The sequence below is a fragment of the Trachypithecus francoisi genome, unplaced genomic scaffold (genome assembly GCF_009764315.1).
Source record: "Trachypithecus francoisi isolate TF-2019V2 unplaced genomic scaffold, Tfra_2.0 Lachesis_group15, whole genome shotgun sequence".
Taxonomy (NCBI): Eukaryota; Metazoa; Chordata; class Mammalia; order Primates; family Cercopithecidae; genus Trachypithecus; species Trachypithecus francoisi.
This window is the reverse complement of record NW_022681460.1, coordinates 85,685,310-86,262,025: the sequence shown is the minus strand read 5'-3', so window position 1 is coordinate 86,262,025 and position 576,716 is coordinate 85,685,310. Positions and strand designations below refer to the sequence as shown.

The 576,716-nt window shown below is 38.9% G+C and overlaps 3 protein-coding genes and 1 pseudogene across 34 annotated transcripts; 2 read left to right on the top strand and 2 right to left on the bottom strand.

Moving 5' to 3' along the window:
• Positions 1 to 25,666: 25,666 nt before the first annotated feature.
• LOC117098080 lies at positions 25,667 to 26,012 on the bottom strand (annotated as a pseudogene).
• Positions 26,013 to 102,481: 76,469 nt separating this feature from the next.
• Positions 102,482 to 110,390, top strand: SMLR1 (small leucine rich protein 1). The gene is made up of 2 exons (XM_033235479.1): positions 102,482 to 102,722; positions 109,968 to 110,390. Exons 1-2 carry the CDS (start codon positions 102,485 to 102,487, stop codon positions 110,051 to 110,053), a joined length of 324 nt encoding a protein of 107 aa, XP_033091370.1. The 5' UTR covers positions 102,482 to 102,484; the 3' UTR covers positions 110,054 to 110,390.
• A 4,070-nt stretch (positions 110,391 to 114,460) lies between these two features.
• On the bottom strand, positions 114,461 to 341,129 carry EPB41L2 (erythrocyte membrane protein band 4.1 like 2). 26 transcript variants are annotated; one of them, XM_033235456.1, is made up of 22 exons: positions 340,963 to 341,129; positions 231,471 to 231,955; positions 230,586 to 230,798; positions 202,075 to 202,179; positions 183,377 to 183,419; positions 178,715 to 178,790; positions 175,118 to 175,336; positions 173,636 to 173,723; positions 170,039 to 170,191; positions 169,425 to 169,522; positions 165,375 to 165,547; positions 160,150 to 160,322; positions 155,196 to 155,258; positions 153,134 to 153,280; positions 151,696 to 151,797; positions 145,023 to 145,076; positions 144,261 to 144,821; positions 142,169 to 142,291; positions 140,266 to 140,364; positions 138,374 to 138,454; positions 133,126 to 133,238; positions 114,461 to 115,714 (listed from the first exon to the last, which is right to left on the bottom strand). In XM_033235456.1, the coding sequence occupies exons 2-21, from the start codon at positions 231,939 to 231,941 to the stop codon at positions 133,131 to 133,133; spliced, it is 3,150 nt and encodes a 1,049-aa protein (XP_033091347.1). In that variant the 5' UTR covers positions 231,942 to 231,955; positions 340,963 to 341,129; the 3' UTR covers positions 114,461 to 115,714; positions 133,126 to 133,130. The 26 variants fall into 26 exon arrangements, 22 of the variants coding, with proteins under 22 accessions (XP_033091347.1, XP_033091356.1, XP_033091346.1 ...); XM_033235465.1 differs by having other exon boundaries at positions 144,510 to 144,821; positions 340,950 to 341,093; XM_033235455.1 differs by having other exon boundaries at positions 340,950 to 341,091.
• A 73,303-nt stretch (positions 341,130 to 414,432) lies between these two features.
• AKAP7 (A-kinase anchoring protein 7) lies at positions 414,433 to 575,701 on the top strand. 7 transcript variants are annotated; one of them, XM_033235448.1, is made up of 8 exons: positions 414,433 to 415,038; positions 418,731 to 418,862; positions 433,764 to 433,903; positions 442,364 to 442,500; positions 446,298 to 446,458; positions 483,820 to 483,932; positions 508,720 to 508,867; positions 574,549 to 575,701. In XM_033235448.1, the coding sequence occupies exons 1-8, from the start codon at positions 414,552 to 414,554 to the stop codon at positions 574,752 to 574,754; spliced, it is 1,524 nt and encodes a 507-aa protein (XP_033091339.1). In that variant the 5' UTR covers positions 414,433 to 414,551; the 3' UTR covers positions 574,755 to 575,701. The 7 variants fall into 7 exon arrangements, with proteins under 7 accessions (XP_033091339.1, XP_033091340.1, XP_033091342.1 ...); XM_033235449.1 differs by having other exon boundaries at positions 573,692 to 575,701; XM_033235451.1 differs by lacking the exon at positions 574,549 to 575,701 and adding an exon at positions 484,682 to 484,845 and having other exon boundaries at positions 508,720 to 508,846.
• Positions 575,702 to 576,716: the final 1,015 nt, after the last annotated feature.

The window sequence follows — 576,716 nt, the reverse complement described above, 5'->3', positions numbered from 1 at the left end:
TTCAGTCATGTAACTTGTTAATAAGTATGTGAAAGCTCTTACATGCTTTTACTTGTTTTTCACTTGAGCTTCTGTTGTCACAAGAAAGAGCATGCCTGGGTTAGCCTATATTCCCAGTAGGAGGAAGGGAAGCATGAGGTAGAGCTACCTTAGATAAGATTCCCTAGCCAAGCCCAGGCATACCCCATGGCATGTAAGCTACAACAGTATATGATTATTATAAGCCATTGAGTTTTAAGCTGATTGGTTACATAAGACAGCTAACTTATATATAATGTACTATTACTTCCCATATTTTCTTCCTGAAAGGTGAAGTTTTATATACACGATAGAATTCCTCATTAATACACAAGTAATTTTCAAAATCAGCTAGCATTATAACTTTATAACTATAAACTATAGAACAATTTCCTTAAGAATCAACATTATCATGTTACATCATCTATCAAGCTCTGACTTAGTTCAATACAAGAAACACTGACTGACCATGAACATAATAACAGCAGACCTGGGAGCACAGACTTAATGAAGAGCTCTGCACCAGGGCTCAGTCTATCAAGGGCCTGGTAATGCCAAGACAAAGAGGCAGGGTCTCTACCAAGTACTTTCCTATATCCAGTTGTGTTTAATTCTGATTTCTTATATTAAAAGTATTAGTTTGTATAGATTTACATTTAAAAAGACTTGGATTTTACAAAGGTCTTCAAAGATTCTGATACTATGCAATATTTGAAGATTTTAGACAGATAAGAATATAAAATTGAAAAGCAGTTATCACTTAAATCCTAGAAGAAAACCTGGGGGGGAAAATCAGTGTATTTTTATAGTGATAGTGTTAAGACTGAACTCTTTCAGCTCACAGTAAATTTTGACCAAATTTTCTTCTTTCCTCCATAGCTGCTGAGGGTTTTCTCTTCCCAGTTTCCCCGGAAAAGCCATGAGTTCAGTGTGTGATAAGAGAGTGACAGACATTGCTCTGGGAGCTGTGAAGGGACTTGGGTAAACAAATATGAAAGAAGATTAATTTTTAAAAACCCTTTTCAGCTAACTTTCTGTGTAAATATGATTTTATATTCAAAATCCACAGTAATTTCATCAACAATGAAATAACAGTCTTAATCATTTCTTAATGCTAATTTCCCTTGTAGATAAGCCTTACAAATTTCTTTCCTACAAAAATGTTCTTAACCAGCTAACCCTGCTAAATCCAAGAGCTTTTCTGTTTTTCATTGTTATAGCAGAATACCTGAGACGGGGTAATTGAGAAAGAAAAGAGGTTTATTTGACTCACAATTGTGGAGGCTGGGAAGTCCAGCATGGCACTAGCATCTGCTCAGGCAAGGGCCTCATGCTACATCACAACGTAGCAGAGAAGCAGAAGGGGAAGCAGATGTATGTGGGAGGGACCAAACATGAGAAACAGGCTCTGGCTTGAAAATAATTTGCTTTCATGAGATTTAACCCATTTCAGCAAGAACTAACCCAGTCTCATGAGATTAATGCACTTTAACAACCTAATCTCCTCTTAAAGGCACCCCCCCCACCCCCTGCAAACCACCATATTAGGAAAGAACTCTTAACATGAGTAAGTTTTGGTGGGGACAAACTATATTCAAGCCATAGCAGTTGTTTATAGGATATTTTTTAATATTATTTTCTCCAAGACAAAAACTATGATTATCTTAATCAGAAAATTTAAGTAAAATAATGATAACAGTGGTTCAACGTATTTCACATGTTTAAATGTATATAATTATCACAATCACCTTGTGATATAGGTGATTATATAAAAGGAGACTTTTATATAAAAGGAGACTGGGACGTGGAATGGTTTAAGCAAGTTGCTCAGGGTCACAGAGCTAATAAATGATAGAGCCAGAATTTAAAGCAGAAAATCTGGCTCCAGAGTCTTTTCTTAGACTACTAGGCTGGACTGCCTGGCCCAGCCCTCAAAGAAACAAAAAACTGCCTGGCCCCTCCCCCCTGCATACTTTTTTATGTATTCAGATTGACTAACACTTAACAAAAATATTGGAGCTGGCATTCACTCCATCCTGCCGCCCTGTAAAGAAGGTGCCTGCTTCTTCTTTGCCTTCCGCTATGATTCTAGGACCTCAAATACAATGGCGATTAGAAATGGTGACAGCTGGGGGACATCTGGCAAGATGGCCAAATAGGAACAGCTCCAGTCTGCAGGAGCATCCCTTGGAGGCAAGGCTGGTTCAACATGACAAATCAATAAACGTAATCCATCACATACATGGAACCAATGACAAAAACCACATTATTATCGCAATAGATGCAGAAAAGGCCTTCGATAAAATTCAACACTCCTTCATGCTAAAAACTCTCAATAAACTAGATATTGATGGAAAATATCTCAAAATAGTAAGAGCTATTTATGACAAACTCACAGCCAATATCATTCTGAATGGGCAAAAGCTAGAAGCATTCTCGTTGAAAACTGGCACAAGACAAGGATGCCCCCTCTCACCACTTCTATTCATCATAGTTTTAGAAGTTCTGGCCAGGGCAATCAGGCAAGAGAAAGAAATAAAAGATATTCAACTGGAACAGAGGAAGTCAAATTATCTCTGTTTGCAGATGACATAATTGTATATTTAGAAAACCCCATCATCTCAGGCCAAAATCTCCTTAAGCTGATAAGCAACTTAAGCAAAGTCTCAGGATACAAAATCAATGTGCAAAAATCACAAGCATTCCTGTCACCAATAATAGACAAGCAGAGAGCCAAATCATGAGTGAACTCCCATTCACAATTGCTACGAAGAGAATAAAATACCTAGAAATAAAACTTACAAGGGATGTGAAGGACCTCCTTCAAGGAGAACTACAAACCACTGATCAAGGAAATAAGAGAGGACACAAGCAAATGGAAAAACATTTCATGCTCATGGGTAGGAAGAATCAATATCATGAAAATGGCCATACTGCACTGTGCAAGGTAATTTATAGATTCAATGCTATTCCTACAAGCTACCATTGACTTTCTTCACAGAATTAGAAAAAAAAACTACTTTAAATTTCAGATAGAACCAAAAAAGAGCCCATATACCTAAGACAATCTTAAGCAAAAAAAAAACCAAGCTGGAGACATCATGCTACCTGACTTCAAACTATACAACAAGTCTACAGTAACAAAAACAGCATGGTACTGGTACCAAAACAGAGATATAGACCAATGGAAGAGAACAGAGGTCTCAGAAATAACGCCACACATCTACAACCATGTGATCTTCAACAAATCTGACAAAAACAAGAAATGGGGAAAGGATTCTCTATTTAATAAGAGATGCTGGGAAAACTGGCTAGCCATATGCAAAAAAATGAAACTGGATCCCTTCCTTACACTTATACAAAAATCAACTCAAGATGGATTAAAAACTTAAATGTAAGACATAAAACCATATAAAACCCTCGAAGAAAACCTAGGCAATACAATTCAGGACATAGGCATGGGCAAAGGCTTCATGTCTAAAACACCAAAAGCAATGGCAACAAAAGCCAAAATTGACAAATGGGATGTAATTAAACTAAAGAGCTTCTGCACAGCAAAAGAAACTATCATCAGAGTGAACAGGCAACCTACAGAGTGTGAGAGAATATTTGCAATCTATTCATCTGACAAAGGGCTAATATCCAGAATCTACAAGGAGTTTAAACAAATTTACAAGAAAAAAAAAAAAAAACCCATCAAAAAGTGGGCAAGGATATGAACAGACACTCTCAAAAGAAGACATTTATGCAGTCACCAAACATATGAAAAAAGCTCGTCATCACAGGTCATTCATTAGAGACATGCAAATCAAAACCACAATGTGATACAACCTCACGCCAGTTAGAATTCCCATTAAAAAGTCAGAAAACAACAGATGCTGGTGAGGCCATGGAGCAGTAGGAATGCTTTTACACTGTTGGTGAAAATGTAAATTAGTTCAACCATTGTGGAAGACAGTGTGGCAATTCCTCAAGGATCTAGAACCAGAAATACCATTTGATCCAGCAATCCCATTACTGGGTATATACCCAAAGGATTATAAGTCATTCTACCATAAAGACACATGCACACATATGTTTATTGCAGCACTATTCACAATAGCAAAGACTTGGAACCGATCTAAATGCCCATCAGTGATAGATTGGATAAAGAAAATGTGGCACATATGCACCAGGGAATACTATGCAGCCATAAAAAAGGATCAGTTCATGTCCTTTGCAGGAACATGGATGAAACTGGAAACCATCATTCTCAGCAAACTAACCCAGGAACAGAAAACCAAACACTGCATGTTCAAACTTATAAGTGGGAGTTTCACAATGAGAACATATGGACACAGGGAGGGGAACATCACACACCAGGGCCTGTCAAGGGGTGAGGAACTAGGGGAGGGATAGCATTAGGAGAAATACCTAATGTAGATGATGGGTTGAGAGGTGCAGCAAACCACCATGGCACGTGTGTACCTGTGTAACAAAGCTGCACGTTCTGCACATGTATCCCAGAACTAAAAGTATGACAGTTAAATAAATAAACAAACAAATAAATTTAAAAATAAATAAATAAGAAGTGGTGATAGCCAAAACCTTGTCATGTTTCTGATTTGAAAGGCTAATGTTTGTTGTAGGTTAAGAAAGTCATTTTTAGTTTACTAGGAGTTTTTATTAAATGTTTAAAAAATTATTTAGTGCTTATTTTGCACGTATTGAGATGAGTGTATGTTTTCTATACATTTCTGTATTTGGTTTGCAAGCATTTTGTTTTGGCTTTTTAAATTTATATTTACGATAGGACTGTACTATTGCATTCTTGTTGTGTCTTTTGTTTTGATACCAGTGTTGTACTAGCTTCATAAAACAAAGAAATATTTTCTCTTTAAAAAAAACTATTGGGGCTGAGTGGGTAGGGGGAGCATTTTATGCACAAGGCACTGGAAATACCACTTAAACAAGGCCAAGAGAATACTTGCCTTGATGGGCTTATGGTCTAGTAAAGAAAGTAACCAAATAAATAAACAAGTAGTTAAAATAAAATGTAAAGAAGCTAATCTAGTTTAGGGGTTACAAAAGACCTCCCAGAGGAAGTGGCACTTACATTGAGATCTGAAAGATGAATAAGAGTTAGCAAAAGTCGTAAATGTCATTAGCAAAGGCCATCAGCAAGAGATAACCCAAGAGCAGTCTGGTGTCTGATTTCTGCTGCAAGAGGTAGAAAATGACAAGAGATGAGTGAAAGAGGCTGGGATTTATCCTGAAAATAACAGAAACTGCTAAAGAGTTTAAGGAGGAGAGTCACATGATTAAATGTACAACCTAAAAACAGTCATGAGAGACATACTTGGGGCAGGGTGGCCTATGCCCCTCTTCTCACAAGCTCAGAAGAGGAAGATCCCCATCATCTCCCTTGACATACCCAAATAAACTTGTGTGGAGTCTCCCATCAAAGGCCCACAAACGCCACATTCTCTCATAGTTGTGTCTGCTCTGGTTCCTCCCATCTTAAAACAAAAACAAAAACAAAAATAAAAAACAAAATACAAAACAAAACAAAAACTTCTCTTGATCCCGCAGCCTGTCCACTTTCCATCCCATTTCCCTCCTTTCTCTCACTCTTCATCCACTCCGGTCTGACAAATCTTGCACTTTGTTCTCTTGGCTTCTGTGACTTTTTAAACTGCAGATTTTACTCCTACCTCATTAGCTTCTCCTTCAGGGCATCCTTTGCTGGCTCCTCTTTTTCCAAGGCTCAAACTCCAATTGTTTTTGGTTTTGGTTTTGGTTGTGCTTTGTTTCTGAGACAGGCTGGAGTGCAGTGGCACGATTATGGCTCACTGCACCCTCGACCTCCCGGACTCAAGCGATCCTCCCACCTCAGCTTCCTAAGTAGCTGGGACCACAGATGCGCACCACCACACCTGGCTAATTTTTATTTTTTTTGTAAAAATGGGGTTTCTCCATGTTGCCCAGACTAGTCTCAAACTCCTAGGCTCAAGCGATCTGCCTGTCTTGGCCTCCCGAAATGCTGGGATTACAAGCGTGAGCCACCGCATCCAGCCTCAGACTCCAGTTGCTGGTGTGCACAGGAATGTTATGCTCCGCTTGGCATTTCCACCTGCACTCCATTCCAAGCTGACCTCTTGACAGACGAATGGCTTTAAATACAGTCGCGATGCAGGTGACCCCCAAATGGATATCTCCAACCTGACATCTCCTCCATTTTCATTTTGCATCAGACCCCAAAAGTTAGGTGGCCAGTGCTGTACTCAGTGCATGAGCGCTAAACTCATCAATGGGACAAGTGTTAAAAGATAAACTGAGGCACATTCAAACTTTTATTTGAGCAACAGCAATTCATTACTGGTTTGGGCTCTGCTGGAGGAATTTGAAAGAAAGGCTTTTATAGTGTGAATGCAGACACAGAGCAAATCAATTACTTGATTAGTTAACGTTTGAACTTTTGCTTTATTTGAACCATTTTGGTGGGAAATCCCTGACGATATAGTTAATGTTCAGTTGGTCACTTGCGATTTCCTGTGCTTAAATTTCATTTTGTTTACGAGAAACTCAGGGCATTAAAGCCACCTCAGTCTAATGACCCTCCACTTAATTATTTTAACAGAAGAAATAAAGGATCTATAGTGTTGGATTTTATGTCTTTAACTTTCACAGAGACGTGTTTGTAAATTTCACAGATTCTGTCCTATGCAGATTAACAGGGAAATACTTTCCAAAGAAAATCACAATTTTTTCCCAGGAAAAATCCACTGTATTTAAACAGTAACTCAGAAAGCAGTTGCATATTTCTGTATGCTATTTTAACCTTTAGGACTTTATCACAAACCTTTTATGCTTATCAAACGACAGAAGGCAGAAAAAATGACATGTGATAGCTGGGATGACCTTTCTCTAACATTTGTTTTTTGGGCTCTAATGAATGCTTTTAGCAGAAATGCCTATTCCAGTTTTTCCTTAAAATGAATATGAACTCCTTTCATTTTAAGATACGATAAAAACTTTATATTTTATGCCCCTGGTTTCTCAGAAGCCTTCTGAAGCCTTAGTTTTTGAGCCTATGGACCGTGGCATGCTTTTAAAGCCAATAAATGACCACCACTTGCCCTCACCAAATTTCCTTACTAATTTCACTCTCTTTGTTACCTTGTTAAATACTGGAATTCTGGTTTTTAAGTTTTTAATAACATACTTTTCTTTGTGATTGTGATTTTTCTTCTAGCCTTACACTTACCATGATGGTTCAATAATATCCTTTCTCTATTGCCTCTTTTAATAGTTATGCTGTTATTGTCTCCTGCCCTGCTGTGGCCCTGGACTAAAGGTCAGGGGAAAGAGACTGGAATTTGAAAGGCAGAGACCTACTTTCTAATCTTGGCTATGCTACCAGTTAGCCACCTAACCTTAGTATATAGAATTATGAGTATTTTTTAAATGAAGAAACTGAGATCCATGGAACTATATTACTTGTCTGATTACAAAAAGCTAAAGAAACAACACAAATTGTAGACACTGTTATTTTCATTCTCATTCCATAGATCAGACACTTGTGGCTTCCATTTCCTTACTCTTTCAGTAGTAAAACCTGGTCAACTCCTAAATGCAGGCAAGATATTATTCTCTGAGTTTAACAAATGAGGGAGTCCCAATCTTCTCTCCTCTCAGACCTAGCATCAAAACTCTCCCTCCCTGAGCTTTCCTCCATGGCCAACCACGGGGATTAGCCCCTGATTTAGGGGTACCTGTATGCTTGCTAGCAAAGAATCCTGTTTGTTCTCTAAGTCACCCAAGCTAATAAAAGCCCCTAGATAGTGCATTTTGTGTGAATACTACCTAAGACTGAAGTTGCTGATAAGTTGGGAATATGATCAAGCAAGTGTGTCAAAGAGCACCCCTGGATACCTTCCATTTCTGGCACAAACTGCCCCTCCCTAACCATCTATTATGCTTCTGATGTAAAGCATCCTCCATTCTCTCCCGCTCTGATCTTACCTCTCCCTTCAGTATTCTCTAGGAAAGCTAATGCTATGCCTTGTGAAAACTGTCAGAATAAAAATGAGGTCACTTGTGTGCTTAAAGAACAAACAAACTGACAAATAGAGATGGAGAAGGCCATGAAGAAAGGGTTCTCGTTCTCGTATGCCTGATAATAAGAACTATCATAAAAGACTACACAAAACACAACCTTGCATAAAGGCCATCGCAACCTTACAGCAAAAGTACTTCTGCAAGGACATTGGCCCAGCAACTGCCTGTCCAAGCTCAGACTAGTGTCGCCCTTGTTATGGAATCTTTGTGACCAAGAGAAACTACTTTAATACAATTATGCAATCCTCATTTTTTCTTTAAAAACCTTTGTCTTTCTTTACCTCTCTGAATATGCACACAGATTACTAAAGTACACATACTCCCATAGCAATGCTCTGTTCCCAAATAAAAATCTTTTCTTTCAGAGAGCCTCCCTCTGTTATTTCAGCTGATGAGGAATGGACAGAAATTAGGAGTATAGCATTTGGTCTGAGGGGCAAGGCTGCCTTGGGCTAATTCTTCCCAGCCCCTTTTCTTCCCTTGTCCCCAGTCCATTTTCCCTTCCAGAGCAAAGCCCTCCCATCTCCTAGAGGCCAGTGAGGTTTTCGCTACCTTTGCCTGCCCTCTGACCCTCCTATTCATTATATCAAATTGCCACTCTTTCTATACTAACAACCACTGAAAACTTCAGATTACATTCCGTGACTCTCAGCTGGATGGTGGAAGGAAAACAATTTAATTCTATTAATTCACACCATTTATTCCATTCCATTTGCATTTCTTGAGAGACCTTGTGATTGAGATATCATTCAAATGCATTTCTTACATTTATGTCAAATGATGAATGGTAATATGAGATAGAAAGATGAATGTAAATGATATTTACAAACTTGGGAGTTTTTTGTTTGTTCGTTTTTTGTTTTGTTTTGTTTTTAAGACAGAGTCTCTGTCGCCCAGGCTGGAGTCTAGTGGCACAATCTTGGCTCACTACAACCTCCGCCTCCCGGGTTCAAGCAATTCTCCTGTCTCAGCCTCCCAAGTAGCTGGGATTACAGACACCCACCACCACACCTGACTAATTTTTGTGTTTTTAGTAGAAATGGGATTTTACTATGTTGGCTGGTCTCGAACTCCTGACCTGAAGTGATCCTCTCGCCTCGGCCTCCCAAAGTGCTGGGATTACAGGCGTGAGCCACCACTCCTGGTGGGGAGATTTATAAATAGAGTTATCCAACTCCCAAAAGTGTTGTCAACCCAAATGATTTTCAGTTGGTAAAATGTTAAACTCTGTAATGTGTGGACACAATAGGAAGAGGGAGGAACTGATGGTGGAAAAGAGAGAGTTACCTAAGTTTTACTCTCAGGCCATACTCTCCTTCTGTCTATAAAGAACCAGGGAGTATAGAGGGAAAAGTATTCGCAAATCAATTTCCTCTCCCAAAGGGGAGAAACAGTTGCATCAAATTCCCTTTTAGCCACCATGCACTTTATTAATGTAACCCAGGAGACAGCCCTAGGCTCTGTGATAAGAGTAAAGTGGCCTAGACAGGTGGTGCAGAGGAAATGAATTCCTCGTACAGTAGGAATGGAATAATTCTCATCTTTGTGTCCATAACAGGTTCAAGCACAGCATTCTGTGTAAAATCAATTATTGATGAATTGATTTTCTACTGGAGGAACTCTCAAAAGCATAGTCAGCCATAGAACAGTCCTCCTTGACTCCCATAATGCAGCCTACGATAACCCTCAGTGCAATGCTTTTATATCCCAATGAAATGGGACAACTATCATTCACAAGGATAGGTACCATTCTGCCTTATGGTATACTAGGTTCTGCCCTGTGCCACCCACCAGGAGCCTGGAACAGAAGCATCATCCCTAATTAAAAAGCATACAGACCACAGCACCTGGGTCTCTTGGTTATGGCCCAGGGCAAGTTTGGAATCTTCTCAGGTTCCTTTTCCATTTATTCAGCAGCCCCCACATTTACCTGGGTTGACCCTGTAAAGGAAGGCTAGTTAGTCATTTCCACAAGCAGATTTCTACTGCCATGGAAGTTACTTGCAGCTCAGTAGTAATTACGAGCTGATACACATTGTTGTAAGTTATATCTGATTACAATACTAAACCCCTTTACGTTGTCTGAGTCTCCTAATGTACTGGTTATCTATCACAATTTTTTGGTTGTTTCAAGGACAAACTGATTTAAGTTCAATTAGGGATGTTGGTAGTATCTCCTTTTTGAAGAGAACAATGTGCAGAGCACCAGTAATGATATTTCAAAGGTAGAAAATATCTTAAAAGAAGACTTTTTTAAGAAAAAAGAAAAGGTGTGCCATTTAAGAACAAGGGTTATGTTTATGTTTAATTTTTTGTGTTAGAACTTGATGCCATCCATCAGCAAACCAACACATCTGAAAAATTTAAACAAAGAGGCTAAGAAAGAGTAACTGCAATACTCTCCAATACAGCTACTTTTATATCTTTAGACAATTTCATTTTAGATCACACTCATGTGTGTCTTCATTTACTTGTGAGCTGGCAGATTTCATTAAAGCAGCAATTAGCTATTCAAAAACAGAATTTCTGTATCATGTTAAGCAACATAAAATACTGACCTTTGTGTTCCTTTTTATTATGGCCTTGTCATTATAAAATGACTTAACAAAAGCCATCTCTATCAGTCTAAGTACAAAGTTCACATTTTAGTGTTATTTTGGTAATGCTGGAGAGGAAATGTATTCTTAAAATATGAATACATTACACGCCTGTAATCTCAGCACTATGGGAGGCTGAGGCAGGTGGACCACTTCAAGTCAGGAGTTTGATACCAGCCTGGCCAACATAGCGAAACTCTGTCTCTACTAAAAATACAAAAATTAGCTGGGTGTGATGGCATATGTCTGTAGCATATGCTAATTGTGAATTTTTTTTTTTTTTTTTTTGAGACAGGGTCTCTATCACACAGGCTAGAGTGCAGTGGTACAATCTCGGCTCACTGCAACATCTTCTTGGGCTCAAGCAATTCTCCTGCCTCAGGAGATATCTTCCCATTATCCTTCCCAGCCTTTGGAAGCATCAATCTACCCTCTATCTTCATGAGATCCACTGTTTTAGCTCCCACACAAGTGAGAACATGCAGTATTTGTCTTTCTGTGCTTGGCTTATTTCACTTAAAATAATGACCTCTAGGTCCACCCATGTTCTGCAAATGACAGGATTTTATTCTTTCTATGCCTGAATAATTGTGTATGTATACCACACTTTCTTTATTCATTCATCCATTGATGAGCACTTAGGTTGATTTCAATATTTTGACTATCGTGAATACTGCTACAATAAACAAAGCCCCTTTCTGCTAATTCCAACATCCGGGCCATCTGTTGGCCTATTTCCATTGACTAAGTTTTCTCAACTATAGGTCACATTTTTCTATATTTCAAATGCGTGATAGCTTTTGTATTGCATACTTGACATTGTAAATAATATATTATAGAGAATATAAGTTTCATTATCTTCCTCTGAAGAGTGTTCAATTTTGTTCTAACAGACAATTGTATTACTGAATGATCACCTTGAGTGTGGGAAATCTTGGTTTTAGTCCTTCTTAGAGTAGGTCTATTTTAATTTTGTCCTTAGTCCCAGGGCAAATCTCTCAATCTAGACAGAAGGCCTTTTTTCTCCTCTAGGGCCTTTTTATAGCTTCACTGAAACAAAATTTATGCATTATAAGTATATAATTCAGTAATTTGTGATACATTTATAGAGTTATGTAACCATAATCACAATCCAGAATTTTTAATTTAGAATTTAGAATTTTCCTTTTTTTTTTTTTTTGAAACAGAGTCTCTCTGTCATCCAGGCTGGAGTGCAGTGGTGCAATCATGGATCACTGCTATCTCGAACTCCTAGATTCAAGCCATCCTCCCATCTCAGTTTCCTGAATACCTGAGACTACAGGCACTCACCACCACACCTGGTTAATTTTTGTATTTTTTCATAGAGACCCTTCTTGCTATGTAACCCAGGCTAATCTCAAACTCCTGAGCTCAAGCGATCCTTCTGCCTCAGCATTCCAGAGTGCTGCAATTACAGGAGTGAGCCCAGTTTTTTGTTGCTTCTAGTAAACTCAATATAACATAAAATTTGCCATCTTAACCATTTTTAAGCGTACAGTTCAGTGGCATTAAACACATTCACATTGTTGTGCAACCCTCAACACCATTCATCTCCAGAACTTTTTTACATCTTACAAAACTGAAACTCTGAACCTGCTAAACAACTCCCCTTTCCTGCTCCTTCAAGCTCCTGACAACCACCATGCTACTTTCTGTCTTTAGGAATTTGATCACCCTAGGTACCTCATATAAGTGAATCATACAATATTTGTCCATTTGTGACTGGCTCATTTCACATAATGCCCTCCAAGATTCATTCATGTTGTAGCATGCATCAGAATTTCCTCCTTTTTTGAAAGCTGAAAATATTTCACTGTGTATATACTACATTGTTTATCCAAAATCTGGTTTTAGAACATTTCCATCACCCCATAAAGTTCCCTTTTTTTCCTGTTTATAATTGATTGCCCCTCCCACCCCCAGCCCTAGGCAACCACTGATCTGCTTTCTGCTTCTAAGTTTGCTTCATCTAACCATTCATGTAAATGGAATCATACAGTAGATAGTCTTTTACATCTTGCTTCTCTCACTTAGCATGATGTTTAAGAGTTTGGAGAGGAGGTCTTCACTTCTAAGACATGGCCCTGCTGGAATTTTAATGGAAGCCTGAGACATTTACAAAACCAAAAGTGGGTCTCGAACTCCAAACTCTGTCTCCTCTATGGTGGGTGGCTGCTGAAATTTATCACAGGTCTTTCAACTTTCCAGCTATACTTTTTCTTCTGAGTTCCTTGGAATTTCACACTACACAAGTAAACTGAAAGGTTAACCATGAAGTAGGGCTAGTTAATAGAAAGATTTGGGAGCTCCCAATCTTTCTGAAAGACTTCCTCCTTTCTGAGATTTATCCTCTCAATTTCCAGCAACTCTGGTGCTCAGGCTAATAAGATTAAGGCTGTCTCCTGGAGATGATCCACCATGCCCTGTATGGGAGCAGGCCTGCACGGGAAAAGCTGAACAATATGAGTCTTATTTACTGTGGTTGCTTCTTCTAAATGTTGAATGCCTTCCTGATCCTACCTCCTTTTGATCACTCTCCAATTATTTTAAACATTTGCTTTCTATGTTTTGTCCAGAATACACCACTGTAGTTGGTAGGAGGATAAGTCCCAAACAAGGTACACCACCACCAGAAGACTTTATGACAAGATGTTTTTCCATTAGTGGGAAGAACAGAATTTAAAAAGAGATTCAGGACTGCGTAAATAGTATATCAGCACTTCTGAAATGGCGACAAAACTTGAGCTATAATTTCTTTAAGAAAATGAATATTATAATTAAGATTACAAGAATAGTACTTTACCTGTAGGGAAAAGTTCTATAGGCTTCTGGTCATTGTACATTTTTCTTTGTTTTAAAACATTTAATTCTTTGTGATAGATATTTCTAAGCATTTAACTGCCATTGGATAGATATGAATGAGAACAGCTAACACTGGTTGAGCACTTATTATGTGTAAATACTGTTATAAAAGCTTTGATGTATTAACTCTTAATATTTCCAAAAGAGAGTTCACCCAGCTAGCAGCAGTTTTAGGGATCCCAGATCCCAGGGATGTGCCGGTAGCACCCGTCCATTTAACCATTTCGCTATTAGGAATACCTCACCAGGATGAGAACTTGAGGAGAGGTTGTTCACTCCTGACATCTGCTAGTTGACCCAGTCCTGAAATGGGTTAGGCATGCCCACCTTTCATATTTCTGGATAGATCTAGACAAGATTGGGTGACCTGAATTCCATGAGAGAACAAATGAATCCGTTTCTGATGGAGCTAATTTATGAGCACACTCATGGATCCGTTGGTTTTCTATGTATGAAGGAAAAAGAAGCTAGAGCACCTGTTAAGCCTCACAACTGAAATGTTCCAGGATTCTGCTGCCTTCTCTTTGGTCTTCTGGGATGAACAAGTTTTCACGTGTGTCATCCTTAACCGCTCAAGCGGCAGCTGAAGCAGCTTTTCTAATTATCTCCTGCCGAACATAACCAATTGACCACTGACAGTTGTCAGTTAGGCAGAACCTGTGCCCCTAATGAGAAGGCACAGCTAAATGCTGCTCTGATTATCCACTGGAAGCATTTTTATTAGACGCTAAACAGCCGTCTAATTTAGCTGTGACAGAAGAGGGAAAAAATGAATGGAATGTCTTGATGGGTCAGAATAATGCCAACATGCAGACCTAAACATTCCCCCGGCAAAATAAGGTCTTCCTGGAAATAGATATGTCAATACAGTAACAGAGGTTACTTCTGGGTGGTTGGTCTATAGAAAATTTTTATTTTCTTGTTTGTGCTTTTCTGTATTCCAAAAAAAAAAATACAAATTACTTTTGGATTGTGATTTTTTTTTTAAGATGAGGTATAGGATAGCTATATCCCTTGCTGTCCTCCTATCAGTATAGAGATGATGCTCAGGGTCTTCTCAGAAAGCCTTAAACTATCCCTAAAACCTAAATAGCCCCTAAAATAAAAGTGTAAACTGACCCAGAATTGTAAATTTCTTCTAAAACCTCTCTAGCTTCTTAATTTCTTATAAATATAAGATAAAACAGGATATATAATTTTCTATTTAAGCCCAGTGCATGATAGATATATAATAAACATCTCTTGAATAGATGCATGAAAGAATAAGTGAATGAGTGGATGAAAGAAGAAATAATATATTTAATCAGGAGTTTTTCAATGACAAGTTTCTGAAAATCTAACATAAAGGCAACATCATCAGTTATTATACCTATTAGGATAAAGGTCCATCTGGGCTTAGGTATATTTTCCTTATGTTATAGCTGTCTATGAACTGGCTTCAAATCCTCCCTGACTTCTTTATAGGTTTGTCACATAGATGTAACTCTAGATAGTTCTGGGGTTACATTCTCAGAGCTTTCAGTTCAAAGTAAAAGAAGAGCTTTGCTTCACTCCCAATCTAGGAATCCCGGTAAGTCTTTACCTGAACTAGCATGAGTCATAAGCCCACTCCGCTAGCAAACTTGGGTGGGCACTGTGACTCTGAGAGTCCCTCCAAACCCGTGGAGCTGGAAAGAATCCCATAGAGGATAAAAGTGGAAGTGTAGTTGCCACAAGTAAGCGGGGAGACAGTTTGGGCAGAGAAAACTAACAAATCCTCTAGAGAGAAGCATTGTTAACAAAAAGTATAACATTTATTACAACTGCAATTATTACATGCAGGTCCCATACAAGCCCTTCACACACATTTTCTCAAAGTCATTCCACAATCCTCAGGCACTAAGGATCTGGGACTTTGAGTGAGTGAACCGAGGCCAGAGTAAATGCCAGACAATGAAGAGCTTAATATTATCTAATGTTAGAGGTTAACAGAATCTAATGAAAATGTTTGCAGCTTCTTCATGTCTGCTGATAACATATTTGCCTTCTTTTTCAAAAAAAAAGAAAAGAAAGAAAAAAAAAAACACATCTCTGAACAAAATTTAGTGCTATGTTGCTGACATACATTTGAATTTACAAATGTAGGCCTTCCCTGTGACTCTGGCAACCAAACATTCCAGCTTTTCATGTATTGACAATAGAGCATGTGACTTACAGTTTTAAAAAATGGGTTTGTATATGGCCATCGAAAGGTAGTGCACCGCAGGCTGGGCATAGTGGCTCACGCCTGTAATCCCAGCCCTTTGGGAGGCCGAGGCTGGCAGATCCCTCAAGCCCAGGAGTTCGAGACCAGCCCAGCCAACATGGTGAAACCTGCTCTCTACAAAAAATACAAAAAATTAGCTAGACGTGGTGGTGCACACCTGTAATTGCAGCTACTCGGGAGGCTGAGGTGGGAGGATCACTTGAACCCGGGAGGCAGAGGTTGCAGTGAGCTGAGATCGTGTTACTGGACTCCAGCCTGGGTGACCAAGTCAGACCCTGTCTCAAAAAACAAAGAAAAGGACTGCAGTGGTCCAGAGAACAGGATCTAGGGCTAGATCTGGGTTTAAATCCAGACTCCTAATGCTTGCTTATTACCTGTGTGACCATGGGGAGATTACTTAGCTCTACAGAACCTTGATCTCCTCATATGTAGAATGCAGATGAGAATCAGATTCTCTTAAAGGACTTCTGTGTGGACTACAATGTTTACTCCATTAAAGGGTTTAAAGTCAATAGAGGCTCTTAATTTTCTTACTGATCCCTTTGCATTTGTGTAGGGGCTTTTTGAAATCTTCTCACAGTACTTGTTTGGTTTTGTTTTTGTTTTTATCCCAGATCCACATCAGAGCGGAAATATAGTTGTCGTTCTCATTATAGAGGCAGCATTCATCCCTCAATTCACTGCTGCCTTGAGATATCGGGGAAATCATTTCATGGGTCTTGGTTTCTGAAGAATCGAGTGTCCTTACAAATGTCAACTAATTGACTCTTTTGTATTCCACAGTGTTGCACTCTCCAGCTGGAACTGATGCTCAGTGAGAGCCAGATGAAAAGATGTCTTGTGGCAAGGACACTGGAAGTCTCAGGAGCTGAGCCAAAGCTTTCACCGCATCAAAGAAGTGAGATGGTCGTTAGATAACTTGTTACGTCAAAAACCCCAAACCCAGAGTAAAATAAAATAAAATAAAAGACAGGCTTAAACCTACAACGAATTTCAAAGCTGGCAGATTGAACTTGAACTTTGCATAGTTCAAGTTAATCAGGTGATGATATTGATGTCTAAATAATAAAACTGATTATTTATTTGTATCTGTGTTTGCTTTACAGTTACTTATTAAGAAGATAAAGGTCAGTACTTTCTTCTGCCTTGCCTTCCTAGGTTAGCTGAGAGTCCTCTGAGAGCAGAAATTCAGAAGAGGAAATGAACAGATGTAATGAACCAATTCATATTTTTTCCTGTGTGCTGGCAGCTTTTTCAGGTTGTTGATTTTGAATAATAAAGAGCATATGCGGACAGTTAACCACATCAAGATGTGCCTAGAAATCAGAGACAGTGGTGATAAAGTTGAAAACACTCCCATCAGAGAGCAAATACCTTGCTCCAACATTTATTTAGGTATAAGGTTTATTTGTCCACTGGTCTTATGTTTAATGGGTTGATTTCCTTATGATCCAAATATCTGAAATATGATCATCTTTACTACCTATTTTATCATTCTATGAAATTGTGCTTTACTGGCTTTCAAGAAAAGAAACTAGTACTGATATGCAAAGGACCACCCACGGATGCAACAGCCATGAAAAAGATATATTTGCATTTTGAAAAAGAAAATATTTAAATTCCCTTGCTTCGAATCCTTTCTCCCCTGGAGATGAATATTCACGCTTGATAAATATTCACTCAAGGCCTTTTTGACATTTGACCTGTGTGAAGTTTGTAAAAACACAACCTGGAAGTTTAAAATCTCTTGCATGACTGAAAAGTCTTTGCTGTTGGTTCTCAAAATATCCACAAATACACTTTTAAAACTTTTTACTCTTTTCACACTTTTTTTTTCTTTTTTTGCTTTTAACTTGACCTGGGTACCCCATTTGCCTCATGCCTGAGACATGGAGTTTGTTCAAATCCCAAATGCTCCTGGTGCCAAACTGCAGGCCTAGATGGAGGTGAAATGAAGAAAAGGAAACGTCCAATGTTGGTGAAGTTTACATTCTAAGACTGGATTAGCTTAGATTTTTATTTTTAGTATTTACTTTAAGAGATGCAGTCTCGCTGTCTCACCCAGGCTGGAGTGCAGTGGCACAATTACAGTTCACTGGAGACTCAAACTCTTGGTCTCAAATGATCCTTGCATATCAATCCCCTAAGTAGCTAGGACTACGAGCTTGCATTATTGTGACAGGCTTTGTGTGTGTGTGTGTGTGTGTGTGTGTGTGTGTGTATGGGGTCACTGTTGTCCAGACTGGTCTTGAACTCCTGGCCTCAAGCAATTCTCTCACCTCAGTCTCACAAAGTGCTGGGATTATAGGCATGAGCCACAACTGGCCAAGAGCTTAGTTTTTTGGTTGATTGTTTGTTTGAGACAGTCTTCCTCTGTCACCTACGCTGGAGTACCGTGGTGCGATCTTGGCTCTCTGCAACCACCACCTCCCGGGTTCAAACGATTCTCCTGCCTCAGCCACCTGAGTTGCTGGGATTACAGGCACCTGACACCACATCCAGCTAATTTTTGTGTTTTCAGTAGAGATAGAGAGGGTTTCACCACGTTGGCTAGGCTGGTCTTGAAATCCTGAACTCAAATGATCCACGCACCTCGGCCTCCCAAAGTGCTGGGATTACAGGCGTGAGCCACTACACCCAGCCAAGAGCTTAGTTTTAAAAGAAACTACACTGCTCACAAAATAGTAGTCAAGATAATTTTCTGGGAGGGGTCAGTATAATTTAGCATTCATAACTATAACTTATAACTATGTAAAAATATTCCAATGACAAAATTTTAGATTAAGAAGTTGTAAATAGCCAGACATGGTGGCTCATGCCGGAAATCCTAGTACTTTGGGAAGCCAAAATGGAAGAATCGCTTGAGATCAGGAGTTTGAGACCAGTCTGGGCAACATAAAGCAAGACGTGCATTTCTCCAAAAATAAAAACACAAAAATAAATCAGCCAGGCTTGGTGCATGCAAGTGTAGTCCTAGCTGCTCAGGAGGCTGAGGTGGAAGGATCACTGGAGCCCAGGAGTTTGAGGCTGCAGTGAGTTGTGATTGCATCACACCCTCCAGTCTGAGCAACAGAACTTAAGCTTTAAGCCCTGTCTTAAAGAACCTTATTCTTTTAAGTTGTACGTTTAGGTGTTGAATCATGTTTGAATTTTTATACATTTAAAACTGTGTTTTTTTTTTTTTTTTTTTTTTTTTTTACTGCAGTATTTCTTTCAAACCTTACAACTCATGACTTAGGTTTCTGATGGGTTAAAAATATATTCTGACTAATGTTTAGCCATGAATTCCACCACGTCAGCTTATATGAATAATGCCACTTCACCCCAAATCCAAGCATGGGAAATTTGCAATTCCCTCAAAGGATTGTAAATGAGCCCAGTGTCAAGCTGCCAAAGTAAATTAACAAGATTAGATTTTGTGATACTATCTATCAGAAATTTAAATGACTAGTAATTAAAACAGTCCTTGCTCTCTTGTGACACATGCAGGGTGACAAAACAGTCCTCATATGTTACCTTTCTGCTTCTGCCTGTTTTATTATATCTGATTGGGCACCAGGTGGCTTATTCTGTAGGGTGTCTTATAGTTCATGAAATTCTAAAAGTGAAACAGAAATACAACACAATAAATATTTTATGGTATGGGTGAATATATGCTCCCCAAAGCTCTCCTGTACCCTTGAGTTTTATCATAGCATTTTCTATAATCAGATAACTTGTTATGATTATAGAACATATTTTTAATACACACGAGGAGGTGACTACCCATAATTTATCACCCTGAGATAATCACTATTAATTGTGTGTGTGTGTGTGTGTATGTGTGTATTGATATTTTGCTATTTATTCTGAAATAATTGTAATCATATGACATAAAACATAAAATTGCATAAATTGATTTTAAAACATCTTTTTCTGATTATAAAAGCAATATAATGACATTATTGAACATTTGGAAAATAAAGAAGATGAAAATAATCGAGGGTCCCACCCAGAGATAACCCATTATTAATATTTTCATAATTTTAAATATGAGCTTTTTTCTTTGCATATTTTATATATTTAGAAGTACACAATAGGTAATAATTTTTTGTCATAATGAGCAGAGAAATAGTGTAAAACTTTGGTGGAAGATGCTATGCAGAGAGGCTAGTGGCAGATAATATATTTATTTAACTTTTCTACTTAGAAAAAGTAAATTATTCAGGTCATTAAAAATGACCTCTAAGGAAATAGAAAATGTCTCCAGATTATTTGGCAATAAGAATGGTTTCCACTATTTTTCTGGGAAACTCTGTTATGTGTATTGAGGGGTGAGGAGACAGAGTTTGGAGAAAAGAAACTTCTGGTTTTGTTGCTTTTCCTAGTTCAGTGTCATAACTGCATTTAGCTACTGTTAGCAAGAACTGGAACCCAGCCTCATCAAGCAATGTTTTAAAAGATCATCCAATATAGTGAAGGATTCCCCCTAACTCTGGGGTGAAGAATGTCACTCAGGAAACACATTTTCTGGAATTGTTGTGGGAAATGCAGAAGCAGAAGAGAAATATTTGAGAGAGTCCAACTCTGTGAAGGTTTGTCCCCAGACTATTCAATACTCATGACACCACCTATGCAATTTTATTTATTTTTATTTTTATTTTTATTTCTGAGAAGGAGTCTCACTCTGTCATCCAGGCTGAAGTGCAGTGGCACGATCTCAGCTCACTGCAAGCTCCGCCTCCTGGGTTCATGCCATTCTCCAGCCTCAGCCTCCTGAGTAGCTGGGACTACAGGCACCCACCACCACACCTGGCTTATTTTTTGTATTTTTAGTACAGACGGGGTTTCACCATATTAGCCAGGATGGTCTTGATCTCCTGACCTCGTGATCCATTTCTACATTTGGAATTCAGACTAAGTTAAGTTCAAGAGTCTCTTTATAAAGTTGAACTACTGCTGAATTTTTTTAAATGTAATTCATCTTGGCTGGAGTAATCCTTTAAGTAATGTTTCCAAGAAAGGTGCACATGTAGGCTCTCTGGGCATTTTCATACCTGAGGATGCCTTTGCAGACATTCTCAGTTCATAATCTTTTTGTTGTAAATTCTGTAGACATTGCTCCACATCTTTTTGCTAATGGGTGTTGCTGGGGAAATATCTTAAGTCAGTAATTTTTGTATCTCTGTAAACAATGGATTATTTCTGCTTGATCTCAAAATTTTTTTCCCCCCTTTATTTTTCTGTCTTGATCCATTAACTGTCATTGGATTCTGATATTGAAACTAAAGAACTGAATTGACAAAGGATTCTTTGGGGTGCCACTTTGCCAGCCAGAAATATCCATGGTTGGTGGTGCTCCTGTCAGAGCTTCATTTGGCTCCAGGCTCACCACTGGACTTGCTCTGCCCACTCAGCCTGGCAGGTTGCTCTTGGCTCCTGCTATCAACCCAGATCTCACACTCACCAAGGGCAAGCCAGGTGCACTGGTGGCCGCAGCATGGCGGGCAGCTACAGGTCCCAGAACAGGTGCCAGCTCTATGTGAGACTGCAGCTGGACCAGGCACACCACAAGCAGCTTCTGACCTGGGCACTGGCATCTGGACAAGGGGAACACGGTGGCATCTGAAAATCTCAGCGATGCCAGCAACTGCAGAGATGCAAAGGGGGTATTACGCATGTCACAGCTCTGGCTCAGGGAGTCCCAAGGTCTGGACCCCAGAAGGGTTGCAGCTTGTTCATGTTGCAGTTCATTCTTTCCCACCATCCACACACTTCAACGAACAGGGTCCCAGCTCCTTCAGTCCCACTGTCCCACCTCAGCCCACAGCTCCTGGGCAGGCTCATTCCTACTGCCACTTCCCATCATGTGGGGCACACACCCCGTGCTGGCAGAGGACAGGAGTACTACACAGTTACAGCTCCTTTCACATCCACTGTTCAGCAGTCCCAGGTTCTTGTCCTATGCCCAAGAAGAATGAGGTTACATGGATGACTGAAGAGTGAACAAGGCAGAGAAGAGTTTTATTGAACAACAGAATAGCTCTCAGCTGAGAGTGGATCCGATGTGGGTAGCCTCTACCCAAGGCAGGTAGTGCCATTGTGCGGCTGAGTCCAGGGTTTTTATGGGCTCAGAATAGGGGAGTGTATTTGACTGGTCCCTGGGTGATCCTGGAAAAAGCACCATTTGATTGGCTAAAAGGCATCAAGGAAGCTCTCACTCCAGTCAGGGCTTTACCCGGAACTGGTGGCTTGGTTTTCAGGCTTTAATTGTCTTTAGTTTGAAGGTGGGGTTTCACTGGGGATCCACTTCTGTTTCCCTCCTACTGCTATCACTTTTAAATCCTAAGGTGATCTTTTGGTATTTATATGCAACAAGAATACTACCCAATGGCATGTGACATACCTGTGCTCTCATGACCAGGCATGATACCCTCACCAGCCCTCAGCTGAATGGGTTCAATATGCTGTTTCAAAGACAAGTATTGCCATGCCAATGGTGCCTGGGCCATAGTGGGTTTTCTGAGCCACGGGAAGACCAAAGTTTATTTATTTTTCTAGAAAATGTGACAATCTTGGAGTGCTCGTTTTTGACTGCAGTGCTTCACTTCTTGATTGATGGAATTTATGCCAAGATTGAGAAGAATATTTTGCTATGCAATCCTAGCCAATCAGAGAGGGAATAACATCTGGCTTGGAATCTAACACCCTCTAAAATGAACTCCTGAATGTTACAAAGAAAAGCAACAGCTGAATGTATGTGGGAAAGGTTGGGGATCACATATAATTTGGTTTAATTATATAGAAATGGTTGAAATTTTTCCTCAGGATGTAGCACTCTCATTTAATTGATTTGGCTTAGATCTCAGTAAACTCCTTTAAGGAATTTTATCAATTTCAAAAATATCTTTAATTTTGTGCCTTCACTCCTTATTTTTCTTTTGAGACAGGGTCTTATTCTGCCACCCAGGCTGGAGTGCAGTGGCACAATCATGGTTCATTGCAACTTTGATCTCCTGGGCTCGAGTGATCCTCTCACCTCAGCCCCTGAGTAGCTGGGACTACAGGCATGCATCACCACATCAGGCTCATTAACTTATATATATTTGTTTCTTTGTTTGTTTTTTTGTTTTTGTTTTTGTTTTGTAGATACAGGATATCTGCCCTATGTTGCCCAGGCTGGTCTCGAACTCCTGGGCTCAAGTGATCGGCCTGCCTTGGCCTCCCTAAGTGCTGGGATTAAAAGTGTGAACCACCACATCTGCCCATTTACTGCTCTTGATACACTTATTTTCTTGTTTCTTTCTCAGAAATACAAATATAATCCTTACAAAACATCTTGTCTCTATGTTCCAAATGACTATTATCCTCTAATGTTCAAAAACCTCTTTTGCCCTTTCTTTTGCAATCTGGGAGATCTTCTTAAGTTTGTTCTCCATATCACTGATTCACTGTTCTTCTGAGCTCTGCTTTTTACTGACAAAAAGGTAAATTTTACTTCTATTTTAATTTTATTTTCTTGACATTCTTTACTACCCCCGCCAATTTTAGATGAACTTTCTTTTTTCATTTAATTCTAATTTTCCCTTTATCCCGGTTGGTTTTCTATGTCTCTTGGCTCCTCTTCCATATAGGCAGTGTATTTTTGCAATCTATTGAGGATACCAAACAATTCTGAAAATGTTTGGCTCATGCACTATATATATTTTTAAGTTTACTCTTACTCTGAATCTTAAGGATAAAAGCCCTAGGCAAGTTTTAAAATTAATCCTTGAAACAAGCAATCCACGCGTGGACAAAGTCAACATATACACCTTCCACCCTAATATCTGGACCTTGGAATACTCATCTTGTTCCAGGGTGACTCTGCAGTGCTGAGATGGGATATTTTCCCCTGGCTCTACTTCCTTTAAACCTGATAATCTGAATAAATGTGATACGAGAAAAAAGTATATAGTTGTAATAGTAGAAAAAAATATAGTCATTCCTCAATATCCATGAGGGATTGGTTACAGAACCCCTCACAGATAGCAAATTCTCAGATGCTCAAGTTCCTGATATAAAATGGCCATAGTGTTTGTGTATAACCTATGTACATCCTCCCATATATTTTCAGTCTCTCTGGATTACATGTAATACCTAATGCAAAGTAAATACTATGTAAATAGTAGTTCTGTATTATCTAGGGAAAAATGATAAGGAAAAAAGTCTGCACAGTTCACTACAGACACAACTATCCTTTAAAAAAAAATCAATTTGCAGTTGGTTGAATTCACAGATGCAGAACCCATGGACACAAAGGCTAACTGTGCTTATACCAAGCTTTTTGTTTCTCTCAGAATCTACAAAATTGTGGGAAATCCTCCCTCCATCATGTCAACTCATCTCCTCCTACTTTTACCCTAGTGCATTGAGGAGGTGCAATTTCCGAATGGATGCAGAACAGAGGGTGGGGGCCACAGCTGTGGCAGTCTCCTTCAGAAGAGGTTACCATCTAGACATCAAGGCAGTATTGCTCACTTTAGAATTAATGGATCAATAAAAGCACTGAAACTCTTTTCCTATCCATTCAGGTGTCTTTTCTAGTCGTCCTTCTAATACAAAAAATTGAATATGTACAGCAGTAAGCATAGATAAATATCATAAATGAAATTCGCTTTATAGTTGTCACTTTGGCTACTGAGTCTCGGAATGGTCCTATTTTTTCTGTGCTGCATCTTTTGGGTGATAATACAATGTAAAGACAATCTGCAACAATTACTTAATGATGTGAAACAAGATTCATTGCTAATATGTTCACGTTGCATTTCTAGACATTATGCAATAGCATAATTTTTCATTTGCTAAGGCCATGACTTGATGCTCAAGGTCACAGTGTAAAATACTTTAACTTCATGGAAATTACAGTTTGTAAAGGATGTTAAGCAAGAAAAATCTTACCCGTGTTTCACAGGGATTATAAACACTGCTGATAATTCTTAATGTGTCGTAGACCCGGTATTTGACTCCAACTCTGCAGGGAAGCTCGGAAAGCTGAAGACAAAAAGATAACACATTAAGTGTCAATTTCTTGCTGCTTCTGTTGATGCTCATATTGAGTGTGATGTGGTTACAGTTTAATTGTAATGACTGTGACTCTAACTATAATAATTAATCAGCAACAGTGTTTGTTCAAGCCAGTTTTCAATTCTTTTCCTGAAAAAAAATCATCTTTTAAAGTTTCTACATTGATTTTTAGCTTCTCAAAGAATTTTTAAAAAATATTCTTTTCAGTTATTTGAAACACATTAGAAATATATTTTCCATACTTTTAGAAAAGACCTAAAGCCATTCTGAGTTCAGAGAAGACCACATGTTTACATTAAGAAATTAAGGAAAACTGATCTGCATTAACCTTGGGAGTAGTCAATGTACTTAAGTGGAATCCGTAACAGTAGCTTATCCTTTTGTGTATTTTCAATCACGAATGCATGGTTTTACTGTTGGTTTACAATCTAGATTTCCATGCGTCTTCAACCTGTTGTGCCAATTAATGGAAGGAATGTGGACAAAAAGAAAGTAAATAATAATCTCCCACTGTCCCATCCCTGCTGTCATACTCAAGGGCTGTGCCTATTCTTGTTCTCCTACTGTTTGCATGCTTCTTCAAGGAACTGGGGAAGAGTAGATTTGCAGAAAGGTCCTACGTGAGTGGATGTATACCCTGACAGGCTGGCTTGTGATTATGCCTATAATTGTATCCTTGCCCTCCACGGCTGTCATCTCTGGAGTCCTGTTATCTATTGTTTGCATTATTATATAACTCTTTGGCGTATTAAAATTTTGCCTTTTCTTTTTTTTTTGGAAATGAAAGGCCTCACATATATTACTGAACCCAGCCAACCAACACATTCATAATAGATTCAGAGAGGAAAATACGTCGAACTCTCCAGAGAGTGGTGACATTTTCAGTTTGATATGGTAATGTGATCGTGACCTTCAGACAGCACAAATATATGTGCCATCTCATGTGCAATTCCTTATAGACCCAGCTTGGTTCTTCTCCAATGTCTCCTTTTGGAGTTGTACCTTATTTTATTTCCAGTTTTCATCCGAATCCACTGGGGAATGGGACGATTTTGCTTTTGTTTCTTGGCCAGGAATCACTTAATCCTGAAAGTCTTGTGAGAAGACATGGCGAGAAGTGGAGGCAAGAACACACCACGATGGCGGAGAAAGGAAAAGAAGAGGGCAAAATTTTGCCTTTTCAACTAAATTTTCAGTCCTGAGTGTCAGGGGCAGAACCTATGAAACTCTTTTGTATACCTCTCATACATTAGGTGTTCAATAAACATTTGTTGAGTCAAGCAGAAGCGCATGCAACTGACAACATATAAAAATGTTCCTACACACTCAGGGAATCAAGGTATTCAAATTCTTTTTATGTTCTGGCTAAAAGCATAAACGAAGGAATTATTTTTGTTTTAAGCCTGATTAACTTTCTTGATTTAGTAATATATCTGAAGAGTTCTTAATGAAGAAGAAAATGTATGTTAAGATGTCAATGAGAATACAAAATTACATATACTATATAATTTCAACTAGTATCAGGAAAAGGTTAGAAATATCTATCTCTGGGTGATTAAATGATTTCTTCCCTCTTCTTTTGGCTTTTCTGGATTTTTGACATTTTTGGCCCTCAGAATATTTACTTTTGTAATCAGAAAAATATTTAAGAAAGAAAATATTTGTAGTCCTTTTATGTGTGTACATATGTATATGCATGTGAGAGAGAGAAAGAATGAGATTTTTCTCTTTAAGGTAAAATAAGAGAACAGCAGTAACAGGCTCTAAATAAAGTTGGGTTGTGATGAATCGTTGTTTTACTAAAACATGTAAAGTAACCTGATATAATAAAAGTCATTTTATTTAACATTTTATTAACCAGATCTCTAGCTCCATATTTATCTCTATTCTATGTAACATATCTTCTCTTCTCAATCTCTCTCTCTTTTTTTTTTTTTTTTTTTTTAACCTCTGTCATCCAGGCTGGGACCACAGGTACGGGCCACCACCTGGCTAATTTTTGTGTTTCTGTAGAGACTGGGTTTTGCCGTGTTGCCTAGACTGGTTTCAAACTTCTAAGCTCAAAGCGATCCATCTGCCTCTGCTTCCCAAAGTGCCTGGATTACAGGCATGAGCTACCGCACCCAGCCTCTCGATCTCTATTTTAATGTACAGCAAGCTCCAACTTATATGATAAATGAAGATATGTTCTAGTGAGTCAAATATCAGAGTTAAAGGAGATCATAGCTATTTCCAATGGATAGAATGCTAGAAAAAAAATATTTTTATTGTTCATATTCATATTAATGGGCAATCACTCAGAAAAATTACATATGTGTACATAAATACACATTACTATTTAGCCTCTTCCTCCTCTCCCCTTCAGAAGCATAGTAAAACATTTGAGGAATTACAAAGTGATCAGGCTGGAAAATAATGACAACAAAGCCATTCAGAGCACTCAACTCCAACTATGATGGGTGTTGAGGGAAAAGAATTAACTATAACCCAGTCTCTGCCCTGAAGGCTCTTCAGTCTAATGGGGAGACAGGTACATGGAAATAGTTACACATGTGCTCACTGCCCTAACCCAGAGTGGAACTTTTCAGCCAGGAACCATCATCCGGCCTCCTTTTCTATTTGTGCACAGTCACTTGTATTTGAAATCCTTTTTGGTCTTCAGGAGTTCTCATGGATGAGTGATACATATTTAATAAGTACTTTTAAAGCTCTTAATCTCCATCCAGTTTCATGTAAAGGTCCGGTCCTTGGAGTTGAGGTCCTAGTCCTGCCTTTTACCGGCCCTCAGAGTTTGGTTAAGTTGCAGAACCTGGTTAAGTGTAAGGGGTTGCAGGAACGATCAGTGGAGATTCCACAGGAAGGCCCTGGCACAGGCCAGGCCAAGGCCTGGTACTACAGAAGTGTGGTTGTCAAGGATTTGGTCACAACTCAAGGCTGAAGGAAATATTTTTTAATTTTCTATAACTCAATTTCTGGCCCTAGGCCCCCATTTCACTGGGGCATCCCTAGGTTATGTTGATCTTTCTGTATTTTTACACATGACTAAAAGGATGGTGGTGGTTCCCACATGTCACTGCCCTTGTCTGCTTGGCCCTCTTGGGTCTGGAGGCTCTCTGAGCTCTCTCTGCCACCCACAGCTGTGGGGATCTTCTGGGAGGTAACCTAGATCCCTCTTCCAGATAAGCTGCATAACCATACCTCTCTGGCTTCTCATGAGAGACCCGACTAGGTGATGGGTTAGAAAGCTTGGTGCAGATTTCCAGGTCTCTCATGCCCTCTAGAAGCTTCCTTTCTTTTTTTTCCCCTCCTATATTCACCTACCAAATATGCTGGTTGTTCCCACAAATAACCCACCCTTCTTAGCGTCTATGAAAATACTCATTGTTTTTCTAAGTGATTAGGCTTTTGTAAAGCAAAAACCAGGAATACTTGTAAGCCAGTACTGTTTTCCCTTCAGCCACATAAATCCCTAGAGGCAACAGGCTGATTAGCTACTTCCTAAAAGAGAAAATGAAAAGAGAAATAGAGAAATATAAAAGAACCACAAAAACCAATTAATGTCTTAAAGGATTATATAGCCACAGTAGATGTAAATTTGGTAAAAGCATCAGTGGAGAAATAATAATTAACATTTCACATAGTTCTGCTGTTGTGGTTTTTAAAAATAGGTCTATAATTCTTTAATACTCTTACTTTCTAGAGGTGGAACTTAATTTCCCTCCGCACAAGTATAGGGTGGCCTTAATGACCAGCATGTAATGAATAGAAAATGGCAGAAGTGATGAAATGTCGCTGAAGTGAGGTTATAAAAAGACAGAGGCTTCTGTCTTGGGTGGTCTTGGCTGACTCTCTCTCTCTCTCTCTCTCTCTCTCTCTCTCTCTGTCATACTCTCTCTTCCTTGGATTATTTGCTCTGGGGGAAGCCAGCTGCCATGTTTCAAGCTGGCCTGTGGAGAAGCCCACTAGGGAGGAAGAGAGGGAGGCCTCTGGCCAGCAGTTCCTTCTGAGGAACTGAGGTCTGTCAGCAACTACATGAGTGAGTCTGGAGGTGGATTCTTCAGCCCCAGTTGAGATATGAGACGATCACAGCCCTATTTGACAAAAATCTCACAAGAGACCACCCAGCCACGTACACATCTAAAACGACTTGAAACCAAAGGTGGCAATCTAAGACAGACACAGTTTTAATGGATGAAATTAAATTACCAGTAGAAAATCAGTTATTTCCATGTCAGTTGGACAGAAGAGGCCATTTTCATGACAACATACTGAAAAATCATAATAATGAAGATAAGTTTAAATAGAAGAAAGGACAGTGTGAACAATTTTACCAGTCTATAAATGGCTTAAGTGAGATGCCTGCATTACCCTGCCCGAAATCAATAGCAACATATGCAAAATATGAGGCGTCCCACCCATTAAAACTGTATCTGTCTGCTCTTAGCATTATAAACCTGCTTTGGAGTTCCGAAATTTGCTTTTCTTTCCACTCTGATGTTTATAATCAAAGACTTAATTGCTGTAACTTCAAAGCAATTTAAACAATGCTTTCTTAGAAAAATTACCCTTGAAAGTATGATTTACAGAGAGCATACTGGGTTAAGCATTCACAATAATCTCTGTTGTCATAGCAACTTGCAGTGTGAGTTTAACCCAAAGTGGTAAGGTAACTAGAAAAATGTTGATGATATTGGAATACAGAAAGACACATATACTACAACTGACATGCAGTAACCTTGACGTGGAAATTCTAACGAGCATTTTAAAAAGCACAAGTCATTTTGTTTTATCTTGAAAATGCAACACTATAACTAAACTAAATACAGATCTAAAACTAAACCAGAAATAACTGAGAATTTAGATATGGTTATTTGTATCATCCAAATAAGAAAAGTTTGGCTTCTGTTTTTTCTAAAAGTTAAGCATGAAAAATAATTTCCAAAGGTTATGTTTGATCTCTACTTGATGATTTATCTTTCTATATCAGGAATGTACTTAAAGAAATAAATTTGGAGCTACAGTTCTATAAAAGATTATGAGGGAAAAAAGAAATGACATAAATACTTTGATAAAATAAAATTATGTTCTGCATCTCTATTCTCTAAAATTTCAGAACTTATGCCATATGCCTATGTGGTTAAATACACAAAATAACCAAAGGACTCAGAACCTTAACAGAGTCTGTCCAAAAGATTTTACGTGCATTCTCTAGTTCAGGTTTTATTAATAAAGGTGTCATTTAGAAGCTCCTTCTAAAGATATGCCCTGCAGACACCTTAAAATAACATTCAACAGCAAAAAATATTATCTTGGTGATAATTTTACTGTCCTTTTCATAGGGGGTATATGGTAATAATGGGGTAAGCCTGGACGGGCAATTAAGAATAAGAAGTTTTAATGCTCAGTCTTGTTTATATATGTCACTGTAATTGAAGGGGATCAGAATATGCTACTCCAAAATATGTGCTTTGGCATAAAGATTATTTTGAGCTGAAAACGTGTGAGATTCAACAGATGTAGAAAGACGCTTTCTCAGAGCCTCCCTGATCTGACTAAAAGCAGAAACTCCTGAATAACGACTGCCATAGAGCTCCTCTCCCAGGGAAGTTTTATGGCCATGAAGAAGATGGAAATATGGCACTGAGATGGATCTGCACAAACAAACCTTGCTTAAATAGCCTTTATCTTCTACGAGTTTCCTCCATGTAGTTACCGTTCCTCAGTTTTCAGCCCCTAGAAGTCTAAAAACCCCTTTCCTTTGCCCTGACATGCCTCCACAATTTATGACTCTTTGTTAAATGGGTATATAAGCTCTCAGGTCTATCTGTTTCTTGAGATTTTCATGTCTTTTCTAGGAAGGCCCCTGTGTCACACACACACACACACACACACACACACACAAATCCAATAAAACTTATATGCCTTTTATCCTATTAATTTGTCTTTCGTCAATCTAATTTGCAGGGCTCCAGTCACTGAACCTCAGAGAGTAGAGGAAAAATATGTTCCTCCCTTACATCATTGAAAAATCCACCCCAAAATGTTCCCCTTTCTGGGGCACTTGATAGTGAGGACAAGTATCAAGATAAGTCAGTTTTGAGTTCAGAATCTGGGGGTTACAGTACAGAAGCGGAGGTTTTCTGGGTGAAACAGAGAAATGGAGAACAATATACGAAGGAAGAGAGATTGGGAAAAACAGAGACCCAATCTGTTTCCCTACCCACTCTCCACTGGATTGTGCTTTGGGCTTAGGTATAGGGGACTGTGGGAGAGTCAGCTTCTGAGAGATTAGAAAAATATCTGTCTTGTTTGTCTTTCAGGCCTTTCAATTCCTGAAATCACAAGAAGAGATGTGTAGCTGTGAACGGAGGTTCAACCCTCTCTTGGTCTTGAATCCCTTACTCAACTTCCCCAGGCCCTGGTTATATGGTTTCTCCTTAGGGCAGACCTATAAGGAAGTCAAAATGGGTGTTTCCTGTATTTTCTCTCCCCACACCTTCTTTTCTGGAAGGTCTTTAGAACACATCAATGCTTACTCCCATTTATTTAGAATTCAAATATAATATCCTTCAAGTTCAATCATGTGTAAAATGGAGGTTTCCTGACTGCTCTCATCAGTGAGCATCAACATCACCAACAGGAGGAAGAGCAGGCGCCACATCAGCCACAAGCCACCCTGTCATCTAATGAATGCCAGTTAAGCGCCAAACATTACCCTAGGCATTTTATAAACATTATTCTGACATATTTCTCACAATGATCCTATGGAATAGGCATTAATACTCTCATTTGTTGGATGAGCGATCCAAGTCTGACAAAACAAACAAGCAGTAACACAGCTGTTCTGTTTTCTGAATTTATCTTTTAAGTTGGTTTTCTTATCATCTGTATGGAATTGAAAGCTTCTTGAGAACTTACTCTATTTTGAACTGCTTCATAGTACCTAGCATAGTAATTTATTTGAGGGTTTTCTTTATTTAATTATTATAATTGACAATAAAACACTGTATATGTTTATGGTGTGCAACATGAAGTATTAATACAGGTATACACTGAGGAATGGCCAAATCAAGTTATTTAATATATGCAATACTTCATATACTTACCTTTTTATAAGGTACAGACACTTAAAAACTACTCTCTTAGCAATTTTCAAATATACAATATATTGTTATTAACTGTAATTACCATGATGTACAATAGATCTCTTGAGAAATTTCTGGTTCCAAAATGGAAGCATAGAAGCTAGCCGGCATCACTCTCCCAAGAGAAAACCAAAAACAAATATACAGCCCCAAGATTATCACCAGCAATATTCAAAACCAAAATATGAGAATGAGACGGTTCCTAAGGCCACAGAGAAGTGAAGAAACTCAGAATCTCTAAGCAGACAGTAAGAGAATCAGACTTCCATGTCTGTGACAGCCTTTCCCCAATCTGCCTGGCACCAAGTGCACAGAAAATTTTTCCCTGACTCATGGTTTCTACATTGGAAAAAGTGAGGTGAAGATGGACAACCGGCTTCCACATCATCTTGGGTTTTCTGGCAGAAGATCTGTCCTTGCCTCAGCCCCAGGAATCAGCAGGAGTGCCTGAAGGGAGAAATAGCCCTGAGGACAGCCAAAGACAAAGACGGGAGGCAGGACTACCATCCTAGGCCTGGAAACTGCTCTGTAATTCAGCCAAAGGAGAGGCCAAATCAGAGTGGCTGTTCAGCAGCACCATGCTATAGGTTTGTCCTCCAGGTCCCCTGGGCATGACACCCTAGCCAGCCTTCCCACTCTATCTGGATATTCCCTTTGGGACCTTTACCCTTTGGGACTGAAGGCTCTTTGTTTACTAGAACCTAGAGAAACCTGTGCTTAAAGCGCCATCTAGTGCTCAAAGGGAGACTGTGGCCTAATGGGGGTTGGGAGGAAAGAGAAAATCAACTGGTAAATTACAGAGAAACAGCACTCCCTTATTTATTGAAGCACTATTCACAACACACAAAATATTGAAATTTACTTGTGTCCATCAGTGAATGAATAAATACAAATTTGGTTATATATACACAATGGAATATTATTTAGTCATAAAAAAGAACAAAGTCCTGTCATTTACAGCAACAGGGATGGACCTAGAGGTCATTATTTTAAGTGAAATAAGCTACACACAGAAAGACAAATATTGCATGTTCTCACTCACATTTGGGAGCTATAACAGTGGGTCTCATGAAGCTAAAGAGTAGACTGGTGCTTACCAGAACCTGGGAACGATAAGGGGAAGATGAAGAGAAGTTGATTAATGGGTACAGATAAACAGTCTGATAGAAGAAATAAGACCTAGTGTTTGACAGATAAGTAAAGCAGCTCCAGTTTATAATAATCCATTATATATTTCAAAACAGCTAGAAGAGAATAATTTGAATGTTTCTAGCATAAAGAAAAGACAAATATTTAAGGTGATGGGTATCCCAATTACACTGATTTGATCTGTACAAATTACAGGAATGTATTAAATTGTAACATGTACCCTCAAAACATGTGCATATATTATGCAAAAATTTTAAAAATTGGCCATCACAAAAAAAGAATCAGTGAATTTGAAGACAAGTGAATAGAAGTCATCTAAATTGAAGCACAAAAAAGGTAAAGATTTTAAAAAATAAACAGAACCTGATTTACTTGTGGAATAATATCAAGCACTTAGCATATATGTAACTGGAGCCCCAGCAAGAAAGGAGAGAAAAAAAATCAAGCAAGAAATTACATTTGAAGAAACAAGGGCCAAAATGTTTCCATATTTAAGCGAAAAGAGATTTGGGAAGCTTAGTGAATTCCAAATAGGATAAAAACAAATAAAACCACAACTGGTAACATTATAAGAAAACTTAAAAAAAAAATGAAGCAAAAACTCCTAAGAGCAGCCAGGGTTTAAAAAGATTCATCCCATAAAGGGATCAATCATAATAATTATGGTTTTCTTTTCTTCAGAAAGAGTAGAATCCAGATGACAATGGAACATCTATTCCTGGAAAAATTATTTATGGTAGATTAGCTACTGGTTCAATTTAATGATATTTCCATTAAAACTATCTAAGAAACATCAAATGCAAGTTACTTAAGAAGCAATACAACTTGGCCGGGCTCAGTGGCTCACGCCAGTAATCCCAGCACTTTGGGAGGCTGAGGAGGGTGGATCACATGAGGTCAAGAGTTTAAGACCAGTCTGGCCAACATGAGGAAACCCAATCTCTACCAAAACATTCAAAACTTAGCCAGGCATGGTGGTGTGTAACTATAGTCTCAGCTACTCAGGAAGCTGAGGCACAAGAATCACTTGAACCCAGGAGGCGGAGGTTGCAGTGAGCTGAGATTGTGTACTGCACTCCAGCCTAGGTGACAGAAGGAGACCTTGTCTCAAAAAAATAAAAATAAAAAAAAGAAGAAGCAGCAATACAACTCACTGGAAAACACCATAAAATTATAAGATATAAATATTTTCAACAGAAAAATGAGACTCAAAGATGTTCTACTAAGTCCATTCTCATGCTGCTAATAAAGACATACCCAAGGCTGGGCAATTTACAAAAGAAAGAGGTTTAATGAACTTATACCTCCACATGGCCAGGGAGACCCCACAATCATGGCAGAAGGCAAGGAGGAGTAGGTCACATCTTACATGGATGGTGGCAGGCAGAGAGCGAGCTCATGCAGAGAAACTCCCGTTTTTAAAACCATCAGATCTCGTGAGACCCATTCACTATCATGAGAACAGCATAGGAAAGACTTGCCCCCATGATTCAATCATCTCCCACCGGGTCCCTCCCATAAAATTTGGGAATTCAAGATGAGATTTGGGTGAGGACACAGCCAAACCTTATCAGATGATTAATGGGTACAAAAAAATAGAAAGCATGCCATCATGGCTAACATGGTGAAACCCCGTCTCTACTAAAAATACAAAAAATTAGCTGGGCGTGGTGGTGGGCACCTGTAGTCCCAGCTACTTGGGAGGCTGAGGCAGGAGAATGGCATGAACCCAGGAGGCGGAGCTTGCAGTGAGCCGAGATCGCACCACTGCACTCCAGCCTGGGCGACAGAGTGAGACTCCATCTCAAAAAAAAAAAAAAAAAAAAGAATGAATGAATGAGACCTACTGTTTGATAGCACAATAGGGTGACAGTTGTCAATAATAACTTAATTGTATATGGATTGTTTTAACTCAAAGGATAAATGCTTAACAGGATGGATATCCCATTCTCCATGATGTGCTTATTTCACATTGCACGCCTGTATCAAAACATCTTATTTATCTCATAAATATATACAACTACTATATATCCACAAAATTTTGTTAAGAATTTTTAAAAATGAGAAATTAAATACACAAATAACTATAATTCAAGACATAATGCAAAAACAAAAATTCAACAACAAAAAAATCATCTTTTTTTGTTGTTCGTTTGTTTGTTTTTGAGACGGAGTCTCACTCTGTTGCCCCGGCTAGAGTGTAGTAGGACAATCTCGGCTTACTGCAACCTCTGCCTCCCAGGTTCAAGTGATTCTTCTGCCTCAGCCTCCCGAGTGCTGAGATTGCAAGCATGCGCCACCACGCCCAGCTCATTTTTTGTATTTTTAATAGAGACAGGGTTTCACCATGTTGGCCAGGCTGGTCTTGAACTCCTGACCTCAGGTGATCCACCCACCTCAGCCTCCCAAAGTGCTGGAATTACAGGCATGAGCAACGATGCCTGACCAAAAATATCATCAAGTTTAAAGGAGCATGAGACCATCTCTAGTTGCAGAGATTAAGGAAATCTTCAGAGAATTTGAGATGGACCTTGAAGGATGAGTAGAATTTTCTTAGGGAAGAGCATGGAGCTGACAGTGTGCAGAAACCATGGAGTGGAAGAGGGCATAATCCAATTATTCAGTTCATCTCTATCACCAGGGACTGCCAGAGGAGTTGTTAGAAATATCTTGGGTAGGCAAATTGAGGCATCCTGTGAGGGGATGTGTAGGTCATCCTAAGGATTCAGAATGCTATTCTGTGGGTTATGGGAAGTCATTTTCCACCTGCCAGGGGTCTGGCAGAATCAAGCCACATTCTTGAGGAAGATGAATGTGGCAGATGGGCTAGTGGCAAGAGGGACCTCAATCCAGAGTCCCATGGGAAAACACACTGCTTTCCTGGAGGATCACAGCATGACAGAGATTAAACACGGATGATAATGCAATAGAAAGCAGAGTTAATTCCTAGGAAGACCCTGCTAAGGAACTCCATAAGAGTCTAAAGTTATATACTGAAGGCCGCTAGGGTTGCGGGTTGATTTGCATATAAACATGAGTGGCATCTGGTTATCAAAGGGCTTGATGCTCAGGGAAAATCAAAGCACAGAAAAATCACCAAAATATAACCTAGAAAAAAGTGGATGCTATAGAGGAATTTTTCCTTCTTCCAGGGCATGACCTGGCACCACCTGGCCAACAGTAGCTGAACAGGACAGGCTAGGAGCAGCTGGAACTTGGACATCAACAAAACTGCTGGGACAGAGACATATAGAACAGACAAACTCAGCTTCAGGTGGAAGAGAAAGTCCAGTCTGGCAAAAGGAATATAGAATCTACAAAGTCTAACCACCCACTAAAGGAAAAAATCCAGATAAGCCATCTCACTCTCAGGGAATCCAACACGCAGTAACATTGTGTCCTACCTTTAGCCAGAGCAGGAATAGGAGAATCCAGAAATGGCCAATAACCAAAGATACAAGCAAAGAGGCAGGCCACATGAGCACCAGTACAGTCTGTCATCACACAGAAGAGCTCTTTCTGTAGGGCTTGCATTCAGAGGCAAGTCACCAATTTAGGAAAAGGGCAGCAGGTGACCCTAGAGAGGTCCCTATATTACGGGCTCTCCTCTAGCAGAGCCTACTCAGGTTAACAGCAGGCTCTGAGGCACAGAGAACAAGACAGAAAACCAACTACACAAAATTTTTATGTTGGCACATTCTCTTCTCCAACTCAGAGCTGTGGTTGATGCTCTGAGTAAGCAAAGAAGTGTCATACCATTCATTTCTAAATGGGTTTATGGTGTTGTACTGCTTGAAAACACCCATATTCCAGTTCAAGCTAGTAAGTACAAGAAGAGGAATTTAAGATCAAAAAAGAAGGAGACGAGGGAGCTAGAGGAAGAAAAAACAACAAGCAAACAAGCAAAGAAAAAAAGGCACTATTTGTCCATAGGTTTCTGAATGAATCCAGAAAGTAAGCCATTCAACAAAAATCTGAGAGTCATGCGTCTAAACAGTACATATCTCCCTGTTGTTTTATTCTCAGAGATGCCTCAGTGTAAGCCTAAGGAAAACAGGTCTGTTATTTATCCTTAAAACAGGGAGGAAAAGTGTAAACATTTCACAGGTAAAAAGCTATCTGAAAGGAAATACAAACATAAAACTTCAGACTTGATCCTTTTGATGTGATTAGTACAATGCATTTGAGTAGAGAAACATTTATTAAATTTGTATGCATATCTACGGATGCTTTAAAAATTCAAAAAAGAATTATGAGGGATGTGTTTGGAAGAATGCATGCTATGAAATTCTCCATTTCATGAAAGGTGCAACTGAACCGGTGAACTAATTAGTATTAGGCTTGAGGTTATACATCACAAGTGATCAATCCAGTCATACACTCCAGTTCCAGAACTGAAAGTAAATACTTGGCTTTTTTTTTTAATGCCTCTGGGAAAGAATTTCGTCAACAATGTGATAACACGGAAATGTGATATTCTGTACTTCTGATTCTCTGATGAGTATGATAATGTACTGAGAAAGAGAAAAGGTGAAATTAGAAACATGAAATCCCAGAAATATAAAACAATATTCAGTTGAACTCAGATAACTCGATTCTCCACAGTATTTGAAGACCTCTTAGAAAATAAATTAAAATTTTCAACTTTGGCAAAGAGATACTTTCAACTACAATCATTGTTTACATTTAAAAAAACTAAAATTATCTTTTGCATTTAATTAACTGCATTTTTGGTTGGAGCAACAGAACCTAAATCTGGCTATCTTAAGCAAAAGGCAGTGTAATGGAAAAATTGAGAGCTCATGGAATTGAAGCAAGGCTGGAGAAAATAGTCTTATTTGGAAAACAAGAAGTAACCAAGGATTCCTGCTAGGCTACAGGAATTTCAGACCAGGTTACAGAGCAGCATCAGCCCAAGACACAGATGACCATCACTACTACTGAGATGAATGAATCTATTCCATCTCCAGATTCTTGAGTCATCTTTCAAGGTAGAAGTTCCAGAGAGACTACCTAAGTGCCAAACTGAGTCACATGCAATTCCCTAGCTGTGATGCACAGGGACACAGACCCTCCTCCTCCTCAGTGCATTCCCAGGTCCTTCTGCTTCAGTCAGCAGTTTGCAGGAGCTCTCTGTTTTGTGGAACTATCTAAAACTTACAAACTGAGGTAGCTGAGTCCCTGGTGGTACTAACTGAGGCCAAGGTCTTGTTCTCAACCAACTTAACCAAGCATGCAAGGATGAGAAGTTAAAAAACAAAAACTGCAAGCAGATTTCCAGATTTTTAGGAGTAATTATCCTTTAGTCTTCAGACCTGTATAATCTGTCTAGTTTGGTCCCAGAGACCCTAATATCAATAATCTCTATTGAAAATCTGTTTGAGTCAGAACATTTAGATTAGCATGCTGACCCTACCGATAATTATGGAAATAATGCCCATTTTATCACTGTGAAGAGATTTTGTCTTTTGTGGAGCTACTTGGCCTCTGCCACCCCTGGATCCTCTTGTTAACACTGAAATCAGGTAGCCTATTTCAACTGTGTGGTCTCCTATCAGAATCCCCAGTCTTCCAAAAATGGCCCATCCCAGAAATGGCATTTCCTTTACCAATGTATGTCCGAAGATCTCAGTGAAGGGAGTGGATTTGAGGCTGCTTAGGGGGTTATACTCAGGATATAGTCAGACAAGATGCTCACAAAACATCACTTGGTATTTCTCACGGCTTGAAGTTTGGAATACATTCCTTCTTATCATCACTGGGCCCAAAAGGTTGTGGTCCAGATTTGAGACCAGGTTGGGCTTAACCAGCCAAACAAATTGTTGGAACCACATATAGCTGCTCAGGCTTGATCTGAATGCAAAATATCTGCTAAGCCATTCATGTCAAAAAAAAAAAATGCGGCAGATATATGATTATACTCCTCCCTAACGGTTAAGAACAAAGTCATTCCTGCACATACGCCAAAGATTTTTTTTCTGCAAAGAATTAGCCAAGTTCTGTTATTCTTATTGTTGTAAACATTCTTACCCAAAGAGTGACTTCATTATATGTCCCCAGATCATGCTGGGATTTAACTTTAGTTATTCCTCTAAGCAAAGTGAAGTATAAGATAGGTAGGGAACTTGGAGAATAGTTTTCATCTTTCAGGATACTATCTCAGGCGAGAACAAGAGTCTTCAAGAAAGAAAAGAAATGTCTTATCAGACCAAAGAGGGGAGATTATTCCTTTGGGAAACAGAAACTCCATAAGGGATGGGGATTTGGGCTACTCAAGTATCTGAGTCCTTTCACAGCCAGGGACCTACTCTTTTCTGACCAACGCCTACAATTCCATGTACGTGACATACATAGTGGAAAAGTTAATTGATGTAGAATTAGGCACCCTTCAGGATCAAAATCTGAGTTTGGGTTTTGATTATTGTAGCCTGACAGCTGCAAGATAATGAATTCTTTAATCACAGTAACAGAACATCCCTGTATTTTAGTCCATGGCTTAAATTGAGAATTTAGACATTTGAGCTTATCATTCTCTGCTTTAAGCCATTCAGTGTTATCAGAAGCAAGCACCTACTGATTTTTCATATTATTCATACTGTTTTTATGGTGGTCATAACATGGCCCACCAGAATCTTCTTAATGAATCCTTGATTACAGATGTGATGTCCATAGGTGTAAGGAGTTTGGTCAGTGTGGTGGGAAAAATTATAAAAACTATAGAAAGATGCAAATCTTCTTGGAAGGCCAGGAGCTTCTGCGAAGAATGAGCCAAAGGCGGCAGTTCTTACTCTGGGGCAAAGGGCGAGACGTAGGTAAAAATAATGCAGGAGAGTTTATGTGAATAGCTTGTTTACTCCTGTCTCCAGAAACCTGGCCCTGGCCTTTAATCATCAGCATGCAGGACTGCTCTCTCAGGTGCTGGGGGTCGGGCGGGGTGGGGGTGGGGGGGCAGGCATGCAGCTTTGTTAATTACCCAATTACCCACAAGTGTGTTGACTCAAAGCCTTTGTCATTAAATCTGTACTGAATAAATGCCCGCAGTGGCCACTGTGACTCTCTGCCGCATCCTTCTGAATGTCTGTGAGCAGCCCCATTCCCTAGCCTGCTCTTTCACTGGATACCTGTGTCTGAGTGCATTTGTTTATGCGTCGTTTGGACAGGGTCTGTGGGTCAGACCTGGCACATAGGCAATCATTTACTGCACTATCTTATTACTGTAAGCCATGAACGAGTAGATTACCAACATAGAAAATAATAGGATGTTCAGTTTATATCTCATATTGAGAACCAGTCTCTAATTCCCCACATTTCCTTATAAGTCTGTTACCTAAAATATCATTTCCTGATACAAATTGCTGAATATGTCATTAAGAGGCTGTGTCATTTCAAATCTAACTCTGCTATTTATTAGCTACATGAACTTGAGAAATCTCTCTGCATTTCAGTTTCTTTCATCTGGAAGTCAAGATAATGACAATGGTGCCTACCTTGATGGTTATGGGGATGAGGGAGTTAATACATGTCAAACACTTGGAATAGTGCTTGTCACATTGAATGGGTTCAATAACTAAGTATATTGCTATAAAAATAATAGTAATTATTGCTATTATAATTCTTATGAGCCAAAGTTCTTTTTTTCACCTTTTATTTTAGATTCAGGGGTTAGATGTGCAGATGCGGGTGTGTTACCTGGGTATATTGCATGATGCTGAGCTTTGGGATACAAATCATCCCATCACCCAGGTACTGAACATAGTACCCAATAGTTGGTTTCTCAACCCTTCCCTCACTCCCTCCCTCCTGACTCTAGTAGTGTCCAGTTGCTCTTGTTGCAATCTTCATGTCATGAGTACCCAAAATATAACTCCCACTTATAAGTGAGAACATGCAATATTTGTTTTTTTGTTCCTGTGTTAATTCACTTAGAGGAATGGCCTTCAGCTTCATCCATGTTGCTGCAAAAGACATGACTTCATTCTTTTTTATGGCTGTGTAGTATTCCATGATACATATATACCACATTTTCTTATTCTAGTCCACTGTTGATAGGCACCTAGGTTGGTTCCATGTCTTTTTTATTGTGAATAGTACTGCAGTGTACGTGTGATTGCATGTGTCTTTTTGGTAGAATGATTTGTTTTCTTTTGGATATATACCCAGTAATGGGATTGCTAGGTTGAATGGTAGTTGTTTTAAGTTCTTTGAGAAATCTGCAAACTACTTTCCACAGTGGACTATCAAAGTCCTTTTGAATAAGTAAAAGAAGCTAAATCTGTAAATTTTAAGGAAAAAAAAGAGGAATTTTTTAAATATCTAGTGTTGCAGAATGGACAGGAAGCAGGAGGATCAGGTTTGGGAGCCATGAAGGGGCAGGAGAGGTCCTGAAGGCTGGGTCCTCGCAGTCAAAGCACAGAATGGCCAGCAGGATGTCTGGTCCACACACAAGCCCCCACCACTACTGCTGTGAAAGAGGGGCCCTAATCAGTTCCAGGTCCTTCTGTCAAGACTGAAGTTCCTGTGAAAACATGTCTGTCTAAATCTATGTCCCATGCTCCTGTGCACTAACTGTCACCAAGGCTACAGAATGGGAGATCCCTCTAACAGCACTTGAAATATTATTAGGAAGAGACAGTTGGATATTGAAAAGCCAAAGGATGACAAATGTTAAGCGCATTAGGTGACACATAGTATCACAAAATGTAAATGATCAGTAATCCTGGGTATAACACATGTGACCAGCATGAAGTTTCCTCTGATTTGAGATAAGTTCAAATGCCAAGAAAAAGAGGGTTTTCACTTTTCAGAATTTTTGAAGTGTAAAGTCACACACTCTCTCCCAAGAAATATTCCCCAAAGAGACAAGCCTGGTTCTACCTGAAACTTCTCTTCTTCAGACTTGCAGCATTTTCCAGATCAGGAATCCCTAGTTGATCTCTCACCAGCCCCAGGACAGCAGGGTTCCTGTGAAACAGAGGTTAGGGACGGCAAGCTTCAGGGAGCTGGTGAACTTGGCTCAGCTGTGAAGGATGAGTCATTTGTATAAGGAGGAAAAGAGGAGGCCAGTCCAGACACTGAGATGAGGATGAGCAAGCCAGCCTGGCAGGACTTGCCTGTCTGTCTATCTGGAAGTTTCATTACAAGAATAACAAGAAGGAAAGTTTGATTGGAAGGCCACTGTGTGGAAAGCCTTGATTCTCAAGCTAAGATTTAAGCGCTTAGCATATGCTAGGCACAATCCTGAAAATTTACAAGAATTATCTCATGTAATTCTCACAACAACGTTATGGTTTGGGTACTATAGTTTATAAATGTATATAAACATTCCAATGTACGGTTGAAGAAATTGAGGCTTAGAAGGAGTACATAGCTTACCCAAGTCCACACTGCCAGCTGTAAGTGATGGAGCCTGATAGATTTTCAAAGAATATATTCATAGCTATTCACTAAATTGTACTGTCTTATTTAGGGAGTAAAACACATATTGATAGGTTGAAAATGTGTGGAAAATGTACACAGGCCAAAAAACCACCATATCCATTACTATTTAAAGTGTTTTAAGGACTAGGAAAGCTCTTGTGGTCTTACAGAATCACCCCTGGCTTTATAGAGGGGGATTCACTTATTGGGGCCTCTCACCTGTAGCACATTTTTCCTTCTTTGGAGATTTACTGTCAACACACACAGAACAAACAACAATTCAGAAGCAAACTAAAAATGGTTATTGTTACATTTTAAGGTAGCTTTAAAAAAAAAACTTTCATATCATCTTCTTACCGGCACTGATCACTTCATCACAAACCATGGCATCTAAATCTCTCCCCTCCCCTTTGCAATCACTCAGCTCTTTCACAAAAGGGTCATTCTCAGAGAAAGCCGAATCCCCTGCATTTGCAGGTGAGCCTGATTATAATCTCCTTGAGGACAGACTATTTCTCATTAGACCTCAACTACCAATGCAGTCATGCATCACGTAACAATGGGGATATGGTGCCAGGCATGGTGACTCACACCTGTAATTCCAGCACTTTGGGAGGCCAAGGCAGGTGAATCTCTTGAGCTCAGGAGTTAGAGAGCAGCCTGGGAAACAGGGCAAAACCCCATCTCTACAAAAAACACAAAACTTAGCTGGGTGTGGTGGTGTGCATCTGTAGTCCCAGCTACTCAGGCAGCTGAGGTGGGAGGATCACTTGGGCCTAGGAGGTCAAGGCAGCAGTGAGCCGAAATGGCACCACTGTACTCCAGCCTGGGCAACAGAGCAAGACCCTGTCTCAAAACTAAAAACCAAAACCGAAACAATGGGGATACATTCTGAGAAATGTGTTGTTAGGCGATTTCATCACTGTGCTGGCATCACAGAGTGCACTTAAAAAACCCTGGATGGTACAGCTGACTTTACAGCCGACTACACACTTAGGCTATATGATATAGCCCTACTGCTCCTAAGTTATACACCAGCATAACATATTACTGTGCTGAAGACTGTAGGCAATTGGAACACAATGGTAAGTATGTATGTATCTGAATGTACGTCAACTAGAAAAGGTATAGTGAATACACATTATAAAAAATTTAAAAATGGTATATCTCTCTAGGACACTTACCTCAAATGAAGCTTGCAGGACTGAAAGTTGCTCTGGGTGAGTCAGTGAGTGAGTGGTGGTGAATGTGAAGGCCTAAGACATTATTGTATACTTCTGTTGACTTTATAAATACTGTACACTTAGGTTACATTAACTTTATTTTTAAAAATGTATTTCTTCAATACTAAATTAACCTTAGCATACTACAACATTTTTACTTTACAAACTTATAATTTTTTAAACTTTTTGACTCTTGTAGTAACAGCTCAAAAAACAAACACATTGTACAACTGTATGAAAATATTTTTTCTTTAAATCCTCATCCTTTTTTGTTTGTTTGTTTTTGTTTGTTTGTTTTATAGACAGGTTCTCACTACAGCCTCAAACTCTTGAGCTCAATGATCCTCCCACCACAGCCTCCCAAAGTGTTGGGATTCCAGGTGTGAGCCACTATACCTGGCCTTTATATTCTTATTCTATAAGCTTTTTCTATTTTTAAATTTTTTATTTTTATTTTTATACATTTTAAATATTTTTCTTAAGAACTAACACACAAACACACACATTCACCTAGGCCTAGGACTACACAGGGTCAGGGTCATCAATATCACTGTCTTCCACCTCTACATCTTGTCCCACTGGAAGACCTTCAGGGGTAGTAACACGCACGGAGCTGTCATCTCCTGTGCTAACAATGTCTTCTTCTGTAATATCGCTGAAGGACCTGCCTGAGACTGTTTTACAGTTAGCTTTTTAACATATAAGTAGAAAGAGCACACTCTAAAATAATGATAAAAAATAGTATAGTAAATATGTAAACCAGTCATATAGCCATTTATTATCAAGTATTATTCACCATATGTAATTGCATGTGCTATACGTTTAAATGAATGGCAGCACAGTAGGTTTGTTTATACTAGCACCATTACAAACACATGAGTAGTCCATTGCACCACAGCGTTATGAAGACTATGACAACACCAGCTGATAGGAATTTTTCAGCACTATTATAATCTATGGGACCACAGTCATAGATGCTGTCTGTCATTGACTGAAATGTTTATGCAGTGCATGGTTGTACAAGATTGGCTTATCATTTTTAAAGATTGAATACATTTTATGGGAATAATCTCTAATATTGAGAATTTAGGATGAAAATAGTTGAAATTCTATAGTGTTCTCAGTTAACTAGTGTTTTTTAGAGAATACGGATCAAATAAGGCTTCAAGGATCAGAAATCTCCATTTTGACTGAGTAATGGCTCCAGAACAGCAAGTTGTGGTGTCACAGGAGAGGCCTTAAAAAACAATCACATTAACCTAGCCCAGAGGCAGTTTGACTGCCTTCCTGTTACAGAGCCTTAGAAAGTTATCATGCGTAGAGTGAAGTTTCAGAGCTTCTGAGGGTGGGTCTCATGTAGCACTCAGTGTTGGTGCTCTCCACACAAATGGGGCAGGTCACATAAGATAAGACACAGGGCCGGGCGCGGTGTCTCACGCCTGTAATCCCAGCACTTTGGGAGGCCAAGACGGGCGGATCACGAGGTCAGGAGATTGAGACCATCCTGCCTAACACGGTGAAACCCCGTCTCTACTAAAAAATACAAAAAACTAGCCGGGCGAGGTGGCGGGCGCCTGTAGTCCCAGCTACTCGGGAGGCTGAGGCAGGAGAATGGCGTGAACCCAGGAGGCGGAGCTTGCAGTGAGCTGAGATCCGGCCACTGCACTCCAGCCTGGGCGACAGAGTGAGACTCCATTTGAAAAAAAAAAAAAAAGATAAGACACAGAAGTTGGGAAACATGACTGAAGAGCCATGGCATCAGGCCAAACAGCACTGGCAAGTAAACCAGCTGATGTTTACCTAAATTACTATAAGAAGTACAGCTGCTCTTTGACTTACAATGGGGTTACATCTCAGTAAACCCATGTTAAGTTGAAAGTATCTTATGTCCAAACTGTGCTTTCAGTTTAGGATATTTTCAGCTTACAAAAAAATTCATCCAGATGTAACCTCATCATAAATCAAAGAGTGTACAGAATGAATATTGCTTTTGCACCATTGTAAGGTGGAAAAATCACATGTCAAACCATCATAAGTCGGGAACTGTCTGTGCTGGTGTTGGAGGTAGCCCTGAAAATTCGGTACACTCAGATCTCCTTCCAAAGAATCCACTGTGGGTTACATAGTTGGCTGACAGCCACAAGCTGTTGCCCCTTTGCATCCATTGCTGCTGTAGCATCTTGGTCATGCTTTCCCCAAGATGGTCCCAGCCAATGATTAAGCATGGTTGGGATACTAGTGTCAACCTATTGTGGGGCAATGAAGAATTCTTCTAAAGGCCAGCCTTTGCTCTGGGACTGTATTAATCTGTTCTCATACTGTTGTAAAGAACTTCCCGAGATTGGGTAATTCATAAAGAAAACAGATGTAATTGAGTCGCAGTTCAGCATGCCTTGGGAGGCCTCAGGAAACTTACAATCATGGCAGAAAGAAAAGCAAACACATCCTTCTTCACATGGTGGCAGAAGAGAGAAGTGCCAAGTGAAGGGAGGAAAAGCCCCTCATAAAACCGTCAGATCTAGTGAGAACTTACTTACTATCGTGAGAACATCATGGGGGAGCTGCCCCGTAATCTAATCACCTCTAACAATACCCCTGCCCCCAACACATGGGTATTACAATTTAGATTACAATTCAAGATGAAATTTTGGATGGGGACACAGCCAAACCATATCAGGGACTCCCCATCACCTGACCAAAAGTTTCTTAGAGTTGTGTTGTCAACTCTTCCTCCCTAATCCTTCTTCCCTCTCTCTTTTCATGAGTATCAGACCAACAATTTGGTCTGAAGCAGAACTAACTCAGAAATAAAAAGTGAGCCATACACATAGTTTTAAATTTTCAAAGTAGCCACATTGAAAAAGTAAAAAGAAATAAGCAAAATAAGTTTTAAGTATATACATTTATACTTGCCAATGGTATATTTTATTTATTTTCAAATACTATTTCAACCTACAGCCAATATTTTAAAAGTCATTTAGGAGATATTTTACATTCTCATGTATGTGGGGGTAGGGGATTGTTTTTGTTTTTTGGTACTAAGTCTTATAAATCCAGAGTGTTTTTCATACATTTCAACTCAACCTGGTCACACTGCAAATGTTCAATGCTACAGTCCCATGTGGTTATTGGCTACCTACCCTGTTGGACAGTGCCGTTCCCAAGATTGTTACTGCTCCATTCCCTTTCATCTTTCACATTCCTACTCTCCTCCACAAACCTTTCACACGTCTAACTCTGTCTTAGCCTCTGCTTCTTGGAGGATGTGAACTGGCACAGTTTGCCTCATTACTTCTGCTCCAAATACTGTTAACAGGTGCAGATTAAAGAAAAAATCTGTACCATACCAAAACAGAGATATAGACCAATGGAACAGAACAGAGCCCTCAGAAATAACACCACACATCTGCAACCATCTGACCTTTGACAAACCTGACAAAAACAAGAAATGGAGAAAGAATTCCCTGTTTAATAAATGGTGCTGGGAAAACTGGCTAGCCATACGTAGAAGGCTGAAACTGGATCCCTTCCTTACACCTTATGCACAAATTAATTCAAGATGGATTAGAGACTTAAATGTTAGATCTAAAACCATGAAAACCCTAGAAGAAAAGCTAGGCAATACAATTCAGGACATAGACATAGGCAAGGACTTCATGTCTAAAACACCAAAAGCAATGGTAACAAAAGCCAAAATTGACAAATGGGATCTAATTAAACTAAATAGCTTCTGCACAGCAAAAGAAACTACCATCAGAGGGAACAGGCAACTTACAGAATGGGAGAAAATTTTTGCAATCTACTCAAACTGACAAAGGGCTAATATCCAGAATCTACAAAGAACTCAAACAAATTTACAAGGAAAAAACAAACAACTCCATCATAAAGTGGGGAAAGGATATGAACAGATACTTCTCTAAAGAAGACATTTATGCAGCCAACAGACACATGAAAAAATGCTCATCATCACTGGCCATCAGAGAAATGCAAATCAAACCACAATGAGATACCATCTGACATCAGTTAGAATGGCGATTATTAAAAAGTCAGGAAACAACAGGTGCTGGAGAGGATGTGGAGAAATAGGAACACTTTTACGCTGTTGGTGGAACTGTAAACTAGTTCAATCATTGTGGAAGACAGTGTGGTGATTCCTCAAGAATCTAGAACTAGAAATAGCATTTGATCCAGCCATCCCATTACTGCATATATACTCAAAGGATTATAAATCATGCTGCTATAAAGACACATGCACACATATGTTTATTGCGGCACTATTCACAATAGCAAAGACTTGGAACCAACCCAAATGTCCATCAAAGATAGACTGGATTTAGAAAATGTGGCACATATACACCATGGAAAAATATGCAGCCATAAAAAAGGATGAGTTCATGTCTTTGTAGGGACATGGATGAAGCTGGAAACCATCATTCTCAGCAAACTATTGCAAGAACAGAAAACCAAATACCACATGTTCTCACTCATAGGTGGGAATTGAACAATGAGAACACTTGGACACAGGAAGGGGAACATCACACACCAGGGCCTGTCATGGGGTGGGGAGAGGGGGAAAGGGATAGCATTAGGAGATATACCTAATGTAAATGACGAGTTAATGGGTGCAGCACACCAACATGGCACAAGTATACATATGTAACAAACCTGCACGTTGTACACATGTACCCTAGAACTTAAAGTGTAATAAAAAAAAAAAATTGTCATTATTTCCTTCTCCTGCTCAACATACTTCAGGGGCCACCCTTCATTTAGGTGAAAATCTCTCCGCTTGATTTCCAGTGGCTTCCACAATATTGCTATCCTCTACATAGTCAGTTTTACTTCAAGCACTCCCACACACACCTCCCTCAAGGGAGGTAGATCCCCTCATTGTCCTGCAAACCAACCAACTTCATTTTTGTTTAACACCTTCAATTGCTCATGCTGTTCCCATTTCCTCAAATGCTATTTCTTTCCATTTCTCTATTTGAGGTTAAATTTTTAAGTGTCACTACTAGTATTTCCTATCTGTACATTTAATATTTTGAAATTATACAGGATACCACTGGCATATTCATGAAAGAGGCTATGCATGTAATTTTCAGAAGATAAACTAGTGTAAAATATTTAAGTTCAATATTTATTTAACCAGTGTGAATTTACAGTAGTACCCCCTTATCAGATTTTGATTTTTGTGGTTTTAGTTACCTGCAATCTGAAAATCAGGATATTTTGAGACAGAGAGATCGCATTCACATAAATTTTATTTCATCCTATTTTTATAATTGTTCTATTTTATTGTTAGATATTACCATTAATCTATTACTATGCATAATTTAACTATTTTAACTACTAAAGTTTAACTAAATTAAATTTTTTCGGAGGTATGTATGTATGGGGAGAAAACACAGTATATGTAGGGTTTGGTACTATTCACAGTTTCAGGCATCTACAGGGGGTCTTGGAACATATCCTCCATGAATACAGAGGTGCTACTGTACTCAGGATGTCCTTACTCAGTAGACCATAAACACTGGTGAACACAAAGAAGTAGAGGCTGTAATTCCTGTTTTCAAGATGAGATGGTTAATTTTATGTGCCAACTTGGGTAGGCTTCGGTGCCCAGCTGTTTTGTCAAACACTAGTCTAGATGTTGCCGTAAATGTTTGTTTCAGATGTCATTAACCTTTACAATTAGTTGACCTTTCATAAAGGAGATTATCCTTCATAATGTGGTTGAGCTTTATCCAATCAGTTGAAGGCCTGATGAACAAAGACTGAGGTTTCCAAAGGAGTAAGGAATTCTGCCTCAAGGCCGCAGCATAAAAATTCTGCCTGAATTTCCAGTCTGTTGGCTTTCCCTGCAGATTTCAGACTTAAGATTGCAACACAAACTCTTAACTGAATTTCCAGCTACCCAGCCTGCCTTACAGATTTTGGACTTGCCAGCCCCCACAATTCTGTGAGCCAATTTCTTAAAATAAATCTCTATCTATCTATACATGCATATATCTATATCCTATTGGCTCTGCTTCTCTGGAGAGCCCTAATGCACAAGAGTTTTTCTTTCAGTTGTGCAGATTAAGCAGGAAAACTTGGAAAGTTAAATGATGGCACAAGACAATCTGTTGCAAAAATAAATCATTAAATTGTAACTGTCAAATTTATACTCCAGACCCCACATGCTCAGGTGTCAAGAAGAAAGATAAATCACAATGGGCTAGTTATCCAAATGAAAGTCCAAGTACTCAAACATTTTGGTGTTTAAATTTGAAACTATTTAAAATTATAAAACTAATTTGTTAACATCCCAAACTTACCTTCTTAAAAAGCACATTCCACAGTGGATCTGTTTTAGCTTTTGATAAATTATGCTTCTGCTGAGATAGAAGAGAAAGCGTGACCCAGTTAAACTTGGGCAAAACTCATCTTACAAGATGATCGAAAACCTGCTTCACAAAAACTCCCTTGAGAATACCTCAGAAAGAATTGAAAATATCCCAGTCTAAATCAGGACAGAAAACTATGGTTTTCCAATGTCATACACACAAGAAAGGCTGCCATGTGCCTTATTAGAGAGGCAATTGTATTTTAACAAGGGATTTTTTAAAGCTAACTTGTTTCATTTTCCCTGTTTCACCCTCCTTTTAACCACACCCTTACCCTTTTGTGCAAAACATTTTTAAATTTGACAAACTCAGCTCTACCTCCCCTTTACATCACAGTAGACAAAGTTGAGATTTGTGGTAGCTTAATCATAATTAATCAATGGAATACATAACCCAGAAGAAAAATCAATAATAAAGGAAACATTATATAAAAAGTCTAATGTCTGATAAAGGACTGTTATCCAAACATACAAAGAAATCTTAAAACTCAACAGTAAGAAAACAAACAACTTGATTTTTTAAATGGGGAAAAAAACCTGAACAGATATTTCACCAAAGAAGGTAAAGGTGGCAAGTAAGCATAAGAAAAGATAGTCAACAGGCCGGGCGCGGTGGCTCACGCCTGTAATCCCAGCACTTTGGGAGGCCGAGACGGGCGGATCACGAGGTCAGGAGATCGAGACCATCCTGGCTAACACTGTGAAACCCCGTCTCTACTAAAAAATACAAAAAACTAGCTGGGCGAGGTGGCGGGCACCTGTAGTCCCAGCTACTCGGGAGGCTGAGGCAGGAGAATGGCGTAAACCCGGGAGGCGGAGCTTGCAGTGAGCTGAGATCCGGCCACTGCACTCCAGCCTGGGCGACAGAGCGAGACTCCGTCTCAAAAAAAAAAAAAAAAAAAAAAAAAAGATAGTCAACATCATGTCATTAGAGAATTGCAAATTAAAACAACAAGAAAATATTACTACACACCTGTTGGAAAGGCCAAAATCCAGAACAGGGACAACTCCAAATGCTGGCAAGGATGTGGAGTGATAGGAACTCTCATTCGTTGCTGGTGAGCATGCAAAATTGTACAGCCACTTTGGAAGACAGTTTGGCAGTTTTTTCCAAAATGAAATTCTTGCCATTTGATCCAGCAGTTCTGCTCTCTGGTATTTATGGAAATGAATTAAAAACATACGTCTAAACAAAAACCTGCATATCGATGTTTACAGGTGCTTTATAATTGCCAAAGCTTGGAAGCAACCAAGATTTCCTTCAGTAAGTGAATGGATAAACTGTGGTACACACAGACAATGAAGTATTCAGCACTAAAAAAAAAAAAAAAAAAAAGAGCTAACAAGCCATGAAAAGACATGAAGGAAACGTAAATGCATATACTAAGTCGAAGAAGTCAATCTGAAAAGGCTATATTTTACGTAATTCTAACTATAAGACATTCTGCAAAAGGCAAATCTATGGAGGCAATAAAAATATTAGTAGTTATTGGGATTTAGTGGAGAGGAAGGGATGAACAGGTGGAGCAGAGGGGATTTGGGGTGCAGTGAAACAACTGTTTAGGATACTGTAACTGTGGATACATGTCATAATACATGTATCTAAACCCATAGAATGTGCAACACCAAGACTGAGCCTTAATGTTACCTACGGACTCTCAGTGATAATGATGTGTCAGTGTCCGTTCATTCATTGTGACAAATGGACCACTGTGGTGCAGGATGTCCATAGTGAGGGAGGATGAGCACGTTGAGGGACAGGGAGGAATATATCAGAACTCTCTGTATTTTATGCTCAATCTTGCTAAACCTAAAACTAAGCTGAAAAATAAAGTTTATTAATTTTTAAAAATCCTGATGTCTTATTTCTACTTTGATTGCAAATAATCTGTGAACAGCCTATAGACCAAGGCTCTCAAATTTCACAAAGTCCCGCATAGCAACCCTTTATCTTACCTTGTGCTCCTTCAGAAAGCCCTATATTTTCCAGTTCCTTCTCAATTTTCACAACCTTTCCATGAATATCTTCTCACTCTCTTCTTCCCCTCACCCCTAAGCAACTCCTTTGCTCGTGGAGGATGGGGAAGGAGAATCAATCAAATCATGAGATTTAATCAATTTGAAGTAGGTATGAACGACTGAAATTTCTACAAAATGAGAACTGTGTTAATTCAAACCTCAAAGGTGTGCTGAAGTGAGTTTCTAAAGCAGGGCCCCCTCTGGGCCTTTGGTCTCCTCTGAGTTGTGACCACCACCAACCCTTCCCATTCATCATCTCACATACTCAGCAAAGTAACCAGGCATCCCACTTTTGAAAACATCATGAGTGAGTGGCCAGTCAGGTGCTACTAGTCAAAATGTTCCAAATCTGTGAATTCTAGACTTTGTGATAGTCCCCAGTGATGACAGGCTTGTAAGAGTTGAGTTTAGATGGTGCTAGAACACCTCTCAGCTAACAGGCCAATGGGGCTAAGGTCCTCAGTGAATCAGACTATTCTAATCACTTCTCACCTGCTCACTCCTACACAGTGTCAGTCTGTCAGTTATCACCCATATTAGCATTTCAAAATTTGCACTGGGCAGCATTATCACATGGCTGTAATGCTCTATTAGTGGATTGGCCATATGTGCCAATTGCCTGTGACAATCCCAGGTCACATCTCTTCTACCAGCAAATTATTGATAGCTTTCCCTTTCACTCTCAAGAGCATCCCCTTGGGGGCAGTAAATAATAATGTCACTGGGATGGTTAATACTGAATGTCTACTTGATTGAATTGAGGGATGCAAAGTATTGTTCCTGGGTGTGTCTGTGAGGGTGTTGCCAAAGGAGATGAACATTCGAGTCAGTGGACTGCGGGAGGCCGACCCACCCTCAGTCTGGGTGGGCACCATCTAATCAGCGGCCAGTGTGGCTAGAATAAAAGCAGGCAGAGGAATGTGGAGGGACTAAACTGGCTGAGTCTTCCAACCTTCTTTTTTCTCCCGTGCTGGCTGCATCTTGCCCCTGAACATCGGACTCCAAGTTCTTCAGCTTTTGGACTCCTGGACCTACACCAGTGATTTGCCAGGGGCTCTCGAGCCTTTGACCACAGACTGAAGGCTGCACTGTCAGTTTCCCTATGTTTGAGGTTTTGGGACTTGGACTGGCTTCCCTGCTCCTTAGCTTGCAGATGGCCTATTGTGGGACTTCACCTTGTGATCGTGTGAGTCAATATTCCTTAATAAACTCCCCTCTATATATACATCTATCCTATTAGTTCTATCCCTCTAGAGAACACTGACTAATACAGTCACCTATTCATGAGAGAGGCTGACCTGTTATTTTAATAAACTTTTAACTGAATGCGGTAAGAAGACAGTAGGTCTATAGCTACTGTATTAGTCAGAGTTCTCCAGAGATATAGAAGCAATAGGATGTGTATACATAGAGAGAAAGAGATTTAATTTCAGGTGTTGACAACAGTTCATGTGAAAAAAACTTGGGGATTTAAATTAATCTTTTATAGGTATGCCTGGTATTGCTGTTACCAAAAAGAAACAACAAAAACAAAAAATCGCAAACAAAGACTGTTTTAGGAGAAGTAGATTATCCTGACCAAGGGAGATAATAGTTTCTCTATATTTTTTGCTCACCAGATTGTAATTTCCTTATTTTGTTTGGTTCTGAGCACATTTTAAGAGGTACTGATGAAGTACAGAGCTTTTAGAAAAATATAGCAAGAAATATCATGGTAACAGGGATCATCTAGATAGCATGAATATGTAGATGTCTCCAAATGCCAAAGTGTTAGGGCAGTATATTTTGGTGTGGTGTGAGGAAGAATTTCCTGGTTACTGGAGTGCAATAGACCACTTCACGAAGTTGTGAGCTCACTCTCTTTGGAAGAATCTAACAGATTTGAATAACCTTTTTGAGTGGTATCGTGCTGTGTGGAAGGATAAACTCTACATGACTTCTAAGTTCCTTCTCAATTCTAAGCACTTAAGTTTATATAGTCTGTAATGAGAAATTGTTATTATTTTCAAAAGGATTCCTCTTAGGCAGTGAATTGACATCACAAAACACACCTGCTCAGGATCCAGGAGATCCTGACATAGAAGATGTTGGCAGATGCCAAGACGTCAAAGAAGGGTGGAAGTTTTTCAGGAAGCAAAAGAATGTGGTAAGTTTGCCAATTTTGAGGCACCACCAAGAATACAATGTTGAGATTCTGATACGCACCCCAAATACTGAAATAAGTATATACGTTTATTCTACTATTTAATAGGTCTACATGAGGGGGCAATGACAAGACATAAGCTGAGAGACTTGGAGAAAGTGCTGTCATCTGAATTTCAGATATTCAGGAACTAGGTTTTTTGACATTCTGCTAAGGAAAATTTTTCTTACTGTGAATCTGAGTATAGAAAAAAACCATTTAGACTTACAAGTTTCCAAGAGCTCAAATATCTTTCTACTTGGTGTTAAAAAAGAACTTTAAACATTTGTCAGCCTTTGCTGCGTTACTTATCCAACCATTCCATCTCCTCTTTACCATGTGCGTCTATCAAACTCAGTTCTCTTCACACATCACGCGGTACATCTTGGGAAAAGCAATCCACTGTTGGCCTCAAGAATCTCGGCATTTGCTTGCTGAATACATCAAAGATTCAAGGCCCTGACCACTCTTTACCCAAGCCATTTCTCAGAGCTGGGTTTGCAACCTTGAGAAATGAGGGCAACATCTCTCCTAAGACAAAGAGCAGGCTTGCTTCTGTTTACTACAAAAGTAGCAGATTCTCCAAGCTCAGCGTTCCTCTCCTGTAATGCAACCCACTGCTTGTGCAGGCATCCATCTAGGCCCACCTCTGCCATCCGCTGTGTGTGACTCAGGGGCACAAAACTCTGGCTACTGTTTTTGCTTTTGTAATAACGTGTTTCAGCTCTGACCCACAAGTCTCATGTCTTCTGCCAATATTCATGAAGTAAGAAAAAGGCGAACTCATAAGTTTGTAAGAATGATAAAATCTCAGACCGTTTACAGTTCTTAACAATACAATTGAGGAAGTGGCTAATAATTACACTTCCCCTCTCCACCCCAAAACTGATCCCAACACTGGTTCAACCAGGTGTTAAGCTATTGAACAGAGGAACGTATTGAAAGGAGAAGGATCAGAAAAGAAATGGGATGGTGTCTAGAAACATTGGCCAAAACTGGGAACTGACAGGGAAATTCTGAATAGACTCAAGTAGTAAAGACAAACTCCATAACTGTGTTTGAGACCTGGCCTGCCTACCTCTTTCAGAAAAAAAGCTAAAGTCTATATTTTATGCCTCTGAACATTTCTTTTGCTAATTTATTCACTTAATGAATATTTATTGAAAGACCTGGGGCAAGACTAAAGAGACAAAACTTTCAGAAGACATCTATAGGGTCAGATTGGTTGGGACTCTACCTATTATTATGTAAGTTATTTTATATCCCAAATAAAACTATTTTCCCTTGTTCTACATTTATTCATGGGCTCACAAAGCTCATTTTCATGATCTCTTGGGTTCTACTCCAGCTACATCTTTATTCTGCATCTCCTTGTCTACTAAAGTTATAATTTGTGCACCTTATCCAATAAGATAAAAAATGCAACTGTTATACTCTCTGCCCAGTTGAAGACTTCTGCTTATCTGAGAGTAACCCACATTTAGGTGAGCCTCCTATATTTATGCAATCACTGAGCATTCAACCAATATTTACTGAGCCCTTCCCTTCTACCAGGCACTGTTGTAAAGAGCTGGAAATGAGCAGTTAAGACAGAAAAGAGTCCATTCTAGTGGGGGCCTGGAGGTAGGAAGGAAGCATTAAATGCATGTTCTCAGATATGGCCAAAAGTGAAATACGGTAACAGGACAGAGAGTACAAAAATAAAGATTATTTTCTAGTAGGTAACTATAGAAAGTATTGCTGAGATCACACTTAGAAAGTGAAAGAAAACCAAGCTCTTGGACACCCAGGGGTAGAATGTTTCAGGCAGAGGAAACCACAAAGGCAAAGGAATGAGTGGCCCATTTGAGGGACAGAGTGCATCAGAGCAGCCAGAACTGAGGAGGCCAATGAGAGGAAGGAACTGAGAGGTCTACAAGATCCCGCCACAGTCATCTGGAGGTAAGAGCTGAGGGAAACTAAGGCTGGGAGTCCTGTGAGCAAAATAAATAACTATCCAATCATGTATGTTCTCCTCGATTGATCTTAAGACAGTTAGAGTACCAGAAAGCACGCTCCCAGAATCACTTATCTCAGCTTCTCAGTAATGGATGTTCACCAACTTCACAACAATGTGGAGGACACATTATGTCACTGTGTATTCTCAGCCCTGTCATGTCATTTCCAACATAGTCATCTTATCAGAGGCAGAAATAATGAAGAAAGAATAGAGAATAATTCTAGAACATCAGATCATGGGATTAGGGGATTAAATATTGTTATTACTAATTGAGCCTTGAACAATGCAAGAGTTAAGGGCACCAAGCCCTCTGGTAACCAAAAATCCAGGTAAGGTCAGGCACAGTGGCTCACGCCTGTAATCCCAGCACTCTGGGAGGCTGAGGCAGGTGGATCGCTTGAGGTTAGGAGTTCGAGACCAGTCTGGCCAACATGGTAAAACCCCATCTCCACTAAAAATACAAAAATTCGCCAGGCATGGCAGAAAGCCCCTGTAATTCCGGCTACTCAGGAGGTTGATATGAGAGGATCACTTGAACCCAGGAAGCAGAGGTTGCAGTGACCTGAGATGGTGCCACTGTACGCCAGCCTGGGTGACAAAGCAAGACTACGTCTCAAACAACAACAACAAAAAAAAGGATGTCTAACTTTTGACTTGACAAAAACATAACCACTAATAGCCTACTGTTGACTGGAAGCCTTGGTGACCATGTAAACAGTCAATTAACACATATTTTGTATGTTGTATGTATTATATACTGTATTTAAGCTAGAGAAGAGAAAATGTTATTGAGAAACTCATAAGGAAGAGAAAATACACTTACTCTTTATAAACTGGAAGTGGATCATCATAAAAGTCTTCATCCTCACTGTCTTCACATTGAGTAGGCTGAGGAGGAGAAGATAGGGGTTGGTATTGCGCTTTCAGAGGTGGCAGAAGTGGAAGAGGTGGAGGAGGGAAAACAGAAGGCCGAAGAGGCAGGGACACTCGGTATAAATTTTGTGGAAAAAAATTCATGTATAAGTGGACCTGTGCAGCTCACACCTGTGTGGTTCAAGGGTCAACTGTAATATCTACTGGGAAATGCCCAGTAGATTGTGAGGTAGGAAAAGCACCAGAAAACACATTTTATGCACCTGTGATCCCTGGAGTAGAGAGAGGTGGGAGAAGGGAGAAAAACGATCTTCCAGGTAACCAGCATCAGCTCCTGTGAGAGTATTCGGGCCTTACCTAGGGAAAGGATGTCATTCAGAGAGCAGTAGAAGAAGAGGACAAATGTGATCCACATCTTTTTGCCTTAGTTCTGCTTTTCCACTAGATGTGAAGAGACAGGAATGTTTAATATTAGCTCCTGCTGCAAGTTTTTAATAAAAGCATTAAAGCTGACCCTGGGTCTCATCCAACTAACTGAACAGGAGAAGATGGAAAGCTCTTCAACATTTTTATGTATTATTAAGCATTATCTCAACAACCAAACAAATGTTAAGACCAGAAATAATTGACCCATAATTCCATCATTTTAATAAAATTGAATACAACATAAATTTTAATTATTTCTATTGTCATTTCTAATCTTTTTATATAGACTCATCATAAGTAAAATTGTTGTAATAATTTTATAGGTACAATCTCATATTCTTATGAAGATTTTCTTTTCTTTTTTTTCTTAGAGGAGGAGGAGAGAGTTGGCTTCATTTCTGGTTATCCAAGTGGGCTGCACTGTCTGGGTAGAACACAACTCTGGCTTTTAAATTTTCACAACAAAATGACAACGTTGCCTTCTGTGCATCTGGTCTCTAAGCACATGGTTCTCCCTTTTATCAGCAACATAGACTTTATTCAGGACAAGTACTTATCAGAGAAACCAACTGTAATTCAAAAGCTCCCTTATATCCAATATGAGAGTCAAATAGACAAGCAAACCACCTATGCTTTTAGGTTTTCCAAGCTCTATCTTGTATTGCTAGATCATCAGAAAGTGAAGTTTCAGAATCACACGATCTAAGCTCTCCAATGTCACACTATATTCTGTATAAAGGGTTGATACTGGAAGATTTCATGCAAAAAGCACCTTTTTTCCTTTTTTCATTGTGAGCCAGATTTACCTACGAAGAAAAGACTCGCATTGTAAATGTGCTGTGAGGTTTTGTTGTAGAAAAAAAGCCACTCTCTGCAAAGCTTTTTCATATGCTTCCTTTTTCTAAAAATTAAAGCATAAAATCAGGATGATGTAACCCCAATGTGCCTTGCGGTTTGGCTCAGCTGCTTGGAAAGTCAGTCACATTTGTGACCCACTATAGCAAATATTCTGCCTCAGATTATCTGTTAACATCTCTTCCTGCTCTTTATAAACAGTTTTCTTTTAACTTCATCATTAATTTTGCACTAATTTTTATATCATATTAAGTCCTCTTAGATGAAGAGGATATAATATGTACAATATGCACTAACGGTGTGATACGTATGCAAATTATAAAGGGCACTTCAGGGGATCAGGACAATTCCATGGACCGAGGGGTCAAGCCTTTAGTGATTTCATCGCAGCATTCAGACTAGAGAAAGGAGGACATTAATGCAGGAATATTCTTTGAACAAATTTAGTAAAGAAATCTTCTCTGTAATAAGAATACATGCCTGACCGTAAAGAAGGACTGCTTGGGGCAAAGAATGAAGAATGAAGTTGCAAAGGCATCAGGGTCAGTCCTAGAGTGCTTTAAATATCAAGTTCATAGTTTAATTTCTAGCCTCTAAGTAATTTTTGAGCAGGGAAGTGGCTGATGAAATTGTCTAGATAATTACGACCAAGATGCCACCATCAGCAGATCTACATTTCTCTGGAGGATAGTTCACGTGTTGTACAGATGGTGCAAGTTTGTTTTTAGACATTAAAATTTAAGTCCCAGTCAGGTATCTTGGTGGAAATGCCCAGTAGATTGTGAGGTAGGAGCCTGGAACTTGTCGGCGAGACAGATTTTTGGAAATTATCCACATAAAAGAGCATTAAAGAAGCAATAAGAAAAGATGAGTGCTCTGGGCTCCTTCTCCTTCAACAAATATTTAAAATAACCCCAGAGGGCAGAGACTCCAGGAAGAGACAGGTTAAGTTCTGAATTAGAGGGCATAGGGACCAATAGGACACTTGAATGCCCTCAAAATTGATGCCTTCTCTCAGTGCCACAAAGGCTAAATTTAGAATGGTCTTTCAGTGCTTCCAGATTAGAGAGTTAATGAGTAATCATTTCTTTGTTTTGTTTTGTTTTTTGGCAAGTGGGTAATAAATAATGATGCAGAGAAGCTAAAAAAAGGAAGAAGATGTATGTTATCCATAAACTGGGAAAACGAATTCTTAGGGAATAACAAAAGAGCAATCCTGCCAACTCAGCTGGGGAAAATGAGGAGCAGGCAGTGCCTCAAGGTTGTTTAGTGATACCTTATATGGCAAATAGTATTCAGTGTCAAGAGAAAAAAGCTTATTACCGTGGGAAGCCACAGCCCTCTGTTAAAATCACTAAGAGAATGAGAGAAAAGGAGAAAACAGAGGTAATGCTAGCACCTTTATAGCAAAGGTAAGACCTTTGGAATGCAGGACTCAGACACATGATAAAAGAGCCACATAAATTACACTCAAAAATAGCCTGGTGTTCATGGGCTATCATTGGAACTGGTTAGTCTGAACCTGGCTGAGTGCAAAAGAGAATGTTGCAGAATGGGAAGTTCAGTGTGACCTACAGGAAGATGGAGGTCAAGATTGTAGAGAAGAAAGTATAATACACAAAACTTGAGACTTGAAGATTAGATGACGGGCCAAAGAGTTTGGGCTCCACCTTGTAGGTAATGGACTTGATCAGAAATTTGTAAGAAAGGGAGAACAGCAAATTCCTATTTATGTTGGAAAATAGGACTCCTGTGTAGATGCACACACCACCTGGCCAGATTCCAGCAGGAGGGAGGCCAATTAGAAGTTTTTGCAATGGGTGAACAGGAGCTGATGAGGGCCTATGCTAAGGAAGCCATAGGAGAATGAGGGTGGGGCTGGAGGAACAATATGTAGCATTATTCTTTCAGTGTAGTCATGGACTTTAGAAAGCAGTTATCTTACAGTCAACTTTTGAGCCACCATTCCTCTTTTTACCTTTGTGCCTTTGTATAAATCAGCTGTCCAGGGAACATAATTTCTCAGAGGTGAGGAGGAAGCATATTTGTAAGCAATACCACCTTGCTTAGCAAATAGAATGTAGAACCTCCAGGGCTTACTGTAGTGTTTAAGAAAGGTGCTCAAAGGCCAGGCACAGTGGCTCATACCTGTAATCTCAGCACTTTGGGAGGCCAAGGATTGCTTGAGCCCAAGAGTTCAAGATCAACCTGGGCAACAAAAGGAGACCCCATTTCTAAAAAGAATTTTAAAAATAAGTTAGCCAGGCATGGCAGTGCCTGCCTGTAGTCCAACCACTCAGGAGTTCTAAGGTGGGAGGATGGCTTGAGCTCACCTGGCTGAGATTGCAGTGAGACCTGATTGTGTCATTGCACTCCAGCCTGGGTGACAGAGCGAGACCCTGTCTCAAAGGCAAAAAAAAAAAAAAAATTGCCACTGCATGGACTCCTGATGCCATCACCCTCAATGACCTCTTCCTTTTGAGAGTTTCTCTTTTGGTTGCCATATTCCCAACACATGGGTTTCACGTGTTGGGAGTATGACAAGGTAGACATGTTAGTCTACCTTTAAATTTTGATTGTACCCAGACAAAGAGCTCTTTCCATGCTTCCCCTTAGCACTGACAAAAAAAAAAAAAATGTACTGACAACTGAGAATCAAAAGGAAAAACTTGAAAGAGATACCATATCCTCTAAATGCCACCCCGTAGCAAGCTGTCAGGTCAGACCACAAGCGTGGTAGAAACCTTCAGAGTCTGAATTCACACTGCTCTGGGTTATATTCAAATCCTCTCTCTTCTGAATAGTCTTATGGCCTTAGCCAGGTCCTTCAATGCTCTGCATCAGTCATATATGATTCCAAGGAAAGTGGACACAACTTAAAAGACAACATTTGAAAAGCAACTGGCACTATATGAGCATGTGTATCTGTTAGTAACTTAATTTCACTGCTAGCAAAAGAGACCCAACTCCAGTGGGTTTATTTATAAACCCCACACAAGGGTTTGTTCTCTTGCAGAGAAGAAGTCCAGAGGTAGGCAGTCCAGGCAGGCAAGATAAATGCAGAAGTCGTTAGAGACCCAGAGGTCCCTTCTCTTCCACCTTCAAAGTCACCTCAGGGCCAAGTTGGCTGCTGGGCACAGGAAGGAAGAATGCATGCCTTCCTTTTACAGGTAAGTAACTTTCACTTACGACTCACTGATCGGAACTTAGTTACGCGGTCATATCTGATATAGTTGGGATACATGTGTCCTCTGAATCATTCGTTGAAATGTAATCCCCAGTGCTGGAGGTGAGGCCTGGGACAAGGTGTTTGGGTCATGAGGGCAGATCCCTCATGGCTTGATGCTGCTCTCACAGTAGTGAGTGAATTCTCCTCCGATCCGGTTAAGCGTGTGGTACCTCTTCCCCCAACACTCTCTCTAGCTCTGCTTTCCCCATGTGAAGTGCCTTCTCCCCACCACCCTCCACATGAATAAAAGCTCCCTGAGGCCTCCCCAAAAGCTGAGCAGATACCGGCACCATGTTTGTACAGCCATGCAGAACCGTGAGCCAATTAAACCTCTTTTCTTTATAAATTACCCAGTCTCAGGTATTTCTTTATAGCAATGCAAGAATGGCCTGATACAATATCTAATTGTGAAGTATGCAAATCTAGCTGAAAATCTAGTTTTTAGCTGGGCACACTGCCCCGGGTTCTTTTACAAAAATGGAAAAATGGACATTTGATTAATAATTAGCACTGTCTGCTGAAACTTTTATTAAATGTTAGTCCTCTTCTCTCTCAATATAAAAATATTCATTATGGAGCTGAGCACAGTGGCTCACACCTGTAATCCCAGCACTTCGGGAGGCCAAGGCAGGTGGATCCCTTAAGCCCAGGAATTCAAGACCAGCCCAGCCAACATAGCAAAACCTTGTCTCTACTAAAAATACAAAAATTAGCCAGGCATTGTGGTGGGTGCCTGCAATTCCAGTTACTTGGGAGACTGAGGCAGGAGAATCACTTGAACCCAAGAGGTGGAGGTTGCAGTGAGCCAAGATTGCACCACTGTACTCCAGCCTGGGTTAAAAAAAAGACTTGGCCTCAAAAAAAAAAAATTCCTTGTGAAATTTCATATTATATCTTTGGTTTTTATTGATCAGTGGCAAAATAAAAGGTCAAATAAAGAGTATTTTTGCATCTTTTAAGAAATTACTAATATATCATCCAAAATGCTCAATGGTCCATGACTTAGGCAATAAATTAGTGCCAGACCAAACGTCCCTCTCTCCTGGTTGAAGGGAGTTTTTTGGTTTGTTTCTGCTTTTATTAGATAAAAGGTATATTTTTTAGTCATATTTTGCTTCAGCTAGCCATTTTGCAATCGATTTTAACATCATCCTTAGTCTAAATTTTAGATACAACCATTTCCCAAACATTTTATTAATTGGCTCTTCTATTTTTGTTCTTATATTAATAATTCTTTTTTTTTTTTTTTTTTGAGGCGGAGTCTCGCTCTGTCACCCAGGCTGGAGTGCAGTGGCCGGATCTCAGCTCACTGCAAGCTCTGCCTCCCAGATTTATGCCATTCTCCTGCCTGAGCCTCCCGAGTAGCTGGGACTACAGGCGCCCGCCACCTCGCCCGGCTAGTTTTTGTATTTTTAGTAGAGACGAGGTTTCACCATCTTAGCCAGGATGGTCTCGATCTCCTGACCTCGTGATCCGCCCGTCTCGGCCTCCCAAAGTGCTGGGATTACAGGCTTGAGCCACCGCGCCCGGCCTATTAATAATTCTTAAGACATTTGCACCTGAGATTCTTTTGGAAGTTTAAGGAAGTTGAAATAACAAATCAATCCAAAGATTTGGCACTTGTTCAGTGAATTCCTTTGAACTGTTCTTTGGCTCCAATGCTCCAATGCTTAAATAATTACTACGTAATTGCAAAATTTAGCTTCCAAGGCACTATATGAAAAGAATGACCATGAAACTAATGCCAGTGATGTTTTAAGATCTGGAAATACAATAAAGAGTTTTTCTTCAAATATGATGCAACTGAGTAAGCAACAAACTATAGTGAAATCCATTTTAAGAAACATTAAAGTTTTCAGAACTAGAATTGAATTGCAGCCAAGTACTTTCAAGAAACTAAATCTAATCTGACAAGAAACAGGAATTGTTACACGAATACATTTAATAAAATGGACATTTGAGAGAGAAAAAAAATCACAAGAGAAATGGAAAAACTCATAAGATTGAAAAACAGAATGCGCCCTATGAGGTTATTTAGAGGACAAAATGCTGGAAAAGATAACAGATGAAGATTGCTCAGTGGTCATAGCATTTTTTTAAAAAGGCTAAATAGTAGGGTTTCTCTGTTTAGGACAAATGAAGACAATTCTTTTTTTTTTTTTTTCTCAGCTATTCATTGTCAGAGAGCACATATTAAGAGATGAAGGAATAAGGTGAGGCAAGAAAATGAATTCTGACCATCTTTAACTAGAAATAAAACTGATGATTAAAAACGAATCTTCTGTCTTTTCTCTTTACCTCACACATTGATATGGTTTGGCTCTGGGTCCCCATCCAAATTTCATCTCAAATTGCAATCCCCATGTGTCAAGGGAGGCCCCTGGTGGGAGGTGATTGGATCACGGGGGCAGTTTCCACTATGCTGTTCTCCTGATAGCGAGTGAGTTCTCATGAGAGCTGATGGCTTTTAAGTGTGGCACTTCCTCTCTCTCTCTCTCCTGCCACCGTATAGGACATGCCTGCTTCCCCTTCACCTTCAGCCATGATTGTAAGTTTCCTGAGGCCTCACCAGCCACGAGGAACTGTGAGTCAGTTAAACCTCCTTTCTTTATAAATTACCCAGTCTCAGGTAGCATCTTTGTAGCAGTGTGAGAACAGACTAATACACGTATCTATCCTGATTTACCATCACACACTCTGCCTCTATATTGACCTGTTTCCTTGCAGCTCCACAACTGTGCAGTGCCTAGAACTATCTTTGGGTTTTTTCTCATGGCCTTCCCTCCTTAGAAAGTTTTCACATCGCTGTACCTCAACCATCCTTCCAGGACCATCTAAAGCCTTATATTTTCTGCCAGTTACTGGCCTCAATATAATATTTTCTTTAAATTCTCCAGCACTCAGGCTCTGCCACATAACACAGCACTTAATTACGTACAGACTGATAGCATTTCAGGTTGTTTTACATATGTTGGTCTTGGAACTAGAAGGAAGCTGCCTGGGGATGCTTTTTATGTCTCTGAGGACCTACTGTGCCTCACACAAGCCCAGCACAGATTAGTGTCAACTGTAGAGAAGGCAACCCAGATTCTATACTTCTATGCATGTGTTTTTCCTTTTTCTCTTTGCATGACACTTAATACATACAATTATTAACTCTCCTGAGTAACAATCTACCATTGACACCTGACCATGTTTTTATTTTCTTGGCAGTTCTCCCCCTTCGGAACCAGAGCAGTAGGGCAAGGAAAGAGCTGAAGTTGAGGGATTCAAATTCAATGGGTCCTTAATTCAATGACAAGTCTTTATGAAAGAAGAAGAAACAGAAACAGACATGGGGAAGAAGTCCATGCAAAGACAGAGGCAGCAATGAGGGTGACAAGCCTACAGGCCATGCAATGCCAAGGATGGCCAGCAGCCACCACAAGCTGGAAGAGACAGGAAGGCTTCTCTCTAAGAGCTCTCAGAAGAAACAGGGCACTGCCATCATCTTGATTTTGGACTCCTGGCTCTAAAACTGTGAGACAATAAATTTCTGTTGCTTTAAGCCACCAGGTTTGAGGTAATTTGTTACATCAGCTACAGGAAACTAATATAGTCTGTTGTGGGACTTTACATTGTAGTAAAGAGACAAAATACACTAAAAACAAAGTGTAATATAGTAGTGAGCGCAGTAAGAAAACAAACCAGGATAATGTGAAAGAGTGTCACCAAGATCTACTTTCGATTAGATGGTAAGGAAGCCTCCATTTAATCTCTTCCATTGTTCCTAGAAAAAAAAATTGTCATGTCCAAATTCATTAATTTGTTAAGCAGTTTTTCCATGCTCATATTAAAGATTATTTTCTTCAGTTCATTTTTATTATAATTTTCTTTATTTCTTTATTGTTTTTTTTGAAACAGGTCTTGGTCAGTTGCCCAGGCTGGAGGGCAGTGGCATGGTCTCGCTTCACTGCAACCTCTGCCTTCCAGGTTCAAGCCATCCTCCTACCTCAGCCTCCTGAGTAACTGGGACCACAGCTGCATGGCACATCTGGCTAATTGTTTTTTCTTTTTTTGGTAGAGATGGGATTTCACCATGTTGCTTAGGCTGGTATTGAACTCCTGGCCTCAGGCAATCCTCCCACCTCGGTGTAGTTTTCTTTTTTTACATGTTTGATTGATAGATCATAGTTGTACATATTTGGGGGTATATGTGATATTTTGATACATCTATACAATGCATAATGATAAAATTAGGGTAATTGAAATATCCATTACCTCAAATATTTATCTTTTATTTGTGTTGGGATCATGACAAATTTTTTCTTCTAGCTATTTTGAAATATACAATAAATTATTGTTAATTATAATTTCCCTACTATACTATTGAACACTATAACTTGTCTCCTCAACATAATTGTATGTCTCTACTCATTAACCTACTTATTTTCATCCCCCTACTTCCCTTCCCAGCCTCTGATAATCATCATTCTACTCTTTACCTGTAGGAGAACTACTTTTTTTGCTCCCATATATGAGTGATAATGTGATATTTGTATTTCAATGCCTGGCTTATTTTACTAAACATAATGACCTCTAGTTCCATCCATGTTGCTGAAATAACAGGATTTCATTCTTTTCTGTGGCCATATAATATTCCATTGAGTATGTATGCTACATTTTTTTATCCATTCGTCTACTGATGGATACTTGGGTTGATTTAATGTCTTAGTGATTATGAACAATGCTACAGTAAATATGGGAGTGCAGATATCTCTTTGACATACTGATTTCCTTTCTTTGGCTATATACCCAGCAGTGGAATTGGTGGACTGTGCAGTAGTTTCTTCAGTTCGTTTTAAAGTGTAAGGAAGATATTAGTATTTCCAGATATCTGCTCTAGGGCATCATTAACACGTACCTGATGACCTGGAAACGACAGTGCAAATTGCCCTAAGTTGTGGCCATAGCATATACTTAAGACTAAAATAAAATTATAAAATAAATCACTTATCCAGGAAATAGATAACAAACTTCAATATAATTCAACATTGTCCACACTGTATTTCTTCATATAATAATTATTGCATTCATATTATTATGCAAATGTTAGAGATTTTAAAAACAGACATAGTCCTGTGCTAGGGAAGTGTGCAGTCTATGGGGAAATACTAACATTGAATAAGTTATTTCAAGCAAAAAAGAATGTTTAAAGAAAGAAAATATATAAGGTAACAGCAAGGGTGGGGTCGAACAGAGAGTGCAAATGGTAAAGACCCCCCGGCTCATATATGTTCTTTATTCAACGATTATTTTTTGAAGGCTTACTATATGCCAGGCACGACAAACAGTAATAGGTCCAATAAGTGAATTATTTACTATTTTATAATAAGTAAGTTCTATGGGAAAAAGGAAAAGTAGAAAAGAAAAAGGACGATGCATAAGTGTCCATTCAGAGATGGTATCATTGAGAAAGTGAGAATTGAGCAAAGATCTGAAAACGTTAGCCAAGCAGATGTAAAGGCAAAGAGAACAGCCAGTGCAAGGGTCTTAAGGGCAGAGTGTAGCTGGCACATCCAAGGAATGATAAGGAGGCCAGGGTGGCGGAGGCAGAGAGAGTAAGGAGAGAGGAGAAGACAAGTTCAGAGATGGACCGGGGACCAGATCCTTTAGGGCCCTGTAGGCTACTATGAAACCATCTTTTACTGACAGTGAACAGGTAACCGCAACCAGAAATGTTCTTTCCGCACCTACATAGCATCTCAGTGACTGCATGGCTCAGCTCCACCGTGATTTCTAACTTGAGGACCACAGGTATTGGCATTGCCGAAGGAAGTTTATCATCATTTCCACATACAAGGAGGCACATCCTCCTCCCTTCCCCGGGCTACTCCAACACAATCTAGGAAAACCGCATACCCATAAATAGAAGGGCTTGCCAGAACTCTGACAGGAAAATGGCATTAATGCATTTTTAAAGGTGAAAGAATAAAGCCCATTCATAAATCAAAGTGAGCTAATTTTAAAACGTCACCTGGCCCACTGTCACTCTGGGAAGGAGTGGGAGCAAGGAACAATGGACTTCCAGTTGACATGGTGGGTGCAGGGGGAACATCTGAGCACCAAGCCAAATGCCTCAGTCTCTTTTATCCTGTCAGCAGTATTAAGAAAAAGAAAAAGAAAAAAAAAAAACTGGGCCAAGGGACCATTTTTCACTTCGAACAAGACAGTATTAAAAATGAAACTGAAACATTAAGAAAAGAGAAGACTATCTCCTTGTTTTGAAAAAGCATTCAAAAGCATGTCAAAGAAACAACGTGACCCAGAAGACAACCAGCCTTTGATGTGGTCCTTCATATGACAGTTTTGAACCTGCTCTACTCACCCAGAGGAGAGCCACTAGATTGGCAACAATGGAAGGAGAAAGCTTGCACAAGTTCTAGTCTCTTAGGCAAAGTACTCACCTTGAACCAGAAACCCTTCCTGTAATTTTCTTCTTCAGATAAAATAAACATTTGTAGTCTCTACAGTTCATAATTGCAAGTCAGAAGACTCCTGGGTCAGAACAGAACCTATGCAGTTGGCCTCAGGAGAGTCAGCCTTGTACACCTGGAACAGCCCATCCAAGTATCCTTCATGTGACATTTCCTTTACAGCTACACGGCCCACAGTTATTAGGTTGGTGCAAAAGTAATTGCGGGTTTTGCCATTACTTTTAGTGGCAAAAGCCACAATTGCTTTTTCATCAACCTATACATAGCTGCCTTAGCAGTCTTAAGATACCACATTTTGCATGTTTTTTTTAAAAGAAATCACCTATAAATTCTCAACCATTTTTGTGGGGGCAGGTGGAATAAGGGGAGAAAGGCAAGTTATGCTTTGTTTTTATCTGAACTATGACTCCTATAACCTGAGCAATAGAAAACATACTAATCTCCATAAATATAGAATATTCCAAACAAAAAGTCCAGAAGATTATCTTAGACAATACCGTCGTTTTACCAAGGAAACCCAGCTAACTAGACAAATGATGACTAGTGACTGAATGTCTCTGTCAGCTGGTGTCAACATTTTTAAGAGGTGAATTGCGAAACTTTAAAGGAAATCAAAGTGCTCGAAATTCTGTGCATAATTTGTTTCTCTTCCTGTTAAAGCAAATTCAGTTTCAAACAGGGGCAGTTGCACTACACAACTCCAGGGGGCACTGTTCATATTGTAGTCTACAGCATGTCCCCTTCTGGAAGTACACAGTGAGGGTTCTAGATAGAGGTACTCAGTGGCCCTTCCCAAATATCTTTTGGTCCTTCCCAAATACCAGGTTAGTAAAAAAATATGCACAGACTTCCAATGTAAACTTAAAAATTAACTTCTTTGGCCTAGTGTTTTGGGGAGCTGGTTAAATGCAAAGTTTGACTAAAATAAAATAAGGGTCTCCATCTACTCGGGAGGCTGAGGTAGGAGAATTGCTTGAACCTGGGAGGCGGAGGCTGCAGTGAGCCAAGATCGCACCACTGCACTCCAGCCTGGGCGACAGAGTGAGACTTCGTCTCAAAAATAAATAAATAAATAAAGTAAGGGTCTATGCAGAGGACATTTTCTTTTTCCAGTGAAACTGCTGACAACTACTATAAGAGATCAAGGGCTTCATAGGCAACCGTGGTCCCTCCTCCATTCCTACTTCTCCTATCCCAGTTCAGGCCATCATCAGCTAGGTCTATTGCTATGGGTCCTTCATGATAATACCTAGTTACCTCTCTAGCTTCACCTCCTAGTCCTCCTCACCTTGCGTTTTCCACTTTGCTAACATCAAGTCAGAGTCTGATATATAACTACCTTCCTGTTTTGTGCTTCCCTGAGTTTGCTCATATTGTTTTCTCTGCTTTGAACACCCCTCCCATCATTCCGCACTTGGCCAACTCTCAAGCATCCTCGGGGACTAAGCTCAGGTCCAGCCTTTCAGAAAGTCTTCTCAGTTATCTTTTCCTCAATCCATTGGCAGTGAGATGTGGACTCCTTTAAGCCATGCATTAAAATGGCTTCCACGTCTCCTCCCACTAAATTGTAAGTTCCTCCAAACCGTAGTAATAAAGGAGTCCGGGAGATCAGCAAGCACATTACGTCTTTAGACTTTGATCCTGACCAAGCTTCTCTGCCCAAGCTATTGGGCAGTTAATCCTCAAGTAACATTCACCATTGGCTGCAGTCACTGCCATGGAACATCTCGATTAGGTTGTAGTTACATTATCTGATCATTGCCTATGAGGCAATAAGTTGCATATCACAACCCATTTTTGGACATCCTAAAATCTTAACTATAAGATTCCATGGCCAGTCAGAGAATCCATTTTGGGCAGTGAGTAAGTTAAATATTTAAAGTATCTTGGAGTGAAATTGGCCTTGCTTATAGGTGTGGTTAGCCATTGGTTGCCTATTTGGGAGGTTTGCATTGTGATAACTGCCTTGGAGATTGAAAGACTACCATTAAAGATAAATTCCTGACAAATTATTTCAATCATTGATGGTCAACTGATTCAGGGAGGATTAGCTTATACTGCCCTAATTTATACAAGTCTGGTTGATATCAGAAGAGAAAAATGTATTATACTCCACTGGTCTTGCACAGTTTCAAATGCTATTATGAGTCAGATGAATAATTCTTCTTAGATCATTCTTAGATAGAAGGATGCTCACTAACATGTGTCTCTTCTTCATTAACTCTTCATTTCTATTAGTAATTGTGATGGCCCTTTTCTTTTTATTTATTTTACTTTTTTTTTTTTTTTTGAGATGAACTCTCGCTCTGTCACCCAGGCTGGAGTGCAGTGGGGTGATCTCGGCTCCCTGCAAGCTCTGCCTCCTGGGTTCACGCCATTCTCCTGCCTCAGCCTCCTGAGTAGCTGGGAGTAAAGGCTCCTGCCACCAGGCCCGGCTAATTTTTGTATTTTTAGTAGCAACGAGGTTTCACCATGTTAGCCAGGATGGTCTTGTCTCCTGACCTCGTGATCTGCCTACCTCGGCCTCCCAAAGTGCTGGGATCTTTTTTTTTTTTTTTAACATGCTTTCAGAAAATGTTAAAATGTCTATGTTTGCAAACGATTTTTTAAATTGAGAACATTTACGATAGGCTGTTTTCTCTAGAGAGCTAAGAGTTCTTTTACCAACAAATTGAATTTACGTATCACTGTAGGTGGGTTTCCTTGAGAGAGTTAATTTTGTCCAACAGATAAGGAATCATGGAAACTTCAACCAACAGAAACAACATTTATGGACTCAAAAGACTGATCATTTCCCATTTTTATATCTATTATGTTTCAAATCTATTTCCTTTGGACAAATATTGCTTTAGGATTAACAGTATGTTAGGCATTGTACAAGGAAGGCACCATACCCTTGGTCCGTGGCCTGCATTTGGTTTTGCATTGTGTGTGCAAATTATAAGTATAAATTAATTTCCTGCTTGTAAATAAATACCTAGACAGCCTGAGAAGCTAAGCTTTAAAATGCTTTTGGTTAAATATATTTACCTTGGAACAGCCTCTTAAGAATTAAGGATCCAACAATCCTCAAAGATTAAGACTCAGAAGTCACAGAAACAGGGCCATAGACTTATGTCTCTGCAACGTCCCCTAACTTACTAAGATTAATGACCATGACACCCATCTTCACTACACATTATATAGACCGTGTACTAGACAGGATTTGTGTATCTAAAAGAATCTCAAAATCTCAAGGTCAAGAATCCCAGTCTTCAAGGACTTTATGATATTGTGAAGAATTCTTTATTTAGTCAAACCTCCACTCAGCTGAAGGTCAGTAAGCCTTATGTCACAACAAAGGTAGGGAATCCACACAGCTGGAGTTGGCAAAAAGAAAATGTACAGGTGCTATCAATAACAAGTTGGAAACAGACAGGGAGAGAAATTGGCAAGCAAGCTGACGATTTGATGATTCTATGATCAAGGGATCAAAGTGCCTCACAGAAAGTTTTGCTTAGGTCATCCCAAAAGTCTGTGCCACTGCTAGTCACTATTCCAGGAGTTGTGAATTTTTGCATTTAAACAAGGATAACTGTAAACACCACAAAACACTATGGGGGGCTTGCGTTATATTAACTTCATTCGATCTAAAAACAGAAAGTGACTAATCCTTTCTAATCTTTCAGAAGGAAAATATTTGTACTGCCACATTTGTAATACCAATATTTATTGCCTCACTTTTAAAAATCTTTCTATGGGGAAAATCTGTTGTTACTTGTTTGGTATACTACCAGAGAATTTAACTGAGAAAGGATAAAGAAAAGTGAACAAAGAAAGAAAAACATGTCAAATATTAAAGAACAATATACTGGCTATGTTTTCATAAGTCTAGCTCTGGTAATTGTAAAGCTATATGACAACAGTTACAGTTGGATAACAGTCAAATCTCATTAGTTTGGAATTCAGCAAGTAGGAGAAACAAAATCAATTTTTAGCAGTGGTGTGAAGAATCCAGTATGTCATTTTATTTGCACCATAACAATGCACCTAATAAGACCTTCTTCACCCAGGAAACTTTTGAATAAGACAAGTTGATAGTGAGAGGAATTAAATTATTCTGTGATTTCCTCTCCCTTTCTATTGGCAAATTATGATCATTATTCATTGATCTTTCTTTTACTGGTCATGGCATCTGATGCATATAAAAGCAGACAATTCTAAATAACTGTTGTGAAGATATTCAAAATCCTTTCTTGTCAGCTCTGAAATGTTTTTGGCTTTGAAGAAGGTATTATTGAACTCATCTAATATTTGCAAATAAAATGGTTTTTAACTTTAAAAGAAACACAACTTTTTCTAAAGAAAGGAATATGGGATAGTAATAAATACTTTTTCAGGACAAAGGAGAAGGTAAAAGGGAGAATGAGAAATAGAAGAAAAAAAGGGAAGAAAATAATGTCCTGCATAAGAGTTAAGATAATGCAAGAGGTGAAACACTTTTTTCCTTTTGATTCTAACATATCAACTTTTAAAATTCCCTTTACTTGTATAAATGGTTGCCATGAATTTCCAAATTCAGCTGGAGATGAGGAAAATAAAGAAGGCACTCAAGTAATGTGTGGTAGCCTTACCAGTACTTTCACCCACCCATGTTTTGCAAGGAAGATTTTTCTGAAGCTGCGGAGTACATCATGACAGCAGACAACATATGGGAGAGTATTGAGATGTAAATGTTGCTCCTGATTCCATTCCTACTGACCTGTCTGACCTTTAGCTTTTCTTGCTCCCCATTTTTACATTTATAATTGAAGTTTTTGAGGCAACCTTGAACTAGCCTCCCAGGCTCCAGTCTTTTCTCTGCTCTTCTCAGTCATCCTCCATGTGGCTGCCAGTTATCTTTTGATAACATGTACGTCTTCATTCTGCTATCATGATTAAAACGTCTGCTGCCTTCTCAAACAGACAGGATAAAATCCAGCTCCTCAGCAGGCCCAACAAAGCCCTTGGCAATCTAACCTAGCTGTTCTTTGCATCTTTATCTTCTACCTCCCTCTTCTTCCCACCCTCATACTATCCTGCGTGTCCACTGTTCCCTGAACAAACCATACTTTTGCTTTTTTATGTGTTGTCTTCACTTTCTGAATCCTTTTCTTTCCCTTTCCCTACATCTCCACCGTAACATCACAGTCACCCTGGGGACACCTTCTCCAAGCTCCCAGGCCAGTGTAGCCCTTTGTTTTGAAATGTAAGTTTTGTTATTATTCAGGTATGGTGAGGACAACAGATGAGGAGATGACTGCCATTGAAAAGAGTTTGTTACTCACAGTTACCAAGAGGACGGGGCAAGCCATGCTACACAGGGCCATATGGGGGAAGCACCAAGGTAGGTCACAACAAAAGGGAGGGCAAGAGCCTTTATTTTGGTTTCTGCAGGAAAGACAAGCTTGGCAAGGTAAGAAGGCTTAGGGTTGGCTAGTTTGAATAATTCCAGAATGGTCTGGGGTATAGTGGGTGTCCTTAGTCATCTGGTCCTGGAGCAATTAGAGGAGAGAATATTCGCCTTGAGTGTGAGAGCCCAGCAGAGGAGGTGGTTGGGTCTTTGGGCTCTGGATTGGTTGGTTTGCATATGAAAGTCATACTCCCTAGTGATGAGTTGTTTACTATCTCTAGGATTTGGCTGCTCTTGGGAAAAGTAGTCAGTCTTCCAGAATTAGCAAGGCTCCAAGATGTCAAAGCATCAGAAATACAGAAAACAAAAAGACAGAATTAATACACCCCTCCCTACTGTAATTTGTACAATACTTATATAACACATTGCATTTCAATTGTTTATTTCTGTCTGCTTCCTCAAGAACAGAGACCCTAACTTTGGAATATGCAAAGATCTAAATGGAAACAAGTGAATGAATGCAAGTAGATTGTGCCTGACAAAGAACCAGAGATGAGTATTTTAGATAATCTCCTAACACTGAACTTTCCAGAGATTTCGATATTACAAAGGTTAAAATGATGACTTTGCATTGGGGAACATTTATACATAATGTCTGCATATTTGGCTGTTGGAGGTCCAAGGCAAGCCTGTGCAGCACCTGCCAAGTCACAAGACCCAAATAAGCACTTCTTGAGATACAATGTCCTTCAGGCCTGTGGGCTGGGACATCCCTCACATGTGTAAACTGAGCAGCACCTTCTATTTATTCTGTATCTTCAATACAGAGTAAATCAATCACAACAGCAAACCTATTCTCCTTTATATTCTTCACTCGGCCACCTTAGATGAATATCCTTTAGCTCACACTCAGTTTTAACAAGAACAATAAACTAAGAGATAATATGAGATAGACTTCCATTTTTCTGTCAAGATATTTCCCTTTTAAGAAACAAGAGAAAAAATAAGCAAAAATAATGCAGAATAGAACTCTCTTAATGCTGTTGATTGCAGCCCATTAAATAAGACTCCCAGAGAGCAGTGTGTGTCTCTGACTGGAGAAGAGCACTATAGAATAAGTGGGGGCCGAGTGCTTGGGGGACACAGCAGGTTACCAATACATGACATTAACCAAAAATAAAGAGTGGGACAAAGAAGTTCAAGAAAATCAGCAGAGGGGAAGAAAACAGAACAAGGACCAGGAGGTGAAAAAAGAAAGGAACACATACACTAATGAATGAGGTCATTCATTTACGAACAACATTCACTCACTGTGATTGGCAATTGAAAAAACACAGTCAAGCCTAAGTAAAATGCATTACTTCCGTCAAGCAAAATCTACAGCCAAAACATCCAACTCGTTCTTTCTGCAGATTTTATAGCCTACTCTTTAGGTCCAATGAAACCACTTAAGGATTTGTTTAAACAAGACAATGTATGTGAAAGCCCTAACACACCAAAGAGCAAATGAGCCTATTCAGTAAACGTGAGTGTTGCATTTCCTTCCCTGTATGCTATTTCAGAAATGACTCCAAAGTCATCAAGTTCCATGGTCAACGGATAAACAACATATTTATCTCACCAAATTGAATTTTATGGTTGGTGAGAACTCCAAGATCTCAGAGCAATTAGTTCACAAAGGGACTCACTGTGTGGTCCTTTCCTAATATTACTCTGGCACTTTCTGGCACAGCCCTCAGCTCTTCCTTGCTGACAGCCAACAGCCTCTGCCTTTGTCTTTATGGCCAGAGACCGAGCAAATACATGTTCATCCAGTTGGCAGACGTGGTGTTTCTCTTGTATCTTAGCCAACCAAAACAGGCCATTAATGGAAGTCATCAGGCAAAGCATTTTCAGTATCCTGGCTGCTTTCCCACATGTCCCTCTTCCTTGCCTTAATATTTGGGTTATGAAGGGAAACATTATATACTTCATTTTTTACCTTTAAGTTCCACTGAGCTTCTTTCCACAAGGAGTAACCGTATAATTGAGCTTTAGATGACTCTAGTGAAATATTGCTTTATCTCCTTCCAGCTTGAGGAATGCTTGATAAACAAAAATTCTATATATTTAAGGTGTGCAGTGTGATAATTTGGTATACATATACATTGTGAGATGATCACAACTATCAAGCTAATTTACATACCTATCACCTTAGTTACTGTGTGTGTGTAAGATAAGTACCCTTCAGACCTCCTTTCTTAGCAAATTTCAAGGATTTAGTATATTATTATTCACTGTAGTCATCATGTTGTACATTTGATCTCCAGAAATTATTCATTATATAACTGAAAGTTTGTACATTTTGTCCAACATTTCCCCATTTCTCCTACCCCTCCGCCCCTAGAGACCACCACTCTACTCTTTGTTTTGTTTTTTAAGTGAAATCAAACCAAGTTTATTAGAGCAACAGAGTACAGGAAAATGGCTGCTCCACAGACAGAGCAGGGCTACCCCATCAGCAGAATAGCTTGCTCTCTGTTTTTATGAGTTGGCCTTTTTCAGATTCCATGTATAAGCGAGATCATGCAATATTTGTCATATCTGTCTAGATTATTTCACTTAGCATAACATCCTCTAGGTTTATCCATATTGTCACAAATGGCAGGATTTCTTTACTAAGGCTGAATAATATTCCATTGCGTGCATGTTGTGTATATGTATAAATACACACACAACATTTTCTTTATGTATTCATTCTTTGATTGACACTTTGGTTGTTTCCATATCTTGGCTATTATAAATAATGCTGCAATAAATATGGGAGTACAGATATCTCTTTGACATACCGACTTCATTTTCTTTGGATATGTATCCAGGAATTGGATTGCTGGATCGTATGCTAGCTCTATTTTTAATTTTTTGAGGTACCCCCATACTCTGTCCCATAAAAGCCATTGTACCAATTTACATTCCCACCAACAGTGTGCAAAGTTTCCCTTTTCTCCACATTTTCATCAACACTTAACTTTTGTTATTTTGATAGTAGCCATTCTATTAATGACAGATGTGAGGTGATAGCTCATGGTTTTGATTTACATTTCCCTAATGATTAGAGATATTGAGCATCTTTTCTTATACCTGTTGGCCATTTGTATGTCCTCTTTGAAAAAAAATGTCTATTGAAGTCCATTATCATTTTTCACAGTTATTTGTTTTCCTGTTTTTTTTTTTAAATTTGGCATTATAGGAGTTCCATATATATATATATATATATATATATTTTTTTTTTTTTTTTTTGAGGCGGAGTCTTGCTCTGTCGCCCGGACTGGAGTGCAGTGGCCAGATCTCAGCTCACTACAAGCTCCGCCTCCCGGGTTTACGCCATTCTCCTGCCTCAGCCTCCCGAGTAGCTGGGACTACAGGCGCCCGCCACCTCGCGCGGCTAGTTTTTGTATTTTTAGTAGAGACGGGGTTTCACCGTGTTAGCCAGGATGGTCTCGATCTCCTGACCTCGTGATCCGCCCGTCTCGGCCTCCCAAAGTGCTGGGATTACAGGCTTGAGCCACCGCGCCCAGCCGCAACTGATTTTTATTTGTTGATTTTGTAGCCTGTAATTTTACTGAATTTGTTTACTTGTTCTAGCAATTTTTTTTATGAAGTCTTTAGGGTTTTCTCTACATAATATCACATTATCTGCAAAAAATTTGACTTTCTCTTTTCCAATTTGGATGTCTTTTATTCCTTTTTCTTGCCTAATATATCTGGCTAGGATTTACAGTATTTTACTGACAATTGGTGAGAGTGGGAATTCTTTCCTTGTTCCTGATCTGAGAAGAAAAGTTTTCGGTTTTTCACTATTGAATATGATGTTTGTTGTGGGCTTGTCATAGATGTCCTTTATTATGTTGAGGCAAGTTCCTTGTATACCTAATTTGTTGAGAAGTTTATCATGAAAGGATGTTGAATTTTGTCAAATGCTTTTTCTGCACCTGTTGAAATAGTCATATAATTTGTATCCTTCATTTTGTTACTATAATGTATCATATTTATTGATTTGCATTTGGTGAACCATCGTTGCATCCCAGAGATAAATCTAAATTGATCTTTTTATATGATGCTTTTAACATTCTGTTAAATTTGGTTTGCAAGTATTTCATTGTGGATTTCTGCATCTAAGTTCATATTGGTCTGTAATTTTCTTTTCTTGTGGTCCTTTTATCTGGCTTTACTTTCAGGGGAGTGCCAGCCTCATAAAATGAGTTTGGAAATATTGGCTCCTCTTTAGTTTCTGTAAGAGTTTGAGAATAAGTGGTATTAGTTTTGTAAATGTTTGATAGGGTTCACTAGTGAAGCCATCTGGTTTCAGGCTTTTTTTTTTTTCAATTGGGATTTTTTTTAATGTAATGTGATAAAATACACCTAACATGAAATTTACCCTCTTAACCATTATTAAGTATACAATTCAGTGGTATTAAATACATTCATAATATGGTGCAACCATCACCACCATCCATCTCCATAGTTCTTTTCATCCTATGTAACTGAAATTCTATACTCATTAAACAATAACTCTCATTTTCTACACCCTTACCCCTGTCAAACACCATTCAATTTTCTGTATGATTTTGACTACTCTAAATATCTCATATAAGTGGAATCACACAGTATCTATTAATAGTTAGCTTATCTCACTTAGAATTATTTTTCAAGATCCATTCATGTTGTAACACATTGCAGACTTTCCTTCCTTTCTAAGATTAAATAATATTTCATTGTATGAGTATACCATGTTTTGTTTGTCCATTCATCTATCCATGGGTACTTGAATTGCTTCCATGTTTTACCTATTGTGAATGATGCTGCTGTGAGCATAGGTATACAAATATTTCTGCAAGATCCTGCTTTTAATTCTTTTAGGCATATGCCCAGAAATGGAATTCCTGGATCATATGGTAATTCTATTTTTATTTTTTTCAGGAACTGCCATACTGTTTTCCACAGTGGCTGTACCATTTTACATTTCCACCAACAAAGCACAAGGGTTCCATTTTCTTTACATCCTCTACAACACTTGTTATTTTCTGATTTTTGTTAGTAGCAATCCTAATGTGTGTGTGTATGTGTGGTGTTATCTCATTCATTGTAGTTTTGATTCACATTTCCCTAATTATTACTGATATTGAGCATATTTTCATTGCTTATTGGCCATTTTTATATCTTTTTTGGAGATATGTCTAAGTCCTTTGATAATGTTTGAACTGATTTGTTTCTTTTTTTTTTTTTTTTTTTTTTTTTGAGACGGAGTCTCACTCTGTCGCCGGGGCTGGAGTGCAGTGGCCGGATCTCAGCTCACTGCAAGCTCCGCCTCCCGGGTTTACGCCATTCTCCTGCCTCAGCCTCCCGAGTAGCTGGGACTACAGGGGCCCGCCACCTCGCCCGGCTAGTTTTTTTGTATTTTTTAGTAGAGACGGGGTTTCACAGTGTTCGCCAGGATGGTCTCGATCTCCTGACCTCGTGATCCGCCCGTCTCGGCCTCCCAAAGTGCTGGGATCTGATTTGTTTCTTTTATAGTTGAGTTTTAGGAATTCTCTATATATTCTGGATATTAATACCCTATAAGATACATACTTTGCAAATATTTTCTCACATTCTATAGGTTGCCTGTTTACTAGTTTGTTAGTGTGTTTTGAAGCATAAAATGTTTTAAATTTTATGAAGTCTGATTTGTCTATCTCTTTTGTTCACTGTGCTTATGGTGTCATATCCAAGAAATTACTGGCAAGTCCAATCTCATAAAGCTTTTACCCTAAATTTTCTCCTAAAAGTTGTGTTGTTTTAGGTCTTATGTTTAGGTATTTGATCAATTTTCAGTTAATTTTTGTACATGGTACTAGGTAAGGGTCCAATTTCACTCTTTTGCATGTGTTTATCCAGCTTTTTCCAGCACCATTTGTTGGAAAGACTATCCTTTCTCCATTGAATGGTCTTGGTACCTTTGTCAAAAGTCATTTGACCACATATGTGGTGATATATTTGCACAATTTCTATTATATTCTATTTATCTACATGTCTTTCTTTATGCCAGTACCATACTGCTTTGATTCGAGTAGCTTTGTCATAAGTTTTAAAATCTGAAAATGTGAGTCTTCCAGCTTCAATTTTCTCTCTCAAGATTGTTTTGGCTACTCAAGTTCCCTTGAGATTCCATATAAATTATAGGATGGCTTTTTCTGTTTCTGCAAGAAACATCATTGAATTTTGATAAGAATTACATTGAATCTGTAGATTGCTTTAGGTAATATTGACATTTTAACAATATTAAGTCTTCCAATTATTAAATGTGGAATATATTTCAATTTATTTGCTTTCTTAATTTTTTCTTTCAGCAATATTTTGTAATTTTCATTGAAGAAGTCTTTTGTCTCCTTGGTTAAGTCCTAAGTATTTTTTTTTTCCAGTGCTACTGTCAATTGAATTGCTTTCATAATTTTGTTTTCAGATTGCTTATCGTCAGTGCCTAAAAATGTTAACTAGATTTTGTGTGTTAACTTTGTATGCTGCTACTTAGGTAACTTCATTTATTAGTTCTTGTAGGTTTTTTTGTGAAATTTTGGGGTTTTCTAGATGTAAGACCATATTATCTGTGAACAGAGATCATTTCAGTTCTTCTTTTACAATGTGGATGCCCTTTCTTTCTTTCTTTCTTTCTTTCTTTCTTTTTTTTGTATAATTGCTCTGACTAGGATTTTCAGCACTATGTTGAACAGAAGAGGGGAGAGTGGCATCTTGCCTGCTTCCTGATTTTAGAAAAAAAACTTTCAGTGTTTCACCACTGAATGTGATGTTTGTTGTATGTTTTTCACATAAGGCTTTTATTATATTGAGCTAGCTTCCTTCTATTCCTAGTTTATTGTTTGTTTGTTTGTTTTTAATCATTAAAGGGTGTTGAATTTTGTCAAATGCTTTTTCTATATCAATTGAGATAACCATGTGATTTTTTTTCCCCCTTCATTCTGTTAATGTGGTGTATTACATTGGTTACTTTTTGTATGTTGAACCACTCTTGCATTCCAGGAATAAATACCCCTTGGTCATGGTCTGTAATATTTTTAACGTAACATTGAGCTTAGTTTGCTAGTATTTTGTTGAGGATTTTTGCATCAATGTTGATAAGGGATATTGTTCTACAGTTTCCTTTACTTGTGGTATATTTGTGTCACTTTGGTATCAGGGTAATGGTAGCATCATAGAATGAATTAGGAATATTCTTTCCCCTTCAATTCTTTGAAAAGTTTGAGGACTGGCATTAGTTCCTTAAATGTTTGACAGAATTCACAGTGAGGCCATCTGGTCCAGGGCTTTTCTTTTCTGGCATATTTTAAATTACTGGTTGAATCTCCTTACTAGCTACAGGTCTAGTCAAATATTCTATTTCTTCATGATTTTGTCTTGGTAGGTTATATATTTCTAGGAATTTACCAGTTTTATCTAGGATATTCAATTTGTTGGCATTCATTTATTCATAGTGCCCTCTTACAATCCTTTTTTATTTCTATAGAGTCAGTAGTAATGTCTCCATTTTTATTTCTTATTTTAGTATTTTGAGTCTTCTCTTTTGTTCTTAGTCCATCTAGCAAAGTTTTGTAATTTTTTGTTGATCTTTTCAAAGAATTAACTTTTGTTTTCATTAATTTTCTCTATTTTTTCCAGTACCTATTTTGTCTATCTTTAATCTTTTTATTCTTTCTTCTGCTATCGTTGGGTTTAGTTTGTTCTTATTTTTCCAGTTCCTTAAGTCGTAAAATTAGGTTGTTGATTTGAGATTTGTCTTGCTTTTTAGTGTTCCCTTTGGCCAGTGCTTTTACTGGTCGCATAGGTTTTGGTAGGTTGTATTTTCATTTTCATTCGTCTTTAAGTATTTTCTAATTTTCCTTGTGATTTCTTCTTTGATCTATTGATTAAGAAGGTGTTTAATGTCCAAAACATTGTGAATTTTCTAGTTTTACTTCTGTTATTGATTTCTAACTTTATCCCATTGTGGTCAAAGAAGATACTTTCTATGATATCTACATTTTAAATATCAATAAGATTCTTTAAGTATTCTTTTTGTTTGTTTGTTTTTTGTTTTTTTGAGACAGAGTCTTGCTCTGTCACCCAGGCTGGAGTGCAGTGGCCGGATCTCAGCTCACTGCAAGCTCCGCCTCCCGGGTTCACGCCATTCTCCTGCCTCAGCCTCCCGAGTAGCTCGGACTACAGGCGCCCACCACCTCGCCCAGCTAGTTTTTTGTATTTTTAGTAGAGAAGGGGTTTCACCGTGTTAGCCAGGATGGTCTCGATCTCCTGACCTCGTGATCCACCCGTCTCGGCCTCCCAAAGTGCTGGGATTACAGGCTTGAGCCACCGGATTCTTTAAGTATTCTAACTATACTTAATTGTGACCAAACATATGAGCTTTCCCGAAGAGTGTCCCATTCCCATATGCACTTGAGATGAATGTCTATGTTGTTGTTTTTGGGTAGAGTGTTCTTTATATGTCTGTTAGACTCATTTGAATTATGGTCATATCAGTATTAACATTTAAAAGATTGAATAAACATATGATGCACTAGGTGTTAGATAATATAATGTGATATGCTAATAATAGCAATTAACTTTTGCACATTCTGCCACATTATCCCTCTAGAAATTAACTTTCCATCCTATTTATTTATTTTAAAAATAATCCAACCTAATAAAGTTTTCTGGACTTATAAGCTGAAATGGTATAAATAGCAGAATTCATCAAAGTCAAGTAATTTTATTTCTGAAATAGAAACGCCTAAAGGTAGAAAGGCATAACCAAATTCTTGTCCCTAAAGGACAAATTTAATTATGTGAAAAAAGATTAGAGGCATGAAATGAGTTCAAGAACCACTAGAAATAATGTCATTTGAAACATGAGGTTTGCATTCCTCCCCCACCCAACTGACTTATGGAAAATTTGAAAACATACTTTGACAGAATATATTTTCCATAGGACAGGAAATATTTTTGCCCACAGTATACTTTCAAACATTAAGCTCCAAAGTAGCCTACTCAAATTTAATAAACATTAAGTGCAAAACACTCTACTCCGCAGAAAGAATACGTGCTAATGTCTCCACTTTCATTTCTTATTTTAGTAAGGAAGAATAAGAAGACATTAAAGACACCTCTCCCTACCCTTCAAGGACTAAAATATTAGGTAGAAACATATTTTGAATCAAATATTGCTGTCATAGAAACACACATGTCATGCAAAGGGAATAGGTGAGAAGGACAAAGGATGGCCCCCGAGGGGTCAGAGAAGGGTTTTGTGACATTTGAGCTGGGAACTGAAGACAGAGAGACCACAGGAGGACTAGTCCCTAAAGCTCAATGTTCTCCAGTCACAACACCTCCAGGAAACGACATTTGTGTGGCAGTAAACTGAGGGAGCTGATTCCTGCTGGGGCAACTGGGAAGGGATAAGACTGGCCATCTCCAGGAATGAAGAAATCAATTTTGATCGTAGCTAGGTCCCACGGAACACATATTGGAAAGTGCTGTAGCATTCCGAGAGTAAACTGGCAGTTCTCAAGCCCGGCAACACATTATATAACCAACTATGTTATTTTTAAAAAATACAGATGTCATTTAAATCCAGCCTCTGAGGAACAGCCTGAACATGGGTATCTTTTTGGGTATCTCCAATAAGCCTAATGTGAGACAGGCTGAGAATCACTGATTAAAATTTTTCTTCTCCTACTAGAACCAAACTGGCTGAGTCACGTAGCAAGTTTCAAAATTAAAAACAACAACAATAATAATAAACAATCCAATAATTTAATGGATAATTAAATATGAAAGGCATCTACTTCCAATTCTAGCTATGAAGGAGTAACAGGGTCCAGAATTACCCTCCTGCTGTAAGCAGCTAAAATACTAGACAAAATATAGAAAATTTTATTCAGATACTGGACAGTGGAGGACTATGACCCTTAGGTGTACAGGAAAAAATAAGGTGAGCCCAGGATTTCTGCCAGTAGAAAACCATAAGCCTGCAAGATGCGGAGGAAGAACCCAAACAGAGCCTGGCAATCTGGCTGTGTTGAGGATTCAAATTGGTGATTGGGGAAGACAAGGCAGTTAGAATTCGTGAGACACAGTCCCCTTGAGGAGGGAACTAAGCACAGAAAGAATTCCAAAGATCTGTACAGAGAACCCGTTGAGTCTTTGCTAAATACAAATCTATATATGCATAGGTTGAAAACTAAAGAAGCAGGTGAAACAACTTCCAGTGAATGAACAATAACCCACTCATTACTTGTTCAACATTGTAGTGGAGGCTCTAGGCAGTGCAATTAGGCAAAAAAAAAAAAAAAAAAAGAAAAGAAAAAAGAAATAATAGGTATGCATGTTGGAAAGAAAGAAAATTATTTTTCTGTACAGAAGACACATAAAATCCTCTAAGAAATCCACAAAAAATAAGGTCTTAAAACTAACAAGCAAATTTAGAACAGTCTCAAGATACAAGATCAATATACAAAAAATTAATTGTATCTATATATTAACAACAATCCACCGGAAATTGAATTTTTAAACAAAAATTCTATTTACAATAACATCCAAAACATGAAATACTTATAAATAAATTCAACAAAATGTGTGTAAACTCATACTCTGAAAACTACAAAAGATTACTGAAAGTTAAAAAGGACTGAAGAACTAGAGTTGTAGACCATGTTTATGAATTGGAATACTCAATGCTATTAAGATTTCTATTCTCTCCAAATTCATCTATAGATTCAACAAAAATCCCCAGCAGACTTTTTGTTATTATTGTTGTTTATCTGATTTTTAAGTTATGTGGAAAATAAAGAGACTCAGAGTCGTTAAACAATTCAAAGTTGGATGACTTACCCTACTTGATTTCAATACTTACTATAAAGCTTTAGTAAAAGGAGAATATGGTAGTAGCAGAGGAAATAGACCTATGGATCAACGGAGAGAATAGAGAATTCAGATGTAGAGCAACACATATGTGGTCAATTAATTGTCAATAAAATTAAAATGCCAAGTAGTTCAAATGGAAAAGGAAAGTCTTTTTAACAAACATCAGTGGGGGAAAAGATTAACTTTGGCCCTTGCCATCTCAGGCCATATAAAAGTTTACCACAAAACAGATCATAGACCTAAATTCAATATTTAAAACTATTAAACTTCAAAAAAAATGAGAAAATCTTTATGATCTTGGAGTAGAAGATTTCTTAGCTACAACACAAAATGAATGAACCATAAAAAATGGATAAATGAGACTTCACTAAAATTTAAAAACTAAACTCTTTGAAAGAAGTTAACAAAATAAAAAGACACACCACAGAATGGGAGAAATTATTTGCAATAAAAATATATTACCAAGGACTTATATCCAGAAGATACAAGAATTTAGGCTGGGCATGGTGGCTTATGCCTGTAACCCCAACACTTTAAGAGACTGAGGTGGGAGAATCATTTGAGTCCAGGAGTTCAAGACCAGCCTGGACAACAAAGTGAAACCCTGTCTCTACAAAAAAAATTTTTTAAAAATTAGCCAGGTATGGTGTCATGCACGTATAGTCCCAGGTACTTGGGAGGCTGAGATGGGAGGACTGCTTGAGCTGGGGAGGTTGAGGCTGCAGTGAGCTATGATCACACCATTACACTCCAGCCTGGGCAACAGAGCAAGACCTTGTCTCAATTAAATTTTTAAAAAATTATTAAAAGAAAAGAATTTAGTCAGCTAAGACTCAATAGGAAGGTAACACAATAAAAAATGAGCAAAAGGTTTGAACATTTTATGAAAGAAGTTATATGAGTAACCAACAAGAGCATGGAAAGATGCTCAACATCTTTAGTAATCAGGTCATCAGGTTTTTTTATTCTGTGTTTTTGGTGCTTTGACATCTTGTTGACCTTGGAGGGGACAGTTCCTCCTAGAGCTAGCTAATTCCCAAAGATAGCAGTCTAACTAAACCAAAATTATACAAAAGATGTAGTTGAGGGTGGGGCTCTGAATTGGTTGGTTTACATATGAAAAGCACCTCACAAGTGACAATAAACTTTTTTTTTTTTTTTTTTTTTTTTGAGACAGAGTCCTGCTCTGTCTGCCAGGCTGGAGTGCAGTGGCATGATCTCGGCTCACTGCAACCTCCACCTCCTGGGTTCAAGCAATTCTCCTGCCTCAGCCTCCTGAGTAGCTGGGCTTACAGGTGCCTGCCACCATGCCCAGCTAATTTTTGTAGTTTTAGTAGAGACAGGGTTTCTTCATGTTGGCCAGGCTGGTCTCAAACTCCTGACTTCAAGTGATCCACCCGCCTCAGCCTCCCAAAGTGCTGGCATTACAGGCATGAGCCACTGTGCCTGGCTCAAAGTATTTTTTTTAATGGCAGTCATCTTGATCCATTGGCCTTGCCATACCTCAAAGATAATAAAATTTTATATTTTAAAACACATGGAAATTCAAATTAAATGCACAATGAAATACAACTACATACTCACTAGCATATGTAAAATTTTAAGAAGATGACGGTATCAAGCACTGGTGAGGATGGTGAGCAACTGGCACCTTCATACATTGCAAGTGAGACTGCAAAATAGTATAATCATTAGAAAGCTGTGTGACAATTTTCTATAATTTTAAACATACACTTACCATACGACCCAGCAATTCCAATCCTAAGTATTTACTCAAGAGAAATGAAAATATATGCCTACACAAATTGTCTGTAAATTTACTAATAATAACCAAAAACTGAAAATTAAGTGTCCACCAGCAGGTGAATGGATAAACAAATTATAGCATATCCATAGTGATATGGAATGGATATGGCATAAAATACTACTCAGCAATCAAGAGGAATTAATTACTGAAAGATGCAACAGCATGAACAAATTATGCTATGCAAAAAAGCCAGACACAAAAGCATACATACTGTAAGACTCCATTTCTATAAAATTCTAGAAAAGATCAATTTAATTTACATTGACAGAATATCAGTTTGCCTGGGGTCAGGAGTGCGGAAGAGTGTGGAGAGGCACAAGAACAATTTTGGGGGAAGATAGAAATATTGTATATCTTGGTTGTGGTAATGATTACCTGAGTATGTGAATGTGTCAAAATTCATTGTAATACAGACTTACATGGTTACATTTTACTGTATGTTTACTGTATGTAAACCTCAATAAAGTTGATTTTTAAAGAAACATTATCCTTGAAATAGAATCTGATTTTGTCAGTTTTATTTACTATTATTTTGCCCATAATGAGTTAATATGTCTGACTACCCTGAAAATATTATGAAAAAAAAAAGTTATATGTGGAAGTAATTATTGAGACCAGATGGTTTTCTGCTCTTTGAAGAGTTGACAGATACTATTATTAACAGAATTGCTTTATGTGTCTATAAGAGTCTTATCTCTCTTACTTTGTATTATTATGTATCTATAAAATGCCACTTTGTAGCAATAGCTGTACATTGCGAATCTCCTTTTACATGGCTTAACTATAGATTCTGACATACAGACCCTGTCATGCGTCCCTCCCAATTCTGACATGGAGGAGGATTTTGCTCACCAGTGATGACAGAAAAACTGCATGCCAGTTCAGGAATGTACTGTCCGGACCAACATTTGCCCTGCATTTCCCAAGAGGAACGTTAGGAGCCCTGAGCAGCTGGAGAAATGCCCAGGAAAAGAATGTCCCCGTCTCTGCTTCTTTTTTAGGGGAGTGGGGAAGAGAAAACAGAACTGCCAGATGGCTACAACTCATTACTGCCTGGCAGTATTCAGGATGAAATAAGAGTAAATTAATCAGCATTCAGGAGGAATTAATGGCAAGGGGAGATGTGTATTGATGCTATTTTAGCCCAAGTCAAATTAAACCTGTAGAACTGACAACACACATTAATCTCCCCATTGCCTCCAGTAGCTGTGCAAATGAGCTCCTAGTTTCTTTATACAAACAACTGTTATTTTGGTGTTACTACTTCAGCAAAAAATTCTAGCGATGGCCTCGTAAGTTACCCCTAGTGATTAATACAGACTTGCGCATTAAACTCACTCTGCTAAAGAAAGAACGTAGTCTGTATTATAGCCATGCATCTCTAAGCGTCAGTCTTCTGACAGAAAGCAGGGCTTGTGCAAACCAACAGTCTGATTAGTCAGTTGTCTGCAAACACTCAGGCTTAATGAGCACTGAGGATTAACTGGATATTGCAGAAATTGCAAGGATGTTCTTTCCTAAAGGGAAATAGGAAAATTATGGGTTCTTTTTACAAAAGTTTTCTGATTTGTATATCAAAGTCAGCTATAATTCTGTGTAAGGGCATCATGTTAGATTATCTCCTCTGTGACATGTATTTAGGAATAATACTAAATTGTAGAAAAAGCCTGACCTCCAATTAAAAACAAAATATCAGCTCAATTGGTAGTATCTAAATTAAATTGAATTCCTGCTCAGTTGAAGCTCCTCTCCGATTTATTCCATTCTCTAGCATTACTTTTACTCTCTTTTTAATATTGAATATGATCGCCTCTGATAAATGCCCCTCTAGTGGGGGCCTACTGAATTAGAAATGCCTTCTGAAATCTCCAAATACTCAGTGAGACCAATTAGAGGAGGTCAGCCTCCTACCAAAATTATGACAGGAAGCACAAATGAGGGGATCGAGATCATAAAATGGGCTGCAAAGCTGGACACTTCTCTCAGGGTTTCTTCTTCTGGACAATGTCATTTCTTACTCAGCAGCAGATCCAGGTTTTGGGTATTGAAACTTACATATTTTGTGGGGAAGGGGTCCTATTTAAGAGAGAAGAATACAAAATTGAAAAAACAAAATTCTGTGTGAAATGAACATTTACTTAGACTGAAAAAAGAAATTACAAATTACAAATTTTTTTCAAGTTAACAAATCAATACTTTTTTTATACTTTGAAGCTTCTAGCAAGCTTTCCATTTTTGCTTTTGGCCTCCACGAGGAATTTTTTTCATCCTATTTGAATGTTGGTCCAATCAATAATTTTGAAAACCATACAAAATTAATTTGGAATGAAGGCATTCACAAGAGGAATTAAATTTATTTGTAACTTGCTATTATTTTGTATAGAACTATGTAACTAAATTATTAAATTGCTTTTATATTGCATACATTGAACTTTCATAAATACATATAGCTTTGTTGCTGGAAGATCTGTTTCTTCAGGCCCCTGGACTACTAGGTGGAAATTCTTCTTGTTCTTTCATCCAGAACCACCACACTTTGTGAAGACAAGGTCCATTGTACATGCTAACATGCAGTCCAACAGTTTAGAACACATAAAACATGCAACAGCACACAAAGGTACACTCACTGTAGTAGTACTACTGCTATGGTTCTTGTCATCAAACACAGGTGCTCTGACCAATTGTATTATAGTCAATTCACACAAAAAATATATACTGTGTTTATAACTGTATTCACTGCAGTGCACAACTTTCATTTTCATTGGACATCAATGAGAATAAAATCTACCACTTATCATTTTACATTTACAAAAATATTTTCCAGAGCAACTATTGGCTCCATTCATTTCAAACCTTATTTCTCCTGTACTTCTCACAATCTTCTGAAGTCAAGTGCACAGAACACATTGATATTGTGATATGACATTTTGTCCTTGCACCTTTGAGTCACAGCTGGATGAGAGTTGGCATGGGGGGTGGTAGGAGTATTTCTGGAAGCCATCCCTACACCATGACAGCTAACTACCACTTCACCATATAAAGAAATAGCTGCAAATCACGGAAACATTTCACTAACCTAAACTAAGTATGTCCCAACTCGTCTTCCCTATATACCTGTCCAAAAATGTCTATGGCAGCTACAATACTTCTTCTTCTTCTCCTTCTTTTTTTTTTTTTTTTTTTTTTTTTTAGGTTTTCACTCTTATTGCCCAGGCTGGAGTGCAGTGGTGCATTCTTGGATCACTGCAACCTCCACCTCCTGGGTTCAAGCAATTCTCCTGCCTCAGCCTCCTGACTAGGTGGGATAACAGGAGCCTGCCACCATGCCCAGCTAATTTTTGTAGTTTTAGTAGAGACAGGGTTTCTTCATGTTGGCCAGGCTGGTCCCAAACTCCTGACCTCAGGTGATCCACCCGCCTCAGCCTCCCAAAGTGCTGAGATTACAGCCATGAGCCACCGTGCCCGGCCTACAACACTTCTTGTCACAAGAAATGTGACAGAGGAGAAGTGGAGTGAAAAAAGAATATTAACCAATTGCAGTGAATAAGTTTTTCTTTTGCAACCTTTTAAAAACCTATGACCATGTGTATATATTTCCAGCATCCCTCCTGGGAATTAGAGGGGCCATGAAAATGAGGGTTGCTGACATTTAAACTTCATTGGCTTCACGGTAAATCAGCCTCTGTTCTTCTCTCTTATTTCATAAACATGCTGATTGGCCAAAACATAATGGGTAAAGGGAAAGAAACCCTGAATCAACCAGAACTTCCATATACGATACACCAAATTAGTTCAAACAACAAATAACTTTTTGGTGTGTCAGCATGCTCTCATCTCCCTGAAGACTCTGGAGAATAAACACTCATCCTTATATCATTCCCAGAGAGCTGCCATTTCAGTCATTAGCCTATTGCTAATGATTGGAAATATCTAATTTGTACTGCACCACAGACAGGATGGGATCACAAGGAAGCCATGTTCAGGTGGGTTTGTTTCAATGTTCATTTTTCTATAAACAAAATAACTTTGCCAAGTGGGATGAGTTGACACTGGAAAATTCCATAAACTATGAGACAAAGCTGATGCTCCTTGAATTGTTGGGGCCAGACTGTGCTAGCAACATTTACAAAAACAAACACTAATAAAACCCACAAAACAATAAATTATCAAAACAATTTGTTCCCTATCCACTTGTTCCCCGCTTAAGAACCCCAAACCTGTATGTTGATACTCATGTTCAGAGCACCTGGACAAACCTCTTTATATAGAGTCCCTTACCTAAAAGTATATTCTGCAGACCCACATCTCCTGAGATTCTCCCCACAAAAAGGAGTTTGGGAAAGATTGCATATCGTATCTCCCTTGGGGATTTAAAATGCACTTTACAAAGTAAAGGCTCTAAGGAACTTTGCAGTAAAGAACCTACTTACCCCAGTGTATTCTCTCCATAAATGGAACCATTTTCCAAGCAATGTCTAATAAAACACAGTAGAGTTACAGTTTTGTAGACCATACTTTGGGCATATTTCCTTAACCTATTGTCAGTGTTGTTGAGTTTCTAGATTAGTGTTTCTCAAAAGTGTATTTTCCACCACATTTTTTCTTACTTAGTGGGCTCCAGCCATAACAGGCCTCTTTATTCATCCTCTATCAGGCCAAAAAAAATATTCTCATTTCAGAAACTTAGCACTGCCTATTCCCTCTGCCTAGAACTCTGTTCCTCTAAATAGGTAGTGGCTTATTCTTTCTTTTATGTCATTTAAGTGCCTGTTCAAAAGTCAGCTTTTCGGGGAAACTTTCTGTTACCAGCTGAGTTGTATCCCCCACAAAATTGATATGTTGAAGCCCTAACTCACAATGTGACTGTATTTAGAGATAGGCCCTTTAAGACATAATTAAGGTTCACTGAGGTCATAAGTGTGGGGACCTAATCTGATAGGATTGGCATCCTTATAAGAAGAGAAAGAGATGCCAGAGACTTCATTCTCTACCATGTGAGGACACAGTGAGAAGGTGGCCACCTCCAAGGCAAGTAGAGAGACCTCACCGGAAACTAACCCTGCCAGCATTTTGATCTTGGACTTCCAGCCTCCAGAACTGCAAGGAAGCAATTTTCAGTTATTTAAGCCACCCATTCTGTGGCGTTCTATTATGGCAGCCCTAGCAGAATTATATACCTTCCTGACAACCCCAGCTAAGATAAGCATTTCTATTATTCTCTCTTCTCCTTGTCCTGCTTTATTCTTCTGCAGAGCAGTTGTCACTACTCAACATTCTATATGTGTATCTCCTGGGGATTGAGAGGCAGTGGAATATAGCAGAATACAGTGCAGAAGGGTTTGGGCTCTGGGTTCAAATCCCGCTGCCACTTTCTAGTGTGTGATCCTTGAGCAGTTATGAAAGCTCCAGGAACTTCTTAATTGGTAAAATGGTGATGACAAAAATAGTCCTTACTTGAAAGGCACTATTATAATAATGTAGTGAGCTATAACCCATAAAGTACTTCAACTAGTACCTGGAACAAAATGTGCACACAATAACTATTACTTGCTAGTGGTTGTTATCTGTCTACTGCCCTGGAATGTAAACTCCATAAGGATAAGGACCTTGTCTTATAGAAGGATATGTTCACAGCCCCCAGATCAGGGCCTCTGGGGCACATGTTAAGCCCTCAGTATATATTTGTTACTAGCAAATATGAATAATGAAAGCTCGTGGGACTTTTCTCAAAGTTCACAATGCTAAGATTATCTTTTTTCTTGAATGAGCACCTCATTACCTAACATTGCCACGTGACTTCAGAGCCCTTATTGTTGTGTTTAGTACTGCTGCCAAGTGATGCTACCTAACTGACACTGGCTAATGAGCAAAGTTCGGAGGGGCAGTTAACAGCCAGAGGAATATCGGCTTTCATATTCAGAATCTGAGTTCACACTGGAACAGTCAGTGCTACATTTACATGGCGAGTGATGCTTCATTTCAATAAAACATTGCCTATATAATTAAATCAAACCACTTCATTGGAAATTCACGAGCTTTGTAGTTTTGTCTGTATTGATTGTACAGCAGGACATAATCTGATATTCCAGTTATCAGTCAACGGCTCTTTGACACCTTCTGCTGATGAACTTCAGAACTTGGGTTGCTCAACTGCACGTCTTTGCAATGAGTAATTCTTTATGGCTCAGTCAAACAAATGCAGAATCCACATCAGAAGCCTGGTGGGTTTGGCATTACCTTCAATAGGTCACAATTCGCAATGTCGGTGGCCAGCAGTCACTAAGAGTCCAGTATAATAGGTAGTAAGACATTAGTCCCCAAGTAATATTTTCCTGAAAATCAACTTTTACAATTACTTGTGCCTTATATCATCACGTAAATCAACACTGGAAGCAGTTACTACTAAGAAAATCAACAAGAGAGTTTAATTCCCAATGAAATATGTCCCTTATTTGTACCAGTGTAAGTATTTCCAGTGAAATTAATTCTTATTCCCAGTTGGTAAAAAGCCTGGTAAAGAATTTGCTGTCATTGTGGTAGCAAGTTGCACATTCTCTGTGGAACTCCACCCAAAAATTATGGTAAATCAAATAGACATTACCAGTGTTTCAAACATCTCTATCTTTCTACCTGTGCCTACTAGGTGTAACTTCAAGCAACCATTTTGGATTGGGATAAGAGCCTTTGTATATAAAAGTTCTCAGGCACTGCAGGAGGTTTTAAAATATTCTAATATTTAACTTTCTAGAAGTTCCCATCATGAGGTAAGTTTTGTAAATCAAGAAAACCTTTTACACTAGCAATGAAGAATCAGAAATTGATATTTTTAAAGCAATACATTTTACAATAGCATAAAAATATAAAATAACCTCATGATAAACCTGAAGATGTTTAAGACTGATATACTGAAAACTACAAAACATTGTTAAAAGAAGTTAAAGAAGACCCAAACAACTGGAAAAATATAACATGCTCACAGGTCATAATACTCAATATTGTTAAAATACGAATTCTCTCTTCATATTGATCTATGGGTTCAACATAATTCCAGTCAAAGTCCCAGCAGGTCTTTTTGTAAAAATTGATAAGCTGACTCTAAAATTCATTAGAAAAGTAAAATGTCCTGCACTAGCTGAAACAAGTTTGAAAAAGAACACAGTTGGAAGACTAACAGTATTGGATTTCAAGATTTCATTTAAAGTGACAGTAATCAAGGAGAGAATCCACAGAACCTCTGAAGGAAGCAGATTGCTCCTGCAGGACCCTAAAGACACCCCAAATACTGTGCTGGTTTCCATGGCTGAGAGACCCACAGATGGTTCACATCACAGAACTCCGTGCAGACAACCCCCAGTATCAGCCCGGAGCCTGGTAGACTTGCTGGGTGGCTACACCCAGGAGAGAGAGAACAGTCACTGCAACTTGGCTGTCAGGAAGCCACGTCCCTAGGAAAAGGGGGAGAATATTACATCAAGGGAACGCCCCATGAGACAAAAGAATCTGAATAACAGTCTTCAGCCCTAGACCATCCCTCTGACAAAGGCTACCCAAATGAGAAGGAAACAGAAAACCAACTTGTAATATGACAAAACCAGGTTCTTTAACACTCCCCAAAAATCACACTAGCTCACCAGCAATCAGTCTAAACCAAGAAGAAATCCTTGGTTTACCTAAAAAAGAATCAGAAGGTTAGTTATTAAACTTATCAGGGAGGCACTGGAGAAAGGTAAAACCCAATGCAAGGAAATAAAAAAAATACAATAAGTGAAGGGAGAAATATTCAGTGAAATAGATAACATAAATAAAAAACAATCAAACCTTCAGGAAGCAATGGACACACTTACGGAAATGCAAAATGCTCTGGGAAGTCTCAGCAATAGAATCAAACAAGCAGAAGAAAGAACTTCAGAGCTCGAAGACAAGGTCTTTATATTAACCCAACCCAACAAAGACAAAGAAAAAAGAATACAAAAATATGAATAAAGCCTCCAAGAAGTCTAGGATTATGTTAAATGACCAAACCTAAGAATAATTGGTTTTCCTGAGGAAGAAAAGAAATCTAAAAGTTTGGAAAACGTTATTTGGGGGAATACTTGAGAAAAACTTCCCCAGCCTTGCTAAAGATATAGACATCCAAATACAAGAAGCTCACAGAACACCTGGGAAATTCATCGCAAAAAGATCGCTACCTAGGCACACTGTCATCAGGTTATCTAAAATTAAGATGAAGGAAAGAATCCTAAGAGCTGTGAGGCAAAAGCACCAGGTAACCTCTAAAGGAAAACCTATCCTATCAGATTAACAGCAGATTTCTCAGCAGAAACCCTACAAGCTGGAAGGGATTGGGGTCCTATCTTCAGCCTTCTCAAACAAAACAATTATCAGCCAAGAATTTTGTATCAAGCAAAACTAAGCTTCATATATGAAGGAAAGATACAGTCTTTTTCAGACAAATACTTAGAGAATTTGCCACTATCAAGCCACCACTACAAGAACTGCTAAAAGGAGCTCTAAATCTTGAAACAAGTCCTGGGAAAACATCAAAACATTCTTGAGAGAAGTTAAAGAAGACCCAAATAAATGGAAAAATATAACATGCATAAATGCAAAAACCTCCAAGTACTTTTTAATGCATAAATCTCACAAGTACTATAAAACAAAAATACAACTAAAAAAACAAACGAACAAAAAAACAAGGTATATAGGCAACAAATAGCACGATGAATGGAATGATACCTCACATTTCAATACTAACTTTGAATGTAAACGGCCTAAATGCTCCACTTAAAAGATACAGAATTGCAGAATGGATAAGAATTCACCAACGAACTATCTGCTGCCTTCAAGAGATTCACCTAAGACATAAGGACTCAAATACAGGGGTGGAAAAAGACATTCCATGCAAATGGACACCAAAAGTGAGTAGAAGTTGCTATTCTTATATCAGACAAAGCAAATTTAAAGCAACTGCAGTTAAAAAAGACAAAGTCCAACAGGAAAATATCACAATCCTAAATATATATGCACCTAACACTGGAGCTCCCAAATTTGTAAAACAATTACTAATAGACCTAAGTAATGAAATAGACAACAACACAATAATAGTGGGGGACTTCAATACTCCACAGACAGCACTAGACGGGTCTTCAGTACAGAAAGTCAACAAAGAAACAATGGATTTAAACTATACTCTGGAACAAATGGACTTAACAAATATATACAGAACACTCCACCCAACAACCACAGAATATACATTCTATTCAACAGTATGGAACTTTCTGTGATAGATCATATGATAGGCCACAAAAGGAGCCTCAACAAACTTAAGAAAATTGATATTATACCGAGCACTCTCTCAGACTACAGTGGAATACAACTGGAAATCAATTCCAAAAGGAACATTTAAAACCATGCAAATACATGGAAATTAAATAACCTGCTCCCAAATGATCATTGAGTCAAAAATGAAATCAAGATGGAAATTTAAAAATTCTTCAAACTGAACAACAATAGTGACACAACTTATCAAAGCCTCTGGGATACAGCAAAGGTGGTGCTAAGAGGAAAGTGCATAGTCCTAAATACCTATGAGTCTGAAAGAGCACAAACAGACAAACTAAGGTTGTACCTCAAGGAAACAGAGAAACAAGAACACACAAAACCCAAACCCAGCAGAAGAAAGAAAATAACCAAGATCAGAGCAGAACCAAATGAAATTGAAACAAACAACAAACAAACAAACAAACAAAATACAAAAGATAAATGAAACAAAAAGTTGGTTCTTTGAAAAGATAAAATTGATAAACCATTAGCAAGATTAGCCAAGAAAAGAAGAAAGAAAATCCAAATAATCTCAATTAGAAATGAAGCAGGAGATATTACAACTGGCAACAAAGAAATACAAAAGATTATTGAGGCTACTCTGAACACCTTTACATACATAAACTAGAAAAGATGGAGGACATGGATAAATTTCTGGAAAGAAATAACCCTCCTAACTTAAATCAGAAAGAATAGATACCCTGAACAGACCAATAACAAGCAGCAAGACTGAAATGGTAATTTAACAATTACCAACAACAATAAAAAAAATGTCCAAGACCAGAGAGATTCACAGCAGAATTCTACCAGACATTCAAAGAAGAGTTAGTACCAATCCTATTGACATTTTTCCACAAGACAGAGAAAGAGAGAACCATTCCTCAATCATTCTATGAAGCCAGTATCACCCTAATACCCAAACCAGGGACATAACCAAAAATGAAAACTACAGACCAAGATCCCTGATAAATATAGATGCTAAAATCCTTAACAAAATACTAGCTAACCAAATCCAGCAACATATCAAAAAGATAATCCACCATGATCAAATGGGTTTCATACCAGAGATGCAGGGCTGGTTTAACACATGCAAGTCAATAAATGTGTTACACCACATAAACAGAATTAAAAACAAAAATCACATGATCATCTCAATAGATGCAGAAAAAGCATTCTACAAAATCCAGCATCCCTTTATGATTAAAACTCTCAGCAAAATCGGCATACAAGGGACATATCTCAGTATAATGAAAGCCATCTACGACAAACCCACAGCCAACATAACACTGAATGGGGGAAAGTTGAAAGTGTTCCCTTTGAGAACTGGAACAAGACAAGGATTCCCACTCTCACCACTCCTCTTCAGCATAGTACTGGAAGTCCTAGCCAGAGTAATCAGACAAGAGAAAGAAATAAAGAGCATCCAAATCTGTAAAGAGGAAGTCATACTGTTGTTGTTTGCTGATTATATGATTGTTTGCCTAGAAAACCCTAAATATTTCTCCAGAAAGCTCCTAGAACTGATAAAAGAATTCAACAAAGTTTCCGGATACAAAATTAATGTATACAAATCAGTAGCTCTCCTATACACCAACAGCAACCAAGCAGAGAATCAAATCAAGAACTCAACAACCACTTTTACAATAGCTGCAAAAATAAAATAAAATAAAATAAAATACTTAGGAATATACCTTACCAAGGAGGTGAAAGATCTCTACAAGGAAAACTACAAAACACTGCTGAAAGAAATCACAGACAACAAAAACAAATGGAAACACATCTCATGCTCATGGATGAGTAGAATCAATATTGTGAAAATGACCAAACTGCCAAAAGCAATCTAAAAATTCAACAGAATTCCCATCCAAATACCACCATCATTCTTCAAAGAATTAGGAAAAAACCATGAAATTCATATGGAACCAAAAAAGAAGCCGCATAGCCAAGGGAAGACTAAGCAAAAGCAAAAAGAACAAATCTGGAGACATCACATTACCTGATTTCAAACTATACTATAAGGCCATAGTCACCAAAACAGTGTGATACTGATATAAAAATAGGCACATAGACCAATGGAACAGAATAGAGAACCCAGAAATAAACCCAAATAGTTCTGATATTTGACAAAGCAAACAAAAACATAAAGTGGGGAAAGGACACCCTTTTAAACATATAGTGCTGGGACAATTGGCTGGACACATGTAGGAGAATGAAACTGGATCCTCATCTCTTACCTTATACAAAAATCAACTCATTGATTACAAACTTAAATCTAATATGTGAAACTATAAAAATTCTAGAAGATTAAATTGGAAAAACCCTTCTAGACATTGACTAAGGCAAGGATTTCATGACTAAGAACCCAAAAGCAAATGTAATAAAAACAAAGATAAATAGCTGAGATTCAGTTAAACTAAAGAGCTTTTGCACAGCAAAAGGAACAGTCAGTATAGTAAACAGACAACCCACAGTGTGGGAGAAAGTCTTCACAATCTATACATCTGACAAAGAACTAATATCCAGAATCTACAATGGACTCAAACAAACTAGCAAGAAAAAACAAACAATCTTTGGGAGGCCAAGATCATGCAGATCACCTGAGGTCAGGAGTTCAAGACCAGTCTGACCAACATGGTGAAACTCCCATCAATCTACTAAAAGTACAAGAAATTAGCTGGGCATGGTGATGGGCGTCTGTAATCCCAGCTACTCGGGAGGCCGAGGCAGGAGAATCGCTTGAACCCGGGAGGTGGAGATTGCAGTGAGCCTAGATCACGCTATTGCACTCCAGCCTGGGCAACAAGAGTGAAACTCTGTCTTGAAAAAAAAAAAATCCCATCAAAAAGTGGGCTAAGGACATGAATGAACAGTTCTCAAAAGAAGACATACAAATGGCCAACAAACATATGAAAAAATGCTCAACATCACTAGTGATCAGGGAAATGCAAATCAAAACCACAATGCAATACCACCTTACTCCTGCAAGAATGGCCATAATTTAAAAAAGTAAAAAAAAAAAAGGAGATGTTGGCAAGGATGTGGTGATTAGGGAACACTTCTTTACACTGCTGGTGGGAATGTAAACTAGTAAAGCCACTGTGGAAAACAGTGTGGAGATTCCTTAAAGAACTAAAAGTAGAACTACCATTTGATCCAGCAATCCCACTACTGGGTTGGGTATCTACCCAGAGGAAAAGAAGTCATTATATGAAAAAGATACTTGCACACGCATGTTTATAGCAGCACGATTCACAATTGCAAAAATGGGGAAGCAACCTACATGCCCATCAATCAAGGAGTGGATAATGAAACTGTGACACACACACACACACACACACACACACACACACACAATGGAATACTACTCAACCATAAAAAGGAATGAATTAATGGCATTCGCAGTGACCCAGATGAGATTGGAGACTATTATTCTAAGTGAAGCAACTCATTATGTAAAACCGAACATCATATGTTCTCATTCATAAATGAGAGCTAAGCTATGTGGATGCAAAGGCGTAAGAGTGACACAATGGACTTTGGGGACTCAAGGGGAAAGGGTAGAAGGGGGTGAGGGATAAAAGACCACAAACTGAGTGCAGTGTATACTGCTCGGGTGATGGGTACAACAAAATCTCACAAATCACCACTAAAGAACTTATGAACCAAACACCACCTGTTCCCAATAACCTATGGAAAAAAAATTTAATAAAAAAAGTAAAAAATAATAAAGTTACAGTAATCAAAACGGACTGGTATTTGTGCAATGATTAACAATTAGATCAGTAGAGCAGAATAGGGAGTGCAGAAACAGACCCACACATTATTGACTTCTGATTTTTGACAAAGGTGCAAAGGCAATTCAGTGAAGCAAGGGTAATCTTTTCAACAAACAGTGCTGAAACAATTGAATACCCACCTGCAAAAAAAGAAAAGAACTCTAACCCCTACCTCTCATCATTCACAAAAGTTAACTCACAATAGACCATAGACCTAAACATAAAACCTAAAACTATAAAACTTCTGGAAGAAAATGTAGATCCCTGTGATCTTGGGTTGGGCAAAGATTTCTCAGACACGAAAAATACAGTCCATAAAAGAACAAATTGACAAATTGTTCATCATAATCTAAACTTCATCATAATTTAAAACTTACAATATTTGAAAGACATTGTTAGGTAAATGAAAAGACAAGACACAGACTGGGAGAAAAGATTTGCAAAGCATGTCATATGTCAGATAATGACTTCTATCTAGAATATATGAAGAACTCTCAAAATTAAAAACAACAACACAATTTTTAAAAAATCAGTAAAATAGTTCAATAGGCATTTCACCAAATATGATACACAATTATTAAATAAGCACATGAAAAGATGCTCAACATCATTAGGGAAATGCATACTAAAACCACAATGAGATATCACTTCCCACCATTGGAATGGCTAAAATTAAAGAGTCACTATACCAAGAAAAGCTGAGTATGTGAAGGAACTGGAACTCTCATACACTGCTGGAGGGGTTATGAAGTGGTATAACCACCTTGGAAAACAGTCCGACAATTTCTTGAAATGTCAACATACATTTACCATACGATCCAGCCTTTCTACTAGGTATTTCTCTAAGAGAAATGGAAGCACATATATGTATAAAGACTAGTACAGGAATGTTCATAGCAGCTTTATTTGTAGTAGCCTAAAATGGGAAGCAAGCCAAATGTCCATGAGCAGGTGAATGAATAAACAAATGGATATCTATACAACGAAATGGTATTCAGCAATACAAAACAATGAAATTGACATATATGACAATATGAATGAATTTCAAATAATTACGATGAGTGAAGAAAGCTAGGCAGAAAGAGACATATTGCATGACTCCACTCATATAAAATTCTAGAAAGTGCAAACGGATGTACAGTAACAGATAATAAATGAGTGACTGCCTGAGAATTGAGGGAGTGGGAGAGGTGGAGGACAGGAATAGGAAAGGACACAAGAAAACTTTGGGGGTGGTGGGTATGTTCACCATTTGACTGTGTCGATGAATTTGTGGGCATATCCATATGTCAAAACATATCAAATTGTACACTTTAGGTATGTGCAGTTCATTGTATGCCAATTATACCCCAATGAGCTACTTAAAGAGACAAAAAAAGAAAATCTTTACAATTATGCTCTCAAAACTTTCAGTGTGGATCAGGATTACCTTGGATCCTGTAGATGACACTACCTATCTCCTCTCTTTCTTGAAACTTTCTTTGGCCACCATCTTCCTAATGTTATTCCCTCTAGGCTTCTTTCCCACCTCTCAGAGCCTCCTCTCTTCTCAGGTTTTTTTCTTGGTTCTTATCCTTCCTCCTATGTCTTAAATGAGAGCATTCTTTAGGGTCTGTAGTTGGTTTCTTTTATTCTGATATATACTTCTTTCTGAGGCATCTCTCCATCCTTCCACCTCAGTACGATCTATATAATAATAAATCCCAAATCTGTATGGCAAGACTTGGCCTCTCCATATTCCTACCAGGCTCCGATCGAACACCTCTACACCACTTCCAACTTAATTTAAGACTGCAAAATGACATATCTTTCCCCATCCACACCTGCTGCCCAGCATGTGTTGAGGTCTCGGTTTGCAGTACCACCGTCTCTGCAGCTAACCATTGCACAGTGGATGAGAGCATGGGCTCTGGATTTGAGTCCTAACTTTGTCACTTATCAGATTTTTTTCTTGGGCAAGTCATTTACCTTCTCTTTGCTTTGCGTCTCCATCTTTATAATGAGTCTGTTTCACATAAGATTACTGTGAGGATTAAATAAGATTATAAACATAAACTGTTTTATATCGTGCCTGACATATAGTAAGTGTTCAAAGATTACTTTGTGGTAATCTTTGAATTGTGTTTGTCAGGGCTGTTGGTTTCATTTCTGCAGCTTTCTTGTCCCCTTCTCTCTCCCTCTGCCATCTCTAATCCCAAACTCATTATATCTTACTACAATGATGAGACAGCTTATTCTAATCTCTTCTCTTCAGTCCCTTCTTTAAAGTACTACCTAAGTGCTCACTGAGCTGAGGCCAGATCATGCATTTCCATGATCAAAGACCTTTAATTGGTCACCTTCGTTCAAATAGCATGGAACATAGCAGGACATTGAAGAGTCTATAAGCTCTGAAGAGTCTATAAGCTCTGACACCACCCCATTCTTCCAGCCTCAACTCATAAGACACTCTGTGGCCTAGTTCAGAGTTTGGGTTCTAGTAGAATCAAATGTTTGTTGAATAAATGAATAAACCAATGCACTTCTCAGAGAAATATTCTGAGTAGGATATACGAGGAAGAATTTCTACATGTGGGAAAACCCTAGTTTCTCTTTCCTTGATATTAGTTGTATCAACTATGTATAAAGGAAAATTCACTTTTTTCTAGACATAAATACTTAGGTACAGTGACATAACTATTAAGACATTTTTAACTCTAAAATTTAGGAAATACAGGGAAAACTTCTACGTCTGAGAATACATAGAAAGAATATATGTAACAACGAGGTTTGCTTGGTCAGGTAATTTTCATTCCAAATAAACTTGTCACAGAAAAAAAACTCAGCTTCCCAGGGTCATCCCTACCCCTGCCAGATACATACTTATCTCTGAAAGTGCTTGGAAGACGGACCTTTCAATTCCTCTACACTTAGTAGCTGAGTTACAGAGTAACCTGCCAGCAATCCTATCAGAATTCAGCAGGCTATTTAAATAGAGCAAAGTCCACACAAAGTTCCACTGAGACATGCTGAGCAAAGGCCAGAGCCCCAGAAGAAAACAAGTGCAGCCTCAGAGTAAAGTTGCCCTGGTCCCGACTGTGACTCCCACGGTCCCCATGGGGTCTGTGTGGTTGGCAATGGGCTCTGTGCTGTCAGCTTTCATGAGGGAGCTCCCTGGCTGGTTCCTGTTCTCCGGGGTTTTCCTCCCTGTGACTTTGCTGCTGCTCCTCCTCATCGCCTACTTCAGGATCAAACTGATTGAGGGTAAGTGTGAGGCCACACAAGGGAGGACTTGGGCATCCTTTCCCACCACACACCTTGAAATATACTGATGCGCTGTCAGTGTTTTCTGGCCAGGAGAAACACATTTTTTTTTTTTGTAGGTCTCTCAATCAGTGTTCTCTCAAGTTCCTTGACCAATCTGGCCAAGTTTGATCCTTTGCACTGTGTGGATCTTGTGCTGGGATGTGAAGGCCTGCTGTAGGGCGCCTCACCTGTAGCACATCACAGATATACTGTGAATCAGCAATTTTGACATGTGGCTGCTTGTCTCTCTCTCTCTCTCAAGGCAATAGAGTCACATATGTGAAAACATTGATCATGGTCTGCCTTCTTTACATGACAGATGTGTTTATGTGGCCATGTGCATGCATGTCCGTCCGTGCATCTGTATGCACCCATGTGTGTGCACACACACAATTTTCTCATCCACTGAACTTCTGGTCAGGGAATGTTTCAAACATTCTGCTGTCATAGTCTTTGTAAATGTAAAGCCCTGATAGACAAATATTTGACCTTGGTGTAAACGTTCCATGGGATTACAGTCTTAAGGTAGAAAAAACAAAAAAACCCAAAAAACTCAGGAAGCTTAAGGTGATTTGGAATAGACATTTGGGTCTTGGATTGACACTGTTTATTCTGCTATAATCAAAATTAATGAAACTGGGCTGTAACTAGATAGACTATGTGTTAATACTGTGCCAAGAACACATGAGATTAATATCATCAAGGATAACAACTATTTTAGCAAAATCAACAAAGACCAGTCATATTTCTTAATTTAGATAGTGTCATATTAAAACAAATTTGAAAACCCCTCCTCTTCCACAAAAGCTTGGCAAGTCCAAGAAATGCCTTCCTGTATGTTATTATATAAACAGATGTTCAAAATCTTAAAACACTAATGCTATAATATATAACCTAACTAACAGAAGTACAATGAGGGATATTTGTTCCTAAGATGAGATTGAGAACATAAAGTAATCCTAGAAGACACAGAGAGTATGTCATGGAATCAAGTTTTTCATCATAAGTTACTCAAATATCCCCCAGCCTTTCATTTTTTGTATGTCTCATTTTCATGAACAGCCCTTTTGTTGAGTGGTCAAGCCATATTCTGCCTCACTCTATAATATTCATGTGATAAATCCTTTTCTTTGTTAAGTCAGTTTATCCTCCATTGCCCTAAGACCAGTCTGTTGGATGCTCTGTTACCCAGCCATTCATTACCACTGAACCCCGGAAGCAGCCGCCAAAAAGGAAGAGAAAATAAGAAATTCGCAATATCCTAATCATGGCTTCCCTTCAGTGTCTTCCAAGTCGAAAAGTTTTTCAGAGTTGTTGCAAAGATTCCCATCAGTAACACTCACTGCATCTCAGCCTCCCATTAACACTGAACGTCCCAGGGACAATAAAAGGATGCTGATGTCACCACTGGGGACTTGGAGACTTCCTGTAGTTTCCAAGTTTCATCTCCAGCTGCCTCCTTGGCTAGATGAAACTTTCAGTATTTCAAAAACTGCAGTAAGTACAGGTCTAGATAGCCTCATAGATATCAAGATCCCTTATTGGCCTCTACTTCCCAGCTATTACAGGCCAGCTAATTCAGTGGGATATCTGGCATTTGGGATAGACTCTGCAAAAAGAGGGTGAATCTGTTTTATAGTTTTACTCTTTCCTGGAAAAACATTTGTAATATGTAACATGTAAATGGGTCTATGGTATTTTATTTAGATAATTCTGAGGTATAAATGTATCAATCACATTCCTTTAGAATGCCCTTGAAAAGTCAACGTGCAGGATATGGCCTGGCATCATAGGGGCTGATGCAGGGGAAATACAGTCCACGTGCCAGCCCGTTCCATGTGTGTACATCTCTGTGATGATTGCACGGTGATGCCCTCCTATCCTCAGCACATCCCTGACTGTGCAAGTTATCCAGAGATCAAGTTTCAGACAAAAGTTACTACAAGTTTGTAACTCAATACAACTGAAACCACTTCTGAAGGATTTGAGTGAAGGGAGCAGAGGCTCCCAATAACCTCGTTTCTTCACACTTCCTTCCCCCTTCTTCATTCCAAATTCTGACACACTACTGACTTTTCTTGACTTCTAGACTTGCCCACAACTGTAAGTCTGTCCCTTCCATCTCAGAGCCTTTATTTTTGTAGCATAGGATCTAACCCAAGGGAAAGCAAGCATGTCAGCTTCTCACGATGAGGGTCCACGATCACTGGGTAGAACCATTACACCAACTTTAAAGCTTACTCCAAACTGATGTCTGGATAGTGATAATTCTCATTCATTTATTCAACAAATATCTGTCAGTCTATCATATACCAGGGATTGTCCCAGATACTGGAACGAATTTTTACTATGGGTTTTTTAGACTAAAAGAAAATAATCCCAGTTCTAGAAAACCACATAAGGCATCTGACAAAATCAGCAGAAGTTAGAGGAGGTGTTGCAAATCTGTATGTTTCTGACTCTGGCCTCATTAAATGTCTGATCAAAGAGCTACAATAATAACTTGAACTTTTCCCTTAAGTCTTTTCCCCAAATGTCAGGGCTGAGCACTTCACCAGAGGCAGGATCCTCTGCAGTGAAGGGGCACCCTCAGCCAGGTAATGAGCCTCCATTTTCTGTGGTTTTTCCCCATTGTCTCCTACTTGGGCTTGCTCTAATTGAAGTGTGCCTGGAGCTTCCAGGCTGCAGGTAGGAATTACAGGAAGAGTGACTGAGGAGGCAGAAGGAGCTATTTATCATGGCAGAACAAAAATTTGTGCATCAGTTACTTAATGCAATGGGGTCCCATCTGAAATTTATTGTTGGAAAGAACACTAATGACTAGAAGCACTATTACTAGTGGCTGCCAACCATCTGGAGGATGCTTAGCGAGGATGTCAAAGGCGTTCATACAAGAGCAACTCCATCTTGAATAGGGGCTGGGTAAAATGAGGCTGAGACCCACTGGGCTGCATTCCCAGACAGCTGAGGCATTCTAAGTCACAGGATGAGATAGGAGGTCAGCATAAGATACAGGTCATAAAGACCTTGCTGATAAAACAGGTTGCAGAAAGAAGCCACCCAAAACCTACCCACCAAAACCAAGATGGTGACAAGTGACCTTTGGTCGTCCTTACTGCTACACTCCCACCAGCATGACAGTTTACAAATGCCCTGGCAACAACAGGAAGTTACCGTACATGGTCTAAAAAGGGGTGGCATAAATAATCCCCCCGTATTTAGCATATAATCAAGAACTAACCATAAAAATGGGCAACCAGAAGCCCTTGGGGCTGCTCTGCCTATGGACTAGCCATTCTTTTATTCCTTTACTTTCTTAATAAACTTGCTTTCACTTTACAAACTCACCCTGAATTTTTCTTGTGCAAAATTCAAGAACTCTCTCTTGGGGTCTGGATCCAGACCCCTTTCCTGTAAGAAGGACAGCATAACTGAGTGGACTAAAGTAGTCCTCCCCGATGGCAGTTTTTGTTCGGTTGAGACTGGGTCCAACACAAGCTGGGTGAGGAAAGTGGGGGCCCTGGATGGTGTCCTTGACAGATTCCTGGTCAGGGTAGCAGCTGATGGGCAAGCTGTACTATATATTCTCTCCTGAAGTTTATATTCAAACCATCTTTTGGTTGTATTTCCCTCCTCTCCCACACAGAATCAGTGCATCTATTTTTTTCTTTTTGGAGAAATTCTTGATTATATTTTCCAGTGTTAGCAGTCAACTATAGACTATGATGTTTTCATTTTTATATTGATCTGGTCGTTTTAATTCCAAATATGCCTTTCTCCTGACAAGAAAAACCACCCGAACTCTAAGAATATGTAGCTTTGAAAAATTACAGTTCTTTCTGGCACCATTTTCCTAAGGGTAAGTAGTACTGTCTTCTCTCCAGTTTGAGGGCAAATGAGATGACTGGACTCGAAATAAATTATCACCAGTTTGTATCTCCATTTCGCAGCATCCACTTAAAAAACTGTAAACAGATGGTCAAATGTCATGTCGTTAATCTTCCAACCAGGGTTATGGCAAGTGTAATCATTTCTATTTTGTTCCTGTAAAGAGAAGGACGTTGATAGATTAACTGGCATGTTCGCAGAACCCCAGAGTCCTGCATTCTAAAACAGAAAACCAGCTTGCCTGTCTCATACAGCTGGGTCTGTCAGACAAGACAGCCATTTTAAGATGTGATGGAAAGCATGTGGAGGTATTGTAATCACTCAACATTAATCCCCACACTTCAAGCCTTAGGAGGTAATGGTGCATGTAAATTTAATTAGTATGTAGAGAACATCAATTTTCTCACAAAGGAAGAAAGAAAATTCCCTAACATCCCGCACTCTTCAATCTGTGTCAATTTCCTTGAGGAGTAGCTCTTGGGGTGGAAGTGTGAGTCTTGAACTTTCCATAGCCAAACCCTGCATCAGCCATTGTCATGGACATTTTGCATCTTCTAGGTTGGAAGTTTTCATTATCTTATTTCCCCAAGTCCTGAGATTCCCAAACCTCTACTTCCAGGCCACCCCACCCCCAAAACACCATCACCCTGATCAGGAACAAATTGTCTAAAATGACAAACATGGCCAAAAATAGTCATTATTTAAAAAAATTTTTAAATGTGTCTACTGAAATGCTTAAACGTTTCTGCAAGGAGTTGGACCCAAAAAGAAAGTCAGGTAGTTGACCAGGTCTTGGTCTTCAGCAATGTACATCCTAAAACAAATAAGTAAAGTACTGATAATATACAGGCTGGCTAGGCATCTTTCACTGAACTTCATATTCACTCTACTCAACCTCTTGAAGCTTCAGTCTCCTACTCTGTAAAATAGAAATAACAGCAGGACATACTAGAGGACTGGTATGGTGATTAAGTGAGTTAATACATATAAGGTTCTTAACAGTGCCTGTTCCAAACAACTGTTAGTCATTATTATCCCTGCTGGCTTCAGAATTCTAAGAAGGCACTGTTTGTGTCATTATAGCATTACAGTAGCTATTATTAAAATAGTTTTGAGATAATTAAGTACACTGCCCAAGGTTACCTACCCAGAAAGTGGTGGAAAAAGGATCCGAACCCTGGCTGGCTCCAGAGACAGCCCTCTTCACCCACATGCCACCTCTGGAGTACCGAGTCCTCAGTAGCAGTTCTATCTGTTGAATCCTTTTGGTCCAGGCAGATAAACAATTTACCACCAACTGTGTGACAGTTTTAAAAATGCAAGAATTTTACAAAATCTTTGAAGAATTTGATCAATCTCTTAATATAACAGGGGTCATAATAATTATTGATGATGGTGATTCTTCCACATAAAGATCTGCCTGAGTCAGATCACATTTCTTTACCTGTGATCTAACAGGGCACACTGCATTGCTTGCAGGACTTTCCACAACCACGACCTTGGGTGTTTTCAAGGCCATCTGCCTATCGATTCTCTCTGCACACACTCCTAAATAGACCCAGCGAAATGAAATGACAGTCAAATTGCAAGCTCTTTTAGTTGAGGGAGGCATTACTTCACTTCTCTCACTCTCCACTTGGTGCCTAGCAGAGAGACACTTGATTCACTGGGTAGATGATTCACTGTAGATTGACGAGCTTCCTCTTGGCCTCTCCATTCCAGTTCTCTCTCCACTCTTACGAGTTCACTTTTTTTCTATCTCATGCTTCAGGTCACCCATTTTCAGCTCTACAATCTGTATACTGGTCGCTCATTCAAAGCACCCTATTGTGCAGCTAGCCATTGGTAATTAAGAATAAAAGAATAAATTACTCATATTTCAGTGAGTTAAAAGTCTAAGCCATGGGCCATCTCAAAGGAATACCTTTGAAATAGTGATAATCTACGGAAAGTCAATGTGACTCAGCAGCTGAAAGTGTGGTCTCTGAAGTCAGACTGCCTGGGATCAAATCCTGAATTCATCAGTTTCTCTGATCTTGGGCAAATTACTTCATCATGACATCTCTCTGCCCCAGTTTGCTCATCAGTAATTTAATAATGATGACTAGCTCATCATGTCATCACAAGAATTGAATGACAAAGATTGCAAAGAGCTTCACACAGTGCCTGGGACAGAACAAGCACTCAGTAAGTATTGGCTATTAAATCTTGAGGCCCATGTCATTGGGGGCTTGTCACTCTTCAATGCATATGTACATTCCCTGACTAACATGATAAGCATTTGTGGAGGCCTGGTCAGGGAAAGTGCATGTGTTCTGGGGTACATGGCATACAAGGTATCAAGCAAGGGATAAATAGCATGGGCTTTATGTGGGAGCCTAGGACAGCATTTTCAGGTTCAAGTCTATAAACATGTTTGTTATCTCCCATGAGATTAGAAGCTCCTGGTCTCTGGCTTGATTAATGATACTTCTGAAAACAAAACTTTTGAGGGTGAAAGCAGGATCAGTTGTGTATACTGGTTTCAGGAAGAGAGCTGTGTCTTCTGATGTGCCAGGAAGATCCCAACGAATATGTGTCAGGATCTCAAGAGGGATCTCGGGGCTAAAGATCAAATCTAGTTATCACCAGAGACATAATAGTTGAAGCCAAGGAGCAGATAAAAGCACAGAAGTGGCACACTGTAAAAGCCAAAGGGAGGAGAATGATGGGGGCAGGCTGAGAGAGGGGTTGTGTCAAATGCTACTGAGGAAGAAAACTAGGGATTGGAAAATGCCACTAGATTCAGTAATTCGATGTCATGGTTGAGTTTTAATATTTTAGTACAGTAGCTTTAACTGAAATTATACATTAAGGGGTTAAGGAATGAGCAGGTTGCAAAAAGTTGAAATAGAGTCATCAGTAAAATATGCCAAAAGGTAAAAGGGAGAAACTAATTTGACCTGTCTAAAGACTCTTAGAGCCCAAACACATTTTTGGGAGGGATGAGCAGGGGCAGACACTGTGACTTGCTGTGGGGGTTTCAACTTAATCAACAAAATCTAAATATACTTAGCATGTAACAATTCTCATTACAGTGGTAATTTGTCTGCTCTAACCAGGGCCATTCTTTGGAAAGAAGCCTTTACATTTCCACTGGCTGTGGCTGAGGAGGTGAGGATAGATCCTGTAATATGACCTGCTTGGAAGACCTGGATTTCTGTGACTTGCCAAGGCCACCAGTGTCAGATATGCTGGCCAATACTCCTTATGAACTCTAAATGACCAGTGGCACTCAGATGTCCCCAAATTATTAACTAATATTTTTCCTTTCAGTTAATGAAGAACTGTCCCAGACTTGTGATCGCCAACATAATCCCAAGGATGGCTCATCCCTGTACCAGAGAATGAAATGGACGTGACATTGGAGACTTTCCAATAACTAAAGCACAATGAGTTTCTACTGGTCAGCAAGCAATGGTCAACAGTTCCGCTAATAAAATAGGTTGATAAACTAGAACCATAGCAAAATAGAAAGAATACTAAGATATTCGTTCTGAACCTTATTGAAAAGTGGCAGCTATTATCCGAGAGGACTTCTCAGAGACTCAGTAAAACAGCAGCTCTTGAAAAGTACCAAGAACAGATTCCCTGGGTATATACACTGGACACATTGTAACTTTTTAAATTTTATTGTGACTGTGTCTGCTCTAAAGGGCATATTTAAAAAATAAAATTCTGCAGCACCTTACTACATAATCCCATGGGAACCCGTATTATTCTGATTTTAGAGGTGAAGAAACCTTGGTAGAGATCCAATGAATAGCAAAAGAAGAATGCCTTGGAGAGAGCTCAGTAGATTCTGTGTGCAAGAATATTTCCACTTGCTCTTCTTGCAGTTCAGCAACTCTTAAATGACACTGTTCAGGTATCATTTTTGGACCTGACTTTGCTTCTCTCCTTTTCCTGATTGCTTTCACAAATCCTTATTGTCACAAACATGCACAAAACAAGTGGAGTATCCCCACACTAGGTATGTTTCACCCACAACTGTAGCTTTCAGCATGATGCGATGTGGAAATGTTGGCAATTTGGTAATGGGAAAAGGAAAGAACGGAAAGTTCACATAATTCATGAGGAGGAGAATACAAGTCTTTGCCTATAATACCAAAATACAGGGAGCTATTTCTAACTATGCAGAGAAGTCAACATTTCACTACAATTCTTCTCTTTCAGTGGGAGCCCCAAAGAGACAATATAGGTAATTGAAAAGAAACTTAATTCTAGGGGTAGTTAAACTAGATTGTGGTTACTGTTGTGGTCCCCACATTCTTCCAGTTAACATAAATCAAAAATGTTCAACGCATTCTAAGTGTAAGACTGGTTACATTCCAATCTTTGTGCAGGACACTAACAGGTTGAGTGATCCACTTTATAAAACATAATCAATGTGGTCACCTGTAAGAAATGCCCCTATTTCAGTGGTGGCTTACGGTCATACAAAAGGTTGTGTGGATGACTCAAAGCAAGAATACACCACCAGTGCTGGATTTTTACTGCTTCTTCCCCTCAGCCCCACCCTAAAATTGTTGATACCCATTCTGTGAGTAGTCTCCATTTGCACTTCTTGCATAATATAAAACTTATTGCTAGAATAAAGACACTCATTTCTGCATTTTACTGCCCTTGATTACAATGAAAATGTCTGCTGGGGTTTTCAGACTGAACTAATTCAGAATAACAGTGCTCTTGCCATATGGAAGGAATAACAATATTCTTTCAGTTTTGAGAGAGATCTCTTTTTAGCCCCTGGTGGAAATCAGCTTATGTAAAAATGCTTTCTTTAACAGAAAGTGTGAAAGGACACATCATCTTCCTATCTCAGGCAGCTGCCAGCCAAATTCGTGGCTCAGCTATCAAGGTTGCTCCATCTTCCTCCAATAATGGGCACTTCAGAAGCCCAATTCCGGCTCTGGCAGGTGCTGGTCCACCATCTCAGCTACTGTGATAACAGATGAGCTCTATACAGACATGTTGTTAGCACCAAGCACTACCAAGTACTTCAGGGCAAGACCCGTTTCTTTTTCTGCCATCCAATGAAAGTAGAGAATCTCCAATGAAACTGACTAGATTTATGAATGTTTTTATATGTGGAGAGGAGCAGAAACACGTTCATTTTCCCATTAAGGAACAAGTCTCAAGGGTTTATCATCTTCCTGAAGGCACTGCTAACAAATTTGTCAAATCCTTTATCCAGCACAGCTTTACCAAGCAGCTACACAGTCACGCCTTTGCTCTTCTCATTCTCATAGGTCCGGTTTAAGATCTCATTCAGGCCTGAACTGCTTTGGTCCTTTGCATTCCTGCTGCCAAAACAAGCTGTCTTGGCCTCCACCTAGACCAAGTCGGCAGTCTCCCTACATAATCCTACACATAATCCTACATTCAGCTGCAACCTATGCTCCAAGGCCTTTCACCAGGGGCCAGAAATGCTCCCACAACCCTCAATGGTCTCACTGCAACAGTTTCTAATCTTATTTCAAATGCTATAGTATCTGAGACAGTTCACCAATAGGGATAATGTTTCTCCAACTGCAGACCTTCAATAAAACACTTTAACAGGTGCCTTAATTTCTGTCACATTGTCATTATTTTTCAATAAATTTACCAAAAAACATATATAGATATTATATAATATATTGGAGACAGGGTCTTTCTATTCACTCAGGCTGGGGTGAAGTGGTGCAATCATAGCTCACTGAAACCTGAAAATCTTGGGGCTCAAGTGATTCTCCTACCTCAGCCTCTGGCTACAGGACAGGAGTGCACAGCCTCACTTGGATTTGTTTTTGGTTTTCTTTTTTTGGTAGATACAGGGTCTCCGTAGTTTGACCATGCTATTCTTGAATTCCTGGCCTCAAGGAGGTGTGCTCCTGCCTCTACCTCCCAAAATGCTGGGATTACAGGCATGAGCCACTGTGACCAGCTAAAAATTTAATAGAATGAACTCAAAGCTGTAAACATTATCTTTCCATCTCTCTTGATAATCATGTTGGTAATTTGGCAACTGCAGGTCCATGACTGCTCCACATCCTAAACCCAGGTGATAAAACAGAAATTTGGGCAAGAAAGTGCCCATTTTATGTTTTCTGAAATATTATTTGCAAACCTTTTTAAAAAATAATCTGGCCAGGTAACAGCCTCTAGAATTTTCCAGACATAATTTAGCGACTGGAAAATTCAGAAGAGGTAAATACTCCTAGATAATAAGGACAGCTTTTTGTTGAAATCTCAAGTTCTTTGGCAAGACTGAATTATCAGAAATCAGAGTTCACAACTCTGATAACCATCAAAACTCAGAACTCTTGATAACTCTCAGAATTCATGACATTAGGCACATTTTGAAAATAAATTTTCTGATTTCTATTTATGAAAAAGTTATTATAATTTTCAAAGCATGCTCACAAGATTCTTGCTTTCTGACTTTATAATTGGTGTGCCAGTCAGAAGAGGCCTCGAATTTATCACAATGTAGGCAATGACACACAGTCTAACATGTGAGTGACAAGCAGAAGATAGCAGAAAACATGTACTCAAAAATACCATCCAACGTATAATTACCATCAAACAGATTGGGGATTTAAAAATATTCTTTCCACTTTTCAAATTTTTCAAATCCGAGTTCCAAAATCTTATTGATCTACTTTCCTATTTATTCTATCATTCAGCCCAGTTTACCAGATGAGATTATAACAGCCAGAGAAATATTTTATAATACAATTTTTTTTCAAAGACAGCCTTGCGCCTGTAGTCACAGGTGGGAATAATTACCACCGCTGTTTCAAGTGGCTCTGTGGGTATTAATTCCCACAGATTCTCTCAATGGCCCCCGAACCCTAAACCCTATTCTTGCTGTCTCAGCTGAATAAAACTGAGCCCGAATCCCCGCACACTACATTTCTTAGTCCACAGGACCTGTGACGACAAACTTTCTTCCTGTCACTGCAAATATGGTCTTCAAGACACCCAGGGAAGCTCAACCGATGATTTCAATGTGAGTGTTATACAAACTTTCTGATGAGACATACATTTGCAAAATCACATTTGGTTCCACAGTATTTCTAAGGCTTAGCTTGCTGAGATTGGGTTCTCCAGGGAGTTGTTGTTTTTGTAATAATTATAGAGAAAGTGAGAAAGGCCTTTCACAAGGCGAGAGATAATTTAGTGGAAACAGATCTCAAAGACGACAGTTATGCAAATTGTATTTAATGTACTTACTTTAAATGACTAGAGAAAAAAATTCTATGTAACACTTCACAAGAAATGTACCCTGTTGGTTATTTGCTCGATAACAACACCATAACCCGGTGTGCCCCGACAAAACTTTTACAAGAAAGAATCCCAGACTGGGATGCAGCCCCTCAGTGGCCTAGTTTGCCTGATACACAGAGGGCCGGGCCAGTGGACACAAAGTAAAGAAGGACATGAAGCAGAGGAGCAAGATTCAGATGGTACAGCTAAAATATTTCCTGAAAACAAAATGAAAAATGCACAAAGAAAACAAGCGAAAATATCCCTTGGAGAATTCATAAAAGCTGGAATGGATTATGTAACCAGGCAGAAGGAATCTGGCACGCTAAACATTACATTTACAAACTTCCAACGTCGCTTTCACCGTTTCAAATAGTGATGTTGGCAGCATCATCAAATTACAGAAGAGCTGAAAACAGATTTTGAAATGCTACTTTTTACAAAATACTACGACTTCTGATGAAAAATATCACTCGAGTTTGTTTTTTAAAAACCTTTAGAAAAAGAGAAGTGACAAGTTTAGAGAATAAACAAACTTTATTTTGTAACAGTATTACAGGAAGCAAAATATCATTTAATACAACTTGAAGCTGCTAGAAATCTAATCTGGCATCATAACTATACAAAGGGTCAGAGGCAAAGGAAAAAATGTTCAATATAGTTAATAAGTCCCTATCAGGTCTCTGGTACCAGCTTTAAATGGTGTAACTTTCTTGTAACCAACAGAACACTGCCACAGCCCCTCCCCTTCTCCCCAGCGTCCTCAAACCTGTGTGAATCATCAAACTAGCTGAAAGAGATAGGCCTGCTCAATAACAAAAGGTCAGTTTTACATGTGTAGACAAGGAGGTTTAATACAAAGCAAGAGCTCTACCCAAGTGTTCAAACAATGGAAATAATTGAAATTTGGGGTTGTTAAGAAAGAAAGCACTAAGGTTTTAAGCTGCCTGAATCTTTTAGTAGAAGGGAAGAAAGAGTTTTCTCTTTCTCTTCCCTCCTGTTCTGGAATGTTGCCGAAGGGCATGTGTCTGACAAGCATTGGCACTGTGGTGTGGCAGGGTCTCTAAGCACAGTGCACAGTCAGTGAACTTCTTCATAATTCTCCAGTCCAGAGATTCTGACTCTCTACTAAAAGTAGAAAGTCACAGGACTGGAAAGTCAAAAGGGTCCAATATAAAAAACATCCCTGTGAAATTCTCAAGTATTAGAAAATTTTCAGGATGTAAGAAATGCTTTTAATCTGTATTAATATTTTCTCATACAGTATATTTACTGCAATTTAAAACTCTGTAATATATACTGTGAGAATTCAGGAAAAGAATCCAGAAGAAGGAAAGCCACTATCTAAATTAGTCACAGAGTTTCCTTTCTGCACAACAGCACCTGTTCAGGTGAACAGCACCTTACCAGCTTGGGCTGGCTTTGTTCACTGTCATTTGATCAAAGTGAGTCATTAAAAGCAGGTAGTTGCACACAAAGTAAACAGAAAACAAAACCAAAACCAACCCCTTAATTAACAACAACAAAAAGAAAGAACCAAGAATATTTAGAAGTGGTTATAAAACAAAATAATATATTAAATGCATGGGAGCGATATAGACCAGAGCTGGTAAGGAAAGGTTTGGTGTTGGCATTTTAATTCTTCAGGCTTCTGGTCATTGTTACCAGTTGTAGCATAAATTCGCTGCAATAGTGGTGTGGCATTAAGACTCGGAACGGTCAAAAAATCTTCAGGGGTTCACAAAGTTGAGTGTTGTTTAAAAAATAGCTTTCTAGGAGAGAAAAAAAATAGAAGGCTTAAATATTCCAAAAACACAGGCTTGAAAAAAAGTTAGGCAACATTCATCAAATTTTCAATCAAGTAATCAACAGTTACTGTCTGCCTAGTCTTACAGTAAATAGCATGTTTACCAGAAGACAAGCATGAGACACTATTCCACTCTCGAGGGCCTTGTAATACCTGGAGAAATGACAAGGATGCTAAAAGCAACTGGCAATTAATAGTTCACTGCAAAAGAATTTATTAGCATAAAACAGAGACAATTCACATAGTAAGAATTTAAAGAGAGAAACCAGGGTAGATTTTAAAGTTATACTCGGGGAGGGGGAAAGTCAAAGCCCATTTTCTTTGTGCTAAAATGAATGGAAATGGTGCTTCAGGTGGAAAAACACAATGAGGAAAGAGGCATGGAGGTGAAGAAGTACACGGTTATTATGACAGTAAGATGTATGTGGGGGAAGGATGCAGAAATGAATGGGAGGAATAGGACAGTGAAGAAATGGACATTACTAAAGTTAAGCACTGGTATAGTGAGTAGTAAATAAAGGTACAAAATATTAGGTCTATTCTTTCTTTAATAGCCTGAGAAGTACCAGCTTGATCTAATAGACCAAAAAAAAAAAAAAAAAAAATGAATTAAGAAAAAACATTCGGACGAAAAGACCAGTTGGCAATCTCCTACAATGGTCCAGGGCAGAGAACAAGAGCCACGGAGAGATAAAAGACAGGTCAAAGAACCTGGGGTTGGCCAGTCATGCAGGACATGAGAAGCCCAGGAAAGGAGGTTGGGATTGCTTCTTCTTTGGTTGTGAGGAAGGGTTTGTCATGGTGTAATTTATGTTTTGAAAACACTGCTGTGGCTTCAGTGTGATGAATAGGCTGAAGCCAGCAAGGAGTAGAGGCGGGAACAATGGTCAGGAGACCACTGCAGGAGTCCAGCTGGATGAGGAAGCTGAAACATGTCAGGCATTCCTGCCAGATGGCCAGGACCCAAACTTGAGTGTCACCACAGAAATCAGGTGGGAGAGAAATTTGAGAGGCACCACTAAGAAGAACAATCAGAGTGTGGTGGTTAAGAAGGAAGTATAAGAGAGGATAAGGTTTGGAGTATGGGACCTCAAAAAAAGGAGAGAATGAAGGCTTACAGCCTGGGTGAAGCATTAGGCCCAGGGATATAGATTTGGGCATCAGAACAAGGGATAAGTGAAACCAACAGATAGAACTAAGTCTCATGTGAGCACAGGAGTAAGTGAAAGCCACAGAGTCTTACAGAAGCCCACAATCAAAGGTAAGTGGAGAAGACTAAAACAACCCATGATGGTGCAATGGCTCTGAAAGAGAAAAGGGTTTTAAGGTGGCAATTGTTTCATTTTATATTTCAACTTGGTTGGAACGTTTGGCAAGGTAATCACAAAGGACAGTGGAGAGTGGTAACTAATGTCTTTTCCAAGAGAGACTGGTCCCAAAGTCAATTAGAATGTACACTCTTTTGGTTAGGTAAACGTAAGTCTTGCTTTAACGAAAACAGTCCCTACCATTTAGATTTATCACAGATAATAGTAGAGCCTCTTGATTATTCAGGACAGATTAATTAATCAACTTCATTGTTTTCTACCCTGTTGTCTGCCTTAGGCTATTTCATTACTCATTAGTACTTCTGCTTGATTCTAGGCCGGCGGGGGGAAAAAAATCAATGGAGAAAACACAAAGTCTTTTTTTTAGGTTAGTAATTATGAAAAGAAATGTGGGGGATGATAAAGGGAAATGGTTTCAACTACCAATCAAATTGGATTTGGCGGTTATATGACATCTTTAGTCATGGTACCTGTTCCTGTTCCTTCAGAGCTGGTATTTCCATTTGCTTTGTTTAGTAAATATGCATCATTTGTTGAACACAGCTGCCATTTTGCCTAGTTTATGTTATTAAAAGAACAAACCCCTGATGCTAGCAGGGCCTGAAAACCTACAGAGAACAATGTTTAGGATTCTAGTCTCTATTTTCTGTAGGCCCTATGTCACTTTATTTCTTTGCATCTGTTTTCATCAAAAATAAAAATTTCACTTTGTAATGAGTCATAAATTTGTAAAGAAAAGCTAAAATTAAACTTGTTTCAAAGTTATCATAGGAAACTAAGCATATGTCGGAATTGAAGGGAATAGATCTTGATCTCAAAAAACTTCAACATTTACTGAGCTAGAGAGAAAAAGACATAGTTACCCAAATAAACTCAAAATGTAATCTATTTCCATTAATAAACTTTTTTCTGGTCATGAATATTATAAATGATAACCTTGATGTGCTCTTAGGATTCCAAACAGCTTTCAGAATCATTTTATTACCATTTTAATGTTAAAACTTATTTATTTTCTCATTCTTTAAAAATCAGTAAATCAAGTTTAACTCTGAGTTAATTAGATATTGTGTCAAAACATCCCAGTTCCTTACTGCTGTGGACGACCAGGGAGTAACTTATTGTATGAAGACTTTATTTACATATCCACATATCTTTTTTGACTGTTTCTTGCACTTAAACACATGTAGAAATATGTTCCTAAGTACTAAACCGTTTGTTAGCTTTTGAGCTGGGAAAGAGAAGAGATAAAGATAGAATCACCAATGTCACTGCTACATAAGCATCAGAAATATTGTACATCAGAAATATTGTACTTTTCTGTCCTCTGTGAGATGTCTGTGAGAAGTACACTTAATATCTGACAATTTTTTTATAGGCTAGAATTTGGGACTAAATGATTTATTACATATTCCAACCAAACTGAAAACTAGGCACTGGCTCTTCATGTAAAAGCTGTAAAAGTTTCAAGAAGACTCTTTTCTTTCTCTAAGCCTGAATTCTACTCATATTCGTAGAAGTCTGGGATGCTTTGTCAATACAAATTGACAGGCATTAATTATAGACATTAATTCAACCTGCTTTCACTTTTACAATATCACAAGGTTCATCCTGAGTTTGGGTAAGATAATAGCTGTTAAGCATATGGATTATACTTTATGTATTAGAATTGTCAACAAAAATAAAAGCATTCATACTACTGTTCTGTTTCCAAGTGTCACTGTTCCACCCTGGCCTATACAATGTCAGTAAACATTTCTAACTACTATAGTCACATTCCCTGGTCTATGTCCCCCTCTTTTGGCCAATGTGAGAATAGATCAATGTGGCTCAATTTCATCTAATCACAGGTGTAATTCTATGTCTTAAGCACTCACAGAGGGCTCAGAGAGTTATTTATCCCTCTCAGTGCACCCAATAAGCAGTGGTGAAAAAAGTCCATACACAGAAGTTCTATGATCTTGCCTGAAAAGCACAATCTTTGAGTTTCTAGAGACAAAGGCCTCACGTATTGATCTCAATCTTGAGTGCTCTACTCCAGAAATTGACTCAGTAAATTGATTTTAAGAAGCATTTGGCAGAAAACACTAGCAATGCTGCCTTTAAGTGATACAGCACTCATCTAGAGAGACATCTCAATAAAAATGCAAAAATGTGGTTTTCCCCTAAATAATACAATAATGCAAATAACACAAGAAAACAACATTTCTTCAGATTAATGAACATTCAATTACTACAGAGCAATAATATAATCAAAGATTCTGAAAACAGGAATGAAATATTTACTTAAGGCCGGGCACAGTGGCTGACGCCTGTAATCCCAGCACTTTGGGAGGCCGAGGCAGGGAGATCAGGAGGTCAGGAGATCGAGACCATCCTGGCCAACACGGTGAAACCCCGTCTCTACTAAAATTACAAAAAAAATTAGCTGGCCATGATGGCACGCACCTGTAATCTCAGCTACTCGGGAGGCTGAGGCAGGAGAATCCCTTGAACCTGGGAGTCAGAGGTCACAGCAAGCTGAGATCGTGCCATTGCACTCCAGCCTGGCCACAAAGCAAGACTCTATCTTAAGACACTGCATTTCCTAAGCAAAATTGAACTCCATGCACTCAGGTGTAAAATCAAATTTTAAATGATACTTTATGGATTTGACAGTTATTTCAAAAGCTGAACTTTTCATTTTATTCTTCTTTGGTCCTCAATTTGCATATTTGATTTTAATTTCTAAACAGAATTTCCATTGTTTAAATTATAAAAATTGGCCGGGCACAGCGGTTCATGCCTGTAATCCCAGCACTCTGGGAGGTTGAGCAGGGCAGATCACCTGAAGTGGGGAGTTTGGGACCAGCCTGGCCAACATAGCGAAACCCCATCTCTACTAAAGACATAAACATTAGCCGGGCATGGTGGCACATGCCTGTAATTCCAGCTACTCAGGAGGCTGAGGCAGGAGAATCGCTTGAACCCAGGAGACAGAGGTTGCAGTGAGCTGAGATCACGCCACTGCACTCCAGTCTGGCTGCCAGAGCGAGACTGTCTCAAAAATTAAATAAATAAATACAATAAAAATCCCAGAGCCAAAAATGCAAGCATGCTAAATTTCCATTTGGTTAAACCCAGAAAAAAGTTAGTTCTTAAAATGTCTGTATTATCACTAAAATATCCATGAAGTGTAGCCTGCGGCCCCTGAGGATGGCTCAGTCTCTTTACGGGGATCATAGAGTCAAAGCTGTTTTCATTATCATACTAAGACATTATGTCCTTTCCAGTGTGTTGGCATTTTCACCAATGGTGTAGACAAACAACGGTGAGTAAACCTATTGGCAGCTGAGCCTACATAAGTCGAAGCAGAGGAATGAAACTATATTTGAGGTAACCTTATTTTTTTTTTTTTTTTTTTTTAGAGGCAGGGTCTCGCTCTGTCACCCAGGCTGGGGTGCAGTAGTGCAATCATAGCTTACTGCAGCCTTGAACTCCTGGACTCAAGGGATCCTCCTGCCTCAGCCTCCCAAGTAGCTAGGACTACAGGCACATACCATCACACCCAGCTAATTTTTGAAATTTTTTGTGGACACAGGCTCTTGCTATACTGCCCAGTCTGGTCTCAAACTCCTGGCCTCAAGCAATCCTCTCACCTCAACCTCCCAACATGTTCGGATTACAAGCGTGAGCCACCAGGCCCAGCCTGACACCTTATTCTTTACCAGTGTGCACTCGCAGTAAAATAGAGAAGACAGCTTCACTTAAGGATGTCCTTGAGGAAACAGAAGAAATATTAATTATCCTACATCTCAAGCCTGAGTGTGTCTTTTTAATATTCTGTGTGATGAAACAGCAAGTATGCACACGCCACTCCCGCTGCATACAGAAGTACAACAATGTCTAGAGGAAAAGCATCTATGCGAATGTCTGCACTGTGAGTTGAAGCAGCTTTTTCATAAACCACGTTTCTTACTTGAGAGAATCACTGACAGACAAACGACGTTATTCAATTTGGATACTAGGTAAACCTTTTATCGAAAATGAAGTTGAGCCTGTCACCTCAAGAGAAACAATTGACAGTACTTGTTGCCAATGATAAAATTCAAGCTTTTAGGTGAACATTAGAATGTGGAAAACGGTGTTTTGGCCACCATGAGCTTGATAACTTCCCAATATTAAGACTCTTGAGATCAGTGGCAGCGAATGACCCTCTTACTGTCTCCATCATTTTACCTTTTCCAGGATGTCATACAGTTTGATCATACAACATACACAGTCTTTCTAGACAGACTTCTTTCACTATGTGATGATTTTTAAGTTAACAAATATTTGGAAAACTTCTCAGTTTTGACTTATGATAAATTTCAATAGATATAATTCACATGAGCAAAATCTCTTTGGGCTCTTCAATGATTTTTAGGTGTATAAAGTGGTCCTGAGACCATTAAGTTTGAGAACTGCTTACACCCAATCTGCTATCACTAATCTACTGCCATTTTCCTCTGTCACAGATATTTGTGTATCTGCTGAGTAGAGGGAGAAATTAAATCCAGTGTTACTCTCTGCAGTCAAATGAAGCACAGTATCTGTTCTACAAATAATTCAGCAAAATGCTTTTGCTTCTCCTGGTTTGCTGGAACATGTTCACGCTGTTTGGAGCCCCCACCTTCTCAGGAGGCTCTTCTGTGGGTCCTTTAAGGCCCAAGTCCCATCTTCAGGCCTTTAGGGACTGGGCTGACCTTCCTGAGCCCTGTGTCCTCCGAATGAACTGTATTACTCGCAAAGGCCTATGTGCTAAAATAACTTTACTTCAAAGAGTAATACAGATGCTGAGCTCCATCTGACCAAAAAGGGAAAAAATACTAGATTTAATTTTTATAGATGTTCCTATATGATATTTTATTCCTGGTTTTGTTTCCAAGTTAAATTCAATCTTACTCTTAGAGATGTCCAGTTCAGTCTCCCGACTACTAACTGTCTGAACCAGTATCTTGGTGTCTTTACAGGGTACTTCATCTAATCTAGTAGCTTTTCAGTCAATCATACACACTACTGATAAATTCATATTACTAAAGGACATGGCATGTAAGACTGTCTGCAATTTGCCTTGAAGAAATGTTTCCAGCTGTGCTAACTCTACACATAACCACGACGGAGGTTTGCTTTTCCCGACATCCTTCCCATTGTTTTTCCATGTGCTCTTTCCTCCCTCCCCAATCTCCAACCATCCAGACTGCCCTTGGTGCTTTGCACAGAGGAGCTTTCCTGCAACCTTTCTGGAGAGCTTTGTCTTGGTTGGCCAATCAGAAGCATTTCTCCTGTCCACTTTCACAGCCCTTTATCTAGGCTTCTCTTCAAACATACTATTTTTGTGCCCTGAACATTATGCATGTTCCTATGCCTTCCTCTCTCACACACAACTATAATAGTCCCTTGAACATAACGGACTCATAATATAGATTAATGAATCCAGAAGTGAAAGTACCAGGGACTAATTTGTAACATAAGACTGAAGAATAAGAGCTTGAGGAAACGGGGGAAGAAAAAACAACAGAATTGCATTATGTCTTTACTAATTCCCATGTTTACCATTACTCTCATCTGCCAATTTTCTTGTTTAAGTGGAAAAACATCAGGTTCGTTTTTCTGTTCTCTTTTGTTGATTAACCGTATCTATGATATCCCACGAGGACTCTTACTTCTTTAAAAAACTGGTTTCCTCAAATCACTGAAGCTGTAACACGAGTTTCTAAGAGTAGTAGAGCTGGCCCTAAAGCTGTTAAGGTCTTCTGGTTCACTCTGCTAGGTCAAATCTTTTGGGAATTTGATATAAAAGCGTTCTATAAAATCTTAGAGCTTCTTTTAAAAAACAAACGAACTATGGTCAGGCTCCACTCAGTATACTCTATTAGAGCTGAGCTTTTGTCCCCCTTAGGTTCATAAGTGGGGTAGCAATGAGAAAACATTTCTCTGCAGCATCAAATAAGAGCTTAAAAATACTCACTAACAAGCTTTCATCTTTTAGAAAAAGGAAGGTTAGTGGGAATCAAAAGAAATTTATAGACCCAACTTTCTCACTTTTTATCTGAGGGAGCATGGGAAAAAAATCACTTTTCCTCAAAGTTAAATAAAGATATCTTTAAACACTATTCCCTGCCCCCTAACAGTGTCTCTGTCTCTCTCTCTCTCTCTCTCTCTCTCTCTCTCTCTCCTCTCTCTCTCTCTCTCTCTCTCTCTCTCTCTCTCCCTCTCTCTCACACACACACACACAATCTAAACTGCATTGTGCCATATTAGTTTAAGGTTTTCCTCTCACTTCACCCCTCTTACCCTCCACAGATCAGCACTGTCCAAGAGAAATACACTGTAAGCAATGAATGTAAACTTTCTAGAAGCACATTTCAAAAAATAAAAAGGAACATGTATATTTAATTTTAATGTAGTTATTAAACCCAATATATCCAAATTATTTCAATAATTCACTTAAAAATTAGAAATAATTTACTTTTTTCTCATGTCCGAAATCCAGTAACTATCATACTTACAACACATCTCAATTTGAACTAGCCACATTTCAAGTGCTCAATAGCCACAAGTGGGTACTGGCTACCATACTGGACAGAGCAGATCCAGACTCACATGTGCTCTAATGCTAACTCAACTATTTTCATGCAAGAAAGCATCAATATGTCCTTGGACTGTAATCCTCCTAAGGACAGGAGTATCTTTACAACAACACACACATACATAAACTTGTTAATTAGTTGCCATAGCAAAACTCCCTTCTGATGCCACCCACAAAATTTACATGTTTAAACAATTGTTATCTGGGATATCTAACAGAAAAGCCTTGAGATAAATGAACCTATACTTAGCACAGGTGACCTGTGGCAGTTACGTTAATGTCTAGGATCCTATTTCCTTATAAAAAAAGGTTGGAGGAGAGACACAAAGATGCTGTATAGGCAGTTTAACATTAAATATTCTTTACATTTCCAAACTCTTAAACACAGCCTAGGACAGGGTAACAAAGTCATAACCACCACCCCAACACAGTCAGAGGCCAGACGGGTAATATATATGCATGAGGAGACTGGGCCCCAAGGGCCTCAACATAAAGACAGGCTATGACAGGCAGTCACACGGTGGCGACTTAGAGAGCTCCTCCCAGAATGACGCTGGCCACGCCTACGAAGCACCAGCAGTGTAACCACAGGGAGAGCAGGCTCAATGCCATCAGGGCTTCTGATTTTTCTAAAATTGCTGAGTATCTTCTAATTTTTAAGCATTAATAATTGATTCAAATTCTAAGATACACCATGTAGGCCGAAACAAAAAACGAAACTGTGGATATGGCTTGCTTGTCTCTAAGCCGTCAGTTCTGTCTTGCCCCTGTCCCCACTTTTGGTGCCATTTTTAATCCTTAATTTTTTAAATTGGGGGGGAAATGTAGCATAGTTACTCATCTTTTCAAATTACTAGGCTGTGTGATAACTGTGAAAACTAGGGATAATCTGAATGCTCATTAGTAGGGATTATTTAAGTACACCATCAGGCGTCCATTCAACTAACCTCTATAAGAGAAAAAAATAGACACCTGAATAGGGAAAAGGACAAAGGACACAAACTGGCAACCAAAAGAAATGCAGATTATGTGTGTGTGTCCGTGCCTGTGTGTAGCATATGTATGCATGTATTCCAACTTCACTAGCACTGAAAAGATACAATCAAAGAAGGTTCTTTCCTCACAGTTTAAACAAGGGAGAAAAAAATGCTCTTTCCTGATCAGACTAGCAAAGCTTTTTTTTTAATGTTTAATAATGTTTAGTTGTTGCCAAGGCTGTGGGGAAACATATGCTCACAAACTGCTAGTGGCAGTCTACGTTTGCAGAACCACTAAGGAAGACAATTTGGTAATATGTCAAAAATCCTTGGTGGGCCAGCAGTGGTGGCTTATGCTTGTAATCCCAGCACTTTGGGAGGCCAAGGTGGGTGGATCACCTGAGGTGAGTCAGGAGTTTGAGACCAGCCTGGTCAACATAGGGAAACCCCGTCTCTACTAAAAATACAAAAATTAGGTGCGCGTGGTAGCGCCTGTAATCCCAGCTACTCGGGAGGCTGAGGTAGGAGAATCGCTTGGACCTGGGAGGGGGAAGTTACAGTGAACCAAGATCGTGCCACTGCACTCCAGTCTAGGTGACAAGAGTGAAACTCTATCTCAAAAAAACAAAACCAAAAAACAACCTTCGTGGCATACCAACTCCACTTTTGAACATATTTGCCCTGGAGAAACAACGAGATCAACATACAAAAATGTACAAACAAGTATAATCTTTGAAGCTGTGTAACAATTGTGAAAACTGAGGGGTAATTGAAATGTCCATTAATAGGGGTTAAGTAAACCATCACTCATCCATTCAACAGCTGCTGGAAAATGGTGAGGTAACGACAAGGACCAATAACTATAATGGACTATTAAGTGAGGGAAAAACCAAGAATCACAATATCAGTCTACATAGAAAGAGGGGGCTGTGTGGATGTGAATGTCTATATGTGTGTATACTGATAAGCACATACATACACACTGGAAAGAAATTCTCTTATCTCTGGGAGCATGGGACTTATGGATCACTTACATTTTCTACTGTCTCTCCCTTTAAAAAAGTTATAACCTCTCTTTCATTACCAGAAAAAACAATAAAGATAGTTTCATTTGAAAAAATAATAGTAATGGTTATGTCCAAGAGCAAGCCTTGGGGAATCAGTGACTACTGCCTGGTCATAATGTACGCCTTAGAGCAGTGGCACCCAGCACCTCTTGTGTGGGGGGAGTTCAAATAGATTGTAACTGACTCATTGATAACACCTGGTAGATTTAGCCATGTTAAATGAGAATATTCCACAGCATTTCAGAGTGAAAACTGGTTATGCCTAAAACTCACTAAACCAAAACTGGCTTTTTATTTATATGTAGAAGAAGTCAGTCGTCATTTGAGGTGTGATTAATCTATATTGAAAATGAAGCAGTAATAAGATGCTAATTTTAGGTATGAGATTAGCACAACTAGGCTAATAGAATAAAATAAAAATGCAACACACTTGATACGCCTGCAGAACTGAAATAGTTATCTGAAAGTCAATAGGTTTGTTCTCTTTGAAGGTCAGGGGTGACACTCATCAGGGCCCACATGTAAATGAGTGGCTCATGATTAGCTAGAGCTCAGTTCAGCCAACAGGGTTCTTTTCTCTCATCAAGTCAGCTAGGCAGCTAATGTTAATTTCCTGTTTGGCTTATGAGTTCATGTTTTGAAACCCTGCATATCACCCCGACTTTGAAACAAACACAAGATTGTTTTGTTTAGAAACTGGCATTCATGTACCCACAACAGTGGAAAAAAACAACACGACTAATTTAGAAGTATTCATTGCAGGTTAAAGGGTGGGATGCAGGGTCTAAGAGGTTCCAGGGAATGGTGAATTGACCCTGTTTTTAATAATCACAGCACTGGCTCCAATGGCTCCATGACACCTAATGTTCTCCATCTTCTCAGATGAAGGCAGGCGGAGCTGATGGAACAGCAAAAGGTCCTGTTACTGGGTTTTCAACTTAATATGTTTTCATGTGTTTCCAACCTGTTACAGAGATCTCTCCCTACTACCACACTGAAACAGCTCTGACAAAGCCTCCAGGCTGACCTCTGTTCACCGGTTCCCAAAAACATGCTCATTTGGTTTTTCTGACATATTTAATACTTGGTTACTCTCTCCTTGAAGTTATCTTGTCTTGCAACTTGTGTCACCTCCCCCCTTTCCCTGTTTTCTTTCTGTCACCTGGCTCCTCCTCCTTTATGGCCTCTGTTCCCCAGACCTCAACTCTGAGCTAGCCCTGGATAATACAGCTCAAAACACAGGCTTCATCAGTACACAATTCATTCAGGGGACTCACAAATCTCTCTCCTGCTCAGAAACCTGTTGCACTCTCAAAGCTCTTGTGCTTCTGAATGTGCCATTTCTGCATTTCACATGTATCTCAAACTCATTATCTCTGGGATAGAAAATTTTCATTTTTATTGGACTCTTAAGAGCAAAAAGGGTTCATTCAAGGCCGGCCTTGTAAGTTATAAAAAATTCTTAACAACCTGCCTTGGAAACAAGCCCTTCTGCTTCTATTATCATCCCCAGTTTATAGATGACAGCTCTGGGACAAAGGGACGAGACCAGCCAAGGTCAAACAACTAGGAATTAGATTTGAACCCCGCAAGTCTGCTATCCTATGCTCCCTCTTAACATGCAGATGATCCAGGAAACTTCCAATTAATCATGTCATGTTATAAGATGGGGCCTTACAGATTCACTTCTAAGTTTCCTCCAGAATCCCCATGACAGTTGGCCTCTCTGGCAGTACTGCAGAACAAAAAACACACCTTTGCTTTAAGGTAGCCAAGCAAAGAAAACCAGCCATAATAATATGGCCATGACATGCAAAAGACAAAACTCATGTATTGCATGATTCAAATTATAGGTGCCAACATCAACTCTCTGCCCAAGCCAAAAACCTAAATATGATGTGTGATTCTCCTCTGCTCCCATCTTCCCAAGGCACTAACTTCCATTGCCTCATGCTGACCGTCAACAAGTCACAAAGAAGGTAAGTTACCTCCTTACCATCTCTCAAACACAGGAGGAACAACCCCATCACTTTCAGGATAGTTTAGCCTCCTCAGCTTCTTAGAAGACTCCTTAACACTGGGCTTCTGCCTCCTTCCTCCTGCATCTTCATCACTCTCCTACAAGTATCCCACAATCCAGCTACATCTGACTGTGCACTGTTCTTGGAGTGTCAGGTTCAATGCTCCCAACCCCACCTGGAATGGGCCCCTTTAATCCTTTTTCTAGAGCTCCTACTCAGCACAAAGCTTAAGTGAAACATCTCTGATGCCCTATTCTGATTTAGAGGTCTCTCCTTCTTGTTCCCATCACGTGAGGTTCAGAATATATCACAAAACTTGAAATTCTTCTGCTACCACTGATTTATTGTCTGAAGTGCAGATTTGATATTTCCATGGGAAAACAGCAGACAATACCCAGTAGGCATTCCGTACATATTTATGCAGTGAACAAATAAATGAACGGATGAGCGAACGGATGAGCAGCCACTCCTCTGTCATTTCATCCTTCAGCTGCTCACTGCTTTTGGATGAACAGGAGGCTTCATTCACTTTTTTACCTTACATCAATTATTACTCTAAGAGTCAGAGAGGTTTCTGTGAAGTCTGGGTTGGGAGAGCTCCCTCTCCTGCGGCTCATTCTTTCTGAGACCACACACATCACACCACCAAGCTTGGAACCCTTCTTCCTGATCGGGACTGTTTGGGAATACCATTGCAGTGGTGATAAGGTCAGCAATATTTCCCATCCGTGTGACGGCTCATAAGTATGCATTTGGGCTAAGCTGGCAGGAGGGAGTAGTCCTTGGAAGGACATTAAAAAGTTACAAAGATTTAGTGAAGTCCTCATCTGAAGTGTGTTTTCTTTTTAACGGAGTTTGCATTTAGCTCCTTTCTGCCTCACAGCTGGGCGCCACCTGCTGAGAAAGGTGGGCTTGGGAGGTTCGTCCTCTGCAGGTTGTTCTTTTACCATCTTTCTGTTTGCTCTCCCCTCCCCCTACTTTCAACACTTGATCAAAAGCTCCGAGCTACTCCGAAGGGCAAGACCAGGTCAGGAGGAGAGCTTTATGTGCCTGAGAAAGGGAGATGGAGCAGATACATTGCAGGCAGTTCCCCCTGTTTTTTCACATTCAGATATTGTCCTGATCCTGCTCTTTGCCTCGGCCCACCTGCTGCCTCTGTGGGATCCTGGCAGGGCAGCCAGACAGTAGCTGAAGCAGTGAAAACACACTCTTCCCAGATCTGACAGTCATCAGTAAAGGAAATTTTTTAAGAGCGAGCTGCAGCCAGTTGGGGGTGGAGATGCCAAAATGACTTTGAGACACTGAGGTCATTCCTAGTCGTCCTTCAGATTTAAACTTAAACTTTGTTTCTCAAGTAATTCGTTAAATTTATAATAGTTCAAGTCTCCTATTTTGTTCTCTCATAGCATTTCATTTCCTTCAGAGGGCTGATCACATTTACATTTTGTTCATTTGTTAATATTCACACCTACCTTCCTGGAGCACATCGTCTCCGCCAAGGAGGGGGGCCATGTTTGCTTTGCCTATCATGGAATCATTATCCAGCCTTACCTTACCACATTTGGGCGCTCATTAAATATTTTTTGAATGCATGAATGAATCTTTCCAAATTTATCTAGTTTATTCACCTTATATGTAAGTTTACACTTTAACTTCCTAAATCTGTTTAACAAGGCTTCTCATAAAAGCCTCTGAGATGGGCAAACTTCAAAAGCTGTGTGTGTGTCTGTGTGCGTCCATTGTAAAAATGAATATAAGGTGCTAGGAATAAGTGATGTAATGAACTCATTTAAAAACTTATTAAAATGCCACAAGTAAAGGTAGAGCTACTGGTAATGCTTAGAGTGTCACCAATTTTTGCCTAGTATTCCTGATTAAGTAGTGTCTGATTGATAAAACTTAGAGGCAAAAATACCCAGTGCTATTACCTTATGTTTTTATAACACTCACTTTTCTCATTCATTATCCTATTATATCCTTAGAATAAGTCCTATGAGTTAGGACAGGCAGATCATAGCACTGACTTGCCTAATGTCAATATAGTTGGATATCTGGCAAGATGAAAACGTAGCCTTCAGTCTTCTGACTCCTAAGTAAGAATGCTTTCAGCCTTCCCTATTTAAAACCATTAGGAGCTAGGTGTGGTGGCGGGCACCTGTAGTCCCAGCTACTCAGGAGGCTGAAGCAGGAGAATTGCTTGAACCTGGGAGGTGGAGGTTGCAGTGAGTCGAGATCACGCCACTGCACTCCAGCCTGGGCGACAGAGGGAGACTCTGTCTCGAAAATAATAATAATAAAAAATAAATAATAAAAAAAAAACACCATTAGGGGGCTGGGCACGGTGGCTCACGCTTGTAAACCCAGCACTTTGGGAGGCCAAGCGGAGCAGATCACTTGAGGTCAGGAGTTAGAAATCAGCCTGGCCAACATGGTGAAACCCCATCTCTACTAAAAAATACAAAAATTAGCCGGACGTGGTGGCGGGCACCTGTAATCCAAGCTACTTGGGAGGCTGAGGCAGGAGAATTCCTTGAACCTGGGAGATGGAGGTTGAAGTGAGCCAAGATCGTGCCACTGCACTCCAGCTTGGGTGACAGAGGGAGACTCCATCTCAAAAAAATTAAAAAATAAATAAAACCATTAGGGAAATACATCTCAAAGATAAAAAAGATCAATATCCACATATAGCACAGCACATTTACTCAGGCCACTGGATGTTTTATTTTTACTAAAATTGTTAATGATTTCTGCTTATGGGCCTATTATATACACTGTGTTTAAAACAGAATCTAAGATATGAAGAGGCAGGTTGCTAGACACAAGATTAATATGGAAAAGTCAACTGTATCTCTCTGTGCTAGCAACAGCTGGAAAAGATTTGTAAGACCTCATTTGATTAAAAAACTATATAATTTTAATGAAAGACATTAAACAATATATATACAAATAGAGACATCTTATGTTCAAGGAAAAGAAGGCAATATTAAAAAGATGTAATTCTCCCCATATTGAACTACAGACTAGATACAAGGCCAATCGAAGTACTGCAGGATTTAATCTTAGAACCCAGCAATCTGATTCTAAAATTTGTATGTAACAGGAAGAGCCAAGAATTAAGAAAAAGAATGCTATTGATGGTGGCAGGAGGGGGTGCAGGGGGATAGAGACACACATACCATATATCAAGACCCATTATAAAGCTATAGTAATTCTGGCACTGGAGCAGGGATACACACATGGACCAATAATAATAGTGTCAGAAACACCCACACACATAAGAAACTTGATATAGGATGCTGCAGATGAGAGGGGGAAAGATGGGCTCTTCAATACAGTGCTGGAATGCTGGCTACTTATGTAGGAAACAGACCCCTGTTTCTCATCATTTAGAAAAAATGATTTCAGATGGATTAAGAATACATGAAAAACAACGTTAAAATTTCTACATAAAAAATACCTTTATCACCTAAGGGTATGGAAATAACATGTCATAAAGGAAAAGCTTGATCAGTTCAATAATATTAACCATATTCAACTATTTTAATAATGAAAGACAAACCACAAGCCTGAAGATATTTGCAACATATAAAATTGACAAAGGATCAGTATGTAGAATCTATCAATAATCAATTAACAAAGAAAGAAAGAATGAAAGCAAAAGCAGGCAAGAGAGGTGAACAAGCATTTAAGGTTTTGAATTTTTTGGCCATCTATATTTTCATAGGAGAGAAAACATGAATGGCTAATAACCATATGAGAAGACATTAATGAAGAAAATGGGAATTATAATCACAGCTACACATAAGTACATATTCACCAAACTAGCAAAAATTAAAAAGTCAGAGAGGCAGCTGTAAAATGGTAGGAATCCTCGCCTCCTAGTGGATGCAACAGCAGGTGGCCGTGCCACGCAAGGCAGAAAATGTGTATCCTGTGACCCAGCCATTCCCGTGGGTTACCTATCTATTGACTGTTCAACATACAGATTATTTTAACAACAGAAAGTAATCTTACTATGTGTTATTGTGTGATAAGACCTGCTTCTTAAAGCCCTAATAGATAATTATAAACACCCATTTCATTAAGATTTAGTTATCACATGGAAACAGCATAATGTATCAACTAATCCCATACTCTTGACCATTTAGATTATTTCAATTTTTTTTTTTTTTGCTAATACTAGCAAACATAATACTCTGGTTTCTCTTCAGAGTGTGTAAATCTTCCCCCTTTTACTAATACTAGCAAATTTACATTTATACTACTATAAGTATTAAAATGTGATAAATACCCTTGTAGGTGAATATTTGTATATATTTCTGATTATTTAAGATAAATTCTTATAAGTAGTTTAATGGTAGACATGTTTAATGTAGTTTTTTTAGATATATTTGTGTCAAATTGTCCTCCATAAAATATTACTAATTTATACAGCAGTATATATTTCCTACAGCCTTCCCAACACTATTAAAAACTTAAGTTTTGCCAAATTTATAGGTGAAAACTTGTCCACTAAATTTTTAGTTTGCATTGATTTAAGTAATAGTGAAGCTGGACATTTTTTGTTTATTCTTTTAGTTTGCACATGGTTTACTCATTTAATTCTCTGCCCATTTTTCTACAAAAGTGTTTAAATTTTCTTAATGACACAGTAGAGTTCTTAATATATTCAGGATACTATTCCTTTCTCTGCCAAGCACATTAAACTTAATCATTTATTTATCCTTTGCTTTTGTTTCTATTGGCTTGACTGAAGTATTTATTTCCATTTTTACATAGTCAAATAAATCTTTTCCTTTCTGGTTCATTCTCAGATGTATCGTTTTTTTTTTTTTTTTTTGAGATGGAGTCTCACTTCTGTTGCCCAGGCTAGAGTTCAGTGGCGCAATGTTGGCTCACTGCAACTTCCGCCTCCCAGGTTGAAATGACTCTCCTGCCTCCCAAGTATGGGATTACAGGTGTGCACCAACATGCCCATCTAATTTTTGTATTTTCAGTAGAGATGGGTGCAATTAACTAATCTCCCTCTTATCCCTCCTACAATAAAGATCTCTCATCCAAAGAAGGGTAATAGCATCTTTCTAAAAGGGTCACTGTGAACATTAATTAATATAACTTATACTAATGTGCTTGATAGCTAGTAAAGCAATATATGAATGTCAATCATTAGCAGTCCCTCAATAAATCAGAGTTATTGACACCACATGCACAGAGATTGTATGCACTTGAGCTGACGCACTTGGGGATAACAGTCTAGAAGGTCAAATGTACTACAGGAAGGAGACACTAACACGAACTTTCATTTCACATCCTTTCACAAGTTCAGGAGTACACAGCAGTCACTAGAAAGGCCACAGACAATGAGGGCTCTCTTACCTTACTTAATCTTCCCCTTCCTCCGCCAACTCTGTTTCTTTGTGTACCACCACTCTTGTGACCGACATGTCAGGGTGCTGCTCTCTGGCTTCCCTGATTGCCTGAGCCAGTGCCTGCCAGGGTCAGGACAGAGAATGGATGTGAGCTGGGGAACAGCCTCCACCTCACGATGGCAAAACATACGCACACTGATCACCTTGGATCCAACCTCCAGCCAAGAGGCACTCACTTCTTTATTTGAGGAAGCAGGAATTTCTGAAATGGGCTCACCGTCATTTTACAGACTACTTCTCATTTCCTAAATCTCCCCATCCTCCAGTCCACTTTCAAATAATGACACGTGGAGGAAACATGTTGGCTTTGAATCCCAGGCTTATTATACTCACTGTGAGATTTGCAGAAAACAGTTCTTTGGAGTCTAGCGTTCTTACCTGTATGTAACCTGAGACCAATGCTGAGTTATAACGATCATTTTAAGGTTTTCTGTGTGAACTGAAGTAATGCTGTAAAGCATAGTGCCTGATCTAGACATTCAGGTGATACTAGCTATCACCCAATTGCCTGAAACTGCAAGGCATAGGATCAGGCCTTGCTCATCTTTATTCTCTTAGGCTCTCAGTAATTGTTTGAACTAAAATGTTTGCTGAACTAAAAGACTGCAGGAAAGATGGCGATAAACCTCTAAGACATGGAACTAAAGAGCAGTGGCAACAACATCCAATTAGTAAAGCTAAAGAACAGAGACTGACTAATCTTCAGGTTACAAAATACAGGTCCCTATTTGACAGCTGACAAAACTGCAGGCACAAAGATTAATGGGTTTCTCAAGGCCATCCAGCCTGTGAGCAGTAGGACAGGAGCAGGGAGGACCCAGAGGACTGACTCCAGTGGTTCGTAGTTCCTTCCTTGGACCACGTGGTAAGAAAGCAAAGTTTCTCTGCGTTTTATCAGAAAGTAAACTATCAAAGTATTGCGGCACAATGGAAAGATCCTATTTTTCAGAGGAGGAAAATGCCTTTCTTAATTATTACTCATTTTGTTTTTAAAAGCATGGGTGAGAAAACAAAACACCAGAGAACAACCCTCAAAGTCTAGGAAAGAATTCTAAAGGCCAGGTGTGGTGGCTCAGGCCTGTAATCCCAGCACTTTGGGACGCCGAGGCGGGCGGACCACTTGAGGCCAGAAGTTCGAAACCAGCCTGGCCAACATGGTGAAACCCAGTTTCTACTAAAAACACCAGGCTTGGCTGGCGCACGCCTGTAATCCCAGCTTGGGTGGCTGAGGCAGGAGAATTGCCTGAACTGGGAGGTGGAGGCTGCAGTGAGCCAAGATTGCGCCACTGCACTCCTGCCTGGGCAACAGAGTGAAACTTTGTCTCAAAAAAAAAAAAAGTCTAGGAAAGAATGCTAAAACAAAGAGAAAATTTTACTAGGACAGAGAATACCATATCTCATAAGGAAACTGCATTTGAAAAAAAGCCGTGCAATTTTTCTTTTGCTGTCACCTGCCTAAGGGGACAACTGCATTTCTTTTTGCATGATAGTTTCTGTCAGCTGTAAGGATACTAAGCAGAAACCCTAAGCCTCATTTCATTTAAAAAAAAAAAAAAAAAACAAAAAGGTAAAGCTATTAGCAAAAAAAAAAAAAAAAGACACCATTTTTATACCATAAAACTTTTGCACAGAAACTTGGAAGACACTTGAGGGTGCTTAAATTTCCACCAGGGAAGAAACGCCTGTGAACTACCTGTGCTGTGATGAGAGAGAAATGAGACATGGAACCAGCCTCCAATCTGGGCAGTAGCAGAAGTGTTTGTCAAGGGGGGAGAGTGAATGGCTGGAGGGCCAGCATGGAGCGGGAGCATCTAGTTCCAGGGAAGGGCACAGAAGCTTTTCAGCGTGTTGACTGGAATGGGAAAAGGGAAGGGAGAGGAAGCACAGGGATGTAGTTCTACATTTTGTGTGTGTGTGTGTATGTGTGTGTGTGTGCGTGTGTGTGTCTTCAGAGAGAAGGAGATTGGAATGATCCAAGCCATTCACTACATGTTGGTTTGTGCAGTCCACACCGGGGAAAGTCAAAGACAAGGACAAGCTCTGATGGGAGCCAAGTGTAGCTACAGACAAATGGTCAAACACTTTGAGTATCTGATCTACCAAGATCTGCCTATAATAAACCAGGGCAATTGTTAAAGAGAAAATGTAGATGATGCCCAAGGGAAGGCAACACATATGAAACACCCTCTTAATTCACAAAAAAGTTGGGAAAAGCAAAAACTGCCATAGTCATCTTGAAACACAATCAAAATCACGTTGTTAAAACTCCTTTCATTCCATAATATAGGCACACAAAATTAAATACTGTAAAGTGTCATTACGGCAATAGTAAGGATTATGAGAAAACATCACATCTTATTGCCAAACTGCGAAATTACTTCTTAGAAAGAAGCACACTCTGAAACGCAACTGCAGTGTAGTTTACCCCTCCCTGGTACGGAGCTAAAGTGTCATGACCAGCCCAGGGTGAAGAATCTGAAGCGCAACTGCAGTGTAGTTTACCCCTCCCTGGTACGGAGCTAAAGTGTCATGACCAGCACAGGGTGAAGAATCTGCAAAGCAAGTTTCTATAAAAGCATGCCTCTCTGATTTGCCAACACAAAAAAGATTTCTTGTTTTCTGTCTGGCCCAGTGAAAATGTCCTTCCATTTTAAGATTCCTTTTTTTTCTTAAGACAGAGTCTCGGTCTGTCACCCAGGCTGGAGTGTAGTGGTGCAATCACTGCAAGCTCCGCCTCCCAGGTTCCCGCCATCCTTCTGCCTCAGCCTCCCGAGTAGCCGGGACTAGAGGCACCCACCACCAAGCCTGGCTAATTTTTTTGTATTTTTAGTAGAGACAGGGTTTCACCGTGTTAGCCAGGATGGTCTCCATCTCCCGACCTCGTGATCTGCCCGCCTCAGCCTCCCAAAGTGCTGAGATTACAGGTGTGAGCCACTGCGCATGGCCTTAAGATTCCTTTTAATGTAGGCAAGGAACTGAAAAAAATGTCAATGTTATGAAGGTCACTATATGATCAACATCGGATAAGCGATTTTATCATTTATTTTTAAGTAGCTCTGTCATCTCATTATAGGCTCTAAGGAGAAAGTAAACCCACAACAGCTTCTGGTGACAAGCATACCGAAAGCCACAATCACATTTACTCAAAAATGTTGGCCAGGTGTGGTAGCTCACACCTGTAATCCCAGCACTTTGGGAGGCCGAGGCAGGTGGATCACCTGAGGTCAGGAGTTCAAGACCAGCCTGGCCAACATGGTGAAATCTCATCTCTACTAAAAATACAAAAATTAGCCGGGCGTGGTGGCGCGTGCCTATAGTCTCAGTTACTCAGGAGGTTGAGGCAGGATAATCACTTGAACCCAGGAGGCAGAGGCTGCAGTGAGCTGAGATCGTGCCATTGCACTGCAGCCGGGGCACCAGAGGGAGACTCCATCTCCAAAAAAAAAAAAAAAGTTTATGCTATCTCACAAACATAAAAAGGCGAACTTTCTGTTCTCTTCATTTGGATATCTGACCTCAGTTTTAGAAATGGCTGAAACATGACATCATATACAAAAAAGGAGATTCTTGTCCTTGCAGCAACAGCAATTAAGGCTATAGAGTCATCATGGTTTTTAAAGAGTTAGGTGTACGTGTTATTTTGGCACTTGTATTTCAGATTGTGTTTTTAATATTTGTCTTTCAGAAGCAATACTATCTAGATTTGAATTTTTTGGTAAAACAGGCCAAAATATTCTTTTGCCTTTTATAACAAAATGATTTTGCCTTTTGTTATAAAAGGCAAAAGAATACACATAAGTAAAACCTGAGTACTGGAAAGGTGGCATTTTAAAGTGTGTAAAGGGCCTAGGTTCAGTGGGGAGAGGGCGTAGAAGAAACAACGGCTGGGAGAAGACCCTCGTTTGCACTTTCCACCATGCCAAAGTATGTGGGCTTGTGCCTCACATATTCTAGGAATTCAATGAGTGCTTATTGAGAAAAGTCCCAGAGAGAAAGAAGCAGGTTTGCTCCAATTTCAGGTCAGGTGAAACTCAAGACTGCTCCAGTGGACAGCAGAATAAATCCCCTCTGGAAAATTGGAGGCTTGTTTCCACATAAGTCACTCATTTTCCCATGGTAAGTAGACAAGTGTACTAATACTCTCTAGGAATCTCCAGTCCTATGCCAAAATCCAGAGTCAAGGCAACCTTTTAACCTCTAATAACTCTTAAGAAAATTTTAAGAGCACATTACGAATATGTAAGTCAAATCATGCTTACAAAGGTCAAAAAAATTGGGAGTAATTTTCTTCTTAGGCATGAAAAAATCCATTTATCTCTGATCACATATAGGCAGCCTTTCTCAAATGAGGAATTCTGTTCTCTAAAATGTTCTTTCCTGAGTTCAGCATTGTGTCCAAAGCTGTGTAACTATCGTTAGCTCTGACTCCCCAGCTGAGATGTCAACTGAGTATTTCTTTTCCTTTTCTTCAAGTTGTTATAAAAGGAAAACAGCTTGGTCTCCTTTAAAGTTGAGTTAAAATCACTTTTTAAAAAATTCTCAGCATCACTTGGGACTGCAGTCTAAAATTAAAACTGCTCTCAAAGTCTCCAGCAGTTCCATTCATCACCTGCTCAAAGCCACGCATGCCGCCAAATTTAACATTAGAATGGAGGCATGATTCTTTTAAAAAATTTTCAGAATCAATGTAAATTTTCACCTTGTAAGAAACCTTATATTACCTCCCCTCCCCCAATAATTGCAATAGGAGAAAACACCTGGAAGTAAATAGCTCAACTTTTCTAATGCTATAAACATACTTGAAAAGTTCCTAAAAGTAGGCACAGGTCAAGCTTAGTGGCTTTCTTCATTCTTTGGAAGCCAGTGCATTGAACTGCCATTCATTTTTAAATATTTGATCACTTGTCTTTAAACCAGGCCCACATGAATCTAATGTTTTCCAGAAATCCTCCAGATTACTTTGACCCAAAAGTACATGTAAAGCCAGTGGGAAATAAAGAGAAATCTGTGTTTTATGCTGACTCAGAGGTAGGAAAGCTTGTGTCCAGGCTGTGGCTTTACGTCCTGCTTAGGAGGTGGACTTCATCTACTAGGTACTGGGAGAAGAGGTTTACACAGGTATGCGACATGATGACACATGTGAAACTTAGAAAACAAACATGGTCATTTCCAGAACTAGAACTTAAATTATTTACCTGGTCATGATCAATATCTGCATCTCCTGTGATCACAATGCGTTTCTCAATTCTCGTTTCAGAAATTCCACCTTTTACAGTCTAAAGGTCATAAAGGAGAAGAAGAAAAAACAGCAATCACTAAAGCACGTTTACACAGAGCAAACAGAGATGGAGTCCACCTAGACCTGTTGATCATCGTAAGGCCACACGCACCAAGCAGCGGAAGACTGATACTCTAGAAACACTTTGTGCTTTATTTTTAAGCTCAACAGAGAATCCTATTACTAAAGTTACAGCATCCACAAGTATCCCTCATCTGAGAGCAACCTTAAAACTAATTTACCAATATTCAAGATGGCATCTGTCCCATCTTAATCTCACTTAAGATAGGACAGATATTATTTAATCCAAGTAGCTCCTTTAGGGCATTCTGTTATAATTTCCCCAGTTTCTTTATTCCTAGCTGGCTAATTTTTAAAAACGAGAGTAGGGAGAAATCAGTTATCTGCAGAATTACAAGAAATTGTAAGAATTTAGGTATCTGTTTTCAGTTTGATAAATTGTTTGATGTGATATATATTTTTTCCCCATCACAGACGACTTCCGTATGATGTGATGGTTTTGACTGATGGATTCTGAGCATACAAATTCATTTGCTGATTTTGTTCTTTTCATTTGGTGCAATAATTTTAACAAGGATTTGCTTTGGTTTAAGATATGGGTGAGATTTTTGTTGAATGTTTGATTTGATGACACCCTGCATAAGTAGTCGTGCACGTGGACATGGCACATGGCTGGACAAAGGCTGAGGGCCGGGCTGGAGAAGGGAGCTCCTGGGGGAACTGCCTCACAGCGTTATGGGCTCCCTGCAAGCTGAGAGTGCCTGAGGCACACTGGATGAGGCTGAGGAGATCATCTGGCTGTGACCTTCTAAACAGTCAATAAGCAAATACCACACTGTCCTGGGAAAGCACACATCCAACCTTTACAACTGTGATAAATGTATACTCTCAGTCACCAGTGATGGCATTTTACTGTAAGAAACAAGGCTTATCACTAGGCTTAATAACTGGATATGCTTTAAAGTGAGCACCAATAGTACCTTGCATTTATGTGGCATTTTAAAATTTACAAATTACTTTTGCTGTTTTTTAAATTGTTGTGGAAACATGGGTTGGGAAGGGCACAAGGGATACCTTGATACCTTTAAGACCTTTAGACATTTATCCAAAGTAAAAAACAGAAGCAGAAGGAAATAATGGAAAACAAGGCTGGAGTTAGCAATCTGATGACTTCAGCATGCATCAGAATCACCTGGAAGCTTCTTAAGACCCTTCCAAGGTTTCAGCAGGACTGGAGTGGGGCCATGCTATTTCTACTTCTAACAGTGCCCTGGGGGAAGCTGAGGCTGCTGATCTAGGGAACACTGGTCACCCAGTGCTAAACATTCAGAGAATTATGCAGGGAGGGAGGGGGAAGGCCCCAAATCAGCATACTAGCAATCTTAAATGAAGGAAATTCAACATGATTTGAACAACTTGCTGAAAATTCTGAATGGTGGCCTTCATTCACTCGCTTTAGTCAGGAAGGCTGGTTTAATAAAAGTAGAAGCACAAGTTTGTTTTTATAAATTATAAATTTTATTAAATTATTTATGCTTTTGTAGCTATCTTACATACAGTTATTCATAACACATTTTTACCCCCTTGTACTTTACAAAATTGCAATTTGGTCTGAATGCATTTGTCAACGGAGCCCAATTTCTTGGATACTTTAAACCAAGGCATTTTTATTCCACTGGCACTGTCTGTATCTTACTTGGAAGTGTGTATAGGAACAGAGAAACAATTCAGAAAAGATTCTGTCTGTAATGTACCATCCTCTCCATATGATTCCCTGCATTGTTTTACCTTAGTGATGTGTGTGGTTGTCGTTGTTGACACCGACTCAGATGTGATGGTTTGTGCAGTCAGTAACGTGCCCGAATCACCACCAGCCCCGCCATCAATCTTTGGATAGTTGGGGGAAAAATACAAAGTAATGCTTAACTTCCATTGTGTTGTCAGAGAAGACCCCCATCCCATCGAATATGCATCTTTTAAAATCTATGTGCTTTGCGTGTTTGCAGTGGTAATTTACCGTCCACGAGAGCAGCTGGTATTTAAAACCAAGCAGAGGCAAAAGGCGAGGTGCACACAGAGAAGCAAACTCAACTGTGTGAGTGGAGAAAAGAGAGGAGAATGGACAAAGGAAGTGGGACTGAAAGCTACAAGGGAATTATGACAGACTTTATCTGAAGGACATTTGCAGTAGCTAGAAAATGAAACTAGAGAGCCAGGCAGAGAAGTTTCCACAGTGACCAGAAGCGCCGAGTTTGTGGCTTTTTAAGCACAGGTGGGTAAAAATAGATAAACATTTTATCAGATTACCAAGCAACAGAACCTGACTAGGACAGACTGAACCTGCATGATTTGGTTATCTGCTTACCTCTAGCAGATTGTTTTTATCAACTACATTGTTCCTGTAATAGTTTGTATGTTGTGAGCATATCTATAGGCAAATATTTCAATATTGCACATACACATGTGCTCTCTACATATATATAAATCCCATACATATTTTAAAATAGATTTTAACTTGTTTGCTTTGATATTGAAAGATGCAGAAGATTCTAGAGTTTCCAAGGGGAAACAACGAAGCAAATCAATAGCCTAATAGTTTATGTTAAGATCACGAAACATATTTGCCTTCTGTTTCCTGTCACTGACACCAGGAGATAACTGGACGGTCCAGAGCCTTTCTGACTGTAAGAGGAAACCTCTTTCAAACTTGGGTCATGCACCTGTATTTCTTCATTCTGGCAACTTACCACAATACAGATACATGACTAATGCTCCCCCGCCGCAGCCATTCATAAGAAACCTATTGTGCTTATGTGGGATCAATGCACACACAGGGATGCCATACCCCAAATAATTTTCAGACAAGATTCACACATGCATGCATTAAACCTTTTAAAAAATACTCTGAGAGGTCAAGAACCTGACATCCTCCACCATGATACAATTCTACCACAGAAAGTTCATCCTCTCAGTGGAGAAAATATTTATTTTATATTCTATTTTGAAATGATGCTTTCTTTTTGTTGTTGTTGTTATTCTGAAGCTTAAACATCTTAATGCTTATTCCAAAATTTTACAGAACCAATGTGTGAAAACCTAAAATCAAACACACAGATCTGATAATTATTTAGACACATGGTATCACCATTCACATATGAATGACTACATAGGACTTTAGAAAATAATTCCATATGAAGGAGAAGCACAGGGGTGTGTGTGTGTGTGTGTGTGTGTTATTACAAGCAAGAATGAGTTGACTGCGTCGATCTTCATGGAGTTACAGAGGGAAAGAAGCCTAAATCACATCCACAATTAGATCCAATTATTAATTGATGAATTATATCAGCTAAACTTTGCAAGACAATTTGTTTCCTAAGTGTGCACAAACATTCTTGGATATGTCAACCTAGAAATGGCTTTCAATAATATGAACAAGATTGACACTGTCTGTCCTCAATAATGATATATACAGTTCCCCTATAATTACTGGGTTACCAATTTAATTGCAGCTCTTTGTCTCACTCTAAGAGAGAAACATAGCAAATTATGTTGTTGAAGCACAGCTATAAAGTGGAGATGCAAAAAGCTACATCAAAGCCAGAAACATGTAAACTAAGAGAAGAAAGAATGAAAACATAGACACACTAAGTGAAAAAAGAGCTTGAACAGTCCAAGTCTAGAGCTTTTGTACCTGTGGAGACTCATATGTGATGGTTTTGGTCTCAGTTTGGACAATGGGGACTTCCTTGGTGGAGATTTCTGTCCTTTGTGAGGCATCAGAAATTGTTACCATCTCTGTTTTTACCACTGGTGGCTGAGGTGGAAAAGGAAGGGAAAAATAAATTCTAGAGGTAATAAAGTAAAAGTGTTTAATGGAACCTTCACAAATAATTGTAAGAAACATATCCAAACACACACTCATGCACAAAAGAGTAAAAACAACCTAAAACAAACAAGAGAAATAAAAGAAACATTTTCCTTCAAATATAACATACGTACACATACATACATGTGTACATAGATATGTACATATATATGAATGTGTGTATGTGTATATATGCATATATGAAAAATAAGTTGACATGATGGCTTCCTAAACTATGTTACTCTTTAAGATGGTCCCAAACTACCTATATGTCAGGCCTAGTGTATAGTATCACACACACATACACACACACACACACACACGCTCTCTCTCTCTCTTTAGCTTTGGGCCAGTAATAATAAATTGAAAAGAAAATAGAATGAACTATGTGAAGTGACCTGTCCCTATTTTTATCATAGTTTAAAGGACCACATAGTTTGTGTGAAGGCTCACTGCTTTTAACTGGCATGCCAGCTAGGTAGGCTAAGATTTGTTCTTCTGCCCACAATGCCTTTTCTGCCTTATTGTTAACAGACACACCATTTTCAGAAAGGATGTCTTCAAGTATTACTGTTTTCAATTATACTTGTCTAAAACTTGCAGTGTTTCCTCTGAGTTACAATGCTCTATCTAAAATTACTCCATCAATGTTACACCAATGCTTCGAACAATTTAAAACATTAAAGTAAATATTCGACGGCTTATTAACATCGTAGTCTGCCGGGTATGCATGTTTAATATTAATGCAACACCAGACTATATTACTACCAAAATACTGCAGTACTTTCTTTGAGAGAACATTCTCAACAGGCATAATTATTTCAAGAGGAGTAACGATATGTTAAATACGGAATAGCTCAAAGTGTTCAAAGACTCTTGAAAAACCTTCTCTAAAGTGAAACAGAAGTTTAAAAGTAACATCGTTAAAATCCACTTGGTTATTTTAAGACAAAGTCACTTCAACATTTTCCATCCCATCGAAGAGAACAAAATAAATCTCTGTATTGTGGGCATTTAATATTAAAATCAAGAAATATTCCCAAGGAAATAAACCCTCCCTCAGCCTAACTCCCAAATGAGAGACACTGCACCTAGTGACCAAGGCTTAATCTAAGAAAAGTCTGAAAATTTCTCTTCTTTGAAGAGAAAAGAAAAAGATTCATATCTAATGTATATATAATCCACAAAACATACAATCATCTGGCAAATACTCCAGAATTGGCATTAGGACAGAATGAGAAGAGAGGATATCCTCCTATCAAATAGCCTAGCCTCTGGCTGCCTGGAAGGAAAGAAAGGCTCTTAACAAAACCACACGACCCCTGGAATCCCACAATAGAAATCACAGTGGCATTCAAGAAATAACATTCTCATCACTGCTGGATACTGCATTCAGAGAACCACAGTAATCAGAGCCTGCTGTCATTTCTAAAACTCTGAAGTTGAAGAGTAAAAGAATGAGCCAAGAAGTCAAACCCAATCATGACATCAGGGGCACACGCACTCAGCACTGACCATTTTTTTTTTCAACATTACATATACATTTTTCTAATTAAACCAAAAGGGGAAAAAAAGGCATTTAGTGTGAGGAAGCAGTGCAACTAAAGACAAAACAGTTGGAAACACCCAAAACATGCAAAGAAAAATTTAAATGTGAAAAGGGAAGGAAAAATTGATGTGGTGCTTGTAGGAAAGTTTACCCTACAGGTGTCCAGTGGCAGCAGAGAAGCTGGAACCCATGAACTGAGCTGGCAGAAAATCCACAAAGCAGTGCTTTCCCCCTTCCTCCCATGAGAGAGAAAAAAGAGATTCTTGTTGAAAAAAGCTGAAGAACTGGGAGAACAGGAGAAGAAAGGCAGGAGTTCCCCATCTGAGAAGCAGCTCTAGAGTTTGGCTCCCACCTGGAACTCCCATTTACCTCTGAACAACAAATAATTTGTGGCAAAACATCAATGTCAACATGGGACACCTCTCCGTTAACTTTCTGTGGCTCTTCCTCTGCTTCTTCTCCCATGTCTTGCTTAAGAGCGCCTTCGTGTACACTCTTCTCTCCAGGTATCTTTTGGGCACCTACATTTTCCTGGATCACTGTTTCTACTGTGATTACACTGGCACCTGCTTGTGTGACTGGGCTGGCTTCGGGCACTGCTTCCTCCCTCTCTACTACCTTGGCTGCCGGGCAGGGTTCTTCCTCCACCTCTTCTTCATACTCCTGTTCCTCCCTGATGGTGCCCTCGGTCACTCGGTGGTGGGGACGGTACTCTCCCACGTCTTCCTCCTCACTCTCACTGCTGCTGCTGCTCTCAGAAGACAGGGAGGTGGAGTCTTTTTGTGTCACAGGCTCCACCTTACGAATCTCCCCAGGACCACTCCCAGGTGATATCTCTTTACCATTCATTTCTTCTGTGATTACTCTTTCGTCTTTCCCAACCTCTGCCCGCTTCTTCTCCTCCACTATATTCAGAGTCTCATGTGAACTCTGTACAAAAAAAGATGGACGAGGGAAAACAAAAATATATGAATAAATAAAAACAACGGAAACCCAAATTAACCGATGGCAGATTCATGTCATGGAGAAAAACAAAGATGATTATGATAGCTGACTGAAAGGGAAGTGGGGCAAATGTGAGGGCAATGAGAAACGTGAGGCAATGGTGTTAACATGGAAAAAGGGGAGAACCTTAACAGCATCCCTGGCTCCAGTGCAAGGCCCTTCTGACTCAGGAGCACGTGTCTGCGGAACAAAAAGCAACCGAGGACACAAAATCAATAGAGTTTTACCTCAACAACCACTGAAACAAACATCTGACACTGCAAAGACAAAACAGCAAGAATCAACATCTACAGAAACCTGCTCAAGGTCACACAGAGGACAATCAAGACAAATGCCCAAGGGCTTACAAGAAGACACAAAAACACAAAAACAGCCAGCATCCTCCCAAAGAAGTAAAATGCTTTTATTATACATAGACCTAAAAGCTCTACCTATGTAGTTAAAACGGTTTACAAAAATTGAATTATACCAAAGCTGACTCATCATTTTAAAGAAAAAAATTTAACTTTTAAAACCTAGTCAACAGTTTTGGTTTATCATCAGACTATAAAGTCTAGTCTGGAACCCTGATTCTTCAATGAACATAGCACCAAGGAGACGGCACTTTTATTTTTTGCTGGTTTTCTTTAAAAAAAAAAAAAAAGTTTTAATTGGCAAAATTATAGTTGGCCTCAGAAGGCTATTAACATGAAAATGTTCATTTCAGAAATGGTTATTAACATTCCAATTTGTATCATAGGTCAGCAAAGGCTACATTATACAATAGGGTAGATGTCAATGGTGGCTCCAAGCCTTTTTTCTTACAATTTAGCTCCTCTACTAGCATCTTTGAAATCTAAAATGAGTCAAGTTTATTATTTGACATGTTCACTCCTATCCCCGCAGACATCTACTTCTTGGGAGTAAATTAATTGACCCCAGTTGAGTAATATAGCACCTAAATGTTCAATAAATATCTGTTGACTGAATACATTAGTAACAAATTACTATGTTATGGTATTATTAACTAGAGTGGAAACCTTTTTGTACAGAGGAGTTTTTAAAGCTTCACATTTTTCTCACACAAAAAGTTTGCTTTACAATGATACAACTCAAGCATGGCCAACTTTTTGACTTCTAGGTGGTCCTGTTGCCTATGATCTAACTCAAAAGTAATTCAGCTAGAGCCTGGAGCCTTGTTTATTCACGAAAGTGACTCCATTCTGGATGGAGAAGGGCGCCGCACCACTGAGCCCTCTGGATATTGTTGTGAAGTTGCCAAGGTACTAACTGGACTGGAGCCTATAACAGATAGCAGGGCTGTGTTCATCTGTCCCAGACACATGGGCACCATGAGCTGAAGATCCTAACATCACACACACACGTCTCTGCAGCACTGTCAACATCTACTCACAAACTCTCTTGGACCTGCCCTATTATTCTTAAACACATGGTAAGGGTATGCTTTCATTGATCCAAATTAATACCATGTAAATCACATTACTAACAGAAGACAGTTATCTTTCCAGTTTTATTGAAAACTCAAGAGGTTTTTAGATATCAAATTTAAAAAACTCTCAATCTATTTTGATAAACAGGTAACATTTAAGCGTGACTACATATAATAAAGATATCCAGTGACCAGAACATTTGTGAAACACACATTTCATTATTATTACAGGTCAGTGAATTCCTATTACTGTTATATCTTAACCTCAATGGGCTGGATAGGTTCTGCCCAAGTTCAGGGAATTCCTTAGGGTCATTCAAAAACAATTATTTCATGGCGCATGGGAGGCACTTCAGATTTTTCCATATAAACAGAATTTTAAAAATAACACGCCATCAGAGTATGCCTGAAATTTGGGGTTTTGAAAGTGTCAACTCTGCAAAGCCTACTTGGCTTCTATCTGGTTGAGGGTTTCCCTCTGCTTAACAGCTCAGACTCTGGAACTTAATGATTTAAATTATTCTCTGAATTTAGGCAGATTTTTTTTTCTTTGACCAAAGAAGCAGGAGAAACATCCAATCTATATCTTTTCTTCATGTTCCAAATCAGTCATTGTTTCTTGAATGTTTCTCCCAGGAAGAATTAATTTCACCAATGAAAGCACTGGAAGGAAGGGTGCCTGAATATTTAAAAAATGAAAATCTCTCTCATATGTGGCTTTTAGTAACAGGGGAAACAAAGTAAAATGCACCTCAAGTAAGTGTGAGAAGGGCGAGGAAGAAAGCTTTTCAGAAGGTGCATTAGCGCTCACAACAGCGCCCTCTGCTGTCCACGTGGTGGCTGAAGTGAAGGTGGCTTTCATGCTATCAGAAAAGCCCTTTTCACTAAACAAAATTGATGTTATCTCCTCTTCTAGGCTCTAGAGAGGTCAGAAAAGGAAGAGCAAAGAATTAGCAATAAGTCAGAACAGACAGCAGTGACCTATTGAAAGAAAGGAAAGGTTACACAAGAAAGAACAACAGAACAGCATAAAATGAAAGAAAGATGAGAATTCTGACAGATTCTGCAGCAGGCTTATGCAGAGGTTTGTGGGGGCCAGCTTTTCCACCCTGCTTGAGAATCTTTGATAGTTGCGACCTACAGAAACCAGGGAAAATTGCTTGGTTGATCAACAACTGAGCAAAACCGACCCACCCAAACGCCATTTCACATATTCTTGAGGTAGTTCCTTGGCCTTTTTCTGCACCGAATGACCTCTTCAGTGGCCCCTACACTTGAAATGCTTATTCCTGTGTTGGAGCTTGGGCAGTCCTCCCTCCCCTGCCTCCAAGACCCTTCTTTGCCCTTCTCTGCACACTCTGGTCCTTTCCAGTTTTCTAACCTCCCTGAGGCCCACTTCAGAGTCTGTATTTTCTGTAAAGCCTTCTCTCACCACTCCAGCTCCTACAATCTCCTCCCTCCTCGATACCACCTTAACTCTCTGTACAACAAACATTCTGACAGCAGACCACATTCATTCCCTCAGGCATGCTAAATATGCCACAGAATAAATTACCCTGCCCCCTTTTTTTTTGCAAAAAGAAACAGGTAAAGAAAAACAATTCAAAACAGGAAGACAAACTCAGTGTTGAAAGCTCAATGAGCAATGTGAAAATTATTTCTCCCTAAAAACGATTAAAGCAAATTTAACTTTGCTGTGTCTGGCTCTTAAACGATGGCTCCTAACCTGCCTGAGGGACAACTGTCCTTAGAAACTTGAAATGTCAATACTCATGAGTCACCACGAAGTCCCTCATGTCAGAAGTGTGAGAATAACTCCCAATAAACCCCACTATTCAAAATTTTTTTTTTTTTTGAGACGGAGTCTCGCTCTGTTGCTCAGGCTGGAGTGCAGTGGTGTGATCTCAGCTCACGGCAAGCTCCGCCTCCCGGGTTTAAGTGGTTCTCCTGCCTCAGCCTCCCCAGTAGCTGGGATTATTAGGCATGTGGCACCACACCCAGCTTATTTTTGTATTTTTAGTAAAGACGGGGTTTTGCCATGTTGGCCAAGCTGGTCTGAAACTCCTGACTTCAGGTCATCTACCCTCCTCGGCCTCCCAAAGTGCTGGGAATACAGCTGTGAGCCACCGCACCCAGCCACTATTCAGAAATCTTCAAGAAAAATCAATGACACTCCCCAGGGTCCCCTCATACTGTAAGCTAAGAAGGGTGAGGAGCGCTGAGAGCGGGGTGAGGAGAGTGAGGTGAGTAGGCACTTGCAATATTCAGCAGAGAAAAAAGCTTCTGGACTGATTTAGCTTCATTACCATCTCTATGATTACACCATCCCTAGGGGAAGTGGGGATGGGTGGGGTGCCCTTCCCAGTGAGAGATCACTGGGGAGCTTAAAGAAATGCCACACATTATTCAATGACATACCTTCAAAAGTACCTTACAACTCAATGTATATAATCTCTTAGACTCAGGAGAGAATAGTCTATGCAAATTTAAGTCATCATAATTCGTACAACACGTTAAGAGGATTACAATAGAGTTATTTTTTTTTGTTTTTGTTTTTATCAAAGTATTTTATTCAGTCTATTTTTTTTTCACCAGACCAAGTCTATTATCTAGTGACACAGATACATATTAGAACCAAAGGTAAATATTTTACAAAACTTCATTCTTAAGCTGTTTATGTTTTTGCCCCAAATATCATGCTTTCCCACAGGTATGTTCCGAGTTCAACACAAGCTCTGGTCTGCCAACTGTAACTTCACACCATTCTCAGATTATAAGTGAATAGTGACAATGCTATCAATGGGTATAACCACCAATGCACTTCAGTTTATAAATAATTCACTAACCAGGTAAAAGCTTTAAGAAATTTACAATAGAGTTATTTACCCATCAAAGATTAAATGACTTGGTTTCCAATTTTCTGCTCTACTCTCAAAATTGTTCAAATTCAAACTACAGCCACTTTGGAAATTCAATTTTTTTTTTTTTTAAAAAGAAATTATTACTACTTTTAAAAATAAAACTATAAAAATCCATATTATAGAAATGTGGAAAAATGGTCAAATTCTATACTTATGCATAATGTTTTTTATTTTACTTTCAGTAAGAATTACAATTCAAAGATAAAGGAGAACTCCTGCAGAATTAACAGTAAAATGAAGATACGACAAAGACAGAAATTGAAAAGGTACTCCAGTAAAGTCAAAACACTCTGGTAAACACATGCTCACATACTTTCAACTAATAGTAGTATGTTATTTGAAGAAAAAAAAAAGATACAATGTAGGTGGTCGATAAATGTTTGCTGGGCAAACGGATGAATGGATGATTGTAATAAGAACAATCTATATGTATGTCAAAAAAGTATGTATTTTCCTGCATGTATTGGAGGAAAAGAACAGAAAAACCAGTAATTTCAAGTACAGATAAACCATTTGGGGGCTTTTCCAGATTTAAATTTCACATTAACATCACTTTAATGTGACTTCTATGACAAGATATTTTATACGGTACATTCCTAAAACATGAGATCCAGAAAAATGGGAATAATTTTAAACATCTACACTAAAATGTCAAAGTTTCCTACTGTAAAAATCCAAGGACATCACTTTAAATTTGATCGAATGATACCATGTGATTGCTTCTGGAGGATAGGTTATCACAAATACATAATATTTCAAAGCATGTGATATTAAAGTCCTCATTGTACACATGGAGTCTAATTGGCTTTGGTTTCAGGCTAACCTTTAAAGTATATAAATATGTCACTTGGTTTAGCTTCATGACATTGTCTTTCTCCTTTGCAATGTTCTGAAAATATTTCATCTCAACTAGACCACAAACTCCTTATTTCTACTTATTTTGCCTCCTTCCCCAACCCCACTATGTGTTCTGATGAACACTCTCTACTAATTAATAGAATCTGCTTTGTGGAAGGGAATCACTGTTCCTTATTAATAATCTCTGCTCTCATTCACAGCCCCTATAATCTATTCCTCATCCAGTGCCAGGGTGACTCCTGTCAGACACAGGTGGGATTCTGCCACTACTCACCTTCAAACTCTGCAGTGCTTTCCCATCACTCCTATTGTACAATTCCAAACTGTTAGCATGGTCTTTAAGACCGTGACAAGACCTAGGGTCAAACCTCTTTGAATTTTCCTTCCTTCGTGCTGCCCCTTGCTCACCAAGTCCCTGTCATTTGGTCTTTCAGTTCCTGTGTTGTGGCTCTTCCTTACACGTGGATACATTTTCACATGTCCACCTGGTCATCATTAAAGATGACATTAAATGTCATCTCCTCCTGACCACAACGACAAAACCGTCTTCCTAATCCCCTTCTAACACAACATTGTATTTCACCTTCAAACTTCTTAGCGTCTGAAACTTTCTAAGTACCAATTAGAAAATTTTCTAATCACCGGCCGGGCGTGGTGGCTCACACCTGTAATCCCCAGCACTTTGGGAGACTGAAAAGGGCGGATCACGTGGTCAAGAGTCCAAGACGAGCCTGGTCAACATAGTGAAATCCCGTCTCAACTAAAAACACACAAAAAATTAGCCGGACGTGGTGGCGGGCACCTGTGATCCCAGCTAGACAGGAGAGTTGTTTGAACCCAGGAGGCAGAGGTTGCAGTGAGCCGAGACTGCGCCATTGCACTCCAGCCCGGGCGAAAGTGCAAGACTGCATCTCAAAAAATAAAAAAAAGAGACACTTTTCTAATGAACAATTTCCATGTCTCCTCCACTAGACTCCAAGCTCTCTAGTCCCAGCAAATAACAGACTGACCACCTGGCTAAGTAAAATCAGTAGAAAGAGAAGAATGAGGATGTAAAAGCAATGGAAAGCGAACTTCCTCACCAATGTCAGAAATGTCACACATGCAGGAGCAGAGAGAGAGATGAGGGGCTGCTATGGTGCATCAAAATCTTTGTTCCCATTAAAAATCTTAAAAATGAAAACTCAAAAGGTTTCCATATGTAATTAGTAAACTCATAATCTAAGGCACATAAGTGGTTATTTTAACAACACAGTGTGCGTAAGTATTGTACAAACAGTGCATTTTCACATGAAATCAGTTTCCCAACTGTCAGCCACATACATCAAATTAGGAATCACTTATCACCTAAATTGGTGGATGTTTCTGTATTTCAAATTTTGACTTTTCAAGTGCTTCTGCAATATGGTATTTCCCATCCAACAATCCTATGCTTCTATACACAGGGGATTTAACTTTTTAAATGCTCAAAAATCATTTCAAAAAATTTTTAGTATGACACACAGGAAAAAAAGAAATCTTATGGCAGTAGATAGAAACAAAAGGAAAAGGGGAAGAAGCAAGAGTAGATCCAAGGGTGCAAGGTGAACACCTTGTCCGTCTCCTGAGCTTTTTCTTCAACTGTCCGTGTTGTCGGCATCAGGTACTTCTCCTTCACGGATAAAATATCCTTGAAAAGATGGTCTCCTTTTCTCTATTGTTTTAAACAATAGACATAATCAACAAATAAGACACATACATTACACCTATAGCAACACAAACATAAAACACTGACCCTGTGTGGGTCAATGACACACACCAAGAGAAGCGGCACATAATGGAAGGTGAAAGCCTTGGCGTGGCATCAGACACCTTCTCCAGAAAACACAACATTCTCGAATGGACTGCTGAAATTGACATTTTTTATCATCTTCAGAAAAATCTGAAACTAAGAACTGAAGTTGTATCCAACTTCATAAGACTCTACCATGCATGTCTTAATATTTTCAAAAGTTCTGTGTTTCAGTTCACCAATTCTTTTTGCTCATCTGTTCCTAAAGAGATTTCTTTTTCAATGGCACAAACTTAGAAATTTAAAGCAACTAACAGCTTTTCTTTTTAAGGAAAGGTGAATAAAAATAGCACTAGAATATCTAAATCAATGTCTACAATTTGGCGACATTCAAGTCAGACTTGATGCTGAAAGGAAAAAGATGAAATTGTAGGGTAACATCTTTATACCATTTTTTAAACTACAGATTAAATATAGTATGATCACTGTCTGCTCAAATATGATAAACGAGCCCATGGAACTTCTTGGTCAGTAACAGGAGGGATTTGGAAGAATCCTACAGGCACAGAGGCAGATGACAATGAATGGAGAAATATATTGAGAATATATCCTGAAGGCAATATGTACTCATACCAGTGGTGGAGAGAAGTAAACCATGAAAAGAAACAGAGTGAGGAGAAATGTTATGATTGAAAAGCCATTTTAAAAACACAATTCTAACATTTCCTTACTAGGAAGTTTCAATACTAAGTTGTATTATATATAATATTTTTCAAGTTTTCAACAGGGCTCATCAGTCTTTAAAGCTAAGTTAAACTCATTTTCCTCACAGTAGTAACCTTAAACCACTCTAATGATAGTCTATATTCCTTTATTTATTATTTATTATTTATATTAAGTAAATTTCCCTATTTCAGATATCAGTAACTAAAAAGCTTATTAAATACAGTATGTTACTTTGTAAATTGTCCTATATAACAATTCATTACTACTACCAATTTACCTGAGTAAAATAGTGAAATTATCCTGAAACTATTTCAAAAGTATTTTGAAACTCATGCAATTTACCTAAGAACTAAGACAATAACTATTACATTGTTAATAAATATTTAGTATTTAAAAAATTGTTAGTAATTACATAAAAATAATTAAATGGGAACATTTTATAACTTCCCTAGAATCAACACAGGAGATTAACAATTTAAGTTTTATTGAACAACTGGAGTAAGACAGAGCCAACAAATAGCTAATGACATACCCCTTGTGTCTGTAGGGACAGAGGTGTGATACGTCGTTTTTCCCATTCATTAGGGCGCGGCTCAGGTGTGGATTCCATAAAATTGCGCTTGAGTTCACTAATGCTAGCCTGATGTTTCAGTATGTCCTCCTGGGCCTTATCCAGTTCCTAGCAATATGTAACGTAACAAAGGGGGAAAAAAATCCAAAAGGAAAAAACCCAGTAGGACAAAAATAAAACCAAAAAATAAGATAAAGCAAACTTATGATTTAAAAAAACCATAGTAAAGCAAGAAAAATGCCAAGTCTCTAAAGCCATACTATTATCTATGAATAAGTTCATGAATTCATCAAAATTTGAAAATAAAGTCAATGCGTACTTCTTCAATGATTTACATTTTAAAGGGTTCTGATACCTTCTCTGTTTAGGATTTTTAAAGGAATAATTATTTACATTATTAGAAAGATGACATGGAACTGATCATCAAAATGGCTAATAACACTTCCTTCCAGTACCTGGATTTGAAATTCAGACTATGACTTTGTTCTGGCAAATTTACCTTTCTGATTAGGACTACTCATAAAATTGCATTCTGTAAACATAGTAAATCAAGTACAAAATAGAGAAAGGTAGAGACTCAGAAGCACACTGGCTGGAAGAAAGTCAGACCAGAATCATCCCCCAACTGGAAAAGTCAAGGATTTTTGTGTGTGTTTGTTTTCAGGAAATTCCAGTGGTGGCTTTTAATTCTTAAGGAATAAAAATTACTGCTTCCAGAGGCTGCTTCTGTTTAGCCTCTTTATAAAAAAAAAAAATGAACCACAGACTGGTCTCATGTACTTGCCAAGCACAAAAGTGGGGTCTAGCCTCCGCAATTGCCAGATGGTCCTTATCCAGACAAATATGCAAGAAAAATTACCAGGTCCATTTTCATGGGAGAGGCCCCGATAAATGGTATTTGTGGAAATTTTTCTGACTGGCTCTGATAAATAGTATTTGTGGGAATAAAAGGTAACTAGTGTTCAGGAAATGGTTTTAACCAAATTTTAAATATTTATTTATATTTCAAAAATCATAGGGCCACCTGTGGATTATAGCTTTCATCCCACTTTAAGGAACAGGTCATGCAACCAATAAAATTAGATATTCCATATTCATGCACAAGCATAGTAGCTCATCTATGAGCTTCTATAGCCATTTGCAAAAACTCATGAAAATCTAAAAATCTTTGCATGGCATGGAAAAATGACTGTGGCTTGAGATCAGGCACATTTCTTGCATTGGTTCAAAGCAATGTTACTTATTACACTGTACAGCATTTTAGTAAGTTAAGCAAAAGTATATTTCCATCAGTTATCAAGCTGCCAAAAGCAACCAAACAGATTAGTCAGATTACTGAGAGCTGCAGTTCTCCATTGAATACATTGCCACATACTACTGTAAAATAAGAAGGGGAAAAAAAATGTTCTCATGTGACATGGGGAACATATTTTACATTCCTAATTGGGTGATTGGGCTTTCTTTTCCTCCTTTCCTTCTCTCTCACTTTTGCTTATTCTAATTAAAATAATTCATTTAATTAGCATATTCTCAAACAATACTGAAAGTGGACCACATTCCCAATCACGGATTTTAACCAAAAAAAAAACCAAAAAAAGTGGGCATAGATCAAGATCAAGAGTCAAATGACTTAATGCCAGATCAATAAACAAATCTCTGTTCTAGTTAATATATTAAGGATGAGACTGTGTTACTTCAGGTTGATGCCCCAGAGTTAATCCTTTAGGAGAGAATAGATTTACTTGTAGAACAACTTCAAAAGTACTGGATAAAAACTTGATTCATTTGACTAAATTTTTTTTTTTCCCACTTGTCACTTTGAGAACTTCTAGTAGATACAGTCCTGCCTAAGCCACTTGAAAGGAACACCATCAGGCTGGTAACATGCACTCTCAAGTTGAATTCCCCCATGCACTGCATGCACCGTGCTTGAAGAACATTGCCGGCCAGCCTAGGCGTGACCTCCCGTGCACAGCAGCCGGGCAGCCATTACGACAGAGTTGTTTTCTTAGATTATACAAACCTCCAACATTAAATTGCTATGTCTGACATAAATATTATCCCCTTCTACTCTCAAGGAATTTTTCTGTGAAATTAAATCACACACAGGGGGGAAAAGGCAAATAAACATAAGTGTATCAATCAGCAAGCACCAAAACGACCCAGAGTTCGACAGTCTAAGACATTAAAATAAAAGAGGAATACAAATCTTACGAACTTAAAGCCACAACAAGCACAACTCACAAATAAACCCTGAGAGTGGACCCTCCCCCCACAATACTAATGGCAGGCAGCAGCCATGAGATGTTTAACTTTAGGGAAAACTCAGCCACCTCTTCCAGCTGTGTTTCCTCTTCTTCCATCTTCGCCTGAAAAGTCACACAGCAAACGGCCAGAAAGAAGGGGAGTATTAGTGGACACTCTACCATCAGTGCAAAGAAGTTGTATTTGAACTTAAATGGTGAATCAATGTTACCAACCTTTATTGGGAGGCCCTCAGAAGATGCAGCATATTAAGCCACTTTGGTCTTTCTTCACCTACAGTGTTGTACCAATGATGGAAATGATCCTTTGCAAAGGTGGAATGGAGGATGGAAGCTGCACTCTTTCTCAGTCCCTAGATTATGCTCTGCTTTTGAATATTTTGTACTCAGGAACAAAAATATGAGAGTGCAAAAATGGCATAATTCAATCTGTTCTAATTTGAAATGTCTAAAGCAACTAGTGATGGGGTAAAGCATAATGATGTTAAATTTGTTTTTAGCTTTATATTGGTGAACAAATGTTCAACCTATGATTCAGTTTGTTAAATATGGATTTCTTTCCTGGCTGGGGGTGGGGGATTGGCTTGTTTAACTAGTTTCATACTAAAATGGTGGGTATTTAAAAATAATCTTTGAAATATAACCACTTACATAAAATTCTTTAAACAAGAACAACTTTTCATAGTTGGACATTTCTCAATATCTGATGATTCAAAAGAATGAATGTAGAAGTTTAAAACTAATAAGCACTGACTGAATTTTGACTCAATGGAAAAAATGGTGAGAATACAAATATTGACTCCCTTATCAAAGGCAAATCATTGAACCTTTACTGGTTAATTCCTAATATATATCCTTTTCCTTCTTTATTAGGATGATAGTGTTAAATCTGAGAGTTCAAAAGGCTTTCCTTTTTAACCATTCATAGTATTTTTCAGAGGTAAGCAAGGAGCTCAGAGTCTTTATCAGATGTGAAAAATGAGACATTCAATCATCTGTTAAGAAACATCTTCCAACTCCTTGGTCAACACTTAATTCCCTAAAATGTTGATCTTTGATATTCCTCAGGTAAACTTTTTAACAATTGTGGTTTCTCCTACAACACACACTCACTGCATTATCTTTACATTGTTCTTTAGGTTTGCTCTAAATTTTGTGATTTACTCTGTGTAGTGGTAGTGTCCACAGAATATGAGGCACTAAATCACCAGGCCACATTTAACAAAATAATCAAAAATATATTGTACATGTTAATGCTGACTTAGTAGCACAAAGGTAGGATACTTGAAAAAAAAATTGCCTTATATAGGGGTAAAAATCCTCAAACCAAACACCTATTTAAATAAAGGAGCACTAAGAGGCCCAATCTTAGTGTTATATAGTCTAAATATTCAAAAAGCCATGTTTCACTTTTCACATACATTTGTTAAAGACAACAGAATAGTACCTTCCTTATAAAATACCCTACAGTGACTCTTATATATAATTACATAATTTAAGGTTAGAAAAAAAAACTAGCTAAAATTCATCTGGTCTCCAAATACTACAATAATAGGGAGATAAGGAGTTTTTGAGATGAGACTTACAAATATCAGGAGTAAAGGTTACAGATACATCCTCATAGATGCAAGAACACATCTGGGTTTCCAACAAGAGAAATAGCAGTACTAAGGAATTCTACTAATCCACATCAAGAACAGTTATGTCCACTGCATCCTAAGCTCTATATCAAAACAAAAATGTTCCATCCTAAAGGAAGAGCATTAACACCTGTTTGCAAAATGGAGAGACCCTGCATGGATTGTTATGGGCAATACAGGTTCCCTCCTCCCCCACACCTTCTGTTACAAGTCTAGTTTGAGCTAGATATTTGTAAAATAATCCTACAATTTTGCTCTAAACTTAGAATGTGTGGACCTGGTCAATGGAATCAATGAAGGAGAAGTGTCTACACTTATTTCTCATGCACTAAAACATTGTGTGTGTGAAAATGTGCAGGTACTACTTTGTTGAGGGTAATCAGTGGTGAAATGTATGCACACATTTACACTCTATATTAGGAAGGGTTTAAGATAAAGTGTATTGTGTTGACTCCACAAACTGAACTTATGTGGGCATGCCAGCAACTACTTCCTCTTCCTCTAGTTTGTCATTCAAGTCACAGTCATAAGAAACATTAAAGGAGGCGGCTTTAGCCTCCAGACAGCAGAGGCATAGAGCCAGAGGAAGGGAAAAGGCAAGAGAAAAAGGAACTGACTGAGAAGCAGACAGAAGTAGCCCAAAGATGAGGATAAGGGAAGGAATGAATGAAGGGGAGGTGATTGGGACATAGTGCTGCACACCAGCGGGGAGGAAGGAGACCCAGACCTTGGGGAGGCTGGGGAAAGCAAGATACCCATCTTCATCAAGAAGGGAGGGGAAGCCAGAGGGAAAACATTTGGAGAAACTGAAGGAGAAGTAACCAAACTCAGAATCACTGTTGTCAGCTGCTTTAAGAGTCTTCCCATGGATGGGAGAAGGGCATTCAGGCTGAGAAGGGGCTATGGCAGAATCCAAGACCAAATCAGGCATAGCAACTTCAGAATCCCCCTGCTCGGATGTTTCACCTGTGGAAAGGTGCTCTAAGCTGTCTAGTGTGATCTGGTCAGCCTCCCCAAAGGGGTCTTCCTCTGAAATGTCTGAAAGCAAGTCCATTTCAGGGACAGGCAATAGGTTTGGGGAAAAAGATGAAGCACGGTGGATGAGAGGTGAAGGTGGGCACATGGAAACAGTCTATTCTCAAGTGCAAACCCATGATTGAATATGAAATTACACAACGGATACAATCAAAGGAAAAACAGATGCAAGAGAGAAAGAGGACAAAAGAAAAAATGAGTAGTTAGTGAAAACTTTTACTTTAAAGAAGGGATTATATTAACACAGTGTAGTTAGAAATGAACTAAATGACCCATTTTTAAAGAGAAAAGACTAGACTACTTGTGTCATGTAAAATTCATACATATTGACTCATTTAATTATTTTCAAACTGATTGCAAATAAATCCCATGAAACTCAAATAGCATTATTTACTTTTAAACCTGGTTGCTGACAGACATTCAAAGCATTAGCAAAAATACCAGTGTACCCAGTTGTTTGCTGAAGACAAGCAGGATTTCCTTTAAAATTTAAAAGACCTTTTTCATTGTTTAAGGAAAATAACAAGATATGTCAAGTTAACTAGGCAAAATGGAACAGAGATATTCTGAAATGTTGAGCTCTTCTGTTTCAGATGTAAGCAGTCATTCTCCTGGGTGCCTTGTTAGCAAAAATTTTTAAAAACTATCCTGACAACTTGTCAGCAGTCGAAAGAAACCTTGTTGGACACAATTTCTGTTATTTTTAATTGAATTCCCAACCAAATCATTTTTCCATATGACAGTCACAAATTCTTTAACAATGGAATGTCGATGATTTGATGCCACTTGCTCTCCAAGTAGCACTTGACCTTGTGGCACAAGACTGGGCCCATGTGGTGGCTGGTCCCTGAGACCTTCTCCATGCTGGGCCTCAGAGGCTATCAGAACAGGAATACCTGAGGCACTGGCAGCTACGTCATCTAGCAAGTCTTTATACATTTATGTCTTTAAAAATTTCAAAGTTAAAATTTAGAAAACACTATACAGCCGGGTTCAGTGGCTCACGCCTGCAATCCCAGCACTTTGGAATACTGAGGCAGGTGGATCACTTGAGGTCAGGAGATCAAGATGAGCCTGACCAACATGGCGAAACCCTGTTTCTACTAAAAATACAAAATTAGCTGGGCATGGTGGCAGGCACCTGTAATCCCAGCTACTTGGGAGGCTGAGGCAGGAGAATTGCTTGAACCTGGGAGGCAGAGGTTGCAGTGAGCTGAGATCGAGCCATTGCACTCCAGCCTGGGCAACAAGAGGGAAACTCCATCTCAAAAAAATTAAAAAAAAATAAAATAGAAAACACTATGAATCAATATGATGGATTCATTTGTTTTTATCTGTGCTTACTTCCAATGTTACATGCAAAAAAAAAAAAAAAAGAGTCACTTTGTGCAGACACAGAAAAGAGATCTGAATTCAAAGGCTTCTCAAATCAATATTCAAGTGATGTTACTGCCCAAGGTAACAAAGGATAACAGTGACACATTTGAAAACACAATCTGGGTTACTTCTCCATTTCACTATGGTGTACGCACAAGATAAAGCCAAAAGCAACACACCATATTCTCACTCTCTATTCACAAAACAATTACCCTTTCTTAAGAATTTCATTAATTATAGATTATTAATGAAAAATACCTTTGTTTATAAAGATTATCTTTGGTGATATCAAAAAATTCAAGTCGGTAATTAAAATAAGAAGCTACATTTTAAAATTTACTTGGACCAAATCAAAAATAAATTTCAAATAATCATAGCTTTTCTACTTTGGGGATTCAATTAGATAAGGTGATTATGAGGACAGTCAAAAAGGCCAGTAAATTACTTACTTGCATTAAAATAATTTACATTGCAATATTCTGCTTTGAACCACAATCAAACAAAGGTTAGAGACCGCTATGCATATCTGAAAACAGAAATGACCAACAGAGAACATAGAACAACTGATTTTAAATACTTGATTTCTGAAACAGAAAATACAACAGATAGCCTCTAGGTTAAGTAAACGTTTAAAACCACAAACTGTGTGAATTTTCCATACCTTTCCTTCAATGAGCTGTAAATGTGGGGCTTTAGCTGGGCTTCTTACTTCCCTCCTGCCGTCCCCATCTTGTACCACGGCAATGCTGACAACTCCAGGGCCATAGGCTGAAATCTCCCCAGCAGTGTCAGGAAAATCCTTCATAAGACTTTGGTCCACGACACCAATCGGAGCTAGCAAAGAGTGACAATTTTGGATTACTTTAGGACATGTGAATCATAAACTTTATGGAAAATTTTCCCCTTAAAGAGAGAAACAGGAAGCATATAAACAGTGAACAGGAACAGAGACATTGCTTGAACTCTGAAAATACCTACCATATAAAATAAACAAATTTTTAAACGTTTACCAAATTCTGAAAGTATTCTGAGTTTTAATGCACTGAACTACACCAGGGTCTCAAAGCACAGGTATTGGAAGGATAGAGTCAGATCATGGAACTGGCCAGTAGAAGGAGCTCTAAGACCAGCTGAAACACCAGAGTTAAGGCAAACAGAATTACGAGGTAAGCAGTATTTTAACTCTTCGGTCTCCTCTGATTTATTTCTGAATCTATCTATTGCAACAAATGATTATGCAATTATTAAGATGATTTGCTCCAATAAGTTTTAAGAATTGCTCCATGAAGGAAACCTTAATTTGAATACCATTCAAAAGATAAAACAGTAAATAAAAGACAGTAAAGGTAAATTGTAAGGATTTTAACTTCTATATTTATATTTAGTATTTTTTATTTTTTAATCCCCTTCCCCAATGTCTCAACATGAACTATGGTAAGTCTATACATAGACACCTCCCTCATCCCAGAAAACCTGGCCCTCCTGTGCTCTCTTCTCTCCTAGAGATAGGCAGAAATGCATATTGTATTGAAAATTCTGTCATATTGCAGATCAAACCAAGACTACCTCAAACATTAGCAAGGCAGAGTAGTAGGTGGCAGGACTTCTGTCCATCTATAGCTCCTCCCCAAACAACAGAACTACCACAAGGTCATTTCACTTTACATAAAGAGTACTCTACGGACATCATGAAGTTTACTGTTTCCATGTCCCAAGGGAAGCCTGGTCAACACAAACACCTTTAGACTGCAAGCTCTTAGAGGGCAGGATTGTGTGTAAGCTACCATACTGAACTTGAGAGGCCTCAAGCACTTTGAATACATGTATCCCAAAACACCTCTCAATCCACAGCCTTCACCTGCCCTGTCCAAAACTTCATTCTTTCCCAGTCCTGCTTTTTTCACAAAATGCTCTTCTCATATTTGCTCCCATTTGCTTGAACTGGGAATGTGGACATCTTCCAGGACTCCACCTTCACCCCTTAACACTAGCAAGTCCAACAAAGTCCTTGCATATATTTCTGAATGTGGCCAGTTCTTCCCATTTCTAATTCTACCACCTCACCTTGGGGAGGTTTTCCCAGCCCTTAAATACTCACACTTGGAATGCCCATACCAAGTCACAGTCAACATTAGAATAAATTTGCATTTTACATTAAGTAATTTTCCAGCAGTTTTGTTGTTGTTGTTGTTTTGTTTTGTTTTTGAGACAGTCTCGCTCTGTCACCCAGGCTGGAGTGCAGTGTTGCGATCCCGGCTCACTGCAACCTCCATTTCCTGGATTCAAGAGATTCTCTTGCCTCAGCCTCCTGAGTAGCTGGGATTACAGGCACGCATCAACACGCCTGGCTAATTTTTTGTATTTTTAGTAGAGATGGGGTTTCACCATGTTGGTCAGGCTGGTCTCAAACGCCTGACCTTGTGATCTGCCCTCCTCGGCCTCCCAAAGTGCTGCGGTTACAGGTGTGAGCCACCGTGCCTGGCCTCCAGTGGTTTGTTTTTTAATAAAAAAACTTCTAACAAGATCCAAATAATTTTCCCTTGGAAAAGTATATGGCTATGATTAGTCCTTTTGCTTACAACTATGATCTCTACACACCTATTATACATACTCAGAAATTTTGCAAAATGAAAAAATCTGACCTAGAAATGGCTTCAAATGTAATGCTATTAAAATATGAATATCAAATTAAAAATTATTAAAGTTGACAAAATGCTGACTTTGCATACTTTTAAACACTTATTAATTTCAGCATGTAGTTTCTTGTATTTTGGAGCCGATACATTTATTCAGGTCTTAAACATCTGAGAAGATTGTAGGCCCTGGCACAGAGCCTAAGATACCAAATGGCTAACTGGCCTATTCCCACAAAAGGGAAGACCACCATCGCTTTCACCTGGGCCATTCCTAACCAGCCTGCCTGCTTCCTCGCTTAATCTAATTGCTCTTTTGCATCAAATGATCTTTTTAAACAAGATAACACTGCGCTCTTGTGTGCACATAAACCCACACAAACTCTTCAATGGTTTCCTAGAGCACATGGAATAAAAAAAAAAACACATTCTTCACCATGGCCTCCAAGGCCCTGTATGACCTGACCCAGGCTTACCTCTCCCGCCACTTCCTAAGATCTGACTACACTTGCCTTCTTTCTGTTCCAGGACTGTATCCAGCTCTCCCTTGCCTTATAGCTTCATCGTTGCTGCCTCTGCTACCTGGAATGCTTTATTTTTAAGTATCTCTTGTCCTTTCCTTGGCTGCCTCCTTGTCATCCTTCATGTCTCAACTGATCTGGTTCTTCCTCCGACAGCTCTTCCTTCCCTGATGATCCTATCTAAGTAATGTCCCTGTTCATTATACGTTCCACCTTCAGGAAATCACTGGTTCCTCAACCCCCAAATGCATCTCGGTTGTTGGTTCTCTTAAATGACTGATTTGCCTTCTTTGGGGTTTGATTTTCTAATCTTGGAGGAGACGCCTTGTCCTAAAACAGGTGTTCTAGATTGATTTTCATTTTGATATTTGATCTTTAGATTGAATCCCGGTTTTCACTTGCCACGTAATCATAAGAGGATTTATTTTAATTTGCCAAACTTGAAAGTGAGGCTTATATACCTAAATTATTCTAGCCTCACTTATAAAGTAAACAGGAAAAGAAAATACAACACATGTCAACTACAACAACAAATGGTATGTTGATAAAGGGTGGCGAAGAAAATAAAGCTCAGTGCCAGGTTACAGCCTAGCTTTGCTTTGGGGGGAAAAAACGGAGAACATAAGCCCTAATCAAAGAGTTCACTGGCTGTCTGGTCATGTATTGGCATTAAAAGCCTCCTATTTTTCACAATAACACAATAATCCTTTTGATGACTTACCCATCTGATGAATTACGGTGTCCAAAACACAAAGGGAAAAATAATGGATTACTGTGCCATGTTTGTTGTTTTTACTTGTAAAAATCATTGTTTTCAGATACAGACCTCCTATAACCCTCTGCACTAACTGCCCATACAAGATGGTGGATTTCCTGAAACACAGTTTGTATACCTCAAAGAAAATGCTGTTTTACTGCTCTTTTTAAATGCTAAACTTTGCAATATAAGAGTTATATAGCCTCATAGTTTCAAACAAATGCTGAAAACAGACAGTGTTCAGAAAGAGCAATGATTTCTCTCAGGGCACTAAACAACAGTGACTGCATTTATTCAGTACTTGTATAAATTCTCTGTGGCAAGGGGCAAGACTTGTGAAATATTTACATGGGTTGGCACATTTTTCAGATTTAGCTGGAAAAGTGCTCAGTTGTTGAAGAGCTAAAAGATACTTTAGCAGCTATAGTACATTAATAATTAACTGAATTTAAATCATTTCCACAATTTTGGAAATTTGTTTAAAGCACGGTTCACCATCCCCTTGTACATTTCAGGATTTAATAACTATATACCAAAATCCCAACCAACAAATCCTGGCAAATATCTCTGTGTGTCCACCTGCATTTGTTTTCCAAGTTTTTTTTTTCTAGGAAAAGCAGATGAAGGCAATGCATATGAATCCTTCACTACTAAGAAAGTTTTTTATATCTGTTAGCATTATCTTGCCTGTTTTACTCTAATTATTTAAAATATAAGTTGCTCGAGTTTATATTTCAGAAAAATATAATAAACAAGAAAAAGGTTTCTGCTAATAAGTAGTAAAATATAATTTTCAAATCTAGTATTATAAATCTATATATATACATATATATTTTTTAGTTCAATCAACCAGAACTGTTGAAAAACTGTTTCTTTGGGTAGAAAATTATCCATACTAATCATTTTCTATGGCAAAGAAAGAATATTCCTTCATAAGGCATTCTAATATAAATTTAACCTTAGCTCTTTTATAGAAAACCTATTTTTAACCCATTTTGGACCACATAATTTATATATATATATATATATATATATATTTTCCATGTGTAGTTTATATAAAACTTATTTCATGTGTAGTTTACAAAAAAACTTCAATTTGTATCTAATTAGAATTCTAATAGAAAAAAAAATTCACATTTATACATATTTTCTCTTGGGTTAAAGAACAAACATATTATATTTACTTTTTGTCAAAAAGCTGCATTTAAAATGAAGCCTTTGAAGCTACTAAAGCTTTCTCATATGATGCAAAGTTTGGTAAGCTTCAGTAAGTTGTTTAACTCATGAAAATTTGCTGATGAAGGGAATGTTTTATGTTCATCTGAATTAAGGTTCATATGTTACCATACCAAAAAACCCTTAGAATTACATTTTCCCATTAATTAACAGGTTCAGGAAATTGAATCACATAAAACACATCATGATCAAGAGAAATCAGTAAAACAAACGTGTCCAACATCTCATAAATGAGAACTCTTAACGAATATTTGTGTGCACTGAAAATACGGATTGAGTATCACTTATCTGAAATGTTTGGAACCAGAAGTCTTGTGGATATCTAATACTTTTTGTATTTTGAAATATGCCTTATATATACTTAGCAGCTGAACACCCCAAATCTGAACATATTAAATCTGAAATGCTCCAATAAGCATTTCCTTAGAGCATATGTCAGTGCTCAAAGACTTTCTGATTTTGGAGCATTTCAGATTTTCAGATCTGGAATGTTCAACCTGTTTAAAAAAAAAAAAAAGAAAAGAAAAAAGTATGACAACTTCAAAAAACAGTAACAACTCCAAAACACAACAAAATTATTTTCTTGCAGGTGTAAGCAATAGCATTTTATTTACTCGGGGAAAAAACAGCTATCCCTGTAGGGTGTTTCCGGTGGCTTTACTAACTGGATTAACATTTTCTGACCTCACTGGATTGGAGAAAGATGAATGAAAATCAAAATTATCATAAATGTGTTTACCTCCATCTAGACTCCTGGAGACCCGTTTACTAGAACTGCGCTCAAAGTGTGGTGCTGGCCTATCTATGAGGGTGCTGGCCTGGCGGGTCTGTGCTTGGGTGCGGCCACTATAGCGGAATTTGGACCCCAAGGTCAGGAACTTGGCTTTTGGTGGCTGCTCCGGAGAAACAAGTCTATAGGAGGAAAAAAAGAGACAGAGAAAGGGGAAGCAAAATTAGATTTAATGGATTTTTTTTTTAAAACTTTAAAGCTATGTACTTTCGTATCTCATTTTAAGTATGATTACTCAAAAACTAAACTTTCTGAAGAACATTATTTATAAACCCTCCTACACACACAGCTTTATGATGATGAAGACTAAATCCACATTCATGTATTCATGAATGATGTTCTTCTCAACCTTAGCAAAGAAACAGCTGTTCTCAGTATATCAAAGGTTATTTATTTGTGTTAGCTTAAATCATTTATATAAACACATGTCTGAATTTTTGCTTCTAGCTATAAGCGCCAAGTAACAATCCATTACCATTAGTAATTCTTAATATTTATGCCTATTTCTCCTGGGGAGAAAACATCTAACTCAGGAATCTGTTCCATTAAGTGATTCTTTCCCATGAAGAACACGCCACACAGTGGATCTGTAGAGATGGCTAACATCCCTTCTTGCCAGCATAATTCTACTGCTTAATCCCTGGGTTCATAATGAATGAACTCATACTTTCTTGATGTCAAATATTCCCAGGCTTATACAAAAGCATGTTTTTAGTTAATGGGCCAATCTTTTTGGGAGTTCAACTGAAATTACTTTGCGCCCTTTGATCAAAAGTTGACAAATATCTTAACAGAAACATAATCTCAGAGCTCTTAATTTATTAAATAGGAAGACTTTCGTTGACAATTCAAAAATACGAAGAATTCCACCAAAACTTTTCCTATCATTTACTATGGAAGAGCGATTTCTTAAAGGATTCTATCGTTTCAAGTATTCTAGACTTTCTGTATAATTTTTTTAGAAATCACCTTCTGCAATAAAGCAAAAAAAAAAAAAAAAAGAATCCCTATACAACACTCAGAATGGCAACAGGCCCTATTAAATGTTCCAAGCAAGGGTGTCAGCTCTATTCATTTCATTTCATTTCATTTTTTGAGGAGTCTTGCTCTGTCACCCAGGCTGGAGTGCAGTGTTGCAATCTTGGCTCACTGCAACCTCCGCCTCCTGAGTTCAAGTGATTCTCCTGGCTCAGCCTCCCGAATAGCTGGGATTACAGAGGCACGCGCCACCACGCCCAGCTAATTTTTGTACTTTTTAAAAGTAGAGACACAGTTTCACCACGCTGGTCAGGCTGGTCTCAAACTCCTGACCTTGTGATCCACCCACCTCAGCCTCCCAACATGTTAGGATCACAGGCATGAGCCACTGTGCTGGGTCGTATCAGTTTTATTATCACATTCTTGTTCCACTAATACCAATCTAGCTGATTGGCTATCAATTAATAGATCTGTTTATAGATTAATGGCTTCAATCTGCAAGCCACTGTAATTTTCTAAAGAAATCATTTGTACCTTTCATGATAAACTGAAACAGAATAAATTACACTGATCTGATTCAAAGCAATCTACAAAGTAGGACTGGCCCTTTGTGTTAGACATATTCTTTTTACAGTGTTGTAAGCAACGTTATGTAAGGTTTAAAAATTTAAAACTGCTTTTGTTAACCATTATATCAAAAGTTTGCAGGAGCAAATTGGTCTACTTTTAAATTGGATTCCATGGTACGTTAGCAAAAATGAGGAGGCCTGAGGCTTTGCACAGCTAATGCACCTCAGAAACTCCTGCTAGAAGAGTACAAGAAGAGGACAGCACAGAGGTGAGGAATACAGGTCTCAGAATCAGGTGGCCCAGTCCCCATCTCTGCTCAGATGCCTGGCTGCTGTGCTCCTCCATAGGCACCAATCTCTAAGATTGTCTTGCCTAGGGCGAGAAATAGACTACCACGATATAAAGCAATCAGTTCTGTGTCTGACTCTAATAAATGTTTGAATGCTAGCACTTGTCATTTCTAAACAGATTATTGCTTTTTTTTAATCATTATGTGACAGGGAAAGCTGGTGCCTGCCCAGTTTGGACCTGTGTCATAAATGTCATCTACTGGCTTTACATGAGCTGGCTCGTGTTGTCTGTCTGGAGGAGAAATTTGTTATGGCTACCAAGAAAAATTATAAAGTTTTCAAAGATTTATATGATCAGTGTAACTGAGTCGGAGGGATTCAAGTATATTTTATGAGCTATACTTCTCCTCGAAAATTAACATATTAGTCTTGAAAAATAGATACTAGTCAATTTAACTTCCAGAAATAATCATTTGTGCCAGCTGATAATTCACAGTAAAAATAGCAAACTGTGGTACCAAACTAAGAATAATAATAATGGGGAAGATAAATCTTATGATATGCCAGAAATGGTTCTAAGTTGTTTCATGTGTTATTTAATTTTCAAAACAATTCTATGAGGTAGATACTAGTATTACTATCATATATGGATGATGGAAGTGAAGCAGAGAGGTTGGTAACTTACCATGGTCACACAGCTCGTATTTGGTAGAATAGTACTAGACCATAAGTCCAGAGCAAAAACCTTAAAGATGAAGGATCTAGATACATAGCTAGCTAAACTGCAGTGATAGAAAACTGAGGAAATGGAGAAAACAAAGATAAGCAAACTCATGTAAAAAATATGTCCTTGAAGAAAACTATAAAAAGAGAAAAGATATAAGCTAAAGATGGCTAGATGATCAAAGATTTTATATTATATATAATATATATAATATATATTTTATATATATATATATATATATTTGTTGTTGTTAAAGAGCAAGATGTGGACATATTTTTTTAAAGAGCAAGATGTGGACATATTTATTGGCCAAAGAAGCTAAAGGCACCCACTAGAGAATAAATAATTTACAAAGCAGGATACTTTGTGAGGCATGAAATGAGGGATCAAAGCAGAGGAATGATTATCTCCTCCTTGAGACAGGAGAAGAGTGAAAGAATTAATGGGAGGAGAGAGAGGTGATGCTTCATTAAAGGCAAAAGGGAAGAAGGGAAGGTGCACGAAACCAAGAACACTCATGATGCACAGCTTCTACTTTCAGTGACCGGCAAAGTGGAGGGCATCAGAAGAGGAAGCAGGAGTGCCTAGGGACTCACGACGACAATAAGCATTTGGAGTGGCAAAGGAAGTCAAAGGACAAATTGCTTGCCTAGCAGCACTGAGGATCCAGCTCATGCTGGAAATTATTTATCTGTAATAGCACTGATCCATAGAGTTGTACTATTTTTTGTTATATAGAGTAACTGCATGTGTCACAACAATTGTACTATTTAAGGTAGCACTTGACAGCACAGGTCCAAAAGTGGTGAGGTCAGGACACAGGACTAATCCAGGACTAGCCGACAGAGAAGGTAAATGTGCAAAGAGGAGAATAGTTTGAGGGGGTTATAACACTCCTGACAAAGCAGGCAGACCACAGGGTTCAAGTTGGTTTGGGAAAGAAGTTAAGTCAGGAGGCAGCTGATGAGAATATCAAAGTGAAACCTAAGAAAAGGGATAGTGGAAAGAAGAATGGTAGCAGGCATGAGGCGTGTGGCTGTGGTGGAAGGAAAGGTGGTTAGAGTCAGAAAGTGGAGCTCTAGACAGTTGCAGGGGCAGCTCAGTTCTGCATGATGACAATGCATGGACAGAAATGGACCTTGGAGGGACTGCAGACAAAGAAGAGGCGAGGGGAGAAAAGAGTCCAAAGGCAGGGGGTTAAGGCATCTGCCACATTTCCCACCACTACCGCCTCCTAATTCACAGAGATTACTAAAAGCAATACCAAGCTGTTTTCTTTCTTTCTTAGAAAAAAAGAGAGATGGAGTCTCACTATGTTCCCCAGGCTGGTCTCAAACTCCTGGGGTCAAGCCATCCTCCCACCTCAGCCTCCTGAGTCAGTGAAATTACAAGCATGTGCCATTATGCCCAGCTTCTGAGCTGTTTTCCTAAAATTACCTGTAGAAAGTATGATGCTCCACGCACACTTTCCATAGTCTTTTCGCTGCCCGGTGGTTTGGCAGTTTGAATCCAATAGTACTCTCAAACTGTTCCAGCTGGAATAAATCCATAAAACAAATCAGCATATTTCCTTAAGAACTGACTAGAAGTTACTGAAAAGCATGGATTCAGATGTTTCTGTTAGAAGCAATTACTCTTTTCAAAAAAGGTAAATATTGTATATCTAATATAATCATATAAAGATGAATTTATAGACTGCAATACTATTTTCCACAAAAAGCAAGTAACAACTACTCACATAAACCAACTATCCTTCAATGTTCACTAAAACTCATTTTATTGCTTTCCTAATGATCACAACTTAATTGATTCAACAAGAAAAAAACCAGCCCATACCTTATCACGTTTTCTTTTCTGTAAAAAGCATGATGGTTGCTTTTTTAAAAAACAGACCAGACAAATATATACTGCAATGATACCATTAAGAACCCTGACCTTTTACAATGGAAGAATAAACAGTTTATTTTCTTAAAATTTGAGAAAAGAATTTTTTAATTCATGGTCGTAAAGAGGCCGACTAAGAACAACTGATCAGAAATGTCTTTGCTTACCTCTGCTGGTCTGACTTTAATGTAGAAGTTGCTGCGTTTATAGGAAATTTTTAAGATTTTCGGCCAAGCAAAACGATTGATTCGCAGTCTGTCTTTGTAAATGAGAAGTCCATTAGCACACACGCCCAGCTTGATGTCCACACCTTCTGAGTCCTGCCAAGCATAACCCAATTAACCATGGTTAGAGCTGTGAAAGTTACACAAATCAAGAAGCTAATTAGCTCCCTCAAATCATGATCAGGAATGCCAGTTTACTAGGTTTGTATTTAAATTTTAGTGACAGTATGCACATTAATGAAAACTACGGTGCACACACGTACATGTGAAATTTACACATCTTCAGTGATCAGGTGTGATTTGCCAGAGTTATGGCAACGTGACTATAGGACACAGTGCCTTCAAAAGGCGTCATGCATGTGTTCTCAAGCTCCACTGTAGGAGCTAACAGAGAAGAAAGGAAGCAGAACTAGAGATCCTGAAGATATGGGAAACAAAATGAGCTTTCCCTGGACGCTAGTCCAGCCTCAGGGACGGTCTGTTGGCCTACCCTAAGATGTGTTCAACCATTTTCCATTAGGTGCATTTACCTCAGATGGATTACCCTAGCTAATAGCTCTTAAAATTATGCCAATATTTTGCAAAACACCAATCCCTCACAGATAATTTCTCTTCCAGGCTGACAGTGCTGAAATCTCTGAATTCTTTCAAGCAGTTTTTCATTAACTTAGAACACTGACATCCAGTTCTCATTAGGCATTCCTTTGGCTGGCATGTTTCAAAGGACTGCAGACTATTCTTGAAGTTATTAATAGTTTTCTTTCCCTAGAGCTTTAATTTGGAATCAATGACAATCTAGAATAATCACAGGCCTAAAGGAGATGTTTTACAAGCCAAACAAATTTATAGACAAAAGTGAAAACTTGTCTCCTCACATTTCAAGTAGTGAAGATCTAAGATGCACGTATTCAAAATATACAAATTATTGTTTATCTCTAAGAGGAGAACTGGCTCTCATTCAACATATGTAAAATTGAAGACTACCGCTCAAAGATATTCACATTTTCAGAAATCACAAACAATACGAAACAAATTCTCACAAAAAATGCTGTAACAAACTCCATATTTAGTCTAACTCCCAATTTAATAAAAGGACAACATTTTGTCTGTCTTATTACTAAGAACATTTTGATACCATTTAAATCAGTTTTTCATAAATAAAAGTATAGTATTAGCTAACTGATGCCAGTTGCTTTCGCTGCTGTGACACTGGAATAATTCGTATACACAAATAAATTTACATTAGACCAACTCGAGCCATTTTAAAAAATCCAATCGATTGCTTTACTCACCCTTATCTTGGCAGCCACAACTCTCTCTAGGAATAGACTAAAAAGCCGGGGTGAATCAGGCACAGGTGCCCAAGCAACTTGGCACCAGACCCCATGGTGTGTTTGCCAAAACCATCGCTGCCCATGGCCACGGGGAGCGAGGCAGAAGATTGTGAGACGGCATGTTCTTACCACAAGTGGGGAAGCAACCCACATTTGAAACATTGAATGAGCCATCTCTAGTCTGAAGCAACCTTGGGACGGGACAAGGAAACTATTTTATCTGACTTAAAAATAGACACAACTTAGATTCAAGTAAATCAGTTGATTTTCGTTGTTCTATGTAATTATTTTAGAATTACCAGTATTTGTGTGAATAGAAACGACAGATGAAGGGTAGGAAATGAAAGAGGAAAAGGCGGGCCTCGATCCTTCACATGTAAGTTATGCCACACGGTAGCAAAATCAGAAAAATAAACGAATGAAAAGAAGCACCCTCTCTGCATTGCTCACTGCCCCATATGGAGATGGCTGGCTTTCAAATGAGTTCAGTATAAAGAGAGTTCTCGCAAAGGATCAGGAGAGGAAGGAAAGGGAGGTCAGGGTGTTTAATACCCAGATTCCCTCCCTACGTGGTCACCTCAGGCTGACCGTGTCCCTCTGACAATGGCTCCCCGCAAAACAGTCTTCTCCACACGTCTGTCCTTGGGAGTTTTGGAAACCACTCTGCCCTCCCTCCTTCAGACAGACCTAGAGTGATTAGGATAGCTGCAGATATTAGCCCGGGGCTACCACCAGTGTCCTGCTTCTCATATGGTTTCTCTGCACCTTTGTTGAGATTCCTTTTATTTAACACTCTCCAACTCATCCTAACATGAATATGACATTACAAACTCTTCTAATTAATTTTTTAAAAATCTGATTTTAAGTCAATGAAAAATTTTAAAAGACATAAAACTTTAAACAACATGAAGTATGAAAAGTTCTTTTAAACTGCCACATATATTCTTTTCAATAAGCCACAAATATCTTGCTTATCAAATATTATCTAAGGAGTCTATCAGATGATAAACAGAATGAAGGTTACCTTGAATTTTTTTTGTGTTCTGCTCCTAACTACACAGCAAGAAAGAATATTATACTTAGAACAGAGTCCACAATTTCTTACTTTTCTAAGACACAACATTAAAAACAAGAATCCTGAAACCTTAATTGGTTTCTAACTAATGATCAACAAAGTAGAGCTGTAAGATTTACATGTGGCAAGAATGGCAGGGTCTGGAGGAGGAGAGGTTTGGTAGGTCATTTTGGTCCCAAACTTATTTTTTCCTTTCTCCCTATTTCTGTTTCTTGACTAACCTAGCCTGTCCCCATTATATAGAAAACGATCTGAAAAACAATGGAGTGTTAAGACCATCTGTTTCACCTCCTACTAGGATTTATCAGAAGGTATCAGGCAGATAGACCGTTTAACAATACACAGCCTTAAATAAGTCATTCTGTGAACTGTTTTATGTCGCTGTAAACTAAAAAACATTCAAACTTTAAATGAGATGGTATACTTTTAAGAAATGAGATGGTATGAAAGTACTTTTTTTTCAAGCATTATATTTTTGAGATTTTGATCTTTTGGGATTATGGTGTTCGTTCGGGATTATGATTGGCTTCCCATGTCCCCGCTGTCCCACTCTTTTACCACCTTTCAAATTAGACTGAAGGTGCTTTATCACCCAGAGCGTGGGCCCGCCTACATTATCTTTCACAAAGTACAAAACACACCTAGAGGGAAAAGACCAACTCTAGGGCTCCTTCATCACACAGAAGCTTTTTGGAAAGTGGTCCTATCCATGCTGCTTTTGCTCTTTCATGGTTGCTACGGTCTCCTCTCCTCTCCCAAGACAGAGGTGGGAGAGGGAACTGGGACAGACATAGCACTTGGCCTAACAGAAGCTGAGATGCAGAATAAACCAGAATAAGAGGTTAAAAAAAAAAAAAAAAAAAAAAAGGCTGACAAGGTGTGTCACAGTAAGTACCTATGAAAGGGCATTAATTAAAAAGACTGGGAAAAGAAGTGGTAGGGGGAGAATACATGGTCCCTCCCACAACCATATACCCTATAATTAGTCACCAAGGAAATATTCCAGAGACCCTCAACTGAAGGCAGATATCCTTTCCCCAAAAATAAGCTGTGCTATCCTGAAATTGGAGCCCTCTCAACACTTCAGTCAACAGACTGCTATGATGCAACTTCCCGTTACATTTACAGTACCTTGGCATGATGTAGGTCAACACCGTACATGGAAAGCCTCTTTGCATTTTCTAAGAACTGGGAATCAGCTTGTGCTGGAGATAAGCCCCTGAGAATCAAAAGAAACAGTATTATCTTATTAATGGATGCAGAGCAAATGTAGTCAGAATGGGAGGAGTGTCTGCACTCAGAGGGTTTGGAGGAGAGGAAGTAACCCAGCCAAGTCTGCAGAAAAGTAGGAAATAGTAAGAAAACAACTCTCAACCTCTAGCATTTTTCTCTTAAGATCCTATAATCTAAACCTGCTAAACTGCCTGGAGGTACACCTCCACTCTTACTCCTTTTATCTTAAAAAGTTGCTTTTGATTATTTCCACTGAGGAAAAAAGCCCCAGCAATAGGGTACAACATAAGTACTGGAGAATAAAAAACAGTGATCTCATCTTTCTGTGATAAACACATTCGTACTCCCTCACTTTATTTCACTAGAGTTGATTATAATAAAGATTGAAATTACTTGTATTTGATTTTCTACCTACGATGGACACAAATCACATTCTGTCCATACTAAAATTATTTCCATTCCTATCTATATGCCCAACTAAATAAACTTTAAGCTCCTAAAGAACAAGACCATGTCCCATTAATTTTCACATTCCCCATGGCATGTCAGTACCTGATATTTCATATTAGAATTATCCAACAAATGTCCATTGAGTAGAATTTAAGTAAATTAACAAGAAAATATTTAGAGTCAAATACCATATTTATTGTTTTTTAAAGAAAAAAAATCAATGAATGTGGCCTGTTTAAAAACCTAATTTTTGAAAGTTCCTTTCAGATCACTTTAGTAAATATTTAATAAAACTATAACTTTGCAATATACAACAAATTATCATTTTGTACTTAGCATTATAAAAATTTGTGTAAAAAGTCCATTTTCTTTTCACACACATATAAATGTTCTCGAAGCGTAATATGGTATTAATGTAATGTAAGTAATCTTAGCTAAACCAACGGGTCATATTCCAGTGGAACTACCTGTACATTTCAGTTACTATTCCTATGTCCATCACCACCTACACTGGTAATTCAAATCCCAATGCCTCCTTATCTCCCTAGCTTTCTTACTACATATAGTAATAAGGACAATTATAAGGCAGAAGATATATAACGTCAATGTCAAATAAGTATGTGGGCATGTTTGTCTCCAATGTGTATAATATGTTAAGGGGACAGGGAGAAAAAGGTGTCATGGGGAAAAGTACATTTTTCCAATACATGAAAACACAGCCTCACGAGCATAGTTTCTCATACGATAGTCATAAAAATAATGAAAGGATACCTCAAGGGCTCCACGTTGCCTTGATTAGTGCTAGGTGAAGATCCAAAAGGAAAAATTGGATAATCCTGTAAATCGTGCTCAAACGTCTAGTAAGTGCTACAAGAGAAGCTATTTAAATATACCACGGCCATTCTCTCGCCAGTAAGCAAGGCAACAGACCTGTGGGTCTTGTGCAGCTCTGCCACCTTCTCTTCCAGCTCCTTAGTCTGAGTAGGGGCAAACTGGAATTCACTGAGGTCGATGCTGCCATGTTCTTCTGGGTCATAGTCACCAAGTTCAGCCTGCAGGGTGTAGGATCCCAGGAGAGCATGAGTCACAAAAGAGCAGGGCAGGCGGCCAGAGGCAATGTCCTGCCGGAGCTGAAGGCACAAGAAGTATCTGTGAGGAGCAGAGGGAGAAAGGGGTCAGAGGAGAACCATTAGGTGAGACTGGAATACTCACAGTCCTTAAAACCTAACACCCCTTTGAAAACAAATATACAATATAGGCACTCTTCATATCCACAGCAAAAATCATCTTCTCTAATAAAAAGCCTCAACGTGTTCCTTGGGCTTCTAAATTTGTGGCTTATATATAGAAACTGAATCCAGAAGGCTAATTTATATGTATATATATATACAATGGAATGAAAATTCTAAACTGCTGTTCTGGTAATAGTCAGTCTATGATTACTATGAAGAGTTTTGTGACTGAAGTAAAAATTTCAATCACTTAAACTGTCTCCTTGGATTTCAAATTGTAATAAAAATTACCCCTCAAAAGATGTAAAGATTAACAGATTAAAAAAAAACTAGTCTTAATTATTTCTAAGGAAAGCTAAAGTCACCCACCCTTTATCATCTTGACCCTTTTGATACTAATTTCTTCTTTTCCAGAAACACCTTTAACAACAATTATTGGTAAATCTACTTTGAAGCCCTTACCTGTCCACTTATCCCATCTAAAGCAGTAGCTAGCTCAGTTTAGTAGAAAAGGCCTGGGCTTTGAAGCCAGGAAGACCTGACTCTATATGACCTTGAGCAAGTTAATTTACTTTAAGCCTAGGGTAATTTCCCACCTGTAAGATGCTAAGAACTCTACCTCCCTTTAAAGATGAGCATGAACATTAGATAATATAAACAAAATATCTGGCAGAGACCTAAGAATCAGTAACTAGTAGCTATAATAATTAGTGGCTATAATAATGTTTCTCATTCAATGTTCCATGTGGCTCACTACAGTTATAAAAGAATTTCCGTTTTCCATGAAATAAAATGCAGAAACACGTGATATATAATCTGTGGTTCCCCACCCACCCTCCGCCCCGCCCTTTTTAGCCCCACTACCAATTCCTCTTGGTAACATTTTAAAATGTGATTTCTACTCTCCAATTTCACCACTTGCTATGGTCACCACGGACCCTCCCAAATCAATAGCAGAGTCCTCATTCTTTAAGATCTTTTAGGGACTGGCATTCATACTGGCAGCTGTCCATCTTAGTCCTGTGGACACTTGCCTGGCCTGGGTTTTAGGGCCCAGTCCTCTTCCTGCTCTCTACTCTACACAGTCAAATGGGGAGTGCTGGCCTCTGGTCCAGGCCTTGTTGTTACTGGGTCAGAGAGCACAACCCAGCACATGGCGCCAGTTCCGTTTAGAACCTGGATTACCACTCAAATACATAATCAGGCAGGGGAGGGACTCTGTTTATCATCACCGCAGTCCCACAGTTACTAAACGGCTTGCCGCATGACAAGTGCTCAGTAATTGAGAGACTGAAAGTCTTCTCGCTATCACTACAGTATTTTGAGTATTTTATGCCTTGCAGAAGTTCACGTTTTAAGGAGGATCATTTGTTTCTTTGGCCCATAGAAAAACGTAAGCATAACTGTACATACTTCAGAAAACTGAATTTTCAACCATGGGTCCAGGTTATCCTCAAATTCTCTCAACAACAGTGATAGTTCTCCACATTTTACGGCAGTTTTAGAACCTAAATACAAATATTTCATCTTGTTGCTTCCCATTATTGTCTCTATTTTTCACATTAGTCCTTTCCTCTGTTTTCAGAGCCTAAGTTTAAACCCTAAAAACTTCAAACAAAAAATGGCATGAGCTTCCTGAATTACCCAACTGCACCTTCACACAGCACTATGAAGCACTCTTCAAACATTATTCAAGATAGTGTTCTTGCCCTTCTCAGAAGCCTACCCCACCTTCTAAATGTACACTCAAGTCATGGTGAAGATTTCAATCATGACATTTAAGCTGCCAGGCCACAAGTACAGGCAGATGGCTGTTCTCAGGCTGCACCACTGAGACCTTTAGTTAGCTGAGTACACTATATTGTTCCTCCCACTAGACAGGGAGACTAAGTTCTGGAAAACCAAAGTACTTACTGATGCTACAAACTTGCAGTCACCAAAGGATGATCATTCCCCAAACAAATTACTGCAAGGAGGAGTGTATGTACTGACAGCGTTGGGTCACAAAGCCCCAATCACATGCACTGTTCAGAGGCATCCTGCAGTGAAGCTCTGAATCCTACACACCCCGCTTGGTCAGGTTTTATGCTCTAAGTAGCTCACTGTGCAGTTACAAAGTTACTATTTTTTACTAGGTGAAGCTAATTCATTCAGAGCACATTCCTATTCAGCAACAAGTAGTTAAAAAAAAAAAAAAAAAAAAGGCCAGCCTGCTATGTATCCAATATTGGAAAGAAATCTCCATCCTTCCTATTTCACATGGATATTATGCTCTCTTAAGCACCTCCACAACTTGATGTCTGACAACAAAACTGGCCTAGCAGAAAGCATCAAAGATACAGGAACTAAAGATAAGCAGACTCTTTTGCTAAGCCCCTCTGGTTTTCTAAAAGTCATGCACTACACACAGTGTCAAATAAGTATGTGGGCATGTTTGTCTCTAATGTGTATATGTTAAGGGGACATTTGGCCATGTAAATAACCTTTTTAAAATATGGTATATAAAAATTATCTTTAAAAAAAAATCAATCCTTTATACTTCCTCTTACTAAAGCTAAGAAATGCTATCCCTGGTACTCAGTGTAATCAGGCTAAGATGAAGGTACTTGTTGATTGATTCACAATGTTTCTGGTACCCAGTCTAATCAGGCTAAGATTTCAAGGTACTTGTTAATTCACAATGTTTCTTGGTTGCCATGCAAGTACTCAGAATCAATAAATATTCTCTTGCTCCTAAACAGAATCCTTTCTTTGCAATTTAAGTGTATGTTCTTATAGCTCACACAATCTCCAAGGAGATGGAAATGAACTAGCTATTGACTCTACGTAAGAAATCCCACCTTGTTTGGTTCTGGAGGGAGAAGAGAGAAAGAAATTACCAGTTCAATTGGCCTTTTAAAATAATTTCATTTTTCTAACCTCGTATCATCTTTGTAATATGAGACTAATATATAGGCACACATGAGGTATATACAATAAAAATGACCTTGGTATTAAAATCTCAAATATTAAATATTAGTGACTTTTAAAAGTATAGAAAACAAAGTTGTCAGCAGTATCATTTTAAAATTTTTCATTACTAGAATATAAATGAAGAAATTAAAGAAAGTGAATAAAATTTTTGAAACTGTCAACATTTCAAACTATTTGGATGTACCCAATTTCAAGGAAACTTCTAAAACTTAAGAAAAACTGTTTTGGTTTTCAATCCTGAAATTACCACTATGCTCCCAGGGCACAGAAATAAATGAGAGCTGTAAGGAAAGACTCATTTTAAAATGCAAATATAAAGTACCTGGTGATATCTTCAGTCAATTGAGAAGGATCAGGAGGATAAAACTTCACATTAAAAGTGAATAGCCAGGGAAGGTCTGTAATTATTAAATATCACAGTTATGCACCCAATTAACAGAAGAATGACTATTGTGATAAAATTTAAAGGTCAAGGATCAAACAGTACAGACTAATCCAACTATAAATCATCGTGCAGAATTTTATTTTTTATTCAAATTAAAATTGCTTATAAAATAAAATTGAAATAAAAAATAAGAAATCAATTACATGAATAAGCCACCATTAAAGTGTAATAGGTTCTCTTTCTTATAAACATTCACTGGTACCTCAACATGTGTTTTATATGGTGATCTATTACACAAAAATTTCAATATAACCTCCATGTAATAGTTATGAGGTAAGATTTGATTTAACCACAGGATCTCCTGTTGCCAAATATTCTTTACCCTTTTAAAAAAAAAAAAAATCAGGATTTCTACATTGTTGTGGGGAAGGAGAGTAATGATCAGGAGATAATAGCTATTCAAAAAATTATTAATGGGCTATTTGAAGAAGGTGTTAAAAGAGATCCCAAGAAAGGAAAGCATGGTACAATTTCATGATACTTTAGGACAACACAATTATTTCCCAGGTTTTATAGAGTAGGTGTAAGTATATTCATATATAACAAACACTTTGCTGTACCGTGCCATAAAGAATGAATAAATCAAGCAACTATATCATAAGTGGCTTGTTAAAAGTTAAAACACTGCTATCGATACATTAAAATTTAACTGCTATTTTGATAGATCACATGTAGTACAGCTTTAAAAAAGTAAAACTATGGGGGAAAGGGCAGGTAATATTTTCCTACAGGGATCCAAACAATTCCACTAGCCTGAACTTAGAGTTTGACTTCAAGTTCACAATATTTTTAAATTAAAAAAAATTGTGTGTGTGTATATATATAAATTATTCCTTTTTTTTTTTTTTTTTTTTAAAGACGGGGTCTCACTCTGTTGCCCAGGTTGCAGTGCCATGGCATGATCACAGCTCACTGCAACCTCGACCTCCCAGGCCCAAGTGATCCTCCCATCTTAGCCTCCCAAGTAGCTGGGACCACAGGCATGCACTATGATGTCCGGCTAACTTATATTTTACTCTTTCAGAGATGGGGTCTCCCTAAGTTGCCAGGCTTGTCTTGAATCCCTGGGCTTAAGCAATCTTCCCACCTCAGCCTCCCAAAGTGTTGGGATTACAGGCATGAACCACCACGCCCAGCCAAGTTATTCCATTCTGTATGTATTTAAAGACCTCATGAGATGTTTAATTTATGAACCTGAGGAAAAATTCCTTGAATCCCATTCTCTTGTTCAGTGTGGCATTTTGTCCTTTGTCTTATCATCAGCACACTACATTTTCACTCACTCAAATATTTATTAAATGGCTACTGTTATATACACAGGCATTTTTGCTGGATTTTGGCTCAATGCACTACTATTCAACCAATGAAGTCAGTCCTGCTGAACTTAAGAAGCAGATTTCAGTTCTGCTTTACACATTTAAAACATAATACTGGGATATAAGATTTTCCCGAATATCAAGATATATGAGGTTTCTTGGCCTATAGCGCCATGCTGACTGTCAAATATCCACGCATCGTGTTTGTGTAAGCATTACTTCAAGGTGACTGTTAATTTCTAATTAAGTAAAGTTATCACAGGATTATCATTTCTTAATGGCTCCTTGTTTGTTGTCTAGGTAACAACACTAGCACATGCTTGCCTTGACAGGACTTGGAGACATTTCCACTAGACCACATATTTTCGAATATACTTCCAAATCTAAAAGCTGTTGAAATGTACCAAGAATGCTAAGCTTTTGTTAAACTGACAAATAAAAATGGTATATATTTATGGTATACAATATGATGTTTGAAAATACGTATACATTGTGGAATGGCTAAATTAAGCTAATTAACATATGCATTACTCTTCACATACTATTTTTGTGGTGAGAGCACTTAAAATCGACTCCCTTAGCAGTTTTCAAGTTAAACTTTTAATTTAATTACATATTATTTTCATCGTAATTTTTACCTAGGTGTTTATAAAGTCCTTCTAGCTACAGAAATGTTTACATACTAGTCATATGCAAGCCTTAGACATATAGTCTTATTTATGTTTGAGGAAATAAAGGTTTTAAGGCAAATTTTAAATGAGAATCATTAAGTTGTTGGTTGTCACAGGTAACTCAAAAAAGATGAATATTTATCTTCACTAACTGCCTATGAGCTGAAAAATAAAATTTAAAGAAGAGAGCAACAATAGAATAGGCAGCTTTTTTGACCATTTTAATATAGGAAGTAAGAGGTAGATACAACTGCTAAAGCTTTATTTCCTCAGCCTCTTTCCTGATGGGTACAGTTCAGGATACCATTTAAACAACTGGGTCCGATAGTTTTTAAAAGTCTAATCTCACTGTTATTCATATTGCCAAACCACAAGGGTAAAAGTTCTGAAATAACTTTTGAAACTTCACAGATAATCAAAACATAAGAACGTGATTCATAATCGGCAAGAAGTTTCGCTTCCAAAAGTTAGGAAATCTCCATGACTCTGAAGCGAGTGGCACACACACACACAAATAATAATAATCAAACAAGAACCCAAACAAAACCATAGGAAACAACACAATGGAACATCAATCATGTTTCAGAGGTTACCCTGTTCTCTCTCTGTTTGGGTCACTTGGCAGGTCTGGTTTCAGAGAAAGTATAAGAACTAAGCATCCGTAACCTTTTTGAATGCATGCACTTTGCAAAGTAACAACAGCAGAAGGGACAAAGGAAAAAGTCTCAAAACTCTGGTACTGTTTCTCCCATAAGGCAAGCATAATGTATCTGGTGTCTACTTATTCCTCTTCTTTTCCTCCATTTTCCATCATGAATCAAGTATAAATGGATGAAACACCAGGAAAATAAATGCAAGAGAGAGAATTCGGGAAAGCCAGGAATAACAGTCAAAGGATAGAGTGACCAGCCATGCCAGCTTGCCTGGGACTGATTCCAGCTTTAGCACTTAAAGTCTCATATCCTTAGAAGCCCCTCAGTCCTGGGCAAATCAGGAGGTTGGTCACTCTAATCAAACACACTTTAAAAAAGGAAAAGAAAGATGAGTCTACAGGAAGAGGAAATGGGGAAAATAAGGTATATGCTCAGAATAAAAAAAGAGAGTAGGGAAGCAAAGACATGATAGGAAGACCACCAAAAAGATAAATCATTCGAGAGAGAGAGAGAAAGAAAGAAAACCAATGTGAAGAACCTAAAATGGGAGCTAGATGGTAGATGAAAAGGGCAAGAAGGGAAAGTACAGATTGGTTTCAGTATTTTGACCTTAGGAATTATAAATAAGTAGGGAAATGAAATCAACAGTACAAAGGGCATCTTGCAGACTGGCACTTGGAGAAGAGGTTTCTCCTGTGACAACTCTGGGCCCCACAGTCGAGGAAGGCTGTTAGGAATTTACCAGCCTTCAGATTTTATTCTCCAGACCGAAAATTCCAACTGCCTGTAGCTGCCTACCTTCTCTGCTTCAGTCATTCACAGACCCTGAAGTAAATTAAGTATCCAGAATCCCCCTAACAGAGATTTCTCTCTGTTGATCATGTTTCTTGGCACAGATACCAAAAAACCAGCCACAGGCAACACAACCTGCAAAGGCAGAACGTATAGAGAGAACTGAAGCTGGTTAGAGTGGTACCCTTGAAGTCATTTTGGGATTGTACAACAAGAACAAATGGGGAAAGGGGAAGAAAGGAACAGTGAGGCGTAACTACAACCCCAGGCTCAAAGAGCATGCAAAGTGGCCTTGGATTATAGAACTCAATGAGCAGAGATGGCAGTGACCTCAGAGAACTGAAAAGATTGTTCCTCAGCCGGGTACGGTGGCTCAAGCCTGTAATCCCAGTACTTTGGGAGGCTGAGATGGGCGGATCATGAGGTCAGGAGATCGAACCATCCTGGCTAACACGGTGAAACCCCGTCTCTATTAAAAAAAATACAAAAAACTAGCCAGGCATGGTGGCAGGCGCCTGTAGTCCCAGCTACTCAGGAGGCTGAGGCAGGAGAATGGCCTGAACCCGGGAGGCGGAGCTTGCAGTGAGCTGAGATCCGGCCACTGCACTCCAGCCTGGGCAACAGAATGAGACTCCGTCTCGGAAAAAAAAAAGAAAAAAAAAAGATTGTTCCCCTTGCTTCTCCCCAGAGTCCTCACTCCAGTACATCCAGGAACAGTGTCTCTATATGTCTCTGTGGCCAAAGATGTGCATATTGAACCAATTATACACTTTCAAAATGAAGCAAAGCATAAGTATCAGGTCTCACTGGAGTAAAATTTACAGAAAAGTAGCTTCTCTCTCTTTCCCAGAAAAAAAAAGGTCAGATGTTACTTGGTAGGATATTCTGAGTGAATATTTAGGAATGTGAGTCTAGAACTTTCTCAAAATTTGGAGCCCCCAAGCCATGTACAATACAGTCACAATTCCACAAAAATATTAGTAGTATTATTAACTTCTAAGATGGCATAAACGCAAAATAGAACCGATCATTCTATTATTGATCATTTATATCACAAATAGACATCAAGATACCTTAACTTCAAAGAATGATTATTTAAATACTTACTTCTCAGTTGTCTCTTTATTTCTTTAGCAGGATCTAGCCAGTTCTGTGTGAGGAAAAAAAAAATAATTTATAAGAAATATTCTAGAGTCTAAAATAGAACAGTTTACAGTTCACATAATTATTTACGTGTAAACACATTTTAATAAAGTCCTATTCAAAGTGACTGTCACCTATTAGCATTCCACTGGGCTAAGTACTGCTTTGTTCTTGGGTACATATGTGTGTAAATGTGTTAAGTGTGTATTATAAGTAAAATATTCAAATGCTTTTAAGGTGGGTCTCATGGGCCTCATTCTTTTGCATCTAAAATTCTCCAAATGATGAGACATATCTTCACACAGTCTTTATTCTGTAGAACTGCCAACAAATAGCCCCTGCAGATACTGAAATGAGAGCTCTTCAAGGACAATAATGGGTTCTTAATCATGAAGGATAAAGTGTGAAATTGGAAACTGATGGCTAAAAATATATACATACCAATCAAACAATTATCTCAACTCCTAAAACCAACTCCTCCTCCTCCTTAATCCTCCTTTTCCCTCCAACTCTATAATTATAAAGAGAGGTAAGGTCAGACTGTAGATAATATTTCCCTTCCTGGTCTTAATATAACATCCTTCTTTCTTCTTGATCTCATTCTAAGTTGGAAGTAACAATCATGAGGAACTCCCTTTCACTTTCCCCTCATTTCTGCTCCTTAAGAAAGCTTTACTCAGACTGCTCTGCTGGCAGCTCTGGTCAGGGCAATCAGGCAAGAGAAAGAAATAAAGAGTATTCAAATAGGTAGAAAGGAAGTCAAATTGTCCCTGTTTGCAGATGACATGACTGTATATTTAGAAAACCCCATTGTCTCAGCCCAATATCTCCTTAAGCTGATAGGCAACTTCAGCAAAGTCTCAGGATACAAAAATCAATGTGCAAAAATCACAAGCATTCCTATACACCAATAATACAGAGCCAATGATGAGTGAACTCCCATTCACAATTGCTACTAAGAGAATAAAATACCTAGGAATACAACTTACAAGGAATGTGAAGGACCTCTTCGAGGAGAACTACAAAGCACTGCACAAGGAAATAAGAGGACACAAACAAATGAAAAAACATGCCATGCTCATGGATAGGAAGAATCAATATCATGAAAATGACCATACTGCCCAAAATAATTTATAGATTCAATGCTATCCCCATCAAGCTGCCACTGACTTTCTTCACAGAATTAGAAAAAACTACTTTAAATTTCATATGGAACCAAAAAAGAGCCTGTATAGCCAAGACAATCCTTAACAAAAATAACAAACAATGCTGTGATGCTGGAGGCATCACACTACCTGACTTCAAACTACACTACAAGGCTACAGTAACCAAAACAGCATGGTACTGGTACCAAAACAGATGTATAGACCAATGGAATAGAACAGATGCCTCAGAAATAACATCACACATCTACAACCATCTGATCTTTGACAAACCTGACAGAAACAAGCAATAAGGAAGGGATTCCCTGTTTAATAAACGATGTTGGGAACACTGGCTAGCCATATGCAGAAAACTGAAACTGGGCTCCTTCCTTACACCTTATACAAAATTAACTTAAGATGGATTAAAGACTTAAATGTAAGACTAAAATAATAAAAACCCTAGAAGAAAACCTAGGCAATACCATTCAGGACATAGGCATGGGCAAATATATCGTTTCTAAAACACCAAAGCAATGGCAACAAAAACCAAAATTGACAAATGGGATCTGATTAAACTAAAGAGCTTCTGCACAGCAAAAGACTATTATCAGAGTGAACAGGCAACCTACAGAATGGGAAAAAAATTTTGCACTCTATCCATCTGACACAGGGCTAATATCCAGAATCTACAAGGAACTTAAACAAATCTACAAGAAAAAAATAACCCCATCAAAAAGTGGGTGAAGGATATGAACAGACACTTCTCAAAAGAAGACATTTATGCAGCCAACAAACATATGAAAAAAAGCTCATCATCACTGGTCATTAGAGAAATGCAAATCAAAACCACAACAAGACACCATCTCACGCCAGTTAGAATGGCGATCATTAAAAAGTCAGGAAACAACAGATGCTGGAGAGGACGTGGAGAAATAGGAACACTTTTACACTGTTGGTGGGAGTGTAAATTAGTTCAACCATTGTGGAAGACAGTGTGGTGATTCCTCAAGGATCTAGAACTAGAAATACCATTTGACCCAGCAATCCCATTACTGGGTATACACCCAAAGGATTATGTATTGTTCTATTATAAGGACATATGCACACGTATGTTCATTGCAGCACTGTTCACAGTAGCAAAGACTTGGTACCAACCCCAATGCCCATCAATGATAGACTGGATAAAGAAAATGTGGCACATATATACCATGAAATACTATGCAGCCATAAAAAGGATGAGTTCATGTCCTTTGCAGGGACATGGATGAAGCTGGAAAGCATCATTCTCAGCAAACTAACACAGGAACAGAAAACCAAACACCATATATTCTCACTCATAAGTGGGAGTTGAACGATGAGAACACATGGACACAGGGAGGGGAACATCACACACCAGGGCCTGTCAGGGTGTTGGGGGCTAGGGGAGGGATTGCATTAAGATAAATAACTAATGGAGATGACAGGCTGATGGGTGCAGCAAACCACCACAGCACGTGTACACCTATGGAACAAACCTGCACATTCTGCACATGTATCCCAGAACTTAAAGTATAACAATACTTTTTTTTTAAAAAAAGAAAACAGGTCAATAGTTACAACCAATGGAAGTTAAATAAACTCTCCAATTAACCACAAAAAAGAAAGCTTTAAGAAAAATACTAGGAAACTATTATAGCATCTTAAAGCACAAAAGACCAAATTTAAATCACTAGGTTTTAACCACCCAAGGACACAAAATTTTTGTTTTTCGAAGCTATAAGCAAAAGACCAATTAAAAAATTTAGATTTTTGTTTATATTTTTATATTTACATTTTTCTGTCCTCAAGTTATCACTAACATAGGAGAACTGCAGTTTTTGTGGCACAATAAACTAATTCAAATAAATGAGTCTAGTAGTTTTATTCATTCTAAGCAGTGTCCAAAATAATATAACAGGGGTCCTCAACCCCCAGCCCATGAACTGGTACCGATCGTGGCCTGTTAGGAACTGGGCTGCACGGCAGGATGTGAATAGCACGTAAGTGAGCATTACCGCCTGAGCACCACCTCCTGTCGGATCACCACCGGCATTAGATTCTCAGAGGAGCACAAACCCAATTGTGAACTGCACAAGACAGGGATCTAGACTGCACGCTACTTATGAGAGTCTGACTAATGCCTGATGATCTGAGGTGGAGCAGTTTCATCCCAAAACCATTCCCTCACCCCCACCCGGGTCTGTGGAAAAATTGTCTTCCACAAAACCGGTCCCTGTTGCCAAACAGGTTGCGGACCACTGTTATAAGATCTGTGCTTAAACAGAATTTTATTCAGATATATAAAGCCAACAATTAAAATGCTTATTAGTACATAGAAAATAACCTATCTTAATAACATATTAAAATGGTATAATGGAACATTAACTGACACTATTAAAAAGTAAAACAGTAAGATGCTGTGAAAGCAGAGCTGCATGGCCCCTCGGGTTCCACTACTGTTCATGGCCCGCACTCGGGGTAGCAAGGATCCAAGGTGTGCATGGCTCTGTTCTAACACTGGTTATATTCAAACCTCTCAATAAAGAGCTACCAGAGCATGGTCTAGTTTCATATTACTGGTGTCCCAGCTGCAGGCACTACTGATGCGAGGGGCAGCAGGCCTCTCTAAGGGTGCCTCCAGTGCCATGTGAGGGAGCAGCTCTAATTCTCCCTTCACAAGACAGCCTGCCATTCAGTTTGCATGCACTGCAGCTGCTGTCCCACCCAACAGCTGGCTCACAAATGGCCAGCCTCGATGAGTGCACAAGAATGAAAAAACACATCATTCAGCTAGCCCAGACTGGCTGGAGGCTGGGAGAGAGGTGAGAAAAGGGCAAATCGGTGGAAGTTTCACCCAAGGAACAACCGTAGCAAGAAAAATGGAATTGGATAGTGTCAAATTGAAAAGAAAAAAAATCCCTAGAACATTAACACAGAGAAAGAAGACAGTAGAGGAGAAAGTGCTGGTCTTAAAGATAGACCCTTCCAAATCCCCAGTTTCATTAAGTTCCAACAGTGATACAGATCCCTGATACAGAAGAGCAACAAAGGACCCTTTTCTGTTCCAGAAGATGGTGGAAGCTTGTCACCCCAGGGACTAATCCTGTGTCCCAGCCACCGGGCATCTTCTATTCTCACTTAAAGCACCCAGCCCTTATACAAATTACCTAACAGTTTCTACAGGGCATGGTGAGAGTCAGCTCTATAAACCCAGCAATATGAGTGAAAAGTCAGCCAGCCAAATTCAGACTTGGTGTCCTTCTCAGGCCACTTTCCACAGCACTGTCAGATTACTGATGGCTGAAATGGCTTACTTTCAACCCCATCCAAAGACTACGTGGGCGGAGTTTACCTGATGTGATCACACAGCAGCACGATTTCCTCACCTGGTTTTCCCTTTCCTAACCACATTCACTTTCACACTGTTAAGTTCCATTCCTGCCAAGCATTAGGCCGTATTCTCACTGCCCAGTACTACAGCTTTGCAAGGGCTGGAACAGACCACATTATTGACATCTTCCAGGGTACTTACTACAGTTTTAGGCAACCAGTAAGCACTAAATTAACACCTGCTGACTGATACATGCCCATTGCTTGCCTCCTTCCTTTCCACACTGTGATCATCTTAAATGATCACAAGTTATATTATCTTTATCACATTTATTTTTACTAGAATAAGTATCTCTAATGAGTACTTAGATGGTAAGTAGGGTACAGTATCATAAATTCCTAAGTCAAAAAAAAATGACTTAAATGACTTAAAAGAAATACAAGTTAATGATCTGCATTATTGGTTATGAAGAAATAATAAATAAAACTTTTAAATAAATACAGTAAATAATAAAAATTAACTTCTTAGTTTGACACTTAAGGAGGAGGGCTGGGCAGACCAAGAAGCAGATGCAAAAAGATGGAAAATGCCATCAGAGAATGAGAAAAATGCATGAGGGTGTGTGTGCACAACATACAACAACCGCCCGCACCACATGATATATTACAGTATTCATTGCCAGGTTTTAGACTTAAAGATTCGTCTGCTACAGTCACATATATAAACTTTGGAATCAGAAATACACGCAGTCAAATTCTGGTTTTCTATCAACCCTAACTTGGGCACATTCCTTGGCTTCTTTAAGCCTCAATTTCCTCAAACACAAAATGGGGATCACAATATCTACCTCACAGGGTAGTTCTTTTCAAACAATATTCATTCCTGAAGAATAAATATGCACACAAGTACTTTCCCCAGCAGATCATCATCAGTAGATCACTATTTGCAATAATAAAACTAAATTATCATCTTTTGGTATATATCTCTTCTTCACATAATTTTATATTTCCATAGGTGATGTGTTATATACATTAAATAATTTAATCTCTACATGAATATTTCACCCACAAAAAGTTAATACGACTTTGGGTTCGCCAAATAGAGTCACTGTATTCACAGGTGAGATGAAATGAAATCCAAACCCCTTTTCCTTAGAGAAAATGTCTCATGTCAGTCCTTTCTATATAAAGCTGCCTTACTGCAGAAAAGACTCTTCTTGGAAACGAAGACATCAATAACATGATGCCTTCTCATGAAAATAGTTACAGATATGACTAGTCTAAGAGCTTCTATGTACATGTTAAAGTATTATACAGCTAAGCTTTTCTACATTTTGACCAGTGGTAAAAACCCACCTGGCAAATTTTTTAAAAGACAGCTTTGTCCATGGACAACCCCTTGGAAGAGCCTAAAACATTCTCCAGGGAAGGAACCCAGGAAAGTGACAGTTTCAGGCAATTCAAGATCAGGCAAGACACGGATTTTTTCGATGTTTCCCGAACATTAAGGTGTAAGCAACCATGCAAAACTCAAGAGCTGACCTATATCAGTTTTCAATAAAATTTATCTTGGTTTATTAAAAAAAAAAAAAAAACAAGGATTTTGCCAACTGCTTAAGGGCAGGAACAGTCACTCACTCAATTCAGTATCCTCCTTACTTTCCCCTCTCCACTCCCCACTCCAAACCCAAAACATGAACACAGTAAATATTTATCTCCTGAATGAACATCAGGTAAAATAAGAGACTAATAGTAAAAGTTACAAAGAATCCTAAAACGGGCTTCCATCAGAAGTAAACTAAAATTAAAATGTGGCCTTAGAATATCAAGTATCGTTAAATCACCTTCAAACATGAAATCGGGAGTTAATGAACTCAAGTTTGGGGAAAAACGCTACATCTTTATTTTTACTAACTTGTAACTGAAACTTGGCATCACTGTCAATTAGGAAGATAGTAGAAAAAAACCTGGTTAATATCAGCAGAACCTCTTTGTCACCTGCAGAAATCAAAAACATTTCCACATCACATTGTAGTAGCCGCAAATCTTAAAAGACCATTTATGTTAGCCAATATTTTGAAATCACAGTAGCTATTAGATTTGATACTGATGATTAATATATAAATAAAAACACATAATGATATGGTTTGGCTCTGTGTCCCCACCCAGATCTCATCTTGTAGCTCCCATGATTCCCATTTGTTGTGGGAGGGGCCTGGTGGGAGATGAGTGAATCATGGGGGTGGATCTTCATGCTGTTCTCATGATAGTGAATGGGTCTCAAGAGATCTGATGGTTTTAAAAACAGGAGTTTCTGTGCACAAGCTCTCTCTCTGCCTGCCGCCATCCATGTAAGATGTGGCTTGCTCCTCCTTACCTTCTGCCATGATTGTGAGGCCTCCCCAGCTATGTGGAATTGTAAGTCCAATAAACCTCTTTCTTTTGTAAATTGCCCAGTCTCAGGTATGTCTTTATTAACAGTGTGAAAATGGACTAATACACATACTCATTACTTTGTCTCAAATTTTATGTTACTATTTTGGGAATGTTATTTAGTCACTGGCTTTCTTTGTAGCCCTGTGTACTTTATTAAAGTTATACACTGAAAACACTGTTCTGAGAAGCAGCCTATAGAATTCAGCAGACTGCCAAAGGAATCCAAGGCACAAAAATAGGTGGGATTTTTTTTCCTGCCTTAAAAGGTTACAGAAATTTTTTTTAAGCAGCACAGTGAAGAGCTGTACTTATATGTATTTTACACTAAAGTCTTTCTATTAGTTAGAGAATCTTCTTAATCTTACTCTTTATCCGCTACAAATCTGAGGATGAAAGTCTTGTCTTGCAACATTTCCCCTACAACATTTTCATTATGGGTTCCCAGAAAAAGTGTTAAAGATGATTATTAATTATGCTCTAGTGACAGAAACATCTAGGGGAAAAAAAAAAAAAAGCTTAATTGTGAATCCTAATACTGTATTCATATTCATAGAATACCAGTGTTAGAAAGAACCTCAGAATATATGGTCCAAATGTCCATATTTGGGGAATGGCCTAACTCTTGCCTCTGTGGCTATGAATATTTGAACACTTCTGGGACCACGAACCACATGGGCTCACTAGGACTCCCCTCCTCCCGTGGCTTTCATGACATTTCAAACTCCTGTAATGCTCTCTGCTACATCAAAAGAACAGTTTAGCCCTACATCAGTGCTTCTCAAACTTTAAAGGTGCATTTGAATCACCTGAACATCTAGCCAAAATAAAATCTATTTCAGCAGGTCTAGGGTGACAGCTGGAGTTCTTCATTTCTAAGAAGATTCTGCGTGGTGTCAACACTGCTGGTCCTTGGCCCACTCTTTGAGTAGGATAGCCCTAGAGTTCTTTTTATGTAGAAATCACTTTCTTTTCCTGAAAGCTCTATATAGAGAGACAATTTTCAAGTCCTGCTGGCTTGTCAGCCTTCACTAATGACTGACAGCTTCCTGCAGAAAGCCCTAGCAGGGCACAGTTTCCACATTACCATATCTAAGTGTTCCTTTGAACTCCTCCCCATCACAATAAGTAGCTGTACCAAAGAATACCGGGTCTTTTTATTCTACTTGCTAACCACTTTCACCTGACACTCTTGTGTCAGGTGAACCACAGTCATCAACTGGCAGCATGCTATTAGTAGTCTGGGTCTGCGGTTGTCCAAAGCAGGGTCCCAACCATGCTTGACCTGGATAACAACCCAAAACACAGTCACAAAATCCATCTTCTAGTTAAGACAAAGAGTCTTTTCTTGACCAAACTTTAGTCAGGCTCCTCTGAATCCTCTTCCCAATTAGGCTTCAACTTTCAGACTTCTCTGTCCATCTACATACGATCCAACTTTAGCAACAATCCTGTTAATTAGTTGGTTTAGTGGGAAGGCCCCACCCTTCATTACTAAATACCCTTGATATCTGATGGGGTTCCTCATCCTCCACCATCCCCCAAGTGATATGAGATCACCCTCACCTGCCTTCAGCAAGAATCCTGTTAGCTTGGTTTAGCCAGAATTCCCCTAAGTGCCCCCTGATGTTTCCTCTTAGTAGTTTCCCATCTACTGACCCCCACCCTGCTCCTTGACTATAAATTTCCACTTTTCCTTGTTGTATTTGGAGTTGAGTCCAATCTCTCTTGCCTACTGCAAAACCCCACTGCAAAGGTCCTTATACCTATTGCAACAGTCTTGAATAAAGTCTGTCTTACCGTTTTAACAAGTGTTAGAATAACTTTTTCTTTAACAGTTCCTTTCCCCCCAAAAAAAATCTATCTCACTCATTTAATTCCCCTTTAAGTTAGACCCTAAGATCTCAGAGTTAGAAGTTTCTTCAAATGCCTCGCCATGCCTTCCTCACTGGCTTTAGATGATCTCTAATTTGGCCAGGTAAGAGAAATTAACGAATTCCATCCAATTCACAGTGTATTACTAAACGTTAAAAATTCAAAGTAGTTTTGTCTAGAATCTGCATTTTTCTCACAGGAATTTATAGTGCTGAAACAGATCCCCTTTAATATACCTTTGCTTAAACTGGGTTTAAAAGAACTCTACCGTCATGCTGGTGTTAGGAGAAAAGTTACAGGCACTGTATCACAGTGAAACATTCACTACACATCTGGGAGAACGTGTGATTATAAAGTTTAACTGGATTGAATGTAGAACTTTATTAAAGAATAGCTTATATATGCAAACACTTTAACACTTGAGTTTCTAGTTCTAGTTTCTGGAAAGAAATGGTCTATTAGGTGACTGCTTCAACTAATTTTCATAAAGTTAGCCGTGGATATCAACTACACTTCTAACAAGCTCCTTTTTCAATATAGCGTGCAGCAAAATGACATTATAATGTCATTTTGGGCCAAATGCCAAACTATTAACATCAAAATTCAAGACAGTATTTTTCCCTTTAAAGAGAGTCCAAAACCCTTAACGATGGTTTCATTTAGACATGAATACAAGAACTATATGGACTTGGAATTCCATATTGAACAAACATGCTGCTTGATTCCACATATTTTTAACAACATTTTCCACAGTAAAATTTATATAAGCATTCTCAATAGACATTAAAAAAGCTTTAACACTAACAATGACAGATTTTCATACTCAAAATGAACTAAGGCTTTCACCTCAGTGTCTCAACCATGAGATGTAGTACTATATTAAAACCAAACAAATGTGTAGATTTTCTCTCCATGAAAATTTTTTTATACAAATAATTGTGGTTTTCACTCACCTTTACTTTCTAATGGGTTGAAATAAATATCAAAATTTCCCATAAGTACAGATAATATTCAGCATGAAAAAGAAAGATCCTTACATCATTATATTCTGCTGTTAAAACTGCATGGGCTTTAAACAAAGTAGGACTAATTGAGCTGAGTTAGTATAACAGCAATAAATTTCTATGGGAAAAAAATAGGATACCATACAAATCTATACTGGAAGAATAAGAGTTGTTTTGCCTAGATATCTTGAGTACTAGATTTTGTCTACACAAGCAGAAATTTTTAAAAATTACACAATACAAAAGTAATAGCAAATTAGATTATATATAAATAATTAAATATATTGCTAATTATATTTAAGTATTCACTCCTGAAAAGTGAATGTCTCAGAAAGGACACCTCATTCTTAAGTTCCCAAAGTTTTTGAGTTAAAGCCTATATACAAAGCATGTATCTAATTTTATATGTTCATCTTACCTTTCATAAGAGAAACTACCATGTATAATAAGGAATTAGGAATTCCTTATTTATCATTAGTGTCTTTCTGTTAATAAGAATGCTACGGTAGACCCAACCAAATGTACCTTTATCTTTTCTCTTCCTTAATGACCTTAATCTCTCCTTGACTTTAGCCATTCCCTTTCAAGGCCACACCCTGGGTCTTGTCATCATCACATAGCTCTTCACCTCATTAGACTACATCAGCCCATTCTCAGATGCAGTCATTTCCTCTCCTTCTAATTTTCTACTCATGTATCCCCACTGTACCTACTCTTCAACATCTTTGAACATTCATCCTTTGCCCCAGCCATGTTCTCCCAGTGTATCAGCCTATTACAGCTTCAGTAATTTTCTTTCCTGTGACCCTGTGAATAATCAGCTTAATTACATCTCATCAGCAACTCCAGATTTCACAATCCGTCATCCTCTTACTATTGCCTCCATGAACACAGTCAACTGAGAACTCTGCTAATACTCCATTTCTCAACTATGATACTCAAGTTGCTAATGGCAATTAGAGAAAAACACACACAAATATATTCTGCTGCCATCCCAATTGTATGACCCCCCAATCTCAGAAGAACTGTTAACAGCAATGCACTTACTAATTCTTGGTTGGCTTCTTCTGTTGTCCCACTGCTACCCTCGTCACTCTTAAGCAAATGCTTTTACTCTCTATTTCACAGAGATTTGAGGCTACACTTTGCTCAACTAAGATTTTTTTTTTTTTTAACAACTGCACCACCTCTTATTCTGTTTCTTGCAGACTCAGGATGACATAACATCTTTATTCAAGACTAATCCTCTTCGTGACTGTCATCATCATAGTCACTCTCCTCTCTCTTCAACCATACACTTTTCTTGGGTTTTCTCATAGCTAAAGTCAAAGTTATTTCCATCAAAGTAAATCTGCCAACCCCAAAACTCTCAGTAAACTCTCTCCGTGGTGCAATATGATAGCCACTGGTCACATGAGGCTATTTAAATTTAAATTAGTTACAGTAAATAAAATTTAAGTCTATTTCCTCAGACACATTAGCCCTCTTTCAAGTGCTCAATGGCTATATGCAGCTAATGGCTGCCACGCTGGACAGTACAGGTATCAAATATTTCATCATCATGAAAACTTGTGGAGTTTCAAGTTGTCCAAAGGGCTGGAGGATGTGGCAGTTCCTCGTTCTCCCCCAGTGTATCAGCCTATTGGATCTTGTATCTCATGCTGAGGAATCTAGATTTTAAGTAGGAAGTAACATGGTCAGATGTGAGTATCAGAAAGAACCCGTTTATGGTGTGGAGCGAGATTCTTGTTGGATGTGTCTTGTTAAAACACATCCATTTTTTTAACAACGTTTTCCATAGTAAAATTTATATAAGCACTCTCAATAGAAATCAAAAAAGCTTTAACACTAACAATGATAGATTTTCATACTCAGAATGAACTAAAAAGGCTTTCACCTCAGTGTCTCAACTATGAGATATAGTTCAATATTAAAACCAAACAAATGTGTAGCTTTTCTCTCCATGAAAATTTTTGTTATCCACTCTTGTTAAAAAAAAAAAAAAATTCCTCAAACTGCTGCTGCTCCTCCTCCAAGGTCCCTGTGTGAAAGTCTCCATCAAGCTCCCCAACTACCCAACCCTGAAACCTAGGACTTTCCCCCAACTCTCCCCTCGCTGCCATAGCTAAGAGGTGGCAGTCACAAAGTCCTGCATGACAAGACCCAGTGTGTGGCCTTGAAAGGGAATGGCTAAAGTCAAGGAGAGATTAAGGTCATTAAGGAAGAGAAAAGATAAAGGTACATTTGGTTGGGTCTACCGTAGCATTCTTATTAACAGAAAGACACTAATGATAAATAAGGAATTCCTAATTCCTTATTATACATGGTAGTTTCTCTTATGAAAGGTAAGATGAACATATAAAAGTAGACACATGCTTTGTATATAGGCTTTAGCTAAAAAGACTTGGACCCTGCAGGTCTATATCCTCTAGTATCATTCTCCCAACTGTTCTTTTCTCCACGGCCAAACACTTCTTTAAACAACAGTTTACACTCACTCTCAAATTTCTTTTTTTTTTTTGCTTTTTAGGCAGGGTCTTGCTCTGTCACCTAGGCCTAAGTGTAGTGGTGCAATCACAGCTCATTGCTGGCTTGACCTACTGGGCTCAAGTGATCCTCCCACCTCAGCACCCCTCTCCCCTCCTCCGAACAGCTAGGACTAAAGGTATGTGCCACTCTGCCTGGCTAATTTTTTAATTTTTTTGTAGAGACAGAGTCTCACTATGTTGCCCAGGCTGGTCTCAAATTCCTGGGCTCAAGTGATCCTCCCGCCTGGGCTTCCTAAAGTGCTGGGATTACAGGTATGAGCCACCATACCTGGCCTCTCAAATTCTTTACTGCTAACTTTCTTCATCCTTCACCTACTCCCTGATCCCCAATCATCTAGTGAACAGCTTACGAATATGTCCAACTTGGCAAAATAAAAATTAAATTCCACCTCTGCTCCCTAGCATACCTCAAACTGCTGCTCCTCCTCCCAGGTCCCTGTGTAAAAGTCTCCATCAAGTTCCCCAGCTACCCAACCCTGAAACCTAGGACTTTTCCCCAACTTTCCCCTCGCTGCCATAGCGAAGAGGTGGCAGTCACAAAGTCCTGCGGACATTACCCACACAGAATCTCTGTCCTTTCCTCTTCACTCCTAGTACCACTGCTCTGGTTTTCATCATCTCTAGACTACTGCAACTGTCTCCTGACCTTCCTGCCTCTGGTCTCAGTCCCCTATCAACTCGCTCCACACCAGGAACGGGTTCTTTCTGATACTCAAATCTGACTATGTTGCTTCCTACTTAAAATCTAGATTCCTCAGCATGAGATACAAGATCCAAAGAATGATCTTCACTTATTTTTCCAGCTGCTTTCCCATAAACTCCATTAGCACTCCCCACAAAGTCACCCCAAATTAACCCATGGTCTAAGTTAAAACAGTGTGCTCATGAGAAAACACAGCTGCAACACAAGTCCTTGCCTCCCCCTGCCAGCTTGCCTACCCCTCACAGGTCTTTCCTATTCAGAGAGGCTGGAACTGCCACATCCTCCAGCCCTTTGGACAACTTGACACTCCACACTCACATCATGATCATTCATGCTGGAACGATTACTTTTCTTCTGTGCAAAATGTCCCTTCCCTGCCCACATCCAGAATACTGGCCGTAATTCTCAATAGCTCTAATAGAATGTCAACACTAAACTGCTCATATGATTTCCAAAATTTATAGATCTGCTTTCATACAACAATATAAAATATTCATATCACAGGCCCTTGTCAGGTAGTAAAACTTGAAAATGTCTCTCCTATCTAGTCCCTAATAAATGTCTAGCTGATATTTAGGACAAGGGTATATTAAGCTCTATCATTGAATTGAATTAGATTACTGGAAAGCTATATACTTGAAAGTATTAGCTTGACCAAAGGTTAATCTGTTTTCTGGCCCAATATATCTTAGGAATAGGACATATCCCTGCTGGCAGCACAGCCCAAAACATCCTTCAACATCCTATATGTAAATTAAATAGTAATGGCACTATTTTTTAACTGGGAAGGGAGGAATCAAGGCATACCCAATGAACGTGCATTTCTATGTGTGTATGCATGTGCATGCATGCATGCACGCATGTGTGTTTACAAACAATGGAGGAAGAAGAGAGATAAATAAGATTCCTAATTGAAAATCTGTCTCCCAGGTGATTCTACCACAAAGGAAGAAGTCTCTTTTGAGCAGCACTGGCACGGACCATCACAGAATCACCATCAGTAAGTTAGCTCATGCCCTTAAATTTGTTGGCACTATAATAGAAACATCAACTGTGAAACTCATCCTAGGAACTCAGCTCACAATGTCCTTCAACACCCTATGTGTAAAGTCTTGCAAGGTGGCTTTCAGAATTTGAGAACATGAAAAATTCCTCTGAGGCAAGATGGTATTCTTCTACTTTCCAGTTATGATAGCTATGAAAAATTGTGCCCATTTTTACCTTGACCGACAGAAGGTTTACAACTGTTGGCATTTTCCCTAAAATCTAAAATGTATCTTTTTCTTCTAAGTTTTTTGCCTGAATTTGAATCTTATCACCAACATTTATTGGCTAGGTGACCTTGGCTGACTTTTTAAACTTCCTCTGTGCCTCAAATTTCTGCATCTATAAAGTGTAGTTAATAATACCTACCTCTTAGGGTCATTCTGAGAACTACATGAGATAACACAAGTAAGGTGCCTGCTGCCTAGTGAGAATACCAGAATGATTAGCTGTTAACAGCCATTTCTGTTTTATTTGGAATATTTGTATGGTAAAAGCCACCTCTGATTTTTTTAAAAACAGGTAAGTTACAAAGAAATACTTCTGGTTACAAGCCTCCACACAAATAAGATATTCACATCAGAAAATGAAACTACCCCATGCACCCTGCACTGCTAAGACAGATTATACCTAGAGTGGAGTATTTGTTCCATGCAAGCTGCCATTCTTTAAGACACATCTAAAACTAAATTCATTTATTTACTTGTTCTTTCCATAAGTAATTGAACCTAAAATTCAATATGTCAGAAACTACACTCATGATATCCCCTACCAACCCCCAATCGACCTCCTTCCCTTCTCACTGAACAGCTCCAACCATCCTGAAACCCAGGCCTTAATTCTTGATATCTGTCATTCTTCATGTCCAATTATTCATTAGATTGAGTCTACCTCCTTCCTCACTCTCTCTTCAATCACTCGCTTTTCTATTTCCACTGCCATAACCTTATTCAAGGCTACTTCTGTGCTTTGGGTGCACAGCCCTACTCAAGTCCCCACTCATCCCATTCCAACCATCAACCAAAGTGACCTTTTTAAAGACAAAACTGGTCGTCTCACATTCTTGCCTCAGCCTATCAACAGTTTGCTATTTTTCTTAGCAAAAAGGAAACGTCCCAAACCTTAACATATAGCCTTAAAAGGCCCTGCATGATCTGAGCCTCATTAATACCCAGTCTTTCCCCAGCCTAATCTCATTCTCCCCTTACTAACCCACACCAGGCTTCTTTCCAGTTTTTAACCAGACAGCTGCTCCAGTCTCAGGGCCTCGTGTATGTGCTTCCCATATCCCATCGCCCAGCGAAAGTCCACTCACATATGAGGTTTCTGCTTAAGCATCATGTCCTCCTACGCAGAGTCTTCCTGTTAGCATCCTGACTTTTTCCTGCAGAGTAGTAATCAAAATTCACTAACTGCAGAATTAGCTTTTCCACTCTGCCTCTTCAACTAAAACATAAGCAGGGACATCTCTGAGGGCAGGGTCTAGGTTCTCACTGTTTACAGTTAGAGCCTCAGCAGTTAGCACGCTGGTTTATACACAGGTAGTGGGATTATTTTTTTTTTTTTTTTTTGAGACGGAGTCTCGCTCTGTCGCCCGGGCTGGAGTGCAGTGGCCGGATCTCAGCTCACTGCAAGCTCCGCCTCCCGGGTTTACGCCATTCTCCTGCCTCAGCCTCCCGAGCAGCTGGGACTACAGGCGCCAGCCACCTCGCCCGGCTAGCTTTTTGTATTTTTTAGTAGAGACGGGGTTTCACCATATTAGCCAGGATGGTCTCGATCTCCTGACCTCGTGATCCGCCCGTCTCGGCCTCCCAAAGTGCTGGGATTACAGGATTATTTTTAATTGTAGTAAAAAACACATAACATAAAACTTGCCATTTTAACCATTTATTAATGTACAGTTGAGTAGTGTAAACTATATTCTCATTGTTCAACAGATCTCTAGAACTTTTACATCTTGCAAAACTGAAACTCTACCCATTAAACAATTCCCCAACTCCCCCTCCCCCAGCCCCTAGCAACCACCATTCTACTCTCTGTTTCTATGAGTCTGATTACTTTAGATACCTCATATAAGTGGAATGCTATAGTGCTTGTCTTTTAGTGACTTTCTTAATTCACTTAACATGGTGTCCTCTAGGTTAATACATGATATAACATGTGACAGGATTTCCTTCTTTCTCAAGGCTGAGTATGTATTGATATGTACATACATATTCCATTGTATGTGTACACCACATTTTCTTTATTCACCCATTAATGTTGTTTCCATCTCTTGGCTATTATGAATAATGCTACAATAAACATGGGTAAACAAATATCTCTTCAAGATCTTGCTTTCAATTATTTTGTATATATACTCAGAAGTGGGACTGCTATATCATGTAGTAGTTCTTTTTTTTTTTGAGATGGAGTTTCGCTCTTGTTGCCCAGGCTGGAGTGCACTGCCGTGACTTCAGCTCACTACAACTTCCACCTCCCGGGTTCAAGTGATTCTCCTGCATCAGCATCCCAAGTAGCTGGGACTACAGGCACGTGCCACCACGCCCAACTAATTTTTGTATTTTTAATAGTAGAGACAGGGTTTCACCTTGTTGGCCAGGCTGATCTCGAACTCCGGACCTCGTGATCTGCCCACCTCAGTCTCCCAAAATGCTGGGATTACAGGTGTGAGCCATCGTGCCCAGCCAGTAGTTCTATTTTTAATTTTCTGTGGAACTTCCACACTGTTTTCCAGAGTGGTTGATTCAGTTTACCTTCCTAACCATAGCACACAGCATCTCCAGTCTCTCCACATCCTTGCCAACACTTGCTATTTTCTATTTTCATGAGAACGGACATCCTTATAGGTGTGATATGACACACAGGTAATAAATAGCAGCTAATGTCTACATATACGGAGGCTATACAGATAAGTAAGGCATGGCATCTACTCTCAAGGAATTCCTAGAATGGGGAGAAAGAGTAACAAACAAGGTGTGTACTAAATGTATACATGACAGACAGAGGGAATTGCCAACTCCCACATCCAGGAAGCAGTTAAGTAGATGAGTCTGAGATTCAGTGAAAGCTATGAAGTAGACACATAAATTAAGAGTTGTCAAAATAAAAAAAATAGTATATCCTACTATCTAAATAAATACTACTCTTTCTTATGCAAAACTAGTATTTAAAAATATCAGATTTCTTTCCTTTTCTTTTTTTTTTTGAGACGGAGTCTCGCTGTGTCACCCAGGCTAGACTGCAGTGGCGTGATCTCGGCTCACTGCAACCTCTGCCTCCTGGGTTCAAGCGATTCTCCTGCCTCAGCCTCCCGAGTAGCTGGGATTACAAGTGCCCACCACCATGCCCAGGTAATTTTTTTATTTTTAATAGAGACAGGGTTTCACCATGTTGGCCAGGCTGGTCTTGAACTCCTGGCCTCAAGTGATCCGCCTCCCAAAGTGCTGGGATTACAGGCATAAGCCACTGCGCTTAGCCCAGATTTCTTAATGTAGTATATCCTATGCCTACTAATAGAACATGTGATCCCACATATTGTACAACATACTCAATTGTCCCTCTACTTTACAAAGATTATATGACATGCTTCTATGAATCTACCAGTAGGTAATCTCAGAAAAAAGTAGGTAATCCTAGCCAAATTCCCACCACTTTCTCTTTTGCAGCTTTTAGGAAACATTATCAAGACTATCTTATAATTTATAGTCTAAAAAACCTAATTTATTTAGTCAAATGTGCTATTATGTCTGAGAACAGTACTCTAAACAGAGTTCTATTAAGAATACTCATGTACTATTCAGCAGGCACGCATGCAATTTAATTGTCTTTAGTTTAAACATGGAATTAAACCACAAATTAGATATCAAGTATTTAAAGCTAAGCAAGTTGCGAAAACTTAAAGTATATATAATTATCACTCTTACTATCCTATATTTCATTAGTAGGACATGTAAATACTAACAATGATAGCAACGTAGGCAAATAAAATTCACACTTCTGTTCTTCTATTGATTGCTCTGTTCTACTGACTGTGATCTGAATGTTAGATCATGGAGAGTAATCCCTTTCACTGTGATCAAGTGTTCTTGGTATCCTTAGACAGAATCGTTCCAATACGCTGCCTTCCCTGTCTTTTGGGTATGCTTTAATACCTAGCATACAGGTGACTGCACAATTTGAGCTGCTGTGACCAGCTTCACTTAGTACCAAAAGGTGAGATTGAGTGATTGAGAACCAAAAGTGATTAATATCATTTAGTTTGTGTTCTCTTTATGCCAGAACATCAATTTTCCACTGATGACATTCTATTCTGTCTGCGTATGACGTAAGTGCAAAGCATGTACACACGTGCATGCACACACACAAATACACACACGCCAAAAAGCTACAGGTGGTTTCTCTCTACACAAGATAGTTTTTCAGTTTTTACCAAATTTCACAGTGAAGTCATAATAAACACCTAAGTTATTTTAAAGCTGAATTTTAAACTGAGATAAATTGGTTAATAGAAAAACACATTATGTTCTAAAAAGAGACAAATAAACTTGAAATCACTTACTTTCTGCTCAGGGCTTTCCTGGAACAAAAGTCCAAAGTAGTCCTTCTCCAAGAGATTGAGGTGTTCACACACTTTGTCAAATAACACTTGTCCCTTAGCACGTTTCTGGAGAAAAAATAACAACTTTACTTTTCAAGTACTAAAGATTCCAAGACTGCTATAAATATAAGACATCATATCAGACACACGATTTATTATAAATTAACATTAAATATTTGTTTTCTCATTTTTTAACAATATAAAAATGATTAATTTTTAACTTCATCCTTCCCACCCTGCACACATATACAAAGCATAAAATGTGAAACAAAAGCATAAGCAAGCACCGCCTGCTTTACTGCTACTCGATATGGATATAAAAAGGACTAAAAAGGCAAAATGTTAGCTGTTCATTTTCTTATTTTAAAAATGTTCAATCTGCTTCCATCAATTCCTCAAGGTGGTTCATATCTATAAAGTATACTACTCCCCAGGAAAATCATTTAGCCCTATTATTCAGTAGATCCTAACATAATTTATCCTATCAGCACTTTGGTTTAATGTCTGAGTTTTTGTTCCATGATATCTGTAGAATAGAATTATTTTTTCTGTACGAGCTATGCTCCTATTTACAATTTCCTAGAGAACGATATGGTGTTCGCTCCTTAGGATAAATTCTAAAAATACAAGATAATGGAAGTGGGACAAGAAATCAACTGCCTCTAAGGACTTAACATATTTTTACCTCGAATATATATATATATATATATATTTTTTTTTTTTTTTAATTTAAGAAGCTGCTGTGAACAGAGATGTAAGAGCCTTTGACAGGCATAGAAGAAAAGCTCATTGTCTAATCAATGGCAAAACATAAGCAGAGTGGTGACTCATTTCCAATTAAGATGCACACCCCTGGAACAACCCAACTGTGAGGTCAGGTCAGACACACGCCTCCTCCCCAGATGCACTGATAAAAGCCACCAATGGACTGCTAGTGAAAAAGAAAAAGCCATCAGACTTTTCCATCCTCAAAACAAATGCCCTCTCACTATTAAAATGTGTACTAGTTCAGCCAGTGTGTGAAAATTAATGTTCCCCACATATATATCTTGAGGAGGAGAATCTGGTACTTTTGTTATTAAACCTCTTATGGTAACATTTCTGAAAAGAATAGAATTGCATCAAATTGTAAAGGGAAGAAGGAGAATGCCACACAGATTACATTATTTCAACATAATAAGCAGTGTAAGGCCAGGTGTGGTACTCACGCCTGTAATCCCAGCACTTTGGGAGGCTGAGGCAGGCATATTACTTGAGCTCAGGAGTTTGAGATCAGCCTGGGCAACATGGTGAAACCTCATCTCTACAAAAAATACAAACATTAGCCAGGTGTGGTGGTGTGTGCTTGTAGTCTCAGCTACTCAGGAGGCTAGGGTGGAAGGATTGCTTAAGCCTGGGAGGCAGAGGCTGCAGTGAGCTGTGTTCACGCCACTGCAATGCAGGCTTGGTGACAGTGAGACCCTGTCTCAACAAATAAATACATAAATAATAAAAAATTTAAAAATAAAGCAATGTGCCATATACATATTATAGGTTCACAATCAGGATTTAATTGTCAATTAAAATACGAGCATGTTTAAGATAGATATGTGCTTGTTTGTCTATATATTAAAAGTATATACAAATACAGTGTAGAGAATAAGAGTATTGGGCTCTGTATGTCAAACACCAAAGTTCTAAATACACTTTCACTACCTACAAGCTATGTGACCCATGGCAAGACACTTAATGTCTGCTTACCTTAATCTGCACATCTGTGAAATGGGGATAACAAGTAGCAGATACTATAGGAGGTGTGGTGAGTACTAAAAGAGTTTCAGTACATAACAGTTGGTTATGATGCTATTTGAAATTAGGGTAAAAAGGATATTTAAGACAACTGATGTCTACAACGATACACCTCGGTTCAAGGAGAAAACATACTGCAATTCCAACACTAGCTTCAAGTCAATTCTTATTAATAATTCACACGTTCTCATTGGTTTCCATTTCAAAAACAGGAACATGCCCTCATGGGCAGAATTTCCCTACAAGATTAAGAGGAAAAAACACCCACACAGCTCACCACTACAATTTGGTGTTGGTATGCAGTACATGAGGTATCAGCATGACGGCTGGACCAGTTCCTCTATCGGACCTAGTTCCTCTATCATTCAACATTTTGTAAGCATTTACTATTACTGGACCAGTGTGACAATAGAAAACCACTTAGTCTCCTTGTCTGTAAAATGAGGATAATAACTACCTCAGAGCTCACGTGACAATAAAATTAACCCAGTGAGATGGAATACGCCTCAACCAACCATAGCAGTACTCTACTGTCAACTATTCCTTCACTAGTCCACATCTAACAAACACCAAAATCTGGATGCTAAGCCTGCTTCTCTACTAGTCTTTCCTTCTGTCTCCAGGAAACAGATATTCTCAATGCTTGATGAGATCCTGACTGCACATACGCGTTACTTAAGCTTCCATCTGCCTCTCCACCCTCAATGAACTCAAAATCTGGAAGGAAAAGCAAAAATGCAACAACACCATGAAGCACATGTTGAGAGAGCGATGTACAAAGTGCTACTGCAACACCAGGAATGGAATGAGTAAATGTGACTAACAGAAATCACAGCTTCACCAAGAATATGATACCTGAAGTGAATCTTAGAGGAGGAAATGATTTTTTGAGGTAGAGAAGACAGATATTCAAAATAACTTACTTTTTACTTTGGATGTATGTTTATAGAGCTTACTTTTTACTTTGGATGTTTACAGAGACTGAGTCAATTTCTGTTCAAAAGATACTGGAGGATACAGTAAAATGAAAAAAGGAAGCCATCCAGAATAAACAAGCCATGCGATATGACTGCTGGTTACCCTGTCTGACTCTCCGATGACTGTGAGGGCTTGCCAAGCTAACACTCAATCTATATTGACCCATATGTGTCAGTTCCTATGTTAAGATACCGGGGAATCAATAATGAACACGACAAACATGGTCTTAGGAAATTTATATGCAACTGGCAGAGAAAAAGAATGAATGGGAAGCCAAAAATAAAGTATTATGTATCTACCAATTTGGACATAATTAGGTACTTGGCCCAACTGGCTCAAAGAAAAGTGACCAGTGGCCTACGAGATAGCCTGATACAAGAGCTCTGCACAATGACAATGTTTTATTCTGGGGATAAGGAACAGCAGATACAATCATGACTTCCCTCAGGCAGATTAAATACAAGACACACACACACACACACACATACAAACACAAACACAAACACATACACACACAGTCATAAAGTGGTGTAAACACAGTAGGCAAGACAGCGAGAAGGGCAATTAGCAGAAGCCAAGAGTATCAGGAGGCCAACCTATATTTGCCAAAGTTATTTTCCACTGGTCCCACTTGTCCCATGAGTTATATACACCCCTCATTCCCAAACAGAGCAGCAGAGTGGGAGAAGAAAAATTCTGCTTGTTGCATATGATTACTGAGCATCAAAACACCTATTTGTATAACAGACACCTTGAGGAGTTCTGCAATGCAAAAACCCTGTTTCCCATTATTTCTTTCACTTGGGAAACCTGATGTTTCCCAAAACTATTTAGCAAAGGAGCCCACTATTTTTTAATACAACATTTACTAATGTATTCTACAACAGAATTACTGTTTTAATGACCACACCTCAAGAAATGAGGTAGGGAAGAATTACAGGTTAAGCGTCCCAAATCCAAAAACCAAAAATACAAAAAACTCCAAAACCCAAAAGTTTTTCAACGCCAACATTATGCTCAAAGAAAATGCTCATTGGAGCATTTCAGATTCCCAATTTCTTGATTTTGACTGTTCGAGTATTACAAAATCTGAAAAAAACTTGAAATACAAAACATTTCTGGTCCCAAGCATTTCAGATAAAAAATACTCAACCTGTAACACCATCTGACTCTAATGCAGACGTAGACACTGGTATTCACATCTGTTTGATTCAAAAATGCCAAAAGAGAATCCAGTTTAAACTGGTCCAAGATTAGATGTGCCCAGCTGCCTGGGAGAAGCAAGAAATTCTCATAAACAAAAATCTCAAAAAACATACTTTTAAAAATCACAAAACCACAAGGAAACCAGACACCATTATTGAGAGACACAGTATCAGAATCAGATCTTCAGAGACTGCACATAATAGAATTATCAAGTACAAAACAAAATACATATGTTTTATGTGTTTATAAGAAATATTTTAAAATATGACTAAGGAAAAAGTGACTATAAAAAAGTAGTTTTTGAAAATAATCAAATAAAACACCTAGAAATGAAAACTATATAGTAACTAAATTACAATCCAAATGGACAGGATATGACAAAGCTGAAGAGAAAACCAGTAAACTGGAAGACAGATCTGAAAAAATCTATCCAGAATGTGGCTGAGAAAGACAAAGGGAAGGACAATATGAAAGAACTTCACAGACATGGAGAACAGAATGAGAGGTCTACAAATATCTCATCAGAGTCCTAGATGGAGACGAGAGAGAATAAGGGAAAGGCAGTATTAAAAGAAACAATGCTATAAAACTTCAAATTAAGAAAGCTCAAAGAATCCCTAGCAAAATTAATAAAATTTATTAATCTACAATAATTTTATTCTACTAATTTATTATTTATACTCAACATATAAATGGTTCTAACATGCATTTTTTAAAATAGCTATAATAAAGTCATCAAGACAAGAGGGAATGAAACATAAACTAGGGAATAAAAAGAAGGACTGAGAAGGAAAATTGTAACAAAACAACACAGAAAAGTCACTTCTAAGAAACCTAAAATAGATGTGCTTTGGAGGCTTATTCAAAAACGCAAACCAAAGAAGTAGCACATTTCTTCTTATATTCTAAAAAGCATCAGATTATCAGGTGACACACATTAAATGCTACATATGAATGTTCCAGGTTACAACATTTACAGCACTAATGTGCAATCAAACTCGATTGGATCGGCTCAGACAGCAACACCATCGAGTGGCTCACAACTTTGTCTTGACATTGTTCACAACACACTCCATAAATAATAATTCTCTTTGGGGTGGGGGTGAAGAACCAAGATACAATGCATAATGGTAGCACATAAAAATGTACGGGGGCATGTAAGTTGAAATTGTTCTTCAAAATAGTTCTTCCTTTCCCCCCAGATTCTGGTATGTTCCATCTTTCCTGAGAATCACCAATTCTTAACAATATGGAAGAAAAGTACTGCAGTATAATCACAGTGTCCTGGGCTTGACCCCCAGCCTTACTCTTAACAGCTCTGCAACCACGGCAAGTTACGTAACTTCTCTGTGCCTCAGTTTCCTCTCTTTAAAAGTACCCACCTTAGAATGGTGATGAGAGAATTAAATGAAGTATGTTTAAAGTGATCAATAAAATGTTTGGCTTATTACATGGATTCATTAAAGCCAGCTGAAATTACAAGACCTTTTTGAGCTGCTCTAAAATAATACTTGATTTTAAATATGATTTTAAAGTTTTCCATTATTTAAGCAAACTTCCTTATTTCACAAATAAGAAAAATAAGGTTATAGAGAGTTTATCTAATTTTTCAGTCTGATTTTCTGAATTTCAGTTAAAATAAATTATTATATGTGCTATTAATATACACTAATATTCCACACTTCCATCCAGGAAAGTAATTTTCTCCCATTAACATTGCTTTTTTTTTTTTTTTAAATAAACAACAACTTGAATTCTACTGTATAAAAGGACTACAAATATACATTTGTTAACCAAGCAAAATATACACATAATTTTGCTTCATAACTTGGACCTACGATACTAGTACACGTAGTTGCTTCCTTAGTTGTCACAGCAATTTTGGGGTATTGCCCCAGATAAAGAGAACCACTTACTGACTTATCAAGACATATTCTAATTTTTTCTCCTGATATATTTACAAATGTCAAAACTACTTCTACTTGTATACAAATCTCCAAATTATCCTTCCCTATGAAGCCTGTTCCAATCTCCCAATATTACATCATTCTCCTTTAAGAGAGCATTATTTCACATCTATGGCACTTATTCTTCTACTCTACTCCTTTTGATACTTATTACTTTCAGACATTGAGTTCTTTAAGAAAAAGGACATCTTACTTCAATGCCTCCTACTGAGTAATTAGTGACTAGTAGGCCAAAAGATATCTGCTGGTGGAATGGTTCAATGCCATAAGCCCAGTCAAAAAGTTGACAGGGTTGAGTCTAGAATTCAGGCCTTCTGGTTTCTTACACAATCTTCCTTATCTAGCTCATGGACTACCAACCCGTAATGTTCAAGGACCTAAACCAAACACATGATGCTAACTAGTTTCTGGGAGAAGACCAGCATAGATCAACACTTCATTTTCACAATTCTACATTGTGCTTATACTCTTCCTTAGTAAACTGGGGCATTTCCAAATACGTTTTGGGAACTAGAGGAATGACATGAGCAAAAAAGCCAATCTGCCCTTTCCTCTTAAGAGTAGGCCATACCTCATCTTTGTGCAGAAGGGACGGGGGGTTTCCTAGTCTTGCACATTCCTTCACTAAGACATCACTTTCGCTGTCATTTCTTCTTGCTACCTAAAGCATGTCTTTGCTGTGTTTCTGTTCTTACAGTAGAATCTTCATAAAGTACAACCTGTGTCAATCTCTATTCTGATAATATGACATCAAGTTTATTAAACAATAAAAACCATGCAACTGTTAATAAAACTTGCCAAACATACTTCAAAAAAAATATTTTGAATATAACTTTCTATATTAAATACCAACAAGCTTAGCTATCTATTTTTCCTCTGTCTGCCTCTCCCTAACCCTACTTATACCACTCACTAGCAATATAAAGTTAATGGGTTGAAAACTCTTAAAAAACAAACAAAAAAAGCTCTTTGGTCTCCTTTCCAGGTATCAGAATTTTAGTTTTTTTAAAAACCTACATACTATATTATAGATACCCAAAGAAAATAGACAAAAACAAGACAATTTAGATGGGCTCAAAATACATTATTCAAAAATTAGAATGCTAGCTTTTGGGAACTTTCATTTAAAAAGAAAAAGAGGCAATGAAATCTACTGTAGATGCAGCCAAAGGAAGGTAGGCTGGAATCTGAGAGGCTGAGCAAAGTCCCCCATGCCTGTGCTGTTATTTGTGGCATTCAACACTGAGGCCAAAACATGACATTTCTGGAGGCCTCTCAACTTGGAGGAATTTGTGCAACTGCTTACCCGGCAGATTGTAGTGAACGCCACACACCACTGGCGTTTTATAAACACCATCACTGTCTCTGTGTAGGGCCCTCCACACTGCAGTTATTGTGTGCCAAGGAGACGATGATGGGAAGCGCACAATGCAATCTATACATTACTGCCCTGAAGCTATGTATTTTGCACTAGCTCCAAACTACACTATGCAAATATAAAAGGCCAAGGAAAGAAAGGTATGCACAGAGCAAACACAACAACTGATACATTGTTGGGGAAGGAGGATGGGAATCCTATAAAACCTTAGCGAAGAATAGAGTGTCTCAAATTATCCAAGGCTGTGATTTATCAGATAATTATTTGCTTACCAATCTAAGGGAGCTGTCAACATATCTCTTTCCCAAACTTCATTCAAACCCCAGGAAAAAGAAACCCTGGTCAATTTTGTGTGTGTGTTAAAAACATAATTCCAGTAGTAAATGAGACATTTATATAGTAAAGGAAGATTCTTAAGTTTCCCTGATCATTAATAAGAATTAAGTTTGAAAATGTTTCTCCCAAATACTTAAAAAAGATACATATTATATATAATATACAAACATATGCATGTACATACATAAATATAGAAGACAAATACATTTACATTTTTTTTTTTTCTCTTCTAAGAGACGGGATCTCGCTCTGTTGCTGAAGCTGGAGTGAAGTAGCACGATCCTGGCTCACTGCAGCCTCAAACTTCTAGGCTCAAATGTCCTTCCTGCCTCAACCTCCTGAGTATCTGAGACTACAGGTGCATGCCACCATGCCTGGCTAATTTTAAAAATTTTTTGGAAGAGGCAGATGGGGTTTCATCATCTTACCCAGGCTGGTTTCGAAAACCTCTGGGTTCAAGCAATTCTCCCACCTTGGTCTCCCAAAGTGTTGGCATTACAGGCATGAGCCACAGCACCCATCCCTTTTTAAAATTTTTTTAGTAACTGAAAAAGTTTTTTCAAACTTAGTTTTCATTAATCAGGAAAACTTTGTATACATGTATACAAGTAAACAAGATAGACAGATATCAGATTTATTTAAACATGTTGGTTTCTTACAAGTCACTATAAAGAAATTTTTCTTGTATACTATTTCCTTAGAGACTAAACCAAAAAAAAGGAAGGGAGGGAGAAAGGAAAATTTCTCACAGTTCATTAAGGATTGCCACATCTTTTCCATTCCACAGGATTCAGAGGATTATGAGAGAATACTGGGGGAATTTTGCAGTGCCATTGACAGGAATGACACAAAATACCATTCATTCAATATAGTTTCAGTTGCTAAAAATTAAAATTAAAAAGCTGCTACTGAGAAAAACACACACTAGACTAGAACAGACTGCAAAGATAACCTTCAGTAACTGTAACCTGCAAAAATTTAAAAGGAAATCCTAGTAAAGCTAGAAGCACAGAGGTTCACCTTTAATAAAATCACATAGACACTTTGACTCCTCAAGGAGAGAGGTACTTGCCCTTCTTAAATGTTATAAAGTAAGATCCTTATTTCACGAGCACGATGTTTCCAAGCCCATCAAGAGCAGTATTCAATGGAATGTTCTTCCACTCCAGTCTGCTGGGTTTTGAAATATTTTGGAATTCTTAACTGAGCATACAATTAATCTCATAAGCAACCTGGTAAGCTCAAACAAGATGGGAAAATGTATTTCATGTTTATGCTAAGTGGAAAATGGCACCAAAAAAATCTGAAATCCTGCTACCAACATTATTAACACACACATAAAATCACACTGTCAACAAGTTGAAGTCTATGATATGGCCCTTTTTTTTTTAACAAAGAAAATGAATGCTAGTTTTTAAACAATATTAACCTTTTAATATCTCATTCGTAACCACACACAAATTTATTTCTTAGGCAGTTGTAGTTTTTATCTCCTGCAGCCCAGAAATTTTCAATAGTTTTCAAGACACAAGAATCAGCTAGTAGACTAGGGTGTGCCCACTTGGAGGATTTCTATCTCCACATATCCAAACAGGTGTGCAGAAGGCTATTCCAGGAACCAATTCCCACTCCTCACACCTACGTTCTAGCTCCACAGCAAACCCAAAGCCAACCTCTGGAAAACCTCAAAAAAGCCCCAGAGCAATGGATCTTAAAGCTTGTTAAGAAAACTATATTTGATGACATGTAAATATCCACAAATTGTACATAAAAATGTATTTTTTGTTTAAACAAAACAATAAACACCTCTGTCAGTTCTAGTATATGTCAGTTGCTCAGTCATTCATAAAATACAGCCCTGCAGGCATTCCATAAATGCCTTCCTTTGGTAATAAAAGTTTAATGGAATAGTATTCTAGCTTATAAGGAAGAACTATCTAAACCTTCGCTTGCTGTAAGTGAACAGCTGCTAACTAGCCTGCTAAATTTGCAATTTCTCATCTGCAAAAAACAAGTATTTCTACTCTTAGAGTTTATTTCAGTGGGAAATAAGTTCACCTTTGACATTCTACATTTTTGTAACACAACTGGTTATAGCCAACGTCTCTCTTCTGACCCTCCAACAAAAGGATAAGCCCTTGGACGCTAGGGATTGGTTTATTCAAAATTACAAGATAAAATATATTATTTTTAAATCTTGTGAGGTTTTTCTTACTTGTAAAAGTACTAAATAGGGTTTAATTTTTCAATCTAACCAAGTTATTTAAATTACAAAGTCACTGTGAATATATAAGTGGCATCCGTTTACATTATGGCCCTTCTAAGCCATATAGTGATAAAATATAAGAATACTAGGAATTTATCCAAGGCATAGAACTTAAGTATTTTCATCAGAAATTTAAGAAAGCTGGTCAAATCCTGAGAAAAACATATATTCAGGATTTTAACAATAAAAATTATAGTTAATATTTGTCAAGCCCTTACAATGTCCTAGGCATTGCTCCAAACAAATCATAACCAACTTCAGCTACCAATTAGAGTTAGCAAACAGCTGTGAAGTAAATGAACCCAAATATACACTTAATAAGACCTCCTACAGTCTTAACATGAGGCCTCTCAAAGCAGTTCTTAACTCTGGCTGCACAGATGCTCCAGCTGGCATCAGATCCACTGAATTAGAATCTACAAAAGAGAATCCTGGGCATCTGTAACTTTTTATTTAGACCAGTTTTAGGTTCGCAGCAAAATTGAGCAAAGTACAGAAGTTTTCCCTATATCCCCTGCTTTCACATACACATAACCTCCCCCATTGGGAAAATCAGCAACATCCCCTACACAGTGGGTACAGTCGTTACAACTGGTGAACCTCCACTGACATGTCGTTATCACCCTAAGTCCACAGTTTATGTCAGGGTTCACTCTCAGTGTCTGCATTCTATGGGTTTGGACAAATGTACAATGACACGTATCCACCATGTATTATAGCATCATACAGAGTAACTTCATTGTCCTAAAAACCCTAAAATTTTTTTAAAAGCTTAACCAACAAATCTTTAAAAGCTTAAAAATGAGGCAGTCAGCAAAGAGAATCCCTGTCCCAGCATACAACTATCTGCCCGCATACTCCAAATCCAGCAATTTTCAGTTTTCAATCTGGCCAGGCTACATCCCATGGAGTATATGTGCTCCTTTTGTCCCTTTCAAAGACCCAGATAGAAAAGCCAGGATAATAAATCAAATGCTCAATTATTCACTTAAAATTCTTTTTTAAAAAAATGATTGGCCAGGCGCAGTGGCTCATGCCTGTAATCCCAGCACTTTGGGAGGCCGAAGCGGGTGGATCACGAGGTCAGGAGTTGAAGACCAGCCTGGCCAAGATGGTGAAACACCATCTCTATGAAAACTACAAAAAATTGCCAGGTGCAGTGGCAGGTGCCTGAAATCCCAGGTACTTGGGAGGCTGAGGCAGGAGAACTGCTTGAACCCAGATAGCAGAGGTTGCAGCGAGTGGAGATCGTGCCACCAGCCTCCAGCCTGGGTGACAGAGTGAGACTCCATCTCAAAAAAAAAAAGATTAACACAGCCTGATAAAATAAGATTTATCTGACAATTTTCAATGACAACTATATCTGAGTCTACCTTTGTGAAAGAAATCATCAGGTGAAAAAACACAAGATGACTAGAGATCCTACTACATCTTATCACAAGCCAAACCCACTCAAACTGTTCTTACCTCTACTAGCCAGGAGTGCTTACTCTTTCAACAACTAACCAAAGGAGAAGACAAGTTACAATGCAGAATAATCTTAATCACTTAAATGCTTACTTTATTATGGTTGTAAAGCAGAGGGAGATAGGATGTGACTAAGGAGAGGTCTCGATGAGTTTCCTAACAACAGTAGTTGCCTTATACCTCACCATCTGAATTTCTGATTCTTGAATTTGATGACAAGCAACTTCTGGGCAATCTAGGGAAAAATCCAGTTCATTTTGAGATATCTCAGTTTTTAAACATTGATCTACTTGGGGCAACAGTGTTTCTACTCAATTTGACATTTTTTCCAAGTAAAAGCTTTTCGTTCCTGGTGGATGACTAACAAAGTAAAATAAAAGACAAAGTGACAACAAGGTCTTTGTTCACCACTGGAGTGTGGAAGGAGGGGGACCTGGCTGGGTGAATCTTTAAGGTCTCGCTTGATTTAAAACACACATACACAAAAAATGCTACAACTATGTAAGGAGGAAATTGTGAGGCATCAGAAAGAACCTAGGAATTCAGAAGCAGGGAAGTTAAGCAGCTCTGGGTGAACATGGCCCTGAACCGTGCCTTTCAAAAAGGCTGTACTACTGGTAGTGTGACCACCTGATCCAAAGATGCCAAAAATCCAGCCCTTGACCTTCCTCCCACCCCAAACTGCCTTTATTTTTTCACTTCTCTTGGCTTCAATAGTGAAATTCTACCACTAGAATTCAACCACTAGATTCTTTAGAGTAAACAGGTATCTTCTTTTAAAATGCAAATATCTCTTAGAAGGCAATACAGGTAATTCACACACTAAAGTCATTCACTCAAACTGCTGATCCTCTCTAGGTTATCTGCTAAATTTGAAAAAGTAGGGATTTTGTTTCCAGAGGAAGAAAAAGTAGTCAGGAAGCATAGAACTTTTTTTTTTTTTTTTGTATTATAATACTATAAAGGAACACCTGGATGTCATCATGGAACTAGTAACATGAAAGTCTAAGGGAGAAAAGCACCAAGAAATAGAAAAGTAAATCAGTGTGAAATCCAACCACGAACACAGGAACGAATCCTTTCCCCTTTACTGCACAGGCTCCAACCAGGGGTCAGAGGAGACTACAAATTCCTCATGGTATCACCAATGCTTGCTCCAGAAATGCTTAATGAACAAAGCCACAAAACTATATATGATAAATAATGACCCAAACCAAGTGAGTAACAAATGAATTGCACCTATTATTTGCCAAAAACCCAAATAACTGTTTTTTTTTTTTTGAGACTGAGTCTCGCTCTGTCGCCCAGGCTGGAGTTCAGTAGCGTGATTGCCGCTCCGCCTCTAGGGTTCAAGTGATTCTCCGGCCTCAGCCTCCACAGTAGCTGGGACTAGAGGAGTACGCCACAACACCTGGCTAATTTTTTGTATCTTTAGTAGAGGTGTGGTTTCTCCATGTTGGCCAGGCTGGTATCGAACTCCTGACCTCGTGATCTGCCCACCTCAGCCTCCCAAAGTGCTGGGATTATAGGTGTAAGCCAACACACCTGGCCCCAAATAACATATTTTAAGGAGAAAAGCATTTCTATCCTCTTTCATCTCCTAAGACCCACTCCCCAATTAAACACACATGCAAAATAAAATGGATTATCTAGACACCTACAGGGAATAATAAGGCAAGAAAATGAAAACTACTGAGAAGCATCTGCAAGAAAACAAAGAACTATGTCAAAACAGATGCTACTAAAGCTACCACAATCAAAAGTCTTTTTAGAAGATACCCAGACAGCCTAATGGTAACTTTGACATGTGCTATATTCAGAGGAAGAGTCCACTTTATTTTAGTATGTGATAAAACATGCTCATTGTTCAACTTTTAGAAGAGAAAGTGGACTTCCAATTAAAGATGGTAGAATGAACATGCACACTTAGCTCTGCTCCCTAAAGAATTTGTTCTAAGACAACGCAGAGTGTGCATGTTACTGTGTACAGATGCACACATGGATTCTTCCCCCAACACAAGGAACCTGCGACCAGCAAAATTAGGATAAGCAGACTGAAAAAGGACAGGAGACCGGATCAGTGCATTTGTATTTTATGCTTTCTTTCCCATGGGTGGGAACCCACTTCTCCATATGATTTAGCAGAAGCAAAGAGCTTAATTTATTTAAACTCCAATAAATACACTGGTTTTGCAAGATGGAAGATTCCTAGTTAATGCCAAGCCAAAGAAAGCCCGGATCAAAAATGGCAACACTGGCCCTGTAAAGTCAGGAAGGTGGTTTGCCCTGAACGAATGTTTATGGTACATTTTTTTATGTCATCCTTGATATGCAAGGATATATTAAAACCTTTTCTTGTAACCCCCAATTTTTGCTTAGATTCTACTATTTAAGCAATTTTCAAATGAAAAATGTAACAGGTTAAGTATAGCTGAGTTTTCCATATATATATATATATATAAATATATGTGTGTGTGTATATATATATTTTTTTGAGATGGAGTCTCACTCTGTCGCCCAGGCTGCAGTGCAGTGGCATGATCCTGGCTCACTGTAGCCTCTATCTCATGGGTTCAAGCAATTCCTGTGCCTCAGCCTCCCTAGTAGCTGAGACTGACTACAGGTGCCCCTTCACCATGCTCAGTTAATTTTTGTATTTTTAGTAGAGATGGGGTTTCATCACACTGGCCAGGCTAGTCTCAAATTCCTGACCTCAAGTGTGATCCGCCCGCCACGGCCTCCCAAAGTGCTGGGATTACAGGCATGTGCCAGCGCACTCAGCCGTAAATATATCATTCTTTGAAATCCAAAAGTTTCTCCTCAATGAAGGCATGCATACCAACTCCAGTCTATAGTAACTTGGCACTTCTGTGCTTTTATATTACTTTACAGAACTATAAAAAATACTTTAACAATTTTACTCATATGTTTATGTGTGTGTGTATATACACCTGCTATTACTGTTTTATATGTAAAGCTTAGCTCTCAAAGTAAAATTCGTAAGTAAAAGGAAAAATAACACCTCATACTTTTCTTTTTATCTTCTCAGCCCAAGTAGGAACCAAATCAATGTCTGGGGATAAAAATTATTTCTGAACTCACAGGATATATTTAAATAAATACTATTTTGAGAGGAAATTTGTAAAATAGTGTAAAAATATGACTTCCTTAATTTCTCATTTTTCTTAAAAATTATATATCATCACTAAGGGAGACTAGCAACCTTGTCATTAATTTTTTAAAAATGAAAACCCAGGATTTTTGTCCAACTTTTTCTATTACTCACTTTAAACAGCAAGACTTGGCTTAAGTCTGTAAAGAATTATAATCTATTTTAAAAGATGGAGAACTGACTATAACTGTTAGATAATGAAGAGGCTGGTATCAAACTTCTAGCCAGAGGCAAACACCAATTTTTAAAAATATCTTTCATAAAAGTTGCTAAGTACCATATTTCCATGAAAACTTATTCAAAAACCATGAGCAGCAAACTTCTGTAGGCTAGCACATTCTCTGTAAACTATTTGCCTAGAATGAATTTTGACATTTGATTCATACAGGCTTTCTGTGCTACAAAAGAATAGCTTACAAGAGCAGTCCTATTTGATTCACTTGAAATTGCTGCTGACAGAAATCTGGAAGGAGATGTCAATGAATACAACAAGTAGAGGGTGGTAACACTCAGATTAAGTTTCCCCTCTGTGCAAATAACTAGACTGATGCATAAAATCAGGCTTAATGTCAAAACGGGTTAAAATGGCATATTCTGCAAATGAAGTACACTTACGAGATGTAGTCTGATTACCAGACAGAATGGAGTTTTGTCATCAGGTGACTCTCCAGAATACAAGAGTCAAAACAAAATAAAAGATAAATTAATACTCCTAATCATAATTTTCCTAACACAGTTCAGAGTTAATGTATAACTCCATTGCAGAACATAATTAAATGAATATTTAAATAGCAAACTGACAGATCATTTATCAGTGCTTTGATCATTTAGCCACCTTGCATCATAAAATTATTTTCTGAATAATCCAGGGATTTTTATCGACTATATTTTATTATGTTATACCACATTCAATCCCTTTAAGCTCCAAATGCTGGCATTTTATGTTATAGTGCTATAAATACTAATGATAACTTCTGTCCACTTTTCCACTTGGCCACAGAGGGTGTGCTTCTGCTGAGCAATGGATGAAAAGAATGAACCTAACCCCAGCTTTTGTGCGATAAATTAAACAACATTCATGGGTGGAGACAATATTCCCAAATCCCTGTCCCCCATATCATGCCTGAAAGCTGGGAAGTTGGAGGTAGGATGAGGAAACCAAATAATCGGTAAAATTTCCTGACAGCTGAAAAACAAAAACTACGTCAGTAGCATCATCTTTAATTTGTTCAGAAGAATAGAAGGCAACAGAAGAGAAATCAAAGACTAGAAATAAAACAGTAATGATGACAGAATGATTCTAAACACAGTGGATTTAACAAAAGATATTGATAAACGTTGTTGCATGAGAGAGTAATTAGATTAAATCCCTTCATTTGATGAACTCTGGCAAAGATTTTTTAAATTTCACTGCCTACATATTTTTTTAAAATTATGCTTGAAGTTCTGGGATACATGTGCAGAACGTGCAGGTTTGTTACATAGGTAGACATGTGCCATGGTGGTTGGCTGCACCCATCAACCTGTCATCTACATTAGGTATTTCTCCTAATGCTATTCTTCCCCTAGCCTCTAATCCCTGACAGGCCCTAGTGTGTGATGTTCCCCTCCCTGTGCCCATGTGTTCTCAATGCTCAACTCCCATTTATGCGTGAGAACATGCGGTGTTTGGTTTTCTGTTCCTGTTTTGCTGAGAATGATGGTTTCCAGTTTCATCCATGTCCCTGCAAAGGACACAAACTCATCCTTTTTTACGGCTGCATAGTATTCCATGGTGTCTATGTGCCACATTTTCTTTATCCAGTCTATCACTGATGGGCATTTAGATTGGTTCCAAGTCTTTACTATTGTAAATAGTGCTGAGTAAACATAAATGTGCATGCGTCTTTATGTAGAATGATTTATAATCCTTTGGGTATACACCCAGTAATGGGATGGCTGGGTCAAATGGTATTTCTGGTTCTAGATCCTTAAGGAATCGCCACACTGTCTTCCACAATGGTTGAACTAATTTATGCTCCCACCAACAGTGTAAAAGCATTCCTATTTCTCCACCTCCTCTCCAGCATCTGTTGTTTCCTGACTTTTTATGATCGCCATTCTAACTGGCGTGAGTATGTATTTTAAAGTAACAAAAATGTGTCCAAATTGATTTTAAAGTACAAATTTTATTCTGAAAATAATTTTTCCCACCATTTCTAACCCTACTCGACCCTGAAGTAATTTTCATTCCAAAATAGAAAAATAATTCAAAGATCTAGTTCCTGCTCTACTACCACCCTCTGAAAAGAGTGAAAACTTACTAAGTGGTAAATCACCAAGGAGTTGGCATGGCCGCCAGTGTGTAGCATGCCTATCCAGCAAGAGGTGGATAGTTTCTTCAAAAGTATGTCAGGACGGCTGCTTACAGTTAGAAATTACTTTCGAGTTTAATGCTTTTAAAACACCAGTGATGCAGAGACAAAGTAATCCCCTGGTTTTGAAACCAAACGAGGAGAAGGGCAGAGAAGAAAAAGGCATGTGGGAGAATTCCTCGAATGTGAGAAATAAAATGGTCTATCATTCTTTAGTTTCCTCAAGAGAAGAGGAGGCATTATTAGAAAACAAGGAGCAGAGAATAAGAATTACAGTCTCTTCAAGCCCAGCCTACGCCTAGCCAGCAAGCAACCTGGTCTGATAGCAGCTCCAACAGAAGTGAAAGAACAGAGCTCCCAGGAGCCTGCAATTCCCTCATGGCTGTGAATGTGAGCCCTAAAGGGCAAGCGGTCACACCACAGTAACTTCTACATGGCTCTCACGCCTAGAGTTTCACAACCTTTTGTAGAAAGGTAGTAGTTTTCATTTACAATAAGCCCTTGCAGTATTTCTATAACAAGTTGGTCTGCTGTTTCCAAGCATCTGAAAAGCAGAGCAATAGTGGACAGCAGTCGCAATGATGAGGGTAGGTGGATTACATATATATGTGTATACACATACACACACACACACACAAATGTCCAAATCTTTGTTTCTAATTAGAGGGGATGGAGAGAAGACTTAGGAACACAAATAAGCAAATGCTATCATTTATCTTGGATAGAAAGATAAAAACTTTATAAATGTACAAGAAAGTACAGCGAAATAAATCCAAAATTACTTTCTATGAGAAGTATTTTAGGCAAAATCCTCCATTAAGACTCTGTGGGGAGAGAGAAGAAAGTTATTTTTCTAAAGAAACTAATAATAAACCAGGTGAAGAAACAACATCAGCATAAGAAAAATCAAACAATACAAGAGTTTAGCAGTTGTTCCACAGAGCAATACAAGAGAGTCTTTCACAAGGCAGTGCATGATTAATTGCCAAACTAATGGTGCAAACAAGTTCCAAGGAAGAAAAGAACATTCTGAGAGCTGGATTTGAGTTGGAAATGAAAAGATAGGCAGGAATCATGTGATGGGGAAAGCAAAATGTGGAGTTGGTAGAGTCAGAAACTGGAAGGAAGGCCAGGCAACTCAGCATGTGTCTGATTAGAGAACTGACTTGACGCAACGGAAGACTCAGAAAATCAAGTGGTAACAGAGGTCAAAAGACAGCCTGAGGTTATACGTGACCAAGTGTGGAGAGGGGAGCGGGGAGGGGGGCCAAGGTCCAGCTAAGGAGTGACTTGATTATGAGGCCAGGCTCTGCTGCTGTGAGCTCTTCGTGTTCTTCAAGCTGGACCAAAATATTCTATCACTTACATGGCACGGCAGTCTTTTCCCATTTAGTAAATACAAATTAAATTTTGAATACAATTACCACCCTAAATCCTGTTTTAAGCTAAAAGGATAAAGACATTCCACCTTGACCAATGTCACTGCAATTTTAAATTGCACGTAATACATGCCCGTTAAATTATTCCCAGTTCCCAAAATGACATATAAATCTGCCACTATTTTATGGAATCTTATAGAGTGCCATAACTTCCAGATTCTCTACAAATATATATAGTTGAAACTGTTTAGTAAACTTAGTAAGCGTCAGTACTATAGGTCTGAAACACAACCTTGGAGGGTGAAAAGAAACAACAACAAACAAGTAAGCAAATAAAACACACTCAAAGTAATGATAGCAAATTGGATTTCTGAGACTAGAACTCAACACAAAAAAGGCAAAAAGACCTTGACACATTCTGCTTTCTGAGAAATACTTTTATCATCAGAACACTGATGAAGAGAGCCTACATTCTGTTAGCCTTATTCATAACTAAGAAAAATGGTACTGACATTCCTGTGTGGGCAGAAACAATGCCCTCGATTCTCAGACAAAATCAACACGTGGGAACAACTTTCAGATGCCAGAGGAAAATGTGAGCAACTCTAACTCAGAATGCACATTCACTCAAGCTTCCAAAGTCTTGCAGGAACTTTCACACTTATTTGCAAACTTTAAAACACATACACAGACTTATCAGTTGTAGTAAAACCAGCTCAATTCTAAAAATGGAGGAAGCAAATATTTTCACTCTCTTTGCAATCTGAGAATAGAAGAGAGGAAGTGACTCCCCCAAGATACTCAAAGAGTAAAAAGAAAACATAGATTGCCTGACTTTACATCCATGGCTTCAACTAAACCTTATTGTTTTTTCCCCCGCTTAGAGGAAAGAGCTTTGCTGTTTTAACACACTGAGTATGTAAATGACCTTAGCAGCAATATCATAAAGAGTACTAGAGTCAAGTTCCTGTAACATGCAGAATCCAAGAGACACCCTAAAATTCTTTAAAAATTTAACTCTGGAACCAAAGAAGGTTGGCACATACCATTTAAATATCTCAATGAGATAAAAATTAACATTTCAAAAAAAACCAAATTATAAAGTTTCTTCATTAAAAAATCTTCAAAGTTTTTTCAAAAAATATTTGAGATCTCAGTTTACTATCAATAGATGATAAATTAGTATAGAATGTAAACTGTAATTTTCAGTGACAACAATGAAACAGTACCTACCACAAAGATTTGGAACAAATGCACACAGAGAGCCTAGGCCTCAGGTCAACATTAATGCATGGCTTAACAATAAACCTATTGTTACATAAGCCAAAAATAACATTAAAGTTGGGCCATTTCCATAGTATTTTTTTTAACTTAAATATAATCATCCTCTAAAAATGCACTATTACCCAATGTTTATGCTCATTTATTATTTCCAGCTTTGGGGAATCCAGAAAATTCTGTGTGGCATAAAAAGTTTTTATCCACTTAATATTAGCAAATGCCCTCTTTCCTTAAAAGAACACAAATTTCAAAGATGGCGATTTGTTTTTAAAAACAGTGCTGTATTGGTTCCTTGGGCAGTTGTTTTTACCTAACTCCTGAAGTTCAGGAGAGAAAGAATAGGCTGATAGCCCACAGGAAAAAGAATGTGGAAGCAGGAAGCCATAAAAAGTAGAGGATGAGGGGAGAAAGAAAGGATATGAACAGATATATGGGGATATACATATGAAATACATATAAATATATAACAACATGTTAATATAGATTATACAGAATATACTAATTATATCTATATATAGTGAGTAATCTAGGAAGCAGAGATGATGTTCGGATGTCAAACCAAAATGTCCCCATGAATTATGTTTTTTGATTTTAAAAAAATTCCATTAATACAGCAGTATTCACATTAAATGGTTTAAAGGGAGTACTTTTGTTGACCAAAGGTAACACACATAGGAAAGTGTCTAACATACCCACTATTTTAATCGCATCACAAAAAAAATTATCTATAAAGACCACTGATGTGCATCATAAGTAATGCAGTGAATAAAGAAGACCCTCCCTTAAATTACTACAGCCACGTAGCTAGCCACAATGATCCAAAATCTAAACAGTGCCCTTGACTTTGCTAGGTCCTGTATACCAATGACTTTAAACCTCTGGTCCATTAGTCAGCAGCTCCTTTGTGCTCTATGGATCAGTTTTAATCTTCTCATCCTGGCATTTGATGCCTTTTAGAACCTCACCCTACTCTGTAAGATCCCTGTAAGCCAAGCTATCACCTCATGACTTCCTGCACAGCCCATGCTTTGAGTGACTTCTCTCCATTGTTGTAAGCACCCTAAGTGAAGACAATTAGGTCTTCTTTAGTGGGCATGTTATATCAAGGTTTAATTGACAATTAGACAAATGTACATATAGAAAGAAAAAGAACAAACAATAACTACAGTTCTCTGAAGAGCCATGAAGAAATACAATCTTTGCTGAGAGTATACAGATGGAAACAATCTATTCTCTCAAACCAAATACAAGTATTTCTTTCCCATATTCTATTCTCCTTCCTTGAGTGCTCAAAAGTTCATTAATAGCTACAGTTTCCCACAACTACTTCCCCAAAAGTCCTCAGACAGTGATTTCCGGTGTAGAGATACAGAACCACAGATAAGCAGTATCAGCATATCATCCAATCTGCCTAAGGTCAATACTGGAACTGGGAAAGAGGAGCCTGCTCAACCCCGTGATGGCTGTACTCTGGGCTCCACTCCTGAGGAGGAAATAAGAGCAGGTCTGATGAGTAACAGACCCAAACTAATGATACTAAGCAAGCAACGGGAAAACCAAAATAAGAGGAAAACTTGTATAAAAGGAAAATTCATTAAAATGGCGAATATAATTTATAACTTCTGCATTGTTATAACAGCTATTAGGATATTGATGAATTATGGCCTATGTTGAGATGCAAAGTCACAGTTGAGAATTCAAGTGAACTGCTAGTACCTAAGATCTGCTGTGGTACAGCATCACTAAAATCTATTCAAACTCCATTTTGCTATGAACTCAAAAGAAAAAGAAAGGATTACTCAACACAAATGCTGTTTTTAAGCTTATTTCATCATGTCTTGTACTCCAAAGTTCATTTTTATAATAGCAATATTAAGTAATCATCTATTAAATGAAAAGATACTCTAACGATAAATTAATACAGTCATAAAAAGAAAGACTCCTATGCTTTCCCAACCAATTTAAATATTGGTAAATTAGAAGACTAAACTGCTGCTTTTTGCTTTGGATACTACCTCAACTCTGCTTCAGGCAATACAGCAAGTTGATTCCCTACAGGTAGTAGATCATAGAAGGACTAGTTACACAGATAAGAAATTGTTGTTTTCGTATCATTCCAAAACGAGACCTGAGATCTATGAAATGCATACTAAATAAGATGGGGAAGGAGGGGGGTAACTCAAGTGTGTCTGTAATATAGTTAATTTCTAAAAGAGCAGCAGTAAAAGGGAAAAAAGAAAATTCACGTAAATGAAGAAAAACAGACAATCCAAAATTAGATGGCAAAATAGAGTCACTAATCTCAGTAGTACTATAAAGTAAATGGTTTAAATTTACCAGCTAAAAGACAAAATTCTCAAATGTGATTAAAAAGTCATCTCAAAGACATAAGGATACAACGTTTAAAGGCAAAAAAAAAAAAAAAAAAAAAAGGCAGAAGACAAAAGGCAGAAGAGAGTCCTGACAAAGTCTAACCAAAATAAAGCTAGTACAATTACATAAATATCAAACAAAATAAATTTCAAGGTATTATATGATGGTTAAAAAAAAAAAGGCTATCCATGTGTGCATCGAATAATCTAGCCTCAAATTTTATAAAGCATAAACTTACAGGAATACCAAGAGAAATTATCAAATTAACAATTACAAGGAAAGGTTTGAACACACCTCTCTTATTAACTGATAAACTAAGCAGTTAAACAATTAATAGAGATAGATAACATGACCTACATAATTGTCTGACCAAGATGACAGACCTAGAAACCGGTATCAACAATAGGAAGACCGTGCTTTCCAAATTCAAAAAGAACCCATATAAAAATTGACTTTATATTTCAAAGTCTTAATAAATTTAAGAATCTCTATTTAGACCACATTCTGACCACGATGTAACATAAAACTGGAAATATGAACAAACAAAAACATTCTCTCTTCCCACAAGACATGCATACATAAACACAAATGCACACACATTTTGGAAATTTTAAATCACACCTGTAAAAAATCCAGTGGTCAAAAATGATACATAATGGGGCCAGACACAGTGGCTCACGCCTATAATCCCAGCACCTTGGGAGGTCAAGGAGGAAGAACTGCTTGAGCCCAGTAATTGAGACCTACCTGAGCAACAAAGCAAGACCCCATCTCTACAAAAGGAATTTAAAGATAAGCTGGGCACGGTGGCATATACCTGTAGCCCCAGATACTCTGGAGGCTGAGGCAAGAAGGACTGCCACTGCACTCCAGCCTGGGCAACAGAGAGAGACCCTGTCGAAAAAAGAAAAGAAAAAAGAAGAAAAAAGGACAGGGAAGGGAAAGGAAGGGACAGGGAAGGGACAGGAAAGGGAAGGGCCAAATGAGATAGGATGAGAAAATTAAAACTGAATGGTAATGAAAGCACTATATAGTTGACTCTTGAACAACATAGGTCTGAACTGCATGGATCCACTTACACCTAGATTTTCTTCCACCAAGAAACAGACAGCAAGACCAATCCCTCCTCTTCTTCCTCCTCTTCCTCAGGCAATATGAAGACAATTAAAATGGAGACCTTAATGCCCATCTACTTCCACTTAATGAATAGTAAATATATTTTTTCTCCTTCCTGTAATTTTTTAAGAACATCTTTTCTCTACCTTATTGTAAGAATACAGTATATAATACATATAACACACAAAATTGTATTGACTGTTTAAGTTATCGGAAAGGCTCCAGGCAACAGGAAACTGATTATTAGTAGTTACATATGGGGGCAGTCAAGCATTATCTGCAAAATTTCAACTGTGCAGAAGGCTGGTACCCCTAACTCTTACCTTGTCCAAGGGTCAACTGTATTTCAAATTTGTACAATCATTCAGAGGTACTTCAAGGGAAAATTAGAGCCACGAAAGCAATGTTTTAAGTGTTAAACTCAAGAAATTAGAAAAAGAACAGTTACCCAAAGAAAAAGAGCAAAATGAGATGAAATGTTACAAAATAGAAAAGATACAATAGAAATGATAAAACCAAGTTGTTTCCTTTGGGAAAAAATATATAATGGCAAATCTATAGTAACAATAATTTAAAAAATGCAAACAACACTAGAAATAAGAAATAAAAATCAAATGCGCAAAGCAAGAATACTATGAAAACCTTCATGCCAATAAATTTTTCAAATTAGATGAAATGGACAATCTCCACCAAAAATATTAATTGCTATAACTAACTCGGGAAAAAAATTTAAAAATCTGAATCAATGATTTAAAAAAACAAAAACAACCTTCCACTTCCACTCTTCTCCCAAAAAGGCTACCATCCAAGACAGTTCTAAAGGCAAGTTCTACCAGATCACCAAAAGACAGACCATCAGTAATTTATCCAAGCTTTTCTAGGTAATGATAAAAGGGAAGCAACTGTATGAGGATAGAATACAACCCAGATAACAAAATCTGATGAAGACAATTTGATAAAAGAAAATTAAAGGTAATATATGCAAAAGTCCTAAACAAAAATAATACAAATGAATGCAGAATCATCACTACCAAGTTTACAGTAGAAATTCAGATGGTTTAACAGTAGAAAATAATGTAGTTTACAACATTAGCGGGTTAGAAAAATACATGATCCTCTTAGTTGATGCAAGAAATACATTTGATAAAATTCACCACCTACTCATGAGTAAGTCTTGGAAATAAGGGGAGAAAGTCCTTAATCTGAGAAATAATCTTTATTTTTAAAAATTTCAGAGTGATAATATAAACCTAAATAAAACATAAAAAGATGGTGAGGAGTTCGAGACCAGCATGGCCAACATGGTGAAACCCCGTTTCTACCAAAAATACAAAAATTAGATGGGCATGGTGGCATGTGTCTGTAATCCCAGCTACTTGGGAGGCTGAGGCAGGAAAATTGCTTGAACCCAGGAGATGGAGGTTGCAGTAAGCCGAGATCACCGCTGTACTCCAGCCTGGGTGACAAAGCAACCATCTTTAAAAAAAAAAAAAAAGGCCGGGCGCGGTGGTTCAAGCCTGTAATCCCAGCACTTTGGGAGGCCGAGACGGGCGGATCACGAGGTCAGGAGATCGAGACCATCCTGCCTAACACGGTGAAACCCCGTCTCTACTAAAAATACAAAAACTAGCCGGGCGAGGTGGCGGGCGCCTGTAGTCCCAGCTACTCGGGAGGCTGAGGCAGGAGAATGGCGTAAACCCGGGAGGCGGAGCTTGCAGTGAGCTGAGATCCGGCCACTGCACTCCAGCCTGGGCGACAGAGCGAGACTCCGTCTCAAAAAAAAAAAAAAAAAAAATGCTCAAGATGCTTAACCCTCCCCCCCACCCGCTTTTTTTTTTTGAGACAAGAGTCTCACTCTGTTGCCCAGGCTGAAGTGCAGTGGCACAACCTCGGCTCACTGCAACCTCTGCCCCCTGGGTTCAAGTGATTCTCCTGCCTCAGCCTCCCGAGTAGCTCAGATTATAGGCGCCCACCACCACGCCCGGCTAACTGTATTTTTGGTAAAGATGGGGTCTCACCATGTTTCTCAGGTTGGTCTCGAACCCCTGACCTCACGTGATCTGCCTGCCTCAGCCTCCAGAGTGCTAGGATTACAGGCATGACCCACCGTGCCCAGCCTCATTAATTTTAATGGCAAAAACTGCAATTACTTTTGCACCAGCCTAATATGAGCTGCAGTACTGTTTTCATGGTTTTGAGTATCCTTCCCATGAGAGGATCATACTTGCCCACTTGTTATCAGCCTTGGCCATGAGACTTAATTGGCCAATGAAATGTGAGTTAAAGTAATATATACCACTTCCAAGCAGAAGATTCAAGAACTGTAGTGTGGTTTTGCTGTGTTTTCTTTTCCCTTTATCATGAAACCAGCATGTCCCAGGTAGAGGCTATTCTTTCAGTCTTGATCACAAATAAAGATGATATGGAAAAAAGCTGTAACAAACCCACCAAGCACATGTAACATGAGCAAGAAATAAACCATTTTTATTAAAAGTCATGAAGATTGGAGGTTTTTTGGTTACTGCAACATAACCTAGTGAAAGCTGACAGTGATCAAACAAATGCAAGTTAAAATACTGACAAGCTATTTCACATGCATTTAATTGGTCCAAATTAATAAGTCTGATAACAAGAGTCACTGATGACAATGTGGCAAAATCAAACTTAATGGTTGCTGGTTGAAATGTAAATTATAAATTTTATCAATTTCATTTATTACTTTGGCAATATCTGGGGAAACTGAAGAAGTAAAACTGGATTCCATCAATCTAACAATTCCACCACTAGGTATCTACCCTGAAGAAAGTCTTACACAAGGGAACATGTCTTAAAATGTTCACTGAAGAACTGTTTCTTATAATATACAAAGAAACTGTGACTTAGGAGGGGAATAAACTAGTTTAGTCAAAAAATACAACAGTTTAAATGAATAGATTTATATATCACAAAAAGATACATGCAGGACAACAAGGAAAAGATGAGAATGAGACTTTGGCAATGTATTTAATGTTCTATTTTGTTAAAGATCTAAAACACTGTAATCCCAGCACTTGGGAGGCCAAGGCAGGCGGATCAGGAGGTCAGGAGATAGAGACCATCCTGGCCAACATGGTGGAACTCTGTCTCGACTAAAAATACAAAAACTAGCTGGGTGTAGTGGCTCATGCCTGTAATCCTAGCTACTCGGGAGGCTGAGGCAGGAGAATCGCTTGAATGAGAAAGTCAGAGGCTGCAGTGAGCTGAGATCGCGCCACTGCACTCCGGCCTGGCGAAAGAGTAAGACTCCACCTCCAAAAAAAAAAAAAAAATCTAAAACAAATGGCAAAATGGTAACAACTGATTGAATTTTTTGTGCTGGATACACAACTGTCTCCTCTATTATTTTTATATTTTTGTAGTTTTTAAAACATTTTATGATTTTTTTAAAAAGATAGAGAACAAAGATAGACTTAAACCATAAAGTATGTTGGTCAGTCTTGTGGCTTAGTGATATAAAGAACTTTAGAAATGAAAAGGCATTCTAGATGATATAAGCAATTCTATATTCTATAGATGAAGAAACTGAGGTCTACAGAGGTTGAGTAAGTGACTCAAGGTTCATAACATCAAGTTGGTTCTCAAAAATCTACATCCCCTAATTTCTAGGATAGGTAGGAAAGACAAGGGACATGCAATCAAATATCATGTAATTGAGTCAAGTTCAGAAAACCATTCTGTCCCTTTCTTTACGGTCTCTCACTCCTATCCCTAAGACTTTTCCTCTCTCCCTGGGATAGAGAGGGAGTCTCAGGAAAGGACAAAGGGAAGTGTTAAAAAGAGCAGAAGAAAAGAAAGCTTTAAGGACTGCCATGGTCTCAATGCATCCCTCCACAATTCACGCTGAAACCTAATCCCTATGGTGGTGGCATTAAGAGGTGGTGTCTTTAGGAAGTGACTTAATCACTCTGCCTTCATGAATGGGATTAGTGCTCTTGTAACTGAGGCTGAAGGGAGCTGCCTTGTCCTTCCGTCGGTGAGGACGCAGCACTCATGTAAAGATCTGGATCCACCATGTAAAGATCCAGAAAGGAGGGGCCACCCTGGAAGCAGAGAGCAAGCTCCTCACCAGACACCGAATTTTCTGGTGTACTGATCTGGGACTTCCCAGCCTCCAGAGCTGTGGGCAATAAATGCATGTTGTTTTTAAATTACCCAGTTGAACGTATTTTGTTACAACAGCAAAAACTAAGATAAGGATTTTTAATCCTCTTTTGCTACTCCTTTTCTTTAAACAACTGAAATCAGAAAAATTATAACTAAAATGAGTAAAATAAAATTATAGGTAACTAATACAAAGAGTAAGAATCAAGAATTATTCATATTAGTATCCTCAGCACTTTGCAATATAATACACATTCAAATATATAATAAACTACTATCCAACTAGATAGACCTAAGTGTCTTTACGAAGCTGAATACTTTCATTGTTATTGCAGTGTAACTTCTCTTTTTAGTAAGAATGCAACGAATTAGGGGGAAATGTGTCTAATATTTAATAGATGAGAACACAAAAGAAACAGGCAAGATAGGTCCCACATGTACCAGACCAAACAGCATAGTTACTTCTGTGGTCAGGTTCGTGAGCTCAGGGGGTGGAATCCTCGTTCAACCTCTAACCAGCTGTGAAACTTTGGGCAAGGAATTTAACTTCTCTAAGCCTTAAGTTCCCCATTGTAACATGTAACACTGAAAAGAGCAATGATAATATCTACCTTTATTGATTCTTAATCAACAAAACAAGATAATCCATTAAACAAGATAATCCATTCAAAGCACTTCACACAGTTCCTCAGTAAACATTAGCTATTAGTATATGTTACGTCAATAATTTGTGGAAAGCAACAAACTCTTCTGATATAAAATTATAAGGTACTAGATGCATTAAAAGATTAAACTGACTTCTGTCAGCACCAGCACTAATGAATTGTATGCTTTGCAAATCACAGGTGCTTTTTAATTAAATGAAACTAAATAAATTAAATGTTAAGCCAGTATCTGTCTCAGGATAAAACACTTGGGGCTAAGTTTGCTGCTGAAACTTCTTTATTCCGAAATGTCAGCCTAGTGCTATCATTTTTCCTCAAGAAAAACATCTTTTAGCCAAAAGCAATATTCCAAATATTTAACACCCATTCAAATACACACCAACCAGTAAACATGACTAGTGCAGACTGGCAGAAGAGCATCCCCGCTTATCCTAAGGTCGTGAAATATTGTTTGTGACAGAAATGACCCACTTCAATGTATTTTTTTTTTAGTACAAAACTGGAAAAAACTGGCTTATAGGAACTTAGTAAAACATAAAAATCTATTCATCATGCCATGCCACAATCCACACATCAAGCTAGCTCTCACTCAGCTCCCTATCTCACCTCCAGGTCACAGCTGTATTCGGTGCCATCTAAGAGTGTCACTTTACACTGGACAGTTTTGGTCTTCTTGGCGACTTTTTGAGATGCCTTCTCTGCTTTCAGTTCATTGGTCTGCACTTCCTTGGTCTCCCTCTTTGCTGCTTCTCCTTCAAATTTGTCTTCCTGTGTTTCCTTTACCTTCTCTTCTCTCTCCTTACTTACTAATTCAGTAGGCTGTTGAGGAAAAAAAATTAAATTGATACTATAGTCAACCAACTTGCAGATGACAACATATTAAAAGGAAAATGTTTCATAAGAATTAGGATCGTTACTTTAAACACTGTAACTCTCAGATTTTTAAACACTTGAAAATTCCAATAGAAAGGATATTTCCCCTCATCCTCTTTTCATGGTCAAAATTCTCATTTTGCCAAGTTGGTTATTTGGCATTAAATGAATCAAAGAAACTACATCCCAGCAACTACAATTTAAGTATCATCTCAAATAATAACATTTCCAATTAAAATCTTATACCATGGCAAAACCTAGGCTTTGTTAGGCAACCAAAATGCGCACACACAAATCTACTACTTACTGTCCAGTGAAAACTCAAAAGAGGCATAAAAGAGCATTCTGTTTAAAAAAGAGATGGCAGGGCTCAGAGTATCTATCTCACCTTAACAGGTTACAGACATGAATTTTTTAGCAATGTGCATATATAGTGGAGTTTTTTTCAAGGAGTAACAGGGAAAGGCTATGGTAGAACAATCTAAGACCTATTCTTTATACATTAAGCCAAAGCAGTATCTCAGTACAAGAAATCTGGAAATGATCCAAAACAAACCCTTTTTGTTATGTGGTTACGCTATCAGGTTTTCATTTCCAGGCAATTATTCCCAAACATACCTGCATCTCCACTTTGCTCACTGAGGGTTTTTCTTCCTTGACTTCAACCTTAATCTCTTGTTGTTTCTTCTGAGCCATTTCTTCAGCATCACCCTTATCCTGTCTCTGTTCTTCCGGAAGGGGTTCCTCTTTATCTAAGACCTGTTCTTCAACAACAGCTTGGGTGGGCTCTTTTTTATCTCCTCCATCTTTGGCCACTACTAAGGTATATGACTTTTGCTTCTTAAGCCATGGCGGTAAGAACCGAGAAATACCCCTGCTCTCAGATGTTTCCTTCTCTCTCTTCTGGCGGCGTAGACTACTTTGGCTTTCAGCTGCAGGAGCTGGCTGGGAACCTTTTTCCTCCTCTAGATCGGATGACTGATTCTGCTGATTTTCTGCTACTTCTTTAGGCTTTTCCTTGGTTGCATCTGTTCCTAACTGGCCAGAGTCCTTCTTCACTTCAGACGCAGAGCCTACTTCAGTAGTCATGGTCACAGCTTATGCTGTAATCAAAACAAAAATCACAAAATGTCATTTTATAAGTTCTCTCTCTTTTTTTTTTTTTTTTATTATACTTTAAGTTCTAGGGTACATGTGCATAACGTGCAGGTTTGTTACATATGTATACTTATGCCATGTTGGTGTGCTGCACCCATCAACTCGTCAGCACCCATCAATTCATCATTTATATCATGTATAACTCCCCAATGCAATCCCTCCCTCCTCCCCCCTCCCCATGATAGGCCCCAGTGTGTGATGTTCCCCTTCCCGAGTCCAAGTGATCTCATTGTTCAGTTCCCACCTATGAGTGAGAACATGCGGTGTTTGGTTTTCTCTTCTTGTGATAGTTTGCTAACAATGATGGTTTCCAGCTGCATCCATGTCCCTACAAAGGACGCAAACTCATCCTTTTTGATGGCTGCATAGTATTCCATGGTGTATATGTGCCACATTTTCTTAATCCAGTCTGTCACAGATGGACATTTGGGTTGATTCCAAGTCTTTGCTATTGTGAATAGTGCTGCAATAAACATACGTGTGCATGTGTCTTTGTAGTAGAATAATTTATAATCCTTTGGGTATATACCCAGTAGTGGGATGGCTGGGTCATATGGTACATCTAGTTCTAGATCCTTAAGGAATTGCCATACTGTTTTCCATAATGGTTGAACTAGTTTACAATCCCACCAACAGTGTAAAAGTGTTCCTATTTCTCCTATAAGTTCTCTCAAATTTAGTTTGGTTGCAAGAGGCATGATAAGGAAAGATGGGAAAGGGAGTAACAGATAACTGGGAGAAAGCACATCAAGAAAGAAGATTGAAAAGCATAAGACAAAATGGAGACTGTTGCTCTACCTTTTAGAATTCTCTATCAGAATCACAGACCCAAAACTAGCATCACAATAGAACTCTGTGTGTTCTAAGTTCTATATAGTTATAAAATCATCAAGAACTCAAGAAACAGGGATTGCTTTTATTTCTTTCAACTTGTCATAAACAATAATTGATTTTTAAAATCCAATTTTTTTAAGAAAAAGTACTTTTATCTGTACTTGGTATTCTTCATTCTGTAACATGAAAATGTTATCAACAGTGCTAGTAAGCAATGAGACACATTTCACTACAATTTCATACATTAAACTCAAAATCTATCAAAGTGCTAGGTATTAGAAAAACCAATTTTAAGTGTATGGTGTGTAACAGCAAGAAGTAAAATCTAGAACAAAAACATATTATCCTGTGTTCCAATATTAAATCCCGTAATTCACCATCAATGTTCCAATGCAAAAGTTAAATCTTCTGGAAAAGGTACTCAAATTCTAATCAAAACCCCAAACCTCCATCCTACCCAACCGTAATCACACTTTTCTTTGTATATATAAGAAAAATATCTAAGGGCGATAATCCATACCAAATGAAGACATTATGAGGTGGAAAAAATGCATCCAACGATTGCTCTTATCATAACTCAATTAGAACAAAATTTAAACTACTTCTGAAAATAACTAAATTTTACATCAGCAAAGAGGGACTTTTAAAGTGTTGCAGCACGCTGACATAAAGGACAGCAGGCAGGGCCTGCAGAGACAGCTGATCACATTCACTCTCCCCTCCCTTGCCAATAATAAGTGCCCAGAGTCCTGGTACCCTGGACAACGAGCAGCGTCCCAGCTATCTTCAAAGGTGGTAAAAACTTAGAGACGGACATGGTATATTCCAGTAGTCCCAGCTACTTGGGAGTCTGAGGCAAGAAACATGCTTGAGCCAGGAATCTGAGGACAGCCTGAGAAACAGAGTGAGATCCCATCTCTTAAAAATTTTTTTCTTAACTTTTTAAGTGGTACAAACTTGAATAAGTCAAAAAAAAGTACACTTGTTTTAAAGCTTTATTAAGACATAATTCATGTACCATAAATTTCACCCTCTTAAAGTATACAGTTAGTGATTTTGAGTATACTCACAAGGTTGTGCAACCATCATCACTAATTCTAGAGCATTTTCATCACTCCAGAAAGAAATCCTGTGCCCATTAGTAATCACTCTGCATTCCCCCTCACCCCCGGCAACCTTATGAATATATCCAAAACCACCCACTTTAAAAGGGTGAATTTTGTGATATGTAAATTTTCTCAACAAAAATAACTTTAAAATGTTTTTCACATCTAAAATGCAACCACAAAAATAGTCAAGTCAATTCGCCTATATTTAATGGCTTCTACAATGTGGTAAGTCATAGGCACATGAATAAAGACAACCTTTGAGGAGCTAAGGGAGTGAAGGCTACAAATAAGCATACATAAGTCAATAGCATGTTGCACAAAAAGCACAGGACTAGGCCAGGTGCGGTGGCTCATGCCTGTAATCTCAGCACTTTGGGAGGCTGAGGAGGGTGGACCACTTGAGGTCAGGAGTTTGAGACCATTCTGGCCTGAACATGGCAAAACCCCATCTCTACTAAAAATACAAAAATTAGCCAAGCGTGGTGGCACGTCTCTGTAATCCCAGCTACTTGGGAGGCTGAGGCAGGAGAATTGCTTGAACCCAGGAGGCAGAGGTTGCAGTGAGCCAAGATTGTGTCACTGCACTCCAGCCTAGGCAACAGAGCAAGACCCTGTCTCAAAACAACAACAATAACAACAACAAGAAGCAAAGGACTTAACCCACCACGTTAGGAGAAGAAAAGGGTCACCAGGCAGGCATTTCTGCAGAAGTTGACATTTGAGTTTATTTTTTTTAAATGGGTACTCATTATTCAGAAAAAATGGCCAGAATGGAAGGTATGTGTCAGGCATAGGGAGTTGTGTGGAAACATGAGAACATTCCTCATAAAAAAGGAAACCACAAGCACAGAACAATAATCCACTGTACAAGTGAAGTGGGGGCTTATGAGTGAAGATAGGACGGGCGGAAGCTGAACTGGTAATAATGAAGTAAGAAAAGAAGGCAGAAGCCAAAACATAAAAGATTTTGTGTTATTTTAAAGGCAATGCGGGGGTTATTTGAAAAGCAATGAGAAGTTACATAAGTACTTGAAGTAGAGGAGAAATGTAATAAGATTCTCATTTCACTTAGCCCAACTTGGCTGTAAAGTACAGGATGAAAGAAAAAACTGAAGCAGAAAGACATCCAGGAGATTGGGCTGATCCGATCTCTGGTTGATCCAGATCTGAGAACACGATGGTCTCTACTATGGCAGAAACAGTAGGGTAAAGGACAAGATATCAATCTAAAGGTAAAGAAGTAGAGTGGATATGACTGATATCCAGGCTGAATATAGAAAGTCAAAGAGAGGAAAGAGTCAAGGAAAAGGCCCAGGTCATGGAAGACTAGGGCGATGGTAGAACCATTCATGGAAATGGGGAACACCTGTAAAAGTGGGTCTGGCTGACACATATAATTCAATTTTGAATTCACTGTGATTGAGAAGTTGTGGAGATGTCTAGATAATCCCCAGACAAGCAGGTTTTGATTGGAGACTAGATAACACACTAGAGATAGGGTTTGGAAGTTGTCAGTATATGGGTGATAGCAGGGGATACATCACCTAGAGAAAAAGGGTAGCTTAAACTTAGAGGATCCTTAAAAAAGCTCTTATGACCATCAACATGTAAGGTCAGGCAGAAGAAAACGCATGAGGGCCAGGAGAAAAACATAGCGAGGCAGGGAGATCGGGGGACAGCAATATCCTTGACAGCAATGCTATGTAAGAGGGAATAGTTAACTATCCTACCTACATATTCTATGCTGCTTCTCATTCTCAGGCATTTGAAATTCAAAAGTATATCTTCCAACAAGACCCGAGGACAGGTAAACTGGCTCCACATTGCACAGAAAACCTTTTTTCCTTCTTTAACGTACCATTTCCCATGTACCATTTAAGGTGACAGTATTATTTACTTTAATCATGAAATAACCAAAGTGTATTTCTAGTATATACTCTCTAGCTACATTCTGAGAGCTGAATAAATGTCCTGGTAAAATTAAAACCAAAATGCCCCATACTTGTCTAAGCTAACCAAGATAAATTGGCAGCTCTCTAATTACTTTGGCTGTGAGAAACAGTCTGGGAACCAATCAGCTAAGGCTGCTTTTTGGCCAAAATATTTTAGAAGCAGTGAAATATAAAATTTGAGTTTCCACTATTATGTTAAAAGCATTAATAGGTGTTTATATTTTAATCATAAGGGTCACTACTCACTGTTTACTGTCTGACACAGTAACCATAATCTGTTTCTCAAAATATTCTACATTATCCCTTATTTTACAAATAATAAACAGAAGTCACTTATCCAAGGCCACTAATGGAGAACCACCCAGCTGTGTATACCTTCCCTCACACACACTTCACAATGCAATCACAGTTCCATTATGTGTGAATGACCTACTCAACCACAGAGTCCTTGGCCTAGTACTCAAAGAAGGTTCCTGCCAGTTAGTGAAAATGACTATAAAATAACAAAAATGTATTCTCGGATTTATTCAGAATACTCCCTCTTAAAAGTAAGAAATTTATAGATGAATTTAAATCACAAAGAAAATCCCATTTGAACGTTATTGCTTGACCATGTAATCATAACTGAGCCGGTCAACAGAAACTGAAGGCAATGTACAAATACAGGCACGAAGAGCACCGACAAAACCATATGGTTAAGCCTCACAAAGTCATCCTCAATCACCACTGTATTCACAACACCTATAAGGGTTAAGAGCCTCAAAAGTGATGATCACTGTCACCCATCCAAATGGAAGTTACAAGACAGAAAACAATGGAAAAGACTAATTGGATCATTACTCAACATATTCTTGAAACAGTTTCAAGAGTTCAACAGAGCTCAAAACAAAACACTACCTTCTTTGTTGATAAAATGGTTTCTTGAACAAATTACCACCATCAAGAAAACATGATACCAGTACATCCACTCACCCTAATTATCGTGCCTACAACCCTGAGTTTCTTTCATATGTGGATGAGCCTTTAAACTCTATCACTCATGAAAATGAGAACTCTTGCAGTGGAATGCTGACACTCCCACTAAAATGAAAGCTCCATGAGGGCTGGGATCTTTCTTTTATATACTGCTATGTTCCCAGCATCTAGACTGGCACATAATAGGTACCTAATAAGTACTTACTAAATGAGTATTGTTCAGTCATCTAGTCTAATATCCTCGCTTTATTTTATCAACAACAAAACTGAGGATCAAAGAGACCAGGAGATTTGCCTGAGATGGTAAAGTCAGATGGGCAAGCCAAAACTGGAACTAAGGTTTCCCAAATTCTGGCAATGCTCATTGACTAATATTTAATTATAATTACTCAAAATCCATCATTAGTATAGTTATATAATACATTAAGTAATGATCTTTCTACTTATCATCAACCAAAAAGAACACTGCTGTGAACAGCCCGCCCATTAGACAAGCATGTGGTTTTGACACAATTACCATGCTGGCATGCTCCATCTGGGTTGATGAAAGTATTCGTTATTGTGACAGCTTCATGAGAAAAAGCATGCATCATTTAACATGCAACGAAGCAGAAAACCATCATCAACAGAGGATCAGTACTGGTTAGGTAAGGAGCTGTGTTACATAAACTCCATTCTTTTTTTTCCAATGTTTAAAAAAAGAGGTAAATTTTAACGTGCTATCTCTATCAGTAGGCTGAACTGCCAACCATATAACATCATGCTACTTAAAACATTGGCCCTTAATCAGAATACTACAGCCAGCAAAGCAAAGCAGATACACAACCTTACAAACACACAAACAACTTCAAGCAAAGAGTTCATGCTAATTCTTGGGTTCAGACGTTTCCTTAAAACCTTGAGGAAACTGGGACCTTACTATTAATAAAAACCCTGAGCAGGGAACAGGGTAGGTGCTGCTGCCAGCTGACTAGCTCCCATTCTCTGCTGAGATCACAAGCAATATGAGGGTCTTTGATTTCTACCAAGAGAGCTCAACCCATTTTTTTAAGGACCCAAGATTCACAAAATGGGAAGGAATGCATTTCTAAGCTTCAAAAATGGTAGCGAGAGGATGGAGGGAGGCTTTCATTTGAGCTTTGAGAAAACAACAAAACTTTGCAACAAATAACCATTGAGCTTTAAACATACTGGCAATGTATAGACAGTTCTAAGCTGGCCATTTTCTACATCTGACAAAACTAGTTTACATCTGCTTGAGGGTAGAGGATATGTACAGCATCCTGCTGATACCCACAATCTAGTGCTTGTACGTTCACCTCCCCAAAGGGTCTATAGCTATTAAAAGAGAAGGTCTTTTAATACTGCACTATTTGATGCCATTAATGCATCAAACATGAAAAAAAAAAAAAAAAAAACAATATAGAAATGATTCAGCAGCCACCTAACTCTACCTGGGAAATAATGGAGTGATGCTTCTCAAATATATTCATCATTTAAAAGGAGAAGGGGAAAAGGCAAGAGAGGCGGGGAAGGGGGGGGAGGAAGAGAGAGGAGGGGGAGAGGAAAGGGGAACAAGGAAGAAGAAATATCTGGAAGAAGAAGGAATAACAAAAACAAGAGCAGCAGAGTGCAAGTAAGTCCTTACCCTCATAGGTTTATGTTTCTTAAGTGTCAGATGGTCTAGAAAATACTATACTTCATATTCAAGTAAGTATAAATACATTCCAAAGGAACTATTTGTTAGCTCATATTATCTATATGGGGAGGATGAACAAGTAATCCAATGCTGCTCACCCTAGTTACTATAACCCACTATATCACTTGTTTTTTATTTTTAAAGGGATAAGGGACCTATTAGAGAGACAGAGCTATTACTATAAAGATGTAAACTAATATCCAGTTTAAATTAAACCCACACATACAAAACATATGAACTACAATCTTCGCCAGTTCAAGTCTAGATGGGATCAGGTGACATTCAGAGCATATATTTCTTCCACTCTTTCTCCTTTTTAACAGAACCTAAATTTTGTTCCACTTCTCCCCTTCCACATGTGTTTCAGCAGAGGCTAGCTCCGGATGGGCCTGAAGGGTAGCTTCTACTGGTCTAGGGCAATCGTGGTAGTCTCCTACCCCTTGCCAAGAAAATATGCACGAAGTCCACTGGTGGGCTCCTGGAAAAGGATCTCTCCCTCTAAAAAGAGCCACAGGAAGAAGAGGCCCCTTCTGCTATCTCTGAACATTGTATACATAACTCTGTTAAATGCTGTTGTCATCTTGAATCCACAGAGAAGAAAAGGCCTGGTGACACACTGTCACACAACAAAGGACACTAGCAAGAGAACCACAGAGAAGAGGACTCAATGAGCCTGGTTCAATGAGCCAGAGATTTCAGTGACTTGTACTCAAAAACATCTTGATATTGACTTCTGCATATTCTGAGGAGAGCATTAGAAAATAAGCATTAAGAAACTGAGAGTACATATAGATCTTGGGTCATTATTACTCCCACTTGCATTTTATGACCTTCATACCTAAGAGCTATGGTTGTCAAAGTATTCCATTTTTCCAAATGATGTTCAGTTTCTTAAAACCTAATACCTGAGTTAATATTAGTGAGATAAACCATTAATTCTTTATTCTAACAACTCTAAATAAGAATGAAACAAAAAGAAAAAATCTTACTTTATCAACATATGAGTCCCTTTCTTCATATGTTGGAGAGAGGGGTATATGAAAACTAAGGCATAATTTTCAATAACATCCAGTCGCAATAACAATCTTCTTTGTTGAAAGCAAGTCCCTACTGCTGTCATTAAGGATGGAGTCAAGAAAAAGACCCGTGCCAAGCAAAGCATTCTCCACCAGCAACTAAAGCAATCTTGGAAATAGATACAATTTCCTGAAGTTAAAGCTAAACAACCAGAGGCCATACATAAATCATGAAGGACTCTAATATTGGATATCTTTATTCACATAACCATAATGCATATAAACCTCGTAATACTGGCAATCCAACAACACACACTAGCAGAGATGGCAGAGACATCCAGAACCCTGCTGAGGTCTCATCAATCAATTATGCCCACTGAGTTGTATGGTCAGAAATTTTGGTGAACGGCATCTGCTCCAATTCCTTCTCTCAAGTAGAGACCCAATTCTGTGTAATAATCAAAGCTGAAGCTATATTCTTTCTTCTCTTTTGCTTTTTTTGTTTCAGATGGAGTCTCTCTCTGTCGCCCAGGGCTGAAGTGCCATGGCATGTTACCAGCTCATTGCAATCTCCACCTGCTGGGTTCAAGCGATTCTCCTGCCTCAGCCTCCCGCCTAACTGGGATTACAGGTGCATGCCACCATGCCTGGCTAATTTTTGTATTTTTAGTAGAGACAGGGTTTCACCATGTTGACCAGGCTGGTCTCAAACTCCTGACCTCAAGTGATCCACCTGCCTCAGCCTCCCAAAGTGCTGGGATTACAGGCATGAGCCACCACATCCAGCCTGAAGCTACATTCTTTCTGTGAGAAGTTACCTATGTCTGAATAAAATGGCCTGGTGGTTTGGAGATCAAGACTGGGAAATAAAACAGGATTAGAATTTCAGCTCTGCTTATTAGCCATGTAACCGCAGACAAGTTATTTTAGCCTTGCTGAGTTTCAGCTTCCTCAGCAAAAAAAAAAAAAGGATAATAAAATGTACTCATTGGTTGATTCCAAGCATTAGATTAGATGCTATAATACATAAAGTGCCTGGCACACAATAAATTCATAATAAATGATCAGCCACTGTCATCACATAGAGATTCTGCCAAGAAAATAACTATATTTGTTCACTAAAAAAACAGTAATGGTAGTAATAACAGTAATCATAACATAAATAATCATGATAATATCAGCTATTTGTTAAACACTGCTCTAGAAACATTGCATGCAGCAACTCGAACCTTCTCAACCCTTTTAGGAAGGAACTGAAATTATTCTCATGTTACAGACGAAAAAGGTAAAAAGAGGATAGATGGGTTGGTCAAAGCCATATAACCAATAAAGAGAAGTACTAGAATTCAAACCCAGGCCGTCCAGCTCTAAAGACCTTGTCCAACACTGCCTTCAATCCCAAAACGACTTCACTACTCTATAACTTGCGCCTAGCAGGATGCGTGACAGTTAATGATTTGTTGAAAAGCGAAATTGATCATTACCACTACGTTTCGGGGCCTTATAATCATTAGCAGGATGTTCTAACGGAGCACCCCTCATGAATTTCAGTGACCATCAGGATGTGAGTGGGGTCAGTATCTTATCCTCTTCTTTCAAAACAAGTGTTTTTTGAGTACTCTCAAAGCATATGCACCAGGCACCAGTAATACAGATGAAAGAATCCTGCTCTCAGTACAGTGGGAGACATAGGTAATAAGATTAGCATTCATAGGTCAAACAACTTGTAACCAATTCATAAATCTTGGTAATTCAGATTTAAAAATTACTACTAGCTTGAAAAGTAGCCACGATTTTCTTGTTATCTCTTCAGGAAATCACATAATGAATGGTCCTTCCTAGGAAATGCTGGTTAAACACTCATAACATACAAATAGTCATTACAGGCTTTTTAGAGAGGACTAATTCTCTTTCTCAATTTTATTTGGTCTCTATCTGAATTCAAGTAACCTGAATTAAAAAGTCCAATAAAACAAGCTTGGGTGTAAGTTGCCTCAACATCAAAAAAATAAAAAACAAATTTTATTTTTAAATTTTTGGCTAGGCCAATTTAAATCATTGGTCCAATGGTAGGCAAAGTGGCTAACGGATAAACAGAGTTACAAAGAAAGAAAAGAAAAGAAAAGAAAAGAAAAGAAAAGAAAAGAAAAGAAAGAAAGAGAGAGAGAGAGAGAGAGAGAGAGAAAGAAAGAAAGAAACACAAGTGGCACATAAACATATGAAGAGGTGCTTGTCACACCTTTAGTAGAAGAAATGAAACTAAAAATTCAGAATGGAGACATCCAAAAGCGTAATCATGCACTCACTGAGCAAGACTATGGGAACAAAGGCATTCTCAAACAACTGCTAGCAGAAGAATAAACTGGTATGGGCCCAGTGGAAGTCAATTTGCCAACAGCTTTCAAAATTCCAAACGTGTCCACACTACTATTAGTAATCCTGCTTGTGGTAAGGCAGGGGTGTCCAATCTTGTGGCTTCCCTGGGCTACAATGGAAAAAGAAGAATGTCTTGGGCCACACATAAAATACATTAACAATATCTGATGAGCTTTAAAAAAACAAACAAAAAAAATTGCAAAAAAAAAATCTCATAATGCTCTAAGAAAGTTTACAAATTTGTGCTGGGCAGAATTCAAAGCTGTCCCGGGCCTCATGTGGCCTGCAGGCCACAGGTTGGACAAGCTTGTGGTAAAGTATCCTACAGATGTATTTGTGCATATGTAAAATAATTATGTAAAGGTGACTCACTACAACACTGTAAAAGCTAAGGATCCATGTCCATCAACAGGGGGCATTATACCACATTCATACAACAGAATACTATGCAACTATAAAGAGAAAAGATGAGAAAGGCTACCACCCCAGTTGGGAAAATAACTCCAATTATTAAGTACATTGTTAAGTACGAACAGCAAGATTCAGATGGTATAAGTGATAGGTCACTTTATACAGTGATAGGATACCTTATACAGACAGTACACCTTATAGGTTGAAAGCAAAGCATGTGGGAGATACACATACAAAGGATGTGAATATGGACACACACACATTTTCCTTTAAATGAGTAAAGAAACTAGGGAAGGATGCAAGAGAGTAACAATAGTGATTACGCGGAATGGAGGATGGTGCTGGGTAGATGACTGCCGAGGTACAGATATGGGAGACAATGTTTTTACTGAACAGAAGTTTTCATAAACTTAAGACTTAAGTATTTTACTAGGAGAATAATATTTATGCATCAAGTGAACCCAGCTTGGTTAGCCAGCTTCCTTGGAGACAACACGTGTATGACTCCCACAAGCCACAATGCCACTTTGCCCTGTCACACAGCTCTAGCCACACAAATGAACGTCGATTCCACCTGAGCAGTAGCATTAAGATGGCCTAAGTTTTGGGTTTCCTAGCGTATGAAGGTTAAGACTGTTTCTGTATCCTCAAAGAAGCTGATTTCTGTCAGCCTCCACTTCAGTATATTTCACAAACCCACCACTTACCCCATCTAGATTGTTCCCTAAGTAGTATAAGCTCAACACCCAAGCTTTTAGTGCAGCAACACTTTTTTGTAAGAAGTGTATCAGTTCTTCATTTCAAAAAATTCAGTTGTCCCTCAGTATCTATGGGGGATTGGTCCACAGATAACCAAATCCACACATACTCAAGTCCCGCTATCAGCCTTGCTGAACCTGTGGACAAGGAAACGTCAGCCATCTGTATCCGAGTTTAGCACCCTGCGAACAGTTATTTTCAACCTGAATTTGGTTGCAGATACAGAAGTTGCCTATATACAGGGCTGATTAGATTTACTGAAAAAACTCACACATAAGCGGACCTATGCGGTGCAGGCTCATGTTGTTCAAGAGTCAATTACAGTTCCTGAGAAAACAGGAACTTGTTTTATGCTTGTTTTTTAACCTTTTTTCCTCAGTGTGGACTTGAAACAAACAAGTGTCTTTTGCTAACAATAATATTGGTGCATATGCAGGCAGCATAAAAAGATTATTCGTATTATCTGCTGGAGGGTTGGGAACAGGGCACTTAGAGTTCTCTGAAAGTTGGGGACTTTTTTTAAAGGCAGAATAAACAGAATGGGAAGAGTCCTGTTAAATGTCTAAGCTGGTCATGCATAAACATTCTCCAATCTCTTTCAGCAGCTTCCTCCTCACAGGGAAAAGCAGGAATAAAATTGGCCTGACAGCACAAGCTTGTCATCAAGTTTCCTGTCCACACCTCTTCCCTGCCCATCTGCTACTATATTCACATGAAGAGGGTAAAACTTTTGTGCAGATAAACAACTACATGTTCCTAGCACAGTGTTTGCATCCGGTGGCTTCCTGATAAATATCTTTTGTGATGTTCCTAACATTTAGGGAACATTTATTTGGGCCACCCCCCTATAATGAATGTTCTATAGAAAAAAAAAAAAAAATGCTAACGTGCAGTTTATTCCAGTGACATCATAACCACGCTCAAACCAAAGCAGGGCCAATACCAACAGACTCCCATGATCATGACAGATGCCCGCGAGTCTGTTTTTCCTAAGCTTACCTAACTATCTTATGCATAAAATGGCTCCCCAGCCCCATCATAAAACTCGTGCCCACTTGGTATCCAACAGTAATCAACAACCAGTCTAATACTATTTCTGTGTGAGTCAAACTCTAAAAAATAACAGTAGTGGTTCAGGAGGCATTTCCCAAATAAGCAAACGACAAATCCACCAAGGTTAACTGCACAGGATAAACGCACAGGCTGCAGACGCTGCATTTTAATAGGTCATAAGACAAAAGCTTGTCAAAGTCAATCAACTCCCCCACACTATGACAAGTCCACCAAGCTGGAGCCTATACTGATCTCACACTTTCAAATCCTCTTCTCTATAAGCTTTGGAATGCTGTAGTCAACAGGCATAAATACCTAAACCTCATAAAAAACATAATTCACTTCTTAAGTTTTGGCCGTTAGTTCTTCTGCCATTTTAAGTAGTTAAAGGAGTACTAAAGAGTTCTATCAATACATAGCATACATGCTAAAAACTAAGACTATAGACTGAATGACTTTTCTAGCTTAAGCAAGCATATCCAAATGCTGACCCCAGTCCACCGGCTGATCAGCAGAAGGTGCCAGAGAGTATCCAAATTATGGACCCTCCAAGCCTGGCGTGATAAGAGCAACTTTCCCTCGGCGGGAAAAGCTGTAACTACAATGGAATTACAGACATGCCATCTGGAGTGCTATAAAACCTTTTTTTTTTTTTTCCCCTTAAAGTAAGTATTTCTACTCTGAGGATTCATTTAGTTCAGAACTACTTAGTGAGAACTTCAAATAACTATTTTTAGGTGGTGGTGGCTAGGATAAGTTTTTACTTCAGTGAAATGTATTTGTTTTCTTAGAGGTAAAATTCTCGAAGTCCAACATTTGCAAAAGTGATTTGGTAGAGAATCACGTTGGAGAATAGGTCAGGCATTCAACGTCTGGGGTCCACCAAAAAATGCAAGCAAAACCAACGTCAAAGTTAAAAATTTACCTTTCCAATGTAACTTGCCTTGTGATCCTGCTATGATACTAAACTATAGATCATCAATATATCATATCATCTGTACAGCAACACTACAAAGTAGATGCGGGGGACAACTGACTGTCCAGGTCATCAGCATCACCTCAACAGTTCTCATTTATTCAGCTCCCACACCCATGATGCAAATAATTTGAAGAGACAAATCTTCCTTGTGACAAAAAAAAAAAAAAGAAAAACTTAAACTTCCCAAGTACACGTGCACCCCCCTCAAAATACCATAAACACTTCAGTGATATAGAGCATCCCTTACAGTGTCAACAATAAAAAAGGAATCGCAGAGGTGATCGCTAATTATAGTGGCCCTGCTTTTCATTTTGTCAGGAAGTCTCAATGAAGCAAGAATCTTTTTGAAGACTGCTAGACTGTTAGATTATATGAAGAAAATGCAAGAAGATTTTTTCCCAAGTCTGGATGTCAGAATCTGGGCAATATACATTTTCACATGTATTCAATATGACAACCAATTAAATATTCAGTAATAAAAGAAGATGTTGATACCTATTCTTATTCGATCAATATTTACTTAGGGTGTGCCAACATCAAACCAATAACCAGACCTTGGTAACTGTTAAATGGCTACTAATCTGCAGACGCTAAAAACTGTGAACTCAAATCTCTGATAGCTACAGTACAGCTTCCTTTAATCAAACAAGTTAGGGTGAAAATGAAGCACTTTAGAAGTAAATTGAAAGTTATAATTCTTTAAGATGCTAAAAAGAAAATAACTGAACACAGTTAACCTTACATAGTCCTCACTGTGCTTCCGGAAATAATATAGTACTAATTTTGTACAGTATTATGTCATACCACTGAAAAAATTGTGAAACAACCAGACAAGCATATAGAAGAAACCAACTAGCTTCATTATTCTCACAGGTCAAACCTGAAAAAGCTATCATGTTAAAGATAGCCTGACAAAAGTCAACATTTGCCTAGAAAAATGCAAACAAGACATCTAAAACTAAACTCGGCCCACTAGAAAAATGTATTTTTCATAGGGCTTAGTTCAAATATCACAACATATTCCCCTGTGAAACAGTGTACGTACTCAGATTCCATCTACTCTGTATATTAGTATTTTCCTAATTTTCAGTCCCCTGACTAGTCACACTTTCAATAGCAAACTTCCTCCACAAGCAGAAACAAACAAGCATGTATCACAAAACCCAACCACTGCAACAAAAACGTCCTAATAATCTCCCCCCTTGAAATACATACGCAGCTTTTAAGCACATCAAGCCCGCTGTCTGCTATTTCCTGTCATTGGAAAACTGTGGAAAGCTGATGGAAATCCAGCGTCCAAAAGCTTAATGAGCAAGACTGGCCCCACCCAAGCCAGACCCTGCTGGAGAGGGACATGCTCAGTAGAGAAGCCCAGTTTGGTTCCAAGTCACTTCATTCCTCAGCTAGAAAATGCATATGGGTCAAAGCAAAAAGTCAGCTTCCTGCTGCCTGTTCTACCCCCTAAATGAAGACCCCTTCAGCATAGAAACTAGTTTTAATGACACAATTGTAATTCTATAATTTTTATAAAATTTTTCTATCCTGAGTTTTTTTTTCTCATTTAGTTTTTGTGGTTATGATTTTTGCTTTGCTTCGGGTCTCCATCCTGCAACTTTGTTTTTATTTTTGTCATTTCAATTCATCCTAGAATAGACACCAAAAGTATATGTACACAACATAAAGTGGTCCCCCTTATCCTCAGGGAAAGAAGCCCAGTAGATGCCTGAAACCACTCAGAGTACCAAACCCGACTCATCAATTGGAACGTGTTTCTTCTGTTCATGTCTTCCAGGCCACAAATTTAATGCCTTGTACTTTTTTAAATTTTCTTACTTATTTTTAGAGACAGGGTCTCACCCTGTCACCCAGGCTGGAGTGCAATGGCACACTCATGGCTCACTGCAGCCTTGACCTCCTGGACTCAAACAATCCTCCCACCCCAGCCTCTCAAGTAGCTGGGACCACAGGCACACACTGCCATGCCTAGCTAATTTTTTTACGTTTTTGTAGAGATAGAGTCTCACTATGTTACAGCCGAGGCTGATCTCAAACTCCAGGACTCAAGTGATCATCCTGCCTTGGCCTCCCAAAATGCTGGGATTACAGGCGTGAGCCACTGCGTCTGGCCACCCTCTTACACCCTAACTAAGCGCTTACGCACTGTGGCCATAACTTTTGCAGTTTGAAGTGTGACAGCCAAACTAGCACAAATTTTTTTTCTTTTTTCACAATTTCACAGGTTGAAGATTGGGTTCTTCCCATAGATCTTAGCAACCTTAGCATACGATTTTTTTCTTTTTCCTTAAGAACTTTCCCCTTTTCGCATAATGGAAGCACCTGATGGCTTCTCTTTGGCATATTCAAATTGCCACCATCACTATTCTTGTGCTTTTATTGAGTAGAATAAGGGTGATTTGAACACAAGCACTGTGATATTACGATAGTCAATCTGATCAAGCCAGCTACTAAGCAACTGACAGGTGGTTGCTTCTACAGCATGGAGCCACTGGGCAAATGCATAATTCACATCCCGCACAGGATGGGGCACAGACTGTGATATTTCATCATGCTACTAAAAATGGTGTGCAACTGAAAACTTATGAATTGCTTGTTTCTAGAATTTTCCATGCAATATTTTTAGACCACAGATGACTGCAGGTAACTGCACTGCAGAAAGCAAAACTATGAATAAGGGGAGGTCTATTGTACAGTCTAATCATCTTTATCTATAAATTACTATAGACAAATTTTCAGATACAGAAAAACTGTGCAAATACATCATCCATATTTTAACATTAAAAAATATTCATTTCAACTCATTTATACAAGAATGTATATTCATTCACACTGTACATAAAAATGGAGGTACATTTTAACCCAGATAGTATAGGTACCGTGTTATAGTTATAAAACTATTAAATCCTTGTTTCACATTTCAATCCTAAATTGAGAAATTACTAAAAATGGCCAGGCGCAGTGGCTCATGCCTGTAACACCAGAACTTTGGGAGGCTGAGGTAGACAAATCACTTGAGGTCAGGAGTTCTAGACCAGCCTGGCCAACATGGCGAAACTCTATCTCTACTAAAAACACAATAATTGGCTGGGTGTCATAGCGCATGCCTGTGGTCCCAGGCTACTCAGGAGGCCGAGGCAGGAGAATTGCTTGAACTCAGGAGGCGGAGGTTGCAGTGAGCCAGGATTGTGCCATTGCACTCCAGCCTGGGCAAAAACGAGACTCCGGCTCAAAATAAATAAATAAATAAATAAATAGAGAAATGACTAAAAATAAGATAATACTATATCCACCTATCATATGACTAAAGAAACATGGAAGCAACGAAAATGTAAAGTCACTAAAGGAAAATGCGTCAATCCTAAGATTCAGGTCAGAGCAATCTGAGAAATAACTAATGTTCCTTAACTCTATAGTACCAACCCTCCTTTACATTTCCACAATTTAAATTCTGGGTTTTTTTCCCCAACACACATGTTTGCATTGACAATTCATGACTGAGACTAGAAGTGCACTTGTGCATTTTTACAACTTTACCCAGTTACTGTGTTACACTCCTACTACTACAGAGCAGTAATAATCTGTTCACATTCACCTACAGCAAAGTCTTTAATGAGTCTCTTGTAAATCACAAAGAAAATGCTTCAGATATTTATTAATAAACAAGATGTCACCAGTACCAACTAGCAGAAAAAGTAAGGTTTGCGGCCAGGCATGGTGGCTCACGCCTGTAATCCTACCACTTTGTGAGGCCAAGATGGGCAGATCACGAGGTCTGAGGTTTGAGCCCAGCCTGGCCAACATGGTGAAACCCCGTCTCTACTAAAGATACAAAAAAAAATTGCCGGGCATGGTGGCGCGTGCCTGTAATCCCAGCTACTCGGGAGTCTGAGGCAGAAGAATCACTTGAAGCTGGGAGGCGGAGGTTGCAGGGAGCCAAGATCACGCCATTGCACTCCAGCCTGAGCGACTCCATTTCAAAAAAAAATAAAAAATTTTAAAAACTAAGGTTTGCTTAATAGGAAGACTTGATGAAAGTCTTCCTTTTTCTTCTTAATTTTTTCACTTTTTTAAAAAATTTTATTTTGGTAAAAGTTTCCACGGCACCTCTGAAGAGATTTATCTTTGTCAAAATGGGCAGACACAAAACTTTTTTTTTTAAAGTCATTCTACATAGTGGAAGTAAATTGTACTATCCATCATAAAGTTTTCACTGGTTCACAAAGGGAAAATTTGGTGAGTTTTTTAATAGAGCCAATTTTATTCAATCCAGAGCATCTTCCCTTATGCAGATTAAGTTCTTCCCACCTTTTTATGTTAAATGTGTTTTTTAATAAACATTTATTAAATGCTGATGTAACTGTAAATTTGTTACAATATACTTAACTTGGAAAAATAATGCCTTTGTGAAAGGAAAGTAAATCTTGAGGCTCCCAAATCACTAAGCTAAAGGGAAAAGTCAAGCTAGGAACTGCTTAGGGCAAACCTGCCTCCCTCCTTTCTATTCAAAGTCACCGATCTGCTCACTGAGATAAATGCATATCCGATTGCCTCCTTTGGAGAGGCTAATCAGAAACTCAGAAGAATGCAACCATTTGTCTCTTATCCACCTGTGACCAGGAAGCCCCCTCTCTGCTTCAAGTTGTCCCACCTTTGCTTCATTTGTCCTGTCTTTCCAGATCGAACCAATGTTCATCTTACATATGTTGACTGATGTCTCCTCTCTCCCTAAAATGTATAAAACCAAACTGTGCTCTGACTACCGTAGGCACATGTCAACAGGTATTCGGGTTCACACTTTCAACCTTTTTTTCTGAAATTCGTAACTCCTTGTAATCCAGAAATGTGAAAACTTATAACCTATAGCAGCACTGGGCCCTATGAATTCAACAGTGGTAGATCTTCTGGTCCATCCTAGGCATTTCTTAACACCCCTGTGTCTCCTGCTCTCTTCTCTTACTCTCCTACTGCTATGAACTGAATTTCACCCCTCTAAAATTCCTATGTTGAATCTAATCTACAATGCGATGAAGGTGGGGGCTTTGGGAGATAGGTTTAGATGAGGTCATGAGGGTGGGGCCCTCATGATGAAATTAGTGCCCTCATAAAAAGAAGCACCAGAGAACTTGTGCAGTCTCTCATTCTCTCTCTACCATGAAGGGCACAGTAGAAGGCAATTGTCAGGAAGCAAAGAAGAGCCCTTACCAGAAACTCTCCAACTTAGATGAACTGTGAGAAAATAAGTACCTATTGTGTGAGCCACCCAGTCTATGGTATTTTCGCCTACCTTCTTAACTAGGGAACCCAATGCTACTGCTCAGCTCCTCCGCTGGCCTCAAAAGATCCTGCTCAGGAGATCTGTGAATCTCATTGTTTAAAAAAAAGGTTGGGAGAATTCAGAGAGGATGAGTTTTGTGGCATTATGATTTTGAAAAAGAACTATTAATAAAGTGAATTTAAAAATTAGACTATTAGAACCTAGAGAAATTGAGTCTCAAACTCACATACCCACTTATGAGTGGGAGAGCCAGAATTCACATCAATTTGATCTGCCTTCAAAGCCAATAGACTTTTCCACAAGGCAGCCTCTTTTTTTTTTTTAGACGGAGTGTCGCTATGACTCCCAGGCTAGAGTACAGTGGCGTGATCTCAGCTCACCGCAACCTCTGCCTCCCGGGTTCAAGTGATTCTTCTGCCTCAGCCTCCCAAGTTCAAGCAATTCTCCTGCCTCAGCCTCCCGAGTAGCTGGGACTACAGGTGCCCACCACCACACCTGGCTAATTTTTGTATTTTTCGTAGAGATGGGGTTTTACCATATTGACCAGGCTGGCAAGGCAGTCTTCTTAACACTCTTGTTTTTCAGATAAGTCAAGTGAACCCAGAGAGGTGAAATAACACATGAGGTTACTTGATGAGTTATTAGCAAAGAAGTATACAAACGAGGTCCAGTGCCATTTACTCATTTCCAGTATGATTTAAATACATTTGAGTACACAAAATATATAGGTTGAAACATCTACAAAGGTCTTAATATTTTAAAATTGTTATTATATGAATTTATATATATTACGTCTATTTTGAGAAGACCGAAAAAGGTTATGTTTCAACAATGTCTCATTATTTCATTAAAACAGGAAATCAGGTTTATCCTCCAAAAGTTAATTTTAAAATATTCAAGGAAGTTGGTTAAGGTTAGGAAGGGAACACTTTCCCTATATTTGTGTATGTGTTTGTGTAGACATAGAATTTTATCTTAAACCCAGTATCATTTGACTTTTAAAAATCATCCTACCGCCTACTTTATGAGGACAAAGAATGCGTAAGATATAAAGAACCCAATAATCTGATGAGTCACTCATGGCTCGAAAACCTTAAGAGACACAAACTCTAGGCAGAAAGTACAGTTATCAATATCACAGAAAAGACAATGAGGAAGAAGAATTCCTTTTGGTCATCTCACTTCTGCCCATTTAGCCCCCATCTGTAAAGTGACTATCATCTATCCTACTAAGAAAAGAAGCAGACAACACAATTTTCTGGAAAAAAAACTAAAATAACCTAAAAAGTACTCAGAAGAAATTTTTTTAAAAATCTCTAGCCGGGCATGGTAGCTCATGCCTGTAATCCCAGCTCTTTGGGAGGCCAACATGGGTGGATCACCTAAGGTCAGGAGTTCAAGACCATCCTGGCCAACATGGTGAAACCCCGTGTCTACTAAAAATATAAAAAAAATTAGCTGGGCACAGTGGCATGTGCCTATAATCCCAGCTACTCGGGAGGCTGAGGCAGGAGAATCACTTCAGCCTGGGAGGCGGAGGCTGCAGTGAACCAAGATTGTGCCATTGCACTCCAGCCTAGGCGACAGAGCAAGACTCCGTCTCCAAAAAAAAAACAAAACAAAACAAAAAAAAACAAAAAACAGAACTCTTTTTTTATTCTGATTGTACAGGGAATCCAATCTTCTCATCTACCAATTGTCACGCAAGATTACTTCCTGAACAAACATGGACAGGAGTTTCATGACTCTTCAATATGGATGAACTTCCCAATTGGTCTATAACATTTTTTTAACATTTTTAAAAATGGTCCACATTTCATAGGATCATTGATACTGACATATCTGATGTAGGCAGAAAAAAATAATTTTTTTCACTAGCACCTTGGCTCTAATGTGCAAGTTATTCTTTGATCACATACCACAGTTTAACTTCTCTCAGGCTCTAAACCAGAATAATGTATACAACTACACATGCGTCACCCGCAAAATTTCTTCCCTACCAGACATCTTAGCAAGATTAGACTCACATGTTCAATTACATTAAAAACAATTACATTTTTAAGATGTAATGTTGAAAAGTACCATAGATTTATGGGACTCTAGGAAAGAAAGACACTGCATGACCTCAGACCTTTACAGGGAGTATGGAGAGAAAGTGGGAGCAGGTACAGAAGGAGGAAAATGGATAAAAGAATAAAAGAGTGGTGGCTGAGAATCTCTAATCAAAAAGTTACTGTTTTGAACCAAAGAAGCATCTAAAAAGTATCAGGATACAACTCTTAACAAATCCTTTTTATTTGCTTTTAATTAACTACGAAAGTCAAAAGCACCACTTTTTAAATTACATAATCAGACCAGTATAGTAATTCAGCAGGTACATTAAACTGTATTATTTTTATTCTACTTTATGTCTAAGAAATATGTGCTGAATTCCTGCTTTACACCAGACACTGGTCTAGGCCCTAAGGACCTAGTGAAAGTTCTTGCCCACAAAAGTCTACTGGACGTTTACAGTCTAGCAGGGAAGTCAGACACATAAACAAATCATTACACCATATGTGATAAGGGTTGTAAGAGAGGTACAAGAAGGGCACAAACGAAATAGTCACCTCCTTTAGGTGGTCAAGGAAAGTTTTATAAAGCTTACAATTATAGGATCATTCTTCTCTCAACACTTTGAATGAGCAGATGCTACCACTAGGTCATAATGACACCCACCTTGCCTTAGGGATTAAAGAAATAAAACAAAAGCACCTACCACAAATTCCACTGTATACAAAGCAGAAACAACAATCTTGCTAGCAGCTGTATAATCTCTAGATATGACTGAGCAAAATGGAATTTGTAAAGAATCAAAGTAGTTCAGAGCTAAAAAGGATCTCAGTGTTCATGTACCTCTACCTCTTGCCTTTAATTAGATGGGAAATCTAAGGCCCAGAAGTCAGATTATTTACATAGCAAATCAGCAGCAAGATCTCACCAGGCTAGATGTCAGATTCTTACCAATAATCCCAATGCCTTTTCCTGTAGCAAACTGTCCTGCCTGGATGAGAAGGGGAGACACACTGTTAAGGAGAGAAAAAAGAATAGAGACCTTTCATTGTTGTCCAAGGGCCAGAAGAAACAAAACAGCCCTGAGACTAGGAATTCCAAGAGACCTACAGTGCTCCCCAGCTCTACTCCAACTTCTGTACCCAAGAAAAATGCTATAACCTCCCTCCTCCCCCAAAATTGTAAGTCTCCAAAAATAAAAGGGCAACTGACAAGAAATTATCTACTCTTCTTAACCTTAAGTAACATCAAACATAGTCAAATAGCTTAGATATATTCCCATGTTGCCATTTAGCTACATGTATAAAATAAAAGTAGCAGCTGCTAACCTACCTATATAATGGAATTGAAAGGATCAAAAAAGAACCATAATAGCTACTGGTAAAGTGCAAAACACTAAATGAATGCAATTTACTGTTAAACACAGAATTTCCATGGTCAAAAGATTCATCTACGCCTTTTCCCCTAAAAGTGGTGGAAGGTATCATTATGGTTTAAGTTCATTTTTAAAAAGCAAACATTAATGTATAATAATTTCCCACCAATCCAATGTATCTATTTCTTTCTCAACCTGTAGAAGGAAAATTATATCCCCACCCCAACCCACCCCCTATAATTTCCCTTCTTTCTTTTCTCCCCTTTACTTTAAGACAGCCACCACCATTCCAAGAGGCTCTGCTAGAACCATATAAACATCAAACGTGTAAACACAAAGCTTTCATCAAAAAACACGTTGTATAAAGTTGAATGCTGCTTCTACCAGGGCAAGCTGGGGAAATGTTAAGGTGTATGTAATAAGCAAGGCACAGCTACAAACCCAGAGTGTGCTCGGGAGGTACAGCCCCAATCTGGGGCCCTCTCCTCACTTCACCTGTCTCACTATCCTCCTTCTGCCTGATATATGATCTGCAATGGTGTGGCCACTCGTTGAGAACCCAGTGTACTTCCAATCCTTCATAACTTTATTAGCTCTCCATAATTTGAGACTACAGCTCTGTAGCTTCACTTTCAAACCCTAATTCTCTAAACTTGAATTAGAAAAGCCTAACCACAACTGCCAAGATGTTCTCAATCCACAACCATACCTACTCAAAACAATAAATAAAAAATATCTAATATCAAGCCATTATACTCACCATTACCTCTGCCCATGAAATCTTGATTTTAATACTGTACTTCTGGGTTTTGTAAAGATCCATTCATTCCATGAGGAATTGCTTTGAGCTTGCTGATAGCTGCTGAGGATACAGACCTGTGTAAAATGTGGCTCTAGTGGTGTGACAGTAGAGCATTTCAATAGCTAACTACAAAGAGAATAAGAGCTCTAATGGAAGCATAAACAATTGAACAGTTAACAGACTTAATGAAGAAAGAATGCTTCCCGAGGTGACACTTGACCTGACCTTGAAGGATAAGAAGGAGCTTACTGGGCTTATTACAAGTGGGTAGAAGCACACTCCTCACCGTGGGAACAGTAAGTGAAGGACACAGAGTCATGAAAGATAAATGTGTTGTAGAGAACAGTGAGAACTTCAACGGCCTGGAACACAGGGTGGGGAGTGGAGGAGACAGGACAAGGGAAGCAACACCCAAATAATGCATGATCAATATGCTAAGCTCAGATGTTTTTACTCTATCCTGTAGGCAATTTTTTAAAAAGCTATTAACTTTGTATTTCTGGAAGATAACTTTGGCAGCCATGTGAGACCAACTGACACAATGAAAGGAAACTGACTGGCCGGGCGTGGTGGCTCATGCCTGTAACCCCAGCACTTTGGGAGGCTGAGGTGGGTGGACCACTTGAGGTCAAAAGTTCGAGACCAGCCTGGACAACATAGCGAAACTCCATCTCTCCTAAAAATACAAATATTAGCCAGACATGGTGGCACACACCTGTAATCCCAGCCACTTGGGAGGCTGAGACATGAGAATTGCTTGAACCCAGGAGGCGGCAGCTGCAGTGAACCAAGATCGTGCCACTGCACTACAGCCTGGGTGACGGAGCGAGACTATCAAAAAAAAAAAAAAAAAAGGAAACTGGTTAAGATGATGCTCATGATGCTCCAGGGATCCAGGAGACTAAGATAGAAGCAATAATAATGCAAATGAAGAGATGGTGTCAATAAATATTTAATGGGTAAAATGAAAGGGACTTAATAATTAACTGGATGGTGGGAGTAATGAAAAATAAAGCTCCCAGGTTCCTGAGAGTCAACGGTTAGCTGGTGGTACCATGAAGTTAGAAAGAGACTTCCAAACAAAGTAAGAAACAGAAAGGAAGGAAGCAAAAGCTTCCACTTTGAATGTATCTGGGCTGAAAATGTGTGACATCCAGGTGGAAATCCGAATATGGCTGAAGGTATGTGTCTGAATGACAGAGCCTGGGTTTCCACACTGAGATGTGGAATTGCTCGGCCAATCAGCATTATCAGGGGTAGATGAAACTGTAGAGAAAGCAAACAGTAGGATAAATGCTCACCAAAAATCCCCAGGCAGAGAGACCAAAGAACCTATCAAGGAGGCTAAAAGGGATCAGCATTAAGAGAAAGAAAACCAAGAAAGTACTGACAAGAAAGAAGAGTCTAACAGGGAGGCATGGTCAACAGGGGCAAGGGCAGATTGCCTCAGGGAACAATAAGGGTTAAAAGGGTCATAAGATTGCTGCTAAACTCAAAGAGCAAGTTCAGTGGCTAGGAGAAGAAAAAGCTAATGGCTACAGATGAAATATCAGAAGAGGGGAGGGAAAGAGATAAGTGTAAATTAATATCTGAAGTTTAGCAATGAAAAAAGGTCAAGTAATAACTACAAAGAGTCTAGGATTGAGGGGAGATGTACGTTTAGGCTGTTTTTGTTTGGTGCAGTCTTTCGGTGGGAGAGATACAGAGGAGAGGTTCAAGACACAAAGGAGAAACAAAGGAAAATGAATGGCATGTAGTTCAAAAAAGATGGAGGAAAAGGATCAAAACCACAGAGAAGAGTTTAACCTTCAATAGCAGGAGGAACATCCTGACCCCACAGGCCAAAGAGAACAGTAATGGGAAATAGACATGGGCTCGGAGAGGAAGGGGTTTAAGGAAGCTAGAAAGGGGAGCAGGAGTGGATCTAACAACTTTGGAGCATTTTGTTAAATACAATTTACAGGAGGCCATTGTTTTGGACTCGCCTCCTGCACTAGGCTCCAGCAGACCATACCACACCAGAATGGAGTCAGGTAATCAAACTAAACTCTGAAACGGGGCAGTTTTTTAAAAAGGAAGAAAGAAATTCACAACAACCAATCCAAAGGGGTAGGCATAAGGAAATGCGTCACTTTGAAACAACCAACATGCTTTTGTTCTCTGTTTCTGCTTCCCTCAGCTCTTTTCTGTCTATAAAAGCAACTTCCTCTGTTCAGCTTATCGGACATTCGTTCTATTTTACAGAATGAGGTGTTGCTCCAGTCTTGAATGGCAAATAAAAACCAATTAAAATCTTTAAAATAAATTTGCTGTAATTTTAACAATGTAAAGGAAAAAAACTAAGGAGAAAGGGGGAAATTTTGGAGAAAATATGGTCAATCACCCAGAATATATTCCATGATAATTCTCCTAGCATTTATATAAACATATGGCTTAAAACAGGCCGAACAATTTTCAATATGAGAAGTAATCGGTGTTTGAAACTCTTCTCATATAGTAACTTGATTTGTAAATCAATATCTATTAAATAAATTACCCAGAAGAATAATCAAATGAGTGCCAATCTCCTTATTAGTACAGAGGCAGAAAAGTTGTTAAAAATAATTCACTGAAATTGCAAAGTTTGGGGAAGGGTGTTTTGTTTTCCTCATAGTGTGTGCCAAGGGCTTGACTAAATTTATTTTATTAGATACAATACCTACAACTGTAGCTCCTATTCTCAAACTGTGAAGCCTGTGTCTCAATAAAATGCCAGTTTAAAAGACAAGATAATGAAGACCACCATCACCACCAGAACTCCATAAGAATATGTGAAAGGTTATAAAACAAAACTCCTTTTATAGGGTTGAATCCTTTCCAGGGTGGGCCTTTAAGGCATTCTGACAGCGCACACAAATACTATCTCTGGAACAAAACCAAAAAGGCACAGCTGCAAGACATCTTCCACTGAAGTTGTAACTGACTCAATAGCAGTTCTTCCTTTGAGCAAGAGAGTCTATAAAAGCCAGAAGCAGAGCTATTTTCCCCTACAAACTGTTTAGTGGAACTGTCTTCTACTGATCCAAATTGTAGCTTTATTAAAAAGCTAAAATAGCATGTCCATTTAAATTGGTAAAAGAAAATACAAATAAAATTTGAAGGAAAAAAGCATATGTGGTTTTCATTATGCAAAATCCCCAACTGAACCAAAATTATGCTAAAATATATAAAGCTATACATTTTTAAAATTATAACTTATCACCATCACCAGCAGGAAATGTGAATTTATTATAATTATTTTTTCAAACTACTAAGGAATAATAGTGATTTTAAAAGTTTAGATGATTACTATTCATATTCAGAACACTGATTTATTTTGAGCTTTATTTCATTTAAACTTGTATCTGGATATTTATGACAGCTAAGAATAAAAAAAAATCAAAGGCATTTTTAAGTCAATTAGGAATAACTCTGACACAAGAAACACAATTTAAGTAATCAAATCAATGCTTTATTTTGTGATGCTTTCAATACTATAGTTTTGACTATGTTTCTATAGCAACACCAAGAAATACTTCTTCTGCAGCCAAGATGAAAACCAATAACCACTTCTCCGGTTTATTTCTATTATGGCTTCCAACAACAACAACAACAAAATCAGCCTTTCTAAACCTCATTCCATAAACTTCAAAACCTAAGGCTTAAATATGTAACAGTCGCAGTTAACCGCAAGTGTCAGATATTCTCCAAGTCTTTGGAAGGGAAGTTAATGACAGAGAGGGTATAATTCTGTTACCTTTTTGACAACAATTCATTCAGAATAACAAACAAATAATGAGGGTAAATAAAGTAATGACCAACAAATGACTTACTTGGAACATTATCTAAATTCTAGAGAAACGGAACACTGAAAACTTTGTGTAAAAACGTAAAGCACTCAATATTCCAAGAAATATGCAACGTTTCAGACTTGCTTTCAAAAACCATTTTTTGTTGGAGTCACTGTCTTGAAGAAAATATTTTACTAATAATAAAAGACCTACCTAGCTGGTGAGAAAACTTTCTGCTAAATGCTTTACAAACATATTTATGCTTCAAAATATCTCTGTAAGGCACATATTATCGAGTTCATTCTGTAGTCAAAGAAAATGAGGCTCAGAGAAATTAAATAACTTCCCTTAATAAGCATAAAATGCAAAAATCATACAGTGGTTAATCAACAGTCCTGGAGTTAGACAAAACTGAATTTGATTCTGGCTCAACCGCCTAACAACCACGTGTAAATCCAATTCTAGTTTATGTGAGATACATACTTGACATCACACCATGATGCTTATATAGCCTGAACTACAAAAAGCAGCCTGTAGGTAAACAGCTTCACCTTCCAGTATCTCACATGTGCCCACAGACTTTACTATAATCATTAGGACTTTATTCAGCTGTTTCCACTCTAGTACCATAAAGTTCTCAAAAAGATTTCATAAGAGAAACCAGGAACCGCAAATGAAAACTGCAGATGTTTCTATCTTCCAAACATATATATATATATGTATCAACAGAGGCTTGCCTGGCATTTAATGTTACTGGCTAGATATATCAGTATATGCCTTTCTTCGGAACACGAAGAACTACAGTAATGTGTCAACGAGGATCATGTTTTTGAGAAATGTATCCTTAAGGTGATTTCATCCTTGTGCGAGCATCACAGAATGTACTTGCAACGTACATGGCATAGCCTACTACACATCTAGGCTAGATGGCATAGTCTATTACTTCTAGGCTACAAACTTGTACGGCATGTTACTATACACTTGTCCGCTACTATAGACTTTTTTTTTTTTGAGACGGAGTCTTGAGTTCACCTGAAAGTTCACCCAGGCTGCAGTGCAGTGGTGTGATCACGGCTCTCTGCCTCAACCTCCCGGGCTCCAGTGATCCTCCCACCTCAACCTCCCAAGTAGCTGGGACTGCAGGCACACATCACCTGCTCTGCTGATTTTCTTATTTTTTGTAGAGATGGGATTGCACCATGTTGTGCAGGCTGGTCTCAAGTTTCTGGGCTCAAGCAATCCTCCTGCCTAGACCTCTCAAAGTGCAGGGACTACCGGCATGGGATACCATGTCCAGCCTGACTACAGACTTTATAAACACTGTACACTTAGGCCACATTAAATTTTTTTAAATATTTTTATTCGATGAATTAACCTTAGCTTACTGTCTTTTTACTTTATAAACTTGCATTTTTAAAGCTTTTTTTACTCTTGTAACACTTAGCTTAAAATGCAAATATATTGTACAGCTTTATAAAAATATTCTTTCATTAAATCCCTATTCTATAAGCTTTTTTCTATTTTTAAATTTTTTTGCTAAAAACTAAGATAAAAACACACATACTAGCATAAGTCCCTACAGGGTCAGAATCATCACTATCACTGTCTTCTACCTCCATATCTTGTACTACTAGAAGGTCGGCACCAGCAATAACATGGAGCTATCACCTCCCATGATAACAATGCCTTCTTCTCAAACACCTCCTGAAGGACATGCCTGAGACTATTTCACAGTTAAAGTTTGTTTTTTGTTAAGTGGAACAAGTATATTCTAAAATAATGATAAAAAGTATAGTAAATACATAAACCAGTAAAATAATCATCTATCATTATCAAGTATTATGTACTGTACCTGATTGTATGTGCTAGATCTTTATATGATTGGCTGTACAGTAGGTTTGTTAACACCAACATCACCACAAACATGTGAGAGTAATGCACTGTGCTATGACATTACCATGGGAACAGTGTCACCAGATAATATGAATTCTTCACCTCCACTATAATCTTATGGGACCTCCATCCTATATGTGTTCTGTTGTTGACCAAAAGGTTGTTATGTATCACATGACTGTATTTGGGGAGATCAGAGAAGTCCAAATGAAAAGGCATCTCCATAAATTTGAGGTAACTGTAAATGCATTTTTTAAAAAGATGCCTAAAGGACTACCAACACATACACCAGGTTTCCCAGAACAGTTCTGGTTTCAAATATTCTGTCTCACTGTCTCCTTAAGAAAATACATACATTCTAGATCACACTCATCCTTTCTATTTTTTAACTGAAACAACATAATCACCAGATTTAGGGGCTTGGGACCAAGAGATTACTATTGGTTAGAAGGTGAATAGAAGAAACTCGAATAAAACTCTGAAAGGGAGAATGCATTGCCATTGGTAGGAAAAAGGGACAGGAACATTCAAGAGAGATGGGAACAGTCTTAAGGCAGGGTGAAGATGCAGACTGGACAACATGCCTTCAAAGATCTTGGTGATAGTGACAGGAGGCAGCCAAATGCCTAGACAGACAGGGGCAGGTCCCCAGTGAACTCTCACCTTCAAGTCAAAAAAACCAGCCTGAAAGCTGAAAGACCAGGACTGCTGGTCCTGAATGAAACGCACAACCCAGAGTGAGATCTTCTGTTCCTGTTTGCCCACCCTTTCCCCGCTGATTCTTTCTGAATAATGCTTTTTAACCAACTGAATGTTGTCTTTTCCAAACCTACCTATGACCCGCCCCTACCCCACTCTGGGCCCATAAAAGCCCCAGACTCAGCCACATTTGGGGGGACTTTCCCACCTTCAAGTAGTAACACCACCCAGCATCTCCTCTCCACTGAAAGCTATTTTCCTCACTCAGTAAAACTCCCTGCCTTGCTCACTCTTCGACTGTCAGTGTACCTCCTTATTCTTGGGTACAGGACAAGAACTCAGGAACCAGTGTGTGGGACAAGACCTCGGGAACCAGTGCATAAGCTAGATTCGACCTGGAAGGGCCAAGTGAAAGGGACATCTCCTACAGCAGGTAGCATGACCAAGTGAGGTCCAGATGGGACATCACCAGTTGAAGGTCCTTGGCTTGCAAAGTGACCGGGAAAAGAATCCTGTGTCATTGGGGAGTAAGAGTTGGTGAGCCGGGCAGCAAAATGACCACTGTCACTGGATCAGAATTATATATAAAGATAAATCAGAGATAATGCTGAAATATGACAGCCAGAAAGACTGCTGAGGGCTTTGAAGAACAGAAGAAAAACTTTGGGCTAAAGAACATAGGTGAGAAGCTCCTTGCAGATGTTTTTCTTTTGTTTTGCTTTTTTGGTAGCAGCGTGGAGATTGGTAGCAGCTTGGAGATATACAAGTCACCCATTTTAAGTATACAATTAAATGGTTTTGAGTATAGTCACAGAGTTGTACAACCAGCACCACAAATAATTTTAGACCACATTTATCACCCAAAAAAGAAACCCTTCCTAACCCATTCTGTGGGGCCTGATACAAAGGCCAAACAAAACCACCACAAGAAAAGTAAACTACAGGCCAACATCCCTATAAACATACAGGCAAAAATCCTTGGCAAAATACTGGCAAACCAAATCCAGCAGGATATTAAAGGATCTTATATCGTGGCCAAGTGGGATTTATTCCAGAAATACAAGAGTAGTGCAACAAAAGAAAATTAACCAATAAACCATATTAATAGAGATGAAGCAGGGAAACCCACATGATCACCTCAATAGACACAGAAAAAGCATTTGACAAAAACCAGCATCCTTTTCACAGTAAAAATACTCAATAAACTAGCAGTAACATTTCTCCAAGGAAGATATACAAATGGCCAATCGTAACATGAAAAGATATTAAATATCATTAGTCATTAGAAAATGGAAATCAAAATCACATTCAGATACCGCTTCAAACCCACTAGGATAGCAATGTTTAAAAAATAAAAAAGGAGTGTTGGTAAGGATTCGGAGAATTCGAATCCTTACCCATTGCTGGCAGGAATGTAAAATGGTGTAGCAAATTCAGAAGCTTCTAGGGAAAGTGAGGAGTGGGAAGTGACTACTTAAGAGGTACAGGATTTTTTTCTGGAGAAGATAAAAATGTTCTGAGATAGTAGTAACGGTTGAACATTTCAAATGTAATAAAAACCGCTGAACTGTATATTTTAAAATGGGTGAAATAATAAATTTATGTTATATGATTTTGATCTCATTAAAGAAAAAAGAAACCTCATACTCCAGCTGTCACACCACATTATCCCCAGCAATCACTAATCTACTTTCTGTTTCTATAAATGTCCTGATCCCGGACATTTTACATAAATGGATTCTTATATGTGGCCTTTTGTGTCTGGTTTCTTTCACTTATGTTTTCAAGGGTCATACATGTTATAACATATCAGTACTTCCTTCATTTGTATGCCCCAATAATATTAAATTCTATGGCTGTATCACAGGGTGTTTATCCGTTCATTAAGTGATGGATATTTGGGTTGTGTCTGCCTTTTGGTCAGTATGAATAGCTGCTATGAAAATCCATGTATAATTTATTGTGTGGTCGTGTTTTCATTTCTGTTGGGCATATACTTATGAGCAGAACTGCTGGATCAAATTATTATGTTAAGTTTTTGAGGACACACCAGACTACTTTCCAACATGACTGCACTTACATTCCCACCAGCAGTATACATGGGTTCCAGTCTCCTGGGCCTACTGTGGCCAAGCAGGATGAACACTAAATATTGTTCTGAGGGTCAGGCATGGTGACTCATGACTGTAATCCCAGCACTTTGGGAGGCTGAGGAAGATGGATCACTTGATTGCTGGAGTTCAAGACCAGCCTGCCCAACAGGGTGAAACCTCATCTCTACTAAAAATACAAAAATTAGCCAGACGTGATGGCGTGCACCTGTAGTCCCAGCTACTCAGGAGGCTGAGGCAGGAGAATCACTTGAACCCGGGAGGCAGAGGTTGCAGTAAGCCGGGATCATGCCACGGAACTCTAGCCTGGACAACAGAGCAAGACTCCGTCGAATGAATGAATGAATGAAGGAATGAATGAATGAATGAATGTTGTTCTAAGAAGATAAACTTGGGAGCCTAAAATTGGGAAGGGTAGTCAGCAGAAACAGGAAGAATGCAGACAGAAAGGTAAATAGGCTCAGGTGGGCTAGGTGCAGTGGCTCACACCTGTAATCCTAATAATACTCTGGGAGCCCTAAGCAGGAGGACTGCTTGAGCCCAGGGTTTCAACACCAGCCTGGGCAACATGGTGAGATCCCTATCTCTACAAAATATTTAAAAATTAGCTGAGTGTTGGTGGTGCATGCCTGTCGTCCCAGCTACTCAGGAGGCTGAGGTGGAAAAGTTGCTCGCACCCAGGAGGTGGAAGCTGCAGTGAGCCCTGATTGGGCTACTGCACTCCAGCTTGAGTGACAGAGGAAGACCCTGTCTCAAAAATAAATAAATAAAAATAGGTTCAGGTGTAAGTATCAGCCAAAATAACAACAACAAAAAAAAGAGTAGGTATTTAAGAGAAAATAATCCACAGGAGTTGAAGTCTAAATAGCAGATAAAGAATAACTAAAAAATAATGCCAAGATTCAAGGCCAGAAGACTAGAAGACTGTAAGATTCTGGAACTTTCAGGCACACTGAGTTTGAAGTGATGTAACACCTAAGTTCTTACAGAAGATTACAGAAATCAAGAGTAAAGATGATAATTTAGGGGTCACCCCAGAGGTATGAGAGATTAACCCTGATCCTATCATTTGTTACTAGTATTAATCTTAAAACTTGTTTCCAAACAAGTGACTATTCCTGAAAAGTTTTAGTAATACAAAAATAGAGAAAAAGCAACCTAAAGCCAGGCTTTCCTGAGGGGTGGCGGGGGAGACTATGGCAGGGCATCTGAAGGGGCTAGAAATATATAAAAGTCTGCATAACAAGAATAGCATCAAGGTGCTGTAAGAACTAAATGTGGTAGACCAAGTCTACCTTCTTAAGAAGGTACAGTCACCTCCATGTGTCTAATGAAAAAATATTTGGAGGGAAATCTCAGTGGCAAACTAATCAACAGGCAAGATAAGTGCTAAGAATGAAGGAAAGGAGGCTGGGCAGGGTGACTCATGCCTGTAATCTCAGCAGTTTGGGAGGCCGAGGCGGGCAGATCACCTAAGGTCAGGAGTTCGAGACCAGCCTAGCCAACATGGTGAAACCCCATCTCTACTAAAAACAAAAAAATAAGCTGGGCATGGTGGTGCATGCCTGTAGTACCAGCTACTCAGGAGGCTGAGGTGGGAGAACTGCTTGAACCCAGGAGGCAGAGGTTGCAGTGAGCCAAGATCACGCCACTGCACTCCAGCCTGTGAGACAGTGAGACTCCATCTCAAAAACAAAGAATGAAGGACAGGAAGCCCAATATCAGATCATTCATTGATCATTCACTCATTCAGCAAATAACTATTGATAGCCCATTAAGTGCCAGATAATTGTGGACACACATGCGATAAATGCCTTAGGTACACACACCTAATACATACTCTTTTGAACAACCTCTATTCTCCCCAATTGACTCTCTACTTGCCTTTCTTCCCTATCAGGTTACAAGCTCCACAAGGCTGTATCATGTTTAAAATAAAATATAAGGTTGACAAATAGGTAGTCATCGCCTCTGCTCTCTCTCCCTCAAAGAGAAGTATGCCTTTATAATTTCAATTTTGAACACAGCTTGACTGATATATTATGGAATGGGCTGAGTAGAAAAAAGAAAAGAACAGCTGCTAAAATAACTGCGAGAGAGTTGATATTTGGTGGGCAATAAACTGGTTTAAGGGAGAGTGTTTGAGGTCTGCTCTATATTGTAATGAAGAATCAAAAAAGGTTAGTTGATGACGAGAATTTTTCTTAAGTTTTGCTGTTATAACAAAACCTTTTCTTTTGCTTCTCTAGAGACTAAAAACTTAAATAGTTTGTCAATTCTTTGTCAATGTTGGGATCTGTGTTTCTTTGGTTATCAAAATTAAAACTAGGCCCTGAGTGAGCTCATCTTTATGCAAGTTACAGTATCTGAATAGGGCAAGTGTCAGTGGAATGAAGTGGACAAATTCAAGAAATATTCAATTAGTAGAATGGTAAGAAGACACATGGCCAAAGACATTCGGGAATTAAGAGAGCAAGGGAAAGCTAAAGAAAGAACAATGAGAAATGGGACAGTAAAGCCATTCACTGAAATAGTTAACAAGAAAGGACTAGGCTCTTCTGGAGGGAAGTTAATGAGTTCAATTTAGACTGGGTAACAACAACAAAAAGACATATAACTAGTAAAAGACAATAGTGGATTGACCGGGCACAGTGGCTCACACCTGTAATCTCTGCATTTTGGGAGGACAAGACAGGCCGATCACCTGAGGTCAGGAGTTTGAGACCAGTCCGGCTAAAATAGCGAAACCCTACCTCAACTGAAAATACAAAAATTGGCTGAGTGTGGTGGTGCATGACTGCAGGTCCAGCTACTCAGGAGGCTGAGGCAAGAGAATCGCTGGAACCCGGGAGGCAGAGGTTGCAGTGAGCCGAGATCGCATCACTACACTCCAGCCTGGGTAACAAAGCAAGACTCTGTCTCATAAAAAAAAAAAAAAAAGCCAGTAGTGGAAAGACAAAATGAAGTCAGAGAAAAACATATCTAGAGGAAGGCTGTAAAAGAGAAAAAGAAACGAAGACTAGATGGGAGAAATACATAACACATAGCAGGATGGTACCCAAATATATTAATAATTAAATGTAAATCGTCTCAAGATATAAATTAAAAGGCAGAGATTGTCAGACTGGTTTAAAAAGGAAGAATCAATTCTAGTCTATGTACAAGAAACCTACTTTAAAGATAAAAATATGGGAACAGGCCGGGCGTGGTGGCTCAAGCCTGTAATCCCAGCACTTTGGGAGGCCGAGACGGGTGGATCACGAGGTCAGGAGATCAAGACCATCCTGGCTAACACGTGAAACCCCGTCTCTACTAAAAAATACAAAAAACTAGGCGGGCGAGGTGGCGGGCGCCTGTAGTCCCAGCTACTAGGGAGGCTGAGGCAGGAGAATGGCGTAAACCCGGGAGGCGGAGCTTGCAGTGAGCTGAGATCCGGCCACTGCACTCCAGCCCGGGAGACAGAGCGAGACTCCGTCTCAAAAAAAAAAAAAAATGGGAACAGAGAGTTGGTATGAAGCAGCAAATTGTGATATACAGAATTAACTTTGATGGTAAAATAAAGAGATAGCCCTAAATGGCAAAACTGAAGTGCTCTGTTTAGTGCAAGAGTGAAAGTCTGTAAAAGTCTAGACAAAGATCTCATAATAATACAAATGAGTATGGTTGGTATACTCTACTGAGGACATATAATTAAATGTCCTAAGGTGCTTATAACCTTATTAATTATACAGTTTTTTGGGGGTTTTTTTGGTTTTTTTTTGAGATGGAATCTCACTCTGCCGCCCAGGCTGGAGTGCAGGGGCAGGATTTTGGCTCACTACAACCTCCGTCTCCCGGGTTCAAGCAATTCTCCTGCCTCAGCCCCTCAAGTAGCTGGGACTACAGGTGCCTGCCACCACGCCCGGCTAATGTTTTTTTGTATTTTTAGTAGAGACAGAGTTTCACCACGTTAGCCAGGATAGTCTCAATCTCATGACCTTGTGATCCGCCAGCCTCAGCCTCCCAAAGTACTGAGATTAAAGGCATGAACCACCTACCAAACAGTACAATCTTGGTTTAAGTCCATGACTTGGAAACACCAGTAGTTCTGAAGTTAAAATATGTCAGTTTTGTGGCTGTCACACTCCTTTTCTACCCTGATTTCCACTGCCCCCATCTACCAGGTTAGTAATGTGTACTCCTACAGCTATGTCCTCTTCCACACACACAAAACACAGTGGTAGTCATATGGGAGGCAAGTAGCTTAAGAAACCAATCAGTGTGGTATACCAAGGAGACATTTACAGGGGCATTACATTTACAGAGCCTTCACCCTTTCCCAATCACATTCTTATTTAATAAATTTAAGAGGCTTTCAACATGTCTAATTCATGTTTGATACAGTAGAAAGCTCTTACTACTAGGCATCCACATTTTACTTGGCTTACCCTCATAAATCTAATCCTGCAGTATTTTGTTCCTTGACACTCAAAACGCATTTGTTAAAACAGCAATGTCCAATATTATTTGAACTTCACTACATATCTACTTTTTTTATTTTTTTACCTTTAAGCTCTGTTGGACTTGATATAGCTACATCTTTGTACTGGTTTTTAAAATTTAAAATCATGGCCAAAAATACTCAATAAACATTTTGAGGTATCTGCTAATTATTAGGGAAGGGGTCAACAACATGAAGATGCATATATGTTTAACATGTTGTCTTGCTTTATTCCTCTTCAGAAAGAGATTTGGTCTTTGCAGAAGAAAAGTATAAAAAATATTTTTTCAAGCTTTTATTTTGAGAAGACTGTGAAAAGTTCACATCCATGGTTATAATTTGTTTCTCTTGGATCTAAACATACACCCACCCATTGGCTTCAGAAAACTACTTGGACAGAAATCCTAGGAGAGTGATACTTCCTGGAAGTTTCAATTGGAGCGGGGGAAAAAAAAGAAAAGAAAGAAAATCTTTCTATGGAAGGACAGCCAGTAGCAAATAATACGAATGTTAATACCAATTTGTAAAAATCTATTCTTACACAAAAGATACATTCACTGACTCAACATGTTTCTTGAGTAATTATTAAGAGGGTGATTTGCAAAAGGATTCACACTCTCACATATTTGATATGTGGTAAGATTCTGTTAAATATTAAGCAAAATGGTTCAGTATGAAAAATTTATGTATCCACAGTTTTGCTGGTCAAATTCCTATCGCCAGCATCCTTCTCTTTACCACTAAATTGCTGTTGACTGGCTGCCACTCAAGCAATCGGATCCCTAGGGAAAAGCCAGCAACCTTACATCCGTACGCCCCACACCCTAATAACTTAGGCTTGTAGTCGGTAGTCAATGGAACATTTTATGAGTTAATCAATAATTGCACCTAATTCATTAAGTGGTGTACAGCTACAAACCAAATCCCAGTAAAACAAACAAAAAATGAACTCAGTATAGCCATCATTCCTCATCCTTTCCTCTCTCTATGTGGACTCACTTTGTTGTCCTTTCTCTGCATGTATTTCTACTACTGAAATTACCAATTCAAATTCTTTTTTTTTTTTTTCTTTTTTAATTTTTTTGAGACAGAGTCTCAGTCACCAGGCTGGAATGCAGTGGCGCCATCTCAGCTCACTGCAACCTATGCCTCCTGAGTTCAAGCGATTCTCCTGCCTCAGCCTCCCAAGTAGCTGGGACTACAAGGCCACCACACCCAGCTAATTTTTGTATTTTTAGTAGAGACGGGGTTTCACCATGTTGGCCAGGATGGTCTCGACCTCTTGATCCACCCGCCTCAGCCTCCAGCCTCCCAAAGTGCTGGGATTACAGGCATGAGTCGGGGCACCCAGCCCCAATTTGAATTCTCAATATCAGTCTGTCTTACTGTGAACTCAGCAGCTCAGTCTTCTTACTCACCTTTGAATCCCTAGCCTGGCACACAGTAAGACTGGGCACCAATTTATTTCATAATAAGGAAAAACAAATACCAAAGATAGTTCCTTAAATCTGTATTCTCAATCTTTGTGTTATTACAGTGGTAAGCATAATGAATTTAATTGGCAACAACAAAATTCACTATTACAATTAAATATTTGATCCTAGTCACCTTTATAATACCCCAAAAAGGTATATATACCACCAGGTGTTACTGCACAGAGAGAAATACAAGATCATTACTGGACCCAGAAATGACATCTAGTAGCTATAGATAAAAGAAATATGAAATGAGGCTTCCTTGGCCTAGGGAAATTAGGTAATCTTCTGGGAAACCCAGCATATATTTCTGAAACACAGATACTTGTAATTGCCTCTGCATGGCTCTTGTATGGGTTCAAACCCTGAGAGCCCGCCAACACACAACACAAGAGGGTGTGTAGCAACACGCTGCTTTAATGAGCGCCTGGGTGCAGGCGGGCTGAGGCTTAAAATGGCGTCAGCACCAAAGAGGACGGGGCAGGGGTTTTATAGTCTCCTGTAAACAGGAAGTGTCTCGGTCTGACATAACTGCTACGTAGTACCCAGACGGCCTCCCTCTCCATCTTCAGGGGGTATGTGTCTTCCGGCCAGCTCTCTTCCTGCTTCTGCTATCTTGCTGACGCACGCTGGCTGCTGGCGCAAGTGACCTTGCTCCTTGGGACTGGGCCTGAGGAGGGAGGAGTTATTCACTCCCTTAAGCTTCCAGGGCCCGAGGAGAATCTTTCATTCCTGTCTATTTGGTTATAGAAAAGGTAAAGCAGAGTAGGTTGCCCCAGTGTTAATTTTTTTAAAACATACTGGCCTACCTGCCACCATCAGGGTTACCCTTGGCTTGGATGAAAAGTTTTTAAAAACCAACCCAAGCTTCCAGGTATACGGTTAAAAATAGGCAGTATATGACCAAACCTAACAATAGCTCTGTTACCGATATTAAGCCACAGTATACCAGGAATAAAACTTGGGGTTGGGAGAAACATCATAAAGTTATTTGTGAGTTTATGGTACACACATTTACAAATCACAAGGCTGTGAAAGAGACATCTAGTAAATGGCAAACCAACCCAGCAGGGAGTCACTACCACTCCAGCAAAATCCACTGGCGGAGTAAGCAGGATGCCAAGAATGTGAAAGACTAAAATGGGCTAACAGTAATGTAGCCCCTTTTCCAAGACGACCCTGAGCTGTAACATAGTGCATGAAGGAACCAGGGGCAGTTAGATCTGATCAGGAATCACACTTCAAGGACAAGCTGAGACCCAGAAAATCACTTACCTGATCATCTACCCACGAGCCACACAACTAATGACATACAGAATTGGGATATGGCTGTGCAACAGGAGAGGGCAGGGCAGAGTATGTCCTGGGGAAAACCTAACGCTGGGATTCACCACTGACACATGGGCTGGACAGAAATGGAACCAGAGGAATGAACAGCCCCTGCAGACTGTGTTGTATGAGAAAAGACGGCCTCCAGATGCAACAGGTCAACTGGACTTTGCATGGTCTGCCCAGGCAACAAAAGGACTGTGTCTGCCGTTGTACCTATAAAAACTGAAGTGTGACAGACAAGGACGTCTCTATGACTACACTCACTGAAAGGATACACATGTTTATATACTATACTTAAACATATAGAAAAGTGTATGTACTGTGAAAAACACAAATCTTGGGGCCCCCAAATCACTAAGCCAAAAGGAAAAGTCAAGCTGGGAATTGCTTAGGGCAAACCTGACTCCCATTCTTTTTAAAGTCACCGATCTGCTCACTGAGATAAATGCATATCCAATTGCCTCCTTTGGAGAGGATAATCAGAAACTCAAAAGAATGCAACCATTTGTCTCTTATCTACCTATGACCAGGAATCCCCCTCCCCACTGAGTTGTCCCGCCTTTGCTTCAAGTTGTCCCGCCCCACCTTTCCAGAAAGAACCTATATTCATCTTACATATGTTGACTGATGTCTTATGTCTCTCTAAAATATGTAAAACAGGCTGGCCGGGCATGGTGGCTCACACCTGCTATCCTAGCACTTTGGGAGGCCAAGGCGGGCAGATCACGAGGTCAGGAGATCGAGACCATCCTGGCTAACACGGTGAAACCTGTCTCTACTAAAAATACAAAAACTTAGCCGGGCATGGTGACGGGCGCCTGTAGTCCCAGCTACTCGGAAGCTGAGGCAGGAGAATGGCGTGAACCCAGGAGGCGGAGCTTGCAGTGAGCTGAGATTGCGCCACTGCACTCCGGCCTGGGCAACAGAGCAAGACTATGTCTCAAAAAAAAAAAAAAAATGCCTAGGCAGGCAGATCATCTGAGGTCAGGAATTCGAGTCCTGCCTGGCCAATATGGTGAAATCACTCCAGCCTGGGTGACAGAGTGAGACCCTGTTTCAAAAATAGTAATAAAATAAAATGTATAAAACCAAACTGTGCTCTGATCACCATAGGCACATGTCGTCAGAACCTCCTGGGGCTGTGTCACGGGTGCAGGTTTTCAACCTTGGCAAAACAAGATTTCTAAATTGACTGAGACCTGTCTCAGATATTTGGGGTTCATAGTACATACTATATATCTGAACAAAAAGGTGAAATGTAGCACTCATAAAAATTAACTTAGCTGTCATACTTAACTTTCCCTTTGTCATGATCTGCCTGATCCTTTCCTCCTCCTATGGTTGACCTCACTCTCATGATTTAGACTAGCTCTGTTCAAGCAGTTTGAGTTCAGCCATATTTTGGAATGCTGTCATATCCTGCTTCCCAATCATTGTCTATCTCCTCCCACTGTCCCCCTAAAATTCCAGGTTAACCATATTGGAACATATAAATTCAATAGCACAGTTATGAATAGATAAGGAACCTTGTTTTTCCTGTTCTGTTATCTGTATATCTTAAGTAAATATTCTTCCCATTGGACCTCAGAGTAACAAGGAAGCCAGAGAAACTTTGTCTCTTCTGGGGAGAGGGACTGGCCCCAGTGTCTGAGCCTCCTTGGAGGGTTTCCTCTCACTTACATCCCTTAGCTACAAAAGAACATCCATATAAAGAGTTGGTTTCTGCCATAAAGTTTACTGTAACAGGATCTGTCCTGTACCAATTGTGCATTTATCTTTAAAAGACACAGATGGAATGGCATGATCAAGAGCTTGGAATCATTCTATAAAACAAGCCCAACTGATGCCCAGACATAAACAAACACTGGAACCCCTGTGTACCTCCACCCCAGATGACAGGAGTCAGGCGAGCACAGAATCAGCTCTTGTTGGAAATCAGTGAGCCGGCTCTCCAGGACAGGTCAGGGCTTATGTGATCAGATCTTTACTTGCTTCAAAGCCTTTTTAAGAGTTATAATACAGACTTGTTACACTTATATGATCCTGGAAAACATCCAGAATGACTAGCCTATGTCTTTCTGACACACATCTTCTGTAGGTAATAAATATACACACTTTCTACAAACTGTGAACTTTCAAATGAGTCCATCTAATGAACGAATGAATGTCCTATAGATTAACACTTCCCAAATTAAGTCCTACTACCTTAAGAATTTGTGGCGATGCATCACCCTATTTTGCAAAGGGAAAACAAATGAGTTTAAAAGGATAATGCTGTTGTTTTAACCTATGCGAACATATTTATAGACAAGAGACTAAAAATGTTCAACCAAAATGGTAACGGTAATTATTCCTGAAATGTGGGTACCTGGAAATTTTGCTTTATTTGCATTTTTCTGTTACCAAGTTTTCTGCACTGAACATGTGTTATAATTTTCAAAAATTTAAATAAAGTCCATTAAAATTTAAAAGTGTAGAGTTTTCGCCCTTTACTCTGTACTCCTTAACAGTTTTTCTTTTCTTTTCTTTTTTTGAGACAGCTCACTCTGTCACCCAGGCTGGGGTGCAGTGGTGCAATCTGGCCCACTGCAACCTCTGCCTCCCGAGCTCAAGTGATTCTCCTGCCTTAGTCTCCCAAGTAGCTGGGACTACAGGGGTGCACCACCACGCTCGGCTAATTTTTGTATTTTTTAGTAGAGATAGAGTTTCACCATGTTGGTCAGGCTGGTCTTGAACTCCTGACCTCAAGTGATCCACCCATCTCGGCCTCCCAAAGTGCTGGGATTACAGGCATGAGCCACCGAGCCCGGCCCTCCTTAACAGTTTTAAGGGCAGTATAAAACAGGATAACTAAGTCCCAACAAAGTTATAATAAACTGGTATTGTGTCATGTGGTATAGATTTACCAAAAACACAGAGCTACATTCATACTATTCCTCTTTGAGCTTGGCACTATACACAAGAAATCACTGGACTCTGAGCAGCTTTCAGACACTGTTACATCAGAGGACTTTTCTTTAAGTTAGATTTTAACTGGATTTAAAAGAATGAAAGGAATTTCCTGGATTTTATCACAGCAATTTCCCAGGAGATTTTTCCCTCAGTTCTTAATACAAGGATTAAAGCCACTTAGCAAATTAGAAGTGTACTTGCCACTTAAAATGCTATTAAGATCATGTAAATTAAGAGGTCTTTAAAAAGCAATACACATCAACAAAAGACTTAAGAGTTCCTGCTCAGAAGTTGTTTTAACAGTTTCCTATGAAGGTAGTTAAAAAGCATCAACCATCTGAGGTCACATCTAAGTGTAGGGGGATCTACTTTCAGACCACACAGAGCTAGGAAGGGATCAGGGAACACATATCTACATTAGATCAAGAAAGAGCCTTTCTTTGTTATATGACAAGTGTTACTGTCAAATTTTCTCTACGACTTCATTAAAATATCAAGCACAATACATGCACAATTTAACACAGCACAAGACGGACAGGGACATATTTTTCAGGACTGTAAAATGGCATCTGCAGAATGTCTCAAAGGAGTGACAAAGGGACTTCTTTAGCTGTAACAAAGAGAACAATGTTTCTAGTAGGACACTACAGGACTATTGCATTTCGGGGGGGGAAAAGCAGTGAAAATTAACACAAAACAGAGCTAAACATGGAGAATGACAGTCTGTAGGGAAGAATTAAAAGAAACTATTGAGGACACAAGTTTCACTCATTATTGTATATAAGAGCACCTAATGTTTTAAAAATCGAGTAATTGCAAATGTTAAGTTTGCAAATAAAATTATAACTAAAAAAAGCACAAAATAACCTTATCAATTGAATTAATTTTGGATTCATAAGCCCTGTATTTCTATAATTCCTGTTAAAAGGTAGTTGATAAACAAGCAATAACAGTATTATGATAAGCAATCTATGTGTATCATTTCATTTAATTTCTCATGACTACTCTATGAGAAATACTACCAATGACTCCATTTTACAAGTAAGGAAATTGAAGCTTAGAGATATAGCTCAGCATCAGGCAGATTTGAATTTCAATTCCAACTCCTTCACTTACTAGCTATGAGACTTTGACTTTCTTTCCAAGATACTTTGAATTCCAAGACTATGAAAATCAAATAATTTTCACATGGATTAAGGACAAATTATTTTCAAAAATGGGACAAGAACTTTCCTATAACATCATACAAAAATGGAGCTAGTTGCTTAAGGAATTGGGGGTGTGGGGGAAATTGGGATATACCTACCCAAGACCAACCAAGTAACACTTTCAAAACACTGTTAAAAGAGTAGCTTAAGAATGCCTTAGGGAAAAAACGAAGAGAAGGAATGATGAGAGTTAGGATTAATTACAAAATAAATATCATGTCTGAATAGACTGGATGGATGGAAAAAGATAATCAGGATACTAAACTGATTATTCCTCACTTTATCTGAGGTTTATGTGCTTAGTTATCTTCAGTGGACAGTACTCTAAAAAACTATTTGATGACTTCTATATTGTGCAAAACAACTTCAGTCATAGTTACAAACAGTAGACTCTGATTATAGTAAATAAAACCAGTAAATAAGTTAGCAACAGGTAAATTTTTCTCCCTATGACTATTTGTTTCATAAATTGTCAATCCTAGTTTAAATCCCAGAACACTGTTACCCAACTAATCTTCCTAAACACCAGTTCTGATCATATCATTCATCTGTGCCGGAAACCTCAGTGACTCCACTGAGGGACGAAAGCAAACCCAGAAAGCAATTCTTTCACCTCGAATAGAGTCCTCCACACTCTGGCCTGACTCTCCTTTTCCAGACGTATGCTCAGTTCTGCCCAGGATGAATGCTATCATTCTGGAGGTAAAAGCCACTGTCTCCAGGCTCAATCCTCAAGCCTCTTCTCAAAAGGCAGCCACCCAAGTAGAATGCCCATAATCACAAGCACCACTGTAGAGTCCAGTTACCAGGCTATGACTTGCCTGCCTACCCCAGCTCAATGCTGTTCTTCTCTCTCCCAGATGCCACAGCATCCCCTACCCTGTGTAGGGTACTCAGAGTCCAGTGATTTCTCGTGTATAGTACTTTCCTACACTCAGGCCCAATGCACCCATCTTATCCACCTTACCAAACAAGTCTGTCTTAAATTACTATGATTAGGATATTGTAAAAAGCTGTGCATTTCCTTTCCTACACTCAGGCGCAATGCACCCATCTTATCCACCTTACCAAACAAGTCTGTCTTATTTATCTCTGTATGCACCACAGCAACCAAACATACCCTTTTGCACAAAGTTCTACTTAATATATGTTGGGCAGAAAGAAACGATAAGAAAAATCCAGCATGCCTAAGTTTTCAAACCATTCTAGGCATTATAATCTTACTTTTCTATTATCCAAGATAATCATCTTAATGATTCAATAAAGTTATTGTAATATTAAGTCAAACAGCACTCTACTGGAACAAATATTATTTCGGCCCATTTGTAGTAAGAAATCTCATGTCATCTTTTAAGATTCCTATTAAGAAAATGTGGGAAGCATGGTATTTACTATCTTCACCCTGCGTGATTGCTTCTCATGGATTAAGACTGGCCTACTGGGTCACTAGCTTCAAAAGATATCAAATTCTAAGAAAAGCAAGAAGGAACTAGAAATGTCTCTAGAAGACATGCTAAAATTAATTGGGGGGTTATACAATCCTCCTGAATCATAGTAATTTTACATCTGGAAAGGACCCAAGAAAATAACTTAGCTAACCCTTTATTGTGCAGATATTGGAGAATCAAAGAAATTTTAGACTAAGCCAACTGACTGAAATAGCAGCTTTTTACAATATCCTAAGGAAAGGCAGAAACCTAACCTCCTGGCAAAAAAAAATAGTTGCCAGGTATTTCTCATTTGCATAAACATGTTAAATCAACCAGGCAATGAGCTGAAATCAATTAGGTGATAAGCTCACGTTTCTGAATGAATTTACCCCTCAGTGTTTTCTCAAATGGAGCTCACTTTTGCCAAATACACTTTCCTCTTGTTATCTCTGTCTTCCCAATGTACCTCTCACTGTGGACTTTCCAATTTCCTATAGATGTAAATACCATATAAAGATGTGGAATAGTGGCTTTGTAAAAAACAAAAAAAATACAAGCATCACTATAATCTCTCATCCGTGTATAACATTTATGAGACTGGGGTAGGGGGGATCTTCTTCCTTCACTGCTCAAGTTGGTACTAAAATCACAGCAGAAAATAGGAACACAGAATGCCTGGAAAAGTGAAGGGTGCCTATCCAGGAAAGCTCACAACTGAGGCATAAGACAAGAAATGTGCTATTACTTTTTTCTTCTGCAACCCCTCAAATATAATTTGTAACAGTTACACATAACTTTCAGGAAGAAAAATACAAGCTGTCTTCCAGGAAATCTGGCCAACCCAACTACCAAAATCCTAACCTGTACCATACATCAATGGGTTAATGGCACCCTATGAAACAAAATTCACAGGCAATCCTTCCATTTGAGGACAATAACACAGTAAATAACAGAAATACCACTTGCCCCACAACCAAGCACCCCAAGGAAAACAGCAACTCACATTTATCAGTAGTAAATTCACTGGGTAAACCATAGACCTCCTCAGAACTCACACCTGCAGCCCAGGCTGTGATCACTGCTACCACCTTGCTTGCTGGCACCGTGCAATCCAAGGACGCCTGGATTACGATAAACGCCTTAAGTACAGTGCTGACACAATCCAGTCCTAGTGCTTAAGTCAGAGGTGGCCCAGCGCTGGGTCAGGAAATAATGAGACAGATAATAGAGCCCAAAGGTAAACATAAACATCTTTAGGAAGCAGCATTGCTTCTCCAATCATGAAATGAATTCCCAAATTATTTTACTTATTTTTTTCCAGAGCCAAACAGAAACAGATGACAAATAATTCCAAATGATCTGGAGAGAATGCAGCTCCATTATTATTTAAATATAATGAATAAAGACTAAAGACAAATGAGATCCCACTCTAGCAACGCAAGAAACTTTCTGCCAAGTATATTACAACTATACACTTCTCTAAGAGAAGAGAGCGTACATGTGTGCGTACACGCTATCACTCAAGTGTGCTTAGACTATAAAGTGGTGTGGCTGCTTCTCCAGAAGCTCATAGAATCAGTCACATCTACATCCTGACACTTCCATGGTGAACAAATTGAGGGACAGGGAGAGCTCCAATGCCTCCTCTGAGACAAGCAGCTGAGAGAGAGCGCAAGAGAAAGAGAAAGAGAGCGCGTGAGAGTGAACAAGCATGTGCAAGCAAGCAGTCAGTCAAAACAGAGATTCTTTATATTACACTGAATAAACTTTTTGGTACAACACTAGAGAACAAGTTAAGTACAGCATTATAAGAAGTGCAGAGTGCTGCCAGAAAAAAAGAATTCTTTTTTTTAGTTCTGTTTCTTCCTACTCTATCTAGCCACTCAGGCCAGTTTCCATCATCTTTCTCCAACACTTAAGCTGTCATCTCTACTGGAGTTTCCCCACCCACCCCATGCATTTGAAAACCTTCTGGAAAAGAACCAAAAGTATAACCAACTTTTCAAAATGACTTTCAGAGTTAGTCCCACCCTAATATTTGGCTGTTTATCCCCCTTATTTCTTGATCTCTTTCCATTCTTTCTTCCTGTCCTTCTTTCCCTACCTACAAGTAGATCCCAGCAACAAAAGTCACTTCCTTTTTTCCCTGCTCTCCTTAGACTTTCGAAACTAAATTTCTCCGTTGCCCCCACACCAGCTTCAATTCTTCCTTCAAGATAAAGAAAGCCAAGAAACGCACAAAATTGTCAATAAGTCTTTAGGATGCCAAATTTAATGTTCTAAACATTTCTGTGGAAGAGTATTTCCAAGCAAAACAAAAACTAATGATTCTCCATCATCTATTGTTCAGATATTCCTTCTCATCTCACCAAATTCACCTGAGCCGTCATATAGAGATTTTTCTAGATTTAGACTAAGGTCAAATGCAAATAAATGTGAGTCTGAAGCCAGTATTACTGCCTCAAAAAGAACTTTAACTACCTGTTGATTGAAAGTATGCCAATCATGCCAGACTTGCTTATTCTTCAGAGGCATTCCTTCGATCATTAGTGCCAGCACAACTATAAACACACATAGAGAAGAGACCTTGTCCTCAAATTAGCCCCAAATGCACTCAGAACGTTTTTGACAAGTCCTAGCAATGAGAACACACAAGGCCCTCTGCTAGCACTACGGAGTCGAGGGAAAGTGGAGGGGAGAAAGAAGAAGGGGAATGGCAATACAATAGTCTTGTCCCTGAGGAGCTGATAACCTAGACCGCTAACACAGACAACCTCATGGAAAGTTAACATTAATAAACAGGTCAAATTCCAAGGTGACATTGGAATAAATGCCGTAAGACTGTGTATGAGCAACTGCTAAAGGAATTACACAGCTACAAATTCCTATAGGAATTCAGCAAAATGAAGCAAATATATTCCAGAGTAAAAGGAATTTGGCATGTGAGATGAGATAGTTACTTCGGCAAAATCATTTTAAAAGCTTTAATGGATTTATTGGTTTTAATATGGCAGAAGAGAAATACTTCAGATATGGCTGTGTGTTTTTAACCTCTATTCCTTTCAGGTTCACATCAAATAACCCTAAAATGGCAACAATCCAGCCACATCATAATGGTTTTCAAACTTCTTCCAATTGCTTGGGCCAAATTAACTAAACAGCTGTGTTTGGGTGGTCTCAGTTTTTCACTCAAAGTTATAATTAGATAGATTTAACCCTCGGAGTCAATGATCTTTTAAGTCCTCCTAGAGGAAAACAATACTTTATAAATTTTCCCCAGTAGATAAAGTAAAACAGGCAGAGTGGTATAGTGAAAAATGTTCTGGAATAGGTGGAACCAATTGTAATTCCAGTTACGAAAACAATAGTAGTTTTAAGTAAATTACTTTATTTCACTTTACTAAATTTCCTATCAGTAAAATTAAAGGAGGAGGGGTTATCTCTTTTTAAGTGTCACTTAGTTATAAAATTCTACATTTCAAAAAAAAAAAATCACTTGGCATTGCAAAGAGCACACAAAATAACACTGAGTGGAAAATGACAACAAAATCAGAATATGAGCCTCACTTTGTGAAATGTACAAAAATATGTGTTTACTTAAAGATTTATTCCATAAGCCATGAATGTAGGGTACAAAGATAAAAACAATATAATATTAACAGTGAAGGTGGAAATGAGGCCAGCTCTCATTTTACTATTTATGCTATTTCCAATTCTAGTTAATAAACATATAAAACGATCCAATCCTTTGACTCCAAGCTGGACATTTTGAATCAGAGCTCTTCAGCCTCTTCGAAATACACTGCCAATCAGAGTTGTCTTAGAAACACTGTAAGCCCAGTCTTCAATTAGGGGGAAAAGAGAAGGGGCAAACCCACAACTTTGTTTTTACACTACTACTTTTCTCATCTAGTCTAAAATCCCTTTCTCCACCCCACCCCCTCCTCACAAAAACCTCTTGGGAGTGACTGAACGCAAGTAACCTAAAACTGGAATTTCTGGAACTGTATGGTTCTCAAAAACCATCATACTGTCATCTCCCTACTTCACACACGCCCAGAACTGGATTTCATACTTATTTTCACAACAAAATCTCCCAGTGGTACTTAAACATTTTCTTTTTCCTTTTTTCAAAAGCATAGGCAGGTTATATCAGAAAAAAGAGGAGAATAATTTGGCACCTGTGGAGGTGATGTCATTAACCAGCCATGGGTCTGAATTGTCCCTGGAATGAAGCTTGCAGCTTGAATCTCTGAGCCCACCCAACGCTGTTGAACATAAAATACACTCACATTTGACTGGCTCTGCTTAGGAAGCCCTGTACTTACAATTTATCAGCTTTAAACTTTTTATAGAATGTAGCATCAAATATTGTCAAGGATCATCCTTGGAAGGCCAAACTTTACAGCTCTAAACCTTTATTTAATATCTGGCAGGCCTGTGAACGACTCCTTCTGCATGCCTATCTATAGACAGTCCCTGATTCATGATAGGTTGTATTCCAAAAGCCTGATTTTGAGTCACCAGCTTGAAAAAAGAACTATGCATCCTACCCAACAACAGATGGAGTGAAGGCTTGACTGAAGAAAGGGTGGGCACAGTGGGGGAGTGAGACCGACAGAGAATGACAAAAGTGAACCTGGGGGTGTAAGCTTCAATCCTCAATCTGCAAAATGAGGTTAAGGAAATCTAAAACAAGGCAGGTAGAATAACAGTTTCTTGACATAAACACTAAATAAATGTTAGCTACTGTTATTATTTTCTCTCTTTACAGAAACAGTCATTAAAGGGAGTATTAATTCCCTAGGCCTACCGAAGGAAGTTCAATTAATCTATTAACACACCTGAAAGTACTTGAAAACCACAAATCCTAACAACACTTCTAAGGAAAGCATGCAATAAGGAGTTCCGAGCAGCACACATGTGCTCTCCAGAGGAAGAAGTGCACTCTCCATTCACGCCAGACAGTGCAATGCAGAATCCTTACCCCCGTCACTCCTCCAGCAAGGAGCCCACCCAGAAATGGGGTGCCTGAAAAGGAGAGAGGATGTGAACTCTGAACTCTAACAGACTAGTGGTGAAGGGCTACAGAAATCTAAGCCTCTGCCCAAATCACCCAACTCCCCACTACACAACTCCCAGTCACCTTTCCCTTCCTTTTTAGGAGCCACCAAACGTAGCCCTCCTGCTTCCCACTGCCAACATCTGTCCAGGACGGTCATGTACAAAGAGAAACCAGACTCTTCACCTTCCAAATTCAGTCTAGAAAGCAACATAAAGCTTTGCAACTATCTATCAAGATTTTATTATCCATAGCAATCAAGAAATGGGTAAGAAAAGCCCAAATATGTTTGTCTGTTTCTACTTACATTTCAAAGGCAAAGGCAAAATCACACTCAGACGTCAATGCTAATATAGATATACTTAAAATAGTCAAGACAACAGAAAAAGGAAGAAGCCGCAACTTCTATCTTGCAATTCCCAAGACGGTGCTTACTTGATCTTTTACAGAGTTTTGTTTTTTTTTTTTTTTTTTTTTTTTACCTTCACAACCCTCTAAAAATTAGTCAGTTTTCAATTATCTACTGTTGGTGATGTGTTTTGTAGGCACCGACATAACTACGTTCCAGAAACTCTCTCCCTGTGACCCAAAGCACATCAAAAGTCCCCTCTCCTCATTGCACAGCTTTTACAGACACAAGATCTTAGAGATGCCCCAGACCCTGACATTTGTCTAATCTATTTCTCCCAGTCTGACAGTGAAGCTGGAGCTATCTGGGTGGAGCCAGAAGTTCAACCAGTATATCTGGACCATGCTTTTCCCCACCATTCTACAATGTTTAAAGTCAGTGGAAAAAGGAGTGTTGAGGGGGAGCCGGAATCTCAAGCCAAGCCTTCACATATATAATGTATTCCAAATGTGAACAGTTTTTAGTTATTACCCGTATTCTTGCTCCTTTCTATAAGACACAGGGCAGAGGACTATGCGAGTGTGTATGCATTCCTACTTAAAAGGCAAATCTCAGTGATCCTGTTCTTCTCACTATCTCAGTTACCCATTCCCACGGTCATGCCCCAAGAACTGGCTTTCAAATTTTTCCAACTGTGACCCAGAGGAAAATATTTACATCCCAACCCAGTTCACAAATGCACAGTAAACACACCCAGTTTTAATGAAAACAATATCTTTAAATGACTATGTGATCACCCTAATCAAGACTCAAGGCTAAGTTTGGGGAGTTCACGCTAAATCTAGCCCCAACCCTTCCACTCAAAAAGCCTTCTGACAGCAGATTGCCTCAGAAAAAAAAAGGGGCATCTCTTTCCTCCCCTTCCTTATTTCTTTCCTTTCCCAAGAGGAATCCTTCTTGTTGTGTGTTAGGTTTTCTTTTGGAATTTTTTTTTTTTTTTTTTTCTGCTCTGTCACCCATGCTGAAGTGCACTGGCTTGATCTTGGCTCACTGCAACCTCTGCCTGCCAGGTTCAAGCAATTCTCATGCCTCAGCCTCCTGAGTAGCTGGGATTACAGGTACCCACCACCACACCCGGCTACTTTTTGTATTTTTTAGTAGAGATGAGGTTTCACCATGTTGGCCAGGCTGGTCTTGAACTCCTAACCTCAAATGATCCGCCTGCCTCAGCCTCCCAAAGTGCTGGGATTACAGGCGTGAGCCACCGCACCCAACCAACTTCTTTTTAAATTCACTTAAGGCCGGGCATGGTGGCTCACGCTTGTAATCCCAGCACTTTGAGAAGCTGAGGCAAGCAGATCACTTGCGGTCAGGAGTTCGAGACCAGCCTAGCCAATGACAAAACCCGGTCTCTACTAAAAACAAAAAAAAATTTAGCCAAGTGTGGTGGCACGTGCCTGTATTTCCAGCTATTCGGGAGGCTAAGGCAGGATAATCACTTGAACCCAGGAGGTAGAGGTTGCCGTGAGCCGAGATCACGCCACTGAACTCCAGACTAGGTGACAGAGTGAGACCCTATCTCAAGAAAAAAAAAAAAAAAGATTCATTAAAAGTTCCATAGGAGTTAGATTTTTTAGCATTTTTTTAAAATGCTGGTCATGACTCTCTAATATTAGGTTTTGAAAAATCCTGCCCTAGGATTATATAATTATATAATCATATAATTACTCTATATAATTATCTCATTTCATGCACCCCAACCTCTGAATATCTATCTTTCCAGCTCAATCTCTCTTCTCCAACAATTCTATAACGCTGAGGATCCTATGCCCAATACCACCTTCCCAGTGCCCCAATCTTCACTCCCTTCCTTAAGCAGCTTGGGTCCCATGGGCCCCAATCACATCTTAACTCCTTTGCCCCGCCCTACCTCCAGCACACTCACCCTCTTTATGGTTACATTTAACTTGGCCTTACTTCAGATGTGCACCCAAGCAGCCAAAATGAAAATAGCCACAATAACTTTTCTCAATATAAATTCACAGCCACAAACTTTAAGCAGACTGATATGGTTTGGCTCTATGTCCCCACTCAGATCTCACCTTGAATTGTAATAATCCCTATGTGTCAAGGGCAGGACCAGGTGGGCAGTTTCCCCCATGCTGTTCTCCTGATAGTGAGTTCTCACAAGATATGATAGTTTTATAAGGGGCCTCCCCCTTCACTCAGCACTCATTCTCTCTCCTGCTGCCCTGTGAAGAGGTGTCTTCCACCATAACTTTGTTTCCTGAGGCCTCCCCACCCAAGTGGAACTGTGAGTCAATTAAACTTCTTTCCTTTAAAAATTACCCAGTCTTGGGCATTTCTTTATAGCAGCATGAAAACGGACTAATACAGTTAATTGGTACCAGGAGTGAGGTGCTGCTGTAAAGATACCCAAAAATGTGGAAGCAACTTTGGAAATGGGTAACAGGCAGAGGTTGGAACAGTTAGGAGGACTCAGAAGAAGAGAGGAAAATGTGGGAAAGTTTGCAACCTCCTAGAGACTTGTTGAATGGCTTAGACCAAAATGCTGATACTAATATGGGCAATGAAGTCCAAGCTGAGGTGGTCTCAGACGGAGATGAGGAACTTGTGGGGAACTGGAGTAAAGGTCACTCTTGCTGTGCTTTAGCAAAGAGACTGGTGACATTTTGCCCCTGCCCTTGAGATCCGTGGAACTTTGAACTTAAGAGAGACTATTTAGGGTATCTGATAGAAAAAATTTCCAGGCAGCAAAGCATTCAAGATGTGACCTGGATTATTCTGAAAGTATTCAATTTTATGTGTTCACAAAGAGATGGTTTAAAATTTGAATTTATGTTTAAAACAGAAGCAGAGCATAAAAGTTTGGAAAATTTGCAGCCTGACAATGCAATAAAAAAGAAACACCGATTTTCTGGGGAGAAATACAAACTGGCTGCAGAAATATGCATGAGTAACAAGGAGCCAAATGTTAATCCCAAGACAATGGGAAAAATGTCTCCAGGATATGTCAGAGACCTTCACAACAGCCACTTCCCATCACAGGCCCAGAAGCCTAGGAGGGAAAAAATGGTTTTGTGTGCTGGGCCCAGGGCCCGCTGCTCTGTGCAGCCTCTGGACATGTGCCCTGCATCCCAGCTGCTTCAGCTCCAGCTGTGGTGGCTAAAACGGACCAAGGTATAGCTCAGGCCATTGTTTCAGAGGTGCAAGCCCCAAGCCTTGGTGGCATCCACATGGTGTTGACCTTGTGGGTATGCAGAAGTTAAAAATTGAGGTTTGGGAACTTCCACCTAGCTTTCAGATGATGTATGGAAACAGCTGGATGTGTAGGCAGAAGTTTGCTGCAGGAGTGGAGCCCTCAGAAAGAACCTCTGCTAGGGCAGTGTGGAAGGGAAATACAAGGTTAGAGCCCCACGCAGAGTCCCCACTGGGGCACTGCTTGGTGGAGCTGTGAGAAGACGGCCGCTGTCCTCCAGACCCCAGAATGGTAGATTCACCAACAGCTTGCACTGTGTGCCTGGAAAAGCCATAGACACTCAATGCAAGCCCATTAAAGCAGCCAGGAGTGGGGCTGTACCCTGCAAGGCCACAGGGGCAGAGCTGCCCAAGGCCATGGGAGTCCACCTCTTGCAGCAGCATGACCTGGATGTGAGACATGGAGTTAAAGGAGCTCATTTTGGAACTTTACGGTTTAATGACTGCCCTACTGGATTTCAGACTTGCGTGGGGCCTGTAGCCCCTTTGTTTTGGCCAATTTCTCCCATTTGGAATGGTAAATACCCAATGCCTGTACTCCCATTTTATCTAGGAGTAACTAACTTGCTTTTGATTTTACAGGCTCATAGGCTGAAGGGACTTGCCTTGTCTCAGGTAAGACTTTGGACTTGGACTTCTAAATTAATGCTGGAATGAGTTAAAACTTTGGGGGATTGTTGGAAGGACATGATTGTGTTTTGAAATGTAAGGATACGAGATTTGGGAGGAACCGGGTTGGAATTATATGGTTTGCCTCTGTGCCCCCACTCCAATCTCACCTTGAATTGTAATAATCCCCATGTGTCAAAGGTCAGGCCAGATGGACAGAAGCAAATCATGGGGGCAGTTACCCCATGCTGTTCTTGTGATAGTGAGTGAGTTCTCAAGAGATCTGATGGCTTTATAAGGGGCTTCCCCCTTCAGTTGGCACTCATTCACTCTCCTGCTGCCCTGTGAAGAGCTGCCTTCCACCATGATTATAAGCTTCCTGAGGCTTCCCCAGCCATGTGGAACTGTGAGTCAATTAAACCTCTTTTCCTTATAAATTACCCAGTCTCGGGTATTTGTTCATAGCAGCATGAGAACAGACTAATACACAGACCCTTAGCAATCCTCAGAAATCCTATGAGAATTCCCTACTCAATCCATACTCCCAGGCTCTTAGAAACTTATTTCACACCTGTACATATTTCACACCTGTACATAAAGCAAAAAAAATTATAGACTTAAAAAGATGTAACACTGGTAACTGGATGTTCCCATGTTCTCAGCCACAATCCAACTATAGCTATCCTCCAATAGGAAAAATCTAACATTCTGTTTAACAAACTGTTACCCATGCCCCCACCAAAAAAAAAACCAGTCATTTAGAAGAAAAGGTAAATCTGCCCCAGTAATATTAATAAGTTTAAGGCCACATAACCATTAAAGAATACAAGAAAATTTACTTTCAAAAAGTGCTTTTGTTTTCTCCCCTTTTATGAAAATGGTAATATTCTCTCTTAATTCTCTTACCAAAGTAGTCCATATGCAACTATGTCCTGCCTCCCTAATCACCTATAGGCATAACAGTTTATTATCCAAATATAATTTGTTCAACCATGCAAACATCTGTGCAATCAGACATGTTCAATTTGCCAGGGACAAGTCCAATGACATGGCCACAAGTGATAAGCACCAATGCGCTGTTAGTGGGCCTTTCGCTGAAAGAAACAGCTTTTCCCACAATTATCTCTAGATTGAACTCAAGTGTCTAATAAATGCCTTCATGTAATTCAACAAAACCAAAACATGTACATTATAGAGTTACTATTTATTCTAACCCAAGTCACTAATGGTAACACTAATGCACATAAGCATATAAACCCCATAGTAAAATGAAGCTGTGTTTCTTCAAATTCAAGGGCCAGTAGAAGTGAAGGCTAAGGAAGCATGTCTGCCCAAAGAGACTGTAAGAAGCACAGTCCAAAATTCCAGGTGCTACAAGAGTGCTGTCATTTTACAATCACTGCAGGACATCAAGGGCCATTTCTATTGCTTTGAAACCCCTTTCTTCCTGATAGAAATAAAGAATTAATTGATTTTTTTTTCCAAAACGCAGTTTCACTCTGTCGCCCAGGCTGGAGTACAGTGGCTCAATCTCGGCCCACTGCAACCTCCGCCTCCTGGGTTCAGCCTCCCAAGTAGCTGGGATTATGGATACACGCCACCACGCCCAGCTAATTTTTGTATTTTTAGTAGAGACAGGGTTTCACCATATTGGCCAGGCTGGTCTCGAACTCCTGACCTCAAGTGATCCTCCCGCCTCAGCCTCCCAAAGTGCTGGAATTACAGGCACGAGCCACTGTACCTGGCCAGAATTAAATAATCAATTTTTTAAAAATACTCGGACTTGAGTGGTTAAATCCATATACCAATAGGCAATCATTCTTCAGCTTGGAGGAACCTCAGGTGAAAAACATAAACACCTCTTAGGACCTGTAGATATAGCCAAGACCACATGCTAGCCTGCCAGCCTCCTAGCCTCACTCATCCAGACCTTCAGCATCAAAAAGGAACATGCACAGCACCAAGATGATCAAGCTAAGGCAACAATTCCTACCTTCACTTACTCAGGCACCCTTCTCAGCACCCTGACTTTTCATCATCCTACCAACCATTTCCCCTTATTCAGTGTTAAGACTGCTAAGATGTTTATGCTTCTCCTTCTCCTCCACCATTCATTCACTCAAAATTTAGGAATCTGGCTATGATGTAATGAGCACTGTGTCAGGACATCATAGCCCAGTAAGGGACACAGGGAGTAAGTGCATAATTATAATCCATTCTGAGAACTATCTACAGAAAGCCATATGCAAAGCAGCATAAGAACAGAGGATGAAGTAGGATAAAACGGGAGCCATTTATAAAGGATGGAGGGAAGAAAGGAGGTACAGATTCCCAAGGACCTGCAAAGGCATCAAGCATAAAAGACCACTACAAGTTGCTCTTTTCAACTTTTCAAATTTAGTCAAAATCACAAAGTGTAGGCCCAAGAACTTCCAAGGTAATAAATCAGTCCATTTTTCTACTAACAAGGTGGATATTTTTTAGATATTAACTGAGAAATTTCTTCTTTTCAAGATCTTCTGAAAATTCCATGTAACCATTGTATGTTGGCTTTCAATTTACAAATCAACATTTGGCTCTACAGACATGTACTTCAAACTTATGTCTTAATCACAACTGCATTCTCTGGTACTCAATATAATCCTGAGAGGCATACTAGGACCTTCATCCAAGCCAAAACTGTCTTAAGTGAAATTTATCTTTGGTGGGTATCCCTTTCATTCTTTGGCTTCTCTCCCACCCCAAGCCAAGGTAGTTCAGGTACAACTCTTAACAGGCAGTCAACTATCGTGGCTAATGGAATGGCAGATATAAGTTTAAAGTGTGACCTCTCCTAAGTAGGGGTGAAGATAGGAAGCAAGTGAAAGAGAATCCAGTGTACAGTAAATGGCTGTTAAGTTAGGACGGGGTGAGAACGCAGATGGATATATTCTTCCTCCACCTCTAAAAGAGAAAAACTTTCCAGGCCAAGCACAGTGGCTCAAGCCTATAATCCAGCACTTTGGGAGACCAAGGTAGGTGGCTCAATTGAGGTCAAGAGTTCGAGACCAGCCTGGCCAACATGGCAATACCCCATCTCTACTAAAAATACAAAAATTAGCTGGGCGTGGTGGCACGCACCTGTAGTTCCAGTTACTTGGGAGGCTGAGGCATGAGAATCACTTTAACCCAGGAGGCAGAGTCTGCAGTGAGCCGAGACTGAGCCACTGTACTCCAGACTGGGCAACAGAGGGAGACTCTGGATGGGGGCTGGGGGAGCTTCCCTAGTTACTACTGAGTTGTTCTGTTATGAAAAAAAACCTCATTAAGTCAGAGCTTCTAATGGATTAGATTTAGCCTAGGCCCTGTGTTAGCTAAGTCATGGTTTCTCAACCTCCACACTACCAACATTTTATTGTGAGAAGCTGTCCTAGCAGCACGGCTGGCTGCCACACACTAGATACCACTAGCACATCCTCAAGTTGCGGAAATAAAAAATCTCCCCTAGGGAACATCACCTGGGCTGGGAACCACCACACTAGATGATGAACATCAGCCTCCTTATTAACTATACAATGAAGAAGAAACTGATGTTGATGAATAGGACAAAATATTGAGATAAGAAAAAGATGATGCCTTATTGGGCAACTGCCTGCATTTTAACAAAAAGCCAACAGATATCCCCAACAGAAGAGGGAAAAAAAATCAAAATTAAGTCCAACAAAGTAAAGCAAAGTCTGCAGCATTTAAATAAAAACATGATTGTGTGCATGTGATGCTAATTGCCGAGACCGCAAAATTACATTAAATGATGAAGGACACAGGTGCTCAGGTATGGTGGAAGTGCAACAAAGACGGAGTTTAGTGAAAACATTAAAACCAAGTCAAACCAACTCTATCTTCATTCCACATATCCAAGCCCATTCTACAAGAATCCTCTTTAACTGATTTGATTCTACAAAATGAACATCTGTAATAGTAACTATTTTGTATTAATAATAATTAGCAACACACAGACAGGACTCCAAATCCCGGTTCCAACCATATTCCATCTACATAACACCCTCTCTTAAGCTATTTCCCCTATCCAGACAAGTAAAAGGTGTAACCAATGTAAGAACATGAGCACAGTGTCTGGCACACTGTAAGTACTAATAAATGGCAATTACCAGTAGTTACACATAGTATTTTGTAAACATGCTTTTACTACAAAATGGAAGACATTGCCCAAGTGGAACTACAAAGAAAACACACTTTTAATCAGTTAACTAAAGAAAAAAAAAAATACATAAGACCCAATCCTGTAAAATACATGCCTAAGATGCCAAAATTCACTTCATTCTTAAGGCAGGAGGAAAACATGGCTTACCAACCAAGCACATGGCCATAATAAAAGCAAAATACAAATGCTCCTTTTTTTTTTCAAGTATCACATTATTTCCCACTAGCACGAATTTCAAATATATTTCTCCAGACTTTTGTCCAAATCAGCTAAAATACCATTTTCAAGGGGTTGAGATTAAAAATTCACTTTATAAAAGAAATTTTCTATGAAGCCTAATAATCAAGTAGAAAAAAGAGTATTTTCTCACACATACCCAGAGCCAGTTTAGAGTTGCTGTTTTTGCCTCACAGAAGTTGTTTTCTAGCCACAAGCTACTACAAATTGTTCAGACCTTTTGGCAGCAACACAGGAAACTGCCCTTTTCACCCGTTCTCCCACAAAAATGGAGTCAATTTCTAGGCGAGCCCATTTCTCAAGGCTACTTTGCTTTACTGAGCCAAATGCGCACAACTTTTCATTTAGCATTAAGAAAGGGCCCCAAATATTCTGCATTTTTGTAAAGAAAATTGAAAGCAAGTCACCAAAGACATACGAGTGGTTATTTATTAAATCAGCTCATAAAGTGTGCGACACCAACATTTGAAATTTATAGGGCATTCGCAAGCACAGCTGTTTCTGTTTTATCCAAATCGTCAAGGATGCAATGGGCAACACGTGAAGCTATTTCCTGATGCTTAACTGTGCCTTGGTGTCCCACTATTCTCAACTTGCCATGTTTCAAATAAATAGTTAAAATAGGTGTGATTAAAAAAAAAAAAAAAAAAAAACTCAGGCAGCCCACTCACTCACTATATCTTTCATTTGAATCTGAGGTTTTTCTACAATATTATGGATCACATAAAGACATTTGAGCAAGTCACAGGATGAAGCTGAATTTCTTCTCAGCTTTCTTATTCAAGTACACAAAATCAACCCACATTTTTCTCCTTCAATTATTTAAGGGGAGGTGAGGGTAGGAGGTGGCAAATTATGCAACAGCTATAATGTATTTAATTTCTAAAAATGAAGCCAATACTGCCTTTTAAATGCAAAATTAAAGACGACCCGTTGAAAACCAGGAATCCCTTTGTATCCCATTTGGCTTAAAATTTCACAGACTGGTCATTTATTTAGAACACAAGAAAGTCCAAATGGTAAAAAGGCATCTGCAATCACTCACAAAATGAAGCTGGATACTACCCTGCTCTGGGAGAGTTGAATGCCAAAATTCAATCTGTGACCCAAGTTCCACAATTCATAGATTGGAGGGAAAAAAAAAAAAATCAGCACAATATTTTCCAAGGGACGTTTTCTGTCTCCAAAAATGACTTGCAACTGCAAACAAGTTCCAATAATGACGCAAAGGCAACCTCTCCAAAAGGGTACAATTTCAGAAACTGTCCAAAAACCACATACACAAAAATGATAAGCAAAGGAACCTCAATTCAATTACACAAGACCCATTACACTTTGATTCAAGAGGAGATAAAAGAGTATTTTTCAGTCGGAGTCCAACAGAAACACTAATGTAAAATATGCTCAAATTCAGAACTTCTTTTCAAAGGCACACTTTAAATTATTCCAGCATAATAAATCCTATAGATTACACAAGGAAGAAATCCGGGAAGCAAACCAAGGAATTCAAAATAGAAATTCAAAGAAAAATTCAAAATAGAAAATTCAAAAAAAATTGGATGTCTGGTAGGTAAAGAGACCTGCTTGTCTATATCTAGGTACAAAAGGCACACCTTGTTATTTTAGGTAATTTTTCCTACTTAAATAAACTGCACAGTGGAGCAGGAACCAACTGTAAACATGCTTTCATTCACTGCTTGCCTTAACAAAATGTTAGTAAACCAGGCTATCTTTCATCTCCATAAACAAAACAGAATATCAAAGAGATTTCACATTATTGTTTATCAGCTTATCAGCACCATCAAAGTACATCTGTATTTGATACTACTTATGAGAAAGAGTCTGTGGAAAGAGCAAGAAGAAAGAGTCTGTGTTGGAAACTCGTTCGGGAGGGTCTGAAGGAGTTTTGTGTGCTGTTCATCACTATCACGAAATAGCCTGTAAGACAATCACCAAAAAGCAAAAACACAGATTTCTTGAGTTAAAGTCCACATCTTCACAAGAATAACTTTCGAATAAGTAAACAACTACAGAACAACTGGGCCAACGTTATCCAGAGGTCTGGCATCAGAAGATAAAGCACTCAAATTCACAGTTTAAACATGGGTTTCCTGGCCCATAGTAGAAAACTTCAGCCTGGGAAAGATTTACTTCAAATCAAACTAAATGGGCAATTAAGGAATCTCTTTACTACTGTTACATTTTTAAATTCACCCTATTAAAACACTCATCTTAAAACAAAACTGGACTCTTCTAAAAAACAAAAGAGATGAAAACTATAGAACTGGTCACTGACTTCTGTTCAATCTCATCCTACTTCCACCTACATTCAACTAATATTTATTGTACAGTTACTATATTAAAAAGCACACAGCTAGTACTGAAGAGGGATAGAGTGAGCAAGATAGAGAGATGTACTTACTGCCAAACAGGCTATGTCTGCATCTGCAATTTGCACACGGTAAGTTCAGGTGTTTTATTTGTTTCCTGGAGTTGTTTTTAAGAATGTGGTTCACTTTTTATATGGCAAAAGCACTGAGGGTCCTTCATGTGTCTAACGAAAAAGTCTGGATGGACATTTGGCTTCAATAAAGCCATCACTTTCTTGAAGATATGTTCCAGCTATGAATCGTCTAGGTTTGTGTGCTGGATAGGGTGAAAAGGGCAGTGTTCTGTGTAGCTGCCAATGGGCTGAACAATTCCCAGTAGCTTGTGGCTAAAGAAATCTTCTCTGAGAAGAGAACTGTAACTTCCAAGCTGGCCTGGGATAATTGTGTGAAACAGTGTGATTTTTTTCCATTCAGTTATTTTTTGTTATACCTTTTCCAGCAAAATTCTTCTGTGGAATTTTAAAATAATCATGTTTTTAAATGATCTTTCCAGTAAAAAGAATGTTTCAAAATAATGCTTAACAGCTTAACTGAAAACAAATTTCAGCACACACTAGAAAGAGCATTAAATTATTTCTAGTATTCTCCATCCACAATTAACACAGTATTCATTTTGTTCAGGTATTCACTTCTGGGAAGCTCTTCCTGAAATCATCCGGCAAATACTTATTAAGCATTTAATAAGGAAACACTCACACACACACACACACACACTCCACAAGGCTGGTCACTGTGGAGAATACCAAAATCAATGAGAAAAACTCACAGTCCTTAAGAAACCAACATAACAAGAGAGAGAAACAAGGGAGTCAGAGCTGTGTTTTTCATAAATTCCCAGGATGATTCCTGTACATACTAAGGTGATGGCATGTGCCTGTAATCCCAGCTACTCAGGAGGTTGAGGCACGAGAATCACTAGAGCCCGGGAGGTGGAGGTTGCAGTGAGCTGAGATCATGCCACCACACTCCAGCCTGGGTGACATAGGGAGATTCTGTCTCCAAAAAAAAAAAGCGCTACTATATTCACACACACACACACACACACACACACACACAAAACCTGACAATAAATTAGTATGCCATTATTTACTTTAAAAGACTCACCATTGGGTCTCTGAAATTAGAAAGCCACTCTAGTTATATTTAAAATAACACTTGTTCTAAACACTTATTTGCACATCACTTTTTCAGCAATAAATCTGCTGCATAAATCAAGTATACCTAGACATTAAATTGTGTGTTGGAAAAACACTATGAAACTATTATTAAAAAAAAAACAAACTAGGCATCAGAAAAGGAAAGTTCAAGTCCAACTGCCATCACTTAATTTGAGTTACAATAAAAATCCTACCTGTCCTATTATAAAGTTATTAGAATACTTAAATTAAAATATACATGAATATGTTCTGCAAAGTGCTTTAAATTTTAACATTATACCACTGGAACAGGAGCAGCTCAGTGGTTTCAATATCCCAGCAGGTAAAACCTTGTTAAGAATAAAACAAACTAACATTGGCTGGATTTTAAAAATCAATTTTTAGGCTTCCAGAAAATTCACTGATAAGTAGAAATCATTTATCAGAGTTTGCACATCTCTCAATGGCTGGTAATAGTACTTCGTGTAGTTTCATTATTGTTTTCATATTTTATATAAATTCTCACCATATTCAGTTTTTTGTATTTTAGTACATATATGTTAATATATGTAGCTCTATGTAGTTCATATGCAGCTCGCTCGTTTTAACTCCTATACAGTACTTCGTTATAAAATATACTTTATTTTTCCTAACTGAAAAGTAGGTTGGTTCCAACGTTTTGCTATTTTCAAAGCGTCAATAAGCATGCCTTCTGAGTTTCCCTTCACCTATAGGTACAGGAATCTTGAGAGTACATACCTATGCAATTGCTAGCTAGTATGGTATGGTCAGTTTTACACTGCCGAACTGCTCTCCAAGATGGTTATGCCAACTTATGCTCTCACCAACAATGAATCTTCCCCAACACTGGTATTTTTATACTCATATTATGATGGTTATGAAAATGTCTCTATTTTAACTTACATTTGCCTAACTACTCGTGAGACTCGGGGTTACTGGCCATTTGAGTTTCCAGTTCTCTGAGCTGTGTACAATTATGCTCTATTTTGCTACTAGGTTATCTGCCTTTTTCTTAATTTATAACAGTTGTTCATATAATCTAGATTTTTAATCCTTGTAGCATATAGGCTATTTTCAACAGGACTGCCACTTGGCCAAGGCTACCTAAAGGTCTAGCTAGAATAGACCCAAGTCATTTTTCTCATGTGACCACAAGTACAGGAGTACGCAAGCTATGGCTGCTGTACACAGTCAATGTCATCAAGAAACTAGCATCCTTTTGCCCTCCTGCTCTGCCGTCTTTAACACTAGCCTCATTTTCACCTCTGCAAGACAGCTGCTGCAGCTCTAAACATTACGTCCGCTTCAAGGGTGGGGGAAGAAAGACTGGAATCCATATTCAAGGAGTAAAACTTTCCCAGAAATCCTAAGTTCACATCTCATTCGCCACTACTGAGACCTCTGAAGGACATCAGACGAGACAGCTATTTCTAAATGGGCACAAAATCAGGGTTGTGTTGGTAAGGACAGGTGAATAGGTGAGGTAGGCTGCTAGCAATGGCTTTCAAACATGCCTTACAAATGCATGACACCAGTGTAAACCTTTTCTTTTCACTGTGGTAATTTTCTTATATGGGAGTTTATTTTAATAGAATCAAATTTCTGAATCCTTTTCTTTATCATGTTTTCTGTGTCCCCCCACCCACTCATCAACAATGCTTATATTTTCTGTTAAATATTTTAAAGATCGGCTTCCTGCCTTCAAGCCTAAATGTAATGCATCCATAAATACCAAATCTATAATGCACCTATAATGCATTTTGTATACGGCATGAAGTAGGGAATGAATTTTTTTTCTTATATAGACCAATCAGTGGATGTTTACCCCATTTATTTAATAGTTTACCTTTCTCTACTGATTTATAACACTGCTCCTATAGTGTAACAAGCTTCGTTATATTCATTTATATTAAGTTCCTAGACTTGTATATGTTTAAATCAGGTTTACTGGTATAATTACCCTTGCCACAATAGTTTCAACAGCCTTGATATGTGGTAGGAACAAAATCTTCCCAACTTGTTCTTCAAAATTATTTTGACTATTCTTCAACACATGCTTATTTGCATATTAACTTCAGAATTGGCTGACCCATAAAAACCCTACTTGGATTATGAGTGAATTTTCACTGATATTACCAATTTATTTGGGGAAAACTTATCTTTACAATATCAAGCATTCCCACTTGTGGACAATGAACATTTCTCCATTTATTCACACCTTCTTTCACATCCTTCAATGTTTCAAGATTTATCCATAAAGATTGTATATATCTTGTTAGATTTGTTCCTAGGAAACAGAGTGTTGCATTTTTAGAAACTGGAAATATGATCTTGATCTTCTTTACATAAATTTTCTAGTTGGTTATCCCTAGACTCACTTAAGTTTTGCATACAGTATATTATATAAACTGCAAAGAATAATTTTGATTCCTCCTTTCCAATATTTATGATCATTTCTATTCTTGTCATATTGTACTGACAATTTTCAACAACTATATAAATGACTAAAAGTAGTAATTTTGTATCTTGACCTTAAGAAATTTGTGCTATTATCATATTGCTAAATATAACACTGAATTTTATTTTCAAAGACATTATTTAGCATGGTAGAGAATTATACTGCATTCCTAATTTAGTTAGCATTTTCATGAATGAGTATTGGCATTTCATAAAATGCTTTAGCAAAACAATGTTATGTTTTCCTTTTAGTTAACAATCAATTCTTTAAAGGAATGTGAAACTGTATATCATTTCTTCATTCCTAAAATGAATTATAGTTAATATACTACATACAATAGATTTTTTTTGTTGTTTTACTGGGGCATTACATATATTTATGGGTGACATTTACCTGTACTTTTCCTGTTTTCACTGTTCTGGTCACTATTGTTACCAGGGTTATGTTAGCTTAAAAATTCAAGAATGCTTTAATGTGTTTCTATTTTCTGGAACAGTGTGGGAGTTTCTCCCCCACAGCAGTATGAAAATACTTTCCCATAGTCTAGTTCCAACAACCACTATTTTTTAGTCTAATAACCATGGAAACATGGTTACTAATTTCCAAGGTTTTCTATTTTTCTGGAGGAAAACATATGTTTCCATTTTGTCAGTATTTTCAAAAGTATTAACATAGATGTATATATTTATATTGTCTTCTAATCTGAGATGGTAAATATTTTTCTCTTTCTTCTTTTTTCTTAGATAAAATATTAAAGGGTTATCCTTTATTGGGTGATTTGCCTTCTCCCACCCTGCCCAAGAATTAGCACTTTGCATTTTCGCTAATGAAAATGACAGTAAATGAAATGACAGTGAAAAGATTGATGGACTGATTTTTCATGCTAAATATCTAAAGTTTATTTGGTGAGAGATGCCAATCAACAATTTTGGCTCATTCTTTAGATGCGGTCAACCAGGCCATTACTGATGATTTCCATCAAAGTTGCTCAGTTTACTGAGGGGGTTTCCCATGAGTCTTTAGCTTTTCAGCACTCATTGTGCCAGTAATGCCCTTGGAACAATTTTTTTGTTGTTAAGAGACAGAGTCTCGTTCTGTCACCCAGGCTGGAATGCGGTAGCATGATTATAGCTCACTAAAGCCTTGAATTCCTGGGCTCAAGTGATCCTCCCGCCTCAATCTCCCAAGTAGCTGGAACTACAGCCACGTGCCACCCCACCAGGCTATTTTTTTTTTTTTTAAGCTTTTTTGTAGAGACAGGGTCTTGTTTTATTTCCCAAGCTGGTCTCAAACTCCTAGCCTCAAGTGATCCTTCTGCCTTGGCCTCCCACAGCACTGGGATTACAGGTGTGAGCCGCCACACTAGGCTTGTGACAATTCTTAAGCTCACTCTGACCTCTCCCTTTCTTTTCACTTCATGACAGTTTAGTGAGAGCTGTGATGTTTCCACAGAAGGAGCTCACTCAGAATTTCATTTCAACAAACATCATTTCAAGACTGCAGGACTTCCTAGGTTACAACACCTACTGATGGCTCTAACTATTAGCAGGTATAGCAAACAAGAATTAATGGAAAACATTAAAACCCCCACATAAACTTAAAGAACTGCACGCCACTACCCTCTGAGCAAAATGCTGGCCAAAACCTCCCAATTGATACAAAACAAAAAAAATGAATCAGGGAAGTAAGCAAGGTATACGCCCCAAAATATGGCAACTTTTACAAAATAAAAACCCTCAGGAAAAAGGGAATCCTATTTTAAAATGGCAATAAACAAAAAATTAGGCAGGCACGGTGGCGGGTGCCTGTAATCCCAGCTACTCAGGAGGCTGACCCAGGAGAATCCCTTGAACCTAGGAGGCGGAGGGTTGCAGTGAGCCAAGATCACACCATTGCACTCCAGCCTGGACAACAAGAGTGAGATTCTGTCTGGAAAAAAAAAAAAAAAAGGAATAAAAACAATAATAGTAAGAGCATCAGCTAACACTTCCTATGCACCATTCTGTTGTATATACTAATTTAATCCCTACAAAAACCCTATGAAGTAAAAACTATTCTTACTCCCATTTTATAGATGAAACTAAGGCACCTAGTTGGTAAGGACAAACCCAGACAGTCAAGCTCCAGTAGTGCTCATAATTACCACACCATATGCCGGCAGTCCCAACCTTTTTGGTACCAGGGACTGGTTTTATGGAAGATAATTTTTCCACAGACCAGGGACGGGGGATGGTTTTGGGATAAAGTGCATTACATTTATTGTGCACTTTATTTCTATTATTATTACATTGTAATATATAATGAAATAATTACAAAACTCACCATAATGTAGAATCTGTGGGACCCCTGGACTTGTTTTCCTGCAACTAGGCAGTCCCATCAGGGGGGTGATGGGAGACAGTTACCGATCATCAGGCATTAGATTTTCATATGGAGTGCGCAACCTAGATCCCTCACATGTGCAGTTCACAATAGGGTTCATGCTCCTATGAGACTCTAATGCCACTGACAAGAGGCAGAGCTGAGGAGGTAATGGCCACCTGCCCCTCACCTCCTGCTTTGCAGTCCGTGGCCTGGAGATTGGGAACTTCCTGCTAGCCCTGTGACATGGTAACGTGACACTGCATTCTTTCTACTACCTTCTTTCTACTCCTAGTCATCTATAGGAGCTATCAATCTCCTATATACAGATAACCCTCCACCAGCTTTATATTTAGATCTTCACAAGGTCTCTTATTAAAGGGAAAAATCTCTCAAGTGCTTTATTTTGAATAATAAATTACTAACAGGCTTAAGTTCAAATCTTGGTTCCATATTTATCTGCTGTACAAGTGATTTAATCTCCTTGCCTTGGTTTCCTCATCTGTAAAAGGAAAATAACTGATAGCACCTATGTCAAAATTAAGTGTGGGGTTCAAATGAATCAAAGCACTCTAGTTATATTACTGTGCCTGGTAAGTAACTTGTGTTTGCTGCTATTATGAAAACAGTGTCATCATCATCCACTGCTCCTAGGTTATTATTTCCTCTCAAACTGTAAATAATACCATTGCACATAAGCCTTTTAAAAATATTTTTTAAATGGAATTCTGTAACGCTAACCTTTTGTAGACATCATGAATATTAAGTAATCAAACATGTTTCTGGATAAAATTCTGTGACATCATCATACCAGACTCAACTCTAGAAGACGATTTCCACAAGGGCAGGAATTTTTGTCTGTTTTGTAAACCACCTTATTTCCATTACCTACAATATTGCTTGGCATCAATATATGTTTCTTGAATAAATTAGTAAAAAGTACTGAATCTCAAACAATGTAAAAGAAAATGAATATAGTATGTACTAAAAAACTAGGTTAGATAAGTTTTACACAATCTTACATAAAGTTTCATAAAATAATGCAAAGTATTCCTTCCACATAATAATGATATATTGCTATTTTCGCATGTGTATGTGACTACTAATAACTCCAATATTTAAAGGTTTTATTATTTCATCTGCTACCCTCAAAGTTGATAGACTTCTTAGGATGTTAATGGGCTAACTTATTTCCTATTATTTCTTATTTATTTTCCTGTGTTGTCCTTCATCTTCCCTCCAAAATTAATTCCATCTACTATTTAGTAAGCCAAAAATTTCAGTAGATGAAAATATAGGCTGGGCATGATGGCTCACGCCTGTAATCCCAGCACTTTGGCAGGCCAAGGCAGGTGGATCACAAGGTCAGAAGTTCGAGACCAGCCTGACCAACATGGGGAAACCCCATCTCTACTAAAAATACAAAAATTAGCCAGGCATGGTAGTGCACACGCCTGTAATCCCAGCTATTCAGAAGGCTGAGGCAGGAGAATCGCTTGAACTCAGGAGGCAGAGGCGGCAGTGAGCCAAGATTGTGCCACTATATTCTAGTCTGGGCAACAGAGCGAGACTTCGTCTCAAAAACAGAAGGAGAGAAAAAAAAAAAAAAAAAAAAAATATATATATATATATATGTTTCCTGAAAAGAACTCTATGTCTATAGGAATACTTAACTCTTTTTTCTATATCTGTTTCCTGAAAAGAACTCTATGTCTATAGGAATATTTAACTCTTTTTTCCCATATCAAATAAATACACCTTTTTTAAAACAAATATTGGTGAAAACTGTCATTTTCTGAGAGACAGTCAGCCATTATTATTTCACTCATTCAGGATCTGTATATTAGATACTCCCCCTATGACTCAGGCATTAGGCTGAACTCTGGAGAAAAAAGGAGGAAAGTGGGCAAAGCCCTGCAGTCACTGTGAAAGATGGACACGGAAACACATAATTTTACAGAGCTCTAGGTCTACAACAGAGGCAGAATCACAGAGGAAGGAGAAGCCAAATGCTGTAAGGGCAAGAGCAGCCCAAAAACTCAACAGAATGAACACTTTTTTTAAAAAACTAAACTCAGCAAATCAGTAGAAGGTTGACAGGTGAGGAGAAGAGAAAGGCAGAGGGAAGAACAAACATACAAAAGCTTACGTGCAATGAAACAATATGGCATGCTCAAGAAGTAAATGAGTAATTTGATGTCACTCGTGTGTTGGGTTTATGGTTGAGATTGTGGCAGAGCTGCCGGGAAAGAGGGGTGCTCATTATAAGGTGTCTTGTATCCAGGCCAAGGAAGAGGTATGGCACGGCTAAGCCTTCCAGCTGCAAGAGGTTCCTAAAACTAAGCATCTCTGTCATAGAATGGCATGTCATAAGCCATTTTATGACAGAAATAAGCAGGACCACAAGCCAAAGCGCCACATCAACCACGACAGCTATACACCAGCACACAGTAATTTATTTATATTTTTACAATCAAATTCCCTGACTGCACCAAGAGCTCTTTGAGCGCAAGGACCAACCGTGTCTCACTCAAGTTATCTCCCAAATGTCTACTAACATAATTCCCTTACTTAACAAATGCCAAGCACATACGATGCACTAGGTGTTATACTAAACTCTGGGTACTCACAGATGTTAGACTACCCTGTCCCAACCAATCTTAGAGCCTCTCTGAGGAAGTGATACCTGAGAATAAAAAAAAGGTTAGCTTCTAGAATTTCTGGTTCCCACCCTCTCCTTATATCCTCAGCTGGTGTTCAACATTAAATCTCCTCTTTAATACACTTTTATTTGGATTCAAAGCCATTCTTCTTAATTCCCTTTATTCTCCTAAGAACAGTCTTCTTCCTCTCTATTTTTCATTCTATGGGTATCATTCCAAAACTCAGTTCAACCCATCATCTTCTCATTGGGGGCTTCACTCTATTCCACTTATTTTAGGGTTTTTTTTTTAAGCCACATGCTTTTTAGATTGCTTTTATATAAATTATCTGAGGGGAAATGCAGTGTAGTAGTTAAGAGTAGCAGCCAGACACCCACAAGTTCCAAGACCACACTTGGTAACTGTGACCTTAGGTGCCTTTCTAAGCCTGTTTCCCCTCTGGGATGACTGGGATAAAGGAATCCAATTGCTAACTTGTTTTGAAGACATTGAGATACTACATGCAAAAGTACTAAGCATAATACCACAATAGTGCTAGCTATTTTATTATTAATCATCAAACCAACATCCTAAGGAATTTACAGCATGAATTGTTGTCGTCTTTATAGACTTGTTTTAAAGATGCTCAGAAAAAGTAACAGACTTGATCGAGATCACACAGCAATTATTTCATATTACATTGCCCAACTGTGCATTTCTGGCCTTGATCAATCAGCAAAGTCACAGTATCAAACCACACCAAACCACCGGCCTATAATCATCTCCACTTGGATGATCTACTGTGACTCTGTCAAAAATTAATCATCTTCCCACAAAACTGACTCCCCTTGGGCTTTCACTCCAGAGCTGCCTCTGACTCCATCCTTTCTTTTTTTTGAAATGGAGTCTCGCTGTCACCCAGGCTGGAGTACAGTGGTGCGATCTCAGCTCACTGCAAGCTCCGCCTTCCAGGTTCACACCATTCTCCTGCCTCAGCCTCCTGAGTAGCTGGGACTACAGATGCCTACCACCATGCCCGGCTAATTTTTTTGTATTTTTAGTAGAGACGAGGTTTCACCGTGTTAGCCAGGATGGTCTCGATCTCCTGACTTCGTGATCCACCTATCTTGGCCTCCCAAAGTGCTGGGATTACAGGCGTGAGCCACTGCACCCGGCCGACTCCATCCTTTCTTTAAAACGCATTTGTCCTCATTAGTGTCTGTCATCTATTCCTTGCAAAGGTTGGTAGATTGATCCTTGTCTTTGTTCTTATAGCAAACTCTCTACTCCAAACCCCCTAAAGTATGGAAATACTGTACAAGCAGCAAAGCAAGCTCACAGTCAGAAGCTGAACCCATGAGCTGACTTCCAGGTTTACTACCCTGCCAGCAATCTTGGTCCATTTCGAATTGTATGCAGTACATAGGGGCAAAAGGAAATCTAAAAGTAAGACTATCCTTTAAGAGTATACAAAAGTCATTACAAAGTGGATCAAAGCAAAGCTGTGCAAAGTCACCTAAAAAAAAATATCAAACAGTCCCCAGGTCACTGAGACTAAAGACACTATGATTGAAATTATTAAAAAGACTTTTTATACATTTGTAAATCTGAAGAGTGGCCAGCAATGAGGAAAGAGAGAAGCAATTTAGGAACTTAATCCCTTCTAGTAAGAATAACCTTATTGAGTGGATAGGCAATGGCAGGGACTAGATTCATTTTGTTGAAGCTGTATGAAGAGAAAGCACCTAGCCCAGGAACCAACAGATAACAGATACAAGAAATAACAAGGAATTGCTCATAAGCTTTATCATTATAACCAACCTTCCGGTTCTGATTCAACTCCCATAACACACCATCTGACAATGTGCCATGTGGCCAATAAGCAGAACACACACTAGACAGATGATGTGTATATTTATTGGCATTCTAATTCATACCCTCCCATCTCCTCTAAAGGCTTATTATTTGTTTGTGGGAGTTGGGTTTTCAGTTTTTGTTTTTCTTGCTTGGGGGAGAGCAGGAAGGGCATGGTTCAGCTTTCCTAAGCCCTATTAACAAGATGCTGACAAGACTGAATTTATGTATCTAAAGCAGAGGCTCAAACTCTGGGCTAAAGAGAATCAACAAAGTAAATGTCACTTTATGAGGGTAGTCACTTTGTACCAGTAAACCCATCTTTCCTGGTATACACCACCAATTTAGCCCTTTCACACAAACCATCCTGGACATCTCTGCAAATGCTATTCATTTGTTTCAATGCTACTTTCACCATGCCACACCTTAACAGCTACAACGGAATCCCTATGGCCCGGAGATGAAATCTTAACTCCTCTAATCTGTATGAAAGGCCATACAGCCTCCTATGGTATGTGCAAGATGGCCTCTCTGCATTCATCTCACCCCATTCTTCTCTTCCCTCGCCTCTTCTAGCCCCATTCACCAATGTTTCCCAGACTTCTTCCCTTACTACATATATCTTTAGGTACTTCAATGCATGTAATACACGTTACTGGTCTAAAACTTACTCTGTCATGGTTTTATCTATGTAACTAATTTGTCTGACTTACTACATAAGCTCAAGTACAAGAATTCTTATGACTTTTACAGCCCTCATTCCAAATACATATACTATCTAAGAGATTGAGCAGGCAAAATACATTGGAAAAAAAACACATTTTTCTTAATAAATGGAAATTATTTGATAAGTAAATACTTAAAAAGTTACATTTTCTCTCTATATCAGGGCTGGGTTTGCAGTTACTGGTTTTTTTGTTTGTTTGTCTTTTCTTTCTGCAAGCCAGAACCATTAGGTATAACTGATTCTATTAAATCTGAAATATACTCAGTCATAACAGCAAGCCTTACAAGTTAAGACTCACATCTAAATGTGCATCACCCACATCCAACTGTGTACTTTAATACAGTAAAAGCTGACAATAAGACAAATAAGCTTCCTTTCCACAGAGCCAGGCCCCAAGATAGCTATTATAGCTCCCCCTGGAACACAACAGATTGGGTCTCAGCGGGCTGTTGCCTAGGAAGTCCAACAATTACCCATGACCCTTACAAACCTGCAGAGATTCAAACGTTTGCCAAAAAGATACAAGGCCAATGCTTAATGCAGCCAGTGATTAATAGTGGCACCATGAGCCAACCATCATAGCAATAGGGCTGGCATCATTCTGAAAAGTTTATATGAAACTTTTATAACACAGAGAATAAATGCTTGAGGGTATGGATACTCCATTCTCCGTGATGTGATTATTTCACATTGCATGCCTATATCCAAACATCTCATGTACCCCATAAATATATACACCAACTACGTACCCACAAAAATTTAAAGTTTTTTAAAAATTTAAAAATTCAAACCAAACTGTCAGGACTTAAAATATTCCCAAGGAAGGCAAAATGAAAATTTTACATTATAACTTCTCTCATAAGTGCTTAAACAAAATTCAAATATCCAACATACAATATACTTATTTGGTGTCTGCCAAGATCATTTCAAAAGACCTGACAAAAAAGCAAATACCAGTAAACAGAAAGCAAGGTCTCAACGTGTTTTAAAATTAGATATCTGAGTTTAAAAGTTAGCAGTTATAATACATGAAGTCGATCTATCCCTCATTACCACTATCAGCAAAAAGATGATGTCAGTTCACCAACTAACACTACCAATCCAGAGCAACATCAGAATTACCGACACCTTCTAAGAATTAACGTGTTTTAAAACTATTTCTGGAGTGGACAAAATGATTATTAGGCCACTTAGAAGAGTATACGCCAAACAAGCCTTTCATAATGGGCATAAAGCAGTTTTCTATGCTGGTACACAACTCATTTCCCCTTCTGAGTCTACCTGGCCATGTTCTATTTATGTGTCACAAATGGATTGGGTCATCTCTTAGTGCAACAATTTTGCTCTCCAAGAAATAAAGCAATGAACTAAAAATATCCCACTGTCTGATGTTCGGGACGTACTAGACTATATAAAAAGTTGACTCTAGCTGTTCTATTATTTTAAAAGAGAAAATGTTAATTACATATATGATCAAATCATAAAATCTGATTCCATACTTTGAACACTACAATACTACATTGTCTAAGTACACATACCTCACTGAAGTAGCCCTCAAACAACACAAGTTTTTTGTTCCCATAATCACAAGAAAAAAAGATCATACAGTCTCTAAATCATATACCAAATTATCGAAATATATATTAATATTACATAACACCAGTTTCATGGAAAATTCTTCAGGGTACATTACCTACCACAGAGAAGTATGTATTTATATATACATGTTTTTCTCTTCATTATTGACCTCCAATCATACTTGGGTAACTAGGTAACTCAAATGCTCTAAGTAATAATTATTTAAAGCAATGTTTCTGACTCTAAAATAATCTACACTTGCCATGTCCTTCATTCCTTTTATCCCCATGTATACATACAAATGCTATAAACTCTTGTTGCATTTTTGAATAGCCAGATTACTAAGGGTACACCAAAATGACTGATTAACTTGGCTTTACAGGGTTACAAAGAATTCTGCAAAGCTATCACAATTCTCTCTGGGAGATCAGTTGCTTTTATCAAATAGCAAACGTTTCAACCTTCCCATCTTCCAATCAGTGTAACTCATCAGTGGTAACAATAGAGAAAGAATACTAAAGGGAAAAAAAATCTTGAATATTTCATATTTGCATGGGCATTTTCCTCCCTAACATCTCTCTACTTCCCAAAATTCTGGCAAGGAAATATAAGACTTTGTCTCCTTATATAACTTCCTCCTTTAGTGGGCTATACTTCGGAAAAGCATCAAAGGAATACTGATGTTTTGTTCTGTTTTGCTTAGGACTGAAAAGCATAACAGTGTAGGGTTTTGCAAAAACCTGAAAATATCACACCCACCCCACTTGAGCATTTGTTACAAAAAAAGAAAGCATGTGTAATTCCACTAGTCAAATTCTGAAAACCACCTGGATAAATAGCACATTAATAACTGTCCTTTCAAAAACTAAATCTACCTTCTACGATTTCATTCTATAGAAACAATTTTTTAAACATGCAGAAAGGATTCAACATTAGAGCTATCGCAGCTCTATTTTTAAAATGCCAAATTAATTCCAGAAATTAAAAGTTCATTCTCCCACCTCAACTCCCATCGAATCCTGAATATGATTTACATGTCAAAGGCTGACTTAGATTTAATACATTTCCTTTGGAAAAACTTACAGATGCCTGTCAAATCACAAAGCAACTGCCTAAACATTCCAGTGACATTTAACTGCTATCAAACAGCCGAGAGTTGATCTTTAATAGGACACAGCTGTTGGTGCCACAATACCTAAAAGTCCAAAGCAAGATCTGATTGTTCCGAGCCCTTTAGCCAACAATGAAATCCTCAGGGGAGGATTTTTCTTTTTTTTTTTTTTTTTATGCAGCACCCCAGCCTGTACAATTGGATTGTGGCCTTCCACAAACACATGTACAGTTACAATCATGGTTTCACACACACTAAAAACTATTCAGGACCACTGTTTGCAGTTCCTCAATGAGTTTAACAAATGGTTCAGGGCCCTACTGTTATTTGCTCCCTACCAGGACCTGTGCTCTATGCTTACAGCAACCCTAAAAGAAAACAGAGTCTCTGCCAAGTGACTCGCTCAAGAATAAAGTCAGCAAGAGGCAAAGGCAGTGTGACTGCAGGGCCTGATCCCTTCCTTGACCAGTGGACAATGGAACCTCTCACAGCACGGCATGGCCGGGCTGGGATGGACTGCATGGCCTTCCTTAGGGCTTGACCATCCTGGTCTCACCACTGCCCCCCGGAAAACAACTACTTGAGCAAGTGCTCCATAAACTGGCAAAATTCTACCAACAGGTTTTTACTGAAAGTATTTCTCAATTGACTAAATAGCCAGGATCTGGCTAAAAGACTCATATATCTTCTTCAGGAAGCAGAAAGTGACAAATCATTTTTAAGTAAGCTCTCCTCTGGATGGTAATAAGATCAAAGTAAAATATGCAGCCTTCCCTGTATATTTTAGATCCTCAAATAGTAACTCTTTAAAATGCACTGCATTTTTAAATAGACAATTTTTCAAGCGCTTACCTCAGTATGAAATGATTTTCTTAATCTGAATTAAGTTAATCTGAACCATTTATATTATTACTCCACTAGGACCATTTTGTAAAGATGCATTTGTAGTCAAACATAATTACATGTATACAGCAACAGCTGCTCATAAATTATCTGAGGTCCTCTGCCTAGAGGTACCAAAGGGTGTGATGTATTAAATAATGTATAGAGAGCCAGGGCATGGTGTGGCTCACGCCTATAACCCCAGCACTTTGGCAGGCCAAGGCAGGCGGATCGCTTGAGCTCAGGAGTTCGAGGACCAGCCTGGGCAACATGGCAAAATCCCATCTCTACAAGAAAAAAAAAAAAAAAAATTAGCAAGGCATGATGGTGGCATGCACCGGCAGTCCCAGCTACTCAGGAGGCTGAGGAGGGGGGATTGCCTGAATCCAAGAGATTAAGGATGCAACGAGCTGAGATAGCACCACTGTACTCCAGTCTGGGCAACAGAGGGAGATCCTGTCTAAAAAAAGTTTATAGTGCATGGTAAGAAATATTAAAATGTAGCACAGAGCTAAGTATCTAGTAGGCACTACCCACCCCAAGAAAGACAAAATGACTGAATCACTGGCTTAAGTATTCAACTTAAAAGCAAATTTACCTAAATGTCCATTTAGACCAATGGATAGAAAAGTAAGCAAACAAGTAAGAATGAGAAAATAAACAGAGGTTTTTTTAAAAGCCATAATAGAGTAAGCTGTAAGTGATAACAATGAACAAAAAATTGCCATAGAAACAGCTGATAGAGTACCAAAAATGGCTCCAAGATAATCATATATAGTTAGTAAATTCAATTGAATAGTTTTGCACCAAGAAGCGTGCTGAAAGAACACACAGTAACCTATAAATATTAGAATTATCTTATTTAATTAACTGGAAATTTTACTAATAATAAATTAAATCCAACTCCTGGCCAACGTTACAGTTCAAAACTTCCTAATTTCCTCATTCAATTCTTCTGTCATATGAATTGCCATACAATAAAGAAAATAACGTATAAGCACACTAGCTGAAAATGCAGAATTGTAAATATTTACAACCAAAAGAAATAAATAATCCAACCTGTGAGATAGTAATTGTCACTATAAAATGAACCTTTTGATCATGAAGCTCTGATAATATATGTTTTCTATCTCAACCTTTCTCCAATTCTGATGGCGGCATTTATTGAAGTACACAAATGAGAACTAGAAAAAAATTAGAAAAAGAAATGCCATGTTAATATTAACATTGGCAGAAGATAATATTTTCCTCTTCAAATGCTATGAAATTCTTTCTTGAAGAGGGCATAGCTATACTTACTCCTGAAGAGGGTATAAAAGGGAGAGGAAGCAAGGCATTTGTTCAAACTATACAGCAAATTTCAAAATGGCTTCAACCCTGAGAAAATATCCCTAAAAACACATTTGAAGAGAAAACCACTCAAAGAAATGCTTATCAGATAAGCCCATAAACCAAGTTTACATCAGTTATAGTCCCACATATTCTCATATATCATATATTCTTATATATTAGCAAGTCAAGAACCACAGAGACAGCCCTAGCCAGCACAATAAAGTCTTGCTTGAAGAGGGACTGATATAGTGGTTTACAAAGCTATGGAAAAATACAAGGGTTTCATCCTTCCTTCAGTTTTTTCATCCCTAAGATGCGACAGCATTTATCTTCTTACAGCTCCTGAGAATGTAGAGGGAATAAATGAAATAATTGTGGTTCTTTTAAAGACAAGTGCTACATAAACCTTCATTTTCTTTCCTCATGATTAAAAACTCGTTTGCACAGAAGGTCACAGTATCTCAGTGGAACAAAGTAAAAAATAACAAATGACATTATTCAGTTCACAAAGCACTTTCAGATTTATACTTAAATCTCAAGAACCAGTAGTGAGGCAGAGTGACCATCATCCCAGGGTATCACAAGGTGTGCTCACTTGCTAGGTGAACTTGTCCAAGGCATGGACTCGAGCCTGGAACTTTACAGAAAAGTAACAGAAAAAAATTCTGTTTACTACATCACTTAATCTCTCAAGTCACAAAAGAATTATCATTTGTGAAAAACTGTATGAAAGAGGATGTATTCTTACCTACCAGTCCTGCCAAAATAATAACCATAAGGTAAAAATTTTATATATACCAATGCTGAAGTTAAGTGCACTAACCTCATAATGGTACCTCTTTTTTCAATGTTACATTTAAAAATCAAAGGCTAACAATAACAACAACAACAACAAAAATTTAAAGCTACTCGGGAGGCTGAGGCGGGAGAATTGCTTGAATCCGGGCGGCAGAGGTTGCAGTGAGCTGAGATCGTGCCACTCTACTCCCAAAGTGCTGGGATTTCTGAAAGTGCTGGAATTACAGGTACTTGCCATCACACCTGGCTAATTTTTGTAGTTTTAGTAGAGACAGGGTTTCACCATCTTGGCCAGGCTGGTCTTGAACTCCTGACCTCGTGATACACCTGCCTCGGCCTCCCAAAGTGCTAGGATATGTTACATGCATGAGCCACTGCACCTGGACAGGATGACTATGATTTAAAAAATAAAATAAAAGTGACAGAGAAAGACAAAGAAAGAAAGGAGAGAGAGAAAGAAAGAAGGGAGGGAGGGAGGAAGGGGGAAGAAGGAAGGAAGAAAGGAGTAAAACAAGTATAGGCAAGGAGGTAGAGGAAATAAAACCCTTATGAGTTGCTGGCAGGAATATAGAATGAATGGCACAGTCCCTGTAGAACTGTTTGTTCCCCACAACTTTAAGAATTACCATATGACCTAGCAATTCCACACATAAGTATGCACTCAAAAGAAGTGAAAGCAGGGACCCAAATAGATATTTGTGCACCAACGTTCATAACAGCATTATTCACAAGAGACAAAAGGTAGAAACAAAAATGTCTAACAATAGATGAATAGATAAACAAAATAAGACATACACATACAATGAAATATCATTCAGCCTTTAAAAGGAATAAAATTCTGACACATGCTACAACATGAATGAACTTTGAAAACACTATGCTAAGTGAAATAAGCCAGATAAAGAAAGACAAATATTGTATGATTCCACTTTTATGAAGTACCGAGAACAGGCAAATTCATAGAGACAGAAAGCAGAATAAAAATCACGTGGGGCTGCGAGGAAAAAGGAAGAGGAGTTACTGTATAACAGGTAGAGAGACTGTGTTTGGGATGATGAAAAAGTAGATAGTGGTGATGGTTGCACAGCATTGTGAACATACTTCATTCTTCTGAGCTGCACATTTACAAATAGTTAAAATGGCAAATTTTTTACATAGTTTTGTATAGTTTTTAATATATCTTTATATGTATTTTACCACAATAAAAAATAAAACTCAAGGGCTAAATCTATCATCAACAATTACTTGAAGATGTAAGCACAGAAAGAGTTTATGCCTGTTAAAACATCTAATGAATATGGAGGACCATAAAGTCAGCATGCCAGTTTCTGAACATACTACATGGTGTAATACTACTGCAAGTTGACACTAGAGACCTAATTTCTTAACCAAACAAAGGGAATGTTAATTATGGTTTCATATCTATTAGAAACAAACTGAATTTGGGGTCTGAGACCAGTAAACATATTGGGGGTCGGGGGGACAGTATAATATAATCCAACTCATTAAAAGTTTAGAAATGACAAAAATTGGTCAGGTGTAGTGTCACACACCTGTAATCCCAGAACTTTGGGAAGCCAAGGCAAGCAGATTGCCTGAGCCCAGGAGTTTGAGACCAGTCTGGGCAGCATGGTGAAACCTCGTCTCCACAAAAACTACAAAAATTAGCCAGGGCTGCACTGAGCCAAGATGGTGCCACTCCAGTCCAGCCCGGGCAACAAATTGAGACCCTGTGTCAAAAAAAGAAATGAAGAAAATTAAACTCAAAATTACTTTTCCAAAATCATACAACTGGTTATAACAAAACAAGGACTAGAACAACTCAGGTCTCTTGTCCCTAGACTGGTGCTTTTCCTACACTTAGTTTGGATTGAATATGTCACTCATCCTCTCTTTCAAGTAATGGCATTCATTTTAAAAAGGTTATTCTAATGTCCTGAAAACTATACTTCAAAGATCACCTTACAACTCCTGAATCTATCTGAAGGTTGGGTTCATTCCCATATTACTGTGATCACTAAAGAAGTAAGCTGGCACAATATCCTATGGGGGTTAGTTCAAAAGAACAACAAGACTAAACTTAAATCCTAGAAAAATGGTAAATCAATATGCTTGTAACAGCTTAAGGGTTTCACTTTGCTAACATGCAGAAGAAGGGAGAAAAGATTCTTCACACCTAACTGCCTGACTACAAAAGGACAAACATTCACACATCCCACATCCACAAGAAACTGACTTGCACAGCTTAAGCTGGCTACCAGTTTGGGAGCTCTTAGTTAAGAAGACAAAGTTCAAGATCCTACCTAAGAAAAGCATCCGAGACCACTGTTGGTTAAAACAACCAATCTTACACGGAAAGGTATTTGTTAATACTCTTATTGTGAGACAGTTTCAGGACTACTTAAGGAAGGAAATGCCAAATACAACAGTGAGCAAAGCCAGCAATGACAATGGCAACTGAGATGCTATCGCAAACTCTTACAGGTGAATCCATGTGTAATACTGGGTTACAACCAGCAAATGAGGAAACTTATGAACCTCTGCTGCCCATATCATTCCAAAGAAACTTCAATCACCTTCACACTTTTGTCTCCTTCCTAGAGCTAGAGCCTAAATGTAGTCCTACTCTTGTACTTCCCATCTCCCCTTCTGCTTCCTTTCCTGCCATACACCAACATCTTCATCTTTAAGATGAGGTCAAAAGTTATGATCCTTCCAACTGAAGTCAATAAATATTTACTGAGCTCTTCTGGGATAGATGTAGTAGAAAATTCAAAGATATTTAGTGACCTATTTATTGTTATCAAAAGCCTTACAATTCAAACTTTCTGTGTAAAAGATTACAATACAGGGTATTGAGTCCAGCTCTGTGACCAGATAGACCTGGATTCAAATCTAAACTTTGACCCTTTAAGACTTTATCTCTCTAAATTTCAGCTTCCTTACTTCTATAATGTGGATAACAATATATATGTGTGCTTGTGAGGTTAAATGAGATAAGCAATATGCTTATCAGTCCAGAGTTCAGAAGTCAGAGGTTAGCAATGTCACTCTTAATTATTATTACAAGAGAAAGCACAAATGCTGCCATGATAAAATAAATGGCACCAAAGTTTGGAGGCCAGAATAGACCCTCTAAGTTGATTAGAGAAGGTTTGAGAGAAACGGTCAAATCTCAGCTACATCTTCAAAGTGAAAAGTGAACAGAGAGACCTGAGTTATAACCTGGATCTGAGGCTAATTTGCTTTGCGACCTGGGTGGTGGGCAGTGGGGAATAATTTAAAATTTCAGGATCTCAATTTTTCTATTTGTAAGTTCAAAAACTGACTTAAAGGATGATTATAATCTTCTAGAGCTAACGTTCTGTAATTTGATGTAGGAACCAGGTAGGCAAAGTGAAAGAAGGAAGTAAGTCCAGGTACAGTTTATGGAATGTTGTAAAATTCTGAAAAATATAAAGCTATACAGAAGACAGGAAAGGATCCCCTAGCTACAGCGTAAGATCCAATGGGGTAAAGGGAGGAGAGAACATGAACTGCTCATTTTTACCTCCACCGTAGGTAGAAAGGACCTACTAGAGGTTAATGAGCAAGAGAGTGGCATAACAAAACAATAATAGCATCTTAAAGAGCAGAAGACGGATGTAATAAAGTAACAGCATAAAGAGTAGAATAAACTGGGAAAAGGAGAATAAAAGGATGAAAACCAATGAGAAACCAAACGAATGGGATTCAACAATTCTGGAACAATGCGATGGGAATGGCAACCACAGTTCTTGCCCCAAGTTTTTAGACGAATTAGAAGCATTAGCTTAGAAAAGCCCCCTAAAGTCTCTAGGTCTCAATTCCTTCATAAAATAACTTTTATCTCCTCCAACTCTACAATCCTATGATTCTAAGATTCTGATACAATTTATCTGGATTGGGGCCCAGGTTTTTTTTAAGATCCCCAAATGTTTCTATTGTACAAGCCAAGGTTGAATACCATTGTCTAAACAAAGAGAAAAAAAAAAACAGTTATGGGTTAATCGATAGGACATCTGAGAGTAGGCCAGAAGTGATGAGACAGAATCCCAGGGCACAGCCAGGATAAGCATACTTATGCACAGACTGAAAGAAGGCCATCTTTTCCACCGAGTGGGGCAGGAAAGAGGTATGCTTGAGTAAGTCGCTGTTAGGTTGCAAAGCAGAAGTTGTGAGCTGATCACCTCACCTTCTCCATGGAAGAATCTGTCTCAAATTCAACTATAAGCCAATTCACATTACGATTAGCACTTCAGAAATTTCGGTACAATAAAAAGATTGCCAAAAGCAGCTAATATATTTGCTTATTCCAAAACAAGCAAACTATTTTAACAATCTGAACTTTATTCCAACTTTCGTTTCATTTACTGGTTTTCACTCATTCCACAAGCATCTACAGAATGCCTTACTATGCTGATCACTGGGAATACACGAATAAATTAGGGCTGCTGCCCTGAAAAAATTTATGTAAGTGGAGAAAACTGACATTTTTAGGATTTCAAAATCCAACCTGGTAAGTGTCACAAAAGACAGAGGTATTAACACTACTTGTGGGAGTTAGGAAAGACTTAGAAAAGCTGACATATGAGCTGCGCCTTAGATGATATGACTCACTTTTGCAGGGTCCAGGGTTTGAAAAAAAGGGGCTCTAAAGCATATAAATGCTTATAAAATGCTTTCGGAAAATAAAACTGAAAAAAATTACTCTCAACTATTAATTATGGTAATATTTTTTTCAAAAATGTTATTCATCTTTATACTTTGAAAACCCAAAACTTTATTTTTTTTTGAGATGGAGTCTCACTCTGTTGCACAGACTGGGGTGCAATAGTGTAACCTTGGCTCACTACAACCTCCACCTCCTGGGCTCAAGCGATTCTCCTGCTGCCTCAGCCTCCAGAGTAGCTGGGACAACAGGCATGTATCACCATGCCTGACTAATTTTTGTTAATTTTTGTAGTGACAGGGTTTCACCATGTTGGCCAAGCTGGTCTCGAACTCTTGACCTCAAGTGATTTGCCCAGTTCAGCCTCCAAAATTAGTAGGATTACAGGTGTGAGCCAGCGCACCCAGCCCTAAAAACCTAAAACATTTAAGGATTATATTCAAGGGGGAAAAAATCTGCAATAATTTACAGTAGACATTTCAGAGAAAAGAGATTTATTAAGCATTATGTCCTTTAAAAATATTTCTTGTGTATATACATACAAAAATACACATAAACAGAGCATCAATAAACACATATGTAGATCCTCATTTTTATATTTCTTTTTATTTTTAATGTATTTCATCTTGATTTGTTTTTAATGCCAGGTACATTAAAAATAAAAAAGAAATATAAGCAATATAATAAAACTTTAAGTAATTTTATCATAGTTATTCCCTATTCAATGCCTTAAATCCTTCATACAGCAATGCAGAAAATACCTCTCTAAACACATATACTGGTATTTCTCATTTAAGAAACACCAAGCCTGTAGAGTCTTACATGGGGCAATCCAGTGCAGCGCTTTTTATTTTTTTATTTTTTTATTTTTTTTGAGACAGAGTCTCGCTCTGTCGCCCAGGCTGGAGTGCAGTGGCCGGCTCTCAGCTCACTGCAAGCTCCGCCTCCCGGGTTTACGCCATTCTCCTGCCTCAGCCTCCTGAGTAGCTGGGACTACAGGCGCCTGCCACCTCGCCCGGCTAGTGTTTTGTATTTTTTAGTAGAGACAGGGTTTCACCGTGCTAGCCAGGATGGTCTCAATCTCCTGACCTCGTGATCCGCCCGTCTCGGCCTCCCAAAGTGCTGGGATTACAGGCTTGAGCCACCGCGCCTGGCCCAGTACAGCTTTTAATTGTACTAATTCACAATTCATTAATATCATGCATGAGGCAGAAATGATGAATCAAATTATTCTAGTTGGCTATCACCATCTGGAAAATTCACAGAATAACTTTTTTTACTGAATATAACAGTATTCATAGTTAAAGCAATTTCACACATTTTTAAAATGCTGGTTCTTTAAAAATAATTAATGGTCTACTTATAAAAATAATCTTGTAAAGTTATTTCACAAATCAACCATGCCTCCTAACACTGAAAAGGAGTACTTTTAACTAAAATACAGTATAATCTTTTATTTATTCCAAAATGTAAGTCACTGGTAAATAAATACAGAATTCCATAATACTTCTTTCATTCTTAGAGAAGAAATGGTTTTTCAAGGCACAGTATTTTGTTTTTATTAGTATGGTATGCAGCTGTATTATTTGTACTGCTGCCCAGCATTCAGTAAGTGTTCAAAGTATTTCAAACTGGCGATTCGTATTTAATGCTTAACAAAAGAGTCATGATAGTGACTATTGGGAGCATAAGGATAAAACTGAGCCACATTTATTCTGGGGGAAAAAACCTACAAAACTGAAAAGAATGACCATTTTCCACATTAAACTCTACATTAGGAAAAGAAAAGTCAATTTACAAAATCAACATTTGTTTTTTAAGTGTCAGACAGTGACTTCCCAGAGGCTTAGAAACATAAGTATTATGTTATTCCATTAGAAAACAGTTTTTCACAAATTCAGTTATATATTTAAACTCTCGATGAAACCTCATCTGTTTACCCAAATCAGAGGAAATAAAGCTGTCTGCAGGAAACAAGACAGCACCTTATTGATCCAGCATTACAAGGTTGACCTTCTCTCAACAGAATGTTTAGCTATGTTGTTGGTATAAAAGGCAAAGGTTAGGACACAAACCCCTTCTCACTTCCTCTGGGTATGGACTTTGTAACTGTAAAATATGTGGGAACGCCTACATTTCCAAATTTCCAATCCTTTCATCTATGGCCCAGGAAACTATCAGAATAGGAAGAAAGCAATGAAGATGCCGTTTAAGACAAAATTTAACAACACGCAAACCCCTGAAATATTTTGTTCCAAAAATAATCAAACAGCAAAACAGTTTTATAGGTAGTAAAAGATTACAGACCATAAAATGAGAAGAGGCTTAGAGATCATCTAACTTTACAGTGTTTTTCCATTTGCTGAATTAGGGCCATAGTATCAAGGTTTTACCATGCTCTGTAGCACCTTCCTATAACGTAAATGCTTTCTGTGCCACGGTCAATGGAGATTTGATGTTATTCTCCAAACGAAACATTACTGACTTTAAATAAACATACTCCTTGCTTCCAAGGCCTGACAAAGTTGTGTCAAAAGGATACAGGAGCCAGTTTGAAGAGGATGGCCAAAGTTGGAACAATTTGAACATCAAAAAGAATGCCTGCAATTGACTATAACACTGAATATATAAAAATCCTTAAGTCAAAAATGATACTCGAAAAGAGAAACACAACCAAAGAAAAAAACTAGAGATAACTATTATGCCAACAGTTTATTCTGAAATTTGATAAAAGGGAAAATTAAGTACTTATCCTGCATTTCAAATAAAAGGCTGTATTTCACAGTAATCAAATAGCCCGCATTAATGAGGGAAAGCTATTTTGCTCAGAAAATTGCAACCTAATAAAATTGAAGAAATAATAACTTAAAAATTCCATTTTAGGGTACAGAGTGTTAATGTTGCAAGAATTCTAGAGACTGGTTGCACAACAATGTGAATGTGTTTACTCCTACTAAACTATACACTGAAAAGTGACTAAGATGGTGGCTGGGTGCAGTGGCTCACACCTGTAATCCCAGCACTTTGGGTGGCCAAGGCAGGCAAATCACTTGAGGTCAGGGGCTCGAGACCAGCCTGGCCAACATGGCAAAACCCCATCTCTACTAAAAAATACAAAAAAAGGGCCGGGCGCGGTGGCTCAAGCCTGTAATCCCAGCACTTTGGGAGGCCGAGACGGGCGGATCACGAGGTCAGGAGATCGAGACCATCCTGGCTAACACGGTGAAACCCCGTCTCTACTAAAAATACAAAAACTAGCCGGGCGAGGTGGCGGGCGCCTGTAGTCCCAGCTACTCGGGAGGCTGAGGCAGGAGAATGGCGTAAACCCGGGAGGCGGAGCTTGCAGTGAGCTGAGATCCGGCCACTGCACTCCAGTCCGGGCAACAGAGCGAGACTCCGCCTCAAAAAAATAAAAATACAAAAATACAAAAATACAAAAAATTAGTCAGGCGTGGAGGTGCGTGCCTGTAATCCCAGCTGCTGGGGGGCTGAGGCATGAGAATCGCTTGACACAAGGAGGCAGAGGTTGCAGTGAGCTGCGACTGCACCACTGCATTCCAGCCTGGGCAGCAGAAAGACACTCCGTCTCCAAAAAAAAAAAAAATATATATATATATATATATGCTAAAATGGTTAATTTTAGGTATGTATATTTTACCACAATTCTTTAAAAATCCCATTTTACCACCATTTTGCCATTCCCAAAGAGAAAACTGATTCAGGTAAAATCACCAATGGATACTAACACTATTATGTCAAAGACTGTCAAAGAACTAACTATTTGTAGGGTACCAACATCTCACTCCTCCCAGATTACATGCCAGTATCAAAGGGAAAACTATAATTTTACAATGGGGAGATCTGTCATTACCTTACTCAATCTTAGCTTCACTAATAGTGAGATAACTGCATTATATGGTTCCTGATATTAAGCAATGTAAAGCATACAAATTGGCTATGAAAATACTCTTACCAAAAATGTCTGCTCTGAATCTAATCAATAATTTAGATCTAAATTCTACTTTACAGAAAATACAGAGTTTAGACGAATGACTTAAACACTCTTACATAGAAACAATTAAGCCAGCTAAGAAAAACAAAGATTCTCCAAGACCTGTAACATCTTGCATCTCTCTAACAGGTCACCATCATGAAAAGCGAATAAAAAAGGAAGGGGAAGAATTATTTTAGACTGTAAGCAACTTAAGTGACATAATCATAACTAAATGCAATATGTGCTCCTTGGCAGGATCCCAGTTTGCCAAACACACTATAAAAGACATCATGGGAATGACTGGAGAGACATTAACATAGCATAGATATTAGATAATATTAGAGAACTACTGTCAACTGATTAATATAATAGTGTGCTGGTTAAATGGGAAACAGTCCATGTTTTTTACAAATACATAAAAAAGTTAGGGCTGAAAATGTGATGTTTCATAATTTAAATTACTTCAGGAAGAAACATATGGGGAAAAAGTTAATGTAAGGAAATAATGTGTCTAGGCAATAATCATCCATGGCTGTTAAAAACCATCAGGCAAAAAAGCTTAATGGGAAATCAAACTTTTCCCAACAGACTGATGGATGGATCAGTCCAGCTAGAAACACCTGAGTTCACTGATCAATCTTCATTCCAAAAAGAAAACTAATCCTATACTGTATCTCTTGATGGGAAGCAGTAAGAAATATACACTAATAACTAGGAAGGATTCTATACTCCTAACTCCCAGTTAATCTTGAATCTGAGTAAGCCTCAGACCTACTACCAATGTATAGCAAATTCAGAAGAGAGAAACATATTAAACAGCACCACAGGCAGGGATGCAATCAACAAATTCCAGAATGTGGGAAACTCTAGAGAGCAAACAATAGAGTTTCAACAAATTAATTGAATATAGAACAAAACACAGTTTCAACAAATAAACTGAAAGAAAAAGAAGAGACACAAAGTAGGTATTAAGATACTGTGTTCAAGAGACATATAAACCAAACATAATATAGATCTTATTTGGATTCTAACTTAAACCAACTGTAAGAGCATTTATGAACAACTGGATAAATATGAGCACACACTGAATATTTGATAAATTAAGAAAGTAAATTTTTTAGATGTAACAACAGTATTGTAGTTTTCATTTTTTTAATGCTTACTCATCACAGACCTATTTTAAAAAGTATGAATGAAGTCATATAATATCTGGGATCTGCTTTAAGACAATCCAGCATGGAACAGGGAACTTGGGTTTGGAAGGTCCACATATGAAAATTGGCCATATGGGAGTAATTAGTTGGAAGGCGAGTACATGGGGATTCATTATTCTACTCTATGTTTGCATACACCTCTATTATGAAAAGTATTTTTTAAAAGAAACTCAGTAAGAAGGCAGGGAAGGGCCGGGCACCATGGCTCACGCCTGTAATCCCAGCACTTTGGGAGGCAGAGGCGGGCGGATCACAAAGTCAGGAGATCGAGACCATCCTGGCTAACACGGTGAAACCTCGTCTCTACTAAAAATACAAAAAATTAGCCAGGCATAGTGGTGGGCGCCTATAGTAGCAGCTACTCAGGAGGCTGAGGCAGGAGAATAGCGTGAATCTGGGAGGTGGAGCGTGCAGTGAGCCGAGATCGCGCCACTGCACTCCGGCCTGGGCGACAAAGCAAGACTCTGTCTCAAAAAAAATAAAAAATAAAAAATAAAATAAGGCAGGAAATGAACCCTAATCCCAGCATCTTCACCTCACCATAGACTCTTCATCTACTACCTAGCAAAATGAGTAACAGCCAAAAGACCTTAAAATAAAAACTAGCAAGATTTACCAGTATTAACAAAAGAAAGAAAAAGATGTAAAACCTATGCTACAAGCCTGATACAACAAATGAAAAAGTAGAGAAGATTCCAGTGAATAGCAGTGTGACTTCATCCCCATCTCTTAATGCACTAAACATTAGGGGAAAAAGAAGGTGGTGGGGAAATGGATGGTATTATTCTGCCCTCTTTATTTATACACAGGAAAATTTTCAAAGAAAAAGTAAAAACATTACAAATTCCTTCAAAGGATCACTATAGAACATTTATTTAATTTCCCACATAAATTGGTTGCTTTCTAATTTCACATTTTCTCACTTTTATGCCACTTCTAATTGTCAAGGAATAACAGAGTCACTAAGGATTCTTGCTTACTGGGTGAGAAATCTAACTAGCAAAACTAAAAAGTTTCCATCACTGTGCTAGAAAAATCAAGACTGATTTTACTGTAAAATGTCTCACTTGAACTGAAAACCTGGTTTGTGGTCCACGGAAATTACTAAGACAGCTGCTTTCTTCCTTTCTCTTTTGGAAATGAAGCTGGAGTAGAAATTCTTGTGTAATCTGTATCTGGATGCGGTGTTTGCAGAGGATTATTATCTTCCCAAATTTCTAAGTGGTTCCATCTGTTTTTAGGGTGAATTTGGCTTAGGCTGATTTCAAAAAATGAAGAACCAAGTAAGAAATCTGAGGCTGGGCAAGGTGGCTCAGGCCTGTAATCCCAACACTTTGAGAGGCCAAGGCAGGCTGATTACTGGAGGTCAGGAGTTCGAGACCAGCCTGGCAAACATGGCGAAACCTGTCTCTACTAAGAATATAAAAAAATTAGCTGGGTGTAGTGGCACGCTCCTGTAATTCCAGCTACTCAGGAGGCTGGGGCAGCAGAATCGCTTGAACCCGGGATGCAGAGGTTGCAGTGAGCCGAAATTGCGCCACTGCACTCCAGCCTGGGTGACAGAGTGAGATGCTGTCTTAAAAAATATAAATAAATAAATCCAAACAGCCTTACATTTAGCATTTAGGTATACTCTTTGAGTGGTTTTAAGAAAAACAAAACCAATGAAGTATTAACAACAACAAAAATTGAACCAGAAGCTGATAAAAAGCCTCTGCATGTACTACCAATTCATAGGATGAGGGCACAGGTTAAACTACACAGGGATGGAATCAGAAAAACAGAAATTGCAGGAAGGATAGAGGACAACCCAATTTCTTCAACAACAACAAAAACTGCAAGGAAATATAAAAGAAAGAAGGGGACAGAACCAATAGATTAAAGAGAACTGAAGAGACCCAGCACAATCTCAATGTATGTACATAACTTGGATCCTGATTCAAATAAGAGACTATGAAAGAAGCAAAGACAAATGGAAATTTGAACACAGTGAATACGTGATGACATTAAGGATTTACTGTTAATTTATTTAGATATTATAATGGTATTCTCAAGAGTCTCATCTTTTATAAATACATACCGAAGTTATGTAGATGGAAGGATGACATGCCTGGGAACTGCTTCCAAATAATACAGTAAGAAGTAAAGTGAATAGAGAGATTGGTGAAAGAAGGCCAGCCATGAGCTGACAGCTGTTAAAGCCGAATGGTGGGAAAGGAAGGGGGAGTCAATATGTTATTCAGTTTAGTTTTATATATATTTAAAACTTCCTAAATAATGCTTTTTTTTTTTTTTTTGAGACGGGGTCTCACTGTGTTGCCCAGCTTGGAGTGCAGTGGTGCAATCACCACTCACTGCAGCCTTGGCCTTCTGGGCTCAGGAGATTCTCCCACCTCAGCCTCCCAAGTAGCTGGGACCACAGGCACTGGTCACCATGCCTAAGTTTATTTTGTACTTTTTGTAGAGATGGAGTTTCACCACATTGCCCAGGCTGGTCTCAAACTCCTGGGCTCAAGTGATCCTCCAGCATCAGCCTCTCAAAGTGCTGCGATCACAGGCATGAGCCACAGTACCCAGTCAGTAATGTTTTAAAAAAAAAAAAAAATTGAAATAATGGAAATGAAAATAAATTAATAATGGAAATACAGTTAGCATATAAAATTCTTGAAACTTTTTACTTTAAAAATTAATTTCTAAAACAATTGAGACATTTTTGACAAAAAAGTAGAATCATGATAAATAAAATTCAGAATCTTTTTCATCTTCAAATAACTTTAATCATCTTAAAATTTCAGCAAGTCACAAAATGGAAATCATAAAATCTTAAGGCTTGGAAGACACCTTGGTGGTCACCATGTTCCATCTCCCACCCAGTGAATCTTCCTCCCACCTTCCAACGGCTTGTTGTCTGGGTCCTTAGAGCCTTGGGAAAGCACTCCTTTCCAAGACAGCCCCGTTCCATCGTCAGCCTGCTCCAACTGTTAAAAAGTTCTTCTGCTACCAGGTAGAAAAATTCCCTTCTCCAAATTTCTTAGTTTTATCCATGGAAAAAGAACTTTCAAATTGCAGCGACAGTCCATTAGTGAGTTATGAAATTAAGTTAGTGGACTATTGACTGGAATTTTATTATTATCAAGTAGAAAAGAAAATCTCAGAGCACAATACACACAGTAAGGTTAAGAACTAATTTGTGAAACTTGTTTCTGTTATTCATACATATATTTACACATACACACATCCAGACTGAATAAAGGGTCAAGATGTAAAATTTATTTCTTCCAGCAGATGTTGTCAAAAACAAAATTAGAAAGGCAGTGCTCGAGTATTCAAAACATGGTGCTTATTATCAATATTTTATAATTCAGTGTCTTTTCAAAGAAATTATATTAAATAATTATATCTTAAACCAGCTCTCAACAAGCTGTCCCCCAGTAAGTCTTATCCCTTCATTTATTTCAACGGCTAGTTCTTCAGGTGCTATAGTGTCTCCTCATCTCAACATCCCAGTAACCCTTCATGGATATGGTTTCCACTCATCTTTATTGAACAAATATCTATTAGTGCACACTATGTACCCCTTAAAATGAGGTATCTAAATATTCTAAGTCAATGCAAACTAATCCATTACAGCCCACATTCTACATAAAATATTTCATACATTCATTTAAAAACGATGAGATGCTGCCAGAGATTCTTCTAAGTCACCGAAGATCCAGAACTCAAGAGAAAGACTTAACCTGGAGAGAGATGTGAGTTAACAGACTATAATAGGTAAAGTCTTGGGTGATAAAAATTAGTCAGGGCTACGAACCAAAGGTTAAGGACAGAACCCTGGGAAATAGGAACATTGAAAGGACAGTCAGAGGAAAAGAAGTCTGCAAAGAACAGAAGGAAAAGTAGAACAAACAGCCAAAACATGTCAGGAGAGACTCGAAGACTTTCAAAGACATCCCAACAAATTTCATGTTATTTATTTCAGCCCATTTTGTAGCTAACAAGACAATCTAGGTACAGCTTACTCGGTTTTCCCTGCAAACTTCTGTGAAATCTGTATATCTCATAAGCAATCCTTGTTTGTTATCATTAAAAATCACTGGCAAAAATATCTTGGATAGGAGATGACCAAGATTAAAATTTCAGTAACAAATACCACCAGAGATTTTTCTCCAAAGTTGTTTATAAAGATATTATGAAAATTTTATCAAATGTTTTGCCAAGATACAATCCCTATATTTTTCTTTCCCTGTATTTTGTTTGTTTTTGAGACTGTTTGTGACTCTGTCACCACCAAGGCTGGGGTGCAGTGTGGCAAGATCATAGCTCACTGTAGCCTCCATTTCTGGAGCTCAAGGAATCCTCCCGCCTCAGTCTCCAAAGCTAATTTTTTTTTTTTTTTTTTTGGTAAAGACATGGTTTCACTATGCTGCCCAGGCCAGTCTCAAACTCCTGACTGAAGCAATTCTCCCACCTCGGCCTCCCAAAGTGCTAGGGTTACAGATGTGAGCCACTATGCCCCGGCTCTTTCCTTCTCAAAGAAAGGACACTTTATGAGGAGCAACAGACATATAAATTAGGATTTATTTCAGGGTACCTGAACCACCTAAGAGAAAACAGACACAAAAAGCAACATCATTTGACCACCATCACACTTAACTAATGAGTGGACTGGAACTTGAGGCTAGAACAATTGTCTTTCTATCCTCTGCTCCTTTCAGAAACAAAAGGGAAAAAACGGTATTAAATACCTGGTTTGCTGAAATTCCGGTCACTATAGATTCGGGATAAACTCCTACAAAAGTCTATACTCAGCAGTACTGACCAACAATGTCCAATATTCCAATAACACACCTGCCATTTCAAGGTACTCAAATGGAGACAAATTTTCACTTTTCAATGGTACTGTGAACGACAGGCTTCAACAGCTCCTTTGTAACCTGTCAACATTCCAGATAGACTCAACATTCCATTTCTTTTTTAAGTGGGCAGAAGGAAGATGGTAAGATGGAGGTTATCACCTTATCCTCTACATGCTTCCATTTTCCTGCTTCCCCTTTATAACTAAAGCTGGTAAAGGAACATGGTGGGATCTCATCAGTGCTTTCTAGTTTCTGAATGAAAACTCTCCCCCAATGATCAAATTACATCCTAATGCAATAGTGTAGTATTGGCTCTGATTCAAGATAGTTACCCGTGGGGAGGGGAATGCAAATAGGATCAGGGTTTGACGTAGTTTACATATTCTTAGGGATAATATAAGACAGTAGTTATGGCTATAGGCTCTGGAACCAGACAGCCTGGGTTCAAATCCCTGCTCCACCATTAATTGGCTGAGTGATCCTGAGCAAGTTATTTCAAACTGCAGTGCCTCAGTTTTCTTATAGGATACTTAGGATAATAGTACCTACCACAGAGAGTTACTACAAGAATTAAATACATAAATATACGTAAAAGTGCTTATAGATAACCAGCATGGTGGTACACACCTCTAGTCCCAGGTACTCAAGAATCTGAGACAGCAGGATCACTTGAGCCCAGGAGTTCAAGGCTGTAGCATGCAATGATCACATGTGTGAGTAGCCAGTGTACTCCGGTCCAGACAACACAGCAAGACCCCACCTCTAAAACAATATTTAAAAATAAAAGTGCCTATAGAATACTGTCTGACATATATTAAGTATTCAAAACATGGTGCTTATTATTATCAATATTTTATAATTCAATGTCTTTACAAAGAAATTATATTATATAATTATATCTTAATTGAAAGTACAAATTAAAATATAAAATAAACTATCTCTAACATAAAAATACTGCCTGTTACTTACGAAAAGCACTTTGACTATGAAGTGATTGTCTGCTGCAGCTATAATGCCAACAATTTACATAATGATCTCTAAATTAGTGTATCATTGATGTTTAAGGCATGTACCTTCCCTTCTATACTGCCAGATAGAACCATATACAAACAGGTTGCTTTGATTTTATAACTGTGTAGTTCCATTAAAGTTCAGTCAGGTAAAAAAGAATATTTTGCTTGGTTTAGTTCCAACATATTTCCACTAAACTATGTTAGGCAAAAGAAGGAAAGAAAGAAGGCAGGGTGGGAGGAAGAAAAGTTTTCATACAGGCGCAGTGGCTCACGCCTGTAATCTCAGCACTTGGGAGGCCGAGGCAGGTGGATCACGAGGTCAGGAGTTCAAAACCAGTTCAACCAAGATGATGAAACCCCATCTCCACTAAAAATGTAAAAATTAGCCATGCGTGGTGGTGGGCACCTGTAATCCCAGCTACTCAGGAAGCTGAGGCAGAGAATTGCTTGAATCTGGGAGGCAGAGGCTGCAGTGAGCCAAGATCACGCCACTGCATCCAGCCTGGGCGACAGAGCGAGACTCCATCTTAAAAAAAAAAAAAAGAAAAGAAAAAAGAAAAATCTAAAAACAATAAAACATAATATAAACATAGGTAGGAATCATAGGAAAAAAAATTATACAACATCAACTTTAACATTACCTTGAGAAAATATGAGAATTTGAAGATCAGTTCAGATTTGGTTTAGAAATTGTTAGGGTTTTTTGCTGTATTTTTTGTTTTATGTGCCTTGTTTTTAGCACTGGTTAAAACATTCTCTATGTCCACAATGCTACATTTAGGTGAAACCGCTTTCACTGACTAAAACAATATTCAGATATTCATTCCAAAAACATCATAACAATATGTCACAAATGATCTACTTTCTGTTATTCCACAAAATCAGTAATAAATATGAGCTTTATTTGGGAGACCACGAAGTACATGCCAAGAAAAGGGAAGCGGAGGGAATCTCACTTATTCACAAATAAAATTATATGATGTCTGGAATTTGCTTAAAAAAAAAGAGGAGAGTGGGTCAGGGAGTCAAAGGGAAATACAGATGAAACAAGACTGGTCACGTGGCCGGTAACTGTTGAAGCCAGGCGAGGATACGTGAGGTTCATTATACCAGTATTCTCTACTTCTGAATATATTGAAAATTTTCCATAGTAAAAAGTTTAAAAAAATAAAACACTTTTCTGTAACTGATAACGATACATTCTTTCTTCCAAAAACACTTCGATAATCAGATACTATACGACTTTAAAAAAACAACCTAACCAAACATGGCTTTAGAAAACCTAACCGGGAAAAAAAAAAGTCCTTAAAAAAAAATGCCACATTATCCTTCACTGCTATTATGTGTTCTACACAGAACAAGTAACACACAAATCATAGATCTATAGACTATTCTAGAATCTATCCTCTTTCGATTTAAGCTTGCAGCACTGAGGATGAAGGTGAAATGGGCTCAATTAGGTAGGAGCCACATCTGCACCACATATGCAGCCCACATCTACGGCTCTTCATTGCAGAGCTGCAACAGTTTAGAATATCTTCAACATACCTTTATTTTCCTCCTGTTTTCGGGCGGAGGGAGGTGGGGGAAGACAAATGTATTCACATTCCCATATGTGTGTAATTTAAAACAGACAATCTTGGCATTAAGGAAATCAAGACGTAGGCTTTACTGATGTTGATTTTAATGGCCAAGATCCAGAAACAGTTCTGGTTACAAGTTCATGGATAAACTCTTGATTTCTTTGCCAGTGGACAGACCCAATTCAGTACGTGACATTCTGACCTTTCCCACACATAGCTTTTACCCGCGTTATTAAGGAAAAAAAGTTTTCCTTTTTCTCCTTAAGAGAAGTGGATTAAAGAAAATTTTCCAAGGAAAATTTTCATTTAGTAGCTTTTCTACCAGAGTGTAGACATTTAGTAGCATTTCTACCAGAGTCTAGAAGCAATTAAACAGAGTACTGGGAAACAGTAAAAGATTATCATAATAAAAATGGTCCCCATAAGCAAAGGCTGAATATGAACCATTGTCTAGCTTATAACCACTGCCACATTTGCTTTTCAAATACTTGTGGAGGCATTTGGCATCATTTTGCAATAATCCCATAGGACTTTTACTTCCTTGTTTTTTCAGTAGTATTTCAAAATGTTGACACATTTATTGAACTATTTTTGGAAGACCGAGCTCTGTCTACCTTCAGGACTCAAGACACAAATATATAAAAGCTACAGGACATCCCTCTAGCTATAAAACTTGGCAGATTTCCTGAGTTTTCCAAGAAAACTTCAACTGGCAAAAGTGCACAGTGTAGAGAGCACAACTCTGGACATAAGAGACCTTGGCTGTGCCTGAAGCTCCATTAGTAACTGCTCCAGGACTCTGGTTAAGTTTAAACTCTTTACTTTTCTTACTTGTCAGACCCGTGGTACAAAATTGTTTTAAAAATCAAACGGGGGCTGGGTGCGGTGGCTCACACCTGTAATACCAGCACTTTGGGAGGTCAAGGAGGGCAAATCACCTCTGCCCTCCTTGGTCAGGGTAGGAGGAAGAAAAGTTTTCATACAGGCGCGGTGGCTCACGCCTGTAATCCCAACACTTGGGAGGCCAAGGCAAGTGGATCACGAGGTCAGGAGTTCAAAACCAGCCTAGCCAAGATGGTGAAACCCCATCTCCACCAAAAATATAAAAATTAGCCATGCGTGGTGGTGCGCACCTGTAATCTCAGCCACTCAAGAGGCTGAGGCAGGAGAATCGCTTGAACCCGGGAGGCGGAGGTTGCAGGGAGCCGAGATTGCACCACTGCACTCCTGCCTGGGCGACAGGGCGAGACTCTGTCTCCCAAAAAAAAATGAAAGACTCAAGTCATTTAGCATACCAACACACTCTGGGGAAATACTTTCCTTATCTATTCCCTGAAACATCTTCTACATTAACGCATAATAGATTTGAATTTCTAAATCTCTAAAACCCACTGGGCAACTAAATTAACCAACACTAATCACATAACAGGCATTGGATCATACTGACATTTCCTCAGACCTCACAGTCACTACTGACCCACTACGACATTCAGAACCTTCCTTTTTGTTTTACCATCCCCAAACCCATACTCAAAAATCCCTAACATCTGTACCTTCACATTAATGTAAATCCCTAATTATGTCCCACCTAGTAATGAAATGAAATTTTCACCCTTACAGTATTTAACAGAACCTGCATATGTTCAAAGCTTTCTGTAATCCCCAAATCATATTCAAACAATATTCTTTTATTTATTTATTTTTAATAGAGATGTGGTTTCCTTGTGTTGTCCAGGCTGGTCTTGAATTCCTGAGCTTAAGTGATCTGCCCACCTTGGCCTCCCAAAGTGCTGGGATTATAGGCATGAGCCATCGTGCCTGGTCCAAAGAACATTCAAGTATATGTGTGACAACAATATGTCTGTCTAAAGACAGACAAACTAAGATACTCAATAAATCTAAACTAACGCTGTCACCTCTAATACACAACAAAAACAAATTTGGTAAGTATGTATTGTTAAGTCTAGTTCAAGTATATAATATTTCTAAGAGTTTATACTGAACTAATCCTTGAAAGACCACAGGAAAAATATATAATACATTTACTTAACTTTTCCTAGGAAGCAGCTTCTTGACCAATAACGTATCAATTATCCACTCACAGGCACCCTAGATGTTCACTCAATCACCTGACTTTTCCACCTCCCTCTATATAAATGAACTTCAACCCAGCAGCTGGCATGGGGAAACTAGTATAAATTTATTATGGCTGCAGTCCTTATCAAATGTGAGTACCATGGCAATCTTGTGGAATTTTGTTTTTAATCTGTTTAAATTCCAAAATCTAATATATTTAACATAAGCTAATTTCTGCTTCCTCCCGGAACCACACTAAAATGACAGTGAGAAAAGTTTTCTTACAAGGAACATATTTACAAAAGCAAAGCAAAAATAATAATAATAATACAATTAAAAAAAACAATGGGAAGGGTCAGGCCAGCAGATATGTCAACAAAATTTTAGAAGATGGAAAGCAGATGTACAAAGTAACTGACTTAGCAGAGCAGGGGAAGCAGAAAACTGTTACTGTTTTGGTGGGGGCCTACAAGAAACAAGTTGATTGTTGGAAAAGTCCTGAGAGCCTGAAGAATTGGAGGTTCCAGGTACCTCTGAGGACTTAGGTGAGAGAAACAGCGTCCTTCAAATGGCTTCAAAAGACGCCTTCAAAATTTGGAGGGAAAGTAATCACCTAACAGAATTCCATATACAACCAAACTGAGAGTGGAGAAAGACATTTTAAGACATGCAAGCCTCAAGAAACCCACCTCCCATTCACACTTTTTTGGGCAACTACTAGAAGTCTTCATTAAGAAAATTAGGATGTAGCCTGTGCTGATGTTGATTTTTTTTCTTTTTTTTTTGAGACGGAGCCTTACTCTGTCACCCAGGCTGGTGTGCCGTGGCACAATCTCGGCTCACTGCAACCTCCACCTCCTCGGTTCAAGCAACTCTCCTGCCTCAGTCTCCCAAGTAGCTGGGACTATATAGGCAGGCACCACCACACCCGGCTGATTTTTGTATTTTTAGTACATATGGGGTTTTGCCATGTTGGCCAGGCTGGTCTCAAACTCCTGACCTCAGGTGATCCACCTGCCTCAGCCTCCCAAAGTGCTAAGATTACAGGCATGAGCCACCACACCCAGCCACTGATGCTGATTTTAATGGCCAAGATCCAAAAACAGTTCTGGTTACAAGTTCATGGATAAACTCTTGACTTTTTGTCAGTGAACCAAGAAAGAAACATAGAGCCCAGAAAAAGAGGCAAAGGACTTCCCTGCACATAGCTACACAGCAGTTCTAGAAATAAAACCAGTTCAGGACGATGGACGGCCCAGCCAGTAAGGATAGCTTTAACATAAAAAGAAAATGGAACCAAAAGATTGTATCATGTTTGATCCTACGGGCAAGAATTTCACAGTTTCTAAAATAGTTTAAAGCTGAACCAAGGATGGGTACAAAGAAAATAAGGAAAAGGATAAGGATCAGGATAACTTCAGGATAAAACACAAAGTTGTAAAAGAAAGTACATGTAATCAAAGCACTTTACATGACTCAGCTTTGGTATATATAAGCTGGAAAACGGAAGAGGGGAGAAAATGGGAAGAAGGAGTTAGTAAGGAAACTAACTAGAGGTAGAAAGTCAAACAGGTATTACATTTAAAATGTAAAAATCAAGAAACAGGAGTAAGCAGACCTCAGCAAGGTAGCAGAATAGGCTTTTCTAGTGCTTCTCTGCCCCACTCGGCCTGCTAACCTCACCCCTACAGAAACATCAATTTGAACAACTAACTACACACAAAAATATAAACTGTTTTTTTTTTTTTTTTGAGGAATTTCACTCTCATTGCCCAGGCTGGAGTGCCATGGCACAATCTTGGCTCACTGAAACTTCTACCTCCTGGGTTCAAGCAATTCTCCTGTCTCTGCCTCCTGAGTAGCTGGGATTACAGGCATGAACCACCACACCCAGCTAATTCTGTATTTTTAGTAGAGACAGGGTTTCATCATGTTGGCCAGGCTAGTCTCGCACTCCTGACCTCAGGTGATCCGCCCACCTCGGCCTCCCAAAGTGCTGGGATTACAGGCGTGAGTCACTGTGCCCAGCCACTAAACTTTTAACAAATAATAAAACATAACAATATTCTGTCACTTTAAAAAAATCAAGAAACAAGAAAATCATGTTATTTAGAGACAAAACACCAGCAAATAAAACCAAAACTAGTGAAAGTAGCTGTGGCAGACTGTCACAGTTACTAGTTGAGACCATGACTACAACAGTTACTACTGTTAACTACTTAAGACCATCATTTGGAGACTGAACAAAGTGACGAAGGGACAAACGTGGAAATGATAACAAACACACACACACACACACAAGAAACTGTTTTAAAGGGCCAGGGGAAGAAGAAAAGAGCTCCCTGCTTCTAGTGAGCAAAGGCAACCCCTGAGCTTCCACAGCCCTTTCTATTTATTGGGTAACAAGAGCAGGGAGGAGGAGGTAACGACTGGTCAACTACTTAATGGATCACAGGTTCGTATTGTTATTAACTGGCTTCACATGTACCTAATCACAAGAAACACTGCACTTGGGGCGTGACTGCCCTCAACATTCCTTCTGGGTGGCATATGCAGTTTGTCAGTTTGCTAACATTCTACATTTATGAGAAACAGTTTGCTCCTTACTCCTATAGCCTCCAGTGGTATACTGAGTTGATCACGACCCTCATTCTTTCGACCTCCAACATTTCTCCCATTTTGTTTTTGAATTAATTGAGAAAGGCAACTACAGGCTGTGCAGCCCTTAATTGCTGGTTGGTGGTCCAGCTGATCTTACAGACACACAGGAAACCACGGCCAGCATGGCCACAAACATGGAGTCAGTAGTCTCTGCCTGACCCTGACACTCTAACAGTTTCTCAGCTTCCTGCGTAGTTTTCTTTATCTGTCCCCATGTCATGGGGGTTGATGTCAGTGTGACTACAGTCAGTCCTCTGTTCCATCTTTGCATTCAGATTCAACTGGCTCATGGCTTGTATTAGGGGAACCAGATCTGTAGCTGGAATCCATGGGTCGCTCCAGTCTTCCATTCCAAGGTCACACACACCTTGAGGGCACCCACACAGTTTGTTCATCTCCTTATGTTGCCGCTGGCAGACTTGTATTGGGGTTTCTCGTTTGTCTGGTTGGTTTTAGTTTTTTTCTGTTCCAGCAGACTTTCCTTGTTCAAGTCCCTATAGGACCCTGTCTCCATCTGTCTCTGTCTGTCCCTGCAAGTTTCTGCTGGCTTCTGCTAGTCTCTGCTAGTCTTTGCTAGTCTTTACCTATCCCTATCTCTCCCTGTCTGTTCCTATGGTCCCTGTTAGTTCCTCCAAGTTGGTGCAAGTCCCTATCTTTCCCTATCTGTATTTGTCTCTATTTATCCCTGCTTATCTCTATTTGTCCCTGCAGGCCTCCTCAGGTCCCTTCAGGTCTCTTCAGGTCTCTGTCACTGACAGTCCCTGTTCGGGCGCCACTTGTGGCAGACTGCCACAGTTTCTACTTGAGACCATCACTATGACAGTTACTACTGTTACTACTTGAGACCATCATTATGAGACTAAAAGAAGGGATGAGCGTGGAAATGATAACAAACACACACACATACATACATACACACACACACACACACACACACACACACACACACACACACAAGAAACTGTTTTAAAGGGCCAGGGGAAAAAGAAAAGAGCTCCCTGCTTCTAGTGAGCAAAGGCAACCCCTGAGCTTCCACAGCCCTTTCTATTTATTGGGTAACAAGAGCAGGGAGGAGGAGGTAATGACTGGTCAACTACTTAATTGATCACAGGTTCGTATTGTTACTAACAGGCTTCACATGTACCTAATTACAAGAAACATGCACTTGGGGCGTGACTGCCCTCAGCATTCCTTCTGGGTGGCATATGCAATTTGTCAGTTTGCCAACATTCTGCATTTATGGAAAAAGTTTGCTGCTTACTCATATAGCCTCCAGTGGTATACTGAGTTGATTACAACCCTCATTCTTTCAGCCTCCAACAAGTAGCTACCTCAGGGCAGCAGAAATCTGTCAAGAAGGGAGCTAAGGCACTAGTCTGATGCTTTTCTTCATAATCCCTGCAGTACTACCTGACTTTCTAAATCATATAAAGCACCCTGGGGAATGCCATTTGCACTTTAAATGAAAGCAAAAAGTGCAAAACCACAGGAAAGGCAGAAACTAAAGGTGGGGGGAGAGCCACATTTTATTCCGATGTGTTTTATCCTCTGGTATATTTTTCTAATATTGAAACATCAGGGCCGGGCGCGGTGGCTCAAGCCTGTAATCCCAGCACTTTGGGAGGCCGAGACGGGCGGATCACGAGGTCAGGAGATCGAGACCCTCCTGGCTAATACAGTGAAACCCCGTCTCTACTAAAAATACAAAAACTAGCCGGGCGAGGTGGCGGGCGCCTGTAGTCCCAGCTACTCGGGAGGCTGAGGCAGGAGAATGGCGTAAACCCGGGAGGCGGAGCTTGCAGTGAGCTGAGATCCGGCCACTGCACTCCAGCCTGGGCGACAGAGCGAGACTCCGCCTCAAAAAAAAAAAAAAAAAAAAAGAAACATCAGGCTAGAAACATTACTCTAAATGTTTCTAGTCTGAAAAACAAGATGAAGGGTACTCCCTGTTCCAGCGTGATTCAAGAATCATAGAACTAAAAGTAGTACTCAGGTCTGCTTCATAATCATATCTTTACACAAAAATCTAGATGGGTGAACCCAGTCAGGAAAGCAAGCCTGTCTTTTATAAAAGTTAGACACTGCAGATGCCAACAAATTCCAAAAAACATCAACTTCTACTGAGTAAAAACATCAAACAATTAAAAGCAATAACTGGAACTCACAGAAAAAACAAGAGTTTTAGCCATACACAAACTGGGTGCCCTTGAGCCATTTATTCAATTTTTAAGCCTCAGTTTCTCATCCATAAAATGAGCACACCAGCTACTCCAAGACAGTGCTGCAAAAAAGGAGCAGGGTTATTAACATATATAAAGTACCAATTACAGCACCTGGTATATAGTCTGTGCTGCAAAACCATTAGCTTCCTTTTTTTTTTTTTTACATGTTTATTGATTATCAATGCTTCATGCCTTACAGGATTACTCACAATGGAACCTAGAACAAAGCTAGAACTGAGCATAAAATGCATGCGTCAGGGACAGGTTAAGCAAAGCAGCTGATGCGTGACAGCACCAGAAACAACAGATCCAGTGGACCCAGTGGGCCCAGTGCTACACCATCATCCAGTTGTTCTAGCCTAAAATAAAGATATTGATATGAAATCTGATTTCTTAATGTTGGCAACTAACTTAAGTTAAAACACTATGTTGCTGGAAATTATGTATGCAGGTACATTTCACACAGATTTATAAAGGTTATATTTTAATGCCATATGCAGAGGTTTAAACATTATCAGTAAAAATTCTACTCACTAATAGGCTTTTTTCAGCAAGTTTACTGTGGTTATAGAGAGAAGTTATAACAGAGCATATGCACACAATTTTATATTCATAATCAGTTACCTCTGGCAACATAACAAAAAAGACTACATTATCCCTGCATTATTGAAACTAGATCCCAACTGTTTTGCCATATATATGTTCTTTTGTAAATTACCAAAAAGAATGAAGACAAGAGTTTCTAAAAGCTCAAACATTATAAACACTGGACTGAAATTGTTAAAAAAAGTGGCTTTAACTGTGATCACCATAGGAAATTACCGTTTCATATCAAAGACTGTACTTCCACACAGATAATTATTCCTGACCACTGCAAGAAATCTGCTTACTACGTATTCACCAGTAACCAACCCACTAGGTCTTTTCTTAACCTAGTAATTTTTACAGATGCCAGGCACTCTGTGAAGCATTTTATAAGCATTAGCTCATTTAATCCTCATGGAACTCTGAGGTAGGTATGATTTTTAACCCCTTACTACAGGAAATGAGGCTTTGAGAAATAATGTGCCCAAGATCACAACGGCATATGTGGCAGTCTAACCAGCATCAAACAGTGTGGACATGTTGCTGATCCCTTCTAATCAATATCCCATCAAAGAAATTTGTGAGGAAATAAATGCACATTCATTAAGTTCACAGGTAAGAATATGAGTGGCCAGGATTATACCAGAATTCAGTTTAACCTTGACAATTAGGTAAATGGGGGTCAACTAAATGAATTCAAATAAATGGAAAGAAATACAATGCGAGGTAGGGGAGAATAAATGATGAAAAGAGCAATAGGGTGAAAAAATGAAAAAGAAGAGAAAAACAAAATAATACTCTTAAAACATCTATCTTCTAATCTCAAAAATAAGAACTGAAACATCAATTCTCAACCTTTTCTGTTTCCCAAAACCCTTTCAAAAACCGCTCCTAAAGTTCTCTTTCTCCCTCAACCTGTCTCTCTCATCCACTTGTACACACACACACACACACACACACGCAGAGATGCTGCACACACACAGGAGAGTATGTATATGGGAGCTCAATACCTTACTTAGTCTCAGGCAGTTTATGCACCCGTGAGGCCCAAGAACCGCAAGAACCCCACTCTCACCCCAGGTCAGGAGTCTGAACCAAATTATCTCCAAGTTCCCTTCTGGCCCTCAAGGTAAATGAATCTAGGGTGAAAAACAAGTAGCTTCTGGACAAAAAGAGAAAGAAACAAAGAATTATGGCAGAGTGTAAATCAGATTTTAATTTTATGTATTTAAGCTACTGGGATATGTACATATATTGGTAGAATGTAGGAAACTCTGAAAAATGTGAGTAAATTCAGCACTGTTGTTATAATGGCCCAGCCCTGAAGCTCATCAGCAGGTCTGGAAACCTGATTACAAGAGCTTGGAAAAGGTGACTTCAGAGCTGGTAATCAGACCTATATGATAAGTTTTTTAAAACCACAATTATCCTGGAAAAAGGCAACTGAAGGGTAACATAGGTCTTTAAGTATTTGAAAATTCTTTCTTGAAGGTTGATGGTGAGGCCCTAAGAGCAAAGCAAGAGGAAACTGGTCTCTTCAGAAAGATTTGGTTTAAATGCATGAACTACCCTAACTGACCCTGACCTAGGCAATAAGGTCCTACAGATGAACACTGACAAAACCACTTTGGGAGCCTTTCCATGCCCTCCAGTTCCTAACCTGGGAAGAACTAAAACGATACCCATGATGCCAGATTTAGTTATCTATGCAAAATGTCAACTTGGCTATCTAAAGCAAAACCTTACTTAAGATACAGCTCAGATCTCAAGAAAAGATTGTTCTTATCCTTCAATTTATTCCAGATTATTTGGGAGACAATCTGTGTACTTTTTGACTTTATGGCTCTAATATGCTAGAGTGAAAATATGCAAAATTCAGAGAGGTGTCTGTGAAGTGAAAACGTGTTTTGATTTTAAAGATAACTGAGAATATGAAATTAGCTCAATTGCAATCTTTGAAGAAAAAAAATCCAGAAGCAGTATGAATGCACTCATAGATCACATGAAATCTATTCCAATGCCAAGGGGTAAGAGATATCACTTTAACATAAGAAAATTCAGAAAACTCTGAAATTCTAATTAAAATTAATACTACCCCAACACCACAGAAATATACAGATTATCTACTCTTCTAGACATGAAAAACATGCATCTAAGAAACTTACAACACAGATTCGAAGCCAACCACAAAACCAGGAGAAACAATACCAGTGGTTAGAAAAGCAAATCCTCTAAATGAAATATTACCAACATGACATTTCTACATGAAACATTACCCATTTCTACGTCAACTCTATCAAAGAATCTTCACTAAAGATTCTTCTCCTCTAATGTATTAAAGGTTCAACGAATTAATTCCTCAAATATTTATTAAATACAGACAATGAGTAGGTGCTTCACATCACGAATACATACAATATTCCCTTTCTCATATGAAATACATATACATACACATACTTTATAGAAAAAGCTACCAAAATCCACTAGCTATAACTATAAACCGGCTGGGCACGGTGGCTCACACTTGTAATCCCAACACTTTGGGAGGCCAAGTCGGGTGGATCACTTGAGGTCAGGAGTTCAAGACTAGCCTGGTCAACATGGTGAAACCCTATCTTTACTAAAAATACAAAAATTAGCCAGGCATGGTGGCACACATCTGTAATCCCAGCTACTTGGAAAGCTAAAGCACCAGAATCACTTGAACTGGTAAGACGGAGGTTGCAGTGAGCCAAGATCACAGTCACTGCATTCTAGCCTGGGTGACAGAGTGAAACTGTGTCTCAAAAACAAAACAAAACAAAACAAAACAACAACAAAAACTATAAATCATTTCTAGATGATAACTGAGATGATTTATTTCTTTCCTTCTTGGCTTACCTGTAACTTCTTCTTTTTTTTTTTTTTTTTGAGACGGAGTCTCGTTCTGTCGCCCAGGCTGGAGTGCAGGGGCGCAACCTGGGCTCACTGCAAACTCTGCCTCCCAGGTTCACGCCATTCTCCTGCCTCAGCCTCCCAAGTAGCTGGGACTACAGGCGCCCGCCACCACGCCTGGCTAACTTTTTTTATTTTTAGTAGAGATGCAGTTTCACCGTGTTAGCCAGGATGGTCTCCATCTCCTGACCTCGTGATCCATCCGCCTCAGCCTCCCAAAGTGCTGGGATTACAGGTGTGAGCCACCGCACTCGGCTATAACTTCTAAATAACTCTAATAGCTAACTTGGAGGCTATTTCCCTATAGTTAATGACACCAGGCATTGACTCCATTTTAGATTTTAGTCCCGGGCACTGCCCACACAGAGAAATGCTACAAATCGTATAATATCAAGTTGCTGGTTTATGCCAAAACATGGCATCCCAAAGGATGTTCTGTCTAGAAGGTGACAGAATCACATACAAATCTTCCGTTTGCTCAGACATTCCAAAGAGATTAGAACCGTTTGCATGTTGACAGGAAGAGACTAGGGCTAAGAGTGGATCTGCTGACTCCTAAGGGTTCAGCCCTGAGATTCCAAGATTCTATAAAAGAGCAGTAAATTAGGGTTTGGCTACTATTTGCTGACTACAAAAGCCAGCATAAACATTTACTTGAGGCTTTGAAATCTGTAAGGGTACCCAGTGGTTAGGTACAGTAATTCTGAATCTGAAAAAAAAAAAAAAAAAGAAAGCCCACTGGAAATGTTTCTAAATAAAGGTGGGATGGAGGAAGGAGGTAGGCACATTTCTTTTGTTTTCTCCAAGTAAACAACACAGATTTTACAAATGCAAAATGTAACTCAGTGGTATTGATCCCTATAAACTGTTTATTTGCCTTATAACACTAGTAGCAAATCATACTTTTCAATAAAAAGTCCACACACAGCTTTTAAACAGACTTCTTCAGTTCAAAAAAGAAAGAAAAGGGCCCATGTCTTCAGCTGGGATTACAGGTGTGCGCCACCATGCCCGGCTAATTTTTGTATTTTTAGTAAAGACAGGGTAGAAACAAACAAAACAAAACCTTCAAAAATATTTAGCATTCTGCAATATAAAAGATAAACCCTACATTCCTAAAATGAAATGGCAAAGATATAACCTTTGTAGTTCACTAGCCACAGTAATATGAGAGGGGTGATTCAGGGCAGAACCTGAAGTTAAACATAACTGTACGATATTACTAATTACAGAGAAATTGTACCAATAAATATTTTGGTTGTGGACTGCTTTGTCATCTTTGCAAGTATTTTTAGTTGAAAGCAAGTGGTTGGGTAGTACACGTGGACATGGTTCTGATTTTTAAATACCTATTTTTACATTCTGGTCACTGGTTAGGTTTTTTAAACTCAATTCCTTAGAACTAGTAATTTGGAAAGGGTAAGCCACAAGAATGTTACATCAAGAAGCCAAGGATCTAACTAGCTCAGCAACTCAGATCAGCACAAAGCTCATTTGGAAACCTCCAAGTGCTCGCATATCTAACGATGGACCCAGGCAGTCAGTAAGTCTTTAAGAACATGTATGAAAGTGAGCAAACTGCCCTAAAGCTATCTCCTGAAATACAGCAAAAGATATCTGAATTTCCTTCTTTTATATTTAGATAGTTATTTTTTTTGGTGGCCTCTCTTCAGATTCATCCCCTAAATTAAATTTGCTTCTTTCTACTTGGACTTAAATTTCAGATTTGAAGCATACATACCCAGTTGCTACAAAATGCTCCCTGGCAGTTTACGTTTTTTACAAAAGTTAGGAAAAATTTTACTGAAATTATAGCTTTGTTAACTGATTTTTTAAATCGCTTTTAATCTTCTTTAACAATCACCATCCAATGTAGATATCAAGAGTTCGAGGGACGTGGCTCAATTCATCCACAAATTTTCTTTCGAAGGTTTTTGCAAAAAGTGCTCTTAACTACTTGGACTAGTGGTGAAAGATTAAAGAACTGTTATGACTAGGTCTTTCTTACAGAGGGATGTTTTAAAAGGAAAGAAACCGTCCCTTCCCGTTACGCTAAATGAGCAGCCTCTTGTTCTCAGCAGTCTGTCTGCACACAAGACCACTACTGACTTCAGTGGGAATTCTGCCCAAGAAGTGAGGAAGACAGGACAGGATTAAATTAGTGCTAAATCCACACCATTGTTCCAAGCCATTACCAGTGGTACAGTTCTCCAATAACCTCCCAAAAATAGATATCTGAAGTTTGATGGTAGTTCTTAAATTGAATTAAAAGAATGACCACTCGAGCTCTGACAGGTGACACAGCATAGCTCTTTAAAAGTTGCGTCAAACTCACAGCCTGATGGATGTACCTCGTTGGCCCTTATCACAATTCAAGATTGCATTGCAATGCAGCCCCCATCAGTGGCTGCAACAGCCACCCAGTGATTTCTCACAGCAATGAGCCTGCAAAGGGAAACTGAATAGGATTAAGCACTATTCGTTCCCCACTGAAACCTGTTCAAAGCTTGAGAATTCTAAATCCTAGCCCTTGCAGCATAGAAACTGACTCAGTTTCCCTCAAGTGCTAAGCCCAGGTGAAATGTGACAGAACGCCAACTGAAATGCTAATTCTCAAGAGCATTATAAAGAGACCACAGAAACAAAGTATTCAGTTGAAAAACAAACAATAAAAACAGGGGATGGGGAGGAAATAAAGACTGAAGAAAGGGGAAAACCGCGCAAGTCTTTTTTTAAAAACAGCTTAAATAACAGTAACAAGAGGAACAAGACGCCTGGCACACACATGCCATTTCAGAGGCAAGAAGTTCAAGAAACTGGGGAAAGATGTGATTCGGAAAAGTGAAAATATAGCCACAGCTTCTCTAGGTTCCACCTTCCCTCCCAACCACCCAGGGATCTTAAAATTAGGGGCAGTTGTGGTGTTGATGGGGCAATTCAATGAAAGACTACCCGGATCAGTAGGGAGGGCTCCATACCCAGACCCCTCCCCAAAATAATAGACTCTAGGCAGGAGTTCTTCTCGCCAAACCTCATTTTATTTAAAAAAAAAATAAAAATAAATTTAAAAAATTTTTTAAAAACTTGACCTCAGGGGAGGTGAGCGATCTGGAGAAGCATAACTGATGTCCTACCACAGACGTCAGGCTGCTGGGGGCAGCATCTGCGCTTGGGGATGGGGTCCCCAGACGCCGACTTCAACCCTGTCGCGCTCCTTTAGGTTCTCCTCGTCCTTCCCCGCTGCTCCCCTAAAAATGTTCCCAACCCTCGGCCCCCAGCGCAGGAGGAGAAAAAAACAAGCCATCGGTGGTGAGATGGCCTGGGTGTGGGAACTCTAAGGATCCGAGCACGAAACACGCGTCCCTCTCGGCACCTCCCAGACGGCGCAGGCGGCAGCTGGGGGCGCGGGCGCAAGCCGACGCCTGGCCCGACCCGCACCGCGCGTGGGGCTGGCGCGCCGCCCTCGCCCGGCTTCCCGCAGTCCCCACGCGCGCGGCCGGCCCGCGCTTCCCCTCCTAAAACCTTCCTCCTGAAGGGCGACGCGGCGGCCGAGCCCCTCCCCGCGGGGGGGATGGAGCCGGATTTCTCCCGCTGCTGCTCCACGGGGCCAGGACGCGTGACCTGAGCCCACGGCACCCCGGGGGGGACGGCGTCCTCCCCGTGCCCCCGCCTCTCCTGGCTCCGCCGGGACGCAGCCCCGGTCCCCCGGAAGAGGGAAGAGGGGGACCGCGGGGAGCAGCGAAGCCGGGATCCGGCCCGGAGCAACAGGACCCGGACCCCAGGGCAGGAATCAGGTCGGGCAGAGACCAGGAGGGAAAGGAGAGAGGGAGCCGCAGAAAATCCCAAAGCCGGGCCCCCTCTCCCCGCCCCCCATCCCGGTGGGACCGTCCCGCCACCGCTTCCTGCCTGGGATCAGCTTCCCAGCTGCAGCCAGAGGAAAAATCTGAGCCGCCCCTGCAGCCCCACATTGACGAGTCGCCCGGCCCGTGCAGCCCCGCACGCCTCCTTACCCCGACGCCGCACCTCCGGAGCTCGCTCGCCGCGGGGACCCGTCCCTTTTCGGTCCCAGCCGCCGGCAGCCGCGCCTGCCTCCTCCCTCCGCTAGGTTTCAAATTGAAATTCCCTGGCTGGGGCCGTCAGAGGACTCTGAGCGCCGGCCCCGCCCCCTTGCGGCGGAAGCCCCTCCCGCGCACCCGCCGGACGAGCCCCCGGCGCGGAAACCCCCGCGGGCGGTCCCGCCCCCGACGCCCAGGCCCCGCCCCTGCGCGGGCGGGAGACCTTTCCCGCGGGATTCGCTGAGGGCGGCCGCGGGGACCCGGGGCTGGAGGACGTCCTTCGCCCTCAGGGCAGCCCGGATGATAGCTAATGCGCCTGGGCAAGGCGTTCTCAACTGCGGTTCCTGGCCTTAAATGTCCTCTTAACTTTTAAAAGTTATTTATTCAAAGTGCATTCGCTGACTAAACCTTCATTGAGCGCCTTCCTAGAGGTAGACACTGGAGCAGAGCCTGGAGATGCAGAATAAGGAAAACTGGGTCTCCCTCAGTCTAGAGTGGAAAAAGTGCTTTCACAGAAAGGGCATTGAAAAGGAACCATTTATTCTTCCTGTGGGAAGGACAGGAGGGGTTGGGGAAACCCCGTGGAGGAAAGGCCTCCCCAGAGTAAGTAGGATTTCTCCGGGCAGAGGCCTGGGAACCTGGATTGCAGAGCATGACCACGGGTGAAGAAGAGTCTGGAAAAAACCTAGTTTGGTGCTACATTGTGGAAAGCCACAAGCACACACACACACACACACACACACACACACTCTACCCTTCTGGTTCTTTTGTACGATGAGGTCAATATGTTTCAGATTCAATATATTTCATCTTTTCTGAAGGTTTGCACGTCAAGCTGGTGTCAAACAACGTGTCCAGCTCACTGCCTCCATCATCTGCTTCACACACACCTCTTGTCCTTTTTACTCCTCCCTCCTTTATTGAGGTCTTTAGTGATTCCACCACAGCCACAGTCAAGTCTCCCTTTCTTTCCTAAACAGAACCTTTTCCAAAAGTAACAATGTCAAATGAAACCTCAGTAACAATACCTTCTAGTTAACAAAATACATTCACATATTTTATTATCATTTGATCCTCACAATTACCCTACGAAAAAGGCAGGCACATATTAGCTCCATTACATCAAAAAGGGTTGGGAAAATAAATTATTTGCCAAGGTCCTTCTAGTAAATAATACAAATAATAGTTAAGGCTGATTGTGTGCTTTATGTGCTAGGCATTGTTCTAAGTCCCTTACATGTATTAATTTACTTAATCACAATCCCTTATGCTAAGTATACAAGTTAAATTTTATAAGGTGTGCTAAAACAGAGCAGAAATCTGATTAGACAGCAATTCTGGTAAAGGAGACCTGGAAATTTAATGAGAAAATACTATTATTTTCTCATAATAAGAAATATATAGCAGATTTACAACGAAACTAATGAAACAAGCCAGGATCTCTCATTTTCACAAGCCTTGAAACTAACTTTATAATTTTATATTTCATTTTGTGTTTTTTAAAGAGTCCCTGAAGTCATATAAGCTTTTGGGCCCATAAAACATTGATCCACCCTGATGGAGTCCCTTTAAAATGCTAGTGCAAAATAACATAAATATAGGCATAATTAATTAAATACAATACCCTTCTCATAAGAAAGGATATGCCTACTATACTCTCTGTTGGAGTACATGAATCTCTCCTATACGCCACCTTTTAAGAAGGAATTTTTCCCTCCAAAAGAAAATATTGATAAGCTGAATTATAAGCATAAATGCATGACCTTGAAAATGTAGGAACCAGCAAGATTTAGCCTAAAGAGATGATTAAAGGTGATGAAAAGGTTGTCAAATGTCTAAAGGTTATTGTGTGGAAGAAGAATTGAACTCTGTTTTTGGACACAGCCTTACATAGCCCTAGCATTTTAATGGAATAGAGCAGATTCAGTGAGGACCTAGCAGGAACTGAGGGTAGAAAAATCAAGTCCCAGGAGCTATAAGGAAGTGAAAAAAACTGATGGAAGGTGGCATCATAGAGATTTTAGCAAACAACAGGTGGTAGTCCAGACAACCAGGGAAGTCTAACAAGAAGAGAAGAGGGGTTTGAACAGAAAGAAGGACAAAGTCCTGGAATAGGTGATATTCAAAGACTCAGGCAGGTGGAAGTACTGTCAGGACTACCAGGCTACAGTTCAAGGACAGAATGTTAATCCCCAGGAAAACACACTAGTAAGAACAAGATTGGGTCTTCCCACTAGACACACCGTAGTAACAGGCAAAGGACTGATGCAGAGAACAAGACAGGAATATAGGTACTAGTCCTGAGAGCTACCACATCCAAATTTACTATAATAGCCTCAATCCTGGGCACTATCTGCAAACATAGTTAGTTTGGAAGTATGGACTAGAAATGTACCCAGGACTTCTTAGTGCCTTTACTCACCAACTCACCCCCATAGGCATGGCCCCTGGAAAAGCTTGATCTCACTATATCATGAGTCATCGTTTTATCTTTGTGCCTTCTGTGTGCCAAGCCCAAACCAGGTTGGAGTGGCTCTGGGTTGAGGACCTGCCCTTCCTTTACATGGTCCACAGGCAGCAAGACCTGAAAATGCCCTCTCCTACTATTTCTAGGGCATTCTCAAGCTTCATCATGAATTCATGCAATCCCAGTTCCACTGCCACAGCAACAAACATATCACACAAATGACTGCAGGAGTCACTCTGTCACCTGGCCAACTTTGGCTCAGTTTCAATTGGGCTACAAGACTCTGCTTTAGTGACTTCAAACAACCGTTTTATTGCTTGTGATTCTCTGGGGCAGGAATTCAAGCAATGCTCAGCTGGGAGGCTCAACTGTGGATAAAGGATCTAAGATGGCTTCACTCACATGTCTGGCAGTTGGTGCTGCCTGTCAACTGGGGGCTCCTAATTTCTCCTCCACATGGACTCTCATCCTCCAGACTCTCTCTCCCCTCCCTTTGTTTTCTGCATGTGCTCCCTCCCTCCATCCTCTATGTGGCCTATCTAGTAGGATAACACAGACTTCTTTACATGACACCCAGCTTCCAAGAGAACAAAAGCAAATGCTACAAGGCCTGCAAGGGCTTGACCCAGAAGTCACACAGCATCACTTATGTTCCATTCTGTTGGTCAAATCAAATCAGAGGGCCAGCCCCAATTCAAGGAGAGGGGTCATAGACTTTGCCTCTTGGTAGTGAGAGGTGAAGAGGACTGGGCTTCTAGGTAGGGTGGGGACTTGGAGAACTTTTCTGTCTAGCTAAAGGATTGTAAACGCACCAATCAGCACTCTGTAAAATGGACCAATCAGCAGGATGTGGGTGGGGCCAAATAAGGGAATAAAAGCAGGCCACCAGCGCAAGCACCGGTAACCCACTGGGGTACTCTGTCCAAGCCGTGGAAGCTTTGTTATTTTGCTCTTCGCAATAAATCTTGCTGCTGCTCACTCCTTGGGTTCGCGCTACATTTATAGCTGTAACACTCACCGTGAAGGTCTGCAGCTTCACTCTTGAAGTCAGGGAGACCATGAACCCACCAGAAGGAAGATACTCCCGACACGTCTGAACATCAGAAGGAAAAAACTCCAGACACACCATCTTTAAGAACTGTAACACTCACCACAAGGGTCCGTGTCTTCATTTTTGAAGTAAGCGAGACCAAGAACCCACCAATTCTGGACACAGTAGGAGGAGTGGAATGTGTGTACAGTGAGGGAGAAAATTGTTGGCAGACATCTTGTTAGCAATTCACTACAGACACCGTGTTTTTCTAGTCTGGTGTTCAAGTTGGTCCTCAAACAACTCTTCACACAGATTTTTTATCAAAAGTATCACAGGGCCTCCTTTCCATCTAAGTCACACTAAATGATGTCATCTTTGGAAAAGCCAGTCCCAACTATGGCTAATAACAGGTATATGCATCTCAAGCCTGCCAAATTGAGATATTCTCTCAATTGTAGTTGGAGTTTTGCCCCCCCCCCCACACACACACCTATTTCATTAGGCTCAATGACAGAGTAAGAGGCATGGAGTGGTGGATTCCCTTAAGCTGCAACATAGACTTCAGAGTTGCTCCTCATGACATCTCATGATCAATTGCTCCCTAGAACTGAAAACAAATGGTACAGGTCCAATAAAAGTCCCAGAAAAGCTACATTTGGAAAGCATATAATATATGTATATTATTTTAGCATGTGGTGGCACACACCTGTAATTCCAGCTACTTGGGAGGCTGAGGCAGGAGAATTGCTTCAACCCAGGAGACAGAGGTTGCAGTTGCAGTAAGCCAAGATGGTGCCACTGCACCCCGGCCTGGGCGTCAGAACCAGACTCTTTCTCTCTAAAAAAAAAAAAAAAACAAAGAGACATCAAAAGAGAAGGCTCCAGGCTCATTCGTAGACATAGTCAAAGCAAAGAGGAGACTCTGAAAAGAGCCTAAAGGGCTCTTTAGATTCCTGTTTTGCAGGGAATACACAGATGTCCTGCTGTGGAAAATGAGAGACAGAACACCAAACTGTACTAAAAGTGGACTGGCATGTGACCACCCTACTCCGCTACAAGCCTGCAGTCAGCAGACTGCCCACTTAATTAGATGGGATGGGAAAGGCAAAATGACCTTTAAGCAGTGTCATTGGACTTTGCTGGACAGACAGAATTACCCCCATAATACCATAGACAACTTTTGATGTGGTTTGACAAGGCGAGCCAAATTCCTTGGGCCCCGGCTGGGGAACCTTGCCCGAGGAGCATAATTTGTAAGTGGTCTCAGCAAATGGTGGTAAAAACCCATCAACAGCTACAATCGGAGCAGCAGAAGAGGCTGCTGAATAAAAGTACCAGGGGGAAAATCGGAAGAGTAATCCCCTGGATTATATCCTTGGAATATTTACATAGCCTAGACTTGATTGGCTAGTTTGTAAAATAGCCCCCGGAAATACTGGCGACAGTGGGATTGGAGCTGGAATGTTGCCGTCTCTAAGCAAACAAATTCCTCCCTCTGGAAAACGGACCATCTTAGAGAGTGGTCCTTCGTTTATTCAAAACAGATGTGTGGCGGAAGGTTGATATTAGCAAAGTACCATTCTTCGGTTTGGTTTTGTGTGGTTTCCCAAGGCACACAAATGTGTTCTACTTATTAGAAAACACTTAGAAGGATAGGGGTTTTAAGGTTATGTGTATGCTATTACTGCTTATGATCCCACACTTTCCAGAGGAAAACCTTCTGGGAGGGTGCAATCCCTGAGAAGAAAAACACACCCAGAAAATGAAAAAGGACCAGTCAACTATAGGTTTTGCAAAGGCAGGGACTTTGCTTTCTATATCATTGTATTTTAGTTCCAAGCACAGCAACTCATAGAGGGCTTCTTAAGTAAATACTTGATGAAAGAGTGAATCTAATCGAAAATGAGTGAGGTACCTTCAATTTCCTACAGTTTGATAGGTTCGGTATTCAGAGGAAAATTCCCAGGGCATAACACCTAAAAATGATGAATGTAATTTTTAAAGCAGTTTAAAAATACATGGCTGAGCCTGGTACAAAAGGTAAAGTAATTGTGAGAGGCTAGAATCTGTGAGGAAGAGCAAATCCCAAAAGATAAGCAAATGTTAAAGCAGGCACAGGCTCTGCACACAGTGATAAGACTGTGCCCTGCACAAGAGCACCCAGTCAAGGTGAACAGTGAAGCGATGTTTAATCCACACTTAGCTTCTCAAGGTTTGACTCAGCCCAGAGGTAGAAACGTGTTTTTGATATTCATCTGGCAGGGCACAGTGGCTCAGCCTGTAAACCCAACACTTTGGGAGGCCAAAGCAGGTGGATCACTTGAGATCAGGAGTTCAAGATCAGCCTGGCCAACATAATGAAACCCTGTCTCTACTGAAAACCCAAAAATTAGCTGGATGCAGTGGCATCAGCCTATAGTCTCAGCTACTCAGGAGGCTGAGGCAAGAGATAGAAGTCAATAGGAATACATAAGATTTTAAAAATAGAATTAACAATATTGAAATAATGAACATATGTAGAAAATTTCACCCAACAACTGCAGAATATGCATTATTCTCAAGCATACAAGGACTCTTTATGAAAATTACATAGTAAGCTGTAAAATAAGTTTCAACTAATTACCTTCCTTCCTTTCTTTTTTTTTTTTTTTTGAGACGGAGTCTCGCTCTGTCGCCCAGGCTGGAGTGCAGTGGCACGATCTCGGCTCACTGCAAGCTCCGCCTCCCGGGTTTACGCCATTCTCCTGCCTCAGCCTCCCGAGTAGCTGGGACTACAGGCGCCCGCCATCTCGCCCGGCTAGTTTTTTGTATTTTTTAGTAGAGACGGGGTTTCACCGTGTAGACCAGGATGGTCTCGATCTCCTGACCTCGTGATCCACCCGTCTCGGCCTCCCAAAGTGCTGGGATTACAGGCTTGAGCCACCGTGCCCGGCCCCTTTCTTTTTTTAAAATTTGAGACAGGGTCTCACTCTATCGCCCAGGTTAGAGTGCAGTTGTGTGATCACTCAACGGTCCCACCAATTATTCTGGGCTCAGGTGATTCTCCTACTTCAGTATCCCAGGTAGCTGGGACTACAGGTATGTGCCACCACACAGAGCTAATTTTTTCTTTTTTAAATTTTGTATAGAGACTGGGTCTTGCTCAGTTGCCCAGGCTGGTCTTAAACTCCTGGCCTCAAGTGATCCTACCACCTGGCCTCCCAAAGTGCTGGGATTACAAGCATAAGCAACCGTGCTCAGGCAGTTTACAACTTTCAAATTTCAAGTTTAAACCCAAGTCTCAAATTTCATACAACTGATATAGTATAGCATACCGTACACTGACATCATTGCAATTAGGTAATGAATGAATAGTAACTAAATAACTTTTAAAACTCCATTTATTTTCGGGAGGAGGGAACTTCCTAATATTTCATGGACAGAGAAGAAAACAGAATAAAAATTATTAAGATACTCAGAACAACATAATGACATGATTAGAATGATTGTGGAATTCAGCTAAAACAGTGCTTCAAAAAAAATCATACCCTTAGATGTATGTAGTTAAAAAAAGGAAGGCTGAAAATTAGTAAGATAATCATCCAACTTACAAAATTAGTTTGAAAAGAACATTCCCTAAGAAAGTAATAAATATAAGAAGAAATTAGTGATCTAGAAAACACTGGGAAGAAAGGATCATCACAGTCAAAATTTGGCTCTATAAAAACACTTATAAAATTAATAATCTCTGGCAAGACCAATCTAGAAAAGTGAGATGGCACAAACGAGCAATAGTAGGAATACCAAAAGGGAAAAAGATGAAGCAGCGATTTAAAGGATAACCCAAAAATACTATTAACTTTAAGACAAATGTAAAAGCTTAGGGAAAGGGAAAAGTTCTTAGAAAAATTACAAATTGCTAAATTCAACTAAAGAAGAAATAGAAAAGCTAATCTTTTCTGTGACCATTCTTGAAATTGAATCAGAAGTTTAAAACTGCCCAAAAAGAAAGCACCAGAGCTAGGTAGTTTATAGATGAGAATATCTACCAAACATTCAGAGTCAAGAAACAAGAAATAACAAATTGTCCTTGCTCTACTGCTACAGTACTGCGTGTTAGGCCTACATACCACTTGGCTTTTTAGGTGATAGCTTGATAGATCATGAGAAGCCATATCTGAAACTGAAGGAGAGGCTACACATCACCTGGAGATCATGTATTTTTAGCTAGATTGCATGACATTGTGGGACTTTGGGTTGTTTTCCTTGTGGAAAAGGTGAGTATGTTCTTTGTGTGGAAAGAAGGGGAAGCAGATGTTTCCCTACCAGAAGAAAAGATCACTGGAGACAAGGCTATGTGATCACCACATCATATTTTCTTTTCTGCTGGAGCACAAAACTATCTGTATCTCCCAGTATCCTTTGCATTTAAGTGTGGTCATGTGAGTGGGTTCTTGCCAATGGGATGTGGGTTAGAGATGATGTACACTGTCTGTAGGCCTAGTGCCTATTAAAAAGTCTCTTGTATGATCTGTCACTCTCTGTCTCTTCCTTTGTTTGTTAAATGCAGAGGACCCAGAGGAGGACTCTGAAGCCCTAGGGGATAATAGATCCTCTAAAATGTAAGAAGCCTGGATCCCTTAATGACTGTATGGAGCAGAGTCCTCCCCCATGCCCACCCATAACCAATACTGAAGTGTGAGTAAGAATGAGGGAGAAATAAACCCTTATATTGTTGAGCCACTAAGATTTTGAAGGTTTTGTTTTGTCATCGTTGTTGTTGTTGTTGTTTTTAACAGCAGTTAGCCTACCCTGAAAATAAAGCAATGCTAAACCAACTCACCCAGAAAACAGGAAAAAGGAAACATACTCCAAGTCATTTTATAATTCCAAAACACAAGAACACTACAGTGAGGAAAATCTTCAAATCAATCTCAACAAAAGGGAAATTTACACAACAGGGAAAATAGCTAAAATCTGAATTAAAGATATTTGCATAATAAAGAAATGATAAATTGTGATGAAGAGTATCGTGGAAATTTGACAGAGTTGGTGGCTTTGGAGAGGAACGTCATGAGCAAAGGTGCTGAGACTTTAAAGAGGAGCTTGAGTTTGTTCCTGATTGCCTATATGCAATAAGGAATCACTACAGATTCCCAGAAGAATTGTCTTTTATTAAATGTTTTATTCATTTATTACTATAAATATAGCTTTCCTATAAAGTCTTACTTAAGCAAAACTTCAAAGTATAATATCTCAATTCATTAAAGTCTAAATTCAGTAAATTGAGTAAATATTTTTATTGCAATGTGCCATGAACTAAGTAGACTTGCAAGCCGGTCCCTCCCTCCACCCCTCAAAAAAAATTAGTGCTTGGCTTATAACTTTTAACCCATTGCTCAATGATGCCTAAATAAGTAGAGGTTTGGTGAAATTTTTACATTTAAAAAATTCGGTTTTTCTCTAAGAGCTTCATGTATCCCTTGTGAAAGAATAACACTCATCCTGATACATTATTTATGCCAAGTAAATTTAATATTCCAAAATATCTGCCACCGCCCCCCCGAAAAAAGAGTGAACTACGTAGAGTCCTCCAAAAATGGGTGGAGGTGAGCCTTTGGGGTAAGTAGGGTCTGACTCTTCATTTGAGCTCAGTGGTGTCAATCATAGCTTTCTTGCCAAGTTAATAACACTAGGCATTCTACCACCTGGAGTAGGAACACAGTGGGAGAATTCCAGATGCATGAGGTTTTTCCAAGAAGAAAAATTTAAGATGTGAGAATAGTCTGTTTCTGAGATCTATCAGGCAAATTCACCACCAGTCTGAACTGATCTGATCTACCTGGTCAAACACTTTGCCTTGCTTCCTCGCCAGTATCTGTTCAGATCTCCAAAAGCTCTGACCTCAACAAATAGCTTTCCCAGTTGGTTTCATTTCTAGTTCTAATATTTAAAAATAATTTTTTGTCTGTTTTGGAAAAGGCTAACAGACAAGGGTAGGCTCCCAAAGGTAGAAGTCGTATCTAACATCTTATACCACAAAGAAAATTAACCCACTTATGCCAGAGGTTGCAAATTTCTTTTCTGAAAAGTCAAACTTTGGCAACGGCCTTGAGCAGTGGGACATAAATAACCCCCACAAGCTTAGCGTCTCAATAATGGTAAACTAGGCAAAAATGGGTTAATTAATTAATCCAGAAGTTAGCTGAGGTTAGGGTTGGGGAAGACAAAACCCACTGTGAAGAACTCAAACTTCCCCATGGGAAGGAGGTATTTATACCTATACCATGCACGCAAACATGACAGAGTGAAAGCAATGTATTAATCTGTGTCTTTTTTTCAACAGCTGTATTGTAAAGTTACAATGCATTTAAGTTGTCCCTTTTTTAAGTATATGTAGTTAAAATTTTTTGCTGCTATAAATAATGCTTATAATAAAATTAATATTCTTGTCTATATGTCTATAAGTAAAATGTACAATTGTATATGTAGGATAAATTTCCAGACGTATAACTATTGGGTGGAAGAATATTTGAAGAAATTCTAAATATGTGTTCCCGTATTTGAAGACAAATTTTCATGGCAAATTACTTCATAGGTCACTGGCTGGACTGTGGATTGGCTGGATGGCTGTGGTTCAGATGTCTGGGAATACAATATGGCTGTGCATATATTGGGGGTGAGAGATGAGGGTCGCAAATTTAACATGAATATTCCTGTTCAAGGAATATCCTGGGGCACATTCCCTCTGTAGGAATTGTAAATACTGCAGGTACTTTGTTTGAATAGTTCAATATTATTAGACCCGGGGAAGATCTGGGTCTTGAATACCCTAGAACATACAAAGAGCAAACAAGGACACAGGTTCTTTGAATAACTACATTTACTCCAGGCATAATTACTATGCCAACGCAAAGCTACTTCAAGATGGAGATCTCTTAGGTAGGGTCAGAAAAAGAGTAGACATCTGTGTGCTTAGCCAATTTTGACTTTATTATATTTGGAAATTTGAATTTTTTAAACTTGCTTGTTTTTATGCTTTTGAATTTTTAAAATTGGGTTTTAATTTTAGTTTAGATTTATTTTTATTGCTATCTATTTTAAACATCTGCCAGAACTACAGTGAAGGAAAAAAGATAAGGAAAGATTTTGGTAAAACCTAAGTAACAGGCCAAGGAAATGGAAAGCCCGTTACTTCCAGATATAACAGAGACGGCATTAGTAGAACATCAGGAGATCCAGAAAACCACAGGAGGCCGACTACTTGGCACAGTTGTGAGATAAACCTTGTAGGCCAAAGAAAGAAAACTGACGACGATAGAGATTTCTCTTTTGCTTTCACACACAAGTTTGCTAAACCTTTAGCAAAAGATGCAATTCATTTTGCAGCTGATGATCTTTAATTGGATGGTATTTAGAAGAAAATATAGCTAGTTATTTAATCTCATAAATTCAATTGGGTATCTATAATTTATCTAAATGTTTCGTAGTTTTCCATGTAGACATCTTTCTCAGCTTTAATTGTACTTGTTGCTAGGTATTTCATTTTTTTCATGCGATTATAAATAGTATCATTTTGTACATTTTATTTTTTAAGTAATTGATACTATTAAATGGAAATGCAATTGATTTTAGTATGTGTGCTTGTATCCTGTGATCTTAATAAATATATTTTTAATTCCAACAGTTTTTCTGCAGACTCTTGATATGGTTTTGGCTTTGTGTCCTCACCCAAATCTCATCTTAAATTATAATCCTCATAATCCCCACATGTCAAGTGCAGGACCTGGTGGGAGGTGACTGGATCATGGGGGTGGTTTCCCCCTGCTGTTCTTGTGATAGTGAGTGAGTTCTCACGAGATCTGATGGTTTTATACATGTATGACATTTCCTCCTACACATGCTCATGCTCTCTCCTGCCACCATGTAAAACATGCTTGCTTCCCCTTCTGCCATGATTGTAAGTTTCCTCAGGCCTCCCCAGCCAAGTGGAACTGTGAATCAATTAAAACTCTTTCCTTTATAAATTATCCAGTGTCAGACATCTCTTTATAGCACCCTAAGAACAGACTAATAAAACTCTTTTGAATTTTCAGTGTACACTATAATGGTTTTAAAAATCTGCCCACAGGCCAAGCACAGTGGCTCACAACTATAATCACAGCACTTTGGGAAGCTGAGATGAGAGGATCACTTGAGCCCAGGAGTTGAGACCAGTCTGGGCAACATAGTTGGACCCCATTTCTTCTTCTTCTTCTTTTTTTTTTTTTTTTGCTTTAAGTTGTGAGATACATGTGCTGAACATGCAGGTTAGTTACGTAGGTATACATGTGCCATGGTGGTTTGCTGCACCTACCAACCTGTCATCTAGGTTTTAAGCCCCGCATGCATTAGGTATTTGTCTTAATGCTCTTTCTCCCCTTGCCCTCAAACCCTCAACAGGCACCAGTGTGTGATGTTCCCCTCCCTATGTCATACCCCTTTTCTACAAAAAAAAAAAAAAAATCTGCCCACAAATTTTTTAACATACCTTTGTCTGGCAGAGACTAATTTCCTTCCACTGAATGTGAGCCATACTTGGTAACTTGCTTTTAACTAAAGGGATATGGCAGAAAATTACAGAGTATGATTTCCAAGGCAAGATTGTAAAAGATGTTGTGGTTTCTATCTTGCTCTCTCTTAGACCATTGGTTCTGGGAAGCCAGCTGCCATATGGTGAAGACCCTCAAATAGCCCAATGCAGAGGCCCGTGTGCCAACAACCATGTGAGTGAGCAATCTTAGAAGTGGATGCTGCAGCCCCAAGCAAGATTTGGGTAACTGCAACCCTAATTGATGTCATGAAAGACCTTAAACCAAAATCAATCAGCAAAGCCACTCCCTAATCCCTGACCCACAGAACCTGTGAGATAATAAATATTTGTTAGGCCAGGCCCTGTGGCTCACGCCTGTAATCCCAACACTTTAGGAGGCCTAAGCGGGTGGATCACCTGAGGTCGGGAGTTCGAGACCAGCCTGACCAACATGGAGAAAGCCCGTCTCTACTAAAAATACAAAAAAAAAAAAAAAATTAGCCAGGCGTGGTGGCACATGCCAGTTATCCCAGCTACTCGGGAGGCTGAGGCAGGAGAATCACTTGAACCTGTGAGGTGGAGGTTGTGGTGAGCTGAGACCATACCACTGCACTCCATCCCGGGCAACAAGAGTAAAACTCCATCTCAAATAAATAAATAAATAAATATTGCTTTAAGCTGTTAAGTTTTGGGGTAATTTGTTATACAGCAATAGATAATTAAAATGTGTACTACCCATATTTTATTTTCAAATAATAGTTTTCTTTCATTCTTCTCATTTTGTTCTTTATTCCTTGTTCTTGACTTACTATACTAGCTGGGCCAATGTTGAATAGAACTAATGACAATGTGGCTCTATATCTTATTCCTAGTTTCAAGGAGAATATTTCATTCATTGTTAAGTAGAATGCCTGTGTTTAGCTTTTTTTTTTTTTTTTTTTTTTTTTTTTTTTGGAGACGGAGTCTCGCTCTGCCGCCCAGGCTGGAGTGCTGTGGCCGGATCTCAGCTCACTGCAAGCTCCGCCTCCTGGGTTCATGCCATTCTCCTGCCTCAGCCTCCCGAGTAGCTGAAACTACAGGCGCCCGCCACCTCGCCCGGCTAATTTTTTATATTTTTTAGTAGAGACGGGGTTTCACCGTGTTAGCCAGGATGGTCTCGATCTCCTGACCTTGTGATCCGCCCGTCTCGGCCTCCCAAAGTGCTGGGATTACAGGCTTGAGCCACCGCGCCCGGCCTGTGTTTAGCTTTTTGGGTAAATACCTTTTATCAAACTAAGAATGTTTCTTTCTATTCCTAAATTGTGAAGAGTTCTCTTCTTTTTCTTTTTTTTTAAATAATGAGCAGCTGTTAAATTTAATCAAATGAGTTTTTTTCTTTAAATCTATTAAGATGATCATACATGATTTCTTTCCTTTATGAAGTGAATTACATTAATTGATTTTCAAATGTTAAGTCAACTTTGTGCTCCTATAATAAATTCAGTTTAGGCCAGGCATGGTGGCTCACGCCTATAATCCCAGCACTTTGGGAGGTGGGAGGACCACTTGAGCTCAGGAGTTGGAGACCAGCCTGGGCAACACGATGAAACCTGTCTCTACCAAAAAATACAAAAAGTTAGCCAGATGTAGTAGCACACACCTGTAGTCCCAGCTACTCAAGAGGCTGAGGTGGGAGAATTGCCTAAGCCTGGGAGACAGAGGTTGCAATGAGCTGAGATGGCGCCACTGCACTACAGCCTGGGTAACAGAGCAAGACTCCATCTCAAAAAATAATAAAAAAAAAATTCAATTTGATTGTAATGTATTACCTTTTTACACACTGCTACATTCAATTTGCTAATACTGTATTTAGAATTTTTGCATTTTTATTCATGAGAGACATTGAATTGTAATATTTCCTTTATAGTAATGTCCTTAATCAAATTTTGGTATCATGGTGATGTTAGCCTTATAAGTTGCAAAGTTTACACTCATTTTCTGTTTTTTGAAAGGGTTCTTATAAGATTGGTGTTATTTTTTCTTAAGTGTATAATAATTCACCAGTAAAGACATATAGTCTCAGAAATTTTTGTGGAAAGGTTTTTAATTACAGAGCTTTTTAAATCAAAAAACGTTTTGGTAAGTTGCATTTTTAAAGGAATCAAAATTTCTTCTGAATTTTCAAATTTATTGGCATAAAATGTTCATGTTTTGATTACCCTTTTAATGTCAAAAGGATCTGTAGTGCTGTCTCTTTATTTCTGGCCTAGGTCATTATGCTTTCTCTTTTTGTTGTTGTTTGTTTTTTGAGACGGTCTTACTCTATTGCCCAGGATGCAATGCAGTGGTACAATCTTGGCTCATTGCAACCTCTGCCTCCTGGGCTCAAGCAATACTGTCATCTCAGCCTCCCAAGTAGCTGGGGCCATGGTTGTGCCACCACACCCGACTAAGTTTTTGTATTTTTTGTAGAGATGAGGTCTCCCTATGTGGCCCAGGCTAGGTGCTTTCTCTTTTTTTCTTGAATAGTCTTGCTGGGGGTTAATCAATTTTATTAGTCATTTTAAAGAAGACTTTTTGGCTTTAATTTTTTTCCCAGTGCCTTTTTTTTAAGAGACAGGGTGTTACTCTGTTGCCCAGGTTTGGGTTCAATAGTGCAGTTACAGTTCACTGAAACCTCAAACGCCTGGGTTCAATTGATCCTCCCACCCCAGCCTTGTGAGTAGCTAGGACTACAGGTGCTTGCCCCCATGCCTGGCTACATTATTTTTTTTTATAGTGACAGAGTCTTGCTATGTTGCCCAGGGTGATGTCAAACTCCTTACTTCAAGCCATCCTCTCACCTCAGCATCTCAAAGCTCTGGGATTATAGGCATGAGTCACCACGCTCAGCCCCCCGAGTGTTTTTTGTTTGTTGGTTGGTTTGTTTTTTGAGACAGAGTTTCGCTCTTGTTGCCCAGGCTGGAGGGCAATGGCGCAATCTCGGCTCACCACAACCTCCGCCTCCCAGGTTCAAATGATTCTCCTGCCTCAGCCTCCCTAGTAGTTGGGATTACAGGCATGCGCCACCATGCCCGGCTAATTTTTTTTTTTTTTTTGTATTTTTAGTAGAGATGGGGTTTCTCCATTTTGGTCAGGCTGGTCTCGAACTCCCAACCTCAGGTGATCCGCCCGCCTAGGTATCCCAAAGTGTTGGGATTACAAGCGAGAGCCACCACTCCCAGATGGTGTTTTTTTGTTTTGTTTTGTTTTTTAATCTAATTAGTATCTGCCCTTATTCTTCTGTTTATTTCATTTGTTGTTCTTCTAAAATCTTCAAAAAGCTAGATTATTGCTTTTTCAGTATTTCTTTTTTCCTTATATATGCATTTATGGCTATAAAATTCTTCACATTTCATGCATTTTGATATTATATTTTTGCTTTCATTCAGTTAAAAATATTCTTTTAGTTCAAAATCTGGGTGTATTTGGCAGTATTTGATATCAAGACTTATTGTAAAGCTATAAGATACATGATATTGCCAGAAGGATAGACAAATAGGCCACTGGAACACAACAGAGTGTTGGAAACCAGACCCACACATGTATAGTTACTCAATTTATGAGAAAGGTGCTGCTGCAGGGAAATGGAGAAAGAATGTTCTTATCAAATAAATGGTATTGGGTCTGTTGGATATCTATATGGAAAAATAAATGAATCCTGATCCATTCTTCCCTGTCCATATAAAAACCAGTTGTGGCTAGATTGTATAATAGACCTAATGTAAATGGAAATATGTAAAGCTCCTATCTACAAAAGATAATATGAAAGAATGTCTTCATAATCTTGGGATAGGTAGCAGTTTCTTAGAATTAACGTATGTGTGCATGTACACATACACAGCCCATAAAGAAACAGACTGATCTGCTGCATTCATTAATATTAAGAACAATTGTTCAGGAGGAGACACCATTAAGAGAATGAAAAGGCAAGTTGTGGGGTGGAAGTAAATGTTTGGAATTCACATATTTGACAAAGTATCCTTGTGTAGAATATATAAAGAACATCTACAAACCAATAAAAATAAGCCAAAACACCCAGTGGAAAATGGGCCAAAGACATGGCAACTTCATAAAAACAGGATACTCAAAGGATTAACAAACATATGAAAACTTTCTCAACATCTAACTCAGGAATGGAAAACCAAACATCGTATGTTTTCACTCATAAGTGGGAGCTAAGCTATGAGGATACAAAGGCATAAAAATAATACAGGTGGGCCGGGCGCGGTGGCTCAAGCCTGTAATCCCAGCACTTTGGGAGGCCGAGACGGGTGGATCACGAGGTCAGGAGATCGAGACCATCCTGGCTAACACCGTGAAACCCCGTCTCTACTAAAAAAATACAAAAAACTAGACGGGCGAGGTGGCGGGCGCCTGTAGTCCCAGCTACTCGGGAGCCTGAGGCGGGAGAATGGCGTAAACCCGGGAGGCGGAGCTTGCAGTGAGCTAAGATCCGGCCACTGCACTCCAGCCCGGGCGACAGAGCGAGACTCCATCTCAAAAATAATAATAATAATAATAATAATAATGATAATAATAATAATACAGGTGGACTTTGGGGACTTGAAGGGGAGTGTAGGAATGGGGTGAAGGATAAAATACTACAAGTTAGGTACAGGGCATACTGCTGGGGTGATGGGTTCAAGGAAATCTTACAAATCACCACTAAAGAACTTACTCGTGTAACCAACCACTACCTGTTCCCCAAAATCCTATGGAAATAAAATCAAATAAAACAGAAAAGTTACTCAACATCGTTAGTCACCAGAGAAATGAAAATTGAAATCATAGAGTATTACCACTATGTAGCCACCAAAAGGGCTAAAAGTAAAAAGAATGAATATCAAATGTTAAGGATGATGAGAGTCCAAACTGGTAAAACTAATCTGGAAAACTGGCTAAACATGCTAAAGCTGAGCATATGCATATCTTATGGCCCAAAAATTCTACTCCAAGGAATATATTCTAAAGAAATGTGTACATAAACACACCAAAAGACACATATGCAAATGTGCATAACAGCATTTTTGAAATAACCCAAATAACAGAATATGCCCAAAGAATAGAATTGTGGTATGCTCATATAATCAGTTATAATACAGCAATGAAAATGAATAAATTTTCTACAATCAGACGTGGATGTACCTCAAAAATGTAATGGTGAGTGAAAAAAGCCCAATAGAAGAATATACACAATATGAGTCTATATATATAAAACACAAAAGCAGGTAATAATAATCTATGGTGATATCAATCAAGGATGATGGTTAACTTGCTGGTGAAGGAATGACTGAAAGGGGGTTTTGAGGTGATGTCAGTGATGTATTTTCTCATATGGGTGGTGGTTACGCAAGTGTGTTAATTTTGTAAAAATTCATTGAGTGGTAGGTTTATAATTTGTGCACTTTCTGCGTGAATGTTGTACTTCAAAAATTAGCCGGAGGTGGTGGTGCGCACCTGCTACTCGGGAAGCTGAGGCAGGAGAATCGCTTGAACCTGGAAGATGGAGGTTGCAGTTAGCCAAGATGGCGCCACTGCACTTCAGCCTGGGTGACAGAGAAAGACTCTGTCTCAGGAAAAAAAAAAAAAAAAAGTTGAATTAAACAAATGCTGGTTGGGCGCAGTGGCTCATGCCTCCTACTCCCAGCAAATTTGGGAGGCTGAGGCGGGCAGATTGCCTGAGGTCAGGAGTTTGTGACCAGCCTGACAAACATGAAGAAACCCCGTCTCTACTAAAAATACACAATTAGCCGGGCGTAGTGGTGCATGCCTATAATACCAGCTACTCGGGAGGCTAAGGCAGGAGAATTGCTTGAACCGGGAAGGAAGAGGTTGCGGTGAGCCGAGATGGCGCCATTGCACTCCAGCCTGGGCAACAAGAGTGAAACTCCATCTCAAAAAAAAAAAAAAGCTAAGGAAAAAATGTGCATCTATACCAACTCTAAGTAACAACATTTCTGTGCTTTTATCGTAGGCCTTCCTAGCAGAAAGAATTAAACTCCTCACTCTGTGTGTGTATTTCAAATTGTATTAAAATATTAAATACCTTTAAAAATAATACAGATCCTAACCTTAACATTAGCTTTGATAGGGTTGACCTATCTCCTTAACTCCAACCTGTTAATTACTGTTACCTAAGTAATTACTAACTTTTATTTTCATTTCTGTAAATTTTTTTTTTAAAGAAGCAAATTTGGTTTTCAAAATTAAATGCTGGATAAAAATATTCAACATTTAATTTTGAAAACCAAGCTTGCTTCTTTTTACCTGTCTTTTTTTTGCAACGGGATCTCATCGTCACCCAGGCTGGAGTGTAGTGGTGAGATCATAGCTCACTGCAACCTCTGCCTCCCAGGCTCAAGTGATCCTCCCACCTCAGCCTCCTGAGTAGCTGGGACCACACGCATGTCCCGCATGCCATGCCCGGCTTCTTTTTATTTTTATTTTTTATTTTTGAAGATATAGGGTTTTACCATGTCACCTAGGCTGGTCTCAAACTCCTGAACTCAAGCAATCTGTCTGCCTCAGTGTCTGGGATTACAAGCATGAGCCACTACGACCAGCCTGTTTAATATTTTTAATATTTTTCAACAGCAGTTTCACTTTGTATTCAGGGAGATCAATGATGGACTTTAAAATAAATATGTGGTAGATTTGTACATCTGTCTATATGACCTCCGTCTCCAATGTATGTATTTTTTAATTTTCAACATAACAATGTGAATGGGATATGATTGTTCCTGTGAGTAGTTGAGGAATTAGAGCAGTAACATAATTATGTTTTTGTATATATGCACATGTGAAGAAATATATTTCTCAATAAATATAGGTTCTAAAGTAAAAAGTATTTTTTAAAAACTCTCTCACGGAATATGGGTTGCATACCCTGTGGGAGAACACATGTAGGCAAAGGAAGGCCTACCTTATTATATCCTCCTTTTTATCCATCAAGAAAAAAAGGGGCTGGACATGGTGGCTCATGTCTGTAATCCCAGCACTTCGAGAGGCCAAGGTAGGAGGATCACTTGAGACCCAGAGTTCAAGACTAGCCTGGGCAATAAAGCAAGACACCATTCCTAAATGCACAAAATAATAATAATAATTAGCTAGGTGTGATGGCACAAGCCTGTAGTCCTAGCTCCTTGGCAGGCTGAACCAGGAGGATCCCCAAGCCCAGGAGTTCAAGGCTGCAGTAAGCTAGGATCGTACTACTGAACTCCAGTCTGGGTGACAGAGTGAAATGAGTGAAATCCTGTTGAAAGAAAGAAAGAAAGAAAGAGAGAGAGAGAGAGAGAGCGCGAGAGAGAGAGAGGGAGGGAGAAGAAAAAGAAATGGAAAAAGGGATAGAAGACAAATCAAGGCAAAAAATAATAGTCTGAGAAAAGTAAACAAGTTATTTTTTCCAGCCTGATGACATGGTCCTTTTATCGGATCGTGGAATAATTGTAGTAAAGAGAAGTACTAGAGGAAAGGATGAGAAAGATCCAGGAAACAACATAATGAAACAACTGAAAACCACTTCTGCATAAGTATCTCACCAATTGTTTGGAATATAATGGTATTAATGCTAAGCAAGTGGAATCTTCTACTGCAATAATATTTACAATGTGTGCCTCCTTTTAATTTTTTTAAAGCTACACTTGAAAAGCAAGTTTACTATGAGAGGGTTCAAGTGTTAGTTCTCAACAGTTCTTAGGGCTTAGCACTAACGTGTAAGTCATGTAAAAGAAGTGTGTGTTTTTGTACTCACACCAATTCAGAGGGAAGGTAGGTGAAGACTAATAAAAAGAACACACCTGTGTAACAGAGCTCCATCCAGAAGTGCGGTAATCACAGGAGTTTACCACACACACAATGGCAACAGCCATGTGTCACTCTCTCTGCTATACTATTACTGAAGTTCAAGCTATCCCTTTTTGTTGTTGTTGTTATTTTCTGCAGCCTTAAGCTATTATCTCTTTTTAAAACAGAGAAAGCAAACCTTAAAAAATTTTTCTCTCACCCTCAGTTACTAGCCATTTTTGTTTTTGTTGTTTAAATCAGATCCCCTTCTCTAATCTTCAGACTCGAGGGATTTAAAGCATAAACATTGTCTTTAAATGTCTCGTTTGTAATTCTCCATCCTTTTTTCAATTGGTTCCATATTTTTCCTCACCTTTTAGCAACTGTTTTGGGCCAGGCGCAGTGGCTCATGCCTGTAATCCCAGCACTTTGGGAGGTCTAGGTAGGTGGATGACCTGAGGTCAGGAGTCTGAGACCAGCCTGGCCAACATGGTGAAACCCTGTCTATACTGAAAAAACAAATTAGCCAGGAGTGGTGGCAGGTGCTGGTAATCCCAGCTCTTTGGGAGGCTGAGGCAGGAGAATCGCTTGAACCCAGAAGGCAGAGGTTGCGGTGAGCTGAGATTGCATCATTGTACTTTAGCCTGGGCAGCAATAGCAAAGCTCCATCTCAAAAAAATAAAAATAAAAAAAAATAATAATTCTTCTGACTGTTAACAAAAGGAAACTTTGCTGTCCTTGCCTCCAACCTACAAACCTGGATTTTTTTACTTCCCACTGCACAAATTGTCATTCACTTTATCTGAAGTCTAAGTAAATTGTTTATATTGCCAGTAATCTGAGTTGACAATTAAGGTACTGTACTTGGCCCTTTGTCCTAGAGAAAATATCCTTTGATGTCAATACGACTTTTCAGTCTATCAAGTTTAGCAGCCAATTGGTAAACATTTAAAGGAAGAATATGAACATGGGAAGTCATTTTGCCATCACTTATTTTTAATTTCCTTTATAATCTCACAGAAGTCTATAATCCTGTATTTATTATGAGACAATAACCATGTAAACTACTTTGAAGTTATGACTTCAAAAAGTTTTCAACATCACAAAGCCTAACAGGGGAGAGAAGACTTACTTTATTATAAGCACTATTTAAACAGCAAAGAAGTTCGATAATTTTAAACATTTTTAAACAAAATTATCCAAGCATCTGGAAGCTATTAAAGAACTGAGGAAATTATACCACAGTTACATTTAGAAAGGCATTTTTATTATAAATTCCTTATAAAGTAAGTCTGTGAAAAACAAAACTAAATTGCCATTTTACTCAAATTTCTCATATTAATTAGGCATATTATGTATATATATTTTTGAGATAGAGTCTCACTCTGTTGCCCCGACTGGAGTACAGTGGTATGATTTCGGTTCACTGCAACCATGTCCTCCAAGGTTCAAGTGATTCTCACGCCTCAGCCTCCAGAGTAGCTGGGACTACAGGAGCCCGCCACCGCACCCAGCTAATTTTTGTATTTTTAGTATAGTTGGGGTTTTGCCATGTTGGCCAGGCTGGTCTTGAACTCCTGACCTCAAGTGATCCACCTGCCTTGGCCTCCCAAAGTGCTGGGATTACAGGGATGAGCCACCAAGCCTGGCTGGCATATTATGATTGCAATATAAAATTACGCTGGGAGAACAATGGCATAGTGCTTACCTGGGTAAAGAAGGTAGATAATTAAGATTATGAGAGACAGAAAAATGTTTATTTTAATAAAAATGTCAGATATGATACACATTTTTATGTCTATTAAACATATTAAATATTACAGTCTTAGAAGTCAGACAAAATCAGCTTTAAATTTCAGCTCCACCACCTACCAGTTGCCAGAACTTAGGTGAGATTCATCACCTCCAAGGTATGATGTCTGTATAGAACAGAGATAACACAAGATGCATGATTCAGTGAGGTCATACCGGTAAGTGCCTACCACTGAGTAAGTACTCAATAAATGTTTCCTTCCTGCTTTCCCATCTCTTCCATTTTGCTTCTCCCTTTCAACATTGGTATCAGTATGTTACAATGGCTTTTCACTTCATGATCTGAGGGGATGTCCATAAAAGTTTAAGAACACTCGTATACTTCATCTTTTCCCATTGTTACTAACAGTTGAAAACACGAGGCGTCCTCCAGAGGATTATGTGCTTATTTCAGGGACTGAAGTATAGGGGAAAAGCTATGAGAGTGTATTTTGCTTGGCAGTAGGTCATGATGAAGGAAAAAACTCTTATCTGCCAAGCCCTAATCTTGAGTCATACATTAGATTTACAATATTTGCTCATTTTTATCTTCATACTACTCAGGTCTGCCATACTATTCAGAAAAATCGCTTAAAAATGCTCTCATTTGCTTTTATAGATGTGCCTGAGGTACAAACAGTTTTGTGCAGTGTTAGTGGGAAAGTGCACACTGAGTTTTAAACCACTGACTTACAAATAAATGCAGAAGGCCAGGATGGATCTGGGTGGGGGACGATTTAAAACTAAAGCTGAAAGGGGAGGACCTAAGGCATATAAATAGATCAAGAGCGGTGTTGCCTGAGAAACTGTTCACTGATTCCCTGAACTGTGGAAAAGAGATGAAAACAATAGCTGAGAATCAGAGCAAGGCCTGAGGCCAGGACGTACAAAAATAAAGAGCAAACTGGATCAGTTTAGGCTGAGCTGTAACTGGAGGGTGCATTGAAAGGGGGTTGAAAATATATCAAAAAACAGGGTATGGGGTGAATGAAGCCAGGTGACTCATAATTTAAGCCCTCAGATACAGTGGAGCCATACTGACACCAATGGTGAAAGGCAGAAGGAAGCAAAATGGATAAGAAAGAAAAAAAAGAAAGAAATATTTATTGAGCATATTGTCCCCAGATTGGGGAAAGCATTTTAAAGCTCATCAATCAGGCTGGACAAATTGGGCTAGAAGAAAGACACCCTCCCACCTACAGTCAGTTCATTCTCATTAAGGAGCTGTTTCTGCTCTTATAACCCATGCCTGTCATTGTCCACACTTCAGTATACATGAGTTTTAGGAGTGATAACAGGAAACAAAACAGATTCTATAATTCAATATTTGTAGCTTTCTTTCTTGCTCAGGTATATCTTCACAATGACTTCTGATACTTTTGTTGTTGTTGTTGAGACGGGGTCTTCCTATGTTCTGCAGGCTGGCCTCAAACTCCTGATCTCAAGCAATCCTCCTGCCTCAGCCTCCTGAGTAGCTGGAATTATAGGCACATGACACCATGCCCAGTGGACTCCTGCTAATTTAAAAAAATATCTCTAAGGTAGGTAACAAAGTTAAACTAAAACATTATTCTTACATTTATCTAAAAATTGTGTTATTTCACCATCATCAGTGTGACCAGGCACATAGTCACCAGCAGGGGCCCCCTGCACTCCCAAAACTGCATTGCTTCTGGAACTGTGGTGAATGCCCACAGGGAGGCAAGCATTCCAGTACCTGCTAGCAACCTGCTGCAGCTGCTGCTACCACTGCTGCTGGCACATGCAAACAGGGATGGATCCCACAGTCACCACACTGAAACACTTTTGGCTGACACCACCCATTGAAGTGTAGTGACCCGTGGTTCAGAAGCCCTTTAGCCCTCAAGTACAATGGATTCCTAACCTCAAGGAGTCAGAGAACCACGTTGGAACCCAGCACAAAACCCCCAGAATTAGAGCATGTAGTCCAGGAATTGAAAGCTGAGCACTGGCCCCCCTAAAATCTTCCAGAAACAAAGCCAGGAAGTTGAATACACCTTATGCCACAACCAAACCCTCAAGGACATCAAATATAACTAAAAAAAAAAAAAATCCAAAGGTCAGCAACTTGAAAGATTAAAGGAACATAAGCCCACAAAAATGAGAAAAAACCAGCACAAGAACCCTTACAACTCAAAAAGCCAGAGTGACTTCTTTCCTCCAGATGACCACATCACCTCTCTGGCAAGGATTCTGAACTGAGCTGAGATGGCTGAAATGACAGAAATAGAATTCAGAATATGGGTAGGAATGAAGATCACTGAGCTACAGGAATATGTTGAAACCCAATCCAAGGAAGCTAAGAATCATAATAAAACAATGCAGAAACTGACAGACAAAATAGCCAGTATAGAAAAGAATGTAACCAACCTGATAGAGCTGAAAAACACACTACAAGAATTTCATAATGCAATCACAAGTATTAATAGCAGAATAGACCAAGCAGAGGAAAGAATCTCAGAGCTTGAAGACTGCCTTTCTGAAATAAAATAGACAAGAACAGAGAAAAAAAGAATAAAAGGAATGAAAAAAACCTCTGAGAAATAGAGGATTATGTAAAGAGACCAAATCTATGACTCATTGCTGTCCCTGAAAGAGATGGGGAAAAATTGAACCAACTTGGAAAACATATTTCAGGATATAATCCTTGAGAACTTCTCCAACTTAGCTAGAAAGGCCAACATTCAAATTCAGGAAATGCAGAAAATCCCAGTAAAATATTTCACAAGAAGATCATGCCCAAGACACGTAATCATCAGATTCTCCAAGGTCAAAATGAAAGAAAAAATGTGAAAGGCAGTTACAAAGGGAAGTACATCAGACAAACAGCAGGCCTCTCAGCTGAAACCCTACAAGCCAGAAAAGATTGGGGGCCAATATTCAAACTTCTTAAAGAAAAGAGGCTGGGCATGGTAGTTCACGTCTGTAATCCCAGCGCTTTGGCAGGCTGAGGTGGCGGATCACCTGAGGTCAGGAGTTCAAGATCAGACTGACCAACATGGTGAAACCCTGTCTCTACTAAAAATACAAAATTAGCCAGGCATGGTGGTGTGCACCTGTAATCCCAGCTAGTAGGGAGGCTGAGGCAGGAGAATTGCTTGAACCCGGGAAGTGGAGGTTGCAATAAGCCAAGATTGCACCACAGCACTCCAACCAAGGCAACAGAGCAAGACTCTGTCTCAAAAAAAAAAAAAAAAAAAAAAAAAGAAAGAAAAGAAAAAAGAAAAAAATTCCAACCCAGAATTTCTTAAGTGAGGAAGAAATAAGATCCTTTTCAAAAAAGCAAATGTTGAAGGAATTTATTGCCATCAAACCTGCCTTACAAGAGCTCCTGAAGAAAGCACTAAACATGGAAAGGAAAGACTGTTACCAGCCTCTACAAAAACACATTGAAGTACACAGATCAGTGACACTATAAAGCAACCATATAAACAAGTCTGCAAAACAACCAGCTAACATCATGATGAACAGAACAAATCCACATATATCCATACTAACCTTGAATGTAAATGGGCTAAATTCCCCAATTAAAAGACATGGAGTGGCACACTGGATAAAGACCTGAGACCCATTGGTATGTTGTCTTCTTTATCCAGTCTCTTGAAGACAGCATACCAATGGGTCTTGGTGCTTTATCCAGCTTGCATATCTCACATGCAGTGACACACATATGCTCAAAATAAAGGGATGGATAAACATCTACTAAGCAATTTGAGGCACAGAAAAAAGCAGGGGTTGCAAACTTACTTTCAGACAAAACAGACTTTAGAAGATGGCCGAATAGGAACAGCTCCAGTCTCCAACTCCCAGTGCGAGCGACACAGAAGACCAGTGATTTCTGCATTTTCAACTGAGGTACTGGGGTCATCTCACTAGGGAGTGCCGGACAATTGGTGCTGGTCAGTTGCTGCAGCCCGACCAGCGAGAGCTGAAGCAGGGCAAGGCATCGCCTCACCTGGGAAGCACAAGGGGGAAGGGAATCCCTTTTCCTAGCCAGGGGAGCTGAGACACACAACACCTGGAAAATCGGGTAACTCCCACCCCAATACTGCGCTTTAAGCAAACGGGCACACCAGGAGAATATATCCCACACCTGGCCGGGAGGGTCCCACGCCCACGGAGCCTCCCTCATTGCTAACACAGCAGTCTACAATCTAACTGCAAGGCAGCAGTGAGGCTGGGGGAGGGGCGCCCGCCATTGCTGAGGCTTAAGTAGGTAAACAAAGCCGCTGGGAAGCTCGAACTGGGTGGAGCTCACAGCAGCTCAAGGAAACCTGCCTGTCTCTGTAGACTCCACCTCTGGGGACAGGGCACAGTTAACAACAACAACAACAAAAGCAGCAGGAACCTCTACAGACGCGAACAACTCTGTCTGACAGCTTTGAAGAGAGCAATGGATCTCCCAACATGGAGGTTGAGATCTGAGAAGGGACAGACTGCCCGCTCAAGTGGGTCCCTGACCCCTGAGTAGCCTAACTGGGAGACATCCCCCACTAGGGACAGTCTGACACCCCACACCTCACAGGGTGGAGTACACCCCTGAGAGGAAGCTTCCAAAGTAAGAATCAGACAGGTACACTCGCTGTTCAGCAATATTCTATCTTCTGCAACCTCTGCTGCTGATACCCAGGCAAACAGGGTTTGGAGTGGACCTCAAGCAATCTCTAACAGACCTACAGCTGAGGGTCCTGACTGTTAGAAGGAAAACTATCAAACAGGAAGGACACCTATACCAAAACCCCATCAGTACGTCACCATCATCAAAGACCAGAGGCAGATAAAACACAAAGATGGGGAAAAAGCAGGGCAGAAAAGCTGGAAATTCAAAAAATAAGAGCGCATCTCCCCCTGCAAAGGAGCGCAGCCCATCGCCAGCAACGGATCAAAGCTGGTCAGAGAATGACTTTGACGAGATGAGAGAAGAAGGCTTCAGTCCATCAAACTTCTCAGAGCTAAAGGAGGAATTACGTACCCAGTGCAAAGAAACTAAAAATCCTGAAAAAAGAGTGGAAGAATTGACGGCTAGACTAATTAATGCAGAGAAGGTCATAAATGAAATGACAGAGATGAAAACCATGACACGAGAAATACGTGACAAATGCACAAGCTTCAGTAACCGACTCGATCAACTGGAAGAAAGAGTATCAGCGATTGAGGATCAAATGAATGAAATGAAGCGAGAAGAGAAACCAAAAGAAAAAAGAAGAAAAAGAAATGAACAAAGCCTGCAAGAAGTATGGGATTATGTAAAAAGACCAAATCTACGTCTGATTGGGGTGCCTGAAAGTGAGGGGGAAAATGGAACCAAGTTGGAAAACACTCTTCAGGATATCATCCAGGAGAACTTCCCCAACCTAGTAGGGCAGGCCAACATTCAAATTCAGGAAATACAGAGAATGCCACAAAGATATCCTCGAGAAGAGCAACTCCAAGACACAAATTGCCAGATTCACCAAAGTTGAAATGAAGGAAAAAATCTTAAGGGCAGCCAGAGAGAAAGGTCACGTTACCCACAAAGGGAAGCCCATCAGACTAACAGCAGATCTCTCGGCAGAAACTCTACAAGCCAGAAGAGAGTGGGGGAAAATACTCAACATTCTTAAAGAAAAGAATTTTAAACCCAGAATTTCATATCCAGCCAAACTAAGTTTCATCAGTGAAGGAGAAATAAAATCCTTTACAGATAAGCAAATGCTTAGAGATTTTGTCAACACCAGGCCTGCCTTACAAGAGACCCTGAAGGAAGCCCTAAACATGCCATGGCAAAAACATGCCAAAATGTAAAGACCATCAATGCTAGGAAGAAACTGCATCAATTAACGAGCAAAATAACCACTTAATATCATAATGGCAGGATCAGTTCACACATAACAATATTAACCTTAAATGTAAATGAACTAAATGCTCCAATAAAAGACACAGACTGGCAAACTGGATAAAGAGTCAAGACCCATCAGTCTGTGTATTCAGGAGACCCATCTCACATGCAGAGACATACATAGGCTCAAAATAAAGGGATGGAGGAAGATCTACCAAGCAAATGGAGAACAAAAAAAGCAGGGGTTGCAATCCTAGTCTCTGATAAAACAGACTTTAAACCATCAAAGATCAAAAGAGACAAAGAAGGCCATTACATAATGGTAAAGGGATCAATTCAACAGGAAGAGCTAACTATCCTAAATATATATGCACCCAATACAGGAGCACCCAGATTCATAAAGCAAGTCCTTAGAGACTTACAAAGAGACTTAGACTCCCATACAATAATAATGGGAGACTTCAACACTCCACTGTCAACATTAGACAGATCAACGAGACAGAAAGTTAACAAGGATATCCAGGAATTGAACTCATCTCTGCACCAAGTGGACCTAATAGACATCTATAGAACTCTCCACCCCAAATCAACAGAATATACATTCTTCTCAGCACCACATCACACTTATTCCAAAATTGACCACATAATTGGAAGTAAAGCACTCCTCAGCAAATGTAAAAGAACAGAAATTATAACAAACTGTCTCTCAGACCACAGTGCAATCAAACTAGAACTCAGGACTAAGAAACTCAATCAAAACCGCTCAACTACATGGAAACTGAACAACCTGCTCCTGAATGACTACTGGGTACATAACGAAATGAAGGCAGAAATAAAGACGTTCTTTGAAACCAATGAGAACAAAGATACAACACACCAGAATCTCTGGGACACATTTAAAGCAGTGTGTAGAGGGAAATTTATAGCACTAAATGCCCACAAGAGAAAGAAGGAAAGATCTAAAATTGACACTCTAACATCACAATTAAAAGAACTAGAGAGGCAAGAGCAAACACATTCAAAAGCTAGCAGAAGGCAAGAAATAACTAAGAGCAGAGCAGAACTGAAGGAGATAGAGACACAAAAAACCCTCCAAAAAATCAATGAATCCAGGAGTTGGTTTTTTGAAAAGATCAACAAATTGACAGACCGCTAGCAAGACTAATAAAGAAGAAAAGAGAGAGGAATCAAATAGACGCAATAAAAAATGATAAAGGGGATATCACCACCGACCCCACAGAAATACAAACTACCATCAGAGAATACTATAAACACCTCTACGCAAATCAACTAGAAAATCTAGAAGAAATGGATAATTTCCTGGACACTTACACTCTCCAAGACTAAACCAGGAAGAAGTTGAATCCCTGAATAGACCAATAGCAGGCTCTGAAATTGAGGCAATTATTAATAGCCTACCAACCAGAAAAAGTCCAGGACCAGATGGATTCACAGCTGAATTCTACCAGAGGTACAAGGAGGAGCTGGTACCTACCATTCCTTCTGAAACTATTCCAAAGAGGAAATCCTCCCTAACTCATTTTATGAGGCCAACATCATCCTGATACCAAAGCCTGGCAGAGACACAACAAAAAAGAGAATTTTAGACCAATATCCCTGATGAACATCGATGCAAAAATCCTCAATAAAATACTGGCAAACCGGATTCAGCAGCACATCGAAAAGCTTATCCACCATGATCAAGTGGGCTTCATCCCTGGGATGCAAGGCTTGTTCAACATTCGCAAATCAATAAACGTAATCCAGCATATAAACAGAACCAAAGACAAGAACCACATGATTATCTCAATAGACGCAGAAAAGGCTTTTGACAAAATTCAACAGCCCTTCATGCTAAAAATGCTCAATAAATTCGTTATGGATGGAACGTACCTCAAAATAATAAGAGTTATTTATGACAAACCCACAGCTAATATCATACTGAATGGGCAAAAACTGGAAAAAATCCCTTTGAAAATTGGCACAAGACAGGGATGCCCTCTCTCACCACTCCTATTCAAGATGGTGTTGGAAGTTCTGGCTAGGCAATCAGGCAAGAGAAAGAAATCAAGGGTATCCAGTTAGGAAAAGAAGAAGTCAAATTGTCCCTGTTTGCAGATGACATGATTGTATATTTAGAAAACCCCATGGTCTCAGCCCAAAAGCTCCTTAAGCTGATAAGCAACTTCAGCAAAGTCTCAGGATACAAAATTAATGTGCAAAAATCACAAGCATTCTTATACACCAGTAACAGACAAACAGAGAGCCAAATCATGAATGAACTTCCATTCACAATTGCTTCAGAGAGAATAAAATACCTAGGAATCCAACTTACAAGGGATGTAAAGGACCTCTTCAAGGAGAACTACAAACCACTGCTCAGTGAAATCAAAGAGGACACAAACAAATGGAAGAACATGCCATGCTCATGGATAGGAAGAATCAATATCGTGAAAATGGCCATACTGCCAAGGTTATTTATAGATTCAATGCCATCCCCATCAAGCTACCAATGAGTTTCTTCACAGAATTGGAAAAAAACGGCTTTAAAGTTCATATGGAACCAAAAAAGAGCCCTCATTGCCAAGACAATCCTAAGTCAAAAGAACAAAGCTGAAGGCATCACGCTACCTGACTTCAAACTATACTACAAGGCTACAGTAACCAAAACAGCATGGTACTGGTACCAAAACAGAGATATAGACCAATGGAACAGAACAGAGTACTCAGAAATAATACCACACATCTACAGCCATCTGATCTTTGACAAACCTGTGAGAAACAAGAAATGGGGAAAAGATTCCCTATTTAATAAATGGTGCTGGGAAAATTGGCTAGCCATAAGTAGAAAGCTGAAACTGGATCCTTTCCTTACTCCTTATACGAAGATTAATTCAATATGGATTAGAGACTTAAATGTTAGACCTAATACCATAAAAACCCTAGAAGAAAACCTAGGTAGTACCATTCAGGATATAGGCATGGGCAAGGACTTCATGTCTAAAACACCAAAAGCAACGGCAGCAAAAGCCAAAATTGACAAATGGGATCTAATTAAACTAAAGAGCTTCTGCACAGCAAAAGAAACTACCATCAGAGTGAACAGGTAACCTACAGAATGGGAGAAAATTTTTGCAATCTACTCATCTGACAAAGGGCTAATATCCAGAATCTACAAAGAACTCAAACAAATATACAAGAAAAAAACAAACAACCCCATCAAAAAGTGGGAAAAGGATATGAACAGACATTTCTCAAAAGAAGACATTCATACAGCCAACAGACACATGAAAAAATGCTCATCATCACTGGCCATCAGAGAAATGCAAATCAAAACCACAATGAGATACCATCTCACACCAGTTAGAATGGCAATCATTAAAAGTCAGGAAACAACAGGTGCTGGAGAGGATGTGGAGAAATAGGAACACTTTTACACTGTGGTGGGATTGTAAACTAGTTCAACCATTATGGAAAACAGTATGGCGATTCCTCAAGGATCTAGAACTAGATGTACCATATGACCCAGCCATCCCACTACTGGGTATATACCCAAAGGATTATAAATCATGCTGCTGTAAAGACACATGCACATGTATGTTTATTGCGGCACTATTTACAATATCAAAGACTTGGAATCAACCCAAATGTCCATCTGTGACAGACTGGATTAAGAAAATGTGGCACATATACACCATGGAATACTATGCAGCCATAAAAAAGGATGAGTTTGTGTCCTTTGTAGGGACACGGATGCAGCTGGAAACCATCATTCTTAGCAAACTATCACAAGAACAGAAAACCAAACACCGTATGTTTTCACTCATAGGTGGGAACTGAACAATGAGATCACTTGGACTCAGGAAGGGGAACATCACACACCGGGGCCTATCATGGGGAGGGGGGAAGGGGGAGGGATTGCATTGGGAGTTATACCTGATATAAATGATGAATTAATGGGTGCTGACGAGTTGATGGGTGCAGCACACCAACATGGCACAAGCATACATATGTAACAAACCTGCACGTTATGCACATGTACCCTAGAACTTAAAGTATAATAAAAAAAAATAAAAAAATATAAAAAGTATAAAAAAAAGAGTAACCTTTAGCCAGGCATGGTGGCAAGCACCTGTAATCCCAGCTACTCAGGAGGCTGAGGCAGGAGAATCACTTAAACGTGGGAGGTGGAGGTTCTAGTGAGCCAAGATCATGCCACTGCCCTCCAGTCTGTGACTCCATTTCAGAAAAAACAAAAGAAGGGGAAGGAGAAGAAGAAGAAGAAGAAGAGTAACCTCAAGTCACTGAGACAAAAATAAAACGGTCTTGATGAGCCAGGCAGGTTTAGAATACAGATATGATCAAAGTGTCTTTAAAAAACAAAAAAGTTTTTGAGAGGGAAAGAGTGTGGGTTGAAATTAGGAGGGAAAAACATAAAGTCCACAAAGTAATACTTTTGTGTTGTGTGTGGGCATAATAGGTATATATTAAATATTTGGCATTTTAAAATACTTGGATTAAGAAGTCCTGCATATTAATGTATCTAAAAAATTAAACTTGTGATTCCAATTTAAAATGTTACTGAATAACTTATTTGGGCTTATAATTTTAAGTTGGGAAATATATTTAGAAGTTTACAAAATCCATAAATATCAGATTTGGAAGAGTTGAGAACTTGTATGATATTGTGAAATATGTATTTAGTTTTCATCCCCATTTTCTGGCATAAACTCTTAAAATCCTTGGAATCTCCAAAAAAAAAAAAACAAAAAAACAAAACAGACTTTAAACCAACAAAGATCAAAAAGACAAAGAAGGTCATTACATAATGGTGAAGGGTTCAATTCAACAAGAAAATCTAACTATCCTAAGCATGTATATATATATATATATATACACACACACCCAACACAGGAGCACCCAGATTCATAAAGCAAGTTCTTAGAGACCTTCAAAGAGATGTAGACTCCCACAATAATGGGACACTTTAACACCCCACTGTCAATATTAGACAGATCATGAAGATAGAAAATTAACAGAGATACTCAGCACCTGAACTCAGCACTGGATCAAATGGACCTGATAGACATCTACAGAATTCTCCATCCCAAAACAACAGAATATACGTTCTTCTCACTGCCACATGGCACTCACTCTAAAATTGATCACATAATCAGAAGTAAAACCCTCGTCAGCAAATGCAAAAAAACTGAAATCATAAACAATCTCTTGGACCACAGCACAAACAAATTAGAAATCAAGACCAAGAAATTCACTCAGAACCATACAATTACGTGGAAATTGAATAACCTGCTTCTGAATGACTTTTGGGTAAATAATGAAATTACAGCAGAAATCAAAAGGTTCTTTGAAATTAAAGAGAACAAAGAAACAACGTACCAGAATCTCTGGGACACAGCCAAGGCAGTGTTAAGAGTGAAATTTATGGCACTAAATGACCAATCAAAAAGTTAGAAAGGACTAGGCATGGTGCCTCACACCTGTATCCCAGCACTTTGGGAGGCCAAGGTGAGTGAATCACCTGAGGTCAGGAGTTTGAGACCAGCCTGGCCAATAAGGCAAAACCCATCTCTACTAAAAATACAAAAATTAGCTGGGCATGGTGGGGTACACCTGCAGTCCCAGCCACTCAGGGGGCTGAGGCATGAGGATTGCCTGAACTCAGGAGGTAGAGGTTACAGTGAGCCAAGATTGCACCACTGCATTCCAGCCTGGGTGACAGAGTGAGACCCTGTCTCAAAAAAAAAAAAAAAAAGAAAGGTTAGAAAGATCTCAATTTAGCAGCCTATTGTAACATCACAACTAAAAGAAATAGAGAACCAAGAGCAAACCAATCCCAAAGCTAGCAAAAGAGAAGAAATTATCAGAATGAGAGCTGAATTGAAGGAGATTGAGACACACAAAACTATTCAAAAGATTAATGAATCCAGGAACTGATTTTTTGAAAAAATTAATAATACAGACCACTAGATAAACTAAGAAAGAAGAAAAGAGAAAAGATTCAGAGAAACACAACCAGAAATGTCAACGGGGACATTACCACTGACCTCACAGACATACAAATAACCATCAGAGAATATTGTGGAACACCTCTAAGCACATAAACCAGAAAATCTAGCAGAAATGGATAGATTTCTGGACACATAAACCCTCCCAAGACTGAACAAGGAAGAAATTGAATCTGCAAACACACCAATGATGAGCTCTGAAATTGAGTCAGTAATAAATAAGCTACCAACCAAAAAATGCCCAGAACCAGACAGATTCACAATTGAATTTTACCAGATGTACAAAGAAGAGCTGATGCCATTCCTACTTAAACTAGTCCAAAAAATTGAGAAGGAGGGATTCTTTCCAGACTCATTCTGTGAGGCCAGTATTATCCTGATGCCAACCTGGGAGAGACAAAAAAAAAAAAAAAAAAAAAAGAAAAAGAAAACTTCAGGCCAATATCCTTGATGAACATTGATGCAAAAATTCTCAACAAAATACTGGCAAACCGAATCCAGCAGCAAATTGAAAAGTTTTTCCATCATGACAAAGTAGTCTTTATCCATGAGATGCAAGTTTGGGTCAACATACACAAATTGATAAATATGATTCATCACATAAACAGAACTAAAGACAAAACCCACATAATTGTCTCAATAGATGCAGAAAATGCTTTTGATAAAATTTAACACTATTTCATGTTAAAAACTCTCAATAAACTAGGTGTTGAAAGGATATACCTAAAAATAATAAGTGTCCACAGCCAACATCATACTGAATGGGCAAAAGCTAGAAGCATTTTCCTTGAAAACCAGCACAAGACAATCAGGCAAGAGAAAGAAATGAATAGCATCCAAACAGGAAGAGAGGAAGTCAAACTATTCCTGTTTTCAGACATGATCCTGTATTCAGAAAACCCCATAGTCTTGGTCCAAAAGTTCCTTAAGCTGATAAACAACTTCAGCAAAATTTCAGAATAATAAATCAATGTGAAAAAATTACTAGCCCTCCTATACACCAACAACAGTCAAGCTGAGAGTCAAATCAGGAATAAAATCCCATTCACAATTGCCACACACTCAAAACAAAATACCTAGGAATATAGCTAACCAGAGAGGTGAAAGATCTCTACAACAAGAACTACAAAACACTGCTCAAAGAAATCAGAGATGGCACAAACAAATGGATAAACATTCCATGCTCATGGATAGGAAGGATCAATATCATTAAAATGGCCATGCTGCCCAAAGCAATTCATAGATTCGGTGCTATTCATATTAAACTATCAGTGACATTTTTTTTTTCACAGAACTAGAAAAAACTATTTTAAAATTCATTTGGAACCAAAAAAGAGCCCAAATAGTCAAGGCAATCCTAAGTAAAAAGAAGAAAGCTGGAGGCATCACACTACCCAGCTTCAAACTATACTACAGGTCTACAGTAATCAAAACAGCATGACACTGGTACAAAAACATAGACCAGTGGAACAGAACAGAGAACCCAGAACTAAGGCTGCACACCCACAACTAGCTGATCTTTGACAAACCTGACAAAAACATGCGATGAGGAAAGGATTCCCTATTCAATAAATGGTACTGTGATAACTGGCCAGACATACACAGAAGAGTGACACTGGATCCCTTCCTTACACCATATATGAAAATTAACACAAGATGGATTAAAGACTTAAATGTTAAACCCCAAACTAAAAACCCTGGAAGACAATCTGGGTTATACCATTGTGGACATAGGAACAGGCAAAGATTTGATGATGAAGATGCCAAAAGCAATTGCAACAAAAGCAGAAATTGACAAATGGGAACTAATTAAACTACATAACTTATGCACAGCAAAATAAACTATCAACAGAGTGAACAGACAACCTAAAGAATGGGAGAAAAATTTTGCAAACTACACATCTGACATAAGTCTAATGTCTAGCATCCATAAAGAACTTAAATTCACAAGAAAAAAAACCCATTAAAAAGTGGGCAAAGGGCATGAACACTTTTCAAAAGAAGACATACATGAGGGCAACAGTCATATGAAAAAAAGCTCAACATCACTGATCATTAGAGAAATGCAAATCAAAACCACAATGAGATACCATCTCACACCAGTCAGAATGGCTATGATAAAACACCAAAAAATAACAGATACTTGTGAAGTTGTGGATAATAAGGAACGCTTATACACTGTTGGTAGGAGTGCAAATTAGTTCAACCATTGTGGAAGACAGTGTAGTGATTTCTCAAAGGGCTAAAAATAGAAATGTCATTCAACCCAGCAATCCCATTACTGAGTATATACCCAAAGAAATGTAAATCATTATAAACATACATGCATGCATATGTTCATTATTTTGCAGCACTATTCACAATAGCAAAGACATAGAATCAACCTAAATGTCCATCAATAGTAGACTGGATAAAGAAAATTTGATACATATACACCATGGAACACTATGCAGCCATAAAAAGAATGATATGTTCTTTGCGGAAATATGCATGGAGCTAGAGGCCATTATCCTTAGCAAACTAACACAGGAAGAGAAAACCAAATACTGCATGTTCTCACTTATAAGCTAAATGATGAGAATACATGGACACATAGATGGAAACAACACACACTGAGGCCTATTGGAGGGTAGAGTGTGGGAGAAGAGAGAGGATCAGGAAAAATAACTAATAGGTACTAGGCTTAATACCTGGGTGATGACATAATCTATACAACAAATCCCCATGACACAACTTTCCTATATAAAAAAATTTGCACATGTAACCCTTAACTTAAAATAAAAGTTTTCTTTAAAAAGTGTGTTATTAAGTAGTACTGTTTGAAAGTATGGGTTCTGATCAAATATATCTGGGTTTAAGCCTTGGTTCCTCCTCCTGCACCCTGTGTGACTGTAGGTGAATAACCTAACCACTCTAAACTTCTGTTTTCTCATCTGTAATTACAAGCATTATTGATAGTATAGATTTCAATTGGAGATTGATACTGCAACACTTCCAGTCATCTCAACACTATTTTTTTTGCTCATCTCTTATTGTGTCCACAGACATTGGCTTATTAACTTGACCTTCACAATATTTCCAGATATATTTCCTTTCATCACCTGTACTGCTCTTATCTTGTTCTAAACAACCCTCATTTCTCACCTATTATTGCAATAACCTCCTAACTGCTTTCGATGTTTCTACTCTCACCCACATCCCCTTCAGACTTTTCTCAACACTGTATCCAGCATGAGCTGTAAAATAGAAGTCAGATCATGTCAGTTATCTGCTCAAATTCCTTGTAGCTTTCCATGTTACTTAGAGCAGAACTGAAGTCCTTGCAATTTTTTCATAGGGTTTGTCCAGCTGCACTTCTCTGTCCTCATTCCCTAATGCACTCCCATTCTTTTACTGTACTCTATCCTCACTGGTCTTCTTGCTCGTCGTGGAACACACATTCACAACTACCTCAGGTAGATCCTTTCCACTTGCTGAATCCTCTGTCCGGAATGTTCTTCCCTCGGTTTTATGCAAGACTTTCTTCTCTTTCAGGTTTGTTTTGTTTTGTTTTTGAGATGGAATCTTACTCTGTCACCCAGACTGGAGTGCAGTGGCATGACCTCAGCTCATTGCAATCTCCGCCTCCTGGGTTCAAGCGATTCTCCTGCCCCAGCCTCTCGAGTAGCTGGGATTACAGGTGCCCACCACCATGTCCAGCTAATTTATATATTTTTAGTAGAGACAGGGTTTCACCATGTTGGCCAGGCTGGTGTTGAACTCCTGACCACAAGTGATCCTCCCTCTTTGACCTCCCAAAGTGCTGGGATTACAGGCATGAGCCACCATGCCTGGCCTCCTTCAGGTCTTTACTGAAATGTTATCTCCTCAGAGAAGCCTTATCTCGTCGCCCTATCTAACATTGCATAACCATTCTTCCTTACTCTGCCTTCTCTGCTTTATTATTTTTTCTTGGATGTTTCTTGGATATATCACTCTATATAGTTTAGCTGTTTACCTTTTTAACTGTCCCCACTAGAATAAGAGTCCTACAAGAGTAGTGATTCTTATTGTTTTAATACCTAGTCTGTAAAATAGTGCATAGGATATAGCAGTTATTTGATAAATAAATACATACACGTTAAACCAACAAATGAATGATTGGGGAGCCACAATGTAGCTCAACTGTGTATTCATCCATATGCCTAGGGGACACATACTCTTTTTTCTTAACATTTCCTTTTTTATTATTTTTTTTAATTTTAAGCTGTGAGATACATGTGCAAAACGTATAGGTTTTTTTACATAGGTATACCTGTGCCATGGCGGTTTGCTGCACCTATTGACCTGTCCTCTTAGTTCCCTTCCCTCACACCTCAAACCCCAGCAGGCCCTGATGTGTGTTATTCATCTCCCTGTGTCCCTGTGTTCTCATTGTTCAACTACCACTTATAAGTGAGAACATGCGGTGTTTGATTTTCTGTTCCTGTGTTTGCTGAGGATGATGGCTTCTAGCTTCATCCATGTCCCTGCAAAGGACATGAACTCATCGTTTTTTATGGCTGCATAGTATTCCATGGTGTATACGTGCCACATTTTCTTTATCCAGTCTATCATTGATGGGCATTTGGGTTGGTTCCATGACTTTGCTATTGTAAATAGTGCTACAATAAACATATGTGTGCATGTGTCTTTATAGTAGAATGATTTATATTCCTTTCGGTATATAACCAGTAATGGGATTGCTGGGTCACATCGTATTTCTGGTTCAAGATCCTTGAGGAATCACCATACTGTTTTCCATAATGGTTGGACTAATTTACATTCCCAACAGTGTAAAAGCATTCCTATTTCTCCACAGCCTCCCAGCATCTATTGTTTCTTGACTTTTTAATAATTGCCATTCTGACTGGCATGAGATGGTATCTCATTGTGGTTTTGATTTGCATTTCTCTAATGATCAGTGATATTAAGCTTTTTTTCATATGTTTGTTGGCCGCATAAATGTCTTCTTTTAAGAAGTGTTTGGTCATATCCTTTGCCCACTTTTTATAGGTTGCCTGTTCTCTCTGATGATAGTTTCTTTTGCTGTGCAGAAGTTCTTTAGTTTAACTAGATCCCATTTGTCAGTTTTTGCTTTTGTTGCAATTGCTTTTGGTATTTTTCTCGTGAAGTCTTTACCCATGCCTATGTCCTGAATGGTATTGTCTAGGTTTTCTTCTAGGGTTTTTATGGTTTTGGGTTTTATATTTAAGTATTTAATCCATCTTGAGTTAATTTTTGTACAAGGTGTAAGGAAGGGGTCCAGTTTTAGTTTTGTGCATATGGCTAGCCAGTTTTCCCAGCACTATTTATTGAATAGGAAATCCTTTTCCCATTGCTTGTTTTTGTCAGGTTTGTTGATGATCAGATAGCTGTAGATGTGTGGTGTTATTTATGAGGTCTCTGTTCTGTTCCATTTGCCTATATGTCTGTTTTGGTACCGGTACCATGCTGTTTTGGTTACTGTAGCCTTGTAGTATAGTTTGAAGTCAGGTAGTGTGATGCCTCTGGCTTTTTTCTTTTTCCTTAGGATTCTCTTGGCTATATGGGATCTTCTTTGATTCCATATGAAATTTAAAATAGTTTTTTCTAGTTCTGTGAAGAATATCAAATAGCTTGATGGGAATAGCATTGAATCTATAAATTACTTTGAACAATATTGCCATTTTCACAATATTGATTCTTCCTATCCATGAGGATAGAATGTTTTTCCATTTGCTTATGCCACAGGACACATTTTCTTGGGCAACATTGCTTCTTGGTGATAATTGATTCTGATGTTCAACTATAGCCCATAGGAAAACACCTTCTCAAAATGTAGCCCCCTAGCTATTGAAGATGCCCTAAGGAAGCAGGGAAGGAAAGGGAAGCTCCTAGAAGTCTTCAGTCAAATTAGAAGGCAGGCAGGAAAAGCAAGGTGCCAGTCTCTGACCACACACACACACACACACACACACACAGTGAGGCTGCTATTGGTAGGCAAGGAACAAAAATTGGGTAAGACAAGATCCTCAACCAAGCACTTAAGGATAAGGAAATTCCTTTCTGAATGAAGACAGTTTCAATCACAAAAGTCTCTTCAGTTTGAGGCAAGTTGTCTTTATGTGAGAGGTGTGGAAGGGAATTTCATCACAGGAGATCTGAAGGACTCCAGGACATTCTATAAATGTCTTTATAAACTTGAATGTTTTAGACAACTTCTGTCTCTTCTCTTTATTCATATTTTTTATAACATAAAATCTCATCTGCAGGAGAGTTTGGTAAACATCCAGAGAAGAGCTTCCCCACATCTCCAAGAGTAAGAGGAGTCACAACTGTTTACATAAATGCCATCGTCTAATACTGTTGAGTTGTAACTGAAAAGCTGTTTGCAAAGAAAACATTGAAATGATGAGTTACTCTTTTTCTCATTACATTCATTATAATTTCTGAGAATATGTTACCACGGAAAAAGACTTCATGTGAGAGAGAGGCAGAAAGACAGAAATGGAGGTACAAGAAACAGATTAATCAGGTTAATAGCGAGCAAAGAAAGGGAGGTATTATCCAAATTTGAAAGGAGTAAAATTTTGCATAAGTTGACAGTCAGGCAGGAAAAAGGGAGCTGGTAACAGTTAATCTACAGGAAGTCCTTTTGACTTAGAATTATCTTAAAACATGCACTTCTTACTGCCACTAAAAGAACTAATTATGTGATTTTCTTCTATCTGAACAAATCCTTTTTTATGCTGCTCTTTATGGCAGACTATAGTGGGAGTCAGAAATTCCAAAAGCATGATAATCTCCATCCTTTACAGCACCTGTCCCAACATGATATTAATCATTAGGTGATAATCTTTAAAGCTGAGGGAGGCACACCCTCTACTATTGCATCTACAACTCCGGAGTTATGATACCAGATTAAGTTGATCAGATCATCATTACTTTTATTATTTTCAAACATTAATTTCAATGTCAAAAAATTTAGAAAAGTAAATTCTAAACAGAAAGCACTATTTTTTTCTTTTAAGGGGCCTAAACATACTTACTGATATTTAAATATTTATCGCACTGAAAAATGTCCTGCAAGTACATCGTTTTATAGTGACTTCAGACTGATGATACATTCCAAAAACATTTGTTAAATGAGGTTTCTCTTTCACTGTTGCCAACTCACCTTTTACTCTCAGTGGTATGATAACCCTCAGAACTACAGAATGGCTTCAATCTTCATTCAGAACTATCGTACCTGAAAAGAGGAGGTTTTGTTTTATTGCGGTAAAATATACATAAAATAAAATGTAACATTATAACTGCACAATCAGTGGCATTAAGTATTAGGTTGGTGCCAAGGTAATTGCGGATTTTGCCATTGAAAGTAATGTAATACTTTCTGCTATATTTCTATCATCCCTAACAGAAACTCTGTACTCACTAAACACCAACTGTCCATTATTCCATCCACTCTCTATTACCCACCAGTTCCTGGTAACCTCTAATCTACTTTCTGTTTCTGTGAATTTGCCTATTCCGAGTAACTTATATAAGTGGAGTGGAATCATACAATATTTGTCCTGTTGTGTCTGGCTTATTTCACTCAGTACAATGTTTCAAGGTTGATGAATGCTGTAGATGTATCAGAATTTCCTTCTGTTTAAGGCTGAGCAATGTTCTATTGTATGTGTATACTATATTTTGGTTGTCCTTTCTTCCATCAATGAACGTTTGGATTGTTCCCACCTTCTGGTTAGTGTACAAAATGCTTCACTGAACATTGGTGTACAATGTTTCGTTTTTAAATGTTATATTTACTTTCTCCTGAGTGATTGGAAGAACTTTTACAATTAACTGTTGCCTGGCCTCTTGATAAATCCAGCCCCAAATTAGTTAAGAGTATTTAGTACGTCATTTTCAAAAGTCACTGTTCGTCAAGCAGTAAAACTCACAGTGAGCAGTGAGCAGTTTGTATAGGCCCACATAGGGCAGTGACCTATATTCTGAGCCTGCACGTTAGAATGAAAACCTGCTGAGTCTTCAATCCCTGCACCAGAACAACTATATCAGACTTTGGATGTGGGATCAGACCTTGTTATTTTGCCAAACCTCCCCTGCCGATTCTGTTGTGCAGCCAGGATCTAGAACCTCTGACATGGGGAAATATGGTATCAAGCATCAGAGCTGCAAGTAAAACCACTGAGGCCCTCAGAGAGCTAAGAGGGAATCTTATTTTACAGCCTGTATTGTACATATAATATTAGCGTGGCTAACCTATAATTGGCCAATGAGATTAGTGCCCTTACTAGAAGAGACACCAGAGGACTTCCTCTCTTCTCAGTGTCTCTAAGGAAAGGCCATGTGAGGGTACAGCAACAATGCAGCTGTCTACAAGCCAGAAAGAAGACCTTTACTAGGAACCAACCCTATTGGACCTTGATCTACAACTCCTGCCTCCATAACAACAAGAATTTAAATTTCTGTTGTTTAAGCCACCTATGATCCTTTGTTATGGCAGTCTGAGCAGACTAAGACACTCTGGATACCTGTGACATAATAAGAAGTACATACTTAGTTTCGGTCCCAGTTCCTGATACAGAACTGTGTGTGTGTGTGTATGTGTGTGTGTGTGTGTGTGAGAGAGAGAGAGAGAGAGAGAGAGAGACAGGGTCTCACTCTGTAGCCCAGGCTGGAGTGCAGTGATGTAATCATGGCTCACTGTAGCCTCCACCTCCTGGGCTCAAATGACCTTTCCGCCTCAGCCTCCTGAGTAGCTGGGATCACAGGCGTGTGCCACCATGCCTGGCTAATTTTTAAATTTTTTTGTGGAGAACGGTTCTTGCTTTGCTGTCCAGACTGGCTCAAATCCCTGGGCTGAAGCAATCCTCCCAGCTTGGCCTACAAAAGTGCTAGGATTACAGATGTGAGCTACTGCACCCAGCCCTTGTTGGGCCCCTAGATAGCTTTAGGATGGGAGCTGGTTGTCAGAGGAACTAACCACGTGATTAAAGGGTTGGAATTTTCAGCCCTATTCCTGGATCTCTGAGGAGGGGAGAAGGGCTGGAGATTGAGTTCAATTACCAATGGCCAATAATTTAATCAATCATGCCTACCTAATGGAACCTCCATAAAACCCCTAAACAATACGACTCAGACAGTTTCAGGATTGCAGAACACATCTACATGCTGAGAGGGAGGCATATCCCAGTTCCACGGGGACAGAAGTTCCTGTGCTCAGGACTCTTCAAGATCTCTCCCTGTGTATCTCCTTATCTAGCTGTTCATTTCTCTCCTTTGGTAATTAGTAGCGATAATAAATAAAGTATTTTCCCAAGTTTTATGAGCCATTCTAGCAAATTATAAAACCTGAGGAAGCGGTTATAGGAACGCATGATTACTAGTCAGTTGGTCAGAAGTACTGATGGAAACAAGATACTTGCAACTGGCATCTGAAATGAAGGCAGTCAGTCTTGTGAGACTGAGCCTGTGGAATCTGACTTGACTCCAGTTAGTTACTATAGGAATTGAATTCAATTGTAGGATACCTAGTTAGTATCTGGAAGGCTGGAGAACTGGTTGTTGGCATGGACACAACCCACACATTTGGTGCCAAAAGTGTTATGAGTAAAAACAGCTTGGAATATTAAACTGATCCTCAAAGGGATAAAAAAGCCAATAAAATGATGCTATCTTGCCAAGACCTTCCAAGGAGCCTCAGAATTGTCTCTTAAGGGAAGGAAAAGGGAAACAGTTGATCGACTCACCATCTCCTGTCCCAACCGGGCAAGGCGACTGTCCATGGGGCATTGATTACCTCACACTTCCAGTGTGCACTTGCTTGAATGCCAGGTAGGTCTCTGCAGACATCCCACCCTATGCTATCCCAGGGTAGGATAGTCCCAAGATAAAACATGAGAGTTAATCAGTACAACTGGACCAAGCTCAATGGCTCATGCCTGTAATCCCAACACTTTGGGAGGCTGAGGTGGGAGGATCACTTGAGGCCAGGAGTTCAAGACCAACCTGGGCAACATAGCGAGACTCTGTCTCTACAAAACAAACAAACAAACCAAAAAACAAACAAACTAAACTAACTGGATGTGCTAGTGGTGCACACTTGTAGTCTTAGCTACTTGGGAGGCTGAGGTGGGAGGATCGCTTGAGCCTAGGAGGCTGAGGTTGCAGTGAGCACCATTGCCCTTCAGCCTGGGCAACAGATTGAGACTCTGTCTCAAAAATAAAAAGCAAAAAAAAAAAAAAAAAAAAAACTGAGGAAAGTTGTTCTTGGGTGATAAGACATGAAACTGTTTGCTACAGGTGTGACTGGACTAAAGACAGGCAAAAGGATGTGAGGCCAGGCATAGGAGATGGTCAATGTGGGGAGCTTCTAGAGACTCCAATCAGGTCTGTGAGTTCCAGCCCCCACTCCTAGCTCTAGTCACAGTCTTCACTGGAACACCCTACCTCCATTCTAAACCTTGATGGCTAGAGTTTGATTTTATTAAGAGAGCTTATCAAGAGGTTTCTTGTAATATACCGTTTCTCCCTTGTCTACCATACTTTCTCCAAGTGACACATAGTTTGGAAATTCAGGTCAGTTATTTAAAAAACAAAAATAGTAGCTAAGTACAGAGAGTTGTGTGGGAAGCACTTCAACTTCCAGACAACATAAAGCTTAGCGCTGTGACACATTTGAAGATAAGTTCTTATTTTTCATCTTTTAGCATGTAGTCATTTGGAGTCCTTCTCTACTGATGGCTGAAATTACTCATCTAAGGAGAGCCAAATCTGCTCCATCCAGAAATGAAACCCACATAACACTTTATCATCTTTCAGACTCTTGACATTAACATATTTTAAATATTTACCTTTTAGTTTTATATTTATTTTGACATTTTATTATATTGCCTGCATGTCCTTTCTGTTCATCTACAACTATATTTTCTTTTTTTCTTAGATCAGGGATTGGCAAATGATAACCCACTGCCTTGTTTTTGTATGATTTGCAAGATAAGAATGGTTTTTACATTTTAGGTGGTTTCTAGAATGTCAAAAAAATAATATTTTGTGTTACATGAAAGCTATGTGAAATTCAAATTTAAGCCCGTCAATAAAGTTTCATGGGAACATGGCCATGTTCATTCATTCACATATTTTGTATGGTTGCTTTTGAACTGCAAGGGAGAGTTAAGTCATTGCAACAAAGACCATATGGCCCTAAAATCCTAAAATGTTCACAATCTGGCCCTTCACAGAAAAGTTTGCTGACCCCTGTGCCAGATGACAAAAGGATGCTTGTTTAGTTTCCTTCGTGTATTATCTAACCTTAGGCTTCCAGGCACTTGAAACTGCTTTCTAATGAAGATAATAATTCATACGTGTCACTAGAATTGGTTTTGACAAGGCCACTCAAAATCTATTAGCTAGGAAATGGTTTTACTGAAGTTTTTTTATAATCTACAAATCAAGTACATAGTGTATATAAAATAAGTGTTTATTAGATAAATTAATGAGTGAATAACTGGCAAATCTGGTAGTGTGTGACCTCAGCAAGAAGCCAAGGAAAAGCATACTTGTTTCTGCTTCACATTTGCATAGAGCTTGACGACACATACTTCAAGGAGCATATTCTTATCTTAGATTACAAAGTCTTTCACCATGACTGTATAGGAGTTAAAGTGGAGGGAGAAACACCCTCTTCCTAGAGGCAATATCATAGAATAAGAGAACTGGATGGGAAACATTTCAGGCAGCTGCTGACTTTAAGCAGGACTACACTGGAATCATTCCCAAAAGATAAATGTGCTGTTTAATGCTAATAATTAGGCCAGGTGCAGTGGCTCACGCCTGTAATCCCAGCACTTTGGGAGGCCGAGGTAGGTGGATCACCTGAGATCAGGAGTTCAAGACCAGTCTGGCCAACATGGTGAAATCCCCTCTCTACTAAAAATACAAAAATTAGCTGGGCGTGGTAGTGTGCACTTGTAGTCCCAGCTACTTGGTAGGCTGAGACAGGAGAACAGCTTGAACCCAAGAGGTGGAGGTTGCAGTGAGCCGAGATCATGACACTGCACTCCAGCCTGGGCGACAGAGTGAGACTCCATCTCAAAAAACAAAACAAAGCAAACAAACAAAAACCTAATAATTATCCAGAGACACAACTTCCTGTCCTTAGATATTTCAGAATATCACAACTAAACTCTTAAAAAGTTCTTAAGACTGGACACCGTGGCTCCCACCTATAATCCCAGCGCTTTGGGAGGCTGAGACAGGCAGATTGCCTGAGCTCAGGAGTTCAAAACCAGCCTGGGCAACATGGCATAACCTCGTCTCTACAAAAAATGCAAACATTTGCTGGGCTTGGTGATGTGTGCCTGCAGTCCCAGCTACTTGGGAGGCTGAGGCAGGGGAATCGCTAGAACCCATGAGGTGGAGGCTGCAGTGAGTCATGTTTGCACCACTGCAATCCAGCCTGGGTGACCATGTGTATTAGTTTGTTTTCATGCTGCTGATAAAGACATACCTGAAACTGGGAAGAGAAAGAGGTTTAATTGGACTTACAGTTCCACATGACTGGGGAGGCCTCAGAATCATGGTGAGAGGTGAAAGGCACTTCTTATATTGGCGACAAGAGAAAAATGAGGAAGAAGCAAAAGCAGAAATCCCTGATAAACCTATCAGATTTCATGAGACTTATTCATCACTATCACGAGAATAGCACAGGAAAAATCAGCCCCCATGATTCAATTACCGCCTCCTAAGTCCCTCCCACAACATGTGGGAATTCAGAAATTGAGATTTCGGTGGGGACACAGCCAAACTATATCAGAGCAAGACCGCATCTCGAAAGAAAGAAAGAAAGAAAGAAAGAAAGAAAGAAAGAAAGTTCTTCTTGCTCTTCAGCTTAATTCTTCATGCAGTAGTATAAGTATATTTTTAAAGCCATTCATTCAATAACTTTATACATAGCATTTGCCTTAAAGTTTGATAGTCATGTCTCCTTTCTCATAGTCATCTTATTCTCAGTTTGAGGGGTAGTGTTTGACATATTTTTGTATGTTTAAAAGTTACCACCGTCACTACCATCCCCAGTACTCACTACGATGGGAGTTAATAAATTGTGATAGTAAGAATATTGGACTTCATTTAATCCATTTAGGCTCCTATAACAAATACAATAAACTGACCTATTATAACTGGGTACATAACTGGGTACTATAAATAGCAGATTTTTTTTTCTCACAGTCTAGAGGTAGGGAAGTCCAAGATCAAGGTGCTGGCAGATTCAGTGGGTGTCTGGTAAGGGCCCGCTTTCTCGTAGATGGCACCTAATCACCTCTCAAAGACACCAACTCTTAATACTATCACATTGGACATCAGTTTTCAACACATGAAGTTTTGGGAGACACAGACATTCAGACCATATTAGACTTGGGGTCTGATATGGTTTCGCTCTGTGTCCCCACTCAAATCTCATCTCAAATTGTAATCCCTACATATGGAGGGAGGTGTACCTGGTGGGAGGTGTTTGGATCATGAGGACAGCTCCTCCACGCTGTTCTCATGATAGTGAAGGAGTTATCACGAGATCTGATGGTTTCAAAGGTGACAGGTTTTTCTGCACTCACTCTCCTGCTGCCTTGTGAGGAAGGTATCTGCTTCCCCTTCTGCCATGATCGTAAATTTCCTGAAGTTTCCCCAGCCATGGGGAACTGTGAGTCACTGAAACATCTTTCCTTCATAAATTACCCAGTCTCAGGTATTATTTTTATAGCTGTGTGAGAATGGACTAATACAGAGTCTAAAAATCAAGATGTGAGTTCTGACTTGAGATGGTATCTGCCATCTAAAGGATGCTTGGTGAGTGTTAGTAACTTTTGGTCTTGTTCTCTGTGAACCTGGATGATTTACTGACTGTCTCTGAGCTTCATCTATGACATGTGAGAAGAAAAATACTTTCTGAGTTGATATGGATATCAAACCATGTTTCAGAAAATGCTCACTAACCTATGATGCATTATATAATTTCAAATTATTGTGACAAAATAAGAATTCAAAAATATAAGAAAAGTGTCTGCAAATGACAATACAAATTAAAAGGTCAGTCAATTAACTTTGGTCCCTGTCCTCTCCATGCCCACCACTAGATTTAAGAAAGAGAGGGTCCTTACTCTTGACTTGATAAACACAGAGCTTGGGGTCTATGCTGGAGGCCAGCCTCTTTCATTCAGGTCAATATGTCACTTCAGCAGGAACCAGGAACCCCCAGTTAATTCCAAATGAGGATTCTGATTGAGCTGGAAAGTGCACTGGTGCTTTTTAAAACAGGTGCACAAAGATTTTATTCTTCTAAAAATGTGCTTCATTAGAAGTAATGATTTATCATGTCAATCATATATTACAAATTACTTTGCCCAATGATATAAGAAAAACACATAGATTTTTCTAAGCAAGGTTATTTGATCAGAGGTTAAGAAAACTGCCCAGTTCTGCCTGTTTTATACTAGAATGTAAAGACCTAGGGGGAAAGCACACTTAAATAGGTATTAATTATTGCAAATCTCTGAAAAAAAAAGCACTTGGTTTTAACCATTATTAATACATTTTAGCATATGTTTTTCATAAAGGGGCCATTGTTTTGTTTTAGATGGAATTTAAGACTTTGTTTTATTTCTTTTTATCTTGAGTTTGAGGGCAATATTTTGGCTGGTCTGTAAAGGTTTTTGTCCCAGCTACTCAATATGCTATGGTAGGGTGAAAGCAGCCACAAACAATACGTAAATGAATGGACATGGCTGTATTCCAAAAAATCTTTACTTAGAAAACAAATGTCCAGTCTGCAGATTCTAGTCTTCTGACTCCCATTCTATACCAATAAGTAAAGATCACAGGAGCCCCTTACATTTACAAAGAAGTGTAAGCAGTACACAATAGTCCTGTCTCAGAGCTATGCCAAGTCTCTAGCTCTCAGTCTTAATGTAACCCTTAGGAACTTTGATAGTCTTGTCATCCTGTAGGGCTTCACACTGGCCCACTACATTAGTGACATAATGATGACTGGACCAAGTGAGAGGAATTCACATTCTTTATGTTTCTTAAGATGTGTGATAGAAAGCAGAAAATATTCTCCCAACAAACCTCAGGGCCTGCCCACTTGGTAAAGTGTCTAGGAATCTAATGGTTTGAGACATGTCAAGATATCTCAGGGGAAAACTCAATTTCTGCAACTTGCATCCTCTATCCTTAAGAACAAAACCCCAAACTCATGCTATATATAGTCTCAGAAAATTATCTGATGACCTTGAGGGTAATAAATCATATATGATTTGTTGGTACTCAGCACTATTTCTATTTCCTTTGATACTTTCTCCTTCATGTCAGGGACTGATGAATGAGAACTGTATTTTCATAGTCCCTGTAAACCAAATACAGTTTTGAATCTGCCCATAAGGTGTACTTGTGCTTGAATTACAAGACAGAAGAGGGAATCCATTCCTCTTCCTTCAGCTGTATTGGTGGACATGTGGACTTAAGAAGATGTAAGTTTTTTTTTTTTTTGAGACAGGGTCTCACTCCATCACCCAGACTGGAGTGCAGTGGGACAACCATAGCTGACTGTGGTCTTGACCTCCTAACCTCAAGTGATCCTACCACCTCAAGCCTCTCAAATGGCTGGGATTACAGATGTTAGCCACTGCACCCTGCCCGAAGCTGTGACTTTTGCAGTAACCTCTATATTCCCCTGTATCGTTCACACCAGGACTTCAGGGCAATGATGACTATTGATTTCAGTCTCTTACATCTTCCTGACTTCTGCACAAAAGCAGGAAGTTTCAAATTCTTTGAACTTCAGTGAATGTGAAAGCTGGTGGCAGCTACCCCGACTTTCATTCCTGATGCCCTTGCAAAAATTTATAAGTACAGTGCCTATACCTAATTCTCTGTAAATTACAGACCTTTATCTTTAAATATTTAAATTGACTTTCGTTTTTCTGGTTGAGACTTGACTGCTTGCAAGAATGAGAAAATTCATTTTTGCATTTTCTATAATATTTAATATTTCTTGATGAAATGCAACAGGATAAATGACTAGATTTTTTTAATACCATATTCTAATCATTTTATTTGTCATAAAGCCCTTCACGACATCATTATATTTGTTATAATGGCACAGATCATTCCTGTTTGTGTCTAAACCTCAAGCAAACTAGTCCTCCTAAAGGATTAGTACAGAGTATTAGCACTCACTACCATCTGGCTGTCTGTTACAAAGATATAAACAAGATATTAGTTGAGATAAACAATTCTTGTTGTTTTAATATCATACACAATTTGATTCTATGTCCCGGGGCCACTTGGGCATCATCTTTCGGTAAATAACCTCATGAGCTTAGACAATAGTAAAATGTTGTAAAATAATTAGAAAGTGATATATTTTGAATATTTATTACATTTTTAAAATTAACAGCTTATTGAGATACAATTCACACACCATACAAATCATCCACTTAAAGTATACAATTCAACAGTTTTTAGAATATTTATAGAGATTTGCAGCCATCACCACAGTCTAATTTTAGAACATTTTCCTCATTCCAAAGATAAAACCCTGTAACCCTTAGCAGTCACACCCCTCTCCCAGCCCTAGGCAAACACCTCTCTACTTTCTGTCCCTATGGATTTGCTATACTGGATATTTCTAATTTCCCCACACCCTTGCCAGCATTTTTTATTGTCTGTCTTTTAAAATTATAGCCAACCTAGTGCCTGTGAAGTGGTATCTCATTATGGCTTTGATTTGCAGTTCCCCAAAAACTAACAATGCTGAGCATCTTTTCTCGTGCTTATTGGCCATTTGTATATCTTCTTTGGTGAAATGCCTATTCAAATCCTTTATCTTTTTTTTTTGTTTGGATTTGTTTGTTTGTTTGTTTTGAGACTGAGTCTCACTCTGTCACCCATGCTACAGTGCAGCGGTATGATCTTGACTCACTGCAACCTCTGCCACTCGGGTTCAAGTGATTCTCCTGCCTCAGCCCCCTGAGCACCTGGGACTACAAGTGCACGCCATCAAGCTGAGCTAATTTTTGTATTTTTAGTAGAGGCAGGGTTTCACCATGCAGGCTGGTCTTGAACTTCTGATGTCAGGTTATCTGCCCATCTCAGCCTCCCAAAGTGCTGGGATTACAGGAGTGAGCCACCACACCCGGACAATCTCCTGTTGGCTTTTATTAGTTACGTGTCTTTATGTTGTTGTTATCTAGTCTAAATTTTACAAATAAAACTGTTGGCTGAGTGCAATGGCTCACACCTATAATCCCAGCACTTTAGGAGGCCAAGACGGGCGGATCACTTGAGGTCAGGGGTTTGAGACCAGCCTGGACAATATGGTGAAACCCCACCTCTTACAACAAACAAACAAACAAATAGCCAGGCGTGGTGGCAGGCACCCGTAATCCCAGCTACTCAGGGGGCTGAGGCAAGAGACTCGATTGAACCTTGGAGGCAGAGATTGCAGTGAGCCTAGATCACGCCACTGCACTCCAGCCTGGGTGACAGAGGGAGGCTCCGTCTCAAAAAAAAAAAAAAAAAAAAAATTGTTTTTGTAGCAATGGGTTCTCGCCATGTTGCCCAAGTTGGTCTCAAGCTCCTGGCCTCAAACAATGCTTCCACTTAGGCTTCCAAAGCGCTGGGATTGTACGCATGAGCCACCGTGCCCTCAACTTTAATTTTTCAATCAGGAGTGTGTAAGCTGAACCAATTGAGATGCCTATGGTATTGATATTGTTTCTGCTGTTATTTGTCAATCCTCTTCAGTTAGGGCAAGAGCAAGATTAATGTTTTTCCTTGAAAAGTGATGTGATGGCCTCCCACTGTAGGCTTTTTCTTTAATATTGTCTCATCCCTTCTTAAACCAAGTTATCCATTTGTAAACTACTGATTTATTTGAGAAATTGTTCTCGTTAACCTTTTGTAAATCATTAATGATTTCACCAATCTCTCACCAAAACTTCACAATAAATTTGATGTTTATTCTTGCTTCAATTTTAGCAGAAGTCATATTGCTCTGATAGAAACTCTTTTTGAACTGATGTCTTAGCCTTCTTACTGTCCCAGTGTAGATTCTCTTCAGATATTTTATAACAAGTTAGTATGACTTTATTTTGGTGCAAAAACAACTTGAAATTCGTGCATAATTTTTTCATAATATGCATTTTCCATGAACTTTTTGAAGGCCTTTGTATGATTTGCAAATATTTTCTTCCATTATGTCGGCTGTACTTTCACTTTCTTGATAGTGTCCTTTGGAGGATGAAACTTTTAAATTTTGATTTATGTATTTATTTTTGTGTTAGTTATATTTTTTTGAGATGAAGTTTCACTTTTGTTGCCCAGGCTGGAGTGCAAAGGCGCAATCTCGGCTCACTGCAATCTCCACCTCCTGGGTTCAAGCGATTCTCCTCCTGCCTCAGGCTCCTGAATAGCTGGGATTACAGGCATGCGCCACCATGCCCGGATAATTTTTTGTATTTTTAGTAGAGACAGGGTTTCTCCATGTTGGTCAGGTTGGTCTTGAACTCCAGACCTCAAGTAATCTGCCTGCCTTGGCCTCCCAAAATGCTAGGATTACAGGCATGAGCCACCGTGCCCGGCCTATTTATTTTTTCTTTTGTGGTTTGCACTTTTGATGTCATGATTTTAAAAATCATTGCCTAATCCAAAGCAGAGAGATTGACTCCTATGTTTTCTTCCAAGAGCTTTATAGTTACCATTGTTTTAAATATAATTTATTTAATTATGTCTCCATAATTTTAATTTTTAATAATAGTTGGACTTAATAACCAGCACTCAAGATTCCTGAAAGTTTAAAAGTTGACTCTTGCAATCTGGTATAAGTCAGCTCTAGCACACCACTGAAGGTGGATGGTGCTGGGTGGGCCTGGTAGAAAGACAGACTAAACCTCTGACACTGGGACTGATAGGGATGAGAAAGAAGCTGCTAGTCACTCACCCATGAAGGCAGAGTTGCCCAGTGGAATCTAATCCCAATCTGAAAACTGATCTTCCTAAAAGAAACTAAAAAACTAATCTAAGGCTAATCCCATGTGGAATCTTAGGTGTGTTTCCAGAAACTGTAGTTAAGACACACCAATTTGAATGGGATTCCTGAGGACTAACTCAGAAGACACATTGAGGTACTGAGGTAGTGGTGGCAGCAGCATTAGATTAATACGCTGTAGAAGTCCCTAAGAATTTAGGTAACAGGGAACTAGATTCTAGCCTCAGAGAAAGAGCACTGGTAGGAAATTAATGTGGTAGTATGCCCAAGTCATTAGATTGAGCTTAGAGCAAGGTCTTGTACTCTGTCACTGGAGAGATCACCAGTTTTTGCAGAGTATGAAAGCAAAGCCACATGATACTAACTACTCTGAACTAGACCCATGTACTGATGAAGAACACTGAAACTTCAAGGAGACACCAAGAATACCAGATGACAGAGTCAGCAGGAATGAAAGATTGAAGGATATCTAGTTCTGATGGAATAGCATTTGAGATACTCTGAATGACCCCACTCCCAATACCTTTTCTCCTACTGGGCCCCTGAAAAAACCTCGAAGTACTGAATACACTGTATAAATAATATGTTAAATGCTTTTATATAGCAGGCAAAAATGTAAGGAATCTATGGAAACAACCACGAAGAAAAAAAGAAAAGAAAAGACTCCCGAAAGGTAAATGATTTCTGAGGCATGTTTTCACCCTGAGGGTCAACCTAAGGGACCTTGAATTTACATTTTGAAAAATGGTGTGCAGAGGATAACAGATCGGCCTATGGTGAGGAATCTAATAGGTGATCCCTGCATAGAGCTAAGTTTCTAATGGCAACACTCTCAGTATACAAATGTGCAAGAAATAAGTCTATCTAAAGAAGAAGACATTGAAAACTTGCCTCTCTCAACCTTTGCCCTGGGAGAACAGGAAAAAAAATCCTCTGAGAATTCATAAACTCTACCAACCGCTTATGTGGGTCTAAAGCCAGATTCAAGCTGGTGATGCATAGCGTTGCAAAATTTAGCAAATAAAAATAGAGCATTCCTAGTTAAACTTAAATTTCAGATAAACAATGAATAATTTTTAGAATAAGTATGTCCCAAATATTGCACAAAAAATTATTTCTTATTTACTTGAAATGTAAACATAACTGGGTGTCCTGTATTTTATTTGGCAACCCTACCAATGTAGTAGGAAACACCAAATAAGGAATTTAAGTTGTTCCAGGTTAATAGTGCCCCCTGGTGACACAAATAAAACCATATTCTTTTTGGACGAATGCAACTTCAAACCAAGCTTCAAAGAATTTCCTCAGATAAAGGTCCAATACAAGCTCACATACAAAAAAATCACAAAACATAAGAAATAAGAGTAACGTAAGAATGAACCACAAAGAAAGCCAGAAAGATTATTATAATAAAATATGCAAAGATTTCAGATATTAGAATGATCAAACATAGACTAGAAAATAATGTGGTTAGTATGTTTAAAAAAGTGAGAAACCTGAAAACATGAACAATAGACTAGAAAAAAATTCAAGTAGATTTGAAAAAGAACCAAATGGATGGCTTAGGAATGAAAAATATAATACCTGAAGTTCAAAACTCAAAAGCTGGAGAAATAGCATATTAGACAAAGCTGAAGAAAGGATTAGTGAACTGGAGGAAACATTTAATGGACTTGTTTAAAATTGTGCTCAGAGAAGCAAAGAGATGGAAAATAGCATAGTCTCCCTTTATCTGAAGGGAATATGTTCTAAGACCCCCCAGTGGAAGCCTGAAACTGCAAATAGTACTAAATCTTACATATATAAGACTGTTTTTTCCTATACATATGTACCTATGATAAAGTTTAATTTATAAATTGGGCACAGTAAGAGATTAACACAAATAACTAAAAGTAAAACAGAACAAGTATAACGATATACTGTAATAGAAATTACATGAATGTGTTCTTTCCCTCTCTTTCAAAATATCTCCTTTTTTTTTTTTTTTTGAGACAGAATCTCACTCTGTTGCCCATACTGGAGTGCAGGGGTGCAATCTTGGCTCACTGCAACTTCTGCCTCTAGGGTTCAAGTGATTCTCGTGCCTCAGCCTCCCAAGTAGCTGGGATTATAGGCATGTGCCACCACACCCGGCTAATTTTTGTGTTTTTAGTAGAGAAAAGATTTTACTATGTTGGCCAGGCTGGTCTCGAACTCCTGACCTCAAGTGATGTGCCTGCCTCAACTCCCAAAGTGCTGGGATTACAGGTGTGAGCCATCACATCTGATCTCTTTCAAAATATTAAGATATTTTGTACTGTTCTGTGAGTAACTGAACATGGAAAGTGAAACTATGGAGAAGGGGGAACTACTGTATAGAAAGTCTAAAGGGAATTGAGGACAAAGTCAGACTTCCTAACATAATTAGAGTTCTAGAAGAAGGAAAGAAAAAGATTATGGGGAAATAGACAATAATAAAATAGAAAATGAGTGCTTTTTCTAAATTTTTGAGAGATACCAATTTTCAGAATCAGGAAGCCCAATGTTTTCAAGCAGGATAAGTAAAATAAATTCATGCTTAGATCGCTAAAACTATAAAGCTCCAAAGATAAAGAGATGATTTTTAAGAATTGTCAGAGAGAAGAGATATTATAATAGCATATAGTTCAGGGCAGTAATCAAAGCTAAAATTTTTGAAGGTCCTTGTGTTATCTGCGGATCAGGTAAAGATATTAACTTTAGATTTTCTTAAGTATCCCTCTTAATTATTTAGAATAACTTTTTTAAAACAATCAACATAGAGAATATCACTTCCAAATTAGAAGAGGAGAAAAAATGGAATGGAGAGGTTGCAGGGGGACTCAATCAATCCAAAAAAGTCAAATAAGTTGGAGAGGGGTTGACAAACAAGAGCCCAGTAATTGTGGAGAGTATACCAGAGGCCAGGGTTGAGGGATATAAAGTGCTAAGCCCTCCAGACAGTGGAATGAAGCCAATGATGCATTTCTTCCTTTTGTCAGATTACATCAAAGTCTTGGGGACAAATACTTTGAGATTCAACCCTGTGATCTGTGAAAGTCACATTTCCACAGAGAAAATGAGGCAAATATTGATTGAGAAAAAAGAGTAGGCTGGGCATGGTGGCTTATACCTGTAATCCCAGCACTTTGGGAGGCCTAGACAGGCAGATCACCTGAGATCAGGAGTTCGAGACCAGCCTGGACAGCATGGCAAAACCCTGTCTCTACTAAAAATGTAAAAAATTAGCTAGGTGTGGTGGCACACGCCTGTAGTCCCAGCTACTCTGGAGGCAGAGACACGGGAATCCCTTGAACCAGGAGGCAGAGGTTGCAGTGAGCCGAAATTGTGCCACTGCATTCCAGCCTGGGCAACAGAGCGAGACTCTGTCTCAAAAAAAAAAAAAAAAAAAAGTGTAGTTTCTTGAAGGCTTTGGTCAGGAAATTGCTGGAAAATCAATTAATTTTTTTAACTATCTGGAAATTTCCTGCATTTGCCACTTCACTTTTTTAGCATAGATGAAATGAGGCCTCGGTGTGTGAGCATGGATCAGTCAGTTCATCACTTATTTTGGAAAAAAAATCAAATCTGTCCTATGCGCTAAGCAAAGTGTTAGACTCCCTTAAAGTGCTAACTATCTAGTAAGAGAATCATTTATAATGAAAGCTAAAATATTTTAACCACCTCAAAAGAGGTAAAAATAAAGCAGAGGAAGTTTTCAGAGTAGAAAGTATCCTTATTTGGTTGGAAAGATCAGATGAAGGGGACATATGAGATGGTCATAAAGTGAGGGATTGAAACTTTCCCTTCAGGTGATAGAGAAGGCGTTCTAGGTGAGGTGAGTATCCTACACTACAATATAGTTGTTGGACACCGTTTTCAAAGATAGTTAGGGAACAACAAACTATTAATTTGTTTGATCCATTTGAAAGATGTTAGAGAATAATTAACAACAACAACAAAAAAGTGTGTAGAAATGAATTGTGGCAGGCCTCAGATCCACAGCTGAAGAGCTCATACTTAATTTTATAAGAAACTGTAACAGTATGGGAGGCCTGCCTCTAAAGCTTTTCGCAGATAGCAATCTGGCTTTCAAAGTCATACCCTTAACCACTTCACCATGCTGCCCCTTGAACAAATGAAGCCTATTTACAAGACACAGTGAGTTTTTGGCAATTTATTAGGCATTTGATAAATATTTGACCAATAGAAAAATGTCAGCATTGCTGATGATTTAGGAAATACCAAGTAAATAATAAACCCAGTGTAGTAAGGGCTTTGGGGAAGCAGATGCTTTTTATGCTGCCTATTATTCTTAAAAAAAAAAAAAAAAAAACCATAAAAGTTTCAGGGCACTGATGGATCTACCTGGTAAGTGGAGGGCCTGAGGAAGCCTGTGGCTTCAATCACGTATGGTAACCGGGTGGCTGAGCACCAATCTGGGTTGTGAGGAAATAGGGTAGAGGTATGCTGGGCCACATCCCAGCCTAACACGTGTGAGATTCCTTTTAGGAACTAACCTCATTAGCTATAAAGGTCATGAAGAGGCAGCAAAGCCTGGTGTGAAGGGCTCAGCCCTCACTCATTCACATACACCATCACACCTTTATTCAAATCTGTTTAGGGCTTTTTTGCTTTTTTTGAGACAGAGTCTTAATCTGTCGCCAGGCTGGAGAGCAGTGGCATGATCTCAGCTAACTGCAACCTCCACCTCCCAGGTTCAACGATTCTCCTGCCTCAGCCTCCTGAGTAGCTGGGATTACAAGCACGTGCCACCATGCCAGGCGAATTTTTATATTTTTAATAGAGACAGGGTTTCACCATGTTGACCAGGATGGTCTCCATCTCTTGACCTCATGATCCGCCCACCTTGGCCTCCCAAAGTGCTGGGATTACAGGCGTGAGCCACCGTGCCTGGCCAGCTTTTTTGCTTTTAAAAGTTAAATCCATTCTAATCACCCAAGCAATACATGGATTCATTCTCCTTTTGAGAAATTAGATTGTTATAAAGATAGTCTCATTCAACTACCAACCACTCTCCATTCCGACCCTTCCCCTCTTAATGGCTGTTATGTTTGTTGTACTTGCATTTAGACTTTGTTTTAATACTTTTACATACATATATGAACTCATTGGAAATATTGTGTGTTTAATGCAAATGATATATTGAATCGTTTAGCAATTTGTTTTCTTTGCTTAATGATGTTTTTGAGATCTGTGCATGTTAGTTACTGTAGATCAATCCATCCTCTGTAATTGCTGTATAGATTGTCATCATATGACTACCATATTTTACTTAGGCAAAAAAAAAAACAACAAAAAAACAAACAAATCCCCCCCAAAACCCCATAAAATGGAACATTCCTCCTAATTTGATAAATTTACTTTTGGTATATGTATCAAGAAAATGATACAAATGAAAGGGAAAAAATCCAAGAATATTTGTAAGTGGATTCTACTGCAAATGATCAAGATTTGGGGACTGGTTAAACAAATGATTGCATATTAATACCATAAAGCATTATAATATAATACAAATTATTCTATATATAAAATACCTATTTGAGATAGATATTTGAAAGATATTAGTTTTAAGTGACACAGCAGTATTATATATTGTTTATGTATATAAATTATGTCTATAAAATTTACTGTTACTCTGAAGTGATAAAGAATGAAAAAAATCAGAGGACCTTGGGTAATTCTTTCTTTCTTTCTTTCTTTCTTTCTTTCTTTCTTTCTTTCTTTCTTTCTTTTTCTTTCTTTCTTTTTTTTGAAATGGAGTCTCACTCTGTCACTTGGGCTGGAGTGCAGTGGCTCGACCATACCTCACTGCAGTCTTCACCTCCCTGGGCTCAGGTGATTCTCCCACCTCAGCCTCCTAAGTAGCTGGGACTACAGGTGCACACTACCACGCCTGGCTAATTTTTGCACTTTTTGTAGGGATGGGATTTGTCATGCTGTCCAGGTTGGTCTCCAACTCCTGGGCTCAAGGGATCCACTTGCCTTGGCCCCACAAAGTGCTAGGATTACAGGCATGAGTCACCATGCCTGCCTGGTAGCTAATACTTTATAGTAAAGGGATTTTTGTAGTTTGGTTGACTATAATTATTTTGTCTTTCACTATATTACTAGATCAATAGACAATGAAGATACTTGTCATTTGAAACCACACAATATTTAGACAAGGAGCTTTTAGGTGGACCATGTATTCAAATAGATGACCATCTGTAAGGAAATATGTTACTGTATAAGGGAGAATGCACTCAAATTTCCTTCCACTCTGATTCTATTTCTCTCTAATACTCTTAAACTTTTTCTATTTTTTCCACTTCGTAAATCTTCTAATTCTTACAATATTCAAAGAAAACCTCATAGTGCAATTGTCAATTATACTCTAATTGGAATGCAAATAAGATTAGCATTGCCAGTGAAAGCCTGTGTGATGCCTGTTTTAAATATCAATTGCACAACTAAAAAACGAGGAATACTTATGCCAAATAAGCAATGAGATGACTAAATTGAATAAGATGTAAAATCTGCTAGCCCGGATATTAATATCCTATTACTATAAACTATGTTAATATCTTCCTGAAAAAACAATTGTAACACACATTTAGAAGGAACAATGAGAAGTTTGAACATAAACTGCATCAATACTTTCTGGCATGTTAGGAGGATAATGAAACCAACAAATAGTAATATACAGCCCTGATGACCCAGAAAGTGAAATTTGATATAGCTCTTAACATTTTCCTTTTAGTATTCAGAAAATCGTCCTAGGGAATAACAACAACAAATCATCAATGGAGAATGGTCTATGTATAATGTATAAAGTATAATGATGGTTTATATGATGTATATGATACCAAAAATAGTCAGCAAAACACAGTTTCGAGCTAAGAAATCTTGTGAAATAAACTATCAAAGAAGAAACTAATCCCTAGCACTAATCAAATTCAGGAAGCCTAATTAGAACTGTTAAGCCTAATCTGCCAATCTGGCATTTGCTCAAAATGTAGTCAGGAGTACTAACTACTTCAGTGTATAAAAATAGAGATTATCTCAAAATCCTCAGTATAAGACATCATTATCTTCTGAGTAAATAATACAAACTAGTGTATACCTCATAATAAGTAAATGATCCCTTTTATTTTAACTGAAGAAAAAGAATCAATGTTCTTGATGTAAATGTCCTCAACAGTGTTTATTTCTTATTCTTGGCCAGAAAAGAAGAAATGTATTAAGTATGTAATAATTCAGGCAGCTGATGAAATGTACAAAAAAATTCAGATTCTTATCACAAAGATAGTGAAAGTCTTCCATCTGCAGCCCTCTAATTTTCTAACTTTATATACCCTCTCTCAGTGACCTCATCCACATCCATAGTTTTAATGATCACTTGTACACCTATAACTTCCAAGTTTGCCAAGAGTCCTTCCTCAGTGTCTTCCTCTCCTTCCAGCAAATGACTTTACTTATTTCCAACAACCAAACTGACATCTTTAGAAAGTAGCTCCCTTAATCATGACCCGTCCACATACTTACCAGGACCCATCTTTCCTCAACTTGCTTCCATCCTGTGTGAGATCAGTGCCTTCATTTGGGGACCAACTCTATACCTCTCACCCACATTATTCAGGTTTTTTTTTTTTTTTTTTTTTTGAGACAGAATCTCACTTCATCACCCAGGCTGGTGTATAGTGGTATGATCTCAGCTCACCGCAACCTCCACTTCCTGAGTTCAAGCAATTCTCCTGCCTCAGCCTCCCAAGCAGCTGGGACTACAGGTGCATGCTACCATGATGACTGATGGGGTTTTTAGTAGAGATGAGGTTTCACCATGTTGGTTAGGCTGGTCTCAAACTCCCGACCTCAAGTGATCTACCTGCCTCAGCCTCCCAAAGTGCTGGGATTATAGGTGTGAGCCACTGAGCCCAGCTAGTTTTTTTCCTTTACTATCTCTCTCTTTACTGGTTCCTTTTGGGCATTTAAATAGAATTTAGCTCAATGTCACTCCTACCCCTGAAGATCCAGTTAAAGGGACTCAAATTCTGATGGCATGTGAAAGTCTAGCTCCTCCCTAAGATTTCTGCAAATTCTTAGGGGTTTATAATCACAGGATTCTTTCAGCCTCTAGGCACGGGGGTTCTTGTGTGCTCTGTGTTCCTCAGCCATCTCCTTGGTTTCCAGAACAAAATCATTCACAACTAAGAGTGGTGAACTTAATTACTGACTTTATTGAAGGTGTCTGAGATCCAGGGAAGGATCCCACTCCCCAGCACACACTGTCCGCCATCCTGCTCACTCAGCTCTCACTCCTCTCTCCATTCTCCCACTTTTCATCCTTTTTGTTCTAGGCTTGTCTGGGAAGACCCAATTCACTGTGCTTCTAATGTTCTGGTGTCAGCCAACTCTTTCTCTTTCTCCACATTATCAATTGCTGAGTTTCACTAACTATTGTCTTGCAAATTCTTAACTCTATCACTTTTATTTTATTTCTAGGCCAACACTGTTGTTTAGATTTCTGTTCCTTATACTTGGATTATTGTAGTATTGCAGTGAACTAACTGGGCTTGGGGCTTTGATTCTCGATCCCCTCCGATAAATCCTGCACAGACCTGAAAGATGTGTCTTTCCAGAGTTATCCTTTATCATGTCAGTTGCAAGGTCAGAGTTCTTTAACAAATCCCAATTCTGATGTAATAAAGTCTAATTTGCTTAGCCTGGCATTTAAGACTTTCTATAATCTGGTCCCAAACTAATTTTCCAGCCTTGTCTCCTAGTCCTCTGTCACTCGAACCAGCCAAACTGGTAGACCAACTGTCTTTAGCATCTACCTGCACCGTCCTGTCTTCACAACCCTGGAATGTGTTGTGTCCTTAATCCACTCATTTTCAAATCTGGTCTTAAATATTACCTCCCCTTCCAAGCCCTTCTTGGCTCTCTAACTGAGAGATTTCCTGGGATATGGGGCTTTCAGTGCTAAAACTGAACAGTCCTGGGCAAACTGGGACAGTTGGTCACTCTGCCTGTGATATATGTGGCAAAAGTCCTGTGGGAGAAAAGGGAGGCAGTGCTTTCTTGTGGTTGCCTGTTGTGGAAATTCAAAATTTTTGTGGCAGAATTGGCTACAGAAAACTCCAGTGAGGGAAAAGGAAGGTGAGTGAGAACACTTGTTTCACCTAATAATAGGCCCAGGCTGAGACCTTCAAATAAACTTGCTCCTTCCTTCCCTCCTTCCCTCCCTCCCTCCCTCCTTCCCTCCTTCCCTCTCTCCCTCCCTCCTTCCCTTCTTCCTTCCCTCCCTCCCTCCTTCCCTCCTTCCCTCCTTCCTCTTTTTTTCTCTTTCTCTTTCTTTCTTTTATTTTTCTTTTCTTCTTTCTTTCTCTCTCTCTCTCTTTCTTTCTTTCTTTCTTTCTTTCCCTTTCAAATTAAGAAGAGCAAGGATGAATAAAAAGGTGCATTCCAAGTAAAGGAGTTTTTAATAAGGATCTAAGTGGGTGGGAAACGTACAGATCTTAGGAGTGAGAGGAAAATCTACACAGGTAAACAACATTTTCCTTTCACTGTTACTTTGGAATTAATCAGAATCAGAGCTGGTCACTATTAGGAAAAATAAATGAACACCAAAATTTAAGGCCAAACTTTCTGGAGGATTTTCACACCAAGTTGAGATTCAACATGAGTTATAAAGGTTTGGTACAACAACAGCAGATTAAGCAGTCAGGGAATTGTGTCAGAGATTTGTAACATGCACATGTTATATTGTTTGAGAACATTAAGATCTGTTATAGAAGAAAAATGAAATGAATGAACTAAGATGTGTTACACAAAGATAAGTGGTTAGTAAGTAAAGTATGTATGTATGTGTTAAATGTAGATGCATGTTAAAAGGGACGGAATGACCAAGAAATGCCTAGTAATCATGAGTCATTGCATATATAGGAGGACCCTGTGGCCAGATGTACTTGTCCTTGCATCTTTCCAACAGAGCAAGTGGCTTAGGCTGCCTTAAATATATGGAACCCTTTGTTCAAACCTCAATTCTGGTCCTTGTAACCACACCACGAGCAGGAAAGGCTAATGAAGCGGCAGAGGGAGACAAAATGCATGAATATGGAGTTCCTCAGGATTCAGGTAGTGCGGCCCATTCATGCCACGAGCATCCAATCCTAAGTATATTAATGTATGCTGCTTGTTTCCCCCGCTTCTCACTATGTGTTTTAAGTTGATTTAATAAACTGTTGATGTGAACAGTTTAATTTAGTCTTGAAGTTTTCATTTCCACGATCTCTGTGATAGCCTGTCTGGCAGTAAACTTGGAGGCTATGTGGTATTAGGATTAATTTCCTACATGACATGATTTTAGAAAAAAGTTCTGTCTGCCATAAGGTGTCCTCTCTTCAACTAGCACTGTGTTATTAAATAAGTAGTCACTTTAATAAATAAGTTGTATTTCTGAACAAATTTGAAGCTCGAGATCATTTATAATAATTTATCTTGGTCAACACATTTATGGCTTATTTTTGGTTGCTCAGATTATTTACATGTGACAATACTCTAACTGAATGTGCTGGCTGTCTTTTCTTTCTTGCTTACTTTTTTCTTTTTCTTTTTATTGGAAATAGGCAGGGTACCAAGAATTACTAATTATAATATTCCTGCATTTCATGGGTAATGCTTGAGGAATGAATTAGTGATGCAAATTCTGAGTCAATATCCACAAATATAACAAGTTTATGATGCTAGAAGTAAATGTCCACAGGTGCTATTAGATTTATGAGCAGGCAAAACAACAGCCATAAGGCCTTCAAGCCTCCAAAATCTCCATCCTTGGCTTCCATTAGAGTTGGCTCTTTAAGATTAGGTTCAATCTCTAGAAAGTTCATTAAATAACTAACTCAATAAACATTTATTTAGAAACTCCTGTATACTATACTCTGGATGAAGACTATAAAATCTCTGCCCTCATGGGAGAAGTGGGGGAGAGAAGCAGCATACATTAATATACTCAGAACTAAGTGCTCGTGACGTGAATGGGCCGCACTACCTGAATCCTAGGGAACTCCATATTTATGCGTCTTGTCTCCCTCTGCTGCTCCATTAGCCTTCCCTGCTCATGGTTTGGTTACAAGGACCAGAACTGAGGTTTGAACAAAGATAAATCGGAGCAATTTAATGGCTAAGTGGCTGCCTGCATATGTATATCAGGTATGCAGAGTGTTTTCCTGCCATTATTTTTGCCAAAATAATTCACTGGGACTTAGTACATGAGCATAGTTTAGTTTGTGAGAATGATTGATCAAGAATATGAACTGAGAAAAAGAGACAGCGTAGGTAGATTTGTGTGGAGAACAGACCTGGAAGTTCTTTTGTTTTGTTTTGTTTTTTGTTTTTTGAGACAGAGTCTGGCTCTGCCTCCCAAGCTGGAGTGCAGTGGCACAATCTCAGCTCACTGTAACCTCTGCCCCCAGGATTCAAGCGATTTTCCTGCCTTAGCCTCCTGAGTAGCTGGGATTACAGGCATACGCTACCATGATAGGTTAATTTTTTTGTATTTTTAGTAGAGATTTTGGCCACGTTGGTGTCTAACTCCTGACCTCAAGTGATCTGCCCACCTTGGCCTCCCAAAGTGCTGGAATTACAGACGTAAGCCACTGCATCTGGTCCCAGACCTTGAAGTTGACCATAGGTTGTATGTCATGATGGCACTTGGACATTTGGTTTCTTTAGAGAAAAAATAAAGTTCCTATCTCATGAGATACAACCAAATAAGTTCCGCATTCATTAAGCAATTAAATATTAAAGAAATAAAGAAGTAGAAACCACTATAAACAATCCGTAGAGGAAAGGAAACATTTAAATGAAAGGGAATGAAAGGAAAACATTTAAATCATTAAAGCAAAGAAATAAAACAACTAAGGAAAATTAATACATAAGACTATATAACAATTTTCAAATTCTGCACATTACAAACTTCTATATATGAATTAAAATACAAATAACAAATGAGGGGAAATGTTTTCAGTATATATGACAAAATATTTAAAGTAACAGATTTTCATTCTACCAGAAAGACATACACACATATATATATTCACTGCAGCACTATTCACAATAGCAAAGACATAGAATCACCCTAAATGTCCGTTAATAGTAGACTATATAAAGAAAATATAGTACATATACACCATGGAATACTATGCAACCATAAAAATGAATGAAATCATGTCCTGTGCAGGAATATGGATGGAGCTGGAGGCCATTATCCTTAGCAAACTAACACAGGGACAGAAAACCAAATACTGCATGTTCTCACTTATAAGTGGGAGCTAAATAATGAGAACAAGTGGACACAAGGATGGGAGTAACTACAACAGACACTAGAGCCTATTTGAGGGTGGAGGGTGGACGGAGGGAGAGGATTAGAAAAAGTCACTAGCTTCGTACCAAGGTGGGAAAATTATCTGTACACCAAACTCCTGTGACATGAGTTTACCTATATAATAAAGCTGTACATGTACCCCTGAACCTAAAATAAAAGTTAAAAACATAATAAAAGAATGGATTTTATAAAATAGTAGAAAAAGATAAACAATTTAGAAAAAAATAAGCAAGAGCACTTTATAAAGAGAGGCGTGCAAGTGGTTATGAAATACATGAAATAATATGCAGATTCATTAATAATAAAAGAAATAAGAGGTGAAATAACAGCTATTTGAACCTTATAAATAGAAAATGATGGTTAGTGGGATAATAAATAAACTTTCATGAACTGCTTATAAGCATGTAGATTTGCATGAACTTTTTGGTGGATAATTTGGCAACGTATTTCAAAAGGCTTATAATAATTTAGAATCTATTACCTATCACATCTCCTTCAGGGAATTTCTTTTAAATAAATAATTTAAGGCTGGGTGTGGTGGCTCACACCTGTAAATCCCAGTACTTTGGGAGGCCAAGGCAGGAGGATCACCTGAGGTCAGAAGTTTGAGATCAGCCTGGTTAGCATGGCGAAACCCCATCTCTACTAAAAATACAAAATTAGCCAAGCATAGTGGCACATGCCTGCAATCCCATCTACTCAGGAGGCTGAGGCAGGAGACTCACTTGAACCCAGGAGATGGAGGTTGCAGAGAACTGAGATCGTGACACTGCACTCCAGCCTGGGCAAAAAGAGTGAAACTCTGTCTCAAAAAAAAAAAAAAGGAAATAATTTAAATATTTAAACAAATTACAGAAAAATGTACTTATCATAGAGTTATTTTTAATACAGAAAAACTGAGATGAATTTAAATGAGATTGAACAATGATATTGGCAATTGGTCAAATACATTATGATATATTTATATAAAGATATTATATGCATGATTGAGCTCGATGCGTGGCTCATGCCTGTAATCCCAGCACTTTAGGAGGCCGAGGTGGGCGGATCACTTGCAGTCAGGAGTTTGGGACCTGCCTGGCCAACATGGTGAAACCCGGTCTCTACTAAAAATACAAAAATTAGCCAGGCATGGTGTCAGGTGACTGTAGTCCCAGCTACCAGGGAGGCTGAGGCAAGAAAATTGCTTGAACCCAAGAGGCGGAGGTTGCAGTGAGCCAAGATCATGCCACTGCACTCTAGCCTGGGTGACAGAGCAAGACTCTGTCAAAAAAAAAAATGCATGGTTGAAATAATAATATAAAATATAGAAGAATGCTTAATGACATGAGAAATTAGTCACAATATCTTGTAAAGGACAAAAGTAGCTTATGATGCTATAATGTGGCATGATTTCATTTTTATAAAATATATGCTATAGGAGTATGTGTTTATATGTGTATGTATATCTATGTCTAAAAAGATACAATAATAGATAATTTTACATTTTATTCCATATGTTTTTCTGAATTTAAAAATTTCATAACACAACATGTTACTTACATAAAAATTTAGATTTGTAGTTAGAAATGTTTAAAATAATTTAAAATGTTGCATTCTGATATTAAATATTATCAGGCCCTTCAACCGTGTCTGGCTACTGAAATAAGTCTATTATAAATAGATGTAGTGCTTTCTTAAAAATGTCACACTCAAACATTAATTGAAAAGCTTACATGTTAAACACATATTCTTCTTCCAGCAAAATGAAATGTCATCCCGAGTCACCCTGGGTCACCAAGGGTCCCAGTTAGCTTTGCACTGATATTTGGCCATGTCTTGTAGAACTGCATGATGTCATTTTTTGTTACCATTTGCAACTGTAGTTTCTATGGGGACCACGAAGCAACCCACGGCAAGAATTAAAACAGAGTCAATTGTTTTGGTAGAAATTCACTAGGTCAGGACCATATCACAAAAGAGAAATGAGGGACCTGAAGAGAGAACTCACCATACAGAAAGGAGTCGGGCACGGTGAATGAGCCAATTTAGACATAGTCCCTGAAAGTCAGAAATTGGTCATGGTTCAGGAACAGTGTGGCAATCTGAACCTGAACCCTTCCCATCCAATTATTTCATCAATCATTGTACCTTGTCCTCTGGGGGAAGTGGAGCAGTGTCTGTAAAGAAACTTGTTATATCTCAAGGAATTCTATAATTCTCATAGGTCCCAAAAATCTTCTGTGATACAGCCCAACCTGCTCTGCTCTTAGCAGAGTGTAATGTGTAGAGAGTTGTTCTTTTCTCTTTTTTTGAGACGGAGTTTCGTTCTTGTTGCCCAGGCTGGAGCGCAATGGCACAATCTCCACTCACTGCACCTCTGCAACCTCCGCCTCCCGAGTTCAAGTGATTCTCCTGTTACAGACTCCTGAGTAACTGGGATGATAAGCATGCGCCATCACGCCCAGCTAATTTCATATTTTTAGTAGAGACGGGGTTTCGCCATGTTAGTCAGGCTGGTATCAAACTCCTGACCTCAGGTGGTCCACCCAACTTGGCCTTCCAAAGTGCTGGGATTACAGGTGTGAGCTACTGCGCCCAGCTGATGTTGTTCTTTTCATTTGCAAGAGATGTCACCATGAAGACTGAGAGAATCCACTGTGGCCAGGTGAATTAGCAGGCAGCTGATGTGTACGAGGCCAGAAGACTTTCTGGAGTCAAGATTGGACCAGTGGAATTCAGTGAAGCAAGGGCTGGGAACAGGTAGTAGCTTAGAATGACTCATTAGATTAGTATTGCCAGACACCACTTGGAAACCCAAAAGTATTTTGGAGGAGTTTCATAAGGGACTGGTGTCTTGGCATGAGTTGGTAGGTTCATTTAGCTATTAAGATTTAGATGTCAATGTTATATTTGTGGTTGGTTTTACAGGGAAAAAAAAAGAAAAAATAGAAATTAAAAATTTTTTTAAAAAAGAAAAACATTTAGACGTTAAAGTTAATATTAGCTAATTTTTAGCCTCAGGCAGGAGAAGCTTGTTCAGGTGTGAGCAAGTATATACAAACTTACCCGGAAAGGCCGTGGGAGCTGAGAGGCTGAAGAACGTGACTGACAAATCCAGTTTCTCAGAAAGAAATATTTAACAGGGACTTATGAACCAAAGTGACTCTCCAGAGGCCATGAGATGACACATCCTCACATCCACCCTTCAGAAAGTATTCTAAGACTTGGGCAGCTGGTCTCATCTCAAACTTATGACCACTGGGGAGGTTAGATAAGCATCTTTATGAGAGGTTGTCTATGCTAGATGCATTGTTTGAAAACCTTGCTGCAGAACACCTTAGCATGCAGGAGCCAGCCATTGATTTTCATGGAGGTTTTGCTTCAAGATGGCGCCACTCTTGCCATGCAACAGGCTGTCTGCCGACAAAACTTTAGGACATTAAGATTACCCGTGATAATGTTTCTCTCTTTCTTTCTTTTATTCGAAAACTTATCTGGGAGTGCTGCTTTATTTTTTGACAAATCTGAGTACTTAGACAGATCTGATGCTCATAAAAGTTTTATTCATTCACTGAATGGCTATTCATTGAGCAATCTCTATGCATTTGGGAATACGGAGACTTTAAAACGTAGTCTTTGCCTTCTAGTGGCATTAACTCTAATGTAGGAAACAGAAAAACGTGGTAAAAGGGATGGTCAGAGCGGGCGGAAGGAGTATTAAAGCCCTCAGGTGGAGTACCCAACCCAAGTAGAACGGTGAGGTCAGGGACTGTTCCCCAAAGAAGGTCACCGATAGTTCCCACTGATCTTGACCATAGCTGCGGTCCCCTGTGACAGCAGTAGAACAGTTCAGTTTACTGATGTGGGCAACAAACCCTGTTTAATAACTGCTAAATGGTGCTGAGAATGAGTTAAGTTTTGAGATAATCTGCAAACTGATATAGAGGCTTAAAAATCTTAAAAATCCGGATAGGATGTTTGGTTCTTGACAGAACCAGTAAATGTTGAAAATCAATTAAATAGATAAATTCGGCCGGGCGCAGTGGCTCACTCCTGTGATCCCAGCACTTTCGGAGGCCGAGGTGGGCAGATCACAAGGTCAGGAGATCGAGACCATCCTGGCTAAAATGGTGAAACCCCGTCTCTACTAAAAAATACCAAAAATTAGCCCAGCCTGGTGGTGGGCGCCTGCAGTCCCAACTATCAGGAGGTAGAGGCGGGGAGAATGGCGGGAACCCGGGAGGCGGAGCTTGCAGTGAGCCGAGATTGCGCCACTGCACACTCCAGCCTGGGCGACAGAGCGAGACTCTGTCTCAAAAAAAAAAGAAAGAAAGAAAGGAAGAAAACAAATAAATACATAAAGAAAGAAAAATTCATAGGTATTAATTTGTTTTATGACAGCAAAAAAGAACCAGGTTGCCCAACGCTTTAGCGAAGGTTCAGCCTCTTCAGCAGCATGATTCATGAGGGCACGGATCCTCCGGTCCACACTTCCCTCCCCTTCGGTATGTTCTGCCCTTTCTTCCCTGACTATTAGTACACGGCCCTTTTCTCCCCAGAGGACAATATACACTGGCACACTACCAAAACAACTGGATTGAAGGATTTAGTTTTAAGCTATCACACTGTTCCTGTACCACGACTCCCCCACCGAGATTTTGAAAAGCCTGAGCCAATTTTTTTCTAGAATGTCACACATTCTGGATTGGTCTGATTCTTTCCTCATCATGTTATTTTACTTGTTCCTCTAGCTCTTATATTTCTGGAAATCTGAAAATTATATTTAAAGCCTTAGCAGCTTCAGGTGAAACATCTATGGCAAGACTACCTTGCCGTGATGCGGAGTTTAATCACGATAAAGGTGGTGACAACCAGGTTTATTTACATGGAGTAAAAATATGTTCTCGCCTGAGCAATTACCAGGTATTTTGTGGGGGATAGTATTTTGGCAACTTACAAATATCTTGGTCCACATTAATCTTTCATGTAATGGTTTTAGAATATATTGATGATCTTCGCATCGATCAGTTATCGGTTGTGGTGGTAAAATGGTAATTTTCCAATTATTTTGTTTCCTATATTTATTCTTGAATATTCTTCTGTGCAAAGCAGCTTTCCCATACTACTACTTCTAAAAAGTCGTGGTAAACGTTTCTTTCCCTTTAATTTTTAGAGTAAGAAGACTGAGAAATTGTGTACTTGTCACCTCTAATGGTGGCCTACTAGTTTTTCTTCCTCATTTTTTGAGTATCATTACGGGTGTATAGATTTTGTATTCAAGTATGTTATAATAATCAGTTGTTATCCTTCTATGATGTCAGATTATCTCCCATGTGCTCAAAGAAAGATGTTTCCAGCTAGTTCTTGTGTTTTTGATAGTCTCCATTTGTCTTTGCTTTCTGGCACAAGAAGATGTTCAAGGTTCACCTTGTACTTCCCTTTCTCCCTGTCGTTTCTAAAAGTTCTGTGAAAAATTCCTTTTTCAGACTTGGGTAATTCAAATGTTCCTCCACATGGGAGGTGTTGACAAGACTCTATATTCATAATACTGGTGGTGAAAAATATGTGGCAGTTGGGCTGATACCTCTGTTGAGGTAAGATAATGAACTTCCATGTATCTCTTGGTACACAGGGGCAGAAAAATCTTTCTCCTGTCCATTTAGTTCAGTAGGTTGGACTGTGTGAATTACATTGGCAAAAGACAGATTAAGAGGAGAAAAGGATTACTGCACATGCACACAGATGCTTCACAGGAAAGAACTAAAAGCCCAAAGAGACAGTTAGAACTGGGGGCTTCTATGCCACTTTAATGATGATAAAGTGTGAAGAGGCTAGACAAAGGAAAAGGGGGCTTAGCCTATTTATGGTATGGGAAGATTACTAGAAAATGTATGGGTTTGTTATTCAGGTAAGACTCATTCTCCTCTTTCTGATATGGGTGAGTGGTAAAGCTTTTTTGTTTCTTTGTTTGAGACAGGATCTGGCTCTATTGTTTACGCTGGAGTACAGTGGCATCATCTCAGCTCACTGCAACTTCCACCTTCTGGGCTCAAGCAATTCTCCCACCTCAGCCTCTGGAGTAGCTGGGATTACAGATGTGGGTCACCACGTCTGGTTAATTTTTGTATTTTTGGTAGAGACGGGGTTTTGCTATGTTGCCCAAGGTGGTTTCAAACTCCCGGACTCAAGTGATCTATTAGCCTCGACCTCCCACAGTGTTGGGATTACAGGCGTGAGTCACCAGGCACGGCCCAGTAAAGCTTTAAAAATAAAAAATTTATGTCACCTTTACGAAGGGAAATTTATGTCCTGCTTTTTGGCAGAAAGGGGGAGGTCAGAGTTGTTCCTGAGTATTTAGTTTCTGAACTCTTTTCAGTTCAAGATTAATCCTTATGCTGAAGTGGCATATTTGGGGTGGCATATCTTCATCCTCTTCACTATGAATGTGGACCACATTTTTGCAGCTTTTATTTCTGCAGTTACTTATGTTTCTTTCTCTGCTATTGCGTCCTGAATTGGTGGGTTCTTGGTCTCACTGACTTCAAGAATGAAGCCGCAGACCCTCGCAGTGAGTGTTAACAGTTCTTAAAGATGGTGTGTCCGGAGTTTGTTCCTTCAGATGTTCAGATGTGTCTGGAGTTTCTTCCTTCTGGTGGGTTTGTGGTCTCGCTGACTTCAGGGGTGAAGCTGCAGACCTTCACAGTGAGTGTTACAGTTCTTAAAGGGGGCGCATCTGCAATTGTTCATTCCTTCCAGTGGGTTCATGGTCTCACTGGCTTCAGGAGTGAAGCTGCAGACCTTCGCGGTGCATGTTAACAGTTCTTAAAGATGGCGTGTCCGGACTTTGTTCCTTCAGATGTTCAGATGCCTACAGAGTTTCTTCCTTCGGGTGGGTTCTTGGTCTCACTGGCTTCAGGAGTGAAGCTGCAGACCCTCACATGAGGTGAATGTTCCTGCTCATAAAGACCGCAGGAACTGGAGTGAGCAGCAACAAGATTTATTGCAAAGACCAAAAGAACAAACGTTCTGCAGAATGTAAGGGGACCTGAGCAGGTTGCTCTGCTGGTTGGGACAGCTGGCTTTTATTCCCTTATCTGGCCCCACCCACATCCTGCTGATCGGTCCATTTTACAGAGTGCTGATTGGTGCATTTAAAAAAATCCCTAGGCTTGACACACAGTGCTGATTGGTGCATTTACAATCCTCTAGCTGGACAGGAAAGTTCTCCAAGTCCTCACTAGATTAGCTAGACACAGAGCACCGATTGGTGAGTTTACAAACCTTGAGCTAGACACAGAGTGCTGATTGGTGCATTTATAATCCTTTAGCTAGACATATGCCTGCACTCCTCAGCCCTTCCGCCATTGATCCGACTGCACCAGAGGAGCTGGGGGTGGCGCCCATAGGGGAAGCTTGGGCCATGTGGTGGGGGCACAAGCATGGCGGCCTGCAGGTCCTGAGCCCTACCCCGTGGGGAGGCGGCTGAGGCCCCGTGAGAATTAGAGCGTGCGTGGGCGGGCCAGCAATGCTGGGGGACCCAGCACACCCTTGGCAGCTGCTGGCCCGGGTGCTAAGCCCCTCACTGGCCGGGTCGGCAGCCAGCCGGCTGCTCTGAGTGCGGGGCCCTGGAGCCCACGCCCGCCGGGAACTGGCGCTGTCCCATGGCTGCAGTGGGCAGCCCTGGTTCTGCCTGCGCCTCTCCCTCCACACCTCCCCGCAAGCAGAGGGAGCTGGCTCAGGCCTTGGCCAGCCCAGAGAGGGGCTCCCACAGTGCAGTGGTGGGCTGAAGGGCTCCTCAAGTGCCGCAGGAGAGGACGTGGAGGCCGAGAAGGTGCCGAGAGCAGGAGGGTGGCTAGCACATTGTCACCTCTCACTATGACATGATCAGCTCCATAAGTAAAAGACCTGTCTTACCTGCACATTCTCAGCACAGAGCTCAGGCATTAAATAAATATTAGGGGAACTGGTTGTACTTTTCTACCAGCCCATAAATGGGCATCAGATACTCAACATGTTAAAATTATTTGAAAATCAGAGTAACTAGTTTGCTGACTTTTAGTGTGCAGCCTTTACGCCAGCTGTTGTGGCTGTGTAGGGGTCTTTTCTTCCATCCCTATTCTAGGATGCATTCAACATAAGCGAAGTGTTATTACTCACGAAAAGTGCTAATTTGTGGACGGATGCACCTAATGTTCTTGTCCCCTGGTTTCTTTGCACTAAAACCAATCCCAATAGCATTCTATTTCAAGGGAAAAGTTTTTATTTTTTTTTAAACTAAGTAAATTGCTTTTTCTCACAATTTACTCACAGCAGTACCTTACACTACAAAAACCAGCAACTGGTTTCCTCTTAATGTCTACACATAACATCATTGTTAAAAATTAGAGACTTTGTCACAATTTGTATTTTTTAAGGTAAGGTAAATAAAGTATCTTATTATACAGAAGTACAAGGTCTCGTTCTTGTACATTTCGCTCTTCCCAAATATTCTGTAATCAGAACCCTGATTGCAAAAGTAAGTACATGGGTTTTCAAAAGACACCAGGCCAGAGAATTCTTTCATCCTAGTCCCAATCTCGCCCCTGAAAGCGTGGGACAGGAAAGGCTGCACCACGGGACATAAATGAGGGCTTATAAGGCCATCGGAGGCCGCGGGGCTTGGGAGGCAGGCGAGGACTCAGCGTTGCATTGCAGAGTCGAGACGACCTGGGCTGCTGTAACGCCGCAGTCGCCGGCCTTAGTTTCCCCCGCCCTGCCCGAGCGCGGCCGCCCCTCTCGCTCGAATCCGGGTACCGCCGGCGACTCGGGTCGGTCCCTTCCGGTTGGTTCCGGCGTCCGGCCTGACATGCCGGCGCTGCGGCTGCTGCTGCTGCTGCCGCGGGGGCTGCGGCTTGGGAAGCTCCGCGCTTCCGCAGGCCTGGCCTCCGCTGGCCGGGCCCACGCCGCCTGTTGCTGGACCCCGCCCCGGCCCAGCGCACTACCCTCGGGCCCCGGGCCCCGCCCTGGCCTCAACCTCTCCTCCAGCCCTTGTTTGCGGCCCGCCACCGCCGCTGCCGCCAGCCCAGACGCGCCGCCCGCATGCGCCGCGACCATGGAGCGCGCCGAAGCGGGTGAGACCTAGCTGTCCAGCGGGCCGGGGCGGGGGCGACAGGAGCCGCGGGGGCTTGGACCCGCTCTGCGCTCGACCTCTGGGAGGGCCTGACCCGCGCCGGCCCTGCTCCGAGTCTCCCTCCTTCCAGAAAGGACTCAGGGTAGCACCGAGGAGCCCGGTGCAACCGAGTGTACATCGGTGTTGCCTGTAGCGAAGCGTTTTAATGCACGCATTGTGGGTCCGACAGGAGGCGGGGGTTTGAGCCCATCCCCGAGTTTCACTTTTCTTTTTCCCTTTATCATCCTGTGACCCTTTGCACAAACTTAATGCCAATACACATTGCTTTCGACGGTGTCGATGTGAGTAAATGTAAACAAAACCTAGTAAAATCTCGCTTTTATCTTATATCACAAATATCAAGCACCTGAACCACCATACTGCCTCATTTAGGATTTTCTGACAGGTTTGGACATGACCGCTTTTAAAATTGGCGCCAAGTCTATACTAGCGCCCGGGATGAATTTCCAGTTTGGGTCAGCGTTTGTTGTGAATTGAACTTTGTGAGTGGAGCGAGTTAGGGGTTGGACTTTCGGTAAAAGGGACCGCAAACCAATTAGAGAAAAGGTGCTCTGCAAGATTTTCGTAGGATAAACTCATACAAGAGTATAAAGAGCATAAAAACGTTAACGTGTGCTATATAAATAGCAGTTAACTCATGTAAATATGTTTACAATTGTTAAGTGAATGGAGTGATGACAGTGAGTTTTTGCAATTAGGAAACGCTTGGGAATGGAATTTGTTAAGGAGAAATGAGCCATACTCCAGTTCCTTAAGTGCCATGGCCTTGCCATTCAGGATCCTGTTAGCATATCTGTGTGTTTTCCTTAATCATATAAAGTTTAAGATGTTTGTAGAGGCTACTTCCTCCTTTCATCCATTTTCGGACATTATTAACTTATTTTGTCCAGTTCTCCCCAATAATTTGGATTGTACTTTTGTTCCCTTTTTATGAGGAGGAAAGGAAAGCCTGGAGGTCAGGTAACTTGTTGATTTCTACGCAGCGGTCAACATTCACTAACGTGTAAGATGTTAATACTGTTTTTAGTAGCTAAGCCAGAACTAGAATGGATGCCTTTGGCCCTTTCTAGTTGTTCTTAGGAATAAACTTATTTCTTTGTTTATTTATTTAGAGACAGAGTCTTGCTCTGTTGCTCTGTTGAAGTGCACTGGCGCGATCATGGCTCACTAGAGCCTGGATCTGCTGGAATCATGCCAACCTCTTGTTTCAGCCTCCCCAAGTAGCGGGGACTGCAAGGTCCGTGCCAACATGACTGACTAATTTTTGTATTTTTTTTTTTTTTTTTTTGTAGAGACGGGGTCTTGCCATGTCACCCAGGCTTGAACTCCTGGGCTCAAGCAGTCCTCTCAGAGTGCTGGGATTACAGGTGTGAGCCAACTTGCTCAGCTGGGATAAATTTACTATTTACCTAGTTGAGTGATGAGAGACTTACTTAGCAAAATTGAGTAGTCATTTATTATCCAGGTAGGAAACTTGCATTTTGTGTGACAGTGGGTGAACTGTCCATACCCTTTTTTCACTCTCTTTTTTTTTTGAGACAGAGCCTCCCTCTGTTGCTCAGGCTGGAGTGCAGTGGCACAATCTCGGCTCACTGCAACCTGCGCCTCCCGGGTTCAAGCAATTCCTCTGCCTCAGCCTCCTGAGTAGCTGGGACTATAGGTGTGTGCCACCACGCCTGGCTAATTTTTTGTATTTTTAGTAGAGATGGGGTTTCACCGCGTTAGCCAGGATGGTCTGTGTCTCCTGACCTCGTGATCTGCCTGCCTTGGCCTCCCAAAGTGCTGGGATTACAGGCGTGCGCCACCTTGCCCGGCCCTGTTGGCCTATTTTTGATGAAGTCATTTGCTTCACCTATATTTTAATATTAGCATATATTTAAAGGTATGGTTTTATAATATACTTAAAATGTATGTATTGTTTTTCTTAGAAAGGTAATATTCAATTTTGAAACGTTTGAATAGCAGAAATGAGAAACATACGACTATATTCAGCATAGTTTTAGCATTTACAAGCAGTTTATACTGTTTAGCCTTGGCTACATAGGTGGAAGAAACTCACCTTGAGTCTCAAATGAGATTTTGGACTTTTGAGTTAATGCTGGAACGAGTTGACCTTGGGGGACTATTGGGAAGAGATGATTATATTTTGCAGTGAGATTTAGGTGCCAGGGGCAGAATAATAATAGTTTTTATGTTTGTCTCCTCCAAATCCCATGTTGAGATGTAATCCGCAATGTTGGAGGTGGGGCTTGGTGGGAGGTGTTTGGGTCATGGGGGCAGATCTCTCATGAATGCCTTGGTGCTCTTTCTGCGGTAGTGAGTTCATGTGAGATCTGGTTGCTTAAAAGAGGCTGGCATCTCTGCCTCTCTGTCTTGCTCTTTTTCTTGACATGTGACACACTGGCTTCCCTTTGCCTTACACCACGATCTTAAGCTTCTCGAGGCCGTCACTAAAGCAGATGCTGGCACTGTGCTTTGTGTACGGCCTGCAGAACTAGGAGCCAAATAAACCTCTTTTGTTTAGAAATTACCCAGCCTCAGGTATTCCTTTATAGCAATGCGAATGGACTAATACAACAGGGATGTGGGTGTGTGAACAATAGTAGAGATTAATCAAATTGCAATAAAATTTTATGTTTTTTGGCATGTATGTTAACTATGGCCTATCATCATAGCTATGTTGTAAGCCATATTCTTAATGGAATACGTTTTACAGGTATTGTATCTGAAAATAGAGTATTACAAGACAATGAATTAAAGGACTTCTTTAATATCTTGAGTGGTAAATTAATCTTTAGTAAATATCTAGAGTAAAAATTATGTTAGTATTCCAGGATTCTGTTCAATCTTATTAGTTCAGACAGCATTTGTGTCTGTCAATAAAGGCATGGATTATAATGGCACTGGGGAGACTACCATCTGATACATTTAGCAATTAACTTTATCAATTTAAACATACACCTTCTTTCTCTTACCTCCACCCAAGGTATATGATTGTTCTACCCATAGCAAGAAAACAAACAAACAAAAAGACTAAATAGGAAATATGACTTTAAAGTTAGTACATGACCATGGGAGAGGAGTTAGGGAAACTGTAAGATCATTTGCTTCTAATAATCAAATTTTCAGAAAAGCATTACTTAGAACCGTGTATTTTAAACTAAATTTCCAGTGTTTAATGTAAAGATGGAGAGAAACAACTTGAAAGTCTTTACTGAAGAAAAAATTATAGGCCGGAACTTGTCCAATAAGAGCACATAAGTGATAGCTAAAAATAAGAATGAGAATGACTGACAAAACCTTGTTGGTTGTTTTAAAAGGTATGTGAAAAAAATGTAGTTTTAGAGTTAAAGTATAGCTATAAAAGATCTTGAGGATTACTGATTGACTCAGTTTTCATCTAATCATACGTTGAATACTGTGTTTTAGAAAATGATAAAAGCCTTATAAGTGTGTACAAAAATATAGAATGTGGTATAAATGTTTATAACTTTATGATATATTTGAACACAAGTGGTACTTTCTTAACAGATGTTAATTTATATTCAGTTAGCTGAGTTATTTTCATTTAGGATATAAGTTTAAATAATAACCAGCTAAATAATCCTTTTTTCTGTTTGTGATATGTTAAAGGAGAAATTAATTCCAATGAGTGTGAAAATGTATCAAGAAAAAAGAAAATGTCAGAGGAATTTGAAGCCAATACTATGAATTCTCTGGTAGACATGCCATTTGCTACTGTAGATATTCAGGATGACTGTGGAAGTAAGTACTTTATTAAGTAAACATGTATTTAGAAGCAATGAGTAGTAAATTTAGTTGTATATATGTTATATATATATTTTTTTCTTTGTAAGTTATTTCACTTTTAGTACTTATGTTTTTGAGTTTTAATTTTGATTTCATTTCCTTTATTTATTCTAGTTTTTTGAGACACGGTCTCACTGTGTCATTCAGGCTGGAGTGCAGTGGTGTGATCACAGTTCACTGCAGTCTTGACCTCCTAGTCTCAAGCAATCTTCCCACCTCAGACTTCCTGGTGGGAGGTAGCTGGGACCACAGGCATGTGTGCCATCATGACTGGCTACGTTTTTATTTTTTTTGTAGAGATAGGGTCTTGCCATGTTGCCCAGACTGGTCTCAAAGTCCTGGGCTCAAGCCATCCTCCTGCCTTGGCCTCCAAAAGTGCTGGGATTACAGATGTGAATGATTGTGCCTGGCCAAGTTTTGTTTTGTTTTTATTTAATAGTTTTAAAATAGATATTATTATAATCTTATATATTATATTATATAATATATCTTATCCTATATATTATATAATCTTATGATATAATATTATATAGATAATATATCTATTGGTATAATAATATATTATTATATTAATATATAATAATAATCTGTGATAAAATAATCACAGATAATATTGACATATCTCACAAAATGTTGAGCCAGCTCATTCTTTAGTTTATAAGCTACTTCTGAAAATAATGGGCTAGATAACGCCCTTGATTATTGTGGAGCCACTGTTGATTTCAGCAGTACCCGTTTATCTAACACATGTTTACTAGCTGTTTGGTATCCTCTAAGCACTTTGCTAGGCATTGGGAGGGTCCGTCGGTGAACAAGATGGACGTTATCACTGCCCCAACGGAGCTCAACAGGCTAATATTGAGAATAGGTCAACTTTTAATTAAATATTCATGTATTGGATCGATTCAGTTCTTGAGAGCTTCATTCACAAACTTTAGAGCAACAGTGCTTACTTGATTGAAATACTGCTGGAATTACATAAATATCCAAATACGTGTTTTGGCCAGATGTGGTGGCTCATGCCTATATTCTTAACACTTTGGGAGGCTGAGATGGGAGGATCACTTGAGGCCAGGAGTTTGAGACCAGCTTGGTCAACATAGCGAAACCCCCATCTTTATTTTAGTAAAATAAATAAATTAAAAAAAATCTGTTTTATGTCATTGTAAAAACAGTACTGTCCATGGTATTCGGGTTTACCGCCACTGAAAATTTTAAAGATTTGACTATTGTCCAGGTTACTTGTGGGGAGGAAAATAAGGAAGAGCATCAATATATTCAAATATTTATTGACTACATACTCTGTGCCATTCAGCTGTTTGCAGTCTTACATGAAGCCTTGCCGTGGTTTGATATGCTTTCTTCATGACTAGGGCTCTGTGGCATAAGAAATCATCTGCTTTAGTCTCTTCATTTTGAGAAAAGAAAACTGACTTAGAGCAGTTAAGTAAATTAAATTCACACAGTGGGAAAGAACTAGTTACAGAATCTGGTTTCTGATTTATTAGTCATTTCTTTGATGAACATTTGTAGCCAGGCATTGTGTTGGACATTGGGAATGTTAAAACACATGACAGTCTTGAACGTCAAAAAGCTCCCAGCTTCGTTGGGGAGCCAGTCTGTTGACAGCTATCATCTCATAAGATGAATGCCGTACAGGCTGCTCTGGAAGTGCATGGCGTGAGGATGTGTGCAGGGAGGCATCTAACCTGGGTGTGGGAGGAGAGGGTGTTAAGGAAGCCTTCCTAGGTGTTTGGCAAGAGTAGAGGCTTGGAGGATGAGTATGAACTATCCAGGGCTTTTGAAATTATCTGACCATCAGAATTTTCTACAGAGCGATGTAAAAGCACAGATTCTTCTTTTTCAACCTCTACCTCCTACCAGGGAATCTTTTTGTTTAAAATTTGTTTTAAACACCTCAGGTGATTCTGATGCTTAGCCAGTCTCAGAAACCACACTACTCTTTATCACACTGTCTTCTGGAGGCAGTGAACCTGACTTGTATTTTGGGGAGATGTGATACTTAAAACATATTAAGTCTCTGGTATTTTATTAAGCAGTCTTTCCCATTCCATAATCCAAGGGGAAAAGGAATCAGGAAGAGGTGTTTCCTATCTTCCTTTGCAACTGCCCTGTAGAGAAGAACCATGTTTGTGAGTTTCACAGCTGTTGGGGAAATCTTCACTGAAGAATTTACATACCTGTTAAGTAGAAGATACTCTTAGAAAAAAGTGAGAATAGTGGCCAGGCACGGTGGCTCACGCCTGTAATCCCAGCACTTTCGGAGACCGAGGTGGGCGGATCACAAGGTTAGGAGATCGAGACCATCCTGGCTTACATGGTGAAACCCTGTCTCTACTAAAAATACAAAAAATTAGCCGGGTGTGGTGGCGGGCGCCTGTAGTCCCAGCTACTTGGGAGGCTGAGGCAGGAGAATGGCATGAACCCAGGAGGCGGAGCTTGCAGTGAGCCATTGGGCTCCAGTCTGGGCGACAGAGCGAGACTCCATCTCAAAAAAAAAAAAAAGAAAAGAAAAAAGTGAGAATAGCAAGGATTTAATGTTTTCCTCTTAATTTCCTACTTGTCGAGCAAATAAAATGAATATATTTTAAAAATTCAATCACTTCTTTCTGATTGCACTACTTTTGTCTAATTTGGATGTAAATAAAGAAGACTTCTCATGAATAACCATGCCCTGTGTGCCCACCATGGACCTTACTCACCTGCACTTCTCCCTCTGAGCCTTGTTCCAGTCTCTGAATCACTCTCATTGGAGTGCATAAGTTAGATTGAAACAAGAGATGAGTCTGTTCATTCTTCCAGCTATAGGCACTTCTGATTTATACATATCTTACATATGTCTAGTGTGTATGAACACATAGCTTCTACTAGCGACAGAAAGCAAGATACTTCCAGAATCCCAGAGAGCAAATAGTATTTCTGTAGCCACCATATTCTTGTATCTCTACTGGTAAGAAGATTAATAGCCATTGGGACGAGAAAGAAGGAAGGGGCTGGATGTGTTTGTGGCATGCATTTCATTCCTGCTCTGAAAGCAATAGCTGTTTCTTCAGAGGATGTGCATTGGAAGAATGGCTAGTTCTTCATTATGAACAGGGTCTTTTCTCTCTAGGATATGGTGTGTTTTTTACCAAAGAAATGATGTTATCTATGTATATTAGGGGCTTAGGCCAGTCCACAAAAGTCTACTTTTAACTAATATATATGCTTTTTGATAATTCAGGCTTTATGAGTTAAAAGTCTTTGTGGATTAGTCTAGACTCCAAACTGCCATGTATTATATTACTTCTGTGGGAAGATGGATTTAAAATTCCAGGCTCCATCTTATACATGGGCAGTGTGATACAAAGGGAAAAACAGAAAACTTGTGTTTTAAATTTGGGTTACTTCATTGTCTACTTGGACCTTTGACACTTAAAGTGTGAATAAAAATTCCCTCCTGTTTATCTCATAGTGTTGCTTTATGGCTAAAAAGATAATGTATGCAAGAAAGAAGTTAAAAATGTAAAATAATGAATAAATGTTATTTATAAAACCTTTGAAACATACCCCTTAGTTATCTGGGGACAACTTACTCTCTCATTTTTATGATAGCATTTACTAAAACACTAAGGAACCAATAGTAAAATTCTTTGCAAAACAGAAACTACTAACTAGTTTTTCTGAAGTGAGATTTTTATAGAAATGTACAAAAACTGAGAGTTTTATTGCCAACCCTTAAACCATAAGAAAGATATAATAATAGTGTTTGTGCCCGAAACACAATATAATTAGTTTGTGGCTTGAATGGACTGAATTTGGCTTTCTTGTACATTTGGTAATCAGTCTACTCATTTCCTCCATGGTAGATGGCAACCTCAAAATTCTCAGGCTGCTGGTTATTGCCTGTGGTTCCTTTAGTTTTCTTTGGCGTGTGGAAATTGCGAGTTAACTGCCAAGAAATTCTTGCTAATAGACACCCTGGCAGAGCAATGAGGAAAGTAGTGCTAACAAAAACATCATGGGAAGGGGAATCCTTGGCAGTGGGAAAACTCCCCCTGAAATGGTTAGTGTCTCAATTGTCAGCTGTATTGCCTTCAGTGTGAGTGTGGTATCTTGATTAGGCAGCATGTGGTCTGGTTGGGTGAGATGGGTCTTTATGTGTTTTGGTTAGTTTTGTTTTTAAGAACAGACTTTTATTAGGGTTATAGTTTAGAATATTATAACAAAAATTAGAATATAACATGCATTAGAACTAAATACGAGAATGTAAAAGTATATTAGAAGTGAAATATCCAAAGTGTATGTACAATGGAAATCTTTTAGAAATGATGGGGAGGCTGGGTGCCATAGCTCACATCTGTGATCCCAGCACTTTGGAAGGCCAAGTTGGCGGATCTCTTGAGGGCAGGAGTTTGAAGCCATCCTGGCCAACATGGTGAAACCCCATCTCTACTAAAAATACAAAAATTAGCCAGGCATGGTGGCACATACCTGTAATCCCAGCTACTAGGGAGGCCGAGGCAGGAGAATTGCTTGAATCCGGCAGGCAGAGGCTGCAGTGAGCCGAGATTGTGCCACTGCATTCCAGCCTGGGCAACACAGCCAGATTCTGTCTCAAGAAACAAAACAAAAAAGGAAATGAGGAGACAGTACAACCTCCATAGGGTGGACATGTTTTAGTAGAAAATCCAGCTTAGTGCGTGGTTGACTTGGATGGGGTCTTTGCTGTTTACACGGGAAATGTTGTGGGTCAGTTGATTATAAACCCAGTAAACCATCCAGAAAAACATTTGGATTGCTGCTGTTCTGCATCTGAAAGTAGAATGGAGAGTCATTCTGCTGTTGGGAATAGGTTAGTGTGCTTCCCACAGTGTGACTTTGTGGAGAGTTTTAGTTTAATTGATTCTAGTCTCTTAAGGGAATCACAGTTCTTAACTATCAAGCCACATTTATTGAATTTATTTAGGGATGGGATCACATTATGTTGCCTGGGCTAGTCTCAAACTCCTCGGCTCCAGTGATCCCCCTACCTCAGTCTCTTGAGTAGCTGGGATAACAGGTATGCACCACTATGCCTGGTCTGAAGCCACATTTAAATCAAGTCTTTTGATTTCCTTTTTTTTGTGTGTCATGTCTTCCCTAAATGTGGAATTCAGTTCTCCTTATATTAAAATGCTTATAATTCTTATTTTACGTCACACAGAATTCTACTCTGTAATTGGAGATTTTGAAGATATGGGAAATTGTAATTTTGCTACTTATGAATCCTAACAAGTTATTATATTTAAAAAATACTTAGATTTTAAACATCTTAAAATATAAATTGAAACTTACCTTCACCTAAAATTTTTTTTGTAGAAAAATGCTATATCAAATAAAGATTGAATCTTTGTACCTGATATAATAGGTGGTTACCCTGCGTCGATTAAAAAAATAAAAGATAAATTGTTTTCTGTGTCCTCTATAATTAATTGGGGAAGCATATACTACATATTCCAAATGTTATTATGAGAGAGCTTAAGGCAAATATCTGCCCCAAATAACATAAATTGTTGATATCTTTTCTTTTGTTAAAAAATAAGAAAATGAATAAAAATTGGAACAAGCCTAATCACTAAATTAATTCAACACATATTTATTGAGTGTGTTATGTACTAGGTACTGTTATTGGTGCTGAGCTGAGGATGTAGTTAGTTCAGCTAGTGTGTACTTTTTCCAGGCTCAAGTTCATTCATTATCGATGACATTGGCATAATAATGGTAGCTGTCTCACAGGATTGTTGGAAAGATTCAATTCCTCAATACATGTTAAGTCCTTAAAAAAATGTAACTAGCCTCAGTACATTTTCATTAATTTAGTTTCACCAGATTTTTTCTTGCATATGTTTGCTAAATTAAATATTTATAAAAAATTTCCCTTTAAGAGCAATATTTTATAATAATAATATTGAGCACCTCTAGCACATTGCTAAATGCTTATATTTTCTTACATAATCCTCATAGAAACTTTTTTTTTGTTTTTTTGAGACATAGTCCTTCTCTGTCACCCAGGCTGAAGTGCAGTGGTGCGATCGTTCTCAGCTCATTGCAACCTCCGCCTCCTGGGTTCAAGCGATTCTCCTGCCTCAGCCTCCCGAGTAGCTGGGATTACAGGTGCCCACCACCACACCTGGCTAATTTTTTTGTATTTTTAGCAGAGACAGGGTTTCATCATGTTGGTTAGGCTGGTCTCAAACTCCTGGACTCAAGTGATCCACCTGCCTCAGCCTCTCAAAGTGCTGGAATTACAAGTGTGAGCCACTGCACCTAGCACATAATCGTCATAGAAACTTAAAGAGGAAGAAGGTAAGATTATTTTTTTTTAGAAAGTTTTAGTAATTTGCCAAAGATTATTGAGATACTAAAGGGGAATAATTCTATGAAATATACGGGCAGGCGTGGTGGCTCATGCCTGTAATCCCAGCACTTTGGGAGGCTGTGGCGGGTGGATCACCTGAGGTCAGGAGTTTGAGACCAGCCTGGCCAACATGGTGAAACCCCATCTATACTAAAAATACAAAAAATTAGCTGGATATGGTGGCATGTCTCTGTAATCCTAGCTACTTGGGAGGCTGAGGCAGGAGAATCGCTTGAACCTGGGAGGTGGAGGTTGCAGTAAGCCGAGATTGTGCCATTGCACTGCAGCCTGGGCAACAAGAGTGAAATTCAGTCTCAAAAAAAATATTCTATGAAATATAGAAGATAGTATTCTAAGTCATATAGCTAAGGAATTTTAGGACTGGTTACTTTGAAGATTTTAGCTGCCTAAATAACAAGAAAAAATAAAATATCAAAACAAATCTAATTAATTCTCAACCATTTAGCTAAGAGTAAGTGTGAAAACAGTGAAACCACAGTAACAGATGGATGACTTAATTTTTCTCATCATTCATTTCTTTGTAGTTTTTGAGGGAATAAATAGAACTTGAGAAAAAATTAGTTAGTTTACATAAAATGACATGTGGTGCTTCAGTTAAAAAAACAAATACACATATCAGAGAGTTACAGGCTTTGTCAGCAAGACCAGATTCATTACAACACATTAAAATGGCTACTGAAATCATTATGAAGATTAACAAGTGGAATAAATTAAATTTATAAGATGGGTTTATGAGCTGTACTCCAACTGATGACTTTTTGCTAACCAATGAAGTTAATAATCCAGTTGAAAGGTCCTGGGCGTGTGGCCAAATTTTTCTACATTTTGTTCTATGGCCATTGATTTTTGAAGTTCTAATTGGTAAACTAGATGATTACATAAATATTTTGTTCCTTATATTTTCATATGAAACTAAAAGTAAAGAATAATATCCAGTTGTATTTTAGAACCTACATTATGATTTCAGAGTGGTAAATAAAATGGAGTTTAGTAATGAAAAGCGCACGGATTTTATACTTTGGCCATATATAAATAAACTTTACAGATAAAATCAGAGATGTTATGCAAACAAGAGAGAAGAGATATTGGGGCCGGGCATGGTGGCTCACACCTGTAATCTCAGCACTTTGGGAGGCTGAGGAGGGCAGATCACTTGAGGTCAGGAGTTCAAGAACAGCCTAGCCAACATGTGAAAACCCGTGTCTACTAAAAATACAAAGGTTAGCCGGGCATGGTGGTGCATGCTTGTAGTTCCAGCTATTCAGGAGGCTGAAGCATGAGAATCGCTTGAACTTGGGAGGTGGAGGTTGCAATGAGCTGAGATCGCACCACTTGCACTGTAGCCTGGGCAACAAAGTGAGACTCCATCTCAAAAAAAAAAAAAGAGAGTGAGAGATTGGGCTCAGTGTGTATCAAGTGTCTGATAAATCAGCAGGGCTCACAGAATTAAGAAAAGTGTATTACAAGGGTCAGTAAAACTGTACTATAGCAATAAATACAGGATTCCTTTTTTCCCCCATCTGTCATTTGGTATTTTAAAACTACACACAGTCTGTGATGCCTAACAAGAAAATTTTAGATTATCCAGTTCAAAGGAAAGTTAAATAGTTATTGGTAAAATTATAGAAAACTAAATAAATTTAGGCAAACCATGTCCTACTTAATTTTTACCTGAAAGTATTCTGGGTTGTGGTTTTACACTATGTCATTTTCTTGATACCAGAATGGTTAGAGTTGTTATATGTTATAACCATTACCTTGAGAGATTATGATTTTTTTTCCTTCAAAATGGATTTATAGGATGTTTGAAATGGCAAAAATAAGTTGCTACAGACAGGAAGACAGTTTAAATAGATAAGGTAGAAAACATCATAAAATGCTGGAAGTGTCAGTGGTCTTTTAAATATTGTGTTAATTCTGTCCCCCTCTTTAGTATTATTCATATTGGAGTGTAAAACACAGAAAAAATGATTATATGTTTTATCTTAACAGTAAGGAATGTACTATACATGGCCACTCAATAAACAGTGTATGCAAAAAATGGAAATAAAAATTTCATAAAACAATACTTATACTTACTGTGAGCAATATACTATCTACATGACTACTGTCCCATTCCATTCCATTCTTAAAAAGTGCTCTTTATTGGCTGGATGTGGTGGCTCACACCTGTAATCCCAGCACTTTGGGAGGCTGAGAAGGGTGGATTACCTGAGGTCAGGAGTTCGAGACCAGCCTGGCCCATAGGTTGAAAACCTGTCTCTCCTATAGTCCCAGCTACTCGGGAGGCTGAGGCAGGAGAATGGTGTAAACCCGGGAGGCCGAGCTTGCAGTGAGCTGAGATCCGGCCACTGCACGCCAGCCTGGGCGACAGAGCGAGACTCTGTCTCAAAAAAAAAAAATAGCTGGTCATGGTGGTGGGTGCCTGTAATCCCAGTTACTCAGGAGGCTGAGGCAGGAGAATCGCTTGAACTCAGGAGGCAGAGGTTGCAGTGAACAGAGATTGCTCCATTGTACTCCAGCCTGGGCAACAAGAGCAAAACCCTGCCTCAAAAAAAAAAAAGAAAAAAAAAAGTGTTCTTTATTATCTTCTAAGTTGATTCGATAACCCACTAGTAGGTTGATGCTTGCAATTTAGGAAAAACAACCTAGACGGTAGGTTTCTGATTCTCAGTCTTAAATCTATTATTTAATATCACCATGAATTGTCCTAATTAGTACAGGTGTTAACAGTTAGTACCTTTACCACAAATCACAGAAAGCTAGAACTGGAAGAGACACCTGAGAGAGATTGTCTAAATGTTCCTTCCTGCCCCTGTTTTTTTTTTTTTTTTTAATGTTGCATTGTAGAAACTTTCAAGCATATATTAGAGAAAATAGGACAAGCCTCATGTATTCATTACCTCTTCCTTACTGATTGTTTTGAGGCAGATCCCAGACATATTACTTTATCTGTAAATACTTTAGTATGTTTCTTTAAAAGGTAAAGAATCTTAAAAAAAATTCAAAATATTCTTACTATACCAAAAAAATGGTAATTCCTAATGTCATCAAATAACCAGACAATCTCTGATTATGTCATAATTTTAAAAAATCTGGATTATTTGAATTAGTTACCAAAATCTATGCACTATATTTAATTGATACATCTCTTGAGTCTCTTTTCATGTATACATCTCCTTTTCTCCTTTTGGGTATGTGTATGCGTGCGTGTATTGTTAAAGAAATCAGGTTGTGTAGAAGTTTTGATATTCTGGTCATTTAACATTTTTCTGTGTCTCTTATACTTCTAGTAAACTGGTAGTTAGATCAAGAGGCTTAATGAAGTTTGTGCCATTTGCAAGAATGCTCCAAAGATAGAATTTTTTGTTTCTTTTTGAGAGACAGGGCCTCACCCTGTCATCTACACTGGAGTACAGTGACATGATCATAGCTCACAGTAACCTCGAACTCCTAGGCTCAAGTGATTCTCCCACCTCAGGTAGCTGGGACTACAGGTGTATACCACAATGCCCGGTTAATTTCTAAATTTTTTGTAGAGATGGGTTCTTGCTGTGTTTCCCAGGCTGGTTTTAAATTCCTTGCCTTTAGTGGTCCTCCCACCTAGGCCTCTCAAAGTGCTAAGATTACAGGCATGAGCCACTGTGCCTGGCCAAAGATAGTATTTTAAATTTCCTATAGTGTGACATCAGTAGGCAAATAATGTTTGCTTGTCTTGCCTTTTTGTGATGTTAAGATTGATCAGTGGCTTCAGGTCTTATTACTCTAAAGTATCTATTGTTAAAGGTCCCCATCAACTCTCCATCTAATGGATCATCCATTGACGGTAATTGGGTTGATCTGTTACTTTGTTAAGCATTTTGAACTGGTGATATTCTAACTCTATCTTTTTGCATTAATTAGCTTGAAATTTCTGTAAAGAACTTTATCTTAACTAGCTATTTAATTTCCTAAATGACTATTTGGTTATAAGGAAAGATGGAATAAATGCTTGACTTTTTTCCGTTATCATCAGATATTTAGAATCATGGTTCTCTAGACTCCTCTAAAGGTGACCTGTGAGTTTTTGGCTTTAATTTTTTTAGTATCATTAAGAATGGATGGATTTAAGTATATTTGATGTATTTAACGCCACTGAAATTTATTCTATTTGGTGCCCACATTGTCCCATCTTTGGCCAATGGGAAGACATTTAAATTGACTTTAGAGATCTTCTCATATGATCCCAGGAGTCTTTTGAATTTCCAGAACTCTCATACATTATATGCTCCAGACCTGGAATCAGCTCTTTTTCCAAGGATTGGTAATATTTTTAAGTCCTCAGATAAACCCATTAAGTAACTTAATTAAAAGATGCTTGTTGGAAATCTGGTCTTAAGGTCCTTGGCCTTTTCACTATCCAGTGCTGCCTCTGTAGATGGAAACACACAGTTCTAGTCATCTTCTCAACTGTGCTGTTCCCCCTTCTATCTTTTGTAGAGTATTTTTTTCCCAGCGCAGGTTGATAGCTGCCAGATTCACCATCCCAGCATCCTGTGTTGCTTGGGGTTAGCCTTGTGTGGTGATTTGGACAATGAAATACAAGGGACAGACGCTAGGAACTTATTTAGAATTGATTTGTAATTTTACCTTAAAAAAGGGGGTCTTGCTTTTGAAATTTTTTTTTTAATTAATTAATTTTTTTTGAGGCGGAGTCTTGCTCTGTCGCCCAAGCTGGAGTGCTGGGGAGTGCACTGGCACGATCTGGGCTCACTGCAAACTCCGCCTCCCAGGTTCACGCCATTCTCCTGCCTCAGCCTCCCGAGTAGCTGGGACCACAGGCGCCCACCACTACGTCTGGCTAAATTTTTGTATTTTTTAGTAGAGACGGGGTTTCACTGTGTTAGCCAGGATGGTCTCGATCTCCTGACCTCATGATCTGCCCGCCTCAGCCTCCTAGAGTGCTGGGATTACAGGCGTGAGCCTCTGCACCCAGCGTGAAATTTATTTTTCTTTTTTTCTTTTTTTTTTTTTGAGACGGAGTCTCGCTCTGTCGCCCAGGCTGGAGTGCAGTGGCCGGATCTCAGCTCACTGCGAGCTACGCCTCCCGGGTTTACGCCATTCTCCTGCCTCAGCCTCCATTCTCCCATTCTCCTGCCTCAGCCTCCCGAGTAGCTGGGACTACAGGCGCCCACAGCCTCGCCTGGCTAGCTTTTTTGTATTTTTTAGTAGAGACGGGGTTTCACCGTGTTAGCCAGGATGGTCTCGATCTCCTGACCTCGTGATCTGCCCGTCTCGGCCTCCCAAAGTGCTGGGATTACAGGCTTGAGCCACCGCGCCCGGCCTGAAATTTAGTTTTCAACATTATATTTAGTTAAAAAAACTGTTTAGCGATGGGTGTGGTTGCTCATGCCTGTAATCCCAGCATGTTAGGAGGCCAAGGTGGGAGGATTGCTTGAGTCCAGTAGTTCAAGACCAGCCTGGGCAACATAGTGACACCCCCACCTCTATAAAAAATGAAAAATTAATGAGCTGTGGTGGTACATACCTGTAGTCCCAGCTGCTTGGAGAGGCTGAGGTGGGAGGATCACTTGAGCCCCAGGAGTTCAAGGTTACAGTGAGCTATGATTGCATCACTGCAGTCCAGCCTGGGTGACAGAGTGAGATCCTGTCTCAAAACAAAACAAAAAAAACAACGAAAAAAGAACTGTTCAGGACAGCTCTTCATTTTCCATACTCATAGAAGGTGCAAGTGGTCTGGATGAGTAAAAACAATGGAGAGTTTATAAATCATCTGTTTCTTTTTGGAGTTTCCTAAATGTTCTTTAGCAGATACAGATTTATCTTCCTAATTATATTTAGTTCTGGGTATTATCTAATACTTATAATAGCTAATACTAGTGTTTACTTTGTACCAGGAAGTGGTCTAAACGTTTTTATGTATTAACTCACTCAATCCTCAAAAAGATCCTATGAAGTAACTATTATTATTATTCTAAAATTACACAGGGAAGCTGAGTAAAGAGAATTTGTGTGCTTGTCTAAAATCACACAGTCACACAGCTAGTATGTGAGAGAGCCAGGATTCTAACCCAGGTGCTCTGGTTCCAACTATACTAAAATTGGCTTTCATTTTCAGAGTACTAATTTATTAACAGTAGGTGGTGGTGGGCTACAAATGTATTTAGAAGTGGATTTAAAATATATGTGTTCTTCATTAGCGTATTTTGTAGCTTCTGTTTAAAATTAGTATATTCATATTACCACAGTTAGATATAGGACCTTTTTTTCAATGTGTAAAATTGCAGGCAACCCAACGATATATTGATTTGATTTGCCGTATTAAAACTCTTATGTAAGAAATAAAACCCAATGGCATCATGAATGAGACAATTCACATAATTCTTGCAACACAGATAAAAATGCTACAAACTATTTCTTAGTAATAAAATCTATAAAGTTCTGGTAAGCTTACATGTGTAAAAGAAGCTAGTAATAATTTATATTTTAAATGTGTATCCTCTAACCATGAAGAGCTATCATTAGCCACATTAATCATTAGACATATCGGTGAGAGATATAGTGATGAAATAGATGCACAAACACACCAGATGATTTTGTCTTAATTCATAATGATATGGTCAGATGTATTGCCCAGGCCACCTTGCTCTTAGTTTACCCCGTTTTTAGGTCTTACAAATATATGTTGTGGAAAGAAAACACATCAATTCCTACACATCCTTAGCTTTTTAATTTTAAACATGCTGTACTATTTTTCTTAGAAATTAGCATTAAAATACTCTTTGAGACATTAGCTTAAAATCATTTACTATTAATACCTCAAAGATAAACAGAATAAGAACAATTATTTTTGCTCAGTGGTTTTATGTGTGATATTAACTAGTTGTGCAGAACTTCAGTAGAGAAGCAGTTTGATACAGTAGCAAAGTTTTTCTGCTTTTCTGTTTTATCATATGTAAAATAAGAAATTTAGTTAAAGCAGAGTTGCATATGCACACAGGCGTTGGGCTGTGGGTTGAGCCCGGACTTCTTTTCACAGTCCTTCTTAAGGGAGGTAGTTACTGTAGTCTATTAGAGTTGATCCCAAAGATAAAACCAACCGAATAGGATTGAATGTAAGGTAAAGTGGTTCTTCCCTTCCTTTTTCAAAATAGCACCTCAGAAAATATATTTGAATTTTCACAAAGTCTCTGTGAGGTACTCTATTTTGTTTTGTTTTGTTTTTTTTTTTGGAGACAGAGTCTCACTCTGTTGTCCAGGCCGGAGTGCAGTGGTATGGTCTTGGATCACTGCAACCTCTGTCTCCTGGGTTCAAGCGATTCTTGTGCCTCACTCTCCTAAGTAGCTGAGACTACAGGCATGTGCTACCATGCCCGGCTAATTTTTGTATTTTTAGAGATGAGGTTTCACCTTATTGGCCAGGCTGGTCTCACACTCCTGACCTCAAGTGATCTTCCCACTTCAGCCTCCCAAAGTGCTGGGATTACAGGCGTGAGACACCATGTCCTGCAGAGGAACTCTATTTTAAACAATGAACTACCATTCAAGAAGACATGGGTTGGAAGCTCAATTAATGGATTGTAGTTTTGCATGTATATGGAAGCCCTGATAGAATCTGTTAAAAAAAAAAAAAAAAGAAGATGATGGCATTTCACACAGATTTAGTAATTATTTCTGGGAGCATGCTTCATAATTAGAATTGTTAGATGTTGTAAATGAATCTTACAAGGATTACTTTAAAAAGTGGTATTGTAAATGCTTCTCAAATTACCTTTTGTTAAGGATCAGTTTTTAAAAAATTTTCTTGTTTGCTGCCAATGGATACTTTTGTAAAATACAATAAAAGTGAATTATTAGAAAATGAAATAAAAGAAAAGACCTACAAAGTAGAAATCAAAATTCAGCAGACCAAATTATTCTGCCCCATTGCTATGGAAGTTTCCAAAGCATTCTCTTAATTTTTGCAACAAATAGTTTATAGCATGACAGTGGCCACAGACCAAAACTTTGTGTGACAGTAGAGTTATGCCCTAGAAGTTACATATATACCTGTACGGGATGGTTGAAAAATGATCTTTCTTAGTGTTATGAACATTGTGGTGCCAGGAGCTGTGCTTCAGATCAGAAGTCAGCTCACTAAGGCCCTCAGGCCAAATCTGGTTAACCACTCTGCTTTGAAAATAAAGCAGGAACACAACCTGTACCCACTCATTTATGTTTTGTCTACAGCAGAGTTGAGTAGTTAATGGCAGAGACTATGTCATCTGCAATGCCTAAACTATTTACTGAGGTCCTTTACAGAAATGTTTGCAAACTCCTGCTTTAGATTTGAAAATGATACTTATGAATGATTGCTACTTATAAATTGCTTTTTTTCTGACTGTATTATCTTTGTTTAAATGTATTAGATGTATTGTTTGACTTTTTTCCTCTAGTCACTGATGAACCTCAAATAAATTTGAAGAGAAGTCAAGAAAATGAATGGATCAAGAGTGATCAAGTAAAGAAGAGGAAAAAAAAGCAAAAAGATTATCAACCCAACTATTTCCTATCCATTCCAATCACCAACAAAGAGGTGCTATTTTTTTAAAAAATTATTTTTACTGTGAAATTTTATTCTAAATTTAAAGTATACGAAATGCTTATGAACCCACTTGCTCTCAGCTTCCAAGAGTCTTTGGTGGCATTTTGGCAGGACTATACAGGGAATATTTCTATTTAAGTAATAGAAATGTATCTAAACAACAAGTTTGGAAAATATTATTTATTTTTCTGAGACAGGGTCTTGCTCTGGCACCCAGGCTGGAGTGCAGTGGCACAGTCATAGCTCCCTGCAGCCTTGAACTCCTGGAATCAAGCAATCTTTCCACCTCAGCCTCCAAAAATATTTAGACAATCATATTTAAACAGTAATTTTGCAAAACCCACTTGAAAAAGTGTTGCCAGATGGCGTGTCAAGGTCATTTGCAAGTGTTTTTTCATTTTATCTGAGGGACCCTTTGGAAGTAGGGAGCAGTGACCAGTTGAGAAAAGAGGATTCTGAGATCTCTGTTGGGAAAGTAAACTGGGGTTTCTTGCTGCTTGATCTTGTTTATGATAGTGATTATTTCAACATAGTTTCTTCAAAAAATTACTCAGTGTTGTAACAACTTAATATTACACCATTAAACTTGGTAGAAATCTATTAAAATCTGAAAAATTAATGTAATAAATAATAGGAAATGGAACCAGCCCGTTAGCTCCTACTGAGAAACCCCTGAGAGAGAAAACGACTGCATCTCATTACAACTACTGAAGCGGTGAGGTAGGAAGTAAAATGCCGCAGGAAAGAACACCTCACTTAGAAGACTGACTGTTTTTACCCCTTGGCCCAATTTAAGAGCCGGATTTGAATTTGTGTTTGTGGGTTATAATCTCTTTGACCAGTCACATTTTCAGGTTGCCTTTCCCCTTGTTTAACTAGCATGTCTCTAGGGAATGCTAGCAAATTGTTAAAAATCAAATCAAAATTAAAATGAAAGAAATAAATATCAAAAGAAAAAATAAATTATGTTGTATCATTCTAGGAAATACCTAGTCTGTGAGACACAGTTTAGCCGGGGAGAAAATATACATAACAAGAGAAGAGTTACCTAGCCATAGAAGATTTTAGATTTGATGTAGTGAAGAATCATATTCTCATTTTACTGATACATATTTGATTCCTTTGGTTGAGGAATACTTCTTAAAAGTCCTAATGAGGGCCAGGTGTGGTGGCTCATGCCTGTAATCTCAGCACTTTGGGAAGCTGGGGAGAGTGGATCTCTTAAGCCCAGGAATTTGAGACCAGCCTGGTTAACATGGCAAAACCCCGTCTTTGTTAAGAATACAAAAATTAGCTAGGCATTGTGGCTGGCACCTGTGGTCCTAGCTACCTGGGAGGCTGAGGTGGGAGGATTGCTTGAGTCTAGGAGGCAGAGGTTGCAGTGAGCCAAGATTGCGCCATTGCAGTCCAGCCTGGGTGACAGAGCCAGACTGTATCTCAAAAAAAAAAAAAAAAGAAAAATTAAAAGTTCTAGTGAAATAGTCCTTAAAAGTGTTTAGGCAATACAAAGTTAGTGTAAGCAGCAATTATGCATTTTATTAAAATACTTGCAAGTTGTTTGGTTTGAAATTTAGGATTATGTATATCTATGGGGATTAGAAGAGCTCAGGGAGTGAGAGGTGCTGCTGCTTTCATGAGCAGCCAGACAGAAGCCAGGTCCTGAGGACACTGAATGTCAGACAGTTGAAGTGACTTCCCTATGGACACATGATTTGTGATTGGAAGAGAATCCAGGTTCTGTATTTTGATTTGATAGGGTCTCTCAGTCTAGATGTTCGATGAACACCTCTGAATGTCCCTTTCCCTAGGCCTCTCATTTTCTGCTTCTCCCTTCATCTGTATTTCTTGCTCCTAGGGGAGACTGAGCAGCATCTCTGCATCACCCCCGTGTCTGCCCTCTCTCTCCTCCTAGCTGTGTTATGGCTTCTTACCCCTTCCTGAGAAGACTGGTGGGATGATGTGCTGATGGGATAGGGAATGTGGGGAAGGGGATTGAAAGGAAGGAGGAGAGAAAAATTCTTTCCTTCCACCACTAACTTCTAGGCTTTGCATCCTAAAAGTGAAGGGAGAAAGGGGATGAGAGTCCTGTCCGCAGCTTTTGGTTTTCATCCTTTAACCTGCTGTGGCCTTTGTTTCTGCCTCCCTACCCCTGTAAGGTTGTATAGATGCTGGAAAGAGTGCAGGCTTTGGGTCTGACAGGCTTGTTAATACCAATTGAGTCACAGACTCCGCTACATATGTAGGTCAGGTTGCCAACATTTTTCAAGTTTCAGTTTGTTCAGGTGTAAAATGAGGTGGGTGATAATACCTCCTTCAGATGACTGTTTTCTAAACCCAAATCTAGCCATGTCACCAGCCTGCTTATATACTTCAGGATTTTCCCACCGATAGGATAAAGACAACTTCTTTTCCATGTTCTCTGAGGTTTTGTCTGTTCTGTCCTCTCCCCTTCAGCCCTTGCTTTTTCTGCCCGAGCTCTTCTAACCTTCCTTGGGCTTTCCAGGTTCCCTCGGCCCCAGGGAAAGCCTTCTCTGGCTGGAGTTTTCTCCTTGCTCCTCTTGGTTTTGTTAATGCCAGAATCTCAGCTCAAACCTCTCTACCCATGACCACCTTGTCTAGGGCAACTATCCCTTTCCTTGCCCCATTCCTGTCAGCTAAAGGCTTTCACAGCTTTCACATTTGTCATCCTTGCAACTTGACACTTGTCTTCCTCACAAGGTTTTTAGTGCATGCCCATACCTAGACTGGTGTTTGTTCAAGAGTAGGTGCACACACATACGCGCACTCTCTCGCTCTCGCTCTTTCTCTCTCTGCTGTTGTTTCATGGCAAATGCGTATTTCTGTCATTCCAAGTTATAACCAGAACACTTAAAAATAATAAATACAATGTAATGGTGGTTTCACAATACAGGTTCAACAGCAGTTTACTGGTTTTGGAGGAGGTAGGGTAACTTAAAATAGAGGGAAATGCAGGTTTCAAATGACCTTGAAACCAAATAATTTAATGTTTCCCTTTCAAGAGACTTATTTGTAGTTAACCACTTAGAATGCTTACATACAAATATGGGGAAGAGATGTAGGAATCAGGCAAGATTAGGAGTTATATTTTATATCTTCTGCATGAGCACATTTTTGTTTGTTTTAAAGTGTCTAATGTTAATTTTCTTTTTAAATTACTTATTAGCTTTTGTGGGAAGGCTTGGGAAAAAAGTAGCATTTATAACATTGTTTCAATGGAAGACTGTATTCCAAGTTCCAATTAAGTGACCTGCAAACAAGCTTTTGGAAGCTAGCATATTCACAATGAGTTGCTCTACTTTTGGCCTCTACATGTTGGCATCTAGTTTTAAAGAAAAAAGTATTCAAAATTCCACTGGTCTTTGATTTAAAACACAGTCTTAGAAGTTTGGAATTCTTTATTAGTAGAAAATCTTGATTTCATATTTTAAGCAAATAGAATTGGAAAATGGATTAGGATGGCTGCATAAAAATATCCTAATCGGAAGTATATGAAAGTATGTGTTTCCATTAACTTTCAATTGCATGTTAGTTTAAAAAGAAAAGAAGAAAACATTCCGATGGGGGTATAGTAAATCCTAAATGTTTCTTAAATGACTAGAATTGTTTAATTAATTCTAGCTAGATTTACCCATATATTGGTTTTATATGCCTTCTTTTGAGAGGTAGTAAGAATCAACATTGAAAAAATCAAGGAACAGTCAGAAGCTGATTGAAATTAGGAGTGTGTTAATTTTCTTGATATGTTTTAAAAATATACTAATGGAAGAAAAAGGTTTTCCTCAGCTTGCTTGCTTGCTTTCTTTCTTTCTTTCTATGTTTTTAAAATATACTAATGGAAGAAAAGAGTTTTCTTCAGAGGTTTTATCCCTCCCTTCCTCCTTCCCTTCCTTCCTTTCTTCTTTCCTTCCTTCCTTCCTTCTTTCCTTCCTTCCTTCCTTTTTTCTTTTCTTTCTTTCTTTCTGTTTTTTTTTTTTTTTTAATAGAGATGAGGTCTCACTATGTTGCCCAGGCTGGTCTTCATCTCCTGGGCTCAAGTGATCCTTCCTTCTCAGCTTCCCAAAATGTTGGGATTACAGGTGTGAGCCACCATGCCCAGCCTCTTCAGGGATTTTAAAAGGCATTTGTTACATGTAATTCTGTATTTCATGATTTTGCAATGTGAAAATTACTGGTCTTAGGAAAATATGGACGTTGATTAGTGCATTCAGTTCTTTTCTGGAAAATAATAGTAAAAGTGTTTGATGTCATCATGGGTATGTTAGGCAACTGGTAGATACAGAACATTATTTATTTGAGGATGTTTTTTTACTTTTACTCCAATTATTGCTGTATCATCAGTTTTTCAAGTTCTTTATAGTTGTGGACGAGCAGAAAAAATTAAGAAAAATTAGGTAGCAAATTAGTGTGATAATTCTAATAAATCTTAATGAGGCAACAAATTTGGGAACAATATGTGTATTAATAACAGCTTAGGAAAATTCCAAGAACAATATCAAAAGATGAGGTCAAAGACATTTTCCCTAGACTATAACTCTTCTCTCTCATGTAGAGGCATGCTAACTTTAAGACATTGCCTTTGAACTCATATATGATTTGATTAAATTAGAAAGTTTAAAAGATATGAAAACAGATTTTTTAATTGCATCATTTTTAGGCATATGGAATATGACAGTGGTGATATTTAGCAGGTGAATATCAGCTTTTATTCTCTTAACTCGAATTACTCAATGAATGAAATGTTTAAGATTTAAGTAAACTTTTTATTTTTACAAGTTTCTTTCACTGTCTTATTGGAATTTGACTTTATAGTATTAGGTTTTAAAAATGTACTTTGTGCAGCACTGCCAATGACTGGGGATTATGGTGACAGATAAGCTTTAATGACCTGATAGAATTTTAAATAATGGCTGTAAAAATTAGTTTCCTTTGGCCTTTGATGTCATTGATATTTTAAAAATATGACATATAAAGAAGACTCTGAAGTGTTTTTCTTTTCTTTTACTTTTAAAGAATGTAATTAAGAATAAAATGCATGGAAAATATAGTTATATCAAGGAATACATAAATTAATCTGGAGAATCAAAGCATTGTTAGAAATATATTGCTTGAAGATTAACCTTAAAATTTTCATAAGTTTGAGGCTAATCATGCGTAAGTACTATGTGACTTGAGAAAAATAATAGTCTTTAAAGTATTTTACAGTTTTTACTTATAGTTTTATGTGCTACTGGATAAATCAAAGATACTAGTGGTCTAAAACTATTTTACCATGTGGGACATTTCACCAGAATGTGGAATATACGGATGAATGGAATTTTGAACATTGCCCTAAATTTACATATAATTAATATTTAACTTAGAATGAAGACTAAGTTAGTATGAAAATGCAAATATTCCACCTACTAGGTGCAAGTAGCAATCCCCTATCCAATTATGACAACCAAAAATGTCTCTAGGTATTGCCAAATGTCCTCTGGGAGGCAAAATTGTGCTGGTAGAAAACTACTGATTTGAATAATATTGGCGTTGTTGTGTACTTTATATATTTGGCAAATGGTGAAGAGCTTCCAAAGTACTTTCATATAGCTTTTCTAGTATGATCTTTAATGCAACTCTGTAAGTTTGGCAATGCCAGAATTCAACTTTAAAATAATGGAGTAATGTGGACTTACACTAAAGGCTTTTTTTTTGAGGGCAAGTGTGTTCTGCTACATTGTGTCTTAGTCTATTTTGTGCTACCTGAGACTAGATAATTTATAAAGAGCAGTTTATTTCTCACAATTCTGGCGGCTGGGAAATCCAAGATTGAGGAGCCAGCCAGCATGTGGCAAGAGCCTTCTTGCTGCTCTTGTCCCATGGTGAAAGACGAGAGGGTCAGGGAGAGAGTGAGTGAGCAAGTGAGTCGGCTCAAGAGGGAACTGAACTCATCCTCCTATTAGAAGCCCACTTCCATAGTAACTGCATTAACCCATTCATGAGAGCAGTGCCCCCATGACTCAAACACCTCTCGTTAGGCCCCACCCCACACACTGTGAACTGGGGGTCTAGTTTCCTGCACATGAACTTCGGAGGACACATTCAAACCATAGCACTGGTTAGACTTTCTGAAAATCCCCTTAAATGTCTTCCCTTGATGTTTCAGTTCTTAAGTCCATGACCACATCTCTGCTTCTCCCCTTTCCCCTTCTCATAAACAGACAAACTCCTTGTACATCTCTTGGTCTTTTTCCGTATTCCATTGCTTTCTAGCTACTTCTCCTCACCCCTCCTGGATCTTTTCCTCCAGGCGCCTCTCTCATATTTTTCATATGTAGTTTATTCTTTTCCCAGGTTGTTTTTTGCTTTGGCTGGAGGAGGGGGAGTATATGGCCTTGAGATTTTTAGTCTGTGTTTCAGTTTATTTTAACAGAGATAATACCAATATCTACCTCATGGGACTGTTGGGAGGCTACACTGAACTAATTAATATATATGTAAAATATTCACCATGATACCTAGAACCTAGCGAGCACACAGTAAAGGTTAGTTGTTGCTGCTGCTGTTTAAATATGGTTTTCTTATTATCATCAGTGCACTGTGGTGAGACAGTGGTGTAGAAGAGACAGACGTTGACCTCAAGAAGTTTATAATTTCATTTTGTCTGTATAGAGTAAACAGTGACTCTCTAAGATTTTTGTATACCATTATGTTTGGAACATTTTATTTATTAGGGTATGAATATTCTTTTATTGGGTGTCACACAAATGACATCTTGTGTTGGAAAATGTTAGGTGTTATTGTGTAACTTCCTACTAAGAAAACACCATTTCCTCTGTTGGTCTCTTGCAGATTATAAGGAATAGAGAAATGCTGAGGTTATTTTGGGTGATGTGGATTTATTGTAAAGTACATGATGCTAAAGAAAAAGTTATTCATGACACTTGTTAAAGATGGTATGGCAGACCGTATTCCAGAGGGGCCATGGTGACCAGTACAGGGATCACTGCATTGGGGTCTCTCATTTGGGGAGAGAAATTGGACTCAACTCCAACAAGGACAAATGGGGATTTATAACCAAGGAGCAGAATGGAGGTCAGTGAATGGAAAATTGCTGAGAGAAAGGATGAGGGGTTTCTGGCTAAACAGACAGGATAGGATTATTGCTGAAGGGAGGCCGTGGTGATAAGATAGCTCAGATATGGAGGGTGGTTAGACACCAAGGGTGGGGGATTTCTTTAAATTGACTTAGCAGCATTCTTGCTCAAACCAGATTCTACGAGGACAGAGAGAGAAGCTCATGGTTAGGCCTAGTCAAGCAGAAGACTCAGAGGGGCCTGACTAAAGTTTTGGTCAAAGGAGAGAGTCTCTGTCAATGGGAAGTGAGATCCAAGGACAGCATCTCATGATTTGCACAATCACATTCCGCAGATAATGGGAACATTGTTCAGGATAAAACAACTACTTTGGTATCAGAACAGTTTGCTATGCTCATGAGTCAGTTTTTTCTTATCTCTGCTTTTTTATGGATTCTGCGTTGACTGTCAGCCCCCACTCTTTCCTTTTTTTCTCTCACTAATTCTGCTGCCTCAGGGCTTCTGTCTTCTGTTCCCTTAGGGTTTCTCTGTGCTTTCTTTTCTCTGTTGTTTCTTTTTCTGGGTTTGCTATTTTGTATTCAAACTACTTTCCAATGTACTCCCATTTAGAAGTTGACTAGAATTGTATCTAACTGAAAGTGGAGGAGGGAAGATGCATCATTCCTCCTTCTGTTTCAGAGGAGCAGGTGCTGAGAGAGGAAGGGAGATGACGACCAGGTCTGTGGGGATTTCTAGATGCAGATTCTGTTCTTCTAACCTGTGCATTTGGACTTCTTTGCAACTCTTCATGGTAATGACCCTCCTCACAGGTCTGGAAAAATGACAGTAGTCATGTCTACTGAAATTATTGCTGTCATAAAAAATCTTAAAGGCCATGAGGAATGGGTTCACAGACACATTCACTTGGAGACAAATAATTTTTGCTTCTAACAGAAATGGAATGTTGTCTGCTGGCTTGACCTTTCTGTGGCAAGAATAAAGCCTTATTCTTAGGAAAGATCATAGTTATTGAGTCATATTGGGTGTTCCAAGGACAAATTTCTGAAAAGATGCAGAGCCATTGAGAGGTTTTTCCAGTCAGATAGCAATCTGATCTTCATAATAAAGGTGTTGGGTTCTGTACTCTTAAGATAGACAGTCATCATGCTTTAAATCTTACACATCCTTTTAAGCTGTCCAAGTCAATTATCTGTTTGAGAACAAGCAGACAATTAAGCATTCATTTGGTTGAAGAATCTTAGTGTTGTTCTAATTTTGGTTGTTGCTTATTTTTCTTCTTGATTTTACATTTTACCATAAAGAGATTTTGCTTACCTAATCACTGGAATTTTTTTTATATGTGTGTATGTGTTATTAGATTATAAAAGGAATTAAGATCGTGCAAAATGCAATAATACAACAAGATGAGCGACTGGCCAAAGCAATGGTCAGTGATGGTTCCTTTCATATTACCCTGCTGGTGATGCAATTATTAAACGAAGATGAAGTAAACATGTGAGTAATATATCTTTCTTAAGTATAATTTTCCAAATTATTACTTTAATATGAGTGAGCACAGCAGAACCCAGAGAGACATTCTAAATTTAAAGTAGTCTCTATAGAATTTATTCCAGTTAATAGTTAATATACAGAATAAACTATATAAATATTCTTTTTAATCTAAACTTTTAAACTCTGTTATGGTTATCAAGTGGTAGCCCTTGGTTATGTAATCGTTTTGTCCATGCTCATATTATAAGCACTCTGGACTTGACCATTTAGGTTAAAACTTTAGATGCATATTCTGGAATCATGGCACAACCACCTCTTATTATCTGCCTCGCTTTGGGCAAATCATGTACTTTCTAAGTAAATAATAGTACCAATATATGCAAGAGCTCTTTGCCTAGGGCCTGGCACATAGTAGGCACTCTATTATTAGCTATGAGAGCTGCCATTTTACTAGGCCACTGGATAGTTTCAGTTTCACCTTAGTCATTTTAGAGTCACTGTACTCTACCTACCGCCACTGCCCCCATGTCAGGGTTCTGCCATAAAGGTTGAAGACAAGTCATTGATTACTGCTTTCCAGTCTGAAAGAAACCTTGTTCTTCCCCCAATTTTCTGGGACACTCTTATCTGTACTTAGATTTTCCCTTTCTCTGTTACCTCCTATGTAGCTCACTGTGTTAAGTTCAAGCCTAAGATCTATGGAAAACCAAAGCTAGGATGAATTGCAGGTTGCTTTTGTTATCTACTTTGACAGCTATATCTCCTGAGGGAATGAGGAGCAAGGCTTGAATTAGGAAGGGGTTGAGGAAAAGATAAAATACAAAAGGGTAAGATGAAACAAATTAATAACTAAAAATATCCAACCCCAATTTGATTATTGTAGTTTTGTCTTTTAAACAGTAGAACCTCATGTCTTTAGAGGTCAATCTTATGATCTGTCCCGAGCCGATGTACTCAAAGTAGCCTTGAGCATCCTGCAAGGACAGAGAGGAGGGGAGATTTTACTTGCCTGACTTTGATCACTTTGCCAATCAGAAGAAAAAAGCAGTTCTCTGGTGCTCTTGAAAGAAGAGAATCCAAAGAAGATGCTACGCAAAATGAAAGGTTGAGAGAAGGGAGTCGTGCTCTGTGTGTGTTAGAATGGTCAGGATTCTCCAGAGAAAGAGCACCAATAGGAGCGATTCTATGTAGAGATCTATCTATGTCTGTGCAGACATGTATATCTTTATGTAGAGAGATTTATTTTAAAGAACTGTCTCCCGTGATTGAGGGAGAAGTCTGAAATCTGCATGGCAGTCTGGAAGGGAAGTTGATATCTCAAGACCGTAGTCAGTCTGGGGACAGAATTCCTTCTTAGGGGACTCCAGTCTTTTCTCTTAAGGCCCTTTAGCTGATTGGATTGGGTCCATACCTATTCTGGAGGGGCAGGGGTGTCAACTTTTAAGTGATGGTGAGGTTCAAGGTGTGACCTCACTGTGGGGCAGCTAGAATGGAATTGATGAGGTTTCTGGGAAGACATTGTTTATGTGAATGATTTATTAAAAGTCTCTAATTTTTAACTTTTTATCCTATACTGTATAATATGTTAGACATCTAGATTGTCCATTTCTTGTCCTGTATTGATTCCTAATTTTCAAAGTCTAATATCAAGTTTTAGTTGTTTAATAGTATACCAATCAATGGATTGGATATGGAATGTGCAGATACTTTAAAAAAATCATTAATTTCTTGAGGTAGATGTCACCTAAACTCCTTTGTGTCCTTATAGTGTAGAAGAAAGGAATAAAAATATATTAGGCCAAGCCCAGCTGCTGATTTGAAAAGATAGGTGTCCTGCCTTAGTTTGAAATACAACCTTTGGGTCTGAACTCCAGTTTGAGAATTTTGTTTCTTATATACATTTACTTTTTACTTACTTTACCTTAAAGAAGCCTTTTCATAAGCCCCTCTTGAAAACATATTCTATTTAAAATAATTCGAAAATTAGTGATACTCCCAGTAGACGCTGATTCCTTCTTACTCTGTGAATCAATGGCATCTTATTAGCACAAATTTACTGATTTATACTACTAGAGAACTGGAAAAATGGACTGAATTTAGACAATATATTTCTTTAAAGAATAACGACATAGAATTCACTGTCTCTGAAAAGTCTTAACCTTTCTCATGGTCTGCTTTAACATATAGTTTCATTTAAAACAAATATCTTGAATTCCCCCAACTTATAAATGAACCAGGAGTAGCTGTTCTGTTATCACATGCTTTAATTCATAGCACACAGTGAAGGAAAATATTGACTTAAAAGTATGTGCACTGCTTAGATGAACATAACTACAGTTAGGTAATAGTGAATTTAAACTGGATTTGGAGGTACAATGAGACATGTACCATACTTATAGCTATATAATTTTTCAGAGAAATGAGACTGAGTATCGAAGTCATAGGTGAAAATCAGTTAAAAACTTTACCTGAAGACTAATTTAGAAATATGAAAGATCAAGAAAAATGCTGAGTTTTTCAAACACTTGGCTGAACAAATCACTGATCAAATAATTTAAACAATTAACTGGCAATCCACTGGAAGGGTGTTTTAAAGCCCTGGATGAATGTACTTAGTTCTTTTTTAAGTAATTGCTGCCCTCTAGTGAGATTTCATTTTTTTTTTCAAAGTACCTATACCAAAATCTCTTCAAGGTAGAAGTAATTCTAATTTTCCAAATATCAAAATCTTGTAATGTCCAATTCAGTAATATAGTAAACATTTGTTTTTATTAAGAAAAATGTGGCTGGACGCAGTGGCTCACACCTGTAATCCCAGCAATTTGGGAGGCCAAGGCGGGAGCGTCAGTTGAGCCCAGGAGTTTGAGACCAGCTTTCGCAGCACAGGGGAACCTCTCTATAGATAATTAAAAAAAATAGCCAGGCATGTTGGCATATACCTGTGTATTCCAACTACTTAGGAGGCTGAGGCAGGAGGATCACCTGAGCCCAGGAGGTCAAGGCTTCAGTCAGCTGTGATCACACCACTGCACTCCAGCCTGGGTGACAGACAGAGAACCTGTCTGAAAAAAAGAAGAGAGAAAGAGACAGAAAGAGAGAGAGAGAAAGAGAGACAGAGAAAAAAATGAAGAAGAAGAAGAAGAAGAAAGAAGAGAGAAGAAGAAAAGATATAGCACTTCCAACACAGAGCGGCCGTGTAATTGCATAGGCTAAATAGCTAAAGTATATATGGCAAACTTACAGTTACAATTGGGGAATATAATTAAAGTTGTATTTTATTTGAGTCTAAGTATAGCAAATTATCTAATTATAGAGACTGTTGTATTTTAAGAGATAGTGTGTTTTAACTTTTATTAGAGTGCCTCACAAATAGTATGTACTGTAAAAGCGTTAGTACTTTCATCAAGAATCTAGAACATGACACCTAATGTAAGATAATGTAATCAAATGTAATCTCTTGTAGGTACTCAGTTTTTTGGGATATATTTTCAGTAATTTTTTGAGTTGTTCATATTTCACTTGATTAAACATTTTTTGGTAAACTATAAAATAGTGTCTACTTTCATGTCTTTAATAGCAATTATAATTAGGTAAAGATTTCTTCTTCCATAGTTTTTGTTTAAAACTGTCTATCAGTTTTAATCATAAAGTTTAGATTTAGAAGGTATTTTGGGCCTTAAAATAATTAGTACAAATATCAAAATGAATTCATCTTTCTAAAACTGGTATTTTGTTTCTTATTTGGTTTTGTATATTTTATTACTTAATGTGTTACTGAAAAATGTATTATTTCTTACTAGTGGTATTGATGCTCTTTTGGAATTGAAACCATTCATAGAAGAACTCCTCCAAGGAAAACATTTGACTTTGCCCTTTCAAGGGATTGGCACTTTTGGAAATCAGGTTGGATTTGTGAAGCTGGCAGAAGGGGAGCATGTCAAATCACTTTTGGAGATAGCAGGTAAAACAGCAACACACTCATATGAAATCTTGTCTGTTGGAGAAGCAATATTTTTCAATTTTGTAATAGAGACTTGACATTTTTTAATTTTGAAAGATGATGGACTAGACTCAAGTATTTTTTAGGACTGTCCCAATCATAAGTCTGAAGGATTTCAGTGCTTATCATAACATTTGACATACAGTAATTGGCACTTGGTAAGTGCTGAATCAATGAATAGGAGTCACTGGTTGCCTATTCAAAGGCTTGTAGGAGTTGTCATTCCCATTCCAGAGAGCCAGTTGGTGAATCAGCAAGGTTTCCATTTATGCTGCTCCCCTCCACCCACTCCCCTGGAGGGACTACTCTCTGAGCAGAAGGCCCATTGGTGTTAGCAGAAGACCTCACATGTGTTGAAGAACATACTGCTTTGTGCAGCACAATTGAAAGTGTCAGGGAATTGGAAGCAGAAAAAATCATAACCTGGTTGAGTGACTTCAGTTTGATCCAGAGATAATAGGTTGGATATTAGCCTACATGCTGTGAGAAATTTTTATTTTCACATCAGTTCATGTCATGTCATGTCATCTCATTGCAGGTTCAGTAATCCTTGGTTCGTAACACACTTGCATCATTGGTCCATGCTCTGTGTTTTTTTCTTTCTATCTATTATTCCTTCTACTGTTTTCTTTCTCTGCCGCCTCTTCCCTCTCTTCTTGCCTCCATCCCTCCTTCTCTTTATGTATCTACGCTTCTCTCTATCTCTTAAAAAACAATGTAATAATAACCTGGGAATCTACCACCCCAAACAGAAGCTAGTGCTTCGGTAGTAATCTAACCATATTGTCCTTTCAGTAATGCATCCTTTGGCCCTTCCTCCAATTAAGTTCACTATCAGCCTGAAGTCAGTGTTTACTTCCTTTTATTTTCCCAAAGTATTTGCATTTTCATTTTAGTTGGTTTTAACTTAATACAAAGGGCATCGTGTTGTATGTGGTCTATTGGGACATCCTTTTCGCTTAATATTACATTGCCTCTTTGCTGTTTAATAATTGCCTATTTTAAAGTGTACGTTTGGCAGGGAGTGAGGATCAGGTTTCATTGCTGGTTTTTCTTTTGTGTTCTTAAGATATTTGTGATAAATATTTTTGTGAATGTCAGTGTTTATATAGGGCTGGATTATCATTCAGATTAATTGTTAGAATGACATTTAGTGTAGTGTCAATTGTGCTGTCTGGTACATGGTTTAAGTTCACTGAGTTCATTATCCATTCAGATGTATCAGAAGTAGAGCTATTTAGTTATCTTTTTAGTAGAAGATTTCTGTTAACGTATTTGAAATACATTTTACATAACAGCATTTCAATTGGGTTGCAAATGTGAAGTTCACTACTGTTATTATTATTAGTGACACAGCCACATTCATTTTAGCTAAGGTTTTTATAAATTTATTACCTCTAAATTTCATTTCTTCTACATAATGTTGGGCCCAAGGAATAATAATTCATTCCTTTAGCATGCAATTAGCTGGTGCCAGCTAGATACTTGGGATAGAAAACTGAAAAAATAAAAAAAATTAAAAAAAAGATCCTTTTTGTCTAAGGAGCTTATATCCTTGTGCAGAAACAAACAGGCAAGCAATTACAGTGCAATATAGTAGTAACCATAATTTTTGTAACGAGAGGCAGAGGCACAGAATATAGTGGGCACACAGGAGAAGGGGGCTGGATTGAGGAAGATTTCATAGGAGAAATAGCATTTGAGTTAACATTTGAAGGGTAAATACAGGTTTTCTGGTTGAACAAATGGGAAGAGTGTATTCTGGGTAGAGGAAACAGCATATGCAAATAAATCAAGTTCTATTCAGGGACCTACAAGTAGTTTAGTGTTACTGAAGTATAAATTGCAAATCTATAGATATCATCAAATGAGATTCATATGCTAAAGGGAGCAGTGAAGGTAAAATAAGGGCATGAGTAGAGTGGTGAAAGTTTAGAATGGTGACTAAGGGAAATGGAAGGGGAAAGTTTAATAAGCAGCATGTAATGGGTTGCAGAGCAGTGCAGAAGGTGCATTTGGGATGAGTGCAAAAATTTGTAATGGTACTAATTTGTGATCTTCTCAAGTACTATTCTAGGATTTAGCTATGAGAATGGAGAGGGGGAACTGAATTAATCCATACTTGAGCACTTGTATGGTAGGTGTGGTAAAAAGACAAAGGAACAAGACTGTCAAGAGAGTGCCAGAATGTTTGATGTGATCATTATTGGATGTACATTAGAGAATGCAGTAAAGTCTGGATGGGACTAATATTTCGAAGGAGAATAGAGTAATAGGACTGAAGAAGAGAGTTAATAGAAGTTCAAGAGTGAGAAAGGAAAATCAGGAGGTGTGATCAGAGAGCAGTATATTGGATTTTATGAATTGAGGAGCTTTCTGTTAATAGAGAGTATGTAGAAACTTCGCTCGTTGACATCACAAAGAAAAACAAATGATAGTTAGAAGTTTTAAAATCAAGAGAAAGACAGATTATTAGGTTTCACAGGAGAAACTTATAGCTTCAGTAAAGTCCCGAGGTACATGATCAGTATACAAAAAACTATAAATAATTATTTTCTTAAGAGGCACAATTTTTAATAACAAGAACAGTAGAGACATGTAGGAATAAATCAGCTAAAGGATATGCAAGACTTCTATGGAGGAAATATTTTGACTATTCCATCTTTACTAGGTATGTTTATCGTAATACTTTTACCTTTTCCTTTTGTAAAGACAGAGTCTTGATCTGTCACCCAGGCTGGAGTGCAGTGGTGCAATCGTGACTCACTGCAGCCTTGAGCTCCTAGGCTCAAGCGATCCTCCTGCCTCACCTTCTTGGGTAGTTGGGACTACAAGTGTGCGCCACCATGGCCAGCTAATTTTTTTTTTTAAAGAGTTGGGGTCTCGCTATGTTGCCCATACTGGTCTTGAACTCTTGGCCTCAAGCAGTTGTCCTACCTCAGCCTTGTAAAGTGTTGGGATTGCAGGCATGAGCCACTGTGCCTAGCCCCTCCTTTCTTTTTCTGTTTGTTGCAAGAGCATCTGTTCCTCTCACTGAGAAATACATTTCTAGACTAAGCCAGACCATCAAAAAAATTGCATATGTACTTAGAAAAAATTGTGTAAAACTTTGTAGAACTGATATTACAGAATTGCTTTTACTATAATTCTTTTGGCATTATTTGATGATTTTATAAGAAAAAGATTTATGGAAATTCTCTGTGTTTATTTTAAGTATTAAAAATGTTGATTATATCTTGTTAAATAACATGAGTTGATTAGAAAAAATTCTTTTTGGCTGGGCGTGGCAGCTCATGCCAGTAATCCCAGCACTTTGGGAGGCTGAGGTGGGCAGATCTCGAGGTCAGGGGTGACCAGTACTCGAGATCAGCCTGGCCAATATGGTGAAACCCCGTCTCCACTAAAAATACAAAAAATTAACAGGGTGTGATGGCACACCCCTGTAGTCCCAGCTACTCAAGAGGCTGAGGCAGGAGAATCACTTGAACCCAGGAGGCAGAGGTTGCAGTGAGCCGAGATCGTGCCACTGTACTCCAACCAAGGTGACAGAGCGAGACTCTATCTCAAAAAAAAAAAAAGAAAAAATTATTTTTAATTTTAATATCAGGGCTATTTCTCTTGAACATGTTGTTTTTTACCTAATGAATGTTGAACATTTAACTTGTGTCTTTGGGTTAGAATTAGTTACTTGAAAACTTAGAATCTAGTTTCTTGTGTACTTCAATTTAGAATATAGGATTTAGAATTTAGAATTTAGAATACGTTATTCTTTTTGTACACTTGTCTCATACCTGGCTTCATGTTTTCTTTACAGTTTTAGTTTCCCTTTGTCTCATTTTCTTTATTTTAAATTTACTTACTATAGTGTACTCTTCTTTGGACTTAAGTCCTATTTTTAGGGATAGGGTGAAGCAAAATGTGTAAATAAGCATCCAAACAAATAAGCAGTATTTACAAGTCAAGGAGTACTTAAAATCATTAGTTGGCCAACGAGAAGGCAACTCTAATTGTTTCGAGGGCACATCATTTGGGACCAGTGCCCACAGTTAATCTTTTCTTCCTGGGCAAATCATTTGAGACTGATGCCCACAGTTAATATTTTCTTCCTGGCTGCTCTGGAAAAAATGCTAGACTTAGAGCTTTTCTTTGGTAATATAAACATCTCTGCACTCAAGAAACATTTCTAATTAGTCATCCATCCATTGTTCTTTTAAATAATTCACTGGGTGCTTGCAACGTTGAGAATTCCATCCATTCTTTGCAAATATTCTCACAAAGGCATTTTCCAATATTGATGAAAGATCCATTGTGTGCTGAGGAATGTGAAGTCTCACCAGCTTTAATATGAATATAAGCCCGAAGATATTGGTTTGTTATTACTGCTCCTGTAATTCCTCTCTCTATTCCAGAGGTATTGGATAGTGTTGATTAAAAATATTTATGGTTTTTCAAAAGTTTCAACAAAGCATTATAACAAATAGAAGCTGGAGGGAGAACAACATTCTTTCCCCTCATACAATCACTGTTATACTTGCTTTTAATCTTTTATGTGTGTATTGTACTGTTGTTTTTGATTATAATTTTTTTTTTTTTTTTTTTTTTTGAGACGGAGTCTCGCTCTGTCGCCCAGGCTGGAGTGCAGTGGCCGGATCTCAGCTCACTGCAAGCTCCGCCTCCCGGGTTTACGCCATTCTCCCGCCTCAGCCTCCCGAGTAGCTGGGACTACAGGCGCCCACCACCTCGCCCGGCTAGTTTTTTGTAATTTTTAGTAGAGACGGGGTTTCACCGTGTTAGCCAGGATGGTCTCGATCTCCTGACCTCGTGATCCGCCCGTCTCGGCCTCCCAAAGTGCTGGGATTACAGGCTTGAGCCACCGCGCCCGGCCTTGATTATAATTTTTATGCACTTTTATGAGAAACCTAAATAATTGAATATACATGGAAAACATTATTCACTTACTGAAGCAACATGTATTTATTAATTATTGGGGACGTACTGTGTCAGGCATTGAAGTTTAGATATAGCCTCTATTTACGTAGTGTTCAGATATTCAGAATGTTCAGCACATGGAATTTTTGTCAATATTTTACTTTAGATATATTTTTAAAAGAATGCCTCAGGCTGGGGACAGTGGCTTGTGCCTGTAATCCCAGCCACTCAGCAGACTGAGGTAGGAGGATTACATGAGCTCAGGGGCTGGAGGTTACAGTGAGGTATGATTGTGCCACTACACTCTAGTCTGGGTAACAGAGGGAGACCCCATCTCAAAAAAAGAATGCCTTAGGATTAGTACCACTTCAATGCAACAGTATCAGTAAACTGATTTAATATTTGTTTTTGTATCATATTTTATAAGCTGTTTGGTCAACTGATATATTCAAACTTTCAGAAGAATATATTCCATTGACCAAAGTTTCTTAAAACTTTGTAATAAATTGTATGTATATGCCTACACAGGAATATTAAAATTTTGTTCATTCAAAATAGTGGAGACAGAGCTAGTCTGACTTATTGTAAAGCAGGAAAATTTGTAAAGAAAGTAATTCTAGTTGACCTTTGAACAACATGGGGATTGGTGCCCAGAACCCTGCATAGTCAAAATTCCCCATGTAACTTTTGACTCCCCCAGAAGTTTACTACTAATAGTCTACTGTTGACTGAAAGCCTTATTGATAACATAAACAATTGATTAACACATATTTTATATGTTACATGTATTATTAATATATACTATATTCTTGTGATAAATAATTTAGAGAAAAGAAAATGCTATTAAGAGAATCCTAAGAAAGAGAATACATGTTTGCTGTTCATTAAGTGGAAGTGGATGATCATAAAGGTTTTCACCCTCATCATTTTCACATTGAGTGGATGGAGGAAGAGGAGGAGTGAGTCTTGCTGTCTTAGGGGTGGCAGAGGCACAAGAAGTGGAGGTGGAAGCAGGGAGGCAGGATAGGCAGGCACACACGTGTAACTTCTGTTGAAAAATATCCATATATACACCAAGCAGACCTAATAGACATCTACAGAACTCTCCACCCCAAATCAACAGAATATACACTCTTCTCAGCACCACATCGCACTTATTCCAAAATTGACCACATAGTTGGAAGTAAAGCACTCCTCAGCAAATGTAAAAGAACAGAAATTATAACAAACTGTCTCTCAGACCATAGTGCAATCAAACTAGAACTCAGGATTAAGAAACTCACTCAAAACCGCTCAACTACATGGAAATGGAACAACCTGCTCCTGAATGACTACTGGGTACATAACGAAATGAAGGCAGAAATAAAGATGTTCTTGGAAACCAGTGAGAACAAAGATACAACATACCAGAATCTTTGGGACACATTTAAAGCACTGTGTAGTGGGAAATTTATAGCACTAAATGCCCACAAGAGAAAGCAGGAAAGATCTAAAATTGACACCCTAACATCACAATTAAAAGAACTAGAGAACAAGAGCAAACACATTCAAAAGCTAGCAGAAGGCAAGAAATAGCTAAGATCAGAGCAGAACTGAAGGAGATAGAGTCACAAAAAACCCTCCAAAAAATCAGTGAATCCAGGAACTGGTTATTTTGAAAAGATCAACAAAATTGATAGACTGCTAGCAAGACTAATAAAGAATAAAAGAGAGAAAAATCAAATAGACTCAATAATAAATGATAAAGGGGATATTACTGCTGACCCCACAGAAATACAAACTACCGTCAGAGAATACTATAAACACCTCTACACAAATAAACTAGAAAACCTAGAAGAAATGGATAAATTCCTGGACACATACAATCTCCCAAGACTAAACCAGGAAGAAGTTGAATCCCTAAATAGACCAATAACAGGCTCTGAAATTGAGGCAATAATTAATAGCCTACCAACCAAGAAAAGTCCAGAACCAGACGGATTCACAGCCAAATTCTACCAGAGGTACAAGGAGGAGCTGGTACCATTCCTTCTGAAACTATTCCAATCAATAGAAAAAGAGGAAATCCTCCCTAACTCATTTTATGAGGCCAACATCATCCTGATACCAAAGCCTGGCAGAGACACAACAAAAAAAAGAGAATTTTAGACCAATATCCCTGATGAACATCGATGCAAAAATCCTCAATAAAATACTGGCAAACCGAATCCAGCAGCACGTCAAAAAGCTTATCTACCATAATCAAGTGGGCTTCATCCCTGGGATGCAAGGTTGGTTCCATATACGCAAATCAATAAACGTAATCCAGCATATAAACAGAACCAAAGACAAAAACCACATGATTATCTCAATAAATGCAGAAAAAACCTTTGAAAAAATTCAACAGCCCTTCATGCTAAAAACTCTCAATAAACTTGGTATTGATGGAACATATCTCAAAATAGAGCTATTTATGACAAACCCACAGCCAATATCATACTGAATGGGCAAAAACTGGAAGCATTCCCCTTGAAAACTGGGACAAGACAGGGACTCCCTCTCTCACCACTCCTATTCAACATAGTGTTGGAAGTTCTGGCCAGGGCAATCAGGCAAGAGAAAGAAGTAAAGGGTATTCAGTTAGGAAAAGAGGAAGTCAAATTGTGAACTCCCATTCACAACTGCTTCAAAGAGAATAAAATACCTAGGAATCCAACTTACAAGGGATGTGAAGGACCTCTTCAAGGAGAACTACAAACCACTGCTCAATGAAATAAAAGAGGACACAAACAAATGGAAGAACATTCCATGCTCATGGATAGGAAGAATCAATATCGTGAAAATGGCCATATTGCCCAAGGTAATTTATAGATTCAAAGCCATCCCTATTAAGCTACCAATGACTTTCTTCACAGAATTGGAAAAAACTACTTTAAAGTTCGTATGTAATCAAAAAAGGGCCCAGATAGCCAAGACAATCCTAAGCCAAAAGAACAAAGCTGGAGGCATCACACTACCTGACTTCAAACTATGCCACAAGGCTACAGTAACCAAAACAGCATGGTACTGGTACCAAAACAGAGATATAGACCAATGGAACAGAACAGAGACCTCAAAAATAATACCATACATCTACAACCATCTGATCTTTGACAAACCTGACAAAAACAAGAAATGGGGAAAGGATTCCCTATTTAATAAATGGTGCTGGGAAAACTGGCTAGCCATAAGTAGAAAGCTGAAACTGGATCCCTTCCTTACACCTTATACAAAAATTAATTCAAGGTGGATTAGAGACTTAAATGTTAGACCTAAAACCATGAAAACCCTAGAAGAAAACCTAGGCAGTACCATTCAGGACATAAGCATGGGCAAGGACTTCATGCCTAAAACACCAAAAGCAATGGCAACAAAAGCCAACATTGACAAATGGGATCTAATTAAACTAAAGAGTTTCTGCACAGGAAAATAAACTACCATCAGAGTGAACAGGCAACCTACAGAATGGGAGAAAATTTTTGCAATCTACTCATCTGACAAAAGGCTAATATCCAGAACCTAAAAAGAACTCAAACAAATTTACAAGAAAAAAACAATCCCATCAAAAAGTGGGCAAAGGATATGAACAGACACTTCTCAAAAGACGACATTTATGCAGCCAGCAGACACATGAAAAAATGCTGATCGTCACTAGCCATCAGAGAAATGCAAATCAAAATCATAATGAGATACCATGTCACACCAATTAGAATGGTGATCATTAAAAAGTCAGGAAACAACAGGTGCTAGAGAGGATGTGGAGAAATAGGAACACTTTTACACCGTTGGTGGGACTGTAAACTAGTTCAAGCATTGTGGAAGACAGTGTGTCGATTCCTCAAGGATCCCTAACTAGAAATACCATTTGACCCAGCTATCCCATTACTGGGTATATACCCAAAGGATTATAAAGCATGCTGCTATAAAGACACATGCACACGTTTGTTTATTGTGGCACTATTCACAATAGCAAAGACTTGGAACCAACCCAAATGTCCATCAGTGACAGACTGGATTAAGAAAATGTGGCACATATACACCATGGAATACTATACAGCCATAAAAAAGGATGAGTTCATGTCTTTTGTAGGGACATGGATGCAGCTGCAAAGCATCATTCTCAGCAAACTATCACAAGAACAGAAAACTAAACACTGCATGTTCTCACTCATAGGTGGGAATTGAACAATGAGATCACTTGGACACAGGAAGGGGAACATCACACACTGGGGCCTGTTGTGGGGTAGGGGGAGCGGGGAGGGATAGCATTAGGAGATATAGCTAATGTAAATGATGAGTTAATGGGTGCAGCACACCAACATGGCACATGTATACATATGTAACAAACCTGCATGTTGTGCATATATATACCCTGGAACATAAAGTATAATAATAATAAAGAAAAATATCCATATATAAGTGGACCTGCTTAGTTCAAACCTGTGTTGTTCAAAGGTTCAGCTGTGGTCCGATTTACCTAATTTTCACTGAGAGAGTTTTTAGATTTATAAGTTAAAAAAATAAATTCTTAAAATATTACATAGTTCTTATGAAAAAAGGAACCAATTTCAGACACTACTCTTTGTACTCGTTACTAAATATTGGCAGGATAAAGAGTCATTTAGAATTTGTAATGTGTAAAATTGAAGAAAATTATTGGACATTTTGAACTAGCAGAGTCTAAATTGATGGGCTTTTACCATTAATGGGGGTCAGGATATGCTACTCCATAATATTTTAAACTAAAGGAATTTGAGAAAACAGCAGAAGTAGGAAAGTCACTCTCTGCCCTCCTGCCCTTCCCTGAAGCAGGTTGTAAGACCCACATTTGAGATATGCTCTCTCTATGCCTGGAGGAGTGGAACATCTTCCTTTCTGAAGACACTGGGTCACAGAGGAGAAGCTGAGTCAATAGGCCTTGCTAAGTTTCCCCCAGTTTATTACCATTAAATCATAGTTTTAAATTCAGTTGTACTTCTCCACAACTATCCACTTCTTCATCAAATATAGCATAAAAATATACAGGTTTATGTGTTTATTTGGGTCATTATTTTCTTATAAAAGGTCCTGTGTCACATAAAGCTTCTGTTAAATAAATTGGTATGGTTGTCTCTTGTTAATCTGTCTTTTTTATAGAGTTCTCTGTAACAATGAATATAGGATGGGTGAGAAAAAGATATTTCTTTTTTCCTATACCATTAAAATTATGCTGTTACTAACCGTTATTTTTGGTACCTGCTGGTGGGCTAAAGAGACCAAGCCCTTCTTTGCATTACATGTACTGTGGCTTACGGTGGTAGCCACTTGAGGGAGCAGGTAAGGTGTATGGCATCAGAGACTGTGTCTCAGCTTCCTAGCTTGACCTTGAGTGATCCTGTTTTTTTTTTTTTTCCAGAATAAAACAGCACCTTCTTTCCTAGAACTACCCGGTAGCTGATAGAATTAAGAAGATATTGAAAATTTTGCATTTATATGGCATGTTCCCACATTTTATAATGAATGATGAAATTGCACTGAAAAGCTTTTTGCATAGAAATAGATATGTGATTTCATTCATTTTTTCAGCCATATGTAATTTTGTTAAGCTTGTTAGATTGAGAGATTGCTAAAAATTTAGCCCACTAGAATTATAATAGTTCTTGCAAATCTTTCTTTTTTAAATAGAAAAGTGCCCTTGGTTAGCATGATAAAAGATTCTAAGTACATTTATCTCATACAAGAAAAAATGAAAGGTTTTTAGAATGTTCATTTGAACATTATGCTTTCTTTTATTTTGACTGTCATTTCTCCCAAATGATGGAGAGACTACATTCTGTGTTCTGCTCCTTGTGAAGAATCTGTTCAGTTTCTGGTATCTTTAGGACCTTCTAGGGTGCTCTATGACTACATGAAGTCTTGGACTTCTAACCACCACAGGCTGGTGGGTGTCCCAGCAGCCTGCTAACCCTCCCCCTAATGGCTTGGGCTAGGCTCCCTTCAGAAACATCAAAATAACGTAGCCGCACTTCACTTAGAAGACCAGTTTGTCTTCTCAACTAGGATGGCTGCTTTCACAGTCCTGCACCATTGAGACCATTAGAGCCTTAGTTTCATACCCTGCCTCTATTTGCGTTTGCCTCCAAGCACACTTCCTCCATCCTTCCTCTCCTTTGTCACCTCTCTCTTACTCCTTTTTATTCTCACCTCTTTTATTTACTTGATTTTCAATCAAACACTTTCTAAATGGATTGACTTTGTTCCAGGCATTATTCTAATTATCTTATTAAATATTAATTTCGTTCGGACAAACCTATGAGGTAGGGGCTGTCTTAGTTCATTATGGGTTGCTATAACAGAATAATTGAGGCTGGGTAATTTATGAAGGAAAGACGTTTATTGAGCTGACAATTTTGCAGGCTGGGAAGTTCAAGAGCGTAGCACTGCACTGGCTGGCTCCTGGTCAGAACGACATGCTGGGTCAAAACATGGCAGAGAAGTGGAAAAGTGAGTGGGTGCATGCAAAGAGATCACATGGCGATAGAGGAAGCAAGAGAGAATCTAGGAAGCCTAATTCACTTTTATAAGAGCGTACTCTTTAGTAACTAATCCAGTCCCATGAAAGTGAAAACATCCTCCTGATGTAAGGCATTCATCTGTTTATGAGGGATCCACCCCTGTGACCCAAACATCTCCCACAAGGCTCCATGTCCAGCACTACCATATTGGGAATCAGATTTCAACATGAGTTTTGGTGGGGACAAACCACATCCAAACCATGGAAGACCATTGTCATCACTCCCATTTATCAGGGAACTGAGAGGCACAAAGAAGTTAAGTAATTTGTTAGTGAATAGCGGAACCAGGACTCAAGCCTAAGCAGTCTGATTCCAGATTCTGTGCTCTTTTTTTTTTTTTTTTTTTTTTTTTGAGACGGAGTCTTGCTCTGCCACCCAGGCTGGAGTGCAGTGGCCGGCTCTCAGCTCACTGCAAGCTCCGCCTCCCGGGTTCACGCCATTCTCCTGTCTCAGCCTCCCGAGTAGCTGGGACTACAGGCGCCCGCCTCGTCGCCCGGCTAGTTTTTGTATTTTTTTTTAGTAGAGACGGGGTTTCACCGTATTAGCCAGGATGGTCTCGATCTCCTGACCTCGTGATCCGCCATCTCGGCCTCCCAAAGTGCTGGGATTACAGGCTTGAGCCACCGCGCCCGGCCGATTCTGTGCTCTTAATCACTATGCTAATCTGTTATACTGGAAATTAGCAACCGGACTCCCTAAACATTTTCCAGGAATACCTCTTCTTGCCTTAGCTGAAACTCAGTTCTTATCTGATTGAAATCACAGCTTCTTCTAGGTGAAGGCTGCTCATTTCACCCAATTCCACATTCCACAGGACCCAGAGATATCATCTACATTCTCTTCTCTCTCTGTTGCTTTGTCCCTATTCTATCCTTACACAAAGGCCTTTCCTTATTGGTGGTTCATGTTACCTGGTTTTGTTACCTTCTGCCTCTCTTTTTGCTGTCATCTGAATATTTCCTCTCCTATTTTGAGGATTTTGTTTCATAGCTTTCATTGCAATGCTTGCGTCCTTCAGTAGCACGAGCACAATCTGTCCAGCCATGCTGGCACAAACTGAGCTTTGGAGTCAGTCAGAACCATTTGCATTCCTGTGCAGTCTGTTACCAGCTGAGTGGTTTTAAGCAATTTACTTCACCTCCCAGTCCTTCAGTTTCTTTATTTGTACAATGGGCCTAGTAGTAACTGTTCTGAAAATAAAGTGAGATAATCTATACGAAGTGTTTAGCATAGTATTGGGCACATAGACAATGTTAAATAGATGGTAGCTGTTATTATTAATGATAAATACTCCATTCCCACTACTGCCATCACAGCTGTTGCTTTTCTTAATATCCCTTGACTTCTTTGACGTTAGCATCCTACACCCATACACCACTCTGCTATTCATAAGCGTATTTCTGAGACCTTAAACTCAGTTATAGCTGTCGCCACAGCTTCCCATTCTAGTTGCCGTTTACTTCCTTTCCACTACTACTAATGCTCTGGAACCTCACCCAGGCTTGGCCTCTTCCAGGACAGCATGGATGTATTCATTCTTAAACTAGACAAGGCCTCAAGGTATGTCACTTTCTTGGTGGCTCTTTCAGTTGTCCTGTCTCCTTCTGTTTGACCTGGCTGGGAAACACCAATGGCAGATCCAATCCAGTCATTTGCTTTTTTGCCCCAACACCTGGGCAAAATAAAATCCACCCTTCTTGCTGTAGCCCACAGTACCTTCCATGTTCTGGTCCGCTGCCTATATCTCCTGCCTTATCATGGTCCTCTCTCCCTGCCCACTGTGCTCCAGTTGAACTTTCTTCTAACAGATACTGGACTCAACCAAGTCTTTTCTGCCATAGATCTTCTGAAAATGCCTGAGTGTTCCTTCTGCTTAGACCTTTTCATTCTTAGGATCTCAAATGTCACCACCTCAGAGTCCCTGCCCGCTGTGAGTAGAGTATTTTTATAAGTAAGCTCTCTATCACTGTACCCAGTGGAATGCCCTCATAGAGCTCATCACATGTTGTAATTATGTTATTGTCTATTTTTGTTGTTGTTGTTGTTTGTTTGTTTGTTTTGAGATGGAGTCTCGCTCTGTTGCCCAGGCTGGAGTGCAGTTGCACGATCTTGGCTCACCGCAAACTCTGCCTCCTGGGTTCAAGTGATTCTCCTGTCTTAGCCTCCCTAGTAGCTCAGATTACAGGTGCCTGCCACCACACCTGGCTAAGTTTCGTATTTATAGTAGAGACGGGGTTTCGCCATGTTGGCCAAGCTGGTCTCAAACTCCTGACCTCAAGTGATCTGCCTGCCTCAGCCCCTCAAAGTGCTGGGATTACAGGCGTGAGCCACTGTGCCTGGCCCATTATTGTCTATTTGATTGACTGTCTTCGTGGCTAGATTAGGCTCCATGAGGGCCAGGACCATGACTGTTTTGATCACTAGCGTATACCCAGTACTGTCTATAATGTGTGACACATAAAACACGTTAAGGCTCACATAATCCCAGCACTTTGGGGGCCTGAGGAGGGAGGATTGCTTGAGCTCAGTGGTTTAAGACCAGCTAGGCAACATAGTGAAACTGTTTCTACAAAAGATAGAAAAAAATTACCTGGGCATGGTGGTGCATGCCTTGATTCCAGCTACTTGGGTAGCTGAGGTGGAAGGATTGCTTGAGTCTGGGAGGGCGAGGCTTCAGTGAGCTGTGAATATGCCACCATACTCCAGCCTGGGTGACAGAGAAAGACCCTGTCTCAAATAAATAAATAAATACATAAATAAATAAGATGTTAATAAATATTTATCAAAAGAATGACAAAATGAAGAAATCACACGGTCATGTAGGCTGGCTCTCCTGCAAATGTATGTCTTCCACACTCAGAGCCTTGGCTCGGCAGGTCCACTGCTTTGGCTCAGTTTTTTCTCATGTCTACTGTTGCTGCTGCAGCCCCCTGTTTGGAGCAACTATAACCTTCTACCCCTCTCTCAGCAGATGGCATTGAGGCTGAGATCCGCTCACTTCAAGTCCCAAGTCCCTCTGCTACTGCATTTGGCTTTTAAATTCTCATACAGTTTTAGGAAAAAAGGTGTCCTTTATCTAGTTAAGACTAACCCCTTCAGCTGTGTTCTTGGTCGGCTGGTCTCAACCGGGATCTTGTTATACCAGTTACTTCTTCCCTCTCAGTGTTTCTGTATTTTCAACCCTTTGTCTTTATCACCTCCTTTCCCCCAACTTTACTTGCTCAATAACACCTTTCCTATCCCTAAACAAACAAAAAGCAAAGTTAGAAAACCCTAAGAATTAGCTACAGAAAAATCTCTTGATTTTGAATCTCCTGCTAGCTTCTTCATTGTACCTTTCCTACCCAGAAGCTTTAAAAGAGTTGCCTGTATTCTCTGTACCTTTCCTACCCAGAATCTTTAAAATTTAAAAAATCTTCATTGTACCTTTCCTACCCAGAATCTTTAAAAAAAGTTGCCTGTGTTCTCTGTCTCTAGTTCATTACTGTCCTTTTCTCGAACCTCCCGCCGTCAGTAGGCTATGGCTTACTTCACTACATGCCACATCATGGGCCCCTGATAGCTTTGTAATCACTGAATCTAACGGATGCTCTGGATTTATTCATACAACCGAGCACTCCCTTCTTTAAATTCTTTTGGCTTCTGAGACACCACTTTCTTTTTTCTTTCTTTTTTTTTTTGTGTGTATGTGTGTTTAATACTTCTCTCAATGTATCTTCTCAGCTTTCTTCACTAGCTTCTCTCTTTTTTCTTTAAGCATTTATATATTTAGATTTCTTTTTTTTTTTTTTTTTTTTTTTTTGAGACGGAGTCTTGCTCTGTCGCCGGGGCTGGAGTGCAGTGGCCGGATCTCAGCTCACTGCAAGCTCCGCCTCCCGGTTCACGTCATTCTCCTGCCTCAGCCTCCCGAGTAGCTGGGACTACAGACGCCCGCCACCTCGCCCGGCTAGTTTTTTGTATTTTTAGTAGAGACGGGGTTTCACAGTGTTCGCCAGGATGGTCTCGATCTCCTGACCTCGTGATCCGCCCGTCTCGGCCTCCCAAAGTGCTGGGATACAGGCTTGAGCCACCGCGCCCGCCATATATTTAGATTTCTGAACCTGACTCTCTGTTTAACTATGTTTCTTTCTTTTTTTGTTTTTTGAAATGGAGTCTCACTCTGTCGCCCAGGCTGGAGTGCAGTGGCACTATCTCGGCTCACTACAACCTCTGCCTCCCAGGTTCAAGCGATTCTCCTGCCTCAGCCTCCTGAGTAGCTGGGATTACAGGCACATGCCACCACACCTGGCTAATTTTTGTATTTTTAGTAGAGACATGGTTTCACCATGTTGGCCAGGCTGGTATCAAACTCCTGACCTCAGGTGATCTGCCCGCCTCGGCCTCCCAAAGTGCTGGGATTACAGGTGTGAGCCACTGCGCCTGGCCCCATGTTTCTCTTTTTGTATTTACCATCACAGTCAATCTCCCTACTCTTCCACCACGAACATAAGAAATCTAGGTGTCATCCTAAATGCCAGCATCAGTTATTTTAGATATTCATAGTCATCAAATGCTGTAAATTTTCTCTCTTAAATATCACTCCCATTTGTTCCCTACTTTCTGTCCCTATTGCTGTGCCTCAGTTCCAGCTCTGTTCATCTTTTACCTATGCTACTGCAGTAGTCTCCTGGTCTACAACCTGCCGCTTTGCTTCCAGACTCTTTCTAAAGCACAAAACTAAGCGTTTTTATGCTCTCTGCTTAAAAAAATTTATTGACTTACTGTTGGATCTAGGACAAAATCTATTCTTCTTTCTCTGTCATTTAAGATTCTGAGCTCCTGGATTCTTGCCTGTGTATTTAGCCTTATTGTGCTGTCCACGCTGCACCCATTGTTTAAAGAACACTGAACTACTTACAGGTGTCCAGAGGCACTTGGCCATGTCATGTCTTCATGCCTTAGCTGACGCTGCCGCCACCCCATGGAATCCTTCACATTCTTCACTTGATCAGACAACAACCACTGATTTTTTTTTTTTTTTAAATTAGTTTTGGCCGGACATGGTGGCTGATGCCTGTAATCCTAGCACTTTGGGAGGCCGAGGTGGGTAGATCACTTGAGGTCAGGAGTTTGAAACAAGCCTGGCCAACATAGTGAAACTCCATCTCTACTAAAAATACAGAAAAATTAGCCAGGCATGGTGGTGGGTACCTGTGATCTCACCTACTCAGGAGGCTGAGGCATGGGAATCGCATGAACCCAAGAGGTAGCAGTTGTAGTGAGCTGAGATGGCACCACTGCACTCCAGCCTGGGTGACAGAGTAAGAGTCCATCTACAAAAAAAAAAAAAAGTTTTAACTATAGTAAAATACACATAATATGATATTTACTATCTTAACTTTTTTAAAACATATAGTTCAGTAGTGTTAAGTATATTCATATTATTGGGCAAGCAAGCTACAGAATCTTTTTAATCTTGCAAAATGGAAACTCCATACCCATGAAAAACAAATCCTCACTCCCTCCTTCCCCTGGCTTCTGGCGACCACCATTCTGCTTTCTGTCTCTATGAATTTGACTGTGTAGCTGCCTCATAGAAGTGAAACCATGTAGTATTTATCTTTTTGTGACTGGCTGATTTCACTTAACATAATGTCCTTAAGGTTCATACATGTTGTATTGTGTCAGAACTTTCTTCCTTTTTAATGCTTTGTAATATTCCATGGTATATGTACATACCACATTTTGCTTATCTTGTTATCTGTTGATGGGTTTGTTGATGGACTCTTGGCTATTGTGAATAATACAGCTATGAACACGAGTGTATAAATATCTCTTTAAGACCTTGAGTTCAGATCTTTTGGATATGTAATCAGAAGTGGAATTACTAAATCATATGGTAGTTTTATTTTTAATATTTTGAGGAACTGCCATAATGTTTTCTGTAGCAGCTGGACTATTTTACATTCCCACCAGCAGTATACAAGGGCTCCAACACTTGTTATTTTCTATTTTTTTGATAATAGCCCTTTTAAAAAAAAAATTTAACCCAAACTTTGTATTGATCAAAACAGCTTCATTATTCTGTATAACAAAGAATTGTTATAAACTTGAATTTATGTAACTAATTAAAACTAACCAAAATAACCAATTTTATATTCGCTTTACATATTGGAATTCAACAAAAAACATTTTAATTTTGAGGGGAAAAAAGCTGTATTTCAAAATGTTTAAAAAAGTCACCATCATGGAAATCTTAGGATCAAATGGCCTTCTTAATGAAGAGAGGCAGGAGATAAACCATCCAGCAGAGGGCTCTGTGTAAAAACATTTATTTTTACTAATGTTTAGAATACAGGAACTAAAGAAAGGAAAAAAAAAGACAACTCCAAAGCGACAGTGAGTTAGGGCCTGCCCGCGGCCAAGGGGGAAGGCTACTCTGGGGTATCCTGGCATGCACTGTCCCTCCACTACTTAATGTCAGTGCCACCAAGCAGAAAACTTGAGGAATCAGGGTTTGAAGACCTTACCAGCTGCTAGCGAGCGTGCAAGGGAAGAAAGGGATGTTTGTGTGGCTTCCCCATGAGCTGAGAGCCAGGATACACAGGGCAGGTGGCAGAGGCTCCCAATTCAGTTAAGGGCAGGAGGCTGAATGCCCAGGTCCAGGAAGAACAAAAAGGGGATTTTGGAGGTAGGTTTTTTCGTTATGTTAAAAAAACAGGCACATTACCCATCTCCCTGTAGCCCCTGAGCTGCTGGCCTGGCCCCCGATCCTTCCCCTCTCGCCACAAAACCAAAAGGAATAAGAAGGGAGACAGAAGATGAGACATTCCAAGGGTGGGGAATGCTTCGGTCACTGGAGCCCGCCCATGAGAGTGAGCCCGGAGAGCACCGGGAAGCACAAGGTAAAGCTGCTGCTCCCCCTGGGGTGGGGTGGACTGGGACAGGGCAGAGCCAGGAGGGTGACCGAGAACATCCTGACTCCAGCAAAGAACCCTATGTAGCAGAAACAGAGGGCCGCAGAGGAGCCACTCTGGAGGAAAGAGGTGAGGCTAAGTGGCACAGGGGCATGGGAAGCTCCTTGTAGCCGTGGCCTCAGCTGCTTTCTCCCAGCTGCCTCGGGCAAAGGGGCTCTGGCCTGGCTTGCCTCTAGGGGAAGGGAAAACTCTGGAGACCAGAGTGGAGGCAGCAGAGAGAGAAGTGAGCTGCTCTCCCATGCTTTCTAGGAGGACAGTGAACCCTGTGATCACCATAGCCTGGGCCCAAGGCAAGCAGAGTGAATGCATTTCCTGGAGAGCAGAGAGAAACTGGGCCCACAGGTAGGCCTTGGGGCAGGATGTTGCTCCTTTCTCCTTGAGGGCCTAGGGCCAGAGGTGGCCAGAGCTGCCACCTCAGCTTGCGGCTGCCAAAGGCAGGCTAGAACAAGCACCCCAAGGTTCTCTGGACTTGTGAAGGAGAGGTGGAAGAAGGGAAAGGTGGGTTTGAAAAATGAAGTGGAGGAGAGAAACAGCCTTAGGTATGTCGAGGAGCAGTGGGGTGGCCATCTCAAGAGGAGTTCTGGTTCTGGTAGATGGCAACTTTCTCCTTCAACAGGTCCAGACACAGGTGGCAACTCCTACTTCCTTCGGGGGCTCAGACATGGATGAGGTGAGACAGTACAGTTGGTAGCCGTGATCGCAGTCAGCACGGAAGCCCAGCTGGTCATCATTCTCAGTGGTGCTGCAGGTGTCATGACATTGGCACTCCATGTACTGCCAGCGGTAGGTCTTCACTGCCGCCATCGTCATGGGGGTGAAATGGAGGCAAGATGGATGCCCTGAGCAGCCACAGTCAAAACAAGACACCAGCTCCTTGAGTTGTCCCATCTTCTTGTTAATCTTTGAGTTCCCCAGACAGAAGTTACAGTAGTGGTTGGGCAAGGCCAATCCATCAGGACCCTTTTTGGGTTTCTGTTCCTCAGACCTCTGGGAAACAGGGGTGGGTGGTTGGGAGTCTTCTTTGTCCTCACCCTACTCCTCAGCCCAGTGAGAGTGGACATAGTGGTAGCTGAGGCCTGGTTGGTTCTTGTAATGTTTTCCACAAATGTCACAGCCATAGGGCTTGTCCCGGTCCTCCAGGTTGGAAGCATCCAGCTCCTTACAGGCACTGCCCACACCTTTACACTTGGATTACCCCTTTCCTGGACACTTGGGAGCATCTTCTTCATAGTCCTCATCATTGAAGTCATCTGGTTCTAGGATTCGCTTTTGTGCTTGACTGTTGGTCACAGGAAACTCACCCAGGGTGTCATCATCAACTCGGGGACCTGGGGCACCTCGCTTCTCCAGGGGGTCAGTGTGCAACAGAACCTCTAAACTGCTGCCATCCTGAGAGATCAGCCCCTCCTTCTTTAGGGTCTGGTCTGTGTCTGGCTTGACAGATGGGAAGGAAAGTTGTGGATCTTCAGGGGGGTGGGCTCGCTGCTTTTTCTGCCAGCGCTGGGCAGGGTAAGAGTACAGCTGTCCAGAGGCCAATTCTAGAACCCGGTCACTTTTCCATCCAAATGTAACAATTGCTCTGGGCTACTCCAGTCTGAGTCCAAGAAAGGCAGGTGCACGCTGTGCTCAGCACAGAGGTGGGCATTGTAGTTGTGGCCCTGCTCCATGGCATCTTTGTAGTACTGCTCCCAAGGAGCTTCACTACACTCACCACCACAGTGCCATTTTCCCTGCTCCTCTCTCTCCATTAATGGCCATTCTAATAGGTATGAGGTGGTATTTCATTTGTGGTTTTGATTTGCAATTCCTTAATGATTAGTGATGTTGAACATCTTTTCCTGTGCTTTTTGCCATTTGGGTTTCTTCTATGGAGGAATCCTATTCACATCTTTTGCCCATTTTAAAACCAAGTTGTTTGTCTTTTGTTGGTGATTTGAAGGAGTTATTTATATTCTGAATATTAACCTCTTATCAGATACATGATTTGCAAATATTTCTCCCATTCCATAGGTGGCCTTTTCATTCTATTATATCCTATGATGCATGAAAATTTTATATTTTTATGTAATCCAATTTATCTATTTTTACTCTTGTTGCCTGTGCTTTGGTGTCACACTCAAGAAATCATTGCCAAATCTAATGTCTCAAACCTTTCCCTCTATGTTTTTTCTTAAGAGTCTTATAATTTTAACTCTTATGTTTACATCTTTGATCCATTTCGAGTTAATTTTTGTATATGGTGTAAGGTAAGGGACTAACTTCATTCTTTTGCATGTGGATATCCAGTTTTCCTAGCACCATTTGTTGAAAGACTGCTAATGTAGTTTGGATGTTACCCCTTCCCAAATTTCATGTTGAAATGTAGTCCCTAATGTTGGAGGTGGAGCCTTGTGGAAGGTGATTGGATCATCATCCTCTTGGTACTGTCCTCATGCTAGTGAGTGAGTTCTTGTGAGATCTGGTCATTTAAAAGTGTGTGGGACCTTCCCCCCTCTCTCTTATTCCTGTTTCCACTATGTGAGATGCCTGGTCCCCCTGTGCCTTCTGCCATGGATTGTAAGCTTCCTGAGGCCTCCCCAGAAGGAGATGCTGGCATTATGCTTCCTGTACAGCCTGCAGAACTGTGAGCCAATTAAGTGTCTTTTCTTATAAATTACCCAGTCTCAGGTATTTTTTTATAGCAATACAGAAATGGCTTAATACAACTGTCTTTTCTCATTGAATGGTCTTGGCACTGTTGTTGAAACTTTTGACCATTGTCGTAGTCCTTTCCTGCCGTTATAACAAAATACCTGGACTGGGTAATTTATAAACAACAGAAATTCATTCATCACAGTTCTGGAAACTGGAAGTTCAAGATCAGGTCACCAGCAGATTTAGTGTCTGGAGAGGACTCTCTGCTTCACAGATGACACATTGTTGCTGCATCCTCACCTAGTGGAAGGGGAGAACGCTATATCCTCACATGGTGGAGGGGAAACAGGGACAAAGACAAAAGTGATTTAGGACCCCTGAATCTCTTTTAAGGGCAGTAATCCCATTAATGAAGGCAAACCTCTTGTGACCTCATCGGCTCCCAAAGGCCCCACCTCTTAATACCATTACCTTGGGGATTAGGTCTCAACATAAGAATTTTGCAGGGACACAAACATTCAGACTATAGCAACCATATTATGAGGGTTTATTTTTGAGCTTTCTATTCTATTTCATTAGTCTATATATTTGTCTTTATGCATATATCATACTGTCTTGATTACTATAGATTTGTAATAACTTTTGAAATCAGAAGTGTAAAATCTCTAACTTTGATCTTTATCAAGATCATTTTGCTCTTCAGAGATCCTTGAGGTTCAATATGAATTTTAGGATGGATTTTTAAAATTTCTGCAGAAAATAGCATTGGGATTTTGATAGGGTTACATTAAATCATTAGATTGCTTTGAGCAGTATTGGCATTTTAACAATATGTAGTCCTTCAGTTCATTAAAACAGGCAGGATGTCTTTTCATTTATTTGTGTTTTCTTTAAATTTCTTTTAGCAATGTTTTGTAGTTTTCAGAATATGCATCTTTCACCTCCTTGGTTAAGTTTATTCCTAAGTATTTTATAATTTTTGTATTCCTAATTATTTTATAATTTTATTTATAATGTTGATATAATTGTTTTCTTAATTTCCTTTCATATTGTATCACTGACCTTTCATAGAGACTTATTTCAAGTGTCACTTTTAAAATAAAGGACTTTTCTTTTTCTCCAGAGTAGAAATGATCATTTTATTCTCTTCTCCCCTAAATCTCTACTGTAGAAACTATAACAACTTAGCATAATTGTTTAGAAATCTAACTTTCCCAACCAGAATTGAAAGCTCTTTGAGGGAATCTTTCATCTTTCTGTCCTCAACTCCTGCGACGTAATAGAGATTCAATAAATATATTTTAATAGATAAAGCAATGAAAAAAAGTGTGATGCACACATAAAAGTCTAATTGAAAGAACATTTAACCTTAGGTAGTCTCTCTTCCCTCATTTACATCCGTGTCTAAATCTTTGCATGATAATTAAACCCAGTTCTGGTGTTCTAGAATCCCCTAAGGATGATGTACCAGAACTCTCTCTGGCAGTTCACTTGGATTTGCTGGTTGTTAGGATAAGAAGGGACCTGAGAGACAATTTATTATGGCCTCATCACTTCTACTGTCAGGGTTAAGTGATGTGTCCAGGAGCACAAGCTAAATTATGGGAGGACTGGGTTGGAGTTAGAAGGCTCAGTCTGGTTCTCTTTCTCAACTGCAGTGGAATGAGTAGAATTCCTCTGGCATCAAGATGTATTTTAAAGACGTGTTTTTAAGAATGACACTTAAAAATTCTACTTGTCAGTTTTACACAGTAATCAACTAGAAATATCTATTTAAGATGAGGACTATAAAATTTTTAAATTGAAGTTGGTTTCAACATTATATCAGCCTTTTTATTGAAACATATATTTCAAGTGACTTGCTAAGACTATCTAAAATGAAACTGTTTAAGCAGTATGTGGATACAGGAATGCTTTAAATGTTAATAGTAATACTATAGGAACAACAAAAACAGCTTTATGGCTTTTATTTCTTTAAAGTTTTAGGTGATGAGAAGTGATTCTAAAGTTTCATTGAGATTTTTCACATTATATGTGACACAATTTCAGTATAACTTACAGTAGTGGTAGAAAGTATCTTACAATTGGAAAACATGGAAAATACTCATTGCTTGCTATTGTTCAATTACACATTAGTTTTTTTGTTGTTGTTATTGTTTTGTTTTTTAAGACTGTGTCTCACTCTGTCACCCAGGCTGGAGTACAGTGGTGCCATCAGAGCTAACTGCAGCCTTGACCTCCCGGGGCTTAGGTGATCCTCCCATTTCATCCTCCTGAGTAGCTGGGATTACAGGCATGTGCCATCACACCTGGCTGATTTTTTTTGTTTGGTTTTTTTTTGTAGAGACAGGGTTTCACCATGTTGCCCAGGCTGGTCTCAAATATCTGGGCTCAGGCAGTTCTCCCTTCTTGGCCTCCCAGAGTACCGGGATTATAGGCATGAGCCACCTCACCTGGCCACAAATCAAAAATTGAACATGCTATTTTTGTTACATCCACATATTGAAATAATATATAGAGATACTTGACTTACGGTGCAGTTATATCCTAATAAACCTATTGTAACTTGAAAATTAATTGAATACATTTAACCTACATGAAAATATAGTTTAGTCTAGCCTACCTTAAATGTGCCCACAACACTTAACATTAACCTACAGCTGTGCAAAATCATCTGGCAACACAACACACTGTAGAGTGTTGGTTGTTACCCTTGTGATCATGTGACTGAGTGGGAGCAGCTGGCTGCTGCTTTCCGACATCGAGAGAGAATATCATACTGCATATTGCTATCCTGGGAAAAGACCAAAAATCAGGATTTCCAAGTAGAGTTTCTACTGAATGCATGTTGCTTTTGTGCAATTGTAAAATCAAAAAATCATAAATTGAAGCTTTGTAGTTTGAGATTATCTGTGTAAGTTTAGTAATATATTGAACTTCATTCCTTTAGCATTCTAGACTATTCTTATTAATAAACCTCTTTGTGATTATTCTCAAATTGGAGATCATGTGATCATAAGCATCCTTAACAATGTTAGAAAAAGGGAGAAAATAGCAAAAGCTTGGAAAGAAGGGGGAAATATTTATCTTGCAAAAAGGGTGTATAAGTAGAAACATGATTTTGTTAAAATTGATCTGTTACAGTTTACTTTGAGACAACTTTTAGCAACTTCTTTGCACTTTAAGATTATTATGTAAATTTATTGCTGCTACATATTTTAAAGAGTTCACCTAAAGAAAATCTCCTATATAAAAAAAAGTAAAGCCTAAAAAACAAATAAAGCTGTATTTGTTAGGGTTACAAATGCATTCTTTCTCTATTAAATTATTTATTTCAGTATTCTCTTATATAGCAAAGTGTCCTTGTATGTAAATATATTTTTAAGCAATTGTTCTTCAGACAATTTTCATCTTCAGTTATAAGTTATATTGTTTAGGAAGCACCCTTACCTGACTTTTTGAAGGATATCTGACGTATGTGCTTTGTGATTTTTGGTTTAGTGCTTGAAGGAATGCCTGTGGTACTGGGAGGAAATAAGCAATCTCAATTATTCATAAGCTTCTCTTCCAGGACTTCCAACTTTTGTGTAAGTTGTTAATAGATGAAAAATGACATGTAGGTTTCACATTAGTAAAAGCTTTTCTCATCCCAAATATGATATTGCTCTAACCATTACCTAATACTCTAAGCAATAGATTATACTACTGTTAAGAATATAAAATCAGTATTAAGAAGTACTTTTCAAAAAGAAGGCATTTTCTTTTTCCCCACTTCTGTGTACCTATAGACTATATTGAAAAAGCATGTTAATAAAAATCAGAAGTTCTTTGTGACAAATATTATTTAAAACAGTATTGTGAATAAATATCATAAGAGACTTCAGACCCAGTGAATAATGAGAGCTGTTGGATCAAAATCTGAGGTAACTGAAATCAGTAAATGGAAAAATGTTGGCTGGGTGCAGTGGCTCATGACTGCAATTCCAGCACTTCAGGTGGGAAGCCACGGCGGGCAGATCACTTGAGGCCAGGAGTTCGAGATCAGACTGGCTAACATGACAAAACCCTGTATCTTCTAAAAATACAAAAATTAGCCAGACATGGTGGTGCGTGCCTGTAATCCCAGCTACCCAGGTGGCTGAGGCACGAGTATTGCTTGAACCTGGGAGGTGGTGGAGGTTGCAGTGAACTGAGATTGTACCACTGCAATACAGCCTGGGTGACGGAGTGAGATTCTGTCTTGAAAAAGAAAAAAAAAGGAAAAAAAGAGAAAAATGTTTTCTTTAGACTCAATTAAGATTGTTATAGCAAATAAGATAATAAACATTAGGTAGTAAAGAACAGTACAAATGCCCACTATTTTAATTTTCTGTTAACAAAAGTCCATTTCTTATATCTGTCAAATTTTTTGATAAATTCAAAAATTCAAATTTGACTTTTTGATGTTGATTGGGAAGTCCGTCTTTTTATTGTACTGAAATCTGTCCCATGAGACTATAACCTCCCAGGAGACAAAAATAACTTAGAGTCTCTTGTGTGCAGCCTTCAGCAGTACTGTGCTTGGCACTTACAGGGAATGCTCAGGAAGTAACTGAATAAATGAATTTGTGCTTCCACACCTTTATGCTATTTATTTTCTAGGTTGATACAAACATGTTGCTAAATTGCTATTGGAAGCTCTTATATGGGATAATTTTTCAAATATTTGAAGACTTGGAAATTATGCTCTAAACAGTCAAATCTTAGGAACATAGTAAATTAGTCCATCATGACATATATAAAACCGTAAGACATCGCTAATATTTAACTGGCTTTGACCCATAAAAGTGACAGTTTTGTATGATTCAGACTAATATTTCAACATGAGGTTCTTTTAAAACAGTTGTGAATATGCCAAAACAGAGAGGGCCAAAATTGGGTTATGACAGGGTAGTTGAGAAAAGATAGGTTTTTGTAATTTATATGAACTCTAAGTCGATAAGTTAATTACAGTGATAAAGTGATAATAGGAATACACTCCCACTGTTTCATAACATGCTTATGCTGGACTTGTCTTTCTTTTTTTGGCTACCCAGCATCTAAATTTTTTATACTAATCTCTCGTGTTAGTTATATTCTTTCATAGACTCCCTTGCTGCTAGGGAAGGAAAATATGATCTTGGTCTGACGCAGACTTTGAATCAGAAGCTAGCAACTTGAAGAAGAAAAGGACCATGTAGAATTCATCCTTGGGATAGGTGTGTCATCAGTGATAGCTACTACCAGTCCAAGGCCAGTGGAAGCAGTTTTGGCCCTTTGTGTGCTGTCTGTGGTTTGGCACCTGATGCTCCCTGGAAGAGGGGGTGTTGGTACTGGACCTGGGCTCCACCAGAACTTTGGGCATCTCCTATCTCCTTGGCTTCATGGCCTTTCAGCCTAGTCCTCTGGTCCTCGTGGTGGTGTTTTTTTTTGAGACTGGGTCTTTGTCACCCAGCTTAGCCTCCCAAGTAGCTGGGACTACAGGTACACCCCACCACACCTGGCTAATTGTTTGTATTTTTGGTAGAGATGGGGTTTCACCATGTTGTCTGGGCTGGTCTTGAACTCCTGAGCTCAGGCAGTCTACCCACCATGGCCTCCCAGGATTGAGCCACCACACTAGGCCCTCCCAGTGTTCTTATATGAACTCTTTTCCTCCTCAACTCAGCCAAAGTTGCCATCTGTTGTTTGCAACTGAGAACCAGTGTTTTCTAGGCATTTTAATGGTCTATTGCTTAACCTTCTTTATTACCATAGAATAGAGACAAAAAGCTATTTGAGGGCAGTGACTACCAGCACAGGGTTTTTAGAATATGCCCCAAATTTATATACCATGATTGAAATGTCACATTTAGCACATTAATTAGTGTTCAGTAAAAAGTAAAATAATAATTAAAAAAAGAAAGTAACAGTAAAAGTAAAATAACAGTAAGATTTTTCGAAGATGTGGTGAGATACTGTTTTGAGTTATTCACTGAGTTTCTCTCCTTGTGTTTCTTGTATCCCTTGTTCTCTGCTTGCCCCCTCCTGGGCAGTGAGTGACACTCATGTTTCAGAAGAGTAGGAATACAGCAGCAAAAGTAGAGGAAAGGTGGGGTTTCAAAAACAAAGCATAATGATAGGTTTTTTCCTGTCTTGGTACTAGAAAAGATACTCTGGGTTGGGTGAAGAAGAGTTAGAGGCCAAGCAAGAGTGTGTGTTCTTGCCCAATCTGTCATCCCATGAGTGAAACAACAGAAATCCACATAAGTCTGAAAGCAGGAATGATCTCTGCTCCATCCCTGAGAAGTCTCCACACAGTCAGCAAAGCCAGAATTCCCTGTGCTTCCAGAGTGTACTGGAGGTGACAGAAGATGGTTTCATGTGCCAGGTGGCCCCATGGTGTTCAGACCTGTTTGAACCCTTTCCACCTTTGTCTAGGACACCCAAAAAATTAGAAAAAAACCAGCCCACTCGGCTGTTTCTGTGTGCTCAAGAGGAGCAGGAAGGCAGTAAAGGGCCTCAGGCAGCCCCAGTGAATTCTGGCTTGCTCTGGTGTGGTATGGCAAGCTATAGGATGAAATCCAGGAAGAAATAGATATTCTAGTTGAAATATAGATGAGTAGCCAGGTGTGGTGACGTATGCATGTAGTCCCAGCTACTTGGAGGCTGAGGCAGGAGGATCACTTGAGCCCGGGAGTTGGAGACCAGCAGTGGCAACACTGTGAGACCCCATCTTAAAAAACAAACAAATAGGCTGGGCGCGGTGGCTCACACCTGTAATCTCAACACTTTGGTAAGTGGAGGCAGATCGTGAGGTCAAGAGATCAAGACCATCCTGACCAACATGGTGAAACTCTGTCTCTGCTAAAAATACAAAAATTAGCTGGACGTGGTGGCATGTACCTGTAATCCCAGCTGCTCGGGAGGCTGAAGAAGAAGAATTGCTTGAACCCAGGAGGCGGATAGTGAGCCAAGATCACACCACTGCACTCCAGTCTGGCAACAGAGTGAGACTCTGTCTCAAAAAAACAAAACAAATTATAGATGACTGAATAAAGTTACCTTCACAGATAAGTTTCATTACCCTAAAACCTTTAAAATTGCCAATCATACTTAGAATAAAATCCAAAGATTTTAGCAGGTTCCTGCCTGCTTCTCTAAATGTATTTCCTGTCACTGCCCCATATCCCCACTCTGCCCTAGTCACCCTGTCTTTTATATTGTGTTTCAGATCTACTCAATATTCTTTCACCTTAGAAGTTGTTCTTCTACTGCGAGTACTCTTCCCCTAGATACACACATGGTTCTCTTCTCAATTTCACTCAGGTGTTTGCTGAAATTCAATATATTCAGGGCTGGATTCCCAGACCACCTTATATAAAATAGGAACCTTATTTCTTCCACATAACTCTCTATGCTCTTATCTGCTTTTGTTTTCTTTATTTCACTTAACAGAACCTGACCTTCATTTATATATTAGTTTGTGGCACCCAACAAATATGGAAGGCACACAGGGCAGGATGTTTGTCTTGCTCACTGCTGTATATTCAGCACCTAGAACAGTACCTGGTATATATTAGGCCCTCAATAAATGTTTGCTGAATTAAAGAACGATTAAACTTGTGTTTGTCGACTGGAATTCATGTACAATGTATGGTTCTTAAAGTAACTCACCACTTTTAGCGTTTGTTTGAAAATGTTTCATAGAAGGGAGAAAGAAGATTTTAGATTCTTTTTTAAACTTTTTGTGGGTACATAGTAGGTGTATATGTTTATGGGGTACATGAAATACTTTGATACAGGCATGCAGTGCATAATAATCATATCAAGGTAAACAGAATATCCATCCTCTCAAGCATTTATCCTTTGTGTTAAAAATAATCCCACAGTGTAAACTAGTATAATCACTATGGAGAACAGTATGGAGGTTCCTTAAAGAACTAAAAGTAGAACTACCATTTGATTCAGCAATCCCACTACTAGGTATGAACCCAAAGGAAAATAAGTCATATGAAAAAGACACTTGCACATGCATATTTATAGCAGCACAATTCACAATTGCAAAAATATGGAACCGGCCTAAATGCCTATCAGCCAACGAATGGATAAAGGAAATGTGGTATATTGACACCATGGAATACTACTCAGCCATAAAAAGGAACAAAACAATGGTATTTGCAACAGCCTGGATGGAGCTGAGACCACTATTCTAAGTGAAGTAACTCAGGAATGGAAAATCAAACATTTTATGATCTCACTTATAAGTGGGAGCCAAGCTATGAGGAAGCAAAGGCGTAAGAATGATATAATGGACTTGGGGGGAGGGGTGCTAGGAGGGTGAGGGATAAAAGACTTTTGAGTACAGTGTGCATTGCTCAAGTGATGAGTGCACTAGAATCTAGGAAATCACCACTAAAGAACTTTTCCATGCAACCAGACACCACCTGTTCCCCCAAAACTAGTGAAATAAAAATAAAACACCAATCCCATTATACCTTTGTAGTTATTTTAAAATGTGTAATTATTATTGACTGTAGTCACCATTTTGTACTATCAAATACTAGGTCTTATTCTTTCTATTGTTTTTAGTGCCCATTAACCATCCCTACTTCTTTCATATCCCCCTACTACCCTTCCTAGATTCTGGTAACCATCTTTCTATGCTCTATCTCCATGAGTTAAATTGTTTTAATTTTTGGCTTCCACAAGTAAGTGAGAACATGTGAAGCTTGTCTTTCTTTGCCTGGCTCATTTCACTGAATACAATGACCTCCAGTACCACCTGTATTGTTGCAAATGACAGGGTCTCATTCTTTTTTATGGCTGAATAGCACTCCAGTATATATATGTACCACATTTTCTTTATCCATTCATCTGTCGATGGACAGACATTTAGGTTGCTTCTAAATGTTGGCTGGTGTGAACAGTGCTGCAACAAACATGGGAGTGCAGATACCTCTTTGATATGGTGATTTCCTTTCTTTTGAGTATATACCCAGCAGTGGGATTGCTGGATTGTATAGTACCTGTATTTTTAGTGTTTTGGGGGACCTTCAAACTGTTCTCCATAGTGGTTGTACTAATTTACATTCCCACCAACAGCATACAAGAGTTCCCTTTTCTCCACTTCCTTGCCAGCATTTGTTATTGCCTGTCTTTTGGGTAAAAGCCATTTTAACTGAGGTGAGATGACATTTCATTGTAGTTTTGATATGCATTTCTCTTATGATCAGTGATGTTGAGCACCTTTTCATATGCCTGTGTGCCATTTGTGTGTCTTTTTTTGAGAAATGTCTATTCAGATCTTTGCTAATTTTTAAATTGAATTATTAGATTTTTTTCCTATATAGTTGTTCGAGCTCCTTTTAATTCTGGTTATTAATCACTTGTCAGATGGGTAGTTTGCAAATTTTCTCTCCTTCTGTAAGTTGTCTCTTTCTTGATGATTTCTTTTGCTATGCAGAAGCTTTTTTTTTTTTTTTTTTTTTTTAATTTGGAAATAGTCTCACTGTGTTGCGCAGGCTGGAGTGCAGCAGTGTGATCTCAGCTCACTGCAGCCTCCGCCTCCCAGGCTCAAGTGATCCTTCTAGGCAGCTGGGACTACAGGTGCTCACCACCATGCCTGGCTAATTTTTATATCTTTTTGTAGAGACGGGGTCTAGCCATGTTGCCTAGGCTGGTCTCAAACTCCTGAGCTCAAGCAGTTTGCCCACCTTGGCCTTCCAAAGTGCTGGGATTACAGATGTGAGCCACCATGCCCAGCCAGAAGCTTTTAAGTTTGATGTGATCTCATTTATTTATTTTTGCTTCTGTTCCCCGTACTTCTGAGGTATTACTCAAGAAATCTTTGCCCAGACCAGTGTCCTGGAGAGTTTCTCCACTGTTTTCTTGTAGTAGTTTCATAGTTTGAGGTCTAGATTTAAGTCTTTAATCCATTTTGATTTGATTTTTGTATATGGTGAGAGACAGGTGTCTAGTTTCATTCTTCTGCATGTGGATATCCAGTTTTCCCAGCACCATTTATTGAAGAAGCTGTCTTTTCCCCATTGTATGCTCTTGGCACCTTTGTTGAAAATTAATTCACTGTAGATGTATGGATTTGTTTCTGGGTTCTCTATTCTGCTCCATTGATCTGTATGTCTGTTTGTATGCCAGTGCCATGCTGTTTGTTACTATAGCTCTGTAGTATAATTTGAACTTAAGTAATACGATTCCTCCAGTTTTGTTCTCTTCTCTCAGGATAATTTTGGCTGTTCTGGGTCTTTTGTGGTTCCATGTGAATTTTAGGATTGTTTTTTCTATTTCTGTGAAGAATGTCGTTGGAATTTTGATAGGGATTGCATGGAATCTGTAGATTGCTTTGGGTAGTATGGACATTTTAACAACATTGATTCTTCCAGTCCATGGACATGGAATATCTTTCCAGTTTTTTGGTGCTGTCTTCAATTTATCCAATCAGTGTTTTATAGATTTCATTGTAGAAATTTTTTGCTTCTTTGGTTAATACCTAGGTGTTTAATTTTTTTTTTTTTTTTGGTGGCTATTGTAAATAGGATTACTTTTTGGATTTCTTTTTCAGATTGTTCACTATTGTCATATAGGAACGCTACTGATTTTTGTATATTGATTTTGTATCCTGCAACTTTACTGAATTTTTTTCACCAATTCTAATAGTTTTTGGTGGAGTCTTTGGGTTTTTAAAAAATGTAAGATCTTATCATCTGCAAACAAGGATAATTTGACTTCTTCTTTTTCAGTTTGGATGCCCTTTATTTCTTCTTTTGTCTGATTGCTCTAGCGAGGACTTCTATTATGTCAAATAACAGTGGTGAAAGTGGGTATCCTTGTCGTGTTCCAGATGTTAGAGGAAAGGCTTTCAGTTTTTCCTTATTCAGTATGATATTAGATGTGGATCTATTGTATATAGCTTTTATTATGTTGAAATATGTTCCTTCTATACACAGTTTTTTGAGTTTTTTAATGAAGGGATGTTGAATTTTATCAGATGCTTTTTCAGAATCAATTGAAATGGTCATATGTTTTTTGTCCTTCATTCTGTTGATATGATATATCACATTGATTTATTTGCATATATTGAATCATCCTTGCATCCCTGGAATAAATCTCATTTGGTCATGATAAATGATCTTTTTTTATTTTTATTTTTTTTTTTTTTTTTTTTTTTTTTTTGAGGTGGAGTCTCGCTCTGTCGCCCGGACTGGAGTGCAGTGGCCGGATCTCAGCTCACTGCAAGCTCCGCCTCCCGGGTTCACGCCATTCTCCTGCCTCAGCCTCCCGAGTAGCTGGGACTACAGGCGCCTGCCACTTCGCCCGGCTAGTTTTTGTATTTTAGTAGAGATGGGGTTTCACCGTGTTAGCCAGGATGGTCTCGATCTCCTGACCTCGTGATCCGCCCGTCTCGGCCTCCCAAAGTGCTGGGATTACAGGCTTGAGCCACCGCGCCCGGCCCGATAAATGATCTTTTAAATGTGTTGTTGAATTCAGTGATTTTTGCATCAATGTTTATGAGACATATTGGGCTGTAGTTTTCTTTATTTGATGTGTCTTTGTCTGGTTTTGATATTAGGGTAATACTGGCCTTGTAGAATGAGTTTGGAAGTATTCCCTCCTCCTCTATTTTTTGGAGTAGTTTAAATAGGATTGGTATTAGTTCTTCTTTAAATGTTCGGTAGAATTCAGCAGTGAAGACATCAGGTCCCAAGCTTTTCATTGCTGGGAGATTTTTTTTTTTTTTTTTTTTGAGACAGAGTCTTGCTCAGTCGCCCAGTCTGGAGTGCAGTGGTGCGATCTTGGCTCACTGCAAGCTCCACCTCCCAGGTCCCTGCCATTCTCCTGCCTCAGCCTCCCAAGTAGCTGGGACTACAGGCGCCCGCTGCCACGCCCAGCTAATTTTTTGCATTTTTAGTAGAGACGGGGTTTCACAGTGTTAGCCAGGATGGTCTCGATCTCCTGACCTCGTGATCCGCCTGCCTCGGCCTCCCAAAGTGCTGGGATTACAGGCGTGAGCCACCGTGCCCGGCCGGGAGATGTTTTATAATGATGTTTATCTCATTTGTTATTGGTCTGTTCAAGTTTTGGATTTCTTCATGGTTCAGTCTTCATAGATTGTATGTGTCTAGGAATTTATTTGTGTCCTCTAGATTTTCCAATTTATTTGCATATAGTTGCTCATAGCAGCCACTAATGATCCTTTGAATTTCTGTGGTATCAGTTGTAATGTCTCATTTATCAGCTCTTATTTTATATATTTGGGTCTTCTATCTTTGTTCTTAGTCTGGGTAAAGGTTTGTCAATTTTGCTTATCTTTTCAAAAAAACAGCTTTTCATTTTGTTGATTTTTTTTTGTATTTTGTTTCAGTTTCATTTATTTCTGCTCTGATATTTATTATCTCTTCTACTAATTTTGGGTTGGATTTGCTCTTGCTTTTTAGTTCTTATGCTAGGGTAAAAGATTTTTTTCCTTCAGCATCTTAAATATATCATGATATTCTTTCTTGGTCTATAATGTTTCCCCTGAAAAATCTGCCGCCAGACATATTGGAGCTCCAGTGTATGTTATTTGCTTCTTTTTTTCTTGCTGCTTTTAGGATCCTTTCTTTATCCTTGATCTTTGGGTGTTTGATTATGAAATGCCTTTAGGTAGTCTTCTTTGAATTAAATCTGCATGGTGTTCTATAACCTTCTTGTACTTGAATATTGATGTCTTTCTCCAGGTTTGGGAAATTCTCTCGTATTATCCCTTTGAATAAACTTTCTACCCCTACCTCTTTCTGTACTTCTTTTTAAGGTCAATAACTCTGAGATTTGTCCCTTTGAGACTATTTTCTAGGTCTTGTAGGTGGGCTTCATTATTTGATATTCTTTTTTCTTTTGTCTCCTCTGACTGTGTATTTTCAAACAGCCTGTCTTCAGGCTCACTAATTCTTTCTTCTGCCTGTTTGGCCCTGTTATTAAGAGATTCTAATGCATTCTTCAGCATGTCAGTTGCTTTTTTTTTTTTTTTTTTTTTGAGACAGAGTCTCACTCTGTTGCCCAGGCTGGAGTGCAATGGTGCGATCTCAGCTCACTGCAACCTCCGCCTCCCGGGTTTAAGCGATTTTCCTCCCTCAGCCTCCTGAGTAACTGGAATTACAGGTGTGCCACCATGCCCGGCTAATTTTTGCATTTTTAATAGAGACGGGGTTTCACCATGTTGGCCAGGCTGGTCTCGAAGTCCTGACCTCAGGTGATCTGCCTGCCTCAGCCTCCCAAAGTGTTGGGATTACAGGCATGAGACACCGTGCTCAGCCTGCATTTTTCAACTCTAGAATTTCTGCTTGATTCTTTTTAATTATTTCAAAGAGTAATTGTTAAATTTATCTGATAAAATTCTGAGTTCTTCCTACGTTCCTGTCTTCTTGTCTTTAGAATTGGCTTAATAGTATTAGCCCTACTTGTTTTTGGATAAAAAGACCACATGAAAATTTATTTACCATTGATCTTTGAAAAGTATGAATTTTTCACATACGTGCCAAATGATTCTATCCTCCTTTGTGCATTCTAGTTTGATGCTTGTGAAATCATAGCAATGTTATATTGTTAATGTATAGTGCATTTGTTATTGTGCTTATTTTATGTTTTAATTTTTTTATTCAAAAGTAATATATGCTCATTTTAACAATTGAATCCATATATATATATATATATATATATATTATATTTATAAATCTGGTCTTCTGTGCCTCTATTTAATCTCAATCCACATCCCAAGGTATTCTATACTATTTTTCCATGTTAGTAAAAACATATAGATAATCTATTTTCTTTACTTCTCTCTTTTATATTCCAGAGAATCATGTTGTAGATGTAATAACCATGTAAGTTCTTTTTGCTTAATGGATCATGGCCACTTCTCCTGTCTACGTGTGTAATTCTAATTAATTCCTTTTATTATCTTCATGGTGGCCATATGGTAATTTATCAACCACTTATTTATTGATGAAGGTTTTTTCCAGTTTGTGCGAATTCAGATAATGCTTTAATAAGTATCTTTTCATAGAATTTCGTATACTGATGCTTTTATTTCTTTGTATTTTCCTAGAATTGGAATTGCTGGCTCAAAATGCTTGTGTAGCCTAAATTTTAATAGTTGCTACTCAGATTACTTTCCATTGTAGTTGTGGCAGTTTTCATTCTGCAACACCATTATTTATTCATATATTTTCTCTAACTCCATTTCTTTCCCCTTTGTTCAGGAACTTCAGTTACAGACATATTAGACAACTTGAAGTTGCCCCACAGCTCACTGATACTCTAGTCTCTGTTTTTTTTTCTTTATGTTTTCTTTTTCTTAGTGTGTTTTATTTTGGGTTCTATTGCATTGTTTTCAAATTTACCAGTATTTTGCTCTGCTGTGTCTCACCTGTTATTTTCATCCAGTTAATTTTTCTCAGACATTGCAGTTTCCATCTCTATATAAATTTGATTTGGATTTGGATTTAATAGTTTCCGTGTCTCTACTTGTTGGGGTGATCAGACCCAACACCAGGCTGTGGGGGCTACGAAGTCCAGCGGAGTCAAAGGAAAAGACAAGAGAGAAAGTAGGACCGGAGGCCAATGCTAGTATGGAGGACGCGAAGGCCCCGAGCTCTAGGAGCCCATGCTATTTATTGGTGATCAAACAAAGAAACAGGTGGTGAGGATGTGGGGGTTGAAAGGAAGCGGTGTATCAAGCGAATGAGTTACAGCTGTGATGGTTTAGCATTTTCTTTGAAACATGTGACTACTTCAGATAATGGGAGTGCTAGAAGCAAGGAGCCAGCAAATCTAGACATATTCCAAAGCCCACGAGGGGTTTTAGACCCTGGACCCCGGATATGTTCCAACACTCTTTTACATTATGTCAGACATGCAAGCCCTGCCTCAGCTTCTCTCCCAACACTCAGCTTTTCTCCCAACATCTACCTGACTTTTTGAACATAAAACATACAGTTACAATAACTATTTTGATGTCCTATCTACTAATTCTAACCTCGATGTCAGTTCTGAGTCACTTTTGATTAATTGATTTATCTTTTCAAAAATGAGGGCCATATTGACCAGTTAGTTTGCACACCTGGTAGTTTTTGATTAGATGCCAGGCATTGTGAAGTTTACCTTGTTGGGTGCTGAATTGTTTTGTATTTCTATAAATATCCTTGGGCATTGTTCTGGTACACAATTAAGTTACCTGGAAATAAGTTTTTTGCTTGTTTGTTTGTTTGTTTGTTTTGGGTCTTGTTTCTAAGATTTCCTAGGTGGTACTAGAAGAGTACCAGTCCAGAGTTAATTATTCCCCACTACTGAGGCAAGACTGTTCTTTTTACCTGATGTCTCATGAATCTTGAGGTTTTCCAGTCTGGCTAATGGAACAGACAGTATTCCTGGGCTCCGTCTGGGTTTCTCCTCCTCATACAAGGCCTTGGACACTCAAGGATATAAGCTGGGGCAATCAAAGGGCTCACCTTTTCTTGTTAGAGTACTGGACACTCTCCCCTTTAATCCTTTTGAATGTGTTTTTCCCCAGCCTCAGTAGTTTCCTTGCACACATGCACTGATCAGGACTCAGTCAGATATTCTAGGGGAACCCGGAACCCTTTGAAGAGCTCTGGAATTTTCCTGGTACAGGTCTCTCTTCTCAAGTATTCTGTCCCTTTCAGCTCCTTTCCCTCAACCCAGGGAATGGCTGGACTCTATCTGTTTCACCTCCTTACACAAGACCTTGGACATTCAAGGATATAAGCTGGAACAATCAAAGGGCTTGCCTTGTTTGTTTCTCATTGCTCAGGGAAGGTTTCTGCTACTTCATCTTGGAAGCAGAAGTTTTAGATATTAAGGGTTTCAGATAAGCTAGTCCTTTTTTGTACTCAGGGAAACCACTGGGATGCTCAGTGAAAATCAGCACCGTGTCAGCCCAACAGTTGTTGTATTTGTTAGATACACCTTTCAAATTATTGCTTTTGTGTGCTTTACCACAGGTGTGAAATCACTGGACATTTAAAAACTGTCAAATAGTATTTGTTATACATATTGCAGATTTTTTCTCTCTTTTAAAGAAAATATCTGAAACAGGTGTATAAAGTAATCTTCACCGTAAAATAGTGATTGTTTGAACTGGTATTTTTTTTTGCAATTAAAGACAACTGTGAAAAGACTGTAGTAGCATTTCTTTGTTTCTCTTTATTTTCTTCAGAGACTGCAAATAGGACATTTCAAGAAAAAGGCATCCTGGCAGGAGACAGCAGAAGTTTTAAGCCTCATTTGACCTTCATGAAGTTGTCAAAATCACCATGGCTCCGTAAGAATGTGAGTGCATGTTCTTATCGCAAGCCTGTTTTACCAGGCCACGCCAGCCATAAGCATGGTCTGGAGCACAAGTGACATTGCCGTGGTCTCACACTACTCTTGCTTCTGGGATTCCAAGTCAGGTTGGTTCCAATTCCCAGGGATGCTGAGGATATTCCTGGCCTTCCAAGGAGGCTATTTCAGCTTTGCCTTCCTTTGCCACCATGGCTGTTTTTTCATTCTCTGGCCATCATTTATTTCTACCACTGTTGTCTCATCTGCTTCATTCCCTGAAGAGCCTCGAGGTGGTGCCAGAGTTCAGTTTTGCTGCTATCCTTGCTTGTGGTTATTTGCATCCTGTTGCTCTCAAAGCTTCCTCTGCTGGCCTGTGTACGCTGGTGCTGCTCACTGCAACTGGGTAAGCTTTTTTACCCCTCTTCCTGTTGCTCTTCAAGGTTTCCAAAAGACCATCTTTCAGCGGTTGCCTCAATTAAGGCCTTGGAACCAGGTGTATTGGGGACTGGGCATGAGGGTAACTGAGGGACCTCCTTTCCTGGAGGTACTTAAAAGTACTTCTCCCTAACGATGGTCAACAGTGGCACAATCCAAGTGATAAGTCTTTTGACTTCCCCTGTCTCAGGGTGACTTACTGCCTTTATAGGCCACTCGTTCTTCCCTCAGAAGTCAGAGCAACTTTTGACTTCTGTCTAGGTTCATGAGCATTTCTCCTAAAATCCTAAGGCTACCCTTCATTTTGTTTCCTGTTTCAGCCTAGGGGGTTCCTCATGCAAATTCAGACATCTGATGGCCTGCTCTCATATACCAGAGTTTTGGAGATGGGCATGCAGATTAATATCCGCTCCCTGCTCTCCATGACCCTTTGCTGCAGTTAAGACTGATTTGCAGCTCTAGCAATGAAGGCCATGTGTAAGTAGTAAGTAGAATTTTTTTTTTCTAAATTTGTCACATTTTGTATTTAATGTCTTTGTCCTCAGAAAAGTCTTTTGGGTCCTTTAAATCATGGGTTTGGGTGACTCACCATCCTGTAGTTAAGAGTTTTCTACAGACTATTGCTGAAAATCTCAAAAAGATACTTTGCATGTTTTTTTGGGTTACATTGCCACAAATTTAGTAGTATCCATATTAGGTATCATTCCAGAGTATATTAGGTAAAAATAATTGGTGTAAATGATAGATATTGAAATCTGGGATGATAACAATTTACAAAACTTGTAGACTGACAGTTTGATTCTTTACTGGTTATCTTTCTTGTTTTGCTTTCAAATGGATTGTCCTCTTCCAAGTGGTTTCAAACTTAATCACAGAATGACAATCAGTGGTGAAGGTAATATCTCCATTTCAACATGTTTCTTTATTTTTATAATATTAACTTTGAAATGAGAGTACCCAAGGACATTTATTCAAAAAATGCTTAATTATATATGTCAACATTTCAAACTGCATTTAAATGATTTATTGGCAGTTAATTTCTCAGAATCAATCTTACCCTATAGAAGAGTGATATGAGACTTGGAATGGTTGTGATGTGACTGAGATCACAGTCTTATCAGTTACAGAGCCCTGTCTCTGTACCTGAGAAACCCATCCCATCTCATTCTGTCTCACATTCTTCCCTCCCATTGGCCAGCTCCAGTTCATATAGAGTCATTTCTATGTGTAAGGAGCTCCCTGTTCCAAATCATATTAATTAAGTAAATACATATTGAGTGCCTACTATGTGCCAGACATGGTGCTGGGCACAGAATGGTGATCAAAATAGAAACAGTCACTGCTTGCATGGTACATAAAATATAAGTCAGATTGCATTTTATTTACATCAGAATGCTTAATATTTAGAAAATAAATTGTGATCTTATCATTTTCAGGAAGTCAAATAATAATTTTTTATTTTAATTTATGGAATGAGTCTATTCCCATCACTATTATAATGGTCAGTGTTCCTGAAAGTTTAAGGAAGTAGATCTTAGATAGGGGGATTCTCAAGTCAGCGGGGGTACTTGTTGAAGTTTCAGATTTCCACCCTCTACCCTTAGATTTAGAGATGGACCTAGGACCTAAGCTTTTGATGTTCAGTAAATGCCACATACGGTTCTGATACAGATGATCTGCAGAGGAATATACTTGAGACCTGCAGGCTTACATCAATACCCAACAGTTTCTTGTACAGCATATCTACTGTAAAGGTTAAAACCAGTATGAAAAGCTGGCATATATACAAAAGGATTTCATTTATTTACTTTATTATGATTCATGGTTTGGTATGTAGATTGTTTGAAAATATATGGTTCCTTAGTCTCATTCTTAACGTTTTTACATTTCCAGCTATCTATTTTCCTCTCTCAGCACTAATTTTCTTCTAGATTTTTGTTCTGAATCCGTCCATTGATCTAATGATCACAAGCAAATGACCATTAAATAAAGATGACCGTGGAATGTATTGCTGGCTTTCCATGTTATTTAGATTGATAGTGAAATAAAAGAAGGGAGTGGCAAAATAGTTTTTTTTTTTTATTATACTTTAAGTTCTAGGGTACATGTGCATAACGTGCAGGTTTGTTACATATATATACTTGTGCCATGTTGGTGTGCTGCACCCATCAACTAGTCAGCACCCATCAATTCGTCATTTATATCAGGTATAACTCCCAATGCAATCCCTCCCCCCTCCCCCCCCCCCTCCCCATGATAGGCCCCGATGTGTGATGTTCCCCTTCCCGAGTCCAAGTGATGTCATTGTTCAGTTCCCACCTATGAGTGAGAACATGCGGTGTTTGGTTTTCTGTTCTTGTGATAGTTTGCTAAGAATGATGGTTTCCAGCTGCATCCATGTCCCTACAAAGGACGCAAACTCATCCTTTTTTATGGCTGCATAATATTCCATGGTGTATATGTGCCACATTTTCTTAATCCAGTCTGTCACAGATGGACATTTGGGTTGATTCCAAGTCTTTGCTATTGTGAATAGTGCCGCAATAAACATGCGAGTGCATGTGTCTTTATAGCAGCATGATTTATAATCCTTTGGGTATATACCCAGTAGTGGGATGGCTGGGTCATATGGTACATCTAGTTCTAGATCCTTGAGGAATCGCCATACTGTTTTCCATAATGGTTGAACTAGTTTACAATCCCACCAACAGTGTAAAAGTGTTCCTATTTCTCCATATCCTCTCCAACACCTGTTTTTTTCCTGACTTTTTAATGATTGCCATTCTAACTGGTGTGAGATGGTATCTCATTGTGGTTTTGATTTGCATCTCTCTGATGGCCAGTGATGATGAGCATTTTTTCATGTGTCTGTTGGCTGTATGAATGTCTTCTTTTGAGAAATGTCTGTTCATATCCTTTGCCCACTTTTTGATGGGATTGTTTTTTTCTTGTAAATTTGTTTGAGTTCTTTGTAGATTCTGCATATTAGCCCTTTGTCAGATGAGTAGATTGCAAAAATTTTCTCCCATTCTGTAGGTTCCTGTTCACTCTGATGGTAGTTTCTTTTGCTGTGCAGAAGCTCTTTAGTTTAATTAGATCCCATTTGTCAATTTTGGCTTTTGCTGCCATTGCTTTTGGTATTTTAGACATGAAGTCCTTGCCCATGCCTATGTCCTGAATGGTACTACCCTAGGTTTTCTTCTAGGGTTTTTATGGTATTAGGTCTAACATTTAAGTCTCTAATCCATCTTGAAGTAATTTTCGTATCAGGAGTAAGGAAAGGATCCAGTTTCAGCTTTCTACTTATGGCTAGCCAATTTTCCCAGCACCATTTATTAAATAGGGAATCCTTTCCCCATTTCTTGTTTCTCTCAGGTTTGTCAAAGATCAGATGGCTGTAGATGTGTGGTATTATTTCTGAGGACTCTGTTCTGTTCCATTGGTCTATATCTCTGTTTTGGTACCAGTACCATGCTGTTTTGGTTACTGTAGCCTTGTAGTATAGTTTGAAGTCAGGTAGCGTGATGTCTCCAGCTTTGTTCCTATGACTTAGGATTGTCTTGGCAATGCGGGCTCTTTTTTGGTTCCATATGAACTTTAAAGCCGTTTTTTCCAATTCTGTGAAGAAAGTCATTGGTAGCTTGATGGGGATGGCATTGAATCTATAAATAACCTTGGGCAGTATGGCCATTTTCACGATATTGATTCTTCCTATCCATGAGCATGGCATGTTCTTCCATTTGTTAGTGTCCTCTTTTATTTCACTGAGTAGTGGTTTGTAGTTTTCCTTGAAGAGGTCCTTTACATCCCTTGTAAGTTGGATTCCTAGGTATTTTATTCTCTTTGAAGCAGTTGTGAATGGAAGTTCATTCATGATTTGGCTCTCTGTTTGTCTGTTACTGGTGTATAAGAATGCTTGTGATTTTTGCACATTAATTTTGTATCCTGAGACTTTGCTGAAGTTGCTTATCAGCTTAAGGAGCTTTTGGCCTGAGACATGGGGTTTTCTAAATATACAATCATGTCATCTGCAAACAGGGACAATTTGACTTCTTCTTTTCCTAACTGAATACCCTTGATTTCTTTCTCTTGCCTGATTGCCCTAGCCAGAACTTCCAACACTATGTTGAATAGGAGTGGTGAGAGAGGGCATCCCTGTCTTGTGCCAGTTTTCAAAGGGAATTTTTCCAGTTTTTGCCCATTCAGTATGATGTTGGCTGTGGGTCTGTCATAAATAGCTCTTATTATTTTGAGGTACGTTCCATCAATACCGAATTTATTGAGCGTTTTTAGCATGAAGGGCTGTTGAATTTTGTCAAAAGCCTTTTCTGCATCTATTGAGATAATCATGTGGTTCTTGTCTTTGGTTCTGTTTATATGCTGGATTACGTTTATTGATTTGCGAATGTTGAACCAGCCTTGCATCCCAGGGATGAAGCCCACTTGATCATGGTGGATAAGCTTTTTGATGTGCTGCTGAATCCGGTTTGCCAGTATTTTATTGAGGATTTTTGCATCGATGTTCATCAGGGATGTTGGTCTAAAATTTTCTTTTTTGTTGTGTCTCTGCCAGGCTTTGGTATCAGGATGATGTTGGCCTCATCAAATGAGTTAGGGAGGATTCCCTCTTTTTCAATTGATTGGAATAGTTTCAGAAGGAATGGTACCAGCTCCTCCTTGTACCTCTGGTAGAATTCAGCTGTGAATCCATCTGGTCCTGGACTTTTTTTGGTTGGTAGGCTATTAATTATTGCCTCAATTTCAGAGCCTGCTATTGGTCTATTCAGGGATTCAACTTCTTCCTCGTTTAGTCTTGGGAGAGTGTAAGTGTCCAGGAAAGTATCCATTTCTTCTAGATTTTCTAGTTGATTTGCGTAGAGGTGTTTATAGTATTCTCTGATGGTAGTTTGTATTTCTGTGGGGTCCATGGTGATATCCCCTTTATCATTTTTTATTGCGTCTATTTGATTCTTCTCTCTTTTCTTCTTTATTAGTCTTGCGAGCGGTCTGTCAATTTTGTTGATTTTTTCAAAAAACCAGCTCCTGGATTCATTGATTTTTGGAGGGTTTTTTGTGTCTCTATCTCCTTCAGTTCTGCTCTGATCTTAGTTATTTCTTGCCTTCTGCTAGCTTTTGAATGTGTTTGCTCTTGCTTCTCCAGTTCTTTTAATTGTGATGTTAGAGTGTCAATTTTAGATCTTTCCAGCTTTCTCTTGTGGGCATTTAGTGCTATAAATTTCCCTCTACACACTGCTTTAAATGTGTCCCAGAGATTCTGGTATGTTGTATCTTTGTTCTCATTGGTTTCAAAGAACATCTTTATTTCTGCCTTCATTTCGTTATGTACCCAGTAGTCATTCAGGAGCAGGTTGTTCAGTTTCCATGTAGCTGAGCGGTTTTGATTGAATTTCTTAGTCCTGAGTTCTAGTGTGATTGCCCTGTGGTCTGAGAGACAGTTTGTTATAATTTCTGTTCTTTTACATTTGCTAAGGAGTGCTTTACTTCCAATATGTGGTCAATTTTGGAATAAGTGTGATGTGGTGCTGAGAAGAATGTATATTCTGTTGATTTGGGGTGGAGAGTTCTATAGATGTCTATTAGGTCCGCTTGGTGCAGAGGTGAGTTCAATTCCTGGATATCCTTGTTAACTTTCTGTCTCGTTGATCTGTCTAATGTTGACAGTGGAGTGTTGAAGTCTCCCATTATTATTGTTTGGGAGTCTAAGTCTCTTTGTAAGTCTCTAAGGACTTGCTTTATGAATTTGGGTGCTCCTGTATTGGGTGCATATATATTTAGGATAGTTAGCTCTTCCTGTTGAATTGATCCCTTTACCATTATGTAATGGCCTTCTTTACCTCTTTTGATCTTTGATGGTTTAAAGTCTATTTCATCAGAGACTAGGATTGCAACCCCTGCTTTTTTTTGTTCTCCATTTGCTTGGTAGATCTTCCTCCATCCCTTTATTTTGAGCCTATGTATGTCTCTGCATGTGAGATGGGTCTCCTGAATACAGCAGACTGATGGGTCTTGACTCTTTATCCAGTTTGCCAGTCTGTGTCTTTTAATTGGAGCATTTAGTCCATTAACATTTAAGGTTAATATTGTTATGTGTGAACTTGATCCTGCTGTTATGATATTAACTGGTTATTTTGCTCGTTAGTTGATGCAGTTTCTTCCTAGCCTTGATGGTCTTTACATTTTGGCATGTTTTTGCAATGGCTGGTACCGGTTGTTCCTTTCCATGTTTAGGGCTTCCTTCAGGGTCTCTTTTAAGGCAGGCCTGGTGGTGACAAAATCTCTAAGCATTTGCTTATCTGTAAAGGATTTTATTTCTCCTTCACTTATGAAACTTAGTTTGGCTGGATATGAAATTCTGGGTTGAAAATTCTTTTCTTTAAGAATGTTGAGTATTTTCCCCCACTCTCTTCTGGCTTGTAGAGTTTCTGCCGAGAGATCTGCTGTTAGTCTGATGGGCTTCCCTTTGTGGGTAACCCGACCTTTCTCTCTGGCCGCCCTTAAGATTTTTTCCTTCATTTCAACTTTGGTGAATCTGGCAATTATGTGTCTTGGAGTTGCTCTTCTGGAGGAGTATCTTTGTGGCGTTCTCTGTATTTCCTGAATTTGAATGTTGGCCTGCCCTACTAGGTTGGGGAAGTTCTCCTGGATGATATCCTGCAGAGTGTTTTCCAACTTGGTTCCATTTTCCCCCTCACTTTCAGGCATCCCAATCAGACGTAGATTTGGTCTTTTTACATAATCCCATACTTCTTGCAGGCTTTGTTCATTTCTTTTTCTTCTTTTTTCTTTTGGTTTCTCTTCTCGCTTCATTTCATTCATTTGATCCTCAATCGCTGATACTCTTTCTTCTAGTTGATCTAGTCGGTTACTGAAGCTTGTGCATTTGTCACGTATTTCTCGTGTCATGGTTTTCATCTCTGTCATTTCATTTATGACCTTCTCTGCATTAATTATTCTAGCTGTCAATTCTTCCACTCTTTTTTCAAGATTTTTAGTTTCTTTGCTCTTGGTACATAATTCCTCCTTTAGTTCTGAGAATTTTGATGGACTGAAGCCTTCTTCTCTCATTTCGTCAAAGTCATTCTCTGACCAGCTTTGATCCGTTGCTGGCGATGAGCTGCGCTCCTTTGCAGGGGGAGATGTGCTCTTATTTCTTGAATTTCCAGCTTTTCTGCCCTGCTTCTTCCCCATCTTCGTGGTTTTATCTGCCTCTGGTCTTTGAGGATGGTGACGTACTGATGGGGTTTTGGTATAGGTGTTCTTCCTGTTTGATATTTTCCTTCTAATAGTCACGACCCTCAGCTGTAGGTCTGTTGGAGATTGCTTGAGGTCCACTCCAGACCCTGTTTACCTGGGTATCAGCAGCAGAGGTTGCAGAAGATAGAATATTGCTGAACAGTGAGTGTACCTGTTTGATTCTTGCTTTGGAAGCTTCCTCTCAGGGGTGTACTCCACCCTGTGAGGTGTGGGGTGTCAGACTGCCCCTAGTGGGGGATGTCTCCCAGTTAGGCTACTCAGGGGTCAGGGAACCACTTGAGCAGGCAGTCTGTCCGTTCTCAGATCTCAACCTCCGTGTTGGGAGGTCCACTGCTCTCTTCAAAGCTGTCAGACAGAGTCGTTCGCGTCTGCACAGGCCTCTGCTGCTTCCTCTTTTGTTGTTTAGCTGTGCCCTGTCCCCAGAGGTGGAGTCTACAGAGACAGACAGGTTTCCTTGAGCTGCTGTGAGCTCCACCGAGTTCGAGCTTTCCAGCAGCTTTGTTTACCTACTTAAGCCTCAGCAATGGCGGGCACCCCTCCCCCAGCCTCGCTGCTGCCGTTTCGGTTAGATCGCAGACTGCTGTGCTAGCAATGAGGGAGGCTCCGTGGCCGTGGGACCCTCCCGGCCAGGTGTGGGTATAATCTCCTGGTGTGCCCGTTTGCTTAAAGCGCAGTATTGGTGTGGGAATTACCCGATTTTCCAGGTGTTGTGTGTCTCAGTTCCCCTGGCTAGGAAAAGGGATTCCCTTCCCCCTTGCGCTTCCCAGGTGAGGCAATGCCTCGCCCTGCTTCAGCTCTCACTGGTCGGGCTGCATCAGCTGACCAGCACCGATTGTCTGGCACTCCCCAGTGAGATGACCCCAGTACCTCAGTTGAAAATGCAGAAATCACAGGTCTTCTGTGTTGCTCGCGCTGGGAGTTGGAGACTGGAGCTGTTCCTATTCGGCCATCTTGCTCCGCCCCCCAGTTTTTTTTTTTTTCTCCACTTGCACGTTAGGAGATTGGACTCATTCCACGTATGTTATTTTTTATTTAAAAAGTTACTCTAATTATAAAATTATTAGCTGAATATATGCTTACTGTAAATAATTAAAATACATACAGACCTATAGAGTGAAAGGTACAGTTTCTCCCTCATTACCGTCCTGCAACCCACTTCCTTCCAACAGAATGTCTCTCTCTCTAGGTAACCACTGCCAGTAGATCCTTCCAGACCTTTTTCTATGCACTGCAAATATATATGGACATACATACACACATATAGTTTCTTTAAAACACAAATAAAACTCTCAATATTATTTTGATTTATCATAATTTAAACATTCTTCCCTTGATGAATAATTAGATTGATTTCTGTTTCTTTGGTACCACAAACAATGCTGTTATGAACTTCCTTGTTCACTTTTCTTTGCGTGGATATGCTAGTATTTCAGAGAACCAATTCTTTGAAGTGGAATTCTAAGGGCAAAGAGTATTGAACATTATAAACTTTCAGAAACACCTCAAATTGCCTTGTCAAGCAGTAGTGGCAGCTTATACTCCCAACCATGGTGTATGAGAAGAGCATGTGGTAGGATAAACTTGTGGTAGAAAGATTATCAGAGGTCATATAAAGTTGATATGGCCCTTTGAGCTATGAATTATGCAACTGACATTAAAAAAATGTAAAAAATCTCATTTTATTTAAGATGTCCTACCTGCTGATATTATTCTAAAGAAATAATTTAAAAAGTGATGTTCTTTATGCATAAAGATGTTTACTGAAATGTTATCAATAATAGGGAAATAATAGAAATAACTCCCACAGCAATAGGGAAAGGTTTAAGTCAATTATGGTAAATCGTATAAATGATATAAGTAGCTATTGAAGTAGATATAAGGATTCTATAACAGCATGCAAAGGTAAATAAAACGCTGTACTGTTTATGTAGTATATAAAATCTATACTGTAGAATATGTAGTATAATTAAAATTGTATAAAATGGTTTTCTTGGGTTTGCCTTGCCAACACCTTAATGTGTTTCAATGCATTTTAGAGGTAAAAAGTGACTTCCCACAATTGCTCTCTTAGCCCATGATTTTTCTGGTAGGTAAGTGAATAGAACTGACCTTAATATCACTCAGAATATAGTAAATCCCCCTTGACATGCTAAGGATTCCCATTTTGGTTTGCTGGGGTTCTGAGGAATGGTGGGACCTTGGTGAGTAGAGTGTAATAAGAAGTGGTGATGAGCAAAGTTAGGTGCCCCATGGCAATGCAGGAGTGTGGGGTAGCCACTGGATTGAGGAAACCTGAAGATTTTCCCTTGTCATGGGAGTGTTCCTTCAGTTTCTGGTATGCAGGGGTGGTATATAGTGAGACTATCTAGAAAAGAGCTAAATGATACCTCCTGTTAAGGTGCTCTGTTTTAAAGACGGATTCCAGGTGGTGTCCTCCTTATATTTCAATCTGACCTGCTAGAGGGTAGTCTGGAAATGATTTTGTGTATAATACTGATGCACTCCTAACGTACTGGTGCTACTGTTGTCAGGGTAGACATGATGATTGTTGGTAAAAAGGGGTGTGCTGTGTAGAGGCATGCTCCGGATTATTATAGGAAAATTCTGAGATAGTAAGATAGCTGGTCCATTCATTATTGTCTATAGGAGGTGTAATGCGATATTCTGTAGTAATAACCCAATTGAGATTTTTTTAATCATCTGTCATTGTAATTTAAAAATTACAATGAAAAATAAAAAATAACCTGAAAAGGTATTATCCATGTCAACTTAAAAAATTAGATTTAAGTCAGAGCTATAAACAGTTTGTTTATGAAGGTAAAACATCTCATTGACATTAAAGACGTGGAGAGATGGCTGGTGCAGGGGATGAGTGTTCACCCCCTGGGAGGTCGTACAGATCTAGTGCGAGGATTTCCCAGGGGTGTTAAGTGTTTGGTGCAGAAGTCCCTGGACTTCTGGGGTCCTGTCCTCTGGTAGGCACCTGTTGGCAGGTAATTGCATGTAGCAGCAGTAACCAAAAGCCCAGTGGGGATCTAAACATTCAATGTATTGTGTTCAAAATTTTGAAAATATAGAAACTCTCTCTATCAAATGTCCTGATGTGAAACTTCTTCTGTGACAGCATGGTATTCTGGTTCCCAAGTTAGAGAGCTGAGTTGAGGCTAAGGACAGATTCCGTGAAACATAAGGCTTTTCTTGGCGATTATATATCTTTCTAATACCAGGAGACATTTAGTCAATGTGTCAGCTTTGCATATTCTTAGTTTCATGAAATTCTAGTGGATATAGTGCATAATATCAAAAGAAATCATTTTCATTGTATTTTGTAATTTTTTCATTGAATAAAGCCTCAGAAAATCGTATTAAATTACTGTCTCTGAAACAGTAACTAAAGTTCAGGTTATTTGTAGTTTTATTCAGAATTTAGTTGACATAGCCAGTCTGCTAACTTGTTCAGCTTTATGCTTTTTATAGTATATCTTTTTGGACTTATTTTTCTTATTGAATAAACTTGGGTTTCAGTGATTTCAATGTTGCAAATCTTGGTTGGTTAGCAATATGTGCTAACACTTGGTGGCAGAAGAAGACAAGTTTCAAATCAAACATCTTAATGCAGATCTCAAAAAATAAATGTGATAGCATCCTCAAACAATAAACATGATCTCCTAATGTATAGGTCAGTTGTTTTTAATCACAAATTATTTTCTGGGCTTCTTAGATACCTTCCCTGATTTATGACTCTTTCAAATTACTACTGTAGCTCTTAAACTGACAAAGGTATGTTTTATGAACATGACACCTCTTTGCAGCAGTGTTTTTTTTTTTTTTTACAGAGTCAGAAAATGAGAGTACTTTAGAATGAAAAAAATGATCTTTGAAAATTGTTAGTGACTTTCACTTTAGACTGGTTTGTTTTGAGGGCAGAATTCAATATGCAAAAAGTAAGGGCTGAAGGGTGATCATTGGACCTGATGAAGATGATGTTGAGGGGAGTGGAGAAGAGGATATAGGACAGTTATTGGTAGGAATGGAAACAGAGAGCATATGGATGAAAATTTTGTTCTAATGCTACCATTAAGAGGAGATTCCAGTTCCTGAATTGTTTGGTGATTGAATATACAGAACCAAAATTGTAATGAAAAGTTTCTACATTAGGTTGGCTGAACTCAGCCTTAACTCTGCATCCTTCCCTAACTGTGAGCCCTGATGTCATCTTTCTTCACTCAGTACTGTTATTTACTTCCATCTATCCATCTAGCTAGCTAGCTAGCCATCTATCTATCTATCTATCTGTCTATCTATCTATATCTATCGCTGCATATTTTTTCAAGATTTTAACTGGGCCTGGTATAATTTGACTGCCACTCACTTTTGGGGGTCTGCATGACAGTGAGCTTTTATAAACCATTTTAAAACTTAGGAGCATGAAGACTATTTCTTCTTAAAGGAATCCCTGTAGTAAATTTAAAGGAGCATGAGCTTTCCTGTTTTAGCCCTGTTATTTAGTCCTGGAAAAATCACCTAGCCTCTCTCGATCTCTATTGACTTGTTGTACAAGAAGGACTCTTGACACCTGTGCTATCCTGAAATGTCTATAAGATAAACACTTTGACCAAATTGGTTAATTTGGCTTCACACAGATATGTATATTTCTAACTTCTTATTGGCTTTCTTGTCTGCATGGAAGGAGAAAGACAGAAAGAAAAAAGGTCTTCAAGTACCGATAGGAAGATAGTGGCAATTTAGATATGAGTCTTTCCACTTGTCCTCCTAGAAGCCAGATGGAGCAACAAGGACAATGGGAAAAACACTCTACACGTCTTTTTTTTTTTTTCTAAAGAACTGGGTTCTCACTTGGTTACCCAGGCCTAGAGTTCATGGCATGATCATAGCTCATCACAGCCTCCAAATCCTAGGCTCAAATGATCCTCCTGCCTCAGCCTCCTGAGTAGCTGGGACTACAGGTGTGCACACCATGCCTGGCTAATTAAAAAAAAAATTTTTTTTTCTAGAAACGAGGTGTTGCTATGTTGCCCAGGCTGTCTGGAACTCCTGGCCTTAAACAGTCCTCACACCTTGGCCTCCCAAAGTGTTGGAATTACTGGGATTACCGATGTGAGCCACTGCACCCAGCCACATACTACATCTTTAGTGAAACTGAGAGGTAGAGAAATCCTGTCAATACCAAATTATGTGTAAGGGCTGGTGGTAGAGGCCCTCCTGACCTGGGAGACAGACTAGGCAAGCTTTCACAGGGCTCTACATTTTAAAGAATCCTCCTTTATTCTAACAAAGAAGAGGCACAGAGAAGCCCGAAGACTACCCTGCCACTTCCTTCCTTCATCCCTCAAAGAGGGCATTTGTAGATGCACTGGATATTCAGTGAACCTTGATTATTCCAGACAAAACTTTAAAAATATCTTTGGTGCAAGATAAAGCAGATTGGTTCTGTAAACTGTTTTTGAATCTCCCTGTGTCAAATGGCTTAATTACTCACAGTTTTTAGTTGTTTTTGAGTCACTTTTCGTATTTCCAAGTGCATTGAACAGCAAATCTCTTTGTTTTAATGGCTTTTTAACACTAAAAATTCAGTGAGTTCTCAGGAGATAGAATTGTAATTTCTTCTGAGATACTCTAGATTACATTAGTCAACCCTGTCATCTACTGTATGTTAAAGAGCACTATTTATAACAAGTGCTTTCACTTGTGTTTCTAATGTATTTTTTCAACTTTATGCTGTTGTCTATTTCTGTACATTGAAAAAAAACAAGTTTACAATTGTTTAACAATTGGAAATGATGTTTACAAAGGTAAACCTGCTTAACATTCATTTGGAATCTTTGAGTACTTTATATGTCTTTAAAAATTGAGAAAGAGTAAACAGAATGCTAAATTATTTTATGGGAAATTCTAGAAATTGACTGAAGTCAGGATTACAAATGATTCCTGGTTGATCTTGATTCTGTTAGAGATTTTGACAACTTCGAAAACCCTAGAAGAAATGACTGGTGAACCTAATGTTAAATCTTCAAAGTGGAATGGAGATTTGAAGCAAGTATCTTCAATAGCATTTTCTGAGATTTTTCTTTCTGAACATCTCTCAGGGTTTTCTGTGAGGCAGGGCGGGATCTGTGATCCAATGAATGTTAGCAATAATGGGTGAAGTAAAGTTAATCTAACTCTTTATGTCAGAACTTCTTAGGTTGTCTGAAATGCAAATGCTTATTGTGAATCTCAAGAGCTTACAACAACAGAGATTCTTTTTTTTTTTTTTGCCCATGTTCATGAATCCTCTGGCTCTGCTCCACACTGTCTTTACTCAGTACCGTGGCTGGGCAGCCTCCATCTAGGACTTTTCTGCTCTTCTGGCAGAAGGAAAGAGAGTTGGTGAACATGCTGATTCTTAAAGCTTTTGCTAAGAAGTCACACACATAATTTCTGATCATATTTTATTGGCCAAAGCAAGTCACATGGTCCCTTCTGAGTGTAACATAGCAGGATATATAATTTGCTTCCCGGAAGGGACACCACAGGAGGGGCAGTAAATGTTTTGAACAGTCATATAGTTCACTCAGCGCTGTTTCCCAGCCAAATGCATTTGACCAGCAAGTCCTTTTTCCACAGACTGTTTTGGAGCCCTAGTATTTGGTAGAACAGGTTTAGGAAATGCTGATTTGATAATTCCGGCTTTAAGTGATTTTTTTTTTTTTTTGTCGTTAAACACATAGATTCTGTGTACACATTTATTTTCTAGCAGTTGCATCTACAGATAAGCTTCTGTTTTTTATTTAATTTATTTAATTTATTTATTTGGAGACGAGTCTTGCTTTGACTCCCAGGCTGGAGTGCAGTGGCGCGATCTCGGCTCTTTGCAAGTTCTGCCTCCTGGGTTCACGCCATTCTTCTGCCTCAGCTTCCCGAGTAGCTGGGACTGCAGGTGCCCACCACCATGCCCGACTAATTTTTTGTATTTTTAATAGAGATGGGGTTTCACAGTGTTAGTCAGGATGGTCTGGATCTCCTGACCTCGTGATCCACCTGCCACGGCCCCCCAAAGTGCTGGGATTACAAGTGTGAGCCACTGTGCCCAGCCCGATAAACTTCTGATTTAAATATAATTGAAGAAACAGAGTTTTAGAACTTGTATTAAAAGATGCAGTATCAGAGTATTCAAGTTAATTAAAATTGCATGTGTTTGCCTTAATTATATTAAATATAAAAATTCTATCTCAAAGATTACCATTAGTTATGGGAAAAATGTTTTTCTCAGAGAGTCATTTTTAGACATTTTGAAACTGGTAATTAATTTCATTTTCTTAGTCAAGGACAAAGTGGAACATCATGAAAATATAAGAAACTGGCAAACCCCACAGTGGATTGATTATAGGTAAAGAAAAATAGAATATATGGTCAAGAAAACCTAAGATTTTATTCCAAAATTGTGTTGATGCGGAACTATTTACCTTGTTTAGTAAGTGACAATAGCTAATTACTGACCCACTCAAATGATCACATAAAAGCAAACCAGCTGGAATTATTTGGATGGCAAGAAGATTTTCTGTCACTGAAAAGATTGGCCAACCAGCTCTTATTAAAATAATTAACTGCGTAGTGAAAGAAGGTAAAGCTATATTTTTCTTGAGAGACTCAGATATGAGAAGGAATTAAGGTTGCAATCCAAAACCATAACTACTTTGTATTGGAATTATACTTCCACTTCTATATATGAGCTGGTTTATTTTGACCATCAGAATCTTACTCTCTCAAGGAAAGATACCTTAAAAATAGAATAATACTAGTTCTTCAAATTACTAAACCAATTCAGTTCTCTTTCAGTTGGTTACTCTAGTAAATTAAAAAGGCAAAAAGGTTATTGGCCTCTTTGCCGGGGCCAAGCCTCACTTTATCTGTAGTTGAGGACCTAACAACACTTATTCCTCATATCATCTTAGGGACTAGCCACCCTTGACTACAGGAATTCCAGTTTGGTTCCTACAGGAGGTGTTCTGTCTCTAAACCCTACTGATGGCAATATATTAACTGTTGGCCAGGTTTGTGACACCATTTTGGAGATCCATCTTTAAGGCCTTTTAGTGCAACTGTATCTTTATACTGTCCCAAAGCTGAAGACCAGAGTATGAAACTACCTCTCTTCCTTCCTTGGCTATTGCCTTCCCCACAGCTGGATCTGATTATAATAATTTGATGTGTAACTTTATTTAGAACAGAACATTTCTTTCACAGTATTTTCTGGTTTGGTCTCCAGCACTACTGTGGGATTTTTATTGGCCATTCATTACCTGGGAGAATGTTCCATGTGACTCCCTGTAGTGATCCTGCACCTTTGGCAACAGCCCCTCCCTAGTCTTACACATCCCATGTGTCATGACTTGGCCCCCTTGGATCCCACCTTGCTCTTCACCCTCCCTGACCTACCCTGACAATCAGAAAATGGTAAACTGTGTGCTCTTGGACTACCAGCCCAAATATCTCTCAAATTTAATTTACCAGGGAGTGGTCACCTGGGAATAAGCTGAATGGATAGGGAAATCACAGCAAACATACTTCTCAACAGGTGGTAACTTTTCCATCACACATATATCCCTATTGGCAGGTACCTAAGATGTACAAAGTGGGTATGTGATGGACATGGAAAGGATAGTGTCGTTTGGCTTGTTTAGCTTTCTGGGGTCTGTGTATGCAATGGTAGCACCTAGTGGGTACAGCAAAAGGGGAATATGCCAGTGTATATAATTTTTTGCATTCTATTATCTTAAGATACCAATTCCTTGTCTTTTGTCAATGTTTGCTTTTCCTACTACACTCACTGCTTTTTAAATTAGTCTTGAAATGCTTCTGAAAAACTGGAAAATATTCTTTTTAATTTTTGAAATGTCTAAAAGAAAAGGCTGTGTGGAAATTACTGACTGGTCTGATGCCTGTTTTAACTGTACTTTTAAAAAGCAAATCTAATGTTTATAGATACAGGCTGACTCTGAATGCATTAGAAAATTTATGTAATCCCTATAATTCTATGCAGATGTTCCTCAATTTATGATAGGGTTACATTCTGATAAACCCATCATAAGTTGAACACATTATAAGTTAAAAATGCATTTAATACATTTACCTTATCAAACCTGATAGCCTAGCCTCGCCTACCTAAATGTGCTCGGAACACTTATATTAGCCTACAATTGGACAAAATCATCTAACACAAAGCCCATTTTTTATAGTAAAGTGTTGCATATCTCATGCAATTTATTGAATATTGCACTGAAAGTGAAAAAACAATGGTTGTATTAGTATTAGAAGTATGGGTTCTACCGAATGCATGTTGCTTTCACATGTCGTGAAGTTGAAATAACGTATGTTGAATCATCCTAAGTCAGGGACGATCTGTATTTTAAAATAAACAAGGAGAAATTTCACAATTAAATGTTTAAGTTTGAAATGTGGGCAAGGTTCCTGTTGAGTGTTATATAAAAAATTATTTTACACAGCCATGTGTGTCATACTTAGTCTTTGTTTACATTTCTTGCTCTATCTGGAGAGAAACATTCATTTTTGGTTTAAGGGCTACACATGATTCTTGGGTCATATGTTTAAGGACTGTTCCATATTCAGCTATTGTTATTTTTCCTATTAGACTCCCTTATATCTGTTATGATATCCAGGGAACAGTTCCAAACCAAATAAGGTGAAAGGCTTGTATCATTGAGCACCTTTCTTCCTTGTTCCATTTCCTAATCTATAGGAGTGTCAATGTAGATCGCAATGCCACTATTTCTTTCCCATTTCTTCACCCACTTCTTGTAATATTCAGTTGTTGGAGCCCTTCCTCTGTTAGACAGGGGCATCTTTCCTAAGTAGTATTCAGGGAATACTTCTGGGTAGTTAGGCAGAGTAAGAGGCTGAGTTAGGTTAAGTAAGGTGTCCTATTGAGAATGATGTTGGGGGTGAGGGGGAGAAAAGTGAGAAGGAAGAATGTTGATGGGAAAAGGGTCCAGGAAATTGAGTAGTTCATAAGAAAGTTAGAAAAGTAGAAGGTACTAGGTACATGGAGCAGGAGGATCTGGGAAAATGCTTTAGGTCTTTCTTGTTTAAAGTTACAAGACTACAATTAGTGATGTCTGTGGATGCATTTAAAATATTTTGAGAGTGTACAGTCTCTTCTACACTGTCTAGGGACAGTATTTAACTTTCATTTGAGTGGTACCTGAGGTACAGTTAGGCCTGAAGTTCTATCTGTTGATAACATGGAGGTGAGTGGTTCCATACTTTTGACCTCTAAGCTATAAAAGCACAGCACCTTCTGTCACGATATAAGTATGTTGCAACACACAGGCCAGTGTTATGGGGCAAGTTAAAGTTAGGACTTTTCTGTGAACTTATTTCTGAATGATTTTCTACCAAACAGCCCCACTCTCCTGCTTCATTGTTGAGGTCCTGAGAATTTTTTATACCAGTGGCTTACTGGCATTAATTACTTAATGTTAGAAAGTGTATATTAGAAGGAAAAAGCTATTGCATTGAAACAAGGAAACATAATAGATTAAGTTGTAAGTGTATGTGGGAGATTTTGCTTTATTTTTGATATATAGAAATAAATGGTTAAGTTGGTAAATTCAGGAGAACATGTACCAAAGAGCAAAACATTAGGAAAACAGATGATAGGAAGGAGGAGGAGGCTGTAGCTTGTTTACATTCGAGTGATCACAAGACTGTTCTAAGCCAAGAACACAGCTGGAGTTTGATGAAAGGGAGTTGAATGCTCAGCTGAGACTGAGCATATAGGAATCGTTCTTGGATGCCTCATTTTTTGAGCCCCTTCTTTGTTTCATTATACTGAGGAAAGCCACATGCAAGTATAACAAACAGTTATGTGGCCAAACAGCATATGGTCTCTCCTGCCAGAAATGAGAAGGAGGAGGACTTGAGAAGAAAGAATTGAGGTTGGCTAAGTAGACAAAGAATGAGCTTACATGGAAACAGACTGTGTTGTAAATAAAGGCATTGCAGTGTTCCAGGACTGCGCTTGTTGTACTGAGCCTGCAACCTTGAGAACTTTTTGGGTGCCAATGACCTGTTGTTCTCTCTCTGGTTAACATGGCCTTAGTCAGTATAAATGAACCAAATGTTTGTGGACCAAAGCCATGTTTCTTCCTCTGGTCTGTTTGATGCCAGCACCTCCTGGAATGACACGTTAGGACCAGGAGGCAATACAGCATTTTCTCTTGGTGGCTTTTGTGACGTGACTTCTGTTATTAGGAATCGTGTTATCTTCCCTCTGTGTCTGCTTTCCTAGCCACTTGATGCCACCGAGGAGCATTCAGTGCTTCTTAAAGTTTTAGGACAGGTAAAAGGAGGTGTCAACAGTAGATTTAAAATGTATGGTTCTAGCAGCTGTGTTTCTACTTACTACTTACTGCAAGGCGTAATACTGTAAATGTTAGTTAAAATGGTAAGTTTCTGCTTTTTCTTTCCATAAAGCCTGAACATTAAACCAGGCTGGAATGCTAAAAGGAAGTTTATAAATATAGGAGTGGGGAGATGGCTTGCCTAAAAAAAATCCCATGGTGAACCGAATAGATGCTTTAGCATAAAACAAAATTAAGAATTGAGAAGTATTATATATGGACATAAATAGCTGGTCCAGAAAACTCAGACCATCTGTGCCAGTATTTTACCTGATTATTTGGAATATCAACAGTATAAGAAACATTCTTTTTGCAGGCTGGATTATTTAGATAATTTTTTCTATGTATAAGTAGCATCCATGAATTCTTTCTTATTTTTTACTATGACCTATACATATCACTTGATTTATTAATATTCATGCACTATATTAAGGGCAGGTATTTTAGAATGCTAGAGATTCCCAAAGTAATTTTGACATTGGTTTTGGAAATATGATCATGTATATGATTATATCTTAAGAATGATTAATATTCTTAGAATTTTAATATTTTAAAGTAAATAATGGAGGGCTTGAAATTATTATTCTGCTCTTCTTTTCAATATATTATATTCTCTATTTATTCTGAATCTATATCTAAGCTCTATCTCTTACTACCTGTGTCTTTTGGTAAGTGACCTCATTTCTCTGTGATTTAGTTTTCTTATCTGTGGATAATAGGTGGTTATTAAATGAGTTCAGAAAAGTTCTTAGAACAGTGCCTGTACATAGTAAATACTTTGTATTTTCTATTACTATAATACAGATGATAGCAGGCATCATTTTTTTTTTTCAGATTGGGCCACAGTAATTGGGCCACATAAAGTACTGTTGACTTTTCCATTTTTCATCACTCCTTACGTTTCCTTCTGTAAACTAACTGACAGGCAGTAGGTGGGGTGTCAGGGCCTCAGCAAGACAGGAAACAGGCACATTCAACCAGGGGACCAAAGCAGAGCCCAGCCATATAGACTGGCTCAGTATGGCCAGAGGAGAAGATGGGAAGGCTGTAAGGCCGTTCTCACCCTGGGTGCTGGACACGATCTAAAATCACCATGCTATTCCGGAGCCCGTTGATTGGTGCAGTGAAACTCCTCATCTCTTTCCCTCCCTGTCAAGAACAGGCTGGGGTGGAACTGAGCCTCCTCCTGACTCAGAGGAGCTGAGGGAAAGCTGCCGCTGAGCGAAGGCTGCAGCTGGCAAGGAGGTAACCAAGTGTTCTGTATCAGGAGGATGGTGAAAATGAAAATACTGCAAATAACAGCAAAAATTGGAGTTATGGAAAGAGGTGGAGGAGTCATGAAGAACTTTAAGATTTGCCAGGGATAAGCCCCATGCCGATATACAATGTTTTCATAACTTTGAATTGCCAGTATGTACATTTTCATTGGGGCAGTGATCACTAAAAGTGATTTCAGTTTCTTAACCAATATAACATTAAACAAATGTAACTTTTTGCCACTTACAAAAATAAGCATAAGAGATTACGATTCTTCTTTAACCAGCCAATGCCCAAAATGGAAAGCGAGTTTGCCTCTTAAATCACATTCTTAATTTTGTTGTCAAGTCATTATCACAGGAAATATATATGTCTTTTATAGCTACTTGTATGACAGCAATAAACTATTGGAAAACATAGCAGAGATCCAGGAATGCCAAGCTTATTATCAGTAGGACAAATAATTTCTTTGTCTTATAGGAAGCTTGTTTATATTTTCATCATGGAAGTTGTGATTGTTATAACAAGTAACAATAAGAAGTTATCTTCTATTACAAAAAAGTTTCAACCTTCTTAATATTAATTTCCATTATTCTGATGACAAAAAGTTTGTCATAGGAATTAAAGATGAATAAATGTATCTTATTTTTTAGAATCTTAAATGATTTTCACTTTGAAATTAACAAATGTGAATTTCCATATTTTTGTGACCGTCTGTCTACTTCCTGTGTTAAAAATAGAGTCAGAGGCATAGTAATATAAGTCTGAGCCCTCTTTGGTACATATTAAATTGTGCACATCATTTAGCTAAATGTAAATGATATGGTGAATGCCTCCTGAGTAAATAATTTCCATTACTTATCAGATTGAGCCATCAGATGATTCTAAAAATATTCATTATGCTTTCGGTGGCATTTTCTCTGGAGTGGACTGTTTGAGTGCCAAGTTACAACCAAGAATGAAATTCCTGTTTCACAGTACATTGTATCAAAGGTTATCAAGTGTCTTTGAACATCACTGATAATTTTGCCTAAACTGTGACTGAAACTAGGCTAAAGAAAAGTTAAAACTTCAGTCATTTCTAGTGATTAATTAAGATAGTCTTGAAAACTTTTTTCTGTTTGACATTTCTTTTCGCTAATTTATTGTTTCAAAGTCTGATATTCCATACTTAACATCCTATTTTCTCTTCTAATGTTATGTTGCATAATTGAAATGTCACTTATACTGGGTACAATTATAAATATGAAACCCTTAAAAATATGCCTTGTCCCTGTTAGGTTCAAGGCAAATATAACCTTCTAAGTACTAGACCATCTCCAATCATATTCAAAATTCCAGGGTTGCAACACCTGTAGCATGATTTGTTAAAGATACCTCACATATTTTTCTTCTGCATGTGACATAATCCCAACTCTTAGCCTTTATAGGTCAAATTTAACAATTCTCACGATATCTTTTGAACCCTCCTAACATTGTATACCTCCATTGATAGTTAAGTAATAGTGCCTTGGGTCTAGCCTATGATGAAGGGTCTGGCCTATGACGAAGAGAAGCAGAAAATAATTTGGGGGGTCCACAGCTTGAAAATAATGCCACCACCCAGCCTTTTTGGCTTTAAAATAAAATCTGGGAGGATAATGCTTCTGAAACTATTTTGCCATCCCAGTGGATTCATTCAGAAAACAGGGCCCTTCTTAGTCTTAAGCTAAATGATCCACTTTTGAGGTCTCATTTATTTTCTCAGAATCATAGTCTTCCTTTTCTTTTTAGTATGAAAGGAAACACCACCTGCTGCAGCTGGATGGTGAAATCAATTCAGATAAATTTTATCAGAAAAGAAATATATTGCCAAACAAAAAATTTCTCCAGAGAATGAAGATCATATTGAAATTGTAATATATATCAGACAATGCAGAGGCTTAGCTATTTCTAGATTGTTTATTACTGAAGATTTTTCTGATCAGGGCATATAATTTCAATGCCTCTCATGCCTTTTTGAACCATAGCGCTCTCTGTGAATTATGAGTTAAGCAATTAATTCCGTTTCACTTGCTAGTAAAAATTAAGTCCTAAAGACTCATGTTGGAAGTCATCTGTGAATAATTCTTACAAAACAGTTGGCATTTACTTTTTGCTGAAATTAAATTAATAAGCCTAGAAGACGAGAGTCAATCTCATGTTTTATTTCTTTAAAAAAAATGACATTTTACAAAACGGAAGTGAAGATTATAGCAATAGTGGCTGGTGAGTGCTGGCATTGGTTTCTTGAAAATTGAAGGTTCTTATTTGTCTGCTATGTTATTGCCAGTCTTCTCTCCAGTCTAAAGGAATGACTGTCTCCAACCTCCACACCCCCCCACCCACACACACATACAAGCATTTAGAAGACAAGCATGATTGGTCATTTTCCATTTACTCAATGTTTTTTGTTCTTGAAATCTTATCTCAAATGAAATTATTACATAAAGTTCACTAATGATAATGGCTGTGTGTATGTGTGTGTTTATATATAATTTATTATATTTCATTGTTTTAAGCACTTTTATAAATTAACTTACTTAGTCCACATAACCCTTTGAGGTAAGGGGGAGAGATTAGGAGTCCAGTTCTAGACATTGAGCAAAAACATACATCAATAGAAATATGTTTAATATGATATTAAAAATTAAGATCAACTTAAATGTCCAACAGTAAATAATTGGATGAATAAATTATGAGACTTTCATGCAATGAAGTACTATGGAGAAAAATATTTGGCACATCTGTATATTATTTACTGACATGGCATATTTACTGACAATATAAAGCTGGTTATCAAATAGTACTCAGGGAACAACCACATTCTATAGAAGAGAAAAAATGTACTTTGTATTTGCGTAGGAAAAACTAAACACATAAACTATAGCAGTAGCAGTTTGTAGTGATTTAATTGTTTTGCTTTTATGATTTTTTTCATTAACTAATTTTCTAATTAAGTTTTTGTCATTGAAAAGAGAAAATATATATTCTCATTACCTTAATCTTATGGACTGTATTTTGGGACTCTGAGGCTGAGTTGCAGGGCCATTGTATAGTATAGCAGAGGCAGATATATTCTTTCCCATGTTTGGGGAAACTACAGAGGTACCAAGGCCATCCCACTGTAATTTTTCAACAACCAACTGTTTCTGCTAAGAAAATACACTGAAAGTAAGGAGGAGCAGATAGAGAAGAACTTGTAAGATCCACTGACCTCCCTGCTCTAATTCAAGTACTCTTTAATTGTCTTTCAGATGATTCTTACATAAGGAATTTAAAAATTACATCCTCTAATTAGAACATTTTTCCACTATAAAATGTTAAGATCCACCTTACTTTTTTTTTTTTTTTTTTTTTTTTTTTTTTTTTTTTTTTTTTTTTTTTGAGACGGAGTCTCGCTCTGTCGCCCGGACTGGAGTGCAGTGGCCGGATCTCAGCTCACTGCAAGCTCCGCCTCCCGGGTTTACGCCATTCTCCTGCCTCAGCCTCCCGAGTAGCTGGGACTACAGGCGCCGCCACCTCGCCCGGCTAGTTTTTTGTATTTTTTTATTTTTAGTAGAGACGGGGTTTCACCGTGTTAGCCAGGATGGTCTCGATCTCCTGACCTCGTGATCCGCCCGTCTCGGCCTCCCAAAGTGCTGGGATTACAGGCTTGAGCCACCGCGCCCGGCCGATCCACCTTACTTTTTAAAGATTTATAGTATTTTTTTCCTACCTTACTTTTAAAAAATTTATCCATTTTGCTGGGCACGGTGGCTCACCTCTGTAATCCCAGCACTTTGGGGGGCCGAGGCGGGCTGATCACAAGGTCCGGAGATAAAGACCATCCTGGCTAACACAGTGAAACCTCGTCTCTACTAAAAATACAAAAAATTAGCTGGGTGTGGTGACACACGCCTGTAGTCGCAGCTACTCAGGGGGCTGAGGGAGGAGAATCGCTTGAACCCAGGAGGCGGAGGTTGCAGTGAGCCGAGATCGCGCCACTGCACACCAGCCTGGGTGACAGAGTGACTGCATTAAAAAAAAAAATTATCCATTTCTCCATTTTTGTTGTCCATGATTAGTCTTTCCTTGGTATCTCAAAATTTTAACTCAGTATACTTTATTATTTCTGGAACTTAAAATGTATGAAGTTCTAAAAACTGCCAAATTTAAACCTAATACTCTTTATTGATGGTTTTTAAATACAACTCGTTCTAGGCAGGGAGACTTGAAAAACAACTTTACAACAATTTTATTGTTGTATATGATTTTCAAGTGCCAGTAGACAATGGTGTACTTTATTCTAAGATGTAATGATCAGGTTCTAGGAAAATGATGTAATTATGAACTGGCTGCCTGGGTGAAATGATTGATTGATTGATTTGTTTTTTCATTTCAAGGGAGTGAAAAAAATAGATCCTGATTTATATGAAAAGTTTATCAGTCACAGATTTGGAGAAGAAATATTATATCGCATAGATCTTTGTTCCATGCTGAAGAAAAAACAAAGTAATGGTTATTATCACTGTGAATCTTCCATTGTGATTGGTGAGTGTTGTTTAAAAATTATTATCTTTACTTTTAATTTTTTTGGCATCACTTTTATCTTGGCAAATATTTAAACTTAGTTGTATATGTTTTCTCAATGTTATACTTTCCTAAATATTATGTTTTGACAATGATACACTGAAAATTTTCTAGAGCATTTTTAGTATTTATATTGATCAGTTAAGAATTTACCGAGACGGGCGGATCACGAGGTCAGGAGATCGAGACCATCCTGGCTAATATGGTGAAACCCCGTCTCTACTAAAAAATACAAAAAACTAGCCAGGCGAGGTGGCGGGCGCCTGTAGTCCCAGCTACTCGGGAGGCTGAGACAGGAGAATGGCGTGAACCCGGGAGGCGGAGCTTGCAGTGAGCTGAGAGCCGGCCACTGCACTCCAGCCTGGGCGGCAGAGCAAGACTCCGTCTCAAAAAAAAAAAAAAAAAAAAAAAAAGAATTTACTACCCATAGTTTTTATACTTCTGGCTTTAAATATAATTATAATGAAGTCTGGAAATACTGATTTAGAAATCATTTCAATTTAATTTTATTTCATGAACATGAAGAAAGCATTTTCTCCAGGGAAGGCCTCCATGGCTTTCCACACCAGGCATTTTTGTATTTGCTGCTTGTAATTAGGAATAGAATGACCCCAGCCAGAAAGTTTCACCTTGAGAAGAGAAAATGTAGGTGACCTGCAAAAATTGAAAACTTCAATTTCTTCCCTGAGAAAGATGTTTTGAGGGGAAGCAAAGATTCATATGTAAATGCATCTGTTAGATGGCATGAGATGAGACAGACTCATATAAAACTGCGTTTCCAGGTGGAAAGTGTGTACACTTACGGAGATCTTTCATCCAGAATAGAGCTATTCTCCACTTTTTGCAATGTGAATGTATTTCAAAAGAGCCAGCTCTGTTTTGATTCAGATTTATTATTTCAAACCAGACACTATTCTTTTAAAATTGTGAGCTTCAAGACAACCTGATTTATATACTTTTAAAGTAACATGAAAATACTCAAAGAAGACAAATACAGGCATACCTTGTTTTATTGTGTTTTGCTTTATTGTGCTTCACAGATATTGCCTTAAAAAGACAGTTTATTTATTTATTTTTAACAAATCGAAGGTTTGTAGCAACCCCGTATCAGCTGTCTTTCTGAGCCATTTTTTCTGACAGCATGTGCTCTTTTTGTGTCAATTACATTTTGGTAATTCTCACAATATTTTAGACTTCATTATTATTATATCTGTTATGGTGATCAGTGATCTTTAATGTTATTATCGTTATTGTTTTGGGGCGCCACCATATGAATTGTGTTCATATAAGATAGCAAACCAAATTGATAAATGTGTGTGTTCTGACTGCTCCACCAAACAGCCATTCCCCTATGAAGAGTCATACATCTCTTATTTTAAATCAAAAGCTAGAAATGATACATTGGAAGGACATGCAAGAAAAAAAAAAAAGCTAGAAATGATTAAGCCTAGTAAGGAAGGCATGTCGAAAGCTGAAATAATCCAAAAGCTAGGCTTCTTGTACCAGTTAGCCAAGTTGTGAATGCCAAGGAAAAGTTCTTAAAGGAAATTAAAAGTGCTATTCCAGTGAACACACAAATCAAAAGAAAGTGAATTAGCCTTATTGCTGATAAATGGAAAAAGTTTTAGTGGTCTAGATAGAAGATCAAACCAACCACAACATTCCCTTAAGCCAAAGCCTGATCCAGTGCAAGGCCCCACCTCTCTTCAATTCTGTGAAAGGTAAGAAAGGTGAACAAGGTGCAGAAGAAAAGTTGGAAACCAGCAGAGACTGGTTCATGAGGTTTAAGGAGAGAAGCTGTCTCCATAACATAAAAGTGCATGGTGAAGCAGCAAGTGCTGATACAGAAGCTGCAGCCAGTTTATCCAGAAGATCTAGCTAAGGTCCTTGATGAAGGTGGCTGCTCAAAACAACAGATTTTCAACGTAGACAAAATAGCCTTCTGTTGGAAGAAGATGGCATCTAGGGTTTTCATAGCTACAGAAGGGAAGTCAATGTCTGACTTCAAAGTTTCTCAAAGAACAGGCCGACTCTCTTGTGGGGGGCTAATGCAGCTGGTGACTTTTAAGTTGAAGCCAGTGCTCATTGTCCATTCCAGAAATCCTAGGGACCTTAAGAATTATTCTAAATTCACTCTGTCTGTACTTTATAAATGGAACAACAGAGCCTGGATGACAGCACATCTGTTAATAGCATGGGTTACTGAATATTTTAACTACTGCTCAGAAAAAAAGATTCTTTTCAAATGATTACTGCTCACTGACAGTGCACCTTATCTCTGAAGAACTCGCATGGAAATGTACAAGGAGTTTAGTGTTATTTTCATGCCTGCTAACACAATGTCCATTCTGTAGCTTGTGGATCAAGGAGTAATTTAGACTTTCAAGGCTTATTATTTAAGAAATATTTTTGTGAGGCTATAGCTGCCATGAATAGTGATTATTCTGATAGATATGAGCAAAGCAAATTGAAAACCTTCTGGAAAAGATTCTCCATTCTAGATGTCATTAAGAACACTAGGATTCATAGCAGGAAGTCAAAATAGCAACATTAACAGGAGTTAGGAAGAAGTTGATTCCAGCTCTCATGGATGACTTTGAGAAGAGGTTCAAGACTTCGTTGGAGGAAGTAACTGCAGATGTGATAGAAATAGCAAGAGAATGGCCAGGCACGGGGGCTCACGCCTGTAATTCCAGCACTTTGGGAGGCTGAGGCGGGCAGATCACAGGTCAGGAGATCAAGACCATCCTGGCTAACACTGTGAAACCCCATCTCTACTATAACTGCAAAAAATATTAGCCAGGCGTGGTGGCGGGCGCCTGTAGTCCCAGCTACTCAGGAGGCTGAGGCAGGAGAATGGTGTGAACCTGGGAGGCAGAGCTTGCAGTGAGTCGAGATTGCTGCCACTGCACTCCAACCTGGGCGACAGGGCGAGACTCTGTCTCAAAAAAAGAAATAGCAAGAGAACTAAAATTAGGAGCGAAGCCTGAAGATGGGATTGAATTGCTGTAATCTCATGATAAAACTTTAGTGGATGATGAGTTGCTTCTTATGAATGAACAAAAAAAGTGGTTTCTTGAGATGGAATCTACCTTGGTAAAGATCCTTGAACATTGTTGAAATGACAACAAAGGATTTAGAATACTACATTAACTTAATTGATAAAACAGTGGCTTTGAAGGGTTTGAGAGAATCAGCTCCAGTTTTGAAGAAGTTTTACCGTGGGTAAAATGTTATCAAACAGCATTCCATGCTACAGAGAAATATTTCATGAAAGGAAGAGTCGATTGATGCAGCAAACTTCATTATTGTCTTATTTTAAGAAATTGCCACAAGCACTCCAACCTCCAGCAAGTACTACCCTGATTAGTCAGCAGCCATCAACATCAACAGACAAGACCCTCCACCAGCAAAAAGATTATGACTTGCTTAATGCTCTGATGATCATTAGCATTTTTGGCAATAAAGTATATTTAAAGTAAAATGTGTACATTTTTTAGGTATAATATTGCACATTTAATAGACTGCAGTATAATGAAACATAATTTTATATGTACTAGGAAACCAAAAAATTCATGTGACTTGCATTATTGAAATGTTTGCTTTATTGCAGTAGTCTGGAACTAACCCATAACACCTCTGAGGTATGTCTGTATATGTAGCTAAATATTGCAAGGTCTTTAACCAAGGTAGTTTATCTCCACATCAGCTGGAAGAATACCTATGGATGTATACACCCTGAAAGAATCTTAATACTGATGTTTATTAAAGCATTTAAAAAATGTTCAAGAGACACAATTTTACTTCCAAATTTTCATTAGAGATCTTCAGAGGTCCTCATTTTACCTTTCAAAGACTTCAGCTATTTTAAACAGAAGATATTCAGTATGTCGTTTGAATTTTATATTCTGAAACATCTCAAGTCTATTTTAAGGAGAATTTTCATGTTTTCAGAGTCTCTGTAAGAAAGCTGTCTTCCATCCAAGTTTTGATGAGGACCAAACATTTCTGTTTAGGTTCATTGTAAATGGAAAATTTAGATACTTCTTGTGTAGGACAGATTTTGGCTGGCTTCCCCTATCTTCTCTGCCAACCTTATAAGGCCTCTTATAAGGCCAACCTTATAAGAGATGTAGTGCCTCATTACCTCTCTCACTCCCGTTTAAAAAAAAAAAAAAAAAGGAATATGTTGATATTGCTGAAAATATTGCAGGACTGGCATTATGAAGCTTACATCATAGATTACCTAAATTACCACTGGACAGTTCTGTTCAGCCTACCACCCCCCATCACTATGTTCAAGCCACTGAGATTTTGCTTTCATTGCTCTTTTTCAGTTGATAGTCTTTAAATTTCCCCTTATGTGAGGTAGTTTCTCCAGATCTTTCCATCAAACTTCTTTATTGCTGTTACACTTTCTAATTCAAAACAATTTTGCCTTTTCCAAACCCTCTGCCAATCTTGTATCCCCATGCCAATCATTTCACATTGTTTTAAAAAATACTTTTTGCTTATTACAAATGCTTTTGTGGGTCACATTTGGGGATGACAATATAAACTTTAAAATCATATGTGCATCTAAAGTGATAATTTATTGTTATAATTAACCAAGTTTAATGTACACTAGAATTCATTTGCTTATAAATAATTATTGATTTTGTCAATCTTACCTATATTTTATAACAATATTAGATTTGGTATACTTTGTTTTATTTCTCAATCAGATTTAATTGGCTTACCTTGGTTTAGCTTCTCTTTGATTTGATCCTAGCTCAAATTTAATGTCAATTTCTTGAGGCTTGAGCCAACATTTTATGGTATCCATTAATACAGTGGGACAGATTTCTGATCTTAAGATACTATTCAGAGTTCTAGGATAGAAGTTGGGCCTCAGGGACACTGAGAACTTCCTGATGTTGTTCGTAAAACTTTGTACGTAGGTACATGTGTGAATTTTTCTGGGGAGATAATTTAGCCCTCATTAGATTTGCATATTTCCTATCTTTGTTAATGGTACATTCTTGGAGAGTGCTAGATTACAAGTTACTGATTTTCTCTTTAACCATCTCTGTTATACCATTTAAGACATCTTAAAAAAAACTCAGTGAGTATATATGCTGCATTTGTAAAGTTTCCAGTTGATTCACTTTTTTTTTTTTTTTTTTTCGAGACAGAGTCTTGCTCTGTCGCCCAAGGCTGGAATGAAGTGGCTCAATTTCGGCTCACCACAACCTCCACATCTTGGGTTTAGGTGATTCTCCTGCGTCAGCCTCCTGTGTAGCTAGGACTACAGGTGCACGCCACCATGCTTGGCTAATTTTTTAAAATATTTTTAATAGAGACAGGGTTTTGCCATGTTGGCCAGGCAGGTATCAAACTCCTGACCTCAGGTAATCCACCCACTTCAGCCTCCCAAAGTGCAGAGATTACAGGCGTGAACTACTGTGCCCAGCCTCCAGTTGATTCACTTTCGTATTTTCATGTTCTATTCTTTGCTTCATTGATATTATTTCTTCTGTCATGTCTTTGAGGATTTCAATATAGTCATTTTTTAAAGTTCTTTTCATATTTAAAAAGTTCTGTGATTCCTTGGGAGTGAATTCTTGTATTTGGTCTTCTGTGACCTTCAATTTCCTCTAGTGCTTTTTAAGTATTTTTTTGGAGCTTGTCTTATTGTGCATGTTTTCCTCTTAGAAGCCCATGTGGATTTTGTGGTTGTCTCAGCTCTGGTCCCACAGGATAGGTTGCTTTGAACTGAGTTAGGAACTGGTAACCACAAATCATCCTTATCCATAAGGAGCTGGGATTCCGTCTTCTGAATTCTGTTACCAATATGTGAGTTGAGAGTAAAGATACTAGCCTTTTGTTTGCCGTATTGACTTCAGATATTTTCCAAGTATTATGTTGCTTTTAATTTTGGACAAGGAATTTTTTATATTAAGTGTTAAGTTTTATCAAATTATAGGTGAAAATTTCTTCTGTGATTTATATCATGACCATTATGAAATTATCTTCAAACCAAAGATTTGATGTGTATTCATTCATGTTTTCTTTTAGTTTCTTTTGTTTTTGTTTTTCCATTTAGGCTTTTAATTTACCTGATATGATCATTAATATAGGTTCTCATACACACAGGAGAAACTCATAAATCCAGTTCTATTTTATGCATTTTAAATTTTATCCATTAATTTATTCATTTTTAGTGCACATGAAGTAGGGATTTAGTTTTAGAAATTATTTTCTTGCTGGGTGTGGTGGCTCACGCCTGTAGTCCCAACACTTTGGGAGGCCGAGGCGGGCGGATCACGAGGTCAGGAGACTGAGACCATCCTGGCAAACACGGTGAAACCCTGTTTCTACTAAAAATGCAAAAAATTAGCCAGGTGTAGCGGCAGGCACCTGTAGGCCCAGCTACTTGGGAGGCTGAGGCAGGAGAATGGCGTGAACCAGGGAGGCGGAGCTTGCAGTGAGCCGAGATCGCGCCACTGCACTCCAGCCTGGGCGACAGAGCGAGACTCAATCTCAATAAATAAATAAATAAATAAATAAATAAATAAATAATTATTTTCTAGGATTTCTTTTACACCCCATCAATCTTTTTCTTTGTGTCTCAGAAATCACAGATTAGCAGCCTTACATGTACTTGATTGGAACAGGGGTTTTTGTTCTTTTTTTATAATTAGAATTACTTGCTGATACTAGTGTGATCTTATATTAAATCTGGATTTCCACCTTCTTCTGAACAATCAGAAGAGGTGCTCACATTACCATGTTGGTCTCACATTCTTGCATGGCACTACAGTTTCCTGGATGGAGTAATAGGCATTGTGACCTTGAGCATAGCTATCTTTTATTATCTTGTTTACCCTGTTATTCTTGTACAAATCTGTTTACCTTTACACTGCCTACTTGACTCCTGAGGGCATCTAAGTTTGTACCTCCTGCCAGCTATTGCCTGCTTTACGTTTCTATGGTGAATATTTTCCTCTTTATCTTCTGCCATTGTATACCTTTATGTGGAGTATTAGGAGAATTTGGTAGGATATGGTGGCAACATTCATATTTTCAGATATAAGAAAAGGTACGTTTTAGTTGTTTCATGCTGAAAGCTTTGGGTGATATTATGCCTACTTGTCAAACCACACTGCACTAATCAGTTAAAATTCAAATAATTAATAAAAAAGTGAAAACTCTACTTCTTTTTGGTGAAGACCAGGAACGAAATATGGTTCAGATATTTTAGGATTATGAAAGCTCTTCTCTGAGCTACTTACTCGAGTTGGGTGAATTAATTTTTCTCAGGCAGCTATGTTCCATTTATATTTCCCTTGGGAATGTAATTGACTAAATGACACCTTTTGTAAGATTGATGAGCAATTTAGTGCTTGCAAAGACTAGTTTACTTTCAGCTGTCAGACATATCTTACAGGAGGCAGTGGGGAATTTGGAAGGGTCTAGAATTTTTTGTTTGTTTGTTTGCAGTCCAGTGTATTTATAACTTCTGCAAGCAGAGGTAGAAACAGAATTATTTTCTGGGAACACTGTTTCTTTGCTTAATAATTATTATTCAACATTAATGAATGTTATTGAACATGTACAATGTGCCTACTTCTCTCTTTGGTATCATGTGATACAGAGAAGTATAAGACATAGTCCTTAGGAGTGATACAGAATCACCGGACAGCAAAGACTATGTCTGAGAAATGGAGGAGGAATAGATGAATAGGGCTTGTCTATAACAATAATGGGATTTGATAGGACACAGTGGAAGCTTATAATTTTACCATTTAGTAAGAGAGTAGGGGGATAGGGGAGTAGCAGAATTCAGCTGAATGGGATGAGATTGAGGAGCAGAGCGATAGCTAATAGAGAAAGGAGACTTTCTGGAGCAATTGACTTCATTGCTTTAATGGCAAAGACCACAATTACTTTTGCACCAACCTGATACAATGAAAGAGAAGCAATGGATTGGGAGGCAGGGTGGAGGCATTAATAGTGATAGACAACATTTTGATGGAACCTATGGTTGAGTTAGCTGAGGAAGTTGGAGGTTGCTAGGTTTGCGGGTATGAGGAGTTGGTGAGGGGATGGTACATAGCTACATACACTGAGGCAGTGTAATACTGAGTAGATAAATGTGAGATAAAAAGAGAATGATGTTGTGCTCGCTTCAGCAGCACATACACTAAAAAAAAAAAGATGATGTGTAATACTCAACAACACAGGACTGGGTCCTAAAGATAAGACCTTTAATTAACTTGAGACTGTAGCATAAGAGGCCGGGAGGAGGATGGGGTTGGGCCAAGCATAAACTAAATGGAAGAAGCAAAGATCTCCGTTGACATGGTGATAGACCAGGAAAGAGTTCTAGATAAGTTAGTGCCATATAGCTGTAGTTTAGTCAGAACGTATCCAATTCTAAATAGGCCAGAACAACAGGATATCATGCTCAGACTTTATGGGCTGAACACTAAGGATAATTCTGAGTGAGTAGAGTCAATGAATTTATTCTTCAGATGTCCTTGCTTTTTGAGAATCACCCTTAAGACACTCAGATAGCCTAGATCAGTCTTAAAAGGCTTGTTAGTCTTAAAAGGCTTGTCATGGTTCACCCAGGCATTTCTAGTAGTCATATGAGGGCAGTAGTTCAGCCAAAAAGAAAAGACCTTTTGCCTTGCTTCTGAGGTTGGAGTCCTTTTTGACTGAGGAGACCCTCATCTCTGACTCTGACGTCTTTATCTTCAGTGCTCCTTTACCCTTAGGGGCCAGGGCAGAGATGAGTTGCCCACATCTGGAGGGATGTTGCCCAGTTTTAGTATGTAGGCATGGCGATCTCCTTTATGGAAGATAGTAACCATTGTTTGATGCTTCAGGAAGGCATAAGAGGAGAAGGAAATTAATTTTTTCGTTGAGTGAAAGGCGTAGCTAAGAAAAAAAGGTTTTGAGCTTTCTAGAATCCTTGAACCTGGACCTTTGATAAATAATAAAATTTGAAAATGTTGAATTTGAAAATGTGTGTATTGCTTAAATGCCATATGCTCACTTAGTGGAGAGGGGCATTGGCAGTAGATATGTGCGTGAATGTCTTCCTTTTTATTAATTTGCTTTTTGCAGTAGGAAAATGTGCCTCATTGTGCTTATCTTATACATTATTTAATATTCTAATCATTTACAAGGCTATACTTTTGTTGGGTTTTACTTTATTTTTTATTTTTATTTTTTGTAGAGATGTGGTCTCCCTATGTCCAGGCTGGTCTTAAACTCCTGGGCTCAAGTGGTCCTCTTGCCTTGGTCTCCCAAAGTGCTGGGATTATAGATGTGAGCCACCGTGCCCGGCCTGGGTTTTAAATTCTTTTAAAATACACTTTAGATTCACCCGTTCTTAGAATTTGGTCCATGGATCCCTGGTGGTCCTTTAGATACTTTTAGGGGGTCAGCGAGGATAAAACTATTTTTATAAAAATAATAAGACATTGTCTTTTCCACTGGGTTAACATTTACATGCAAAAACAATGGTGAGTAAAACTGTGTATGGCCAGTATAAATCTAGACAGTTGCAACTAAAAAAAAATTTTTTTTTTTTTTTTTTTTTTGAGGCGGAGTCTCGCTCTGTCGCCCGGACTGGAGTGCAGTGGCCGGATCTCAGCTCACTGCAAGCTCCGCCTCCCGGGTTTACGCCATTCTCCTGCCTCAGCCTCCGGAGTAGCTGGGACTACAGGCGCCCGCCACCTCGCCCGGCTAGTTTTTGTATTTTTTTAGTAGAGACGGGGTTTCACCGTGTTAGCCAGGAAGGTCTCGATCGATCTCCTGACCTTGTGATCCGCCCGTCTCGGCCTCCCAAAGTGCTGGGATTACAGGCTTGAGCCACCGTGCCCGGCCAAAAAAAATTTTTTTAAAGCCAGTTTCATATAAGAATGTTCTTGCTGAGTAGTAAAAATTATTAATTGTGTTTAATCTCAAGTTCTGAATATATATATTTTTAATATTCTGTGTAACAAAAATGGGAGGTATGCATGAGGCACTTTTGTTGCATATTGAAGTAGGTCGATCCAAAGAAACGTGTTTGTATGATTGTTTAAACTGTGAGCTAAAGTAGCCACTTTCTTCCATGGAACACCATTTTTTCTTGAAGAATGATTGAAGGACAAACTATTGTTTTCATACTTGGGTGTTGACAGGCATTTTCTTGCAGATAAACGAGTAAACTTGTCACAGTGAGTACAACAACTAACATCATTTACTGCTAATCATAAAATTCAAGCTTTCAAGCAAAAATAGAAATTTTGGAAAACTCACATATATTATCAGTTGCTTGACAGAGCACACAGTAGGTTAATGAACTTCATTTTCCCAATTTTTTTTTTTTTTTTGAGATGGAGTCTTGTTGTGTTGCCCAGGCTGGAGTGCAGTGGTGCAATCTTGGCTTGCTGCAACCTCCACCTCCTGGGTTCAAGTGATTCTCCTGCCTCTGCCTCCCAAGTAGCTGGGATTATAGGCGCCTACCACAGTACCTGGCTAATTTTTGTATTTTTAGTAGAGACAGAGTTTCACCACATTGGCCAGGCTGTTCTTGAATTCCTGACCTCAAGTCATCCATTCGCCTTGGCCTCCCAAAGTACTGGGATTACAGGCGTGAACCACCATGCCCGGCCTCCCAGTTTGTTTTTATCTGTCACATTCTCTATGAGGTATAACTTGTATGCAAAACCTACACATACTTAAAAGTATACAACTAGATGGGTTTTTACATATATCCATATGCCTGTGAAACCATTATTGCCTTCAAGATGCTGAACTTTCCATTACTCCCCAAAGTTTCCTTATGTCCTTTGCCAAGCCATGCTTAAAGACTTTTCTAAGGAGATAGGGGTGATATTAATTAATGTGTTTTTAATGTTGCTGCAAAGGACATGGTTTTGTTCTTTTTTATGTCTGTGTAGCATTCCATGATGTATATGTATCCCGTTTTCTTAATCCAGTTCACCATTGATGTATACCTAGGTTGATTCCATGTCTTTGCTATTGTGAATAGTAAGCACAGTGATGAATATATGAGTGCATGTGTCTTGTAGGTAGAACAATTTATTTTCCTTTGGGTATATACCCAGTAATGGAATTTCTGGGTTGAATGGTAGCTCTGTTTTAAATTCTTTGAGAAATCTCCAAACTGCTTTCCACAGTGGCAAAACTAATTCACATTCTCACCAAAAGTATGTAAGCGTTCCCTTTTCTCTGCAGCCTTAGTAGCATCTGTTGTTTTTTTGACTTTTTATTAATAGATATTCTGACTGGTACAAGATGATATCTCATTGCAGTTTTGATTTGCATTTCTCTGATGATCACTAACGTGGAGCATTTTTTCATGTATTTGTTGGTCACTTGTATGTCTTCTTTTGAGAAGTATCTGTTCGTGTCCTTTGCCCATTTTTTGATGGGTTTTTTCTTTTACATATTGATTTAAATTCCTTACAATTTCTGGAAATTAGACCTTTGTTGGATGCATAGTTTGCAAATATTTTTCTCCTATTCTGTAGGTTGTATGTTTACTCTGTTGATAGTTTTTGCTGTGCAGAAGCCCTTTAATTAGGTCCCCACTGGTCAATTTTTGTTTTTGTTGCAATTGCATTTGGGGACTTAGCCAAAAATTCTTTGCCAAGGCCAGTGTCGAGAAGGGTATTTCCTAGGTTTTCTTCTAGGATTTTTATGGTATACATGTTACTACAAAGTCATGCATGGAGAAAGATCCATTAAAAATTCAGGATAGATCAACAGATCTGAATGGAGAGTATAAAAAGTTCTTTGGTATGTTTTAAGATTCTACATTGCCACTAAACTTGAAGAAACTATAACTTATCAAGTTTTGGTATCGTATCAAAGCATATCCACAATTATCTTAATTTAGTAAATGTTTATGAATATAACCCACACAAACTAAAGCTCTAGGTGGGTGGGTAGGGGTGTTGCCAGTCATTCTGAAGAGTATAAAGGAGTCCTGAGGTCAAAAACATTAAAAGAAACCTCTGCTTTAGTTCATGGGTCCAAGGAAACCATGAAAAAATGTAATCTGTAGATAGTTAACATAATTTTGATCAATGTTTTCAACACTTTCTTTGAATAAATTAATTTTGATGGCTATTAGGCTGTCTCCATGTCAAATATGAATTGGTTTGATAACTCTCTAATTTTTTCCCCTCCTTTAATTTCCATTTGAGCATTATGTAGCAAAAATGTAACAAGTATAAAACCGCTCCAGACAGACAGGATCATATCTATGTGAAATGACTCATTTAAAAATCATTATCATGTGAAATAGATATGATGTAATACAGGAATGTCTCTTGCATGATAGGTAGGACCAAAACATTTGCCTTTTTTTTTTCTTTCTTTGCACAGGCTAACAGGGATATGATTAAGAAAATTTTATCTCTACTTAGACCCATTAAGATGAATTTATTTCAAGCATTTTAGAAGAGGGAACAGTGAAAAAAACTGTTTATTATCTTAGAGAACTGTACACTTTTTTTCACTTGAAAACTTAGCAGTTAGAAATTTTCTCTGTTAAAATTATGGAGTAATTTATTTAATAAGAGCTGACTACAAGGTATTTCCTTATTTTATGACATACAAATTGGGTGGCCATATGATTTATCATCTAAATGGTATACTTGTAAGTATAAAAGGGGATCTGTTACTTACTAGGCTGGGATAAAAGAGGAAAACCAAGACTATCCTGGCTTAACTGGGACTTAGGTCACCCTACCTAAAAAAGTATGATGTTCTTGAAAAAGTGGAACCTTTGACATGCTATTTTAATTCCAATCTTATTTCTTTTTGCATCCTATGTCCCCTTTATATGTTTCTTTGATGAAACATGCCTTCTAAAAAGAAAATGTTTAAAATTTGTTGTTATATGCCCCTAATAAAAATGAAAAGCAACTAATAATTGGAACTCTCAGCTTACTTATTTACATCTGCCAAAGTTAGACGAAGCTTTGGGATAAATAACTGAGAAAATTAATCTTAGTGATGGCTCACTGTATTTTAACTGGTGTATCAGCTATTAATCTGGATACTAACACAAAGTGGCAGCTGTGGCTCAGGCTATTTTGAAAATCCAACCATCTGTTGGTTTCAAACCTTATGATTTATATTAGACATCTTAGGAACCCTGCATATTAAAGGGGCAGTGCTAAGTGGTAAATTTAACTATATGGAAAATTAAGCATCACTACCAAAATGATGCAATAGTAAGGTATTTCATGAGTTATTTGTGGAGCCTTCAGTTGGAAGTTTATTCTAAAAAATATGAAGGTAAATACTGATTTCTACATAAACAGGAAAAATAAAACCATTTGAATGAAATTCTTAGAGTGCAGAGTCTGGTCAAACAAAGCCATTAACATAATAATGAATTATTAGTTGCCAAAAGTTATGGCTACCTAGTCCATGACATTGCCTCATTGCCTCTGAACACATTTTTCCCCACATTAATCAGTGTTTATTAATGTTTTAAAAGTGCTTACCACAGTGCTTGACATACAGTGTTATGAAAGCACTAGTGACCGGGCGGTGGCTCACACCTGTAATCCCAGCACCTTGGGAGGTCGAGGTCAGGATTTAAGAACCAACCTGGTCAACATGGCGAAACCCTGTATCTCCTAAAAATATGAAAAAATTAGCCAGGCAATCCCAGCTACTTGGGAGGCTGAGGCAGGAGAATCGCTTGAACCTGGGAGGCAGAGGTTGCATGAGCTGAGATCACCCCACTGCACTCCAGTTTGAGGGACAAAGCGAGACTGTCTCAAAAAAAGAAAAAAGAAAGTGTTACTTATTCATATTGATAACAGTGCTAGTCATATAGAATACTTATTGCAGTGGTATTCTTTCCTGACATCAGAACATCAGTTTTCTAGTTATTAAAGATTTTCATTATTCCTAATGCTTTCCTTAAATTGGCATGTGATCAACACTGGTGCATTTCAAAAGTAAAGATGCTTATATATGTGTGTGTGTGTATATATATAACTTATGTATACAATATAAAATATTGTATAAAATTTTTATACAATATTTTATATTGTATACATAAGTTATATATATAAATAAGTTATATATATAAATACATAGGTGAAGATTAAAACTTGGTTTAATTTTTTGACTGGATAAACAAAGTTGGCAAATCTATATAATATAGTGTTATTTTTAAAAACTTGCTAATGTGGTGAAATCACATTAGACAAACTTATAAAACTCATTAAATTCTTCTCCGTTTCAGTGACACATGGAGCCATTGGAGAAGATGTAGAATAGTAGAAAGAGACAGAGAAAGGGTTCAAACTACAGAGGAAAACTTAGTGACCAGAAGTTCCTACAATCAGACAGACCTTGTTCTAATGGTCACTGCCACTTCCCAGTTTTTAGTTGTGCAACTTTTTGCACATTTTTAATGACTCGAAACCCAGTTACTACTTCTATAAAATGGGGATAATAATAGTTGTTACTTCATGAGGACTGAATGAGATCATGCGTGCAAATCTCTTAGCATCATGCCTGGACATACTCAATGTTCATTAACTGGTGCCTATTATTATTTTTGTAGAATTGCTACAAATTGTATACAGAATTCTTAAGCCCAGGACAAACAAGCCTCAAGAGTGACTTATGGTAGGGTTAGTCTAAGAAAAATAAAATGTCCATTTCTCCTTAATCTTACTAGGAGTACACTATTCTAGGCATTAGGAAAAACCTTGAACTCTAAAGGATTGTTAAGACACTAGAACAAGTTGTTAGGGGATTTGTAAAATATCTTTACTGACTATCTTTTAAGATGGCAGAGAGTGTATCGTTTATGAGATTATCTAATCTGGAGGTCTGAATTGCCTCATGAAGTTTCTTCTATCATTAGAATTCACGAAACCTCTATCTTGCATTAAATTATATTTTAGTTTTTGTCACAGCTAGACCCTGATTACTATTGGATATCTGATTAATTGGAAGAGAGGTAACACAGTTATCAATCTCCAGCCCTGTTTTAAAATCCAATTCAGTTGCATCCTTTATTGTTATATAGTTACTCTTAAAATATGAATGGGGGTGGTGAAGTATGATTAGTGAGTAAATAGGTCTTGGTTGTCACACTGGCAGAGTGAATTTAGGATTCATTGATATTGCCTGAGTTACCAATTCATTCATAGCTCCCTGCTGGCATTTGAAGCATTGCGGACCACTGTGCACATAAAGGCTTCTCCTTTACTTTAAAACTTTTTCAGTTCAATTTTGGTTATTATAATTTATTTGTGCAATTTATTGAACAGATATCTATTGAGGGTACCAAGTGCCAAGCATTATGATGTGTATAGAAGATCAAAGATGGTAGGCAAACACAGCCATGCTCTTGGAGTTTACTTTCTAGTGGGAAGGCATGCAAACAAACAATTACAATTTAAAGTGATAATGACTGTAATGAAGTTAATGGGAACCAAGTGAGGGTGCTTTTAATGCTGCCAGGGATTGTCAGGGCAGTCTGCACAGAAGAGGAAAGTTTTGAACTGAAAATGAGAATGTTCAGTGTGGAGGGAGGCAAATGAAAGAGATTTTCCAGGCTGAGAAAGCAGCATAAGCGACCCAGTGGAGTCTGTGCAGAGACGTGTAAGTAATTCACTCTGCACATGAATTGCTTATCTTTAAGTAGTTCAGATCTTATTTTGTAGGGAATGGGAGCCATCAACATTTTTGGAGCTGGACATGACATGATTAGATTTGTGCTTAAGAAAAAACACTCTGCTGGTAAGGTATAAGCACGATGGTTGAGGGGGAGCAGGAAACGGATCAGTAAGACCAGTAAGTAGGCAGGAGTGGTAGTCTAGTCAGGTCATGATAATTGCCTGCACTTGGCATTTGCAGTGGATGGAGAAGGAGGGAGGGGGGTGTATCGCAGATCTTGGTAGGCAGGAGAATCAATATTTTAAGGTTTTGGACAGATTTTGAAAAACAGAAGAGAACCCTAGGTTGGCTCCCAGATTTGGGGTTTAGATAGCTAGGTAGACAATAGTGCCCTACACCAGTTGGTGGTACAGGATAAAAGAGACTTCTTTGGTGACAAGAAGATAATGAGTTCAGTTTTGGGCATATGAAAGCAGTTGTGGCCCAATCAAGGGGCTTGTTGAGGAGAGAGGTCCAGGACATAGATTTTATATATATATATATATATATGATGGTCATAGGATTCAGTGGCATTAGGTTAGTAGTTCAAGCTATGGGTATGAATGAAATAGTTGAAGGTTACTTGGGAAACCTAGAACTTCAGATTTACTTTGCAGCTAGTTACCTGAGATATGTATTGTACAGAAAGGATGGAGACCTTAAACAAGAGGCTATGATAGAGATAAAAGGTTTTGGAAATTATTTCCATACGTATGACAAATTTGTTAATTGTTTCTTGTTGGTCTGTGGACCATCAGTAGCCTAAAAATGTCTCTGTATGATTCAAGATTGCATCTTCTACAGAGAAACTTGTTCTGGTAGAAATGAAGATAATGAGGACTAAAGAAACACAGAGTATATTTTATTTCCCTTTATGAAGTTTAAATTCTGTCTTTTTTCATTAAGTCACAGAGATCCTTTGATATTGTATCTGACTGTAATATGTTTTATATAAAATGCCTAAGGGACTAAGTGTGAGCAACTGAGAAAACAACAGTTTGTCAGTTCATGAATTGTGGTTCTATTTGATCTTCTGTTGACTGGAGTGATGATTCAGGTGAGTATTTTGTCTTGATTCTGGCTATGAGTAAAGGAAGCTGCAATTGACCATCACAGTTTTATATTTGGTACCAGAGAACCATAGCTGCCAAATATATGTTCATTGCCAACAACTTGGATCATGATCAGCAGAAGCTTTTACCTAAGCAGTCAGTGTTAGTATAATAAGGTTTAGAGAAAGGCAGTTTCACAGTTTTGCAACTTGTTCTCCAGCCATGTATTTTAGCAGTTACAATTTTGTTTATTAGTGTGGCATACATTAATATGTATGTGATAGGTTTTTTTTTTATTAGCATGACACTCTTTTTCAGTGATTTACTTTTTAGGCTTCCCCCCACTTTTTTGCTGTATAAAATTACTTATAGACCCTTTAAATTACTTTCTTAATATTAATTGACCAAAAAGCAGATACACATTTTTATTAAAAGGTAAACACAGAACACTAGCAGACACTAGTAGCTTGCCTATTCTGAGCGCATTTTCTTCGTTTTCGCTGGGATAAAGTGGGCCTCAGGCCACGTGGGCCTGACTTTTGCTCTGAGGGTGATTAGCTCCATTCTTCTTCCTAGTGATTAGTGAAGGAAGTGGTGTGTGACCCAATTTCAATATTTGTGAGAAGTCTGCTGGGGACCTCAGCAGTTTTCTTATACTCAATCTACTGACTGGTATTTGTATTATGGGACATGGCTGCTTTCTCAGTTAAGTGCCTTTAATCTGTTAATTTTCTAGACCTTTCAGAGGAGAAACCAACATCTTTCACGAGAAGAAAAGAAACGTATTTCAGAAATGCCAGTAGCACCCAATGAGTTGATAAAAAGAGATTTAGAGGGAAGGGACTACCATTTTTTAGCTGTCAAGTGTTAGGTGTACTTTGCTACCGTCTTAGCCATGTTGGACACTGGGTGACTGTAAGTACACATGCTGAGCGTGGGACACTAGGAGGATGAGCCGTGATGATCTTGTCAAGCCACTGAATTAACTACTTCTAGAGTGACACTACCATTGCTTATAGGATTATAGGACATAATGACATTTCTTTATTTTTAAACCAGATGAATCAAGAATTTTTGGTATTTGCAGCTGAGGGCATCCTAACAGATACACATTTCAGTTGTGGATTAAGAAATGTACGAACAGAAAATAGATTCAGTGGGATATTTAAATGACAGTTCTGACAGTTACCACATGTTGTTAAAAGGATCCATAAACAGACTAATCAGAATGAATACTGACAGGGCCTATTGGAGGCATGTCAACTGGGGCCATGGTGGACCATGACAGATTTTGAGACCTGCCAAGAGGAGCCTTGATTTAACAGCATTTTATCTGATATAAATAAATTTTCTTTTATTTTGAGGATTCACTTTCATTCTTCCTTATCCCTTTAAGTGTTGTTAGAGGATAAAAAGCTTTAATAATATTATATTGAGTTATTAAAGTACCTTTTATTTGAAGCTTGACATACCAGGAAATGTGACTGACTGTTGCCTTGACCAAGGTCAAACAGTGGGCCACTTTCAGACCTAAATATAGATTGAGAGCATTCCACATAAAGAATAATTAGGACCTGTGAAAAACCTCCAGCGACTTAGAAATTGTAGAACCAAATTTTCTGTCGTTTATATTGTTAAACTACAAGTAAAATCTTCTCATTGGGCCCTGTTGGTGTTTCTGAAATATGTTTCTTTTCTTCTTGTGAAGGATGTTGATTTCTCCTCTGAAAGGTCTAGGGCATTAAAAGATTAAAAGCACTTGACTAAGAAAGCAACCATGTCTGATAATACAAATACTGGTCAGTAGATTATTCTTTGCTTTTCCTTTTTTTTTTTTCAAATAAGGTTTTAACATCCAAACATTTAACTTGTTTTTGAGAAAGTAACTCACGTTAGTTTTTGTGATTTCATTAATGCTTGAAAAAAGGTCAGACTGTAAACAGCAGGGCCAGTATCTGTCTAGAATAAATGACTGTTACTGACTTTTGTTCTCCTGTTACTGAACTTGTTCTCCTGTTACTGTTTTGAGTTAATAAAACTGTCCAATGTGATTTGGCACAATGGGAATGCTGGGCTCCTTCCAGCTCCACTAGGGCCATGACTTCAAATGGGGGGCTCGTACCCTCCTTGGGCCCTGGCTCTCTCACCTATTCAGGTGGCACCCCTAGACATAAGAGTTAACTTTACCACAAGAGCTTATGTGATGATCATATTAGCTCGTAGTACGTGTTCAATAAACAGTGACTGGAATTAAACTGGTAGCAGAGTATCCTGTAAATGTGAGGTGTCCAGATACCTGCTGGGACTTGTCAGCACTTCTTTCAGCCTCTTACATCCAGTGCTCTACTGCTGTATGTCCTCTAAACAGGGAGATAAATTTTCTTCCCTATTTCTCCGGGAAAAGGCTTTGACTGTACATGCCGTTAAATGTTGGGCCACACACATAGAAAATAACTGACTGAATAGTAACCACGGAGTAGGCATTTGAAAATTGGCACTAAGCAGAAATGCATCAGCAGAGATTTTAGAATGACTCGTGGATTGGTGAAGAAAAAGGAATTCTTTGGTAGCTCTTGGTATCTATTTGTTTCTTCCCCTTTCCTAAATGTACATATGCTGTATATGGCACCTTATGCTTTTCTGTCTTCTGTTTTATAGAAAAAAAATTCTCTTTCCAATTGCTATACATATTAAAATTGTATAGCATATGGCAGTTTCAAATACAAGTACCTCTAACTTTTAGTTTTAGAGAAAAACAAAAGCACTGTAAAGAGAAGTAAAAAGTCTGTTGAAAATATGACTAAAGTAGGAATAATGGTTTAAAAAAAAAGATTCTTGGCTTCCGAGTTTCACAGTTAAGACTGATTCTTTTTGCAGGTAATTAAGAACAGGACTTAACCAGTGAGATTTATAGATAAAGTTTTTTCAGTTGTAGTTTAATTATGTTGTTTCAGAATCTGTCTCTTTGGTTACAAAATGACTACAAAGGTGCAGCAGTGGCTAAGCAATAAAGGAGCATCTTTTGGGTCTGGGTGATAGAGATATGCCTATCGTGGATTGATTATTGAGAGCTGAATTTTTTTTTTTTTTTTTTTTTTTTTTTTTGAGATGAAGTCTCACACTGTCGTCCGGGCTGGAGTGCAGTAGTGCAATCGCTACTCACTGCAACCTCCACCTCCCAGGTTCATGTGATTCTCCTGCCCCAGCCTCCCGAGTAGCTGGGATTACAGGTGCCCACCACCAGGCCCAGATACTTTTTTTTTTTTTTTTCTTTTGTATTTTTAGTAGAGACAGGGTTTCACTACAAGAACACAGAGAAACAAAATGTAATATTGGGTATGACAATCCAATTTTCTTCAGGCCCAGAATAATTGTTTGTCTTTTTGGTACCCAATGGCAACATAAAAATTGGAGTACATTCCAAAACATCCCAATTTCCATGAGTTGTGTTTCCATGAATTGTCAAGCACTTCTTGAGCTTACATACATTTTCACTGAAACTGTGACATTTCTTGGCATAACAGTTTCCATGAGTGGGCTACCTGCTGTGTAATGAAATCTTCCTGAATTGTCTCTTTTGTACTTAAAGGTATATCTTGTCTCCTAAGACTTGGTTCCAAAATTTGGAAGGATAAAGTGGTTTTTCTCTTTCTTTACACTTCATCATTTAATGTCCTCTTTTTTCTTCTCTCTTTTGAATAAAAGATATTTACTATTTTTTTCCTTCTCATGTGTCTCTACAAGTTGTCAGACTCAAATTTCCTTTAATTAATGAGTTGGAAGCCTCAGAAGAATTGGTAATTTGTACAGTTTTGGTAAGAATTGGTAATTTGTACAGTCTGTAGAGTCAAAATCTTACAGCGAGATTTGCTTTTTATTTTGACTCCATATATATATATGTTCAGTTATAGGTAGAAAAAAATGCTAACCAACAGAGAATAGAGCTTTTGGTCATAGTTAAGAATTATCTTTTTCCATTAGAGACAATAATCAGAGTGGACAGTTCTAAGTACATGGACAAGAGGCAGCTGCCACCCACCCCATACTTTTTATAGTTTCATTCCTGCCATTTTAAACAATTATAATAAAAAACCCCAAATATGATAGCAGATATAAGCAACTGTCCTAACCATGATTTGTCCGTAGCCAGGCCTGGGAGAAAAGAAAGCATGGAAAGGTTATGGTTTTAAGTTTATGAATATAGTATCATATCAGATATTTTTCCTCATCAAGGTTAACCTTCTTTTTTAGATCTTATAGTAGACCTCCATATACTACTGAGAAGAGTGTTAATTCCCTAATAAATGGTCATCAGTATTGCCAGTGATTATGTTTGTGAATGGTCCAAGTTGCTGTTTTTCCTGGAAGATGAACGTGTTCAGGGGCCATTCTGCTATTTCTGTGCTCTCAATTGAGTCGTTTTTCCAAGATGTGGCAGGCAACGGTGCTAGGCTCCAGCCCGGAAAAGGGTCTGTCTTTAGGTCCTTTGTTTTAAAATAGGATTATATTACTCTAGCAGCATTAATAAAGGGATGTGATGGCAAAACATGAGGAACCAAGGCAAGATTTTGAACATACTACCATAGAGCTTGGTTCAGTAACATTTTTTCTGCATTAATATTTTGAAATTGTGGTATGCTGTTTCATATTGTATATAGCTGAGTCTACACACAAATTGTGTTGAATAATACAGAACTCTGGATCAGAGGCTTAGGGTTTGTAGAGCCAGACAGATTGATTTCAGATCCCCTTATTGTCACATACTCTCCAAAAGATTTCACACAAGTTACTTTGCTGAGCTTACTTTTTTCACCTGTAAAATGGGGATAGTAAATACCACCGTCCTCAGAGAGCTGTCTTAGAGATTAAATGAATGAGTAAACTCAAGTGCCGGGTGTTAAGTGTCCAATAAATGTTAGGTTTTAAAATTCTTGTCTTGAATTTCTCCATTGTTTTCTATCTTTCATTATGATTAATTCACTTAATGCTTATGAAAAAGTCTCTAACATTATCTAGCTTTCCTTCATTCGTGCAGAATATCTTGATAAATACTGTTAGTTAACGACATATTTCATATATATATATATATTTTTTCCCCCCGCCCTGAGATGGAGTATTGCTCTGTCACCCAGGCTGCAGTGCAGTGGCGTGATCTCAGCTCACTGCAACCTCCACCTCCCAGGTTCAAGTGATTCTTCTGCCTCAGCCTCCCGAGTTGCTGGGACTACAGGCGTGCACCACCATGCCTGGTTAATTTTTGTATTTTTAATAGAGGCAGGGTTTCACTATGTTAGACAGGCTGGTCTTGAACTCCTCACCTCGTGAGCCACCCACCTCGGCCTCCCAAAGTGCTGGGATGGTAGGTGTGAGCCACCGTGCCTGGCCATATTTCGTTTTATTTTTTTATAGAGTCAGGGTCGCACTTGGTCACTCCTGCACTCAGGCTGGAGTACAGTGGTATGATCATAGCTCACCATAACCTTGAACTCCTGGGCTCAAGCAGTCCTCCTCCCTCAGCCTTCTGAGTAGCTAGGACTAAGGCATGTGCCACTATGCCCAGCTAATTTTTTAAATTTTTTTGTAGAGATGGGGTCTCACTGTGTTACCCAGGCTGGTCTTGCACTCCTGGCCTCAAGTGCTCCTCTCACCTTGGCCTCCCAACGTGCTGGCATTATAGGTATGAGCCATGGTGCCTGTACCTATTCTTGATTGCACATTTTCAGAAGCAGTGCCAACAGGGAATAATTAATAATAAAGTTAAGTTGGTAGGATTTATTGCGCGAACATTGTCCTCCTGGGCTCTGAGTTTAAGTAGAGGACCTTTTTGTTGGAGACCAGATATGTAAGTATTAACTCAAGATGGCTGCTAGTAGGGCATAAAATTGGAAGTGGAGGAGGCAAGATTGCTACCTGGTGCTAGAAAGACTGAGGTGCCTATAAATACAGCCATTAGACAATCTGTTCTCTTCTTACCCTCCCCCTCAAATACTATTTTGCAACGCAAATTAAAAGCTTTATAATGAACTTACCTGATTTACAGATAAAGATATCAAAACTCCGACAAGGAGACATGAGTTTCATAACTGTTAATACCTGACATCTGGGATTCAAACCCATGGTTTCCAGACTCTCAAGGTTTTATCACTATACTGATGCTGGTGATTGGGAAATGCCAGGAGTTACTTTCCTCAGTGAAGAACGTTCCCTGCAAATACGTCTTCACTGAACACAAAAAGTAATGTTTAGGATAATTGTTCACTGGTTGTTAGGCTATTTCCTTTGTTATTTTGATCACAAAATCATATAATGCTAGGACTATAGAGGATCCTAATATTCCTACTGCCTTATTTTTGGATGAAGAAACAGAGGTCCAGAGAAGACCAAGGGCTTGTCTGGTGTTTCCTAGCTGGCTAGTGGCCGTCGTAAGGCCGGGAAGAACCTCATTTTGTGTCACCTCTCCAGTGTTCAATCTTTGCTCTAGGTTCTGATGTTACCATTTTTAGGGTTACAGGCCATTTATTTGCTTTGTAATCTTAATAAGGTTTATATTATTGCTTTTAGGACTATTTTACATTTATATACAAAATCATTTTATATTTTAAAACATACATCTATATTCACTCATGTGTTGGTGAATTTGGAGGAATAATGGAAGAGTTTAAAGTTGCTGTTTATAAGTCACTAAGCTGTGAAGAAACACAACTGATTATAAAAGTGGAATTTTACTTAAAATTGTAATGTTCATTGTATGATAGAATAGAGTATCCTCTGTAAATCAAGGTAAAATAGGCATATTTACATTTTAAATAGTCTGAACAAGCGAAAGCAATTTAAAGACATGTAAATCTCTAAACATTAATTTTAATTATGTGGATAGACCTGCCAGTTTAATTTAATCAGTCAGATCTTTGCTTTTTATTCCATAGATCTTCACAGTATTTCTAATTTGGAAGTCACAGTGCATATTAATGTACCTGTGACATATAGAAACAACTGTGTTCCTTGATGACACTCTCAAATACTCTTTGATATTTGCATCAAAATTATCAAAATTCTATCTTTCAGGAAAAAAAAGCATTGAAAACAGATACTAGTGTTTGTCAACATCTTCACTGTTTTTTTTTCTAAAATACAACAAATACAATTTGTAAAAGTGGCAATTTTCATTTTTCCATGCTGCAGGCTCTTTTTGCTTGGATGAGTATGAAAGTAGGTGGACTATGTTCAGAACCACTTGAGGTGTTTAGCATCATCATGTTCCCTCTCCTTCTAATCCATGGGAAATAGGTGTGCCTAGCTAGTAAATAGAGTAGCAAGAAAGAATTGGGGTGGAATTTCTGTCGCTATGGGCAATTTTTCTTTCCTAGAGTGTCATAAACTAAGGCTATTCTCTCTATAAGATAACAGATTTTGAACAATTATATGAAATCTGTTATTTCATGGAATAACGTTCAAAATCTAGCCTGTCTTAAAATTAGTTGTTCTCCTGCCCCTGAATTTGCTCAATCACCTTGTGGCTTCATTCAGAAAGATGCCCTAATCTTTTATGTTTTTGTCAGTGATGCATCTATATTTGAGTAATTTTGTAGGCTGTTGACATATTTAATGCTTTAATTTCAAAATTCATAGTATTGATTACTGCTTTAGTAGGGGAATAAGGCAGTATCTCAGAAAGCAGAAATTTAAAAGATACGCCATACCGTACAGATAACAGTTGATAGCCTCTTTCCCCACGCTTAGCCTATCATTTCTATTGTTCATGCGGTTTGCTAGGTAGTTAATGGTACTTCATACAAGTTGTGGCTCCAGTGTTCTGCTCTGTTGGGTTTTCTATTCATAAACAACAATCTCTTGTGGATAAAAGAAAGCTCTTCCTCTTTAAGTAGCAGACAGAAAATATGGTTTTTTTTTTTTTCGGGTTTGAATTTTCATGTGCAATTACTGCAGTTGTCTGTAGGAGAAAGGACTCATTGTGGTTTTTCTCGGCTGTCATCCTTAAAGACATGCAGATAGCCAGACAGCACACATGGCACTGACCTACGGCCGGGCACTCACAGTTTTGTGAGAATTAGGGAGTGTATAGCCACTTCCCTCTCTGAATGCCAGTCCCAGAGCAGTTGCATTAGGCTGGAGGACCGGAGGTGGAGCCTTTTTTGCTCACGGCAGCAAGTTCCCTTCTCCTTTCTCTCCCCCTGCGGCGTGTGCGTTGGCTTTTCAAGCTGCCTGTGCTGCTCTGTGGAGTGAAAAAGGCAGGGTGTGCTCGCAGACTGTGCTATAAACTGCAGTTTCTATTTGGGGTCCTCACGGAGAAGAACACCAGGAAAGACAGACAGGACCAGTGCCATGGGCCAGCTTTGCTGCTTTCCTTTCTCAAGAGATGAAGGAAAAATCAGTAAGTGGGATTTGTACTGTGCAGAATCCTAAGTGCTTTACTATTTTGTGTGGTTGTCTTCTAGGGGTAGTTTTGCTCTTTTTTTAATAGGAAAGATAGCAGACTAATCAGCTATGATTTTTAATGTGTGTTTCTTAAAGGGACTGGTAGGTGTGTAGTTACAAATTAACTGTAAAAGTACTGCAACTCAGTAGATGGGCTGTGTTAAAAATACAAAATACTGAAAACTCATTTCTGATTCTCCTCTGTTGGTATTCTCCCAGCTCATTTTTATCACACTACGTTAGAGTCAGAGTTTAGTTTTGAGTTTCTTTAAATCCCTGCATTCAATTTGATATACTGTACAAGCCAGACTTCATTTTTCTTATCTGAAACTGGAGTATTTTCAGAGCAATGCTCAACAGTAACAGATAGAGAGGTAAAGCTGGCTCTAAAATGACACATATTAGACACTTGCAGATATTTTCATGTGTCCCCTGCTTTGTTCTTCCTGGAAGGGATTCAAGTGTGCCTATGAGACCACTCTAAACAAGTGATGCCGCTTTGCTTCTAGCAGAAACCCCATTGAACCTGCCTACATGAATGTTGAATTCCACAGCTGCTTATGCCCAGAGAAGAGAACTTAAAGTGGTGACATTTGCACTGAATTTTGTTCTTCACTGGCTTATGTGTATTCACTTACATTTTAGCTTTGTTAAATGGAATACTAGCATTTTAATTAGTATGCCGAATAGAGTTTGCCTTTCCCTAGTTGCCCCAAAATGGGGAATTTTTACTTCCTTTTCAATATAATGTTTCCAGTCATACTTGCTAAATTTTCAGCCACATTTGTGTCATATCAGTGCTTGATTCTAATTTAAATAGGTCCATGGAATTTCATAATATCTGGTTCAGATGCTGAAAGATCTACATCTGGTTTATATTTCCTGCTGCTTGTTCTTCAGGAAACTAGCCAGGGACTGTTTAAAAAAATAATACATATGCTATACCTGTTCACTTGGGAAATAAGATGGTTTTTACCGTAACTCTTTGGGGAATCCTTTGGAATAGACGCTGAAGTCTCCAAACATTGGAAACTGTGGAGCATTTGATTGTTAACAAGGAGCCAATAAACTGTGCTTTAAATTTTACTTGTGAAAGGATACCATACAGTATGTGACAACCCTGCTCTTCCAACTTGAGATGACCTTATAACAAAATCATTCACTTCTAACAAAGAGCATTGGCATTCATTTGGCAGCTCAAGACTTCTCAGGTTATTTGTCAGAATGATTTATTTGTAGTTCCTGAAGATTTGGGTTGGTTGAATTTTTTCTTGGAGAATGCTTCTCTCTGAAAAACCTCGGCATGGGCCGATGCAGGGATAGTGAATTCTTTCCCCACCCTCTTCACTTCCTATTCCACTGCTCAGGGTTTTCCCTTGGAGTGCCTGCTCTCCTGTTCTGTTTCTCTTCTTCCCCTGTCTGTAAGCATCTTTTGGCTCCATCTGAAGAAGTGAAGTTTCAACTCCAGAAGGAATTTGTTCTTTTCTGTCTTCGTTATCAGGGACTATTGGAGAACAGTCTTCTGTTTTACATACGGTGCTTCCTAATATTGATGGACAGGAAGTAATATGTACTGCTTTTGGGGTTTACTGTCTCAAGTTCCAAACTTTAAGAAAAAATGAAGATAAAACATCATATCTGAAGTGAAGCCTGAGTCTGGAGGTGCAAATTATGGTTAGAAGAAATGCATTTGCATCCCTACCCCATTCACTCCTGATGGCCCCTTGGGTCCTCTCCATTTTCTCCCCATTATTCTTTCTTCTGTCTGATTTCGTGGTTACTTCACTGTTTTTCTCCTCCTAATCTGCTTCACACTCCATTCACACACCCCATGCACAAACATATGCACATTGTAGAGCTGTTTCCTGATGCAGTGTTTAATTTCTTTGCTACAGGATGGTCTAAAGAGAGGCTTCTGTGCCAGGCACCGCTGTCCTTCTGGTAATATGTACCTAACAGTACTTATAAAGGGGACATTTAAAAAGTGGCAGAGAATTTATTGTTCAGCATGCCTCAAGGAGCATATAAATTAGCACAAACTGTGGGTATCCAGTCTGTAAGTTGTGCTGCTAATGTGAAAGAATCCATAATAGACATTTGGGAGAGTCCAGCTTTTTCCTCATCTTGCTGCTGGATTGTACAGTAACCTCCTGGGTCTTGTTTATCTTTGTGTCATCACCTAATAGCCTTGTTAGCCTACTCAGAGCAACATACTACTTGAGCACATACTGAAAGCAAAGCACAAAAATGTGAATACCCACTCCTTCTAATTCTGTAACAGGCGGTGGCCCTGGAATGTTCTTCCTTGAAGGGAGCCCAAATTATGGATAATGTGATAAGTTTTTGGTGACAGTTTAAATTTGTGGGTGTTATTCTCAAAACACAGGTGAGTTGGAAAGCTCATCCTCTGCAGTCCTACAGAGATACAGCAAGGACATACCCAGTTGGTCAAGTGGTAAGAGTCAAGTGACCCCTCCCCTCTCCTGCTGCTATTTTATCCTGCTTTTGCCCTTTGGTGGTGGTGATAGATAGAAATAATTCTAATTTAATTGATTTATTAGTGCTACTATTTTAGTGTATTGATAGCAAATGATGATTTTTAAAAATGAACTAGTCATGCAGAAGCCTAAGCTGTAGAAAGTTAACTATATGCATACCCAGAAATATTTTACGCAGTTTTAATTGATATCTAATAAATATACATATTTATGGGTCACGTGATATTTTGGGACATGCATACAATGTGTAAGGATCAAATCAGGGCAGTTAGGTTATCCATCACCTCAAACATTTATCATTTCCTCGTGGCAGGAATATTTCAACTCCTTTCCTCCAGCTATTTTGGAATGTACAATAAATTGTATTTAACCATAGTCACGTTACTATGCTGTCAAACATTAGAACCGATTCCTTCTATCTGTGTTTGTACCCATTCACTTCTCATCATTTTTCTGCCCGACAACTTCCCAGCCCTGGTAACCATCATTCTACTCTATCTCCATGAGATCCACTTTTTTTTTTGCTCCAACGTAGGAGTGAGAACATACAATATTTGCCTTTATGTGCCTGGCTTATTTCACTTCCCATAATGACCTATGTTTCCATCCATGTTGCTGAAAGGGTTTTATTCTTTTTTATGGCTGAATTGTATTCCATAGTATATATACCACATGATTTCATTATCCATTCATCCATTGATGGAAAGTTAGGTTGATTCCGTATTTGGCTCTAGTGAATAATGCTGCAGCAAACATCAGGGTGCAGGTATTCCTTTGATACACTGATTTCCTTTTCTATGGATAGATACCCAGTAGTGGGATTGCGAGAAATTTTGCCAATGGGTTGAATAGTGAAATACAGCAGAGCTTGTCATGACTTATTTATTAATTAGTGCAGCACAAAACAACTTTTTGTTTAAATCTTGAAAGTTAAACATTTTTCCAAACTGTATACTTTTTTTTTTTCACCACAGTAAGTAGAATACACTGTCAATAAATTCGTATTTCTTGGAAGATTAGAACTTTTCTTTTTTTATACAGGAACATTCTTAACATTACAAATTACAGTAAATATTATAGGATTAACAATTACTATAGATATTTTCCAGTGTAGTTTTTGCTGACTAGTTATATAGAACTTGATTTCTTTGAATTACCTGATTTCTCATATTGAGCTGCCTGAAAGGAATGTCCATCATGAACAGAAATGTTATTACAGATAATCCACAGGGGTCAATATTGCAGAGTCATATGGACCACTGTGGGTTATATATCTCCTTAAGCAAACCTCACAAGAAAGCTTAATAACTATGTATATACCTCTGTAACTAATTAGAAAACATTCGATTTTCTCTTTTCCTGTTGCAGATTTTCCCATTTTGAAGTACATTGCTTTTATATAGAGTTAAGCAGATGAATGGCTAAAGATGAACTGACCTACTTCATGAGTTAGTCAGTCTCTTGTCACTGTAATTATTCAAGGATAGGATGGGGATATCATAAGGACATCACCTTCTAGGGGTGTTGTAAAGGGAGAATGAACTTGCTAATGAATGAATGCATTGACAACTCAGTTTCTTTCTAACCCTGATATTCTGTGATGACTGAAAATGAAATATTAGAATAAGTATGTGTTTTAATAAGACACATTTTCATTTTATACATGAAATATGTGTCAGTATAGACTTTTGTGAGGGATGAATTACTGGGACCATTTATAGTATTCATTTTATAAGTATGAGTCAAATGTTGAGATAATTTCTGATGATACTACATTAACCCATAAATTGAGGTATGCAGTGTGAATTTAATGTCTGGTGAGTACTTATATATAACCATAATTACCATAAAGGCGATCAAATTTTACACAAGGAAATCTGTATTTAGATTTTCCAATTACCTGGAAGTCATCCTAGAAATCCTACAGCCTTATACTTTGCTCTTCTCATTTGCATCTAAGATATGCTGACTTCATGGTTACCTTTCATATGTCTGCTCTATCTTATCACATGGATTTCAAACACCTCGTATTCAGGGTACATATTGTACATCTCTCTTAGTAGCACCAAACCCTAACATAGTGTCTTACCCAGAGGAGGCATGTTCTAAATGCTTGTCGATGAAGGAAATGATACACATTTCTTGTGAGTGTGAGAGAGCTTCAGTGTCAATCAGTCTATCAGAGGATAGAATATGGAATAACTCTGGTTAATGTTGGAACCCATGAAGAGCTTTGGTTACTGAACGTACCAGAGAAACATTTTAACAGGCTCACACTTCGACTTTACATTCTGGGCCCCAGGGAATGTGGATAGAGAGCCTCCCATCAAAGGACAGTGACACTTTATTTTTCTTCCTTGCCGGTAAAAATGTGTTTGCCCACAGGGGACACAGTATAACTCCAGTTCTGCCACTGCCTGTTGAAAACATACGGCCCATTGCTTGGCATGCAGTTCTTACTGTAGACCGAGCACAGGCCTGGGAGAACAGAGAACTGGGTGAGAAACCCAGCTCTGCTATTACATCTTGTCTGAGCAAGCTGCTAACATCTCAGGACTTCAGTTCCTCAGATTTAAGAAGTGGGGGTTGAACTACTCTTGTTTTGAAAGTTTAATTTATTTTTTCCCATTTGCCCCTTAGAGCTAAGAGTCTAGGGAATAAAAGAATGAGTGATATAGATGTGATGCAATTGTTTTTCTTCCTCCTCCTCCACATCTTCCTCTTCCTCCACATCTTCCTCTTTGAGTTCCCCTCTTTCTCTTTCTCCTCTTCTTAATTTATTTAATGCTTACTGTGTGCCAAGTACTAGGCTAGAATTATGTTCAAGACTGCTTGTTAAGTGCAGCTGGTAGAAAATAGATGCTCCCCTGTCTCATTTAAGAGGGCAAGTTGCTGAAAGCCAGAAGTGTGGGGGATTTCTCAGTTATAGTCCTCCGGGGTGCCATGGGGCTGAGAACTGGTAGAAGGCTGGGATCCCAGGCAGCTCGGTATGTGCTGCCCGCTTTCTGAAGCAGTGAAGCCAGAGGTGTTGTGTGTAACCTGGGACTACATTTTGCGTAAGATTTCTGTGGGTAATATTGTGGTGGAGCAGGAATGGTGTGCAAGATAAAACAAACATTTAACCATAGTCACTAAAGATTCAATTTTCCCTTTATTAAATAATTTGTAATTTGTAATCAGGAAGCTTATGTTTCTAAAATCAAGTAAAGGAACATTAGAGCAAATGCTAGTAGTTACTATTCGTATCTCACCTTCCTGATTCCTTCTATTAATTCACAGGCTATGTGGTAACTGTATTCCTTCTTGTTATTCTGACATTAATTTTAGAGTTTGCAGGGTTCTACCATCAAATGTTGAATAATTTTTATGAGGAATAGGAAGGTCGTAGACTTGTTCCCAGCCCCCAGTAGAGCCATTGACTGCCATGAGCTGTATCCAGAAGCCCTGTCCTTCAGCATTGTGATGTGGTCTGTCCCGTGTCGTCTTCCTGGGGGGCCGTGAAAGAAGAAGCGGGACTCTGATATACTGAAAGCTTTTGGCTAATAAAAGAAAGCTTCATATCTGTTGCTCCTTCCTGGAGCATTATTATTATTTTAAGAGATGACCCAGGCAGGTCTCAAACTCCTGACCTCAAGCGATCCTCCCACCTCGGCCTCCCAGAGTATTGGGATTATAGGTGTGAGCCACTGTACCCAGCCATGGATTTGCATTTTAATAAGACCAAATTATCCCAAGTGCTCTTGGGAAATATTTATAGTAAAATAATGAAATAATAAAATAAATAAGCAGTGATGATGACTTAGCCCAACTCAAAAGAGTTTCAGAATTCTCAATTTCTATATGGTAGAAAAATAGAGGCTCTAGAAACAAAATGGCTCAGTTTGCACTTTTGGTTCTGACATTTACCGTTTAACTTCTCTAAGCTTTTTTCTGTACCTTTGTCTTAAACAGTATCTACCTATTGTGAAAATTAAATAAGCTAATGCTTATAAAATTCCTGACAGTGTGCTTGGCATATAATAGACTCAGTAAATATAAATTTCTGTGTAGCGAATAGTGTGTTAATTGCATAGCTACAGTCAGAAGTCAGCTTGAGCTTGGGCAACATGGCAAAAATTAACTGGGTGTGATGATGTGCACCTGTAGTCCCAACCACTCGGGAGGCTGAAATGCCATGATTGCATCACTGCACTCCAGCCTGGGTGACAAAGTGAGACAGACCTTGTCTCCAAAAAAAAAAAAAAAAAAAAAGTCAGCTTGGCAGAACTATGCTTTTATTTCTACCTTATGCAGTAGAGATAAAAAGGCACTTAGAATGTCAGACCTCGAATTGTCGAGTAGACTTGTGGCATTGGATCCTCATTTCCTGTGGGGAACTCTTTCCCCCTCTTCTTGGGGTCTTGTCCATCATGAAGACTTACTTCCTGCACCAGGAGAGACATGTGGTCCCAGCAAAGTCAACCATGATCTTCCTTAGGATTTGATGGAGAGTCTGTCTTCCTTTTGGGTTGTGAGCAGAAAGGCTGCCATCCTAAGATCACAGTACTTGGTACTGTAGAGCAAGTACAGTGAGGAAGAGTCATTCTGAGAATGGAGCCAGCACAGAGGAAAGTAAGCCTAGGGAAGGAAGAGTCCTGATGAGTGTTTGAGCCTCTGAGTTCAGCCATGCCCAAGACCTTCTCCACTACATGAAGCAATAAATCCTCTACTTTTTCTTTGTTTACACTTGCTTGATTTAGGGGACACTCAGTGTGTATAAGTAGAAGTAAAACCATAGTTATGCCAAGCTGACTTCTAAGGTGACTGTGGTTACACAATTAATACACTTTTTTGTTGCAGGGAAATTATATTTACTGAGTTTATTAGATGCCAAGTCCCAGTGTATATTCCGAAACAAATATTACCAAACCTAGGGAAGAAGCCAGAGCTCTCTGACTTATTCTTCATGTTCCATTTTAGTTGCAATGAAATGTAGCCTTAAGTCAGAGCTGCTGTTAAAGAGTAGCAGGTTCACTTCAATGAATGTTGTTGAGCCCATCGTTCAGAAAACTCTGAGCCAGGTGTTCTGGAAGGTACAATGATGAGTAGCACATGCTTCCTACTACTGGATTCTTTCTTTAAAATGTTACATGGCCTTGTAAAAAGAAATCTGTGAGATCTCAAAGTTTATTGTGCCTTGAACATAAAAAGCCAAGATAAAGGATATTGATTGATGCTTTCAGTCTAACAAGCAAAGCCATGTCTCTTACGTGCCCAGGAAGTTCCACAGCTAAGTCACTGAGCGTGAGTTAATTACTACCAAAATTGGAAATTACCTTAAGCTCCTATCACAGGCAGGATTTACAACTTGACATGAACATACAGTTCCTACAGCAAACATCTTAGCAAATAAAATCTTCTGTGACTGATGTTCATAATGTGAGTTACAAGTTAACAGACCTTGAAACTATTAAAATAAATCTTTCATAGACAAAAGCGGAACTGTATGATGAAAATATAAAGAATAAGTGTAGCTTTAACTTAAATTATATGCTAACTAGAATATAAATGTTAATTTTATTAAAGTCTAAATCAAAGATATTTGTGGCTTACAATTTTCTGCATTTAGATACTTTCCCCCAAAACTTATGAATTTAATCAAGAATATTAATAAGCCTATTATGTATCTATGTAGTGCCAGGGAGAAAGTAATATACGAACAAGATGCTTAGCATGGATTGACTTAGGATCTCGTATTCCCAAGGGAGTCAGAGCTCACCTAGTTACCTAGTTTGTAATGCTGATGGGAGAGGGAAGAAGGAATCTGGTGGAAAGGGTGATTCACTCTTAATGACCTGGCTCAGATCCCCTCTCTCGCCTCTTTTCTGACTTTGAGGTCAGGTAGTTGTTGTTGGCATTTTCCTTGTGAATTACATCAGGCTTCAGTTTGATGTCTCATATCTGACTGTTTAAGTGAAAATATAATTCACACTTTCTAAGCATTTTAAATGTTCAGCTAAAGTTAGCTGTGATATGCAGCCTTTTCAGGATTTGATTGATAGCTGATAAACTGGAAAGCAGATGACTTGTTAATCTCAGACTTTCTATCTAGGGCTATTGTAGTCAGACCTTGTTTAGAGTACTGGCCAGCTGGAGGGTGTCCTGAGGGAGACCAGGATGGTGACGAGCCTGGAAACCACATCACAAGAGGAAGGCTGAAGGACTCAGGCAGCTTAGCTGGGAGGAGAGAAGGCAGAAGAATTAGTGGTCTTAAAACATTTAGAGGGCTCTTTAATGTGGAAGCAAAAGAAGAGTTGTTTTGCATGGCTCTAGGGGAGCAGAATTAGGACAGTGGGTGTTAGTTTAACACATTTTCATTTGGTGGCCTTAGAAGCCAGTGGTAAAGATACATTAAGCCCAGTAGTATTCTAATTATGTTTGCAATAAATCTTGTTTTAAACAGTGAAAATACTGAAATGGGATCATAAAATAGAGAAGTTATCATAATCAAATTTTGTATTAATAGTTCATAATAAATTGCGTGAGAGAAGATTTTTAAGGCAGAATTTTCAGACTATTTTAAGTCACCAATTTAAATGGAAGACCAAAATTTTTTTTTTAATTTAATTTTAAGTTCTGGGATACCTGTGCAGGATGTGCACGTTTGTTACGTAGGTAAATGTGTGCCGTGGTGGTTTGCTTCACCCATCAACCCATCACCCAGGTATTAAGCCTTGCATGCATTAGCTATTTATCCGGGTACTCTCTCGCCCCTCATCCCCCCAACAGGCCCCAGTGTGTGCTATTCCCCTCCCTATGTCCATGTGCTCTCATTGTTCAGCTCGTACTTGTAAGTGAGAACATGTGGTGGTTGGTTTTTTTTTTTCTGTTCCTGTGTTAGTTTGCTGAGGATAGTGGCTTCCATATCCATCCATGTCCCTGCAAAGGCCATGATCTTGTTCCTTTTTAAGGCTGCATAGTATTCCATGGTGTATATGTACCACATTTTCTTTAGTCTATCATTGATGGGCATTTGGGTTGATTCTATGTCTTTGATATTGTGAATAGTGCTGCAATAAACATATGTGTGCATGTATCATTATAATAGAATGATTTATATTTTAGTGGGCATATGCACAGTAATGGGATTGCTGGGTCAAATGGTATTTCTGGTTCTGGGTCTTTGAGGAATCTCCACACTGTCTCCCAGAGTGGTTGAACTAATTTACATTTCCACCAACAGTGTAAAAGTGTTCCTATTCCTCCAAGCCTCACCAGCATCTGTTATTTCTTGACATTTTAATAATCGCCATCCTAACTGGTATTAGATGGTATCTCACTGTGGTTTTGATTTGCGTTTCTCTAATGATCAGTGATGCTGAGCTGTTTTTCATATGTTTGTTGGCTGCACAAATGTCTTCTTTTGTTCATGTCTTTTGTCTACTTTTTAATGGGACTGTTTGTTTTTTTCTTGTAAATTTGTTTAAGTTCCTTGTAGATTCTGGATATTAGCCCTTGGTCAGATGGATAGATTGCAAAAATTTCCTCCCATTCTTTAGATTGTCTGTTCACTATGATGATAGTTTATTTTGCTGTGCAGAAGCTTTTTAGTTGAATTAGATTCCACTTGTTAATTTTTACTTAGAACACCAAAATTTTAATGAAAAAAATCTACCTTTTTATTTTCCTTAATTTATAGTCACTATTAAATGAATATTTTAATGGCCCAGCGCGGTGGCTCCCGACTGTAATCCCAGCACTTTGGGAGGCCAAGGCGGGCAGATCACCTGAGGTTGGGAGTTCGAGACCAGCCTGACCAACATGGAGAAACCCCTTCTCTACTAAACATACAAAGTTAGCCAGACCTGGTGGCACATGCCTGTAATCGCAGCTACTCAGCAGGCTGAGGCAGGAGAATTGCTTGAACCCAGGAGGTGGAGGTTGCGGTGAGCCGAGATTGCACCATTGCACTGCAGCCTGGGCAACAACAGTGAAACTCTGTCTCAAAAAAAAAAAAAAAAAAAAAGATTATTTTAAATTAATGACTTTAAGACCAACAAATATGCTTTAAGATAGAAGTGTAACATACAAGTTTGGGCTCAAATACATTGTTGTAACGCTTATGCACCACATAAAATACCAATTATTGAACTAATGGTGGTAACAGCTGGCGGTTGGTACCAATGAATCCTAGAGATAGTAAACTAAGGTGTAATGTCTATTGTATTATTGTCTTTATAAATAAAATTTTTATGAAACTATTTTGTCCAAATTTAAGTTTATTTTAAATTAATTTTCTCTAAAATTAGTTTGGTAAATTTAACATAAAAATTCATTGAGATGCTGTTATATACCCAGTACTGTCTGTACTTAACCTACTCAACCTCCAATGTAAAATCACATTTACAGATTTTACAGAGCCTAAAAATATATAGTAAAACTGTTAAATTTGAATATTAAAAGACATTAATTGTTTTATGGAGAATCAAGTTCATGAAATATGCATTTTTTTCTGAAAAACTTCAAGCTCATAGCTATTCCTTTGTACTCTTTGCCTCTGTTGTTCATGTCTTAGTCCTCTGTAAAGAAAACATTGTGGGGGGAAATAAAGAAGTAGTTTGTATCATTTGGAATCTAACCAAGAAAACAAACTACACCAGTTGTTTTAACAGAGAAAATTTGATGTAGGGAATTAGTTAAGGAAGTTTTGGAGGAATAAAGGGTGGAAAGGCAATACTGAGGGAAAAGATAGTAACTTTTAGGCTGGGTTAACTTATGTGAAGGACCCCCACATAGCCGAGACTCAGACCTTTGAGGAGAGGTTACTGTCTGCAAGGAGGGTGCCCCAGGAACACAGAATAGGGACCGTCAAAGCTGGGCTTCTGGCTTTTGAGGAAGGGATATTGGCCAACTTTGCTGTTGTCTCTCAGGGAATGCGATGAGGCTGATACCAGGAGTGAGGGAAAAGATGAAAACTAGAGCCATCTGCTATTGGAACCAGTTGTTGGGGCAACCCTGATGAGAGTAATAAATAGCAAAGGGCAAGATCCTGTTCCCTTTGCGCAGCTGTCCAATTTCTCTCTGGCTCCCCCTCTTGGCAGAACTTAGCAGATCCAGCTGGCAAAGGAGAAATAAACCTAAGTAAGGAAGGGTGGGCTTGGAGCTGAGAGGCAGTGGTTTAATAACTGGCACATCGTTGTTGGCTACATTTTGGCAATATCTTTTTTCCCCATTGTTCCAAGGTAAGCATTTTGTTTATGCCAATGTTCTTCTTTTGGGACAAAAAACAGTAACCATATTTTAAGATGATGTATTTTTCACAATAAGATTCCATAATTTTTTACAAAGTATGTAAACGTATGACCACTTCAAAATAAATACTTTTTAAAGAAAGATATATTACAATTAATTCAAGTTGTTAATAAGACGTTTCCAAGGAAAACTCTCACCTGGATCCATTCAACAAACTTAAAAAGAACAAATCATTTAAAAACTAATCTTTCAATAGTTTTGAACATTCTTTAAAAATAATTTCTTCTTTCTAAGTTTGTTAACCACATGTTCTGCAATGTTATAGTATTTTTATATTTTGCTAAGCCAATTCTCTCAATCCATATTAATGATGTCCAGTGTCAATCTATGATATAGGGAGAGGTTAGCAAATTAGGTTGGAGTTAAACCTGCAGCCAAGTGGAGATTAGCATTTGAGAGTAATAAGCTGTGCTCTCACGGCTTCAGGTTTAAAGGGGATCAAAGGCTCAGATGTCAGGAGGCCAAAGCAGTGGCTGGAATATTCTGAAGTCTGAGGAATTCTTAGACGAATCTGAGAAGTAGTCAGCAGACACAGACTAAGGGTAGTAGAGCCAAAGCAGTGAAAGGATAGATGCCCGGAAGTGTCATGCATCAAGGCAAATCTGTTTTGGTTTTTATTAGAAGGGAAATTTTAATGGCTCACCTATGCAAACAACATGAAAGGGGTAGAGATCAGCCTCGAGACCAACTTATGGACACTACCTCTCCGTCTCTTCTTTCAGCTTCTGTTCTCAGCCTCTTAGGTTCCCTTGCTGGTTGGGCTCTGGCTTCCAGAAGCTTCTGTGTCCTCGCTCTCTCCGGCTTTACTAGTGATGGGGATATGACTTCCAGCATTTCTGGAGAACACTTACTGCTTGACATTCAAGGAGAATGAGTTTCCCTCTCCTCATTCCCATACATAAAATCTGAGTAAAGGTACAGGTTGTAAACTGCACAATCCGTGAGGCAGTATACACATTGAAGACATTGTAATTTGTGTGTTATGGTGTAAAGTGCCTTTCTATACAAACGAAAGCTGCTGTTGTGAAAATTCTCCAGAGGATGGAAATGAAGTGTCTTAAGGAAGGGTCACTTCTTTTTTTTTTTTCTTTTTTTCTTTTTTTTTTTTTTTTTTGAGATGGAGTCTCGCTTTGTCGCCCAGGCTGGAGTGCTGTGGCCAGATCTCGGCTCACTGCAAGCTCCGTCTCCCAGGTTTATGCCATTCTCCTACCTCAGCCTCCTGAGTAGCTGGGACTACAGGCGCCGCCACCTCGCCCGGCTAGTTTTTTTGTATTTTTTAGTAGAGACGGGGTTTCACCGTGTTAGCCAGGATGGTCTTGATCTCCTGACCTCGTGATCTGCCCGCCTCGGCCTCCCAAAGTGCTGGGATTACAGGCTTTAGCCACCGTGCCCGGCCGGAAGGGTCGCTTCTTAAAAGATCCATGCAGAGCATCATATGGACCTGTGGTAGCTCTGGATCAATAGCCCTACTGGAGCCAGAGAATGTGAGAGGAGCAGTTACCAAGGGGAAAGGTGCAGTGGATACTCTTATAAGAGAAGGGTGGAGGGTAGGTAAGGAAGGGATTTGGGGCAGACTGTTGTAAAGTGGATGTGGCCTAGAGCCCTGGAGTGGGGCGGCAGTGGAGTAGCCACTCTGATCCTAAGCTACTGTGGTGTGTGCTTTGGGCTCTTAGCAATGAGAACCACCATGCATCCCATTTCACTCTGAATTTTGAGAAGCTCAGAACCCAAAAACTTGGCTGTGGGGATTTGCACCTCGTGATTTTTATTTCCCCCTGTTCTTTACTTGCTGTTATAATTTATGTTTCCTTTGGGTCCTGATTTTTACTCAGAGTGTATCTTTGGCTCTATTTTTTATGCCATTAATTCTATCCAATCTTTTGGGGATTTAACCAAAAAGGAATGACTGGATGGAAAGCAGCCCTGTGACTGAAAGTATATATTGATTGTATGAGGAAGGTGAGAGCAAAGCTGAGACCGTGGATGATTGTGACGTTTACCAGTGCTTAACACGTGTTCTCAGGTAGATAGTACTTGGAAAGTTGCATATAAACTGAGCTTGATTGGTGCATCTAGAAACAAAACCATATGTATCACACTATTTCTGCTGTGGTCTGTTTTTATGTCTGCTGGAAGCCTTTTGCAAGCATAACTAGGAGTAGCTCTTCTCTTTTCCTATCATGTAATATCATTTAGTAGCAAAAGAACGTAAATGTTAGCTGTATAGAACAGTGCATACAATTATTGTTTACAGTTATTTCAACATTGTTTCAATAAATATATTGTATGAAGTGGGTAACTTTCCCATATTATGTTTGCTTACAGAGATGTTTATCAGGAAGATCATAAATAAATAGTCTTATAACCTTCTAACTTGAAAGACGGTCACAGTGTCGCTTTCATTTAAATCAAAATGGTGATAATAATAGCTATGTTAGGCCATTTTTGTGTTGCCATCAAGGAATACCTGAGACTGGGTAATTTATAAAGAAAAGAGTTTTCATTGGCTCACAGTTCTACACTCTGAACAGGAAACATGGTGCTAGCATCTGCTTCTGGTGAGGGCCTCAGGAAGCTTTTACTCATGGCAGAAGGTGAAGTGGGAGCCGGCCCATCATATGGCAAGAGCAGGAACAAGAGAGAGACTAGGGAGAAGTGCCACATTCTTAAACAACCAGATCTCACATGAACTTAGGGTGTGAACTCACTCATTATCATGAGGACAGCACCAGGCCATTTATGAGAGATCTGCCTCATGACCCAGATACCCCCCATCAGGCCCAACCTTCAACACTGGGGACTATATTCCAATATGAGGTTTGGAGGGGACCAACATCTAAGCCATATTAATAGCTCATTTTATTGATTGCTCTACTATAGGCCACACATGATGCTAAGTGCTTTGTATTATTTTCTTTCTTTCTTTCTTTCTTTCTTTTTTTGAGACAGAGTCTTGCTCTGTTGCCCAGGATGGAGTGCAGTGGTGCAATGTCGGCTCGCTGCAACTTCTGCCCCCCGGGTTCAAGCGATTCTCATGCCTCAGCCTCCCGAGTAACTGGGATTACAGGCATGTGCCAACACACCCAGCTAATTTTTGTATTTTTAGTAGAGATGGGGTTTCGCCATGTTGGCCAGCCTGATCTCAAACTCCTGACCTCAGGTGATCTGCCTGCCTCGGCTCCCCAAAGTGCTGGGATTTCAGGCGGCTTTGTATTATTTTCTTACTTAATTTTCACAGCAGCCCTGTGGTATAGAACTGTTTTCCCTGGCTTACAAATAAAGTGGGCCATAGAGGGGCTGAGCAACTTTCACGGGGATACTGAGCAGGGAATTGGGGAGCTAGGATTCCAGCCCAGGTAATCCTGACCCTGTAACTCAAGAGAAAGCGCTGTAAATAGTTTCTGATTAGCAGTCTCATTTTAGAACAAAAAAATTACAGAAGGTATCATAGAAATACAGTTCCTTTTGTCAGATGTGGAACAGCATTATGGTTTATAATGGCAAAAGTGTGATGTTGTGGAGCCACATAGGTCTACATTTCACTTTGTCAGTTTTTAGTTTTGTAGACTTGGGCGAGTCTCGTGGCTTCTCTGACTCTTGTTTGTCAAGGAGTGACAATAGAAAGCTTTTTGACTTCCGTGTGTGGGGGAAAAACCCAGGCACATAATAGATGCGTAGTATGACATAGGTTCATTATTACTAAAAGGATCCATACATATAATTGTCACAACTAAGTAAAGAAATAATACGTGTTGGAAAATACAAGCGTGCAGAGTTTGGGGGCTTAATGGGCAGGGCATTCGGTCTTGGAAGCAGCTGGTGGTGAAAGAACACAGCCTCTCACCTCCAGAGATCCCGGGAAGAGACCCTCAGCAGCCGCAGTGGGGCCAACTCTGCCTTACTCTTCTGGAAGGAACAGTGGGACACTGTAGAGGACAAGACTGGGATTGTCTCTGACCTGCTCCTTCTAATCATCATGTAGGTTCCCTACTTTCCCCACAGAAATTAATTTTGCCTTTAGGGTGGCCTGTGGGGGAAGTCCAGCACACTAGTGACTGTTCTTAGTCCACCCTGGTACACCTGCACTTGTTCCCCGCAGAGAACTGAAATTCCTTTGCCTGGGAGCAGTTCGTGCACATGTGGAGATCAAGAGCTTGAGAAGCAATGTCAACTGATGGGTCAAATTAATTTATATTTACTTGTCATCAGTGTACTATTACTCAACAAGTTTCAATGCTAGTTTCACTTCCTACAGTAAGAATTTACATATTCAAAGAACTTTAATGAACAGTAGACATCACCAAAGAGAACTTTAAAACAATTTAGTTTTTGTCTGAATACTTTTTGGAGCTTCTTGTAAATTGATAATCGTAGGCCACTGAGAAAAGAAATATCCTAAATTACTTTCTTCAGTCATTCCTCATGAAGCTAAAGCAATAAATTTATGAAGTCACCAAGCTTCAGGGTTTTTTTTTTTTTTTATCAGTGTGCTCTGTCTCTCTGTTCATTTTTATGATATTTCTAGAAAGATTGGCCAAAGATGACCCTTTCTCTTGATTTTGTTTTAATGATTAATCAACTTATCTTCAAGTTCTCTTTAGCATCACACTCTCTCTATTTGACCCATTATTATTACTTTTATAATTCCTGATACATTTGGTTGACAGATTGATTAGTATTCACAAGCAAGATGTACTGACCAAATATTTCTGTGTACCTGGAGTTTCATGTTCACACTTCAAAGAAAAACAGTGGCAGTTAAACCTATTTTATGTTTGTTAGCTGAATAATTAGATAGAAAATTTCGGCCGGGCGCGGTGGCTCAAGCCTGTAATCCCAGCACTTTGGGAGGCCGAGACGGGCGGATCACGAGGTCAGGAGATCGAGACCATCCTGGCGAACACGGTGAAACCCCGTCTCTACTAAAAAAATACAAAAAACTAGCCGGGCAAGGTGGCGGGCGCCTGTAGTCCCAGCTACTCGGGAGGCTGAGGCAGGAGAATGGCATAAACCTGGGAGACGGAGTTTGCAGTGAGCCGAGATCGTGCCACTGCACTCCAGCCTGGGCAACAGAGTGAGACTCTGTCTCAAAAAAAAAAAAAGAAAATTTCACAGAATAAACCATATTCTACACACTCAACTAAAAAGCGTTTTGTTTAGGATTAGTCAGCCGAGTTAAAGATTGCAGAGCTAATTCTGAATAATTTTAAAAAATACTATGAAAAAATATTTTAATATAATGTTTTCACCCTATGATGTTTAAAGTATTTGTGATGCTCTTGGTCACTTTGTAGTTTTGTTTACATTTTAGGCCCTCTCGCTAAGCATAATGACTGGATATTGGCACCAAAGATAAAATGAAGCAGCATCACTAGTCAATGACATATCTTATGTTTTCCCATGAAATAATAGGAATGTTCTGAGACCGAAGCTTGCATTTTATAACATGAGCAGTTTTCTGAAAGTCAAATTTTCTTTAACATTATACTTCACAGGTTGAAATAAGCAACCTTGAAGACAAGCCTTAAGAATTTGTATATGTCTCAGAATCTGGAAGTGCAATTTGATCATAGTAGGTGCTTGAGAAATAGTTGATATGTAGACTCCTCAGTGTGTCCCCCTGAAGCCTTCATATTCACTCCCTTTCATATGTTTCCAGCCTCATCATTCTCCTCCTGCCCACCTCATCAGTTACTTACCAGAGCAAGTTCTGCTGCTATAAAACAAGCCAAGCTGGTCTTAACTCTCTCTTGTGGCATTTCTTCCCTGGCCCTCCTGAGAGATAGTTATTCATTCTATCCGATCCAGCTCAAACATCACCTCCTGCATGACACTTTTTGAAATATTTTCCCCTAGATGGAATTCACCACTGTCTTACTTTGTGTACCCTTCTATATCGTACATTTTCCTTGAGAGCATTCGTGATCTCTTATTTATTTAATGTGTTTCTACCTGTACTGAATTGCAGGTTTCCTGAAGGCAGGGCCCATGTCAGATTCATTTCTGTATTTATAGCACGATGCTTATCACAGAAGAGGATGCTCAGTGAATACTTTGGGAAAGATGAAAGCATGGGAAGGAAGGAAGGGAAGAAGGGAGAAAGGGAGGGAGAACTTGTATTTATTTGAAGGAAAGGTAGGGAAGGAGGGAGGAAGTAATTGTATAGCATTAATCAGCACCATTATTTAGTATTGGACATTTCAAGCTGAGAATGAAATCTTCTCAATTTTCTGTTTTCTAATTGACCAATCATTAAATTATGTGCTATTTCTCACATAATATTTCTCTCTTGTATACTTTCATTTTCCCAGGATGAAAGCACTGTGAAGTATGTCTGCCTGGGGGTAGGTGTCTTGGATGAACTAAGCTTCCTAATTCCTAGTGAGGGAATTATCAGTTTCCATCACTACTGCTATGTGATCATAGGCAATTTATACAAGTCTCATTGTTCCTACATGCAAATGGGAAGAATGACACTTAATTTACCTCTTAAGGTTTCTGTGATAACCAAATGAAATAATGTTTCTGAAAACACTTTGGAAAGTATGAAATGTTACCTGAACAAGTGGAAAAAAGTGTTCCTGTTACTTCTGTTAGTGAGCTGGCATCATGGGAATTTTCTCAGCCTGCGAAACCTTCTGATTTTGGTGTGTCCTTACTGCTTAAAAAAGAGGTAAAGTGATATCTGCAACTTATGATTTATTTTACTAGATTACATTAATGACAACATTTATTCTGCCGACCTACATTGGTGAACGTTGCCTTCAGAACAGGAAAGTGACCTTATTTCTGCTCAAATCAATTCCTAACCTAGGATAATCAGCCTATAAAGAAAAGTCTGTATTCTCATGAGCAGGTGTGTTGGCCAGATAGGTAAAAATTAATTCCAGTTAGTCATGCTTCTAAGTTTTATGTAATGCTCTCTTAAAATACATGGTAAGAAATTACATGAATGTAATAATATTTAGATTCTAAGGAGTCCTTCATTTTCTGATTTCCTTGTTTTTCTACAAAAGCATGATTATTTGAAAATTTATGCTTTTGACATGTTTGAAACTATATTTATTTCTTCTCTGTCATGAAAATAATTTTTAATGATAGCCATACTTCTGCTAACACTCCTGTGGACCAGGAATTGTGTTTGGAATGCGTACTACTCTTTTTTTGGAAACAGAGTCTCACTCACTCTTTCCCCCAAGCTGGAGTGTAGTGGCTTGATCTCGGCCCACTGCAACCTTCGCCTTCTGGGTTCAAGCAATTCTCCTGCTTCAGCTTCCCTAGTAGCTGAGATTACAGGCATGTGCCACCATGCCTGGCTAATTTTTGTATTTTTAGTGGAGACAAGGTTTCACCATGTTGGCCAGGCTGGTCTCGAACTCCTGACTTCAGGTGATCCACCAAGTGCTGGGATTACAGGCATGAGCCACTGTGCCTGGTCTGGAATGCATACTACTTTTATCACTACTCAGAACTGCACCTCTCAATCAGTTTTGCACAAAATGACTTGGAGTGGTCTTGAGCAACCAGTCAGGGATCTTGAGGCATCCCCACATTCCAACCTGAACAAATATAGGAACCAAAATTCAGGGAGGAAACCACCATGGTTACCATACAGTAGAGAACAATTTATGATATGGAATAGCAAATGGGAACCTACAAACAAGACAAGGCAAACCCAGTCAGCAAAACAAACTGCCATGAGCATCGTGCCCCTCTGAAAGAGATTTAAACAACAGAGTAAGGGTGATCACATGTCAGTCAGAATATTGGGAACCAACTTAGTTTGTACTCTCTGAGCAGATTGGAGCAGATGATACCTGTCTGATACACTGAAGGGGAGAATTAAAACAATTTATTTGAGTCATATTTATGCCCAGAAACCACCCCAGTCTATTTCAGTGGAAATTATTTTTCCTATTTTGGTATGAAGCACACAGAAAAATATGATTCAGAAGGAAAGCAACTGAGAATCTGAGGCCTGCAGCTGTGAGAGATTACAGATATTCCAGTTGAGATGTGTCAAAACAGGGGCTGAGAAAGCCATCATCATCACCAGCCACATGCTAATTGCAGAGTGACAGGGCACTAGTCCATTCATCCAGTTCACAGGTTGATCCCAATAGAGGCTGAACTTGTCCCTCATCAGAGGGAATACATTGTTCCTAATAATGTTTTTTCATTGAGGTATAATTTACATACAGTAATATTCACTGTATATAAGTCTGTCAGTTGTAATCAGCACAGTCATAGCACCACAATCAAGACTGTGAACAGTTGCATCACTCTCCAAAATTCTCTCATGCCCTTTTATAGTCAACACTTCCTGTTACAGCTACCCCTGGAAACCACTGGTTTGTTTGCAGTTAATTTTTCCTTTTCCAGAATGTCATATAAGTGAAATCATACAGCATGTGACCCTTTGAATCTAGTTTATCTCACACAACATATTTTAGATTCATCTGTATTGTTGCCTGTATCAGTATTTCATTACTTTGTACTGAGTACTAATGCATTGCATGGATTTACCACAGCTTATTGATTCATTCCCCAGTTGAAGAGTATTTGAGTTGTTTCTAGTCTGGGATAATTATGAATAAAGCTACTACATTCATGTATAGGTGTTTATGTGAGTATATGCTTTCATTTTATTTGATTTCAAGTCTAGCTAGAAATAGATTAATGGTTTGCATTGTAAGAATATGGTCGACTTTTTATAAGAAGTTTCTAAACTGTTTTTACCAAGTGGCTGTTACCATTTTTGCATTCCCACCAGCAATAGGAGTTCCAGTTACTTCACCAACACTTAGTATTTATTGTCTATCTTTTTAATTGAAAGTCATGTTGTCGGGTGAGTAGTAGTATCTCATTGTGACTTTAATTTGTATTTCCCTGATGACTAAAAATGTTGAGTGTCTTTTTACATGTTTATCAACCATCTGTATATCTTATTTTGTGAAAAAAACTTGTCAGTTCCTTTGGCCATTTTTGTATTTGGTTGCTTTTCTTCCTATTAAGTAGTAAGAGTTCTTTTTGTTTTCTTGCTACAAATTCCTTAATAGATAAATTTTGCAAATATGTTCTCCCAGTCTGTGGGTTGCCTTTTGTTTTCTAACAGGGTCCTGAAAAGAGCAAATGTTTTACATTTTGATGAAGTTCAGTTTACCTCTTTTTTTAAAGTTTGTGCTTTTGTTGTCCTGTTTAATCTTTGCCAAATCCAAGGTCACTAAGAAGTTCTTCTGTGTTTTCTTCTAGACAGCTTATACTTACAAAGCTCTCAGATTAGGTCTGTGATTCATTTTAATTTTTATATTGATGTGAGATAAGGGTTGAGGTTTTTTATTTTACATATGGATATATAATTATTCTAGTACCATTCCTTGCAAAGATTATTCTTTTTTAATTGCCTTGGCTCCTTTGTTGAAAATAAATTGGCCATACGTGTGTGAGTCTAGTTGTGGATTTTTGTTTTGTTTTATTATCTATATGTCTATACTTATGCCAATACCACACTGTCTCTTATTTCTGTAGCTTCAAAGAAAGTCTTGAAATCAGGAAGTATAAGTCTTCTAATTGTGTTATTCTTGTTAAAAACTTTTTGGCTTTTCAAGTTCCTTTACATTTTCATAAAATTTTATTTTTTAAAGAGATGGAATCTTGCTCTGTTGCCCAGGCTGGAGTGCAGTGGTGCCATCATAGTTCACTGCAGCCTTGATTTTTTTTTTACCAAATACTATTCATTTTTACAAAATACATGGTGATCATAAGAGAACATTTTACAAATTACAAATGGGAAAAGTACAGGGAAAAGTAGAGACACATGAGTCAAATGACAGGATAACTGTTCATATGGAGTCTGTTTAGAATAAAAAAGTTCTCTTTTAAGGTCAGACAAGGCCATGAATAGGTACATTGCTGTATAAAAAACGCTAGTTACTTTGAAATACACTTCTACCAAAAAGTAGAAAAGCTTTGTAGTGTGTCTAATGTGTCCTAAACTAAATTACATATAGTTCCAGTGTTGTCACAGTGCAACCATTGCTTTTAGTCAGGGATCTGTGAGAGACTTGATTCCTGTCACTGAAAGAGCAAAGCCCCAGGACTGGTGAACTTCCCTGCCTTCCATAAGGCTTTGTTCAGTGACTTTGGAATGTGGTATCAAAAATCCCATTCACTTCTGCCACAGGTTCCCTCAGAACAGACACTATAGCCTCATCACTGGCATTCAGATTCCGCACAAAGAATTTATTCAACAATTCATCATCTTTTAGCTCAGAAAGATTTTGGCTAAGTTCGGAAATATTTTGGCTCAAGCGATCCTCCTGCCTCAGCCTTCCAAGTAACTGGGACTACAGGCGTATGCCACCATGCCTGGCTGATTTTTTAATTTTTTGTAGAGATGGGGTCTTGCTATGTTGCCCAGGTTGATCTGGAACTTTTGGCCTCAAGTGATCCTCCCGCCTTGGCCTTCCAAAGTTCTGAGATTACAGGTGTCAGCCCGTGCACCCAGCCTCATGTAAATTTAAAGTCAACTTACCAATTTTTATTTTTAAAAGCCTTGTTAGGTTTAATAGATACTGATTTGGATCTATAGAGCAACTGGGGGAGAACTGACATCTTTTGATCCATGACTATAGTTTATTTCTCTATTTAGGTTTTAATTTCTCTCAGGAAGTTTTACAGTTGTCAGTATATAGGTGTTGCATACATTTTATTGAATTATTCTAAGTATTTAATCTTTTATGCTATTAAAATCACTTTTTAAATTTCAATTTTCAGTTATTTGTGGCTAGTATAGGAAATATAGTTTTTTAAATACAATGGTTGTATCCTGTGGCCTTGCTAAACACATTTTTGTAGAATCCTTAGATTTCCGGATAGATGAAGATGTAATTTGCAAATGAAGACAATTTTACTACTTCTTTTTTGATCAAGAGGTTTTTATTCTTTTCCTTGCCTAATTCTACTGGCTAGGACTTTCAGTATAATGCTGAGCAGCAGTGGTGAGAGCAGACATTTTTATCTTGTTCCTGATTTTAGGGGGAAATAATTCAGACTTTTGCCAGGAAGTTTGAAGTTAGCTGACCAGTAAAGTATGCAGTTAGCTGGTGGTTTTCATAGGGGCCCTTTTGGCCTAAGGATATTTCTTTCTGTTTCTAGTTTGCTAAGAGTGTTTATCATGAGTGAGTATGAATTTTGTTAAATTTCTTTGAATTTTGTTAAATTCCTTTTCTGAATGTATTTAAATGATCGTATTTGCTTATTTAGTTTTTGGTATAGAAATTATATAGACCAGTTTTCAAATGTTAATTTATTCTTGCATTTCTAGAATAAACCTCTCTTAGTTTGTGTCTTATCGTTTTTATATATTGCTATACTGATTTGGTAAAATTTTCTTAGGATTTTTGTGTCTCTGTGAAGAATATTGGTCTGTAATTTTATCTTTTCACTCTGTCTGGTGTAGGTAATTGGGTGTTCCCCATTCTATTTTCTGGAAGAGTATGGATTGGTAAAATTTCTTCCTAAATATTTGGTAGAATTTACTAATAAGCCATCTGGGCTACTTTGTTGAAAGATTTTTAACTGTACTTTCAATTTTTAAATTAAGTATAGAGCTATTCAAGTTACCTATTTCTTCTTGAATGCGATTGGATAGTTTGTGTCTTTTAAGGAATTTGCCCATTTCATCTCGTTTGTTGCATCTCTTCACATGCAATTGTTTATATTTCCTGATTATCCTCTTCATGTTTGTGTAATTGATAGTGATGTTTCCACCCCCACTCCTGATACTGGCAATATACATCTTATATTTTTTTGTTCCTGGTCAGTCTGGATACAGCTTTATCAATTTTATAGATTTTTTTTCAAAGGATTAGCCTTTGGTTTCACTGATGTTCTCTACTGTTTATCTGTTTTCTATTTCATTCTGCTACTATTTTTATTGTTTCCTTCTTTCTGCTTACTTTGGGGTTAACTGGATCCTCTCTTCCTATGTTCTCAATGTGGTAGCTTTGATAACTGACTTGAGACCTTTTCTTATTTTCTAATATAAGCACTTAGTGATACAAAGTACAGCTTTAGCTGCATTCCACAAATTTGGTATGTTTTGTTTTACTTTTCATTCAGTTAAGTATGTTCTAATTCCTCTTCTGGTTTCATCTTTGATTCATGGATTATTTAGAAACATTGTTTAAATATAAATAACTAAAGAATTCTCAGGGTGTCTTTCTGTTACTGATTTCTTATTTGAATCCATTGTGGATCAAAAACATGCATTGGATGAGTTCAATATTTTTAACTATTGAGTCTTGTTTTATGGCTTAGAATGTGGTCTCTCTTGGCAAACGTTTTCTATACACTAAAAAGAAAGTGTGTTCTGTTGGGTGGAGGGTTCTATAATTTTCAGTTAGGTGGATTTGGTTAGTACTGTAGTTCATATCTTCTGTATTTTCACAGAATTTCTGTTTTATCAACTCTTGAGAATGGTCTGAAATCTAAAACTATAATTGTGTATCATCTATCAACCTTTTAGTTCTATCAGTTTTTGCTTCAGGTGCTTTGATGCTCTTGTTATGAGACACATGCATTTAGGATTTTTACACCCTCTTGAAGAATTAATTCCCTCATTAATATATAGTATCTCTTCCAGGTACTACTTTTTCTGAAATCTGCTTTGCCTGATATTGATTCTTTAGCTTTCTTTCCATTAGCATTAGTGTGGCATATCTTTTTCTGTATTAGTAACTTTAACCTTCCTGTCTCTTCATATTTGAATTGGATTTTTTTTGGTAGACATCATAGTTGATTATGATTTTTTAATCCAAATCAACAATCTCTGACTGTTCATTGGTGTGTCCAGGCCATTTTATGTTTTATACGATTATCAATATGAATGAGTTTAAATCTCCCACCTTGCTAGTTGTTTTCTACTTGTCTCATCTGTTCTTTGCTTCTTTTTCTCCTCTTTTACTGCCTTATTTTTTATTAAGGAGTTTTATTACTCCATTTTATCTCCATTATTGGCTTATTTGCTGTGCCTCTTTTTGTTTTTACTTTAGTGGTTACTGTAGGGTTTTAAAATACACATCTGCCTTCAAATAATATTATGCCACTTCATATTTAACAGAAGAACCTTACAGTTATTTGCATTTTCCCCCTCCCAATCTTTGTGTGCTATTGTTGCCATAAGTTTTATTTCTACATATTTTATAATACCCACTTAAAACAGTTCTTTCTCTTTTAAAGAAATTAAGAATGAGAAAAAGTCTTTTATTTTTACTTACATATATACAGTTTTTGGTTCTTTTTTTGTCTCTGAGTAGATCTAAATTTCTATCTAGTATCATTTTCCTTCTGCCTCAGGTTTTTTTCTTTGACATTTCTTCTAGTGCTGGTCAGCTGACGATGAATTCATTTAGCATTTGTATGTCTGAAAAAGTCATCCTTCACCCTCATTTTTGAAAGATAATATTTTTGGGTAAAGAATTCTTTGTTGCCTTTTCTTTTTCTTTTAGTACTTTAAAATGTTGCACTGTTGTCTTTTCTTCTGCATTGTTTCTGATGAGTAAGTCTGCTGTCGTTCTTGTCTTTATTTCTCTGTATATAATGCTTCTTTTTTCTTTGGCTGTTTTAAGATTTTCTTTTAATACTGTTTTTCAGAAATTTGATCATGGTATTCCTTGGTGTGATTTTCTTCACATTTCTTGTACTTCACATTTCTTCTCAGGAATCACATTTCTTGGGATTCTTTGAGCTTCTCGATATGTAGTATCAAGAAACTCAAAGGGTATGTAATTTTTGTGGAATTTCAAACATTTTTGACCATTATTTCTGCATTCGTTTTCTGCACTCCCCCTCTCTTTCCTTATCTTCCTTCCCTAATTAAATTGGTGCCATGGTTTAGTATTCCTATTTAACTCTTGTTGTAATATGTACTTCACTTTCCTACTGCATCTACCATGGTTCAAATCCTCATTGTTTCTCTTTCTGTCTGTTGCAAAACCTCCCTCTATTGTTTTTAGAGATATAGTCTCACTTTGTTGCCCAGACTGGACTAAAACTATTGGGCTCAAGCAAGCCTCCTGCGTAGCTGGGACTACAGGTGCATGCCACCGCACCCAGCTCTCTGCCTCTATATTTGCCCCTCTTCGGTCCATAGCATGGTACATAGGTCCCTTTATCCCTACCTGTTTTCCAGCTTTCTTTCCCCCGAAGCCATCCTCACCTCACCCATGACTCTCTGAACTCTTTATCCTGGAAATATGGAATACTTCCAGTACTCCAATGCATCATGCTTTCTCATGCTTCTGTGCACATACTTATGCCCTTCCTATGTCTGGAAACCTCCCTACCCCTCCATCATCCCTGCCTCCATGCCTGGAAACTCTCATTCATTGACCTGAAATGCCTCTCCTTTAAAACTTACCTTTTTATTCCATCCCAACTTCACTAGACCTTGAGTGTATTCTCTTATAGCACTTCACCTATAGTTTTGCAATCATTATTGCAGTTATCTAGGTCATCCACCTAGACTGACTTGTGTGTGGTCAGAGACTGTATCTTATTCATTTTTACATACTTAGTAGTGGTATATAATAGATGCTTACTAAAGTGTTCATTGAACAAACAAATACTTGGCATTTAGCAGGTATTGGGCATATTATTTTTAAAATAAGTTGAACTCAGATTTAATCATAACCTACATTTTGAGAGCCTAGCCTGCTATGTTTCAGGCACCATTTTAGGCACTTCTCATACATTGTATTTAATCCTTATAACATCAATGCAATGTATATATTGTCATTCTCGTGATACCCCAACTTTGGTTTACAGAGGTCACGGACAAGGTTGTGCAGATAGAAAACGCCAAAATTTGATTTCAAACTTGAAGGTATATTTTGCTTTTCTCTCCTTGCAAACACATTAGCAGTTCTGTCATATCACCGTCAGTATTTTCTAAGATTTCCAGTAAGAAATGACAGCTATCTACAGAAATTGTATAGGTAGCAATGAGAATCATAATATAGAGTCAGAGAACTGATGTCACAGACTGACAGAAAAGTCTCTAGGGGCTGTTCTGGGATATCAGGAAAGGGGAAGCAGGAGGGTTCTTAGGTAGGCTGCGTGGCCTACAAACGTCCATCGCATGTCTGCCGCCATCTTTGATGTGACCATATGAGGAGCCATGTGGAGGGCACAAGTCATAGGGATCATCCTGAACCATGTGGTTTGGGGATTCCTACAAGGATGTGTGGATCAAGGGACTGGCTTCAGACAGCATCTTGGGGAACAGCGGGAAGAAATGAAGACTCTGAATGTGCCAGCACCTGCTGTGTTTACAAAGGGCCTGAAGGGTTCATAACATTTGTCATTATGAATCTTTGGCTGAGGCTGGAATCACCACCCCAGCCCACTCAGACTGGAAGCCAAATGCCTGTTGAGACTTTATCTCCCCTTTGTTTCTTCTCCCAAGGCTACTCTTGATTTTCAGTTTAGCTGCATTCCACCCCTACCATCCCCAGTGTAAAAATGATGAGGGTGGGGTTGGGTGGAGGGACATACAGTGTAGTGGTCTCTAAAACTCCTGTGCGGATGTCCTTTTGTACATACAACAACATCATTTTTATATTTATTCTGTGCTACTGAATCTAGAATACACCTTACAAAGGCATGGTTCCTTCCTTTTTGAAATTTGTATTATAGAAAATGTTTTAAAATATGGGTTTAGTGTTTTAATTATAAAATTTTCTGGTGTGTATATGTTGGGGGTGAGTTTTGGTTTTTGGCGAGAGGAGGGAGCTGTATTTGCAGGAACTCTGTTTCCTGGGGTACTGCAGCTAATACTTTTGGCAAATAAGGGTCCCAGGACAGTGTCAGTTGAAATGTACAGTTGAGGATGATTCCTGATCTGTCCTCCCTCACATCAGTTGCAAGTAGTGTGCAAGGCAGCTGAGTGTGCCATCCTAACTTTCTGAATAGCCTACAGATCTATATTTAGTGCTTCTTTTTAGTTAGATGGACCAATGAAAAGGTAAGCTCAGTTAAAAAAAAAAAATCCACTTCTAAGGAGGACACCCTTATGCATTGGGAACAGGAAGTTCCAGTGAAGGGGAGGATGCTTAGGAAGCCTTCGTTCAGATACCAAATTAAGTTTTTGATAGTTAGGATGTGAGCAAGTGAGAGCTTTTAATGTTTTCATGTTTAGTATTTGAATGTTATTATTTTAACATGATTACACTCTATCTTGTATTGTAATGAACATTTTTCTTTGTTCCCTTTTCCAAAATATTAGCCTGATTTGTTCTTTTCAGGACAGATGGGCCCCTAGATATTGGCAGTGGGTAGGGTGTGGTGATGGTTTCTGGAGCCCTTCCTGTGACATCAGTTAAGCTGTGTTGGGTCAACTCACACATAAGACCAGCTGAAGCACATTAATGTTGACCTTCAGTTTTCTCAGTAGGTGTAAAATATTTTTGCTACCACAAAGGAGTTATTTATTTTCTTATTTATTTATTTATTTTTATTATACTTTAAGTTCTGTGGTACATGTGCATAACGTGCAGATTTGTTACATATGTATACTTGTGCCATGTTGGTGTGCTGCACCCATCAACTCGTCAGCACCCATCAATTCGTCATGTATATCAGGTATAACTCCCAATGCAATCCCTCCCCCCTCCCCCCTCCCCATGATAGGCCCCGGTGTGTGATGTTCCCCTTCCCGAGTCCAAGTGATGTCATTGTTCAGTTCCCACCTATGAGTGAGAACATGCAGTGTTTGGTTTTCTCTTCTTGTGATAGTTTGCTAAGAATGATGGTTTCCAGCTGCATCCATGTCCCTACAAAGGATGCAAACTCATCCTTTTTTATGGCTGCATAATATTCCATGGTGTATATGTGCCACATTTTCTTAATCCAGTCTGTCACAGATGGACATTTGGGTTGATTCCAAGTCTTTGCTATTGTGAATAGTGCCGCAATAAACATACGTGTGCATGTGTCTTTATAGCAGCATGATTTATAATCCTTTGGGTATATACCCAGTAGTGGGATGGCTGGGTCATATGGTACATCTAGTTCTAGATTCTTGAGGAATCGCCATACTGTTTTCCATAATGGTTGAACTAGTTTACAATCCCACCAACAGTGTAAAAGTGTTCCTATTTCTCCACATCCTCTCCAGCACCTGTTGTTTCCTGACTTTTTAATGATTGCCATTCTAACTGGTGTGAGATGGTATCTCATTATGGTTTTGATTTGCATTTCTCTGATGGCCAGTGATGATGAGCATTTTTTCATGTGTCTGTTGGCTGTATGAATGACTTCTTTTGAGAAATGTCTGTTCATATCCTTTGCCCACTTTTTGATGGGGTTGTTTGTTTTTTTCTTGTATATTTGTTTGAGTTCTTTGTAGATTCTGGATATTAGCCCTTTGTCAGACGAGTAGATTGCAAATATTTTCTCCCATTCTGTAGGTTGCCTGTTCACTCTGATGGTAGTTTCTTTTGCTGTGCAGAAGCTCTTTAGTTTAATTAGATCCCATTTGTCAATTTTGGTTTTTGCTGCCGTTGCTTTTGGTGTTTTAGACATGAAGTCCTTGCCCATGCCTATGTCCTGAATGGTACAACCTAGGTTTTCTTCTAGGGTTTTTTATGGTATTAGGTCTAACATTTAAGTCTCTAATCCATCTTGAATTAATTTTCGTATCAGGAGTAAGGAAAGGATCCAGTTTCAGCTTTCTACTTATGGCTAGCCAATTTTCCCAGCACCATTTATTAAATAGGGAATCCTTCCCCCATTTCTTGTTTCTCTCAGGTTTGTCAAAGATCAGATGGCTGTAGATGTGTGGTATTATTTCTGAGGACTCTGTTCTGTTCCATTGGTCTATATCTCTGTTGTGGTACCAGTACCATGCTGTTTTAGTTACTGTAGCCTTGTAGTATAGTTTGAAGTCAGGTAGCGTGATGCCTCCAGCTTTGTTCTTATGACTTAGGATTGTCTTGGCAATGTGGGCTCTTTTTTGGTTCCATATGAACTTTAAAGCCGTTTTTTCCAATTCTGTGAAGAAAGTCATTGGTAGCTTGATGGGGATGGCATTGAATCTATAAATAACCTTGGGCAGTAAGGCCATTTTCACGATATTGATTCTTCCTATCCATGAGCATGGTATGTTCTTCCGTTTGTTAGTGTCCTCTTTTATTTCACTGAGCAGTGGTTTGTAGTTCTCCTTGAAGAGGTCCTTTACATCCCTTGTAAGCTGGATTCCTAGGTATTTTATTCTCTTTGAAGCAATTGTGAATGGAAGTTCATTCATGATTTGGCTCTCTGTTTGTCTGTTACTGGTGTATAAGAATGCTTGTGATTTTTGCACATTCATTTTGTATCCTGAGACTTTGCTGAAGTTGCTTATCAGCTTAAGGAGCTTTTGGGCTGAGACCATGGGGTTTTCTAAATATACAATCATGTCATCTGCAAACAGGGACAATTTGACTTCTTCTTTTCCTAACTGGATACCCTTGATTTCTTTCTCTTGCCTGATTGCCCTAGCCAGAACTTCCAACACTATGTTGAATAGGAGTGGTGAGAGAGGGCATCCCTGTCTTGTGCCAGTTTTCAAAGGGAATTTTTCCAGTTTTTGCCCATTCAGTATGATATTGGCTGTGGGTTTGTCATAAATAGCTCTTATTATTTTGAGGTACATTCCATCAATACTGAATTTATTGAGCGTTTTTAGCATGAAGGGCTGTTGAATCTTGTCAAAAGCCTTTTCTGCATCTATTGAGATAATCATGTGGTTCTTGTCTTTGATTCTATTTATATGCTGGATTACGTTTATTGATTTGCAAATGTTGAACCAGCCTTGCATCCCAGGGATGAAACCCACTTGATCATGGTGGATAAGCTTTTTGATGTGCTGCTGAATCCGGTTTGCCAGTATTTTATTGAGGATTTTTGCATCGATGTTCATCAGGGATATTGGTCTAAAATTTTCTTTTTTTTATTGTGTCTCTGCTAGGCTTTGGTATCAGGATGATGTTGGCCTCATAAAATGAGTTAGGGAGGATTCCCTCTTTTTCTATTGATTGGAATAGTTTCAGAAGGAATGGTACCAGCTCCTCCTTGTACCTCTGGTAGAATTCAGCTGTGAATCCATCTGGTCCTGGACTTTTTTTGGTTGGTAGGCTATTAATAATTACCTCAATTTCAGAGCCTGCTATTGGTCTATTTAGGGATTCAACTTCTTCCTGGTTTAGTCTTGGGAGAGTGTAAGTGTCCAGGAAATTATCCATTTCTTCTAGATTTTCTAGTTGATTTGCGTAGAGGTGTTTATAGTATTCTCTGAAGGTAGTTTGTATTTCTGTGGGGTCCGTGGTGATATCCCCTTTATCATTTTTTATTGCGTCTATTTGATTCTTCTCTCTTTTCTTCTTTATTAGTCTTGCGAGCGGTCTGTCAGTTTTGTTGATTTTTTTCAAAAAACCAACTCCTGGATTTATTGATTTTTTGGAGGGTTTTTTGTGTCTCTATCTCCTTCAGTTCTGCTCTGATCTTAGTTATTTCTTGCCTTCTGCTAGCTTTTGAATGTGTTTGCTCTTGCTTCTCCAGTTCTTTTAATTGTGATGTTAGAGTGTCAATTTTAGATCTTTCCAGCTTTCTCTTGTGGGCATTTAGTGCTATAAATTTCCCTCTACACACTGCTTTAAATGTGTCCCAGAGATTCTGGTATGTTGTATCTTTGTTCTCATTGGTTTCAAAGAACATCTTTATTTCTGCCTTCATTTCGTTATGTACCCAGTAGTCATTCAGGAGCAGGTTGTTCAGTTTCCATGTAGTTGAGCGGTTTTGATTGAGTTTCTTTTTTTTTTTTTTTGAGACGGAGTCTTGCTCTGCCGCCCAGGCTGGAGTGCAGTGGCCGGCTCTCAGCTCACTGCAAGCTCCGCCTCCCGGGTTCACGCCATTCTCCTGTCTCAGGCTCCCGAGTAGCTGGGACTACAGGCGCCCGCCTCGTCGCCCGGCTAGTTTTTTGTATTTTTTAGTAGAGATGGGGTTTCACCGTATTAGCCAGGATAGTCTCGATCTCCTGACCTCGTGATCCGCCCGTCTTGGCCTCCCAAAGTGCTGGGATTACAGGCTTGAGCCACCGCGCCCGGCCTTGATTGAGTTTCTTAGTCCTGAGTTCTAGTTTGATTGCACTGTGGTCTGAGAGACAGTTTGTTATAATTTCTGTTCTTTTACATTTGCTAAGGAGGGCTTTACTTCCAATATGTGGTCAATTTTGGAATAAGTGCGATGTGGTGCTGAGAAGAATGTATATTCTGTTGATTTGGGGTGGAGAGTTCTATAGATGTCTATTAGGTCCGCTTGGTGCAGAGATGAGTTCAATTCCTGGATATCCTTGTTAACTTTCTGTCTCGTTGATCTGTCTAATGTTGACAGTGGAGTGTTGAAGTCTCCCATTATTACTGTATGGGAGTCTAAGTCTCTTTGTAAGTCTCTAAGGACTTGCTTTATGAATCTGGGTGCTCCTGTATTGGGTGCATATATATTTAGGATAGTTAGCTCTTCCTGTTGAATTGATCCCTTTACCATTATGTAATGGCCTTCTTTGTCTCTTTTGATCTTTGATGGTTTAAAGTCTATTTTATCGGAGACTAGGATTGCAACCCCTGCTTTTTTTTGTTCTCCATTTGCGTGGTAGATCTTGCTCCATCCCTCTATTTTGAGCCTATGTATGTCTCTGCATGTGAGATGGGTCTCCTGAATACAGCAGACTGATGGGTCTTGATTCTTTATCCAGTTTGCCAGTCTGTGTCTTTTAATTGGAGCATTTAGTCCATTTACATTTAAGTTTAATATTGTTATGTGTGAACTTGATCCTGCCATTATGATATTAACTGGTTATTTTGCTCGTTAGTTGATGCAGTTTCTTCCTAGCCTCGATGGTCTTTACATTTTGGCATGTTTTTGCAATGGCTGGTACCAGTTGTTCCTTTGCATGTTTAGGGCTTCCTTCAGGGTCTCTTGTAAGGCAGGCCTGGTGGTGACAAAATCTCTAAGCATTTGCTTATCTGTAAAGGATTTTATTTCTCCTTCACTTATGAAACTTAGTTTGGCTGGATATGAAATTCTGGGTTGAAAATTCTTTTCTTTAAGAACGTTGAATATTGGCCCCCACTCTCTTCTGGCTTGTAGAGTTTCTGCCGAGAGATCTGCTGTTAGTCTGATGGGCTTCCCTTTGTGGGTAACCCGACCTTTCTCTCTGGCTGCCCTTAAGATTTTTTCCTTCATTTCAACTTTGGTGAATCTGGCAATTATGTGTCTTGGAGTTGCTCTTCTCGAGGAGTATCTTTGTGGTGTTCTCTGTATTTCCTGAATTTGAATGTTGGCCTGCCCTACTAGGTTGGGGAAGTTCTTCTGGATGATATCCTGCAGAGTGTTTTCCAACTTGGTTCCATTTTCCCCCTCACTTTCAGGCACCCCAATCAGACGTAGATTTGGTCTTTTTACATAATCCCATACTTCTTGCAGGCTTTGTTCATTTCTTTTTCTTCTTTTTTCTTTTGGTTCTCTTCTCACTTCATTTCATTCATTTGATCCTCAATCGCTGATACTCTTTCTTCCAGTTGATCGAGTCCGTTACTGAAGATTGTGGATTTGTCACGTATTTCTCGTCTCATGGTTTTCATCTCTGTCATTTCATTTATGACCTTCTCTGCATTAATTATTCTAGCTATCAATTCTTCCACTCTTTTTTCAAGATTTTTAGTTTCTTTGCACTGGGTACCTAATTCCTCCTTTAGCTCTGAGAAGTTTGATGGACTGAAGCCTTCTTCTCTCATTTCGTCAAAGTCATTCCCTGACCAGCTTTGATCCATTGCTGGCAATGAGCTGCGCTCCTTTGCAGGGGGAGATGCGCTCTTATTTCTTGAATTTCCAGCTTTTCTTCCCTGCTTCTTCCCCATCTTCATAGTTTGATCTGCCTCTGGTCTTTCATGATGGTGACGTTCTGATGGGGTTTTGGTATAGGTATTCTTCCTGTTTGATAGTTTTCCTTCTAATAGTCAGGACCCTCAGCTGTAGGTCTGTTGGAGATTGCTTGAGGTCCACTCCAGACCCTGTTTGCCTGGGTATCAGCAGCAGAGGTTGCAGAAGATAGAATATTGCTGAACAGTGAGTGTACCTGTCTGATTTTTACTTTGGAAGCTTCCTCTCAGGGGTGTACTCCACCCTGTGAGATGTGGGGTGTCAGACTGCCCCTAGTGGGGGTGTCTCCCAGTTAGGCTACTCAGGGGTCAGGGACCCACTTGAGCAGCAGTCTGTCCGTTCTCAGATCTCAACCTCCGTGTTGGGAGATCCACTGGTCTCTTCAAAGCTGTCAGACAGAGTCGTTCGCGTCTGCACAGGCCTCTGCTGCTTCCCCTTTTGTTGTTTAGCTGTGCCCTGTCCCCAGAGGTGGAGTCTACAGAGACAGGCAGGTTTCCTTGAGCTGCTGTGAGCTCCACCCAGTTCGAGCTTCCCAGCGGCTTTATTTACCTACTTAAGCCTCAGCAATGGCGGGCACCCCTCCCCCAGCCTCGCTGCTGCCGTTTCGGTTAGATCGCAGACTGCTGTGCTAGCAATGAGGGAGGCTCCGTGGCCGTGGGACCCTCCCGGCCAGGTGTGGATATAATCTCCTGGTGTGCCTGTTTGCTTAAAGCGCAGTATTGGGGTGGGAATTACCCGATTTTCCAGGTGTTGTGTGTCTCAGTTCCCCTGGCTAGGAAAAGGGATTCCCTTCCCCCTTGCACTTCCCAGGTGAGGCAATGCCTCGCCCTGCTTCAGCGCTCGCTGGTGGGGCTGCAGCAGCTGACCAGCACCAAGTGTCCGGCACTCCCCAGTGAGATGACCCCAGTACCTCAGTTGAAAATGCAGAAATCACCGGTCTTCTGTGTCACTCGCGCTGGGAGTTGGAGACTGGAGCTGTTCCTATTCGGCCATCTTGCTCCGCCCACGTTATTTTCTTTTCAGTAACCACAGATATAAATTCCATCCCTGTATTGATTTGATATCCGAGATCTCGGGTTAATATAAACAAAATGGAATCATAGGTACAAACCCTGGGTGAATGATGCCACAACTCCTACAGAAAGTGGAATTGCTTGCTTAAAGTTGATTGAAAAGTTTCTTAAGTCTGTATTTTTAGGGCCAGTGCTGTGTTTGGTGTGCTTAAAAGAGTTTTTGTGACCTTTCTTTTATATTTTTACTATTCTTCTAAGAAAATGATCAAGGATATTCTGGGGGATTTCTAAAGTAACAATGTCAAAGACAAAGGCTATTAATCTGTCATTTTATTAAGTAGGATATTAAGTAACCCTGTAGTCCAAAAAAGAATATTCCTATCAAGAGTGTGTTGCTTACGTTGGCAATATTTTTTATATGTACTCCTGTTGGAATATCAAAAGACAGTTTGTATATGTTACACTAGCATGTTGAACTGCCATTGTTGAAGGAGCTACAGTTAAAATGAGTGGAGCCATTTGTCTGAGAACTCAGAGAGACAGATACTTGTCAGGTAGTTGGCAGAAGAAAAATACAGCATAACTCTAATCTTAAGATCCCTGTTTTTAATTAATATGAATTAAGTCTGCTAGGAGTGGGAACACAAATGAGATCTCACAGGAATGAAAATGTCTATTTTTTGAATTGCTGCATTATTGCAGGGCTCTGTGATAAGCCTTCTTGTAGACTCATCCCTGGGCTAATGGTCATAGTCTGAGGATACTTTGTGGACATCATAAAGGGAGGCCAGAGTCCAGGACAGATCTAGAAGCTTGACTTGTAAATTTATTGTTCTGATTGGTTGGTTAGTTAGTTATTATAGGTAGCTAATATTTGTTCCGTAGGTCGGATATTTTGTCTTACTGACCAGGTTCATCAAGTGAAGTGGAGGTATATTTTTCACATGGATATTTAAATGATTCCAGAATTCTCTGCTCATGTTTTAAATTTAGTATTAAATTTAAATTTCTGGTCATTCGTGTGCTGTCCTTATAGGAAGATAGAAACATTTTTAAATGTTGCTATTGCTTTCAGGGACTTCAATCATCAATTCACTTGACTAAAAAAATGTATTGAGCTCTTATTGAGATGAATAATTGGTGTCCTATGTTAGCAGAGGGAGAGAGAACTGAGAAGCCAAGGATATAATTTCTGTACTCAAGACTGTCTTTAGCAGAGCAGATACTGGATCAGTAATGTTGAATAAGTACATTAATAAATAATTCTCATAATTTGTAAAGAAATTAAGAAAAAAACCCAGTGGGATGTTGTTTTGCTCACTGCTTTGTATCCTTATAGATCTTCAGTACACAATTGTTCAATGAATGAGCAAATGGCCACGTACTATACATGCAGTGAGAGTTATTAGAGTCCAGTGGAGGCTCATCAGTTACAGCTAGGATAGTGTATTAGTCCATTCTTGCATTGCTATAAAGAAATACCTGAAACTGGGTAATTTATAAAGAAAAGAGGTTTAGTTGGCTCATGGTTCCACAGGCTGTACAGGAAGCATGGCTGGGGAGGCCTCAGGAAACTTACAATCATGACAGAAGGTGAAGGGGAAGCAGGCATATCTTACATGGCCACAGCAGGAGGAAGAAAAGAGAGGGGAGGTGCTACACACTTTCAAACGACCAGATCTCATGAGCACTCACTCACTATCATGAGAACAGCAAGGGGGAAACACACCTCCGTGATCGTTACTTCCCACCAAGTCCTTCCTCCAGCATTGGGGATTACAGTTCGGCGGGAGATTTGGGTGGGGACACAAATCGAAACTATATTAGCGAATCAGGAAAGCCTTCATGGAGTAGATGGGATTCTAATTGCTGAAAGAGAGAGAGGGTCGTCTCGAAATTGGGAATGGTGTGGAAGTCTCTGAGGAGATGTTGGGAGCTGATAGTGGAGGTGTGCAGTGGTGGGCCATCAGGCTGGAAAGGCAAATTTTGGAAAGGCTTGACAGACAGACATTTCCCTGTAAAGAGTGAAAGAGATGTTTTAGAAATAGTAATCTAGAGGTTTTATACCAGGCGCATTGAAGATGAGAGAAATCATGAAGCACAATTGACAAAGCTTGGTAATTAAGGGGGTTATTGAGGGAAAGGAAGGCATCAAAGATGGCTACAATCTTGTTTTGAGCTTGACTGCCTCGAATAATAGTAACAGCATAAACGAAAATAAGATGTCAGAAGGGAAAATTCACTTTTTTTCTTCTTTTTTGAGATGGAGTCTCACTGTGTCTCCACGCTGTAGTATAGTCACGTGATCTTGGCTCCCTGCAACCTCTGCCTCCTGGGTTCAAGTGATTCTCCTGCCTCAGCATCCTGAGTAGCTGGGACTACAGGTGCATGCCGCCACGCCCAGCTAATTTTTATATTTTTAGTAGAGACGGGGTTTCACCATGTTGACCAGGATGGTCTCGATCTCTTGACCTCGTGATCCACCTGCCTCAGCCTCCCAAAGTGTTGGGATTACAGTCATGAGCCACCATGCCTGGCCAAAATTAGCTTTTTGTAGGAAGATTCTTGTGTTTAAGATAATAGGAGGCCAGACTCGGTGGCTCACGCCTGTAATCCCAACACTTTGGGAGGCCGAGGCGGGCGGATCACGAGGTCAGGAGATCAAGACCATCCTGGCTAACACAGTGAAACCCCGTCTCTACTAAAAATACAAAAAATTAGCTGGGCGTGGTGGCAGGTGCCTGTAGTCCCAGCTACTCAGGAGGCTGAGGCAGGAGAATGGCATGAACCCAGGAGGTGGAGCTTGCAGTGAGCGGAGATCGCGCCACTGCACTCCAGCCTGGGCAACAGAGCGAGATTCCATCTCAAAAAAAAAAAAAAAAAAAGATAATAGGGACACTTCACTGTGGACTAGTAGAAATCACAGAATCATGGAACATTAGACCCCAAAGGGATTTGGAGGTTGAGCCATTTATTAGACTCAGATTCAACCCTGTCATCTTGCTGATGAGAAAGCTGACTAGATTCAGGAATAGCCCCCAGGGTACAATGTCTGGCCTTGATCCAGAGCACAAGTAGGATGGCAGATGTAGACAGTCATTTACAGTGTAGTGTTTTGGAGGGTACTTAAAAAGTATTCCTTCATTTGCAGTTGGATTTTTCCCTTTTAAATGGGAAGAGTCATTATACAAACAGTTCCACGTTTATTTGGAGATGTTGTCTATAGAGTATAAACACCGTGTTATAAGGTCGAAATAAAATCCCTAGATATTAGGCAATATATTCATTAACTCTGACTGATAAACAAAAAGTCTTAACTTGCCACCCAAGATGACATTACCAATGAATTTCTTTAATAGTAATATATTATCTATGATTTTCTTTACTTTAATAGTATTATTTAGTAAGTTATATTTAGTTATTACTGAGTTGACATTTACTCAATTCTAAACATATTTTGCACTGCAGGTGTTCTATCTTGGACTTCTGATCATGGGTCTGGGGTGCCATATTGCCATATTTGAGGAGAAGGCAGTTGCTAAGGGTTCCCACTATTACTGTTTCTAGATGGGTCTTATCCCACCCTCTCTTCTGCTTGGGATGTTGGTAGGAATGATGGGGATGGTTATAAACATGGTTGGTCTTGATGGGTGTTACGTACAAGTAGGGGGCTCTGAAACAAGGTTGGGGGCCAGTTCTTACCCTTGGCCTACCTGCTTCTGTTCTTCAATCCCTATTATATGTGAGTATGGGAAGTAGTGTCCATCTTCCAGCTCACACCCTTTGTGTCTGCCTGTCCCAGACCCAGAGATGGAAGTGCAACACTGGCTTTGTCTTCTGGAACCCATGGGTAGTCTTCCAAAACTGAGTTGATCTTAATATGCAAGCATCCTGTGACTTCTTTGCATCCAACCTTGTTCTTTCCTGGGTCCCCAGCTCAATGGGAGGAGATTGAGCACTGAATGGTCACTCTCTTCCTTGTCTCCCTTAATTGGGGAAGGAGCCCCTTAGTTCCTTTCCCCAGTTAAGGGAGACAAGAAAGAGAGTGACTGGGAAATGTCTACCATGAGAATAGTTGGAAACCAGCTCTTTTAGAGTAAAACAAAAGATGGAATAATTAGACCTGGATCATTACTATCAAGGAAGTAAAATGACCATAAAATATTTACATCTAGTAATTTACCATTATAATCCTAATTTTCCTTTGAAGAATTTCCTATTTCTTAAATTGCAGTGATAGCACTGGAATTAAAAAGAATATTAGTCTTACAAGCTTATTTTAAACCAATTCCTAGTGGTAGTGACTGCCTTTATCTTCATGGTGGCGCTGAGCATTTATTAACAACCAACCTATAGGCCAAGCATTTTTGAATTAGTGATCTTAAGTAATGAGATGCTGGGGAAATCTTGACGACTTGATATTTGATATTGGAGAATGAGAAGCAGACATAGGTCTACTTAGTGTGAATTCACATGTCTGAGACTTCACGTGGTAGGGACATGGACGTTAGTAGTATTAATTAGCCTTGGATGAGAGAACAGAAATTCACATATAAATGGGAAACATCCCGCACTGGTAGGTAGAGCTTGTCTAGATTGGGACTAATGAACTACTTTTCAATCTGAAGGCTTCAGGAATAGACAGGCTTCTGCTTCCGCAAATACCAAATGAAAAGCCAACCCACTGTTCTTGAATTTATAGATCCAATTTACACTTGCTCTTTTTAACTAATGGAACTAGCCGGCCCCTGCATGCCAAGTTTCTATGGCAATGTGATCTCAGTGACCTCTCTTCTCTATTGTGGAATGTAGGTGAAAAGAACGGAGGGGAGCCCGATGACGCTGAACTAGTAAGGCTCAGTAAAAGGCTGGTGGAGAACGCGGTGCTCAAGGCTGTCCAGCAGTATCTGGAGGAAACACAGAATAAAAACAAGCCAGGGGAGGGGAGCTCTGTGAAAACTGAAGCAGCTGATCGGAATGGCAATGACAATGAGAACAACAGGAAATGAGGCCAGAACGCAGGCCCCCATGTCTCTGTGCAAAGCCTCCCTGCTCCCCTCTGCTGAGTCTAGGGACTGACTTGCAGCGTGCTATTTAAGTTTCTCTGGTCCAATCTGTGGAGATTGCCTAATACTTTCATGATCGATGTGTTTGCATTACTGAAACACAACAGAAGAAAAACGAGTGCTGGGACTGGCAGAGGAAATTAATTGATGAAAGAAGAATGGCCCAAGTTTTGCTCACCCTCAGCCATGCACAAGGGAGAGAGAACTTTGGGTTATGCCTCCTGGACGCAAATTAAAGGCTGTAAAAGAGGCCTTGCCATCAATGGAATACTGCCATTTATATTACTTAGCAGGGCATTTGACTACTTTATCTGAGGCCAGAACTCTCACACACAGCTATCAAGTGCTAAGTTTAAAATAATCACTGTTGAAATTGTCATTTGTACAATTAGTCCATAATGTTTCATTTTTGTCCTAAGTGTGCTGTTGCTATGCAGTGATCTTTATTTATAGTAAATTATGTTTCATGTAAATGATATATTTTTGGTGAAATGCAACCTTTTCTATAAAATGTGGGCAACATTTTAAAGTTTTTTTAATCCTATTTTGATAAGTCAGTATGCCATATTTAATGAAATGTATTATATAATTTTTTTTTCTTAGGCAAGAAAACTATTGGAATTCGAGACTTAATTAATGAAGCTTTGCATCGAGAAACGATGGGTCTGAAGTCCAAAGTGAAACAGATAAAGGAATTTTTATTAAAGCCTGAGACTCAGGCCAAAATTAGGAGGGAACTTTTTGAAGAAAGACTTATTAACAACAGTAATCCAGCAAATGACGTTGATTTCAGCACAACTTTGACATAAGCTCTACATTGTGATTGTGACAACATAGCTTATGAAATCTTTCCAGCTTATTAAGTAGCTCTTTGGTAAACACCAAAGAAGTTTCTGATAGTGTCTGCACAACAGCAAACCAACATTTGGTGGGGAATTAGGAATTTCTTGCCAAAGAAAACTGATTCTGCCCTATTATTTTTTGAGCTACACTTGTGTTTTAGAATGTCTGTTTCTGTAATATTGAGAATCATTTTATAGAAATGATTTCTTAATTAGCTATTGTGAGTTATTCCTCGGGTCCTTGCAGAAAAAAAAAATACAGATTGTGAACAAATCATTCACAGACAAATAGAATAAAACAGAGCCAACAACAGTATTTTAAGGGTCACTTGCCTCCTGTTGACATGATTGTTGCTAAATCAAAAGAAGCATTGTCCAGGTGTGTCTACATCTAGTGTTACTTTTAATGAGAATTTGAATGTTTATTGAACAATAGTACTTGAATGAACATTTATAAATGTAATTACTATGATCACTGGTTAAGAATGTTTTATATATCCTTATAATATTTTTCACTGATCAAAATGTAGTTTTGCTTTTTCATTTCTTAAGGAATATATGTGTGGGATTTTTATTTTTTACATTTCTGAAGATAAGTTCCAGGTCTTACCGTATCCCTTGTCATCTGAATTTGTTTGCGCTGCTTCTGTTTTGAAGAGCATTCTTGAAAACTTCCCCTGGTGTGATGACTGTTGGTAACAGCTTTTTCTATAGTCATTGCAAAACTGCTGCTACCAATAGATCATGATGGAGGGGGAAATCACTGGAGATCAAATATGTGAAATCACTTCAAATATAAAATCCAGTTTACTCATAGATTTTAGCTATTTTTTCACTGGGTAAATTATACTACATTTATTTACAAATAAGTTTATGCATTTTCATGGCTCTTAATAAACATATTGTTTTCCCTTGTTGCCTTTCCTCATTTCTTTTTTTCACTCTTGAGAGTAGCTGGATCTATGTTGGTGTAACGAAGTCATAAATAGGAACTCCGATAGTTTCAGTGTTGCTTCACCTTCATGTTCCTGTCCTTCATGCTAAGATAGCACAGTTGTTAAAGCACCTTTAACTTTACCCTTTAAAATGATATCAAATCAGTCAGCTTCACAGAGAATTAACAACAGAACCTTAAATTCAAAGAAAAATCTAAATAGCATCTTATAAACAGCTAAGAATGTGTCACTGGTGTGACATCCTAGCAAAGATGAAAAGTGGAGATCCATCCAGGTGCAGAATCCTGGGAGCTGTTTGCCATGAAACCCCTTTCAGTGGTAGAGGGCTTGACTGTTTGTAACTGGCTTCTTTATTTTTTTTTTTTTTTTGAGACGGAGTCTCGCTGTGTCGCCCAGGCTGGAGTGCAGTGGCCGGATCTCAGCTCACTGCAAGCTCCGCCTCCCGGGTTTACGCCATTCTCCTGCCTCAGCCTCCCGAGTAGCTGGGACTACAGGCGCCCGCCACCTCACCCGGCTAGTTTTTTGTATTTTTTAGTAGAGACGGGGTTTCACCGTATTAGCCAGGATGGTCTCGATCTCCTGACCTCGTGATCCACCTGTCTCGGCCTCCCAAAGCGCTGGGATTACAGGCTTGAGCCACCGCGCCCGGCCTCTTGGCTTCTTTAAGTAAATCCTTAAGGTAGAAAGCAAAGATAGTTTTGGCCTTGCCTTGTTTTTCAAACAAGGAAACAGACTCCAAGAAGTGGCATGCCTTATCCAGGGCCCCACTGCTATCAGGGAACTGGACTTGAACTGTCACCCAGGGCTCTATGTCAATGTCCCAGTGTTATCCTTACCACCCCATAGTCTAAGTTAACAGTATTTCTGGAGAGAAGGCACTTCTCAACATGTATCTACAGATATCCTCTGGGAGCGATTCCCAATCCATCTAGATAATTTGAAAGGCTGAAATAGTATATATATTTTGCAATCT

Bases quoted from the DNA above. Each gene is read 5' to 3' on its own strand.
- SMLR1 (XM_033235479.1), top strand. From the start codon at position 102,485: ATGCTGAGCAAAGGCCAGAGCCCCAGAAGAAAACAAGTGCAGCCTCAG. The intron at 102,723-109,967 runs GTAAGTGTGAGG...TTTTCCTTTCAG, and splicing joins CAGGATCAAACTGATTGAGG to TTAATGAAGAACTGTCCCAG.
- EPB41L2 (XM_033235456.1), bottom strand. From the start codon at position 231,941: ATGACTACTGAAGTAGGCTCTGCGTCTGAAGTGAAGAAGGACTCTGGC. The intron at 165,548-169,424 runs GTAATTTTAGGA...TTCCTCCTATAG, and splicing joins GAGCATCATACTTTCTACAG to ACTTGTTTCTCCGGAGCAGC. The intron at 151,798-153,133 runs GTATGTCATTAG...TTAAAACAATAG, and splicing joins TGTCCCTACAGACACAAGGG to AGAAAAGGAGACCATCTTTT.
- AKAP7 (XM_033235448.1), top strand. From the start codon at position 414,552: ATGAGGGCTTATAAGGCCATCGGAGGCCGCGGGGCTTGGGAGGCAGGC. The intron at 418,863-433,763 runs GTAAGTACTTTA...TTTTTCCTCTAG, and splicing joins TATTCAGGATGACTGTGGAA to TCACTGATGAACCTCAAATA. The intron at 483,933-508,719 runs GTGAGTGCATGT...TTTCATTTCAAG, and splicing joins CACCATGGCTCCGTAAGAAT to GGAGTGAAAAAAATAGATCC.